Here is a 530,679-nt window from a genome sequence, read left to right as displayed (position 1 = left end):
TATTAAAGAAGAAACCCAAACTGAACCCTGATTTCATAGCTCAGAGATAACTTCTATTCATGTTTTGAAGTGATTTCTTTAGTCCTTTCCTATGCATCTATTTGCACATCTATAATTAACATAATTGAGATCAGTGATATATATAGTTTTGTCTACCTTTCCCATTGTTCTATTATGAGCATTTTTCAGTGTCACTGAAATATCTTCAAAACATTCTTTCTAATGACTACAAAATTGTCCTTTGGATGAATGCACTACAATTTATGTATTTGTTTTAATAACTTTTTTATTTTCTAATCACAAAATAATTGCATGTCCATTTATAAACTTAGAAAATGTAATGTATAAATCACCCATAATCTTATCTCTTAGCTATAATCACTGTTAATATTTTGATAAATTTCCTTCTAGTAGTTTTCAGTGACTAGCTATTATTACATACTTAACTAATTGAGGTCATATATCACAAGTATTTTCCCATGTCATTAAAAATGCTCTTAAAATTTTAGTGCCTAAAAATAATAAATGATACATGCCTGATCTCAATCTCTTTCTGGTAGGGAGGGAAGAAATTTCCAGCCAACAAGACAGAAAGTGTCCATAAACAGAGGAAAAAGGATTGTCTGAGGTCATGCCCTCTAAGTCAAGAGTTTCTCTAGAAAAAGTCCAGACTTGCTTGGCATGCAAGAAAGCCAAATAGTTACTTCCAAAAGCCAGGTTGCAAAGTCCAAGGTAGGCTAACTGTTTGAGTCAGAATTCCTTTGGTTACAAATGACAGAGCCCTTTCTCAAACAAGCTAAAGAAAAAATCAACAACAGGAGCAAGTGAATAATAGAGAAAAGAGAAAGAGGAAGGGAGGGAGAAAGAGAAGTTTATTAACTGACGAAAATGAAAAGAAGTTCTGTCATTGGGGAATTCAGAGGCTCAAACAATGTCTTTAGAACTTAATTGTCATATCTCATTTCGTATCACCTGCATTGGTATCATAGTCTCCAGTATGGACAATATATTTTCCTGAAGGAAAGCTGGTCATGTAAAGCCAGCTGGTCTCTGGCTTATATCATTACAGCTCTTGGTCCCAGAGGAGACGAGGTGGTTTTCCTGATGGCTTCTGAAGAAAATGATCAGTGGCGCTGGTGGGTGCCTCAGCTGAATGAATCACTGGGTTGAGGGATGGAGCATCCATTGGCAAAGCTGAGGTCTGGGAACCCCACTTAGTGGGATGCAGGATGGCCAGTTCTACTGAACTGCACAGGAGGAGATGTGGGTTTCTCTAAACAAGAAAGGAAGGCCAGCAGAGTCATGTCCAAGTTGATAAGAGGTCAACAGTCACATCATCACAGGTGTCAGGATCAGGAGAGGACAGAGAGGAGGAGGCTGGGGGTGACTCAGGTCTGACTGACCAGGTACCCTCCACACAATCAGGAGCAGGAGGTGTGGCCCTCAGGGAGATGAGACACATGCCGCCCTCCCATTTATTTACCCATTCCCATATTGTTAACCATTTATGTTGTTCCAGCTTTCTTTTTCTTGTTTAAAATTTCTATCTATTTCATTCATTTTTGGCTGTGCTGGGTCTTCACTGATGTGTGTGGGATTTTTCTAGTTGCAGAGAGCAAGGGATACTTTCTAGTTTGGGGCTACCCTCTAGTTCTGGTGCTCAGGCTTCTCCTTGTGGTGGCTTCTCTTGTTGCAGAGTACAGGCTCTAGGCACGCAGGCTTCAGTAGCTGTGGCACATGGGTTTAGTTGCTCCATAGCATGTGGAATCTTCCCAGATCAGGGACTGAACCTGTGTTCCCTGCATTGGCAGGCAGATTCTTAACCACTGGACCACCAAGTAAGTTCTCAGCTTCCTTTCTCATCAGTTACTCTGCTAAGAATTATTTTCTTTTTTCATTTACTTTACAAGAATATTTATTTACTAATGACTGTAAAATAAACATGTTCATGATAAAATGCAGAAAGATAATACCTATATTTCTATTACCCAAGGGCAACCAAGCGAAAAGCAAAGGAGAAAAGGAAAAATATAAGCATCTGAATGCAGAGTTCCAAAGAATAGCAAGAAGAGATAAGAAAGCCTTCCTCAGTGATCAATGCAAAGAAATAGAGGAAAACAACAGAATGGAAAAAACTAGAGATCTCTTCAAGAAAATTAGAGATACCAAAGGAACATTTCCTGCAAAGATGGGCTCAATAAAGGACAGAAATGGTATGGACCTAACAGAAGCAGAAGATATTAAGAAGAGGTGGCAAGAATACACAGAAGAACTGTACAAAAAGATCTTCACGACCCAGATAATCACGATGGTGTGATCACTGAACTAGAGCCAGACATCCTGGAATGTGAAGTCAAGTGGGCCTTAGAAAGCATCACTACGAACAAAGCTAGTGGAGGTGATGGAATTCCAGTGGAGCTATTTCAAATCCTGAAAGATGATGCTGTGAAAGTGCTGCACTCAATATGCCAGCAAATTTGGAAAACTCAGCAGTGGCCACAGGACTGGAAAAGGTCAGTTTTCATTCCAATCCCAAAGAAAGGCAATGCCAAAGAATGCTCAAACTACCCCACAATTGTACTCATCTCACACACTAGTAAAGTAATGCTCAAAATTCTCTAAGCCAGGCTTCAGCAATATGTGAACCGTGAACTTCCTGATGTTCAAGCTGGTTTTAGAAAAGGCAGAGGAACCAGAGATCAAATTGCCAGCATCCGCTGGATCATGGAAAAAGCAAGAGAGTTCCAGAAAAACATCTATTTCTGCTTTATTGACTATGCCAAAGCCTTTGACTGTGTGGATCACAATAAACTGTGGAAAATTCTGAAAGAGATGGGAATACCAGACCACCTGATCTGCCTCTTGAGAAACCTATATGCAGGTCAGGAAGCAACAGTTAGAACTGGACATGGAACAACAGACTGGTTCCAAATAGGAAAAGGAGTACATCAAGGCTGTATATTGTCACCCTGCTTATTTAACTTCTATACAGAGTACATCATGAGAAACGCTGGGCTGGAAGAAGCACAAGCTGGAATCAAGATTGCCGGGAGAAATATCAATAACCTCAGATATGCAGATGACACCACCCTTATGGCAGAAAGTGAAGAGGAACTCAAAAGCTTCTTGATGAAAGTGAAAGTGGAGAGTGAAAAAGTTGGCTTAAAGCTCAACATTCAGAAAACTAAGATCATGGCATCTGGTCCCATCACTTCATGGGAAATAGATGGGGAAACAGTGGTAACAATATCAGCCTTTATTTTTCTGGGCTCCCAAATCACTGCAGATGGTGACTGCAGACATGAAATTAAAAGACGCTTACTCCTTGGAAGAAAAGTTATGACCAACCTAGATAGCATATTCAAAAGCAGAGACATTACTTTGCCAACAAAGGTTCATCTAGTCAAGGCTATGGTTTTTCCAGTGGTCATGTATGGATGTGAGAGTTGGACTGTGAAGAAAGCTGAGCACCGAAGAATTGATGCTTTTGAACTATGGTGTTGGAGAAGACTCTTGAGAGTCCCTTGGACTGCAAGGAGATCCAACCAGTCCATTCTGAAGGAGATCAGCCCTGGGATTTCTTTGGAGGGAATGCTGCTAAAGCTGAAACTCCAGTACTTTGGCCACCTCATGCGAAGAGCTGACTCATTGGAAAAGACTCTGATGCTGGGAGGGATTGAGGGCAAGAGGAGAAGGGGACGCCAGAGGATGAGATGGCTGGATGGCATCACTGACTCGATGGACGTGAATCTGAGTGAACTCCGGGAGTTGGTGATGGACAGGGAGGCCTGGTGTGCTGCGATTCATGGGGTTGCAAAGAGTCGGACACGACTGAGCGACTGAACTGAACTGAGGGACTACCAAATTGTGTTTGTGTTGTGTGTATACACACATGCACATACAAATATACATATACGAAATTGATGTCATACTTCAAATAGAATTTTCATTCGTGATTTTTAGTTAAAATTAAATTAGAAACACTTTGTTATTAAATAGTCTTTGATATCAGAATTCTGATAGATGTATATTTCATCATGCTGCTACTGCTGCTAAGTCACGTCAGTCGTGTCTGACTCTGTGTGACCCCATAGACGGTGGCCCACCAAGCTTCCCCGTCCCTGGGATTCTCCAGGCAAGAACACTGGAGTGGGTTGCCATTTCCTCCTCCAGTGCATAAAAGTGAAAAGTGAAAGTGAAGTTGCTCAGTCGTGTCTGACTCTTGGCTACCCCATGGACTGCAGCCCACCAGGCTCCTCCGTCCATGGGATTTCCCAGGCAAAAGTACTAGGGTGGGATGCCTTCTCCGATATTTATTATAAAAAAAAAAAAAAAAAGTAGCCATTTCTTGGTTTGGGGACATTTAGGTCATATCCATTTTTTCATTATTGTAAGTAAACCTGTATTTGGTATAAATATGTGTCTGCATCTCTGATTATTTCTTTGGCATAGAGTTCTACAAGTGGAGACACAGGGCTATAGTGTGTGAACACCCTAATGAGTACAGTTGTGCAGACTGGCCTAGGGTCACATATCAGTGTTGAAGGAGAAGTGAAATGAGGGCATCCTATGTGACCCAAGACAATCAGAATGCAGATGATGGGAAGACCAGTAGAACTCACTTGAACATGGGAGCTACAACTCTGGCCTCATGGGGAAAAAAATCAAGATTTGTTTAGGTTGCCATTCCACAAGATCAAATCTTAACCTAGACACATTTGGGAGTTTCACACTGTGACTTACACAACTGTCCCTCGTAGACTGACCCACAGGAAAACAAGCTACATTGGACCACTGATCTCATTTCACTCCTACTCTGAGTTGAGCCTATCTGCTCCCAGCCACTCAAGCCTTCCCAGACAGAATGATCTCCACCAGGAATGCAGGTAGAACGAACTGGAGAATCTCATTTGCCAGAAACATGCCACCAAGAGTTTTGTTCTTTTTTTTTTCCCCCGGACAAAACAGTCAGAGAGAGGGAACATCATTTCCCAGAGGATTCCGCAGACTGCTCTGTGGAAAGTGAGCAAGAACAGGGTAGGGGATGAGGAAAGATTTCTCCAGCATCCTACAGCAGCCTGGCAGAGCTGGCAGTTAGGGGCGGGAATCCTGAGGGCCACCTACAACTGGGAATGAAAGTCGCTCAGTCGTGTCCGACTGTTTGCAACCCCAGGGACTGTATAGTCCCTGGAATTCTCCAGGCCAGAATACTGGAGCAGGTAGCCTTTCTCTTCTCCAGGGGATCTTCCAAACCCAGGGATCGAACCCAGGTCTCCCACATTGCAGGCGGATTCTTTACCAGCTGAGCCACAACTGGGAGAGGAGCATGGAAGTGAAGAAGGACTACTTCACGGACCAGAGTGAGTAGCAGTAATTTTATTTTTAGGGGGGCCATGAATCCAGAGGGTTTCCCTGGTGGCTCAGACAGCAAAGAATCTGCCTGCAATGCAGCACACCCGGGTTCAATCCTGGGCGGGAAAGAGCCCCTGTAGAAGGGAATGGCTACCCTCTCCAGTATTCTTGCCTGGACAATCCCACAGACAGAGGAGCCTGGTGAGCTACATTCCTTGGGGTCACAAAGAGTCGGATACTACCGAGCGAGTGAACAACAACAATGACCCCAGAGCTTTGGGGAAAAACTGTAGCTGGGGAGGATTTCTGGGATGCTTTCTGTAAGGTATCTGGTCTGGTTCTTTAAAAATACCCACAACAAATATATGAGTTCATCTTTCAGGCTGCCAGAGACTGATTCACATTTCTTTTGACTGTGACTCTTCATTGATGCTGGGCTACAAGAAACCAGGAAAAAAACTTTGCAAACCAACCAAAATCTGAACCACCATATCCTCCTTAGAGGCTCTCTCTGTGTTTTATCCAGGGTCGATAAGAATTTATTCACTATCCTTTTTTCCTCTCTGATGCTCCACCCAAATGTTTGACACTTTCCTAGTTTATAACGGGGTTGCCTCACCATGTGGTTGTGGAAAAGGTATTCTAAAGTAAAATGGTCTCCTCTGTTCTGCACTTTTCTTTCCTCACCTTACTGCACACTCGTAATTGATCACAACTGACTATCACTGCAAGGACTTTGCTTTACTTGGCCTCATGTACTCCAGAGCCTGGTTCCAGAACTTTACACCCTGTGTTACAAAACGCATACTTGCTAAATTACAGTAAAGGCAAGGAGAAACTTTTCCAGGATTAAATAAATCTGCTTTGTCTTCATTTATTCATCAGATCAACAAACACGGATGAAGGATTTAATAGAGAAAAACCTCTTTTCTTCATTCTGTGATACAAACTGTTTTCCCGTTCTCCCTCAAGAATATGACTTTCATCTGTGGGTTATTTTAAAATTGGCTCTAAGCAAAGCACATCCCGGAATGAAGAAAGCAGGTTCTTCCTGATAAAGACCTGGTTTCTATTGTGAAAGGGCCGCGGGGGTCAGTCAGTGCCCTCCCTGTCTAAAGAGCAAAGCACTCGTTTTGTATTGAGATGTTTAAAATTCTTTTATCAAGAAGTGCTTTGGCCTGATAATTAAGGTATGTGTTTGGCTTGGTTTATCTTATCTGAGGATGAAAGGAGAAAAGAACTGTGGTTTGGAAAGGGAAGGAGGCCTTCTTAGGACGATAACTTCAAGATAGAAAAAGGCATCTCTGAGTCAAGGTAGGGCAGAACAACCTCATCAGAGGACGTGGTGGCAAAGGAGGGCAGGGGTTTTAGGAGTTACCGTGTGTGGATGCTCCCCGGCACTGCAGTGAAAGTCGGATGGAGCAAAAGGGAGGGCAGAGTGTCCCTTTCACCACACCATCTTCCGGCCGGGAATCTGGCTTGCAGACTTTTTCTCTGCTGGTCTCTCAGGCCACGTGTGAGCAAGCACGTGTCACCAACAAGCGAGTTGAGGGCTGGTTGTGGGGGAAAGTGTCAAGTGATCAACCCTCTAGTTTGCCTGGACGCTCTAGGTTCTGCACTGACAGCCTTGCATCCCTGAAAACCCCTCAGTCCCTGGCAAAACTGGACACTTGGTTATCCTACTCACCAACCGGAGCAGTATCATGGAAAATTAAGGTATTCGTGGATTCACTACGACTTACTTTTTTTCACAACTTCAAAATGTTCAGATTGCAGCTCCACAAATACCAAGTTACTCAGTTGTAAAACCAGAAAGCACTGGATTAGACTGAATGTGGGAAATGGTGAGATTTGTGGACAGTTGTAAACAATTCACTGCAAATATAGGGGAGGGAGATGCTAGTGTTTGTAAGAAGCAAACAATGGTAAAAATGTAGAGGGTTTACTTTTTAGTTACTTAAAATATGTAGAATGCTGTTGCTTTTCTCTTATTATTATATAAGATTTATTTATTTATCCCTTCTGGGTCCTCGCTGCTGTGCGGGTTTCTCTCTACTTGCAGCAAGCGGGAACTGCTTACCTGCTGTGGTGCACCAGCTGCTCTTTGAGGTGGCTTCTCTGGTTGCGGAGCATGGGCGTAGTAGTTGTGGCTCAAGGGCTTAGTTGCTCAAGGCGTGTGGGATCTTCTCAGATCAGAGATCAAACCCGAGTCTCCTGCATTGGCAGGCGGATTGTTTACCAGTGAGCCACCAGGGAAGCCCCGATTTTCTCTTTATTATTACCATGTTTTTATAGCAATAGAAGATTTTTGTTTGTTAGTCCATCTGTTTTGGATTCAGAAAATGTAACTATTTACAAGGGATTTCGTTGGTTAACTTGCAATCACCCCCAGCCCAGTGCTTCCTATGGTCTTAGCTGTTTAACTTTGAATCCTCCCGACAACAGGGTATGAAGAATGTAAACCTCATGCTTAGGGAAGTACTGTTTGCACATTTCTTAATGTTCTGCTGAAAACCATCCGCTTCACGTACTGCTGACACTACAAGTTCAGCGTCGCTAACGTAAACCAGGCACCCAACCTTGCCTAGTCCTCTCTGCTGCTACTGCTGCTAAGTCGCCTCAGTCGTGTCCAACTCTGTGCGACCCCATAGATGGAAGCCCACCAGGCTCCCCTGTCCCTGGGATTCTCCAGGCAAGAACACTAGAGTGGGTTGCCATTTCCTTCTCCAATGCATGAAAGTGAAAAGTGAAAGTGAAGTCGCTCAGTCGTGTCTGACTCTTAGCGACCCCATGGACTGCAGCCTACCACGCTCCTCCATCCATGGGATTTTCCAGGCAAGAGTACTGCAGTGGGGTGCCATTGCCTTCTCCAAGTCCTCTCTATTTTCCTCCAAATTCTAATCCACTTTGCCCCAACCCTCCTGCCTTCTTTTCTTAACTGATTCAGAGAGCACAGCCTTCATCAGAGGCTGCCATCCTGCCAGCAGAACCTCTACCCTGACTCTATCCACATTTTTTCGTCTCTCTCTCTTCCTGCCATCATAAAGGAATTGCTTCCTTTCCTTTTTAAAAAAAAATCTTTTCCTAGCTAAGCTTTAATTATTTAATTTTTAAAAAACTTTATTTTATATCCGAGTATAGCCTATTAAATGGAGAAGGCAATGGCACCCCACTCCAGTACTTTTGCCTAGAAAATCCCATGGATGGAGGAGCCTGGTAGGCTGCAGTCCATGGAGTCACTAGAGTTGGACACGACTGAGCGACGTAATCAAATCCCTTATGATTATACAGTGGAAGTAAATAGATTTAAGGGCCTAGATCTGATAGATAGAGTGCCTGATGAACTATGGAATGAGGTTCGTGACATTGCACAGGAGACAGGGATCAAGACCATTCCCATGGAAAAGAAATGCAAAAAAGCAAAATGGCTGTCTGGGGAGACCTTACAAATAGCTGTGAAAAGAAGAGAAGAGAAAAGCAAAGGAGAAAAGGAAAGATACAAATATCTGAATGCAGAGTTCCAAAGAATAGCAAGAAGAGATAAGAAAGCCGCCTTCAGCGATCAATGCAAAGAAATAGAGGAAAACAACAGAATGGGAAAGACTAGGGATCTCTTCAAGAAAATCAGAGATACCAAAGGAACATTTCCTGCAAAGATGGGCTCGATAAAGGACAGAAATGGTATGGACCTAACAGAAGCAGAAGATATTAAGAAGAGATGGCAAGAATACCCAGAAGAACTGTACAAAAAAGATCTTCACGACCCAGATAATCGCGATGGTGTGATCACTGACCTAGAGCCAGACATCCTGGAATGTGAAGTCAAGTGGGCCTTAGAAAGCATCACTACGAACAAAGCTAGTGGAGGTGATGGAATTCCAGTGGAGCTATTCCAAATTCTGAAAGATGATGCTGTGAAAGTGCTGCACTCAATATGCCAGCAAATTTGGAAAACTCAGCAGTGGCCACAGGACTGGAAAAGGTCAGTTTTCATTCCAATCCCAAAGAAAGGCAATGCCAAAGAATGCTCAAACTACCCCACAATTGCACTCATCTCACACACTAGTAAAGTAATGCTCAAAATTCTCCAAGCCAGGCTTCAGCAATATGTGAACCGTGAACTTCCTGATGTTCAAGCTGGTTTTAGAAAAGGCAGAGGAACCAGAGATCAAATTGCCAACATCCGCTGGATCATGGAAAAAGCAAAGAGTTCCAGAAAAGCATCTATTTCTGCTTTATTGACTATGCCAAAGCCTTTGACTGTGTGGATCACAATAAACTGTGGAAAATTCTGAAAGAGATGGGAATACCAGACCACCTGATCTGCCTCTTGAGAAACCTGTATGCAGGTCAGGAAGCAACAGTTAGAACTGGACATGGAACAACAGACTGGTTCCAAATAGGAAAAGGAGTTCATCAAGGCTGTACGTTGTCACCCTGCTTATTTAACTTCTATGCAGAGTACATCATGAGAAACGCTGGGCTGGAAGAAACACAAGCTGGAATCAAGATTGCCGGGAGAAATATCAATAACCTCAGATATGCAGATGACACCACCCTTATGGCAGAAAGTGAAGAGGAACTCAAAAGCCTCTTGATGAAAGTGAAAGTGGAGAGTGAAAAAGTTGGCTTAAAGCTCAACATTCAGAAAACGAAGATCATGGCATCCGGTCCCATCACTTCATGGGAAAAGATGGGGAAACAGTGGAAACAGTGTCAGATTTTAGTTTTCTGGGCTCCAAAATCACTGCAGATGGTGACTGCAGACATGAAATTAAAAGACGCTTACTTCTTGCAAGGAAAGTTATGACCAACCTAGATAGCATATTCAAAAGCAGAGACATTACTTTGCCAACAAAGGTCTGTCTAGTCAAGGCTATGGTTTTTCCTGTGGTCATGTGTGGATGTGAGAGTTGGACTGTGAAGAAAGCTGAGCACCAAAGAATTGATGCTTTTGAACTGTGGTGTTGAAGAAGACTCTTGAGAGTCCCTTGGACTGCAAGGAGATCCAACCAGTCCATTCTGAAGGAGATCAGCCCTGGGATTTCTTTGGAGGGAATGATGCTGAAGCTTAAACTCCAGTACTTTGGCCACGTCATGCAAAGAGTTGACTCATTGGAAAAGACTTTGATGCTGGGAGGGATTGGGGGCAGGAGGAGAAGGGGACGCCAGAGGATGAGATGGCTGGATGGCATCACTGACTCGATGGACGTGAGTCTGAGTGAACTCTGGGAGTTGGTGATGGACAGGGAGGCCTGGCGTGCTGCGATTCATGGGGTGGCAAAGACTGGGACACGACTGAGCGACTGATCTGATCTGATCTGAGTGACTTCTCTTTCACTTTTCACTTTCATGCATTGGAGAAGGAAATGGCAACCCACTCCAGTGTTCTTGCCTGGAGAATCCCAGGGACGGGGTGGGCTGCCATCTATGGGGTCGCACAGAGTCGGACACGACTGAAGCGACTTAGCAGCAGCAGCAGCATAGCCTATTAACAATGTTGTAATAGTTTCAGATGAATAGCAAAGGGCCTCAGCCATACACATATATGTATCCTTTCTCCCTGGGTGGCTCAGTGGTAAAGAATCTGCCTGCCAATGCAGGAGATACGGGTTCAATCCCTTGGTCGAGAAGATCCCCTGGAGTACAAAATGGCAGCCCATTCCAATATTCTTGCTTGGAAAATTCCATGGACAGAAGAGCCTGGTGGGCTACAGTCCATGGGGTTGCAAAGCATCAGATACGACTGAGCGACTAAACACGCACACATGCATTTCACCCCCAAACTCCCCTCCCTTCTCTAAGTCTGTGAGTCTGTTTCTGTTTTGTCAATAAGTTCATTTGTATAATTTCTTTTTTGATTCCAAGTATCAGATCAGATCAGATCAGTCCCTCATTCATGTCTGACTCTTTGCGACCCCATGAATCGCAACATGCCAGGCCTCCCTGTCCATCACCAACTCCCGGAGTTCACTCAGACTCACGTCCATCGAGTCAGTGATGCCATCCAGCCATCTCATCCTCTGGCGTCCCCTTCTCCTCCTGCCCCCAATCCCTCCCAGCATCAAAGTCTTTTCCAATGAGTCAACTCTTCGCATGACATGGCCAAAGTACTGGAGTTTCAGCTTCAGCATCATTCCCTCCAAAGAAATCCCAGGGTTGATCTCCTTCAGAATGGACTGGTTGGATCTCCTTGCAGTCCAAGGGACTCTCAAGAGTCTTCTCCAACACCACAGTTCAAAAGCATCAATTCTTTGGCACTCAGCCTTCTTCACAGTCCAACTCTCACATCCATACATGACCACGGGAAAAACCATAGCTTTGACTAGACGAATCTTTGTTGGCAAAGTAATGTCTCTGCTTTTGAATATGCTATCTAGGTTGGTCATAACTTTCCTTCCAAGGAGTAAGCGTCTTTTAATTTCATGTCTGCAGTCACCATCTGCAGTGATTTTGGAGCCCAGAAAAATAAAATCTGACACTGTTTCCACTGTTTCCCCATCTTTTCCCATGAAGTGATGGGACCAGATGCCATGATCTTAGTTTTCTGAATGTTGAGCTTTAAGCCAACTTTTTCACTCTCCACTTTCACTTTCATCAAGAGGCTTTTGAGTTCCTCTTCACTTTCTGCCATAAGGGTGGTGTCATCTGCATATCTGAGGTTATTGATATTTCTCCCCGCAATCTTGATTCCAGCTTGTGCTTCTTCCAGCCCAGCGTTTCTCATGATGTACTCTGCATAGAAGTTAAATAAGCAGGGTGACAATATACAGCCTTGACGTACTCCTTTTCCTATTTGGAACCAGTCTGTTGTTCCATGTCCAGTTCTAACTGTTGCTTCCTGACCTGCATACAAATTTCTCAAGAGGCAGATCAGGTGGTCTGGTATTCCCATCTCTTTCAGAATTTTCCACAGTTTATTGTGATCCACACAGTCAAAGGCTTTGGCATAGTCAATAAAGCAGAAATAGATGTTTTTCTGGAACTGTCTTGCTTTTTCCATGATCCAGCGGATGTTGGCTAAGAAAGTAGATCTTAAAATTTCTTATCACAAGAAAACAAATAGTTACTATGTGGGGTGATGGATATTAACTAAATTTACTGTGGTCATCATTTTCCAATATGTACATAAATCACCTACAATTAATACAGTGTTATATATCAATTATATTTCAATTTAAAAAGGAAAGGGAAGAAAAAAAAGATGCTAGGTAATTCTGAAGCCCTTAGACCTAAGTATGATCTGAAAATCTGAGCATTTTAATTCTATAAACTAGTCCGAAATAAACAATACGAAGCCTTGTTATACCTGTTGCAAAGTCTATTGTGTATTTTTAAATATGATGGGCACATTAAATATTTGAAAATGTATTTGAAGTTACTGTATAGTACTTAGCCCGAATTCCACCCACTTTCCCTTCCTAAAAGAACCATGCAGCTGTTAGTTTGTTTAAGGAAACTTATTGTCTGGTTCTCTTGCACCATATCTGCAAAGGATGTGTCATTTATGTGTGTCAGTAGCTATGGAAAAAAATTGGCTTCAGTGACCTTTCCCCTGACTGAAATTTTGTGAATTTTTAGGTGTTTGTGTTCAAAGACAGCAATGCAAAAAAAGAAAAAAGAGTTCCAAGATCTGTTTTTCTTACACTTCCTTTTAAACTACAGTTTCTGAAATCTTAAGTTCCAATTACTGATTCTAAGAGAGGGTGTTTTTCCACAAGGCTCCTACGTGGCTTTTAGGAATTCCCAGGGTTAATAATTTGTCTTTGTGCCAAACCCCTGGCTTTATTTTCCTTTGCCCATCTGCACATTTTGCATGGATACGGGCTATTGGTGTGCATATGTATCCAAGCTTTTGCATACGGAATGAGTATGCTTTCCAAAAGCAGGGCCATAGAAGTTCTAAAGGAGGCAGGGAGTTCTTGGAGACAGTCCAGCCACACGCTGCAGATGGCGCTGCTGTGATGGGGTAGGGGGCCTCCACAGCTCGGATCAGGCCTCTGCTCCCCACAAACCTCTGTGCTTTCCAACGCAAGGCAAGGGCTCTGTGCACTTAATTGTTAATAAGGGCCTCTCACAGGGCATTAAGTATGAAATTCACAGAGGAAAATGCAAGGCTCTTTGTAATGAATGCAGAATAATGTCTGCTCTGTTTTGTTTGCAATTTGGAAGGGGGAAAAGAGGTCTAAAGGCTAAAACCAGTGTCAGTATTTGATAAAAATGAAGAATAATAACAGTGATCATCAAGCTGTGTAAATTGCTATAAAAGAGGAAGCAACAATAGGCTGGTTATGATCTTGGTGGTGTCTCAATCCTTTTCACTTAGTTTCACAGAAAGCCAATTGTCCAGTAAAAGTAATGGTTTATAGAGATATTTAAGTCATCAAGCCTGAGGAGGCTGCTAGATGGAAAAGGAGAGTGGACAGAGTATTTGATCTAAGAAAGAAGGGTATTTAAAATTTGAAGTCAGATCCTTTACATGTGGAATCTAAAAAGACCTGATATAAATGGACTTACATACAAAACAGAGAGAGACTCACAGACTTTAAGAATGAGCTTGTCAGGGGCAAGGATGGGAAGAAGGGATAGTTAGGGAGTTTGGGATCTACTTGTGTACACTGCCATATTTAAAATGGATAATCAACAAGGACCTACTGTATAGCGCATGGAACTCTGCAATGTTACATGGCAGCCTGGATTGGAGGGGAGTTTACGGGAGAGTGGGTCCATGTGTATGTATGACTGAGTCCCTCTATTGTTCACCTGAAACTATCACAACATTGTTGATTGGCTATACCGCAATAGGTGGCTCAGATGGTAAAGAATCTGTCCAAGGTGTGGGAGACCCAGGTTTGATCACTGGGTCAGGAAGATCCCCTAGAGAAGGGAAAGGCAACCTGTGCCAGTATTCTTGCTTAGAGAATTCCACGGAGGAGCCTGGCTGAGTCCATAGCAAAGAATCGGACATGACTGAGGGACTAACACACAATACAAAAAGAGGACAGAATGCTGGTGGTGGTTTAGTCGCTAAGTCGTGTCCGACTCTTGTGACCCCACGGACTAGAGCCTGCCAGGCTCCTCTGTCCATGGGATTCTGTAGGCAAGAATACTGGAGTGGGTTGCCATTTCCTTCTCCAGAGGACAGAACAGCTGGGGAGAATTTGGAATATCTAATTCTGAATTTGTTTTTTTTTTACACCTAAGTTTGCACTGTCGAAGTTTGCAATGACGATTGCTATAGAGAAGAAAATAAGCAGCACTAGCCCCCAGCTGGTTTTGACCCTGAGCTCCAGCCACAAAGCCATTGTATCTGAGGACAGTGGCTGACAGCTACTTCAGGCCTGCAAACTACACGAAGGGGTTGGAATTGATTTACTTTAGAAGATTCTTGTTCCATTTGTCTTCGCTCTACAGTACCTGCCATAGCTCTTCATACATAGTTGACACCCAAAATATTTGTTGAGCTGAAATGATTTGGTACCAACTGAACAAGCACAACAAAGGCAGGGTGTGCAGGACAGGACAACACTGAGCTGAGCTTATGCAGCTGTGAGAGAATCACCTTAAAGAGTCTGGGGTAGGGGTGGCAATGTAGAATTCTCTGGCAGTCTAGTAGTTAAGACTCTGCACTTCCACTGCAAAGGAGTTAGGTCCCACATGCTTTGTGGTGCGGGCAAATGGAAAAAAAAAAAAAGAGTTCAAGGGAACTTCTGAGGGAGGGAACAAGGAAGGGGAAGTGGCTGATGTACCTTATCATCAATCTTTTGATGGGATGAAAGCGCAAATGCATCAATTCTCAGACAATGCAAAGCAATGAGACTCAGACTCCATGTAAACCATTTGCAAGGAAAGGTGGAATTTGCTTAGGAAGGACGATTTGGGGGTTATCATATTTTCCATTTATACACAAATTCATTCCAGGAATAGCCATTTACTTAGCAGGTGTCCCTCTGGTCCCTCACTAGGCGTGGCCAGCAGGTGTGCCATGGCATGGCTGTACCCTAAGTGCCTTCTTCAACAGAAGGCATTATCAAGTGCATTTTTTAAAGTACTGTGTTGACTTGACAATGGCTATCATTATGGTGAAATAACTTCAGAGGAAGCACATTGAAAGCAATGTGCTAGTCACCCTCACTCTGAAACATCAGTGATGAGACAATCCATGAATTACTGGGTGGAAACAGTAATTCAAATATAACGTATTCTTTTATACACTGTTCTTTAATAACTGTTTCTGAGAGTAATCTGTTATTCAAAAACAAAGGTTAATGAAAATGTTTATGTGAAACCTATTTCTAAGTTATTAATATGAGCTTTAGGGGCTATTGGAAGGCAACTACTATTCAGAGGGCAGCAGGAGCTGGTAGAGTAGATGAGATTGTCCAGGCAAGGTATAGAGAGAGGAGCGGAGTGCCTGGGACAGGCAAGGTGAGCGTGTAGATTTTGGAGAAGTACAAAGTGAAGAGCCTTAGAGGAGAGAGAAGAGCCAGCCAGAGACGATGGGAGGAAAACTATGAAGGGTCGTTGGGTGATATAGACACAAGAGAGTATTTCCAGAAAGGAGTGACTGTTAATAAATTATAGTAACAAGCTTTGTCAATTTTGATAGTATTTTTGCTTCCTACTCAAGCTTCAGAGGGTCCTGTACCTCTCTAGATATTTCTGGGATTAGTGATTTAGAAACATAGGTAATCTACCTAGGTACTTTGTATGTATATAAGTTTTGAATAAGTCTCCTATGGCCATGCTTTCTGAACTAGATTTTGAATAACATGAGCTGCAGTGGGGCAAAATATTTGACATCAAGTTCTAAAAAACTGTGAGTAAGGACAGCTGTGGGCGTCCCCTCCCAGCCTCTCCCCTGAGCACTGAGAAATCACAATTACAGTGTCTTCATGTGAATCCTTTCCACCCCTCAATAATTTTTACTATCTAAATAAAAACATTTGCAACCGTTTTCTTAGAAAAAAGACTGCTTTATTCATTGTTTGGCTGCAGGGGGTCTTTGTTGCTGCACCTGGGCTCTCTCTAGTTGCGGTGCCTGGGCTTCTCACTGCGGGGGCTTCCCTTGTGTTAGAGCACAGGCTCTAGGATACTCGGGCGCCCGTGGTTGGGGCACGTAGGCTCAGTGGGTATGGGGCCCGGGCTCGGTTGCTCTGCAGCATGTGATATCTTCCCAGACCGGGGATCGAACCAGTGTCCCTTTCATTGCAAGGCAGATTCTTAAACAGTGGGCCATCAGAGAAGCCCCCTTTACACCTTTTTGAAAATAAAGATTATTAGGATTATTTCTGCTCTAAAAGTAGTACTCCTTGGAGAACATTCTCATTACAGAAAATACAAGAAGTCAGAGAAAAATCCATTATACAGGGATCTAGTTTCTGTTAACATTTTTAAGTGTGTTTCTTCTCCATCTTTTTTCTACTCCTTTAAAATTTTCTTTCTGACAATTCTGAATAATTTTTATAAATACTCTTATGTGTTGTTTTTTTTCCACTTGATATAATACAATCAGTTTCCACTTTTAAATCCTCATAAAGATTATTTTTAATGGTTATATTACATAATTAACAAGTCCCCTATGGTTAAACATTTGTATTAATTTCTAGTTTTTATTATGATTAAAAACTCTATCACATTTATTCTTAATGCTTTTACAATTTTTCACAATATTTGTGTGTGTGTGTGTTTGTCAAAACACAATATTTAATTTAACAGATTAAGAAATACAGATGTTCTTGAGGCTATTGATTTAATTTGTTAAATTGCTTTCAGAGTTCCCAGTAGTCTTTATTGTAAGCACAGGCTTTAGAGTCAGTTACAGGTCGAATCTTGACGTCATTGGCTGGAGCGAGACCATTAGAGGGCCTTGCCAATGGTGAATGTGCCAGCAGCCCAAGCCCCCAAAACGTAACTCAAAATAAATGCAATATTCAGCCGGAAATATACTGGGAGGAAGGCTAAGGAATAGATGTTTCCCTGTGATGACTGCTTTAACGGTTTTCTTTTTTTGACTGTCAGACTTCAAACGCTTCATTTTCCCCTTGTTTTTGGTGTCCCGATTTCGCTAGTCCCCTTGGCACATGTTTGTTCACTTTGTAAAGTGATGGGGCTGCAAAGAACAACCTTTTGTGCTGTGAGAACTCAGCAGGGTCAGGAGGTCTCTCTAAACCTTATCTTTATTTTATTTTATTTTATTTTTGGTTGTGCTCAGTCTTCCCTACTTTGTGGGTTTTCGCTAGTTACGATGAGCAGGGGCTACTCTAGTTGCGATGTTCAGGCTTCTCTTGTTGCAGAGCAGAGGCTCTAGGCACCCAGGCTTCAGTAGTTGCAGCACGCTGGCTCAGCAGTTGTGGCTCCCAGGCTCTAGAGCACAGGCTCAGTAATTGCGGTGAACTGGCCTAGTTGTTCTGCGTCATGTGAAATCTTTCCGGACCAGGGATTGAACCCATGTACCCTGCGTTGGCAGGCAGATTCTCAACCACTGTACCACCAGGAAAGTCCTAAGCCTTATTTTTAAACTGAAAATAACAATATCTATTTTATTAGTTTGTTTTAAGGGTTAATTTTCTTGCTTTGTATAGTATCTGTTATGTAGTAAGTACTCAATAAATGATAGCTGCTGCTGCTATTTTTGAGATGTGATAAATTTACATTCTTAAATGCCAGCAAAGTATGACAATACTTATCATTAAATCTTTTTTGAATCATGTAATAATTTTTGAAAATGGAGTCTCATTCTTGTTTAGTCTACTTTGTTTCCTTATGAGGTTAAACCTTTTTTTTCTCTGTGTTTATAGGCTATATTCTCATTTAGAATTGTATGTGTGGTTTCAAATCTCAGTGCTTCCACTCTCTGAGTGTGCCACCAGCCCAAGCCCCCAACAGATACCTCAAAATAAATGTAATATGCAGCTGAAAATATTTTGGGAGGAAGGCTAAGGAATAGATGTCTCCCTGTAATGACACTTTGATGCTTTTCTTATGCACTGATGTAATATCTTGCCAAATGTTACATGGCGTTTGATAAGCAATGGAAGACCCAAGCTCAATGGTACTAAAGAAGGAAATGTACTATCTGCCCTATGATAGAGTCCCAAATAAAGCCTCTGGTTGGGGTGGTAGGGGGAGTATGATTAGGATTGACCTTTTCCTCTGGAAAGACTTGGCTTTGCCCCACCTTTAGTGATTATGAGATGTCTATAGCATCTCTAGTTACCACATCCATACACAACCCTAGAAATGTAGCTGAATTTTCTTCTGATTTCTCACTGGGGAAGAATTTTGTAATTTTAAAGAAAAAAGGGAAATTAGTAAGTAAAAAGATCAATACATTTAAATTCATAAAAATTGTTCTTTAGGATATGTATTGCATTAGTTATTGTTTGTTTGCTTTTGCAGTATTCAGAGAAATACAATTTAAAATCACAACAAAATACCACTACACATCTATTCAGTTCAGTTCAATTCAGTCGCTCAGTCATGTCCAAATCTTTGCGACCCCATGAATCACAGCACGCTAGGCCTCCCTGTCCATCACCAACATCTATTAGATTTGCTAAAATACAAGAAACAAAAAACAAACAATAAACTGGCAATACCAAGGCCCAGTGAAGGTATGGAACAACAGATTAAATTTCAGATAATCCTGGTAGGAATACAAAATGGTAGTGTGAAAAAGACAAAGGCAGTATCTATCATGAGTGAGAAATTATTTCCCAAACACTTCTTAGAAGATTTCTCCCTCTCAGCTTAATCGCGGGAATCTGGCACTTGTTCATTCCTAAACCTGATCACTTGGCAAGAGGAATGGGACCACACCTTCAGTACCTGAGACTATTCATCTCCTGGGCCTGGACCAGGGCCTTGAAATAAATCAAGGTGTGAATGTGAGCCTGACTGGGTGGAGCTCGGATGGATCAGAAGACTGACAGGTCAAAAACAGCTTATGGCTCCTGAGGTGAGTGACATAGGCAAGAACCTTCACACCTCTGACCCTCAGGTTCTTCCTGGACCAAGTGGGGATGTCCACCTTAAATGAATGTTTGCAAACTCTCCAGCATAGACTTGACCAGGGCTAGGTGCTCAGAAATTATATTTCTACTGATTTTGCTTTATTTGCATGAGCATTTTGTATAATATAGTTGGCCCTTGAACAACATGTGTGGGGGGGAGGGGTCAATTGTAATATGTTGTCTTTCATATGGATGCAAGATTTTTCCTAAGTTAAGGATATATTAGTTGGGGGAGTCAGACAGTATGAAAGTTTGTAATCACTGTGATCAAGTGCATTTATTCTCTTCTTTTAAAACATTTCTTCTAACACTTTTAAGCTTAGAAAGTACTCCCAAACTCCTTTGCACTTCACTGATAACTTAATACAAAGTCGTGTTTTTCCTTTAGTCTTTTTGATGTGATTTGCACTTTCTGCTCTCTTTAATCCATATTGGATTTGGTATGGTCTTAGATGTAAAATAAGGATCAACATTGACATCTTTCCTTAGTATGTAACCAACTGTTCTACTATCACTTATTAAATAATGCTCTTCCATGATGTGTGCAGTTCCATGGTGTAATGGTTAGCACTCTGGACTCTGAATCCAGCAATCTGAGTTCAAGTCTCAGTGGAACCTGCCTGTGTTTTGCCGTCCTCATTAGTGTAGTGGTGAGTATCCCCACCAGTCACGGGGGAGACCAGCGTTCAATTCCTGACAGGGAGGCAACATGTCCTTTGGGTTTCCCTGGTGGCTCAGTGACAAAGAATCTGCCTCCAATGTGAGAGACCCGGGTTCGATCCCTGGGTCAGGAAGATCCCCTGGAGAAAGGAATAGCTACCCACTCCAGTATTCTTGCCTTGAGAATCCCACGGACAGAAGAGCCTGGCGGGCTACAGTCCAAGGGGTCACAAAGAGTTGGACACAACTGAGCAACCAACACACAGCAACTTCCATGGTACCTTTATCACAACAAATTATAGTTTTATACAGTTTGGAACTAGAGACCGGGAAAATGTCTGCTCACAGTAAACCAAGGAGTAGGGAAGAAGCCCTCTAACAGCCACCCCCTCCACACACTGCAACCAAAACTGTAAGTTAAGAAGTAATAGCTGTGGGACTTTCCTGGTGGCCCAGTGGCTAAGACTCTGCATTCCCAATGCAGGGGGCCTGGGTTCAATCCCTGGCCAAGGAACTAGATCCTGCATGCTGCAACTAAAGACCTGGTGCAACCACTTAAGTATATATTTTTTTAATTGACAGTTGCATAAAATTCAGTCTTTCTATCTAGTCAGCTGCTCTTTCTTTCAAATCTTCATTTAGCACATTTGCTTGACTTTCTGTAGTTTCCCTAATATCAAGTCCTCATAAAACTGATTAAGATCATTATAGCTGTAGTTATTCTTCCTGAGTGTTTGACATGTTGGAAATAACCTATATTTTATTGTATAAAAATATATAATTTTTCATTGAATTTACATAATAACCAAAATGAACAAAAATGAAGAGGAAAAACAAGAGGAAGAGGGGGAAAAATGTTTACTAAAATATATATAAATGAATCTTATAAGCAACTCGATTGTAAGTTGGTATATTTGTCAGTGTTTGATTGGATGACAGAAGGGGTATAGGAACTAGGGCAGCTGTGAAGAGGCCAGAGCCTGAATCCTAAGATTTGTCCTGTTTTTTTCTTTTAATTTTTTTTATTTTTGGGGCTGCACTGGGTCTTCGTTGCTGTGTGAGGGCTTCTCACAGATCACAGATCACAGGCTCCAGGACACGCATGGGCCTAGTTGCCCTGTGGCATGTAGAAGCTTCCCAGGCCAGGGTTCAAACTCATGTACCCAGCATTGGCAGGCGGACTCCTAAGATTTGTCTTTGCCAGAACTCTCTGTCTGTCTGTCTGTCTTGTCTCTGTCCCTTCCTGTCTTACTCCATCAACCCCCAGGCCTCTCTTTCTCTTTCTCCCCTCTCATTTTTCATTGTTACTTTTTCCTATTTAACTAAATTCTCTTCTACCACACATAGGCTTTCTCCCAGGGGACAACGGGGTGGAGGGGGCGGATAGCAGTAAGATAATGATTACCAGAATCTACAACTCTGTGAGCTAGTTTGAACTTTGCTGCAGTCTTCACATGGGCATCCAGGGTCATTTGTGACTTTCCCCTGACCTGGCCACCCTGTTCTTTTCTCTCTTTTTCCCTCACTCCATACTCCTTATCCTGAGTTAAGAACCTTGAACTAACTAGAGCGCTGCATCTCCTGGGCTCCACTTTGCACTTGCTGTTCCTTCTCCATCTGAGCTCTCCTACTGCTCTTGTCTCCACTCACACTGGTGAATTCCAGCTCACACTTCAACTCACTACAGCTGTCACCTGCTCTAGGAAATCCACCAGAATGCCACACTTCCCCCAGCAAAGTTAGAATCCCATAAGTGCTGGTAATGCTCGGGCTTATACCCAGCACAGTATGCATGCGTCATAGACTACAGCCCACCAGGCTCCTTTGTCCATGGAATTTTCCAGGCAAGAATACTGGAGTGGGTTGCCCCTTGCTTCCCCAGGGGATCTTCCTGACCCAGGGATGGAACCTGTGTCTCCTGCATCTCATGCACTGGCAGGCTGATTCTTTACCACTACACCACCTGTGAAGCCTCTAGCATAGCATGCGTGCTCAGTTGTGACTGACTCCTGACTGTACTCTGCCAGGCTTCTCTGTCCATGAGATTTTCTGGGCAGGAATACTGGAATGGGCTGTCATTTTTTCCTCCAGGGGATCTTCCCAACCCTGGGACAGAACTCACATCTCCTTCACTGCAGACAGATTCTTTATCACTGAGCCACCAGGGAAGCCACCCTAGGATGGTATATGGATGACATCCAGCCAGTTTAAGCAGAAAGGTATTTATTACAGGATACAAGGTAGCTTGAGGAGGCGATGGCACCCCACTCCAGTACTCTTGCCTGGAGAATCCCATGCACGGAGGAGCCTGGTAGGCTGTAGTCCATGGGGTCGCTAAGAGTCGGACACGACTGAGCGACTTCACTTTCACTTTTCACTTTCATGCATTGGAGAAGGAAATGGCAACCCACTCCAGTGTTCTTGTCTGGAGAATCCCAGGGACAGGGGAGCCTGGTGGGCTGCCGTCTATGGGGTCGCACAGAATCAGACATGACTGAAGTGACTTAGCAGCAGCAGCAGCAGCAGCACGAGGTAGCTTACAGAATTTCAGCCAGGCTGGGGAGCCAAGCTTGGGTGTTACCCAGCCTGTGAGTAGCATGGCCAGGAAAAATATCCAACATCCTATAGAAACGCCACAGCCAGTCGCTGCCTGACACTTGGCCCCGCCAATGGTAAAGCCAGGATTTTCGAACCGTTCCAACAAGGCTGAAGAACCAAATCCCTCCAACACCCTCCTGCCTGAAGGACACTGTGACCACTAAGTATTTTCTTTCGCCTTCCAAATTTCTGGTTGGCAGAAGCCTGGTCACAGAGAGAAGGGAAGCTGGGAAATGTGTTCTTTAGCACAATAAGCAGAGGGTTGAAGTAGTATTGAATGAGCCAGTTTTCACTATCTTCCATAAAAACTGTGTTGTTAAGGACATAAAGATTTATGGTTTTTATACTACCTTGGTGAATAGTTTCATAATCTGTATGAGATCTTTGTTCCCAGAAATACTTTAAATTTAACATCCACTTTATCTGATATTAGTATTGCTAAGCCAGTCTTCTTTGGGGTACTGATTTCCGGATGTATCTTTTTCCCATTCCTTTACTTGAAATCTTTCTGTATAATTCTTTTTTGAGGTATATAACTTGTAAGTCATATGGATAACTGGATTTTTTTTAAAAAGCCAGTCTAAGAGTCCCATCTTTTTATAGGTGAGTTAAAATATTTTTCATTGTGATTAGTAATCAACTTATCTTTGACATTTTATAGTTTCTATTTTATAAAGACTTTCTTTTTTAAAAATTCATTTATTTACTTTTTGCTGTGCTGGGTCTTCGTTGCAGTGTGTGGGCTTCTCATTGCAGTGGGTTTTCTCATTGTGCAGCACAGGCTCTAGGCATGCAAGCTTCAGTAGTTGCAGATTTCGGGCTCAGTAGTTGTGGTGCCTGGGCTTAGTTTCCCCGCAGCATGTGGAATCTTCCGAGACCAGCGATCGAACCCATATCCCCTGCACTGGCAGGCGAATTCTTAACCACTGGACCACCAGGGAAGTCATTAAAGACTGTTCTTTTTTCCTTTCTGTTCTTTTGGATTGTCAAGTTTTCCTAATTTCTTTCCTTTTTATTCAACAAGCTTGGAAGTTACACATCCTATTTCTAATTGCTTAGTGGGTTTTTTTGTTTGTTTGTTTGTTTTTGCTTAGTGGTTTTAACAAACTTAAATTTATATTTCCCTAACAAAGTCAATAGCTAATCCATATCTCCAACCTCCTCCTGGACAAGACATTTAGAACAATGTAATTTTCCTCCTGACTTAACCACTTTCCCCAAAGCCCCATTTTTTTTAAATCATTGTCTGTATTTCTCAAAATGTTTTTATCTGTGCTTGGAAGAAGAAAGAAGTTTCTCTGTGTGATCATTCTGCCATCTTGATCTAGATGTTACAAAAGCCATTGAACGGATCTCCCCCTGCCTCCTGGCTCACAGCCTTTCACCTCCATTGTTGACTTTCCATTTCAGCTATATTGTATGAAGACCCATAGCTCCCTCCCTGCCTACTTTACCATGGCACCATCCTGCAGCCTTCACCCTGGGAGAGGCAGGGCAGGTGCTGATACACTGAAGATCATGTGCCCTGGGCAAGGAAGAATGTAAAGCCACTGCAGTGTCTTAAGCTTCCTCCTACCCTTCTCTATTTCAGCACATGACGTTGCTTCCAACTTCAGAGGAAATAGAAGGCATTAAGTAAGAACTCTCAAAATTTTCTACTTCCTTACCAATAAATTCATCTATATCCCCACCCACACCACTTCAGTCTCACATGAAGCAGTGACATTCTTCCAACTTTAAGACATAATCCCTCAATTCCAGCTCCTGTCTTCTGTATTTTTTACTCTCCCTCTCTTGTCCCTCATTGTATCACCACATGATACTAGCTAAGTCAACTTTGCTTGTAATGAGCATTTCATTAATATTTATAGAGGAAAGGAATGAATACATTAGTCATATAGGATACTTGCAAAATGGCCACAGTAGCTATCTTCCATCTGAAATATTAAGAATATCAAGATACTGTGAATACTCAAAAATGTAACTTTCTACAGATATTTGAAGACCATGTCATGATGCATACCACAAATACCTGAGTCTGATAATCACCCTATTGTAAGTACTGGGGCTAAAGCTTTAGTAAAGCAGACAATGACCCCACCATCATGTAGCTGATCTGCTAGGAGAGGAAGGCAGGGTATAAGTAGTCAAATAAAATAATTTCAAATGCTATAGAGACTTTGAAGAAAATAAAATGGAGTAGCGGGTATAAAGCAGCATGTTTGAGGGGAAACGAGAAAGCAGGTGTGGAGAAGCATGAAGAATAAGGGGCCTGAAGGATGAGGTGAGGAGAGAGGGCAGGAGCTAGCCTGTGACATTGCATGTAGCTTCCACTGTAAGTGCATTGGGTGCTATTGACTCTTTCAAATTGAAGTAAAATATATGTCGTAAGGTGCACAGAATGTACAACTTGATGACAACACATACAACTCATGAAACAACCACCCAGCTAAAGATATAGAACATTGCCAGACCTCAGATGCTAGCTTCACACCACTTCTCCATCTATCCGTCCCTCCAGCCCAGTCCCCAGCAAAGGTAAAGACCGAGTGACCACCAACTGGCCTTCTATCACAGCAGCTTAGCTTTCTACTTTTTTTTTTTTTAATCTATTTATTTGTCTGTGTTGGGTCTTAATTATGGCATATGGGATCTTCAGTTGTGTCAAGTGGGATCTAGTTCCCTGACCAGGGATCGATCGAATTTAGGCCCCCTGCATTGGTAGCTCTGAATCTTAGCCACAGGATCTCCAGGGAAGTCCTAGTTTCTCCTATTTTTGAACTTCTTATCAATCAAATTATACAGTACAAACTTTTTTTTTTGGTCATACTCCATGGCATGCACGATCCTTTGGAACCTGTGCCCCTTAAGGTGGAAGTGCAGAGACCTAACCACTGGACCACCAGAGAAGTCCCAAACCTTTGTCAGTCTCCATTTATGGAGACTCTCCTTTTATGGATGACTCTTTCTGAGAGAGTCATCTGAGAGAGTTGCATGAGCCAGGAGTCTACACTTTAATATTACTTGTGGCACGTTGTTATATAAATACATCATGTTTTATCTATTGTACTGTTGATGGACATTTAGATTGTTGCTGAGTTTTATTAGAGATGATGTCTATTAGAGATGAAGCTGCTAGAATTTTTTTTTCTTTTTCTTTTTGCTACATCATGTGGGCTTGTGGGATCTTAGTTTCCCAACCAGGGATCAAACCCTCGGTACAGTGAAAGCACCAAACCCTAACCACTGAACCACCAGAGAATTCCCTGTTGAATTCTTGAACATCCTTTAGTGGCCATCAGATCAGATCAGTTGCTCAGTCGTGTCCGACTCTTTGCGACCCCATGAATTGCAGCACGCCAGGCCTCCCTGTCCATCACCAACTCCCAGAGTTCACTCAGACTCACGTCCATCGAGTCAGTGATGCCATCCAGCCATCTCATCCTCTGGTGTCCCCTTCTCCTCTTGTCCCCAATCCCTCCCAGCATCAGAGTCTTTTCCAATGAGTCAACTCTTCACATGAGGTGGCCAAAGTACTGGAGTTTCAGCTTCAGCATCATTCCTTCCAAAGAAATCCCAGGGCTGATCTCCTTCAGAATGGACTGCTTGGATCTCCTTGCAGTTCAAGGGACTCTCAAGAGTCTTCTCCAACACCACAGTTCAAAAGCATCAATTCTTCGGCGCTCAGCCCTCTTCACAGTCCAACTCTCACATCCATACATGACCACAGGAAAAACCATAGCTTTGACTAGACGAACATTTGTTGGCAAAGTAATGTCTCTGCTTTTGAATATGCTATCTAGGTTGGTCATAACTTTCCTTCCAAGGAGTAAGCATCTTTTAATTTCATGGCTGCAGTCACCATCTGCAGTGATTTTGGAGCCCAAGAAAATAAAGTCTGACACTGTTTCCACTGTTTCCCCATCTATTTCCCATGAAGTGATGGGACCGGATGCCATGATCTTCGTTTTCTGAATGTTGAGCTTTAAGCCAACTGTTTCACTCTCCACTTTCACTTTCATCAAGAGGCTTTTGAGTTCCTCTTCACTTTCTGCCATAGGGTGGTGTCACCTGCATATCTGAGGTTACTGATATTTCTCCCGGCAATCTTGATTCCAGCTTGCGTTTCTTCCAGTCCAGCGTTTCTCATGATGTACTCTGCATAGAAGTTAAATAAACAGGGTAACAATATACAGCCTTGATGTACTCCTTTTCCTATTTGGAACCAGTCTGTTGTTCCACGTCCAGTTCTAACTGTTGCTTCCTGACCTGCATACAAATTTCTCAAGAGGCAGATCAGGTGGTCTTGCATTCCCATCTCTTTCAGAATTTCCACAGTTTATTGTGATCCATACAGTCAAAGGCTTTGGCATAGTCAATAAAGCAGAAATAGATGTTTTTCTGGAACTCTCTTGCTTTTTCCATGATCCAGCGGATGTTGGCAATTTGATCTCTGGTTCCTCTGCCTTTTCTAAAACCAGCTGGAACATCAGGAAGTTCATGGTTCACATATTGCTGAAGGCTGGCTTGGAGAATTTTGAGCATTACTTTACTAGCATATGAGATGAGTGCAATTGTGGCCATATGTACTTATTAATCCTTGATGTGTGTGTATATATATATATATATATATATATATACACACACACATACACATATACCAATACATACACACCTAGGGGGGGAATTGCCAGGTCAATAGGTAAGCATGGAGAAGGCAATGGCACCCTACTCCAGTACTCTTGCCTGGAAAATCCATGGGTAGAGGAGCCTGGTAGGCTGCAGTCCATGGGGTTGGGAAGAGTCGGACACGACTGAGCGACTTCACTTTCACTTTTCACTTTTATGCATTGGAGAAGGAAATGGCAACCCACTCCAGTGTTCTTGCCTGGAGAATCCCAGGAACGGGGGAGTCTGGTGGGCTGCCATCTATGGGGTCGCACAGAGTCGGACACGACTGAAGTGACTTAGCAGTAGGTAAGCATATATTTAGCTTCCTTAGAGATCACCAAACAATTTTTCCTTCCACTAGCAGTGTCTAGAGTCCTAGTTCCTCCACATCCTCTACATCCTCAACAATATTTGGTATTGTCAGTCTTTTTAATTTTTAAAATTCTAGTCATTCTGGCAGGTGTGTATTAGTCTTTCACTGTAGGTTTAATTTTACTTCCCCTGATGATTAACGATATTGAATATGTTTTCATATTCCAACTGTCAATTTGGATTCTGAGTTTTGATAGATTTAAAGCAGGACATTGACCCAATGTCCTGCTTTAAAATATCTCTCTTAGGACTTCCAGTGTAGGACTTGATGTTTTCATTGCCAAGGGCACAGTTTCAATCTCTGATGGGGGAACTAAGATCCCACCAGCCACCCCATGAGGCCCCAAAAATAAATATAATAAAATAAAATACCTCTCTGGTTTTTCTGTGGAGGAGTGATTCTAGGGAGCGCAGTGGAGGCAGAACATTTAGAAGATAATTACCTAGCCCCAGTAGGAGGTGTCGGTAGCTTAGATTAGTAGTGGCAAAGGAGTTAGAAGTGAAAAGATTCATGATGTATTTTGGAGGAGGCCTGCCAAATGGACCCATAGAGCAGACATGGAAGAGTAAAGAGGAGTCAAAGATGACCTGCACAGCTGGTCCATTTTCCCCAGGGTGGAAATCTGCGGGGGGAGCTGGTCCGTTGAGTGTTAGAAGGAAAGTTATAGGCGATAAAAGAGGAGACTGAATCACACCACAGCAAACTGTGCCACCTCCTGAATAAAAAAAAAATTCTGGTCACAAACTGTGCTCAAAGAAACATCCTGGGCACTGAGAGAACCACGGTGGACTTTGATTTGCTTCCTGGCTTTGCAAATGAGCTCTGTAGTGCTGGGCAGTGTATATTTGCCAGCAACACTTATATAACTTCATTTGTTGCTAATGTTGTTGGGGTTTTTATTTTTCCTTCCAAGAATAAGTACGTCTCCACAAGATGAAATGAAAAATCCAGAAATTTAAAATTAGATTATTTTGGAAATTACTGGCGTTTTTCTTCTCCTGTAAGGTCACTCTGCCCTTGCAGGTCAGTGCTGGGGAAGTGACACATTTCTTTCCTTCCCACACTTCTGCTTATTTTCATGCAATAAAAAGCAAATCCTTAACAGTTCAAATGCTTCATGCATGTGGCAAGTATTTTTATTGTCATTTAAACCTTTAATTTTAAGTTACATATGTAAAAGTTAGAATGCCAGACCTCTAGTTCACCAGGCCATTTCTATGTGGAAAATTCTATACTTGCACAAATAATAAGCCGACTCTCCAAGTCTCCACAGTGTTAGGCTGCCTGCTGCTTCAATTTGTGGGCTGCATTTCGGTCTTAAACCAGTGACAATACTGCAAAAAAGAAGGACCTTGCAGTTAATAATGGCTTGCTACAGATAGTCCTTATACTAAATACCAGCCCTGTGAGGTATGCAATATTATCATCTCCATTTAACATATGCAAAAACTAACTTCAGTCACTTGTCCAGGATCGCTTGGCTGGTAAGCAACAGGGCCAAGATCAGAACTCAGAGGTTTAAGTCTAAAATGAAATCTTTTGATGATTCCCAAGCTGGGACAGTGTAGAGTGGAAGTTAAGTGCATATCTGCCAGAGCCAGTCATCCTGGGTTCATATTGCAGCTCTTCCACTTACTGGCTGTGGGACAGTCACCTCTGGGGACCATCATGGTCCCTAACTCACTGGGTAAGGTAACAAATAGTTAACATAAACAGTATACAACACTTAGAACCCTGCCTAGATTATGCTATGAGAGTGTTAGTAATTAAAATGATAGCTTAAGATCATTCACATACTACAATTTAAAGTGTACAGTTCAGGGTCTTCCCTGGTGGTCCAGTGGTTAAGACTCCATGCTTCTACTTCAGTGGCCATGTGTTCAATCCCTGATTGGAGAACTTAAGATCCTGCATGCTGTATGGTGTAGCCAAAAGAGAAAAGGAAAAAAAAAAAAAAAAAAGGTGTACAACTCAGTGGTTTCTGGTATGTTCAGAGAGTTGTATGACTATCACCACAATCGATCTTAACACTTCTACACCCCAAAAAGAAACACAGTACCCATTAGCAGACACTTACCACACTCATCCTACTTCCAGCTATAGGCAACTACCAGTCAGTCTACTCTGTCTTTCTAGATTTATAAGAATCTATTGAATACACCTATGGCACCCCACTCCAGTACTTTTGCCTAGAAAATCCCATGGACAGAGGAGCCTGGTAGGCTGCAGTCCACGGGGTCGCTAGAGTCGGACATGACTGAGCAACTTCACTTTGACTTTTCACTTTCATGCATTGGAGAAGGAAATGGCAACCCACTCCAGTGTTCTTGCCTGGAGAATCCCAGGGACGGGGAAGCCTGGTGGGCTGCCGTCTACGGGGTGGCACAGAGTCGGACACGACTGAAGCGACTTTGCAGCAGCAGCAGCATTGCCCAGCATTGCCTCTCCTGGACATTTCATGTAAATGGAGTTATATATTATGTGACCTTTTATTTCTGGCTTCTTTCACTCAGCATGATGTTTTCAGGTTCATACATTCTGTATCAGGTATCAATACTTCATTTCTTTTTATTGCCAAAAAGTGTTGCATTGTATAGATATATCATATTTTATTTACCCATTCATTAGTTGATGGGCATTAGGGTTGTTTCCACTTTTCAGCTAATATGAATAATGATGCTATAAATACTTGTGGGCAAATCTTTATGTAGACACATATTTTCACTTCTCTTGGGTGTATAACTGTTGTGGAATGATAGCTATTATTTGGTACTGCCTCCTTCTCTGTACACAGATCCCTGAAAGTGCTGACACATAATTCTCACAGATGAACACTTACGTTAGTGCTTTCGTTCTAAGTGGTCTAATGAGGTAACTATCTTTTTTCCTGTTTCACATCACAAATGAAGAAACTGAGACTCTGGGAGGTTTACTTTGTTGTTTCTTGGTCTGCAGCTCTGCCCATGGAGTGTCCCCTTTTAAGCCTGTCCTCCCTTCTACACCTTGGCAAGCCTTTTGTGTTTGTGCTAAGACTCTACTTCTTGCCAGGAAACTGCTTAGACCCCATGGGTGGGTCAGGTGCTCTGCTTGTGCCTCCATGATGTCCTGAGCATTACTCTACCAAAACATTTGTCACTTTCTACCACACTCATCACAACCTACCAGACGGCAGGGCCCTCGAGAAGGAACTCTGCTTTCCTGAATTGTGTCTTTCATGCCAAGCACTAGGCCTGGCATGTAGTGGCTACTGAATAGATATTGATGGAAGTTAAGAAACAAGAGAGAAAGGAATGTGACCCAGATACATACTACAAAGTGGTCTATCAAACTGGTAAAATCTTTTCTGTCATTTTATGCAGCCTCAGTTTGAACTGATAAAATAGAAAAACCAGGGAGTTTTTCTATTCAGATCTATGGGGGAAAAAAAAAGCTTTCACTTTATTAAATCACTGAGCACAGCTTTCTTATAAACAGTGACACCCTCTGCCCAGGGGAAATGTTGCTTGAAAGACGGTGTGCATACCCTGGACACACTCAGGCTTTTACTGGTACGTGAGGACTTTTTTTTTAACTTAATAGCTAATTATTTATCTCAAAGTATATTAGAAATAAATATAACTAGGCTTTGAATCTTTTATATTATTATTCAGGAACAAGCTAAAATCTTTTTTAAAAAATTAGGACTATTCAAATTATGTATTAAGTATAATAAATAATGGTGCAGACGGAACATGGATATAGCAAACACTGTGTAGGTGGTACGAAAGAATTCAAATTTCAGGACATTATTTAAGGATATTTAAAATATAAAAAGTGCAAAGAATCTTCCTCCCAATGTAGAAGATTTGGGTTTAATACCTGGGTTGGGAAGATCCCCTGGAGATGGAAATGGCAACCCACTCCAATACTCTTGGGTTGGGAAGTCCCATGGGCAGAGGAACCTGGTGGGCTACAGCCCATGGGGTTGCAAAAGAGTCGGACTTGACTTAGCAACCAAACTACAACAATACTTCATAAAGCTAAGCTTTCTCCAGCTTGACTGGAACATGGCTCACCTGCAGTCTTGCTAAAATTCAGCTTTTGATTCAAATAGGTGTTATGGACTGAATGTCTGCATCTCCCAGAGTTCATATGTTGAAAACTTATCCCCAGGGTGATGGTATTTGGAGGTGAAGCCTTGTAAGAGGTTATTAGCTGATGAGGGTGGGGCCCTCGTGAGATTAGTGCTTTGATAAGAAGAGCCCAGAAAGCCAGCTCATTCTCTTCCCACCATGTGAGGTCCCAGCAAGGAGACCACTCTCTGTAAACAGGGAAGTGGGCATGCATCTGGAACCTGACCAAGCTGGCACCCTGCTCTCTGACTTGCTGCCTCCAGAACTGTGAGAAATAAGTATCTGGTGTTTAACCCATCCTGTCTGGGGTAATTTGATACAGCAGCCCAAACAGACTAAGCCAGGAGGTTTGCAGGAGGAACCGAGATCCCGTGTTTCTAACAAGCACCCAGATGATGTGGACCCTGGGGATCCCAGGCCACACGCAGAGCAGCAAGGTCACAAAGCATACAAAAAACTAGCAATAATCGGAGAAAGCAATGGCACCCCACTCCAGTACCTGGAAAATCCCATGGACGGAGGAGCCTGGTGGGCTTCAGTCCATGGGGTTGCGAGGAGTGGGACACGACTGAGCGGCTTCCCTTTCACTTTTCACTTTCATGCATTGGAGAAGGAAATGGCAACCCACTCCAGTATTCTTGCCTGGAGAATCCCAGGGACGTGGAAGCCTGGTGGGCTGCCAACCATGGGGTCACACAGAGTCAGACACGACTGAAGCGACTTAGCAAGCAAGCAAGCAATAGCAATACCATCCACCATCTTTTCATTTCTACTATACACCAGGTACTCTTCTAGGTGTTTTATAGATGTTAAACTTATCGACAAAAATCCTACAAGGTAGTGATTAATATCTCCACTTTACAAATGAAACTTTAAAAATAAAAAGTGGCTTTTAGTCACAACTTTTTTTTTCTGCACAAAGTGAGACACACAGCCAGAATGGACGTGATGGTAGTGTTTTAGTTTCATCACTACCATAAAATCTAGCTAGAGGAGCCCACTCCACTGCTGAGGCTTGGGACAGTGCAGATTCTCAGCATCTGTTCTATTCACATGTCCTCTCTCTGGCCTCATTGTGAGTCAGAAAGTAATCGGTCCAGGGATCAAAGTCTGAAAAGTTTGCCTATTTCCTTCCCCACATTCAAAACAAAACCGATCTGGGCAAGGGATGCATTTCCATCCCAAGGTTATTTGGTAAAGGAGGAAAACGACTAAAACCAGATTTGGGAATAAAAAAAGAAAAAAGCATTCTTAAAATAAGTATTCAGCGTTAATCACCTATTGTAAACACACACACACACACACACACACACACGCGCGTACAGATACAGACATTCATGTGCACCACAGTTTCAGCTGCTGGCAGAGGAGTTGTGTTCTTGTCTCTGGCTGATACTACTAATTCATTCCCACATGGGTGCTTTGTGAGTTAACTACTTCTCATTTGTATGGTTCTTTTTTGTAAAGGTTCCAAAGTGCCTCATTAAGAAAAAAATCCAAGAAAAAAATAAAACTTAGGTTTCTTTTCAGAGGGTCCTAGCAGGGCCCTTTGTAGCTGAGGATGGGGAGGAGAGGAGATTTTTTTATTGCTCTGCACAGGCCACCAAGGTGCAGGAAAGCCTTCACCCAGGAAGTTACCTGCTACCTGCCTAAACATCAGACTTCAAAAACCTGAGAGTTTAGGACTCAATATGGCCTGCTCAGTTGGGTCTGTTTTTGTTGCTGTTGTTTAATTTGGAACTGTCTGTATAAGTCAGATACCTGGTTTCACTTAAAAAAATCAGAAGATCCAGCAACACTGGACCCAAATTCCTACATTAGCTTCGGGTACTTTCCCTGGTGGCTCAGAGGGAAAGAATCTGTCAGTGCAGAAGATGTGGGTTCAATTTCTGGGTCAGGAACATCCCCTGGAGAAGGAAATGGTAACCCACTCCAGTATTCTTGCCTGGAGAATCCCATGGACAGAGGAGCCTGGTGGATTACAGTCCGCAGGGGTGCAAAAGAGTCGGACACGACTTAGCAGCTTAAGAATGGCAACTTGTAATGAGGGAGAGTGGCTGTCCCTTTTGATGGTACAAGCAACGTTCATTCATGTCCACTACCTGCCTGGCTCTGTAGGCTTTCTGAGTTTGGACTTCCTGATTTATAAGCAAGGTTTATAAACAACCAGCATTTGCTCATCATTATCCTGTGGAAAATCCGGCCAAGTACATTGGAACACTGAAAACCAGTTTCCTTTTAACAAAATGAAAGCAGCTGGTTGACACAAGAATTATTCATTGAGTTTGTGGAAGCCGGGTGTGTCCTGATTTCAATGCTATATTGCCCAGATAAGCAAGTGACAAATGCCCCGTGTTCCTCCCCGTAGCACAGCTGGTCATCAGTTGGTATACTCTCGGCTCATTTCTTGTTAGGCTCATTTTAAGAGCTGGAAGGGATTCTAGAGGTGGTCCAGTTTGCTGGTGTCTGGTTTGCTGGTTAGTAGGAGGTGAACTTCCTGAGGATCATAAGGGCCCATAGAAGAAATGGAGATTTTCCTGTATGGTGAGGGAGAGAAGACACCCAGAGACCTGAACTACTTTTTTTTTTTTTTTTAAGAAAAAAAAAGCAAATACCTTCCTATGCTCAATTTAGAGAGTGGAGAACATTACAGTCATCTGAACTTTTATTCATTCAATAAACATTTATTAGGCACAATTTGTGACACGTATTTTGCTAAACTGGGGACTCAACGAAGGAAACTGTCCTGAGAAATTCAATCTGAAGGTTGTTATTCAAATCTTTATACCCTGATAGTGACCTGAGAAGGGACTGGTACCATCTTTCAGGTAGAGCAAAGACCTATCCATTAAGGTCCCCCAAGAGATCCCACAATACTCCCATCTGTTTGCTTTCAAACAGATGTATTTTGCCTGAAAAAGATTTTCCAAAGGTCCTACTGTTCTTCACCCCTCAGATACCTCTACCGGCATAAATACCCTTGGTAAGGGTGAAACCTCAAAAGCCTGCAGAGCCTGGCAGCTAAAAGAGGAGTGCAAGATGCCACACAGCTATTGCCAGCTGTTGGTAGGCAAGAACACTGGCCCAGTGTTGCCAGAACCTCAGAATTTGTGAGAGAATCCAGAACTTGCAATTTTATTTAAAAAAAAAAAAGAATGTGACGTCTTCTTTTGTGACAGCTGGATTTCAAAAATATTTTTAAAATCAGTGTAGATCATCAAAAATGGTTTGCAGACAGATTTCAGTTAAGGGTCACCAGATTGTGATCTCCAGTTCCAGGAAACTCAATTCCCCATCCACTCGTATTTAACACAAATCTTACCATGAATTGAGGGGCTTCCCAGCTGGTACTAGGGGTGAAGAATCCACCTGCCAATGCAGGAGATGTAAGAGACTCGGGTTCAATTCCTGGGTTGGGAAGATCCCCTGGAGAAGGGCATGGCAACCCACTCCAGTATTCTTGCCTGACCAATCCCATAGACAGAGGAACCCAGGCTACAGTTCATAGGGTCGAAAACAGTGGGACATGACTGAAGCAACTTAGCACACATGTACCAAGAATAAGCAACCTGGAATTTGCCTTTTCCAGAAAGTCCCACTGGGACTTTCATGTTTTTGGAAATTCTGTACATGGAGATATTGACTTCCTGCATCTCTCTCTCACTCAATATTTCTTTCTTTGTTACTCTTGCTGCCTACTCAGAAATAATTTTCATTAAAAGTGTGGAACTTAAACACTTGTATTTAACTTGTATTCATCAATACAAGTTATTATTTAGGAGTAACCTTTGGACGGACGATGTGTGTACATGATTGCAACGAAATTGGGTTCTTTTGACATATTCATATCATTCTGGCTTGGAATCGGATCCTTTCCCATGCGCTTATCTTTTACTTTGGGACTGGTCTTGAACTAAAAGTCCCTGAGTGGCTTCCCTTTCATTGCCTGCAAAGACTTTGTTCTCTACCATTCACAGGAGTTCTATTTGCCCTACCTGGAATTGTATAAGCTAATTACATGAAAGATTTTGTTTTGATTTTCCATCTCCCTGTTCTCAGAGCTGTTTTTGTTTTATTTTGTTTTTAATCCAAATGCAGGCTGCAGAGAAGCAAGATAGAATTGAGAATATAAAGCCTCCCTGGTTTTGTTTTTATTCAAAGGAGGTATTTTCATTCTTTCATTATTTTTACTGCAGTTTCTCACCTCATTAGGACCTAATTTATGCACAATAAGCAGAATTAATTTTAATTAGTAGCCCTGGATTGTGAACTTTGCTTAGCAACATCCCAGAAAAGGCCTCAGCTTAATAATGCTTCAGATTCCCTGCCTTTCTAGAACAGTATTCAAAAAAGCAAAAATAACAGATACACAAACCAGTTTCTCTAACACAATATATTTATTTGAAACATTGTAGTCACCTGGGGATATTTGTTTACGAAATTTTTATCTCTTCAGATGCTTTGACTAATGTTGGGTCTTTCCCTCTCATCTCCTTTTTGTTGTTTAGTTGCTCAGTAGTGTCCGACTCTTTGCAATCCCATGGACTGTAGCTTGCCAGGTTCCTCTGTCCATGGGATTTTCCAGGTGAGAATACTGGAGTGGGTTGCTGTTCCCTTCTCCAGGGGATTTTCCCAACCCAGGGATCAAACTCAAATCTCCTGCATTGGCAGGCGGATTTTCACCACTGAACCACCAGGGAAGCCCAATCTCCTTCCAGCTGCCATCAAAAGAATCTGTTGAGTATTGCCAGTACTGAGTCTTCTCCACAAATACCTCTCCCTTAGGAATTTAAAAATGATGATTCGGTTATCATGACTTCAAGCTGAGGCCTTAGTAGTTAGTAATGCCTAAATGTGATCTAATTTTCTGAGAATGAGGAAAGTGACAATTTATGGAAACCAAGACAATCATCATAGCTGTCATTTTTAACATTTTTAAATTGCTTGCTACATTCCATCCAGCATTGTTCACATCACTCTGCCTCTGTCTGTCAGCTCACTGAACTCCTGTTATCATCCCATCCTTCCAGTGACACGACTGAGAAGCAGTGTGACTTGCCCAAGGTCATGGAAGTGGGAACAGAGCAGAAATTTGAACCCACCACCTCTGGCCAGAGACTGAAGCTTAAACCGCTTGCAGCCCCTCCTCCTGAGATTAAGGAAAAACAAAGCAGAGAGGTATGGTTAAAGCTGATGCATTTGTCCCTTGTTATTTTCCCCTCAGTTTGCCCTGGGTAGCCTTAGTTATTCCATCTGTCCCAGATTCTTCATTTGTAAATTCCAACAGTCTATTTCCCAGGATGTTGTGGCAGCTCATTATTTAAATATATTCATAGTTTCTTGGAAGAAAGGCTACATAAATATTACAGAACCATTTAAAAAATATATGAAGTGTCTTTACCTGACTATATGACGGTTATATTTCTCACTCTGAATAAATGAATGGGTGCTGACTTTCTGAGTCCTTAGGACATGGGTGCTCTGGGTCCCTCTGTCTCAGCTCACAGTGTGGCTCAAGTCAGACTCTTCACCAGGACTGAATCCCCCTGAGGCTTCAGGAAACCACCTCCGAGGCAGTGCCTAGGTTTCTGTGAAGCTTTTCCTTAAAACCTTCCACTATGCTAAGTGCCAACAGAGAAATACGAAGAAGCAATAAAAGAAGGAAGAAAAATTATTATCTATAAATACCATGGAGTACTAGGGGGAAAATGAACTAAATATATGTACAACATGGTTGAATTTCCCAAGCAGTTCTGCTGAAAGAAGACAAGCAAAAACTAATACACATTGTATCATTTTATTCATAGTAAGTTTAAAAACAGGCAAAACCTGAGGTGCTGGATAGGGTGTATATAGGCAGATAAGGGGACGAGAGAAACTTCAAGTGGGGAGAAAATTGTATGTCTTGATCTGGGTGTGGTTACCTATGGATACAGACAGGTGTAAATATCCTAAGGCTGTACACTTGTAATGAGTAAACTTTATGCAAGTTATTTTGTTGTTGTCCAGTTGCTAAGTCAAGACAGATTCTTTGTGACCCCTTGAACTGTAGCCCACCAGGCTCCTCTGTACACGGGGTTTTCCCAGGCAAGAATACTGAAGTGGGTTGCCATTTCCTCCTCCAGAGGATCTTCCCAGACCAGGGATCCAACCTGTGTATCCTACACTGGCAGGTGGATTCTCTACCACTGAGCCACCTGGGAAGCCCATACACAAATTGTACTTCAATAAAAAAAATAAAAGGAAATGTGGAACTTCCCTTGTAGTCCAGGGGCTAAGACTCTGAGCTTCCAATGCAGGGAACCAGGGTTCAATCCCTAGTCAGGGAACTAGATCCAGCCTCCCACAGCTAAGACCTGGAGCGGCCAAATAAATAAATCTTTTTTAAAAATTAAATAGAAGGAAATGAAAAGTACATTTGCAGAAGATTGGGCAGCTGCAAATGCATGAAGAGTTCTGCAGACAGAGCCAAAGGCAGGGACTAGCTCACAACAGGGCTCGAATGTCAAGCTAAGGGGTTCGCCATGCAGTCAGTTCATGGTCTCCGGCAGGAGCCACATGATTAGATGGGAGGATTGAAATCTCACCGTTCTGCAGAGAAGACGCCTGGAGAAGGGGCCAAGCAGAAAGCCAGGAGATGAGATAACATAAATAGTCCTCATCTAAGCAAACTCGAGTTAATATCTCTACCCTCTTAGACTGAGTGCATACCTTGGGTGCTACAAGCACCCACCCATGCAGTTAGGGGAGGAGACTGCAGCCACGTGGATGCCCTCCTCCCCCACCTCCCCCAGACCCTGGGACAGTGTTAAAACAGTTTGTCTGTGGCTGCATGCACCACCACAGGCTCCAAAAGCCTTTGGGCTCCCCCAGACAGGCCTTCCTGGCTCCCAGTCTTGCCCAGCTTCCCCCCCTTCCCCACCCCCAGCTCCTGTCTAGTTGCAGTTTTCTTCTTCTCTTTGCAGCATTTGCATAGAGGAGGAAGAAGCTGGCCCTGCTGGCCACACTGACCTAAATAAAATGCAGGGGTCACCAGGTCATCTCCATGGGGATTGTAGATCATTTGCACATTCTCAGGCATGCTGTCAAAATTTAAAACATTTTCCATATTAAAATGAAATACTACCGACTTAAAGATAAACATTTTGAATAACTGAATTGAACATAGATGAGTTTTTAATGTATCTGAATCATAGCTGCAGGTCCTTTGTTTAGAGCTCTTTCTACTTATTTAAATAAATATTTTTAACAAAAACTGTTTGACGTTTATCTGTTTATGTGTTTTAAATACATATACATTGGGGGTAATGCTATGTCAGTAATCTGGGCTCTCTTCTGATGGAAGCTTTTCCAGGTATAGTCTGTATTTTTCATCAGATACACTAAAGTAACCACTTATAGGCCATTAAGTAAATAAAATATTTGGATTTAAAACAAATGCATTTCACAAAAATTAAAAAAAAAATGAATTTGTGTATGTGTGTGTGTGCACATATGCTTTACAAACGAACCTTCCGGCACTCTCAAAATGAAGTCATGTGCATTTCTTTGTGTGATTACTCTTTCCTCTTTTGTGTAGCTATCTTAGATTTCAGATAAGCAAATACATTTAAAAAATGTATTATTTGACTGTGCCAGGTCTTAGAGATCTTTAGGTGTGGTGTGTGGGATCTGGTTCCCTGACCAGGGATCAAACCTGGGCCCCCTGCATTGGGAGTTTGAAGTTTTAGCCACTGGACCAGGAAAGTCCCCGGATAATACAGTTTTAGAGTGTGAGAGTAGACAGAAACCATAGTACTTCCTGCATCTAGAGGAGTGGCTCAGAAGCTCACTAGGTCAGTCACGGACAGAAATGCAGCACTAATAGACCCAGGGCCTCAGCGTTTTAGCAATTACCACATGACTCCAGAGTCTAGTATCCTTTAATCTCACATTTCTATCTCCCCAAGATTCACGTGAAAGCCCCTCTGATCGATTTGAAGCATGTATTGTGGTTCAAAAACAACTCAGGCTTCCAAAGAAAACCACAGTTTAAAGATGAAATCAGCATTTTTTCAAGATTAAAGTGGGCATTTATCTCAGTCTTCTGATTCTTATACACTCGTTTCCCAAATAATCTCATCTGAAAGAACACAACTGAAATGTTACACCTCCTGCAAGAATGTGCAGTACAATGATTCCCTGTTCCAGGACATTATATGCTTTAGTGAGTCTTTAACAGACTTTGGATATTTTGTTTTCCTGCTAAGGTGTCAACTGAACTCATAATCGTGTTTAAGGTCACTGTGGCTTCCTTCTGACTGATCTAGTACCTACTTAAAGATTTCCTGATGTCCAGATCTGAGAACATCATCACCCATAGGGTCACTGTGAAAGTAGTTACAGTTGTCTTAAAAATCTGCAAACAGTTCTCAGAATGGCTAATGTGATGTTTGCACAAATTCCTCCCCACCTTCCCACCCCTCAAAACAAACCATTAATTTGGTTGCGCTGGAACTCCTTGGGCTCATCTCTGCAGTCATTTATGCTGGGACAAGTTCATTTCTTGCCATGAGCTTTTGAGCTATTTTATATTATAGCTTTTAGACTTCACTGCTGCCAATTGGGATAATTGTATCCAGGAAAGGTTTTTCTCTTCTTTCTCTCATGTTTTAACTTTTCTGTTGTTGTCATTGTTGATCTTAAAGATGTTGCAAGGTTTCTTTCTCTTTCTATCTTCCCAGCTAAGATATTTGGCGTACCACAGATAAATAATTACATAGCACATATTTATTCAGGAAGAGGAAGTTAAGATCCTTTGAATTTCTTGGGGCCAAAGAACACCCCTCTCTCTTTCTCTCAGGGGATGTTTAGGATATAAAATTAGAGCAAACCCGAGGACATGTTAGTATGCATCTATGTGCTTGGTTGCCAAGTACATGAGAAGAAATGAGTCTCTGATAAGTATCTTAGAGGGTACACACTCGTACTGGCCAGATTTTTTCATTGTCTGCACTTCTGTCTGTGTGACTTTTTCCCCCCTAGACGTGTATTTGAAATGACTGCCCTGTCCTGGGAAGAACACAGTGCTCCGTTCAGTAATTTAGAGGCTTCTGTCTCAGTGCAGTCTGTACAGACTGGGTAGCTCAGTTGGCTGGAGCATTAAGTACCCACTGCTCCACAAGAGAGAACAGGCCCAGAGTTCTCCGGGGACCCTGAGGTGGGAATGCCCAGCACGACCCAAGAGGAGGGAGTGCAGAGATGGGTCCTAAAGAGCCAGCTGGGCCTCGGCAGGCTGTGGTCACCGGGAGTGGTCTCGCTGGCAGGGCCTTCTGAGTTCAAGGGACACCATGCCTGCTTCCATGTTTTTCAGAGTACTGGTACATCACAAAATAAATGCTGAAAAGGGTACTGAAGTTGTGGCATATTTTGAGACTTCCCTGGCTACCCAGTGGTTAAGACTCCACCCTTCCAATGTAAGTGGCGCAAGTTTGATCCTTGGTCAGGGAACTTAAATCCCGCATGCTGCTCAGCATGGCCCCTCCAAAAAAAGAAAGAGAACATCTGGCATATTTTAAGTATTTGCAACAGTTGCCTATTGAACACTTTTTTTTTTTTTCCCCATTATGGAATTTCTGGGGTTGTTTTACCTCTTTGGAGCGTGTATCCAAAGTCTACATTCAAGACCCTCAGGGAGTGGCAGACTCTTGACTTCCTGGGCTCCAGTACCCCATGGCTCACACCCAACTCAGACCAGACAGCCCAATAGGCAAGGCCCACATTGTCATTAGAACTTCTTTTTTACTCTATCCTCTGGGCTGTCTGTCCCCCAAGCAGTCCCTCAGTAAGTGTATGTCACATGTGTGACTCAAATGTTCTCCCAACATAAGCCAGAATGTTCTTTCTCATTCCTCTGAAATGCCCCCCCTCTAACCATGCATTTTACCAATCTTTGAAGTTCTAGACAAATTCCATGCTTTTTAAAAAATATTTTTATTTATTTATTTGGCTGTGCCAGGTCTTAGTTGCAGCATGTGGGATCTAGTTCCCTGACTAAGGATCAAACCCAGGCCCTCTGCACTGGGAGTCAGGAATCTTAACCACTGAACCACCAGGAAAGTTCCCAAGCTCCATGTTTTCAACAAAGTCTACCCGCCCCAGTTACTGTACCATATTTCCTAGATTTACTCAGAAGTCCTCCTGTGCTTACAGTCAGAACCATTTACAACAGTTTGACACTCACACACCCACATTCCCCACTCCTGCTCCAGCCTGGAGAATTCAAGTTCTTTGCAGTCAGGAACCATGTCTTATTCTTCTTTTGTATCTATGGCGTAAAATCTAAAATTTCAAATGCTGCCTTGACATCTCTGAGCCCCCTGGGGCCCTAGAGGCCAAACCATAAGTTCCCCTGCTTTTGACAGATACAACCCCCCTCCCCCAACCAGGTAGGAAAGGCACCCGACTTGGCTAGTTCTCTATTTGTCTGACCAGCTTTGTCCTTCCTGGTCCTCAACCTAATGGATATTATTTCCCTGTCAGCCATGAAGCTATTCAAACAAGCCAATCACATCCTCCCACAGGAACCAGGGGTCACTCTACCCTCTGGTTAATATGAAGCCTGCCTCCCACTGCCCCTGCTGGCTTACTCAGCTTCTAAATGAACCTACATGGTGTGTGATGTCCTTCCACAGACTATATGCGACTAATAACCTGCTGTCCATCTCATCTGTCCAGTGTCAGGTATGTTATGTTTGGCCATCTTGTACTATGACCATCCTAGACAGTGTATTAAAAAGCAGAGACATCACTTTGCCAACAAAGGTCTGTATAGTCAAAGCTATGGTTTTTCCAGTAGTCATGTATGGATGTGAGAGTTGGACCATAAAGAAGGCTAAGCGCCAAAGAATTGATGCTTTTGAATTGTGTTGTGTGAGAAGATTCTTGAGAGCCCCTTGGACAGCAAGGAGGTCAAACCATTGAATCCTAAAGGAAATCAATCCTGAATATTCACTGGAAGGACTGATGGTGAAGCTGAAGCGCCAATACTTTGGCCACCTGATGTGAAGAGCCAACTCATTGGAAAAGACCCTGATGCTGAGAGAGATTGAAGGCAAAGGAGAAGGGGATAGCAGAGGATGAGATGGTTAGATAGCATCACTGATTCAATGGACTTGAGTCTGAGCAAACTCCAGGAGATAGTGAAGGACATGGGAGCCTGGCATGCTGCGGTCCATGGGGTGGCAAAGAGTTGGACACAACTTAGCGACTGAACAACAACATCCCTTTGGGTGAGTAGGAGGTGCTCAGAGAGTATCCTGAACAGAACTGTCATTCAACAAATTTGTGTTAATTACATGATCTTCTTTCTGTGAAGTTCCTCACCCTAGTTAGGAGACTGGAAATTTAAAAAGTGTTCGCTGTAGATGATGACAGAGTTATTTTCCTATAAAGATTCTATATCCATTAGAATCATATAGCAATGGCTTCCATTCATTTGATTATATTTCAAGCAATCTTTTCTCAACTAAAAAAAATTAAATTTGCCTTAGGGCAAATCTGTGTTTATTTTCTATACTACTGATCTGGCATCTATATTATAATTCCTAGTTGCTAATAGAAATAAAGTATAACATTGTCCACTTATGAAAACAAGATGCTACGTATTAGTTGATATAATCAAGAGACTAAATAACTAAAAGCATATGAGAACTCAGACTTTTCCCACACAAGAATTTACTTAATCTGTGCCACTGCCTCCATTTATCTCACTTCTCTGTAAGCAAAAATGGCAACACTGAAAATCAAACAGCATCTTCCTCCAGGAATACTAATGCAATTAACATTAAGCTTATTAGTGCTTCAGAGAAAGTTTTTATTGCTTACTCTATTTTATCATGGGGTTTCCCAAGGTCCAAGAAAAAAAAATAGCTACATGTTTGTACTTTTGAGGGCTCCTGCTTATCCTAAAGCAATGGGTAAAAAATGCATAACAGCCAGCAGCTTTCCTGTCTAGTTTCCAAGTTACACTCATTCTTAGGTGGGTCATCGCCTCCTGGCACCTCGCCACCTCTCCCCTGGTTGGTGCTGGTGACTCAAGGACAAAGACTCAGAGAGGGATCAGGAGGGCTGATTAAACCTCAGATCCATGCAGGTACCACTCTTCACCACACTGGGGATGTAATGATTCACTTTCTAGCCCCAGCTTGCCAAGAGGAAAACACCAGGAGGCAAAAGTTAGCGGAAAATGGTCTTGAAACAATTCTAAGCCGAGTACGGGGCCCTTCTCTGAATACCTGTCCCTGTCAGGTGCTTAAAATTCAGCTGCCCTCTGCCCCTTCACTGCTCCTTCTCCGGAAAGGATGGCATGGGTGAAATGCTCAGTATACTGTGATGCTCATGTGCTAATCATGTGATAACTATCAGGCTATTGCCAGAGGCAAAGGTACATGCTCAGGGTGGGGAGCAGACAAGAAGAAGAGAGATTTCCCAACAACCCAAATGACTGGCTGCTGGGGTCTAACGTTTCACTGGCATATGGAAGAGGAAGCCAACCAGGCTGGTGTGTGCGCGCTGAGTAGTTCTGCAGGCTCCATGCGTGGTTGTCTTAGCTCGGCACCATGCATGAGTCAGTTCTAGGGCTGGGCTCTCCTTGCTCTTACAACTGCCTCCAAAATGGATGACAGGAGGGTGGGCTCTGCTCCCCACGGCAACTGGAAAAGGTGGAAGTGGAAAATTAAAGACCTTTCCCTCCTTTATAGAGAGGGAAGGCAGGGTGCCAAATCCCTAAGAAAAAGCAGAAATAATTTCTCTTGAAATAAGACTTCTGTGTCAAATGGAGACAGAGCTCTTAGAGCAGCTGCTGGTTTGCAGTTTTTTGTGCCAAAGTTTATCTGCTTTGCGGCTCACTGCTGCCAGCTTAATCAGCCAAAAAAAAGGTCCCCACATTTGACTGGTAGATACAGAGACCTTTCATAGTTGTTAATATACAGATTTATTTAAAGGTTTTTCAGTAAAAAAATATCAAAGAGAAAACTGTTTTCCATAATCCAAGTATCCAATACTACACTAATGTGAATAGTGCCAGGAATTACACATATACATATATGTATATTTTAAGACCAGAACAGATCATATAGTTATGTGATCTTTATAAGGCTGTTGTTGTTGTTTTTTTTTTTTTTTTGGCTGTCTGTACCTCATGGCATACAGGCTCTTAGTTCTCCAACCAGTGATCAAACCCATACCCTCTGCAGTGGAAGCTTGGAATCTTAACCACTGGACCTCCAGGGGGAGTCCTGATCTTCATAAATTTTAAGAAATCGAATCATGCTTCTCTTTTCATGTTTAGAAATATGTATTGTAAGGTATAGTTTGGGCCGAGGCAGAAAAAAAGGAGAGACAACCTCAACCGAGGTAGGTTACCTTTATTCAGGCGAGGAGGGGCAACAGTCGGCCTAACGACCAGGCTGAGCACAAGAGGGATCAGGGAGGCTTCATATTTAACGGGAGGTTTGTGGAAACGATATGGGAAACGTTAGTCAGGCAGGACGTTTTGGGTAATCTTTAGTTGAGATGGCATTTGTAGTTGAACAGGGGGTGGGAGGTTTTGGGCAGGAGTGATAAGTCACAGGTAGATGCAACTGGCCCAGAGCATCAGGGCGGGACTTAAAGTTCGGTTTTGTTTTCCCTGAAGTTAGATGATTCAGCAAGGGCCTTTGAGACTGTTGTTTTCTTTTCTAGGCCCAAGGACTCCATGTATACCTACTTCATAATTTTTAAGGCTGCATAGTATTCCAAGTGGATGAATATGCCAAACAATCCTCTATTATTGGATGGTATGAAAATGTTCCATTTTTTTGGATCATAAAAACAAAACGCCCCCCTCTGTATAACTGGGTTCTAGAACTGACAGATCAGACTGTATTTTTGGAGCCTCCACATTCGTTGCAGGTTTTTTGCTGCTGAACTGCACCTCCATGCCTTTCTAAATGCTACTTTGATTCCTTCTAAAATGTTTCATACACAGAAACTGGATATTCCTTTCACTGTGATCAGAAAGCACATCTGGGAGTTAGGGAGCATGGGTCCCAGTCTGACCTCTGGCATCGAGGAAAGACAGTACAGTGTAACCATTAGGGACTGAATTATTTGCCCTCACACACCTATTCACCCCTAGTACCTCAGAATGTGACTGTATTTGGATATAGGAACATTAAAGAGGACATTAAGTGAAGCTCTTTGGTGAGCCCCTCTCTGTGGACACACAGAGAGACCCTAGTGGGATGTGAGCAGAGGAAAGGCCGTGTGAAGACACAGCGACAAGCTGGCTGTCTGCAAGACAGGGAAACAGGCTGGCTTCAAAACAGCCCAAACTGCCTGCACCTGCAGTGAACTTCCAGCCTCTAGAACTGTGATAAGCTTCTGCTATGTATGCCACCCAGTCTGTGGTGGTTTATTATGGCAGCCCTAGCAAACGAATACAGCAACATACGAGAAACCTATACAGAAACCTATGAGAAAGTGACTTGAATCCATGAGCCTCAATGTCCTTCAGATTAGAAACTAGATGATGATATTCTGAGATCTGCATGGTTCCTAAACCTTAAATATGTCATTTATTTTTAAGGAGATTGGCATTACAGAGAACATTGAGCTTTACAAGCAAACACCCCTGGAAGTCCAGAAGAAGGCTAGAGACTTCAGAGCTATTGATTTAGCGGAGTCACCATGTTTTTAAGGGCCTAGCTCATTTCTTCTTTCTTTCTTCCACCCACCACAAGAGTGAGCTTTGTCCTAGGCCTAGGTCTCTTTATGGTGGCCAGATAGATAGCTGCCCGCAGCAACAGGGGCAAAACCCTTACTTATTCACACCTGGAAGAAGCAGGGAGAGAAGGCCAGTACTGTTCTACTCACATTTCATTGGCCTGAATGGCTTAGAGCTCTCCATTCCCAACTCAATCACTCACTCAGAATTACAAGTCCTGCAAAAGGCTTGGAGTGATTATCTGGCTGGAAAGGATGTGAGGAGACTACTGTAATGTCCTCTAAAGCTCAGAGTAAATTGTTTAATTTCTAGTTGGCTATGATTTCTGTGTAATCAGTATGCATACTCAGGAAAGTGAGCCCATAATCTACAAATATATTTCAAACATAATAACATTTTTGTGAATACTAAATTTAACAATTAATGTATGAGTATAACTATATATTTCAGAGGCACTTAACTAAATATTTAATGAGTTTTGATATCACCGTTTCTTTGTGAATTTAGAAGTCAACACATTTTTTTCAGGTTTAAAATATTCAGGGCCCTGAAAAGCTCTGAGGCTCTAGGCATCGTGCACAATGAATAAAAAGTTCCCAGAGGCAAGACTGGAATGCGAAGGTAATTAAGAAAATCAAAAATGTGATAAACGATTGCATTCTTTGCCTGAAGGAAAATTGTTTATGGGAGAAACAAAATCCCTCAGGAAGGGGGAAGCAAAAATAGACAAAAATTTCAGTGTGTATCCAGCACCATCCAGGGAAATAAATTTTGACCACTAAAATCAAGGATGTGGGCAGGCATTATTAGAATTGCCTTTTTTCTACTGATATGTCCTTGTAGCAATCTGTACAGCAAAAAAAGAAAGAAAGAAAAAATCAAAACTAAAGCCAACAGCAAGAGCGGTGATGACAGCAAAAATCAAAAGAACTAAAATTCTCTGCTCTCTTGCAAACTGGGTTTTTGTTTGACACAATACAAGGCCGATGAGAAACAAGTCAAAGTCTACTGAAGATTTTTTGAAAAGTCTACTTTCCTATTATAGATGCCTCCCTCCTCCTCGTTACTTTTCCTTCTTACATTTCTTCCTACCTAGAATGCAGATTTATGGCTGGAGGTGGAGCAGCCATCTTGTGACTATAAAGTGATCATGAATAGAAAAGCCCTATGCCAAGGTTATGGTAGAATGAAAAGCAGAAAGCTCCTATAGGTTGGTGGTGTCATGGAGCTACTCCACCAATCAATCCTGGATGGCCAACCTCTGGATACAGAAGAAAGAAAAACACCTAGCTGACAGAGGTATCTAGCTGGTTTCCATTGTTTGCCGCTGAATAGGATCCCAATTTAATGCAGAAAGCCTCATTGGTATGGCAGCATTTAAGTTGTGCCTAAGGATGAACAGGATTTAGATGTGAATTAAAATGGAGAAAGTCACTGAAGCCTGAGTAAACAGCAGGAAAAAGTGCCCAATAAAATAGCAGTTTACCTTATAGGAAAGAAAGAGGGGTCTACATTGTTTATTCCTGTGCAAACATGGGGGAGGAAATGAGGTTCAAAGGCTAGACTGAGAACAAATTTTATAACTGCTCTTCCCAATAGAAATGTAATTCAAGCTATATACTTAACATTTTCTGGTAACCACATTGAAAAAGTAAAAAGAAACAGGTGAAATTAATTTTAATAGTATGTTTCATTTAACCTATATATACAATGTGGCATTTCAATGTGTATCAATGTAAAAAATTATTAACAATATATTTCATATTCTTCTTTTCATCTGAAGTCTTCAAAATGTGGTATGTATTTTACACTTTCAGAACCTCCCAGTTAATTCTGGCCACAGTTCAAGTGCCACGTGTGAACTAGCGGCTACCATATTGGACAGTGAAAGCTTAGAGAGTCTTGAGTCTCACATTCAAAATTTTGAACTCTGGGAATTCCCCTGCAGTCCAATGGTTAGGACACCAAGCTCTCACTGCCCAGTGCCTGAGTTCAATCCCTAGTCAGGGAACAAAGATCCCACAAGCATCAAGATGCAACCAAAAATAAAATAATAATTTAAACTCCAACTGCAGAAGTGTAAATGGGCCATAATTTAATTTCTAAGAAAACTTCTAATATATCCCAAATATTATTGTATTTTATTTCAGAATGTTATGGTTTATGGTTTTTAGAAGCAAAACCTACAAATATAGTAAATTTTCAAGCTTCTGTGAAACAGTGACACCAGTCATCTGGAATCCAAGTTTGGGATGTCTGCTGAGGCCACTTAACTTAGAATGTTTCTCCACAAAAACATTTTTTGGGTATTTTAAACAAAAATCAGAAGCCAGTAAGGTGGAAAATGAAATCAGCTACTCCAGATAACTAAGATCAACATGATAGCAAATTAACTTCTTGAGCTCTGTTATGTATGGATCAGTTCAGTTCAGTCGCTCAGTCGTGTCCGACTCTTTGCGACCTCATGAATCACAGCATGCCAGGCCTCTCTGTCCATCACCAACCCCCGGAGTTCACTCAGACTCACGTCCATCGAGTCAGTGATGCCATCCAGCCATCTCATCCTCTGTCGTCCCCTTCTCCTCCTGCCCCCAATCCCTCCCAACATCAGGGTCTTTTCCAATGAGTCAACTCTTTGCATGAGGTAGCCAAAGTATTGGAGTTTCAGCTTCAGCATCAGTCCTTCCAATGAACACCCAGGACTGATCTCCTTTAGAATGGACTGGTTGGATCTCCTTGCAGTCCAGGGGGCTCTCAAGAGTCTTCACCAACACCACAGTTTAAAAGCATCAATTCTTTGGCGCTCAGCCTTCTTTACAGTCCAACTTTCACATCCATACATGACCACTGGAAAAACCATAGCCTTGACTAGACGGACCTTTGTTGGTGAAGTAATGTCTCTGCTTTTTAAAATGTTATACTTTTATTACACAATTGAGATTATACTTTTTATGCTATTCTACATCCTTTTTTTTTTTTTAATTCTTTAGGCCTTAAAAAAATAGTTTTGTTTATTTATTTATTTTTGGCTGGGCTGGGTCTTTTTTGCTGCATGGGCTTTTCTCCAGTTGTAGCAAGAAGGGGCTACTCTTTCTTGAGGTACATAGGCTTCTCTTTGAAGTGACTTCTCTTGTGGAGCACAGGCTCTAGGGGGTGTGGATTTCAGTAGTTGCAGCTCCCGGGCTCGAGAGAACAGGCTCAGTAGTTGGGGTGTGCAGGCTTAGTTGCTCCACAGCATGTAGGATCTTCCTGGACTGGCAGGCAGATTCCCATTCACTGTGCCACTAGGGAAGCCCTATTCTACATTCTTTACATTATTTCAAAAGTACTTTTTCTGTTATTAATTCTTCTTAAACATCATTTTAAATGGCTACCTTATTCTATTTCTTCATATGAATAATCATTTTTATACAATTTTTTGAGCATTATCTTAATGTAGACACTTAAATGGTTCCAAACTTTTTGCTACTATAAATAATTTGTCCCAATCATCTTTATACATAAAAATATTCTCACACCTTGATTTATTTCCTTAGGGCAGATTCTCAGGAGTAAAATTACTGTAATGAAAATTGTGAACACTTCTTAATCTCTTGATATTGATCTGCCAGACTACTTCCCAAGAAAATTTGAATCAATTTACACTCTCACCAGAATTGTGTGAGCATATGTATCCCTCCACTGTTGCCCATATTCTGTATTAACCTTTAAAAAAAGGCAATGGAGGAAGAGAATAAATGTGGGAAATGGTATTTCAATCTGCTTTAATTTCAATTAGTAGATTACTAGTTAGAATGGACATTTTTTTCCTTTGTTATTTAGCGACTAGTGTTTCTCATCAATTTTATTAACAACATACTTACTTTTTCACACTTTTAAAAAAATTTTATTCATTTATTTTTATTTTGCTGGGACTTTGCCTTGCGGGCTTTCTGTAGCTGCAGTGCATGGGCTTCTCATTGCAGTGGTTTCTCTTGTTGTAAAGCATGAGCTCTGGGGTGCACGAACTTCAGGAGTTGCAGCACGTGGGCTCGGTAGCTGTGACTCCAGGCTCTAGAGTGCAGGCTCAGTACTCTGGCGAACGGGCTTAGCTACTCCTTGGCATGTGGGGTCTTCCCAGACCAGGGATTGAACCTGGGTCTCTTGCATTAGCGGACGGATTCTCTACCACTGAGCCACCAGGGAAGCTCTTGTCACACTTTTTAAAAAGCATTTTCCAGTTTGCTTATGTTCTATATGTTTCCTTTTTTTAAAAAAAAATCAGATTTATTATGGTATATTTTACATATTGTAAAATTCCCCCTTTTTAGTATAAACTTTTTGAATTTTTACAAACACATGAAGTTGGGTAACCAGAAGCACACTCAGTTTATAGATTATTTCCATCATCTCCAGAAAATGTCCCCACATCCTTTTTAAAAATTTTTAAAAAAATTTTAATTGGAGGAAAATTGCTTTACAATGTTGTGTTGGACTCTGTGATACAAAAATGTGAATCAGTCATAATTATCTGTATATCCTTTCCTCTTGAGCCTCCCCTCCCTCTCCTTCCCATCACTCTGGGTTCTCACAGACGGCCAGGCTGGGCTCCATGTGTTGCCTAGCAGCTTCTCACCGCTAGCTGTTTTACACATGATAGTGAATATATGTCAATGCTACTTTCTCAGTTCTTCCCACCCTCTCCTTCCCCTGCTGTGTCCACAAGTCCATTGTCTACATCTGCTTCTCCATTCCTTCCCTGCAATCTCCATGTCCTTTTGTAGTGAACCCATCTCCACACTTCTCCAGCCTCTAACCCATGGCAACCACTCATCTGTTTTCTGTCTCTATAGTTTTGCCTTTTCCAGAATGTTGTATAAAGAAATCATACAGAATATAACAGTTAGAACCGGACATGAAACAACAGACTGGCTCCAAATTGGGAAAGGAATACATCAAGGCTGTATACTGTCACCCTGCTTATTTAACTTATATGCAGAGTATATCATGCAAAATGCCTGGCTGGAGGAAGCACAAGCTGGAATCAAGATTGCCAGGACAAATATCAACAACCTCAGATGCGCATATGACACCACCCTTATGGCAGAAAGTGAAGAGGAAGTGAAGAGCCTCTTGATGAAAGTGAAAGAGGAGAGTGAAAGGCTGGCTTAAAACTCAACATTCAAAACACTAATACCATGGCATCTGGTCCCATCACTTCATGGCAAACAGATGGGGAAACAATGGAAGCAGTGACAGACTTTATTTTCTTGGGCTCCAAAATCACTGCAGATAGTGACTGAAGCCATGAAATTAAAAGATGCTTGTTCTTTGGGAGAAAAGCTGTGACAAGCCTAGACAGCATATTAAAAAGCAGAGACATTACTTGGCCAACAAAGGTCTGTCTAGTCAACGCTATGGTTTTTCCAGTGGTCACGTATGGATGTGAGAGTTGGACCGTAAAGAAAGTTCAGTGCCGAAGAATTGATGCTTTTAAACTGTGGTGTTGGAGAAGACTCTTGAGAGTCCCTTGAATTGCAAGGAGATGAAACCAGTCAATCCTAAAGGAAATCGGTCCTGAATATTCATTGGAGGGACTGATGCTGAAACTGAAGCTCCAATACTTTGGCCACCTCATGCGAAGAACTGACTCATTGGAAAAGACCCTGATGCTGGGAAAGATTGAAGGCAGAAGGAGAAGGGGACGACAGAGGATGAGATGGCTGGATGGTATCTCCAACTCAATGGACATGAGTTTGAGCAAGCTTCAGGGGGTGGTGATGGACAGGGAAGCCTAGTGTGCTGCAGTCCATGGGGTCTCAAAGTGTTGGACACGACTGAGTAACTGAACTAAACTGAACAGCCTTTTAGTCTGGCTTCTTTCAGTTAATATAAGGCATTTGAGATATTCATTCATGTTATTGTGTATGTCAGTAGTTTGTTCCTTTTTTATTGCTGAGCAACATGTATGGAATTCCATATTTTGTTTCTCCAAATACTAGTTGAAGGACATTTTCATTATTTCCAGATTTTGTCAATAACAAGTAGAGCCACTATAAACACTCACATGTAAGTGTTTGAACACAAATTTTCATTTTTCTCAGGCAAATACTTCAAAGTGGGATCACCAGGCTATAGGGTGAGTGAATGTTTAACTTTATAAGAAAACCACCGAACTGTTTTCCAGAATGGCTGTACTATTTTGTATTCCTATCAAGACTGCAGGAAAATTTCCTTTGCTCCATATCTTCACTTGTCCTCAGTATTGCCAGTTTTGTTGTAGTTTTTGTTTTTTTGCTGTGCCACGTGGCTTACAGAATCTTAGTTCCCTGACCAGAGATTGAACTCAGGCCCTTGGCAGTCAGCGCATAATGTCCTAGCCACTGGATCACCAGGGAATTCCGTTTCGGGGATTTTGTTTTGTTTTGGAGTATTGCTTTTTAGTCATTGTAATAGATATATAGTTGTATTTCATTGTGATTTTAATTTGATTTCTCTGAGAAATGTAAAAACAAATAAATAATGCTGGAGAAGGCAATGGCATCCCACTCCAGTACTCTTGCCTGGAAAATCCCATGGATGGAGGAGCCTGGTGGTCCGCAGTCCATGGGGTCACTAAGAGTTGGGCAAGACTCAGCGACTTCACTTTCATTTTTCACTTTCATGCATTGGAGAAGGCAATGGCAACCCACTCCAGTGTTCTTGCCTGGAGAATCCCAGGGACGGGGGAGCCTGGTGGGCTGCTGTCTATGGGGTCGCACAAAGTCGGACACCACTGAAGCGACTAAGCAGCAGCAGCAATGCAATAAATGTCCTAAAGAAATTAAGTTTTGAATTCACATAAAGTGACCTTTTCATTTATTATTGTTCTACTGTTTTTTAGATTTCTTTCCCAGTGAAAAATCAGAAGAAAATTCAACTATATTCTTAGGGATTTAAAAAAATTGTTTCCTCTAAATGATCCATATTTTAAATCCATATTTAGTTGTATGATAGTGACAAGTATCTATATTCACTTAAAAAAAAGACTGGTCAGATTTCTCTATAACCTCTATTGACTAATCCATTCATCCATTTATTTGTAAATCCTCCTTTGTAGGGTCTGCTCCTCAGATACCAAACTTCCATTTTTCTACCCGTCCATCCATTCAACAATTGCCTATTAAGCCCTTGTTCTGTTTTGGGCCCCATTGTAGGTTCTGGGAATTCAATAGTGGACTAAACAGTTAAGACCCCTGATTTCTTGGTGTTTACATTCTAGTCAGTGGAGATGGGTGATAAATAAATGAACAATTATATAATATTTTTGGTGATAATAAATGCTACGAAGGAAAATAAAGCAGGGTAAAAGTCATATAATGACAGGCAAGTGCCATTTGGAGATCCCCATTTCTGAGAAAGAACTGTTTGTGACCAGAATGTATCAACGTTGTGAAACCAGGAGATGTCTAGAGGAGTATTCCAGGCAGAGCCACCTTGAAGTGTGAAGACCGTGTGTCAGAAATGAGCTTGACGTGTTGGGGAAGAAGCAAGGAGGCCACTGTGGATGAAGCTAAGTGTTGGGATGGAGCATGAAGATGAGACAAGAGGGCACTGGGAGGCACAAGACGTACAGATCCTTGTAGACAACGAATGCTGTAAAGCAATCAGAGCTATTGGAAGATTTTGAGCAGAGAGGTGATGTGACCTGACATTTAAAAAATAACACTTTGGCTACTTTGTGGACAATAGCTTAATACGCTTAATTTAAATATAAACAAAAATTAATTTATTGTAAGACAAATAAGTAAATAATAGCAGAGTCATACTTGAATATAAGCCAAAATGATCAAGGTAGTACACTGTCCAGAGTCTGGAAAACACTGGCTTTATTGGTTATTGCTAGTATCCAGGCAACAATTCTTACAAGATTCTCTCATGACAGCCATTTTCTTGAACTTTCTTAATCACTGAAAGAATTTTCCCACTAATTCTTCAACAGGGATTTCTCTGCTCCCTAGTCTTCAAGCCTAGTTACAGGGCTTCATGATTTCCAAGGTTATTGTACATCTGTGGTTACAACAGAACACTGAGGAACTCGCCTCGGAAAGCTCTGGAATCCTGAAGCCAACCAGAGGTATCTGAGCCTCCATTACTGACTCAATTGTGTGCTGAGAGCTGGGTTCCAGAGAGACAAGGGCAAATAACCACAGATAAACTATCTTGAAGGTGCAGTCTTCTCCATCACAGCACCTGTTTTTCTGCCAGCGAGCAGTTTAGAGAACTGTGATTCCACATGTGCTAAGAGAATCTCCATCAACAGTCTTGTGATCCAAAAGCAGAATTTAAAAACTCCTTTCCTACCTAACTGAATGATCTGGGAAAAACTATCTGTTTTTGAAAAAGTAATATACTCACTTGATAAAAAATACTCAAATAATAGGAGAGTATACAGTGAAGAGTTTAAAGTGGGAAGTATGCACACATGGTTGTGAATGAGTTTGTATGGAATTTTTATGGAAAGACACACAAGAAATTATTCACAGTGGTTTCCTCTGCAGAGGGGAACAACAGGGGTCTGAAGTAAGGAAAATTAAGAAGACTTACTTTTCACAAACTCTTGTACTTTCTCCATTTTTATTGGATTTTTTATTATGTGTATACATGAGTTTTCAATGTGAAAGCACTACAAAGATGACACTTGCTTCTATCACTCACATGAAGATCCTGGAAACTCACACTGCAAAGGCATTCAGTTGGGTACCTCAGTTCTAGCCAGAGAGAGAGAGAGTCCACCTGACCTTCAGCTTCCTAGCTGCTACGGAGCCAGAAGTCCCCGCACTCCCTCCTAGATATAGAACCCCAGCCTTGCCTGAAATAGGATGGGAACGTTCAGTTTGAATCCCAACTTCCAGACTCACTGTGGGACAAACAGCAAATTGCTTAATTACTCTGAGCCTCACTTTCTTCATCTGTGAAATAGAGGAAATTATACCTGCTGGTGGTTGTTTTTTTCAGATTGAAGTATAGGCTTCCCTGGTAGCTCAGCTGGTAAAGAATCTGCCTGCAGTGCAAGACACCTTGGTTCAATTCCTGGGTTGGGAAGATCTGCTGAAGAAAGGATAGGCTACCCACTCCAGCATTCTTGGGCTTGCCTGGTGGCTCAACAGGTAAAGAATTCACCTGTAGTGCAGGAGACCTGGGTTCAATCCCTGAGTTGGGAAGATCCCTTGGAGAAGGGAATCGATACCCACTCCAGTATTCTGGGTTGCAAAGAGTTGGACAGGACTGAGTGACTTTCACTTTCACTATCATAGTTGATTTACAATGTTGTGTTTCATATGTACAGCACAGTGATTCAGTTATATATACTCTTATTCAAACTTTTTCCCCTTATAGATTATTCCAAAATATTGAGTTCCCTGTGCTAGACAGTAGGTCCTTGTTTATTTTATATATCATAGTATATATATGTTAATCCAAAACTCCTAAATTATCCCTCCTTTGTAACCATAAATTTGTTTTCTATGTCTATGGGTCTATTTCTGTTTTGTAGATAAGTTCATGGAGAAGGCAATGGCACTCCACTTCAGTACTCTTGCCTGGAAAATCCCATGGACAGAGGAGCCTGGAAGGCTGCAGTCCATGGTTTCGCTGAGGGTCAGACATGACTGAATGACTTCACTTTCACTTTTCACTTTCATGCATTGGAGAAGGCAATGGCAACCCACTCCAGTGTTCTTTTCTGGAGAATCCCAGGGACAGGGGAGCCTGGTGGGCTGCCGTCTATGGGGTCGCACAGAGTCGGATACGACTGAAATGACTTAGCAGCAGCAGATAAGTTCATTTGTATCTTTTTTAAAAATTAGATTCCATGTGTAAGTGATATATAATATTTGTCTTTGCCTGACTTACTTCACTCAGAATTACAATCTCTAGGTCATCCACATTGCTGCAAGATGGCATTATTTTGTTCTTTTTTATGGCTAAGTAATGCTCCATTGTGTACACCACATCTTTTCATCAATTCATCTGTTGATGAACATTTACTGCTGGTGACTTTTTAATAATAGAGAGGGCTTTTCTATGTGCAAAGGAACACTCCTAATTACTTGGAATTTAATTAATATTCATTACGTTGAAAGTTCTCATTTTTAAACCATTAAGCACCATTCACAGAGAATACTTTTACATTGTATTTTATGCTACTGTATATTAGACTGTATCTTTTTATAAATCAAATGGAACTAGAGGGCAGGCTGCCTGACTTATCTGCCAGGAAGACCGCCTTACCCCAGGACAGTGCTACCCTGTGTTCATCTGGGCTGCCTGGGAGAGTGCCTCAGTGTTTACAATAAAAAGTTCTGACATAAACAGGAAATAAATAAATAAATAAATAAAATGGAACTAATTCTTTGATTAATGTTTAGTTCATTCATAAATTTAATAAATGAAAATTTCTTAAATGGCCAATACCTCCTACATGATTAGCCAGATTCCTTTAGACATTTGAAATATGATTTGCTACATTTTATTCTCTCCAACATCTCAAATATTTCACAGTACAGATTTATAAATCTCACAAACAAAATCTTTTTGAGAGTTAAAGCAGTTTGTTAATAGATCAAATTTAAAATTGAATCATCACCTTTTCCTAAGCATACGAAATATCTTTAAAAAAAATCATATATATAAAACAGCCCAAGGATTTAAAAAAAAAAAAAAAACTTGCTACTAAACAATTCACACAAAAATATACTAGCTGAAGATTTTGAAAATTTTAAATACTTTTCTGGGGTTTTACTCACTACCACTGTAGGTTAGCTGAGATTACTCAATTAAAAAAGAATCAGAATTCAAACCCATATCTTGTATTGTTATTGTGCCCTACTTTGTTTCTTAATTTTAAGTGTCTGTTGACTCCCATCCTGTGGCATTTTTATTAACTATATGAGGGTTAAATGTGATAATTTATGTAGCCATCCTTACCTAATATTCAAACACCAGAAGTATCCAGTTATTCATCACAACTTAGAGTTAGGAAGTGAAAGAAGACTGCAGATAGCCTCTCAATATTGTTCTCCTCTTCCTTATGCTGCTGCTGCTAAGTCACTTCAGTCATGTCCGACTCTGTGTGACCCCAGAGACGGCAGCCCACCAGGCTTCCCCATCCCTGGGATTCTCCAGGCAAGAACACTGGAGTGGGTTGCCATTTCCTTCTCCAATGCATGAAAGTGAAAAGTTAAAGTGAAGTCGCTCAGTCGTGTCTGACTCTAGCCACCCCATGGACTACAGCCTACTAGGCTCCTCTGTCCATGGGATTTTCTAGGCAAAAGTACTGGAGTGGGGTGCCATTGCCTTCTCTGCCTCTTCCTTATAACAAATCCTAATTTTTCTCTGGTCACCATGCATGCATGAGTGCACTCAGTCATGTCTGACTCTTTTGCAACCCCGTGAACTGTATGTAGCCTACCAGGTTCCTCTGTCCAGGGAATTTTCCAGGCAAGAATACTGGAGTAGGTTGCCAGTTCCTACTCCAGGGGATCTTTCTGACTCAGGGATCCAAGTGTCTCTTGCGTCTCCTGCATTGGCAGGCAGAGTGTTTACCACGGGGTCGCCTTATATCCAGCTAATAGATTGCATTTGTCAGCCTCCCTTGCAGCTGGGTGTGACCATGTGACTAAGTTCTGGCCAATCAGATGGGAGCAGAAAAAAGGTGCAACTGTAGAAAGTATCAGTAGACACTTCAGTTTTCCTTTCTATTGCTTCAAATAAGGAGCTCCAGCAGCCATCAAGTAACACAGCCCAAGAATGACAGACATACTAAGTTGGAAGGAGTTCTGGTCCCTGGTGACCACAGAACAACATGCAACTCCTAGACTGACTTTCTATAGATTTCTTTAATTTCTTTGAAAAAATTTTATTTATTTACTTACTTTTAGCTGTGTGGTGTCTTCATTGCTTGTGCAAGCTTTCTCTAGTTGCAGCAAGTGGGCTTCGTGGGCTTCTCATTGTGACACGTGGGATCTTCCTGGACTAGAACATGTGTTCCTGCACTGGTAAGCAGATTCTTAAAGACTGGATCACCAGGGAAGTCCTAGATTTATTTTAAATGAAAAGAAAATAAGTTTCTATCTTGTTTAAGCTCTTATTTTTTAGGACGTGATTACTCACAGCCAGACTCTATCCTATTGCCCCACCTTCCTCAATATCAGAACCCTGCCTTACAAGTTAGAAAATCAAGAATGTCACATATATTAAATACATGGACCCATTCTTTATAAAATACATATTTTTCAGTTGTTGCCACATTAGGGTTGTAGGTTTTTTGTCTTTTATAATATTTTACAGATGCAAACTTATCTTTCATAAGATCAAATTGTTAATTTAAGGAATATTTAAAACATCTATAGAAGAAAATAAGTAATGTAAATCAGTGCTGCCCTATGCCAGTCTGTGTAAGATGTGGGCCCCTCCGGGGTGCATGATGCAAGCCTGGGGCTCTCAGCTGAGTTAATTAGTTGGAGTCTCGGGGATACTAGTCAGTTCCTTCTCACCTAGGGGCCCTCCTAGCCTTTGGCTCAGCCTCCCCAACACCTCACACTGCCAGATTGGCTCTCCTCACCCATTATTCCCAAAGCAGCTTGGCAGAAATATAACAAGAGTTTGGAGCTTTTCTTTCATTTAGCACTTCAAATATTTGAAATTGTACGGGATGACTCAATTCCAGGAAACTTCAGACATCCTGTGACACTTGTTCACTGAAGTGTTAAAAAAAGACCTACTCCAGGGTCTTACGGAAAGATGTGAACAAGCCAGCTTGTAGGAGGCAAGCACAAAATGTAACTTCAGAAAAGAGGCTCTTTCATTGCCTTGTGGTTTGCAACTCTGGGCTTCCCTGCCCCACTCCTGCAGCACTCTCTCAGCCCAGCCCTGTGTGCTGGGCTCCGGAAAGGCCCTGCCACTGACATCCCCATGGCAACTGGCTCGCATGCTCCTCCAAAGGCTGTTATGAATGTCTATTTAATTATAAACTCTTTCAAATCCTTTGAGGGGAATATTTACTAATGCTGATTAAAGCCTCAATACAAGCCTTTACTTCTCTTAACTATCCTTCAAAGTAGGCTTTGTGAGACCCATTTTACAGAGAAGAAAACTGAAACTCAGAGGTTAAGAAGACTTAACCAGGGTCTCAAAGCAAGTACTCACTGGAGTTGTGCATTAATCTCAAACTTAGGCAGTTTTTTGTATTGTCTCGTTCAGCCATGCCAGAAAGGAACTGAATTATTAATGTCACTTGTTACCAGCAAAAGGGAAAATTCACAGGCTTAACCTGTGTTTAATTCCAGTTGGTTATTTCTGAGTTGTGTGACCCTGGGCAATGTATTTAAACTTGGTTCTCCCATCTGTAAAATGGAATAATAATAGTCAGGCTATTAGGAGAATGTAAAAAAAAGGTTGGCACATGCTAGGTACTGGAGGAGAAGGCAATGGCACCCCACTCCAGTACTCTTGTCTGGAAAATCCATGAACAGAGGAGCCTGGTAGGCTGCAGTCCATGGGTTCGCTAAGAGTCGGGCACAACCGAGCGACTTCACTTTCACTTTTCACTTCCATGCATTGGAGAAGGAAATGGCAACCCACTCCAGTGTTCTTGCCTGGAGAATCCCAGCGACGGGGGAGCCTGGTGGGCTGCTGTCTATGGGGTCGCACAGAGTCGGACATGACTGAAGTGACTTAGCAGCAGCAGCAGCAGCAGCAGCAGGTACTGGATGAATAGAAGCAGTGATACTATTTTGTTGTTATTGTTGCTTTTTAAAAAAATTAGGGTTGACTTAAAATGTGTTAATTTCTACTGTATAGCAAAATTATTTAGTTATTACATGCATATATATATATACACACATTATTTTTAAATATTTTTTCCATTATGGCTTATCACAGGATATTGAATCTAGTTCCTTGTGCTATGTAGTAGGACCTTGTTGTTTATCCAATGATAGCTTTTTTTTTTTTAATAACAGCTTTTTAAAATTATTCTTCAAGATGATGGCTAACTGAGTACCTAGAATATGCCAGGTCTAGGAGTTTCAGTAGCTTTTAAAATAGCATTAGAGAAACAGAAATTTATTTTTTTCTACACTTACTCTATGCCAAGATTGTTCTAGGGGCTGGGGGTCCTGAAGCTTACATTCTATTGAGGTCGGGGGCAGCAATAAGTATAATAAATAAGTTGATTATATAGTATATTGAACAATAGTAAATGCTGTGGGGAAAACGTTGACAGTGGAGGAACACGTCGCAGTGAGGTCGTGGTCAGCCTCAGTGAGAAAGTAAGATTAGAACAAAACTTTGAAGGAGAGGAGTGAGTCAGTCAAGCAGACATCTGAGAAAAAAATGGATTTACTGTGAAGCTGAAATTTCAGATCCCTAACTTGCAGGGCTGTCCCTTCAAGAACTTGGATCTAATTTTTATTTGTAATTTTTAAACAAAGGTCACAAAGTTGTATGTATTTCAGTATTTATCTTGCAGAAAAGTCTTTCCAGCAGAAGAAACAGACCAAAGTCTGTGAGGTGAGTCCACCTGCCTTCTCAAGGAATAGCAAGGAGACCCCTGCGGCGAGAGCGGAATGAGCCAAAGAGGTGGGAGGAAGCGGATAGATCACGCAGGGCTTTGGTGGCCACTGTAAGGACTTTTGGAGAAGGCAAAGGCAACCCACTCCAGTACTCTTGCCTGGAAAATCCCATGGATGGAGGAGCCTGGTGGGCTGCAGTCCATGGGGTCGCTAAGAGTTGGACATGACTGAGCAACTTCACTTTCACTTTTCACTTTCATGCATTGGAGGAGGAAATGGCAACCCACTCCAGTGTTCTTGCCTGGAGAATCCCAGGGACGGGGGAGCCTGGTGGGCTGCCGTCTATGGGGTCACACAGAGTTGGACACGACTGAAGTGACTTAGCAGCAGCAGCAGTGGTAAGGACTTTGGCTTTTGTGAGAAGCCATTGGGGACATAAAGGAAAGTTGTGACATGACCTGATTTACACTGTGAAGCATTGTTTTGCCTAGTACGTGGAGCAAAGACAAGTGAATGGTTGAGAGTCCATGGCAGAAATCCAGGGGAGAAAGATGATGGTGGCTTGGACCAATATGGCAACAATGATGTCAAAGAAGCTAACTTTGAAGTCAGTATACTTCAACATAGTCTGACAGTCAAGTCAACAGGATTTCCTGGTGGAGTTGTGATAGGCTGTGAAGATGAGAGAAGAATATTTAAAGTAGTGAAGCAGCATAACATCACCAACAAAGTGAGCCTAGAGAGGGAATAGAACCAAATTTTGAGGCAACACTCATGCTAACTTTTCAACAAAAAAGTTTGGAAGCTCTGGCCTCAAATTTGATTGAGGTAATTCAGATAAAAGTTGAGATTTAATTCCTTCAGCAGTCCCTTGTAATTTTATTGTCCTTATTGTTTAATTAAATAAAACTAAGGTGTGTGTCAGGCTCAATTTTCCTCTCCCACTCTGTGAAGTTCAAATAGAAAGATGTATTACATTAAGTTCAGTTTAGTTGCTCAGTCGTGTCCAACTCTTCGCGACCCCATGAACTGCAGCACGCCAGGCCTCCCTGTCCATCACCAACTCCCGGAGTTCACTCAGACTCACATCCATCGAGTCAGTGATGCCATCCAGCCATCTCATCCTCTGGCGTCCCCTTCTCCTCCTGCCCCCAATCCCTCCCAGCATCAGAGTCTTTTCCAATGAGTCAACTCCTCGCATGACGTGGCCAAATTACTGGAGTTTCAGCTTCAGCATCATTCCCTCCAAAGAAATCCCAGGGCTGGTCTCCTTCAGAATGGACTGGTTGGATCTCCTTGCAGTCCAAGGGACCCTCAAGAGTCTTTTCAAACACCACAGTTCAAAAGCATCAATTCTTCAGCGCTCAGCCTTCTTCACAGTCCAACTCTCACATCCATACATGACCACTGGAAAAACCATAGCCTAGACTAGACGAACCTTTGTTGGCAAAGTAATGTCTCTGCTTTTGAATATGCTATCTAGGTTGGTCATAACTTTCCTTCCAAGGAGTAAGTGTCTTTTAATTTCATTGCTGCAGTCACCATCTGTAGTGATTTTGGAGCCCAGAAAAATAAAGTCTGACACTGTTTCCACTGTTTCCCCATCCATTTCCCATGAAGTGATGGGACCGGATGCCATGATCTTCATTTTCTGAATGTTGAGCTTTAAGCCAACTTTTTCACTCTCCTCTTTCACTTTCATCAAGAAGCTTTTGAGTTCCTCTTCACTTTCTGCCATAAAGGTGGTGTCATCTGCATATCTGAGGCTATAGATATTTCTCCCAGCAATCTGGATTCCAGCTTGTGCTTCTTCCAGTCCAGCGTTTCTCATGATGTACTCTGCGTAGAAGTTAAATAAGCAGGGTGACAATATACAGCCTTGACGAACTCCTTTTCCTATTTGGAACCAGTCTGTTGTTCCATGTCCAGTTCTAACTGTTGCTTCCTGACCTGCATACAGGTTTCTCAAGAGGCAGATCAGGTGGTCTGGTATTCCCATCTCTTTCAGAATTTTCCACAGTTTATTGTGATCCACACAGTCAAAGGCTTTGGCATAGTCAATAAAGCAGAAATAGATGTTTTTCTGGAACTCTCTTGCTTTTTCCATGATCCAGCGGATGTTGGCAATTTGATCTCTGATTCCTCTGCCTTTTCTAAAACCAGCTTGAACATCAGGAAGTTCATGGTTCACGTATTGCTGAAGCCTGGCTTGGAGAATTTTGAGCATTACTTTACTAGTGTGTGAGATGAGTGCAATTGCGCAGTAGTTTGAGCATTCTTTGGCATTGCCTTTCTTTGGGATTGGAATGAAAACTGACCTTTTCCAGTCCTGTGGCCACTGCTGAGTTTTCCAAATTTGCTGGCATATTGAGTGCAGCACTTTCACAGCATCATCTTTCAGAATTTGAAATAGCTCAACTGGAATTCCATCACCTCCACTAGCTTTGTTCGTAGTGGTGCTTTCTAAGGCCCACTTGACTTCACATTCCAAGATGTCTGGCTCTAGATGAGTGATCACACCATCGTGATTATCTGGGTCATGAAGATCTTTTTTTGTACAGTTCTTCTGTGTATTCTTGCCACCTCTTCTTAATATCTTCTGCTTCTGTTAGGTCCATATCATTTCTGTCCTTTATTGAGCCCATCTTTGCCTGAAATGTCCCCTTGGTATCTCTAATTTTCTTGAAGAGATCTCTAGTCTTTCTTATTCTGTTGTTTTCCTCTATTTCTTTGCATTGATTGCTGAAGAAGGCTTTCTTATCTCTTCTTGCTATTCTTTGGAACTCTGCATTCAGATGCTTATATCTTTCCTTTTCTCCTTTGGTTTTTGCTTCTCTTCTTTTCACAGCTATTTGTAAGGCCTCCCCAGACAGCCATTTTGCTTTTTTTGCATTTCTTTTCCATGGGGATGGTCTTGATCCCTGTCTCCTGTACAATCTCACGAACTTCAGTCCATAGTTCATCAGGCACTCTATCTATCAGATCTAGGTCCTTAAGTCTATTTCTCATTTCCACTGTATAATCATAAGGGATTTGATTTAGGTCATACCTGAATGATCTAGTGGTTTTCCCTACTTTCTTCAATTTAAGTCTGAATTTGGTAATAAGGAGTTCATGATCTGAGCCACAGTCAGCTCCTGGTCTTGTTTTTGCTGACTGTATAGAGTTTCTCCATCTTTGCCTGATGAGTATAATCAGTCTGATTTCGGTGTTGACCATCTGGTGATGTCCATGTGTAGAGTCTTCTCCTGTTTTGTTGGAAGAGGGTGTTTGCTATGACCAGTGCATTTTCTTGGCAAAACTCTATTAGTCTTTGCCCTGCTTCATTCCGTATTCCAAGGCCAAATTTGCCTGCTACTCTAGGTGTTTCTTGACTTCCTACTTTTGCATTCCAGTCCCCTATAATGAAAAGGACATCTTTTTTGGGTGTTAGTTCTAAAAGGTCTTGTAGGTCTTCATAGAACCATTCAACTTCAGCTTCTTCAGTGTTACTTATTGGGACATAGACTTGGATTACTGTGATATTGAATGGTTTGCCTTGGAAACGAACAGAGATCATTCTGTCATTTTTGAGATTGCATCCAAGTACAAAACTGAGAACCCGATCCTCTCTCTCTTTGTGGGATTCCTTCTGTGAAGGAATTGCAGGGAACACACTAAGCAATTCCTGCTAAGGAAGGGATGTTTCACTGGCCTGCCAACCTGTGACTCCCCTGCACGTATTTCATCAGATTTTTCCCTTAAAGAGAATTCAGGGCTGCAGCCAGTAGCAGCAGCTCACCTGTGTGTTGGATCAGGAAGCCCCTTGAGAATCTGATGCAACAGCTGGTCTATCAGGTCAACAGGAAAGATATCACTGCCAGCAAATATTTGAGATGGAACCCTCATCCTGTAATAAATGAAGATAGAAGTTAAGATACTTGCCCTAAGCCTTGCTGTTGCTAAATGGTGACTGCAGACCTAAAATCTATCTTGACACTTGGCCAATGTTCTTTCCATTATACAGTGTGTGCCTTGACGAATTTTAAATTTCACCTATTTTCCTACAAAGATAGTTTTTAAAAATATTTTGGGGGGCATGCCATGTTTAGTTCTTAGTTCAATTCAGTTTGGTTCAGTTGCTTAGTTGTATCTGACTCTTCACAACCCCATGGACTGCAGCATGCCAGGCCTCGCTGTCCATCACCAACTCTTGGAGTTTACTCAAACTCATGTCCATTGAGTCGATGATGCCATCAGACCATATCATCCTTTGTTGTCCCCTTATCCTTCTGCCTTCAATCTTTCCCAGCATCAGGGTCTTTTCCAATGAGTTGGCTCTTTGCACCAGGTCGCCTAACTATTGGAGCTTCAGCTTTAGCATCAGCCCTTCCAATTAATATTCAGGATTGATTTCCCTTAGGATGGACTGGTTGGACCTCCTTGCAGTCCAAGGGACTCTCAAGAGTCTTCTCCAACACCACAGTTCAAAAGCATCAATTCTTTGGCGCTCAGCTTTCTTCACAGTCCAACTCTCACATCCATACATGACTACTGATAAAACCATAGCTTTGACTAGACGGACCTTTGTTGGCAAAGTAATGTCTCTGTTTTTTTAATATGCTGTCTAGGTTGGTCACAGCTTTTCTTCCAAGGAACAAGTGTTTTTAATTTCATGGCTGCGGTCACCATCTGCAGTGATTTGGGAGCCCCAAAACATAAAGTCTGTCACTGTTTCCACTGTTTCCCCATCTATTTGCCATGAAGTGATGGGACCAGATGCCATGATCTTAGTTTTCTGAATGTTGATCTATAAGCCAACTTTTTCACTCTCCTCTTTCACTTTCATCAAGAGGCTCTTTAGTTCTTCTTCACATTCTGCCATAAAGGTGGTGTCATCTCCATATCTCAAGTTATTGATATTTCTCCCAGCAGTCTTGGTTCCAGATTATGCTTCATCCAGCCCAGCATTTCTCATGATGTACTCTGCATATAAGTTAAGCAGGGTGACAATATACAGTCTTGATAGACTCCTTTCCTGATTCCATGTCCAGTTCTAACTTTTGCTTCCTGACTGGCATACAGATTTCTCAGGAAGCAGGTCAGGTGGTCTGGTATTCCCATCTCTCTCAGAATTTTCCACAGTTTGTTGTGATCCACACAGTCAAAGGTTTTCGCATAGTCAATAAAGCAGATGTTTTTCTGGAACTCTCTGGCTTTTTCCATGATACAGCGGATGTTGGCAATTTGATCTCTGATTCCTCTGACTTTTCTAAATCCAGCTTGAACATCTGGAAGTTCACAGTTCACATACTGTTGAAGTCTGGCTTGGAGAGTTTTGAGCATTACTTTACTAGTGGGTGAGTTGAGTGCAATTGTGCAGTAGTTTTAGCATTCTTTGGCATTGCCTTTCTTTGGGATTGAATAAAAATGGACATTTTCCAGTCCTGTGGCCACTGCTGAGTTTTCCAAATTTGCTGGGATATTGAGTGCAGCACTTTCACAGCATCATCTTTTAGGATTTGAAATAGCTCAACTGGAAGTCCATCACCTCCACTAGCTTTGTTCGTAGTGATGCTTCCTAAGGCCAACTTGACTTCACGTTCCTGTATGTCTGGCTCTAGCTGAGTGATCACACCATTGGGATTATCTGGGTTGTGAAGATCTTTTTTGTATAGTCCTTCCGTGTATTCTGAAACTCCAGTACTTTGGCCACCTCATGCAAAGAGTTGACTCATTGGAAAAGACTCTGATGCTGGGAGGGATTGGGGGCAAGAGAAGAAGGGGACGACAGAGGATGAGATGGCTGGATGGCATCACCGACTCGATGGACGTGGGTCTCAGTGAACTCCGGGAGTTGGTGATGGACTGGGAGGCCTGCTGTGCTGCGATTCATGGGGTCGCAAAGAACCGGACACGACCAAGCAACTGATCTGATCTGATCTGTGTATTCTTGCCACCTCTTCTTAATATCTTCTGCTTCTTTTAGGTCCATATCATTTCTGTCCTTTATTGTGCCCATCTTTGCCTGGAACATGAAATGTTCCCTTGGTATCTCTAATTTTCTTGAAGAGATCTCTAGTCTTTCCTATTCTATTGTTTTCCTCTGTTTCTTTTGCATTGATCACTGAGGAAGGCTTTCTTATCTCTCCTTGCTATTCTTCGGAACTCTGCATTCAAATGGGTGTATCTTTCCTTTTCTCCTTTGCTTTTCACTTCTCTTCTTTTCACAGCTATTTGTAAGGCCTCCTCAGACAGCCATTTTGCTTTTTTGCATTTCTTTTCCATGGGGATGGTCTTGATCCCTGTCTCCTGTACAATCTCATGAACCTCCGTCCATAGTTCTTCAGGGACTCTGTCTATCAGACCTAATCCCTTGAATCTATTTCTCACTTCCAGTGTATACTCATAAGGGATTTGATTTAGGTCATACCTGAATGGTCTAGTGGTTTTCCCCACTTTCTTCAATTTAAGTCTGAATTTGGCAGTAAGGAGTTCATGATCTGAGCCATAGTCATCTCCCGGTCTTGTTTTTGCTAACTGTATAGAGTTTCTCATCTTTGGCTGCACAGAATATAATCAATTTGATTTCGGTATTGACCATCTGATGATGTCCATGTGTAGAGTCGTCTCTTGTGTTCTTTGTTCTTAACAGCATTATTATTCACATACCATCATAGGTTACAATCCAGTGGTCTTTAGTACAGTCATAGACTTGTGCAACCATCACCACTGCCTAATTTGAGAATATTTTGTTACCCCAAAGGAAACCCCATACCTATTATAGTCATTCTTTATTACCCCCACCCCCAGCCCTCAGCACCCACTAACCTACTTTCTATCTTCATGAATTTGTCTATTCTGGGCATTTCATGTAAATGGAATTATATAGTATTTGAGGTTTTGTGACTGCTGCTTTCACTTAGAATAATGTTTTCAGGTCCATCTGTACTTTAGCATGCACCAGTACTTTCTTCCTTTTTAGTGCCAAATAATATTCCATTGCAGGTAATATTTCATTTGCCCATTCATCAGTGGATGGACATCTGGGTTTTTTCCACTTTTTGACTTTTGTGAATAATGGTACTGTGAATACTTCTGTACTAGTTTGTATGGACATTTTTTTTTCTTCTTCTTGGATTATACCTAGAATTGCTGGGTCATGGGATAAGTCTGTATTTAACATTTTGAGGAAGTGCCAAACTGTTTTCCCAAATGGTTACATCATTTTATATTCCTATTAGCAATGTATACAGATTTCAATTTTTCCACATTCAAGGCAACAGCATTATTGTCCTTTTTAACCGTAGCCATCCTCTAATAAATGTGGTGACAAATGTTGTTAGTGGCTACCATGTTGGACAGAGTGGAACCAAATAGTCAGGGATTAAAGTGTAACTCAAAGTCAGATCATGAATTCAACTCTCATTTTCTTCCCCAGCCAACACTTAATAAACCTTTCAGATCAGATCAGATCAGTCGCTCAGTCGTGTCCGACTCTTTGCGACCCCATGAATCTCAGCACGCCAGGCCTCCCTGTCCATCAACAACTCCCGGAGTTCACTCAGACTCACATCCATCGAGTCAGTGATGCCATCCAGCCATCTCATCCTTTGGCGTCCCCTTCTCCTCCTGCCCCCAATCCCTCCCAACATCAGAGTCTTTTCCAATGAGTCAACTCTTCACATGAGGTGGCCAAAGTACCAGAGTTTCAGCTTTAGCATCATTCCTTCCAAAGAAATCCCAGGGCTGATCTCCTTCAGAATGGACTGGTTGGTTTACTAAGTGACATTTACTATACTAAGCACCATCTTAGATTATTTCATTTAATTCTCTCAATACCACCAGCAATAGCTACCATTTCTGGCCCATTGGCTTAGAAAAGTTAACTTGGCTTGACTTTGTGGCCAATGAGTGGCAAGTCCAGGATTTAAGTCTAGGTATATTTACTCCCTGAAATGAGATATTTAATCATCACACTATCCTGCTAAATATTTAATTCAGCAGGTTTGCTTCTCCAAAATGAATGTAACCACTCATTACTTTTCAAATTTTTACCTTCACTATATCTCCTCTCTAAGGCTTCCCTGGTGGGTCAGCAGTAAAGAATCTGCCTGCAATGAAGGAGCCTCAGGTGACAGGTTCGATCCCTGAGTTGGCAAGATCCTCTGGAGGAGGAAATGGCAACCCACTCCAAGATTCTTGCCTGGAGAATCTCATGGACAGAGGAGACTGGCAGGCTACAGTCCTTGGGGTTGCAAAGAGTCCAGACATGACTGAGAAAGCACGCGCATACCTCCTGTCTGTACCTCCCAGTGATACCTGAATAGTTGTTCTCAAACTTAGGTAATAGAATCATCACCTTCAATATGCTTCATTAGCCTTACAAGTGTTTCTGATATAACCCCAAATTTGGGAATCACTGACTCTGTTAGAATTGAGTGTAGCTGCAATGAATAGAAACAGTGCCATGAACAAGTGAGAAGTTTATTTTTCGTATCCATTAAGAAGTCCAGAGGTAGCTGGTCAGTCTAGGGTGGGCATCAAGCTCTGCCATATTGGGAACCAGGCTTCATTTACCTTGTTTCTTTGCTATGCATGGCTTCCATTTCCCCAAAGTCATCTCATTGTCCAATTGTCTGTTGGAGCTCCATCTACTATGTTTACATTCCAGCTGGCAAGCAGGTAGAAGAGGAGAGGAATACATGCATTTCTTTTAAGGATTGTCCAGGAATGTTAAGTGGAAGTTAATTATATTAATATAATTGGCCAGAATTTAGATGTAAAGCCACACTCTGCTACAAGGGGAGCTTTATTTTGAACAGTCGTGTAGTCAGAGAACTGTTAGAACTCTTTTATTATAGAGGAAGTAGGAAGAGTAAATATTTGGGATAATTAATCTCTGTCATACCCAGCAAGGAGAACATTTTTCCTAATTCCACCTCTACTCTTGACCTGAGACCTAAGAGAAATTCTTTCTATGAGAGATTTAGACCCCATAATGAAACTCCAGTACTTTGGCCACCTCATATGAAGAGTTGACTCATGGGAAAAGACTCTGATGCTGGGAGGGATTGGGGGCAGGAGGAGAAGGGGACAACAGAGGATGAGATGGCTGGATGGCATCACTGACTCGATGGACGTGAGTCTGAGTGAACTCCGGGAGTTGGTGATGGACAGGGAGGCCTAGCGTGCTACGATTCATGGGGTTGCAAAGAGTCGGACACGACTGAGGGACTGAACTGAACTGAACTGAAGGCAGTATTTGTCAAACTTTGCTGTACATGGGAATCACCTGGAAATCTCAAAGACTACTGATGCTTGGCTTCTACATCCATAGCTCTCTGTGGTGATTCTAACATGCAGCAAAATTTGGGAACAAGACTCTAAATCTTTGACCTTTAACCTAAGATCCACTGCATATTCAATTGTTTCATTCTATTTCTCCCTCTGAATTGAGGCCCCAGCAGTTGGACTGATACATATTACTGGTACCACGGTTAGGTATTATCAGGGCTTCCCTGGTGGCTCAGATGGTAAAGAATCTGCCTGCAATGTAGGAGACCCGGGTTCGATCCCTGGGTCGGGAAGATCTCCTGGAGAAGGGAATGGCAACCCACTCCAGTATTCTTGCCTGGAGAATTCCATGGACAGAGGATCTTGGCAGGCTACAGCCCAGGGAGTGGAAGAGTTGGACACAACTGAGTGACTAATGTGCTTTTCACGATCAAGGTGAATCCATTACCAGTCCCGCAAGGGCATGTCCTCCTGACAATAGCCTGTGACATTTTAATATACAGAGGAAAACATATTTTAATTGTAGCTATATTTGAACACATATATTATTTCTGTGTGACATGAAAATAGCAATTCTGGTCGTGTGTGTGCGTGTGTGTGTGTATGTATGGCAAGGCTCAGACATGATGGAGTATCATCCTTGAGCATTTATATTTCAAACACAAGAACTCATTCAAATGAAATTCAGATGACCCTCTCTATTTGGCAGTATGTTTGTCATCTAGAAACTCAAAATAGCATTTTAGAGAGCCAAACAGTCTGAGCCAGTGGCATCTCAGCCTATTACTAGCTGTCAGATATTTTATCCACTCAAGTCGATAGGTGGGCAAAGGTTATGTTTCTTTGAATTGTTAATGTGGAGGCCTGTCTTCTAAGTTGAGATGTGGAAGGAGGAGAAGAAGAATAAAATGGAAAATTTTCAAAGAAGAAATCTAGACAGGTCATTTCATCCACCTCTTCACCTTCAGAAAAAAATGACACTGAAACATTCCAAGAGGATGAGAATCTATACTATTTTTACAGCTCTTAAGTGACAAGATTGCACAACCCCATTCTCCCTGCACCACATTTCATTGTAATAATTTGCAGCTAGGAAATTTTTCTTTGCATCAAAGCCAAGGCCTCTGGTGAGGTTAATCCTATTTCCTCCTTGCTGGTCTTCAGTTCAGGATGGGTAACAGCATCCTTTGTGAAATTTTCTCACACACTTGGAAGCTATAATTATGTAAATCTTCAGGTTTCTCTTTTCCAACCTGAATAACCTTTCTTCATACCTATCTGTTACATTGTTTTCAAATGTAATCATCTTCATGGTAATCTTCTCTCAAACATGAGGTTCTCAAACTTGTCTGCCCGTTGGAATCACCTGGAGAGTTTCAAAAACTACTGATGCCTGTGTCCCACCTCCAGAGATTGTGATTTAAGTGTCTGGGGTATGTCCTCAACTCTGGAATTTTGAAAAGATTTCCAAATGATTTGAAGTTGTGGACAAGTTTTTGAACCCCTGTCTGAACCTGCTACTGGCCTGTTCTCCTCTCCTTCCTCCTTGTTAATAGGAACCTCGAATAGCAGTACCAGATTAGGAGTCATAATCAGGGAACAGTAATTTCCATCCCTAAGTACCATTAAAATCATCTGTAGAGCTTTGACATTAGGAATGCCTGGACCCCACCAACAAATTAGAACAGTTAGAGGTGGGACTGGGGAACCTTTACCTTTAAAAATGCTCTCCAGATGTTTCTAATGCATTACCAAGGTTGGGAGCCGTTGGTGACAAGTCAGTGGTTCTCAAAGCATTTCCCTAAGATTAGCAGTACCAGTATCACTTGGGAACTTTAAATAATAAAATCCTCAGGTCCTAACCCAGGCTGACTGAATCAGAATCTCGGAGGGGTAGGGGATGGGGCAGGGGTGGTGATGAGTGGTGTTTTAAGCCCTCCAGGTGACTCCTGTGCTTGCTGAAGTTTGACAAACACTAGTCTAAGCCAGTTTACCATGAACTTGGTCCCTAATTTCCCAGACTCACAACACCTGGTCATGTGACCCAGCTCCAGCCAATGAGATCTAGTAGAGGTCTGGGAAGAAGTGGCTTCTGGGAAGGCTCTTACTTTCTTGATGCTGGAGGACTGACAAGGCTGGCAGTATGTGTCTGCTTCATCCTTCCTCGCCATCTTGAAGGTAGGAGACTCCTGGCACTATAACTGCCATTTGGGGGGCTGCAAGGCAAGCAAACCCAAGGAAAGCCCAAGAGAATCTCATAGATCTTGCTCCTGGTTATAGTACATTGCTAACCAATACCAGCAGTAACCCACTTCCATACTTGCTGCTAAGTCACTTCAGTCGTGTCCGACTCTTTGTGACCCCATGGACTGCAGCCTACCAGGCTTCTCCGTCCAAGGGATTCTCCAGGCAAGAACACTGAAGTGGGTTGCCATTTCCTTCTCCAATGCATGAAAGTGGAAAGTGAAAGTGAAGTCGTTCAGTCGTGTCAGACTCCTAGAGACCCCATGGACTGCAGCCTACCAGGCTCCTCCATAGGGATTTTCCAGGCAACAGTACTGGAGTGGGGTGCCATGTAGTTATGGGAAATATAAATTACTACTTATTTAAGCCATAGGAGGATTTTACAATGGTTGCAGCAGAACACTACCCTAACTGATAGAGAATCAGATCTCCCAGTACTATCTACATGGAGAAAACTCAGAATTGGATCCAATATTGATACTTGGAGGTAATGTTAAATTTAAAGGACTGTCACCTAAGTTTAAAGGATTGTTGCCTTCTATTTAATTCTAAGTATTTCTAGCTACATATCAGTATTACACAAAAGAGCTTATTTTAAATGATTCCTGAAGCTCACCCTGATGTTCTGAATTGGAATTGCCCAGATTTGTACTGGGAAACTCTGCAATTGAACAAGTTAACTTCTGCTCCCTGCTGGCCCCAGTCCCCACGTGGTGGCTGAGACTAGGGTGAGGCAAAGAAAGAGTCCAAGGGTGAATTTTAAAGAGGCACTCACTCCCAGGGTGGTGCAACTGTGGATCCTACACTTGCAAACCCCTGAGAGTGAGTGCCTCCTTAAATTTTGTGCCCTGGGCACCTCATTTGGTCTCACCCTATTCTCTACTCTGATTCAGATTAGAAACTTTAACAGGTGCTGCCTGTCTTTAAGAGACAACCCCAAATAATCCTTTATACAAAACCATCAGCTAAATCAACTGAATTATCTACTTTTGCAGCAGTGGTGGTTCCAGCATCATAAAGACAGACACGTTTATTTATAAGTTATGCCACATACAGTTTAATTTCAGTTTGGGGTCTGCATCTCCAAGGTGACACCCGTTCCCTTCTGAGTTGAAAAATAACTAGAGAGCTGATTGTCTCCGCCCCTGTTCACCCACATGAAAACAGAAATGTGATCTTGTGAGAGAAGAATTTAATTAAGTGAGTCAATGGGTGTTGGACAGGTGTGGTGGAGGTAGAGTCCAGGACTGAGGTCCTCCTCTAGCTACAAAGCATTCAAGTATCGGTGACTAGAATTAAAAGTGGAAACTAGTAGGTGTTTGTAAAAATATGTGTCAAGCTTGGCTATTCCTGGTTTCCCAAAAGCGTTTTAGGACACATATATGCTGCGGTCTCCCAGAAATAGAAGTGTGGGTAACTCAACCCAAAGTTGTGGTTCCTGTGCGCCGCCTGTGTGGATGGTGCGTCAGCAGAATGCACGATGAGGCATTTGAGTGGCCTGACACTCTGCAGCTTCCTAAGGATGTCTCCTGAGGGTGAGCAGGGAGGGAGGGATGCCGACTGGGCACAGGAAGGGAAGTCACACGTGACTTTGGTTGAGGCAGAGCCTCCGGACTGAAGCTAAGATGGATGTGTTGCAGTCCACGTTTCATGACTCTCGCTTCTGATTTCATAGGTGTTGTACTGATGGCAACAGCTGGTGGCTTGTAGCCGGAGAGCCCTAACCAAATGAACTATAAAAGGGCCCTCTGTCACATCCGCCTGCCTGCTGCAGAGGTGGCCTTAGATTACCTGTCATCTTGGTGTGGCTGGTAGGCACCCCAGTACCGATCTGGCAAATATTTAACAAGTAGTTGCTAAAAATAATTACTGTACTTCCCTGCCTGATGTACGCTAGAGACTCCGACTGAGTTCTCCCGGTGTGATTGTGGGAGATTTATGGCAGCAGGATTAGATGTCCTCTCTTTCACTGAGGAAAGGGATTAGTTACAATTCTACCTGTGAACGGGAATTGAGTAACGGCTGTCTTGAGGCTACTTCCCAGTTTCCTGTTCTGACAGTCTTGAAGCGGGCAAGGTAGCACTCAGCAGCCACTGGCAAACTGAGACTGGATTAAGTCAACACTCGAATGTGTCAGAGGGTTTGGAGCGAGCCCAGAATGTGTTTGCTCTCTGGGATGATTGAGAACCCACATGTGGTGCCAGACTCAGCCCGCCCTGCCAGCACCCGGGTGTATCTGCGGTATTTGCTGAAGCCCGTGTTCCTGATACAGGGGGCCCAGCCGGCTCTGTCTGCAAAGTCACACTCCCAACGCAAAGCCTGGATGTTCTGATGAGATGCAGCCAGGCATACAAAGGGAAGAAATGACATGAGGTCTGGGATATGTTTTTAAAATATTTAAGAACTTCAGCAGAGAATGAAGAAAGAGAAATAATAAAAGGGGCTTGAAAGAGCAACTAAGGCAGAATCATGATTGTTGAATCTGGATTTGGGGTAGAAGGCAGTGGCACCCCACTCCAGTACTCTTGCCTGGAAAATCTCATGGGTGGAGGAGCCTGGTGGGCTGCAGTCCATGGGGTCACTGAGGGTTGGACACGACTGAGTGACTTCACTTTCACTTTTCACTTTCATGCATTGGAGAAGGAAATGGCAACCTATTCCAGTGTTCTTGCCTGGAGAATCCCAGGGACAGGGGAGCCTGGTGGGCTGCCGTCTACGGGGTCACACAGAGTCAGACATGACTGAAGTGACTTACCAGCAGCAGGAATATATTATTCTATTCTTTCTGAGTTTGTGTATTGCAACAGTTTCAAGGTGAAAAATGTGTTTAAAAGGTTAAATTGTCATGATAAAGATTGTGAACATAGTGGTAAGTTAGTGCATTTTTTATACACTATTCATTTCTTTCAGGTGACCTCAAGCAACAAGGGGCCAGAACTATGTGGACTTTGATTTGGAATGTCCTTCCTACCCAGCCCTATCCCCCTTCTGCTTGGGCTCAGGGTCCTGTTTTTCAGTGAAAAATGGCAGGACTGGGGCTCAAGAAAGCCGAGTGCAGATTCAATCTGTTCATTGACAGTGAGAACTTAGATAAGTCACTCGCCTGTCCCAGAGCGGCTTGCCTTCCTCTGAGAACTGGGGCTGAGCCTGTGAGAACAGCCCCCCAGGTTCTTGGAAGATCAAGTAAAGTAAGGTACCCTATGAGGTGTTGAGGAGGTGCTGTTAGTGACAAGAAGAGGTCAGGTCAGCATTCCCAAGGCTGTGTGAGAACTGCCCCAGAGGTGTGTTAAAATTCTCATTCTGGGCCTCCACTGCAATCTACTGAATCAGGATTTCCAGAGGTGGGGCCCAGGAAATGTGTGCAACCGATTTTGCATTGCAGCCTAGTTGGGGGTGGGGGAGATACTGAATTCAGTAATATAGTAGAGGGTGTTTCCCACTCTAAAAGCAGAAATAGCTGTTTGGGGGATTGGTCTTCTTTTGTACCATTTTGATGGTTAGGTGCAAGGCCCAGATTTGGGATAATTTCAAGGTGAAAAACAGAAAACCAGAATAAACAAGGAGGGGGGAATCTGCACAGGTCTGGAAGACTGAGGCCTTTTTTAGCCAGAGGTGGAATGGTGCCCTGGTGGCTCAGTCGGTAAAGAATCTGGCTGCAAAGCAGGAGACCCAAGTTCCATCCCTGGGTCGGGAAGTTCCCCTGGAGAAGGGAATGGCAACCCACCCCAGTATTCTTGCCTGGAGAATTCCATGGACAGAGGAGCCTGGTAGACTACAGTCCATGGCGTCGCAAAGAGTCGGACAGGACTGAGCACCTAAGCAACCCTCCTGAGAGGGTCCCAGCCCACTGCAGGAGCCTAGAGTGGGAGAGCCAACCTTCTCCAGTGAGAGTGCCCGGAGTCTCTCCTGTCTAGGGACCCCTGGGTGGCTAGTCCAGACAGCAGGGCCGCATGTGGGAGGGTGCCCTTGTGATCCTGACCCCAGGCCTGTGCCTCCTTCACTGCAGGCACCTGGGACTAGATGTCCCCCACGCCTGCATCCACCACATTGGCCACCCCTCCTCATTCCCCTGCAGCACATTCCAGCACTGGTGAGTGTTTGCTTACAAGCCTCTTTCCTCCCACTCTTAGTTCTCTGAGAATTGTTGTTTGTCTCATCTGAAAAGCAACCAAGTCAGTATTTATTAACTGTTTTCAAGGCCTTGTGCTACCGACCTCAGAGGAGACAAACATGAAGAAGAGGGATCTTTTGTCCTTAAGCCACCAGGCTTATATGGGGAAAGAGGAGAGGCTGAGACGAGCACACAGATAACCCCAACCCAAAGGATCTGGCAAGCACCATAAGAATTGTGTGAATTGTGAAAGGATCTTAAGGAGGGTGGTCACCTTCAAAAGACTTGACAGAGAAAGTGTGGTATTAGAGGTGGGTCTGGAATGGTAAGTAGGTCTTCTACAGGCAGTAAAGCATGGGGAAAGTATCAATATTGGGGGAAGAACAGGAGCAAAAGCATGGTGGTAAGAAAAGGTGGTGTGTGGGTGTGGGTGTGTGTGTGTGAGTGAGTGAATGTGTGTTGTTTAGTTGCTCAGTTGTGTCCAGTTCTTTTGCAACCCCATGGACTATAACTTGCCAAGCTCCTCTGTCCATGGGATTGTCCAGGCAAGAATACTGGAGTGGGTTGCCATTTCCAACTCCAGGGGATCTTCTCAACCCAGAGATAGAGCTCTAGTCTATTTCACTGGCAGGCAGATTTTTTTTATCACTGAGCCACCCAGGAAGCCCATGTGTGTGTGTGTCTGTGTGTGTGTGTGCACACACACCTGGAGAAAAACAAGCAATGACATTTTGGCTGGATCCTGGTCTAAATAGGAGACCAGTGGGGCACAGATGGGAGAGGGCAATGGCACCCCACTCCAGTGCTCTTGCCTGGAGAATCCCATGGATGGAGGAGCCTGGTAGGCTGCAGTCCATGGGGTCGATGAGAGTCAGACACGACTGAGCGACTTCACTTTCACTTTTCACTTTCATGCATTGGAGAAGGAAATGGCAACCCACTCCAGTGTTCGTGTCTGGAGAATCCCAAGGATGGGGGAGCCTGTTGGGCTGCCATCTATGGGGTCGCACAGAGTTGGACACGACTGACACGAGCAGCAGGGGCACAGATATAGGCTGGGGCCATTCAGAAGAGGCATTTATTTCAACTTGCTAAATTGAAGGTTTTTGAGAAAAAACCTGATGTGATCCAAGCAGTTGTTTGAGAGCATTGAATTAGCGACCAGCCTGCAGACTGGAGAGTCAGAAAGACCAAGCTGCCTGTGTGGAGAGGATTGGAGAATGGTGGCCCTCAAGATGGGGCACAGGGCCACCCCACAGGGGTACCCAGAGTCCAGGAAATGCTGGAGTTGGGCTGCAGAGGAGATTTCATGAGGTGTTATTTTAAAAACTCTAGTTAGTCTGAGGTGAGCCACTCTCCGTTCTAGACCTACGGTTGAGGTGTGGAGAGGTTGGCATTTTCCTATCTGACATAAGAAACACAAGATCAAGTTCCTCCCCAAAGGAACTGACTTTCCACAACGCCGAATTCGCCTTTCCCTGACACCTATAGACATTCCACAGAAATCTGCAAAACAAACCAAAAACACCCAACCAGATGCAGGCCAGAGTATCCTGTCTTCCTTGTGTCTGCAGAAATTCTGAACAGCCCCGCTTGTAGATGATTTCATGAGCATGCAACAGTCTCCCTCCTCCCTCTGCGCCCTTCGCCTCCCACAGCTCCTGCCAGGTCTCCCTCTCACATGGCTCCACCCTCCAGCTCCAAACCACTGTCTCTCACTTCCACCACTGCTGGGACCTTCTGACCACCTCTGTGCCCTCTTGTACTCTCCCTGAACCTACCCTTTGAGCCACAGACAGACTTCCAGAGTAGTTCTTTTCAGAGTGAAGCAACACTATGTCACTGTATTCTTTCAAACCTCCGAGGATACTGCTCTGGCCTCCTTGCCACTTGCACAAACACCAAACAAGTGCCATACTCCAGCCTGGCCCTTTGCTGTCCCCTCAGCCTGGGATGCTCTTCCTTGCTTTATGGTTTTGTCAGAATGCCACCTCCTCAGAGCAGCCTCCTGGAGATGCCCTGTCACTCTCTTATCTATTGACCCGCTTCATGGATCTTTGTACTGGTGATGACGTGTCTGTGCTGTCCATCTGCACCAGCAGGATGTGAACCCCCTGAGAGTGGCTTTCTGTTTTGCCCATCTTAGTTGGTTCAGGGCCTGGATAAGGGCCAGGTTCTCAAATATTTGTCAAATGAATGAATGTGGAGATCTCTCTAGAAAATACTTTCCTTTGGATTTGCTGCTGCTTCTTGGCTCTCATTTCCTTTGGTCCTTGAAGGTTTTGACTTAACTGAGCACCCTGGCCATGCCCTGGACCGGCATGGAGCTAAAGGTTTCTCCTCTTCCATCTCAGACCACTCTTGATAATTTCCGAGACTCCCTAAGTAAATACATCCCCAGATTCACCCTTACCCTCCTCCCTTTCCCTCTGCCTTTCCTCCATCTTCATCTCTTATCTCTTTGCAGATGATGCCTTACTGTTTACTTCCAGCCTAGATCTCTATATATTCCAGTCCTTCCAGTGCCTACTAGACATGATGGTGCCTCATATTTCATTTAAATTTTTTCTTCCTCCTCCTCCTCACTTTTTTATGCAATGTGTGTTACTAGCATTACTATTTCCTTGGCTCCCAATTTAGTTAGTCTTAGAGTCCTTTTTCACATTCCTCCTTCAGACCTTCTTTCCTCTGAGTCATCAGTTCTATTGAATCTTCCTTTGAGATGCCTCTTATGTCTCTTCAGCTATTTCCATTCATGTAGCACCCACCCTCGTGTGGTCTCCTGACTAAAACCAGTTTGACCTCTTTGGTGGTTCCTTTCTGGCTCATAGGCCCCTATTTAAGACCCCTTCCTTTTGTATCTGTGCTTCAAGGAGTCACTCCAGGCTCTGAGCCATCAGCCTCACCTCACTGCATTTCCAGTCCAGCTGTAGCTTCCTGCACTGCCCAAGGCTCCTAACTCTGCTCTTAAATGAAAGCCTAGAAGCCACGTAGGCCAGGCCCACTTCTTTCACTGCCTAGACCCAGGTCCTAGCACATCAGTCCAGTCAGAGGCCTCAGCTCACATCTCCCCAGGCAAAAAGGTTTGAAGTCACCTCTTCACCAGCACCCCTACCCCCGCTCCCCAGTCTCCTCCCCTCGTTCCCAGCTTCAAATAAAAGAATAATTTTTGAAAGAGTTGCTTTAAGCCTTGGCTGCCCTGCTAAGAAATTAATAGCTCTCATATCTGACTTATCGACCCCATGGTCTGTAGCCTGCCAGGCTCCTCTGTCCATGGAATTCTCCAAGCAAGAATACTGGAGTGGGTTGCCATTTCCTTCTCCAGGGGATCTTCCTGACCCAAGGATCAAACGCGAGTTTCTTGCTTTTACTGCATTGGCAAGTGGATTCTTTACCACTGTGCCTCCTGGGAATCTCATTTCCTATATAATGAAGACCAAATACCTCATCTTGGAACTCAAATTCGACTATAACCTACCTTTTCAGCCATAAAATTCCTAAAATAGGCCCCAAATGCTTAGAGGAGCTAGGAAAGTAATGGAGATGAGTAACACATACACTAGTAGGGAGTGGTGGAGACTGGGCAAACTGGAGAGTACGTGTGCTGTTTAAAGGGGAGTGGGAACCAGCTGCTGCCATGAGGAAATCTGGGGCCTGCTGGTGCCCAGTGTTCTGATGATTCAACAGAAGCTAGAAATCTGAATTTTGAGGCAAAGTTTCCTGAGTTTTTAAATTTTGGCTTAAAAAATTTTTTTTTTTTTTTTGTACAGTGCAAAGCTAGTGGAGGTGATGGAATTCCAGTTGAGCTCTTTCAAATCCTGAAAGATGATGCTCTGAAAGTGCTGCACTCAATATGCCAGCAAATTTGGAAAACTCAGCAGTGGCCACAGGACTGGAAAAGGTCGGTTTTCATTCCAATTCCAAAGAAAGACGATGCCAAAGAATGCTCAAACTACCACACAATTGCACTCATCTCACACGCTAGTAAAGTAATGCTCAAAGTTCTCCAAGCCAGCCTTCAGCAATACATGAACCGTGAACTTCCAGATGTTCAAGCTGGTTTTAGAAAAGGCAGAGGAACCAGAGATCAAATTGCCAACATCCGCTGGATCATGGAAAAAGCAAGAGAGTTCCAGAAAAACATCTATTTCTGCTTTATTGACTATGCCAAAGCCTTTGACTGTGTGGATCACAATAAACTGTGGAAAATTCTGAAAGAGATGGGAATACCAGACCACCTGATCTGCCTCTTGAGAAATTTGTATGCACGTCAGGAAGCAACAGTTAGAACTGGACATGGAACAACAGACTGGTTCCAAATAGGAAAAGGAGTACGTCAAGGCTGTATATTGTCACCCTGTTTATTTAACTTCTATGCAGAGTACATCATGAGAAACGCTGGACTGGAAGAAACACAAGCTGGAATCAAGATTGCCGGGAGAAATATCAATAACCTCAGATATGCAGATGACACCACCCATATGGCAGAAAGTGAAGAGGAACTCAAAAGCCTCTTGATGAAAGTGAAAGTGGCGAGTAAAAAAGTTGGCTTAAAGCTCAACATTCAGAAAACAAAAATCACGGCATCCAGTCCCATCACTTCATGGGAAATAGATGGGGAAACAGTGGAAACAGTGTCAGATTTTATTTTGGGGGGCTCTAAATCACTGCAGATGGTGACTGCAGACATGAAATTAAAAGACGCTTACTCCTTGGAAGAAAAGTTATGACCAACCTAGATAGCATATTCAAAAGCAGAGACATTACTTTGCCAACAAAGGTTCGTCTAGTCAAGGCTATGGTTTTTCCAGTGGCCATGTATGGATGTGAGAGTTGGACTGTGAAGAAGGCTGAGCGCCGAAGAATTGATGCTTTTGAACTGTGGTGTTGGAGAAGACTCTTGAGAGTCCCTTGGACTGCAAGGAGATCCAACCAGTCCATTCTGAAGGAGATCAGCCCTGGGATTTCTTTGGAAGGAATGATGCTAAAGCTGAAACTCCAGTACTTTGGCCACCTGATGCGAAGAGTTGACTCATTGGAAGAGACTCTGATGCTGGGAGGGATTGGAGGCAGGAGGAGAAGGGGAGGACAGAGGATGAGATGGCTGGATGGCATCACTGACTCGATGGACGTGAGTCTGAGTGAACTCTGGGAGTTGGTGATGGACAGGGAGGCCTGGCGTGCTGCGATTCATGGGGTCACAAAGAGTTGGACACAACTGAGCGACTGAACTAAACTGAACTGAAAGCATACCTGCTGGCTCAATCCAGCTGCAGAGACACCATTAGAATTCTGCTGTCTGTACCAACAAACCAGCCAAAAACTCTGAGCCTACACTTGTGAAAATAGTAATACTAGCGATAAACAAGTGTTGGAACAGTGTTAAAGATCTTGTAGTTCCCAACTGAGACCTCCTCCTTGGTGTAATCAGAATGAAAGAGAATTCAAGTGGTAATAACTTTCTCACTGTGCAAATCGATGGCATTTGCTGCCACGCCCATGTACAACCTAAAGCCATCCCACCAGTAGCAACAACCCAGTTTGTAAAAGCACAGACACACTATGTCCCAGTCTGGCGTAATGTACACATTCAATGCTTGTTGTAGTAAATAAGTGCCATTTTCAGAGGCTTGAAACAACACTTTTTTTTTTAAACATTTATTTGTTTGGCTGCATCTGATCTTAGCTGTGGCACGTGGAATCTTTAGTTGCAGCAAATGAGATCTAGTTCCCAGACCAGAGATGGAACCCTCGTCCCGTACTTTAGGAGCATGGAGTCTTAGCCACTAGACCCAGGGAAGTCCTGAGACAACATTCTTTAAAGAGTCTGTGTTCCAAACGTTTGTTTATCATGGTCTTTTTTTTCCACCCAAGACGGAGCACACTTTCCCCGGAAACGGAGATATAAATAGGACCACAGAAGCAACACTGCAGATGGGTTATTTTACATTTGCAATGAAAAAAGAGTGGCCAAGAAGGCTGTTGCAAATGTATGGTGTGACGTACCAGCCCCACAAACTTCCTTTGCCCCTAGTGGCTCCTGGTCTGAAATAAACCTCTGGGAGTCAGACCTTGGCAAGGAGCCAGAACAGACAAAAGGGTGGCGTGTGGTGGTGGAGGAGAGTGTTTGAGAGGACACAGAGTTTGTGAAGACCCTGAAGGGAAGGTGTTGGCCTTCTAGCCATACTCCCTGGACTTGTCCCAGAAATGGCCCTTCTTTGAAGCTGGGGGCCTTGGAGTTTGGCCGGAAGTAAGGAAGGGGAAAGCATGAGTTTGGGGAGCATCCGTCCAGCTGTCCTGCCAGAGAACATCATGGGAAAGTACCGTTTTCCTTCCTGAACTCGTGCAGTAAGTTTGGGAGGGTGAGCAGGGAACCGCATGTGGAAACCTCTTCAGTCAGAGGTCCCTCTCAGCTCCCCACTCCTTTCTCCCTGCCCTGCCTTTCCCTGGGAGCTGGCTGGAGACATTTCCTTTACCTCGTATTTCACTCTTTCTCCACAAGTTCAGTAAATGGAGCTGACAGTACCCCTGGGGACTCCTAGCATCTCCTTAGTCTCCAGGGAGATGCCTCTTGAATGAAAGGATCTAAAAAGACACACACGCTTATTTATACACATGCCTTCCTGTTCTGTCAAGCCCCAGAATAGTTCCTGCTCTGGGCTCCCACACTCAACAGCCTCATTATCTTCTCAGAAATTTTTTTCTCCTTCTTCATACCATTGCCTCTGCTTCTACCCCCGACTCCAAACACACACACACACACACACACACAAATACATACACTTCCCAATGTCATCTGTGAGGGCTAGGAAAGCTACTGAGGAGAGAGAAGTGGTTAGAGCTTCACCCACCTTGCAACTTTATCTCTGCCTCACTGTGGGACACTGAGAAAGCTGTTCCCAGAAGTATGGAGGGCACATTGTTCTTTTCCCTTCCCCTGTTCACTCCATTCAATTTCATTCCCATTGATAAGTGAGCCCATAACTCATTTCATGTTTTCTTTTCTTTCTTTTTTGGACCGTGTTGGCACATGGGATCCCAGTTCTCTGACCAGGGATCGAACCCACACCCCCTGCATTGGAAGCGCAATGTCCTAACCACTGGACTGCCAGGGAAGTCCCCTCAAGTCTTCTTTTCAAACCTAACTTTCTCAGTCAAGACTGCCACAGACACTTAACACCTCTGTCTCCTCCTCTCCCCTCCCACCTCCCCCACAGTCATCATCCCCCGGCCCTCCTCCCTCCATGCTCCCATCCCTCAAGTTTGGGAGATTGAGTCTTGCTTTTCTATTTCTGCCATTGATGAGACGCAGTTCTAAGAATCAGACACCACAAGGTGCTCGAAATGTCAGCTAAATCGGTCTGTAAACAGTATTTTAGTTACATTTCCAAGTAATACGCTGAATATTTTTCTTCAACCTCCGAACCCTTTTTCAGGTGAAGCATTTTAAAATGTAATGTAGTAGTCTCGATGGTTAATCTGAAAAGTGCAATGAAACACTACAGGCATATCCAGAAGTCTGGAAACGCAGATAAAATTCTATCTTTTCTCATGTTAACAATTAAATATACTATTTTAAAATAGAGCGATTCTTCACCTGAAATGTAGTTGAAAACAAAAACATATTGAACATTATGTAAAATGTAAACACTCTGCTTTCAAAGGTAAGTTTCTCCCATGCTTTCTGATTTTACAAACACTCCATATCACACCCTGTAATTTAAAAACCTTAACAAGTGGACACTATAATGGATGTGTGTTCCCTTACAGTCTTCTGAGCTAATTGGATTAATAGAGCTATTTATCAACAAACAAACCTTCTCGTGAGGATGACCAATTCAATGCAGAGTAAGCTTATAATGTATTTATCAGAACCAGCCAGAAATGAGGATGATTTTGAGTTTTGCATTTTAATGAAATCCGGGAGCCTCCAATGAGAAGCAGAGTAGAAAAGGTTCATAGTGTCCTGTTTCTCCTTTTCTCTAAAAATAGATTTATTACATAAATATTGTCTCTGTATGACACAATAAATCTACATAAGTTTGAGAGAACTTTTGCTCAGAATCCAGTCACCTCAGCACAGCTGACTTTCCATTTGAACCTGCTCCCATGCAGCCCTTGTAAAAAACTGCCATGAGTTCATTCTCCCATTTTCAGTTCATACCATCTCAGAGGCATGTTCCATGTTCTGTGTAGTCTTTCAAAAGTTTAATTACTATATGCTTTAAATTATTCCCTTGCTGTTGAACATCTATTTTGCAATCCTTTTTATAATAATGTAGCAGCTAATCATTGTTCATTTGGGTTTTTTTCCTTATGGGTTGTTTCTTCAGAATACATTCCAAGAAATAGGATAAAAGGTCAAATGACTGGATGTGAATAGGTTTTGATTTTACCCTCTGACCAAGGGCCTCTGAGAGCCCCTGCTCATGGACTCCCACCTTTTCCATCAAAGATGAATAGTTCTCCATCAGAGGTTTATCAGGTGGTTGCTGTCCCGCTACTAGAATGCTGGGACAAGGTCACGGTCCATTTGAGGAAAATGTAGGCTTAAATATTATGAACTTTAACCCATATGAACTTGTTATATGTTGTTATTACATGATTCTCAACAAGGAGCATCACCAGCACTGAAGGGAAAAAGAAAACAAAAAATCCCATGACCAAGTAGTGACATTTAAAGAGTTGTCTGCCCCTTTAATAAGTATAAAATGGTTCTCACTGTTGTTTTAATCTGCATTTCTTTTACATTAGTGAGATTGAATTTGTTTCATTATATTTATCAGTTATTAATATTTCCTTTTGAATGTAGTATTTATTTCTTTCCCCAACTCATTTACTATAATAAGGACCTGATATTTTTGTATGAACATCCTCTAGAAAATAGGTTTTAAGCCTTTTTAATATATGCCAACAATATTTTCCAGTTTATTTTTTCTCTTTAATGTAATTCTAAAGGTGTGCTATTGAACTATGTCCAACTCCAAATCTCATACAAGTGCTAAAGAAAGCATTGGAGATTTTTTTTTGGCTCAAAGGGAAGGTGCAAATCATTAACATACATGCTTTGAGAGACAATGATATAAAAGTGTCAAATGTTGGGATTTTTACAATATGCCAGGTATAAATAATGGAAATATCTTTGGTGAATTCTGAATTCACGTAGTAACTCATTTTGGGGGAGGAGTGTACCACATAAACACAATAATCAATTAAAATAGATTGAGATTTCGAGAAATCTCAGTGCAGGTAATAGGATCAGGGCCTTTGGAATGTGGAGAGGCAGGAGCTGGGCTTTCCAGGGTTGGTGAGATAGGGGTATGTAGAATGGTATGGACGTCCAATGAAAGGTGGACTGAAAAGAACTGAGGTGAGAGGAGTTTTCTCCTTCTCTGGCCTTCCCCATTCTCTTCCCCTTACCCCTTTTTGATCCCTGAATTGGAGTTCCATAGGAAGTTGTTTGCAATTATTTTTGGTGTCTCCCTTCATCCTCTCTTTGCTACATTCTTTCCCATACTCCTCCTACTCCTTCCCCTCCTTTTCTCTTATGGACACTGCTAAGTAGCTTCAGTCATGTCCGACTCTGTGCGACCCCAGAGACGGCCACCTACTAGGCTCCTCTGTCCCTGGGATTCTCCAGGCAAGAACGCTGGAGTGGGCTGCCATTTCCTTCTCCAACGCGTGAAAGTAAAGTCACTCAGTCATGCCTGACTCTTCGAGACCCCATGGACTGCAGCCTAAGCTCCTCTGTCCATGGGAGTTTCCAGGCAAGAGTACTGGAGTGGGTTGCCACAGGATATCACTATTACATTGGGATCAAACAAGCTGGGTCCAGGCCCTGCCCCTTGATTCTTGTTTGACTCTTGTCAGTTTACTCTCTGAGGCTTAGTTTCCTCATCTGTAAAATGGAGATAATAATAGTACCTATTTCTGGAAGGCTGTTGTGAAAATTAAAGGAGAATGTGTTTGAATGCATAATATAGTTATGGTGGGCTATTTTATTGTTCATAAACATTCGGTGCTCCTTCCTGGAGATAGATAAGATTTCTCAATTCTAGTGATATTAGCCTTGGCCATGAGGGTCAATTTAGCCAATAAAATATGAATGAAGGTGAGTTATGACATTTTAGACAGAAAATTAAGAGCCACAGTTTGCTCTGTTCCCTTTTCCCTCTGCCATAACAACCAACAATGTTCTAGACAGCAACTATTCCAAAACTTTGTCTCAAAGTAAAGAAAATGTAGAACAGTTACAACCCAGCATTCAGTGGACATGTAGCATGAGTAAGAAAGAAAACCATGTTGTAAGCTATAAGCCACAGAGCTTTGGGGGTTGCCTGTTATTAGAACATAACCTAGCCTATATTCACTGATGGACACACAGTATCCAGCTTATTTTAAGAGCTCATATAATGACTGGGAAGCTGTAAGCCAATTCCAGTGCTCACATAGTCCTGGAAGACATTTGAGTTCTGTATAGCTAAAGTGTCCTTGATGTCACCTAGTAACAAAACTTCAAAATACATGAAGTGAAAATTAACAGAAATGCAAGGAAAGGAAGACAAATCCACAGTTATGGTCAGATTTCAATACTGCTATCTCAATAATCTATTGAAGAAGTAGACAGAAAAGGATATAGACTATTTGAACAACAACCAACTTGATCTAATTGACATTTATAGACTATTCCACCCAACAGTAGCAGAATACACATCCTTTCCAAGTGCACACAGAATAATCATCAAGAAAGACCATATTCAAGACCATTTAACAAGTCTCAGTTCAAATCATTCAGAAGATATTCTCTGACTACAAAATAAATTAATTAGAAATAAGTAACATATCTGGAAAATCCCTAAATATTTGGAAATTATGCTATACATGTCTAAACCTATGCATCAAAGAAGAAACAAGAAAATTAGAAAACGTCTTGAACAGAATGAAAATGAAATCACAACATATCAAAATTTGTGAGACATAGCAAAAGCAGTACTTAGGGGGAGATCTCTACCTTTAAAGACTTCTATTAGAAAAGTAGAAAGGTATAAAATCAATAAAACTTTCAACTTAAGCTACAAAAAAGAAAACTTTAACCAAAGTAAGCAGAAGGAAAGACAATAAGAATAAGACCAGAAATTAATAGAATAATTAAACCCAATTTTTTTGTAAAGATTAATAAAACCAATAGAGAAGAAATAAGAATGTTAGAAAACAAAGAGGGGACATTATTATAGATTATATAAAAATCAAAAGCTTAATAAAGTAATATGAACACCTTTCTTAATAAATTTGGCAACTTATACGAAATGAAAAAAATCCCTTAAAAGACTCAGTCAACATTGATCCAAGAAGAAATGGGAAACTTGCTTAGCTTCATTAAAGATATTGAATTCCTACTATGTATTTAAAATATTAAAATTAGGCCTGGGAATTCCCTGGTGTTCCAGTGATAAGGACTCTGCTTTTACTGCTTTCACTGCCCAGGTTCAATCCCTGGTGGGGTAACTAAAATCCCACAAGCTGCCTCACTCGACAAATAAATAAAAGTTAGGCCCAAATCTGGGCCTAGCAATAGATGCAAATAACTTTACTGATAAATTTCACCAAACATTTAAAGAAAAATAGTATCAGTTCTACCTAAACTGCCTCACAAAACAGAGGAGGAGGGCAAATTTCCCAACTCATTTTAAGAAGCCAGCATTACTGACAGCTCATTAAAAATATTATCAGAGCACTGACCAGTATCCCTCATGAATGTATACGTAAGGATCCTTAGCAAAATATTAGCAAATTGAATCCAGCAAGATTAAAAGGAGACCCTGTCATGATCCAGTATGATTTATCTCAGGAAAATAAGATTGATTTGAAATTCAAAAATTGATCAATATTTATTATTAATATGGTGATTGTTAAATTGGGTTTCCTTGGTAGTTCAGATGGTAAAGAATCTGCCTGCAATGCAGGAGAACCCAGGTTTGATCGCTAAGGAAGATCCCCTGGAAAAGGGAATGACAACCCACTCCAGTATTCTTGCTTGGAGAATTCCATGGACAGAGGAGCCTGGTGGGCTACAGTCCATGGGTCACAAAAAGTTGGACATGACTGAGCAGCTAACACTTTCACTTTTCCATATTAACAAAATAAAGGATAATATAATCATCTTAATAGATACAGAAAATCATTTGATAAATGATTCATTTATGACAATCTCTCAGCAAATCAGGAGTAGAAAGGAACTTCTTACACCTGAGCTAAAAAAAAAATCTGCAGAAGTCTGCAATTAACACCATACTTAATCGTAAAAGATTAGATGAGAAAACATGGGGAGAAAGTCTTCTGAAGCTTTCTTCAGAAGATAGGCAAGGATTTCTTAAAACAAAGATAAGGGGGGAAAAAATTGAACCCATCAAAATGAAAAACCTCTGCTCTTAAACAAAAGCAGAAAAGCCACAAACGGGAAAAAAATATTTGCAAAATACACATTAGATCAAAGACTAGTACCCAGAATATATGAAGTACTTGTATAGTTCAGTAGTATGAAGATTTAGTTCATTTCAGTCACTCAGTCGTGTCTGACTCTTTGCGACCCCATGAACCACAACACGCCAGGCCTCCCTGTCCATCACCATCTCCCGGAGTCTACCCAAACCCATGTCCATTGAGTCGGTGATGCCATCCAACCATCTCATCCTCTGTCGTCCCCTTCTCCTCCTGCCCTCAATCTTTCACTCTCCTCTTTCACTTTCATCAAGAGGCTCTTTAGTTCTTCTTTCTGCCATAAGGGTGGTGTCATCTGCATATCTGAGGTTATTGATATTTCTCCCAGCAATCTTGATTCCAGCTTGTGCTTCTCTCCAGTCCAGCGTTTCTCATGATGTATTCTGCATATAAATTAAATAAGCAGGGTGACAATATATAGCTTTGATGTACTCCTTTTCCTATTTGGAACCAGTCTGTTGGTCCATGACCAGTACAAAGATAAAACAATTCAATAAAACAAGGGGAAAATTATTTGAACTTTACAGAAGAAGATATATGAATGGCCAGTAAACCCATGAAAAGATGGTTCATATCCTTAGTCTTCAGGGAAGTGCAAAGTAAAACCACAATGAGTCACCACAACTTATTCATTTTAAAGGCTAAAATTAAAAAGACCAAAAATACCAACTGTTGGCAAGGATATTGAGCACCTAGAGCTGTTGTATATTGCTGGTAGATGGAAGCAGAAAATGCTACAACAGCTCTGAAAATAATTGGGCAGATTCTTTAAAAAGTTAAGTAGATACCATACAATCCACCTATGTCATTCATAAGTATTTACCCAAGACAAACGGAAGGGTATATATATCTATATATGAATGTTTTTAGCAGATTTATTCATAGTGTCACAGCTGCAAATAAACCAAATGTGTATCAATGGATGAAATGATAAATTATAAAATATCTATACAGTGGAATATTACTCAGTTATTGAAAGGAATTAGTAATGCATGCAACAGTATCAGTGATCTCAAATAGTATGCTGAGCAAAAGAAATGACATAAAAGAGTAAGTACAAGCTGTATGATCCTATTTATATGAAAGTAGAGGAAGGAGAAATCTAATCTAGTTACAGAAAGCACACTAGTAGCTGCCTAAAACTAGGGGTTGTGGATCTAGGAAAAATGGACTGCAAAAGAGTACAAGGGAACATTTTAGGGTGATGAAAATGTGCTGTTTCTTGACTATGATTGTGGCATGATTGCACACACTTGTTTAAACTTATTAAACTATAACTTAAATTAGGCGTGTTTTATTTTAAGGAAATTATATCTCAATACTTAGTTTTCAAAAAGTTGTAACTATCTAACTTTTCTCTAAGGGCACACACGGTGAACTTGTCAGCCTAAGCTGGAAACCTAGTTCCAACTCTTTATTAGTGATGTAAACTTGGTTAAGTTATTTAATCTCCCTTAGCCTCCATGTTGGAGAAGGCAATGGCACCCCACTCCAGTAATCTTGCCTGGAAAATCCCATGGATGGAGGAGCCTGGTAGGCTGCAGTCCATGGGGTCGCTGAGAGTCGTACACGACTGAGTGACTTCACTTTTACTTCTCACTTTCGTGCATTGGAGAAGGAAATGGCAACCCACTCCAGTGTTCTTGCCTGGAGAATCCCAGGGACGGGGGAGCCTGGTGGGCTGCCGTCTATGGGGTAACACAGAGTCGGACACGACTGAAGTGACTTAGCATAGCATAGCCTCCATGTCATCATCTGTAGCATCAAGATGATATTAATAGTACCTACCTCACAGGATTGTTATAGGAATTAAATGAATGAATATACAGAATGTGCTTAAATCAGACAGCAAGTATTAATATTGCTTTCTTGGTCACATGACTATCCATAGAAAGCCACAAATATTTCAAAAATGAAGTACTTTTACTCACTCTGTTGGTTTTTCATTTTTCTTCATTGCTCCTTATTCATCTCCAGTATCAACCATGGGATGATAAGCATAGTGGGTACTTAATAAATGTTTCTTTGTGGATGAATTATTTATTTAATGAATAAGCACTTAAACAACATATTACATAAACTATACCTAGTGATACAGAACTTCTATTTAGAGTAATGAAAAAGTTTTGGAAATAAATACTGGTGGTGGTTGTACAATATTGTGAGTGTAGTTAATGTGCCTTGAATTTCATAGTTAAAATGGCATGTTTTGTTATGGACCTTACCAAAATAAAAGAAGAACTCTTAAATACCTAGTGAAAAAAACCCCACAGCTTTGGATTTTAGCTTTGCAAAGGCTACAAATAACCTCAGAAGAGTCACTACAGCTGTTCGTCTGTGGTTAAAATGTGGAGGAAAATGTTTATTGTAAAGGCCTTTAAGGTCTGAAGATGGGGATGTTTGTGAACATTTTGAAGAAAAAGAGGTGGAGATTGGGTCCATCACAGGGTACATTAAGAACCAAAAATCTTGATCTATCAAGCATTTGTCTAGTAACAAAATTTCCACCAACTAAACTACAGCTTGCTTCACACACAAAAGCTATAAAAATATAAAAGAATCAGCAAAAACCTGTTAGCAAAATTATGGGTTGAAATATCTTGAGTTCTGGTGTTAAGTTGTTCAATGATTTATGATTAGCATTCTTCGTCTTTAGAACTTTTGCAACATGATTTGCTTGCATACCTTGAACACCTCTATAGAAACACTGATTTTGTTGACGTGGTCAGTTTTTAGGAAATGTCAAAATGACAGCTTGAAAATATCATTTAGTTTATTTAGACACTTCTAAAGCACATGGATGGAGAAATGTTTACTTTATGGATACTTACATGTTCTTCCTCATCTTGATGGAAATTACTGAAGAAGTCATATCCTGGTGTCTAAAATAATAAAAATTACAAATACAGAAGAAAAACAGTTTTAATGGTCAAATTAGTTTCAACTAGCATATAGCATTACTTCCTAGCCTAAAGACAAAATTAAAAGATACCCAATAATTCCATTAAAAAGGAAAGTCTGATTCATTTATTTTTTCTTCATTCCACTCTCTACTGTTTCATGGCAAAGAGTGAAGAAAAGAGGAGGCGTATTCAATTTTGTGGTGGTGTCTGCCATGATGTAGAGCAATGCTCTGCTGTCTGCTGTATTTGGGGGCTGAATATGCCAGCAAATTTGGAAAACTCAGCAGTGGCCACAGGACTGGAAAAGGTCAGTTTTCATTCCAATCCCAAAGAAAGGCAATGCCAAAGAATGCTCAAACTACCGCACAATTGTACTCATCTCACACGCTACTAAAGAAATGCTCAAAATTATCCAAGCCAGGCTTCAGCAATACGTGAACCGTAAACTTCCTGATGTTCAAGCTGGTTTTAGAAAAGGCAGAGGAACCAGAGATCAAATTGCCAACATCCGCTGGATCATGGAAAAAGCAAAAGAGTTCCAGAAAAACATCTATTTCTGCTTTATTGACTATGCCAAAGCCTTTGACTGTGTGGATCACAATAAACTGTGGAAAATTCTGAAAGAGATGGGAATACCAGACCACCTGATCTGCCTCTTGAGAAATTTGTATGCACGTCAGGAAGCAACAGTTAGAACTGGACATGGAACAACAGACTGGTTCCAAATAGGAAAAGGACTACGTCAAGGCTGTATATTGTCACCCTGTTTATTTAACTTCTATGCAGAGTACCTCATGAGAAATGCTGGACTGGAAGAAACACAAGCTGGAATCAAGATTGCCGGGAGAAATATCAATAACCTCAGATATGCAGATGACACCACCCTTATGGCAGAAGGTGAAGAGGAACTCAAAAGCCTCTTGATGAAAGTGAAAGTGAGAGTGAAAAAGTTGGCTTAAAGCTCAACATTCAGAAAACGAAGATCATGGCATCCAGTCCCATCACTTCATGGGAAATAGATGGGGAAACAGTGGAAACAGTGTCAGACTTTATTTTTCTGGGCTCCCAAATCACTGCAGATGGTGACTGCAGCCATGAAATTAAAAGACGCTTACTCCTTGGAAGGAAAGTTATGACCAACCTAGACAGCATATTCAAAAGCAGAGATATTACTTTGCCAACAAAGGTTTGTCTAGTCAAGGCTATGGTTTTTCCAGTGGTCATGTATGGATGCGAGAGTTGGACTGTGAAGAAGGCTGAGTGCCGAAGAATTGATGCTTTTGAACTGTGGTGTTGGAGAAGACTCTTGAGGGTCCCTTGGACTGCAAGGAGATCCAACCAGTCCATTCTGAAGGAGATCAGCCCTGGGATTTCTTTGGAGGGAATGATGCTGAAGCTGAAACTCCAGTAATTTGGCCACGTCATGCGAGGAGTTGACTCATTGGAAAAGACTCTGATGCTGGGAGGGATTGGGGGCAGGAGGAGAAGGGGACAACAGAGGATGAGATGGCTGGATGGCATCACTGACTCAATGGACGTGAGTCTGAGTGAACTCTGGGAGTTGGTGATGGACAGGGAGGCCTGGCGTGCTGCGATTCATGGGGTCGCAAAGAATTGGACATGACTGAGCGACTGATCTGATCTGATATGAGGCTATCTAAACCTTGATTACCTTATTATCAAAATACCACAATGATAAGTTTCTCTCCCTCAAAGAATCTGATTCACTTTACAGTTACTAATCAGCAAAGAGCACAGGGAAACTTTTATGAGAAAAACACTAGTATAGTGAGTATTATTTTCTTTTTTTTAAATTTATTTTAACTATATAAATATTGTGGCGGGTTTTGCCATATATTAATGGCAAAAACCATATATTAATATGAATTGGCCATGGGTGTACATGTGTCCCCTCCATCCTGATTCGCCATCCCTCCCCACTCTATCCCTCCAGGTTGTCACAGAGCACTGGCTTTGGGTGTCCTGCATGGCCATACATCAAACTCACACTGGTTATCTATTTCACATATGGTAATGTACATATTCCAATACTATTCTCTCAAATCATTCCACCCTCACCTTCTCCCACTGAGTCCAAAAGTCTGTTCTTTATGTCTGTGTCTCTTTTGCTGTCCTGCACATAGGCTCTCTGTATATCATATATCTAGATTCCATATATATGCATTAATATACAGTATTTGTCTCTTTCTGACTTACTTCACTCTCTATGTAAACTCCAGGTTCATCCACCTCATTAGTACTGAGTCAGATATGTTCCTTTTTATAGCTTAGTAATATTCCATTGTGTATATATACCACAACTTTTCAATCCAATGTGTATTATTTTCTTAACAAAATACATAGGCTAAAGTTTTGAATGGAATACCTAAAAGGAGTTTTGCAAGCTATTTTAAATATTTCAAAAAGTTTAGTGAAAATTTATTCAGTAATAAAAGCTACCTGGCTCTATTTTTGGCTTGCATTTTTTATAGCTTGCTGATTAAGTGCTCTAATTAGGGATTGTGTGTGTGCCAAGTCGCTTTAGTCATGTCCGACTCTTTGTGACCCTATGGACCATAGGCTGCCAGGCTCCTCTGTCTATGGGATTCTCCAAGCCAGAATGCTGGAATGGGTTGCCATGCCCTCCTCTAGGGGATCTTCCCAACTCAGGGATCGAACCTGCATTTCTTATGTCTCCTGCATTGGCCAGTGGGTTCTTTACCACTATCACCACCTGGGAAGCCCCATTTAGGGATTAAGTGAGTGAAGTCGCTCAGTCTTGTCTGACTCTTTGAGACCCCGTGGACTGTAGCCTACCAGGCTCCTCTGTCTATGGGATTTTCCATTTAGGGATTCCATATGTCTAACTAAGGAATTCAGTGAGTGAAAGTGGAAAAGCATATTATTGCATATGTAAGTGTAATGTGCTTATTAGACACTTTTCTTTTTTAAATAACAAAGGAAAATCATAATGAAGCACAGATGTGGTGATGAAAATGTTGGGAACCACAAATCTATGCTAATCATTTGGCAATTAGTTATCTTTCTACACTGCTGCTGCTTTAGTATTATTTATTTGTGATTTACACCCTACCTTTTTCTGAAAGAATTTAAAGTGTCTCATGCTAGCTAAACATTAGTCTTTCAATACTTTGATTACTTCTTTATGTGTCCAGTGAGATTTTAGAATCCTTAAGGAAAAGAAGCACCAGTCTTCGATATCCTTATGAACTTCATTCTATTTTCCTAACAGATATTTTATGGCATAGAGTAAGTGCCTTCCCCTTATCCTACTTACTGGCCAATGGATTGTTGGTAGACTTTTCTAGTCAGATCTATTTGTTGTCCTCAATCAGGAAATACTTACTAAAAGTCTACTATTAATATGTGTCAATTATTTTTACCTAATGTCAAGTGTAATTAGGCAAAGGTAATGCACATAAAAGGAGTAGGCTGAAAGTGTTCAAGGAAAAGGGAACAGTTTATGCAAAAGCCCTGAGGCGGGAAAGAGCTGGGCTGGTTCCAGGAACTGAAAGGACAAGAAGTTTAAGCTCTGTGGGCGAAGGAGAGAACGGAATAAGATGAGCCTGGAGAGGCTAGCGAAAGCCACATCATCCATGGCCTTGCAGGTTGTAGTAAGAAGTTCTTAAAATTTCACTTTCTAACTGGGTGAAGAGATGCAGGTTGGGGTGAAGGTGGTAAGAGATGTGTCAGAGAAGTCAGTCTCGAGGCTAGGTGTTAGCTTAGACCAAAGTGGTAGAAGAGGAATATAGAGAAATTCATTTAAGATTTTTTGTGAAGGTAGAAACCATAGAGCTTAGAAACCATGGATTACATGTAGGGGACAAGGGAAAGGGAGAGGCTTCTGGCTGCCACAATTACATGAAATTGAATATACCATTGACTGAGTTGGGAAGACTGGAGGAGGACAGGTTGAACTGGGAGATATTGAAAGAGAATCAGGAGTTTGACTGGGGCTATGTTGGGCAAGGAGATCCAACCAGTCCATCCTAAAGGAGATCGGTCCTGGGTGTTCATTGGAAGGACTGATGTTGAAGCTGAAACTCCAATATTTTGGCCACCTGATGCAAAGAGCTGACTCACTTGAAAAAACCCTGACTCTGGGAAAGATTGAAGGGGAGAGGAGAAGGGGACGACAGAGGATGAGATGGTTGGATGGCATCACCGACTCCATGGACATGAGTTTGGGTAAACTCTGGAAATTGGTGATGGACAGGGAGGCCTGGCGTGCTGCGGTTCATGGGGTCGCAAAGAGTTGGACACGACTGAGCAACTGAACTGAACTGATGTTGTGTTTGAGATGCCTGAGAGAGATTGAGAGAGAAATGGCAAGTAAGTAATTATTTGTACCATCTACAGCCTACTGGATATATGGTTGATCAGTGTATATTAACAGTATTTAATGATATGTTAGTGGGACTCTGTATTTTAGAGATTGAAGAGGAGAGGTTAAGAAGATAGAGAAGGAATGGAGAAAGGAAACAGAAAGGAAACCAGGAGGTACAATGTACCAGAGGTCAAGAGAAGAAAATGGTCAGCTGAGAAGTGCACAGCTCAAAAGCCACTGAGAAGTGTAAGGAGAATAAAGTGACTATTAGATTGGCCAACATCAAGGTACTGGAGGCCTTAACTAGGTCATTTGGAGAGCATGACAGAGCTGAGCAATTTGAGACAGTACAAGCAGATAACTCTTGGGGGAGATTCAGAGAGCACATAAAAAGGAAATTCAAGAGGAAGAGATTGATTTGGGGAAGGGATATGGGATGGAGATGAACTAAGTTTTTAGGTGTGGAGAGCTTCGGATAACTGTGGAACATCTAAGTGAAAATATCATGCTGCTGCTGCTAAGTCACTTCAGTCGTGTCTGACTCTGTGTGACCCCATAGACAGCAGCCCACGAGGCTCCCCCGTCCCTGGGATTCTCCAGGCAAGAACACTGGAGTAGGTTGCCATTTCCTTCTCCAATGCAGGAAAGTGAAAAGTGAGAGTGAAGTCGCTCAGTCGTGTCCGACTCTTAGTGACCCCATGGACTGCAGCCTACCAGGCTCCTCCATCCATGGGATTTTCCAGGCAAGAGCACTGGAGTGGGTTGCCATTGCCTTCTCCGAAAATATCATACATAAGGCTAAATTATGACTTGAGAGGGAACTTTGGAACCATGTACGTGCAGCCAAAGCGGGGGAGCAGGCATCTCTGGCCCAGATGCCCTTTTAACATACCCTGTCCCCTTATATAAGCCTTTGACTGTGTGGATCACAGTAAACTACGGAAAATTCTGAAAGAGATGGGAATACCAGACCATCTGACCTGCCTCTTGAGAAATCTGTATGCAGGTCAGGCAGCAACAGTTAGAACTGGACATGGAACAACAGACTGGTTCCAAATAGGAAAAGGAGTTCGTCAAGGCTGTATATTGTCACCCTGTTTATTTAACTTCTATGCAGAGTACATCATGAGAAACACTGGACTGGAAGAAACACAAGCTGGAATCAAGATTGCCGGGAGAAATATCAATAACCTCAGATATGCAGATGACACCACCCTTATGGCAGAAAGTGAAGAGGAACTCAAAAGCCTCTTGATGAAAGTGAAAGTGGAGAGTGAAAAAGTTGGCTTAAAGCTCAACATTCAGAAAACGAAGATCATGGCATCCGGTCCCATCACTTCATGGGAAATAGATGGGGAAACAGTGGAAACAGAGTCAGACTTTATTTTTCTGGGCTCCAAAATCACTACAGATAGTGACTGCAGCCATGAAATTAAAAGACGCTTACTCCTTGGAAGGAAAGTTATGACCAACCTAGATAGCATATTCAAAAGCAGAGACATTACTTTGCCAACAAAGGTTCATCTAGTCAAGGCTATGGTTTTTCCAGTGGTCATGTATGGATGTGAGAGTTGGACTGTGAAGAGGGCTGAGCGCCGAAGAATTGATGCTTTTGAACTGTGGTGTTGGAGAAGACTCTTGAGGGTCCCTTGGACTGCAAGGAGATCCAACCAGTCCATTCTGAAGGAGATCAGCCCTGGGATTTCTTTGGAGGGAATGATGCTGAAGCTGAAACTCCAGTATTTTGGCCACCTCATGTGAAGAGTTGACTCATTGGAAAAGACTCTGATGCTAGGAGGGATTGGGGGCAGGAGGAGAAGGGGATGCCAGAGGATGAGATGGCTGGATGGCATCACTGACTCAATGGACGTGAGTCTGAGTGAACTCTGGGAGTTGGTGATGGACAGGGAGGCCTGGCGTGCTGTGATTCATGGGGTTGCAAAGAGTCGGACACGACTGAACAACTGAACTGAACTGTCCCCTTATACAGTCCATGTTCAAGGTTCTGATGTTATATGGGAGACTTAGCATCTTATTTCTCTTCTAGACATAAGTCTTGGGAGACTACCGCTGAACTCAGCTAATAACCACTGGCTCCTTCCTCTCTCCATATGCCACCCTAGTCCTTTCTGTGACCCTTCATTTTTTTTTTTTCCCTGTAAGTGAAATTTCTAGAAGTAGCATTTCTGGGCCACAAGATACATATTTATCTGACATGTCAGAGGCATGATCGTGGGAGGTTGGAGATAGCTGAATGAGATTAGCTGTCTCTCTCTGTTCCTGCTCTCAGTGGTACCCTTACTTCTGCTTAGTTTCTGTAGTCTTTGCTAAATAAATCATGCTGTTCCTCTTTTTTTAGTCAGTAAGTGTGGCCTCTCGAGCCAGTCAGTGGCCCAAGACTTTCTTTCAGTGTTGCGAAGGAGAGAATAGCTATGAAAATTAGAGAAAGTGGGAGGATATTTGGAAGTGGAGCCCATTATGTATGATTGCTGAGAACTTTTCTCAACGCTTTGGTTTAGACTACGTTTTAAGATTCCTCATGGGAACTCTTTCTTGTGAGAATTGCATGCAGGTATATTTTACAGGCTTCTTTTCCTTTTTCCAAAATAACTTTAACACCCACCTACTCACATAAGCTACCCGTCTTACATGAAATGACTCATTTGTCAATACTAAGTGCAGAAGCCAGTGTGGAGGCTGACTGTTTCATCAAGAACACAAAGGGTATTGTATTTCAGCTTAAGCGTGTCAAGTAGTGAACTTTTTCTTGTTCTTAGGACATCCTTTGACTTACACATGAGTTCTCAGTGTCCTGAGAGAGACTGTGGTGGTGGTGGTGGTGTCACTCAGTCATGTCTGACTCTTGCAATACAGTGGACTATAGCCAGTCAGGCTCCTCTATCCATGGGTTTTCCCAGGCAAGAATACTGAAGTGGGTTGCCATTTCCTTCTCCAGGGGATCTCCCAACACAGGAATTGAACCTGGGTTTCTTGAATCACAGGCAGATTCTTTACTCACAGAGCTACAAGGGAAGTTCAATGAAAAGGAGACAGGGACTCAAAATGGGCAGAATGTAATAGAGATAGATGATTTATGGTGCATCAAGACAGGACTATCTCATTGTATTCATTATTGTAGTAGTGTCCTAGGGCAATCATAACAAAGTACCACAAATGGGTGGCTTAAAACAACAGAGATGTATTGTCTCCCAGTTTTGAAGGCTAGGAGCCCCAAATCAAGATGTCAGCAGGACCCTGCTCTCTTCTGAAACCTGCAGAGGAAGTCTTCTTTGCTTCTTTCTAGCTTCCAGTGGTTGGCTAGTGACCTTTGGCATTTATTGGATTATAGCTGCGTAACTAGTCTCTGCTTTCATCACTAAGTGCGTTCTGGGTTTGCCTGTGGCTGTGTCTTTCAAGGACACTATTATATTGAATTAGGGCCCACCCTTCTCCAGTATGATCTCATTTTAATGAATTATATCTATTTTCAAATTTTTGTGGCCCTATTTCCAATTAAGTTCACAGCCTAACTTACTAGGGATAAAGACTTCAACCCATCTTTTTTTTTTTTTTGAGGAGACATAAATCATCCCAAAATGCTCATATTCACAGGAAGGAAGGCAGGGAGAGGGAAGGGAGGAGGAAAGAAAAGTGATAGTTATGGGTAATGCATTGGAAGGCTAATGTTGGAAGTGGAAGTGGAAGTAGACCACTACTTTCCTACCCTTTTTTAACAAAAAATTGCTTCTAAGGGCCTCTGTTATTTGGGTAAATTGCCTTCTCTTCCTTTCTTCTGGTAGAAACTGTTATGTACTGAACAATCTTCTGTTCTTTGCACTAAATTTTGGGCAGTGGTTGTCAGACTCTGCTGGATATTCCAGATCACCTGGGAACTTGGTAAAAATAAACAGATATCCAGTCTCTATCTTACTTCAATAAGCCCACCTCTGTATCTTCTAAATGGTGCCCTCAAGTCTGAGAACCTCTGGCCTTGGGCATATATGGCTTGCAGTCTTTCTACCCCAATCTTTGCCAACATTGTGGATGCGTCATTGTCCACAAAGAAGACTTAGCTAACACCAGACCTTTCCTGTCTTAACCTCTTCACCCTCAGTGACCTTCTAGTCCAGGCCTTTCAAGCCAGCCCCTCCCACAGGCACACTGTGGACCTCCTCGGCACTATCACACTAAAGTGTGAAAGCAATGTCTCTTGCCTCCTACTGGCTTCCTACAATTCCCTCCTCACCCCCAGGCCATCTGGTGGCCACTCCCTCTAGCCCATCCTGAAATCTGAGATAGCTCCAGACTGCGTCTTCCCACAGGCCCACGTCTGGTCCAGGAGCAATACTCCCCCACCTCTGGCCCACTGCTGGGAGATGGGCTCCCCATACAGCCCAACGGCCCCCACCACCTCCCATTTGGCCAGAGCTTCTCTTACCAGTCCTTACACTCTTCAAACTGAAGGAGGCATGTTGTAAGGTCTTTAGGTGCTTTCTTAAATTATCTCTCTTACTTGGTTTGAGAAGAGAGGAGAACCATTCCCTTCGCCTAGGAGAGGGGAGAAGAAAGAGCCAAGGTATTCCAATTCTTAAAAGAAAATGTCTCCCAATTTTTCAACCCCTGTGCTTATACATCCTCCAGTTGAGTGGATTTAAGGTCACAAGACCAGTCTGACCCCCTTTACAAGTCCTGCATTGGTGATACAGCCCCTCATTATAGCACCTATTGTTTTCTTCTCGATCTTTAGGGCTTCAGCCAAAAGGAAAACAGAAAGAGCCCCTACTGAACATCCTGTTTACATACAGCACTGCTCCCTAATTTAGGAAATGGCTAGTTTGTTTGTTAAACAATTTTCACTGGGCCCATTCCTTGATCTTAAGGGGACCTTTCCTTGATCCATGGTTCCCTTCACTTTCACCACAGGACTTGTCCTGCCTCCCTCCATCCCAGGTTAGATTTCATGGTTTGTACTTTCAGTAATCCTCTTGCCAATACCTGAAATTCCCTTGTCTGCTTAACTCTGGGAGTTGGTATGGACAGGGAGACCTGGTGTGTTGTGGTCCATGGGGTTGCGAAAAGTCGGACACGACTGAGCAACTGAACTGAACTGAGCTCTGGGCCCTCACTGCTAACAACACTGTTATATTTCTTTGGCCAATTGGCTCTCTTATTCTCTGCAAGGGCCATTTCAGATCTTCTCCACTCTCTTCAATCTCTAAACTCCTGCCTTGCTGCTCACTCTCAGAAAATATCTTTTATTTCTTAGAGAAAACAGAAGTCATTATACTGTAACACCTTCTCCCTGGCATATTTACCACCCAACTTACATGGGCACCCGTGGTATTGTCTGTCCCTCCTGTTAAAATAGAGGTATTCATACTTTGGCCCAAGACCAATGCCTCTGTTTCTTCTTCAGATCTCATTCCCTCTCACCTTCTTAGGAAGCATATCCATTATCCCTTCTTCAATCTGGATTCCTATGGTATCTGGATATATTAAAGTCTCCCCTAGATGAACAAACCTGCAATAGCTTATACTTATAAAGTAATTACTGTGTATCACTATTGTGCTAAGTACTTTATATATGTAACCTATTTATTTATTTTTAAAAATTTATGTATTTCTTTATTTTTGGCTGCACTGGGTCTTTATGACTATGCTTGGGCTTTCTCTGAAAATGGCACCCCACTCCAGTACTCTTGCCTGGAAAATTCCATGGACAGAGGAACCGGTAGGCTACAGTCCATGGAGTCACAAAGAGTTGGACACGACTGAGCGGCTTCACTTTCACTTCACTTTGGGCTTTCTCTACTTGCTGTGTGCTGGCTTCTGAATGTGGTGGCATCTCCTGTTGCCATGCCAATGCTCTAGGGTGCGCAGGTGCAGTAGTTGTGGTACACAGGCTCAGTTGATCCAAGGCATGTGGATTCTTCCCAGACCATGGGTCAAACCTGTGTCCCCTGCATTGGCAGGCAGATTCTTAACCACTGGACCAACTGGGAAGTCCATATACAACTTATTTAGTCATCATATTACCATGTGAAGTAGGTAGCATTTTTAACTCCGTTTTTTTAAGAGGAAATCAATTCAAAGAATACATAACTTGTCCCAGATCATACAGCTGATGGGTAAAGTGGAATTCAAACTGAAGCAGTCTAATTCCACAGCCTTTTCTATTCTCTGGATTCCCTGGTGGTCTGTTTTTGTTGCCTATTATTTCTCTACATTTTTTTATTTCGTTGTTTCCTCCACGACCTGCTTCTTTCCCCCTGTCTTGCTCCAATTTTTATTATGACAAATTCGAAATTACAGAAAGCTGCCAGAATAGTGCAATGGGTATCTATATATCTTTTATTGAGACTCACACACATAAATAGGTGTACACACACAGAGAGAGGCAGTTACACAATGACATGATTCAAATTTCGATTACCATGGTATGCTGCTGCTGCTAAATCGCTTCAGTCGTGTCCGACTCTGTGCGGCCTCATAGATGGAAGCCCACGAGGCTCCCCCGTCCTTGGGATTCTCCAGGCAAGAACACTGGAGTGGGTTGCCATTTCCTTCTCCAATGCATGAAAGTGAAAAGTGAAAGGGAAGTCGCTCATTCGTGTCCGACTCTTAGCGACCCCATGAACTACAGCCTACCAGGCTCCTCCACCATGTATACTAACTATAATTGTGTAAAGTACAAACTTCACTGCCAGAGCTTCAGTCTTCAAATAGCTACATAATTAACAGATGCTTGTAATGACCAGTGACAGTGACCAATCATGACACTCTTTCAAATCTGTTAGAATGGTCACTACACATCTGTTACTCAGTTCATGCAGAGATAGCACAGCATACAATTGTATTGCCTCCTTGCCTCTCAGTGATAAATTCACATGACATTTTATAAAAAGGATATTGACCAAAAAAGATGAAAATGCAGGAAAGAAATTAAAAGTAATAATGATGAAAGTGAAATTCAAATCAAACATATATAGAGTTATGCAAGACTTAACTGGGAATATTGACACTGCTACCATTAGATATGCTCTGGAAATGCAGCCAGAGGAACTTAGTGGAGGCAAATCTATCAAGATTAATGAGGAAAGTGGTTGTGATAAAAAGGATTAAGATGTTCCAGGGAAGTGACATTATCAAAAACTTCACATTATAGGAGCGTTTGGAGATATTTCACAACATTGTAAGTGAAAGGGATGAAGGGCGGCAAACTGACTCAGGAGTATGACAACTTGAAAGGCACAGAGAAGATTCCATATAGTTACATGATCAGAAGAACAGTTCAAAGTACTCTTCAGTTTTTTATGAAGAAATAAAATACTTTAATCCTCGATATTTCTAGTGTTTTAAATTACAGTACCACTTCATGGCAGATAGAAGGGGAAAAAGTGGAAGCAGTGATAGATTTTATTTTCTTGGGCTCTCGAATCACTGTGGATGGTGACTGCAGCCATGAAATTAAGAGATACTTGCCCCTTGAAAGGAAAGCTGTGACAAACATAGACGGCATATTAAAAAGTAGAGACATCACTTTGCCAACAAAGGTCTGTACAGTCAAAGCTATGGTTTTTCCAGTAGTCATGTATGGATAATAGAGTTGGTCCGTAAAGAAGACTAAGTGCCAAAGATTTGATGCTTTTGAACTGTGGTGTTGGAGAAGACTCTTGAGAATCTCTTGAACTGCAAGGAGATCAAACAGTCAATCCTAAAGGAAATCAACCCTAAATATTAATTGGAAGGACTGATGCTGAAACTGAAGCTCCAATAACTTTGGCCACCTGATGCAAAGAGCCATCTTATTGGAAAAGACCCTGATGCTGGAAAAGATTGAAGGCGAAAGGAGAAGGGGGCAGCAGAGGATAAGATGGTTAGATATTATCACCAGCTCAGTGGATATGAATTTGAGAAAACTCCAGGAGATAGTAGTGGACAGAGGAGCCTGGTGTGTGCAGTTCATGGGGTTGCAGAGTTAGACACGACTTAGCAACTGAATGATATCATACTAAACAAAAATTGAAAGTGAAAGTGAAGTCGCTCAGTCATGTCGACTCTTTGTGACCCCATGGACTGTAGCATACCAGGCTCCTTTGTCCATGGGATTTTCCAGGCAAGACTACTGGAGTGGGTTGCCATTTCCTTCTCCAAAACAAAAATTAGTTTTACTAATTTTTCCTTTTCCTACATTTATAACTGAACATAAGAGTTTATAGTGTTTTGATATAACTGTTTAAAGGTCATAGAACAGTGGTAATTTCCCCCACTGATCATTAAAAATAATTGTGCACAGTTTCACTTTACACAGTCACTTACTTTTTTATTGTTTTTATTTTTGGTTGCATTGTGTAGGCTTTCTCTAGTTGCAGTGAGCAAGGGCTACTCTTCATTGCAGTGTGAGGGCTTCTCATTGCAGTGGCTTCTTTTGTGGCAGAGCACAGGTTCTAGGGTGTGTGGCCTTCAGTAGTCACGGCACATGGGCTTAGTTGCTCTATGGCATGTGGAATAATCCTAGACCAGGGATCACACCCATGTCCCCTTGCATTGGCCGGTGGATTTTTATCCACTATGCCACCAGTCTTTTTTTTTTTAACGTGGTCATTTTTGAGTTTTACACTACCAGGCAAAATGAGGACTGCATATATGTATACATTTTTTTTTTTTTTTGCCTGAGCCATTTGATGTCGTGATGCTTCATCCCATAAATATTTCAACATGTATTTCTGTCTCTTAAGAACAAGAACATTCTTCTACATAATCACAATACCTCTCTTACCACTCTCAAGAAGTTTGATTAATAACATATCTAATATTCATTATGTATTCAACTGTCTGAATAATATTCTTTGCAGCATTTTTTAATATCCAATGTCTATATAAAGCTCAGACATGGCCTTTAGTTTGCTTTAACCTAGAATAGTTCTGCTGTTTTTGTTTTCTTTTCCTCTCATAACACTGCTATTCTTTAATGAGTTCTGCAGAGTGTCTCACTATTTGTGTGATTATTGTCTCATGCTTAGATTAAGACATTTATGTTCTAGAAATTGTTTCCTCCACCTGCCCTACTCCCACTTCCCATCCAGGCCCCTGGTAGCTGTGGGAAGGTATGCTGACATTTCTGTAATGACCTTCTCTTCTTTATATTCCTTTCTTTCTCCTTAACCAAGTAACTAACCAATCCTCCTCTCTAAAAAACAAAACCAAACTATTCTACAACTAGCTCCCTCAACCCTCCCACACATTCTTAGGAAGGACTGAAATTCCATCATGCACTTCCTTCATTCTATTGTTTCTAGGGCAGTTCCTCTTTTAACTCCTTGAGTGCTCAAATGCCTGCACATTCCATCAAAATGCACTCTCCAGAAAAGACTGAAAAGTCTTTCACTAAACTTGAAATGACTACCAGCAGTTTAAAAAAGACACATCTCCCAGAGGAGAGTTTGCCTTTTGAGAAATATGTTCAGCACCCAGCCAGTTGCCAAGGCATAATAGAATCTCTAATTTTTTGTTCAGTTAAATTGCCATATAGCTCAGTAGGTGAACTAGAGATTTCCATATCAAACTCTGTCTTCATTAAAGCACTGCTTTCAGAGTGTTAACACTTTCTATTGGTAAGTTTATATAGGAGAGAGCTAGAGTCTTGGATGATTAGCTGGGCATTTGCAGAGGATCTTTGTGATATTGCTGTTTTACCCTTGGCAAAGAAAGTAATTCTTATAATTTTCATGGATGGCTTATCTCATGAACTATTTATAAACTTGAATTCAGAGAAGACAAAGTTTTATCTTAAGGTCTCATTCATCTAAAGCTCCAAACACATGCCTTACACAGTAATCAAAGTTCAATATATTTGACAAGAATACTACATAGACGATGGTTTGTCTTCTTTTGTTCCTCATATCAGAAGGTTTATAATGTCTGTTAGCAGTCATTTAAGTTTGACCATTGGGTTAAGCTGGTGTGTGATTTCTTTAATGGTCAGATTACTTCTTTACTTATTTTAAAAAAATATTTATTTGGCTGCATCAGGTCTTAGTTACATCATCTGGGATCTTTTGTTGCCTTGTGTGGACTCTATAGTTGTGGAGTGTGCTGCTCCGAAGCATGAGGAGTCTTAGATCCCCAACAAGGGAACCCAAGTTTAGAACCCAAGTCTTCTGCACTGCAAGGCAGATTCTTAACCACAGGACCATCAGGGAAATCCCATCTTTCCTTTAGTTATTAATGAGTAATGTTTGGGCTTCCCTGGTGGCTCAGACAGTAAAGAATCTGCCTGCAATGCAGCAGACCGAAGTTTGATCCCTAGGTCAGGAAGGTCCCCTAGAGAAGGGAATGGCAATCCACTCCAGTATTCCTGTCTGGAGAATTCCACGGACAGAGGAGCCTAGTGGGCTACAGTCCATGTAGTCAAAAAGAGTTGGACACAGCTGAGCGACTAACACTTTGACTTTTTCTTTCTATCAATGTATAAGGAGATACTTGAGACTATGTGAAAGTTTTATCTTCCAACCTTTCACGCAGTAGTGTTAACATCCATTGATGATCTTTCCTTGTCAATTATTATATTAGTTGTTATGAAATGATGATTTTCTAATCCTGTCAATCCATCTACATTTATTACCTGGAACCCTTCTGTAAAGAAGAGCTTTCCCTCCTCCTCTGTGCCCTGCCTTCACTCCCTGCCTTTTTTTTCTTTTTTTGAGTGTTTTGATTGACTCATGGATTCTTTTTCATTCAATATATTATAATGAATTGCCATGATTATTTTTAGAATTCAAATTGCCCTGTTTTGGCCAGTAGGAGAACCTTTAAATCTGGCTTCTGTGTCCTTTGACATATCCCATTAGTTTGGAATGCTTATCTGGTTGCTTTTAATTGAGTGCCAGATATTGCATTTAGATAATTGTAAAAATAGTTTGAGGCCTACAATAATATTATCTTTCTCCAAGGAGGATTTATGTTTGCTTCTGGCAAGAGGTTAAGGCCACTAGCAATCCTAGATCATTTTAATCCAACTGCAGAACCTGAGAGGATTTGAAGCTAGGAGGGCTGGTCTATGTCTGGTTTACCCTCACTCCCCATGCAGTCCTTTGGGTCCCAACCCCAAACCTGGCGTCTTTCCTCTTGACCTTCCCTGAACTTCAGTTTTTATACCTCGATCCCTGCTAGGCTGTCAAAAGTTCTCTTCAGCTTCTCAACCACCTCTTTGGGAAAAGTGGCTTGAAATGTTCTGCTCACCTCTGAGTCTTCTTCTCTCAGGTCTAATTACCATAATTCTTTATGTTAGCTCTTGGAATAATTAAAACAAAATTTTTTTCCCAACTTTGTGGGTTGTCTGGGTAAGAGGGCTAACCTGAATTACCTAATCTATTACTGGAAGTGGAAGTTCTCCTGACCCCAGAGCTGACTTTTAAAAATAAACTATGGTCACATCATTTTTATAATTTAAACACTGAAGTGACTGCCTATTTTTCTGCCGAATTCTTAATCAAGCCTGAAGGTCTATATCCCCACAACATCTCTAGCTACTCTCCTCACTTTCTACTTTCTAGACATACTTTCTGTTTTTGCATGCCACACCTTCACAATTTTGGCTTTGCACTTGGCAGTTCCTATCTCCTGACCTCTGTTCATTTCTCCCACTCAACTCGCTCTGAGCTAGTTAATGCTTCCTCAATCTTCAGAGCTCAGTCAAATGTTTCTTCATCAGTGAAGCCTTCCCTGGCTCCCCCAGCCTAGGTAGGTCTCAGTGATGACACCCTGCTGTTCTTCAAAGCATTTAGTAAAGTTTGTAATTTTAGATTGATTTGAGTGATTATTCAAGTAATATCTGTCATCTTCCATATCCTATATGAAGGCAGGAATCATGTCTGTTTTGCTCACCATTACACACCCAGCAACTATTTGTGGCAGGCATTCAACAAAATAGAAGAATGAATAAAATTAATTGTCAATCAACACTCCTTTTCTAGGTCACTTACATATGCAATTAGCCCACTTATTTTTTTTACCAGTGGGTCCACATACAGGATTTTGTTGATGCTGTTACAGTTTCCTGGCTTTTAACTTTGAAGCCTGATAAACAGTTTCAGTTTCCTTTTCTCTTACGGTCACATTGATTTCACGTCTGTAGAAGATCCTTTTTAACCAAAGAAACATTTTGATGTTTTTTGATGACTTTACATAACTCTGAAACCAAGAGGTTTCCTTCGTTTCAATGTAAACACACTGATGGAGAAATAACCAATTCAGAGCCTTGATTTCCAATTAAGTGAAGTCTTCAGAAAGTGAAAAATAAAAGTCAGAGTGTCAGGTAGGTGATAGAGTCAAAAGAATTCAGTTAATAATGTTGCAAATATTTTCTTTTGTTTAATATAGATTTCCTGGTAAATTTCCATCTGCTTTGTATTTGAAAATAAAAGACAGCTGCTTTTTAAAAGTTTGTAGGCAAGAAGTCAATAAATAATGGGAACGATAATTGATACTATAGGTTTTTGTTTTAAAACCAGACTTTGGCTTACATTGCTAGAAACTTGTACGCACCTGTGCCAATTTTTTTTTTTTAATATTTATTTATTTGGCTGCTGCACTGAGTCTTAGTTGCGGCATACAGGATCTTTAGTGGTGGCATTTGAACCCTTAGTTGTGGCATGTGGTATCTAGTTCCCTGACCAGGAATCAAACCCCAGGACCCCTGCATTGGGAATGTGGGGTCTTAGCCACTGGACCACTAGGGAAGTCCCTCAATTTTTTTTTTAATAAATTTGTTTGTTTTTCATATTGTAATATGCTTGACTTGACTTGGCTATTTTTCTTCCTCTAAACCCATAGAACCCATACAAATGTCAGTTGTTTCTTTAGACTCAAATTAATTTCTTAGCTTCCCCAAATGGGGTCTTCATTAACAAAGTTAGATAATAAGAACTGTAAATTAGCTTAGATTTATAGATGTTTTTTTCCCTAACATGTCAAGCTTGCCTCTATCTCAGATGCTATTCCACCTACCTGAAATGCTCTTCCCCTAATATCCTCATGGCTAGTGACTGTATCTTCCTCAGGCTTCTGCTTAGATGTTTCTCTTGAAGGAAATGCCTTTCTGAATGGCACATCATTTTTTAAAAGGCCCTCATTATTTATTCAAACTATGTTTTTTAACATCTTGCCCAGAGTGACTATATATCTTTATCCAGGACAGTCCTGGTTTCATTTGCATTCTCTTAACATAATTATAAATAATTACTCTCAATGTGTCCTTGTTTGATGCATTATGTGGTTTGTCTACCCTTGAAAAAAAAACGTGAAAGTGTTAGTCACTAGTCACGTCTGACTCTTTTTGGCCCCGTGAACTAACTATAGCCCCCCAGGTTCCTCTATCCGTGGAATTCTCCAGGCAATAACACTGGAAGTGGGTAGCCATTCCCTTTTCCAGGGGAGCTTCCAAACTGTTACCATGTCTTATTTTTATAGCACTCATCACTACCTGATACCATCTGTCTGTCTCCTCCTATTAGAATATTGATAGGAATTGAGCATTTTTTCTATTCTCTAGTATCCCTAGCACTTAGAAATGCTTAGAGCACAAATATTCAGTAAATGTGTTGAATGAATGAGGGAATAGGTCATTGAGTACATGCTAATGTTAAATGTTGAATCCGTTGGATCATAGAAAAAGCAAGAGAGTTCCAGAAAAACATCTGCTTTACTGGCTATGCCAAAGCCTTTGACTGTGTAGATCACAACAAATTGTGGAAAATTCTTAGAGATGGGAATACCAGATCACCTTATCTGCCTCATGAGAAATCTGTATGGAGGTCAAGAAGTAACAGTTGGAACCAGACATGGAACAATAGACTGGTTCCAAATTGGGAAAGGAGTATGACAAGGCTATATATTGTCACCCTGCTTATTTAACTTATATTCAGAGTACATCATGTGAAATGCCAGGCTGGATGAAGCACAACCTGAAATCAAGTTTGTCAGGAGAAACATCAGTAACCTCAGATATGGAGATGACACCACCCTTATGGCAGAAAGCCATAAGAACAAAGAACAAGAAAGCCTCTTGATGAAACTGAAAGAAGAAAGTGAAAAAGTTTGCTTAAAACTCAACATTCAAAAAACTAAGATCATGACATCTGGTCCCATTACTTCATGGCAAATAGATGGGGAAACAGTGGAAAATAGTGAGAGACTTTATCTTTTTTGGCTCCAAAATCACTGTAGATGGTGACTGCAGCCATGAAATTAAAAGACACTTGCTCCTTGGAAGAAAAGTCATGACCAACCTAGACAGCATGTTAAAAAGCAGAGACATTACTTAATTAACAAAGGTTCACCTAGTCAAAGCTATGGCTTTTTCATTAGTCATGTATGGATGTGAGAGTTGGATTATAAAAAAAGCTGAGTACTGAAGAATTGACCCTTTTGAACTGTGGTGTTGGAGAAGATTCTTGAGAGTCCCTTGGACTGCAAGGAGATCAAACCAGTCAATCTTACAGAAAATCAATCCTGAATATTCGTTGGAAGGACTGATGCTGAAGCTGAAACCCCAATACTTTGGCCACCTGATGCGAAGAACTGACTCATTTGAAAAGACCCTGATGCTGGGAAAGACTGAAGGCAGAAAGAGAAGGGAATGACCGAGGATGAGATGGTTGGATGGTATCACCGACTCGATGGATATGAGTTTGAGCAAGCTCTGGGAGTTGGTGATGGACAGGGAAGCCTGGAGTGCTACAGTCCATGGGGTCTCAAAGAGTCGGACACAACTGAGTGATTGGACTGAACTGAATGTTAAATGCTCTCCTGTGAATTAGAGAGGAAAAGCTAAGACGGTCTATGTTCAATGCACAAGTCCCAGCTGAAAGATTCTGGTTTGACTGGTCTTATGTAAAGAATATATATATATATATTCTTTATATATATAAACAGATATGTATATACATAGGTATATGTGTACACACACACATATATATAATAAGTAGCTGAAGTGATTCTCAGGCCAAGTTGAAAACCTATGGTCTAGGTGTTACATGCCTAGAGGAGTCAGAGATGAAAGGCAGGTGGACTTTAGAGCCATCTCTTTTCAGTGAATAGCTAGCATATCCAGTCTATCAAAATCAACACACTGAACTTGGACATTAGCATGAAAATTTATGCTCTGTACATGATCCTGCCCAGTGTGGCCAGGGCTAATGATGAATTAAATTCCTAAATTCTGTTTTTGTCACTGGAAAACGTTTAATATAGACAGAGTACGGGCTTTGCAGGGCCTGAAAAGAAATGGAAACTATTTATAGTCCAGAATGCCTTATAACAATATATAAGTGGGAACAGGGAGGTTGTCCATGGAGAACTAATTCTGAAACTTGGTGAAAATGGACACTTGGTCACAATTTATTCACTACAGGCAATAACTTTGTTATCAAACCTGTGCATACACCCTAATTATATCACTAGGATAAATTCACACAGAGAAATGCTTTTAATTCAGATGCTGCTGCTGCTGCTGGAGAAATGCTTTTAAGTCAGATGATACCTGTATACAATTTTCAAGATTACTTGGGAATCTTTAATTACTTGGGAATTCACTTTTTTAAAAATATAAACCTTTTCCCTATTAAATTTAGGTGTACTTCAAGTATAAACAACTGAGTTGCTTAACATGCTAAGAAATAATATCAATAATACTAGATACAATAATTCTAGAAATCTTAGTAATTCTCTGACAATATGTGGTTCAGCTTAATTCTTCCTCACTATATATTCTTAGCACTTTGCATGTATAACTCTATTAAAGCACCCACCACACTATAATGTATATATTTGTTTTCCTTTTTGGTCATACCCGCCAAGTCTCTCTTCCCTCCTAGCATATGTACCTCCCCAAATCCACCCCCCTCCACCCCTTCCTCCAACCCCAGAGTGTTTTAAACTCTGAACTCTTAAAGCCGCAGTGTCTGGAACATCTTGAAAGTGCAGAATCCTCTGCCTTCTGACATTTCGATTTCAAGAGGTCTAGGGTGGGGCTGGGCAATCTGTAGCTGACTTTTCCAGGTGATCTGGGTGGTCAGTTCACAACCAACCAACAGAAAGTAGGACTTATCTTAGTCATCATTGCATAACTAGTACTTGGTATGTACACACCCAATAGAAGTGAATTGAATAAACTGAAAGAATGGCCTGGTAAAAACGTGGGACTTCTCTGAAGGAATCATTTAATACAGATGAAAACCAGTTAGATCAGACAGCACTTTGATTGTGTGCTGTATGAATTAACCAACAGGTCTAAAATGAAGGGGATTAAAGATTACACCTGGCTGTCATGGATTCTGTGAAGATAAGAACAGTCCAATAAGCAACTAAGCCTGTGCACCACAACCATTGAACCTGTGCTCTAGAGCCTGGGAATCACAACTACTGAGCCCACGTGCTGCAACTGCTGAAGCCTGCGTGCCCCAGAGCCTGTGCTCTGCAACAGGAGAAGTCACTGCAATGAGAAGCCCACACGCCTCAAATGGAGTAGCCCCTGCTTGCCACAACTAGAGAAAAGCCTGAGAGCAGCAACAAAGACCCAGCATAGTCATAAATAAATAAAATTATTTTTTAAAAAAAGAACAAGCCAATAGATTATTAGGCACTTTACAAATAAAATTTGGATAAACACAATAGATTGTGATCTGGCATAAGCATTTTAGAATTCATTCTATTTTCTCTGTATCATTTTCCGGTAAGCCTTCACTTTTCCCAGACAGAAGTATCTTGTTGCCTCATCAGAGGTGGAGAAAAGATGTGAGTTTCAAGAAAGGAGATTATAAATGAGAAATATTTTTAAAACTTGGAAATGGTCTGCAAAGTGAACATTCTATCACTTTTTGAAAATACGAATCTTAAATTTACATTTATCAAAACATGTTCATGTCAAGCTCTAAGCCATCCTACCTCTGAGCTTTATTCACCCTTCATTCCTGCTGATGAAATTCTCTACTTTTAGTTGCTGTGACATATTGTCTAGTAGCATTTTCCAATCTTCTCCCACCAACACTATATTTAAGATCCACTTGAGGTAAATAAATTTCAGCCAGAATCTTTTCTTACTCTAGGATCCAAGAGTAGAGAAGTGCCTCTCAGGAAAATAGGAAATCTTCCTTCAGATAAATTCCAAGAGTGGCCCATTAGTAACAACATCAAGATAGGGTTTTCACCAATAGGTTTCATGTTTTAAAACATCAGTAATTCAGTTGCATAAAAATAGTATGACTTTTCTTTCACTTTGAATATATCACATACATGCACTTTGAGTTAGACAATAAGCTGTCCTTATATACACAGCCAGAAAAAATTACAGCTTGGACTTAGCACTCAAAGATAAGGAATTGTCAACCTGCCATTTATGCAAATTGGCTGTTCTCAGAACAAAGTCGCTGAGAGCCCAGCCCTCCGTTTTCAAATCTCAGGTCTTCATTGTGCTTTCTGAGTCATGCTAGTCACTGTTTCCTTCTTGGACTGGTAACCAGAAATGATTGTCTTTCCACCAGAAGGTTGTTGGGGAATTAACTGTTACTAATAATTGTGAAAACAGAAAGCAAGAAAGAGATATTAATACTTTACAGCACGCATTCTGTTAATAAAAATGAAAACAGGAGATCTTCAGTCACTTGAAGTTTCGAGTAATCTCAGCTTTTACATGAATAAATTGTTCATCGGAAGTACTATACTGAACTGATCAGTCATGCTAAAGTAAATCCAGCAGAAAAGAATCATGGGAATTAGCAATAAAAGGAGTACATGTGTGCTTGCTTAGTCGTGTCTGACTCTTTGTGACCCCACAGGCTGTAGCCTGCCAGGCTCCTCTGTTCATGGAATTCTCCAGGGAAGAATACTAGAATGGGTTGCCATTTCCTCCTCCAGGGAAAAAGGAGTACATTGAAAAGAAATTGGAATATTTCAATCCTATAAGCATATTTAAAAACAAATGACTTAGGGCCACATATAGAAAGTATGCACATGCATCTGCCATATATGTTGCATGTATGTTTGTGTCTTGTAGTTTTGAAGAGCATTCAAATAGGCACTTCTTCATGTACATGTACTTCTAATATTTAATCTAGTGACTTGAATGTAGTACTCAGTGAATAAATGATTTTTTTTTAAGTGAAAAGTTAAAAAGTTTTTTAAGTTGAGTGACAACAAACCAGTTAAGTAAAACTTAGTTACTCAGAATGTTAAACAGCTATTTGTTTCCACATGGAAAACTGCTTATAATATAATGTTAGGTAAAATATGAATATACTGTAACATTATAATAAAAAACCTTTGAATAAAATAAGACAGAATAACTATAGCAGGGCTATACCAGGGCTTCCCTGGTAGCTCAGTGGTAAAGTATTCGCCTGCCAATGCAGGAGATGAGGGTTTGATCCCTGAGTTGGGACTATCCCCTGGAGAAGGAAATGGCAACCAGTTCCAATACTCTTGCCTGGGAAATCCCATGGACAGAGGAGCCTGGCGGGCTGCACTCCATGGTGTTGCAAAGAGTCAGATATGATTTAATGACTAAACAACAACAGCTATAGCAAAGTGTTAAAATGGGACTTGGGAAGTTTCACCTATGGGTAGTCTTATGTCTCCTCTCTGCTTTCTATCTTTTTCTTTAATAAACATGTATCATAAAATGTTATATAATATATGTACTATATAACATGTGTATAATTTGGCATATCTGGAATTGGCAGGAAATGCTATAGGAGTAGAAATAGTGCTTTGTGACAGTTCTTATGTTTCTGACATTCTAGGTCATGCTGCTGTCTAATTGGTAGAGCCTGCAAGCAGGAAGACTTAGTTAGAAGATAACTTGTGGCAGTTTCTGCTTTAGCCAAGAATATGTTTAGCTACATGTAACAGAAAACAGTTTAGCCAAATTGGGGGTTTATTTTTCAGATATAACAATGAGTCCAGTGGTAGCCATTCTAGGACTACTGTAGCAGCTTTAAGAGGCCATGAATGACCCAGCTCCTCATATAATTCTGCTCCAGGGTCCTTAGCTTGTAGATACCATCTTCTTATTTTCCACATCATGTTTGCCTTCATTTTTGTCATGAGGTTCCAGTTCTATCTTCATGTTAGTATTCTATCAGGAAGAAAAAAAAGGAAGTAAAGAATTGGGGTATCTTTATTTAGGAAAAAAAAAATCTTTCTTTTAGAAATCATCACTCTACGTCTAGAACCATATCTCATGGCCACCTACACGTGTACAGGATGTAGGGAAATGCATTTTGAGGCTAGGCATATTGCTAGCCCTTCTAAAAAAAAAAGTATCAGAATCTTTCTATTAAAAAAGGGGTAACAAGCAATGTCATTCCTTTCTTCTCATATAAGGAATACTCAACCCCTCCCTAAGAGAAAAAAGAAATCCCAAGGTTTCTGCAATGAGCTTAGAGTCCAAGATTCAGAAATCCCAACGATGTGGGATACTCTGCAGTAGCAATGTGTATCTTCACGTACCAGCATCAGTTTTTTTAAAAAGTTATCTGCAATGTAACGATAAAGTAATTAAGTAATGGTGAGAGTGGAAAAATTTGCTTAAAGCTCAACATTCAGAAAACTAAGATCATGGCATCTGGTCCCATCACTTTATGGCAAATAGATGGGGAAACAGTGAAAACAGTGGCTTACTTTATTTTGGGGGCTCCAAAATCACTGCAGATGGTGACTGCAGCCATGAAATTAAAAGACGCTTACTGCTTGGAAGCAAAGTTATGACCAACCTAGACAGCATATTAAAAAGCAGAGACATTACTTTGTCAACAAAGGTCTGTCTAGTCAAGGCTGTGGTTTTTCCAGTGGTCATGTATGGATGTGAGAGTTGGACTATAAAGAAAGCTGAGCACCGAAGAATTGATGCTTTTGAACTGTGGTGTTAGAGAAGACTCTTGAGAGTCCCTTGGATTGCAAGGAGATCCAACCAGTCCATCCTAAAGGAAATCAGTCCTGGGTGTTCATTGAAAGGACTGATGTTGAAGCTGAAACTCCAGTAGTTTGGCCACCTGTTACAAAGAGCTGACTCATTTGAAAAGACCCTGATGCTGGGAAAGATTGAAGGCAGGAGGAAAAGGGGATGACAGAGGATGAGATGGTTAGATGGCATCACCGACTCAATGGACATGAGTTTGGGTAAACCCCAGGAGTTGGTGATGGACAGAGAGGCCTGGTGTGCTGCAGTTCATGGGGTCACAAAGAGTCGGACACGACTGAGCGACTGAACTGAACTGATAAGGAACATGTTGTTGTTAAAACGCCTATTCAGAAAAGGGAAGACAGAAACACAGTGGTCACTGGTCCATGCTGTTGCTGCTGCTGCTAAGTCGCTTCAGTCGTGTCCGACTTTGTGCGACCCCATAGACGGCAGCCCACCAGGCTCCACCGTCCCTGGGATTCTCCAGGCAAGAACACTGGAGTGGGTTGCCATTTCCTTCTCCAATGCAGGAAAGTGAAAAATGAAAGGGAAGTCGCCCATAGAGCATCTCAAATCCTGCTGGCTAGAGCAAAGAATCCATGCCAGTTAGTTAATCTGTCAGCTCCTGGTTCTGTTCTTCAGGAAGATCTTATTACTGCATTATATTCCAGGGATCACATCTGAGGCAGACATTGTGGAGGAGATTCATTTTCGGAGCAGTAAAATTTTAGCAGTACAAGAAGCCTAGATCCAAGAGTGGTGAGTCCAGATTTTGGTGCAATTTTTCCCTTTGAGCCAACTGACACTGAAAACAGTAGTGGAGAGGGTGAGAACTAGTTAGAGTTCTCTGTTGCCTCAAGGGGAGTAAGTGGGGAGTGGTGGGTAAAAAACAAGCTGGAATTCCAAAGGGCTACACCCTGGGAATAACTTTTGATTATTAATCCTTGATTGGATTAAGGTGATCTGCTTTTATTCTACGGAGAAGGCGATGGCACCCACTCCAGTACTCTTGCCTGGAAAGTCCCTTGGATGGAGGAGCCTGGTGGGCTGCAGTCCATGGGGTCGCAAAGAGTCGGACACGACTGAGCGACTTCCCTTTCACTCTTCACTTTCATGCATTGGAGAAGGAAATGGCAACCCACTCCAGTGTTCTTGCCTGGAGAATCCCAGGGGTGGGGGAGCCTGGTGGGCTGCCGTCTATGGGGTCACACAGAGTTGGACACGACTGAAGTGACGTAGCTTTTATTCTAAGTATCTCCCAATATTCCCAGCCTCCAGCTGTCCCCTCCCATGTAGACTCTGAGCTTGGCTGTGTGATTTGCTTTGGCTGATAGTACATTACTAAGCATGATTCAACCAAAGGCTTGTGCATTGAGACTTGTCCCCTTGAAATGTTCCCTCTTGGAAACCCGAGAAGTTTCCATGTTGTGGGGAAGCCCAAGTTAGTCACATGAAGAATTCTTGTAGGAAAAAAAACAGGGAAGTCAGCCAAGAGCCAGAACATACACATGACCCTCCCTGAACCAGGCCCCAGCCATCTGAGCCACCCTAACTGAGACTCCAGATATGGCGGAGCAGAGATGAGCCATCTGCACTATGCCCTGAATGAATTCTTTAGCCAGAGACTCCAGAATCATAAGTAAATAAGAGTTGTTGTTTTAAGTCATAAGTTTTGGGGTCATTTGTTCACAGCAATAAATAACTGAAACACTACTAAAAGAATAAAGTATGTATAACAAGTAACCTAATTGTTGAGACAGAATAGAATTTACAAAACTTTAAAAGGCATGAAAGGAAAAAACACAGAACAGATGAGACAAACAGAAAGCAAACAGTAAACTGGCAGATTTAAACTCAGATACTTGATTCTAGGAAACTCCACATATGAGTAGGCACAGATCAAGATTTGTCTCAATACAATTAAAAAAGTTTTATTCATTTTTGGCTGCACTGAATCTTTGTTGCTGCACACAGGCTTTGTTGAGTTGCAATGAAACGGGGCTACTCTTCATTGTGGTGTGCAGGCTTCTCACTGCGGTGACATTTCTTGTGGAGCACAGGAGCTCTAGCTGTTCAGGCTTCAGTATCTGTGGCTTGCAGTCTCCTAGTTGCAGCTCAGGGGCTCGAGAGCCCAGGTTCAGTAGATGTGGCACACAGGCTTAGTTGCCCCCTTGCATGTGGGATCTTTCCACACCAGGGATCTAATCTATGTCCCCTGTATTGCTGCTGCTGCTAAGTCGCTTCAGTTGTGCCCAACTCTGTGCGACCCCATAGATGGCAGTCCACCAGGCTCCTCTGTCCCTGGGATTCTCCAGGCAAGAATACTGGAGTGGGTTGCCATTTCCTTCTCCGTCCCCTGCATTGGCAGGCAGATTTTAAACCCCTGGACTAACTGGGAAGTCCTTCAGTACAATCTTTAAAGCTTGGAAATTCTTGTCTTTTACTTAGTAGTTTCTGAATTCTGTCCATAACATTCTCACCTTAAAGACCCTGGGGGAGCATATTGTTGTCACTGTGTCGTGTCTGACTCTTTATGACCCCATGGACTATAGCCTGCCAGGCTCCTCTGTCCATGGGACTTCCCAGGCAAGAATACTGGAGTGGGTTGCCATTTCCTTCTCCAGGAGATCTTCCTTACCCAGGGATTGAACTCGTGTCTCCTATATTGGCAGGCAGATTCTTTGCCACTGAGCCACCTAGTAAACCCAGGGTGCTAGGGGAGATACTACCCTTAATCTCTTCTTTGCTGGTGTGTCACTCAGTTTGGTTTATAACAATTTAAGTAAGGCTTGGAATTGTAGTATTTATTATTATCCCTTCTTATTTTTTAACAAACTTGATAAGGTTATATTAATACTGACTTTTTCAGCCCATAATGGCTCCAAGCTATGGAATTAAGTCACTTTAGATTTCAGGTCACAGGAGAGCAACTCTTTGGGAACTGTGTTCTTTTTCTACCACCTGATGGGGATACAGTCATGATTAATTTCCCTTGATTTTGACCAGGGCCTACTTTCTCCATAGTGAAGTGAAAGTCGCTCAGTCGTGTCCAACTCTTTGCGACCCCATGGACTATATAGTCCATGGAATTCTCCAGGCCAGAATACTGGAGTGGGTAGCCTTTCCCTTCTCCAGGGGATCTTCCCAACCCAGGGATCGAACCCAGGTCTCCCGCATTGTAGGCGGATTCTTTACCAGCTGAGCCACAAGGGAAGCCCAACTTTTTCCATATATAGTGATTATATAAATAGTGCTTCTTCCTCCACCGCTAAAGAAATATTCAATAGGTTGATTCACCATCCAGGATGTTTTACAATCCAGAAAATATGGCAAATTCGGGATATATGGCAAATATTTGAGAGGCGAGCACATGGTGCTACGAAAGCTCCATGAGGACAGAGAAGGTGTCTGGGCTGATCAGGACAGTAGTCTAAACCTCCACTTCGCCCTCAGCATGCAATCCGCACTCGAAAAAATATTTGTTGAATGAAAAGACAAGTCATCATGGTGTTTGTATCCTTTAAAACACACACCTCAACACCCCAAAAGTAAGTTTCCCTTCTGCAATGCTGCGAATGTTTCCCGTGAAACAGGAATGCCTGCAACCAGGTCGGGCAAGCGCTGGCCCCGGTGCGGTGCGGTGCGCGCCCGCCCGTCCGGAACGGGGCGGGCGACCCCGTCTGGCCGCAGAAGCCATAGCAGCCGATCACCTCATCTCGGGGTCGGCGGCTTCAGCGGCAGGAGGCCTCTGGTGAGGAGGCAAATAAACAAAGCCAACCGCACAAAAACGGGTTGTTCTGTTTCACATCCTCCCTCGGGTTTCCTCCGAACAAAGTGACCCTCCATCTGTCCGCAGGCAGGTGGAGCTCGCCCCACCCCCGCGGCGCGCACCTCCCCTCCTCACAGCTGCTCGACCCTAGATGCATGTAGACGCGGACCCTCCAGGACAGAGCAGGCGGCGAAAGGACACGCCTCCTCCAGGGAGCACGCGGCCCCGCACGCACACCTCTCGCGCGCCTCCTCGCGAGTGAGCGCGCACGCGCACGTGGGGCGGGCCGCCTTCCCGGCACCCACTGAGCTCCCAGTCCCCTCACCCCACCCCACCCCACCCCGCTGCTGCTCAGGCTCCGCCTCCGCGCCGGGGCTGCTGAGAGGAGGCGACCGGAAGCCACTTTAAAGCAGAGCTCGAGGTGACAGGCGAGCGAGCTGCTTCGGGAGTGCAGTCGCGGCTTTCTGCGCTCCCCGCGGCAGAATGGCCCGAGTGCCGCTCGCCGCTTCTCCAGCCTATGACCCCTAGACGCCGGAGCCCACCCTCCGCGCCCACCCCCTGGCGCGGACCCTGCCTGCGAACCGGCGTCGCCCGGCTCAGCTCCTGTGGTTAGTTCTCTCAGACAACCCGTTTCAGGTAAAGGACTCGGTTCTGAGGGGCCGACGAGGGACCCTCGCTGGGATGGTGGTCACGGAAGGGGGTGCCGGCCTTGCTGCCTGCTTTCACAGATCTGGGGTGATTGGTGTTTAGACTACCTTTTTGTACCGAATTCACTTGGATCCAGTCAATATCAGGATGGCATTGATTTACACTTTTAGTCACTTCGGGTCTCTAGCAGGTGTATAAATTGGAGTAAGACACTGGGTTTAGTCGAGGGCGCCGGCGGCTCCCCATTTCCCACTGTGTAAGGGAGGCTCGGGGGCGCGTCTATGCGGTCGTTCCTGCCGGGCAGACCCCTGGCGTTCTGAGGCGCACATCGCGGGGGAGAGCACGGCTGCTGAGGGGAGCCTTCCGGCAGACCCGCGTTACGGCTGCAGCCCAGAAGTTTGCAAGCTGTTTTCAGATTAACTTTAAAGTCCTCGCTTTCCTCCCCGCCAGCCCGAGAAACGCCCTTTGCGTTTCCTCCGCTCTGCTCAGGTCGGTCCTCCGAGCCTCGCAGGACAATCTTCTCGGGAAGGTCGGTCAAGGAAAGAAAGAAATTGAGGCGCCGCGAGTGGCTTCTGGAAAGGGGAGGGCAGCCGGGGCGGGGGGTCGCTGGGGGGTGGGAGGAGGCTGGCCCGGGGGTATAGGAGCAGGAGTGGGTGGGATCCTCGGGAACACCAGAGATCTGGCCGCGAATCGGCGTCGCCGGGCACAGTTCGTGCGGTCCCGGGCGCCGAGCTGCGCAAACCGCCGCGGCCGGCAGGAGGCGTCCCTCGGACCCCCGGCCGAGATCCGAGCCCAGACGGAGTCATGAGTCGGGAGCGGGGCGGTTTCCCCGACGGTGGTGGGGTGCAGAATGCCTGAGAACTGGGCCATCACCCGGGGGTATCGTGAGGTGAATGGTGAAGCTGTAGGTCGCTGGCAGAGGGACTGGAGGAAGTGTCCTTCCAATCTTTTTTTTTTTTTCTGTTATGCAAACTAATTGAGGAACTAGGTTCTAGTGACTTCCTCACTCCAGCCACTCCTCCAGTTCTCTGCCTCTTTCTCGGTTTTATTTCTGAGTTTGACAGAGGGCAAAAATAGGAAAAGTTGTGGCGTGTGTGTGCCCTCGTATAAATAAACTGGGTTTCGTGTCTGTTTTGCCTTGACTGGGTGTGATAGGAGTGGTTATTGTGTGTGTGTGTGTGTGTGTGTGTGTGTGTGTGTGTGTGTGCGCGTGGGGGGAAGGCACAGGCCAGTTTGGTGTGGAGAGGGAATACCACAATCTGTGCCAATTGTGCCTTAAGGCAAGAGCACCAAATGATGAATAATAACGCCTGGCTTGGCTGCTTTCCAGTTGATTTATGTCTTATGTCAAGTCCCTCCTTCTTCGTGAAGCTTTCCCTAACAATGCCAGCTCACACTGAACTCTCCTTTTTCTACCTTTTCTTTTGTACTTGCCCTGTACATTAACGCCTTGTTATATACTGTTTTTAATTTTTCTGAGTTTGATTTATTATGCACTTTTTACACATGTAGACTTATAAATCACTCCAATTAGATCTTTTATTCTTTTTTCTGGGGACTCAATTTTTTTCATTTTGTTGCTTTTCTTGACTCATAAAGGCTCACGGAACTTGCCATTTAATTGGTGCTTTTTCTTCAATAATTCAGCTAGAAAATATTATGGAGCACCCACTGTGTGCATGTGCTAGGCACTGTACCCTGGATGCATACTTGGTGAAGTCATGAGCCCTTGCATCAAAGATTTCTTTCAGTCTATTGGATAAGGGAGAAGAGGATTAATTGCTCATCACCACCCCTTTTCCACCTGGCATAATGCTCAGTAAATATTTTCAGAATTAGTTAATGAATGCTAGATTGTGGAGGAGACACCATTCATCATTTTACAAAGTTTTCTTTGCTTTTTAAGTTCTAGTTTTTTTCAATGGGTCTGATTCTTCAAAGAAAGCACTATTTAAGTCCCTGAGTAGTTCATTCGGAATCTGAAATTTGGTGTGTTTTGTTTTCTTGTGTTATTTTTCTGTGCCTTCTTTTTTTTTAATTCACATATGTAGCTTTTCCAAAGACAGGGAGGCCCCTTTCTGTATTAGGAAGTTGTTTTTGGTTTCTAAAAGTGTGCAGTGGTTGTTGCTGATATAGCTTCTGTTGCTAAATCAACCCTGGTATTCTTCCGCTAGTAGTGGTAATGTTTTGGGGATTGCAAAAGTAAACCCTTAACATCCTTGGGGAATGTATTGGAACTTTCTGCATCTAGACGTGCTTCAACAGGTTCCTGGTTTTCTCCCATATAATATTTCGGTTGAGAGCCTGCTTCCTGCATATAGCCTCATACTGCAAATTCACTCACAGTTAATTTGCAGTTTTTCCTGCATTTGACAAATTTTTTTTTTTTTTTTTACAGTTTTTGTCACCTCATGAAACAGGAGATACATAAACAGCTGTGAAGAGAACCACAAAGCAATAGAGATGTGGTTTCCTCACTGTCATAGATGCACATATTTCTACCCCTCTCTCCACTCCATCCTAGACTTAAACTGTAAAAATTCATATCCCAGCAGAATTACAAATCATTATATATTAAGTCCACAGATAAATGTCAGGAGCCTCGTAGAAGATGCTCTCTCTCTTTCATCTTTACCTGTCTGTGGGCTTTTGAATAACCTTGGCTCCTTTGGAGCCTTGATTCTCAACAAAATTAAAAAGTGACCTGTAAAGATGAAATATAGTATAGGAGGAAGCATTTCAGGAACTTAGAGAATAAAACAAAATGTATTGATGAATGAAAAGGATTCTGTTGTTGTCAGCTGGTAATTGATCTTCTTTCCTTTCCTGGTAGGATTTTTAGACTGAGGAGCAATTGGAGCTAATCTACATCATGGAAGTGGAAACCACCGAACCTGAGCCAGACTGTGTAGTGCAGCCTCCTTCTCCTGATGAATTTTCATGTCCAGTGAGACTCTCTGAGAAGATCACTCCATTGAAGACTTGTTTTAAGAAAAAAGATCAGAAGAGGTTGGGAACCGGAACCTTGAGGTCTTTGAGGCCAATATTAAACACTTTGTTAGAATCTGGCTCACTTGATGGGGTTTTTAGATCTAGAAACCAGAGTGCAGAAGAGAGCAGCTTACATGAACCTATGGTGAAGAAACCCTTGGAAATCAATACATCGTGTCCACCTACTGAAAACAGTATGCCTGTCCTGATTCCCAGTGGGACAAATGTTGGGGCCCAGATGCCAGAAGCCCATCCTCCCACTGATGCTCCGGAGCAGGTGGTTCCAATCCAGGATCATAGCTTTCCACCAGAAACCATCAGTGGGACAGTGGCAGATTCTACAGCAGGGCACTTCCAGACTGACCTTTTGCACCCAGTTTCAAGTGATGTTCCTGCTAGTCCTGACTGCATAGACAAAGTCATGGATTATGTTCCAGGGGTTTTCCAAGATAACAGTTTTACAATCCAGTACATTTTGGACACCAGTGACAAGTTGAGTACCGAGCTCTTTCAGGATAAAAGTGAGGAGGCCTCCCTTGACCTTGTGTTTGAGCTAGTGAACCAGCTACAATACCACACTCACCAAGAGAACGGAATTGAAATTTGCATGGACTTTTTGCAAGGCACTTGTATTTATGGCAGGGATTGTTTGAAGCACCACACGATCTTGCCATATCACTGGCAGATCAAGAGGACAACTACGCAAAAGTGGCAGAGTGTATCCAATGACTCCCAGGAGCACTTGGAAAGATTTTACTGTAACCCAGAAAATGATAGAATGAGAATGAAGTATGGGTATGTATTCATAACTACTCTAAAGCTATTGTTAAATCCTAGAGAGAAGGTAAAAAGGCTAAAGGCTTAGTAGGGTGGTTTCTTTCAGTAGTAACCTAACAGGTTTTATCCTCTTTCTACTTTTGTTCTTTTGGCTGTGTGCTATCCTGATTTTTCATGGCAGTTGAATGCAGGCTATTTATCTAACCAGACAATGAAGGTTTTATGATTTGAACAATTCAGATGTCACTCTGCGCAATATGTGTGTGACTGAGAAGTTGCATATACATTGAATATTGTGAATCAAATACTGTTTTAATCACACAGGAGAGCTTGCTTTTGAAAGAAAATCTATGGTGAATCTTTTAAATTATGAATGCTTAATTTATCTGATTTTAAAGTTTTGCATACTGAGAAGTTGCTATATTTTTAAAAGAACGTAGTGGTAGTTGGAGATTTTCATGACCCTCTTTTCATTTTGAATAGTTCAGAAAATTTTTCTGTGCATGACTCTGAGACCTTCCCAAACTTCTGAATTATGCCCAAACATGTTAAGTTTCTTTTTTAGTTTCCTTAAAGCTTTTTATCATTAATTTTATTATTCTATTTATCTCACAGATAAATTATTCCACAACCCAGTATTTTTTTAAACCTGAAAGAGTCTTTTAACAGTGAGTGAAGGGAAAATCTATGCTAATGGACATATTTATTTGTCATTTACATAAAAGCAGTTATCCTCATGTTTTTGTAGGCAAGACCTATATTGGGTTGACCAGGAAGTTCATTTGGAAAAAAGATTATATAGAAAAACCCAAATGACCTTTCTGGCCAACTCAATAAATACATTGGTTCTTTTAGTACGGATATCCAAGCATTATTCACTGATAGGGGAACTGAAATTTCCACATCTGCGTTCTTTAATGAACTTGGAAATAGAGAAATAATAGTTGCTACATATAATGTTGCTAGTGCAAAAATGGTTATATAATAAGCACTGATCTTTTGTTTCTCCTGTAGTATAAAGGGACTTACAACAGGCGGACTAGCCTAACTCAAAAGTTCAGAAGAACTTTGTGGAGAGTCAGTTTTGTTCACTGATAAGTTATACGACCCAAGTGTCTGGAGAGTCTGAAGGCAAATGGTGGTAGTGAACCATTTCCATGTTGTCCAGTGCTATTAGTTTTGATGTTAACCTTCCGTGTTCTAACAGTGCCAGAGCATTGTTGGCATCACAGTAACCTGGCCTTTGTTTAACTTCTCTTGCTTCCATTTAGTCTTAGGTAAGTGGTTTTCTTTGAATATTTCAGTACACAGACCCATCTGTCTTTTTAGCAATTTAATTATCATCAGACTGGAATTTTGCATCTTGTGTTTCAAAAGCTACCTGTGGAGCAAGATGTGAAGCAATATAAAGCCCAAGTTTAGAGGCATTATTATGTAGAAGACCTTGGGATAAAAGTAAAGTTTATGTCCAGAATACAGTTTTCCTGATCATAAATGTATTCTCTTGATAATATAATGCACTCAAGATCCCGTCCTGCTTGGGTAGCAGAATTCTTAGATCCTGTAATAAAGCTAACTACTTTTGACTTATTTTTTTAAGCCAGCATTGAAAGACAGAAAAATCTTTTCCATTTTGTCTTAAAAATATTTTTAATGTATTGTCCAAAATCTCTGTTGCCTATGAGCTAGCAATTCTAATTGGTATGTCAAGGGTAATTAATTTTATATACTCTCAAAGCCACTCTAATCCTTCCATCTGCAGATTGCAAAACTGTGCGTAACAGTGGCCTCCCACTTCACTCTTATGAAGCAGATTTCCAGTCTGCTGAGTACTTGAGCATCTTGGTACATTAAGTTTGTCTGTTTGAATTGGTTGGGAAGAAACTAGCAGAATTATTGTCCAACACATTATGTTATCTTACCATGAGCAAGACAAGACAGGTATTTTGATCCCAGAAAATCCAGGAACTCTTAGGACAGCAGCGTATTGAGTATTTTATCCTTTGGTAAACTTTCTTTACTGAAAAATAGACGTAGAGGAAAGCCCATATGCATTCATTGTTGGATCAGTTATAAAGTGATTACAGTGAGTGCTTGATTTCCAACCCAGTTTAAAGGAAGTAAATATTTATTTGACACTTCAGAGGAAAAGTTTGAGAGAATTGTCATTATAGTTACTATTGCTGGCACTGTATTGTTACTGGTGGTAAGTGGTCCTGCCCTGATAAAAATAGCCAAAAGTATTGTTAATTACTAGTAAAGTGAAGTTCTCCGTGGACTACAGTAAGAAATGTTGTAAGATTGTAGATAGCTAAGTGTCAAAAATGGGTTTTTGGGAAGTTGACCTGTGGTCACTGCAACCTGGTTTTCCTTGTATTCCAAAGCGATGTTGTGTTTCCTGGCAACAAGATGCAGATAACGGCATGTTGAGCCTTGCTGAGAGATTCACAAACAAGCTGGAGCAGCCCAGGTTCACATGGTTACCACATTATTTGGCTAAAGCTATTAATCTCTGTGGTCAGGCCTGTAAAGCTGGTCTATCTGTGCAGATTGCACATAACCAGGAAGTGTGTGTTCAGCTGTGTATATGCCCAGGTCGAACCTGGCAGTCTCTGGATTCAGGAATAATGAATGGCAGTTGTTTATCCCGGTTGTTTTCAGCAGTTTATATGACTTGGTAAATCATTATTATATACTATACCCATAGTAGTTCATTGTGTGGAACTTGGGGAAAGTTCACAGTTCTGCGTCTCTAGCAAAGATAAGAGTTCATAGTTTCAAACTGTGTAGATGAAATTCTTTGGTTTTTGCAAATGGATTTAACATCTGATTTAACTCAAATGAGATGTGCAGTGTTCATTTTATTCTTAAGAGTGAATGGAAGGAAAGTTGAGCTAGGTAAGTTCACAGGTACCTTCCAACTATTAGTCAGGATGCTTAGCTACTAAAAACACTTACGAAAACGGGATTTCAATAATAAAAGTGTTTATATGGTTCATTATAATGAAATTATTTTAACTATTCTTTTCCAATTTTGCCTTCACTCCAAATTGTATTATTCCACTTTGCTTTCGTACTGCTTTTGTAACATCAACTGAAAACTAGTTGTATGTATGAACTCCCCATATTTAGTTGCTGAGGCTTCTTTTGCACACAGGATGAGCTTTGGAGAATTTCCAAATCCAAATACACAGTTAAGAAAACAACATTGAATGTTGTGTTTTCCATTAAGAAAACATAGTCTCTGACAGTTTAGGCACTCATCCTTAGTAGAAAATGGTAACTAAATGGCAGGACTAAGCGGTTTTAAAAGGGTCTCACTAACTGTGCAGAATACTGTTGTGGAGGATGTGCAAATCTCCCTTTAGCAACTGAGATCGCCATTAGTTTTCACATTACATTCATTTTAAAGTGTGCCAGAATAGTCTCCTAGTTATTATCACCCATAAGGAAGAGGCACTGTGCTGACCTTATTTTGGAGGTAACCTATAGTTGAAAAATATGACCAGTGATTATTTCTAATTCTGAATTTCCTGGAAAAGGGAAGGATGAAGAAGAAAGTTGCAAACACTGAGTCCATGGTTAATTTTTGTCAGAAGATAGTGTTTTCTCCTCTTTAGAATTAAAACATTGATAAAAGAAGTTTGGGGCTTAAGCCTAGAATGTTGTCATAGCTGTAGTTCATTAGTTTTGAGTGATTTTGATTGCTCATTGCTCTTAGAAGTTTGTTTCTGTTTTTTAAAAAACTGTCCAAGGGACAGTACCATTAGAAGACTTCACAGGAACTGTGTGAAAGAAGAATTGCTTATTAGTGATAATGAAGAGCACTTGCTGTTCTTTTCTATATGACTTGCAGAGTGGATTATCTAAAGTAGACCAAGCTCCTGACTGAACTCTGCTGGAATAGTTAAATTAGCCAAGTTAGCGCTGGCCTGCACAGCTGTGATGATGTATGAACTAACTCATTATGTGTTATTGATAACACAGAGAGAGGAGAACAGCTGAAACTTACTATGCCTTGTGACTTTTTGGTATTTCTTGAATATACACAGCTGGATGAGTTTGAATTTATTTAAAAAATTCCTGCCGAAGAGAAAGAGAGCTCCATAAGCAAGAACTGTGTTTGAAGTGACTTTCAAAATGTGTGCCTTGTGCTTCAGGAGAAAGCAATCCAGTGAATTATTTTCTGTACCTCTTTATGATGCTATTTACATATGAAATAAAGCTAATTGGCTTCTGTCTATACTAATCCAGGGAAGTTACTGGGTCTGTGTAGCGCCTTCATGGGAATCAATAGCAATCATTCATTTATTCCCTTTCTGGTTTTGTCAGTAAGCAGATTAGACTTTTTGAAGCAGCTGTCACCTGGCTTCAGGTTGGGGTCAGTCTGTTCCTGATATATTCATGGTCATGAAAATGAATCTTGTAGAGAGCAAAGATGTATAACTTTTAAATCAGACAGTTGGAGGAAATAACTTACAAGGTTATCTGATAGTTCCTAAAAATAATTGCATGATACATTATACATTTTCTTGTTGAGTTGACTCTAAAGCTTTTACTTTTTATTATAAATAGAAAAAATAATAATTCAACATTTAAAACTTCATTCTGCATATATGAACGTGCAGAAAATGCAACTTTTGAGTGATTACTCTGTTCCTGTAAAACTACTCCCTAGTGTTAGACTAGAATTTCTAGATTATAACTTTGCATTCTACCATAAAGCAAAGGTAAATTCATAAATTTCTTCTGGGTGCATCTTTGATCTTAGTGATTCTTAGTTTCATATTGGGTTTGGGGACTATTTCTAAAGGGTGTGAAGCAGTAGGTAACCCTTACAAACCTTGCCTACTTAGGGAATTTGAATAAAATGCAGCCATTTAAGACTGTGACTGCCTGTGGCCTCTTGTATCTTATCCCCTGATATGAGCCCACCAGATTCTGCATCCTTTGTCAAAAAATAATTTTTTTCACATTTAAAATTAGGACCTGAGATCCTCTTAACCTAGGTCAGTACCCTTTGATACTTACCAGTATCCTGTTAGTTGCAGTTGGCTTCTTGTGAAAGGAAAGCTTATTTTTGAGTTACAAGATGATTCTTGGTTATTCTAAAAAAATTTTTTGTAAGGCTGGTTCAGATCGGACATGGTAAGTTTTACAAGAAACTCTCTTTGTGAAAGCAGTAGAGTTTCTCTTTTAAATAAATCTGAGAATATTAAGCTAAAAGGAAGTGAATATGAATGATGTTTGTACCTTTGGAAGATAGCAGAGTGCTGAGGGTTGAGACATTTTGTGTTTCACTCTGGGCTTGAAATCTGTAGGTAACAGCTTAAGATCTTGAGGTGAACTGCACTTTGCAACACCATCAGCAGAAACTGTACAGAAGAATAAAATATTTATAATTAAAGTTCACCATTTCTAGGAGCAAACAAGTTATGTTTTTAGATATGAAGGGACTCCCGTAGCAAAACAAAATGTTATTTTTATATTTATAGATTATTTATGGCAGTGCTTTCTAGGGACCAGGGATCATACTGCACAGACTCGCCTCTCTTTAAAATCCCTGTAAGTGTTAAACATAATCCAGTCCAATCCCCAACACATTAGCTGAAAGCCTCAAATTTCTAATGTAGATTAATTCCTAGTTAATAGGATTTGAAATTATAAGGGATAGTTTCTGAGATACATTTTGAGATCTTCAAAAATGAAGGATTTTATATAAAAATAAATTCCACTTACTGAGCTTGGTATTTTGATTTATATTTGATTTGTGCAAAAAATAGTATTGTAGTAGTGTTGTGCTAAATAAATATGAGTAATTCTGTGAGGAGCTCATTTTAGAAAGTTGATTATATTAATAAACTTCTGATTATGAAAATTCCAGGTTTCCTTGCTGACCTAGCCTATTGCTGTTGCTAAGACAAGCATAGAAGGGAGTTAACTAAGCACTTCTGTTTGCTGTGACCACACAAGAAAATATGTCTGTCTCCTCTATCTTTCTCTGCTTGGTGCTGTTTACTTACTGGTAACACCCACTTGACCAGTAAAGAACCTTTACATGGTCATCACAATGAAAGGATAAGCATGTTATGAGAGTGAGAATGCTAGAGCAACTGTTCTGTTTCATGTTCTACAGAAACCAGTGATTTGTGAATGTGTGTACCACAAAATGTGTAAGGAGTGCATTAAAATCCCTCATGACTAAGTTGTCTGAGAAAGAGTTTGGGAAATTTGTATTCTGTATGCAAATAGATATCATTTGTTTTGGTGCTGTTGCCTCTGAGCATAAGGAAGGATTTGTCAATAGTCTTATGTTGAAACCTAGCACTTCTCATAATGATTGGAAAATAGTTTAGGCCACATTTACAGGAATTTCTCTTCATTAATTTTTTCCTCTTTTTGGATTAAGAGCTTTTAAACTGTTACCTTCTCATTTGACGTATAGCCATAAAGTTTGTGTGATTTTCTTTGCTCTAAGTTTTTACCAGCACTGAATAGTCAGTGAAGAATGGCAGGGGTAGGTCCAAGAGTGAACTTTGCTTGCAGTGAACTTTCAGAATCTTGCCTGCACCCTGTGATCTTCACAGTTCTGCAGCTGATCTGGGCCTAGGGAGGGCAAATGGCACAAACTACTCTAAATAATTTCCTGCTGCGGTTGGTCTTTGGTTTCTGACTGTCACCTGGCTTTGCTCTTTCATTTCCAGGCATTGCAAGAATAAAAATAAGCACAGGAGAAATACTAGGTTTGCCTTCCAAGGTAATATAAGAAAGACATCTTTGAATGGAGGGCAGAGAATGTAAAACAGAAGGAACTTTGCTTTCTGATGTTAGGATCGTCCAAATGCTGCCACTCATCAGTAATTAATGCCACTTATGTAAAGTGTTCCACAATTAATTTGTTACTAAAAAATAATTTTTAATTTGGTCATTTATCAGTTAGTTTGTCTGTACTGAGGAAAAAGGCAAAATTTTATTTTTTTTTATTGGAGTTTAAATGTTTTACAGTATTGTGTTAATTTCTGCTACACAACAAAGTGTATCAGCTACATGCAAAATTTTAAATAACCTTTCTTTAAAGGAGTTATTTATAAAAGTCAATTCAGAAATTAACAGATTGTACCTAGTCTAGGGGCTACTAGGAGATAAATTTTGTAATTATTTATAATTAGTATTTCATTTATGAGTAAACAAATTCTAAATTGATATTATTTGAAAATTATTTTTAAGCAGTTTGCATAGTTGATTTTATAATTATGTAGAAAAGTTTTATAAGTAAATAAAATTCAGCCTACTTTAAGTATTGTCAGATTTCATATCCACAGAACTTAATCAGTTGAGTACATGGCAGACATTTTTTATTTTCTACTTTGAGATTAGAAACCTCTCGTTTTAAAAATACTTCACTTGACAAGGGGATATTTATTAATCTTCATAAAAAGTGATAACTACTAATTTAAGGTAGTATAAGACATGATACATTTCTTTTTAATCTGCTATATGTTTCTTATCCCAGCTGTTCTTATAGAAATTGTTTCACTTCCTCTTCAGGCCATGATTGAGATGTCTCACTTAAGTTGCCTTCTGAGAGTCTCAGGACATGTGACTGAACAGGGATAAAAGTTAAGGCTATATGACATTTTTGATGTCTTCAGGGTGTGAAATTTAGGCCCCTGCCTCCATAAATAGATAGCTGCGAGATCTTCTGATCTCAGAATATAATTTTTATTTATGAAAGATTTTAGGCTTATCCACATATTATTAAAAAGTTCTCTTGCATTATTTGCTTTGAACTGATAGTTTTGTAATTTAAGGAAAAGCCCAATATAACAGTGTTTTAGTAGGTTCTCTTCCTCAGGTAGCTATTGTAATTTGCTTTCAGGGGTTGCCTGAGGTAGAGAGGGCTTATGATTTGTTAGGGGTTTAGGAAACACTTAGGTGTACTCAGATCTGGGCCATGTCCTAGTACAGAGTTCTTTGAGAATAAACTGTTACGTGTCTGTTTAGTTCCCCACATGCTTTTGGATAATATAGAATTATAAAAACTTAAAAAAACAAGGTATCCTTTCATATAGACAGCCTACCTGCCTGCCTTTTTTCTCCTATTTCTTATCCTCTCATTTTTATTTCACTGTGTTCACTTCTAGAATCACTTTAACACCACAGATTAGATGTCTGACAGTTTGTAAATCAAGCATGCGGTTTAGCACACAGATTATCCACTGTGTGGATAAATCCACTCATTAACTTACTGCCTTCTCATTCGCCTGTTTCCAAGATGTCCTAGGAGGGACCAAGAGAGCAGCACACACAGCCAGAAGTTTGCTCTAAGACAGCTGATCCCCGGACACTCGAAGCCCCATTGAATCTTAAAGTGGGAAATATTTTTACCTACCCCCCAAATCTTTTGCGGTAAATATATCATCCAGGTTTAATGTTAATTGTTTTACACAGTGCTCTAAGTCTAAGCAATCCTGCTTTGAATAAGTCAGGGTCTCCTTAGAGGTGGGCAGATTTAATTGCGAGTCAACATTTGATTCTTAGCTTGCTTATAACTACTGAGGGTCATACGCAAAGTAACGTTAAAGTAAAAACAAAACAAAACTCTTGAGTTCTGATTTGTAGGTATGTCTGTATTTACAACTACTTCTGGATACCAAGTGGGAAAACCCAGTTGTTACCAGGACCCAAAGTCATACTGTAGAAGTTAAGTAGAGAAATTTAACCTCTGGAAAACAGTGAAAGGTGTTGCTTTGTATGTAGGCAACATACAAAGATAGATAATTTTTATTGCCTCCCCAAATAACTTCCTGCTATGTATTCAAGTCAGTGTTAGCAAAAATCTTAATTAGTGACAGAATAAATGACAGTTATTATGCTTCTAAAGCAGAAAGAGTACATAGTCCTCTGAAGTTTAATAACTACACTGCTTTCACAGTGTATTTTGGTATTATATATGCCATGGCTTTGATTCTCATCACCTTGTAACATATTTGAAGGAATCTATAAGCTGCCAGATATTCCAGCACTGCTAAATGAGTTCCTGGAAACATCAAAGCTAGGTATCAAAAGCCAGCTATATTTCGTGCGCCTGTGGAATTTCTTTAGCAGCAGCAAACATACCCCATCTGTCATGCCTGTCTCAAGTCTGTAGCAGAAGAGCCTAAATAACTCTCGATACTGCATTTGATCTTTATCCTTCTCTCATCGTGACCTTCAGCTAGGGGTGACATTTTCCCTTTATATCATAGTAATAAATAATTGTGTCTGATTAATCCAGCTGATTAGGGTGGGTGTTGATTAGTTTGAGGTCACAGGTTTATCCTTACAGAAACCAGTTAACTTTTATAGGCAGGAAGCCAGGGTTCCGAAGTCTAACTCATCTAGTTAAAACTGTACAGAGTAAGGTCCAGAAAACTCAACTTAACTGACGTTTGCTAAAGTCTGAGTTCTGTATCTTATTTGCATCATCTTCCCACTTAAATGTGTTCCATCTTCTGTGATTCTAGTCTCATGTAATGGCACCATTAATCCAGTCACCAGAATATAAACGTGGGACACATCCTGGACTCCTTCTGCTCCATTCAGCCCCTCCATGCAGTTAGTCTAACTCTTAAATACTCTCACATCATCCCCATTGTTGCCTCTTCAGTTCTTTGCCATAATTTGTCTCATTTGCAGTTTTAGTAGCTATAGATGGCTAAGCATAGAATGATAAATATTTATAATAAACATGCTAATAAATATTTAGCAAATAAGTGCCTATCTCCACCCTTCCCCCACCTCCCTCTACCAAAATAAGCAAATCAGCCCTCCCTACCACTGCTGTTGGAGTGACCTTTTTAAAAGGCAAATCTGACCCTTGTTGAAATCCACCGGTGATTCCTGTAGCCCACAGAATCAAGTCCTAACCTCTTAACCCAGCCCACAAAGCTCTTCATTATCTGGCCCCAGCCAACCTGTTCAGTTCAGGCTTATCTGTTATCATCCCACTCACACACACAGACACCCTGACCTCCCACATGAACTGCATGTGCTGCTTGCTCTGGATTGCTTGAGCCGCGCTTGGTTGGCTTCTGCACATGTCAGTCACTCTGCATGTGGTGTCCTGCCTCTCGGGGTCTGCCTCGCGGCTGGCCAGACCTGGCTCTCATTTCACCTACTCTGGGACACCTCCCTTGACCACCTTCCGTGACCCTGTTCCCAGCAGTTAGGCCTTCTGCCTCTGGATTGTTCCCAGACCACCTTTGTGCCACACTTTACACTGTGCCACAGAGTTTGCTTGTCTTTTTCCCCACTGACTTTTGGGCATTTTACCTTTTTCATCTTATCCTGGCCATAGCCCAGCACTTAATCATTGTGTCTACTTATGATTACTTTTGTTTGTTGTCACATTTCTTTCTTGGTTTTGAACAATTTGTAAATAGAGAACTTGTCTAAAATGGTTACATTCTCCTGAGTTCCCAAACACATAATCCCAAGAACTATTTATCCAGCGAAGGGATTCTGTCCTAATTTCTGGTTTATTCAGCAACTGTTTCTTTAATAGTTTTGGTTTCCATTCCATTCCATTCTGTCATTTATATGGCAGGCCCTTTTTACTTTTTAGGATCTGACATACACATTCGAGAACATATGATGGTGTAGGTGTTGGTACACTGTGCGTTGATACTATATGTTGGAAATGTTGGTATGTCAAGATATTTGTTGAGTGGGAAGAGAGTCATTGTTCGTAAGCATCTAAATTATGAGAATGGGTGTTCTCTTCAGAATTTTTAATTAATTTTGCAAAATTAATTCTTACATTGGTATGTGTGCTGGTGTGTTTGGTGAAGCATGTTGACACAGAATTGTTAATATTTCTGCAGTCCAGTCTCCTTCCCATTAAAGCGAAAATCACCCATTGGTTCACAATTCTTTTTTCTAATTTATTGTGATAAAGTTTTATTTTGAGTGAGTCCAGATGGATTGATTCAGCCACATGATATATTTAACTAAATCTAAAGCATACTGCGCAGTGGCTGTCTCCCATTCTTGCTCTTCTCTGGCCATCCCTCAGTCAGGCTGTCTGTAAGTCAGACAGGGTTCCCATCTGCCAGGATGACTGCACCCTGCTTTTAGGAAGCCCTGTCTCCTCTCTCCAACCCCATCTCTGGCACTGTCTCTGCTGCTCAGTTAATACATATCCTGTATTGACCACTTTGACCTTTTACCTCCATCCTGTTGAAGTGAAGTGTTAGGTTACTTAGTCATGTCTGACTGTGATCCTGTGGACTGTAGCCCACCGGGCTCCTCTGTCCTTGGGATTCTTCAGGCAGGAATACTGGAGTGGATTGCCATTCCTGTCTCCAGGGGATCTTCCCAACTCAGGGATCGAACCCAGGTTTCCTGCATTGTAGGCAGATTCTTTACTGTCTGAACTACCGAGAAATCCCTATTTCCTATTAAACTGTTCCTGAAATTCTTTCCCTTACAGAAATTCAGCTTTCTCTTACAGAAAGCTATCTTGGATTGATTATGTATTCCTGGAGCAGTAGCCACCTCCGCTCCCATAATGCTGCACGCATTTTCTTTGTCCTCTCATTCCCAGAATGTACTTGTGTTAGATAGGCAGATGTACTGCTTCTTTGGTTTTAGATTTTGTTAGTTTTTTCTCTCTTGAAGCCAGGGACTACATCTGTTTGATTCTTTGTGTATTGCCTAAAACAGCCCACCCTCGCCATTTCCATACACACGACTCATAACTGGTTTCTGATAATACAAAACAATGGTTTGATAAGAGTGGTGAATGTTGAACATTTGGCTTTCATGTTGGATGAATTTTATACTGATGCAGATTGAAGAGAATAAAAACTCTTGGCTTTGGATTTTTTAAGCATTCTCTGTTTAAGGGAGAGCAGGTGGTAAAATTAATCTTATAAAAAGATAATTTAATGTTTTTCAAATTTGTTATTTTGTCTCTGTCAAGTCTAGAAAATCATATTGAAAATCAAATAGAGCTAAAACAGTACTTTGATACATCAATCCACAGAACAGTTGATTGTAGTAAATTAGGATTTGTCATAGAAATTTCATAATGCCCAAAAGACTGAAGTGCTCAGAGAATATAGCAAAGGCTGCAGTTTTAGATGCCTTTCTCATGCAAATCATTATCTATGAAGTCTTAATAACATAGGCGTAAACAGAAATTGCTAGAGAGATGTCTAGAATAAAATCTGATACTTTAACAGCAAAAAGCATTGGCTGTTTATAGTATAATGTATGTTAACATATTAACTGCACTACTAAGAACTCCATAAAGAAAATACTGAGGATTTGTTGACTCATAATTGGGAACATTTACTGGGAAGTAAACTTAAAGCAGGAAAATCTGTTTAGAAACTGGAAGTGAACTTAAGATGAAGAAAGAGGTTAATATCTCTCCACTCGATAACATAAGATTCTCCTAAAATTAAGGGAAAATTGTTTAAAGCAACTTGATGTGAAGTTTCAGTATAGGAGTTCCAGGTTTCAATATTTTTCTTTTTTGTAGAATTTCCCAGAAACGTTTTTTTTTAAATTCTGGATTATGTATTCCTATTTACCATAAATAATTTTAAACAAAGTAGTGTTCAAATGTGATATAAACTGCATTTTATTGTCTTCCTATTTCACACTTTAAATTATATGTTCTTTTTAAGACTACATCCTGCTAGTTAGGATGAAATTAGGCATTCTAATCCTCACTTGGAATTAAGTAAGAAATTAGGGTTTGGGGAAGTTCTTTAGGACTTTTTAAAGGAACATAACTGCTTTTTACAAGTTATGTGCTCCATGGCCGCATCAGTTCGTATATGACTTTTAGTTTTTTGGTTTTTGTTTTTTTCCCAAAGAGAAGCTAATTCACAAATTATGAACATTGGGGTGGAGGGTAGGAAATATTTTCTTTCCCTCACATTTGCCAGGAGTGTTTAGTGAGAGATGTTAATAGGTATTCATAGTAAAAGGGAGAGTATTGTCATAGGTTTGGAAGAGTACTTTCTAGCCCTCATCATGGTATTGATACTTCAGTATCTACCTTCACATATTTACGGGACAGAGGAGTAGATGCAATAAGTAAATTGTTTAACTCTGTGTAGACAACTTTTTCAGACTTGACCACAGAATGTCTTTTTGTGCGTAGTACCTATTTAACAGTCCTTGGAACAAGTATTCCAAGGGCACAGTCTGGAGTTTCACAGTAACCAACAAAACCCATAGGTCAAAATTCATACCCTTTTCAAAATCCTAATTTATGACAAGAAAACATGTCAGTTATTGGGAATATCTGTCCAAACACCTCGATTTCATATGAGCCAGTTTCGAGTGCCACTGGATCTGGAGTATCTGGATGTGTGTTAAAGACAGTCATTTAGAAATCTGTGGTAGAAAGAATGAAACAATGCATTTAAAAACTTAGTCACTCTGTTTATAGCTGTGATGTTATGTTTTCTTGAAATATACACAAGAAAAATGAACATTTTGCCATTAATGGTTCAGATGAGTCAAACACTAGATGAAGTCCCATTAAAAAAGAAACAAAAATTTTTTGTACCACGCTTTATAAATTTAAGTGATTCTGATTTATATAGTGGGACCTCCCCCTCCCCAATAAAGTATGGATGCAGCAGCAGCGGACCATATAACAAAATGACAAAACTATTCTCATAGCTGAACGTTATGATAATCCAGACTATTTTTTCGCATCATATTTTGTCAACCTTTTTTTTTCCCCACCCACAGGATAAAAGATGATGTTAGGTAGATTAGCAGTACTTGCCTTATCTGAGGTCATTTTATTTTTCCTATCTTTCATCAGGCAGTATTGTGTATTCCTATGTTGGCTTAGGTGAACTGATGCCTCTGAAAAAAAAGACAGGCTTCAAGAGAAGTTTCTTTTATGTCTCTCTCTGCTTTCCATGTCAGCTTCATCCAGAGCTGACTCCCTGATTGGTTGAGACCAGGTTTGGCTCATCCTACTGTGGTGGGAAGAGCAGGACTGTGTTGATTGGTTCAGGCCAATGATGCTGTAGGATAGACTCAGTCCCTGCTCCATGGCTTGGACATTTTGGTCTTGTTAAGAAAAGACATAAAGGAAACGGGGAAACCACTTACAATGATATCTTTTTACTCCAAACAAAACAAGCTTTGAAAATTCTACAATATACTATACTAGGTATTTGTAATGTTATATGAGATGTTTAGGTATTTCTGTTTTGCAAATGTACTGCTATTAACAGTTCATTTTTTCTTGGGTCTTTTTAGAGGACAAGAATTTTGGGCAGATTTGAATGCCATGAATGTGTATGAAACAGCTGAATTTGACCAACTACGAAGGCTGTCCACACCACCCTCTAGCAATGTCAACTCTATTTACCACACAGTCTGGAAATTCTTCTGTAGGGACCACTTTGGATGGAGGGAGTATCCTGAGGTATTTACAGAATCTTTTTCCAAAAAGTACATTTAAATTTTTTTGTCTTTCACTGTTCCTTTATGACGATGACTAGACAGAACCACAAACCAGAGAGCTTATGGATATAAAATTGAATCTTGTTGACAGTGAGTAATACTTTTCTCTCTTGATTTTTCTGGAAATGTATTTTTTTCCCGTTAATTTCTTGGAGCCCATAAATGGAATACCATTGTTATCAGAGAGAAAATGCTTTCCCCAGTATCTTATTACAATAGGGACCAAGTATTTACTGTGATAAGTACTCAGACTCAGTGCCAACTTTGGAGTAATTTTAATGAGATGAACACTAGTGTAACTTTTGGCTATATCTGGCTCCTGGTGATTGGATCATGTGTTACACTATTAGCATTTTAGAAGACTGGGGAAATCAATTGCCCTTAAGCCCCTGGAAGAAGTACTTGAAAATGTTTATTGAACCATGTGGTCAAGCAAATCAGTCATTTAAAATTCTGTCACAAGTGCACACGTATCCTTAGTTTGAGATGGTAAGAATAGTCCATCCGTTACACAGTGAGGTTTTAAAATAATAGTTTATTTTGCCTCTGAATGAGAATTCTGAGTCACAATTAATTGCCCTGAAATGGATTTAAAGATTAATTTCACATTCCAAAGATCTGACTTCTTTAATTGGTTAAATTCATTTCCAGCATTACAAAAAGGGAGAACTGACTTACCTACCTTAGATTTTCTTTTAAGGAAACAGCAAAAGAAAACAACCTAGTATGTTAATTAGTGTAAAACACAATATTGAGTTAAAATTTCTTCTTAAGTCGTCACTAGTATCTAGTATCTTCTGAAGAGAATAGAGGCTGTTTAAAGTATATTTGGATAGTCCAGTGTAGTTGGAGTGTCTTTGTGTTTTTACTCTTGAGAGGTTTCTTGGGTTTGGAACTTAATTGATTTATGTAAGCAGTATATACTACCATCTTTAATCTTCTTCTGAAACCCTCTTAAGGAATAGAAACAATAAAATCTCCAGGAAATTTGTAAGGCCTTTAATTAGGATAGACTTAACCCTTCACATGTTTCATAAGGTGGGAAAACCATGAAAGCATCTTTCTGTTCTGCATCTTAGAAAAAAATAAAATTCCTGCATATAACAGGAAGTAATTTGATTCACTGTACTTTTTGGCACTCTTCTGATGTTAACAGCAAAGTTAACTATTTTTACCTTTGGTTACATTAACATTTTTCCTGTCTTATAGTGACTGTTTATTGCTTAACTTGCTGTGTTTTTTCTTTACCTTCTGTTTTCTCCTCCATAGTCTGTTATTCGATTGATTGAAGAAGCCAACTCTCGAGGTTTGAAAGAAGTCCGATTTATGATGTGGAACAACCACTACATTCTCCACAACTCATTCTTCAGAAGAGAAATAAAAAGGAGACCCCTTTTCCGTTCCTGTTTTATACTGCTTCCATATTTACAGTAAGTGTCCAGCAGAAATTCTCACCCTCCATTTTATGTAAATGTACAACTTTTAATGCCAAAAAGACTTTAAAAGACTAACTTTATTATCTCTAAAATGTAAAATTGAGTTATTCTTTAGGTTTAATTCTTCCAAAAATAGAGTTCAGATGAGCTATAATTAACCCAGCACTAAAAGAGTGAGCATCCTCTTGCATTTTTTTGGACTAGAAAGCAAACATTTTTCCACAACTAAAAGTAGTTCTGTCTAGATTAAGTCAGAGTTTGCATTTGCCTCTTTCATGGAAGATTAAGACACCCTTCCATGTTATGGAACTGTTTTCTAGGCCAGGTAAATGGCCTTGGCAAGTAGAGATTGTCCCTCAAGGTAGGGTTCTCCATTCGGCTCCCTTTAGTGAATTTGCGTGGAGCCGTGGAGAGAATTCACCTTTTCAAGCAATTTGCATTCTCATTTGCTCAGTAAGGCCCATTTTCCTGTAACACTCTGAAAGTACCTGTCATACTTCTGGGTTTGAGACTGAAGTCATCCTTCTGAATTAAAGGTGAGCTCTCCTTCCAGTTTCCCCAGTGCCATTTTTCTTTTCTTTAGAGAGCCTACTGGCACATCTCCATATTTGGCAAAAGCTGGGGCACATTGCCATTAGCAAGGCCATCTGAAAGGTAGTGTCTCTAGGGAAATCATTATCTACTCTAGTCAGGTAGATCATATTTAAAGCTTGATTTTTAAAATACAACTTGGTTTACTTGGCTTTATGAACTGGGGAGATCTAGGGTAATAGTGGTTGGCATCTTATATTCTTATTAGTAGTTTATTTCAAGTCCAAAATGTGTTTTTCGCATATCATTATGGTAGTCTTAATGATCCTAATTCTGAGATTGCAAAAGGAACATTAAAAACAAAATATAAACAAAAATCCTTGAAATGCTCAGTACCTAAAAGCAGTTTGTCAGTAAGGCAGATTTTAGAAATATATGTTTCTAAACTTGAGGTAAATATGTGCTTTCTTCTTAGTTTAGGTGTGAAAATTTTACCCTGTGTTTTTTTTTAATTAGAAACTAATAAAAATGCCGTTCTGTAATTGCACTAGCACAGCTGGAGACAGTGTCAGCGTCCAGTAGCTAGGAACATGCTGTCCTCCTAGTGAGACGGTAGAGCTCATCAGTGAGACCCGCAGCTTGGCATGCTGGGCCAGTCAGGCATGATGCAGCTTCTGAGTGAGAGGAAGAACGCTCGTTCAATGCTGCATTGTTGGGAGAGTTTTACGGAAGAGTGAAAATTGATTTGTTTTGATCCTAAGACTGGCAATTACGGAATACCCTTCCCTTCACCTTTTTTTACTCTTAGGCTTGTTTTGTAGAAGTATGAACTGTAAAAATAGTATGAGCAGTAATAGAGTTAATGCCACAAATATGGCCTTCCTATTTATAACGTTGGCTTACAAGAGAACAAAGAAAGTCACTCTTTTCCTTTTCAAAATTTCCTATTTTAGTCTTCTTATCTGGACCAGTAATCATCAGGTAAAAAGTAAGAGCTTAGCAAATCAAAAAGATTATGCAGACATTTCAGTGCAAAAAGAGGAGAGCAGCAGCAAGTTCACCAGGGTGTGATGGTACATGCAGCCATGGCGTTCCTGTCTGCCCTAGAGTCCAGGGCTGGCCTAGAGGGGAGGAAGAGGACAAGGACCAATTCCAAAAACAGATTTCAGAAATGGATTTCTAGAGAGACCATGATCTTAGTCAGGAAGAAAGTTTTGTTTTGAAGTCTTAGTAAGTGCAAAGAGTCCAAGAAAATCATAGGTGTCAAAAAGGCTTTAACTATCGGGATCAGAGATACCTAAGAATTGGGAATGCTAGAGTAGGGAGGTAGGGGTGGTGGTGCAAGCTTAACTCATGAGTTTCCTGCAAAGTTGGCTCTTTTTAAAGGGTTTCCCTGCTTTTTCCCCACGTCCAGTTTTATTAACATAATTGACATAAAACACTGTATAAGTTGAAAGTGCACAGCATAATGACTTTATATATATTATAGAATTATTACCACAATCAAGTTTAGCTAGTGTTTCTCATAGTTAATTTTTTTTCCATGTGCTTGCTGGTTTTTAATAGGGCTAGTAAAAACAGAAATATTACTTTGCCAACAAAGGTCCGTCTAGTCAAGGCTATGGTTTTTCCAGTGGTCATGTATGGATGTGAGAATTGGACTATGAAGAAAGCTGAGCACCGAAGAATTGATGCTTTTGAATTGTGGTGTTGGAGAGGACTCTTGAGAGTCCCTTGGACTGCAAGGAGATCCAACCAGTCCATCCTAAAGGAGATCAGTCCTTGGTGTTCATTGGAAGGACTAATGCTGAAGCTGAAACTCCAATACTTTGGCCACCTCATGTGAAGAGTTGACTCATTGGAAAAGACCCTGATGCTGGGAGGGATTGGGGGCAGGAGGAGAAGGGGACGACAGGATGAGATGGTTGGATGGCATCACCAACTCCATGGACATGAGTTTGAGTGAACTCCGGGAGTTGGTGATGGACAGGGAGGCCTGGCGTGCTGCAATTCATGGGGTCGCAAAGAGTCGGACATGACTGAGAGACTGAACTGAGTAAAAATCTTATTCTTGAATATTCTTAGAATGCTTGAGCTAAACACACAAATACCAGCTTTCGAAGTTTGGAAGTCCATTTCAGTTGACAGGACATCTGTCCTGTGCAGTCACCTCATGGTCTTGAATAAGGCCTGAGACCCAGAAAGCAGTGATCCTCAGCCTTTCTGGCACCAGCGACGGGTTCCATGGAAGACAGTTTTTCCACAGACTAGAGGGGTCAGAGGAGGAGAAGGCAATGGCACCCCACTCCAGTACTCTTGCCTGGAAAATCCCATGGACGGAGGAGCCTGGTAGGCTGCAGTCCATGGGGTCACTAAGAGTGGGATACAACCGAGCAACTTCACTTTCACTTTTCACTTTCATGCACTGGAGAAGGAAATGGCAACCCACTCCAGTGTTCTTGCCTGGAGAATCCCAGGGACGGGGGAGCCTGGTGGGCTGCCGTCTATGGGGTCGCACAGAGTCGGACACGACTGAAGTGACTTAGCAGCAGCAGCAGGGGTCAGAGGAAGGTTTCTGGGTGATTCAAGCATGTTACATTTATTGTGCATCTTACTTTTATGATTATTATAGCAGCTCCACCTCAGATCATCAGGCATTAGCTCCGGGAGGTTGGGGACCACTCCCCAAAAGGATAAAATTAATTTTTACTTCATCACTGAAGTTAGGAAATGTCATTCAGAATGGCCAGGGGAGGGAAGGAGAGTGATAAACGGTGACCTTAGATTAGGAGAATTCATTCTTCAGAGGTCCTTGAGTACATGCTCCATAGCCTTTGACTGACTCTGGCTCTCTAGAGAAGGCTAGGTATGTGGGAAGCTTGCAGTGTGTCACTGGAATACCTATGAGCTGAATGTGAAGCTTCCGTTTGGTGAACTGATTTCCAGGCAGGAATGGCAGAAGAAAGAGGAGCCGTCTCTCCTGGTGTCAGTGCCAGGTTTTCAGTACAGCTGTGACCGCCTATAACCTATTTTGGGCAGAGTGGTTGGGAGAAGCTTACCTTCCTCCTTAAACCCAGAAACCTCTGTTGGTAACATCAACCCCTAACAATACTGGGAAACCTGGTGGGTTAGGATTTAGACTCTTCACAGAGCAGGAATAGAGGGAACAGCTAAAAATAAGGAGATTACAGTCTGTGTTTCCTGCCATTCCTCTAGAATAGTGACGGCTTTTTAAAGAGTTATGTACCTGTCAGAATTTGATTAAAGCAGTGGGGCCTCTCTTTAGAAAAATATACCAGACAGGAAAGGCTCTGGAGGAATCTGTCAGGTCTTTGTGAAAATGCTCCAGAAGAGAACTGGCAGGCCTTCTTTGCCCTGAATCTGACCATCAGGGTTAGGATTCCCTTTATCTCTGCTTGTTTCCTTTTGCTGTATTTTGAAAATGGCCCAGAAATAGGATTTAAATTATTTAATCAGGTAGGAATAAGTAAGTGCTTGTCTGAACTCATCCTTTAGAGTAATAGACCTGAATTTAAGGTTCAAGGATAGTCTAGTGTCTAGGGCTTAAGATAATTAGCTCTATCTTAAGCACATCTAAAGCTATAACATTTGAATTGTATTGATGGTTTTTTGTTATATGTGATATTTAAAACTGAAGCAAATGCCAAATGTTAGCTTTCTTTTGATGCCTACTCCATGATCTATTTGTTTTTATACAAAAACTAAAAGTATAAGCTTTTTTTTTTTTTTTAATATTTTCTGTCGTCTCCCTGTAAGCTCCCTCTTACCCACCTGCCTCACTGTCTCCATTCACTATGCTTCCCCATCTAAGTAGCCTTTAGTAGTGATACGTTTTCTGCTTAGTACAACAAAGTTTGAGGAACACATACAAACTGTTGTTACCTTGAAATGGAGTGTAACTATATAGGCAAAAGAGGAATCCAGGACTCAGGAAAGATATTTATAAATTGGCACTTGCTTACTTGCCTTGCAGGAGTACATTCCAGAGTTTTCTCCATAAGGAAGCCGGGGGGAGCTAATAATAGGTTATCTGTACAGTGTTCACTCTAAGGTTTTTTTCTTTCCTTTAATTGATAGCATTTTCTATAATTTTTTAAACTATTTTATATTGGAGTATCAGCCAGTTTTTTAAATATGCATTTTAGCTATTCAGATGGTAATGTTAGAGCACTGTAATGTGAGTTGGACTTACGCTGAGGTTTTCCTCCCTCTCCCTTCCAGGACACTTGGTGGTGTTCCCACACAGGCTCCTCCACCTCTTGAAGCAACCTCCTCATCGCAGATCATCTGTCCAGATGGGGTCACCTCAGCAAACTTTTACCCTGAAACTTGGGTTTATATGCATCCTTCTCAGGACTTCATCCAAGTGCCTGTTTCTGCAGAGGACAAAAGTTACCGAATCATCTATAATCTTTTTCATAAGACTGTGCCTGAGTTTAAATATAGAATTTTGCAAATATTGAGAGTCCAAAATCAGTTTCTTTGGGAGAAATATAAAAGGTGAGTCAGCAGTATGAAAAGTTCAAAAGAGGTTTTCTTGATGTAGATAATGATAAATGCAGAACATAATAGGAAGGTCTTGCATAGAACTTAATGTCATATTTTTTCTTACATTAACTCATAATTCTCATAACAGACCTTCCAAGTAGGATTATTACAGTCTGCATTTTACAGAAAGAAACTGAGTCACAGAAAAGTTAGATAACTTGCCACAGGTCATACAGCTAATAAGATATGGTGCTGGAATTTGAACCCAGGCAGGCTAGCACCAGAGGCCTTGTTATTGATCATTTTATGGTGCTGTATTTCAAGTCAGCCACAAATTAATGTAATTCGGTAGAGGGGAGCTTGCATGTAGATTTGAGGAACCTCAGAATTGAGAGACTTTCAGGTTGGTGGAATTAGGTAAGGAAGTCACCCTGAGAAGGTAAGCTGTGAGAGCTAGATTTGAAATGAAAGAGCAAGTGAACAAATGGTTGGTGGAGCAAAGAGGGAAAGTGCTTTTGTCTGCTGTGCAAAAGAGGGGTTTAAACTTGCAGTATGATCTTTGATGATATTTTTGCCCTTGAAGGCTATGTTAACATTTCCTCCCCATTGAAACCATAAAGAGAATATCATGCCTATTAAACTGATTATACCTTCCTTCTTCTGAATTTCCTGTCCACTTTTTGCATTAGGAAAAAGGAATATATGAACCGGAAAATGTTTGGCCGTGACAGAATAATAAATGAGAGACATTTATTTCATGGAACATCCCAGGATGTGGTAGATGGGATCTGCAAGCACAACTTTGATCCGCGAGTCTGTGGAAAGCATGCTACAATGTTTGGACAGGGCAGTTACTTTGCAAAGAAGGCAAGCTACTCTCACAACTTTTCTAAGAAGTCCTCCAAAGGAGTCCATTTCATGTTTCTGGCTAAAGTGCTAACTGGCAGATACACAATGGGCAGTCACGGCATGAGAAGGCCCCCTCCCGTCAACCCTGGCAGCGTCACCAGTGACCTGTATGACTCTTGTGTTGATAATTTCTTTGAGCCTCAGATTTTTGTCATTTTTAATGACGACCAGAGTTACCCTTATTTTGTTATCCAATATGAAGAAGTCAGTAACACTGTTTCCATTTGAAAAATCTTGGTACTGCTAAATTATTTGTATAAACTCAATCCAGCATTTGTAGCAGGTTTTGGATGGGTGGGCAGAGTAGGGAACAGCACTGGAAATAGGGCAGTTTTAAGACCATTTTTTTAAGTGCTAGAAAGTAAAAAAAAAATTTTTTTAAGAAAAACACAAGTTTTAAAATGACCACTTATTCTTTAATTATTTACTAATTGTTGTTACTGTACTCAGTGTGGAAAAGACTACGGATTGCATACTCTTTTCATTCACACCTGTACATTATAGGCAGCAATGTTATTAGAAGCATTTTTAATAAAGAAACAGAACAGCCTAACTAAATGTGACTTAAGCCTGGTAGAAGTTTGGCCAAATGGAGGCTGTGAGCAAATGTGAGGATCCAGTTTATTTACAAAGATTAAAACTGACTGGAACTAGTACTACCATATTTACTCTGTCCAAAGCACTGCTGCTGTGGTGTAGGATGAGTTTATGGCATTCTAGTGGGTGGAAAGAAATTTCTGTTTCTATCAGTAGGACTGAAATATGTCACCCTACCACAGAGTTAAATCAGTGACTTTAACTGTTCTGCAGAGTTTGCCTGAGAACTCAGTTCTGTTTAGAGAAAGTAAGAGAAAAAAAGAACCATTTGAAAAATTTGTCACCAGCAAAATTTTTCATTAACTAGTTATATAAAATGTGGTTCTTCTGTTAAACTTCAGCCTTAGAAAACTCAGTCTCTCATTATCTATCGTCCACCCCAGTTTGAAGGAGTTGGGCACCTGATTTGGTTAAAGCCAGTCTTAAGAATTAAAAGTATTACTTTTAGGGTTCCAGACATAGGCCCTGACTGAAGGTTTTAGAGAAAGAAATAATACATCTGTAACTGAATTGGTTAGAGTTTATTAGTATACTTTGCACAAAGTAGATCTCAAAAAAGTATTTGTTGACATGGCAATATTGTTAAAGGTGGACCCCCACCCCTCTGCCTGCTTTGCCAGGTGTAGCTGGGTTCCCTGGTCAACTCTGTATCTTACACTACTTCACAGAAACACAGTCTTGGAAATTGTGCCACTGGCCCAGCAGGAGCAGTGTTAGGAGACCGGGCCTCTGCCTGAGCTGAGAGGTAACTGCTCGGTGTACTTTGCCTTAAGCAAAGCAAACAGACCTGGATTTACAAAAGTGGAAGTGGTTGTTCACAAAAGAATTCACTATGGAACTCTTTCAGATTCCAAGCTCTCCTAGTATGTTTGCAGTTATTTCATTTATACACAACTCTTCAGGAACTTCTGTGTTGTTCAAAGCAAGATCTATCCTGATGTCTCAGTGACTTGGCCTGTTTAAGCACTTACCAGGGCTTCCACACAGTTATTTATTTTGCCCTTGTTGATCTTTTTGTTTGCTGCCATTGGCATGAAATAGCCAGCTGAGGCTGGGTTAGTTGTCCTTTCATTCAGTTGTAACTTGTAAACCAGTAATTCCCAATCTTTTTCAAGTTAAGACATCTTACTGTTGCTTATTTGGTTTTATGAAACTTGTTCCTTTTTTTCTCCCTAAAGGAAAAAAAAAGCTTTATGACATATTTATTTTTTTAATAAAACTAAAGCAAAAATAAAAGTTCTGGTAATTCTTTAAAAACTTTGTTGTTTTGGTTCTCTTTAAGACAGCTGCATTATGATCTGTAAATGCTGGTCAGTTGCGTGAATGAATGTGTGATTGAGTGACTGAGTGAACAGACCTAACCAGAAACTGCTGCCTAAACACTTGTGCTCTGAGAAATCAGCAAAAAGTGCATTATCTGGCAATTGACTTAAATCACAAGAGAATAGTAAATATTTTGCAGGTAAGCGCTTGAGGGAAAGGGATAAGTTTTATATTAGCAAACAGCAATAGTAAAAAATATATATATATATATATATATATTACCAGATTGTCCCCTTCAGAAGGTGTTGAAGGAAATATAAAAAGGAAGTGTAAAAATTTCATCCGCTCTCAAGCACCTTGCTGCTGCTGTTTGGCCACTCAGTTGTGTCCCACTCTTTTGCAACCTCATTAACTGTAGCCCACCTGGTTCCTCTGTCCATGGAATTCTCCAGACAAGAATACTGGAGCAGGTTGCCATTTTCTTCTCCAGGGGAATCTTCCGTACTCAAGGATCAAACACCTGAGTGGGTCTCCTGCATTGGCAGGCGGAGTCTTTACCACTGAGCCACCAGGGAAGCCCCTCAAGTGCCTTAGCTGCTTTCAGCTAACCTAAAGTGACCTGACTGGTAAAGAAGCCTCTTCAATGTACTTTCTCTCCAGTGTGATTTTTAAATTCATGTATCAGATCAGATCAGATCGGGTCAGTCGCTCAGTCGTGTCCGACTCTTTGCGACCCCATGAATCGCAGCACGCCAGGCCTCCCTGTCCATCACCAACTCCTGGAGTTCACTCAGACTCAGATCCATCAAGTCAGTGATGCCATCCAGCCATCTCATCCTCTGTCGTCCCCTTCTCCTCCTGCCCCCAATCCCTCCCAGCATCAGTCTTTTCCAGTGAGTCAACTCTTCGCATGAGGTGGCCAAAGTACTGGAGTTTCAGCTTTAGCATCATTCCTTCCAAAGAAATCCAAGGGCTGATCTTCAGAATGGACTGGTTGGATCTCCCTGCAGTCCAAGGGACTCTCAAGAGTCTTCTCCAAAACCACAGTTCAAAAGCATCAATTCTTTGGTACTCAGCCTTCTTCACAGTCCAACTCTCACATCCATACATGACCACAGGAAAAACCATAGCCTTGACTAGACGGACCTTTGTTGGCAAAGTAATGTCTCTGCTTTTGAATATGCTATCTAGGTTGGTCATAACTTTTCTTCCAAGGAGTAAGCGTCTTTTAATTTCATGGCTGCAGTCACCATCTGTAGTGATTTTGAAGCCCAGAAAAATAAAGTCTGACACTGTTTCCACTGTTTCCCCATCTATTTGTCATGAAGTGATGGGACCCGTTGCCATGATCTTCATTTTCTGAATGTTGAGCTTTAAGCCAACTTTTTCACTCTCCACTTTCACTTTCATCAAGAGGCTTTTGAGTTCCTCTTCACTTTGTGCCATAAGGGTGGTGTCATCTGCATATCTGAGGTTATTGATATTTCTCCCGGCAATCTTATTTCAGCTTGTGTTTCTTCCAGTCCAGCGTTTCTCATGATGTACTCTGCCTATAAGTTAAATAAACAGGGTGACAATATACAGCCTTGACGAACTCCTTTTCCTATTTGGAACCAGTCTGTTGTTCCATGTCCAGTTCTAACTGTTGCTTCCTGACCTGCATACAGATTTCTCAAGAGGCAGGTCAGGTGGTCTGGTATTCCCATCTCTTTCAGAATTTTCCACAGTTTATTGTGATCCATACAGTCAAAGGCTTTGGCATAGTCAATAAAGCAGAAATAGATGTTTTTCTGGAACTCTCTTGCTTTTTCCATGATCCAGTGGATGTTGGCAATTTGATCTCTGGTTCCTCTGCCCTTTCTAAAACCAGCTTGAACATCAGGAAGTTCACAGTTCACATATTGCTGAAGGCTGGCTTGGAGAATTTTGAGCATTACTTTACTAGCGTGTGAGATGAGTGCAATTGTGCAGTAGTTTGAGCATTCTTTGGCATTGCCTTTCTTTGGAATTGGAAAGAAAACTGACCTTTTCCAGTCCTGTGGCCACTGCTGAGTTTTCCAAATTTGCTGGCATATTGAGTGCAGCACTTTCACAGCATCATCTTTCAGGATTTGGAATAGCTCAACTGGAATTCCATCACCTCCACTAGCTTTGTTCATGTATAGTATTGTATATTTTAACTAAGCAAAGACCTGTGGAGTCAGACCAAATTTTATAATGGTTCCATGGATTTAAAACAGGGATTCAGCAAATTTGTCTCCTTCCTGGCACCACTGTAATTTATACCATTTTAGAAAGCTGGAACTGTGGTTAAGATTTTTAAGGGGAGTCTGCAAACCAAGATATTCCAGTATCATACAATTCTGTGGATGAGAAAGTTTACATGTGCAAGGTTAATAATTACTGGGCCCTTTGTATTTATAAATTCTAAAGCCCAATCCACCTTTTTGCTATAAACCTCCTTCAGTAAATGGTTTAGATACAAAAATAATCATTAGGGCCTGAAATATTGATCTTTGAGGAAAAATTTTTATGATACTAGGTCTGAAAATGACTTTTAAAAATGATGCCAAACAGTCCCATATGGTCATTTAAATCAGAGGGGTTTCCGTTAATTAAGGAAGGTAAGTGGTTTTGTGTAGTCAGTTTTCTCATCTTTGTAGGTTTTTTTCCTGACTACAAATGATAAGAATGTTCTTTGAGACTTTACAATCCAGTTTTTATAAAATGCCATACAAACCAATAATATTTATATACAAATTAAAAGCCAGAAGCAGTACGGAGGTTCCTCAGAAAACTAAAAATAGAATTAGCATATGATCCAGCAATCCCACTCCTGGGCACATATCCAGACAAAACCATTTCAAAGAAACATGGCGCCCCTATGTTCATAGCAGCACTATTCACAATAGCCAAGACATGGAAACAACCTAAATGTCCACCGACAGATGAATGGATAAAGGTGACGTGGGGTGTGTGTATACACACACAATGGAATACTACTCAGCCATAAAAGAGAATGAAACACCCATTTGCAGCAACATCAATGCACCAGCATTTATCATATTAAGTCAGTCAAAAGAAAAATACCATATGATATCATTTAATGTGGAATCTAAAATATGGTACAAATGAAAACTCATTGGTGCCATATGACTCACAGACACAGAAAATAGATACGTGGTTGCCAAGGAGGAGGGGAGAAGGAAGAGGGATGGACTGAGAGTTTGGGGTTAGTAGATGCAAACTAGTATATATAGGATGTATATATACCAACAAGGTCCTACTGTGTGGTACAGGAAACTCCAATCTCCTGGGATAAACCGTAATGGAAAAGAATATTTTAAAGAGAATGTATAAATGTGTATAAGTCACTTCACTGTACAGCAGAAAACACAACATTGTAAATCAACTATACTTCAGTATTGAAAAAGCCAGAAGCATTTTCCTTAGCAATGATAGTGTCAGGTTTTAAAAACAGACTCATTAGTTTATTGACTTAGGTACTCTGATTGCAGGCAAAATAAATAGGACTACTTTTCCTTAGCTTGCTTACCTTATAAGCTATTATCATCCTAGGCAGAAAGAAGATGCTATTGAAGAGTTTCATCACCATTATTAGCTGGTCTTCTTTTATTGCTTTACTCACTCTTTAGCATATTTTTTGGGTGACTAATGCCTGACTAGAACTCTCAGATGGCAGCTCTTTTAAGGCTTTAATCTTACATAAATGTGGGAGATTTGTATGTTAGAATACTGCTAAATTCTTCCAAACCAGAGCAGATAGCCACCCACTTTGATGATGTTAGAATTTTAAGGGCTTAATTGTACTTAAAGTGAAGTCGCTCAGTTGTGTCCAACTCTTTGCGACCCCATGGATTGTAGCCTACCAGGTTCCTCCATCCATGGGATTTTCCAAGCAAGAGTACTGGAGTGGGGCGCCATTTCTTTCTCCAGGAGATCTTCCCAACCCAGGTATTGTAGGCAGATGCTTTACTGTCTGAGCCACTAGGGAAGTCCTAATTGTGCTGAAGTACCTAATTAATGGACTTCCCTGGTGGCTCAGATGGTTCGATCCCTGGGTTGGGAAGATCTCTTGGAGAAGGAAATGGCAACCCACTCCAGAATTCCTGCCTGGAGAATCCCAGGGACGGAGGAGCCTGGTAGACTACAGTCCATGGGGTCGCAAAGAGTTAGACACGACTGAGCGACGCGACTTCACTTCACCTAAATAATAAGATGAAAATGACCAAAAGCTCCTATGAATTCAGTGATCTTTTAAAGCAAATTCATATTAACATGACAACCATATCTACATTTTATGTGTAGGATATACTTAGTTTCTCAACAACATTTAGGGCTCACGTGTATTAATGGACTCCTTACAATAATTCCTACACGCTGCTAAAGTTTACAGCTAATAGGCTGGAAACAACTGGGCTGGACTATTTCTAAATTCAAGTTTTATAACTATTTATCTCCTTAATTATCTCCAACCCTAAAATTTAGCCTTAATCAAATCAGCTCAGAGGCTCAACACAGTGTTCAGAAGCCTCTAACTCTTATAAAATAAGTTTTAGGTGCCAAATTGTCATTGGTTGGGCCTTCTGTCTACATACATCAGCTGCACTTCGGTGTTTCACAGCACATTAAGTACAGTATTTAACAGGTCTGAGTGGCAAGAGTACACTGCTGCTGCTGCTGCCAAGTCACTTCAGTCATGTCCGACTCTGTGCGACCCCATAGACGGCAGCCCACCAGGCTCCCCCATCCCTGGGATTCTCCAGGCAAAAACACTGGAGTGGGTTGCCATTTCCTTCTCCAATGCATGAAAGTGAAAAAAAGTGAAGTCACTCAGTCATCTCCGACCCTCAGCAACCCCATGGACTGCAGCCTTCCAGGCTCCTCCATCCATGGGACTTTCCAGGCAAGAGTACTGGAGTGGGGTGCCATTGCCTTCTCCGGCAAGAGTACACTAAAGAGATGCTATCCAACTATATGAGACTGTGGGACTCTTCCAAGCTAATACGAATTCCTTTTGCAGCCACCAGTTTATAAATTTTTTTTTGAGCAGCAGTGATGGATTTGGGGCATTAACCCACACTTTTCTGACAAAGGTCCTACTTGAAGGTTTGCATTTCAAAGTATCTTGGTTATGGGTTTAAATCATAATTTCTAAGCTGAGTGAAATAAACTATGCTACTTCAGAGTAGCAACCATAAATCGAATGAGAATTACTCTCAGTGATCTAAGCCAACTGAACATAGTAACTACAGCTTTAGTTCCAACCACTCATAAATGCAGCTGAATTTCTTCTAAATGTAAATTTCTACCCATATGAATACATTTTCTAAAAAAAAAAAAGTTTGTAGTCTCATTTATAATTAACTTGTAGGCATATATAAGTCAGTGCTAGATAGGAGTGGGAATGCAGATTTTGTGAATCATTGTTACTCAATTTTGCAATGAATTACTGTCACAGAGAGCAGTGGCTTAGTCACAAGCCTGTCTAAGAAAGTTACACAATCTTAGTGTTCGCTTGTGGACTGAGATACAGAATGTGAAGCAGCACAGTACCTGGCTCACGGTATACGATCACATTTTAGCTAGTGGGAGTAAAACAGAAGTAGTATTATGGTACGCTGGATAATGGCCCCCAAAACACACAAGTCCTAATTCCAGGAACTTGTTCATATGGTATATGGCAAACAAGGCGTTGCAGACATGATTTAAGGCCTTGGGATGGGGAGATGATTCTGGATTACTCTAGAAGCCCAATGTAATCAAGGGTTCTTCCAAGAGTGAGGCAGGGGACTTCCCTGGAGGTCCAGTGGCTAGTGGTCCACTGAAAGGTGAACACCCCAGGTCAGTAGGTGTCCAATACACTACTGGAGAAGCACAGAGAAATAGCTCCAGAAGGAATGAAGAGGCTGAGTACAAAAGAAATGATGCCCAGTTGTGGATGTGTCTGGTGATGAAAGTAAACTCCAATGCTGTAAACAACAATACTGCATAGGAACCTGGAATGTTAGGTCCATGAACCAAGGTAAATTGGAAGTGGTCAAACAGGAGATGGCAAGAGTGAACATCGGCATTTTAAGAATCAGTGACCTAAAATGGATGAGAATGGGTAAATTTAAATCAGATGACTGTTGTATCTACTACTATCTACTGCGGGCAAGAATCCCTTAGAAGAAATGGAATAGCCCTCATAGTCAACAAAAGAGTCTGAAATGCAGTACTTGGATGCAATCTTAAAAATGATAGAATGATCTCAGTTCATTTCCAAGGCAAACCATTCAATATCATAGTAAACCAAGTTTATGCCCCAACCACTAATGCTGAAGAAGCTGAATGGTTCTATGAAGACCTACAAGACCTTCTAGAACTAGCACCAGAAAAAGATGTCCTTTTCACCATAGGGGATTGGAATGCAAAAGTAGGAAGTCAAGAGATACCTGGAGTAACAGGCAAGTTTGGCCTTGGAGTACAAAATGAAGCAGGGCAAAGGCTAACAGAGTTTTGCCAAAAGAGTGCACTGGTCATGGCAAACACCCTCTTCCAACAACACAAGAGAAGACTCTACACATGGACATCACCAGATGGTCAATACTGAAATCACATTGACTATATCCTTCATAGCCAAAGATGAAGAAGTTCTATACAGTCACCCTAAACAAGAACCGGAGCCGACTGTGGTTCAGATTGTGAACTCCTTATTGAAAAATTCAGACTTAAATTGAATAAAGAAGAGAAAACCACTAGACCATTCAGGTATGACCTAAATCAAATCCTTTATAATTATACAATGGAAGTGACAAATAGATTCAAGGGATTAGATCTGATAGAGTGCCTGAAGAACTAGGGATGGAGGTTTGCAACATTGTGTAGGAGGTGGTGAGCAAAACCATCCCCAAGAAAAAGAAATGCGAAAAGGCAAAATAATTGTCTGAGGAAGCTTTACAAATAGCTGAGAAAAGAAGAGAAGCAAAAGGCAAAGGAGAATAGGAAAATATACCCATTTGAATGCAGAGTTCCAAAGAATAGCAAGGAGAGATAAGAAAGACTAGAGATCTCTTCAAGAAAATCAGAGATACCAAGGGAACATTTCATGCAAAGATGGGCTCAATAAAGGACAGAAATGGTATGGACCTAACAGAAGCAGAAGATATTAAGAAGAGGTGGCAAGAATACACAGAAGAACTGTACAAAAAAGAGCTTCACGACCCAGATAATCACAATGGTGTGATCACTCACCTAGAGCCAGACATCCTAGAATGTGAAGTCAAGTGGGCCTTAGGAAACATTACTACAAACAAAGCTAGTGGATGTGATGGAATTCCAGTTGAGCTATTTCAAACCCTAAAAAATGATGCTGTGAAAGTGCTGCACTCAATATGCCAGCAAATCTGGAAAACTCAGCAGTCACCACAGGACTGGAAATCCCAAAGAAAGGCAATGCCAAAGAATGCTAAAACTACCACACAATTGCACTCATCTCACACGCTAGCAAAGTAATGCTCAAAACTCTCCATACCAAGCTTCAACAATACATGAACCCTGAAATTCCAAATGTTCAAGCTGGATTTAGAAAAGGCAGAGGAACCAGAGATCAAATTGCCAATATCTATTGGATCATCAAAAAAGCAAGAGTTCCAGAAAAACATCTACTTCTGCTTTATTGACTATACCAAAGCCTTTGACTGTGTGGGTCACAATAAACTGTAGGAAATTCTTAGAGATGGGAATACCAGACCACCTGACCTGCCTTCTGAGAAATCTGTATGTAGGTCAAGAAGCAACAGTTAGAACTGAACATGGAACAACAGACTGGTTCCAAACCAGGAAAGGAGTACATCAAGGCTGTATATTGTCACCCTGTTTATTTAACTTATAGGCAGAGTACATCATGCGAAATGCTGGGCTGGATGAAACACAAGCTGAAGTCAAGATTGCCAGGAGAAATATCAATAACCTCAGATATGCCGATGACACCACCCTTATGGCAGAAAGCAAAGAACTAAAGAGCTCCTGGTGAAAGTGAAAGAGGAGAGTGAAAAAGTTGGCTTAAAACTCAACATGCAAAACACTAAGATTATGGCAGCCAGTCCCATCACTTCATGGAAAATAGATGGGGAAAAAATGGAAACAGTGACAGACTATTTTGGGGGGCTCCAAAATCACTGCAGATGGTGACTGCAGCCATCAAATTAAAAGACACTTGCTCCTTGGAAGAAAAGCTATGACAAACCTAGATAGCGTATTTAAAAGCAGAGACATTCCTTGATTGACAAAGGTCTGTCTAGTCAAAGCTATGTTTTTTTCTAGTAGTCATGTATGGATATGAGAGTTGGAGTATAAGGAAAGCTGAGCACCAAAGAATTGATGCTTTTGAACTGTGGTATTGGAGAAGACTCAAGAGTCCCCTGGATTGCAGGGAGATCCAACCAGTCCATCCTAAAGGAAATCAGTCCTGAATATTCATTTAAAGGACTGATGTTAAAGCCGAAACTCCAATACTTTGGCCACCTGATGCAAAGAACTGACTCATTTGAAAAGACCCTGATGCTAGGAAAGATTGAAGGTGGGAGTAGAAGGGGACAAGAGAGGATGAGATGGTTGGATGGCATCACTGACTCGATGGACATGAGTTTGAGTAAGCTCTGGGAGCTGGTAATGGACAGGGAAGCGTGGCATGCTGCAGTCCATGGGGTTGCAAAGAGTTGGACACAACTGAGCGACTGAACTGAACTGAACCTCAGGATGTGCTAAGACACCATAGGCCTTGAATTTGTGGCAGTGAGATAAAACTACTTGGAGATGACAAACTTAAATTGTCTTATTACCAGCTAACTCAGTTAGCTTTCTCCATTCATGCACACAAACATATCATGTATGTATGCTAAGTCATTTCAGTCATGTCCAACTCTTTGTGACCCTGTGTGGACTTTAGCCTGCCAGATTCTTCTGTCCATAGGATTCTCCAGGCAAGAATACTGGACTAGGTTGCCATACCCTCCTCCAGGGGATCTTCCCAACCCAGTTAAGGTACTAACAGGTAGCATCTGACTGAGAAACTCAGGAATACCCCATCATGAGTGTGACCTGTTCTGCTTTGGATCTACCACTTCACCTTCCTACAAGGTCTCTGAGAAGGTATTTGCCCAAAGGAAGCAAAGCAAAGAGATTATTATCAGCCAAGGTCTTGACTTTAATCTCCAATACAGTAAACTGGACGAAAGGTTGAAAGGCAGAAGGCTACTGTGTCTATCAATGCTGCTGCTGCTAATTCGCTTCAGTCGTGTCCGACTCTGTGCGACCCCATAGACGGCAACCCACCAGGCTCCGCCATCCCTGGGATTCTCCAGGCAAGAACACTGGAGTGGGTTGCCATTTCCTTCTCCAATGCATGAAACTGAAAAGTGAAAGTGAAGTTGCTCAGTCGTGTCCGACTCTTAGTGACCCCATGGACTGCAGCCCACCAGACTCCTCCATCCATGGGGTTTTCCAGGAAAGAGTACTGGAGTGGGGTGCCATTGCTTTAAGACCAAACACCCTGGATCTAGCAGGATATATAGAAGCCCTGCTTCAACTACTCTCTACATCTAATGCCTTAAGTAAAGTTAAGCCTTCACTTCTATGACACAAAGAAAAACCATTTCTAAGAAGAAAAAATATTCATTATTTAGAGCAAGGGTTGCCAAACTTTTTTGTATAAAGAGCCTGATAATAAATATTTTAGACTTGGTGGATCACACATTCACCCATCCCACAGCTATTGAACCCTGCCATTGTAGCACAAAAACAGCACAGATGATGTGTAAGTGAATGAGAATAGCTATGATCCAATAAAACCTTATCCTAGCCTCAGGTCACCTATGCTGCATAGCACTTTTCACTCAGTGTAATTGAACCAAAGTTAGTTTATTTTATTTCTTACTTGAGATGTCCAGGTGCTGTATCAAATTTTTGTTTCTAACTCCTACTGTAGCTGTGCTCCTAATTACAGGGAATGCATTATTATTACTTATTAATATTTTTTTCCCCTCTCTATCCTATATTAGACCATGTTCAACTCAAAAAGACAACTGAAAACCTTTAAGAAGGCTATGTTCTCGTGGCCAACATTACTTACAAAGGCCTGTTTTCCACTTTGGAGGCAGCGGATCGTGAGGGCACTACTGGAAGGTGTCCATCATTGCACTGATAGACACCCCAGTTGAAAGGAAATCCAGTTGTTGATGTTCTATGAGAAACCTCCCATTAGACCATGAATAGATGAGAAACTAACTAGATCCACTAATGGCAAGTGGTCAGTCCCTTACTATGGTACCAAGTGGATGGAAAACTTTTCTGACTTGGGATTTTTGGTCATAGGATGGCCAAGCACCTAAAGAAGTCCCTAAAGGCAAGAGGTCACTTATAATAACTCATCCCCCTTTTTCAAAAAATTAGAGTTGTCTGGATGGTGGTGGGGTTCCCTGGAGCCAAGAAATAGCCCAGGGAAGTCCTCTGGAGACAATGGGAGACAACAAGATGGAAAGGGTAGAAACTATATTATAGAACTATGACCATATGTTTGATAAGGCTCAGGATCAGCCCCAAGTCTGAAGAGGCCTCAATGTCTGATCTATAAGACATCAGGACTGGGACATCAGTTTTATTCTGGTCTTCTCTCCAGCGATGGAAGAAAAGGGTATCTGATGAGCAAAAAAGAAACAAACAAAACAAAATAAATGCTGGAAACTCACAGACATACCTATAGATAAAATAAAGACCTCTAGAGACCTTTGATGGCTTTTCATAGAATTGCCACAGGTCTCAGAAAAGTCAAGTTGGTAGTGACGGCTATGGTGCTAGTGACGATGATCACTGGGGAGATGATGGCAGTCCTTCATGTTGATGCTGACCATGTTGGTGATGGAGAAAGTGACAGTGATGGTGGTAGTGGAGAGAGTGATGCTCGTGGCCAAGGTGGTCATGTAGGTCGTGATGGTGATGATAGTTCTGTTGCTGTTTGTAGTGGTGGTGGTTGAAAGAGGGGGGAGAAATAGACATCTAGTACTTGATTTAGAAAGAAAGTAGGGGTAATAAATTATATAGTGTCCAGCTCCATTATAAAGACTCACAAGGAAAATACAAAAAATTCTGACCTTGAGCCCTGCCTCAGAATTCAACCTGATAACTTTGAAGTCAGAAAAGAAAAACAGTAGGTTCAAACACTGGTTTTAATTGGTTAGTAAAAAAGAGAGACCTATGGTAATTTTTATTTATTTTTTTAATTTTAGGAAGATATGTTAAAAGAGTCTTGATTTTGAAAGTGAAGCTTTTTCACCACCTCCACTCATGATGAAAAGGGTCGGGGCTGCCTTACTGTTTAACTCCAGAAAGTGTTACTCACACATCTGTGTGAATAGCACCCTGGAGGAGTTTAAAGCTCAGAGTGCAGCTATGCTTAAGGCACTGGCATGACACAGTAGCCTGTAGTAGTCTGAGAAACTGGGGCAGAGATTCAAGGAAGAGCTAAGAAGGCAGAAAGTTCTCAAAAGTTCTTAGTGCTAACAACAGGGAGACAGACCAGGCCCAAAGCCACACAGAATCAATAAGAGATTCCCAACAGTGGACAGCAGTCCATGAACTTCAGAAGGACATTGTGTGATATCGAAATTTTAAGTTGATTCCCTTATTAACACAAGGTAAATACAGGGTAAACTGTATTTTTTTGAATTGCGGTGCTGGACAAGACTCTTGAAAGAACTTTGGACTGCAAGGAGATCCAACCAGTCAATCCTAAAGGAAATCAACCCTGAATATTTATTAGAAGGACGGATGCTGAACCTGAAGCTCCAATACTTTCGCAACCTGATGCGAAGAGCCAACTCACTGAAAAAGACTCTGATGCTGGGAAGAATTGAAGGCAAATAGAGAAGAGAGTGGCAGAGGATGAGACAGTTAGATAGCATCCTTGAATCAATGGACAATGAGTCTGAGCAAACTTGGAGATAGTGATGGACAGGGAAGCCTGGCATGCTGCAGTCCATGGAGTCACAAAGAGTCAGACACAACTCAGCAACTGAACAACAACAATAGCAAACTGTATTTACCTTTTGTTATCCACAAATCTTAAGGAAAATCTTACAATAGCCTTGAGTGTCAAGGAACGCTGGAAAGGAGATTATGCCCACTCTTGAAAGTCATGTAGAGAAGGAATAGGACGAAAGACTACGGGTGGTGGACAACTGAGCCAGGATAAAGACATCAGGCAGCCACAGGAGAAGTGTAACCACCAAAAGAATTTAAGCACCTCCTACCGAAATTCAGGGGCATATGCTGGCCTTCTCATAAATAAGGTGGGAGGAACTGAGTTATTTATCGTGATATTAAACAAAAGGGTGATCCTGGAAGACTGGAGAACTTGGAAATACTTAGGCACAATGATAATGTCTACTGATTTTTACTGAACATTCATGATATTTATTGAACATTTACTACATGGTACACTCTATTAAATGCTTTGTGGGCCTTATCCCAATTCACAGTGAGAAAATAAGACCTATAATAGATTATTTAGATCAAGGGAATGCAGCCAGTGAGTGGCAGAGCCCTATTTAAACCTGTCTGCTAAATTCCAAACTCATACTCGAAAATCATTGGTCTCCAATTATTGTGATGATACATTCCCATAATTAAAAACTTCAGGGCATGTACTATAATCTATGTATATTTATTCATAAATTATATACATATATGTGTATACCTTCTTCTCCACTAATAAATTATATGCATTATAAAATAAATATGAAAATAGAGAAAGATGAAGCAAATAATTTTTATGTTTTAAAAATAAGAAATGTAGTGTTTTTATATTTATTAAATGTACATACATATTGTTGCTCTTGCTAAAAAATAATAGTATTAATAGCTGGTAAAAGTATATCATGACTGTATCTAAATGGAATATTCCCATCACTGACAAAGCTTACTAAATCATTATAGTAATTTTTTCATTCTTAACCATAGTTTTGGAATGTTTACTATCCACAGTAATCATCAAAGAAAAAGATATAAAAGGAATCCAAATTGGAAAAGAAGAAGTAAAACTGTAACTGTTTGCTGATAACCATGATACTATACATAGAAAATCCTTGCAGGATACAACATTAATACACAGAAATCTTTTGCATTTCTATACACTATCAATGAAAGATCAGAAAGAGAAATTAAGGAAATAATCCCATTTGCCGCTGCATCAAAAACAATAAAATATCTAGGAATAAATCTACCTATGGAAGAAAAAGACCTATACCCTGAAAATAAGATGTTGATGAAAGAAATAGAAGATAACACAAACGATGGATACACCATGTTCTTAGATTGGAAGAATCAATATTGTGAAAACAACTATACTACCCAAGACAATCTACTGATTCAATGCAATTCCTATCAAATTACCAACAGCATTTTTCACAGAACTAGAAAAAAATTTTTTTTTTTAATTTGCCTGGAAACACAAAAGATCCCAAAGAGCCAAAGCAATCCTAAGAAAGGCAAAAACAGAGCTGGAGGAATCTGGTTCCCTGGCTTCAGACTATCCTACAAAGCCACAGTAATCAAAGCAGTTTGGTACTGGTACAAAAACGGAAACATAGATCAATGGAACAGAATAGAAAGTCTAGAAATAAATGCATGCACCTATGGTCAATTAATCTATGACAAAGGAGGCAAGAATATACAATTGGAGAAAAGACAGTCTCTTCAATAAGTATGCTGGAAAACTGAACAGCTACATGTAAAGTAAAGAAATTAGAACATTCTCTAGCTTCTCAGGTGGTGCTAGTGGAAAGAACCCGCCTGCCAATGCAGGAGACAAAAGAGACGCAGGTTCAATCCCTGGATTGAGAAGATTCCTGGAGGAGGAAATGGCAATCCACTCCAGTATTCTTGTCTGGAGAATTCCACAGACAGAGGAGCCTGGTGGGCTACAGTCCATGGCATTGAAAAGAGTCCATGACTGAAGCGACCTAGCACACACCCAACATCTAACATACACAAAAATAAACTCAAAATGGATTAATGTCTTAAATGTAAGGCTGGATACTATAAAGGTCTTAGAGGAAAACAGGAAGAACACTCTATAAATTGCAGCGATATTTTTTTGATCCACCTCCTAGACTAATGAAAACTAAAAAATAAACAAGTGGGACTTAATTAACTTAAAAGCTTTTACACAGCCTTGGAAACCATAAACAAAACAAAAAGACAGTCCCCAGAATGGGAGAAAATATTTGCAAATGAAGCAGCTGACAAAGGATTAATCTCCAAAATATATAAGCAGCTCATGCAGCTCAATATCAGAAAAACAACCCAATCAAAAAAATTGGTAGAAGACCTAAATAGACATTGCTCCAAAGAAGACATACAGATGGTCAAAAAGCACATGAAAAGATACTCAATATCACTCAGTATTAGAGAAATGCAAATCAAAACTACAATGAGATATCACCTCACACTGGTCAGAATGGTCGTCATAAAAAAATCTACAAATGATAAATGCCGGAGAGAATGTGGAGAAAAAGGAACCCTCTTGCACTGTTGGTGGGAATGTAAGTTGACACAGCCACTATGGAAGACAGTAGAGAGATTCCCTAAAAAACTAGGAACAAAATTACCATATGACCCAGCAATCCCAGTACTGGGCATATACCTTGAGAAAACCATAGTTCAAAATGACACATGTACCCCAGTGTTCATTTTTTCACCCCAGTGTTCATTGCAGCTCTATTAACAATCATCAGGACATGGAGTCGACCAAGATGTCCATTGACAGATGAATGGATAAAGAAGATGTGGTATATATGTACAATGGAATATTACTCAGCCATTAAAAGGAATGAATACCTCACCTGTGGTGAGGTAGATGATCCTAGAGCCTGTTACACAGAGTGGCATAAGTTGGCAAGAGAAAAACAAATATCACATACTAACACATATCTGTGGAATCTGGAAAAATGCTGCTGTTGCTAAGTTGCTTCAGTAGTGTCCGACTCTGTGCAACCCCACAGACGGCAGCCTACCAGGCTCCTCCGTCCCTGGGATTCTCCAGGCAAGAATACTGGAGCGGGTTGCCATTTCCTTCTCCAATGCATGAAAGTGAAAAGTGAAAGTGAACTCGCTCAGTTGCGCCCAACTCTTAGCGACCCCATGGACTGCAGCCTACCAGGCTTCTCCATCCATGGGATGTTCCAGGCAAGAGTACTGGAGTGGGTTGCCATTGCCTTCTCCGAAAAAAATGCTACTGATGAACATATTTGCAGGGCAGCAGTGGAGAAGCTGACATGGGGAACAGACTTGTGGACACAGCAGGGGAAAGAGAAAGTGGGACGACTTGAGAGAGTAGCACTGACATACATACATTACCACGAGTAAAACAGATAGCTAATGAAAAGCTGCTGCATAATTCAGGGAGCCCACTCGGTGCTCTGTGAGGATGTAAAGGGGTGGAATATGGGGGTGAGGCAGGGAGGCTCATGAGGAAAGGGATATATGTATACTTATAGCTTATGCATGTTGCTATAGAGTAGAAACCAACACAACATTGTAAAGCTATTATCCTCCAATTAAAAATAAATTTAAATTAAAAAAAAATTTTGTATGGAAACACAAAAGTAATCCTGAGAAAGAAAAACAAAGCTGGAGGAATCTGGTGCCCTAGCTTAAGACTATATTACAAAGTCACAGCAATCAAAACAATTTGGTACTGGTACAAAAAACAGAAATAGAGATCAATGGAACAGGACAGAAAGCCCAGAAAAGCTAGTGGAGGTGACAGAATTCCAGTTGAGCTCTTTCAAATCCTGAAAGATGATGCTGTGAAAGTGCTGCACTCAATATGCCAGCAAATTTGGAAAACTCAGCAGTGGCCACAGGACTGGAAAAGGTCAGTTTTCATTCCAATCGCAAAGAAAGGCAATGCCAAAGAATGCTCAAACTACCCCACAATTGCACTCATCTCACACGCTGCTGCTGCTGCTGCTGCTAAGTGGCTTCAGTTGTGTCCGACTCTGTGCGACCCCATAGACGGCAGCCCACCAGGCCCCGCCATCCCTGGGATACTCCAGGCAAGAACACTGGAGTGGATTGCCATTTCCTCCTCCAATGCATGAAAGTGAAAAGGGAAAGTGAAGTCGCTCAGTCGTGTCTGACTCTTAGCCACCCCATTGACTGCAGCCTACCAGGCTCACATGCTAGTAAAGTAATGCTCAAAATTCTCCAAGCCAGGCTTCAGCAATATGTGAACCATGAATTTCCTGATGTTCAAGCTGGTTTTAGAAAAGGCAGAGGAACCAGAGATCAAATTGCCAACATCTGCTGGATCATGGAAAAAGCAAGAGAGTTCCAGAAAAACATCTATTTCTGTTTTATTGACTATGCCAAAGCCCTTGACTGTGTGGATCACAATAAACTGTGGAAAATTCTGAAAGAGATGGGAATACCAGACCACCTGATCTGCCTGTTGAGAAATTTGTATGCAGGTCAGGAAGCAAAAATTAGAACTGGACATGGAACAACAGACTGGTTCCAAATAGGAAAAGGAGTACATCAAGGCTGTATAATGTCACCCTGTTTATTAAACTTCTATTCAGAGTACATCATGAGAAACGCTGGACTGGAAGAAGCACAAGCAGGAATCAAGATTGCCAGGAGAAATATCCATAACCTCAGATATGCAGATGACACCACCCTTATGACAGAAAGTGAAGAGGAACTAAAAAGCCTCTTGATGAAGGTGAAAGTGGACAGTGAAAAAGTTGGCTTAAAGCTCAACATTCAGAAAACGAAGATCATGGCATCTGGTCCCATCACTTCATGGGAAAAGGATGGGGAAACAGTGGAAACAGTGTCAGACTTTATTTTTCTGGGCTCCAAAATCACTGCAGATGGTGACTGCAGCCATGAAATTAAAAGACGCTTACTCCTTGGAAGGAAAGTTATGACCAACCTAGATAGCATATTCAAAAGCAGAGACATTACTTTGCCAACAAAGGTTCGTCTAGTCAAGGCTATGGTTTCTCCAGTGGTTGTGTATGGATGTGAGAGTTGGACTGTGAAGAAAGCTGAGCACTGAAGAATTGATGCTTTTGAACTGTGGTGTTGGAGAAGACTCTTGAGAGTCCCTTGGACTGCAAGGAGATCCAACCAGTCCATTCTGAAGGAGATCAGCCCTGGGATTTCTTTGGAGGGAATGATGCTAAAGCTGAAACTCCAGTACTTTGGCCACCTCATGCGAAGAGTTGACTCATTGGAAAAGACTCTGATGCTGGGAGGGATTGGGGGCAAGAGAAGAAGGGGACGCCAGAGGATGAGATGGCTGGATGGCATCATTGACTCGATGGACGTGAGTCTGAGTGAACTCCGGGAGTTGTTGATGGACAGGGAGGCCTGGCGTGCTGCAATTCATGGGGTCCCAAAGAGTCGGACATGACTGAGCGACTGATCTGATCTGTTCTGATGGTCAATGAATCTGCAACAAAGAAGACAAGAATATATAATGGTGAAAAGAGTCCCTTCAATAAGTGGTAATGGGAAAACTGGACAGCTACATGTAAAAGAATGAAACTAACACATTCTCTAACACCACACAGAAAAATAAATGCAAAATGGATTAAAGACCTAAATGTAAGGCTGGATACTATAAAATTCTTAGAGGAACACATATGTAGAACATTCTTTGATATAAATTGCTGCAAAATCTTTTGTGAGCCTAGAATAATGAGCCACCTCCTAGAGCAATGAAAATTTAAAAAAACAAGGCAGATCTAATTAACTTTACAGCTCTTGTACAGCAAAGGAAACCATAAGCAAAAAGGCAACCAACAAAAAGGGATAAAATATTTGCAAACGAAGTGACCAACAAGGGATTAATCTCCAAAATATATAAACAGCTCATGAAGCTCAAGATAAAAAAACCAAACAACCCAATCAAATAATGGGCAGATCTATATAGATATTTCTTTAAAGAAGACATATAGTCAAAAAATACATGAAAAGTTACTCATTATTCAGTTCAGTTCAGTTCAGTTCAGTTCAGTTGCTCAGTCGTGTCCGACTTTTTGCGACCCCATGAATCGCAGCACGCCAGGCCTCCCTGTCCATCACCAACTCCAGGAGTTCACTCAGACTCACGTCCATCGAGTCAGTGATGCCATCCAGCCATCTCATCCTCTGTCCTCCCCTTCTCCTCTTGCCCCGGATCCCTCCCAGCATCAGAGTCTTTTCCAATGAGTCAACTCCTCCCATGAGGTGGCCAAAGTACTGGAGTTTCAGCTTTAGCATCATTCCTTCCAAAGAACTCCAAGGGCTGATCTCCTTCAGAATGGACTGGTTGGATCTCCTTGCAGTCCAAGGGACTCTCAAGAGTCTTCTCCAACACCACAGTTCAAAAGCATCGATTCTCTGGTGCTCAGCTTTCTTCACAGTCCAACTCTCACATCCATACATGACCACAGGAAAAACCATAGCCTTGACTAGACGGACCTTTGTTGGCAAAGTAATGTCTCTGCTTTTGAATATGCTATCTAGGTTGGTCATAACTTTTCTTCCAAGGAGTAAGCGTCTTTTAATTTCATGGCTGCAGTCACCACCTGCAGTGATTTTGGAGCCCAGAAAAATAAAGTCTGACACTGTTTCCACTGTTTCCCCATCTATTTCCCATGAAGTGATGGGACCAGATGCCATGATCTTTGTTTTCTGAATGTTGAGCTTTAAGCCAACTTTTTCACTCTCCTCTTTCACCTTCATCAAGAGGCTTTTTAGAAAAAAAAAAAAAAAGAGGCTTTTTAGTTCCTCTTCACTTTCTGCCATAAGGGTGGTGTCATCTGCATATCTGAGGTTATTGATATTTCTCCCGGCAAACTTGATTCCAGCTTGTGCTTTCTCCAGCCCAGCGTTTCTCATGAGGTACTCTGCATAGAAGTCAAATAAGCAGGGTGACAATATACAGCCTTGACGTACTCCTTTTCCTATTTGGAACCAGTCTGTTGCTCCATGTCCAGTTCTAACTGTTGCTTCCTGACCTGCATACAGATTTCTCAAGAGGCAGATCAGGTGGTCTGGTATTCCCATCTCTTTCAGAATTTTCCACAGTTGATTGTGATCCACACAGTCAAAGGCTTTGTCATAGTCAATAAAGCAGAAATAGATGTTTTTCTGGAACTTTCTTGCTTTTTCGATGATCCAGCGGATGTTGGCAATTTGATCTCTGGTTCCTCTGCTTTTTCTAAAACCAGCTTGAACAACTGGAAGTTCATGGTTCACGTATTGCTGAAGCCTGGCTTGGAGAATTTTGAGCATTACTTTACTAGCATGTGAGATGAGTGCAATTGTGGAACACAATTCAAAACTACAATGAGATACCACCTCACACCAGTCAGAATGGCCATCATCAAAAAATGTTAATAATAAATGCTAGAGAGCGTGTGGAGAAAAGGGAACCTTCTTACACTGTTGGTGGGAATGTAAGTTGGCACAACCATTATGAAGAATATGGAGATTTCTTAAAAAAAAAAAAAAGTAAATAAATAGACCTACCATATGATCCAGCTTGCACAAGCTTCTATCCCCATTCATCAGAGGGGAGACAGAAGAAGCAAGAACTGCATTCCCACAGCCTCCAGAATGAACACTACAATCACAGAAAGCTAACCAAAATGACCACATGGATCACAGCCTTGTATAACTCAGTGATGCTGGGAGACATACGTGTGGGGCCACCTGAGATGGACAGGTCATGGTGAAGAGTTCTGACAAAATGTGGTCCACCGGAGAAGGCAATGACTCCAGTAGTCTTGCCTTGAGAACCGCATAAACAGTATGAAAATGCAAAAAGATACAACACGGACGATGAGCCTGTCAGTTCAGTAGGTGTCAGAGAAATAGCTCCAGAAAGAATATAGAGGCTGGGCCAAAGTGGAAATGATACCCAGTTGTGAATGTGTCTGGTGGTAAAAGTAAAATCTGATGCTGTAAAGAACAATATTGCATAGGAACCTTGAATGTTAGGTCCATTATGTGTGCTAAGTCGCTTCATTTGTGTCTGACTCTTTGCGGCACCATGGACTGTAGCCTCCCAGTCTCCTATGTCCTTGAGATTCTCCAGGCAAGAATACTGGAGTGGGTTGCCATGCACTTCTCCAGGGTATCTTCCAAACCCAGGGGTCAAAGCTGCATCTCTTACATCTCCTGCATTGAGAGGAGGGTTCTTTACCACTAGCGCCACCTGGGTAAATTGGACGTAGTCAAGCAGGAGATGGCAAGAGTGGACATCAACCTTTTAGGAATCAGTGAACTAAAACGGATGGGAATGGGTAAATTTAATTCAGACGACCATTATATCTACTACTGTGGGTAAGAATCCCTTAGAAGAAATGGAATAGTCCTCATAGTCAACAAGAGTCTGAAATGCAGTACTTGGGTGCAATCTCAAAAATGAAAGAATGATCTTGGTTTATTTCCAAGGCAAAGCATTCAATATCATAGTAATTCAAGTCTACGCCCCAGTCACCAATGCTGAAGAAGATGAAGTTGAACAGTTCTATGAAGACCTCTGAAACCTTCTAGAACTACACCAGAAAAGATGTCCTTTTCATCATAGGGGATTGGAATGCAAAAGTAGGAAGTCAAGAGATACCCGGAATAACAGGCAAGTTTGGCCTTGGAGTACAAAATGAAGCAGGGCAAAGGCTAACAGAGTTTTGCCAAGAGAATGCACTGGTCATAGCAAACATGCTCTTCCAACAATACAAGAGACAACTGTAGAGTTGTTGGACATCACCAGATAGTCAATACTGAATCAGATTGATTATATTCCTTGCCGTCAAAGATGGAGAAGTTCTATACAGTCAGCCAAAACAGGACCTGGAGCTGACTGTGGCTCAGATCATGAACTCCTTATTGCAAAATTCAGTCTTAAATTGAAGAAAGTAGGGAAAACCACTAGACCATTCAAGTATGACCTAAAACAAATCCCTTATTATTATACAGTGGAGGTGACAAATAGATTCAAGGGATTAGATCTGGTAGAGTGCTGAAGAACTATGGACAGAGGTTCATAACACTGTACAGGAAGCAATGACCAAAACCAAAAGAAAAAAATTCAAGAAGGCCAAACGGTTGTCTGAGGAAGACTTACAAATAGCTGTGAAAAGAAGACAAGTGAAAAGCAAAAGAGAAAGGGAAAGATATACCCAACTGAATGCAGAGTTCCAGAGAATAGAAAGGAGAGATAAGCCTTTTTAAGTGAACAATGTGAAGAAATATAGGAAAATGATAAAATGGGAAAGACTAAAAAATTGGAGATATCAAGGGAACATTTCATACAAGGATGGGCACAATAAAGGATAGAAACGGCAAGAACCTAACAGAAGCAGAAGAGATTAAGAAGAGATGGCAAGAATACACAGAAGAACTGTATAAAAAAGGCCTTAATGACCCAGATAACTATGATGGTGTGGTCACTCACCTAGAGCCAGACATCCTGGAGTGTGAAGTCAAGCGGGCCTTAGGAAGCATCACTACAAACAAAGCTAGGGGAGGCAGGGGAATTTCCTCTGAGCTATTTCAAATCCTAAAAGATGATGCTGTTAAAGTGCTGAACTCAATATGCTAGCAGATTTGGAAAACTCAGCAGGGGTCACAGGACTGGAGAGGGTCAGTTTTCATTCCAGTCCCAAAGAAAGGTAATGCCAAAGAATGTTCCCCATCTATTTCCCATGAAGTGGTGGGACCGGATGCCATGATCTTCGTTTTCTGAATGTTGAGCTTTAAGCCAACTTTTTCACTCTCCACTTTCACTTTCATCAACAGGCTTTTGAGTTCCTCTTCACTTTCTGTCATAAGGGTGGTGTCATCTGCATAACTGAGGTTTTTGAGATTTCTCCTGGCAATCTTGATTCCAGCTTGTGCATCTTCCAGCCCAGCGTTTCTCATGATGTACTCTGCATAGAAGTTAAATAAGCAGGGTGACAATATACAGCCTTGACGTACTCCTTTTCCCATTTGGAACCAGTCTGTTTTTCCATGTCCAGTTCTAACTGTTGCTTCCTGACCTGCATACAGATTTCTCAAGAGGCAGATCAGGTGGTCTGGTATTCCCATCTCTTTCAGAATTTTCCACAGTTTATTGTGATCCACACAGTCAAAGGCTTTAGCATAGTCAATAAAGCAGAAATAGATGTTTTTCTGGAACTCTCTTGCTTTTTCGATGATCCAGCAGATGTTGGCAATTTGATCTCTGGTTCCTCTGCCTTTGCTAAAACCAGCTTGAACATCAGGAAGTTTATGGTTCACATATTGCTGAAGCCTGGCTTGGAGAATTTTGAGCATTACTTTACTAGCGTGTGAGATGAGTGCAATTGTGTGGTAGTTTGAGCTTTCTTTGGCATTGCTTTTCTTTGGGATTGGAATGAAAACTGACCTTTTCCAGTCCTGTGGCCACTGCTGAGTTTTCCAAATTTGCTGGCATATTGAGTGCAGCACTTTCACAGCATCATCTTTCAGGATTTGAAAGAGCTCAACTGGAATTCCATCACCTCCATTAGCTTTGTTTGGAGTGATGCTTTCTAAGGCCCACTTGACTTCACATTCCAGGATGTCTGGCTCTAGGTCAGTGATCACACCATCGTGATTATCTGGGTCGTGAAGATCTTTTTGTACAGTTCTTCTGTGTATTCTTGCCATCTCTTCTTAATATCTTCTGCTTCTGTTAGGTCCATACCATTTCTGTCCTTTATCGAGCCCATCTTTGCACGAAATGTTTCCTTGGTATCTCTAATTTTCTTGAAGAGATCTCTAGTCTTTCCCATTCTGTTGTTTTCCTCTATTTCTTTGCATTGATCACTGAAGAAGGCTTTATCTCTTCTTGCTATTCTTTGGAACTCTGCATTCAGATGCTTATATCTTTCCTTTGCTCCTTTGTTTTTCACTTCTCTTCTTTTCACAGCTATTTGTAAGGCCTCCCCAGACAGCCATTTTGCTCTTTTGCATTTCTTTTCCATGGGGATGGTCTTGATCCCTGACTCCTGTACAGTGTCACAAACCTCATTCCATAGTTCATCAGGCACTCTATCTATCAGATCTAGGCCCTTAAATCTATTTCTCACTTCTACTGTATAATCATAAGGGATTTGATTTAGGTCATACCTGAATGGTCTAGTGGTTTTCTCTACTTTCTTCAGTTTAAGTCTGAATTTGGTAATAAGGAGTTCATGATCTGAGCCACAGTCAGCTCCTGGTCTTGTTTTTGCTGACTGTATAGAGCTTCTCCATCTTTGGCTGCAAAGAATATAATCAATCTGATTTCGGTGTTGACCATCTGGTGATGTCCATGTGTAGAGTCTTCTCTTGTGTTGTTGGAAGAGGGTGTTTTCTATGATCAGTGCATTTTCTTGGCAAAACTCTAGTCTTTGCCCTGCTTCATTCTGTATTCCAAGGCCAAATTTGTCTGCTACTCCAGGAGTTTCTTGACTTCCTACTTTTGCATTCCAGTCCCCTATAATGAAAAGGACATCTTTTTTTGGGTGTTAGTTGTAGAAGGTCTTGTAGGTCTTCATAGTACCCTTCAACTTCAGCTTCTTCAGAGTTACTGGTTGGGGCATAGACTTGGATTACTGTGATATTGAATGGTTTGCCTTGGAAATGAACAGATATCATTCTGTTGTTTTTGAGATTGCATCCAAGTACTGCATTTCGGACTCTTTTGTTGACCATGATGGCTACTCCATTTCTTCTGAGGGATTCCTGCCCACAGTAGTAGATATAATAGTCATCTGAGTTAAATTCACCCATTCCAGTCCATTTGAGTTCGCTGATTCCTAGAATGTCGACATTCACTCTTGCCATCTCTTGTTTGACCACTTGCAATTTGCCTTGATTCATGGACCTGACATTCCAGGTTCCTATGTAATATTGCTCTTTACAGAATCAGACCTTGCTTCTGTCACCAGTCACATCCACAGCTGGGTATTGTTTTTGCTTTGACTCCACCCCTTCATTCTTTCTGGAGTTATTTCTCCACTGATCTCCAGTAGCATATTGGGCACCTACTGACCTGGGGAGTTCCTCTTTCAGTATCCTATCATTTTTCCTTTTCATACTGTTCATGGTGTTCTCAAGGCAAGAATACTGAAGTGGTTTGCCATTCCCTTCTCCAGTAGACCACATTCTGTCAGATCTCTCCACCGTGACTCGCCCATCTTGGGTTGCCCCACAGGCATGGCTTAGTTTCATTGAGTTAGACAAGGCTGTGGTCCAGTGTGATTAGATTGACTAGTTTTCTCTGAGTATGGTTTCAGTGTGTCTGCCCTCTGATGCCCTCTTGCAACACCTACCATCTTACTTGGGTTTCTCTCACCTTGGGTGTTGAGTATCTCTTCACGGCTACTCCAGCAAAGCGCAGCCACTGCTCCTTACCTTGGATGAGGGGTATCTCCTCACCGCCTCCCTTCCTGACCTTCAACGTGGGATAGCTCCTCTAGGCCCTCCTGCGCCCGCGCAGCCACGGTCCTAGGATGCGGGGTTGGTCCTCCCGGCAGCCGCCCCTGACGTCGGATGCAGGGTACTAAATCTTAATACCTTTTTTTTCATTTTTAAACTCCTTAGACAAAATTTTCTGTTGAAATTCAGCTAATAAATATTCATACTTCTAGATGTCAGTCATTCTTGCAAACTAATAAAAAGGTGTTGTATTTTATATTTTTAGTGTATAGCTTTAAATTCCATCAAAACTCTTCATTTAGATGACTTTTAAACGGAAATCTTCAATTTAAAATGTTTCTAAGAATGTACATGAGGACATTTTTATGTGATATACTTTTTTTTTAGAAACAGAATTACATGAAATGGAAACACATCAAAATATTCTTTTTCAAAATGTTCTCTCCAAAGTAGATGTCTTGTGAAATATATAAGTATTTTTGTGCAATGTTTAAAAGTGAAAAGACAATTTCACTTGAAAAGACAAAATTTCTTGCTTTGTGTTTTTTCAAAAATATCTTTTAGGTCACTAGTGTCAGCTATTTGTCATCCGAAGGAAAGTCAGCAACTTTGAAACATTAGTGTTTTCATAAAATAAAAATGTATAACTCATTTTTAATGCTACCGTTCTTTTAAGCATTTTTGTCAGAAGATAACCAGTGAACCTACATATGAGACTAAGATTTTCATGGTCACAATCCTCCACACCCAACTTGTAAAATTTTACAAAAATAAAATTATTTAGACAGGGTTTGGCAAATGTTTTCTATAAGAGCTTTGGTAGCAAATATATTAGGTTTTCCAGATCATATAGTCTCTTGCAACTACTTAGTTCAGCTGTTGATAATACTAAGAAGATGATAGTAAACCAAGGAGCATGGCTGTGGAAATAAAACTTTATTTACAAAAACAGGTATCAGCTGGGATTTGGTTGTGGCTATAGTTTGCCAACACAAGACTTAGGGTGATGTAATCCTTAAATCCACTCAACCAAGCACAGATAACCTGCCATATGTTACTCCAATAGGGAAAAGAGTGCTAGCGTCTCCATCTGCTCTGGGAACCTCTCACTTTTTCCTGAGGGTACCACGCCTACAGTGCATGATGTGTGCCCATCCAACAGACAGGCCTGGGTTCAGTTCAGTCGCTCAGTCGTGTCCGACTCTTCGCGACCCCATGAACCACAGCACGCCAGGCCTCCCTGTCCATTAGCCTATGTCAAAATTCAAGGCTGGGGAAACAAGATTTTTCTTAAACAGTTTTAGCTTAAAATGAATGTAAATAGATGTTCCAAATTTTTGTCTTTCATCTCTATTGATCATTTTTTACACCCCACTTTTGAGATCTTCATTCAGAACTATAGCACATCTGCCTGTGAAAGCAGGTCACTGAAATAAAAGGGGAGATGAAGTGAAGGAGCGGGTGTTTACTGCCTCTAACACCGGCCATCTTTCAGATGGTGGGTGGCACGGGGGAAGCAATGTAGTGGCTCCCTTCAAGGACGAAGGTCGAGGACCACAGATGAACCAGTGGAAGAAGAAACAAAATAGGGCCTGAGCTTTGGACAGACTTTCTCATCACTATCCAGACTCTTTTGTTGTAATTTAATTAAAGGTATGTCTCTACCACTAGACTGGGAGCTCCGTGATGGTATCTTTGTATCTTCAGTAACTGTTTTTTTTTTTTAAGAAACCAAGTGTCATGAACCGTCAATAAATAATATTTGTTGAGTGAGTGAATACAGAGGTAACAGAAGAAGAGCCACAAAATTTGCAACTCTTTCTTAGGGAATAAGGTTAATGTAAGATTAGCTAAAACAAGACTTCTCTGGTGGTTCAGATGATAAAGAACCCGCCTGCCAATGTAGGAGACCTGGGTTTGATCCCCGGGTTGGGAAGATCCCTTGGAGAAGGAAATAGCTACCCACTCCAGTATTCTTGCCTGGAGAATTCCATGAACAGAGGAGCCTGGCGGGCTATAGTCCGTGGGGTCACAAAGAGTTGAACACAACTGAGCGACTAACACTTTCCTTTTCAAAATAAGACACATAAAAATATAAGGCAGTTTATGTCTCCAAAGTGTCCCTGTGCATCTCAGCACCACTTCACTGAGGGAGGGAGGGAAGAAATCACAGTGACTCAGGAGAAAGGGATATTTCACCATCATCAGGAGATGTGCTACAAGAGGAGATGCAAGGTAAGCGTAAGCCAGGTTTTTTCACAGATAGTTAAAGTGGCAATGATTTAGTTGATTTGATCAACACGGATTGCAGAACTGGAAAATTCTGGTAAAACACAACCTACTTCATGCCAAATTATGTGGTTTGTTTAGATTTACTGAACTGGAAAATGCCAAATCCCTTTTCACTTGGCACCACGTGAATATTACCTACAATGATTAAGGGCAGAGTCCCAGACCGTGTCAAAACGCCAGCCAGCTGATGACGTGTGGTCCTCAACCAAGGTGTGGCTTCCCCTGAAAATAAAGGCTAATGCTGTCTTCTGTATTTCATGTGTTTGAGCTGGTGTCATTTTATATATCTCAAGCGTTGTTAAGCCTGGACATTATTTGTCAATTAAGACTCTTCCAGTCATGCTAATCTTAGTGAGCCTTATCTATAGGTTTTGTGTGCTCTCTCAGCTCAGCTCTCTAAAAACTCCTGCTGAATCAACATATTCATTCTCTTTGGGATAGGGAAATGGACCAGTTTGAAATGGAGTGAACAGAAGTGTGGGTAGAATGTGAAAGTAGGAAATTAATGTTACTTTACAAGTAGCAAAGCATTCAGCTTGGAGAAGAAAAGCTAAACTCTAGTCCCAGCTTTTCTGATAGCTTCATCCAAGTTACCCAGCCATTATAGTCTTCGGTTTCCTTACCTATCAGATGACTGAGTCAGGTCTCTACTCAACCTTCTATGATTCTAAGACAAATGAAGACATAAGTCTGTCATTAATACTGAAGACCTTGACCTTAGTGACATAATATGCTTCATGAAGTCATGTGACTCAGGGTTGTGAATCTAAAGAGGAATCTCAAAAATAGAAGGTGGAAAATACAAGTCGAAACCCAGATTATTCACTCTCCCTGATCTCCACAGGACTTGCAAACATTTACTGCCTGTATGAGCAGCCCTTCTTGGGGTCAACCAATCTTAGTCTTGATTTCTAGAGTTTTGTCTGAATTATTCTCTTTCTTAGGTTTCTCTCTCTCCACATCCACTAGCCAGTGCCCGCACCACAACTCTTTCCTTTCCTCCTCCAAGAATACAAGAAAATGTGTGTTTGCAAGGGCCACTAAAGCCTGCCCTGAAACCTGATCATGAGGACAGGGTACCCTGATCTGGAGTGGGCCCAGTCCTCGCCAGTGACCCACTTTTTAATAGATAACAGACTGCCACCTGGAAAGGCCTTTAGGGATATTTACTCTGGCCTCCTCCTCTGGGGCTCAGGCGGCAGTGCAAGCCTGGGAGCCCAAGGTTCCAACACACCTTTCATCAGTGCTGTGCTAGCTTCCAGGAGCGGGGAACCTCTGCCAAGAATGGACGGCATTCTCTTCTTGAATGGAGCATTCAAAGCTGCTGCCACGTGTTGAAGGTGAACCCTTTCTGTCCCTTGTGCCCCTCCTTGGTCAGGCTGTGCTCTGACTCAGCTTCACATGCAGCTGTTCCCTGGAGTGTTACCATAGTTTTTATTTTTTTCCCTAATGAGCCATTTCTCCTTTCTGCAGCCCCACTGGGACTCAAACCTCAGGCCATTCTGCTAATTCCCCAGGCTCTGCCTTGGCTTGGCTTCTCACAGCCACCTTGCAGCTGATGGAAATTCCACCTACAAGCAAATTAATTCCTCATGCTTCTACTAGATACATATTTAATGCATTTTTAAAATAGATACTGAATGTCATTTCCATGGCTATTGCAGATTATCGATGGCAAATTTTTTCAATAAAACTTTTATATGCATATATTATTTATTTAACATGGGGCAGATTTTATTACCATGAAGAATAGAGGTTATAAGTATTATTTGCTGTCCTCCCTGGCACAGTGATGTAGGGAACCATACAGACTATGTTCTGAACACAGCATCTGAAGACATTTGATTTCCATCATATTTCTTAAAAATTTTCTAGTAGCTTAAGACTCTTATCAGGCCATAATTATAAATGGACCAGAACATGAAATAGCTGTGAGAGCTCAGAAAAATATTCCTGCTGGAACAAGTTCATTCTTAGAAAGCCAGGCCTCTTATAACTTAGAAGATTATAGTATTGTATATGCATTAGAAGGTATTTTTCAAGAAAAATCTTTTCCAGTTCTTCTTCTGAACACTGGTCAGCTCAGTTGTTCAAATCTTCAAATGGATTAGAAATGAGTGCACTGTATTCCAAAAAAGGAGGCCCATTCTAAGAGAAAATGCCTTTCCTACAACATGTCCTAAACTCACTCTCACTGAAGCCATGTCCAAGCCTGATTGAGAAATGCCCACACATAGCCAAGGAGACGATTACACACTGATGTTAAGAGGTTTTCCACTTTCAACATTTAAAATTCTTTCCAGCCAGAACTGTGATGTGTGAGTACACATGAAAAGATCTTTGTGTGAAGATTATATATAATTATACTGCAATGCTCTATTTTCAACACATTTATCAAATAGCTAAGACACACACAAGGTGAAAAATGCTGAAGTTACAAAAGAATATATAGTATTTCTCTAATTCTCCCCTAACCCCTGCTGAGGCAAAATTTTATGAGTTTCTTATATACCCTTCCAAATATAATGTCTCTATTTTTTTTAAAGATTATAGCATAGTAAACATAATTCTTGAATGTTTTTCCCTGCCTTAAATTTATCTTGAATCTCAACCTTATTCTTAATGACAACAAAGTGTTCTCTCATATGAATGTTTCATAATTTATTTAGCCAATCCCCTAGTGATGAACTTTCGGGCTGTTCACAGTCTTTTGCTATTACAAACTATACTGTGATAAACATCCATATGTACACACACACACACACACACACACACCTTCCTGCATATATGCCATTGTTTCTACAGAATAAATTTCTACAAGTAGGGTTGTTGGGTCTAAAGGATAATTCTTTTTTTTTTTAAGCCTCATATTACAGCTTGCAGGATCTTAGCTCCCCCTGAAGGGATTGAACCCAGGCCCTGGCAGTGAAAGTGCCAAGTACTAACCACTGGGCCATCAGGGAATTTCTAATAATGCATTTTTAATTTTAGTAGATATTGCAATTTTGACCTTAGAGACTGAACCAATTTACCAGTATTCCTTGCCTACCTCCCTCAACTCAAAAAAGAAAAAGTATGAAAGAGCAATGCTTTCCTAATCTCTGCTCTATTTGATTTTGTATTTGTGGAATTCCTTTAAATACAGAGAATATCAGAACACGATACAACTGACATAATATTGTCATTCACGTCTTCACTCAAATGTTATTCCCTCCAAAACTTCCCTGACCGCCCAACACACACATCCTCAGGCACACTCTAGCCCATTCCCTTGGTCCCCAACCTTTTTGACACCAGGGACTGGTTTCATGGAAGATAATTTTTCCAAAGACCGGGGTTGGGGGGAATAGTTTCAGGATGATTCAAGTGCATTTCATTTACTGTGCACTTTTATTTCTACTATTGTTGTATCAGCTCCACCTCAGATCATCAGGCATTTGATCCCCGAGGCTGGGAATCCCTGCATTATCCTTTGTGTATCACCATCATTTGTAACTATCAGAGAATTACCTTGCTTCTTTTTTATCTCCCTCTACCCTGCCACCATCTACTAGAAGGTAAGCCTTGGGAGGGCAGGAAGCACAATGACCCAGTACTTTGAACAGAATCTGGCATAAAACTGGCACTCAGTGTGCATGTGTTGAATGAAGCCCTGGCTTCAAAGATACCTCTGGTACAAAGGATGCACATATGCGCTGGGATAACTTTCCGGAGCCCTCAAACAAGAGAGGGGTGGTTGGTGCTGCTTAGAGGAGTTTTTAACCCATTTTGAGAATATTTTACAGGCCTCAGAGAGAAAACAAAGCCCCTACAATTTTGAGGAAAACAAATTGGGCTGGTAGAGACCATCCAATTCTTTGATTTGGAACAAATTAAAATTTGAGCAAAAATAAAATTTGAAATTGAACAAAAATAAATCGCATTATCCTTCATTTTAAGCAAACTATGTGTCAAAGTGTCAATCACTTTTCAAACATTTGTAAAGTGGCTTGAAGAACATCAAGCACCATTGCTCTATTAAGAGCCTAGAGAGATCTTCTTCATGAAAAATAAAGCAGCAGTTTTGGACTTTCAGTTCATAAAGTACCCTGTTTTGAGGAAGTTCTGTCTGGCGGTATCTGTTGTGGAGGTGATTCACTGAATACAGGTGGTAATAAATGAGTGTTTGTCGAAGGGGTGTTTCTAAATCCTCTAAGGGTTATGCGCTGGGTCCCGGGTGTGGCTGGCAGCCTCAGCTAGGCCTAATTAATTAGACTCAGCCGTGTGGGAAACTTTAGTAATGACTGTTGGTATGAACATTTCTTGCCGCCCATTAACTGGCTTGGCACCAGGAACGCATGAAAATGTCATTTGAGCTTTCTGGACGTTATATATTCTGGGATATACAGGGCAATGCCATGTGAATTTTCCCATTGGAAAAGATTTCTCAGTCTTAATGCAGGAAGTAGGTTCATCTTCATTGCTAAAGAAAGTACATTTTTCAGAATTCTTAGAGAAGCCTGCTAACTCAGTTCCTTATATAGCAATTGCATGTAGGCTTTCAGGAGCCAGTGCCAAGTCAAGGGGGAGGCTTCTGGGGTTTAGACCCTTTAATCCTCGTTAGTCACCTTTGCCAGTTCTTTAAACAGACAGTGTGTTTTCTCAAGCTTAAAGTGTTACGAAAGCACAGCTTCTAGAATAAGTCTCCCAGCTGACCCCCACCTCCAGCTGCAAGTCCCCCATGCACCTCCAAAGAGTAGTCCTGAAGTCACCCCCCAGGCCTAGTTCTCCATATCTGAAGACCCTGGAGAAAGCAGCCATTACAGGGCCATCTGTCCAAAGACAGCCTCAGTTGTCAGCTCTCTACTTCCTCCCCACCAGACATACCACCTCCAGGGAATTCATTCCTGGCAGCCTTTCACAGGGGTTTCCCTGGTGACTCAGTGGTAAAGAATTCACCGGCCAATGCGGGGGACATGGGTTTAATCCCAGATCTGCGAAGATCCTACATGCCGTGGAGCAACTAAGCCCCTGCACCACAACTATTAAATTCCGCATGCTCTAGAGCCCGTGCTCTGCAATAAGAGAAGCCGCCTGTGCACCGCAACTAAGGGTAGCCCCTGCCCACTGCAACTAGAGAAAGCCAACAGAGACCCAAAAGTCAAAATTAAATTTTTTAAAAAGATGTAGGGACCGAAGTTGATCTGAAGGATTCTAGATAACTCCGTTCCATATATTTTTCAGACCTTTTGTAAAATACCCTTCAAAGAAAAATGAAGGGTATATTTATGTAAGAAATATACACGCTTTTGGAAAAAGGTAACGCTAAAATCCTGTCCCAGTTAAGATTCTCCAATATATTTCCATACCGGTTGTCAAACATCTGTCTGCCTGCCTTAGATTTTCTGTCCAGGAAGTAAGAATTTTCCCAAGTGACTTAAATTGCCTAAGGGGAAAAGGTGGAGAGAGAGACATACTTCCTGGCATGTGGAATGAGGAGTGAGGTTATGATTCCCACTCATATGATCCACTGAATCTTTCTGAAACCAAATGCCCTCTAATTAAGAAAGCTGCCCCTTTAGAAAGGCTCATCTCGCCAAGCCCAGCCTAGGTCCTCCCCTTTGAATGAATACCAAATAAGAACCGGTATCTCCACTCAGCTGTGCCGAGGTGACGGCACAAGATTAAGGATGAGGCTTTCTCTGTAGTTTTAAATCCTCTACAGAACTGTTCTGTCAAGGACCTGTGGATGGGTTTCCAGGGCAGCTGTGACTATAGTCTAACCCTGCATCAAGTTTGTATGAGAAAAGCCCATATGGGTTTATTACCTTGGTCAGCTGGGGTCACCAATACAGGATACTCAGTGGCCTAAACCAACGGTCTGCCACATTTTGGGCACCAGGGACCTGTTTCACAGAAGACAATTTTTCTGTGGACTGGCGATGGGGGATGATTCAAGAGTATTACATTCATTGTGCACTTTGTTTCTATAATTATTACATCAGCTCTACCTCAGATCATCAGGTATTAGATTTTGGAGGTTGGGGATCCCTGACTTAAAAAACAAACTTATTTTCTCACCGTTCTGGGGGCTGGAAGTCAAGATCAGAGTGCCAGTTTGGCCTGACTCTGGTGAAGACTCTCCCTGATTTGTGAATGGTCATGTTCTTACTGTGCCAGAAAGAGAAGAAAGAAACAAAAATATGAGGGCCCCACCCGAAAGGCCATACTCCTACTACCACCACTCTAGGAGGTACAGGACTCATAAAGGCACAAGCCAGCCAAGGCCCAACTGTCAGCATTGAGGCTAACAGAACACAGCCCAGATTCCTCATCCTTCATCTAGTATTTACTGAGCCCCTACCATGAGTCAGGAGCAGGTCTCGGCACTGGCCATACAACAGCCAAGAAAACATCAACATTCCCTGCCTTTGTAAAGCTTCCAGTTTATATATTCCACCAAAAGCCTGGCCCTCAATAATTCCAACACAGAGCTGGAGGCTTTGACAAGCTGAGGTTCTGAGCACTCAATCAGTGCTGCATTTTTAAAATGTGCATTGCCTCATGTTTCTTCCCTTTGTCAAATTTTGAGCCACCCTGGGAGTACATGCTGTTCAGAGGTGGAGCTGCCCAAGGTGGGAGCAGAGGCCCAGGAGCCTCACCCCATGAGTGCTGCTCGGTCTGTGGCTGACAGTGCTTGCTGTGCAGCTGTTGGGCTGCACACTGCACGGCTGCAAGCCTTGTAGTCATCCAGCCCAGAGACTGAAGAACGAGCCCAGAACAGAGACAGAGATGCCAGTGGCTTATCAGACAGCGGGAGCCTTACTCAGAGTCCCAGAGAGGCACCCCGCCTAGTGTGGCAGACGACAGTGGGCAGGATGTGGCTGCCATCGTCATTACTCTGGCGAGATCTTCTGGGGGAATTAATATCAGGTGGGCTCAGTTACCAGGAACTACTTATGCCCTCTAATTAAGAGAACTGGGTAGTCATGTGAGAGAAGCAGGACCTGGTCGAGCTGGGGATACAGAGGACAAGAGGATAGCCATCTTGAACGTCCTGACCATACAAGGACCCTGAATCAGAAAGTTCCACCATGTCCCCATTTCTTCACTGACACAGAGGGGATGATGCTGTTTACCTGCATCCTAGGGATGTGTGTGAATTTTCCCACCAGTCAGAGACTGGAAAGATGGAAGGACAAGTAAATGAGATTTACAACTTGCCTTCATGCAGCTCACTTGCTGCCTGCCTTTTAGAAGATTCACGTGTAAACACAGGACCGTGTAATTAACCTATGTCAACACCAGATGAACAAAAGCACAGGGCTGAGGAGGGCCAGGTGGCCCAGGAGAGAGACATTCGGGCGGGCTTTGTGAAAGAAAGAGCCCTTTCCCCTGGCTCCTTATTCAAATCCCTTCAAGGGAGGAATGACCTACTAAATGTGGACAAATAGTTCCCAGAACTGCTGAGTTTCTTACACACAGGAAAAACAAAATGTTACCCCTGGCAGGCATTTATTTTCCAAGAAGCCATGAGTAGCCACTGGCTATGGGCATTTGTCCAGATACTTCAGGTGGAAGTTGCAATTACCTGAATTACCCCCAACAAATTCTGTGATATGGTGATGTCTGATGATGTCTGCTATGTTAAGTGGGGCGTGGGAGACACATTGTGTTTGGCCCTGTGATTGCTGACGGAGATGGGGGATGGGTGGCCATTAATGGTTAAATTGCTATCTCCCACTTTGTCCAATGTTTTTCTTCACTTGGGGAAATAACAAATATTGTGATAAGATGAATAAAGCAACTTTAAAACAGTGTGAGAGAAAGCCACGTTGCTGTAATAGTAATGAAAAATGCAAAGGTAAACTTCACGTGAAATTAAGACATAAAAACCACAATGTGCTATCACCTTACTCCTATCAGAATGGCCATCAACAAAAGAACACAAATAACAAATGTTGGTGAGGATGCAGAGAAAAGGGAACCCTTGTACACTACTGATGGGAAAGTAGACTGGTACAGTCACTTTGGGAAAGAGTATAGAGGTTTCTCAAAAAAAAAAAAAAAAAAAGGCTAAAAACAGAACTACCATATGACCCAAGTATTCTACTCATGGGTATGTATCCAAACAAAAATACCAATTTGAAAAGATACATGAACCTCAACGTTCATAGCAGCATTACTTACATCTGCCAAGATATGGGAGCAACCTAAGTGTCTATCAACAGGTAAATGGATAAAGATGTGACCTACATATACAACAGAATACTATTCAACCATAAAAAGAATGAAAATTTGCCACTTAAAACAACATGGATGGACTTGGAGGATATTATACTAAGTGAAATCAGTTAGAGAAGGACAAATACTGTATGAAATTAACTTATATGTGGAACATAAAAATAAAAAACTAGTGAATATAACAAAAAAGAAACAGACTCAGATATAGAGAACAAACTGGTAGTTATCAGTTTGGGGAGAAGGAAGAGGGGAGGGACAAGATAGGGATAGGGGATTAACATATACAAACTATTGTGTATAAAATAAATAAGCTATGGGGATATATTACAACACAGGGAATATAGTCAATATTTTATAACTATAAAATATCCCCTCTCAAAAAAAGAAAATGGTCCATTTTATTTCTACATTGTTTTGAACTGGTGTCCTAACTGAATAAAACATAATTTGAAGCAGCATAAAAAAATAAATTACAAGGATTTATTGTACAGCACAGGAAATATAGCCAATACTTTATGATAACAATAAATGAAGTATACCCTTTAAAAATTGTGAATCGATATGTTATACACCTGTAACATATAATATTATACACTAACTATATCTCAATTTAAAAAAAAAGGACATAACGAGCTTGAAGATTGTCAGAGCAAGATGTGGCATCACTAAGGGACCATCTCCCCAGGACTCTCCCACAATTTAAAAGGAACTTCCTGTCCTCCCTCCTCCTCTCCTTCCTGTCCTCCCTTCTTTCCCCTCTTTGTTCTTAACCATGATTAACAGGTTTTAGTGCTTTAGGTAAAAAGTGACACCTTTTGACCTCTCTGCCCTCTGAGGTGTTCCAAGTGGGTCTCCTACCCAGTGCAACCAAACAGTAACGAGATATACTTCCAAGTCTGGCTCCTGAGATAAGTCTCACCACTTTGTAGTCAAAGGGCATTGTTTATGGGAGGGAGTCGGCAGGCAGGCTAGTGACCCCTCGGGAACGTGAGCTCTGGTAAGCTTCACAGTAAGCCAGCTTCCGCCATGGGAAAGCCCTTCCTTCTAGAAGACCAGGCGGACGTGCAGTAGGATCAGATGCTTTGCAGCCTTCTTAGGGCCAGGTGTCTGACCTCATGTGTTCCTGAGGTGAGCAGGGCCAGAACAAAACAACCAAACCAAACGCACGGCTGCCTTTACCTTGAATCTTTGCACCCTTTCTTCATGAGTTCCAGATTCTGGTGACTTCAGACCACGGCTGACACCCCCGGAGTTGTCTTCTGCCCTGGACTTACTGAAAGAACTGGATGATGCCTAATTCTGATTTCTACACTAAACAGTCAACAGAGCTGAGCTCTGAACAGCGCTGTTTGTTTTTCTATTTGTATTTTGTTTGTTTGGGGTAGAGTCTTTATAGGCTGGTCTGTTTTCCATTCAATGGTTAACTTTTGAATAAATAAACATTAGGAGCTATGAGTTCTCATGGGCCGGAATTAGTACATCAGACTGTCGATTCAAGAATGCTGAGCCATAGAAACTACTGACAGGTGCCAAACCTTGAGCACCTTGCTAAACAAAGTACGCACATCCCTGGGTCTGTCATGAATGGCTTCACCCTGGAAGAGCAGACCTTCCTCCCAGCATACCAGGTCCGGGGTTTCTTCAGGCGCAGAGCTCTTTCTTTCTTTACCCCGAGGAGGAGCTACCCAAACATAGTTTTCTGCACAAAACACGCAGTCTAACCAGAGGGATGGGTGGGCATGATCCCACTTTATGTTTTTTTTTTTTTTTTCAGTTATCACACTCTTGCTATGCTCAGGCCAGCAAATCCCTCTGTGCGTTTTGGAAACACATCTGTCTCAGTGGAGCTAACGCTACCGACGGTGTGGACTATGGTGTAGGCAGTCAGCTCGTCTGTGGACATATCTCGTAGACTCGGGGCAGTTGAGATGATGAATTCTATAGAGTCAAAAAGAGAGTCACTGTGCTTATCTGTCATTAGGGGGCTGACTTCACACTAGGTTTTTCTATGTTGCTTTTTTTGTCTTCCCTAGAAGATAGCATCAGCTGTCAGAATGTTTTAAAAATACCAAGCATAGGTTACCACAGGAAGTGTAAAAGTTCTTATCATTGAAAAAACGGAACAGAATTACAGAAAGACAAGGCAATATGTTGATCCCTATAGAAGCCAGGTAATACTCACAGGGAGAGTTATTACACTATTTTCTATCCTTTTACACATGTTTGAAAGAAGTTAAATAAATTTTTTAAATAGACTCTGAACACCCATTTGAAATGATAACAAAGACACTGACGTACAAAATCTTATTAAAGAACTGTTAAGCATGGTCATTAACGAACACTCAGCCTTGGATCTAAGGATCTTCTATGTGCCAAGGCTTTGCATATGTGATTTCCAAGCCTCACAACAACCTTGAAAAAACAGGATAACTAATCCAATTTATAGGTGAGACTCACAGAGGCTAAATGATTACCTCAAGTCACTTGTCAAGTAACAGAGTCAACAATGAAACACAGACCTATCTTTCCTAAAGAAGCAGAATTTTCCACAACTCCACACACCTTCAGCTTTGTCTGGGTGCAGAGGGCATGATTCCCTACACTGGTGATTCCCACGGTCAGGAGTAATGCAGGGGGAAGCTATGTAGGTTTCAGTTCAGTTCCGTCACTCAGTCATGTCTGATTCTTTGCGACCCCATGAATCGCAGCACGCCAGGCCTCCCTGTCCAGGAGTTCACTCAGACTCACGTCCATTGAGTCAGTGATGCCATCCAGCCATCTCATCCTCTGGCATCCCCTTCTCCTCCTGCCTCCAATCCCTCCCAGCATCAGAGTCTTTTCCAATGAGTCAACTCTTCACATGAGGTGGCCAAAGTACTGGAGTTTCAGCTTTAGCATCATTCCTTCCAAAGAAATCCAAGGGCTGATCTCCTTCAGAATGGACTGGTTGGATCTCCTTGCAGTCCAAGGGACTCTCAAGAGTCTTCTCCAACACCACAGTTCAGAAGTGTCAATTCTTCAGCGCTCAGCTTTCTTCACAGTCCAACTCTCACATCCATACATGACCACAGGAAAAACCATAGCCTTGACTAGACGGACCTTTGTTGGCAAAGTAATGTCTCTGCTTTTGAATATGCTATCTAGGTTGGTCATAACTTTCCTTTCAAGGAGTAAGCGTCTTTAATTTAATGGCTGCAGTCACCATCTGCAGTGATTTTGGAGCTCAAAAAATAAAGTCTGACACTGTTTCCACTGTTTCCCCATCTATTTCCCATAAAGTGATGGGACTACACGCCATGATCTTTGTTTTCTGAATGTTGAGTTTTAAGCCAACTTTTTCACTCTCCTCTTTCACTTTCATCAAGAGGCTTTTGAGTTCCTCTTCACTTTCTGCCATAAGGGTGGTGTCATCTGCATATTTGAGGTTATTGACATTTCTCCTGGCAATCTTGATTCCAGCTTGTGCTTCTTCCAGCCCAGCATTTCTCATGATGTACTCTGCATATAAATTAAATAAACAGGGTGACAATATACAGCCTCAGGCAATTCTCCTAATTGCTGTTCAGTCACTAAATCATGTCCAACTCTTTGTGACCCCATGGACTGAAGCATGCCAAGCTTCCCTGTCCTTCACTATCTCCTCTTGGAGCTTGCTCAGACTCATGTCCATCGAGTCAGTGATGCCATCCAAACATCTTGTCCTCTGTCGTCCCCTTCTCCTCCTGCCTTCAATCTTTCCCAGCATCAGAGTCTTTTCCAATGAGTCAGTTCTTCATATCAGGTGGCCACAGTAGTAGAGTTTCAGTATCAGTCCTTCCAATGAATATTCAGGACTGATTTCCTTTAGGATTTACTAGTTTGATCTCCTTGCAGTCCAAGGGACCCTCAAGAGTCTTCTCCAGCACCACAATTTGAAAGCATCAATTCTTCGGCCTTCTTTATGGTTCAACTCTCCCATTGGGACATGACTACTGGGAAAACCATAGCTTTGACTAGATGGACTTTTGCCGGCAAAGTGATGTCTCTGCTTTTTAATATGCTGTCTCGATTTGTCACAGCTTTTCTTCCAAGGAACAAGCATGTTTTACTTCCATGGACGCGGTCACCATCTGCAGTGATTTGGGAGCCCAGGAAAATTAAATCTGTCACTGCTTCCATTTTTTCCCCATCTATTTGCCATGAAGTGATGTGACTAAATGCCATGACCTTAGTTTTTTGAATGCTGAATTTTAAGCCAGCTTTTTCACTCTCCTCTTTTACACTTTTGGAGAGGCTCTTTAGTTCCTCTTCACTTTCTGCCGTTCAAGTGGTATCATCTGCATATCTGAGGCTGTTGATATTTCTCCCAGCAACCTTGATTCCAGCTTGTAACTCATCCAGGCTGGCATTTCACATGATGTACTTTGCATGTAAGTTAAATAAGCAGAGTGATAATAAACAGCCTTGACTTCTCCCTTCCCAATTTTGAATCAGGTCGTTGTTCCATGTTCAGTTCTAACTGTTGCTCTTTGACCTGCATACAGTTTTCTCAGAAGGCAGGTAATATAGTCTGGTATTCCCATCTCTTTAAGAATTTTCCACAGCTTGTTGTGATTCACCCAGTTGAAGGCTTTAACGTAGTCAATGAAGTGATTCTCCTGGAAGGAGAATTTAGGAAATTCTCCCATTCTCCTTGATTTGAGGCTCTTGGACTCCCCTTTGCCAAAAACAAAACAGACATAAAAATGTGAAACTTGTTTCTCCAAAGTGTCTCCTCTTCGCTGTTGCTGTTGTTTAGTCTCTAAATTGTGTCTGACTCTTGCGACCTCATGGACTGTAGCCTGCCAGGCTCCTCTGTTCGTGGAATTCTCCAGGCAAGAATACTAGAGTGGGTTGCCATTCCCTTCTCCAGGAGATCTTTCTGACCCAAGGACCGAACCCAGGTCTCCTGCATTGCAGGCAGATTCTTTACCACTGAGCCACCTGGGAAGCCCTATCTCCTCTTTAGAGGTTGTCTTTTAAAGATGTATTGCTTTTGGGTGCCATAAAACGTTATAACACATTCCTAATTTGTTTCCCTTTGAGTTAATTTATTATGCAGCTTCATTTTTTCCCGCATTGGGAGAGAATGTCCTAAAAGCAGGGACATCTGGGGAGGGGAGTCACTAAGAGGTGATAAAAGGTTACAAAAAAGGAAAATGGGGAAATCCCGTGTCCTCTCCTTTGTGTTTTCCCCTAAGCAGCAGTCAGCACCACACCCTTATGGGTGTATATTTGATCTTTATACCTTGTAAAGTCTAAAAATAAAAGAACCATCTTTGAAAGGGAACATTGTGCCCTCAGTTTTTGTGGAGAATTTGAATCCAGTAATTAATTCTATTTTTTAAAGGCCAAACTTTGATATCTGGATTTTCTTCCTTGATGCCTCTTCCCTGCCCAGCGCAACGAGTGTTTGCTGAATGCATGTAAGGGTCAGTTCCGGGCCAAAAAGAACAATGGGTGCATTAGAACTGCCAAGGGTCAGAAGCTGAAGCATTTCACTTCACAAGTCTGAGTAGCAGGAAACCATGACATTCCTGAGCTCTTTGGAGATACTGGTATTCAGAGGCATGGATGATTCCAGCTTCATTTCAGGTCTCAGGGGATGGCACTAGGTTGTGAAGACACACACACAGATACACACATACACACACATATCCACATACCCTATCTATGAAAACCACATCATCTCAGTGACTCCTGACAGTCTTGACAAACATTTCTCCCTCCCACTACCACATCCATCCCCACTGTGAGGGATCCAGAGGGCCTCATAATTTGCTACTGTGAGAGAAGAAAACCAACATTGGATTTCCCCCCATGTGCTTACTGGCCAAAGCTAAGAAAACATTCAAGCTGATGGCTTCTTTGCTCAACAAGCTGAACCAAGGGCAGGCGAGCAAATGAGAGTGGGAGCCTCATCCTGCATCCAACCTCAACTCCAAAGATGACCTTCTTTAAAGAAAGAATTCTTTGAATGTGTCCATGTTATCTTGAGACATGGGGGATGCAGGTGGCTGAAGCTACACACAGCCAAAGTAGCAGTGTTCATCCAGCCAGGATGCCGGGTTGACTAGAAAAATGTACCTGTAGGAATCAGACAAACCACAGAGATATGGGTCCATTTCAAATAATCTCTCTGAGGAGAGACTGCATGGTCAACCACTGTCCCAGCTTCCCCTCAGGGGCCCGGATGAGGGACTTAAAGGCATCCAGTAGGGACATTGGCAATTCCATTAAACAACCTCCTCAGACCCACTTGTAAAGTTCTATGAACTTAGAAGCCCACATTCCAAGAAGAGAGATTCTCAGACTCAGAGGGCATCCCAAGGTCATTTTATCAAGCCTGGTCAGAAAATACCATAGATCTTGTAAGTGAATCTTCTACCCTTTCATAATAACTTGACATCACCCTTAAACTTCAATTTTCCCACCTATAAAGTGGAGAAAACAATAGCCCTGACTTAACAGGGATATTGTCATGACTGAATGAGACATGAGCTATAAAAGTGCCTTGTACAGCACCTTACTCATTGCCAGTGTTAAATAAATAGCAGCAAGAATGAGGATACCACCACAGTCCTAGCAACCACAAACAGATATCTCCTGGACTGTCACACTGAGATGTTCTACAGCACTCTGTCACACCTGTTAAGTGTTGTGGGCTGCAAAACTAGAAAAATCAAACATGTCCAGAATTATATGTTTACATGCTCAATTAGAGTCAATAAATATCCAAATGAGTGGTTAAATGTACAGTTGTGTGAGTGCTTTATATGGTCTATAAAAGCTTTATTCCACACAGGAATATAGTCTGTGATTTGAAGGGTTGAAAATATAATAAATCAGTTCTCCAGGGTCTAGATGAATGAGCTGTTCCTGTATTTATTACTCCCTACATATACAAGCATATATTTCTTTTGAATAAAGTAGTCTTAATCATACATTTTTAAGGTCTTTCTGGGAAGTTTCTCTCTTTCCATCTCCTAGCAAAGAGACACACCAGAGCACACAAAAGTGATGTATTGTGATCAACAGAAACCAAAGCCATGGCTCATCCAAGGACTACCTAGATTTAGAGATATAGTCAAAGCTATGGTTTTTCCAGTAGTCATGTATGGATGTGAGAGTTGGACTATAAAAACAGCTGAGCACTGAAGAATTGATGCTTTTGAACTGTAGTGTTGGAGAAGACTCTTGAGAGTCCCTTGGACTCTTGCAAGGAGATCAAATGAGTCAATCCTTAAGAAAATCAGTCCTGAACATTAATTGGAAAGACTGATGCTGAAGCTGAAACTCTAGTACTTTGGCCACCTGATACGAAGAACTGACTCATTGGAAAAGACCCTGATGCTGGGCAAGATTGAAGGCAGGAGAAGAAGGGGACTACAGAGGATGAGATTGTTGGATGGCATCACCGACTCGATGGACATGGGTTTGAGCAAGCTCCAGGAGTTGGTGATGGACAGGGAAGCCTAGGGTGCTGCAGTCCACAGGGTTACAAAGAGTCGGACATGACTGAGCAACTGACCTGACTGACTGACTGACTAATGCTTGTTAACCCAGGAGAAGTCTCTACTCTTGACTGTGCAAAACAAATCTCACAGAAGAATGTCTACCTCTGGCTCTATAAGAGGGGGTAATGAAAAACAATGATGTGTTTCTGGGTTGGCAGCTTGGCATTGCCAGTCTTCATCATAAGGGGATGAGTGTAATGTGATGTAATCATCTGTTATAAAGCCAGACACATACAGATGTAGTGAACTGTGATGGATTTTGTCAGCTCAGCATCATAACTTTCCTTTAATAACAGCACTCCAGGCCAGGGATGGGTATGTAACTTGGGTCTGGCCAACCAGAGCACCATATCTGAAAGGGATGCCGTGATTGGTTCCAAGATAAATATTTTAGCCAATAGAAGGCCTGCTAGGATTTTTGTTGGTGCTAACAGAAAAGAGGAAGTTTCTCTCTTTTAAACTGGAGATGGAAGCCTGGAGCAAGGTGGTCATCTTACTACCACAAGAGGAAAGCTGATCTGAGAATGAGACAGAACTTGTAGACATCATTTTAGTACCTTTATCCAGCCATAGCAAGACTTTACAGTTACGTGTGCTAGTAGACACATTCTCTCTTAGCATTTTTTCCCCTCCTTGGAACAATTTGAGTTAGATTTTTGTCACTTGCAACTGAGGGATTTTTGATTATACATCCTGATAATGTGCAGTTCTTGGTTCTGTATGACCTCATGGTAGCCAGCCTCCAAGATGACCCTCAGTGAACTTTATTTCCTAAAAATCATATCCTGTGTAGTCTGTCCCTACACTGAATTAGGGCTGGTCTGTGTGACTAGAGAAAGCAGCAGAAGCAATGGTGCATGATTTTCAAGCCTAGGTCCAAAAACTGCCTTGCAGCTTCTGCCTTGGCTATTTGAGGCTCTCATTCTGGGGGAAGCCAGTCACAGTATTGGGGGACCACTCAGAAAGCTCATGTGAAGAGGTCCACATGAAGAGCACTCATTCGTCCTGCAAAGAACTGGCACCAATTAGCCAGACGTGTGCATGTGCCACCTTGGAAGTGGACTTTCCAGCCCCACTTAAGCCTTCAGATAACCCCAGCCCAGCTGACATCTTGATTGCAATCTTGTAAGGGATCCTGAGCTAGAACTACCCTACCAGCTTGATCCCAAATTCCTGATCCACTGTGGGAAACTGCGAGAGACAAGAAATAATTATTGTTGTGTGTAGTTGCTAAATTTTAGAGTAATGTGGAGTAACACAGCATTAGGCAACTATCAGACCTCATCTTCTACTTCTCACGTCCTGCCCTGATGAGAAAAACAGGATACTTTAAGGCAGGTGTCCCAGGCTCTTATCCCTCAAAGTCTCACTTAGTTTCTGAGAGTTGCCAGAAGGGAAATGATTATCATAGTGGAGTCTCTCCCACCATGTGTCCTCTCCTTCCTCAAGTACCACCTCTGCTGGGCATCACCTCCCCAGGTGTCAGCGCCTCTTTAGTGATTGGCCCTGAGGCCTCATCCATGGTAACCCTTGAGTTTCCACAGGAGAACTTAGGCCTCCTGGACTTGTGTGAGCTCAGGGCTCACCATGTCCCTTGCAATAATCAGGCTACTTCTTGTCCTCTCTCTGTGTCACTTTAACCTTTGACTTGTCCATGAAGTTTGGAATGTGTAATTTTGTATATATCATATGATATCTCAGAGGTCTGGCTTGGCCATTTTCTCTTCCATCGTTGAATAAATAACTTTATTTAAAGCAGAGCAGCCTAATAGAATTTTTTTGTCAAGATAAAAATGTTCTATATCTTCGCCATCCAATACAGAATACACTGGGCACACGAGATCACTGATCACTTGAAATATGACTAGTGTGATATGAGTAGAATTTTTAATTATATTTAAACAGTCTGATGAGTTATACTAGCTAAATCTAATGTTAAATTATATTTAAACATTATATGATGAGTGGCTTCTGTATTAGACAGTGCAGCTTTAGATGCAGTGGTTGTCAATCAAAACACTTTTCATCTTGAGCAGAAAGTTTGCACTAAGATCAATATGACTTTAGGGAAATGTTTTAAAACCAGTGTCATCCCAATTTTAATGGAAGTCATTCCTTTGAGTTTTACTTTCAGAATCTCCTCCCACCTTCCCCTCAGGACTCAACAGGAGCCCAAGACTGACTAATCCCACTGTCCTCCAGATGTGCCCCCACACAACTGAATCCCAATGATGGGTGTGGCCCACTTTCAAATGGATACCTACTTTTGGCATCTCAGAGTGGGAACGCATCTAGAAGTTTATCTAGGCCACACTTTCGTGGGCCCCTCAGTGCTTATGACGGCATAATCACTCCCTGAGCAGTCCCAATCCAGTGGGGTCTAAACATGAAGTGGTTTTAATTTTTCCAATCACTACCTCTAAATTTGATTTACTCTGAAACAAACAAAACAAACTTACAAATAAAAAACAAAAAGCTTTTCCCTTAGCACATCTTGGGTAGATTCCATTACTCTCTGGTCACTTTCAGTCCATTAAAAGACAAAGACAACCACCTTCTCATAATCTAGTTCTATGCCAGCCTACTGCTGGAGGAGAAGGGGACAACAGAGGATGAGATGGTTGGATGGCATCACCAACGAAATGGACATGAGTTTGAGCAAGCTCCAGGAGTTGGTGGGAGGAGGCAATGGCACCCCACTCCAATACTCTTGACTGGAAAATCCCATGGATGGAGGAACCTGGTGGGCTGCAGTCCTACCAGGGCTCACTAAGAGTCAGACACGACTGAGCGACTTCACTTTGACTTTTCACTTTCATGCATTGGAGAAGGAAATGACAACCCACTCCAGTATTCTTGCCTAGAGAATCCCAGAGACGGGGGAGCCCGGTGGGCTACCGGCTATGGGGTCGCACAGAGTCGGACACGACTGAAGTGACTTAGCAGCAGCAGCAGCAGCAGCAGGAGTTGGTGATGGACAGGGAAGCCTGGCATGCTGTAATCCATGGGGTCGCAAAGAGTCAGAAGCGACAGAGTGAATGAACTGAACTGAACTTCTGTTAGTTTTAAGGTCCTCCAGCCTGTTGGGACGAGAAGGGGTAGGGAAGAAGGGACCACACGGTTCCCTGATCTGAGAGATCCAGCTCGGTGAGGCTGCCTCTGCCACCTCTCAGCTCTGCCTGGTGGCCGACCACACAACTGGGTTGTGTGCTGCTGGGTTCCTTTACTAGAGGGCAGCCCTCTGGAATGGATCCTGGTGAGGCAGCTTGAGACCAGTGATTTCTCTGGGTACAGACTCCCTGCCACCATCTCCAGTTCAGGCAGGCAAAGGGAGAGATCTATAGCCCAAGCAGATGTCCACCTGGGAAAGGAGATGCTCTCTCCCTTCTTTCAGCATACCCCCTCCTCATTTCTCTTGCCTAAGCAGGGGTGGACAGTGGAGCACAGAAGGGAATCACTTCCTACTTTGAACTCACCTCCAACCCCCAACCCTCCTCCTCTCACCCCTGCCACACCCCACCCCCCACCACTCTTTACCATGTAAAAGAAGCAGGAAGGTGATCTGATGGGTGTTGATTAGTTGATTATGAAAGCCTAATCTGTTGCCCCTTAGAAAGCCTAGGGAGGTAAGGGGTAGGGGTTGGTGGGGTGGGGGTGGGGAGAGTATGGCTTCTGGTTTCTACTAATTCCCTTTTGAATGTGAGGCATTTAGCACCTCTTTTCTCAGCTGGCACTCCAAATGCCAGTTCCGGAGCAACAGGAACACTCTTACCTGGCCCTCCCCATTCCTGATTTGGTTTGGTTTAGGTGGTCTTGAGCAGAAAGTGTGGATGTGTATGGATCTTGGTGAGTTGCTGGACGGTCTCAGGTGAGCTGCTGGCAGAAGGGTTCCAGACAGAGGCTGGTCTGGACATTCAGAAGGTGGACAGAGACCCCAGCACCAGGCAGCAACTAGCTGTCCTGGTGTCCTCATGGTGGGCAGGGGCTGCCCTGCCGCCTGCAAGGCCAGGCAGAAGGACTCTCATTGCACTGGCCAAGGTCAGAAGGTTAAGCTCTTTGCTAGTCTCTACTGACTCACATGTGTATAGTGAGAGAAGTTCTAGCCTAGGTAAGAGAAACCTTTGGGATCAATGTGCCATTTGCAGGGCACAGGGTGACCCGGAAACTAGTGGCTGCTGATCTCCCTGGCTAAGCAAACCCTAAAGGAGAGGTCTGGGGGCAGAGTTGGAGTCTGGGCAAGATGGAGCTGGTCAGTTTACAGGACTTCTTGGGGTGGACATGGCTCTAGCATCACTTGGTCTGTGGCAGGGCTTCTCGCACTTCTTATCAGGCAGACTACCAGCTATGGACATTCTCAGTGACCTGCACATTGAGCTCATGTACACAGACACCTGAAGGTCAGGACGCTGGGAATGATGGCTCAGGATGGGCGCCAGCATCAACCTGCCTCCCCTTGACCAAACCACTGTCATGTCCCAAACACATGAACCCTGTCCCCACCCTATCCAGGAGGAAACCCGCCTCTGCTTTTCTTTCTGTGCATAAAGGGACAACTCACTCCATTCTGTGCATAAAGGGACAACTCATCCACCATTCTTGGGGAGGTTTGCTTCATAGATTTCAAGGTGGTTTTCTAAACTAGCCTATTTCTAAGTATCTGGCTCTTCTCACACTCGGGAACAGAAAAGGAAGAAAGGGAAATCAAATTAAGTCTCCAGGACTTGGCTCCAACAGAGTACCTGCTCCCCATGCACACTTGTGTAAAAGAAAGGAAAAAACACCATTGCTCTTAAAGCATTCCTCTCCAGCCGGATTTTGGCAGTCTTTTCTCTGCCTGAATATGTCCCAGTTCCCAATACCATCTGTTCTCACACACCTGCGGCATTTAAATAGGCCAAATATTCCTGTGACAGGTAATAGGAATGGTTTCTATAAGCAACATAACCTGTAAAGGAAATGTAGTTTCTTTAAACTCACTGGGTTCTGAAACTTAATTAGAATATATAGGGAAGTCATTCCAAATGAATTCTCAGTAAAAGATATAAAGCATGATTGCTTGTCTCTTTTTAAAAAGAGGATATACAGCCGAAAGCTGGGTCAGCCATTTTTTTCTCTTTCAAATCTTTTTTCTTTGTGGTTTGGCTAACTTTCAGAAGACTTTATTTTATTTCTAAAAACAATATTCCATTGGTTCTTAAAAGATGAGAGTGTTTAACTCACTGCACAAGGTTACATTTTCATTAGAATTATGGTGGCATTTTACATCATTCATTTTCTCACAACAGAGACAACATAGTATTATTTTATTTTATTTTTGAGAGTACTGAGGCAAGGAAATTTAGGAAAATTTCTCTAAGGTTATATAACTATTGACTGACCTAAGATTTTAAATAATTATGCAGTCCCAAATATTTAAGCAGTTATGCCGCTGTTGACTTTCTGAATGGCCAAGATATTTTCTTTTAGTTCTTAATATCAAGCCCTTTGTTAGGGAAAGCACACTGATTGAAACCGCCCACCCTGGCCAGGCACCATAGTAACCATTTGCATGAGTTGTTTTATGACTTGAGGTCCTGGTAAGGAACAGGGAACTAATAAGCCTCCACCAACCAGAAGAGTTCAGAAAAGGTCAAAAGGAGACACCACCTGTTCGACCACCTCCCAGAATCCTTCTCTCTGGTATCCATCTTGGCTGAACAAGGCATGCACCACCAGGAAGGACTCTGAGTCAAAATGATTAGCTAAGGACAACGGGGAAACTAATCCCATCACCGTAAAACCCGAGACTGCGAGCTACGTGGCAGAGCCATTCTCCTGGGTTCCCTTACCCTCCTGCTCTCTGCCTGGGCGCCCTTTCCCAGTAAAATCTCTTGCTTTGTCAGCACATGTGTCTCCTCGGATAATTCATTTCCAAGTGTTAGACAAGAGCCCAATTTCAGGCCCTGGAAGGGGTCCCCCTTCCTGCAGCACCTTGACCAATGTTATCAATTTATTTTACATTCTCTTGTAGTAGGTTCAGATTGATAAGTATATTAACTGAAAGTGTCCTGATTGTTTTTTTATAACTGCCTAAGGAAATGTGTAAGTAAATATGGTCAGATTTTTGTTCCAATTTTTAATATATTGTTTTAGCATTGATCTTGCTGGCAAATCATACTTCCAGTGCTTCTGTTTTAAATGAGAGGCCTTACTAGTCTCCTGGAGTAAACATGAAAGGGAAGAATCATGTCAAGTTACTCCCCTTCTCAATGCTTACCTTCTATATGAATAGATCATCTTTTATGTTGTTTTTTTCATGTGTATCATTAACAGTGCATCTCTGTATGCCTGCGTTCTTTTCCTGTTTGGTTGTCTTTGTTTCCCCTAAAGCCACCCAGATTTTCCCTCTTTTTCTACAGATGCATAGCCAACTGGCTTTCTCCCTTTCTCTCTCCCTTCTTGTTTGTTTTTGTTTATTTATTTATTTTACTTCTTTTCTTTAATCTGTAGTGTGTGCCCTATAACAGGATCAGGGGATTTAGGAGACTGCATTTTGACCCTGGCCACACAGGCACCAATACAACACCTCCAGGGATTAAGTGTTTGTGCACCCCAGGTTCTCAGATATTCAGGCCACAATGTGGGTGCGAGCTGGTCATTCTAGGTCACAGCAGTGGGAAGCTAAGTCCTAGGTGCCTTGCAGGGGATGGGGGGAGGGGGTAGAGCTGGGTAAGCAGCTCCAGGCAGCTCTCCTAGGCTGTCTGCTCCCCTGGAAACCGGTAGGAATCTTTTCTTTCCAGAAACCTTTTTGTGTGGCTGCTAGGTCCTGGGACCTGTGGAATGTGGGGTTTTGCCTCACTTATTTGCCTAGTTACTGTCCTTTGACCCAACCTGGGAATATGCTTTGACCCAATCTTGACTTCCAGGAGTCTCCCTTTCACTCTTTTAAATTAAAAAGATACTACAAAAATCACCAAATTGCTCATCTCTTAATTTAGGCTATGGAAGATCAAGACTATAGCCTGGAGAAATAGGGAACTAAAACGATGGGAGGGCTTCCCTGATGGCTCAGTGGTAAAGAATTTGCTTGGAATGCAGAAGACACAGGAGATGCAGGTTCGATTCCTGGGTAGGGAAGATCCCCTGGAGGAGGAATGGCAACCCACTCCAATATTCTTCCTGGAAAACCCCACAGACAGGGGAACCTGGCAGGCTACAGTCCATAGGGTCGCAAAGAGTCTGGGGCAACTGAGCACAAGCACATGAAGCCATATGGACCACTTGGAAGGCAAAGGCACTTTGGCAATTTAAGCACAAGTTAGTGCAGGGTGAGGGGGAATATTCAGCACTTGGAAAGAGACAGAAAAAAAAATGTTAGGGTTGAAAAGAATCTAGAGCCCATCAAGTCCAGTGGTCCCCAAAGCTTGTCTTAGCACAGGGGAGATTCTGCTGTCTTAAAATTGTTGTAGGAAGGGGGACCCCTTCCAGGACCCGAAACTGGGCTCTTGTCTAACACTCGGAAATGAATTATCCGAGGAGACACATGTGCTGACAAAGCAAGAGATTTTATTGGGAAAGGGCACCAGGGTGGAGAGCAGTAGGTAAGGGAACCCAGGAGAACTGCTCTGCCGCGTGGAAGTCTCGGGTTTTATGGTGATGGGATTAGTTTCCGGGTGGTCTTTGGCCAATCATTCTAATTCAGAGTCTTTCCTGTTGGTGCATGCATTGCTCAGCCAAGATAGATACTAGCAAGAGGGATTCTGGGAAGTGAACGGACACGCGGTGTCTCCTTTAGACCTTTCCCAAACTCTTCCGGTTGGTGGTGGCTTATTAGTTCTGTATTCCTTATCAGGATCTCCTGTCATAAAACAACTCATGCAAATGGTTACTATGGTGCCTGGCTAGGGTGGGTCATTTCAATCAGTGTGCTTCCCCTAACAAAATGACCAATAGAACGAGGTGCTGGAAAAGGAGGCTTTGCAAAAAAATGTGTTTCTGGTCCCCAGATTTACGAACCACTAGAAATTCTGTCTTCTCCAAATCCCCAGTTTATAGATGATGCCCAAGACAGGGATGTGAGTTTTGCAAAATCTATGATCATTTAGGACAGAACTAGAATACAGAGTGCCCCAGCTTATTGTTTCATTTGTCCTTTTTAGTACAACACAGAAGTGATATATCAAGACTGTGCTTGGAGGGTTGGGCGTGAGGAAAGGAAGAACTGCCAACAAAATAATGAGTTAAAATACTAAGCAAAAGCTCGCTGTATACACACTAAATATAAAATGCATTCTCTCGCTAAATCATGTCTGACTCCTTGTGACCCCAAGGACTGTAGTCTGCCAGGCTTCTCTGTACCTGGGATTTCCTAGGCAACAATACTGGAGTGGGTTGTCATTTCCTTCTCCAGGGGGTCTTCCGACCCAGGGATTGAACCCACATCTCCTGTATTGGCAGGCAGATTCTTTACCATTGAGCCACCTAAAAAGCCCCTAAACATAAAATGTTCATGCTTTTAAAGAAAGCTGAGTACTGAAGAACTGATGCTTTTGAACTGTGGTGTTGGAGAAGACTCTTGAGAGTACCTTGGACTGAAAGGAGTTCCAACCAGTCCATCCTAAAGAAAATCAGTCCTGAATATTCATTGGAAGGACTGATGCTGAAGCTGAAACTCCAATACTCTGGCCATCTGATGTGAAGAACTGACTCATTTGAAAAGACCCAGATGCTGGGAAAGATTGAAGGCGGGAGGAGAAGGGGACAGCAGAGGATGAGATGGTTGGATGGCATCACTGACTCAATGGACATGAGTTTGAGCAAGCTCCAGGAGTTGGTGATAGACAGAGAAGCCTGGCATGCTGCAGTCCATGGGGTTGCAAAGAGTCATACATGACTGAGTGACTGAACTGAACTGAAACATAAAATAGATAAAGTAGACAGGAACCATCAAGGGCCTACTGTTTCACACAGGGAACCATTCAGTACCTTGTAATAACCTGTAAGGGAAAAGAATCTGAAAAAGAATATATACTAAACTGAATCACTTTGCTGTATACCTGAAACTAATACAACATTGTATACCACTACACTTCAACTTTTAAAGAAAGAAGAAAAATAAATAGATATATTTTTTTTAAAAGCTCACTGTGAAAAGGGCAGTAGGGTATAAAGAGGTAAAAGGCAGATCTCCCAGAATAATGTTTGTTCTCAAACTCAAAAGCATTCAGAGGCCAGGCATGTCATACAGATAAAACTAACTTGATCCAGATCTGGGAAATTATTGTCCCAAGTACGTTTTATAACTCCTGCTTTCTCCTCCCTCCCTTCCAAGGTATGGTTGGACCTGATGCATGGAGGTTAGGTGGATTCCCTGGGAAGATTTAGAGATATAGAGTCCAGGAAATCACTACAGCTCTTGCGTTTCCAGCACAGAAGTGACAGTAGGAACGCATAATGCAGCTGTCTTTTCCAAGGGGAACAAAAGGCCAGGTGACCCTGAAGGAAAGAATATTTTAGCTCAAATATTTTTTAAAAAAGCTTGCTAAAGTTCAGAGCCATTCCTCTAAGCTTCCTTCCCTGCCATATTCAGATCACATTTATTATTATTATTATTATTATTATTCTTTTACAGCAGTGCAACAGCAAAGCAGAAACTATCATTCTGCCGAACAAATTCAGGTCAATTTTTTTGGTTGTCTGTCTTGTTGCTACACTTTAAGAAATCTGTTCAGTAAATATAGCAGGCCAGTAGCATGACTGGCCTTTTCCCCAGTTTGCGTCAGCCCTAGGCATAGCTGCTTGTAAGGAATAGGATCTTTCTTTAACCCTTCAGATGGTGCCAGGGCAAATTCCTCAGTGTATTCACAAGTCAAGGGACAGTATCCCTGGTGTGGAAATGTCTGGCAGGCTGGAATTTCTGGGTGGCTTTTCCCACTGTAGGGATTCAAGTAAACCATTGTCATTCTTCCCTCTCTAGCAAGAGAAAGGAAAATCCCAGCCATTAGAGAATTAGTTCTGGCTCAATAACATGGGTTTTCTTTCCTGGAAATAGGGTCTGGCTCAGTGAGATGCCCTCAGACTTGATGTTTTGTGTTGCCAAGATGCCTGCTTCTGGCAAGCTACAGGGGAAAGAGGCTGCTTGAGAGAGAGAGTCTTGATGCCCCTCAGAATGACACAAAACCTCCATTATTTAATAGTTATTCAGTACAAAAGAAATTTTATCCCAAGAGTAAGGAAGGCTTAGACAATCTGACAAATAGGAGTATTTTAAGAATTATAAACAGAAATCAGATCAAGTTAAATAGTTCGTGTCTAACCATAATACAAGTTAAATCGCCTTACGGGCTGAATGGGGACACAAAGAAGTTAGTTGTGGATTTGCAGTGTTGTGAGTGTATCTGTAACTAGCAGCACAGGGACTGGGTAAGCCAATTTCATGTGCCCTCTGGCACAAACACCTCACCACCTGGACACTCCTAAGACTCCTCTGTTAATGACCCTGTGTGATGGAAGCTACTGGGTCAATAGTGAAGTTGACCCAGATGCAGGGCCAGACTGTGATGTGACATAGAACTCAGTCTCTTCTAGACCCTTGCAATAATCACTTTGTATCCAGAAATTTTCCTAAGAGTTTTTGCTCACGAAATTATTACCCACTGTAGGTGTTCTCCTGGAGAAGGCAATGGCAACCCACTCCAGTACTCTCGCCTGGAAAATCCCATGGATGGAGGAGCCTGGTAGGCTGCAGTCTATGGGGTCACATAGAGGCAGACACGACTGAAGTGACTTAGCAGCAGCAGCAGCAGGTGTTCTCCAAGTGTGGTCTGTGGCCACTTGGGGAGTCCAAAACCGTCTCACGTGGCCCATGAGGTCAAAACTAGTTTCAGGATAATACTAAGATGCCATTTACCTTTTTCACTGTGTTGACATTTGCATGAATGATACACAAGTCAAGGTGGAGAAAACCTCTAGTGCCTTAGCTCAAGTCCAGGCAATGGTACCAAATAATACTATTAGTTATTGCATTCACTGTCACACACTCAAAGTACCAAAAAAGCTCCATCTCTTTCATTGAAGAATGTCTTTGACAGGACTTCCCGAGTCGTCCAGTGGTTAAGAATCCACCTGCCAATGCCAGGGACATGGTTTTTTGACCTTTGGTCCAGGAAGTTCCAAATGCCACAGAGCAACTAAGCCTGCGTGCTGCAACTACTGAGCCCACATGCTGTAGAGCCTGTGCTCCACAAAAGAAGCCATTGCAGAGAGAAGCCTGAGCACTGAACTAGAGAGGAGGCCCCACTCAACATAACAAGAGAAAGCTCATGCATAGCAATGAAGACCCAGCACAGACAAAAACAGAATAAATAAATAAAATTTAAAAAAAGAATGTCTTTGACAAAGCCATTAACATTATTTGTTGTATTAAATCTAGACCTTTAGGTATATATTTTTAAATATTTTATGTGAAGAAATGGAAAATAAGCATAAAGAACATCTGCTACAAACTGAAGTACAATGTTTGTCTCAAGGAAAAGCACTTGTGTAATTGAGTTACAAGCTAAACTAGCTGCCTTTGTCAAGAATCATTAATTTTACTTGAAAAACAGAAACAAATTACAGTTATTCAAATTTGGGCATTTAGCATATTTTTTTTCAAAAATAAACAAGTAAGCCTGTCACTTTCAAGAAAATAACTGACAGTATTTTGTTGCCAGTGCTAAAACTGAGCCTTCAAAAAAAAAATTAGAATTTTTGAAAACCTGTATCAGCCAGTGAATATCTTACATTTTGAAGATCTGCATAACTCAGTGAATACACATTTTCCAAGTGACCAATGCCTGGTGTTACAAAATTAGGCATGGGTAAAAGATCACTACAAACTACAAAGTGGATCACTGGATTTTAATGCAACGGAGATGGAAAAATCACTCTTTTGCTTTTAAGTTCCATGTTGCAACTAACCTTTAAGAAACTACCACTTGTACAGTTCTGGTGTAGTATCAAAGAGTATACAATTGTCTGAAAGAGCTCATAAAATACTCCTCTCTTTTCCAATGACATATCTGTGCAAAGTCAGATTTTCTCTGTACTTTAACTAAAACAATACAGACTAAATGTGGAAGTAGATAGAATCCAGCTGTCTGCTCTTAAGCCAGGTTTAAAGAGATTTGCAAAAGTGTAAAACAATGTCACTCTTCTCACTACTTGATTTTGTTTTGGAAAATATATTATTTTCCAAGAAAAGTGTATTACTGAAGTGAGTATTGGATGAGTTAATCAATACTATTCTTGAATGAATTAAATAAATACCTTGAAATTTTCCATTTTAATTTTCAGTGTGTTAAGTATCAGTAGTTAAAAACTAAGTAAGTGAAAAATCTTCATGATTCTCAATCATTTTTAAGAACGTAAAAGGGTCTTGAGAACGATTTATCTTCTGAAACCTCATACAATAAAGCTACTCAAACTAGGAAGCATAGGAGAGTGGACAAAACATGTGCTCTGGACTTAGACAGACCTGGGTTCAGATTCTGTCTTTACCATTTGATAGCTATTTGATCTAATGAATCATTTTACTGCTTTAAGTTTCAGTTTCCTCATCTATAAGATGGGAGTAATAATACCCAACTTACAGATTGCTTGAGGGTTGGGGATAACACTTATAAGGTACTTAACATAATGCTTCACAATAAATCAAATATTTATTGATTGAATGAATTTAGTAAGATATTCAGTATATCAATGACTGCTTTGGGTTGCAAGGATCAGAAATGGTTTAAATGGTTAAAAATACAAGCAAACAAACAAAAAACACCAACAAAAAAATTTACCTTCCGTAAAAGAAGTCCAGAGACAGCAAAGCACAACAATGCCATAGACTCATGTTCTTCCTATCTCTTTGCTCCGATTCCTCAGCATTGACCTTCCTCCTTAGGCAGGTGGCAAGGTGGTAGCAGCAGTTCAAGGGATCACATGCAGGAAGAAGAAGAATGTCCTAAAGAAGAGAGATTTTTTCCCCCCATATGTGCCTTTCTCTTAAGAAAGAGAAAACTTTCTGTATTGCCCTTAGCTTACTCACCCTCATATTCATTCCTGAATCTGGTCTCAAGTCTATTCCTGAACCGATCCCTGGCCAGACGGATAGGCCATGCCTTTGACCAATCAGGTCCACTTACTGGGCTGGAGGTGGGATCAAGCTTCCTGAGGCACTGGCTTGACAGGTGAAGGGCTGATAACTGAACAAAATCAGGGCTTTGCAAGGAAGGGAAAGGGAGAACAGACACAACTAGTAGGCAATCAGGGCTTCCCAGGTGACTCAGGGTTAAAGAATCCACCTGCCAGTGCAGAAGGGACAGGGTTGAATTGTTGGGTCAGGAAGATTCCCTGGAGAAGGAAATGGCAACCCACTCCAGTATTCTTACCTGGGAAATCCCATGCACAGAGGAGCCTGGCAGGCTATAGATCATGGGCTCAAGAAAGAGTCAGACATGACTTAGCGACTAAACAACAACAACAGCAGTAGGCAATTACACAGGGTTCACTACATCCAGTAAATAAAATTCTAAGATGGTGGGTCCCAGTACTGGTTGGCAGACTGGCTACATAGAAGCCACCTGGGAACTTGTTAAAAAATATAGCTCAAACTGTGCTGTACATATGAATTACCCTGAGATCTCATTAAAATGCAAATTTTACATTTATAACAAGTGCTCAGATAATATAGCCAAGCTCTAGTGTATGAACCCTACTTTGATTACCAAAGATATAGGCTGCCACCTCCAAATTACTAACTTGGTCTCCCAAGTGACCATGGTCAGAGAATTGGGATCAAAGTGATGGAACATCAACAATATCAAGATTGGCATTCATTCACTCATTCATTCATTCAATAAACATTCATAGAAACCTCTACCTTGTCATGTCTGATGCTCATTGCTGAAAGCAGAGTCCACATTCCGGCTGGGGAGAGAAAACAGGCAGATCGATAAGCAGATGTTGTTAATATAATGTGAGAAAAGCTATGAACTGTGATTGAGGGGCAAGAAGTGACTCACTGGTGAAGATGAGGTGACAGGTAGGGAAGGCTGCACAGAGGAGGACTTTTAACTGGTCTTTCTTTGATGACCAGAGTGAGACAATGTGGATGCATAAAAGCATGAAAATATGAATGAACAAAGTACATTCAGGCATAGTGATAAGGTCTCTTTGTGTCTCATGTACAGGCTGAGATGGGGGTGGAGAAAGATAAGGTCAAAAAGCTTGGCTGGGGCTAGATGATGGAGCGACCTTAAATGCTGTCTTAAATCACTCTATAGCTATTCTCAAGTTTGCTTCCTAGAGTCACTTGGAGAGCTTTAAAAAATCATGACGCCCCTGGCCACATTTGAGGTCAGTTACAATAAATCATACTTTTGGGGAGGGGGTAGGACGGTGATAGGGAGGCAGCATCAGTACATTTTAGAGCAGGTGAGGCAATGTGCAGCCAAATTGAGAACCACAGCTCAGCACACAGTGCCTGCTCAACCTGTTTGCATAGAACATGCATTTCAGTGTGGTTACAGCCCATCCTTCCTAAATGCACTTTTCATTTCAATTTGATATTCAAAATCAGAATTATTAAAAGGCTTTTATGCCACAGAGGCCATGTGATGGGCATTGGAATGGTGCTCCCCCTGCACATGGGCCTGTGGGGTACGGGCAGATGAAGCCTGCTCTTTGTTCTCCTGCCTGCATCTGTGAAAGCTGATCCCTGCCTAGCCACAGCCAGGCAGAGGGCACCCCTTTCTCTCACTAGCCTAGACCACAGGGATCTTTGGAGTCCGCAGAGTGTTTGCCGAATGAGAACACCTCCCCTGTTCCCTTGTATGAACTGAATACCTACTCGGGAATTGGGGCATATTTTCACTTGATGAGATGAAAAGATGAACTCTCCACACTGTGAAAGCTGACAGAAGAATCTTTTTGTAGGCGCTTCACAATATGAATTTGGAACGCCTACTCTTGGTTTTGATTTCTGTATTCAGCTACTAAAATGTTTTTCTTAATAAAAGTTGTCCCTTCTTGTTTCTCAGCATTCAAGTCCCTGAAGTAATCTTGAAAGTGTCCAAATGTTGCCCTGGAACTTTTGCAGTGGTTGTCGCCTTAAGTTGCAGAATTTCTGGAGTGTTTTGAATTTAACAAAAAAATACTTAAAACTGTTCCATGTATAAAACATAAACACAACTCAAAAACAGCACTCCAAACTTGTTTACCATCCAGCCTAGGCCCCTAGTTTTTAGCCAATAAAATATTCAGGCGTTCTTAATGGAATGGAACAAGTTCTTCCTGTGGGAGACAATGGAGCCTGGAGACTGATGTATGCAAATACCACGGCCCAGCAGGTTCCTGGGAATGCAGGCCTGGCTTTGGGCTGACTCTGGTTTGGCCTTAATGACTATTTTGACTGTGTCCTCTTTTACAATTCCCCACCCAGCACACGCGAGGTGAAGTGCTGCTCTATTTTCCGAATTAAACTGGTGTCCAACAAGCCTTCTGGGGTCCCTTCTGCTATTCCTCGGAGAGGCCCCCGAATGAGGGAGAGACGCCATCCCACCTCCCCGACGATTCACAGGCCTTTGCTGCATACTTTTTAAATAATTCACTCAGCTTCTTCTCTCTGTGATAGCCCAGGCTTCCCCACAACCAAAGGATGTGTAATCACCTTGAAAAGAAAAATAAAACAAACATTCATCTGCAGCTCTGACTCAAAAGAACTGGATTCTATGGAAATTACAGGCTTTCACTCTGGCTGTGCAGATGTGACCAGGAATCCACGCTGTAGCTAATGCGGGAAGGGAACTGGACTCCATGTGCACGGAGTGCCAGTGTGTGGGTGGCCCGGGCCAGCGGGCGCAGCCAGCCCCTCCTAGAGAGGATTGGGCTGGGTTGAGTCCCTGAGCTGGAAGCCCCGCTGATGCCTGACCACTTTCAGGGAGAATATGTAATTAGTAAACAAAGCCTCAACAGCCCCCACCCCGAGCCTGCATTTCCACAGCCTCAGTCTTGCTTGGCCTCCCATTCCTGCGGCTACGGCTGCTCCGACCCAGCGCCTGGCTCTCCCAAGGCCCCGCTCGCTCTCCCAAGGCCCCGCTCGGATACAAACAAGCTGGCCTTTGATGACAGGAAGGGAGTGGAGTTTTAATCTTGGTTCAGGGAGACGTTACCTCCCTCTTTGTGGATCAGCGATTGCTTTCAAAATACCGGGAATCATTATTTTACCTTACAGGAAGGGTTATTCTGTGCCATGATTAATTTAGTTGAGGCTCTTAGAAAACAGTAAAAGCTGAGTAGCCTTATTAGTCCTCATTTTAAAAAGCACTTTAACATCCCCGGGCATCAGGTCTGATGAGATGTGCTACTTATCGTGACCCTCTGTACATTCCTTCTTCTGAGCTGATTCTCACAGGGCTTTTTAGTTGCTCTGATGAAAATGCACTGGTTCCAAATGAATCAAACAGGAATTAAGCAGAAATGTAATTTTTATCTTTAAAGAAGATCAATTCCAGTTTCTAATGAAGGAAAGAGAAGAAATCATTTCATGCTAACCAGAAGGGAGACACATCCTGCGTTTTTGAGAGAGGTGGAACAAGGGTTTGGGTTTAAAGTTTAATTAGAAAATGTTTGCCTAAAAGAACTGCTCAACTGAAACTTGCTCACACTCTGGGGTCCCAGAGCTGCTCTCATCTCTTCTCCCCGTCCCTTCCCCATCCCTTCTTCATTCTCTCTCACGCAGTGAAGAATAGCACGGAGGAAAGGATGTCTTCATAAGACACACGAGGACATCTTCAGTGGCACAGAAAAGGCAGGGATTACAAATGCAGGGGATGAATTGGAGAGAGAGGGACCTCGCCCCAGCTCTGGGGAACTCCACATATCTTCCCCAAAGGGAGCAGCCCCTTTGCCTACAAACCCATACCCCCAGCAGCCAGGGCGTCAGCAAGAGCCCTGGGAGATGAGGGGTTTCCTGGAAACCAGTCCCAAGCTGTACCTCTGTCACCAAGGATGTACTAGGATGTGCCAAACTCTCATCCCATTTGACAGTTTTTTAACTTGTCCTTTACATGTGCTTTTAATTTTTATTTAATAAAGGAACAGATGCTTTATAATTAAAGACCACTTGGTGATTAAAATCAGTTTTACTGATGGCTAACAAACACAAGGAACAGCTGATATAAGTCTTTATGAGGCCCACGGCTGCTTTTTGACAATCCCTCCTCTCCCAACCTTGTTTTCTCTGAAACGGCATGTCTCTCACTTTCTTCCAACTTTGTTTTGGCCTAGTAATTCTATCCTGTCACACAACTGCTCATCCTGTATCCTCCTGGTTTTGATTACCAACTGTTGTTTATTTTAAATGTAGTTACTGGGTAATTAAATAGAAATTAACTACATTTAGAGACAGGGTTCTCAACTATTGGGTTATTGCTTCTTCCTTTGGCAAATATTCCTCCTTTAGGCAGTTCTGACAGCAGAAATTCTGGAGGCAAAGTCTTTGTATAGGCCCCTTAGGGCAACTACCTGCTACACCCCGAGTTTCATGAAGTCAAGTGGCATGCTATCTTCATCCATCAGGACCTAGAGCAAGTTGGGCTGTAACTGGAGATGCTTCCTGTTGTGATTTAGTTAAACCATTTCTGATTCAAGACAGACTCTCCTATCAGAAGGTCAGGTTTATTTCACTGAAGAAGGGGGGGCGGAAACCATCTTCTGCTTTTCTTCATTTTGGGGACAGCTGGAATGCATCTTCCTTTCCACCCAGACACTGAACTCTACTTGGTTGGGTGAAGGAGAGGCTGGCTCTCTTCCTAGGTTGGGTGGAACACATGGATTAAATCAGTCAAACGCAGAGAACAGCTGAGCTGGAGGCTTCCTATTCTCAGGTCAAGCCCCTTGTACTAACCACCTAGATAATCTGATATGGGTATCATTTATTCTAAAATGAGAACAAGAAACACATCAATGACAGAATTCAATAGCCCAAGCCTTCTTCAGTCTCAATCTGTGCTTCTGTAGATTGTACAGATGTGTATAAGTTATACATAGTTGTGTCTCCACATCATCATTGCCTTCTCATCAGGATATGTCTTCTCCTGTCTTTGCCTATTGTTAAGCTACCTATCTTTCAAGATTCAGCTCAGGCCCATCTCCTCTTTTATGAAGATATTCCCTGAGATACTGAGTCAAGTCCCAGCTCCATTACTTAACAGCCTTATTTTCCTAATAAGGAAAATGGGGCATTATTGTTAAGATCAAATGGTTAATAAGTGTGAAGGATATTAAGTTCTTCACAGATGTGAGGCACCATTATCATTTCACTATGACTCCTTATTATTATTGAATTCTAGAATGCTATTTTGGACATTCATTTTATGGTACCTTACATCATTACTTAATTGTTCCTGATATGCCTGCTTGTTCTCTCTTTAGGTTGTAAATGAATAGAAAGTAAATAATCAAAGATAGATTTATCTACAAGGGTGACACAACCTTATTTATAATAGCAAAAAAATGGAAAATTCCTAAAAGTACAATATAAAGGACTGGGATTGGTTTTAAAAAGTGGATTATATATTCATTTAATGGAATATAGTTTGGCTATTAAAATGGAAGGAAAGAATGAAAAGAGCTAAAAGGAGCACCACTCTTAAAATGAAAGTATTAACTTCAAAAATCATAACTTTTCTACCTTAACTTATAAAAGAGTTGAAGTTGCAAAGCAATCAATGGGTCTAAAACCTAAGGAAGGGACAAGGTCTGCAGAGAGAAAGGGAATACAAAGTATTCACTTGGGGTAGATGTCATCAGATACCAATGTATGTGTTAAGTCACTCAGACATGTCTGACTGTCTGCGATCCCATGGACTGTAACCTGGCAGGCTCCTCTGTCCATGGAATTCTCCAGGCAAGAATACTGGAGGGGGTTGCCATTCCCTTCTCCAGGGGATCTTCCTGATCCAGAGATCGATCGTGGGCCTCCTGCGTTGCAGATAGATTCTTTACCATCTGTACCACAAGGGAAGTCAATGATGAGTATTTCTCAATAAATTTATGACTGAAATGCATGATTACAAGGTGTAATTTAAAACCAACTTGGTGACAGCACTTGAAATTCCTAAAGAATTCTGCAAACACGAGGCTATCTGCAGAACTCAACTCTTCTTAGAGCCTATCATTGTGAGTCAGTCACCATATACAGTAAGAAGAGCAGGGTCTCCCTATCACTAGGGCTTTCCTAGTGGCTCACTCAGATACCAGTGAAAGTGAAAGCCACTCATTCATGTCCAACTCTTTGTGACCCCATGGACTATACAGTCCACGGAATTCTCCAGGCCAGAATACTGGAATGGGTAGCCTTTCCCTTCTCCAGGGGATCTTCCCAACCGAGGGATCAAACCCAGGTCTCCTGCAATGCAGGTGGATTCTTTCCCAACTAAGCTATCTGGGAAGCCCTCAATACCAATAAATGAGTTTAAATGAAATAGCTGATAAGTTGGGTGAAGACAGAATACAGGCTGACAGTTCAGTTCAGTTCAGTTCAGTCGCTCAGTCGTGTCTGACTCTTTGTGACTCCATGAACTGCAGCACGCCAGGCCTCCCTGTCCATCACCAACTCCCGGAGTCTACCCAAAACCTTGTCATTGAGTCGGTGATGCCATCCAACCATCTCATCCTCTCTTGTCCCCTTCTCCTCCTGCCTTCAATCTTTCCCAGCATCAGGGTCTTTTCAAATGAGTCAGCTCTTCGCATCAGGTGGCCAAAGTATTGGAGTTTCAGCTTCAACATCAGTCCTTCCAATGAACACCCAGGACTGATATCCTTTAGGATGGACTGGTTGGATCTCCTTGCAGTCCAAGGGACTCTCAAGAGTCTTCTCCAACACCATAGTTCAAAAGCATCAATACTTCTGTGCTCAGCTTTCTTTATAGTCCAACTCACATCCATACATGACAATTGGAAAAACCATAGCCTTGACTAGATGGACCTTTGTTGGCAGGCTGACAGGCAAGTGTGAAACCCGAGGGCCACAGAATTTGGGGAATTCTAAACTTCCTTCAGGCTTTTTCTCTACAACCCCTACAATTGCTCACAGAAAAGACTGGAAAGAGCCCTAAGTTGGGTCTATCATGTTGTAGAGCTAGGAGAGTGGTAGAGTCATTTTGTGGGAGGGGCAAGAAATACTGGTTGGATATATCTCTCTTACCTCCTATAGGGAAAAAAAAAAAACAACCCTTAATCTTTAGAAGGAAAGTGCATCAAGCACTGCAACCCTTAAGGCATTGGAAAACTCACTGCAAATGGGTGAAAGGAGCAGAAGCAAAAAATAAGGGAGGGAAAAGAAAGGCAATGCCAAAGAATGCTCAGACTACCGCACAATTGTACTCATCTCATACGCTAGTAAAGTAATGCTCAAAATTCTCCAAGCCAGGCTTCAGCAATATGTGAATGTGAACTTCCTGATGTTCAAGCTGGTTTTAGAAAAGGCAGAGGCAGAGGAACCAGAGATCAAATTGCCAACATCCGCTGGATCATGGAAAAAGCAAGAGAGTTCCAGAAAAACATCTATTTCTGTTTTATTGACTATGCCAAGGACTTTGACTGTGTGGATCACAATAAACTGTGGAAAATTCTGAAAGAGATGGGAATACCAGACCACCTGATCTGCCTCTTGAGAAATTTGTATGCAGGTCAGGAAGCAACAGTTAGAACTGGACATGGAACAACAGACTGGTTCCAAATAGAAAAAAGAGTACATCAAGGCTGTATATTGTCACCCTGCTTATTTAACCTCTATGCAGAGTACATCATGAGAAACGCTGGACTGGAAGAAACACAAGCTGGAATCAAGATTGCCGGGAGAAATATCAATAACCTCAGATATGCAGATGACACCACCCTTATGGCAGAAAGTGAAGAGGAACTAAAAAGCCTCTTGATGAAGGTGAAAGTAGAGAGTGAAAAAGTTGGCTTAAAGCTCAACATTCAGAAAATGAAGATCATAGCATCTGGTTCCATCACTTCATGGGAAATAGATAGGGAAACAGTGGAAACAGTGTCAGACTTTATTTTCTTGGGCTCCAAAATCACTGCAGATGGTGACTGCAGCCATGAAATTAAAAGACGCTTACTCCTTGGAAGGAAAGTTATGACCAACCTAGATAGCATATTCAAAAGCAGAGACATTACTTTGCCAACAAAGGTTCGTCTAGTCAAGGCTATGGTTTTTCCAGTGGTCATGTATGGATGCGAGAGTTGGACTGTGAGGAAGGCTGAGTGCCGAAGAATTGATGCTTTTGAACTGTGGTGTTGGAGAAGACTCTTGAGAGTCCCTTGGACTGCAAGGAGATCCAACCAGTCCATTCTGAAGGAGATCAGCCCTGGGATTTCTTTGGAAGGAATGATGTTAAAGCTGAAACTCCAGTACTTTGGCCACCTCATGCTAAGAGTTGACTCCTTTAAAAGACTCTGATGCTGGGAGGGATTGGGGCAGGAGGAGAAGGGGACAGAGGATGAGATGGCTGGATGGCATCACTGACTCGATGGACATGAGTCTGGGTGAACTCCTGGAGTTGGTGATGGACAGGGAGGCCTGGCGTGCTGTGATTCATGGTGTCACAAAGAGTCAGACACGACTGAGCGACTGATCTGATCTGATCTGATGGCTCAGACGATAAAGAATCTGCCTGCAATGTGGGAGACCAAGGTTCAATCTCTGGGTTGGGAAGATCCCCTGGAGGAGGGCATGGCAACCCATTCCAGTATTCTTGCCTGGAGAATTTCATGGACAGAGGAACCTGGCGGGCTACAGTCCATGGGGTTGCAAAGAGTTGTAAATGACTGAGTGACTAACACATACACATAATAGAGCTTCCCTGGTAGCTGAACTGGTAAAGAATCTGCATGCAATGCAGGAGACACCAGTTTGATTCCTGGGTCGGGAAGATACCCGTGGAGAAGGGATAGGCTACCAACTCCAGTATTGGGCTTCCCTGGTGGCTCAGACAGTAAAGAATCTGCCTGCAATGCAGGAAGCCTGGATTTGATCCCTAGGTTAGGAAGATCCCCTGGAGGATGGGCATGGCAACCCACTCCAGTATTCTTGTTTGGAGGATCCCATGGATAGAGGAGCCTGGTGGACTACAGTCCATGGGGTTTCAAAGAGTTGGACATGACTGAGCGACGAAGCACAGCACAGTACAGGATTACACATGGAGCCTACAAACACAGCCAGGATAGGGTAAGAGAAATGAAATGTCATATCTCATATGATGCATGCCTAAGACTGAGGCTTATTTAGGACACAGAGGATAGATTCCTGCACCATACCTCCCCCACCACAAGCTAGCAACAAGTTACTTGAATAACAACAGTAGAATACTACTGAGAGAGAAATGGAATAAAAATAAAAGTAGACCCAGAAACTCTTGCTGAGAAACAATGCAAAGAGAACAGCTAAAATTTAGAATTAAATAGACATTGTTCTGGTAAATTCACTTCCAACCTAAGCACAAGGTAGGTCTATGAAAAATTTGAAGGCTGTGATACACTGAAGAAAAGCACAGCAATCCAAACCTAGAATGCTCCAAGTCACCACATCAAAGGTCTAACAGAAGGAAAGGCACTTTCATATTAAGGCTTATAAACTACTTTTTCCAGTCTCTACTAAGCTATACAAGATGATCAGCTGCAACAGAAAATTAAAAGGCACATGAAAAAGCAAGAAAAAATAGACTCCAAAGAAATAAAGCAAGCACTGGAACAAGATACAGTTATGACACAGATGTTAGAACTATCTGACAGGGAATTTTAAATATGTTAAAGGCCCTAATGAAAAAGGTGGACAACATGCAAGATCAGATGGTTAATATAAGCAGTGAGAAAGAAAGTATGAGAAAGAATCAAATTACATCAAAATGCTGGAAATGAAAAACACAATAATAGAGATAAAGAATGCCTTAGACAGTTTCACTAATAGACACAGACAGATGGGGCATGAATCAGTAAACTTGAAGATAGGTCAATATAAATTACCAAGAATGAAACACAAATAGAAAAAAGAGTGGGATATAAGATAAGCATAATACCCAAGAGTTACAGGACAATATTAAATATTCTAATATAAGCATAATTAGAATCCTAGGAATAGAAGAGAGGGGGACACAAGATACATTTGAAGAAATAATGACCAAGATTTATTTAAATTTAATGTTAAACACTAAACCACAGATCTAAGAAGCTCAGAGGGCATAAAAGTAGGATGATACAACACACATACATACCTAGGTATATCATGAGAGTCAAACTGCTGAAAATCATTGACAAAGAAAAAAACATTAAAGGAAGCCACAGAAAAAGAAACATACAGAGGAACAAAGAAGAGTTGCAATAGTATTCTTCTCAGAAATAATGCAAGCCAGAAGACAGTGAAGTGACATCTTTAAAGTACTAAAAGAAAAAAAAAAAAGAAAAAAAAAAACCCTGTCAACCCAGAATCCTCTATCCAGCAAAAATATCTTTCAAAAAAGAAAAATACTTTTTCTGGCTTACAAAACTGAAGAAATTTATTACTAGGAAACTCATTTTATAAGAAATATTAAGGGAAGCTTTTCATGCAAAAAGAGTATTAGACTGAAGCTTGGATCCACACAGAGAAATGAAGAATCATGGAAATGGGATAAATAAATAAAGTAAAATAAAATTTATTTCTTTTCTTATCTTTGATTGCTCTAAAAGATAACTATTCAGTGTTGGAAGCAATGATAGTAGCAATGTGTTCTGTGTTCACAGTGCATGTAAAAGTGAAAGGTATGAAGACAATAACACAAAGGATAGAAGGGAGGAATTGAGACTGTATTGCTGCTAGGTCCATAAAAGAGTATAATATTTGGAGGCAGACCAGATTAATTAAAGATGTATAGTGAAACCACTTGAGAGACCACTAAAAACAATTTTTTTAAAGAAGAAAGAGAAATAAACAGGGGAGATGAAACAGAATAATTAAACATTCTCAATTAACATAAGAGAAAGCAGGAAAAGAAAAAAGTACAGAGGGAACAAGTGAACTCACATTAAATTTAAAGAAAGATTGGTTAAAAATAAAAGGTTAAATGAAGGAAAATATGTCATGCAAGCACAAATCCAAAAAAAAAAAAAAAAGCTGGAGCAGCTGTTATCAAAGAAAACCAAAACAAGATATTATCAGGGAAAAAGAGGTATATACTACATAATGATAAAAGATTTAGTTTTCCAAGAAAATGTAACCAATCAACTTGTGAGTGTACCTAATAGCACAACTTCAGTAGACATGAAGCAAAAAGAGATGGACCTGAAAGGAGAAATGTACAATTACCTCTTAGTAATCAATAGAAGATTACTTGGCTCGAACTGGAGTCTCCTGCATTGCTGGTGGATTCTTTACCAGCTGAGCTACCAGGGATGCTCTCAATCAATAGAAGATTGCTAGACTGCTTCCCAGGTGGTGCTACTGGTAAGGAATTGACCTGCCAATGCAGGAGACATAAGAGACACAAGTTCGATCTCTGGGTTCAGGAAGATCCCCTGGAAATGGCAACCCACTCCAGTATTCTTGTCTGGAAAATCCCACGGACGGAGAAGCCTTGTAGGCTACAGTCCATACAATCACAAAGAGTCGAATACGACTCAAGCAACTTAGCACAGCACAGCACAATCAATAGAGGCAAATAGTTACTTAACATGGAAATAGAAGCCACAAAGAAGACTATAAACAACCAGACCAAATTGGCATGTATAGAACACTCTGCCCAACAACAGCAGAATATACTTTCTTTTCAACTACACATGGAACATTCACCAATATGTACCATATTCTGTGAAATAAAACAACCTTTAAAATATAGACACCATTCAAAGTATGTTCTCAGACTATAATGGAATTAAACTACAAATCAATATCATAAAGTACTCAAATACTGGAACTCAGTCCTCTTCTAATAATCTATGGAAGAAAGAGAAAACCTCAAGAGAAGTTAAAAAAAATTTTGACTGAAAGAAAATAAAAATACAACATATCAAAATATGTGCAATGCAGCTGAAGTAGTGTTAGAAATTTAGGCATTAAGTGCTTTTAGAAGAGAAAAAGGGTCTCACATCAACAATCTAAGCTCCTGCCTTTATAACCTAGAAAAACAAGAGCAAAATACACTTAAGTTACACATAAACTAGGGAAAGAAAATAATAAAAATTAAAACAAATCAATGAAGTTAAAAACAGAAAACAATAAAGAAATATTGACGAACCCCAAAGCCGATTCTTCTGATAAACCTCTGGCCAGACTGACCAAGAAAAAAGAGAAAAATATATAAATTACCAATATCAGGTACAAAATAAGGGATATCATTACAGACCCTACAAACATTAACAAGATTATAAGGGTATATTATGAACAACTCTATGCCCAGAAATTTGACAACTTAAATGAAATGGAATCCAGGAAAGACACAAGTTACTAAAGCTCACTCAAGAAGAAACTAGATAAACCAGCAGTCCTAGATCTATTAAAAAATTAATTTGTACTTTAAAAACCTTTAAAAAAGAAATCTCCAGGCCCAAATGGTTTCATTGTTGAATTCTACCAAACATTTAAGAAAGAAATAATATAAATTCAACAAGACCTTTTTCAGAAAATAGAAATGACACCAGCATTGCCCTAATATCAAGACAAACAAAAACATCACAAAAGAAGAAAACTACAGAATGATATCCCTCATGAACATGGATGGAAAAAAATTCTTACCAAAATGTTAGCAAATTTAATGCAGAGAATATAAAAAAGATAATACATCATGACCAGGTAACATTGCTCACAAGAATGTAAACTGGCTTAACATATGAAAATCAATGTAAGGCACTGTATTAACAGACTAAAGAAGAAAATAGATGCAAAAACAGCATTTGACAAAATTCTACCTCCATTCATGATTAAAGCTCTCAGCAAACTAGTAAGAGAACTTCTAAAACCTAATAAAAGACATCTACAAAAAGCCTTTTGCTAACATCATACTAAATGGTATAAGACTCAATATTTTACCTCTAAGATAGAGAAAAAGGCAAAGATACCCACTTTCACTACATCTATTGAACATCATACTGGAAATCCTAGCCATTACAATAAGACAAGACATGGAATTAAAAGGCATATCATCTCTTTTCATAGCCTCCCACAACAAAGAATTATCCAATTCAAAATATCCATGTAGAAATTTCTAAAGAATCTACACAAAGGCGATTAGAATAAATGAGTTCCCTGGTGGCTCAGACAGTAAAGAATCTGCCTGCAATGTGAGAGACCTGGGTTTGATCCATGGATTGGGACAATCCCCTGGAGAAGGGCATTGCAACGCACACCAATGTACTTGTCTGGAGAATCCCCGTGGACAGAGGAGTCTAGGGGCTACAGTCCATGGGATCGCAGAGTCAGACATGACTAAGTGACTAAGCATAGCAGACAGTCTCATGATACAAAGTCAGTGCACACAAAACCATGGTATTTCTATATACTAGCACTAAATGATTGAAATTCAAAATTAAAATAAAAATATCATTTACAATTGCACCAAGAAGCTCCAACTCAGGTAAAATATAAAAAAACAAAAAAATTATGTGGGATCTGTATGATGCAAAGAACAAAATACTTGAGAAAAGTATATAAGAAGATCCAAACAAATGGAGAAATAGATCATGTTCTTGGACTAGAAGATTTGGTATTATTAAGATGTTAAATCTCCCAAATTCCTCATATAGATTCAATGTAATTCCAATAAAAAATCCAGCAGGCTTGTATATAGGTATTAACATGGTGGTTTTAAAGTTTATATGGAAAGGCAAAGGAACTAGAATTGCCAACAAAGTTGGTGGTTTCACACTATGTAATTTAGTGTTACTGTGATGCTATAGTAATCAACACGGTGTGGTAATGGAGAAAGAATAGATATATAAATCAATGGGACAGAAGAGAGAGACCAGAAATAAAAATCACATAAATATAGTCAACTATGTTTTGAGAGTGATGCAACTACAATTCATTAGAGAAGGTGGTCTCTTCATATGGTACTAGAACAACTAAATGTCCCCATAAGAAAAGAGAAAAAAACCCTCAGCCTGTATCTCACACCTCACAAAAAATTAACTTAAAATGGATCATAGACCTAAAATATAAAACACAAAACCAGAAGTCTTCTCAAAGAAAACACAGAAGAAAAAAACACATGAGGTACATGGCCTTGGATTAGGCCAATGATTCTGAACAAAGTCATCTTTATACCCAGGGGACAGTTTGCAATGTCTAAAACATTTATGATCATCATGAGTAGGTGGCAGGGGTGAGAGAGGGGGGTTCTATAGGTATCTAATGGATATATGCCAGGGGTACTGTTAAACATTCTACAATGCACAGGACAGCCCACCACAACAAAGAATTATCCAGTCTAAAATGTTAATAGTGCCACCACCGAGCAAACCTGAGTTAGGCAAAGAGTTTTTAGATATAGTAACAAAGTCATGATCTAGGAAAGAAAAAAATTAATAAACTGCACTGTATTAAAATAAAAAAAATGTATCTAGAAAAACTTTTGCTTTTTCATTAAGACAATGAAAAGGTAAGTCACAAACTGGGAGGAAATATTTTAACAGCACATCTAACAAAGGACTTATGTCTAGAATATATAAAGAATTCATAAATTGTGAAATCAGAAAACAACCCATTTTTTTTTTGAATGACAATTCTGTTTATTAATTTAACACTTTTTTGAATTGATAACTAATCCCAGTTAGCCCTACAAAAGATCAATGGACAAAGTCCACAATCATATTGATAGATCAAAAGGATATTTGAAGAAAAAGTAAGCGTTTACTTCTGATAATAACTCTTGGAAAATAATTTTTCTCAAACTAATTCATAATCATAGTTATCAGTGAAACACTGAAGCATCCATAGATCACTTCACTTATTTAAACTCCTTTTAAAAAATTTTAGCCTAGGCAGTAAAAGAAAAAACATGAATATTGAAAAGCAGTACCAGACATCATTATTTGCAGATGATGTGAATAAAACTATATTATTGCAATATTAAGAAATAAGGATACAAAAATTAACAATTTTTTTTTTCTTTTTCTGCTCTGATTGCTGTGGCCAAAACTTCCAAAACTATGTTGAATAGTAATGGTGAAAGTCGGCACCCTTGTCTTGTTCCTGACTTGAGGAAATGCTTTCAATTTTTCACCATTGAGGATAATGTTTGCTGTGGGTTTGTCATATATAGCTTTTATTATGTTGAGGTATGTTCCTTCTATTCCTGCTTTCTGGAGAGTTTTTATCATAAACGGGTGTTGAATTTTGTCAAAACAGATGAAAGAAAGATCTGAACATATACTTTACCAATGAACATATTCAGATGAAAAATGAGCATAAGACAAATGATCAATATCATTAATCATTATGGAAATATAAATTAAAGCCACAATAAGATACTACAATATATCTATTTGAATATTTTAAATGTAAAAAACCTGGCAATATCAAGTGCTGATAAGGATGAAAAATGATGAAAATGCAAAATGGTACATCCACTTGTGAAACAGTTCAGCTATTTCTTAAAAAGATAAACATATACCTACCATGTGACCCAGCAATCCCACTCTGAGGTGTACATCCAAAAGTAAAGAAAATACGTTCGTACAAAAACCTGTAAGTAAATATTCATAGCTGCTTTAAAACTGGAAACAACCTTGATGTTCCATAAAATATAATACATCCATATAATAGAATTCTTTCAGCAATAAAATAGAACAGACTACGGATTTATAAAATAGCATGTATGAATCTTAGCTGCATTTTACAAAGTGAAAGAAGCCAGACCCAGAGTTGTTTGATTCTATTCACACAGTACTCTGGAAAGGGCAAAATCATAAGGAGGAAAACCAATGAGTAATTGATGGATCATGGGTTGGGGGAAGGTTCTCTCTACAGGAATAGTAGGAGAAACTTTTGGATGATAGAATTGTGTATAAAATGATGGTTCATAATACTACTCTGTGCATTTGCCCAAACTGATGGAACTGTACACCACAAAAGTGAATTTTATTACATAAATATATTTTTTTTAAAACCTATCAGGATGGGGGAACCAAGATAGGATACAGATTGTGAAAAATGCATTTAACTTATTATAAATGAATCACACAAGCACGTTGAAGGGAATAGTCCATGGAATTCTCCAGGCCAGAATACTGAAGTAGGTAGCCTTTCCCTTCTCCAGGGGATCTTGTCAACCCAGGGATTGAACCCAGGTCTCCCACATTGCAGGCTTCTTTACCAGCTGAGCCACCAAGGAAGCCTATATTAAAAAAAAATAACAAAAACCTATCAGAATGTGGGAGGCAAAATAGGGTACAGATTGTGACAAACGCATTTAACTTATTATAAATGAATCATACAAGTACACTGAAGGAGTCAACCTAAGTAACTTTAGATAAACTGTTTTGATTTTATGTAAGGCTATTAAGAAGAGATGGCAAGAATACACAGAAGAACTATACAAAAAAGATCTTCACAACCCAGATAATCACGATGGTGTGATCATTGACCTAGAGCCAGACATCCTGGAATGTGAAGTCAAGTGGGCCTTAGAAAGCATCACTACGAACAAAGCTAGTGGAGGTGATGGAATTCCAGTGGAGCTATTCCAAATCCTGAAAGATGATGCTGTGAAAGTGCTGCACTCAATATGCCAGCAAATTTGGAAAACTCAGCAGTGGCCACAGGACTGGAAAAGGTCAGTTTTCATTCCAATCCCAAAGAAAGACAATGCCAAAGAATGCTCAAACTACCACACAATTGCACTCATCTCACATGCTAGTAAAGTAATGCTCAAAATTCTCCAAGCCAGACTTCAGCAATATGTGAACCGTGAACTTCCTGATGTTCAAGCTGGTTTTAGAAAAGGCAGAGGAACCAGAGATCAAATTGCCAACATCCGCTGGATCATCGAAAAAGCAAGAGAGTTCCAGAAAAACATCTATTTCTGCTTTATTGACTATGCCAAAGCCTTTGACTGTGTGGATCACAAGAAACTGTGGAAAATTCTGAAAGAGATGGCAATACCAGAACACTTGATCTGCCTCTTGAGAAATTTGTATGCAGGTCAGGAAGCAACAGTTAGAACTGGACATGGAACAAGACTGGTTCCAAATAGGAAAAGGAGTTCATCAAGGCTGTATATTGTCACCCTGTTTATTTAACCTCTATGCAGAGTACATCATGAGAAATGCTGGACTGGAAGAAACACAAGCTGGAATCAAGATTTCCAGGAGAAATATCCATAACCTCAGATATGCAGATGACACCACCCTCATGGCAGAAAGTGAAGAGGAACTCAAAAGCCTCTTGATGAAGGTGAAAGTAGAGAGTGAAAAAGTTGGCTTAAAGCTCAACATTCAGAAAACGAAGATCATGACATCTGGTCCCATCACTTCATGGGAAATAGATGGGGAAACAGTGGAAACAGTGTCAGACTTTATTTTTCTGGGCTCCAAAATCACTACAGATGGTAACTGCAGCCATGAAATTAAAAGACGCTTACTCCTTGGAAGGAAAGTTATGACCAACCTAGATAGCATATTCAAAAGCAGAGACATTACTTTGCCAACAAAGGTTCGTCTAGTCAAGGCTATGGTTTTTCCTGTGGTCATGTATGGATGTGAGAGTTGGACTGTGAAGAAGGCTGAGCGCCGAAGAATTGATGCTTTTGAACTGTGGTGTTGGAGAAGACTCTTGGGAGTCCCTTGGACTGCAAGGAGATCCAACGAGTCCATTCTGAAGGAGATCAGTACTGGGATTTCTTTGGAAGGAATGATGCTAAAGCTGAAACTCCAGTACTTTGGCCACGTCATGCGAAGAGTTGACTCATTGGAAAAGACTCTGATGCTGGGAGGGATTGGGGGCAGGAGGAGAAGGGGACGACAGAGGATGAGATGGCTGGATGGCATCACTGACTTGATGGACGTGAGTCTGAGTGAACTCCGGGAGTTGGTGATGGACAGGGAGGCCTGGCATGCTGCGATTCATGGGGTCACAAAGAGTTGGACATGACTGAGCGACTGATCTGATCTGATCTGATCTGAATGTATACAAACACTGTGCTTCAATTGTTTCTCACAGGGGGATGGACTAAGAATTCTGACACTACTTATTTAGGATAGTTGTATTAAACAAACAACTAAATATATTGTAGATAATCAGAGTCAGTTTTTTCACTATTGGAGAAAGAAGGAAGTTAACATATAAGAAAACAGGGAAGGCTATAGTGACTCCTGTGATGCTCAACTGGATTTAAAGGTATCAATATGCAGTCATGTTTTAAATTTGAGAAAGTATAAATATATATTATAAATTGGTACCAAAATATAGATATGTGCTTATGCATGCGTTAGTGTGTACTTAAACACACAGACGTATTCCTGGTTCTATCTCCTGACAGGGGTTAGAAACAGTGACACCTCGGGAGCAAGGCAAACACCTAGCTCCTGGTGGTGCTGGTTTTGGTGGTGCTGGTTTCTAAATATCACCCTCCAATATAAGAGATCAGGGATCTCTTTTGATTCCAGGGACTGGAGTTGTTGATGATCCTGGAACACCTGCCATGTTTCAAAGTAAGTGGCACAAAAATGCACAGGGGCCAATATGAAAGAGCTCCCAATAATAAAGCTGAAACAATTTAAACAACAAAATTAAAAACAATAGTACAATATTAGATTATAACAAAAAGAACAAAATAAATGTTCATGAGTCCACAGGGATATAAATTAAATAAATACATGGGAGAGAAGGAACAGCTCTTCCTCAGAGAATAATACCAATAAATAAATACAGAAGGGTGCATGAAGGAAATAGAAAATCACCATTAAAATACCACAGTAATCATTGCTGCAGGCAATATCCACCAAAGCATGATAAAAGGAGTGGGTAATTATTTAAGTAGAAACAGGATATTTGCATAGTCTTCAAGTAGCTCTACATGATTTTTACCATTCTTCTTTAAGTCCAAAACTATTTTGAAATTTCTCAAAAATTTAATAATAACAAAGAGAGAAGAATATTTAGTAACATAGAAAGAAGTTTATGATGTTTTAAGTTTTTAAAGGCAGTATGATTCTAATTTTGCATACACCTATATACACACATGGAGAAGGCCATGGCACCCCACTCCAGTACTCTTGCCTGGAAAATCCCATGGATGGAGGAGCCTGGTGGGCTGCAGTCCATGGGGTTATGTAGTCGGACACTTACTGAGTGACTTGACTTTCACTTTTCACTTTCATACATTGGAGAAGGAAATGGCAACCCACTCCAGTGTTCTTGCCTGGACAATCCCAGGGATGGCGGAGCCTGGTGGGCTGCCGTCTATGGGGTCGCACAGAGTTGGACACAGAGTGACTTAGCAGCAGCAGCAGCAGCAGCAGCATATACACACATACACCACACACACAAAGACCAAAATAATTTAAACTGAAGTGTGAGACATAGCTGTCTCTTGGTGGTGACAATGTAGGTGGTTTCAATTATATTCTATTATTATAATTAAAAAACACATGATGTGTGTTTTTATTACACAGATATATATATATATAGTTATAATAATTATCATTGCTTATCAGTGTTTTCTAAAATTTTCTGCAATGACCATGCGCGAATATTAGAATTATAAAAATATATTTAAAATACTCCTTGAAGGATGTATTACATGTCTTCTGTACTTCAAGCTGTGTTGAAAACAATAGTGGGTACTGTCAAAGTGAATTCTTAAATTGAAGCACTGCCTTGTTACTTCCTTTTGCAATATAGCTTCCTTTTGCAATGTAGATAACTATCCCCTAATTTATACTTGTATACAGTACTTGGGGCTTCCCTGGTGGCTCAGTGGTAAATAACCCACCTGTCAATGCAGGAGATGTGGGTTTGATCTCTGGGCTGGGAAGATTCTCTGGAGAAGGAGATGGCAAACCATTCCAGTATTCTTGCCTGGGAAATCCCATGGGCAAAGGAGCCTAGCAGGCTACATACAGCCCACGGGGTCGCCAAAGAGTCAGACACAGCTTAGCAACTAAACAATACCAACAGCACTTATCTTAGTGTTTTCAACAAAATACTCAGTAATAGTTGAAGTATAAATGTAAATTCTGCTGTATTTAAATTATAAAGTGAAGTACACCTGAAAAAATAAATAACCTATGTATATCATCCAATAAACAGAAATAACAGAAAACATTTAGAGTTAAGTAGGCAGTAGCATACTGTATGTTAGGCACTATTCTGAGCACTTTACATGTATTAACTTATGCAATTCTCACCACAACTCAAGCAAGGGTAGTACCACTAACCCCATTTTACAAATGAAGAAACCTAGGCATAGAGATTTAAGTAATTTGCACAAAGTCACACAGCTAGCAAGTAGGAGGCAGCAATAAAAAGTACTTCTATATTCATTATTGTTTTACTTCTCACAGCAACTCATTAAGTGTCATTACTCCAATTATCAGATTTATAACCTGGAGCTCAGAGAAACAGGTGGCTAGCTAGCTGAAAATGACAGGACTGGGACACTTGTCCTCAAAACCCACGATTTTTCAGCTATATCATGCTGCCTCATGCATTAACATGAAGTAGGCAAACCAAAACAGGAAACTACCAGAAAACTGTCAAAACACATCTCCAGTGGAGAATTCCAAACATGGATTAGTTCTTTCCCAAGTCTGCTTAAATTTCACACCATCCACCTGCATGTTTTTTTTCTTCTCTACCAGCTGAGTAGGGTGACATTTCCTGTTTTCTGGTTTAAATCAGAGAAATTTGCAATACTATAATCACCAATGAAGCTACATATTAGCTTACAGAGATTTTTTTTCTCCTTTAAATTAAAGGGGCCGTGAAAGGTATAGTCTTGCTTCTGTTTCCAGATCTCTGAGAAAGTCATTCTCAGGCAAAAAGAAAATAACTTCATTTTAAGAGAATAACACCCTGTTGACAAGTTGTTAGGGCTGCCTTGCTTGGAAAAGAATGTGCAGAAAACCTGAAAGATAATTAATGTGTGGTGATCATACAGTATGTATCAGGACCATAGTATGCCTGGCAGAGGCAAGTACGACCACACAGTTCATTAGCACTGTATAATTTGTTTTATTTCAGTTGGGGCAACTAGAGAAGGGTCTAGAACTCGGATAGAACCCCCAAATAGACTCTCTGATCTCAGTTACAGTGATTCTAAGCCACAACCTTGAGCCCTCTGCTAAGTCGCTTCAGTCGTGTCCGACTCTGTGCAACCCCATAGATGGCAGCCCACCAGGCTCCCCCGTCCCTGGGATTCTCCAGGCAAGAACACTGGAGTGGGTTGCCATTTCCTTCTCCAATGCATGAAAGTGAAAAGTGAAAGTGAAATCACTCAGTCATGTCCGACTTTTAGTGACCCCATGGCCTGCAGCCTATCAGGCTCCTCTGTCCGTGGGATTTTCCAGGCAAGAGTACTGGAGTGGGGTGCCATTGCCTTCTCTGGATTCTGGTATTACGCTCACCTTTTATCTTACAGTTCTTACTGAACTGAACTTTATCTTACATTTTGTGTCAAAGTCACAGGTGCTTCCAATTTTACAGGAGTGAATAAATTTTAGTAAAATTGTCTATGAAGTGATTTTCTATTAATGTAATTCTGTTCTGCTAATGATTTAAGAAGACTAAAGATATGTTTCACTGGAGGAAAAAAATTTGCTAGGTAGTGTTGATTTTATGTATTTTGAAATGCTTTATAACATTCTGAGAATGTTCATTACTCTCCTGATCTGAGATTTCTCCTATTTAAAGGAAAAATTATTCTCCTATTTAAAATCTCCTACTTAAACACCTTTTATTTTTCCCTTTCCATTTCTCAGACCATGAAAATCCTCACTTGGGTTCAAAGATTCTCTGTCTCCACACTTGCAACTCTTGAAATCAAGTCTGGGAGATCTCTTTCTGCCTCTGTGTATTTAGTGTCCAACAGAGCTAGAATGCACCGTCACATACAGCTAATAGGTGCTGCCCTAAAATATGATGGACCCCGACCTGATATATTCACTTATGAATTCTCCCATGCAAATAGGTGCTGCATTCAATAAGTTCACTGACCTTGAAAGTCTATCAGAGAAATCTGTTTATAATGCTGCTCTTGCAGTGTGGATTTTCTGAGCCTGGAAACTGATGGTGAGGGAAGCAATCCAGCATTATGCTGAGTGAACAGGGAAAGCCAAACTGCCACTAAATATTTTCTGTAAGTCATCCTCTGTCAGGTTAATTAGCCAACAGATAAACAAGTGTCTTTGAGTCATTTTTAAAAATTAAATAAGAACATGATTTTTTTCTAGCCTGTCAGAGGAACATGAACTAGGCAAATGCCTGTACTCCCCTACTCCTACCCCACCCACCTTGAGCAGAATAAAGGGAACACGTGCAGCTTTTGTTTATAGCTGTGGGTCAGTGTGGGGTGTCACTGATCTGATCAATGCCACTGTGTGCCCTGGGCAGGACTCCAGCCTTTCAGCAAAGGATTGCTGCATCTTGCCAAGACTTCTCTTGAGCTGTTATTAATACGTTCTCTTTCTCTCTTTCTACCTGCCTTTTTCTGACTGCCAGGAAGAAGTAGGCTGTCTTTGGCAATTCCTTTACACTCCCACATCCATTTTCCTAGGGAGTAAGGCAAAAAGCATTGTGAGACTTCTGTCCTACTCCTTCCGAGAAGAGGGAACTAGAGTCGCCAACATAAAACTTGCTGCTGGTACGGTGTCCAACATGGCTTCTTGTTCCTAGTGACCCTGAGTGGTTCAGTGAGTCTGAGACATTACCCAACACCAGCTCCATTCAGCAAATGGTGTGGGCTTCCTGGCTTTATTTCCTCAGCTCTGGAACTCGTCATGCCATAAACCACAGGGACTTTGTAGGCATGTTATTGTATTAGCACCATATGGAGAATACTCATGGAACTCACATGCAGAATGTGTGATGTCAGACCAGTTTACATGACTCCAAATTTTGTGCAGCTGTTACACTCAGATGTTTCATTTCATTTTTTATGTCAGCACCAGCCCAATAAACCCACTGATTCTGAGACTGAAAAGTAAAGAGAGTTCTGTGTGCTCACACATGTTTCAGAGCTGGGAAACTCTGCACCACATCTGTGCGGACCTGCTCTCACGACCAGAGGTCACATCAGAGCCTTGACTCCTGTACTCCTCACAGAAGGGCAAGCGTGATTTCTATGGAAATCAACAGACAAGCAAATACAAAAAGACAGCGACTCTTACACAAATGAGAAACAATTACCTAGGACTGGATGTGCTCTTAGAAAGAGACTCTTGCAAAGAAAAAAGTCAGGAAAGACATTTCAGTTTCTTTGGAAGGTATTTGATAAAACCCACACATAAAAAATAATTAGCCTCTGACAAGGAAAAGTGTTTGCTAACAAGTGGCCCTGTCTCTACCTCTTAAAGAATCAGCAAGCTTGTCTTGGGTTTGCCTTAGTGAGAGCAAGATGAATCACTGTCTTTTACCAGTAAAGGAAAACCCTCAAAGGTTGCCACCAAACTACTGCTGATCTCCAAAAATAAATAGCTCTTAACATTTCCTGGGAATTAAGGATAGATGGCTACACATTTTTTAATACCTCAATTTTTAGATTTATATAAGCTATTTATGACTCCATAATATGACTACATGTGTTATTTAAAAATAAATGCTGAGAACTGTGGATTTTCTGTGATTCATTTGGGAAAGGTTGTGGTTCTTTGTGGTTTGGTTAAAAAGAAAAAGGAACAGAAATTTAAAGATTAAAATAAAAAAAGATGGTATTCTCTGTTGTTCTGGACTGGTGCAGGCACAGTTTCTGGGCCTAAGATTTGATATAAGATTATTTCCTCTCTGTCCCATCCCCATCACTCCACCTCAGAGATTTTCACAGACTCATCTCCATGCCTTGTGATACAGCAGAGTAAAGCTTTGCAAACACAACAGACTGTTAGAAAGTGGATCCTGTATAAGAAACATTATGGAATTGCTTGCTTGTCTCTCCTCCTTGTATAGTTTTTTGAAATTCAGAGAAAACAAATCAAAATTTCTGAGGGAGAGAGTTTATCTTCTGAAGAAGAGAGAAAACATTCAGTTGCAACACGCTGTGAACATTTCAGGGCCTGCTTCTGATTCCAGCTGCATGGCGTGCCTGGCTACTTAAGACAGAAAATCCCCTGCCGTGTTCCCTAAGCAGGCACATTCAGCAGCTTTCATGAACTCCTGGGCACAGTTTAGACTTTGGCTCTTAATGCTCAGTCATTAAAATTGCTATAGGAGATGGAACTCTGTGGGGAGTTATTTGGGAAGATTCCCCCCACTCCCCAAATGGAATCTCCCCAAATATGGTGGGGAGAAGGAATGGAGCTCAATTCAGCAACAAGGAAAGTGTGTGCTTGGTATGAGGCTTAATCAGCTTGCTTTGGAAGATGCTGCCCTTTGAACAGAAAGCTTTGCTCCATTGCACCATCAACTTCAAAGATTCCTGAAACTCTCTGAACCTGGGGAAAAATGCTAACAGGCTTATGGTCCTTTTTGAGTATGGGGCTGAGACTGGGTAAGTCATGCAGCAGCACATGACTGACAAGCAACTGCTAGCAATTCTCATTTAGGAAAATCAGAAGATTTGCATGAGGACCTGGTGGCAATTGTAGCAATTATACAAATTGCTCAAGTGTGAAAGTTAAATCTCGTGAAAGATTCAGTTCTTGGTGAATGAAACCCTTCTGGATGCTTTTTAAATCATTTTTTTTTCATGACTCATTCTTCTCAAGACTAAGCTTTCATCATTCTCTCTAAAGTCATATTGTTTTCCCTGTGACAAACATATATCCATTTAATGAGGACACGTAGGAATTTGCAGCATAAAATAAGTCTTATAGTAAAAAAAATTTGTACTGTATGCCTGATTTCTGGAGGTGGTTTTCTTCTTATATTATTGCTGATTTTTGGATGTCTTACTCTCAACCCCTCATGTGCTTAACAGATTACTCATCTTTGAGTTGAAATAATCCATTAACTCTTTCACTGCAGAAAATCTTCCAGGTTGTTCCTTCCAAGGGAATGCGAGACTTAATGGTCAGATATTCAAACACATGTGATGAGGACACATCAAATTTACAGATGGACTCACCAACCTCCTTTCAAGAGCTACCAGTGACTAAATGTGCAGCTTGTATGTCTGGTAATCTAACTTATCAGGACAATACTCATTTCAAATATTTGATATATTTTTAAAAATTACACTCACTTCGTATTTTGTTTATATTGGTTAAAAATGCCGTGTGGAACCAAGAGGGAACACTTAAGATAGAAAAATAGCTGACTGATTTTGCCATTCTAGATACATAAGAAGCTATGGCTGGGTTTGCTGTAAAGGGAACAAAACAAAACTCTTCCCCAAGGGTAGAATATGTGAGACCCAGTGGGTCCTCCTGAATGACAATGTCCAAAGGTGAATTGCAAGTCCTGCAGTCAGACTGACTTTTATGAGTTCTGGAAGAAGTACACTGAAATAAATCGTAGATGAAGAGGTGGCCCAGGTTTAGGTGGTTCACTGGCAAGTTCTAGAAAGCCTTCAGGATATGGTAATTTCTATATTATTTGATCTATTTGAGAGTATACAAAAAGATGGAAAGTCTTTCAAGACATTTGACTAAATACCCTACCTAAAATCTCATTGAAATGACACAAGAAATATGAAAAGTCAGAATAACCAACAGCAGAACTAAGAAACCAGAAAGGGTACCATTAGCAGACTCAGAACAGGGAGAACAGTGAGAAAGTCTTGAAAATTATACAAGATAAAATTGGTATAAGTATATATATAAGTATACCAGTTTCCCAGAGTCTATTTCCTCAAGGAATAGACAATTCCTTAGTTATTTGAATTGTTATAGAGCAAAGACAAAGGAAGAAAACATCCCATCTAATGAATAAGGACAACATAACGATATTGATATTTCAGAGAAGGCAGTGACACCCTAGTCCAGTACTCTTGCCTGGAAAATCCCACAGACAGAGGAGCCTGGAAGGCTGCAGTCCTTGGGGTTGTGAAGAGTCGGACACGACTGAGTGATTTCACTTTCACTTTTCACTTTCATGCATTGGAGAAGGAAATGGCAACCCACTCCAGTGTTCTTGCCTGGAAAATCCCAGGGACGGGGGAGCCTGGTGGGCTGCCATCTATGGGGTCGCACAAGGTCGGACACGACTGAAGTGCCTTAGCAGCAGCAGCAGCAATGCTGATATTTAAGCTTAGCACAAAACACATACCAGTTAAAAAAAAAAAAAAAAAGATACAATGAGGTATCACCTCACATCAGCCAGAATTCCAATCATCAAAAAGTCTACAAATAACAAATGCTGAAGAGGGTGTGGAGAAAAAGGAACCCTCCTGAACTCTTGGTGGGACTGTAAATTGGCACAGTCACTATGCAGAACAGTATGGCAGTTCCTTAAAAAGCTAAAAGTAGACCTACAAGTAAAACTCAAAGTATGATCCTACAATTTCACTACTAGACACTTATCCGGAGAAAACCAGAATTCAAAAAACATACACGCACCCCAATGTTCACTGTAGCACTATTTACAATAGCCAAGACATGCAAGCTATTGTAAATAGCCAAATGTACATTGACAGAGGAATAGACAAAGAAGATGTGGTAATATATACAAAGGAATATTATTCCCATAATAATGAAAGAATGAAATAGGAAAAAAAGAATGAAATAATGTCATTTTCAGCAACATAGATGGACCTAGATTATACTAAGTGAAGTAAGCCAGACAAAGATAAATATCACAATATTGCTTATACGCGGAATCTAAAAAAAAAATTATACATATGAACTTATATATGAAACAGAAATAGATCCACAGACATAGAAAACAGATTTATGATTACTAAAGAAGGTGGAGGAGGGATAAATTAGGAATTTGGGATTAATGTAAACTCACTACTATAATATAAAATAGATAACCAGTGAAGACCTACTGTATAGCACAGAGAACTATACTCAATATTTTGTAATAACCTATAAGAGAAAAGAATCTGAAATAGAATATATTAAATATATAGAATATATAATATATAGGGAATATATATATATGTAACTGAATCACTTTGCTGTACACTTGAAACTAACACAACATTATAAGTCAACTACACTTCAATTTAAAAAAATAATTAAAGAAAGAAGAAAAAGAAATGACTACATCAATACAACTCATGTATCAAATATAAAAAATCTTAATAGCAAATCAAAATGCATTGCAGAAATAAAATACTGTAACCAACTAGTGTTAACATAAGAATGCAAAAATAAATTTAATAAATGTTAGGAAATCTGTTAAAGTAACCCATTACATATATAGGTTAAAAGAAAAAATCCACATAATCATCTTAATAGATGCTTCAACATATATCAAAAATGAATGTACCTTTTGAAAATTATTAGCAAGACAAAACTAGAAGGAAAACTTTTTATTTGATATCAGAAACAATAAATATTATCCATAAAAGTGAAATATTAGAAGCAATCCCATTAATTTTTTGAAAGGGTGCATATAATTATTACTAGTTAATAATGTGTTGGGTAATTGTAATAAGGTAATGAGAGGGATTGGGGGCAGGAGGAGAAGGGGACGACAGAGGATGAGATGGCTGGATGGCATCACTGACTTGATGGACATGAGTTTGAGTGAACTTTGGGAGTTGGTGATGGACAGGGAGGCCTGGCGTGCTGCGATTCATGGGGTTGCAAAGAGTCAGACACGACTGAGTGACTGAACTGAAATGAACTAAAGAAAAAAGATATTATTAATAGAAGTGGTAGAAATAAAAAGAAAAGTTGTCATTTGTAGTTATTATAAAAAGCTACTTAGGAAATCCAAGATAATTAATTGGAAAAAAATTAGAACTAACAAGAGTTAAAATTTACTAATGTGACCAGATATTATATTAATATACAAAAAACAAAAAGCTTTACTATAATTAGAATTCCAATTACAACAGCAACAAAACAGTACAAGAAGTATACAAGACCCATACAAAGAAAACTATAAAACTTAACCCAAGAGTATATAAAGGAAGAGCTGAATAATGGCAGAAATGCCCATGTTATTGGATGGAGAGACTCAAGATTATAAAGCTATTGATTTTTTCCTAAATTAATATCTAAATTTAATCAACTCCAATCAAAATTCCACTAGCATTATTTAAAATGAAATGGAGCTTCCCTGATGGTCCAGTGGCTAAGACTCTATGCTCTGAATGCAGGGACTCCTTGACTTGATTCCTAGTCAAAGAACTAGGTCTCACATGCTGCAACTAAGAGTTCACATGCCACAACTAAAGATCCTGCCTGCCCCAACAAAGACTGAAGATCTCACGTGCTGCAACTAAGACCCAACACAGCCAAATAAATAACTTTTTTATTTAAAAAAATTAAATGACATGCTCATTCTAAATGGCAAATGGGTAAAAATAGCAAAGAGAGCTGAAAAAGCAGAACAAGGAAAAATAACTGACATGTCTCAACCAAATACAGCATTTAAGTACATTATAAAGGTATAGTAATTATAAAAAGTGATTTTTAGCATGAAATAAATCAGTAGTTCACTAAAATGGAATTGAAGGTCCAAACAGTTTGTCATAAATAGGTAGATGAAGGATAGAACTTTCAATATATATCTTTTAATAATAAAGGTGGCATTTTAATGGAGGGAAAAATAGACTATTTGGTAATTGATATTAGAAAATTGCTATTCAATTAGAAAATAGTAAAGTATATCTTTACCTCATAACATACACAATAATGAATTCCATATACATTACAGAGCTATGCACTAAATATAAAAAAGTATTCAAAGAAAAAAAGAAGTGTTTTTTTATAATTTGGGGACGTTAAAGAGCATCTCTAAGCATATAAAAACTAGAAATTAAGAAAAAAAGGTTGACAAAATTGATCAAACATTTTCAATACTAGAGTATGGTTAAAGACTTCACAGACAAAGTTATGGGAGAAATACCTGCCATGTACATAACAAAGGATTACTACACATAATATATAAAATATTCCTGTAAATCTATAATAGTCAGACAATATGAGCAGTTAATTAACAGAAAAAAGACAAGTTGTCAGGATTCCAAGCTTCACTTGTAATAAAAGAGATGGGAAACAAAATGCCTAGGTTTTGAATTTTTCTTTTATCTTGTTTGGTATCTGTGGAGGGTTGCTGTCTATAACTGATTTTGGAAAATTCTCAGACATTATTATCTCAAATCTGTTTTATGCTCTGTTCCCTTCTCCTTCCAGTATTCCAATAACACACATGTTGGCCTTTTTGATATTGTCCCACCATTTTTTTTCTTTCTTTTTTCATTGGGGGATAATTGCTTTACAATATTGTGTTCGCCTCTGCCATGTATCAACATGAATGAACCACAGTTATACATATATCCCCTCCCTCCCGCTCCCATCTCCCACCCCATCCCACCACTCTAGGTTGTCACAGAGCACTGGTTTGAGTCCCCTGTGTGTGTGTGTCTGTGTGTGTAAGTCACTTCAGTCATGTCCAACTCTTTGCAACTCCATGACTGTAGCCCACCAGGTTCCTCTGTCCATGGGATTCCCTAGGCAAGAATACTGGAATCAGTTACCATGCCCTCCTCTAGGGGAACTTCCTGAGCCAGGAATCAAACCCACATTTCTTGTCTCCTGCTCTGGCAGGTGGGGTTCTTTACCACTAGCACCACCTGGGAAGCCCATGTTACACAACAAATTCCCACTTGCCATCTATTTTACATATGGTAATGTATACGTAGTCATGTATGGATGTGAGAGTTGGACTATAAAGAAAGCTGAGTGCCAAAGAATTGATGCTTCTGAACTGTGGTGTTGGAGAAGGCTCTTGATAGTCCCTTGGACTGCAAGGAGATCCAACCAGTCCATCCTAAAGGAAATCAGTCCTGAATGTTCATTGGAAGGACTGATGCTAAAGCTGAAACTCCAATACTTTGGCCACCTGATGTGAAGAACTGACTCACTGGAAAAGACCCTGATGCTGGGAAAGATTGAAGGCAGGAGGAGAAGGCAACAGCAGAGGATGAGATGGTTGGATGGCATCACTGACTCAAAGGGCATGAGTTTGAGTAAGCTCTGGGAATTGGTGATGGACACGGAGGCCTGGCATGCTGCAGTCCATGGGGTCGCAAAAAGTCGGACACAACTGAGCGACTGAACTGACTGAATGTATATGTTTCCGTGCTATTCTCTCAATTTGTCCCACCTTCTTCCCCTAGTGTCCACAAATCTGTTCTCTACATCTGAGTCTCAAGTGAAAGTGAAAGTTGCTCAGTTGTGGCCAACTCTTTGTGACCCTGGAATTCTCCAGGCCAGAATACTGGAGTGGGTAGCCTTTCCCTTCTCCAGGGGAATCTTCCCAACCCAGGGATAGAACCCAGATCTCCTGCATTGCAGGTGGATTCTTTACCAGCTGAGTTACAAGGGAAGCCCGAGAATACTGGAGTGGGTAGCTTATCCCTTCTCCAGTGGATCTTCTCGACCCAGGAATTGAACTAGGGTCTCCTGCATTGCAGATGGATTCTTTACCAACTGAGCTATGAAGGAAGCTCATTGCTACCCTGCAAATAGTTTTATCAGTACCATCTTTCTAGATTCCATACGCATGCATTAATATACAACATCTGTCTTTCTCTTTCTGACTTACTTCACTCTGTATTTTTGAATGTTATTATTTTTTTTAATTCTTTTTTCTCTTTGAGTTTCTGTTTTTGAAGTTTCTATTGGGCTACCTCAAATTCACTCTTTTTCCTTACTGCATCCAGCAGATGAGCTTACTGAAGAAAGTCTTCATTTCCATTACAGTTTTTAATTTCTAGTACTTCCTTCTGATTCTTACAGTTTCCATCTTTCTGCTGATGTTACTGAATTGGCTTTATATTTGGTTTTATTAGTGCTTTTAACATATTAATCATAGTTATTTTAATTCCTTGTCTGATAATTCCAACATCTGTATTATATCTGAATCTGGTTCTGGGGCTTTCTTTGTGTCCTCAGACTTTTTTTCTTGTCTTTTAGTATGCCTTGTAATTTTTTTGGTTGAAAACCTGATATGTTGTAGTAGGTAGTGAGGTAATTAGGCCTTTAGAGTAAGGATTTATGTTAATCTGGCTTGCAGCTGGACTATGTTTCATGTTTGTAGTAAAAGTTCCACAGGCTTCAAATTCCTCTGGTGCTCTTATTTTTCTATGCTCTCTTGGCTTCAGGCTTCCCTACTCCCACTCAGAAAGCCATGGGGCTTTGCAGATCTTTCAGCTGTAATCCATTGTAAGCTTATTGGAATGGCAGTAAGGTATAGGGGAAGGGAAGTTTTTATAAACTGATTAGGTTCATCTTTGGTGGGCCTGTGTCTTAAAAGTGTTTCTCTCCCTCTTCACTAAGTATAGGACTTTCTCCCATACTCCATTCCCAGTGTCCTATTAACTATATTTTGGGAGGTTGTTTTAGTTGAGACAGGAAGGCTAGGGGCTGGCTATGGTGGAAATGCCCGCCTCCAAGTGGGATACAGTTTCAGTATTGTCCCTGGAGAGTGAGACTTTACTATGGAGAAGGATCCAGGAGGGCTATATCTTTGCTATTCTTCCCATCTCCTCCCTCTGCCTCCCTATCCCATGGGGGAGGAGGAGGTTTTTCTCAGATCCTCACCGTAAGAATGTGGTGGGGTTCCTGGAGGAAGAAACACTTCAAAGCTGGGGGGCCCTCTGACCATTGGGGCCCCAGGTGTTTCTCAGTCACACTAGTCCATACTCTGCCTCCAGCAATTCGTCACAATTACTAGTTAAATTAAGTGGTCACACCCTTATTGGTCCACTGACTTCTGCTGTCTCTCTCTGGATGCACCTGTCTCTCCAGATTTCAAGGGTGTGGTTTACCTTGAAACTTAAATTCTGTGATGAAAAGTCATTGATTTTCAGCTTGTCCAGATTTTCCTTGTAAGAAAATGGTGTTTTCCAAGCTTTTTACATGTCAGAGTAGAAACCAGAAGTTTGCAAACTAGAATGAAATTCCATTTTGCCCATCAGACTGGCAAACTTCAGAATGATAATATTCAGAGAGGGAGGAAGTGAGTATTTTCATATGGTGTTGACAGGAAACTAAATTGGGTGTCATCTTTCTTGAAGGCAATTTTACATTTTCAAAGTTTAAAAGGCACAACTCCTTTGACCTAGCAATTTCACTTAAAGGATTCTAGTCCAGATAAGCCATACAAATGAGAAAATATATATGTACAAGAACATTTACTAAGTAATTGTCTGTAATATCAATACAAGTTCTAGTGATAGAAGAAGGTTAAAAAACAAGTACGATTAATTCTATAACTATTGTGTAGCACACTAAAAATGCAGTTAGATTAATATGCTGAAATATGTCCATGACATACTGCTAAGTAAAAAAAGTCCAGTTACAGAACAGTATGATATTTGTTAAAAAAACAAAGCAGACAAAACATTGGGTATCTATGGGACATGGGAGTGGGTATGAACAGATATGCATTTGTTTCTTCTTAGAAAAAAGACTGAGAAGTGTAGATACCAAATTCTAATTGCTTCTCTTCTGGCAAGGAGAAGAAGCTTCCCACTTTAGGGGAAATTAACACATTTTAAAGCAAGCCATGTGTTATTTTTGTAATTAAAAATATACACACAAAGAAGTAGATCCTATTCCTCGATGAAAGAGAAAGTTCTCTGGGAAAAGATGGCAATAACCTTTAGTTCCTATTTCCAAACAATTCCAGGAATCTTAAACAAGTTGCCTTTGCAAGTAAGTGAATGACCTCTTGTGAATGGAGCAGGGGAGGGACATCACAGTGGAACGGGCTGTTTAACCTTGGCCTGTGCAAGAGTGAGTGCAGGGACTGTGTCCACCTTGCTCATCATGGTCACTCCCATGTCTACCTTGTGTTGGGCACCTAGTTGGGCCTTTGTATATACTAGTTGAATTAACAAATGAGAAAAAAAAGGCAATGGTTCTGTGGCAGATTTATTGAACCGTGTACTATAGAGAAATTTGGCAATCAGTTGCTCGGAAGTTTTTCTGTTATTACTGGGTTCAGATACTAAATTCAAATTCTATAATTTAAATAGGAAGTTTCAGCACTGTCCCAGTGCTGAGGAAATTAACCAGGCTGAGAAACAGTGCTGCTCCCTGAGTGAGAATTTTTCTCATACTGTAACAGCAGAAGTTGCCTAGACAATTTTCTCTCTGCCAGCTCACAAAAAGGATCACTGATTCAGGAAGTGACCTATGAGTATAACATTTTAATTTTAACATTCAAAAAGTAATGTAGTGAATGGGGCCAGAACCAGAATTACCTGGGGTTTTAGTGGGTTAGAGTCTGTTACTGGAATGAAGAGAGATGAGACCAAGATTTTTTGAGGATCTCCTAGCAACTCATCGAGGCACGGGGTTAGTCACTCAGCACATGGTATCTCATTAAAGCTCACAGCAAGCTTGTGAAGTATCGTCATCATTAATAGAGGAGGAAACTGAGACTTGGAGAACTTGGGTAACTTGTCTTAGGACACATAGCCAGAAAATGGCAGAGCTGGGATTTGAAGACAGATGGCCTAGTTCCAAAGCCCCTGGTCACTGCCTGGGCCACTGGACTCTGTGTTGATTAGTGTTGGCATGCCTCACGTTTCATATTAACATGAGACCTGTCCCTGTAGAAGACTTGAAGGGTTTGGTTTCTAAGAACTGACTGGACTGGACCATCACTCCTGCAGAACTAATCCAGAGATTTTACACATATAAGTACAATTCCCACCCTATCTAATTTCTCAAAGCATTGGGGAAATGACTCAGTATTACCAAACAGGACTCTCCAAATCATGAATAAACACAGGTGTGCTATAGTTTTCCCCAAACTCATCCCAGGACACAGAGCAGCCCTATCTGAGACAAATCACGGCACCTGAAGAACTGTTTACAAGGGTGGCAGTGATGCAGAGACAGTCACGTGTTATAAATACCCTCATGGAATAAAGACCATGTATTTTTCCATGATATTTGCTAACTCAGATGAAATGAATTTCATCTTTATTTTCACCACAGCAGGAAGTTAACATGCCCAAGTGCTGCAGTTTTCAGCATGTTTATGACACCTTTGATTCTTCCTCTAATGCATTTTATATCCAGCATTTGGCCTCCATTTATAGTATATTAAGTACTACGCTTATTTCCTTGTTACTCTGTCCTGAACTTCTAATGTTGGAGTGCCTCATGGCCCAGTCCTGGGCTTCCTACTTTTCTCTCCTCCCATAGTTTTACATCATCTTTTACAAACCAATTGTACCTACTTTATTTCTCCAGTCTTCATATCTCCAGTCAGATGTCCAAAAGAAAAGAAAACTCCCATGTAACAAGCTGCAAAGAATTCTCCATTCCTACCTTCACATCAAATCTTTTCCTCTGTGAATTCACTTCTCCATCTTATGACACTGTCATTCTCTGTTGTTCAAACCTTAACATTTTTCCTGGTTTCCTACCTTTCCCTCACCTCCATATCTAATTATTCAGCAAGTTTAGAGGTTCTGCTTCTAAAACATCTCAAATCCATCCACTGTACTTCCTGTCCCTGCCAATATTAAGCTACTAATTGCTTATCACAATTACTTTAAGCTGGCCTTCTTGCTTCCACCTGTTTTCCATAAATTGGCCAGAATGATAAATCTAAAGCACAAATAATATTGATACCCCGCAGTCTTTCAATGTTATCCAGTTGTACTTTACTATAGTCTATCCAGCCCCTTCCCACCTGTATGACCTCACCTCGTAGATCTCTTTTAACTCAAAGCTCTGCAGGCAACTTGTCCTTCTTATTCCTTGACTACACCAAGGTTACCCCCTTGGGGATTTCCCTGAATGCTCCCCAGGTTCTTCCTTCAAATTTTCCATGGCTGGGGCCTTCCTCATAATTCAGGTCTAAGATCACATGTTGTTGCTGTTTAGTTGCTAAGTTGTGTCTGACTCTTTTGTGACCCCATGGACCGTAGCCTGCCAGGTTCCTCTGTCCATGGGACTTCCCAGGCAAGAATACTGGAGTGGGTTGCCATTTCCTTCTCCAGGGGATCTTCCTGACCCAGGGATTGAACCTGCATCTCCTGCACACATCCCCTGCACTGTAAGCAGATTCTTTTACCACTGAGCCACCAGGGAAGCCCAAGATCATACGAGACCTCCTGAGTGAGTCTTCCACAATCACTTTAGAGGAGTTATCCCTTACTTTGCCAGACTCTATCAAAAGCTCCTGTTTTTAGTGTTTTTTTTTTAATTACCGAAAATTTACAATTATTTATAATTATTTTTCAATTATTTACTTACCCATCTGCTTCTCTCTGGAGAAAGAAAGATACCTCCACATGGGGAGGGAACTTTTTTTCTTTTTAGGACTGTATTTCCAGATCTCAGTAGTAGAAGACGTTCCCTGGGCAATTTTCTCTCTGCCAGCCTACAGAAAAATAGGAAAAGAGCTTAAAGTATAACATATTAGTTTTAATTTTTGCATTAAAAATAATGTGAATGGGACAAGAATCAAGGTTCTGAATCAGAATCAGACTAGCACACAGTAGGTGTTCAATGAGAGTTTGTTGACTGCTAAATATGCAATTTTATTGCTTGCTTATGAAGACAAAGAACTGAAATACTGCCTTTTACTAAACTGAGGCTATAATTGTGGTAAAAGAACAGTTCTAATTTTAAGCAACATTCAAACTAAATGACAAATTCTGGCTTGTATTTAAAATATATATTGCACTGTGTCATGACTTACTGGATCATTTATCACATTAGTTGGACTTTGCAATGTTCACTGCTTGAATTCAAACAAAGAGGAATAGTACAGGGGAAATCTGCTTTCCTAACAGTGACCAGTTGCCCTTATTGAACATTCCTGTTTGATTTTCATCACTTTCCATGTCTAGCATCACTTCAGAATGCTGAGATAGCCAAATAAGGGCTGCCCTGTTTAATGACCTCCATTCCCCTTGAAAACAGTCCTTCCCAGCTAGTTAAACTGGAGCATGGCAGTCCTGGCCCCAACCTGATGAGCTGGCAGTAGAGATGTCTGGTTGCCTTTGAATGCCACCTTTCCTAAGCAGAGGTCCATGGTGAGGATACTGATCCCTCTTGGTAGGGGTGGCAGCAATGAATTTTCTCCTAAAAAAACAGTAATATATTATTTATTCTCAGCCTCATTCACAAAACATTATCTGAAAGAAGCCTAAGATTTCCTTTTGCCTCCTAAAGAGGACTTCTAAATAGAGGCATTTTATAAACAGCTGCATGTGCTTTTGGAGAGGAAATTGGAGGAACTGAAAAAAAAAAATGAAACATGGGGCTCTATGAATGCCTTTTCTTCTGACAAATTGTGGGTAAACCTGAAGGGGCAGAGAAGACAGCAGTCCTTTCATTATCTGCAAACTAAGCCCAGGGCATGTGGTACAGCCCAGGGCATGTGGTACGGCCCAGGGTGATTTCTCCAAATCAAAGTGAATACTTTAACTCTGGGCTAAAAACAACAACAATAGCAATATAAAATTAAAAACAGTCTTGATAAATTGCAAGGAAAAGCCATTCAATTCCATTAGATTTCTCCGGATTAGGTTCAGCTAAATTGGGCAACAATGTCTTTTGCAGATTGTAAGAGATTTATTTCAGGACTCTCTGTCAACAAAGAATGCAAAATGAGTTCAAGTCAGATTCCATAAAGATCTGGAGGAAGGAGAACATACAAATCATAATGAATAAAGTAGACACACATTTCCTGAGGTGTCACAACAGTTAATTCTTTGGGCTTTTTTTGCTTGTTTGTTTTTTTTAATCTGGACAGGGGGATGCAAGATGCCTTATACCTGCAAGGGAATTGGGTTGCGCTCTTTGTTCTTGAAACTCAGGGAAGACAAAAGCTAATTTGAGCTTCTCTGAGGTCTCTGCACATATCAGGACTAAAACATCTCAGGTCTTGGAAAGCCAGAGTTAGAAAGGTCTTTGGGGACCTTCTACTCAATTTATGGATGAGGCCACAGGTCCATGAAGCTTTCTGTCCCAAAGCTAGAAGTCAAGTCAGTTTTAGGCTTGCATCACTTTTCTCTGTCTATCTCTCTCTTCTTTAACTTGGCAATTCTAAGCCTGTTTGAAACTATAGTGGTCAGAAAACAGCTTAGGAAAGAATGCGGGCTAGACTTCATGTCATGTTGGAAACACATCTCCAATTACAAAATGAAAACTATTTAGGAAAAGAGAGTTCAACAGAGGGAACTCCTATTTAGACAAATTTTCATGAGTGTTTCTGTTTTATATATTAAGATTCCTTTATATTTTGGAGGTTTCCAAATAGAGTGAAATCAAACTTTGGTATGATTCAAGGAGGGTGGTTTCAGATGATTTTCATTTCTATTGACTAACTAATTATATATTATCCTGTTCCTCAAACTCCAACCACCCCGTTTCTAAGGTTAAATGCCACCTAATTTCTTTCTGCTTCTGTGTGCTCAAAGAGAAGCTGGAGACAATGAGGATTCAGGCATGTAGATATACTTGGTCTAGAATACTTGGACGTTAGTATCTTGATTTGGAAGTTATTAGGAAACTACTTTAACTTGTGAATCAAATTATTTCATTGGCCTTCTAAACACATGAGGACCCCTCTCAAACATCCTCTAAGTGTGTTAGTTGCTCAGTTGTGTTTGATTCTTTGCAACCCCATGGACTCTAGCCCACCAGGCTCCTCTGTCCATGGAATTCTCCAGGCAAGAATACTAGAGTAGGTAACCATTCCCTTCTCCCAGGGATCTTCCTGACCCAGGGAACAAACTAGGTCTCCTGCATTGCAGGCAGATTCTTTACCGTATGAGCCACCAGGGAAGCCCAATCATCCTCTAAACTACCATCAATGGCCTACCATCATTGACACCAACTGGGAAAAATGAAACTCCTCTTTTTTCCCCACTAACTCATATTCTACCCTTCTTGTAAGAAAAAGAAAAAAAACAAAAACTCTGTTTATGAGAAAACAACCTTTTTGCACAAAAAATACTCTACTGCATTGATTATAATAGTGAACTGGGAGAAATCTTCATATCCAATAAGGCAGTGACTAAGTAAATTGTGGCATATAACCCACATAAAGTATTGTGCAAAGACCAAAAATTATAATGGAAACTACAGTAGTATGGAAATGCTTATTTAATAATTATACATTGAGTGGCTACTGTATCCCAGGACTCTCCTAGACAGTGGAAATAAAGAAACACCACAAATAGCTTGCAGGGTAGTAAGGAAGTCAGACATAAACAAAGGATTTTAGGAAGAAAGTGAGACAGAAAGGAAGGGAGCAGGGCACGACCATTAAAAGAATGACACAACCGTTAAGAAGAACAGGATACAACAAAAACCAGTTAGAACATACAAGGCCCAGGATGGTGAAAGGTTCAACTCCCAGCAGACCTTGAGCCTCATTATACACTCATTGTAATACATTAGCATATTCTAAATGTCATGCCCACAGATGCCATGACAGTTCCAAGGTTGACCTTGAAAGGCCAAAAAGGGGGTGGTGCCCCAACCCTGGGAATCCCCACCCCTTCTCCAAAGTAGTTAGAATACTCCTCCCACTCTTTACTTTATCCTATGAAGTTATCCAGTCTGTAAAAACTAACCAACCCCTCACCTCAGGGTCCTCTCATCTTTTGAGATGGGCTGCAATCTGTCTATGGAATATGTACCTCCCAGGGCCACTCTCACCTCCTGAGATGGGCCACATTCTGTTCCTAGAGTGTGTATCTCTCTAAATAAACCAGCTTTCACTTTACTATGGCTTGCTTTTGAATTCTTTCCTGTGCAAAGCCAAGGATCTTCACTTGGCGGCCAGTGATAGGGATTCACTGGAGACCTGGAACATGACTATCCTCTCACACCCCATTTTTCCGACAACAAAAGGACAGTGAGGACGGAGGCCTGGAGGGGTGTTCTGAGAGCTGAGAGCCATACAATGTGGCTGAAATAAAAGGGGTGGGAGGGAGATAAAACTGAAGAGGAAAGCGCCAGATTGAGGGATGCTTTGGGATTTATTGTATAGATGAAGAGATGTCATTGTAGTTTTAGCAGGATAAAATACATGACTATTATAGTATTCATGCAATCATTTGATTGTTCATTTGTTAATTCAGGGACCAGTTATTGAGTGTATATTTACTGTGACAGGCTCAGGTACCATAAAGATGAATAAGACAAAAATCTCTACTTCTGACAGTCTAACCCAGGAATGGGACACTCATATAAGAAAGTCATTATAACATATTGTGATAAGCACTTCAAAGGAGTCATATGAAAGGTAGTGGGGAAGCACAGAAACAAACACTTTGATGCGGAGGGAGTGCATGAATGGTCCAGGTAGTCCTATGTAGGGAAGGAAAATCTTTTCCTTCTACCCATCCAAGATTTATTGGCTGAGACTCTGCAAACTAGACTGACAAAAGAACAGATTCACAAAAGAAAAACAAGCAAAAATCTATCAGTGCATGCATTGCATACATACATGGGAGCAGTCAGTGATGAATAACTCAAAGGAGTGGTTAGAACTTGTGCTTCATAGCATCTTGCCAAAAAAATAATAGATTTTTTTTAGAAAAATGACTAAACAAAGGGAAAAGACTTTGAGTTTCTAGGGCAGTAAATTGCAGAAGGTAAATGTATGGAGGAATTAATGGAACATAAGGGCTAGTCAGTAAGGTCTGTGAAGTAGATATCTCTGGGGTAATTAACTTCTTCCTGGTAGAGAAGGGAGTGGGGAACACCTTTACAAATTTATGTATTTTAGGCAAATAGGGAGAGGGCACAGGGCTTTTCTTGTATTTATTTCTTCTCAGTTTCCTTCGGCTCTAAATAATACTTATGTCAAAACGGCATATTTTGAGGTGGCATATTCTGCTACCTTTCACTTAACAGAGAACAAGTATCAGTCAGGGAAACAAAAGCACATTAAGAATTCCAACAGAGAAAATTTAATATTAGAAATTAGTCAGGTCTTGGAGAACTGAAAATGCAAAAAGGGAACACTGAGGTTTCATAGAGACAACAACTTCAGGAAGCAACCACCACCTCCTAGGTCTAAGCAAACCAAGGGAAGAGATCAGAGATATTAGAATATAGAAGCTGAATGAAACACTATGCACAGGTAGGACCCAGACCTTGGAGGAGGAGATATGGCTGGCTGGTGCTGGTGTTTCTGAGGAAGGTAGGATGAAGCTGGTTCTTCTAGGGATGGAAACAACTGCTATTGTCAAAATAAGGGTCACTGCTGGGTGACTTTACAGAAACAGCAAGCAAATAGGAAGGAACTAGTCCCTTCAACTTCCTCATGCCTTCCCATCTCCCGGTCTTCCTTTAGTGCCCCCTATTGACAGAAACCAACAGGAATTCTGATGGCTAAAAAGGAAGCTGGTTTGCACAGCTCCAACCTGAGAAAGGTGGGTTTGGCACTGACAGAAAATAGCTTAATCTCCAGTTTAGGAGTGTATCTTATAAAATGAGGAGGCAGGCTTAAAAGGAAGGTATTTCAGGCAAAAGGAAACCACATGTGCAAAGGCATGATGCCATCAAAGTGCTCTGTGCTCTTGGGAATTACAAGTATGAAATCAGTTGTAGCTTGAGTGCAAAATGCATTGATAAAGTATCAGGCAGAGCAACTGGAATGATAGAAAGGGATCTTGTTCTGAAGGGCAGGGAATCCTATGCTAAGAAGCAAAGGAAAATATTATTTTTAATATCTCTTGAATTTTTCAGTAGTTTATGTTTTTTTCACCCTCATTGCCATTAAAAGTATACCTTGAATCTAAGGCTTATTGTCCTAGGAAAGGAGGAGTATTTGATACAGCAGAGAACAAAGAGGTCACTGCCTAGATTTCTGAATTTCAAAATAGTTTTTTAATTACCTAGGGAGACAAAGGTCCGTCTAGTCAAAGCTGTGGTTTTTCCAGTAGTAATGTACAGATGTGAGAGTTGGACCATAAAGAAAGCTGAGTGCAGAACTGATGCTTTTGAACTGGTGTTGGAGAAGATTCTTGAGAGTCCCTTGGATTACAAGGAGATGAAACCAATCCTAAAGGAAGTTAAGTCCTGAATATTCATTGGAAGGACTGATGCTGAAGCTGAAATTCCAATATTTTGGCCACCTGATGTGAAGAACTGACTCATTGGAAGACTGTGATGCTGGGCTAGATTGAAGGCAGGGGGAGAAGGGGATGACAGAAAATGAGATGGTTGGATGGCATCACTGATTCAATGGACATGAGTTTGAGCAAGCTCCGGGAGTTGGTGATGGACAGGGAAGCCTGATGTGCTGTAGTCCATGGGGTTGCAAAGAGTTGGACATGACTGAGTGACTGAACTGACTGACTAACTGAGGGAGATAAAATAGCCCGAGGGTGAGATCTTTTGATCTGCAAAAATTTGGCTTTTTGAAATAGAAAATATCGACACTTTGTGACTCCATGGACTGTAGCCCACCAGGCTCCTCTGTCGGCAGAATTCTCCAGGCAAGTATGCTGAAGTAGGTTGCCATTTTCTTCTCCAAGGGATCCTCCTGACCCAGAGATTGAACCCAGGTCTTCTGCATTGCAGGCAAATTCTTTACCATTTGAGCCACTGGGGAAGCACACAAAAGGCTATGAAGAGCCAATAAACCATAGTTTATTCTAAGAAACCATAGAGCAGGAATACATTGGATAGGATATAAAGCAAGTTCCTATTCCACAGGACGAAAAAGTCTTCTGCAGCTGAGGGAGGAACCACCCACAAATTCAGATTCAGATTCCAGTGTTCTGTGTTCCTTCCTTGCCTCTCACCTCTGGGTCAGTCCTGGGCGGGGCAGGGCAGGCCATGTGTGTATGTGTGAACTTCTTGAAGACCTTCTGTGACAAATCACAGAACAAAAAGTTTATTCCTCAGTTCTTCAGTTGCACCTATTCAAACTGTCTACTCCTCAGAGAAGCCCTGTGTTGACATGGGTCTGCAATGATAACTTAAGTTGGGTTTTGGATACTGTTATCACCAAACACTGACTCAAAGGACATGAATTTGAGCAAACTCTGGGAGATAGTGGAGGATGGAGGAGCCTGGCATGCTACAGCCCGTGGGGTTGCAGAGAGTCAGATGTCTTAGTGGCTGAACGACAAGAACAAATCACCAAAAAATATGATGCATTATTATTATTTTTGGTTTTGAGTGTTATAAAAAATAGTATCATTCTCTATGTATGGACCTTGATTCTTCCATATTGTTTGATGAAGCTGCAGTTCATTCTAATTGTAAAACATTTACACTTAAACATAATGCATTATGAGAATGTTCTATATTAATCCATTTTCTGATCAGTAGATGTTTGTGTTGTTTCTCATTTGTACTGTTATGAAGAGTGAGGCAATGAACAAGCCATTAATTTCATTAGGATATTATCAGGGATGGAATTGTTCGGCTATGTGATTATTCTATTTTATAAAATAATGTTAATAGTTTTTCAAGTTGGTTTTACCAATTTGAAATCTCAGAAAATTTTTAAGAGTTTCTGGTTACTGCATCCTTTTCAATACCTGGTATTGCTTGACTTCCTAATTTTGTCAATTCAGCAGATGTAAAGTATTATCTCATTATCATCTTAATGTACATTTTTAAATTTATTAAAAAGGCTGGACATCTTTCCTGTCTAAAATACAGGAGACCTGGGTTCGATCCCTGGGTCGGGAATATCCCCGGGAGAAGGGAATGGCAACCCACTTCAGTATTTCTGCCTGGAGAATTCCATGGGCAGAGGAACCTGGTGGGCTACAGTCCATAGGGTGGCAAAGAGTTGGACACGTCTGACGGACCTAAACTTGTCTTTCCATATGTCAATTTGTCATTAAGGATTTCTCTACTATGAAATTTTTTTTATATGTTCTTTGCTTTTTCTGCCAAGTCACTTGTCCCGTGATATTGATTGGTAGGAGATCTTGAGATATCCTGGATTCTAATCCATTGTGGTTGTAGTTGTTGCAAACATTCCCAATTCTACTTTGTGATTTGAGTTTTCACTTTCTAAATGGTCTCTCTTGAGAAACAAATTGTTCTTAATTTTAATGCAAATTTATGATTCATTACTTTAATGGTTAGAACTTTATCTTAAGAAATTCTTCTCTACCATGAGGTTATAAAATTTCAAAAAATTTTCTCCTAAAGGACAAAATAATGTTGGCTTTCACTTTACATCCCTGATCCACCTGTGACTGATACACCAAATGATGTGAGGTAGGGATTCAATTTTACTCTTTCCATATAGATAACCAGTCATTCCATTGACCAAATAATCTGTCATGCAATGCCATGCATCAGTTCAGTTCAGTCGCTCAGTAGTGTCTGACTCTTTGCGACGCCATGGGCTACAGCATGCCAGGCCTCCCTGTCCATCACCAACTCCCAGAGCTTACTCAAACTCATGTCCATCGAATCAGTGATGCCATCCAACCATCTCATCCTCTGTCGTCCCCTTCTGCTCCCACCTTCAATCATTCCCAGCATCAGGGTCTTTTCAAATGAGTCAGTTCTTCACATCAGGTGGCCAAAATATTGGAGTTTCAGCTTCAGCATCAGTCCTTCCAACGAATATTCAGGACTGATTTCCTTTAGGATGGACTGGTTGGATCTCCTTGCAGTCCAAGGGACTCTCAAGAGTCTTCTCCAATACCACAGTTCAAAAGCGTCATTTTTGGTGCTCAGCTTTCTGTATAGTCCAACTCTCACATCCATACATGACTACTAGAAAAATCATAGCTTTGACTAGATGGACCTTTGTTGGCAAAATAATGTCTCTGCTTTTAAATATGCTGTCTAGGTTGGTCACAGCTTTTCTTCCAAGGAGCAAGCGTCTTTTAATTTCATGGCTGCAATCACCATCTGCAGTGATTTTGGAGCCCAGAAAAAGAAAGTCAGCCACCGTTTCCACTGTCTCCCCATCTATCTGCCATGAAGTGATGGAACCAGATGCCATGATCTTAGTTTTCTGAATGTTCAGTTTTTTTTTTTAAATTTTTTATTTTATTTAACTTTACAATATTGTATTGGTTTTGCCATATATCAAAATGAATCTGCCACAGGTATACATGTGTTTCCCATCCTGAACCCTCCTCCCTCCCCATACCATCCCTCTGGGTTGTCCCAGTGCACTAGCCCCAAGCATCCAGTATCGTGCATCGAACCTGGACTGGCGACTCGTTTCATATATGATATTATACATATTTTAATGCCATTCTCCCAAATCATCCCACCCTCTCCCTCTCCCACAGAGTCCAAAAGACTGTTCTATACATCAGTGTCTCTTTTGCTGTCTCGTATACAGGGCTATTGTTCAGTTTTAAGCCAACTTTTTCACTCTCCTCTTTCACTTTCATCAAGAGACTCTTTAGTTCTTTCTTGCTTTCTGCCATAAGGGTGGTGTCATCTGCATATCTGAGGTTATTGATATTTCACCTGGCAATCTTGATTCCAGCTTGTGCTTCATCCAGCCGAGTTTCTCATGATGTACTCTGCATGTAAGTTAAATAAGCAGAGTGACAATATACAGCCTTGACGTACTCCTTTCCCTATTTGGAACCAGTCTGTTGTTCCATGTCCAGTTCTAACTGTTGCTTCCTGACCTGCATACAGATTTCTCAAGAGGCAGATCAGGTGGTCTGGTATTCCCATCTCTTTCAGAATTTTCCACAGTTTGTTGTGATACACACAATTAAAGGCCTTGGCATAGTCAATAAAACAGAAGTAGATGTTTTTCTACAACTCTCTTGCTTTTTCGATGATGCAACGGATGTTGGCAATTTGATCTGTGGTTCCTCTGCCTTTTCTAAATCCAGCTTGAACATCTGGAAGTTCACAGTTCACATACTATTGAAGCCTGGCTTGGAGAATTTTGAGCATTACTTGGCTAGAGTGTGAGATGAGTGCAATTGTTTGGTAGTTTGGACATTCTTTGGCATTGCCTTTCTTTGGGACTGGGATGAAAATTGACCATGCATGTCCATATATGAATGTTCCATAACTATTTTAGATTTTTAACAAGTCTTGATGAAAGTGAAAGTGTTAGTCACCCAGTAATATCTGACTCTTTGCAACCCTATGGACTATAGACCGCCAGGCTCCTCTGTCCATGGAATACTCCAGGCAGGAATACTGGAGTGGGTAGCAATTCCCTTCTCCAGGGGATCTTCCCAACCTAGGAACTGAACCCAGGTCTCCTGCATTGCAGGTAGATTCTTTATACTGTTTGAGCCACCAGGGAAACTATGCAATGCCATGCATGTCCATATATCAATGTTCCATAACTATTTTAGATTTTTAACAAGTCTTGGTATCTTATATGAAAAAATCCCCCACTGATCTTTAAGAGTAATTTGGCTATTCTTGGCCCTTTTCTATTCTATGTACATTTTAGAATCAATTTGTCAATTTTTAAGAAATATTCTATTTAGATTTTCACTGCAATTGCATTACATTTATTCAATCGCTACCACTCCATTCTAGCTTTAATCTCTAGGACTCCAGTAAAATTGATATTGTCAAAATCTCCAGAAGTCTCCACATTGCCAAATCAAATGGATTTGTCTTCACTCTCACTTTATGTGACCTATTAACTGCATTCATAAGAACTGTCTCCTTTTTGACTCAATTTGTGTTCTGGACTTCAGAAACATCACATTGTCCTGGTTTTCTTCCTAAACCATTGAACTAGTCTCAGTTTTTATAGCTGGCTCTTTCTCCTCTGCCTGAAATCTGAAAGTTGGACTGTTGCAGGGTCTAATTTTCAATTATTTCTTCTTCATTTTCTTCTGGTTCCATGGCTTTAAATGTTACTATCTGTTGATGTCTCCCAGCTATGTAATTGACCTAAGCTTCAGACTTGTGTATCCAATTGCTGACATTTCCAGTTGAATTCCAAATAGGCCTTACAAACTAAATATGTTTCCTTCTCAGTCTAAGTATATACTCCCATCATATACCCAATTACTTAACCCAAAAAACTGAGATCTCAATCATTCTAGATTCTCCCTTTCCCTCATTCTCTGCATCTAATCCATTGGGAAGTTTGTATGTGCTACTTCTAAAATATACCTTGAATCCATCTACTCTAGTCCATTTCCACTGCCATCACTTGAGTCTAAGTCACCGTCCTCTCTTGGTTTGACTACTGTGATTGGATAGACTACTAATGGGTCTATCTCGTGCTCTTGCCTCACCATAGTTCACTCTCCACTAAAAAACCAGAGTAGCCTAAGAGTAACGACAGGATATGTACTACCTCTGGTTAAAATCTTCCAAAAGCTTCTTGTTGCACTTAGAATAAAATCTTAAGCTCCTCACCATGGCCTACAGGCCCTACTAAGCTGACTCCTGCCTATCTCCTGGGCCTCTGCTGACAAATCCCATTCCCGTTGGCCACCTTTTGCTTCCTTGAATATGTTAAGCTGGCTCCCACGCTAGGGCTTTTGCATGTGTTCCTCCCTATGCCTTCAGCTTGTTTGGATGGCTTGTATTAGTACCTCCTTTAACATTCTTCTATCAGTTCAAATGTCCTCAGAGGGGACTTCCCTGAACCCAAAAGGTCTGGGATTATTTTGTTTATTTATTGATTTACTTATTTATTCCCAACTAGAATTAAGTTCTTTGAGGACTGGGGCATTAGGCTGTCTTGTTCATAACCATGAAATGTTCAACAAATATTTACTGGATGGATAAAAACTTCTCCTAGTGGATAAGGAAAGAGGACAGGTGACTGAGGCTTATTAAGCATCTTACTTTTTTTTCCCAACCACTTGGTATAGAAAGAAACAAAGCAAAATAAACACAACTGTTGTGTTAGGGAATAAGTGTTAATGGTATTTCCTTCCTTCTAATATTGTTGTTATGCTATTTGGGTAATAAATTCAAATTAGTAGAGCAAATTAACTTCTCTGAATTTACATATTCTCATAATGAAATGGATAATAGTCAACTTAGGAAAACAATTTATATTTATGACTTTGGAAGAAGAAGTGAAACCTGTAAGAAGATGTTCAGCTTTACTGACAATCCAATTTATGTCCAAAATACTGAACCTAATATTTGTTTCAAAATCTTAAATAGTACCTTATTGCTAAGAATGTAACTCATATTTTTCATGTCTAGTCTATTTTAGAGAAGGAGAGGTTTTAAACAACTCTCAATATATTATTTTTCTCTCAGCTTTAATTATTGTCTCAGTAAAATTTGAGTCAGATGTATAACTGGAAGTGTACTATGACTAATATAGTATTTTGTTTAATAGACTATGCTGGAATAGTCAGTAAATGATAACAAACAGGTACTTGTAATTTTTACTTATTTAACAAATCCATACATAAAGCTTAGTATGCGCCTGGCACTGTTTTAAGGATTTTGAAATATGTACATGTTTAATTCAATTCTTATAAAAACTCTACAATCAGGCACTATTAACATCCTTACATTATATGTGGAAACTGATATAGAAAGGTTACGCAGCATTCCCAAGGCTCACAAAACTAGTAGGAAATGCAAAAGCTGGGATTAAAATCCAGGCTATTCTTGGCACTGTGTATTTACTACAACTTAATGTAATAGTGATTGACAGCTGGTTAAGTAAATAAAAATATGTTTTCTTTGTCTAGCTGAAATAATTTTGTGTTGAATATCTGCTTGTTCTGAATACAAGAAGAGCTAGTAAGACAGGCAGACTGCTTAAGTTTCATTGACCACAATGGCGTTCTGAAAGAAATCACTATTGTTTCTATGGTCAGGGTCACTACGGAGTACACTGTGACTCGTGCAATGTACAGCTCCAGAGGGCACTACCCACATAGGTTCTATGTGAGTGGCACCCCTTAGAGCTGTTCAAGGTACAACCATCCATGGTGGAACTGCCAGTGGTCTAAAGACTTATTGGCAATCTCAGAGTATAACTTTCAAGCAGGAGACCCTTCTCTCTACATAATCCAGTTTTAGTTTTACATTCATCAAAATTTATTACTGATACAGTATATTAAAATGCCACTCTGTGTACTGGATAATTGTCATGTCTCTTCCATTTTCAACTTACCAGAAATAAAGACATGCTTAAGTGTCTCCATATATGGTACACTATAGAAACCCTTTTCTTTTTTTTCTCTATGAAATGTTAGGATTTTAAATGCCTTTCCTGGTAATTTTGGAAATAGTAACAAATCTAAGCCAAGATTTCTTGAAAGGCCAAATCCATTTCATAGTCCATTTGCCTTTAGATACTTCTGATAACATCTTATTAAATTCTTAGTTTAGTCAACTGGCAATCATCTGGTTGGGTACTCTTGGCCCACTGTACTTAATGCCAAAAAGTGTGAATTGTCATTGCCAGAATGGGCAGAGCTGGAGGAGTCATGGGTACATGGGGTCTGAATGGTTGTCTGGCCTAATTTTTCCCTAGATGAAGAATCTGAGGCCTGGAAAGTTGACAGTAGTCCAAGTGTACACAGCTGGTTGGTGGCAGGAAAATAAGACTTGAATCTGAGATTCTAAACTCTTACTTTTTGGCCTTTTTCTGTTATATCTCACTATATCCTATACCCTGTAGAAAACACAGACGTTATTTTGTATAAATACTTCAAACCACTATGTTCCAACTTTGCTATTAGCCCTTGTCCACATTCACTGGTACAATCGGTACAGTTCTTTGAGCATTAAATGTGATCCATTCCATTATTAAGAAAGGAAAATCCATTACTAGTTCAGAAATATGGACTGGTGGTTTACTGGCCAGGTGTCAGGGCTCCACCATCAATTGTGTGAATTAATGAAGTGGTCAGTTAACTTCTATGGGCTTCTTCCAACTATGAAGAGAGGGCTGGAAAAGCGGCCTGCCATGTACTTTCTAGCTCTTATACTTTGTGTTCCTTTGAACTACCATTGTGATTCCCAACTATCCTGTTCTTAAGGTGCATTTGGAATATATAACACTCTCTTTAGGTCTTAACTAAATGAGATCATGTTTTTTAGTAGCCTTTTATTTTTCACATGTCGCTTAGCACCTTACACTTAAGTGAAGTCGCTCAGTCATGTCCGACTCTTTGCGACCCCATGGACTATAGACTACCAGGCTCCTCTGTCCATGGGATTTTCCAGGCAATAGTACTGGAGTGGATTGCCATTTCCTTCTCCAGCGGATCTTCCCAACCCAGGGATCGAACCCAGATCTCCCGCATTGTAGATAGACGCTTTACTGTCTGAGCCACCAGGGAAGTCAACCATGTATACAGTGACCTGTCCTTCTGTTGTGCCTAGTCTGGTCTTTGTTTTTGTTTTGGTTGGGAAAGAATTGTTGCTAAAAGGAGATGAGAAGGAAATCTCCCAGGTGGAGTCTTTAGCATGCCAGGGACCTGCCAAGGGTTGCCAGGGTGCTCAGGAGCACAAGACTAGTTAAACCAGGGGTTGTTGCCTGGTCCACAGGGAACTCATGAGGGAGCCCAGTAGATGCTGGGAAGTAGATGCTCAGAACTAGACAATAACCAATGGACCCAAACATATCCTCTCTTGGAGTCTTTGAATGGAGACAAAAAGTAGGTTACGGGCAGGAGAGAACAACAGAGATCCAGAGGGATGTGATTCAAAGTCTCAAAACAAGCGTTGAGGTAGTAGAAACCATGAAGTGGGGAAAACTGAGTCAGAAAGAAAGAGAAATAAATGAAGATAGACAGTAGCTGAGTCACAATAGTGGACTCACTAGAGCAAGGATAAATAAGCCTGAGGCAATGATCAGATGACCAGAGTTCTTGTATCATGAGGGTGTCAGAAGCTCTTGCTGTGCACTGTACTACATTCTGATTCTCTGTGAGACCTGGCCAGCTAAAAGTTGCTTTTTTATAGCTCTATAGTGCCCCATCTATTGTTCTAGTAATTTCCATCTCCTGAAGTATCCCAAATAGGCCCTCTGCATCTTGTCACTTGAAAAAACCTAAATATCACAGTATCTTTGTCAAATCCACGTCCCAGGCTCTTGGAGGGCCTGCAGGCTGCTTTGTGCCGTCACGCAGGCAGTTCTCCAGAGAGTCTGCTGAGTCAAGCTTTGAGATGTATGGAACTAGTTTGGGAGTGATCAAGTCCAAGTTAGCTGGTGAAAGAATAGTTCTGTATAAGGATCAAGGTGTGTTCAAAGTTATCTGATAAGTCGTGGGCTGGACCAGAGTGGAGCCTTGTGAGTAGATGAAGGAAGACTGGTTTATGTAGCAAGATTGCCAGGAAGCGCCCCTACCCCAAATAGTCTGCCTCCAATTTGCCACACTGCCTGAAATTTCACACTGAGAGATTAACCCCTTCTGATGGAAGTCAAAATCTCTCCAAAAACCTACTTATAAAGTACTTTATAAAGTTCAGAGATAGGATTAACAGTTAAAGTTATTACCAGCCTTTCACATCTCAGTGAGCATTCATTCAGCAAGCCCATTCCTTGCAGTTTATTCTCTTAAGGGGCTGAAGAAATTGGAGTTCTGATGGTGTCAGGTCATGGGGGGTAGAGAGGGGACACTTTCAGAGCATGATACACTACTGAAGGAAATTATACCAGACAAAATAAACTCTGGCTAATGTTGGTAAAGGGAAAAGTGGAGGAAACAGCAGGAATGAAGCCAGTTGTCAATACCTCCAAGCCTCACTCTAGAGGACCCAAAATACTAAATATAATGCAAAAAGGACAGCCTTCAAGGTTGATATATGCTTAAGAAGATCTGAGCTCTATGCCCATTCTCTACTGCTTGCTTAGTATACATATAGCTTAGAGTCTCTGGACCTCAGTTTCCCAATCCATAAAATGGGACATATCAAAAATCTATAATTCTTCAGATAGAGGTGGTCAGGAGCAACTAAGAGGATGGAGGTCAAATGACTTTGAAATTGTAAACAGCAGTATGTTGCTAAGTAGTTCAATCCAAGGGCTGATGGGGAGGGTCTTACCCTCAGGGTAGATCCTTCCTGCTACTAAACCCCACCCCTGCCTGGGCCCAGGAAGATACATAGATTGACTTGTCTCCCACCCACATTACTATGGTGGTTACTCATCACTGTGAAACATGTTTTTGCCTCATCCTGTTCTCAATAGCAATCACTCTTCTTTTCCTTACTCACCTTGGCCTTTTATATTTAGTTATAAAATGAACCTCCAAAGTAACCCATTAGATTTTCTCTTTATCCTCTTCCCTTTGTTTTATAAATGTTTTCTAACAGATAGGTATGGGACTTATGAAACAATCACAGAAAACTTGAATCAAGCTAATACAAACAACATGGGAGGTTAATGGTTTATATTGTTAAATGGTGTAGAGACAGAACTTTAAGCCAAGCTTGATCCAGCAGTAAAATGGTGACATCTGGGGCCTAGTTTAATTCAGTTTCTCTATTCTGCCCTCCACAGTATTTGCTTTATTTCAAGGCTGATCCCCGTTATGACCCTAATATGACTGCCAATTACTTCAGTGTTCTTGTCTACCAGGAAAAACAGAATGACTTTTTTCCCCAGAAAATGCCTCAAGATTCACTTTGATTGGATGAGCTTAGATCACATGCCCTCTTTGAATAAATCTCTGTGGCTGGGGGAGAGAATGCATTGAATAGTTTAACCTGACTCACATTCTCTATTCCTGGGACTGGAAGATTAAGTTTTTCCAGAGCCTAATGAATCTCCAGATATTTTCTGGGCTGCTAAGGAAGTAAATAGGGAGAAATGGACCTGAGGAGGACACTAACCAAAGACCACTGTAACAGGTTGGAAAGAGATACCATCCCTATGTGAAAAGCTGCAGTGACCAGCTGCTTAAAGCTTTTCCATTTGAAAATTAGAACACATGCTGTTTAAACCAAATTTGATGTGTCTAATGTGATACAAATTGACTTTCATCAGTAGGCATGAAGAACAATCATTAACCTTTGAATTTTGTGATTTTTATAAAGCACTGAATTCTATACTTCAGTGCTCTCATGAGAGAAGCTTTTTTGTTTATGCATTTTAGCCATTTCCAACATTCTTAAAATTGAAACAGAGAATTTTTTTTTCCTTCTAGTGTAAAACTGAATAAGCAACAGCACACTGTGGGAAGTCAGTCTAGACACAGCAAATCTGTACTTGTTTTTGTGAGAGAGGATGGGAAGAATGAATATTTGCCCTGTGGCATCAATTTCCTGTTTAATGTTCTCCAAGAGGCATTTGGAAAATGCCCAGCAACACAGATGTACGTAAATACCATACATAACTTGTTTTCATGAGTGGAAGGAGAAGTCTGTAAAATTATGACAAGGCTGATTTACCCTCACTGCCTGGTAGTTGGTGAGTCACTCTACCTTTTACTTAATAATTTGAAAGATGGATCATTCCAGAGTGTGGCAAGTATAGGAATAGCTTTGGCTTCTTAGCCCAAGTTCTTATTCATTCAGGGCCACTTAACATTCTGAAATTTGCATCTGCTTGTTCCTGCTGGAGGTTGCCTTCAGACTGCCTATAAGAAAAAAAAAAATTTATATATATATGTGTGTGTGTGTGTGTGTGTATATATATATATATCTCATGACAGTTTTCTAAAAAACAAACAAAATAACCTGTCCCAAACAGGAACCCATCTGTAAGGTCTGCAGACACGAATCTGTTTTCAAACCACAGAAAAACATATGCACATACCACATAGTATCTCTCAAGGTGTGGGCAGATGTGTTCTCAGTTCTGTAGTGACAAATTACCCCAGACCGCTTACACACCATTTCTGAACAACTTATTTAAAAGGTCATGGCTTGGTTGTAAAAGTCTTATTTTTGTTTAAACAACTAACCTCTAGGGCTGCTACATAATTTAAGAACTTGACATAGAAAGGAAGATTCAGACATGAAGAATCCATCTTCTAACTTATCCTTTTGACTCATTTTCTCACACAAGGCAAGGTGAGAAATAATAGTTATGATCTATTTAGCATCTACATAGTTGGGTGCTTAGGAAGACTATGAGAGGAATGCCTTTATATATCTCAGTGTTAACTTTTCTTATTTCCTACTGTTTGTTCACATCTCCACATCTTAGACATGAGGAAACTAGCACTTACAGAAAATAAAGTATAGCCCAGGGTCTCCTGAGTGGAGTCAGTAGTCAAGCCCAGAAGCCCATACTCTATTCTCAAATTTAGAAATTATTAATTTAGGATTCATGGATGGGCTCCAGAAGATTCACAAGAATCTAAAATTAAATTTATAAATAAATATATATACATTTTTTTCCTCTGCGGAAAGCATCTAAAACTTTCCTCAGATTTATCAGCTGTATTTTCAGAGCCTGTCATAGTCTGGAATACAGTACACACGTAATTTAAATATTTGTTCAATGAACAATATGGGTACATGACACAAAAAAGCATTAGTACCACTGCTTGACCAATTATTTGATCTACAGTTTAACAGATTTGAATTTCCAGTACTACTGGCTGTTTGGATACCTAAATTTAGTTGATAATCCATTTGAAACTATTTGATATTTCTATAAAGAGATTAAACATTTTTAGAAGCTATTGTCTAAGGAGATGTTTTTTCTTAAATAGACCTGGCTAATGCAAAGGACTGGAAACTATTTAGACCACTCTAGAATAGAAATACAATCTGAGCCAAAAAGGCAAGCCACATTTGTGATTTTTAACTTTCTTAGCCACAGTCAAAAATATTAAAAAAAAAAAAGAAAAAGGTAAAGTTAATTTTAATCATGCTTTAAGTCAATACATCCAAATTACTTTTATTTCAACCTGAAAGCAATGTGAAAAATTATTAATAAGATATTTTCCTTTTTTTCATACTAAGTCTTGGAGAGCCAGTGTGTACACTTACTTCAGACTGGCTTCATTTTTCATGCTCAGTGGCCACACTGGCTCCTGGCTGCTGTATTTAAGTGGTGCACATGAAGATCCAGGTAGTTGAAAGAAGCAGGCATTGTTGATGAAGCACGGAGGAAGGTAGGAAGAGAATGTGGCAGGTTTGGACATGTGGAAAGACACTTCCATAATCCAAGATACAGCAACGTTATGTTAGGTTGCCAGCTCATGTTGCCAAAATTGTAGTTTTGCAGGTGATTACTAAGACAGGTTCTAGAAAACAAAACAGTGCAAAATCCATCATTTCAACAGAAGTCTTTTCCTAGTCCAGCAGTCACCTTTTTTCTTGGTAACAACATGTAGATCCAGGGTACACATTTAGGGAAGATGTGATGCAGAGTGACTCAAGTTATGCCTAGTAATTATAATAATAATTTTGTTCTTTTGACCACACCTAGAGCAAAGGGTCTGTGAGTTTCACAGTACAGAGCTTAGGTTGTGTCCACTAACCAGGAGGAGCATTCCTCCATTTGACAGACCCAGGGAGGAGTCTGCGGAGCCCTGAGGTCACAGACTGCAAGAACAGACAGAGCCATAAAAGAGCCCAGGAAATTTTGTTCTGCACCCTACCCAAGCTTCATTCGTGTTCTTTTATGCGCTGTTTTGAGGTTGTCCTAAGGCTTTTCCACAGGGTGTGGTCTTAGTCTACTCTTCTATCTGCCTCTCCTAAGGCTGAGATTGAGCTCATTGAAATACCTTTTGCTCCTAGGTGGGCAGCTTGTGATCTCTAAACACATCCAGAAATTCTTTGTTGATATAAAGTATCTTTTAGAGCTACATTTCTTCTTCTAAATTGTTTAGTTACTCAACATGACAAGCATAATATTGTCTTTTTCCATAAATTACGTAGAATCCATTTAGGAGCTTACGGTCTTGTTAGCATAGGTACCATACCTAGAATTCCCAAGAACTGAGACATTACCTGAATCCATGTTATCCCTGGTGTTATGGTTTTTTGTGGCGTTTTGTTTGTTTTGGGGATTTTTGACAGCTGGGCTAGTAGGATTTTAGTTCCCCAACCAAGATCAAACCTGGGCCTATGACAGTGAAAGCACCAATACTGGACCACCAGGGAATTCCCTCCCTGGCCTTCTGTTAAAAGCATTTGTTTCACGCAAGTGGTGGAAGATCTTTTAAATTTTAAAGGAAAAAAATACAACCAAACATATGAAGACATATGCCACTTGAGGAATAGAGATACTGTTTGCTTGGGAACTTTCAATTTTAATATCATATGCTTCTGATAAACTATGAAACATTGGTAAGTTCAACTTATCAGAACGGAATGAAATCCCATGTCCATACAAATATTTGCTGGGTGAAATGCAGATGTAGTTGAACAAACTCTTTCCACCACCACTTGTCACCACTTGTCACCAATACCATCACTACCACCAGCACCACCACTACAGTTACCACCACCACCACCATACCTCTCCTTCCACTAACCTGCTTCAAGTGATTGGGGTAAAAGAGCCTAGGGAAAGAATGCTTCATGGGGAGTCACCTCTGTACTCAGGGCCATGTGCTCCCTCAAGTTACTGGGTCAGGGAGTGGTATGAATTGGAAAGAACAACATTTCTAAACCAATCCAAACACCAACTTCTTCCTCTATAACAACAGAAAGATATGTGGTGAAATAGACATTGACTAGAGTAATAGAAGAGTCTAAGAAAGCAAATAACTAGGAGGGTAAAAATACATGTCAGAGATGACTGTGGCTGAAAACCCTGGGGGAGTAAAGAGACAGGAAGTTCTCAGGACTCAATTCATAACGGAGAGTGTCCAGGGGTGGAGGAGGGGATGGATAGGGGATGATGCATATTCCCTGCAATGGGTACAGCCTCAAAATACTGAGGCTGCTTCTACAAAGGGTTTATGAAAACCAGTCTCAGAACTGCAGTCACTACTCACCAGTGACCATTGATGCTGTGCTGGTTAATTTCTAAGTTTGTTTTTGTAGCAAAATAGTGCCTTGTTAACCTAGTTTACAAGCAGAAGCCAAAAGGAAGAAGCTCTTCAACACGTATGATCTGTTTCTTAATTCTCTGAGCCTTAGTGGCTTTACCTGCAAAATGGGAATGCATGCATGTGTGCTAAGTCTCTTCAGTCATGTTCGATTCTTTGAGACCTTAGGGACTGTAGCCCTCCAGGCTCCTCTGTCCATGGGGTTCTCCAGGCAAGAATACTTGAGTGTTCCTCCTCCAGGGAATCTTCCTGACTCAGGGATCGAATATGCATCTCCTGTGTCTCCTGCATTGGCAGGAGAGTTCTTTACCACTAGCACCACCTGAGAAGCCCAAAATGGGAATAATGCAGGATAAATTAGAAAATGCATGATTTATTACATAGGATCTTCAACACATATTAGGAATGATCGTGATAACAGGGACCTTATTTACTAAGAGAACGCTTGCTTTATCTCTACTATCTTTATCTCGAAACATCCCTAGGAAATAGATACTATCACCCCCATTTTATAAACAAGACTCAGCAAGGTTAAAATCACACAGATTGCAAAAGATTTCTTCTACTCTACTTTTCACTGTTGGGTGCAACTAGATTTCTTTAATATGTAAACTGTGTGATTTGCAATGGTTTAGACATCAGTGAAAGATGAAAATTATCCAAACCCAAATACAAATACATACAGAAAAACTCACTAATTTGGACCAACTAGGCCATTTTGAAGGAAATGTAGCTTTATTACTTTCAAGTACATACAGTAACCAGAAAAATGACTAACAAGTACTGGCAGTTAAGACCTAGATTTAGTAAATAGATAAAAATAATTAGCATATCCAAGAAGGTCTGGTCTTGCCTATACTTTGAATAGAATGCTTTATAAATAAAAGAAATCTCAAGTGCTGGAAGACAAATTACTTTCTTTGGTAAGTAAATGCTTCCTTTCAAATATTATTTATATTATTCATTTACTTATTAAGCCATGTTTTCATAGATAGTATAAAAGTACACACCAACTCAGTCCCTGTACACATGATAGAGGTTAAAATGGTCCAAATTAACTGCTGATATTTTCAATTAGCTTAACTTTTTTGTCTTTTAATTCTTTAGAATATAATGTTCCAAATAAATGTAAATTTCTAAAATATTTTTCAAATATTACAATTATTCAAACTTCATAAAAAAGACTTATTCTGGTATTAATATGAATGGCACAGTATCAACTATGTCTTTTGTTACTGTAGACATTTTGAGTAATGCAGTCTTTTCTCAAATGAAATATTTATGTCATTTATGAGTACTCTTTATATTAACAGTAGGAAATGGAAAAAATTAAGAAAGTGTTCAGAATATAGTCTTTGACAACCCTGGCAACAAATCTGCCCTCAGTAATATATTCAACACTTCTATTTACTTCAGTGTACCATATATGGCCCAATCTGGGTGTGGACTCTAATATCTATTGCTGTTAATCCATGGAAAATATTTTAGTGTGATGTCTTCCCCTTAAAAGTTAATGGATTGTTGCAGAAAGAATAAAGGGATTTATTAAATATGGTGGTCTTGAACTATGCCAAATATTTTGTGGTTTTGTGGGAATACAGCAAAGGTAATAATTGGTATTATAACAAATGAGGGTCTCAGCAAGTCCCAGCTGTTGAACACATGACTGTTACTTGGGAGGGCAAATAGCAATATTTTTTTCACCTCTTGAGTACAATCTGCTCTTGATACACCCGCAGAACTACAATGAACTGTTAGTGGGAGCTACATACAGACAAAGAAGACTGAGAGACATTTCGTTCCTCCTGCCTACGTGAAACTTCATCTGGTTGATATCTGTCCAGAGTTAAATTCTCCATATCATATAAACTCTGTGTTAGTATTTTAATTACATTTGATATGATGTCTTTCTTTGTAAAAGCCAAACAAACATTTGTAATAAAGTTTTTATTAGGTAGTATTTGGTTTTTACTGCATATTTGTATATATAACTAAATTTAACATTCAACAAACAACTTTTAAGCATCTGCTTTATCTGAGCACTATAATCTGCATAAGCAAAGAAAAATAACCAGGCACTATCCTTCAAGGCACTATAACTTCAAGTCTTGGTAGAGAGATAAGATACATTTATCTAGAATCCTCATATGCTAGTAAAGTAATGCTCAAAATTCTCCAAGCCAGGCTTCAGCAATACATGAACCATGAACTTCCAGATGTTCAAGCTGGTTTTAGAAAAGGCAGAGGAACCAGAGATCAAATTGCCAACAGTCACACAGAGTTGGACACAACTAAAGTGACTTAGCAGCAGCAGCAGCAGCTGGATCATTGAAAAGGCAAGAGCGTTCCAGAAAAACATCTATTCCTGCTTTATTGACTATGCCAAAGCCTTTGACTGTGTGGATCACAATAAACTGTGGAAAATTCTGAAAGACATGGGAATACCAGACCACCTGACCTGCCTCTTGAGAAACCTGTATGCAGGTCAGGAAGCAACGGTTAGAACTGGACATGGAACAACAGACTGGTTCCAAATAGGAAAAGGAGTACATCAAGGCTGTATATTGTCACCCTGCTTATTTAACTTCTATGCAGAGTACATCATGAGAAACGCTGGGCTGGAAGAAGTACAAGATGGAATCAAGATTTCTGGGAGAAATATCAATAACCTCAGATATGCAGATCACACCACCCTTATGGCAGAAAGTGAAGAGTAACTCAAAAGCCTCTTGATGAAAGTGAAAGAGGAGAGTGAAAAGGTTGGCTTAAAGCTCAACATTCAGAAAACGAAGATCATGGCATCTGGTCCCATCACTTCATGGGAAATAGATGGGGAAACAGTGGAAACAGTGTCAGACTTTATTATTTTGGGCTCCAAAATCACTACAGATGGTGACTGCAGCCATGAAATTAAAAGACGCTTACTCCTTGGAAGGAAAGTTATGACCAACCTAGATAGCATATTCAAAAGCAGAGACATTACTTTGCCAACAAAGGTCTGTCTAGTCAAGGCTATGGATTTTCCAGTGGTCATGTATGGATGTGAGAGTTGAACTGTGAAGAAGGCTGAGCACCGAAGAATTGATGCTTTTGAACTGTGGTGTTGGAGAAGACTCTTGAGAGTCCCTTGGACTGCAAGGAGATCCAACCAGTCCATCCTAAAGGAGATCAGTCCTGGGATTTCTTTGGAAGGAATGATGCTAAAGCTGAAACTCCAATACTTTGGCCACCTCATGTGAAGAGCTGACTCACTGGGAAAGACCCTGATGCTGGGAGGGATTGGGGGCAGGAGGAGAAGGGGACGACAGAGGATGAGATGGCTGGATGGCATCACCGACTCAATGGACGTGAGTTTGAGTGAACTCCAGGAGTTGGTGATGGACAGGGAGGCCTGGTGTGCTGCAGTTCATGGGGTCCTAAAGAGTCAGACACGACTGAGCGACTGAACTAAACTGAACTGATAGATATATAGAGTTAGAAGGGACCTCAGAATTGATACAATCTTGGGGTTATATATTCAAACTCTTAACAGAGAGTTAGCATAAACAAATGAAGTGAAGTACCAGGCAACTAGGGCACCATGTCACATCAGAGAGTTCCTACCCTGTGTTAAGGGACAGTCACTTTTCCTTCTCAGTGGATTTGTTCCCATGTAGAAATGTAGGCTTCTTATTGCCCCATCTGTTGATTTCTTTTTCTTCTTTTTTGTCCAGAGAGGGTAGAATTCCAAGTTCTGCAAAAATTTCCCAGTTTTTTAACATTGCCAACTAATTTGAATTTTCCTCAGGCCAGATGAAACACATGTGTGTGTCTCATTCAACCTGTAGGCTGCCATTTTGTTCTAGACTAGACTAACACTTCTGTTCTAGACTAACTGTTCCATTTTATAGATGTGGGAAGTAGCCTGTTCAAAGTGGCCTGAAATTGTTCTCTAGGACTTCCAGTCTAAAGCTTCCATCACTTAACTACACCTTCTTTCAACAGGAAAACAATTTTAGATGACTTCAGAAAGCACACACACACACACACACACACACAAATTGCAGTTACAAAGCAACACACTGATCTATTTTTTTAAAGCACAAGATGATACAAAAACCATGGGGTGAATTTATGGGAGAGGAGCAATAGAATGCTCACATTAGGAAGAATTTAAGAAGGGTTTTTGCAAGCGGCGGCACTTGTGCTAGATCTTGAAAGTTAATGAAAATTGAAAAGTTAAATTGCTCAGTCGTGTCCAACTCTTTGTGACCCCATGGACTGTAGCCTACCAGGCTTCTCCGTTTACGAGATTCTCCGTCCATGGGATTCTCAAGGCAAGAATACTAGAGAGTGGGTTACCGTTTCCTTCTCCAGGGGATCTTCCCGACCCAGGGATCAAACCCGGGTCTCCCACATTGGAGGCAGATGCTTTAACCTCTGAGCCACCAGGGAAGCCCACTAGATTTTGAAGGAAGTGATTAATACAAATTCATAAGAAGGAACAATAGGGGAATTCAGTAGAAGGAAACATAATAAAGAAAATTCTTGATTATGAGTTTGTAAATGGACAGGCAAGACAGCACAGAGAATGGCTTGATTTAATTAGGGGGTAAAAATCATGTCACTATCATTCACTCAAGAAATATTTCCTGAGCTGCAACTGTGTGCTAGGCACTGTTCTAAGCCCTGCAGTAAACAAGAGAGCCAAGGTCCTGGTTTTTTGTGGACTGGTTTTTCCAATGGCACAGACAGGTAATAAACAAGTGAAAAATGATATAAAGTACTATGAATAAAATAAAACTAAACAAGGTGACAGTAGCAGCAGAGAATGCACATTCGATGGGATGATCAGGGAAGACTTCTCCGAGGAATCAGCAGTTGCTGACTGAGTCCCAAATGATGAGAAAAAGCCAGTCATACAGTGATCTGAGAACTTTCACATCAGAGGGAAAAGCTAGTGTAAAGCGCTTTGGGCAAGAAGGAACAGAAAGAAACAAGCGACCTGTGGCAAGCACAGTAGGAACAAGGTCAGAAAGATAGGCAGACACTTTATTAGGCCTTGGTAAGCAGTCTGGAGTGAAATGAGGTTTCCCATAGAGAAGCAGCATAATTTGATTATAAATGCTCAATTTTCAACAAGAAAGTAGCATAATTTGATAAGAAAAGGAGGTAGATAATGGAACTCTTAAATGGAAGCTGATAAAATGCAGTTAATTTTAGGGAATTGCTGAAGATTCCAGTGGGCAGAACAAGGATGAAAATGGTAGCTGAAGAGTCTGTTCTGCCTCCTGACTGCAGACTGGGTTGGGGTCAGGGGCTCTGGGTAGAGACTGTTGGACAATCCAGGCATAAGGAGGATTAGGATTCATTCAGGAGTGGTAGAAATGAAGGGGAGGAAGCAGTTATCACGAACTCTAAACAGAACAAATTGAGACAAATCAGAACAACCAGATGAGAAAAACTGTTGTGAGGGACTCTCAAGTGTCAGAGTTGAAGTGGCCTTGGTGATTAAGAAGGGAGAGAATTCTATCAAGATACTAACTCTTAGGGGATCATGAGACATCTATTATAAACAACAAAAAATATAAAATTAAAGAGGCTTTGGAGGTGACAGAGCAGGGCAGGAGAGAGGTTTGGAACTACTCTTTGTCTCAATAGAAATTGAGGCTAATAGACAAGCAGAACTCCCAGGAGGTAGTATAAAGAAGAGAAACAGATTTAAAAAACCTCAATCCTGATTTTATCCATAGTAAGGTTGAGAATACAGTGTAACTAGGTGTTTGTTCTTCTTTTTTAATTGATCTGCTCAACCAAGGACAAAAGCACAAAGCCCATCTGTCAACCAGGGTATGGGGAAAAAATAGTGTGCTAGAAACACGTAGCTATTCTAATCAATGTATTAATAATAAACACTAATATGTTTGACTATAAAAAGTGTTATTTGGAGCAAAATTTAAAGGAATGTAAAACAGACTCATATGGCTTCTCTCTCATTTTCACTTACTATTGATGATTGGGCTTCCTTCATAGCTCAGTCGGTAAATAATCTGCCGGCAATACAGGAAACCTGGGTTAAAGTTCTAAGTCAGGAAGATCCCCTGGAGAAGGAAATGGCAACCCACTCCAGTATTCTTGCCTGGAGAATTCCATGGACAGAGGAGCATGTCAGGCTACAGTCCATGGGGTTGCAAGAGTTGGACACAACTTAGCGACTAAATCACCACCACATTGATGATTTCTTAATATTTGAATGTAAACCTGAGTGTTTTCCTAGAATCTTCAGCCTCTCTATACAGTCTGGGAAGGTTGATAGTCCTGAACTGGAAAGCTCTGAGTTTGAAAACAAAACAAAACAAAATTTTAGGCAGACTTTTAAACCAGCTCTTTACTCTTAATATAGCAAAGCACTGATTCTATATTTTAAGAAAAAAATTTTAAAACATTTATACCCACAAATATTTATCAGTACCTATGTACAAGAATGAAGAAGATATGGTCCCTGTTCTCGTGGAGTTTACAATTTTATCAACAACAAAGAAGTTTGGTAAGATCTTTACAGTTAGAGGAATAACTTTTAGCAGAGCAGAGAGAGTTAAAAGAATAAGCAGTTGATTGTTTTCTAGGAAGAACCATGGCTATTGTCAGTTCCCTTTAAGAAGAATCAAGTTCATAATATGAGTACAGAGGAAAAGATCAAGTACCTATTTTCCCATTAAAAATGCCAAATTGTGCCTGCCTCAGAAAAATTCTCATAAATTTTGCTTGGCCAGTGAGGAAAATTCTAGAAGATTTCCTTCAATTATTTTTAACAATGCATTCAAATTTCATTGTTTTGATTTTGAGGAAAATCGCTACTGCTTTTGTAGCCATTAACATGTTCATCAATGCTTGTCATGAAGAATTCAAACACTGAACATAGTACAAATACGAACACGAAAAAAATCATTCCACTTTCCACTACTTCATAATGACTTCATCATGATTATGAGTAGAAAAACATTATCTGGGTGCAGATAGAAAGATCAATTAGAAGGGTAAAAAGGAGGAGGGAGATAGAGAGCTATAACACTTTTATATAAATTAGGTTCTGTGTTGCTATTTTCAATAAAATATATTACATTTAATTGTATCTGAATTTCAACTGGGAGAAAAGGAAAACAAAAAGGTAAAAGTAGAAGAGAAAAAAAGGTGGAATAAAGTGTGAGAAAACACCACCAACCACTGAACTCTGGCCTCTGGTGCCATGGCACTCTATACTAGGTGTACTAATCTGTGACAGTAGAGATTTATTAGCTTTACTTACGTTAAGGTACACGTTTAACACTTTGCTTTCATGTATTACCCTTAACGTTTCGTGTTTAATCCAATTTGGTTGTAACATATGAGATAGCTTTCTATCATGAGAACATATTTTTCTACTGATATACTCTGAAATCTAACAAAGATACGTAGAATAGAAGGTCTTCTACATGGTTTCGATATGTGTGGATTTCAGCTATTACACATTAATTAATAATACTAGGCCCTCAATAACACAGTTCAAATCTTACTCGGCATGCTCTATGGTATATTAACTGTAAGTGCATAAAGTACAAACTTTGTTCCTAACACTTCAGTGCACCAATCACTATGTAAATAACAGATGTACATCACGATCCATGACTAATCACATCACTTCCTCCAAAGCCTGTATGGTCACCTTGCATCTGTTATTCAGTTCACCCAGATTTTTTTCTTATCACAGAGATAGTAAAGTGTGCAGTTGCCCTGCTTCCTTGTCTCCGAGAGATAAACCTCTGTGACATTTTACAGAAATGGTTAATCAAAAGAGGGAATTGATCAACAATGAGGAAAGTGCAGCCAAGTACAGAAAGAGATAATGCTGGAAGTAAAATCTGAATCCAGTGTGAATGGAATTATAGAAGAAATAACAGACTGTGGTGATGTTGGCATTGCTGCAGTGTGAGCCCTTCTCCATGTGCAGCCAGAGGCACCTAGTGAACAAACTAATGACATTAAAGAGGAAAGTGGTTGTGATGAAAAGGGTGACGAAGTCCCAGAGGAAGTGAATCCAGGAAAAGACGTCATATTAAAAAAGCTCTTGGATACATTTCACAACAGTGAACATGCAAGGGATAAAATGTTGGAAGCTGATCCAAACTTAGAAAGAAATGATAATTTTGCCAATGCATGGAAAAGATTTATAGCAAGTTATATGATAAGACTATAAGTACAGTTGAAACTACTCTTGATGTGGCTTTCACAAAGAAATAAAATACTTTAATCCTCAATATTTCTAATGCTTTATAGTTTACAGACTGTGAGTATTTACTACTTTTTTCTTTTTCCTATACATTTAAGAGGAGACTTGAGGATTTTTAATGTTTTCAGAGAAAATTTTAAATGTCTTGGAATAATCATAATGTTTCCCATTGATTAAGAAGATCACTTGGCACGGCTTCAGCTTGCATAGTCATTTTTACGTTCTACACTCGAAGCAAGGTGAGATCTGTCTGTATTTAATTATCCTGTGCAAATTAGTACTTAAATATAATCTGTCCCCATTTTTTGTATCTCGACTTCTCAACTGAATTTGAAACTGCTTAATTTCAGATATGGAGAAGGCAATGGCACCCCACTCCAGTACTCTTCCCTGGAAAATCCCATGGACGGAGGAGCCAGGTAGGCTGCAGTCCATTGGGTCGCTGAGAGTTGGACACGACTGAGCAACTTCACTTTCACTTTTCACTTTCATGCATTGGAGAAGGAAATGGCAACTCACTCCAGTGTTCTTGCCTGGAGAATCCCAGGGACGGGGGAGCCTGGTCGGCTGCCGTCTATGGGGTCGCACAGAGTCGGACATGACTGAAGCGACTTAGCAGCAGCAGCAATTTCAGATATAAGGCAAGCCCTCTTACTCCTACATTGCCTATTCCACCTAGCATAGCACTGAATATTTGGTAACTGCTGAAACAGCACTATGTTTATGCCCAAGTCTATGCCCCAACCAGTAATGCTGAAGAAGCTGAAGTTGAATGGTTCTATGAAGACCTACAAGACCTTTTAGAACTAACACCCAAAAAAGATGTCCTTTTCATTATAGGGGACTGGAATGCAAAAGTAGGAAGTCAAGAAACACCTGGAGTAACAGGCAAATTTGGCCTTGGTATACGGAATGAAGCAGGGCAAAGACTAATAGGGTTTTGCCAAGAAAATGCGCTGGTCATAACAAACACCCTCTTCCAACAACACAAGAGAAGACTCTATACATGGAAATCACCAGATGGTCAACACCGAAATCAGATTGATTATATTTTTGCAGCCAAAGATGGAGAAGCTCTATACAGTCAGCAAAAACAAGACTGGGAGCTGATTGTGACTCAGATCATGAACTCCTTATTGCCAAATTCAGACTTAAATTGAAGAAAGTAGGGAAAACCACTAGACCATTCACGTATGATATAAATCAAATCCCTTATGATTATACAGTGGAAGTGAGAAATAGATTTAAGGGCCTAGATCTGATAGAGTGCCTGATGAACTATGGAATGAGGTTCGTGACATTGTACAGGAGACAGGGATCAAGACCATCCCCATGGAAAAGAAATGCAAAAAAACAAAATGGCTGTCTGGGGAGGCGTTACAAATAGCTGTGAAAAGAAGAGAAGCGAAAAGCAAAGGAGAAAAGGAAAGATACAAACATCTGAATGCAGAGTTCCAAAGAATAGCAAGAAGAGATAAGAAAGCCTTCCTCAGCGATCAGTTCAAAGAAATAGAGGAAAACAACAGAATGGGAAAGACTAGAGATCTCTTCAAGAAAATTAGAGATACCAAGGGGACATTTCATGCAAAGGTGGGCTCAATAAAGGACAGAAATGGTATGGACCTAACAGAAGCAGAAGATATTAAGAAGAGATGGCAAGAATACACAGAAGAACTGTACAAAAAAAGATCTTCACGATCCAGATAATCACGATGGTGTGATCACTCACCTAGAGCCAGACATCCTGGAATGTGAAGTCAAGTGGGCCTTAGAAAACACCTCTATGAACAAAGCTAGTGGAGGTGATGGAATTCCAGTTGAGCTATTCCAAATCCTGAAAGATGATGCTGTGAAAGTGCTGTACTCAATATGCCAGCAAATTTGGAAAACTCAGCAGTGGCCACAGGACTGGAAAAGGTCAGTTCTCATTCCAATCCCAAAGAAAGGCAATGCCAAAGAGTGCTCAAACTACCACACAATTGCACTCATCTCAATTCACACTAGTAAAGTAATGCTCAAAATTCTCCAAGCCAGGCTTCAGCAATATGTGAACCATGAACTTCCTGATGTTCAAGCTGGTTTTAGAAAAGGCAGAGGAACCAGAGATCAAATTGCCAACATCTGCTGGATCATGGAAAAAGCAAGAGAGTTCCAGAAAAACATCTATTTCTGCTTTATTGACTATGCCAAAGCCTTTGACTGTGTGGATCACAAGAAATTGTGGAAAATTCTGAAAGAGATGGGAATACCAGACCACCTGACCTGCCTCTTGAGAAATTTGTATGCAGGTCAGGAAGCAACAGTTAGAACTGGACATGGAACAACAGACTGGTTCCAAATAGGAAAAGGAGTACATCAAGGCTGTATATTGTCACCCTGCTTATTTAACTTCTATGCAGAGTACATCATGAGAAACGCTGGGCTGAAAGAAGCACAAGCTGGAATCAAGATTTCTGGGAGAAATATCAATAACCTCAGATATGCAGATCACACCACCCTCATGGCAAAAAGTCAAGAGGAACTAAAAAGCCTCTTGATGAAAGTGAAAGTGGAGAGTGAAAAAGTTGGCTTAAAGCTCAACATTCAGAAAACAAAGATCATGGCATCTGATCCCATCACTTCATGGGAAATGATGGGGAACCAGTGAAAACAGTGTCAGATTTTATTTTTTTGGGCTCCAAAATCACTGCAGATGGTGACTGCAGCCATGAAATTAAAAGACGCTTACTCCTTGGAAGGAAAGTTATGACCAACCTAGATAGCATATTCAAAAGCAGAGACATTACTTTGCCAACAAAGGTTCGTCTAGTCAAGGCTATGGTTTTTCCTGTGGTCATGTATGGATGTGAGAGTTGGACTGTGAAGAAGGCTGAGCTCCAGAGAATTGATGCTTTTGAACTGTGGTGTTGGAGAAGACTCTTGAGAGTCCCTTGGACTGCAAGGAGATCCAACCAGTCCATTCTGAAGGAGATCAGCCTTGGGTGTTCTTTGGAAAGAATGATGCTGAGGCTGAAACTCCAGTCCTTTGGCCACCTCATGCGAAGAGTTGACTCATTGGAAAAGACTCTGATGCTGGGAGGGATTGGGGGCAAGAGGAGAAGGGGATGCCAGAGGATGAGATGGCTGGATGGCATCACCAACTCGATGGACGTGAGTCTGGGTGAACTCCAGGAGTTGGTGATGGACAGGGAGGCCTGGCGTGCTGCGATTCATGGGGTCGCAAAGAGTCGGACACGACTAAGTGACTGAACTGAACTGAAACAGCACTTATTGGTTTACTAAATAGCTACTCTTAGGGTGAACGAATGAGAGGGATTTTATAAAATGTAAAGCCATAATAATAAATATTATTCCTTTCATGAGAGTGTAAGATTTACCCATTTTCCACTGTTAGAATAACAAAGTATGGCTCCCAAGATTGTATGCTCCTAGCTCACAGGTACAGTATTCTTTTGAATGATGGTCTTTGGATTTGCTTTGTATATGATCTGTGTAAAATCCCACAGGTAGCCCTGATATCTATCCCTAGCACCTAGAACAATGCCTACCTTACCAAAGGCACATGATAAACATTTGTCATATGAATGTAATTAGTAATAATCACTAGGGCTGTGCATAGCACACTACTTTGTGCCAGATGTTTTATACATATTATCTTACATCATCCTTACCAATCCTATGGTCACCATTTTATAGATGGAAAAAACTTGGCTCAGAGAGATTATGTGACTCACCCAGCAAGGGTCTACTAGAGTTGGAATGCAAATATAGGGCTGTTTGATACTAATTCCACTACACTAATAATATAGTGACATTAGTGACATCAAATGATATGAAAATGGATTAGAAAGAAAGAGATGATGCAATTTAAAATCTCTTCAAATTCATTTCCTTTTATCCCAGGCCTATTTTGACAAGGGGAGAACTTATCATCAAATTTATTTTTGCACAATTTTCCATTTATAATTTCCTTTGTGACATTCCTTTTCTAAAAACCAATTTTTAAAAAGAAACACAAAAATTTCCTATAATATTAGCTTAAAGCAGAAATGATTATTTAGAACAGTCTCTATGTAAGTTCATGAAGCTCTCTCCATATATGTGTGTGTGTCTATGTCTGTATCACCTTATACATTTTCAAACATGAACAAAAGTTCATGTTTTAAAAAATCATTTCAGACTTCCCTGGTGGCCCAGTGGCTAAGATTCTGAGGTTCAAATGCAGGTGGCCTGAGTTCAATCCCTGGAATCCCTGCCTAGGGAACTAGATCCCACATGCTAAATTCTGCATCCTGCAACTAAAAAAAAAAGATGCTGCAATGAAGACTGAAGACCCTGTGTGCTGTAACTAAGACTGGTACAGCCAAATAAATTAAAAAAAAAAATTTTTTTTAATCACTTTGTTTTCTGCTTTGATACTTCCCTACACAAACATTTTATAGGTACTTCATGGCTAATAAACTAGCAATTGCCAGAGAAGATGCATCACTGTAGTAGCACACACTACATAAATTTCTATTAATTTGCCATTCTAGTAGCGGCACCTCAGATCAACCACAGCAGGCTCTTCATGGGAAGGGTCAGGAGGCACATGAAACCTGAAAAGGCCATCATGGGCCATCAGAAACTGTGATAAACCTGGGCAAACCCACTATTATTGGTGGAGGGTTGTTATCACTGTCAACCCAGCAAATGTCCCTGCTTCAAACTTGAGTTAGTCTGAATTCACTGTTGAACAGAATATGGCTTACTATCTAATTTCTCTCCATCCCCTCTCTGTGTTTGTCTTTCTCTTTTTTCCTGCTTTCTCTCCCTGATGGTATCCCCCTGCTGCTCCATCCCTTTTCTCTCCCTAGGATTCTTTGCTAAAACTGCTTTTTAAAATTAAGCTTTTGTTCTTTGGTATTTTTTCTACTTTTAGACTTCTTACTGTGTGCCTTACAATGCTCTTTCCTGGCCATTTACTTTGTCCTCCTTCAAATCTTCATAGTTGTCTTCTTCTCTCTTTAAACTAGATCTGTTGCCTGAGCATTTAGTAAATGCTCTATTAGGGTAGTAGCTTGTGCTCAGGACCAGAAACAAACAGTTCTATCAGTGGTGGCCAGTTAGTGGGACTTTCCCTTCAATATTCTCTCTCAAATATCTCACTCTCCTTGGGACTTAAACTATATCCCCTCTGTAGAGATTCATTTATGGAGCATGACTATGTGCCAAGCCTATAGATATGATAGTAAACAGAACAAACAATTTCCTACCTTCACTGAGCTTTCATTTTAGTGGGGATGACATTGAACAAAACATCAGCTCAGTTCAGTTCAATCGCTCAGTGGTATCCGACTCTTTGCAACCCCATAGACTGCAGCATGCCCAGGCCTCCCTGTCCATCACCAACTCCAGGATAAACAATATAGATTTTGGTAGGTAAGTGCAATGATAGAGGAGGAAAAACTCTTCCTCTACTGTCTTACGATCTGTAGCTTGGACCTGTCTGACAAATGACAGATTAAGCGCAGAAAAACATACACATTTTATCTGATGTTCATATTTTTATATGGTATGGGGGCTTTAAAGAGGAAAGAGGTAAAACCGTAAAGAAGCAGTGAGACATGGGGGCTTATACACCATTTTAACAAAGAGTGATAAATTGTGGAAAAGTAACTAGAAAAGGAAAGGGTTTAGGTTTCTAGAGGTAGTAAATTGTGAAAATGTGACTAGGAAAAATATGAGAGGACCTAATGGAAGGGAAAGGTTATTATAATAAGATTTATTTGTGCAGATTCATCTTGGTATCAATTCATCTCCAGATAAGAATGTTTTATTTTTCTTGATACCAGGGTGAGATCTTTTTCACTGGAAATTTATGCCATGCTTTTAGGTAGAAAGGGTGAAGAGCAGAGAACCCTTGCTGCATCTGCTGTTTCTCAATTGTCTTCAGCTCAAAATAATAAATACGCCAAAGCAGTGTGTTTGGAGGTGCATGTTCTGAATCTCTGTGAAGGCAATAACTGGGTACTGTGATGGGGTAGAGATGCATTGCTTCAGATAGGGTGGTTACAGAAGGTTTTTCTTAGGAATTGACATTTGCTCTGAGAATTGAAAGCTGGTATCTTGGATAGTCAAGTGAAGATCCCAAGAAAGAAGTTTGCAGATAGAGGGAACAGCATCACTGCCCTGTGGCAGCAATGAGCCACAGAGACAGCCCTGCTAAAGAACAGAAAGGTAGCCAGAGGGGCAGAGGAAGGTGAGCAAGGGTGAGCATGGAGGAGATGAGGTCAGGGAATCATCAGGGGCTGGATCCTGTGAGGCCTTTCAGAGCCATGGGAAGGAATTTGGATTCCATTTTGAATGCCATGGGGGACCTCTGGAAGATTTACACTTGAGAGTGACAAAAGCCAGTGTACTTAAAGCTTACACAGAATATGTGTGGAAAGCAGATTTTAGGAGGTAGGATGGTGAAAACAGGAAGTCTGGGAGATGAATGCAGTAATCCAGGCAAGAGATGGTGATGGCTTGGACAAGATGGTAGCAGTAGCAACGGAAAAGTATATAGATTTAGAATACATTTTGAAGTAGAACTTCCCAGAACATGCTGATGAGGTAGACATATATGGGAAAGGGTGGAATGAAAAATGACACTTGAGCTTGAGTGGAATGAAAAATGACCACTACTATGGTGTATTTACTGAGATAGGAAGGATCAGGGAAGGAAGTGTTTGTGGAAGAGGAATGAAGAGTTCTGTTTGTACATGTTCAGTGTGAGTGGCCTATTAGATATCCCAGGGGAGCTGTGTAAAGCTTGAAGTTCAGTAGAAGTCAACATCTCTTGCCCTTAAGTTTGGCAGAAATTTTACTGAGCAAATAGTTTAAGAGAAATAACAATACATCTATACTGAAGTTAGAATTATCAATATATCTTCATTTATTAATGTTTGAGTCAATTGCCTTATTTTGGAAAGCAAATGACTGGTGACAACAGGTTAATGCAAGAGTAGGGCACTTTTGACATTTGCTGTTAAATCAGTGTACATAGTATTTTTCAGAGCAGGATTCTTAAAGTATGCACCTGGGAATGTTCCAAACAATTTACCAGTGGATTCTGATGTTTGACTAGATTTAAAACCCAACTCCATCATTTACTAACCTTATGGTTGTGGCAAGTTATTAAAGTTTCCACAGACCTGTTTTCTTGTGTGGAAATGGAGATAATATTGACCTCAGAGTGTAGATTTCATCAGTGGCCTCTTTAGTCTAATGTGGACATTATGCAAAAGGAGACAAGAAATCAATGAAAGTTATATTTGTCTATGTCTCCCAAAGCCGACCTAGATCCAAGCTGGACAGGCCCAAGAGATGCTAGCTAAGGTGCTCAGTACAACACTATAAGAAGGCCTGAGCCCTACCCATCACCTCCTCCACTTTGAGATGCATGAAGATAGTGAGGCCTGCTGGCAACCTGGAATGGATGATCATTTAATAAAATCAGAGGAGGGTGTGGCATTGATCCGAGTGTTAGCCTGGGACCATTAAGATGTGCCTTGAGAAAAAGACTACATGCTTGTTATTCAGACTGATTCCACTAAGGCAGTGGTTCTCAAATTTACTGCTACTGCTACTGCTAAGTCGCTTCAGTCGTGTCCGACTCAGTGTGACCCCATAGACGGCAGCCCACGAGGCTCCCCCGTCCCTGAGATTCTCCAGGCAAGAACACTGGAGTGAGTTGCCATTTCCCTCTCCAATGCATGAAAGTGAAAAGTGAAAGTGAAGTCGCTGAGTCTTGTCTGACTCTTAGCGACCCCATGGACTGCAGCCCACCAGGCTCCTCTGTCCATGGGATTTTCCAGGCAAGAGTGCTGGAGTGGGGTGCCATTGCCTTCTCCTCTCAAATTTAAGTGTGCATCAAATCCCTGGAGGGCTTATTAAAGTACAGATCACTGAGCCCCACTTCCAGAATCTTAAATTCAGTAGCTGTTGGATGAGGCCCAAGAATTAGCATTTCAACAAGTTTCCAGGGGATGCTGATGCTCTGAGAACCATACTGCCCTCCTGCATCCCAGAGAGCTAGGCTGTATGTATGACTGTGACCTCATACTCTGTACATGGTACAGGCAGGAGTTATCTATCTCAGCAACAATGTTGACAACACTCATAAAACAATTGTTATTGATTCCAAGTTTGGTCTGGTTGCTGCAAGACAGACCAATTAACCTAAGGGCTAGGCGTTGAGGCATCCTAAAAGATGATGCTATAAAAGTGCTGCACTCAATATGCTAGCAAATTTGGAAAACTCAGCAGTGGCCACGGGACTGGAAAAGGTCAGTTTTCATTCCAATCCCAAAGAAAGGCAATGTCAAAGAATGTCCAAACTACCGTACAATTGCACTCATCTCACATGCTAGCAAAGTAATGTTCAAAATTCTCCAAGTTAGGTTTCAATAGTACGTGAACTGAGAACTTCCAGATGTTCAAGCTGGATTTAGAAAAGGCAGAGGAACCAGAGATCAAACTGCCAACATTTGTTGGATCATAGAAAAAGCAAGAGAATTCCAGAAAGATATCTACTTCTGCTTCATTGACTATGCTAAAGCCTTTGACTGTGTGGATCACAACAAACTGTGGAAAAATTTTCAAGAGATGAGAATACCAGACCACCTTACCTACCTCCTGAGAAATCTGTATGCAGGTCAAGAAGCAACAGTTAGAATTGGACATGGAACAATGGACTGGTTCCAAATTGGTAAAGGAGTATGTCAAGACTGCATATTGTCACCTTGCTTATTTAACTTATAAGCAGAGTATATCATGAGAAATGCTGGGCTGGAGGAAGCACAAGCTGGAATCAAGATTATGAGGAGAAATATCAAAACTTCAGATAGGCACATGACACCACCCTTATGTCAGAAAGCAAAGAGGAACTAAAGAGCCTCTTGATGAAAGTGAAAGAGAAGAGTGAAAGAGCTGGGTTAAAACTCAACATTCAAAACACTAAGAGCATGGCATCTGGTCCCATCACTTTATGGCAAATAGATGGGGAAACAATGGAAACAGTGACAGATTTTATTTTTGGGGGCTCCAAAATCACTACAGATGGTGACTGCAGCCATGAAATTAAAAGACTCTTAGTCCTTGGAAGAAAAACTATGACAAACCTAGACAACATATTAAAAAGCAGAGACATTCTTTTGCCAACAAAGGTTCATCTAGTCAAAGCTATGGTTTTTCCAGTAGTCATGTACAGATGTGAAAGTTGGATTATAAAGAAAGCTGAGCACTGAAGAATTGATGCTTTTGAACTGTGGTGTTGGAGAAGACTCTGAGAGTTCCTTCAACTGCAAGGAGATCCAACCAGTCCATACTAAAGGAAATCAGTCCTGAATATTCATTGGAAGGACTGATTATGAAGCAGAAGCTCCAATACTTTGGCCACCTGATGTGAAGAACTAACTCATTTGAAAAGACCCTGATGCTGGGAAAGACTGAAGGCAGGAGGAGAAGGGGATGACAGGATGAGATGGTTGGATGGTCTCACTGACTCAATGAACAAGAGTCTGAGCAAGCTCTGGGGAGTTAGTGATGGACAGGGAAGCTTGGTGTGCTGTGGTCCATGGGGTCTCAAAGAGCTGGACATGACTGAGTGACTGAACTGACTGAAGTGTTGAACCAAGGAATACAATTTTATTTGGAGAGGTGGCTGACCAAGAAGATGGCAGATTAATGTCTCAAAACAACCATCTTGTGAGATCTAGATGCCAGGTTCTTTTATAGGACAGAGAAGGGGCAGTTTAAAGACTGTTGTCTTGCAAATGTTTCCTGGAATGGCCAACTTCAGAGAGGGGATGTGTTAATCTCTGCAGGAAGTGGGGCATGATTCCATGAGGCAGGTCATTATGTATGATTACAATAACAAAAGCAATGAAAAACAAAGGTTAAAGTCAAAGAAACCATCTATCATGGAGTTAGAATTGGCTCTTTCCTGCAACACAATGATGATTGCATACAATAATCCTCAATGTGTGGGAAAAACCTATCTCTAAATACAACTTCTCTCAGCTCCTGAGAGAAATTAGAATCCTGGCTTTCAAGATCAATTGGATCTGAAACCCATATGAAATGAAGAATATAGGAAAGTAAAAAACTGCCCTAAAATGCACCTCCCCATGAGCTGTACACCAATCCAGGGCCTGGGACCTGCAACCTCCATAGTTTGTATCTAACCACAGGAACTGGGCCCAGGCAGTAGGCTGAACCTGACCTACTGCAGCTCCCATTTTCTCTCTGAAATGGCCCTTCTTCATAGAGATTTTTGTGGGATACATTAAGAATTTCATCTGGGGCTTTCAATCATACCACAGGCAGTCAAACTTGGCCCAGAGGAAAGAAAAGGCTTGGAGTTTCACTTAGTCCTATCCCTCAAATCTATTTCATTTCTACCCTGTAGACAAGTAAGCATACGTTATTTTTGTTATTCAGTATATTCTAAATTTTATGTCCTTTTTCTCTCCTCCTATCTCCTGAAAGAAAGTCATTGTACAGGTTTGCTCCATTTGGTTCCTCTGATTCTGGATTGATCACTTACTCCTTGGAAGAAAAGTTATGACCAACCTAGACAACATATTAAAAAGCAGAGACATTACTTTGCCAACGAAGATCCATCTAGTCAAGGCTATGGTTTTTCCAGTAATCATGTATGGATGTGAGATTTGGACTACAAAGCTGAGCGCCGAAGAATTGATGCGTTTGAACTGTGGTGTTGGAGAAGACTCTTGAGAGTCCCTTGGACTGCAAGGAGATCCAACCAGTCCATCCTAAAGGAAATCAGTCCTGAATATTCACTGGAAGGACTGATGCTGAAGCTGAAACTCCAATACTTTGGCCACCTGATGTGAAGAACTGACTCATTTGAAAAGACCCTAATGCTGGGAAAGATTGAAGGTAGGAGGAGAAGGGGATGACAGAGGATGAGATGGTTGGATGGTATCACCAACTCAATGGACATGAGTTTGAGTAAACTCTGGGAGTTGGTGGTGGACAGGGAAGCTTGGCATGCTGCGGTCCATGGGGTAACAAAGAGTTGGACACAACTGAGCGACTGAACTGAACTGAACTGATCCTGGATCTTCCTGTCAGAGCCTATATTGTTCTCATTGGAGGTTTACCTGATGTCTGACTGGCACCTTAATCTCCTGTCTCGTTGTGCCACAATCTCCTTGACTTGTATTACCCCTCCCACACATCCCGACTTCTGTTCTCTCTGCCTTCTGGAATGAATGTCTCTTCAATTAGGTCAAGGTATTATGCTGCAATAACATGAAATCCCGATAGTCTAGTGGTTTACAACAACAAAAGTTGTTTTTTGATTTAATTTCTCATTCATGTTCTATTCCATGTCACTTTTATTTTGGGACTTGGACTGAAGGAGTAATCACTACCTGTGACACACTGGTCATTTTAGAGCAGAGAAAAAAGCAATGGCTGCTGCTGCTAAGTCGCTTCAGTCGTGTCCAACTCTGTGTGACCCCCATAGACGGCAGCCCACCAGGCTCCCCCATCCCTGGGATTCTCCAGGCAAGAACACTGGAGTGGGTTGCCATTGCCTTCTCCAATGCATGAAAGTGAAAAATGAAAGTGAAGTCACTTAGTCGTGTCCGACTCTTAGCGACCCCATGGACTGTAGCATACTAGGCTCCTCTGCCCATGGGATTTTCCAGGCAAGAGTACCGGAGTGGGTTGCCACTGCCTTCTCCGAAAGCAATGGCAGAACTATGCAATCTCTTTTAAAAGTCACGTGTCCCTTCTACTCATATTTCCTTAGTCAAAGCAAGTCAGAAAGCCAAGCCTAATACTGGTGTGTGGAAAATATAATCTTCTCTTAGTATAATTCCTTCTATAATATAATCTTTCCCTGTTGGGAGGGGCTGGCAGGGTGGAGCTGGACCTGTGTTTGTTTTTGCAAACTGATACAAATTAAATTCTAACTTTATGGACATGTAGGAGATCCAAGTTAGCAGTGATCTACTCCACCCTTCTTCCCTTTTTATTTTTGCAGCCTCCCTGTTTTCACTGGCCATTTTACTCATTTTCTTTCCATCCTTCAAGCCATAATCAGCTTCTTTGGACTCCACAAAAGATCGTAAGCTATCTTTGGTTGAGAGGTTGAGAAAAGGAAGAAAGAAGTGAAACAAGGAGAAAGAGGAAAGGAAACTACTTTATTTAAGAAGCTTAAACCAATGTACTTTCATAGATTTAAACAAAACTATGCTCCATAGCAAAATTTCATCTGTCCAGCATGGTACAGACTAATGATATTATCAGTTTTCAGTGGCCATTTTTTAGTCACTGCCATGTTTGCTGTGATCGTGCATAGATGTGGGGGTACTTTATGAAACCTCTTGACTCTGTTTTGTCCAGAGAGTACAAAGACCATGGGACTGTTGGAATAGCTGGTAAGAAGATGCATATGGCTGTGATGGAAACCAAAGTAGAGAGAATAAACATTTTAAATGAGGAGAAAATGATGAGAGTTGCATGTGTGTAAGGGATGAGTTGTTTCCCAGAAGGAATAGTTCTGAAGGACAAAGAGAATCAGGCAGCAATTGAAGAACTGGGCTTTTGCAATCAAGGGTAATCAGCAAGAGATGAGGCACGGTGATTAACAAAATGGAAAGCCTTGCCCACAGAGATAGATGATCAGAATCAACACAGATGTCCTTTAGCCTGTGTTAATTCAGGAGAAGGCCAAGAGTTTGTTTGAGAACTTAAAGGCTAAATATGTTTGTGGTAGACCAAGGCCGGGCCTGCCTACAAAATAAGTGGAAAACTCCTACACCCTGCCGCCCAGGTGTAGATAAGGAGCAACTGCCCCAGGCTGGGCACAGCAAGCATTTCAAGGTCTGGAATCTGGACATTAGCCTGCATGAAATGGCTTACTGAGTAACTACATTTTTGCCTTATATGGTAGCATAAATTATTTCTGGTTGCTAACGTGTCTGGAGGTATGAAAGATATTGAGCCCACACTTCTGGGCTCCCCTGACCTCCCAGACATCTCAGTCTCTTCAGGCTGCCAAGACGAACAAATTTGTGATGACTCTGTGAAAAACAAAGGAGGCACTGGACAGCTGCATCTGCCTTACCTCATGTCTATCCTTTGCACTGCTTACATGCTGCTTTGGAAGTAAATCAAAGTGTAGCATCTTTGAACTGAACTCAGAGTGTCACTTGTGCCCGTTCTCTCACCTAGACCAGACTCCGTGTTCTGACTCCGCGTGGGGTGAAAGTACTGCTAAGGAAGCTCCTGTTAAAAGCCACGAGTGGCCCATTAGTTTAAGGCCGGGCCCCATCTGCACTGTCAAATCACTAGGTAAGTGCAGATATTATATCTGCAGAGGTCAAGGGATTACTGCCTTGAAAGGTTTTCAAGGGTCTATTCTGGTGGAGAAAATGCCCAGTGGCACACATGTGTCAGGAGAGACAGGACAAATGATTTAAGTTTTGAGAACCGTCTAACTCCTATTAGATAAAAATATGCTTATTTATTACAAGTTTAAATTCCCAGTCACATTAAACAGTGGCAATGGGGCCCTAGTCCCACCTGCTTGGTATCTCCCTTTCCCTCTTACACTCTCTCCCCAGGCACCTTTACAAACCCCAGGCTCCTTTCAACATAATATGAACAGCACTGCCCAACTTTATTCAATATTAGTAAGTTATAGTACAAACTGGGGCATTTTTAACCATGGAAGAGAAAACTGTTGGTAATGATGCCAAACCATAGACCTAACTTGGGACCCTCATGGGAAAACTGGAATTACAGTCACCCTGTAGATGTCCTAATTCCAGTATCTGCCTGCTGAGGTTCCTTCTGAAGAGAGCCTGTTCTGTCCACAACCCCTGCTGGAGAGGCAGCCCCAGGCTCATCAGGCTGACCCTAAGCCACAAGACTGAATTCTAGTTGAGCATGTGACCCAAGGCTGGTAAACAACCCTAGGCTAGTGACTCTGGGAGACCTTGAGGCTTGGCTGGACATGATAAGCCTGGTCAAATGGATTCTCTCCTTCATAAATCAGAAATACTGACCAAAAGAAGCTGAGGGGGTGTGATGCTTCTATTTTTTCTGCCTCTATACTGTTAACATGGAGAACAAGCATTGCCATTGTCAGTAAGTAACTTCTGTCATTACACTGCAACAATTTTCAACTTCTTAGGGAGTGGAGTAGGGAAGTGGCAATGTAAAAGTCTCCAGCAATATCTGCTAAAATCACAAATGTATATCCTTGACCGAGTAATTTCAAGTAAGTCTAGAAATTTATCGGATATCCTTGCACATTTGCAAAGTGATATGCTGCTGCTGCTAAGTCACTTCAGTCGTGTTCGACTCTGTGCGACCCCATAGATGGCAGCCCACCAGGCTCCCCCATCCCTGGGATTCTCCATGCAAGAACACTGGAGTGGGTTGCCATTTCCTTCTCCAATGCATGAAAGTGAAAAGTGAAAGTGAAGTCGCTCAGTTGTGTCCAACCCTCAGCGACCCCATGGACTGCAGCCTTCCAGGCTTCTCCGTCCATGGGATTTTCCAGGCAAGAGTACTGGCGTGGGGTGCCATTGCCTTCTCCAGCAAAGTGATATAGGTAGATGTTATTCACTGTGTGCGTGTATGTATGTGCATGCTAAGTTGTGTCCAATTCTTTGCGACCCCATAGACTGTAGACTGCCAGGCTCCTCTATCCATGGGATTTCCCAGGCAAGAATACTGGTGTGGGTTGCCATTTCCTTCTCTAGGGGAGCTTCCCAACCCAGGGATTGAACCCATGTCTCCTGCATTGTAGGCAAATTCTTTTACCATTAAGCTACTGGGGAAGCCCTGGCATTTTATAATAGACAAATATAATGTCAAAGACATTAACTGTTTATTGAAATATATGAAAGACACAGGAATACCTTTGATTCCACCAGATTTTCATAAAGATTAATACTGATTCAGTGAATCCCCTCCCCAAACCATTTTGTTTTTAATGCCTGAGGTCATATAGCTGGACTTTTTATACTATTCCTTTTGCTTAAACCTGCTTTTGCAGTGAGGGTTTCCCAGGTGGCTCAGTGGTAAAGAATCCGCTTGTCAAGCAGGAAACACAGGTTTGATCCCTGGGTCAGGAAGATTCCCTGGAGAGGGAAATTGCAACCCACTCCAATATTCCTGCCTGGGAAATCTTATGGACAAAGGAGTTTGACGGGCTACAGTCCATAGGGTCACAATGAGTCAGATACGACTTAGCACTTAAAACACCACCACTACCACTTACGCAGTGAACAGAATTATCACCACACAGAAAAACATGGAGAGTCTGTCCTCCACAGTTAAGAAGAAAATGCGTTGTTTTGAGGATTTAACAACTATTGTACATATTTTATTTGTTCTCTTGGTGACTTAAAGCAATGTCAAGAAGACTATGCTTTTAGGCTGGTGTGTACTCATTAATATTGCAAGTAGTGTTTGTAATGCTCAACAGTTTTTGAAATGGACTGCGAACATATCAGAATATAATTATAACTGGAACAACTTCTTGGGAAGTTCCTTTGCTTATACAAGAAATGGTTCAAATATGATAGTGTACAGTTGCTTAATTACTCTTTGTTTTCATTTTTTATGAAATGCTTCTCTCTGGTTTATGATGTTGTGATGTAACTTTACCATTAGCCTCTACACACACACACATATATCCCAACTACTTACCACATTTCTAAGATAATTTTTCCCCTGAGTAAGATAAGACTTAAATGTTGAAAGAGGAGGGAATTCATGGGCTCTCTGCTAAAATTACAGAATATTTGTTGTGGAAATGGTTTTAGAGAATATTTGTCTAAAACTTTCATTTTGTAGATTATGAAAAATGAGATCCCAGGAGGCAAAATTACATACCCAATGTCACACAGATGGTCTGAGAGGCAGGACTGGAATCCATTTCTTCTGACTTTCAGGTTGAGATTTGGTAGACTGATCAGAAGGAGCAAACCTTTAAACAATTTGTGTTAAAGGTGCTACTTGGAACCCATGTTCCCTTGTTCCTGGTGACTTTCTGCCCCCTCCTGTTTCCTTATCAGTACTTTTAGTTGAAATGTACAGCCCAGACCCTTCTCTGTCTTTCACCTCCTTGCAGCCTTTCTTTTATCCTTCCCCAACTCCACTCCAGTTCTTATGTGTACCACTGCTCCTTCCTACTGTGCAAGGATTTTACAAATCTGCTCAAAATTCAAAGGAAGTCACTGAGAGAAGCATTATGTAATACAGAAGACTAATGGTTTAAAATAGACAGCAATGCAAGAGAGGTTTTTATTTGTTGATTACATTAATTAAGTGAATAATCTTGGTTGGAAGATGGGAGAGCTTAGTAGCATGGTTTTCAGCCTTTGAATAATAACCATCTAGTGCACTATGAATCACCAAACCTTACAACCACCTTTGTATAAAGTAAAGCTTAAAATCCATAGGAAAAATAAGAACTATGATTTAAAAGATTGCCCTTTAAGCCTATAAAACAACTAACGTTTTTAGAGTTCTTTACAGTTTATAAAGCACTTACACATTCCTTTTCCTCTTTGGGCTTCAAACAATCAGGTGAGCTCAGTAAGACAATCTGTGTTGTTATCTAGAGGAAAAACAGAGATTCAAAGTTAGAGTTACCCAGGTGAGAGTCAAATCTTAGTCTTCTAATTCTATAAATCCCATGTTTCTATCATCTTACCGTTCTGTCTCCCAAAAGTCCAACCACAAACCCTCACAATTTAGAAACTGAGGAAATTGGACCAAATCTGTTTAGAAGATATGATGGTTAATTTAATGTACTGTCTGTAACAGGTCCAGGCTGCTGTGCAAGGTGTTCTGCTGTTTGGGCCAAATGATCCTGGAAGGTTATATGGATAATATTTTAAGGTACTATTTCCTGGATGCTGTGGCAGATGAGATCAGAGCACAAGGCGTAGATATGCATGCTGGAGAGAACCTGGTTGGTTTGAGATGGTATAAATATGAGAGTATGCACTTGCTTACTTACTCATTTTTATGAAATGCTTCTCTCTTGAGTACATACTGACAGATTTTACTGATGAGAAGGCTGATATCTGACAGAGAGCTACCTCATTTAAAACCCCGGTATGAGACTTCTCTTTCTGCTCACAAGACCGAAAAAGGCCTCCTTCTGCCCTATTGGTCTTTGGGCCCAAAGGAGCAAAGAACATTCCCTTCAGGACAGCTCAGTCCTAAAGAAGGGGAGGTGCTGGGCTACTCATGAGCTGTTACTCTTTCCTAACTCAGATGTCGAGAGAGGAGCCAGGATTATTACATTTATTGAGCTCCCACCACACAGAAGGAGACATCAGGAGTGGAAAGACATGTTCCTCCTTACTAAAGTTAGGGAAGATTTCAAGACTTAATGTAGGTGAAATACTTAGGGCCTGGTCCAGAGCTAGTACTTGACCAATGCAAGTTGTGTTAATTAGAAATACACAGACTCATTTCTGATTCTAGCTCCTCCATTAACTGTGTGTTTTAAGGCAAGAAGCCACATCTGTCTGGTTCACTGTTGAATGCCCCAAACCAAGATTGGTGCCTTGTACAGCACCTGTAATAATAATAACAATAATTAAAAAAATAAATTATCCTCTTGGAATTTATTTCCTCATCCATAAAATGAGGAATTTGATGTCTTGATGATACTTAAGTTTCTTCTTTGCTCTAATTCTATAAGAGGGAGTTGCAGCAAGTCTAATACACCTATTTTGTTTTAAAAAAATATATAAAAGGATTTGCTGCCAGCATCTAGTCTGTGTATATTGAATCCCAATATTTTAAAAGAGCAAATTCAATTAGAATAGCAATATATGTACAATTCTTTAATAATGTTGGGGTTAATTAATTTTACTCTACCCTCCAAATATCCCAATTTTAGTAATAGTGCAAGTATTTTCTTTTATTCTTTATAATTTTTCAAAAAACTTTCATTTGGGGTACTAAAAATCTTAACCCTATCAGTAAATGTCCACAGCTATGCTACTATAAAATCTTCTCACTTTAAAAGTTTAGGATTTTATGGGACAAATCCAATGTTGCCAAGCATTCAGATAATTGTTTTAGAAAATAATCTCTTCCTTGCTCACCAAGCCAAAAACAAAACCATCCTCCTCAATCGTTATCATGTGAGAGATGAGAAAATAGGCTCAGGTAGTAATCTTGACCTTCTGAGCCACCAGGGAAGCCCTAGTAATGTGACCAGGGCACAAAGTCAGTAAGTGGCTGAATCTAGTTCTGAGCTTTTTAAGGTGGCTTTGTATCTTATTAATATCTTATCAAGCAATTGGTACTTATAATCATGTGCCCCACTGTCCACTACACTGCTAGAAATTTAACATGGTCTGGAAGAGAACACGCACTGAACATAGTAGAATTTAGATTTTTTCCATTAGAAAATACAAAGTTCCTTATTTACATCTGAATAGATTTGCCAACAAGGACAAATATCATAAATCTAAAGTGAACAGCCTTAAACCTGAAATAATCACATTGTTAATTGGCTATACCCTGATACAAAATAAAATGATGGCACTAAAAAAATTTTTTTTAATTAAAAATAAAGTGAACTGCCTCAAAAGGCAGTGAAAAATATCACAGAAGGTGACTGAATTCTGCAACTTCAAAAACAAAGTTTCTTCAAGACTCAGATCTCCTTTCTGCCCTGCTGTTTCAGTTTGGAGTCTAAAAGACTATCTATCTACTTTGTGTCTGACTTATTTTCCTGTCAGACAGGAACTGGAATTTGAACTTTGCTCTCCAAAAGCCAAAGGCCAACTAATTTAGAAGGAGACTCTCAAAATCAATGATAGTTTCTTCTAGTTTCATTAGTTTTGTCTAAAGTGATTAAAGGATTTGATTTCCAGATAGCCATGAAACTTACTGCTATTTTTACAAATCACATTAATTTCTATACTTAATTCTGATCACTTGTGGCATTCCTGAGGCAAGTCTGGATTCATGCAGCATTCCAACCCCAGTGCCTTTTCAAGTTTCCAACAAAATCCTGTGCCAGTGAGCGATGATACCTTTATTGTAGTAGCCCCAAGGTGTGGAAGTTGTTTCCTGTGGCCTAGACTCAGCCCAACCCCTCCACTTGTTGAAACATCTGCAAATACTTTGTTCATTTCAGAGGCATCTGACCACAGCTAGCCTTCCATCTGGATTGCTTCCTCTTTCCTGATTGCTCACGTAAAGCATCAATAATCTGGGAAGACACTCAGCAAGAGAGAAACTGGGAGGGCCTAGGGATTAGATTGAAGTGCTTGAAGTTGGTTCTTAGGAGTTTTCTCTCATACTCATTCATTAATTGATTCATTCAATCATCACCATTTATTGGGTGATACTAGTGATGCAAATATCAACAAGAAGCAGTCTCTGTCCTGAAACAGGAAACAATATTACATGCTACATTTATTGTCTCAAGTAAGGAATTATATTAATCAGTTTAAAATAATAAACTGTATTTACTAGGTGTCTTCTATCTGTAAAGTTCTACAATTGCTTTTATTCTTATCTTCAGTAGGTATAAGGTTTATAGAATCTTTTATCTGTTTGCCCACTTTGAAACTTATATAGTTTCAAACTGAAAGCAATACTCTCTAAAGGGTTTTGTAAATAATTGTTAAATAATTTAAGAAATATCCTAGGAATTTTTACTTGATATGTGAAATGATAAATTGTATTCCTCTGAGTAATCACATTCCTTAATATGTTGCATTTGCTTTAACATTTCTATATGTTAAAACTATTAATACAAAACTATCTGCTTAACTATTATTAGAAAAAGACTATATTTTAAAAGATTTTAATGCAGTTGGATTATTTTTATGCTCTTACGTGTTTTAAAAACATAAAATTCCATGTTTTAAAAATATATCTACATTGTGCACACATTTGCACATTTTAGTAAGTTTTTTATAATCAAACCATACAAAGATCTAATTAACTCATCCCAGGAGTTGCTGAGCAATAATTATACCTTCAAAGTACCAGAAGATTTAAGGCGTATACAGGGCGGGACCCATCCACCCAAGATTTCAAAACCACAAGGTTCTTCAGGTCCTGTTGGGGCTTATCTATTTGCACGTCTTCCCCTGCAGGAGTCTGGACTAATCAGGTCACTACATCTTGACTGTGGTCTCTACCATTCATTGTTTGCAACAGTGAAGTACTGTCAACAGACAGGGAAGTTAGCAACGGATAATGAAAAGGCTAATAGCAAGGCTGTGCCCAGGGTTCAGCAGGACATATGGCCTATGTCAAATCATCTGATATCAAATCCAACAAATGAGCTCAGCCAAAAGGTTGAGCCATGTTGCCTGATGGCATTGTGCCCTTGGGTTGCAATGCAGTACTAAGCAAACTGTTGCACGTTGACTGTTCTTTCAGTTTGCTAAAATGGAAAAGTCAGGTTGTTTCTCCAGCACTGTTTCTGTTTTGCTGCAAAACATTTCCTACAGCGTTCCTGCCTCAGCTAATCGTCATTGATCCAGATATTAATTGGTCATCTTGGAAGCAGACAGGGCTTCCTAGGTGGCTCTAGTGGTAGAGAATCTGCCTGCCAATGCGGGAGACAGGGGTTCAATCCCTGGATTGAGAGGATTCCCTGGAGGAGGGCATGGCAACCCACTACAGTATTTTTTCCTGGAGAATCCTATGGACAGGGGAGCCTGGTGGGCTCCAGTCCATAGGTTGCAAAGAATCGGTCACGATTGAAGCGAGCTAGCATGCAGCACACACGGAAGCTGACAGGAGTTGGTTCATTTCTCCTTCAGCCATGGCTTCTTCCCATCCCCCAGTGCTCCCTGTCTGGAGACTCATAACAGAGTAGTGCTATTAAATATAGTAAGAAAATACATGTCGAAGGGCAGATGAGAGCTAGGTGCCTAAGAACTCGGAAGAACAGAGAGCCCCTGAGCCTTATGGTACTTTGTTCAAATTTTTAAAAAAAAACACTACTTCCTGAGGTGGGTGACATGTATCTTAGCAGGTAAAGTTAGAGGATGGAGTTCAAAGCCTACCCACCTCCTCTGCCAGGCACCATTATGCAGTCAACAAACTGCACATGTATATGGTGGCCTGGCAGAAAGGGTATCAGAGCCTTCCAATCATAGATGAGAGCACTGAGAAAGATGAAGTCAAATTTGATATGAAGAATAATGGAAAACAGGCAGTCCTGGGTGGTTCTGTCTTATGAATCTCTAAATAGGAGAGGTTGTTTAAGTATGGTATCTGCCTTCTGATTCAACTTAAAACTATTTACCATTTTATGGTGACTCCTTTCCTCTCAGGAGATTTCTTCTAAAAGTTGAGATGAGGAGCAGGTTTTACATGTACACAAAGATGTACATATTATATTCCTATTCCTAAGGTGGTCTGCATTTAAACAGAGGCAAAAACATTTAAAAATTGGTTACTGCTCTGTCCCCAACACCTAGAGCCATACCTGAAACACAGTAGGTCCCTTAATATGTTGATTAAATATATCTCAAATCCTAAACATTCAGTCACTGAGCATTAGGAAGCAAGAGTTATCTTGCTTTCAAGATTCCACAGATCAAATTAGAAAGTCATCAAAATTAGTTTTCTCTTAGGCACGTCATAGGCCAGAGGTCTCAACTCGCTTATAAAATAACATCACCACAAATACTACTCAAATACCAATTATTTAAAACATCTCTTGAACATTACCAACAATAAAATGTCTACAAGCCAAACATTTTATATAAGGATGCAGCCTATATATAGTTCAGTGCTTGATAAGACTGTGAAATGTGTGAAAGTGTTAGTCGCCCAGTCATGTCTGACTCTTTGTGAATCCATGGACTGAAGCCCACCAGGTTCCTCTGTTCATGGAATTCTCCTGGCAAGAATACTGGAGTGGGTTGCCATTCCCTTCTCCAGGGGATCTTCTGGACCCCGCGATCGAACCCAGTTCTCCAGCAATGCAAGCAGATTCTTCTTGACTGTCAGAACAGGGAAGCCCGCTTGATAGACTAAGTACAAACAAAAAGTTGGTGGCAAAGATGCTTATAAACATTACTTTTTACTTTGTAATTTTATATATGGGGTTGCATAATCACAGTGTATTATTTATAATTGAATGTATCACCTTCCACCAAAGATTTCAAAGCACCTTTGGTGAGTAAGGTATAGTCCTCCCCACACATCTGGTGAAACAGGTATGCTATAAGCATTATTTTCATCAAACCAGGATCACACATGAGTCAATGGCAGGGCTGTATTACTCACTCAAGATACTTTAGTGTAGGGCTCTAACCCTCAGAGGATTGAGTACACATTCATTCATTCACTCATTCCTTTCTTCATTCAAAACATTCACTTGATGCCCTTTGGGAAGCACTTAGGCTCGAGTCCCTACTTCCTCACTGAACTTGCAGCATATGAACATTACAATATGTTAAAAAAAATTGTCATGACAAACATTTAAAATTTTTCTGCACATGGTGATTAATCCTAATTGTTTCATAGAGACATACCTACCAGCGAGTCACATGTATACTGAGGAAATGACCGAAATACAAAAAAATTTAAAGATCACTTCTCTCTTAAGTATGGATGTTAATCATGTGTCTATAACATAAGGCCTTTTTTGTTGTTTTTTTTTTAATGTTTGCCTGGTGCAACTAAATACTTGGCGATTTCTGTGTCTAATTATAAGTTTCCGCTGTGTGTTGTAGCTGAGTTGGTACAAGATGTTCAAAACCATGAAATGATGAATGTAATGGCTTCCTCGTGTCATGGTCGCAATTTTTTTTCAGTTCATTTGTCCTTTTAGGTAATCATACTGTTTGTACTCTGACTCTCGTACTGAATCCACAATTATCGCTCTTGCCAGACCATGCCTCCAGACTTGACTGTATAAATTAAATGTGTATTCCAATGCATGCATATGCAAGCCGTGTGCACTGCCTGTTGAACAAAGTAATGTAAGCAACTTAAAGGCACATTTTACTGACCTTTGAGTTCCCGTGTTACAGTGGTTTTTAGACAGTTACCTACTGGGCAAAGTATAGAACAAGTGATTCACAGAGGTCATTATCAGTGTGTGCCTCGCAAACCGGTTTGATCGAGGAATCCAGCCCCCTAAGTGTGCAAGCTGCATTCTCCACGATGTTCTTCTCTGGCTCCCCGTCCCCTAGAAGGGGCTGATTCACCCTCAGCTCCCTCTGCCGGAGCTGGCGTGAGGGGCGGTGCGGCCAGGCCGCCGAGGCAGGGCGGGCGCGCAGCCGAGGCCGGGCTGCGTGACAGGCTGCACTTCCCAGCCCGACGCTGTGGTAACTGCCTGAGCTCATCGCCGCTCGTCACGACACGCGCTGCTTCGCCTGCACGCGGCGTAGCGTGAGAGGCGCCGGGGCTGCGCCCACCCCGGAGCCTGCGTGCGGACGCGCCCCACCGCCGCTCGGAGGCCCAGCCTGCCCGTCACCACGCCGCCGGCGTTCTCCGGCTGCAGGAAGACGGCCCCCGGACGTCAACAAATAACTTGACCTCCCAGGCGGTAGCCTTCGCTCTTTTCAGCCTCGGAGGGCCCTTCTCTCACCACCCCCTAACACACAGCTGCCAACCCCCTTAGTGTGGGGAAGGCGCCGGTCAACCGGGTCAGTCGCCTGGCAGCGCCACTTGACTCCCGTGCGCCCTGAGTTCCCGGCAGAAAGGGCTGCGGTGGGGTACTAGGGGTGGAGGGCGCGGGACCCTCTTCCCGGGGCACAACACCGGGAGGGTGCAAGGCCTCCAGGCCGCTGTGGTTGCAAGGCAGGCGGCGAGCAAGCGTCGGGGCCGCTCAGGAAGCCGAGAACGGTCCGCGGAGCCGACTCGTGACTCCTTGACCGCGTTCCCCTTCGCCCTCGTCCCGCCGCCCGAGCTCTTTGCCTTACAGCAGCGGAGCTGGGTACTTTTCGGGGTTAAAATGAGGGCATTAGCCGCTCGGGCTTAAGTTGGCGGCGGGGGCCGGGCGGAATCAGGGATTCCTCACGGGATTAGGCGGCCGGGCCGGCACGCGAGGCGGACGCAGGGCCCGCCAGGAAGCCCGGGTTAGCGCGGAAGCGGCGAGCGCAGGCAGCGGGGGCGGGGCCGCGGGGTTGCGTGACCCGCCGCCCGGCGGCCGCACGCACTTCGTGCCCCGGGCAGCCCTCCCAGCCAGGCTCGTCGCCGCTGCCGCGGGGCGGGAGCGCAGGTGCAGGAGGGCGGTGCCGGGTTTCCACTTTTACAACCGCAGCGGGGAGGAGAGTCACGCTATATTTCTGGGACAGGGAGTGAGTTCACCCGGGAGGACACGGCGTCTCCTTGTTATCGGAACCTGGGTAACATTCAGTAATAAAACCCGCTCAGACAGGATGTATTAAACGAACTGGGAACCAGAGCTGCTCTATCAATAAGCAGTCGTTCCGGGGAAGCTTTCCAAGGAAAGCTTTACATTTTGAGGCTCGGGCACACAGGTGCGTTCGTGTGACATGCTTATACAGGAAGGAACCAGAGCGAGGACGGCGGCTTTGGGACGCAAGTTTTGTGCACTCTGCACAAAGATTAATAACAGAGTCGTGATGCTGGGCAACTATCATTCCTCCTAGAAGCGTTCTTGCCAGTGCTTTATTTTGCAAGGAGAGAGAGATGCCTGGTTTTAATGGCGTACAAACGGGAGAGACCTCTTGCATGGTGACTCAAGAGTCCAAGGATATTTGAAAAAGAAAAAAAAAACAACTGACTTTACAGGACACCACAATTCAACTTCCTTCTAAAGACCATGTGGGGGGAATTTTTTTTTTTCATTCAGATATGTTTATATAATTCAAATGTTTGTCAAAAATATTGACACCAAGATAGCTGAACACATAAAACCACTTGGGTCGGCTGAAAAAATTACATATTAGCTTATTTGTTTAAAATTTCATTTGGTGGATCTACACTTTTGTTTATTTCCCTATTATTACCTTTGGGCCAGTGGTGCCTAGTTTCATCCTCGCTTTCGTTACACAAGCAGCACACCCTCATGTAAGAGGGGCTTCTCCGGGGTTAGGGTACCTACATAAACTCCCAGAAGGCTCTTTCAGAATACATATGTTCACCTTTCAACTTACTACATGTGGAAGGATAGCAAGATTCACTTTAATTTTAAAATATTCTCCCAGTTAACTCAGATTCTCCCTTCTGTAGGTAAGAACATTTATTTGATTTGCCTTGCACTCCTGGCACTCTTCCTTTCTTCTAGGACAGAACTGCCCCTTCTCAGATTCTTCTCTCTCTTCTCTTCTAGACGTGTAATTAGAAAGGGAGGTACCATCCTGTATAGCCTGGCCTCCCTGGGAACCACAATTGGTTAGGAGACTGGTACCTGACTCCTCCTGGTTTCAGTGATTTGATCAAGGGATTGGGGTATAACTCAAGGTGTGCTAAACAGTCATTTCCTGGAATTTTTCTAACTGGAGGTTGGGAATAAAAGTCTCATTTCCTCTTGGTTTCAAAATGGTTATCAGCCACCACTGCCCTGCCACCGACAGAGACTGTAAAAGAGAAAGGAACCAACTTTGAGTTAAGTGGTAGATTCAAAGGGTTGAGACTTTCTATGGCTTTTTAGAGTTCCTAAAGTTCTCAAAGCAGTCCTGTTTCCTGTTTTCTTGAAGCTTGGTTATTTAGCTCTTCTGCTGATTCTGTGAGGTACCTTTAATATCCTAATAGAATATACATTGATAGTAATAAGGTGTGTATACACACACACACACACACACACACACACACACACACACTTAGAATGCTATTTGGAATACATTTTAAAAATTTATAATACTATTTGTAACTTGCCTTTTTTCATAAAAAAAGGAATAGAATCCATTGGGACATTCACCACCAATAAACTACATCATCATTTTAACAGCCGCACAATCTTCTTCTTTGATAATTTATTTTATTTTGATACTTCAGATTTTTAAACATTAGAAGCAAGACTGTGATGAACCTTAAGTATTTGTGCTAATAAGGAAGAATTTTTCAGAAGCTTATAGCCGACTTCCCTTGGAGTCTGGTCAGAAGTGGGTCATAGGCCCATTCCTAATTTAAATCACTGGTAAAGGGAAAGTGGTCAGCAGAATTGACCTAATCATTCCTGAAGTTGGGCTGATTCATGTGTGCCTATGGGTAGAGGGTGCAGAGGGGAGGATGATGAAGTCTGGATTCCTGAACAAAAGGAAGAAGGGAGAATCAGGTGCCCACTATAATAGTTTTGAACATTTCAAGGTGTTTAAAACATAATGTATTAATTTTTCAATCTTAAAGCAGTGTTTAAGAGTGCTAATTGTGGGACTTCCCTGATGGTCCAGTGGTTAAGAATCTGCCTTCCAATGCAGGAGGTGTGGGTTTAACCCCTGGTTGGGGAACTAAGATCACACATGCTGGGTTATTTGTAGAGTGCATTCTGTAACTAGAGAAAGCCTGCATGCTACAACGAAGACAACACAGCCAAAAATACAAATTAAAAAAGAGTGCTAGTTTCTCTATACCCTTGCAAACCAGGGCTACTATGATTCATCTTTTTCACATGTTTGATAGTAATGTTTGATTTTTTTTATCAGTAGTTCATAGGAAAATACTTTTCAGATGATTCACAACTCCTGATTTAATGGCATTAAAATATCCTATTACTAGAGATGTAAAAAAAAAAAAAAATGACAGGAAAATTACTCTAACTTGAGTCTTATAAATTCCATAGTTACCTAAAATTATAGGTACAGAAACATGAACTTCATCTCTATAAAGATAGAATGAAATCACTGCTGCCAATCACTTATCAAAACAAATGTTAGACGCTTCATTAGAATCTATGGAAATCTCAGAAATAAGTAATAATTTCATTAAAAAAGCAAGTTCTTTAAAAAGTTTTTAAAGTGTATAAGGCAATTATCAATTTTCAGTCTGATTTCATTGATATTTGTTATAGGCTAGATGTTGGATGCTAAGGTTAAAGAACTGTCAGTACAATAATTTTGAGCATCAAATTCATTAAAAGTATTAAATGAGTACTGTTAAAGCTTTATTCTTTTTGTGTTTTAAAATATATTCATGAAAATAAGTCCTGTGGATGTAGTGTTTCAGCACTGTGACTATAGTGAATAATACTGTACTGTTTATTTTGAAAGAAACTAAGAGAGCATATCTTAAAAGCACTCATCATAAGAAAAAAAAATTGTATTTATGTGTGGTGATGGATGTTAACTAGACTTATTGCCTTTATTTTACAATATAAACAAATATTGAATCATTTTGTTGGATACCTGGAACTAATGTATTTCAGTTATATCTCAATTAAAAATCAATATATTCATATGATAAATATTAACATATTTGGCACACAGTACATTTTTGGGTGAAGCTCTTATCAGTAATGAACAGGCCACAAGAGTACACGTTTACAATCATCAAAGGGTTCATTGTAGAGCTTGACTTTGAATATTTGAAAGTAGATGTTTATTTCTTCAAGGCCTAACTTGTCTCATTGGAAATTTTGTTCAATCATATTCTCATGGCTAAAAAGAATTTAGTATACAATTTATTGCTGAACAGATGACAAAACATTTGAACTCCTAGTTCACTTCAGTCGCTCAGTCATGTCCGACTCTTTGCCACCCCATGAACCGCAGCACAGTTGGATGGCATCACCAACTCAATCGACATGACCTTGAGTAAACTCTGGGAGTTGGTGATGGACAGGGAGGCCTGGCGTGCTGCAGTCCAATAGAGTTGGACACGAGTTAGCGACTGAACTGAAATGTTAACATGACAACACAAAGTTGTGTGAACCACGTGGAAAGCCCTAGGTTATCACTTTATATAGACTCCAAAAACTAGTAAGAATTTGTTTTTTCTTCTCTATATCAGGGGTCAATGACCCCTGAGAAAAATTAACAGAAGAAAAATTGTAATAAAGGGTCACAGTCAGTTCAGCCGTTCAGTCATGTCCGACTCTTTGCGACTCCACTGAGGGGTGAGAGGTAGACCGACTTTGTCCTCCACCTCTGCCACCGTCATTCCAACCCGCCTCTGGGCTAGAAATGTCTCCCTCCATCCCTGCAGCCGCCCCCACGACTCCAGCCGGCCCTCCTCTGCCTCGCCCTTAGCATCCCTTGCCTCCCACTCACAGTACCCAGCGTATTGCTAAGCCCGTTCTTTGACCCCAGCCAGGAGACTTCAAGCTTCCGCCCAGGACTTGGCCCGGGGCGGCGCAGGGGTGTCCTGTTTCCGCGTTGGCGAGCGGCGTGTGTCGTGACGTCACCGCGCCTTGACGTCAGGCTGACGTGCAGCACGGTCTCCTGGGAGACCAGGAAAGCCTTTTGCCCCCGGCGGAATCGAAGTATAGGTGAGAGAGACAAGGAAAGGCTTTCTTGAGCCCCGGAATGACCTGGTCCCGGCGCGCACTTCCGAAGAAGAGGCGTGCTGGCACCCCGGGGGCAGAGCCGGAAAGCCGAGCCGTGGTGCCGCGCCCGGAGAATGGGCCCCGCGCCTTGCCCCTGACCCCGGCTGCTGCCTCTGTCGAGTCTTCGCGAGCCCGTCCGGCTGGGCGCCCTCTTCTTTGAGAGCGTGGCCAGGATAGGCCTCATTCCCGCACCTTTTCTTCTTCCCGCCTCCGCGGGTCCCGAGGGAACGGGGTTATAAAGGGACAGATTTCAAAACCCTTGCAAGCCGATTTTGGCTGTACTTGCAGTTAGTTTCTATTTGGAAAATCCTGCCCCTTCATAATGTCTCAAGACGTGAACTCCCTCTTCACCTGACCTTGACCTCATCTGTGGTGATTCACACTAAAGAAATAGTTCTTTAGGGAAGGGCCTGAAAGCTGAACGTGAGTTAATGGCCCAGCGTGACACTGGTGTCATGCAGGGAATCGGAAGTGAACGACTAGGGACGGGTCTGTATTTTTGACATCTTCCTTGTAATCCTGTCAGAGCAGGTTCACAAATACCTACGCGGCTACCGCTGGTTATCACCGCACCTCATGTCGAAGAAGAGTCGAGAAAGTGTGTAATGTGAGAGAATAAAAGGGCCTCTTTGATTTAAAAAGAAAAAAGCAAAATAATGAAAGTAAATTAAAAGTTAAAAAAAAAACCTTTTTTCCCCCTTTTGTTAAAGGGAAAGAGACCTCTCCCATCCCTTTCTTGGGAAACTTCTTATGGCTGTGTGCTTCCTCTGTTCCTTCAACATGTATGTATGCAAATCTTTTGAAGACCCAGAATATTTTTCTGGAGGACTGGGGAGCCATTTCTTTAAAATGTAAACATCAAGGGAAACAGGGCCCATATCTCCATATTACTTTGGGAGTTTAGTGCTTCTAGTAACCAAGTGCTTTGTCTAGAGATATGTATTCATTTGAACAAACGCTGTTAGCTAGCACTTCAATTACCAGGTGAATTTAAAACAAACTATGAAATAGAGTATGGCAAGCTCTGTTGAGGACAAATTATCTTTTATCTTTTTTTTTTTTTAATCTTTTATCTTGAGAACATGTATGTAGTGGAGTGTATCTGCTTGGCTATATTAAAAAGTGGGATTTCTTTCTGTGTTTGTAATCTTATTAGATTAGCTGTGCCTCACAGTTTAGTTAAATGCTTATGTGATAATAAAACTGCTTTCTGCATTGTGGGGAAATTTTCTGGATGGCAGGATTTAAAATTTTTTCCTCCGTAATCACACCTACCAATTTTTCCCACTCAGTATAGTAAGGCCACAAAATTGGAATAGATTTACAGTAACGATACTGTGCCACTAGATTCATGCTCTCAAATACATTTAGGTGTGAAATTTTAAAAAGGAAATTTAGTTGGTAATTTTAGGAAAAATTCTGCTCACAATAGAGTTTCATTAAGATGAAGCCATATTATTTTACTGATGGTGAGCTCACTGTAAAATGACAGGAATGAGAATAATGAGCTTTCTGTGAATAATGAGCTCTTGCCACATCACTGTGACAGTCTGCCAAACATCAGATTATTATGTACTTGGCCATGTGGGCCAATGTTCACTACATCAGTTAACTTTACTCTCTCTGTCCATACACATTGTATTACCTTTATCTTTAGGTTGGAAGACAGCCCATTAGTTATTTATTTTAAACAGCAGCTCATTAAACATGGAACTTTGCTAACAAGGGGGATTGGAAATCCATCCTTCCACCAATACTTAGACAATTAAAAAAAACAGGAACTTTTGTCAATTACAGTTTTCTTGACATCTTGCTGTGTGGCTGGGGTTACTTTTTCTGATAGAGTACTATGCCTGTTTAGTCTCTGTTTGTCAAAATCTTGTCCAGATCAAATGTAAACCTCCTCACTCACCTCCTCAGGAAGCCTTTGCTAATTCCCCATTCCCATGAGGAAGATAAGACATTTTTTTCCTGGAACGTCTAGATTGTTCCTTGTCTACAGCTCCTGACCCTCACGTCTTTCCTGCTGTGGAATTGTGCCTATATTATCTTACTCTGCTGTCCCCCTTCACTTCCCATTTATATGTGTGTATATATATATGTATCTGTATATACCCATACATATGAATGAACATCTCTCACTCCTGAAACTGGACAGTTTATTCTTTCTCCTTATTTGGGAAACATTAAAAAAAAGAACTCTAAGTGCACCTTCATTAATCTTGTGTGGTTTTATGAAAGTAGTGATAGAGTTTTATATTGAATTGTTTTATTATAAAATGAAAATTATTAAAAGTAAAACATCTGCGTAAAAATTATATAAATGTCCACTTTTGGTAAAATTGGCACTTGGCTTCTTATGCTTTAGTGACTTTTCTGTTCAGTGCTTGCCTATCATATTTAACTTGATAACTCTAAATATTTTTTCCTGTACTTGATTTAAACCAGCATTAATGTCACAGTTGCTTTCTTTTATCTGCTAAACTATTCTATAGATATTTTTTCCAGCAGCTTTTCAGGCGAAAAACTTTTCTTTTAAATGAAATAAATGGATCTGTTTAAAATTTTGTGATCCTTAATCTGTATTTGCAAAACAAATAACTAGTTGTAAGCCACTACAGAAGTTACAATTATAAAGTTCCAAAGAAAGAAAATGTTATTTTTAATTCAGTAGTCTCTCTAGGTCCTTCCTGTTCTGTTGGCCTAATAACCACATGAGAAAACCTCATTTGTAGCTTTTAACATTGAGTTGATGAAACAAACATCTGTGAAAATAGTTATACCCATTGATTCCCAAAACTTGTAGGAATTGATCTTATTAAAATTTTCTTCATATTGTTTTAATACTAATTATCACCATCAATGTTTTTAGATTATTTTACTTCAAAGCTCCTTCAGTATATTTTGGGAAATTATGGATCGTCATGTTCCCATGCATGCATTACCTGAAGAAATCCAAAAGGTATGTTACTATGTTATTATAGCACAACATTAGAATTTTAACAGTTAATTCTAAAACATGGGAGAATGCATTCAGAGGTTTTATATTTGTTTTAGTCAGGGGATCTGCAGTGAATTGGTGGAGTGGGGAAGGGAATAATTATAATAGTCAAAACTGTAGAATTCACTTCAGTGCCAAAAATGTTCAGCCTGTGAAAGAAGCTGGATATATAATTCTGGCATGGTATTTGACCAGGTGTTTTTGGAGCCCTTGTAAGGGCTTCAACAATGGCCAAATACTATACTTAGATATTTATCTAGCAGCTTTTCAGAAAATAAAAGACATAAATGGGTCCGTTTCAAATGTTAAGTAATCCTTATTATGTATTTGCAAAACAAATAATTAATAGTAAACCACTACAGAAATTTTCAGTTCAGTTCAGTTGCTCAGTCACGTCGGACTCTTTGTGACCCCATGGACTGAAGCACGCCAGGCCTCCCTGTCTATCGCCAACTCCTGGAACTTACTCAAACTCCTGTCCATTGAGTCGGTGATACCATCCAACCATCTCATACTCTGTCATCCCCTTCTCCTCCCTCCTTCAATCTTTCCCAGCATCAGGGTCTTTTCAAATGAGTTAGTTCTTCACATCAGGTGGCCAAAGTATTGGAACTTCAGCTTCAACATCAGTCCTTCCAATGAATATTCAGGACTGATCTCCTTTAGGATGGACTGGTTGGGTCTCCTTTCAGTCCAAGGGACTCTCAAGAGTCTTGTCCAACACCACAGTTCAAAACCATCAATTCTTCGGCACTCAGCTTTCTTTATAGTCCAACTCTCGCATCCATACATGACTACTGGAAAAACCAAAGCTTTGACTAGACAGACCTTTGTTGACAAAGTAATGTCTCTGCTTTTTAATATGCTGTCTAGGTTGGTCATAACTTTTCTTCCAAGGACAAAAAATTTTAGTTTGTAACTTTTAAAAAAATAATTTTTATTTATTCATGTCTGTGCTGCGTCTTCATTGGTGTTCAAGGGCTTTCTCTAGTTGCAGGGAGTGGGGGCTACTCTTTGTTGCAGGCCCTAGAGCACACAGATTTCAGTAGTTGTGGCACACGGGCTTAGTTGCTCCGCAACATGTGGAATCTTCCTGGATCAGGAAGACCCATGTCCTCTGCATTGGCAGGTGGATTCTTATCCATTGTGGCACCTGGAAGTCCTAGTTTGTAACTTTTTATGATGTAGAAATTTTAAGAGTGTCTCTCTAAAAGGGTCTATTTCAGTTTCACCTTAATTCTTATCTTTTACCATGTTTTAAGGCCTTTTATAGATATCAACTCATTTAATCTGGTTAACAATCAATTCTTTTCACCATTGCTATGCTATTTTCCTACCTGTTAATTTATATCTGTCCTCAGACAAAATCATTTCTCCCATATTTACTGTGGCAATGCATACATTGCTAACAGCATAATTAAAAATATCTCTTTGAAATTGATTAACAAATTACGAATTAAAACCTCAAACCTTAACTTTCATTTATCATTCAGTTTTTAAGGTAAATCTATAGTCAGTTTAAGATTAATCACAGTCCATTAGTTTTTAATTAAAAACTGCAGTCAGCTCTCAGGTATATTTTTATCTTTTATGCGTGTAATGCCTGTTAGCATTAATCATGCCATTGATTTAACTTGATGGTTACTTCTACTGCATGTCCTTTAGATTTATATAAACTGCAGTCTAGCAGGTCCTAGAAGGGAAGTCCAGTTACCATAAAAAACCTTTTATACCATTGCATTTAATTCACTTCACCTTTAAAGTTAGATGTAAGAGAAAGTTCAGAGAGCTCAGCTATGCTATGCTTACCTGAGAAATGGTACCTAGATGTGTTTGAATACATGGAGTGTCCTCACACTCTCTCAGATGATTTCTTTCCATGTACTACTAGCTGGTGTGGTAGACATAAAAAGAAACAAAACAATCTGCAAGAAACAATACCCATACTCAGATACCAGTCATCTATTAGGAAGCAGATATATAATGACATGAAAAAAAAAAAAGACCCTAAAGACAATGTTTGATTTAAATGTCATGTAAGATACTATCTTTTCTGAAAATAGAGAAAGTGGGAAGAGGAATCCTTGAGTATCATGATGGTCAAGGGAGGATCTTTATGCAGGAAATAGAACTGGAATTGGCCCTTGAAAGCGAAGTACTCCTAGAGACAGACAGGGAAAAGGTTATTCTGGGCTAAGTGAACAAAAGCTCACTGGTAAGAAAAAATACTGGCCAGGGTAGAGAATGTTTAACAACTTCAGTGTTTTAAATGCATGAAAGAGTATGTCTTTAACAGAGTTTTTAATAAGTTGAAGAATGTGGTTTTTTTCTTGTTTAAGGTACTTATATAAGTAAATTTTTTAAAAATGCTAAAACCAATCATTTTTAAATACACATATATTCTCAAATCTTAAATGACAGGGAGCTGTCTGTTTAATGCAGAGAGGTGGGGAGGCCAGGAGTAGCTTAGCTGCCTAAGGCCCTGGACAAATGAGTTGATTGTAGCCCTTGGTCTGCTGAATGCTTAGCCTGTAAAGTGCATCTTTGCACTTTTTCAGACTGAAGTTAGATACACTTGTACGACAAGTATTTATCAAGTGCCTGTAGTGTGCCAGACACTGTTTTGGGTACTTGATTATAAAGCAACCAAAAGTATGCACATGCATCCCACAGCCTGTTAGAGGTTGTTTTGGGAATGTCAGTTACTCGTTTTCTTACCTAATATTTGATTCCTCTAGATTGTCCATAATGTAACTGGTTAAAGCATATTTATTTAGTCAGCTTGCATACATTATTCTATATGCAAGCACATTAAACAGATATATAAGCTTATAATAGTAATAAGAGTACTTCAGATCAGAACCATTTCATTATTAAAGTTTAGTCGCTCAGTCATGTCTGATTCTTTGCAACCCCGTGGACTGTAGCTTACTAGGCTCTTTTGTCCATGGGATTTTCCAGGCAAGAGTACTGGAGTGGGTTGCCATTTCCTTCTCCAGAGGATCTTCCTGACACAGGGCTAGAATCCAGGTCTCCCACATTGTAGGCAGATGCTTTAGCATCTGAGCCACCAGGGATTTCATTATTAAGATAAAACAAATCTTAGGCTTTCATAATGACTTGGAAATTGTGCTATATTTCTTTATGGGATAAGAATGAGGATGGGTGGATCAGTGTACAGTGACACAGAAGACTTTTAGAGGCTTTTTTTCTTGTTCTTTTGTTAACTTTTTACGTTAGTTTTTATGCTGGCTCTTCTTTCTAGGGGATTCCCTGGTGACTCAGATGGTAAAGAATCTTCCTGCAATGCGGGACATCTGGGTTCGATCCCTGGGTCAGGAAGATCCCCTGGAAAAGGAAATGGCAACCCACTCCAGTATTCTTGCCTGGAAAATCCCATAGACAGAGAAGCCTGGCAGGCTACAGTCCATGGGGTTGCGAAAAGTCAGACAGGACTGAGTGACTAACACTAATGGCTTCTTTCTAGAGAAGCCCCTGCTGTATTTCCTTTTTTTTGCTGTGTGTAGGCAAGAAAGGTTAGTGTAGAAATCAGGAAAGAGAAGTGAGGGAAGTATTTTTCTTTCTGTACTTTTGCTGTATAATATGGAAATAGGATGGTTGATCAATTACTCGAAAGATATATGATAAAGGAAATGGAAATGACTGTACTACACTGTACACACACTAGTAAAATAGGTAGCAGTAGATAAGAGTTGCAAGAGAATATAAATGTGGTGGGGGAGATGGCCAACAAAGGAAAAGTATGGAGAATACCGATAATACTAAGCTCTAGTTAGTCCATTACCTTATTAGAAAGAGAAGATTGTTAAATCCTCTTGCCACTAGTCTTATCTTCTTAGGAAATCTTAAGGAAGAAAGAAAAAGATAATCTTTTGACAACCACTCCCAGATCTTTTTGTTTTTTTATCACAATTTCTGACTGAGCATAAACACATTTCAGATTCCCATCTCCACAAGTAGCAGAAAATGTCAAACAGACTAATGGGCTGGAAGGCAAGACTATACTCATCCCCTTTGTCTGCTGCTGGACTCTACAGCTTACTTCTTTATGTACTTAGACTATATCTCTAAATATACTCTCTAGACAAAGTTGACTCCTGCCTGTTTCTGACTTCCAATAAGTAGCAGCTTTGCTGGAATTTTCATCTAGCAGACTGAAAGCAGAATGCACTTGTAATGATAGTACACTTTGTGTTTAGTATTTTATTGCCACAATTAAAATTAAAACACTTACAGATTAGCAAAATAATAATTATATATTTCTTCCCTTCCTGAATGTGCACCTATTTCAGAAACATATGGAGTCTTTTTAGAAAGAAGAACAATGAGTAATATTCCTTTTTGCTGTTTTTGCTAGAAGATATACACAGAAGTCAGAACCTCAACAAATCAGTGGAAAACTCAGTTATTTTGCAAAAGTAGAACTGATCTCTTGTTATTTTTTAATGGTGACAAAATGAGCACTTTTAATGGGATTTTAGCCTCAGGAGATATTTATTATCACAGGACACAAAGTAAAATAAAGAGACCAGAGTTGTTTATTTTATAATACAGAAGTGGCAGTGCAAGGGCTGGAGAGCAGGCTGTTCTTTCTGGGATAACAATCCCTTTCCCTACCAGCAACAGCTCATTTTGTCCTGTTTCAGTAATTTTAGTACTTTGGAACTTTGAAATTTATTCAGAATAACAGTTTTATATTTCCAAGCACAGGTTGTCATTGCCAGAGAAAATAAACTTAATTTTCTAGGTCATTTTGGGCCACTGTGGCTAGGATCAGATTTTGTGTTGAATTAAAGTAGAGGAAAAGGAGAGAATATCATTGAAACATTAGCGCTATTATCCTGAAAAAGTAGTGATATGTCTATATGTGTGGGGGTATATGTGTCTTTTTAAGCAATTGTAGTTTTGAAACTTACAAAAGACATAAGAAGCTATATAATTTTTGAAGAGACTGTTCACTTAATATTGTGACCCAAGAGAGTTCATTAGGGAAAACTTAAAAAAAAAAATAACTATGAATATTGAAAAGTCTGTATTTGTTAATTTGTAGTCCAAAATACCGGAGAAGGCAATGGCACCCCACTCCAGTACTCTTGCCTGGAAAATCCCATGGATGGAGGAGCCTGGTGGGCTGCAGTCCATGGGGTCGCTAGGAGTTGGACATGACTGAGCGACTTCCCTTTCACTTTTCACTTTCATGCATTGGAGAAGGAAATGGCAACCCACTCCAGTGTTCTTGCCTGGAGAATCCCAGGGATGGGGGAGCCTGGTGGGCTTCCATCTATGGGGTCACACGGAGTCGGACACGACTGAAGCGACTTAGCAGCAGCAGCAGCAGCAGCAGTCCAAAATACTTTTGCTGCCTGGCCATAGAGAGTCCCAGAATTTACTAAGGTGAAGTTTTCTAGAAAAATAGGTGTTAGGGTAAATATACTTTGGAGGTATATTTAAATCTAAACATAGTCATGTCATGTATAATTTGTATATGAAGACAACACTTCTTAAAATTGCTTATTGAAATTTCTCTGTGGATTAATCTCTAGCATTTTATTACCAGCTTTATTTATATTTTATTATTTTGAAACCAAACCTTTTATTTCAAGATCATTGTAAACTCACAAGCAGTTGTGAGAAATACCAAGACATCTCATGTACCCTTCCCCCAACTTGCTCCAATGGTAACATCTGGCAAAACTCCACTAGATATCACAACCAGACATTGACACTGACACAGTTAAGGATTCTGTGACAACAAAGATTCCTCATGTTGCCCTTTTATAGCTACATTCACCTCAACCTCTGCTTTCACGTGCCTCCACTATCCTACCCCCAATTCATGACCTCTAGCAACCAGTGATCTGGTCTCCCAATAATTTTGTCACCTCAAGAATGTTTTAAAAATGGGATTATGCAATATGTAGTCTTTGGGATTAGTTTTTTTTTTTTTTTTTGAATCAGTGTAATTATCTGGAGTTTTACACATATTGTTGCTTATATTTGTAGTTAATTCCTTTGTGTTGCTGAGTAGCATTCCATGATATAAATGTACTGCAATTTATTTAACCTGTTGAAGAACATCTGAGTTTTTCCTGTTTGGGGCTATTATGTATAAAGCTGCAGTAAATATTAGTGTACAGGTTTTTATGTGAACTTGTGTTTTTATTTTCATAGGACAAATGCTCAAGTACAATTGCTAGATTGTTTGGTAGTTGCATGTTCAGTTTTCTAAACACTGCCAGAGGGCTGTAACATTTTACATCCTCACCAGCAGTGTATGAGTGATCCAGTTTCTCTGCATGTTTAGTATTTGATGTCATTGGTTGAAAAAAGTTTTATTGGGATATAGTTAATGTACAAAATTATATGTTTCAGGTGTACAGCATAGTAATTCACAATTTTAAAGGTTATATTCCATTGATAGTTATTATAAAATATTGGCTATATTCCCTATGATCTATAATATATCCTTGTGGCTTATTTATTTTATATATAATAGTTTATACCTCTTAATCCCCCATCCCTAACTTGCCCCTTTTCCTTTCCCCCTCCCCAGTGGTAACCACTAGCATGTTCTCTTTATCTGTGATTCTGTTTCCTTTTTGGCATATTCAGTAGTTGTATTTTTTAGATTCTACATATATGTGATATCATATAATATTTGTCTTTGTCTGACTTATGCCACTCAGCATAGTACCCTTCGAGTCCATGCTTGTTGTTGCAGATGGCAAAATTTCATTCTTTTAATGGCTGAGTAATATTCCATTCACATCTTCTTTATCTGTTCATCTGTTGATGGACACTTAAGTTGTTTCCATATCTTGGGCATTGTAAATAATGCTGCTGTGAACATTGTGGTGCATGTCTCTTTTTGAATTAGTATTTTCATTTTTTTCTGGATATACACCCAGGACTGGAATTGCTGTATCATATGATAGTTCTACTTTAGGGGTTTTTTTTTTTTTTTTGAGAAACCTCTATTCTGTTTGCAAAAGTGGTTGCATCAATTTACATTCCCACAAACAGTGTCTGAGGATTTGTTCTTCCTTGCATCTTCGCCCACTTTTGTTAATTTTTTTTTTATGTTGGCCATTCTTAATAGGTGTGAGATGATATCTTTGTGATTTTTAATTTTCATTTCTCTGATGATTAACAATGTTGAGCATCTTTTCAAGTGCCTATTTGCCATCTGTATGTATTCTATGGAAAAAGATTTATTCAGGTTTTCTATTTTTAAATTGGGTTTTCTTTTTATATCAAGTTCTATGAGCTGTTTGTATTTTGATTATTAATCCCTTATCAGTCATATCATTTGCAAATTTTTTTCCCATTCCATAGGTTGTCTTTTTGTTGTTGTTGAAGGTTTCCTTTGGTATGCAAAAGCTTTTCAGCTTGATTAGATCTCATTTGCTTATGTTTGCTTTTGTTTCCTTTGCTTTGGAAGAAAGATCAAACAATACTGTTATGATTTATGTCAAAGAGAGTTTTTGTCTGTTTTCTTCTAGGAGTTTAATGATTTCTGGTCTTACCTGTAGGTCTTTAATCCAGTTTGAGTTTATTCTTGTATATGGTGTTAGAAAATGTTCAAGTTTCATTTTTTTTACATATAACTGTCCTATTTTCCCAACAGCACTTAATGAAGACTGCCTTTTATCCAATTTTCTACTATATATTCTTGTTGCCTTTGTAGTAGATTAATTGACCATAAGTGTGTTGGTTTGTTTCAGGACTCTCTCTTCTGCTGCAGTGATCCATGTGTCTGTTTACTGTTTTTATACCAGAACCATACTGTTCTATTGCTGTAGCTTTGCATTATAGTTTCAAGTCAGGGAACATGATACCTCTAGTTCTGTTCTTTCTCAATATTATTCTAGCTATTGAGGGTCTTTTGTATTTCTATCAGTTCAGTTAAGTTCAGTTGCTCAGTCATCTCCGACTCTTTGCGACCCCATGAATTGCAGCATGCCAGGCCTCCCTGTTATCACCAACGCCTGGAGTTCACTCAGACTTACGTCCATCGAGTCAGTGATGCCATCCAACCATCTCATCCTCTGTCGTCCCCTTCTCCTCCTGCCCCCAATCCCTCCCAGCATCAGAGTCTTTTCCAATGAGTCAACTCTTCGCATGAGGTGGCCAAAGTACTGGAGTTTCAGCTTTAGCATCATTCCTTCCAAAGAAATCCCAGGGCTGATCTCCTTCAGAATGGACTGGTTGGATCTCCTTGCAGTCCAAGGGACTCTCAAGAGTCTTCTCCAACACCACAGTTCAAAAGCATCAATTCTTCAGCACTCAGCTTTCTTCACAGTCCAACTCTCACATCCATACATGACCACAGGAAAAACCATAGCCTTGACTAGACGGACCTTTGTTGACAAAGTAATGTCTCTGCTTTTGAATATGCTATCTAGGTTGGTCATAACTTTCCTTCCAAGGAGTAAGCGTCTTTTAATTTCATGGCTGCAGTCACCATCTGCAGTGATTTTGGAGCCCAAGAAAATAAAGTCTGACACTGTTTCCACTGTTTCCCCATCTATTTCCCATGAAGTGGTGGGACCGGATGCCATGATCTTCGTTTTCTGAATGTTGAGCTTTAAGCTAACTTTTTCACTCTCCACTTTCACTTTCATCAGAAGGCTTTTGAGTTCCTCTTCACTTTGTGCCATAAGGATGGTGTCATCTGCATATGTGAGGTTATTGATATTTCTCCCAGCAATCTTGATTCCAGCTTGTGTTTCTTCCAGTCCAGCATTTCTCATGATGTACTCTGCATAGAAGTTAAATAAGCAGGGTGACAATATACAGCCTTGATGTACTCCTTTTCCTATTTGGAACCAGTCTGTTGTTCCATGTCCAGTTCTAACTGTTGCTTCCTGACCTGCATATAGGTTTCTTAAGAGGCAGGTCAGGTGGTCTGGTATTCCCATCTCTTTCAGAATTTTCCACAGTTTATTGTGATTCACACAGTCAAAGGCTTTGGCATAGTCAATAAAGCAGAAATAGATGTTTTTCTGGAACTCTCTTGCTTTTTCCATGATCCAGCGGATGTTGGCAATTTGATCTGTGGTTCCTCTGCCTTTTCTAAAACCAGCTTGGACATCAGGAAGTTCACGGTTCACGTACTGCTGAAGCCTGGCTTGGAGAATTTTGAGCATTATTTTACTAGCATGTGAGATGAGTGCAATTGTGTGGTAGTTTGAGCATTCTTTGGCATTGCTTTTCTTTGGGATTGGAATGAAAACTGACCTTTTCCAGTCCTGTGGCCACTGCTGAGTTTTCCAAATTTGCTGGCATATTGAGTGTAACACTTTTACAGCATCATCTTTCAGGATTTGAAATAGCTCCACTGGAATTCCAGGACCTCCACTAGCTTTGTTTGTAGTGATGCTTTCTAAGGCCCACTTGACTTCACATTCCAGGATGTCTGGCTCTAGGTCAGTGATCACACCATCGTGATTATCTGGATCGTGAAGATCTTTTTTGTACAGTTCTCCTGTGTATTCTTGCCATCTCTTCTTAATATCTTCTGCTTCTGTTAGGTCCATACCATTTCTGTCCTTTATTGAGCCCATCTTTGCATGAAGTGTTCCCTTGGTATCTCTAATTTTCTTGAAGAGATCTCTAGTCTTTCCCATTCTGTTGTTTTCCTCTATTTCTTTGAACTGATCGCTGAGGAAGGCTTTCTTATCTCTTCTAGCTATTCTTTAGAACTCTGCATTCAGATGTTTATATCTTTCCTTTTCTCCTTTGTTTTTTGCTTCTCTTCTTTTCACAGCTCATTGTAAGGTCTCCCTAGACAGCTATTTTGCTTTTTTGCATTTCTTTTCCATGGGGATGGTCTTGATCCCTGTCTCCTGTACAATGTCATGAACCTCATTCCATAGTTCATCAGGCACTCTATCAGATCTAGTCCCTTAAATCTATGTCTCACTTCCACTGTATAAGGGATTTGATTTATATCATACCTGAATGGTCTAGTGGTTTTCCCTACTTTCTTCAATTTAAGTCTGAATTTGGTAATAAGGAGTTCATGATCTGAGCCACAGTCAGCTCCCAGTCTTGTTTTTGTTGACTGTATAGAGCTTCTCCATCTTTGGCTGCAAAGAATATAATCAATCTGATTTCAGTGTTGACCATCTGGTGATGTCCATGTGTAGAGTCTTCTCTTGTGGTGTTGGAAGAGGGTGTTTGCTATGACCAGTGCATTTTCTTGGCAAAACCCTATTAGTCTTTGCCCTGCTTCATTCTGTATTCCAAGGCCAAATTTGCCTGTTACTCCAGGTGTTTCTTGACTTCCTACTTTTGCATTCCAGTCCCCTATAATGAAAAGGACATCTTTTTTGGGTGTTAGTTCTAAAAGGTCTTGTAGGTCTTCATAGAACCCTTCAACCTCAGCTTCTTCAGAGTTACTGGTTGGGGCATAGACTTGGATTACTGTGATATTGAATGGTTTGCCTTGGAAACGAACAGAGATCATTCTGTCGTTTTTGAGATTGCATCCAAGTACTGCATTTCGGACTCTTTTGTTGACCATGATGGCTACTCCATTTCTTCTGAGGGAATCCTGCCCACACTAGTAGATATAATGGTCATCTGAGTTAAATTCACCCATTCCAGTCCATTTTAGTTCGCTGATTCCTAGAATGTCGATGTTCACTCTTGCCATCTCGTTTGACCACTTCCAGTTTGCCTTGATTCATGGACCTGACATTCCAGGTTACTATGTAATATTGCTCTTTACAGTATCGGACCTTGCTTCTATCACCAGTCACATCCACAGCTGGGTATTGTTTTTGCTTTGGCTTCATCCCTTCATTCTTTCTGGAGTTATTTCTCCACTGATCTCCAGTAGCATACTGGGCACCTACTGACCTGGGGAGTTCCTCTTTCAGTATCCTATCACTTTTCCTTTCCATAGTGTTCATGGGGTTCTCAAGGCAAGAATACTGAAGTGGTTTGCCATTCCCTTCTCCAGTGTATCACATTTAGAAATACATAAATGTATTCCTATGCAATTTATAAAACTGTTGTAGTTATATGAAAAATGCCATTGATATTTTGATAGGAATTGCATTGAATGTGAAGATTGCCTTTAGTAGTATGGTCATTTAAACAGTATTCTTACAGTTCATAAACATGGTATATATCTTTTCATCTGTTTGTTTCATCATCAGTTTCTTTCATCTGTGTCTCATAGTTTTCCCTACCTCCTCAGGTAGGTTTATTCCTGGGTTAATTTTATTCTTTTTGATATGACTGTTTCTTTAATTTCTCTTTCTGTCTTTTAAAAAAATTATTTATTTATTTTTAATATAAATATATTTATTATAATTGGAGGCTAATTACAATATTGTATTGGTTTTTACATACATCAACATGAATCTGCCACAGGTGTACACGTGTTCCCCATCTTGAACCCCCTCCCACCTCCCTCCCCATACCATCCCTCTGGGTCATCCCAGTGCACCAGCCCCGCGCATCCTGTATCATGCATCGAACCTGGACTGGTAATTCTTTTCACATATGATATTATACATGTTTCAGTGCCATTCTCCCAAATCATCCCACCCTCACCCTCTCCCACAGAGTCCAAAAGACTAATCTCTCTTTCTGATAGTTTATTGTTAGTATATAGAAATGCAACAGATTTCTGTACATTCATTTTCTATCCTGCAACTTTACTGAATTCATTGATGAGCTCTAGTAGTTTTTTGTTGGTATCCTTAGGATTTTCTATGGACAATATTGTGTCATTTGCAAACTATGACAGTTTTACTTCTTCCTTTGCAATTAGAATTCTTTTATTTATTTTTCTTACCTAATTGCCATGGCTAAGACTTCCAATACTATGTTGAATAAAAGTGGCAAGAATGGGCATTGTCTTATTCCTAATATCAGAGGAAATACTTTCATTATTGAGTATGATGTTAGCTTTGGGCTTGTCATACATGGCCTTTATTATGTTGAGGTATGTTATATCTATACTCACTTTGTGAGAGTTTTTATCATAAATGGGTGTTGAATTTTGTCAAGATTTTTCTGGACTCCAAAATCACTGCAGATGGTGATTGCAGCCATGAAATTAAAAGATGCTTACTCCTTGGAAGGAAAGTTATGACCAACCTAGATGGCATATTAAAAAGCAGAGACATTACTTTGCCAACAAAGGTCCATCTCGTCAAGGCTATGGTTTTTCCAGTGGTCATGTATGGATGTGAGAGTTGGACTATAAAGAAAGCTGAGTGCTGAAGAATTGATGCTTTTGAACTGTGGTGTTGGAGAAGACTCTTGAGAGTCCCTTGGGCTGCAAGGATATCCAACCAGTCCATCCTAAAGGATATCAGTCCTGGGTGTTCATTGGAAGGACTGATGTTAAAGCTGAAACTCCAGTACTTTGGCCACCTGATACAAAGAGCTGACTCATTTGAAAAGATCCTGATGCTGGGAAAGATTGAGGGCAGGAGGAGAAGGGGACGACAGAGGATGAGATGGTTGGATGGCATCACCAACTCAATGGACATGGGTTTGCGTGGACTCCGGGAGTTGATGATGGACAGGAAGGCCTGGTGTGCTGCAGTTCATGGGGTTGCAAAGAGTAGGACACGACTGAGCGACTGAAGTGAACTGAAGGTGATCATATGGTCCTTATTCTTCAATTTATTAATGTGGTGTATTACATTGATATACAGATATTGAAAAATCTTTGCAACCCTGGGATAAATCCCACTTGAGCATGGTTTATGATCCTTGTAATGTATTGTTAGATTCAATTTAATAATATTTTGTTGAGGATTTTTGCATCTGTGTTCCTCAGTGATATTGGCCTGTAGTTTCTTTTGTCTGGGTTTAGTATAAGGGTGATGCTGGCCTCATAGAGTGTGTGGAAGCATTCCTTCCTCTGCAGTTTTTTGGAATAGTTTGAGGAAGATAGGTGTTAACTCTTCTCTAAATGTTTGGTAAAATTCACTTGTGAAGCTGTCTGCTCTTGGACTTTTTTTTTTCCCTGAGTTTTAAAATAATTGATTCAATTTCATTACCAGTAGTTTGTCTGTTATAGTTTCTGTTTCTTCCTGTTTCAGCCATGGGAGTCCTGTTTCCTAGAAATTGTAAATTTCTGGGAATTTGTCCATTTCTTCTAGGTCATCCATTTTATTGGCATATATTTGTTCTTAGTAGTCACTTACAATCTTTTGTATTTTTATGATGTTGGTTGTAACTTATTTTTCATTTCTGATTTTATTAATTTTTGTCTTTTCTCTTTTTTCTTGGTGAGTCTGGCTAAAGGTTTATCAATTTTGTTTACCTTTTCAAAGAACCAGCACTTAGTTGTACTGATCTTTTCTATAATTTTTAGAGTCTCCATTTAACTTGTTTCTTCTCTCATCTTTATGGTTTTTCATTCCACTAACTTTGGGTTTTGTTTGGTTTTCTTTTTCTAGTTCCTTTAGGTGTAAGGTTAGGTTGTTTATTTGAGATATTTCTTGTTTCCTGAGTTAAACTTTTATTGCTACAAACTGTCCTCTTTTTCTGTGTCCTTTTGTTTTGTTTTCATTTTCATTTAATTTTTGTAATTTTTAATTACAAAGTAATTTTAAATTTCTTTTTTTTAAATTAAAAGAAATTTAAAATTTCTTTTTTCCAAGTAATTTTTTAATTTCTTTTTTTATTTCTCCAGTGAACCATTGGTTGTTTAGTAGTATATTGTTTAGCCTCCACATTTTTTTTTTTTTTAAGTTTTTTTCCATTGTAATTGATTTGTAGTCTCATAGTATTGTGGTTGGAAAAGATACTTGATATGATTTCAGTTTTCTTAAATTTTCCAAGTTTTGTTTTGTGGCCTAGTATGTGAACTGTCCTGGAGAATGTTTCCAGGCACTTGAAAAGAAGCATATTCTTCTGCTTTGTAATGGTGTATGTTCTATGTATATCTATTAAGTTCATCTGGTTTAGTTTGTAATTTAAGGCCAGTGTTTCCTGATTAATTTTCTGCTTGGATGATCTCTCCATTGATGTAAGTGTGATGTTAAATCCCCTACTATTATTGTATTACTGTCAATTCCTTCCTTTATATCTGTTAGTATTTGCTTTATGTATTTAGATGCTGCTTTATTAGGGCTTATATATATTTGTGATTATTATATGTTCTTGGATTTAGCACTTGATCATTTAATGTCTTTGTCTCTTGTAACATTCTTTATTTTAAAGCCGATTTTATCTTATGTAGGTATTGCCAACCCGGCTTTCCTTTGATTTCCATTTGCAATGAATACCTTTTTCTATCCCTTCATTTTCTTTTTTTTTTTTTTTTTTTTCTCCAATTTTATTTTATTTTTAAACTTTACATAATTGTATTAGTTTTGCCAAATATCAAAGTGAATCCGCCACAGGTATACATGTGTTCCCCATCCCAAACCCTCCTCCCTCCTCCCTCCCCATACCATCCCCCTGGGCCTTCCCAGTGCACCAGTCCCAAGCATCCAGCATCATGCATCGAACCTGGACTGGCAACTCGTTTCCCACATGATACTTTACATGTTTCATTGCCATTCTCCCAAATCTTCCCACCCTCTCCCTCTCCCACAGAGTCCATAAGACCGTTCTATACATCAGTGTCTCTTTTGCTGTCTCGTACACCGGGTTATTGTTACCTATCCCTTCATTTTCAATCTGTTTGTGTCTTTAAGTCTGAAATGAGACTGTTGTAGGCAGCATATATACTGATCTGGTTTTTGTTTCCATTGAGCCACTCAAGGTGTTTTGATTGGAGCATTTAATCCAGTTATATTTAAAGTAATTACTGATACCTATGTTCTTATTGGCATTTTGTTAATTTTTTCAGATCTTTGTTGTTCCTTTCTTCTTTTTTTGTTCTTTTCTCTTGTGGTTTGATGACTATCTTTAGTGCTGTGTTTGGATTCCTTTTTGTGTGTGTATGTTTGTATCTATTATCAGTTTTTGGTTTGTGGTTTACCATGAGGCTTATATATAGCTATATATATATATGTATATATGTATATATATATGGAAATGGCAACCCATTCCAGTATTCTTGCCTAGAGAATCCCTTAGACAGAGGAGCCTGGTGGACTGCTGTCCATAGGGTTGCACGGAGTCAGACACGACTGAAGTGACTTAGCATGCATGCATGCGTTGGAAAAGGAAATGGCAACCCAATCCAGTGTTCTGGCCTGGAGAATCCCAGGAATGGAGGAGCCTGGTGGGCTGCCGTCTATGGAGTTGCACACAGTTGGACACAACTGAAGTGACTTAGCAGCAGCAGCAGATAAATATATATACACACACATACATATATATAGTGGCTGACTATTTTTCTGGGCTCCAAAATCACTGCAGATGGTGATTACAGCCATGAAATTAAAAGATGCTTACTCCTTGGAAGGAAAGTTATGACCAACCTAGATGGCATATTAAAAAGCAGAGACATTACTTTGCCAACAAAGGTCCATCTCGTCAAGGCTATGATTTTTCCAGTGGTCATGTATGGATGTGAGAGTTGGACTGTGAAGAAAGCTGAACACCGAAGAAGTGATGCTTTTGAACTGTGGTGTTGGAGAAGAGTCTTGAGAGTCCCTTGGACTGCAAGGAGATACAACCAATCTGTCCTAAAGGAGATCAGTCCTAGGTTTTCATTGGAAGGACTGATGTTGAAGCTGAAACTCCAATACTTTGGCAATCTGATGTGAAGAGCTGACCCATTTGAAAAGACCTTGATGCTGGGAAAGATTGAGGGCAGGAGAAGAAGGGAACGACAGAGGATGAGATGGTTGGATGGCATCACCGACTCAATGGACATGGGTTTGGGTGGACTCCGGGAATTGGTGATGGACAGGGAGGCCTGGCGTGCTGTGGTTCATGGGGTTGCAAAGAGTTGGACACGACTGAGCAACTAAACTGAACTGATATGGTCTTAAATTGTAGACCTTTTAATTTCAAATGTATTTTAACACCCTTGCATTTGTACTCTCCTCCCCTCATTATTACTCTCTTTAACACAATATTTCACATCTGATTGTTTTGTGTATCTCTTAACTGCCTATTTTGGGTATAGATGATTTTCTTACTTTTGTTTTTTAACTTTTCTACAAGCTTTATTTCTGGTTCATTTCCTTTCTTTACTATATATTTGCCTGTACCAATGGGCTTTTTCTCTTTGTAATATTCATATTTCTAGTTGTGGCCTTTTTTTCTTTTTTACTTATAGAAATCACATTAACATTTCTTGTAAAGTTGGCTTGGTGGTGTTTTAAGGTCTTTTAGCTTTTGCTTATCTATAAAACGTTTGATCTCTCCATCAAATCTGAATGAAAGCCTTCCTGGATAGAGTATTCTTGGTTGCAGTTTTTTCCCTTTTATCACTTTAAATATATTGTGCCACTGTCATTAATTTTTATTATAATCTTTCTTATAGGTGTGCAGTGATAGCTTATTGTTGTCTTAATTTGCATTTTCTTAATGACTAATGATACTGACTATTTTTTCATGTGCTTATTTGGCATCCATGTGTCCTTTTAGGTGATCTATCTCTTAACCATTTTCTAATTTGATTTTTTTTTAACTGTTGAGTTTTGAGTGTTCTTTATATGACCTAGGTACTTGTCCATTGTCAAATATGTGGTTGCATATCTTTTTTTCCAAGTCTGTAGCTTGTCATTTCATCCTCTTTACAGAGTGTTTTACAGAGCAGAAGTTTTAAATTTTGCAATTCAGATTATCAGTTTTTCCTTCTATAGATCATGCTTTTGGTATCAAGTGTAAAAACTGTGCCTAGTTTAGATCCTGAGGATTTCTTCCTAGGCTTTTTTCTTCTAAAATCATATTTTTATGTTGTTCAGTTTAGTCCATGACCCACTGTAAGTTAATTAAGTTAATGGAGTGTGAGGTTTAGTTTGAAATCCTTTTATTTTTTATTTTTATTATTATTTTTAATCTATGGGTATCCAATCGTTCCAAGACCATTTGCTGAAAAGGTGGTTTTTCCTTTACTGAATTGCTTTTGGTACCTCTGCCAAAAATCAGTTTGGCATATTTATTTTCATCTATTTCTGGGTTTTCTATTCTATTCCATTTGATCTTTGCTTCTATCCTTTCACCAATACCATGTTGTATTGATTACTGTAGCAATACAGTATTTACCCTGTATTAATCTGTAGCAATACAGATTTACCTTGAAATCAGGTAAAATACTTTTCCCACTTTATTCTTGTTTTTCAGTACTCTTTTAGCTTTTCTAGTTCCTTTGCCTTTTCGTATAAATTTGAGAACAGTACTGTTTATATATTAGAAAAGCACATATTGCTGGAAATAGGGGTTTTGGGTAGATGGTCTTTACCAAAGTGGTTTTTAAGTTGGTAGTACTGCCAGTTGACTTGTTGAAAGGAAGGGTTTTGATGGCCTTATGAACTGGTCAGGCGGTCTGTGTTACTAATGACTCAAAAAGTCTTCTGTTCTGTCTGAAAATGTTTCTCCCAATCTGAATGAAATTCACTAGCTAGACTAAATTCAGTACCTTTGAGTAAAGGTATCTTTTTTAATGTAAAACTTATTAGAAAGGTTAACATTTTGTATGTGCTGTCATTTTTTCAGCAGTGAAATTTTTCCTATTTCTTTCCTCCTTATGCAAGCATAGAAAGCATGGAATGGGTGGGGAAAGGAAGGGAGAACAATTTTTTGAGCAGAGAATGCTTCACTTGGGCACTAGGAGGTTACTGAGTGTTTTTTCCACTTGAAGCATAGTTAGGAGCTTTGAAAAGGATCTGAAGCCTAATTTAACCTTTTAAAAAATTTGCATCATTTTTATATTAAATAACTATAATTTGAAAAGTACAAATATTGCATTTGAAAAGTATAGTTTACAATTTATTTTTAAATGGCTCCGCATTTGTTTAATATACTGCATTTGTTGATGCCTTCTCCAAAGTGCATCTTGTAAAAAGCAAAAACATCCTGCTAATGATAGCTCTTTTCTCAGGAATGACAACATGTCATTATTTTACTTACAAAACGACATGATACAACACCAAGTTATAAGAATGAAGCGCAAATTATATTTCACAAGAAACAGCTAAGGTTTACTTACTTCATTTGGGAACATAATTATAGTATTTCATATCTTCTCAAGTTTCACAGAAATGTCCTAAGTAATTAGCCTATACAGATACAAAGAGTTTGAAAGTGTTATTATATTTTACTGTTGTAGTTTTACTTACTGAAAACTATTTACAGTTTAATAGCACTGAAACCTTTGTTCAGTATACTTGTTTCATGTAGATCATCAGTGACTTAGGTTGTACTAAATGAAACCTAGAGACTACTCTTATGGATTTATTATTTATTTTGTAATTGTTTTGTTTCCTAGATTATAGTAAATATCATATTTTGGCTTCCTATGCTGAACATCTAGAAGCCTGTTTTATAGCATGTATATTTCACTTATTTCAGCTTTTCCCACCACGCTTGCTATGGTGGAATAACATTCTAATAATTTTCAAAATTTTGAAGTTTATACAATTTGTGTTTTGTACGTCAGGCTACAAATAAGCTCTATCCAGCAAGAGTTTTCTTTAAAATAAGGACATGACATTTTCCCAGGAGCAGGGAAAGAACTGTGATTAATAGGCTAAGGATGAAAGTTCTTTAGAGTAAGAATTTTTAAATTGATGAGAAGGAACCAAAACTCATGATGGGCAAAGGGACTGTAAGAAAATATGCGTATGTTCTGCATTAGTTCAGGTCTCTTGACCTGAATGATTTATATTCCTGGGGACTGATAGTATATTTCAATAGGATTGCCGAGCCACTCTTGATGATCTTTGAAAACATGTAGAGAGTAAGAGGATAACATACAAATACCATTCCATGTATAGAATGACCATAAATTACTACCAGTGAACTCCCAGACAAGATTCTAGACTGTATTAAAGGGCAATTTGTGAGCATGTGTTAGAAAAGACAATAACCCTTGAGCCAGTTTTATGTTCTTGAACAGAACTAGCATGTAGGCTTTGCCATTCCATTTTGTGCAGAGTCACAAGATTTAGGGACTGTAGTTGACATAGAATATATGTAATTTATGAAGGCATTTGACAAAGTTTGTCTTAATATTCCTAAAGGCCATATGAATAAATATAGACAGGTTACACAAGTCATTGGGTTGTTTAGCAACCAGTTGAAACACTGTATCTGTAATGTGCTGAGTAATGGATTTAGTATTAACCAAGCAGATATGGAGAAGGCAATGGCACCCCACTCCAGTACTCTTGCCTGGAAAATCCCATGGACGGAGGAGCCTGGTAGGCTCCAGCCCCTGGGGTTGCTAAGAGTAGGGCACTACTCAGCAACTTCACTTTCACTTTTCACTTCTATGCATTGGAGAAGGAAATGGCAACCCACTCCAGTATTCTTGCCTGGAGAATCCCAGGGACAGAGGAGCCTAGTGGGCTGCCGTCTATGGGGTCGCACAGAGTCGGACACGACTGAAGCGACTTAGCAGTAGCAGCAAGCAGATATGAGAAGGAAATGGCAACCCATTCCAGTATTCTTGCCTGGAGAATCTTATGGACAGAGGAGCCTGGTGGGCTACAGTCCATGGTGTTACAAGAGTCAGACATGACTTAGCAACTAAACCACCCCCAGACCAAACCAAGCAGATATGACAAGCTATAGAGTTCTACCCTCAACCTTATACTGAGGGTAGAACTCATGTTCAACATTCTTTATCAATAATTAGATGGATAAAACAACTTGCCAGAATCAGTTTGCAGAATATACAAAGCTTAGAATTTTCTGGATACAAAGTCACTTAACTAAAGTTTGAGTCTAAAACATACATACATATGTGTATGTATATACATTAAATTTTATTTATTTATTTATATTTACAATTATATTTGTTTTTCTGCACTTGTATCTGAAAAGCTAAATGCTCACATAGGAGAATGAGGGTTATTGGTTGTAAGGAATAGGTAGCTTTAGGGGGAAAAGTGAGAATAGTGGGAGAACATGGGGTATGGATTCCAAAAGGCAAGTAGGGCAATTAGGTCTTAGCAGGGACTGGAGTGAGGAAGTGGAAGGTCATTGGGTGTGAGACAGTATCTGGTTCCAATTTCTTTCTCTCTTACACTGGATCTGCAATGTCTTTTTCTCATCTTCTCTCTGTGTGTTTGCTTATTCTCTCTCATCCCAGTAATGTGGCTTACTCTGTACCTTGCATGTGATCCTTATATATTCTGGCTGTGCTAAAGATGTCCTAATTGCCTGGTCTTCAACACTTATAGTCTCAGCTGGCTCATCCCAGCTCAGGACTTGGTTTTTCTAGGTTAAATGTCCAACCTTCATTCATCACTCAGCCATGCTAGGGTGGATTGTTGGAGGGGGTTTTAGTCATATTACCAGAGTAGCCAGGACTATGGAAGGTGGATTCTCTACAAAAGGGGACATAGTGGGAAGGAATGACTTGGTATATTCAGTATAATGGGACATGGTTTTACACTGCAATGTGTTTTTGGGTAGGGGTTTTATTTAACATAAAAGCCAGCTTTAGTATATAATAGCAACATATAATTGATAAAAATACAGAAGACCATTGTGATCTGATTGCATTAAATTGTGTTACTAATGGTATTATTGAGATCTTATAATGAGGGAAATACGGGTCCACTCTTATTCTGCTTTAATGAGACCAACAGTAGTATTCAATTCTGGACTCCGTACTTTGAAATAGATATAGAACACTGGAACATGTTTAGATAAAATTATCTAGACTGAGAAAGAAATTCAAAACCGTCATTATGTGAAATAGCTGAAGGAATTGGAAGTGTTGACCTAAAGAATTAAAAGATATGTAGTGTTCCTAATAGCCGTCTTTAAATATTAGAGAAAGATCTGGTTATTCCTTATGGTTACTAGGTGGTCTAGGACTGGTGGATGCTCCAGGAAGCAGATTTGGGACCAGCATGAGAAAGAATTCCCTCATAGACAAAACCATCAGAAGATGAAACAGGCTGTTTTACAAAGTAGTTTCCCATCATTTTTGAGTGCTGAGATAGACTCTGGATAACAACTTATCTAGGTTGGAATAGTCTCAATGAACAGATCCACGCTTGAGCCAGGTTATCTTTATGATTTCTTTCAAACTTGTTTCATAAATCTATAAATTTGGTGTCAGTCGCAGTTAGATGACTGATGTACTCATTCATCTGTATCTTGTAGTATTATATCATAGTTTTTAATTTGAAATTTTTATTAAGTTTAAATGAAAATAACTATAAAAGTTATTATTAGTTTGTATCAAGTAACTCTTTTATAATGGCATGGATAGGCACATATGGTAGATGACATTGATAGGCATATATGGTGGCATTGCTCTTAGTTATAGGAGCAGTTTCTATAGTCTTAACAAAGTTGCATTAAGAGTAGGCATTCTTTGTATAGTCCAAGAGTTGCTTTAGTTTTAGTGCCCTGACGCAAATGTTTAATGAATCTGTCTTATCTTTATGAAAAGCAAGACAGGTAGAGGCTGCTTGAGGAATATTTGTATACTTGATACAGAAAAAAGAATTACGTCTCTCTTGACTTCACTAAAATTCTATTTTTCACTCCCTGTATCTGGCCAAAGATATATAAGCATTTTATCTGAAGGAAGTAAGAGAATTTAGCAGACATTCACATGGTAGATAAATATGATACAAATGATTACAGGCATAAGTGCTGGTTTTAAAATAGACTTGGGTTTAATGTCAGCTTCTCCACTTATCAGCTGGTTATTTAACTTCAGTAGTCCCTATGTTCTTATCTGTAAAATAGGTATAACTATACCTACCTGAGGGGGAAAAGAACTGATTAGGGAGAAGAGATTAAGTTCAAAGTGTTTCTTCTATTTGTGGTTTTATGACAGAATGTTAAATTCTGTGCAAATCATAAAATGTTAAAACTGAACAGGAACTGAGAACTCATTTGGCCCAATGCCATAATTGTATAAATGAGGAAAATGAAGTCTGAATAAGCTAAGAGCCATCTCCAGGATCACAGTGCAGTTGGCAGTGAAAGGCCAATGATTTCTTCACATATCAGGGAAAATTCATCTTAAAACAAGAATTGTAAAGATATTTTCATCAAAAAGTTTTATCTTATGGCAGATATTTCAAGGGTAAATCTTTCTTAGAGATACTGTGGAGAAATTATTACTCTGAAAGACCCTATTCTAATTTCAAGATTTTGTTAGAGTCAATATCATGCCATTTTTTTAAATTTTATGAAGTGTTGTAATTATTGCTCCATGGCAGAGCACAATATACATTTATTTTATTTGGCCAAGATGGTTGAACTTTAGTTTTTAGAAATAAAAAAATATCATTTCAGTAAATGTATGTTCTATTTTATAGATGTCTCCTGAAGAAAAAGTTTGTAAGTACTGTGGAGTCAGCTATCTAATTCTACATGAGTTTAAGGCTATGGAAGAAAAAGTAAAAGCAATGGAAAAAGAGATGAAATTTTATCAAGGAAGTATAGAACGTGAAAAGAGACTTCAAGAAAAACTACAGTCTCTTAGCCAAGATTTTGAACAGTACAAAATTGACAATGAATCCCAAACAGAAAGGTTAGAGTATGTTATTCTTTTCTATCATTTATTTAGTTTGGAAGAAAAGTACAGAAAATAGATTTGACTTTTGTTTTTCTAGAATTTCTCTATATCAAGTATAATTTATACCTTGGTACATTTGAATTTGTTCATTAATTATTACTGATTACTAAGTATAATTCCTAGACATAATCTGAATATTCCTTTGAGGCTGTGTTTCTATCTGAATCATTGGTGGTGGTGGTTTAGTCGCTAAGTCATAACTAACTCTTGTGACCCATGGACCACAGCCTCCTCTATCCATCTGAATAACTAGAAACCAATTAATTCAGTAACTATAGGTTGAGATGGGTTGACTTTTACTTTTCTCCAGATTTATATCTTAATTTTTATCATTAGAAAGTTTTGTCTATAAAAAATCAGGTGAATTTTGATAATTTTTATATCTAATATTTTTTTTAGATGTCCTTGACCATTTAGATTTATAGAATAAAGTTTTCATGTTATGCAAAGGTTGCCAAAACATTAAAACTGGCACATGATTCTAAATCAATAAAGCTGGAATAAAATCAACTTTATTGATTTAGAATCATGTGCCAGTTTTAATGTTTTGGCAACCTTTGCATAACATGGAAACCTTATTTATAAATCTAAATGGTAAAATCAGAGTAAAATCAGAGATTGAGTTCCTAATGCTGGTCAGGTCCAATCAGCAATTTATTCTGCCTAAAGACACCTCATGGAGCTTATATAATACAAAGGATTTTTGCTGTTATTTCATGACTTTTCCTTTGAATGAATATTTTTCCACTTTAAAATATTGACAGTTGATGTAATAAACAATGAACTAATGAATATATTGAACATTGTATCCTTGTAGAAGTTTTCTTAAATCTCTTAGGATTAAGTACTTGTCTTAAATTTTATTACAAATTTAAATAATTATATTAAATATCAGTTCTTAGTCTTTGGCTAGGAAACTTTTGTTTTCTTGAATTTCAGGTCTGAAAAAGTATTTAATCATATTTGAGTGGAGAAATAAAAAAAATTAAAGTATTTAGTTTAAAAATTTAAATACGGAGGGTTTTTGCTTGTCAGATTCTTTTGTTTAGTGTTATAGTTTACTTTCTTTAGTAATTATATGAATACTATGTAAACATACAAAATAAAAGAAATATATAGAAGAAAATTCAAGAAAGTCCTTTTTTATTCTTCTGATTACTTTCACTGGAAATAAAAAGTAATACTTTTAATGGTTTGGTGTATGTTTCTAGATCCTTCATTGTTCTTTAAGCTTTATTAAAGATATATTTTAAAAATATTTGTAATATATTATATTTAAGCTATGTAGTTTTAAAACTATTTTTCAATAGACTAGTTTTTAATATAAGTAATATATTAAAAGTATGTGTGATTTTTACCACTTAATTTTATATTCTGGAAATTGTTCCATGTTATACATATAGATCTATCTTATTCTTAACTGCTACAATGTCTTCCTTACTAAGAATATGCCGTAATTTACTGAACCATTTCTCTTTTCAACATTTAGATTATTTCCAGTATTTATGACTACACATAGTATTTATATTTATATTCTTGTGTACATATGTTTTTCTATAGGATAAATTCCTGGAAGTGAATTTGCTGAAAAGAAAGTAAATGCCAGTTTAAGACTTTGATGGACATTATTCCAAATTGTCCTTTGAGAAGACAGGGTTAATTTATATTTGGCCAATAGTTTATAAAGTGGCCATTTTCTTAGATCTTGTTAGTATTGCAATTTTCTTTTCTCAAATTCTCACTTTTTTTCTTGGTAAAAAAAAAAGTTACTTCATGATTATTTAGTGTTTCTTTATTGCTGCTGCTGCTGCTATGTCACTTCAGTTGTGTCTGACTCTGTGTGACCCCATAGACGGCAGCTCACCAGGCTCCCCCGTCCCTGGGATTCTCCAGGCAAGAACACTGGAGTGGGTTGCCATTTCCTTCTCCAGTGCATGAAAGTGAAAAGTGGAAGTGAAGTTGCTCAGTCGTATCCGACTCTTAGCGACCCCATGGACCGCAGCCTACCAGGCTCCTCCATCCATGGGATTTTCCAGGCAAGAGTACTGGAGTGGGGTTCTTTATTGCTAGTGAGGTTGAATTTTTTTTCATATGTTTATTAGATATGTATATTTCTTCTTTTATGAATTACTTGTTCATATATATTGTCCAAATTTCTATGGTGCTATTTCTATGTTTTTGTTTATGTTAAGGAGTTTTTAATATAATATGGACTTATACTTTATTTACACATTGCTAATATTTTCTCATGGTTTATCTTATTGTTTATTGTATGTTTTTTGGTATAAATTTAAAAAAAATATGCCGAGTTCTGGAAAGGGTTCTGTGTCAAGTCCTTTTGGTTGCAAACAACAGAAATTTGTTCTGGCTTTTGCTAACCTAGATTCAAGCAAGTTGAAAAATAACATATATTTAAAACTTTTATGGTATTGTTTTGGTAAGTCTTTTAATCTGTTTATTAGTTGGATTTATGATTTCATGTTTTTTATTGTTCTTTTATAAATATTTATTTATTTTTTGTTCCTATACACCTATAAGGGCTTCCCTGGTGGCTCAGCAGTAAAGGATCCGCCTGTAATGCAGGAGATGCAGGTTTAATCCCTGGGTTGGAAAGGTCTCCTAGAAAAGGAAATGGCTACACACTCCAGTATTCTTCCATGGAGAATTCCATGGACAGAGGAACCTGGTGGACTACAGTCCATAGGGTCACAAAAGAGTTGGAAATGACTTAGCAACTAAGCAACAACACATCTATAACTTCTCTCATTATATACACCCCATATCACAGAGAAATATTTGTTATAGTTAATGAGCTTGTTTTGGTACATCATTATCACCGCAAATACATGGTTTTACATTAAGGTTAGCTTTTTTTTTTTTGCCACTTTATTCATTTTTTTAATTGGAGGATAATTGCTTTACAGAATTTTGTGGTTTTCTGTCATACATCAACAAGAATCAGTCATAGGTACACCCATGTCCCTTCCCTTCTGGACCTCCCTCCCATCTCCCTCCCCATCCCACCCTTCTAGATTGTCACAGAGCCCCTTTGATGTTGTAAATTCCATGGGTTTTGACAAATATTAAATACCATATATCTGCCATTGTAGTATCATACAGAATAGATAATGCTGCCCTAGAGATCCTGTGTTCTGCCTGTTTGTCCCTCCCTCCCCTCTAAGGATGGGCAATCACTGTTCCATTGTTGTCTCCATAGTTTTGCCTTTTTCAATATGTCATATTGTTGAAAATGTCCATTGACAGAAGAATGCATAAAGAAGATATGGTACACGCATGCAATAGAATATTACTCAACCTTTAAAAAGAATGAGATAATGCCATTTACAACAACATGGATGGACCTGGAGAGTGTAATACTGAGTGAAATAAGTCAAAGAAGGAGAAATACTATATGACGTCTCTTATATGGAATCTAAAAAGAAATGATGCCAATGAATTTACTTACAAAATAGAAACAGACTCACAGAGAATGAACTTTTTGCTGGTGGAAGGAGGTGGGGAAGGAATAGTTAGGAAGTTTGGGATGATTGACATGGACACACTGCTACTTTTAAAATGGATAACCAAAAAATACCTACTATATAGCATATGAAACTCTGCTTAATGTTATGTGGCAGCCTGTATGGGAGGGGTGTTTGAGGGAGAATGGATACATGTGTATGTGCGGCTGAGTCCCTTTGCTGTTCACCTGAAACTATTACATTGTTAATTGGCTGTACCCCAAAACAAAATGGGCTTCCCAGGTGACACTAGTAAAGAACCCACCTGCCAATGCAGGAGATACAAGTTTGATCCCTGGGTTGGAAAGATCCTCTGGAGGAGAGCATGGCAGCCCACTCCAGCAGTGTTGCCTGGAGAATCTCATGGGGTTGCAAAGAGTCAGACATGACTGAAGAAGAAAGAGAATGTCATATGGTTAGAGTACTATAGTGTGTAACTTTCTAAAAATTGGCATCTTTCAGTTAGTAATATACATTTAAATTTACTCCATGTCTTTTCATGGCTTTATAGCTTGTTTCTTTTTTTTAGGACTGAATAATATTCCATTCTCTGGATGAACCACAGTTTATCCATTCACCAAACTGAAGGACACCTAGGTTGCTTCCAAATTTTGGCAGTTATGAATAAAGCTGCTGGAAATATCTATGTGTAGGTTTTTGTGTGGACATGTATTTTCAGCTCATTTGGGTAAATACCAAAGAGTATGATTACTAAATCATATAGTAGAAGTATGTATAATTTTGTGAGGAGCTACCAAATTGTCTTCCAGAGTGGCTCTCTCATTCTGCATTCCCAGCAGCAATGAATGAGAGTTCCTGTTACCAGATTCTCAGCAACCTTTGGTGTCGTTGGGGTTTTGGATTTTCACCATTCTAATAGGTATGTGATAGTATCTTGTGTTTTAATTTACATTTCCTTGAAGACATATGAGGTTGAATATATTTTATTATGTCTGCTATCTGTATGTCTCCTTTTCTGAGGTGTTCGTTCAGGTCTTTTGCCTATTTTAAATCATATTGCTTGTTTTCTTATTGTTGAGTGTTAATAGTTCTTTGTATATTTTAGACAATAGTTCTTTATCAGGTGTCTTTTGCAAATATTTTCTCCCAGTATGTGGCTCATCTTCCACTTCTGTTGATATTCTCTTTTGTAGACCAGAAGTTTTAAAATTTAATGAAGTCCTGCTTCTTGTTTATTTCATGAATCTTGCCTTTGGTGTTATATTTAAAAAGTCACTGCTGTACTCAAGGTCATCTAGGTTTTCTTCTATGTTACCTTATAGGAGTTTTGCAGTTTGTATGTTATATTATATCAACTCAAATATATGTATATTTGAGTTGATATTTGTGAAGTGTGTATGACCTGTGTCTAGAATCCTTTTTTTGAGGATGGAGGAGGGGGCATGAGGATGTTGTCTAGTTGTTTCCAGTTTAAAAAGACCATCCTTGCTCCATTACATTGCTGTTGCTCCTTTGTCAAAGATCAGTTGACCATATATTTATTTGGTTCCATTTATGGATTCTGTCCTGTTCCGTTAATCTATTTGTCTATTCTTCCACCAAAACAACACTATCTTTAATATTGTGTAGCTTTATACTAAGTCTTAAAGGCAGATTTTGTCAGTCTTTCAACTTTGCTCTTTTCCTTCAATATTGAGTTGTCTATTTGGGATCTTTTTCCTCTCTATGTAAATTTCAGAATTTGTCCATATCCACAAAATAACTTATTTGGGATTTTGCTTGGAATTGAATTAAATCTGTAGATCAAGTTGAGAAGAATTGATGTCCTGACAATGTTGAATCTTAATAATCCACAGACATTAAATATGTCTTTTATTTAGTTCTTCTTTGTTTTTGTTCATATGAGTTTTATAGTTTTCCTCATATAGTTCTTATATATATTTCATCAGTTTGCACCTCATACCTACATTTTTGGAAGGCACTAATGTAAATGGTAATGATTTTAAACTTCATGTGTTCATGGTATGTAAGAAAGTTACTGACTTTTGTGTAATTAACTTTCTATCTTGGAGCCTTTCTAAAAGTACTTGTTAGTTCCAGGAGTTTGTTGATTTTTTCAGTTTGTTTGTATAGGTGATCATGTCGTCTGTGAACAAAGTTTAATTTCTTCTTTCCTAATCTGTATACCTATATTTTCTTGTCTTCCTGAACAAGTTGGGACTTCTTATACAATGTTAAATAGCAGTAGTTAGAGCAGACATCTTGTTCTTGCTCTCAGCAGGAAGCCTTCAAGTTTTCCGGTATTAAATATGACATGAACTGTAGATTTTTTGTAATTTTTTTTTGTCTGTGCTGCGCAGCATTTGGGATCTTAGTTCCCTCACGAGGGATCAACCCTGTGCCCCCAACAGTGGAAGCACAGAGTCCTAACCACTGAAACTTCAGGGAATTCCCTAAATTTTTTTTTTTATAAAAGTGAGGAATTTTTTCTTTATCCTAGTTTGCTGAGAGTTTTATCTTGAATGGATGTTGGATTTTGTCAAATGTTTTTTCTGTACCTGTTGAAATGCTTGTGTGATTTTTCTTTAGCCTGTTAATGTGATAGACTAATTGGTTTTTGACTGTTGAACCAGCTTTGATACCTAGAATAAATCCCATTTGGTTGTGGTATATAATTGATTTTTACATATTTTAATATTTTATTGAGGACTTTACTTCCATGTTCATGAGAGATATTGATCTGTAGTTTTCTTGTAATTCCTTTGTATGGTTTAGTATTAGGGTAATGCTGGCCTCATTAAATGAGTTGGGAAATATTCTCAATCTTTTGGAAGAGAGAATGGACATAATTTTTTCCTTAAATATTTGGTAGAATTTACCAGTGACTCCATCTGGGCCTAGTGCTGTTTTGGAAGTTTATTAATTATTGATGAAACTTTTTTGAAATTTTTTTTATGGTTAAGCTATGTTTAGATTGTCTGTTCTTGTGTGAGTTTTAGCATTTCTTCAAGGAATTGATTTATTTTATCTTGGTGATCAAATTTGTGGGCATAGAGTTATTCATGGTATTTCTTTGTAAAATTTTTTGTACTTTTTTCCTTTTCTGTTGAGATATAGTTGATGTATAATATTATATGTTACAGTTGTATAGCATAGTGATTTATACTTTTTAGAGGTTACAACTCCACTTATAGTTATTATAAAATATTGGCTGTATTCCATGTCGTACAGTATATCCTTTTAGTTTATTTTATACATATTAGTTTATATCTCTGTATCCCCCACCTTTGTATTGTCTCCTTTTCTCTCCCTGCTGGTAACCACTAGTTTGTTCTCTGTGATTCTGTTTTCATTTTGTTATATTCATTAGTTTTTTGGGTTTTAGTTTCCGCACATAAGTGATATGTTATTCGTATTTTCTCTGTCTGACTTATTTCATTTAGCATAATGCCCTCCAAGTCTATCCATATTGTTACAAATGGAAAATTTTCATTTTTTTTTATGGCTGAGTAGTATTCTATTGTATAACTATAACACCTCTTCTTTATTCATACATCTCTTGATGGACACTTAGGTAGGTTTCATATTTTGTCTATTGTAAATAATGCTGCTTTGAATACTGGAGTGTATGTATCTTTTTGAATTAATGATTTTGTTTCCTTTGGTTCTATACCCAGGAGTGGAATTGCTGGATCATGTATTTTTAGTTTTTTGAGGGATCTCTATTGATGATTTCTCTTTAACTTCTGATATCAGCAATTTGTAATCTTCTCCCTTTTCCTTTGTTCACCTTATCTGAAGATTATAAATGTTACTGAGCGTTTGGTTTTATTGATTTTTTTCTCTGTTGATTTCCTACTTCAATTTTATTGACTTCTGGTGAAATTTTTATTGTAGTTATATAAATTATTATTATTTCTTTTCTTCTGCTTACTTTGGATTTAATTTGCTCTTCCTTTTCTAGTTTCCTAAAGTGGAAGTTTAAATTGCTGATTTTAGATCTTTCTTTTCAAATAAATGTTTTCAGTGCCATAAATTTCCCTGTAACCATTGCTTTTGCTACATCCCACAAATTTCAGTAAGCTGTATTTTCACTTTCATTTAATTCAAAGTATTTTTAAATTTCATTGTGATTTCTTCTTTGATATATCTGTTAATCAGAAGGGTGTTGGTTAATCTCTTAAGTATTTTGGGATTTCCTAGCTCTTTCAGTTTAATTTCTAACTTCATCTCATTGTTAGATGTTTGAGTGCAGACATTGTATGATTTTTCATTCCTTTAAATTTGTTAAGATGTATTTTATGGTCCAGAATGTGTCTATCTGGGAGAATGCTTCATGTGAGCTTGAAAAGAATGCATTGTACTGCTGTTTTTGGGTGAAGTCATCCATGCATGTCAGTTTATATCAGTTGAGCGATGATACTATTGAGTTCAACTTACAGATTTTCTGCCTCCTGGATCTGTCCATTTTTGGTAAAAAGGTGTTAAAGTCTCCAACTGTAATAGTAATTAATCTGTTCTTCCTTGTAGCTCTGTAGCTTTTGCCTTACATATTGGGTTGGCCAAAAAGTTTGTTTGGGTTTCTCCATAACATCTTATGGAAAAATCTGAAGGAACTTTTTGTGTCAACCCTATATTTTCACACTCTGTTGTTAAGCTCTCTTGTTAAGGATTGTTATCTCTTCTTAGAACACTGACCCCTTTATCATTATATAATACCCCTCTTTATTTCTGATAATGTTCCTTGTTTTGAAATCTCTGTCTGAAATTTCTTTTGTTTAGTGTTAGCATGATGTATCTTTTTACACCCCTTTATTTTTAGTCTGTGTGTGTCTTTATATTTAAAATGTGTTTCTTGAAGACAATGTGATAGTTGACCTACTCTGACAGTCTGTCTTTAAATCGGTGTATTTAAATCATTGATAATCAAAGTAATGACTGATATAGTTGGATTAATACCTATCATTTTTTGGTTATTGTTTTCTATTTGCTGCCCTTTTTCTTTGTTGTTATTTTTGTCTTCCACACTTTTTCTGTCTTTTGTGGATTTAGTCAAGCATTTAATATAGTTCCATTTTATCTTTTTCAGAATATCAGTTCTATTTCTTTTGCTCACTTTTTAAGGTGTTGCTTTAGAGGCTCCTCTGGTGGCTCAGATGGTGAAGAGTCTGCCTGCAATGAGGGAGACCCAGATTCAATCCCTGGGTCAGGAAGATCCCCTGGAGAAGGAAATGGCAACCCAGTCTAGTATTCTTGACTAGAAAATTTCATGAATGGAGGAGCCTGGCAGGCTGCAGTCCATGGGGTCCCAAAGAGTCGGACACAACTAGTAACTAACACACAGAGTTTGTGATATATTTTTATAACTAAGCCAAGTCAACTTTTAAGTAACACTTCACTGCTTTATCGGTAGTGCAAGTGCCTTATAATAGCTAAATATTCCTAATTTCCCCCTCCCATCCCTTGTATCATTGCTGCAGTTTATTTTACTTATAAATAAGCATACATAAATATGTATATATGTATAAATATATATGTGCATGTGTGCTCAGTCACTCCAGTCATGTCCAACCCCTTGCGACCCTATGGACTATATCCTGCCATGCTCCTCTGTCCATGGGATTCTCCAGGCAAGAATACTGGACTGGGTTGCCATGCCCTCCTCCAGGGAACCTTCCTGACCCAGGACTCAAGCCTGCATCTTCTGTGATTCCTTGCATTGCAGGTGGATTCTTTACCACTGAGGCACCAGGAAAGCCCATGCTAAGCCTTAGTTGGCATTTATCCTGCTTGGTATTCTCTGAAGTTCCTGGATCTGTGGTTGGTGTCTGACATTATTATAATTTAGAGGAAATTATCAATCATTATTTCAAATATTTCTTCTTTTCCTTTCTCTATATCTTCTACTTCTGGTATTCCTATTAGGCAAATGTTATGTCTTTTATAGTTGTCCCAGAGTTCTTGGATATTCTATTATGTTTTTAATTTTTTCTTTGCTTTTCAGTTTTAGAAGCTTTTTAATTCTATTGTCATATCCTCAGGCACAGAGATTCTTTCCTCAGTAATGTCTATTCTAATGAGCCAGTTAAAGGCATTCTTCATTTCTGTTAAACAGTATTTTTTTTTAATCTCTAATTTCTTTTTGATTCTTTCTTCAAAGTTCAATGTCTCTGCTTATATTATCCATCTGTTCTTTATATGTTGTCTCCTTTTTGTATTACATCCCCTTTCACATTAATCATAATTTAAAAAAATTTCTGATCTGATCATTCTAACACTCCTGCTATATCTCACTCTAGTTTTGATGCTTGTTCAGTCTCTTCAAACTCCTTTTTTGCTTTTTAGTATACACTATAAGTTTTTGTTGATAGGTGGACAAGACATAAAGGTGTAAAAGGAATTGCAATATATACCTTTAGTAATGTGGTGGTAATGTCAAGGGAGGAGAAGTATTCTGCAGTCCTGTGTTTATGTCTCAGTCTTGTAGTGAGCCTTTGCCTGTGGACTGTGAACTTTACAGATATTTCTCAGTTGCCAGATCTTGCATCCCCCCACCCTGCCCTTAGGTGACACAGTATTTCTAGAATGAGCTAGAGCTGGGTTTTTCCCTTTGTCAGGTCAGTTAGGCTCAGATATTATCCCAGTAGGTTAAGGTCTGCTAAAATAGTTTCTCCTGAGGGAAGGCCGTGTTAAACATAATAGAAAGCTCTGGCATATTTAAAATATTTGCTATTCCCCTCCCTCTGACAGGAGCTCAATCAGGTTTTTCTTTAAATGTTAGGAAGTGTCACTTACAGATTTACTCTCTTCACTGCTTCAGTTGTGCTGCACACACTCTGATATGTTGTATTTTCATTTTCATTCAGTTCTATGTGTTTTTGTATAATTCTTTAGTTATCCTTTGAGAGTTTTTCTTTGACATATGGATTATTTAGAAGTATGCTATTTAGTTTCCAAGAGTTTATAGACTTTCCTGTCAGATTTCTATTAATGTTTTCTAGTTTGATTCCACTATGGTCAGAGAACATACTCTGTATGATTTCAACTTTTAAAATTTTGTTAAAATTGTTTTATTGCCAAAGATATGCATCTGCCTTGATGACTGTTCCATGGGTACTTGGGAAAAAATGTGTATAATGCTGTTGTTGGGTGGAGTTTTCTAAAAGTGGCAATTAAAACCTGGTGATTGATGTTTTTGAGTTCTTTCATTTCCTTGCTGATTTTCTGTCTAATGAGTCTATCAGTTGCTAAGAATGGAATATTGGAAATTCCCAAATCTGATTGTGGATTTGTCTATTTCTCTTTGAGTTTTATAATTTTTGCTTCATGTATTTTGTAGCTCTTTTGTTTGGTATGAACATATCTAAAATTTTTGTTTTCCTGGATTGATTGTTGTATCATTATGTAGTATTCTTTGTCTCTAGTAATTTTCTTTGCTCTGAAGTCTACTTTATCTGATATTAATATGGCAACTACTGCTTTTAAAAACTGTTTATTACATGGTATACTTTTTCCATTATTTTACTCTCAACCTACTTATGTCATTGAATTTGAAGTCAGTCTTATAGACAACATATTTTTGAAGAATATTTCTTTTTTACTCCACTCTGCCTATCTCTTTTAATTGGTGTATTTAGATTTACATTTATATTTAGGTAATTCTTTATATGTTAGGGTTTATGTATGCCATTTTATTTGTGTCCAGTTTATTTCCTCTGGTTCTCTTACTTCTGTTTCTCTTTTTACTTTCAGATTGGTTTGCTGAACATTTTTTAGGATTATATCTTGACTTATAGTGTTTTAAATATATTGCTTTGTATAGGTTTCTTAGAGGTTACTCTAGTTATTGCAGTATATATACATAATTGATCATAGTCTGTGGTTTAATTATGATGGTCTTAACATGGATTTCTTTGGGTTTATTCTATTTGTATAGAAAAGAATCTTTCCTACAGCTTGTTGCATCTGTAGGTTTATATCTTTTGCCATTAGAAGTTTTCAGCCATTATTGAATATTATTTAATCATACTTCCTCTTTCTTCTCTCTTTCTTTGACTTAAATCTTATGAATTTTAGCTTTTTGTTGTTGTTTTGTCACACAGGTCCCTGAGACTCTGTTAATTATTTATTCTATTTTCATTCTTGTCCACATTGGGTGAGTTCTGTTGATTTGTCCTAACATTCTCTGATTTTGTTTTCTGTCATTATACTCTGCTGTTGAGCCTGTCCTATGAGGTTTGTTTCTTTTTTTCTTTTGCTTATTTTATCTTTCAGTTCTATCATTTCTACTTAGTTTTTTTTAACTTATATTTCTTTGCTGAGATTTTCTATTTTTTTCTTTTGTTTCTAGAGAATTTTTAATTGCTTTTAAAAGAATTTTTATGATGGCTGCTTTATAATCCTTATCAAATAATTCCAACATCTGATTCATCTCAATGCTGGGTTTGTTGATTATCTTTACTAATTAATGTTATGATTTTCTTGGTTCTGGCATGATGAGTGATTTTCTATTGAGTCCTAATTGTTTTGGAAGTTACACTATGAGACTGGATCCTATTCTCTCTCTTTCTCTCTCTCTCTCTCTCTATATATATATATATATATTTAAAACACACACTCCCCTTGTTGTGGTAAAGCATGAAAGCCAAATGGGTGTGTTTGTTCAGCTTCCTGCTGTGTCCACAGATACTACTTTTCAAAAGTAAGGTTCCGGGTGTAGGGGTGGGGGGTGCTAAAAAAAACAAAAACAAAAGTAAGGTTCCCCCTGCCTTGTATCAGACTGGTGAAGTTGAAGTTAACCTATCACCCTTAGCCCCACTCACACCTTTCTGGCAAAAGTGAGTCACCGACTTGCAGGTTCTTGTGTCTCTGCATGGGAATATAAGATCAGTTCCCCACTGAACTCACTGACACCAGAAGGGGAGAACCAAAGAGCTGTCTTACACTTTTTTGTAGCAGAGTAGGGGCAGAAGTTTGACTTCTTTCTGTGTCCCATTGATACCAAAGGATGGGAGAAGTTAGGTGCCAGCCGGCTCTGATTCTGCCTTACTGATGCCATCTGGGAGTAAAGGCTCAGCTCCCTCCACATCCCACTGGCACCAGAGGATGGGAAGCAAACTGACTACTCTTGTCTCACACCACCTTCTTCTATCTCACTGATGCTGGTTGGGGTTAGAGGCTTCTAACCGAAACCCTGTGACAGGATATGTGTAGGGAGTCAGAATAAGAGTGCCACTAGTCTTGTTTTTCACTGCTTCCTTTGGTCTCTTTGCTGCCAATTGGGTTTGATTCCCCACTGGGCCTCACTGACACCAAGAATATAAGAAAAGTGGACTGTGTGCTCAGTCACTCAATCATGTCAACTCTGTATGACCCCATAAACTGTAGCCTGCCAGGCTCCTCTGTCCATGGAATTTTCCAGGCAAGAATACTGGAGCGGGTTGCCATTGCCTACTCCAGGGGATATTCCTGACCCGGGGTTAAACCCGCATCTCCTGCATCTCTTACGTTGGCAGGCAGATTCTTTATCACTGCGCTACCTGGGAAGCTCAAAATGGACTATTTACTACTAACAACTTGTACTACTTTGTTCGGATTCATTGGTGCAGGGTGGGGGTGGAGGCTCAGCTCCCCATTGACCCCACTGACACTACCCTGGTGGGGGGTGTTGGAGCATGTCTTGCTTCTACAGAGGGGAATGAAAGATCAGCTCCTAGCTTACCCCACGGATACTACACCAGCCAGGAGACTTGGAGTGCACCACCTGCATCAATAGGGCAGGGCTGTGGTGGTATGGAATATCAACTCTGCTCAGTTGTGTCTGTCTTGAAACTATGAGCTGGGGAGGTACAGTTTACAGTTGATATTTGGCTTGAGAAGGTGAATATTACCAAGATTGTTTTCAATTATTTAGTCACACTTTACCTGATCAGCTAAGTTGATCAGACTTTTTTGAAGCTTTTTTTTTTTTTTTGGTCTCTGGCTGTTGGTGTTTCTGGGTTGGAACTTTCTATAACACTCATCTGGGATATATGGGAGATAATAATAAAACTCAGGAATCTCATTGCTTTGGTGTTTCTCAAATCTTGAAGTCAGTAGGCCACCTGCCATCTTCTTTTTGCCTTTCATGGTTTTGCTGTGCTTGTCTTATATGATATCAGGGTTTTTTAGTTAAGAGATGGACTTGGGAGTCGAAGAGCTACTCCATCTTGGTTGTGACCTTGGGTTGATTTTTTAGTAAAATTAAATATTGTTCTGAGTAACTAAGAACATTTTTTTTTAAGTAATGACTTAAAATTTAACAATGTTAATAGCTAGCTCACAAAAGTCAGTAGTTAGATATATGCATCACTACATGCCTGCTAAATAATTCCTTTTCAATTTCTCTTGCTTACACCAAATTGAGATGATCCATGGAAATTTGAGCAAAAAAAGGATAGGCCTGTCTATAAGGAATTAGACTTAGGAGTTCTGTTGATAGTTGGCCATTCTCACAAATCAGGTAAGCTGTAGAAGTCAAGTCTAGACTAGTCAGCTCAAGGAAAGGGCATAGGTAGGTACCAAGGGTTCAGAGCCCACAGTTTGGAATCAAATTAATAGAGTGTAGAGACACTGAGTTTATAAATGAAGACAGTTGGAGGAATAGATTTACCTGGCTGGAGTAGAGGATAATAGGGTAAACGTGGCAGATTTTGTGAGTCATCATCTTCCTCTGCCAAAACTGCCTCCCTCATAGACCAGTTATGTCAGATAGTAACACTTTCTGCAGCAAATGGCTTACATGAACAAGGATTTGTTTGTTTCTTGAGTTAAGAAGGGGTGTAGGCAACTCAGAATGTCACCAGGGATCTAGCCGTTTCCATCGCTCATTACATCTTTCTCACTGAGTAGGCCTTCAGTCTCATACTGATCCCTTCATGATCTCAAGATGGCTTTTGCACTGCCAAATGTATACTTCTAGGCAGAAATATGAAGAGAGAAGCTGTCAGGGGAAGTGCCTGTGATAGGAGGTCAGAAGCTTTCCCACAACTGCCGGGTAGTTTGGGGAACTTACTTCAGGGAGTTGGCTTGTTGCTTTCTGAAATAATAGGTTCTGTTGTAAGGAAGGGGCTTCCCAGGTGGCTCAGTGGTAAAGAATCCACCTGCCAAGCAGGAGACGCAGGAGACCCAGGTTTGATCCCTGGGTCAGAAAGATCCCCTGGTGAAGGACATGGCAACCTACTCCAGTACTCTTGCCTGGGAAATCCCATGGACAGAGAGAGTCTGGTGGTCTACAGTCCACAGGTTCGCAGAGTCGGCCACGACTTGGTGACTGAACAGCCGTGGAAGTTGTAAGAAAGAAGACACTAGCAGGGCCTCCCTCTCTGTGCATTACATTTCCCTCCAGAAAATCACATATTCATGCTTGCTTTAATTCCCGAAGAAGGAAAAAATTAGTGTCTCAAGAAACTTATCCAGAGCTCCATTTTTTTTTTTTTTAAGGTCTTTAAGATATCTAGGCTCAGCTTTTTCTACTTGTACCGTATTCTCTGTTGTTTATGGAAACAATATAAGAGGCATACATGTTAAAAATGTTTGGGACAATGGATTTGGGTAATCAAGATTTTATAGAACAAAGAACTGATGGAAAACTATAGCTCTCATTGTTTGCGCATACTTCTTAGACAAAGAGTTGGACATGACTGAGCGACTAATCACAGCACGTAGACAATTATTTCAAATACCTAGGGGCCTTCTCAAACATTCATTTCTCTCCAAGGATTCTTATTTACCTTTTGGGGCCAAGTGGGAATCTCTGCAGTGAAACAGAAGCTGTTACTGATGAGACTGTATTTGGGAATGTGAGCATGGGGAGCACTGGAAAGAAAAGGTTGAGTACCATTTGGAAGAGCATTGGTTCTTTTCAGGCCACTGAAAATTGACTCCAATAGACACAGAGTGTTATTAGCAAGTAATTTAAACCTGGACATCTATTTCATGTTTCTCTTAGTCTAGATGTATAGATATGAATTTATTATACTGATATTTATATTATGGATTTCTTAAACATTGAGAAACCTGAACAATTTTTATTTATACCATGTAGTCCTAAGACCAGGTAATCTTTTCATTATATTTCCATTTTTTCTCCTCTACCAGCACTAGATTGTGTTCCAGACTAAAGTACTTAGGCATGGAGAATACTCTTTTCCATTCTTCTTTTTTCTCTGTGGACACATACACATAGTAAATGCTAGAATTTGACAGCTCTTTTTTACTATTGGTATAAATAATGTTTACATGGGTTTCTCATTACCAGATCTGGCAAGGTTATAGAGACTGATATTTATTCAACAACATTAATAGACCTTTGTATTCATGTATATCTTTTATTACCAGTGTAACTTTGAAAGCTCTTCTGTGTATCATCATGTTGTTACTATAGCAACATGGTTACCAAAATAAGGTACACTTCTTCCTGCTTTGTGTTTTTAAAGGAGAGCTTTTTTCCCCTCAAGCTTTTAATTTACTCTGTAGAGTTTCTGTCCCAGACATTCAGTATCCCTTCTATTTATCTTTTCCCCTTTAATTTCCCTTACTTAAAATTAGTTATCGTTATAATACAAAATACAGTTTTTATTGGACTAAATCCTAGTGGGACAAGAATAAAGGAAGGGAAGCAGTGTATGATATTGTACAGACAGTAGAGGCTCAGCTATCGTTTAACCCCCGGCCTTGCCTGCCTCATAATCTTTTTGTACTTTTAGCATATAGCTTTTTTTTGTGTGGCTTGTGGGATCTTTGTTCGCCAGCTAGGTGTTGAACCTGGGCTCTCAGAAGTAAAAGTGCCAAGTCCTAATCACTGGAGTGCCAGAGGATTCCTTCTTTTTGTGCTTTTGATTCTTCATTTATAAAATGGTCAGAGAAATAGCTACTTCACAGGCATGATACACACATTACTCTGTGCCTGGCAGCAATTTGGTTCTGTTTCACTTCTCTCACCTTTTTTTCCCTTTCTGTGTCTGTTAACCAAGGTTGATAGTGTACAGTCATTCATCCTGCTCCTTGCCACCATAGATATCATCACATTCCCATCTACTTGGTTTTTTTTTACTTATTTTTAATTGGAGGATAATTGTTTTACAATGTTGTGTTGGTTTCTACCATACAACAATGTGAATCAGCCATAAGTATACATATATCCCCTCCCTCTTGAGCCTCCCTCTCACCCCACCCTCATCCCTCTAGGTTGTCACAGAGCCCCAGGCTGAGCTCCCTGTGTTATACAGCAGCTTCCCATTAGCCATCTATTTTACACATGGTAGTGTATATATGTCATATGTAAATGCTACTCACTCAGTTTGCCCCTCCTCTTCTTCCCCTGCTTTGTTCATAAGTCCATTCTCTTCATCTGCATCTTTGTTCTTGCCCTGAAAATAGGTTCATCACTACCATTTTTCTAGATTCCATATATGTGCATTAGTGATATTGGTTTTTCTCTTTCTGACTTAACTTCACTCTTTATGACAAGGCTCTAATTTATCCACATCACAAGGGACTCAATTTCATTCCTTTTTATGGCTAAGTAATATTCTATTGCATATATGTACCACATCTTTATTCATTCATCTGCTGATGGACATCTGGGTTGCTTCCATGACCTGACTTGTGTAAATAGTGCTGTGATGACCATTGGGGTACATGTATCTCTTTGAGTTAATGTTTTCTCAGGATATATGCTCAGCAGTAGGGCTTCCCTGGTGGCTCAGATGCTAAAGTCTGCCTGCTGTGTATGAGATCCAGGTTCAATCTGTGGGTCGGGAAGATCCTCAGGAGAAGGAAATGTCAATCCTCTCCAGTATTCTTGCGTGGAGAATTCCATGGACAGAGGAGCTTAGTGGATTATAATCCATGGGGTTGCAAAGTCAGACACGACTAAGTGGCTAATACTTTCACATGCCCAGTAGTGGAATTGCTGGGTCATATGGTAGTTCTTTGTTTAGTTTTTTAAGGAATCTCCATACTGTTCTATACAATGGCTGTATCAATTTACATTCCCACCAACAGTGTAGGAGGGTTCCTTTTTCTCCACACCCTCTCCAGCATTTATTGTTTGTAGACTTTTTGATGATGGTCTTCCTGACTGGTATAAGAAGATACTTCATTGTAGTATTGATTTACATTTCTCTAATAATGAGTGATGATGAGCATCTTTTCATGTGCCTCTTGGCCATCTGTATGTCTTCTTTGGAGAGATGTCTATTTAACTCTTCTGCCCATTTTTTTGATCGGGTTGTTTTTTTGATATTGAGCCCATGTGCTGTTTATATATTTTGGAGATTAATCCTTTGTCTGTTACTTCATTTGCAAATATTTTCTCTTATTCTGAAGATTGTCATTTGTCTTATTTATGGTTTCCTTTGTTGTGCAGAAGTCTATAATATAGTACTTATATTTTCAAACAAATCATTTAACAGTAGAGTAGGTACTGTCTTATTTTATGTTTTTGTTGATGGTTGTCCTTAAGTCTTGCCTTTTAATATGTCAAAGTCCTTGAGGGCAGTAACTGTCTTTATCTCCCTCTGAATAACCCATAGGACCTAGTACCTAGTGGTGGATACATGGGCCTGCGTGCTTAGTCACTCATGTCTGACTGTGACAGAGGAGCCTGACAGGCTGCAGTCCATGGGATTGTTCATGCAAGAATACTGGATGGGTTGCCATTTTCTACCCCAGGGTATCTTTTCGACCCAGGGATTGAACCCACATCTCGTGTCTCCTGCATTGGCAGGTGGATTCTTTACCACTGTGCCACCTGAGTGTATGGGAGGTATTTGCTAATTTGCTGAGTGATTGAGATGTATGATATTAATCATGAAGCCATGGTTTTTGTAATGTATTTCATTTTTATTTTACCACTGTACATAACATAGAAGTGTTTTCTGGAAGGTACTCAGGCATATGTGATGTTCTGTATTATAAATGATATTCATGTCAAGAATGGAGAAATGGAACAGTATATCTCTTGCTGCCACTTCTGTTTTCTGTTAACAGTAAATGCATGTAGGCTTCTAAATGGCTGTCTGCCACGAATTGCATCATTTACAATGGCTCTTAATATGCCTCCTGGCATTTCAGTTTCTGTCTCAGCAGGCAACCTCACTCATGCTGAATGCTTTAATATTTGTACCCAGATAAATGCTTAGATTGCTGTGAAAGATACTCTCACTTTGCTTCTACATGTTTCAGATGAATGTCAATGACACATTGGAAAGCACATCATTCAAACATAATTTAAAATATTGAATCATAACAATTTCCTAGAATTTATATTCCATTTTTCTGTTAATGGACATGAGTTTTTATATTGAGTTTTGTCACCTGTATATGATTACTCCTGGGTTTTATCATTCTCTGCTCTCAGAAGAGGAGAAATGTATTTTACCTGCTGCCAGCTGGCGCCTTGTGGAATACCTGTGCTTGAGTTCAGAGTAGGGAGCAGAGAAACAGAGAGAGGAAAAATGGAAAATGATTTATGATATTTTCCTTGCCCAAATTCCAGATGGAGTATGGCAAGGAGCCTGGGAAGAAGGAAAATACATATTTAAATGTGGTATTAGCTTTTAATTTATTAAAGCTAAAGAGAACAAGAAGAAATTTTATTTTGTAATTATACATTTTTAATGTATCAGTTATGCAGAAGAACTTAACATACATCTTTTTAAAGCTTTTTTTTTTCTTCAGGATCCTTTGTGTTTAGACTCATATTGTATGTGAGATAAAGGTAAAAGAAAATCACATTTATTTTCATGGAAAACATTCTTTTTCAAATTATCTATTAGTAAAATAGTAGATTGGTTTTCTTTTCAGGGAGCAAGACTTCATATTTAAAATCAGTATTCATAAATATTACACATTATTTTTTAGATGTTTTGTGTGGTCATCAGAATCGTACCTATGAATTCTGAATTCTCTATTGAAAACTACTTGAAAAAAAGGAGAAACCTGAATGATTATATATTCTGCTTTATTGGTATATTAACAGAAATACCCTGGTTATTACTCAAGGGAGATTACTCAAATAACAACTCATATAATTATATGTACTTTAATCCTAATGTTGGTCTAATTTGGAATCATTTTTCTCTACTAGAAAATTTTAAAAAAGTTTAAATGGAATATAATTATTGTGGTAAGGTGCTGGGATCAGGGTAATCCTTCTGCCTCTCCCCCTGCCATTTGAATAAAAATCTATGGATAAAGATTTAGGTTAACTCATTCACTCATTTATTCATGAATGACTCATCACTTTCTAATTTTTTCCTAGTGGTATATCTTAAGAAAAGTATTTGAATATTCATTTATATTTATTTTGTATCATTCTGTAATTATTTTGACAAACTTGAGTTGTTCAGTCCATGTTCTGTCATTAACAGGCAAATAAGAGTTGTGATAACAGTGAACATAATGATACAAGGAGGGAATGGAAAGAATGTCTTCATTTTCAGTATGTTACTATATCTAGTAACATTCTGGATGATGAGAATGAGATGGTTGGATGGCATCACCAACTCAATGGACATGAGTTTGAATAAGCTCCGGAGTTGGTGATGGACAGGGAAGCCTGGTGTGCTGCTGTCCATGGGGTTGCGAAGAGTCAGACACGACCAAGTAACTGAACTGAACTGAACTGAACTGATTCTGTCTAATATGCGATCTAAATTTATGTAGCTTTTCTCTCCATCTAATGCAACTATCCAACTGAATCCTATTGATTTAGAGATGGTCAAAGGAGGTAGGAGAGTTTGGAGTAGGAGAGAAGGGACAAAAGAGTTGGTCAACACTTAGTTAAAAAGCAAGTGTACCATTAGGAGGCAAGACCAATCTTAACAGCAGAATATATCCCAGACTTAGGCTGAGACTGAAAATACAACATGGCTCAGGAAAACTAGTGCCAAATTCACAACACTTTCACTAAGCCATGTATAGATCTGTGATTTATGTTTTGTTTATCCTTTTGTTAATAACCTTGGTTTTGTAAAATAAGTAAATTTGTGAAATGAAATTAATGGCTTTCTTTTGATAGTAAGTCAGAAGATTTTGGAGAGGCACAGAGAGAGTAGCAAAAATAAAATGATTAAAAATACCTATTTATTGATAGAATATCCAGCCATCTTGGGGGCTGCTAATCTGAGGAAAGATAACTAGCTCAACGTGCTGTGTTCTTTGCTCCTTTCCTTTTGCTTAGATTTATTTGTTTTCTCTCTCTAATCTTTTGCTTTTAACCTGTCATTTTTTTCTCTTAAGCTGTGTCTGTTAAAGGCAGACTTTTCTTGGAATATTTATCATTATTGTTCTTCTGTGTCAGACTTTATCCAGTGTTTTCAGGTCTTTCTTACCAGTGTCATATTCCAAACACAAGCCTGTCTCTTTTTCTTTTTTTAACTTCATGAAAAACTAGAATATGAGCTGAAAAACATATTATGTTCATGCCTCTGTAAAAAGAAACATTATTGTAACCTGTTTTAGAACTCTTATTTTCTGAAATAGAAAGTTTATTTTCTTGTAAATGTTAAATCCTAGATTTCTTTATTAATATTGTTTTCTTTGGCTAGATATTTTATTCACTCATATCTTTACATCTAGACGAATAGGTTATAATTTTCTCTGTTTCCTATCACTTTTAGAGGAAAAAAGTTAGCTATGGAAGTAAAACTTAAAATTGTCAACAAGTTAGAAGCCAATCATTTAGTACCTCATTTATACTATAATATTAGCCTACGGTTTTACACTGTTGTGAGAGGGAAGTCATAGCTCAGCTCGAGAGCTTTCTAGCTTTGATAGCAAGAATTATACTAAAGAAAAATATGTTTCATATAATTATGAGCATGTTTTGTTTGTCACAGTAGAAAAAGAGAGAAACACCAATAACCCCCTGTGCTTCTTTCCTCCAGTACCTTTCTTTTGCCCAAATCTGAAGCCAGTTTGGAAGGAGTTAGAAGGAGATGAAAGAGATTTGCTGTGGAAGCTAGAATATTAAGTGCTTTGGCAAGCATTTGTATTTTCTCTCAGGAGGAAAGGAGCGGAGCAGTATGCCAAATTCTTACGGTGCTGAAAGACAGAGACTAACTGGGGTTGATTGTGCAAACATTTTATGCCCATGAAAATAAAGTTTCTTGAGAATTACCACTGAACTCTTTCCCTCTGTGAAGTCCTGGGTTTTGTGAGGGGATTAAAAAAAAAAAAAGTATGTTTGGGAATATGTGTAAAGTTAATCTTCTGCTTAACTTTCCTTCATGTGCATAACATTTTTAGCTGCAGCTCACTTCCCTTTCTTGATAAGGCCATTTCCCACTCCTCAATTCCTGTCAATCTCCAGTAAGTATCAATTTAATCAAGACAGAAGTCAAAGTACAATATGCAAATAAAAATCCATCTTCCAAAGTGATATGCAAATAAATAATCACACGCACAAAATCAGAGTAAAGTATGGTCAACTCCATGTCAGTAGCAGGATAGGTTCAAATCCTGGCTTGATCTTTGCTGGTTGTATGACCTAATTCAGCTTGCTTACCTCTCTGCCTCTTCATTCCCTTGTCTGTCAAATGGGGCTGGTAATGAATTAACCTCATAGGAGTATTGTGATGTTTCATGTAAATATTTAAGCACAGTGTCTGGCACTTGGTAAATGCTCAGTGGAGTTCCTTATTACTTTTGTTGTTATTGTTGTCATTGTTATAAAAGTTTTCTGAACTGTAGGAAAAGATGATTTTGAAAAATAAACATTTTAATATCAATACAAGGGCAACTGTATTGTATATAAGTTGTATATATAGTGTATAAATTGTATATTGTATATAAAGCAATATAAAGTAGCATACTGAACTAACTCATTTATTTAAATGCCAAAATTAAGAGAAGTGAAATCTCACCGTTTGTAATTGACCTCAAAATTCAGCATTATTTGCCAAAAGCAATCTAATTTTAATACATATTCAGTTTTAATTCATTGAGTATATATAAATAATAAAACCAGGATGACAAAGCATTATGTGCTTAATACTTCACCACTTCGATTTAATAACCCTTAACCTAATGTTAAGGGTTATTTAATTAACCCTTAAGGGTTATTAGGTTAACCCTTAACCTAATGTTAAGGGGGAGCCTGGTAGACTGCCGTCTATGGGGTTGCACAGAGTCGGACATGACTGAAGCAACTTAGCAGGAGCAGCAGCAGCAACCTAATGTTGGGTTTTCTAGGTAGAGCATTGGTAAAGAATCAACCTGCTAGTTCAGGAGACACAAGAGACGTGGGTTCTATCCCTGGGTCGGGAAGATCCCCTGGAATAGGAAATGGAAACCCACTCTAGTATTCTTGCCTGGAAAATTCCATGTACAGAGAAGTCCATGGGGTCACAAAGAGTCAGACATGACTGAGCACACACACACAGCACAAACCTAATGTTATACTTTTTACTTACTTCTAAATGTAAATAGTTCGTACTTATTCTGAAGTTGTAAGTCATTATTAAATTAATGTTTCCATCATAAATAATGCAGGTAAACTAAAGTGCATTCTTTTGTTCCAACTGTCAGAAATTCCTCGTTAGTATATTTGGAGTCAGTTAAGTTGTAATATTACATTATATTTATCAGGCAACTCTGAGGTGTCTCTATGCTGTTAATTGAGATCAGCATTATCAGTTCACCCCTGATATCAAAGAGCATTTCTTTGACAGAAGGTATGTAAGAAAAAAGGCAGCAACCTTGAATATGGGCATTTATTTTCTAAAAGCATGTTTCTATTTTACCAAAGCACAGTGCAGTATTTATGGGAAACTAGATAGACATCTTTATATTTGTTTATACTGTGACACTCCAGAAGAACCTTTTTTAAGTTATATAAGTTTCAGGTAAACAGAATTATGATTTGACATGTCTGTACACTACAAAGTGATCATCACTACAAATCTAGTAACCATCCATCACCATACAGTTGACCCCCTTTACTTGTTTTGCTCACCCCTCAACATCTTTCCCCTCTGATAACCACTAATCTGTTCACTGTATCTATGAGTTTTTGTTTTGTTTGTTTGTTTTATATTCCACATATGAGTGGAATCATAATCGTAAGCATTTCACTTAGGGCTTCCCTTGTGGCTCAGCTGGTAAAGAATCTGCTTGCAATATGGGAGACCTGAGTTCGATCCCTGGGTTGAGAAGATCCCCTGGAGAAGGGAAAGGCTACCCACTTCAGTATTCTGGCCTGGAGAGTTCCATGGACTGTGTAGTCAATGGGGTCGCGAAGAGTCGGACACGACTGACCTACTTCCACTTTTATTTCACTTGGCATAATGCCCTCAAGGTCCATCCATGTTGTCACAAAATGGTAGGATTTCATCCTTTTAGTTGTTGAGTAGTAGTCCATTGAGTGTACATACCACAGCTTCTTTATCTGTTTATCCTTCAGTGGACACTTAGGTGGTTTCTATATCTTGGTTATTGTAAATAATACTGTAGTAAACACAGGGCTGCATTTATCTTTTTGAATTAGTGTTTTTGTGTTCTTTGGATAAATACCCAGAAGTGGAATAGCTGGGTCATGTGGTAGTTGTATTCTTAATTTTTTGAGGAATCTCCTTTCTGTTTTCCATAGTGGCTGCACCAGCTTATAGTCCCACCAAAAGAATATGAAAGTTCCCCTTTCTCCACATCCTCTCCAATATTTGTTATTCCTTGTCTTTTTGATAATAGCCATTCTAACAGGTATAAAGAGTCACCTACAAATTGGTGCTTGCCATCTACCTCAACAAGAATCAAATTATGAGCCACTGCAGCTGTTGACCTTCAATACCCCCGAAAGGAGTTCAGTATGGAGATCAGGAATGATGCACTCTGTGCTCTGAGAAAAACTGGTGGAACAGGAGATAGATACTTTCAGGAGACAATTTTATGAACCCAATTCTTGCATCTCCAAATATCTAGAAAAGCAGTCAAATCCTTCATGGTGACATCTGCTCCTCGTAATATTCACAAGACTAGCAGAAATCTTTTGCAAAATAATATGAGGATGATTGCATGTACCAAAATCACGTATATACTGACCTTCCCCGCTACCTCTTTGGAGCCGTTTCTCAAAGCTGAAATGCTGTCTCCTGGGCTATAGTCCTCAAATAAAACTTAACTCACAACTCTCATGTTGTGCATTTTTTTTCAGTCAACAGAGGTGATACCTTATTGTAGTTTTGATTTGCATTTCCCCGATGATTAGTGATACTGAGCACCTTTTCGTATACCTATTGACTTATTTGTATGTCTTCTTTGGAAAAGTGTCTGTTCAAGTCTCTTGTCCATTTATAAATCAGGTTATTTGTTTTTTGAGATTGAGTTGTATGGATTTCTTATATAGTTTGGAAATTAACCCCTTATTGGATATATGATGTGCAAGTATTTTTCTCTTCATCCATAGGTTTTTTTTTTTTTTTTGTCAATTTGATGATAGTTTCCTTCACTGTGCAGAAGCTTTTTAATTTAACATAGTCCCCATTGGTTTATGTTTGTTTTTGTTTCCCTTGCTTTTGGAGACAGGTGCACAAAAACATGGCTAAGACTAATGCAATGAGGTTACCACTATGTTTTCTTCTAGGAGTTTTATGTTTTCACATTTTACATTCAAGTCTTTAATTCTATTGAACTCAGGCCTGGAGTCAGAATCGGTGTTAGGAAACAAGCAGGAGAGAGAGGAGGGAGGGGAAAGGCTTGAGGGCAGGAGTCGAGTCTCTAAGTGGGGGAATCACATGGCAATAGTTGTGAAGTAGAGTAAGCACTGACTGATGCTCTCAATCAGTGAAAACATCTATAAGTTGAACTGTATAGGCGAAACAAGATTCTAAAGGAGAGGACTGATAGGAGGCGAGGGTTCTCCTCACATGTTCCTGAATTTCAGTCTCTGTGCAAGTTTCTTAGTGACTTCTGACAGAACAGTCTTTCTAAAAGGCAAATCTGATTCCTGCCTCAAATCCTCCAGTGCCCTCTAGCACTGAGGGAAAAGTGTACATTCCATAACATGGCTCACATGATCTTCAGTTTGCTCTTAATTGTTTTCACTCCACAGGAACCACCAAGAATTAACCAGAATATGCTCTTCTCTCAAGCTTCTCTGGTTTGGCTAATACCCTTCTGCAATTCCTCGCTTGTTAGGCCCTCCTCTGCCCTACACTAACCCTAATTCATCTTTTACCAATATAACTTCCTTGACTGAATTCTTCTCTGTGCTTACATAAAATTCTATGCATGCCTGCTGTTATAGTACTTAACCTTTAGTGCCAGTTAACCAACCAGCAAGTCTTCTGAATTAACTGAAGTTTTTTGATAAATGAATAAATGAATAGATGAGACTGAGTGGAGAGAATTATTGCTAATATTTAGCCTGGTTTGATGGTCAGGTTGTTTGAAGTGCCTCAGGTCCGCTAATGATAGCTTCCTGTTTGCAGTAAAGTAGCTATTCAAAAACTTTCAAGAGGTCTTCCTTAGTCGGCTTCTGTTTTTCAGTAGAGCCCTTTGTGGGATACTGGAGCCTTGTAAGATCAAGATATATAGGAGAATCTCCGTTACTGAGGGGCTCTGGAATTCTAACTATGCCTTTGCTGTCAGGGGAGGTTTCAGGTTCTAAATTTTGGAGAGTAGAGAAGTCTAAAATAATGTAGTTTTGTATTCAAGATCATGGTGAAGAACTAGCATTGGACAAACCTTCTTTGGCTCTTAATTTTTATTCATAAATCTTGAAGTTCATGGCATGGGCCTCTTGGGAAATAATCTGAAAATCAGATAGATCAGACTTTGTGAATTTAACTATGGGATAACTTGTGGGTATGAGAATATACTGTTCACTAGGTCCCTTCACGTGTCTTTTGGATTGGCCTTCAGTTCAGTTCAGTCGCTCAGTCGTGTCCAACTCTTCGCGACCCCATGAATCACAGCATGTCAAGGCTGTATATTATCACCCTGCTTATTTAACTTATATGCAGAGTACATCATGAGAAACGCTGGACTGGAAGAAGCACAAGCTGGAATCAAGATTGCTGGGAGAAATATCAATAACCTCAGATATGCAGATGACACCACCCTTATGGCAGAAAGTGAAGAGGAACTCAAAAGCCTCTTGATGAAGGTGAAAGTGGAGAGTGAAAAAGTTGGCTTAAAGCTCAACATTCAGAAAACAAAGATCATGGCATCCGGTCCCATCACTTCATGGGAAATAGATGGGTAAACAGTGGATTGGCCTTACTGATCATTAATAATCAAAATATTAACATTCAACTTCACCAAGATTATAGGAACAGCATCCTTAAGTGCAGTACTATCACTCTTCTTTGAAAATCAAATAAATTGTCTAGGTTTGGGGTAGAAAATTGGTTTTTGGGTAGTGAATGTGCCCCAGTTGTGTCCTGCAGGTTAGGAACAGGATTTGGCTCATTGGCCTGCCCAAGGAGTCTAAGTTGAAAGCAGTGGATCAAGGGTGAACTTAGAGATGAAAAAAAGGGTCTGGAGTTGGAAACCACTTTGTTATCAAGAAAGCTTGTAGAGCCGAGCCTGAGACAATCCCTGAAATATTGTGTAGGAGAAGGAAGTCTTTAATGGAGCAGAATACCTCCTGGGCAGGAGTCCCTCTGAAGGGGACAGCTTATGTGGCCAGATGTGAGTCCTTTTCAGGGCTCAGTAAGGAAAGAAGAATCTCTGTTCTTGTTGGGAGTACCCGCTGATCTGGTCGACTTTCTGCCTTTCGTGGATGTGTTCTGACACTCTATTGAAATGAACATTACTTTAAATAAAAAGTTATCACATAGAATGGTTATTAATACTGAAAATAGAACACCCTCAAAGTATGTTCAAAGGGATTCCTGAGAAATATTACTAAAGAAGTATTCTGTGGTCAGATTTTAAGTTTGAAACATACTCTACATCTGTCTTCTTTTGGTGATTTTTTTTTACATATTAGCATACTAAAAGCTGTGAGAAGTCTTACGATAAAGAAATCTGTTTTTTGCAATCATAGTTTCCTATGAAACCATTAATTGTGGTGGAGGCGTACTGTAGAACACACCTTGATAACACTAAAATAAGGGTTAATGAAACATTTGGTATGGTGAGGAAACTGCTAAATATCAGGCAAAAATCCCTTAATTGGTACTAAAAGGAGATTGAGAAGCTGGAGCTAAACCGTAAAAGCTTAAATTAGAACATCTGTAAAGCATGTTGCATTGGGCCATTTGCATAGTTGGTGCTTGGTCATTTCTTTCTGCAGTTTTACTGTGTTTGTTGTTTCATGGGAAAGGAGATGAAAATGCCTATTCTTGCCAGCTATATGACAGCCAAATTGCTGTCAGCAGGGTAGATATCAACTAATCTTTCAATTAAGGAACCACTGCAATTTTGAAGCAGTCATGGTTTCTCCTTGCCTTCAAGTTTTAATATCTTGGTAACTGTCAGTATAAATTTAGGTTTTTCCTCTATGGTTGTTAATGTTCTTTCTAGTTAGATAGACAGATAGACAGATAGATATATAGATAGAGATAGGTATATACATTTTTATTTTTCAAAGTAAAAATAGAATTAATTTATTCTACAGGATTCCTCAAGTGAGTGACAGACAACCATCTTTTGTAATTTTGAAAGAAGAAAATATTTGAAGTAGCCAAAGGCTCATTCAGCTGGCCTCATTTTAGAAGTAGGCAGAAAGGCAAATCAAATTCCTGTGGAGTAAAACAGGTACCCAGAATAAGTGAATTAAACAGGCTGGGTGGGAACTACAGTGCTCAGAAAAGCACATGTTCATTGCATGAGGCAGCTGCTCCAGGAGACAGAATTGTGGGCTGTTGTTTCTGAATTGCTTGATTTTTACAGAAAAGCAGAGAATATGCATCTTTATGTAAAAATCCCTCAAATTTTAAAGTAGTTCTCATTAAAAAAAACAGACACTCTGCAAGTCAAATAAAACATATTCAGGAACTGATTTGCAGCTTCTAAATTAGGCAAACATAAGATTGTTCATAATGAAGCAGGCCAAAGGCTAACAGTTTTGCCAAGAGAATGCACTGGTCATAGCAAACACCCTCTTCCAACAACACAAGAGAAGACTCTACACATGGACATCACCAGATGGTCAATACCTAAATCACATTGATTATATTATTTGCAATCAAAGATGGAGAAGTACTATACAGTCAGCAAAAACAACACCGGAAGCTGACTGTGGCTCAGATCATGAACTCCTTATTGCCAAATTTAGACTTAAATTGAAGAAAGTAGGGAAAACCACTAGACCTTTCAAGTGTTACCTAAATCAAATTCCTTATGATTATACAGTAGAAGTAACAAATAGATTCAAGGGATTAGAGCTGAAAGACAGAGTGCCTGAAGACTATGGACAGAGGTTCGTGACGTACAGGACGCAGTGATCAAGACCATCCCCAAGAAAAACAAATGCAAAAAGGCAAAATGGTTGTCTGACAAGACATTACAAATAGCTGAGAAAGAAGAGAGAAGCTAAAGGCAAAGGAGAAAAGGAAAGATATATCCACCTGAATGCAGAGTTCCAAAGAATAGCAAGGAAAGATAAGAAAGCCTTCCTCAGCCATCAATGCAAAGAAATAGAGGAAAACAATAGAAAGGGAAAAACTAGAGATCTCTTCAAGAAAATTAGAGATACCAAGGGAACATTTCATGCAAAGATGAGCACGGTAAAGGACAGAAATGGTATGGACCTAACAGAAGCAGACGATATTAAGAAGAGGTGGCAAGAATACACTGAAGAACTATACAAAAAAGATCTTCTTGACCCAGATAACCACGATGGTGTCATCACTCACCTAGAGCCAGACATCCTGGAATGCGAAGTCAAGTGGGCTTTAGAAAGCATCACTGCAAACAAAGCTAGTGGAGGAATGGAATTCCAGTTGAGCTGTTAAAAATCCTAAAGATGATGCTGTAAAAGTCCTGCATTCAATATGCCAGCAAATGTGGAAAACTCAGCAGTGGCCACAGGCCTGGAAAAGGTCAGTTTTCATTCAATCCCAAACAAAGGCAATGCCAAAGAATATTCAAACTACTACATAATTGCACTCATCTCACATGCTAGCAAAGTAATGCTCAAAATTCTCCAAGCTAGGCTTCAACAGTACGTGAACTGAGAACCTCCAGATGTTCAAGATGGGTTTAGAAAAGGCAGAGGAACCAGAGATCAAATTGCCAACATTTGCTAGATCATCGAAAAAGCAAGAGAGTTCCAAAAAAACATCTACTTTTGCTTTATTGACTATGCCAAAGCCTTTGACTGTGTGGATCACGACAAACTGTGGACAGTTCTTAAAGAAATGAGAGTGCCATACCACCTGACCTGCCTCCTGAGAAATCTGTATGCAGGTCAAGAAGCAACAGTTAGGACTGGACATGGAACAATACACTGGTTCCACATTAGGAAAGGAGTATGTCAAGGCTGTATATTGTCACCTTGCTTATTTAACTTATATGCAGACTACATCATGCAAAATGCTGGGCTGGATAAAGCACAAGCTGGAATCAAGATTGCTGGGAGAAATATCAATAATCTCAGATATGCAGATGACACCACCCTTATGGCAGAAAGCGAAGAAGAACTACAGAGCCTCTTAATGAAAGTGAAAGAGGAGAGTGAAAAAAACTGGCTTAAAACTCAGTGTTCAAAAAACTAAGATCATGGCATCTGGTCCCATCACTTCATGACAAATAGATGGGGAAACAGTGGAAACAGTGACAGAATTCATTTTCTTGGGCTACAAAATCACTGCAGATGGTGACTCCAACTGTGTAATTAAAAGACACTTGCTCCTTGGAAGAAAAGCTGTGACCAACCTAGACAGCATATTAAAAAGCAGAGACGTTACTTTGCCAACAAAGGTCCATGTAGTCAAAGCTCTGGTTTTTCCAGCAGTCATGTATGGATGTGAGACTTGGACTATAAAGAAAGCTGAGTGCCGAAGAATTTTTGCTTTGAAATGTGATGTCAGAGAAGACTCTTGAGAGTCCCTTGGACAGCAAGGAGATCCAACCAGTCCGTCCTAAAGGAAATCAGTCCTGAATATTCATTGGAAGGACTGATGCTGAAGCTGCAACTCCAATACTTTGGCCACCTGATGAGAAGAACTGACTCATTGGAAAACTCCTTGATGCTGGGAAAGATCGAAGGCAGGAGGAGAAGGGGACGACAGAGCTTGAGATGGTTGGATGGCATCACCAGCTGATGGACATGAGTTTGAGTAGGCTCCAGGAGTTGGTGATGGACAGGGAAGCCTGCTGTGCTGCAGTCCATGGGCTCGCAAAGAGTCGGACACGACTGAGTGACTGAATTGAACCAGGGTAATGATTCTTCAGGATAAAAGTAAAACTGCTTTGGCAGAAGAATATATTTTGATAACCAAGTTAGAACTTTAGCAGTAAGATATAAATATCACACTAATTTTTTAAAATAAAAGGAATAGAATGCCACGCAAGAGGAAATTGTGTTCACAAATAATTTTGTCTTAAATATTGCTACTCTTCTATACAGTAGAACTTATATGTTAGTGACATTTCCGATCCTCTGTAATCTCTTGTTCACATTGTTAAAGTTGCCAAAGGTCCTGATAATAGGTAAAGGAGCTTGGGTTCTGCCTCTGGGGTTTTACAGAGTGCTTATGACTTTTCTCTGCAAAATAAGAATTCTTTCTAGTTTAATTGAATCCTACGTGATTTACCTACCTACATACGTGGGCTTCCCACTCTCATTGTCTGTTTTCTGGAAAGGTAATGTAATTTTCTGGATGCATTTAGATAGTGATTGATTCCAATAGAGTGGTTACAGCAGCCACTTCTGGTAGTCATATGTCAATGTCTAAAATCCATTTCCCAAGAACTCTTGAAGTACTATCTTGTTTTGATTGATTTCTCTGTTGCGATTCTAATTTTCCCCTTGATAGTTAGATGCCTTTGCCTGTCAGGTCTTGGTAGGACACAATCCTGAAAATCCTCCACTCTAATTTTTTCATACCTTGAACTTCCATCTGTCATCTCAAATTGCTGCAAAACCAGTTTGATGGAAAGACTAAAAATAAGTGAATTCTTCAAGCCAAGAGCTTGACAAAAAGAAGTTTAGGCTTCAAGTGGTAAAATACCTGATGATGTGATTGGCTTTCTTGTTGTCTTTTCTAGAGCATTTGACTACAGAATGGAGGGAAGTTAAAAGGACATTTAAAAGTATTTTCCTTTAGAATATTCTCATTATGAATAATGCCGATAATGATCCAAATGAAAGTATGTAAGAAGAGACAATAATACCTTTCCCAAATTTGTTTTAGAACTCTGGGATTCTTACCACAATCCATTTTAATCAAGTTGGCTAAGGGAAAAACTGGAAAATAGATAAGGGTAATGACTGTGGTGTTCTCATGGTTGCATTGGCAAGAGGGTTATAATACAAGTCATCTAACTCCCAGTACAGGACTCTGTCCACTACAACATGCTGTTGGTCTTAGCTGTTTTCAGGAACACCCTCTGACTAGACAAAGCATGTCCTCACATCAGTCAACATAGTGTTCAAATTCCATGCAGTATTATGACTCTTAGAGAAAACCATGTGCTTGCATAGTACATATTGGATTACAATATTTTATGAATTATTTATTTCATAAACTTAATATATACAATAAAAGTGAACATTAATACCTTTCATGAATGTCATTTTTAGCCACATCAGTTTGATTGAAAGAAGTAAAGTAGCATTAGCAAAGACAAAACAGAGTGAACTAATGTGACCTAACTTATCAGGGAGTGTTGTCAGAGGGCTTGAGATGTGATTTACAAGTAATATTCATTTGGGGAATATGATGTTATAAAGTTTTAATGTGTATTTTTTTCCTAATTACAAATAGGAAAATGTTTGTAAAATCTTCAAGTTCTTTTAAAAAATATGTATTGTTTTTGGCTGTGCTGGGTGTTTGTTGCTGTCCTTTTTGTGTGTGTCGGCTTTCTCTAGTTGCGGTGAGTGGGGTGGGGGCTACTCTTCACTGTGGTGTGCGTGCTTCTTGTTATGGTGGCTTCTCTCGTTGTGGAGTACAGTCTCTAGGCACACAGTCTTCAGTAGTTGCAGGACACAGGCTCAGTAGTTGTGGCTCGTGGGCTCTACACCTCAGGCTCAGTAGTTGTGGTTCACAGGCTGAGTTGCTCTGTGGCATGTGGAATCTTCCTGGACCAGTGATCCAACCTGTGTCTCCTGCATTGGCAGGTGGACTCCCATCCACTGAACCACCAGGGAAGTCCTAGAATTATTTTCTGGGTAAATCTTAATAGCTGCAATGGGCTTTTTAAAAGAATTTAAATTTTTATATAATTTTAAAGGTTATACTCCATTTACAGTTATTATAACATATATAAGAGAAAAATGCACAAATAATACATGTACAGCTAAAACTAAATTTCACAAAGTGAATTTCTCATGTAATCAGCACCCAGATCATGAAACTGAACATTGACATCCCCCTAGAAGCCCTCTTGTACTTATCTCAGTCATCTACTTAAAGGAAACTAGCCTTGACTTATAACACCATGGATTAATTTTGCCTATTTTTGAACTTTATGTAAATGGAATAATAGGGTGTGTATTCTTTTGCCTAATTTTCTTTACTTAGCATTATGTTTGCGAGATGCATCCCATCTTGTTATGGGTAACTGCTGTTCGTTCATTCTTATTGCTATTCAGTTTTCCATGGTATGAATATACCATGATGGATTTATCTATTCTGCTATGAATAAGCATTTGGCTGTTCACACTTTGGGGCTGTTAAAATCAGTGCTGCCATGAACATTTGTATGCATGTATTTGGTAAACATTTAAGCACATTTTTCTATTGGATATGTACCAGGTGTGGAAATTCTGGGTCATGGCATTATGCATATGGCCAGGTTTCATAGGTCCTACTATTTAGTCAAAGTAGTTGTGCAATTTACATTCACACAAGGAGTGTTTGGAAACTCTTGTTGACCTGTAAGTTACAACTTGCTTTTTGTTTTCTTTCTTGTTAAGTCTTGGCATTCTTTCCATGCCAGGACATAAAGATCTACTTCATTCTTTTTTTAAAATATAGTATTCCATAGGAACATAGGTTACTTAATGTTTCTCTAATATTGACCATGAAGGTGTTTCATTTTTGTTATATAAAAATTGCATAACTTCTAAAATTTAATGTATATCCACCTTTTTACAACATAGTTTGTAACACAGATACATTCACATGTACAAATTATTCATTACATATATACAAGTCATTTTATAACTTTTTATTTTGAAATAATTTTAGACTTATAGAAAGTTGCAAAAATAGTACAGCACTATACCAAGCCCCTCCAATGTTAACACGTTCCGTCAATGTGGTACAATTATAAAAATTAAGAAATTAGCATTGGTATAATACTATTAACTAACCTACAGATTTTATTTGATTTTATCAATTTTTCCACTGACATCTTTTTTCCAGTCACAATTCAATTTGGGGTCAAATTGAATTTAGACTGATTGCATTTAGACCTCGTATCTTTTAATCTTCTTTGATCTGTGACAGTTCCTCAGTCTTTCTTTGTCTTTTGTGACTGGAGGTTTTTGAAGAGAACTGGTCAATTGTTTGTAGAATCCCCTCAATTTGGGTTTGTCTGATGTTTACCCATAGTTTTATAGACAGTATTAATTTTTTAGCAAGAATACTACAGAAATGATGTGCCCTTTCCAGTGTATCAAGTCAAAGTGTATATAACCTCAATATGTTTTTTTGCAGATGTTGTTAAACCTTGATCACTTGGCTAAGGTGGTGTTTCCAGCTTCCTCCATTGAAAAATTATCATTTTTCCCTTTATAATTAATAAATGTTAGTTAATTATAATTAATAATATTCTCAGAAATAACTTTGAGAATATTCAAATATTCTATTTCTCCTTAAACTTTCACCTACTTTTTACCATAGATTTTGCTTACAACAGTTATTATTGTTCTTGTCTAATGCTTTTTCTTTTTCTCATTCCTTCTATATTTTTTAATTGGAGTTTTTCTGTAAGGAACAACTGTTTCTTCTCTCCTATTTAACTATTAAATTATTTGTTAATGTCAATATGTTACCATCTTTCTAAATTCCATATGGGAGAGGGAGAGGGTGGGAAGATTTGGGAGAATGGCATTGAAACATGTAAAATATCATGTATGAAATGAGATGCCAGTCCAGGTTCGATGCACGATACTGGATGCTTGGGGCTAGTGCACTGGGACGACCCAGAGGGACGGTATGGGGAGGGAGGAGGGAGGAGGGTTCAGGATGGGTAACACATGTATACCTGTGGCGGATTCATTCTGATATTTGGCAAAACTAATACAATTATGTAAAGTTTAAAAATAAAATAAAATCACAACCTAAAAAAAAAAATGTCAATATGGATTCATTTACTTTTATTTTGTGGGTTATAATGCAACATTACAGTTATATATTTTGTTGCTCAGTCGTTCCAGTTCATCCATTAGGAGCTCTTTCACATGGCACCTGTGCCCTTTCAAAATGCCTCTGTCTTCCCTTGAACTCTTCCTTACTTTCAGGCATCATAAAATGTACTAGACTCATCTTAAATTTTTCCTGCTCCACCCCTGCCAATGCAGGAGATGTAAGGGACATTGGTTATATATAACCTTGTCCTGTATTTTCCAAGTCTCCTGTAAATATGTTGTCATACTTTCATAATTTAAAAAAAGTTAAAAAATACTGGATTATATAAAAATAAACATACGGTAAAGAAAAAAATGTGATCATGGCATAACATGTAACGCACTAGTGAAGAATAACATCAACACTAGATAGAAAGATTATTTTAACTGTATTGGGAGGATGAGGGAAAGAAGGCTCTGTCTGTGTGCATGTGGTGTACGTGTGTGCGTGTAGTGTGTGTGCATATGTATATATCTCTGTAGGCGTGTAGGTATGTACAGGAGAGTTAATTCTTTTTAGGATTGTGTTAGAGACTGCAAGCTACCCATCCCAACATACATTCTCCTTCCTTCCTTTGTAATAGAATTATGGATATATCTGATGGTTAATCTTTCCAGTTAAAACATTACATTTTTCAGATTCACTTTCAGCTAGGTACAGTCAGATATTTAGGTTCAGGAGAGGTATACAGAGGTACTTCCAGGAAATCTCCTTGAAAGGGACTGAGGAGCCTTCTGCTGCTGGTGGTCTGGAATAGGAAAGTAATGGTCAGTGTTTTTGCCATTATCATAGACTATGAGAATAATGAACACACACCAATCATAGTAGACAAGAGAGTTGAAAGGATCCTGGGGCTGTGATGATACATTCAAGCTATCATATATCAGCATTGGACTGGCTACCAATACGTTCATCTTATGTAAGATAATATACTTCTGTATATTTAAGTCATCATATTCAGGTCTCAGTTAAGTAGCAGAACCAGAGCTTAACTGATTTGTAATTCACTAGGTAATATCTAAAATGAAATTTAAGAAATAACAGTGTAAGTATGTTATTTAATAATGTAGAGGTAAATACAAGAAGAAAAAAGTTGAAAGTAATTATTTTTGGCAGTAAAAATTGGGGTAAAAGCAAATGATTAATATTTTTTCTAACTCAGTAATATTTGACATTTAACATATATTACTTTGATAAAAGTTAAACTATTTGTTTAGGTACATTTTAATTAGTATTTCAAGTAAAAATACATCTTCATTGCAAAAATTCAAACAATACAAAAGATAAAGAGTACAAGTTATGCTTCCCTTCAATATTTGTTGCATTTCTCCTGCCTGTGAGTTCTACTCTGTCCCCAGGGATAATGGCTATTTGGCATGTATCTCTGGAGAAAGCAATGGCAACCCACTCCAGTAAGCTTGCCTGGAAAATCCCATGGACAGAGGAGCCTGGGAGGCTGAAATCCATGGGGTTGCGAAGAGTTGGACATGACTGAGCGACTTCACTTTCACTTTTCACTTTCATGCATTGAAGAAGGAAATGGCAACCCACTCCAGTGTTCTTGCCTGGAGAATCCCAGGGATGGCAGAGCGTGGTGGGCTGCTGTCTCTGGGGTCGCACAGAGTCAGACACGACTGAAGCAACTTAGCAGCAGCAGCAGCAGCATGTTTCTCTGTATACTTTATCTATATATTCACTTTGCCTATAAAAGAGGCATAGTTTTCTCCTTTTATTTTTATTAAAAGTGGATTTAATTTTTAAAAATTTTTATTGGAGTATAGTTGATTTATGATCTTGTGTTAGTTTCATGTGTACAGCAAAATGAATCAGTTGTACATATACATAAATCCACAAAGGTCCATCTGGTCAAGGCTGTGGTTTTTCCAGTGGTCATGTATGGATTTGAGAGTTGGACTGTGAAGAAAGCTGAGCACCGAAGAATTGATGCTTTTGAAATGTGGTGTTGGAGAAGACTCTTGAGAGTCCCTTGGACTGCAAGGAGATCCAACCAGTCCATTCTGAAGGAGATCAGCCCTGGGATTTCTTTGGAAGGAATGATGCTAAAGCTGAAACTCCAGTACTTTGGCCACCTCATGTGAAGAGTGGACTCATTGGAAAAGACCCTGATGCTGGGAGGGATTGGGGGCAGGAGGAGAAGGGGACAACAGAGGGTGAGATGGCTGGATGGCATCACCGACTCGATGGACATGAGTTTGAGTGAACTCCTGGAGTTGGTGATGGACAGGGAGGCCTGGTGTGCTGTGATTCATGGGGTCGCAAAGAGTCGGACACGACTGCGCAACTAAACTGAACTGAACTCATTTTTAAGTATTATTTTCCAGTATAACATTAAGAGTATTGAGTAGAAGTCCCTGTGCTGTACACAGATTCTTATTAGGTTCTTATTAGTTATTTACTGAGATGGCCAAAAAGTTCATTCAGGTTTTTCCTTAAGATGATACGGAAAAACCTAAACGAATGTTTTGGCCAACCCAATATTCTTTATATAGTACTGTGTATATGTCAATCCCAATCTCCCAATTTATTTCTCCCCCTCCTCATTCCCTGGTAACTGTTTATCTTCTATATCTATGACTCTGCTTCTGTTCTGTAACTAAGTTCATTTATACCCTTTTTTTACATTCCACATATAAGTGATATCATATGATATTTGTCTTTCTGTGTCTGACTTCACTCAGTATGGAAATTTCTAGGTCCATCCATGTTGATGCAAATGGCATTATTTTGTTCTTTTTTATGACTGAGTAATATTCCATGTCCTGGCTATTTTAAGTAGTGCTGCAATGAAAAAAAAGGTTCTAAAGTTTTATAAAGTACTGATGAGGACATATTTAGATTTATAATAGTTATTTATTTATATTTTTAGGATTCAAGATGCAAGCATGAAGTTAAAAAGTTACCAAGATGAATTTCAGAGGGTACAGAAAGAATTGAGTCAGTTGCAACATGAGTTAAAAATTAAACAAAAACAGTCACAAATCTTCAGGTAAGATTACCTTAAAAATGGAAAGTTATAGTATTGAAAAGGTACACTCATTTAATACTAAGTTTAGAAACATTCAAACACATTTTAATAATATAGTTTCTGTTTTTATATAGCTTAATATTACAGTGTTGTTAAAACATGTAAACACTTTTTTTTAAGCTATTATGTCAACTGAATATTTTCACCAGTTATATTTTTTGGGGGGCTGAACTAAAAAGCCTCTTGATGAAAGTGAAAGAGGAGAGTGAAAAAGTTGGCTTAAAGCTCAACATTCAGAAAACTAAGATCATGGCATCTGGTCCCATCACTTCACGGGAAATAGATGGGGAAACAGTGGAAACTGTGTCAGACTCTATTTTTGGGGGCTCCAAAATCACTGCAGATGGTGATTGCAGCCATGAAATTAAAAGACGCTTACTCCTTGGAAGGAAAGTTATGACCAACCTAGATAGCGTATTGAAAAGCAGAGCCATTACTTTGCCAACAAAGGTTCGTCTAGTCAAGGCTATGGTCTTTCCAGTGGTCATGTATGGATGTGAGAGTTGGACTGTGAAGAAAGCTGAGAGCCAAAGAATTGATGCTTTTGAACTGTGGTGTTGGAGAAGACTCTTAAGAGGCCCTTGGACTGCAAGGAGATCCAACCAGTCCATTCTGAAAATCAGCTTTGGGATTTCTTTGGAAGGAATTATGCTAAAGCTGAAACTCCAGTCCTTTGGCCACCTCATGTGAAGAGTTGACTCATTGGAAAAGACTCTGATGCTGGGAGGGATTGGGGGCAGGAGGAGAAGGGGACGACAGAGGATGAGATGGCTGGATGGCATCACCAACTCGAGTGAGTCGGTGGACGCGAGTTTGAGTGAACTCCGGGAGTTGGTGATGGACAGGGAGGCCTGGCGTGCTGCAATTCATGGGGTCGCAAAGAGTTGGACACAACTGAGCGACTAAACTGAACTGCACTGAACTGAGGGGCACGTGCTGAGTCCTTGTTGCAGCGTGGGTGATTCTCATTGTAGTGGCTTCTCTCTTTGTGGAGCAAGGGCTCTAGAGCATGTGTGGGCTTCAGTAGCTGTGGGTTGTGAGCTCAGTAGTGTGTGGCGCATAGGCTTAGTTTCTCAGAAGAATGTGGGATCTTCTCAGATCAGAAATTGAAGAACCCATGCCCTCTGCCTTGGTAGGTGGATTCTTAACCACTGGACCACCAGGGAAATCCTGCCAGTAACATTTAAATCAGGCAAACACCTTGTTCTTATTTTGCAGGGACATTTAGAATGAAAGCACAGTGATGAATTCATTCTCCTCTTGACCGGTATTTCTTGGTGTACGTGATCTCCTGATAGTTCAGTGACATGAAAAGAATAGAATGGAGAAATTTTCTAACTGGATAGTAACAGACTTCTAAATTTCAAAGTTTCCAACATAAAAGGTGTTAAATCTGTTTTTATATAATCTTTGGAGGGTTTACAATAACTAAAGGTAAAACCCAACATTCTAAAGAAAATGGAAAGTATTTTTAAAAATTAAGTATATTGCACATATCAGAAAGAATGATTAATTTTCAAATTGAGTAACTTTTAGCTCTTAGAAAAGTGGAATAAGTTAAATGAATATTACAAAAAGACACAGGTTCAGGTTGACTAAAATAATATGCCAGGTGAACATTTTTAATGTTCTTATTTTTTCCAAACTACTAGTTATTATTAAGAATGTTTTTCTGTTAAAATAATGATCTGACTAATAATTTATATGGAGTGTCTGGTGAAAACCTGTTAACCATCTATGTTTCATTAAATCCTTACACAAAACTGATGCTTGAATGAATGAATGAGTCTACTCACAAAACAGATGGCAACTTTTGTCATCAGAAATCTCTGCCTTTTCCTAGAAATCTATATTGAACCAGCAGGATACCACCCAGGTGACCTCAACTCTCCATTTTAGTCAGCACCATCAGTATTCAATCTTGGCTCCAACAATAGCTTTGGCCCAAGTCTGCTAGGGAAATCCATTTTTTTAATGCACAAATGCCATTATGGATGGCAGGATTGACTACATTTCAAAGGTTAGACTAGGACTAAATTAGATAATTAATGCTGCTTCAGAATACTATGGACATTATGGATTGATACAGCTAGTCTTTATTATTTACATTTTACATGTAATTTGTAGTATTTTAAATTCTTGAAAAAACTTATACATCTTTAAATGCTATTTTTATTGTGTTCTAATTTTGTCATCATTTTACTGCTTATTTTTTCAAATGTTTTCAAAATATCTATGATTTTTATATGAAAGTGAAAGTCACTTAGTTGTGTCCGATTTTTTGTAACCCCATGGACTGTAGCCCATCAGGCTCGTCCACGGAATTCTCCAGGCAAGAATACTGGAGTGGGTTGCCATTTCCTTATGAAAGCTAAAAGATCACAAATTGGGAGTATTGGATCTGATTTATTTTAAAAAGTAGCACACTAGAAATTTTGAAAGTAACCATATAACTAGACACGATGTAAATAAAAGTTTGTGACTGATGAATAAATGTAATTACTGGTTTTATTAATGCTCTTAGTAGTAGGTACATTGCATGGGAAAAAGCAGTCAGATGGAAATAAAATCAAACCCAAACTTGTAGAGTTCAGTGATTTTGTTGCCTTACTAAAGGCTCATTTTAAACTAGTTTTCTGATTATTTAAAAAGTATCTACTAGAACATAAAACTTTGAGTTTGCTGTGGATAAAGAAAAGGAGCTTATAATCTCTAAGGTGGTAAGGAAAAGAAGCTTGAGCTTTAGCTACTCAGATGTAATCGTCTTTACCTATGGAGCCCAAAAAGAACTTTCAAGAGATTAGTGAACTATGTCTTTGAGTCACTTTGCTCATCTTAAATTATCCTCTCATTTGGTTAATTGCGATCAGGTTTAATCACCTAGCCTGCAACAAAGTGTTCTTCATGCTTTGTATTTTCCCTGACATCATTTCCAACCTGTCTCTTGCAAAGGGGTGATGAGGAGTAGCTGTGGTTTGCCTCAGTTAGCTCAGCACATCTGCTATTCAGAGTAAAGTGTCTTTTGAGAATGGAAATTAACTTTTGAAAATCTGTAAAATAGATATTAAAAAACAGTGTGAAATATAGGTATACTTCACTTTATGTAAAGAGGGAATGGCAGCCCACTCCAGTATTCTTGCTTGGAGAACCCCATGGATAGAGGAGCCTAGCAGGCTGATGTCCATAGGGTTGCAAAGAGTTGGATATGACTGAAGCAACTCAGCATGCATGCATGTGTATAACTCCAATATTCCAAATCAATCTATATTTGAAATATTTTAGACTAATGCTTACTTTCAAAGGATTCCTATTGTGAATCTTCTGTAAATTGTTTGAAATACACTTATCCTTTAATTTTTCTTCTTTGTAAATAAATCCAGAGTCTGTCATTTCTGAAATTTTCAAGCCAACTCCCCAAATCTCTCACTTTCACAACTCTTCAGCCACATTAAAACTTCTAGTATTTACTTTTTTGTGTGATTCTCCCAACCATTACTGACTTTGCTTTGTTTTGTACCCTTGATACTGTAGTTAATAACCTTATATATTTAAATAGCTTTTGAGATATAAATTACAAACTACAAAATCCACAACCTTTTACGTGGATAATGTAATGATTTTTAGTAAACCTACTGAGTTGTGCAACCATTACCACTTCCAGTATTAGAATATTTGAGTATCCCAAGGAGACCCTCATGCCATTTGCAGTCAGTCTCTATCTTTACCACCAATCCTAGGCAATTACTTATCTTCTTCCTGTTTTTATAGATTTGTATTTTTCTGAACAATTCAGTTACATGGAATCCTATAATATGTGTTCTTTTATATCTGATATCTTTCACTGATATTTTTGATGTTCATCTATGCTGTATTTTTTTCCTTTTCATTGCTAAATGGTATTCCATTGTATGAATTTACCCCATTTTATTTTTATTAGTTGAGAGACATTTGTTAGCATTTATTAGTTGAGAGACATTTGGATTCTTTCTGCTTGTTGGTAGAATACTGTTACTATAAACATTCACATACTTTGTGTGGAGGTATGTTTCATTTCTTTTGAGTAAATACCTAAGTATCAATAATTCGGAACTACTGAGTTGTAGAGAACACACTGGTCATAGCAAACACCCTCTTCCAACAACATGAGAAGACTCTAAACATAGACATCACCAGATGGTCAACACTGAAATCAGATTGATTATATTCTTTGCAGCCAAAGATGAAGAAACTCTATACAGTCAGCAAAAACAAGACCGGGAGCTGACTGTGGCTCAGATCATGAACTCGTTATTGCCAGATTCAAACTTAAATTGAAGAAAGTAGGGAAAACCACTAGACCATTCAGGTATGACCTAAATCAAATCCCTAATCATTACACAGTGGAAGTAAGAAATAGATTTAAGGGCCTAGATCTGATAGACAGATTCCCTGATGAACTATGGACAGAGGTTCATGACATGGTACAGGAGACAGGGATCAAGACCATCCCCAAGAAAAAGAAATGCAAAAAAGCAAAATGGCTGTCTGAAGAGACCTGACAAATAGCTATGAAAAGAAGTGAAAAGCAAAGGAGAAAAGGAAAGATATATGCATTTGAATGCAGAGTTCCAAAGAATAGCAAGGAGAGATAAGAAAGCCTTCCTCTGCGATCAATGCAAAGAAATAGAGGAAAACAATAGAATAGGAAAGACTAGAGATGTCTTCAAGAAAATTAGAGCTACCAAGGGAACATTTCATGCAAAGATGGGCTCAATAAAGGACAGAAATGGTATGGACCTAACAGAAGCAGAAGATATTAAGAAAAGGTGGCAAGAATACACAGAAGAACTATACAAAAAAGATCTTCATGAGCCAGATAATCATAATGGTGTGATCACTCACCTACAGCCAGACGTCCTGGAATGTGAAGTCAAGTGGGCCTTAGGAAGTATTACTACGAACAAAGCTAGTGGAGGTGATGAATTCTGGTTGAGCTATTTCAAATCCTGAAAGATGAAGCTGTGAAAGTGCTGCACTCAATATGCCAGCAAATTTGGAAAACTCAGCAGTGGCCACAGGACTGGAAAAGGTCAGTTTTCATTCCAATCCCAAAGAAAGGCAATGCCAAAGAATGCTCAAACTACCGCACAATTGCACTCATCTCACACACTAGTGAAGTAATGCTCAAAATTCTCCAGGCCAGGCTTCAGCAATACATGAACCGTGAACTTCCAGATGTTCAAGCTGGTTTTAGAAAAGGCAGAGGAACCAGAGATCAAATTGCCAACATCCACTGGATCATTGAAAAAGCAAGAGAGTTCCAGAAAAACATCTATTTCTGCTTTATTGACTATGCCAAAGCCTTTGACTGTATATAGATCACAATAAACTGTGGGAAATTCTTCAAGAGATGGGAATACCAGACCACCTGACCTGCCTCTTGAGAAATCTGTATGCAGGTCAGGAAGCAACAGTTAGAATTGGACATGGAACAGCAGACTGGTTCCAAATAGGAAAAGGAGTACGTCAAGGCTGTATATTGTCACCCTGCTTATTTAACTTATATGCAGAGTACATCATGAGAAACGCTGGACTGGAAGAAACACAAGCTGGCATCAAGATTGCCGGGAGAAATCTCAAGAACCTCAGGTATGCAGATGACACCACCCTTATGGCAGAAAGTGAAGAAGAACTGAAGAGCCTCTTGATGAAAATGAAAGAAGAAAGTGAAAAAGTTGGCTTGAAGCTCAACATTCAGAAAACTAAGATCATGGCATCCAGTCCCATCACTTCATGGGAAAGAGATGGGGAAACAATGGAAACAGTGTCAGACTTTATTTTCTTGGGCTCCAAAATCACTGCAGATGGTGACTGCAGCCATGAAATTAAGAGACGCTTACTCCTTGGAAGGAAAGTTATGACCAACCTAGACAGCATATTAAAAAGCAGAGACATTAGTTTGTCAACAAAGGTTCGTCTAGTCAAGGCTATGGTTTTTCCAGTAGTCATGTATGGATGTGAGAGTTGGAGTATAAAGAAAGCTGAGTGCCAAAGAATTGATGCTTTGGACTGTGGTTTTGGAGAAGACTCTTGAGAGCTCCCTTGAACTGCAAGGAGATCCAACCAGTCCATCCTAAAGGAGCCCAGTCCTGGGTGTTCACTAGACACACTGATTTTGAAGCTGAAACTCTGATATTTTGGCCACCTGATGCGAAGAGCTGACTCATTTGAAAAGACCCTGATGTTGGGAAAGATTGAAGGCAGGCGGAAAAGGGGAGGACAGCGGATGAGATGGTTAGATGGCATCACCGACTCAATGGACATGAGTTTGGGTAAACACTGGGAGTTGGTGATGGACAGGGAGGCCGGCGTGCTTCGGTTCATGGGGTCGCAAAGAGTCAGACATGACTGAGCGACTGAACTGAACTGAACTGATAGTAAATTGATATTTAACTTTTAAGAATCCTCCAAACTATTTTGCAAAGTGGCTGTACCTATATTCCTACCAGAAATGAAGATTCTACTTTTTCTTTGTTCTTGCTAATAGTCATTCTCAGTTCAGTTCAGTTCAGTTCAGTTGCTCAGTCATGTCCGACTCCTTGTGACCCCATGAATCACAGCACACCAGGCCTCCCTGTCCATCACCAACTCCCGGAGTTCACCCAGACTCACGTCCATTGAGTCAGTGATGCCATCCAGCCATCTCATCCTCTGTCGTTCCCTTCTCCTCCTGCCCCCCAATCCCTCCCAGCATCAGAGTCTTTTCCAATGAATCAACTCTTCACATGAGGTGGCCAAAGTACTGGAGTTTCAGCTTCAGCATCATTCCTTCCAAAGAAATAGCCATTCTAGAAGCTGTGAAATGGTACTTCATTGTGTTTTGATATGTGTTTCCAAAATGACTGATGGTGTTGGGCATCTTTTCATGTGTTTATTAACCATTTGTATGGTTATTTGCTGAAATATATTAGAATATTTTGTCTTTTTTTTCACTGGTTGGTTTTATTGTTATCAGATTGTAAGAGTTCTTTGTATGTTCTGGGTACAAGTCTGTTATTTGAAATATGATTTGCAAATTTTTCTCCCAGACTGTGGCATATCTTTTCATTTTCATAATTGTGTGTTTTTGAAGAACAAAAGTTGTTATTTTCAGTGGAATACAATTTAATCAATGTTCTCTTTTATGGATTGTGCTTTTGGTAATTTATCTAAGAACTCTGCTTAACCAAAGGTCACAAGATTTTTTCCAGGAGTTTGTTCTAAAGGTTTTAGAGTTTTAGGTCTTAAATTTAAGTCAGTGATCCATTTTAACTTTTGTGAATGATGTAAAGTAAGGATCTAAATTCATCTTGTTTTCATGTTCAATTGTTCTTTATAAAGGACTTTACCAATACTCCAGCTACTTTTACCGCTGCTTATTTACCCTTAAAATCCTCATCTTTATACCTACATATAGATTGTTAAACACCAGGTCCTCAATTTCCCCCATACTATTCTAAATCTTCAATATTCTGCTTAAAATTCTTTGTGCTACTTACCTCTCAGCAGCTATGTGTCTTGCCTTATATATTTCATGAAGAGAATTGAAAGTTATCAATACAGGCATATTTCCTGTGACTCAAATGATACTTACGTTTCAAAGCCCCCCCCGCCACCAAGTTTCTGGTAGTGCCCCTGGCAAAAGTAGGTTGGTTTTAAATTGTAGGATAAATTTAAATTATAAAAACTCTGTCTCTGCGTTATGATTTCCCTTATCTTACTTTGGGATAGTCACTGGCATTTGGAGGATCTGAAAGGGAAAGTCAAGTTGGGAATATACATTGTAACTGCCATTTAGAAAGACATTTTAGACTGCTTTAATTACACAAGCAAGACATTGAAGATTAAAAATCAGGGTGTGTATGAAATTTTTTAAATTAATGAAATAAAAGCAATGAAGATGAACAATTTAAACAATAGAAATTATTCTGTCATGAAGAAACAAATTTTAACTTCTTTTTAGATTATGTCATAAAAGATACATTTTCAGTAAAATTTCTTGGATTATTTTGTAATCCATTCAATGAAGAGGAGTTCAAAATTTGAATACATTGGGGAGAAAGATTTAAGTTTCTTGCTGATTTGACAAAAGCTGCTAACATTGCTGAATATAGCATAGAATCATGGTATACTATTTCAGGACATCTGAGATAAACTGGTTTATGAGTTTCATCATTTCAAATATAATTTAAGATGTCATTTTCTGATAAAACTTGAAATTCCAAAAATTTATCATATATGAAAGGTTTTCGTAAGGATTTTTCCAAATTTGACAATGCTTAATATTTAAATGATATTTCCAATAATGGACTATAAAGCTAAAAGAATCTTTCTAAATTACCACTGAAAATAAAACTAATGGCCATGCTAGATGAAAAGCTGTATAATTTTTATATTCTCTCTGCATAAAGTATTATTATACAGTGGTTCTCATATGAAAAGGTGCTTGTAAAGCATGTAGCCAAAAATTGTAGGTGATAAGTATTATAGAGCTGTTACTTAAAAGTTATATCCTGTTTCGGTATTTTGTGATATTGATGGGATTTATTAACTTTTACAATTGTTTTTGTAATGATTTTTCTCAATCTACAAATAAGTACACACTTTTTAACCTAATTTTTGTAGTCATCTTTTAGACCAAAGCCATCCTTCTATCCACACTGATCATGTAAGATCTAGGCTCTACAAAATGTGATGGAAATGCTCTTATTTAAGAAGGTTGAATTTTCTGTTTCCTGCCCTTTTCCCTGCAGAAGCACATGCATCCACATCCAGTCTTTCTTCTATTAAATATCTCTCTAGGCCTTGACTCCCAGGTACATTGCTTGCTCCCAGCACCTTACATTGGGCCCATTAGTCCCTTAATCTTTACTTAGTTCATAGTTCTTGTCTCTTTTTCTTACCACTTACTGGCTTTATGTTCAAAACCCCATTCTCACTATTGGGCCCCTTGATTTAGTGATCTATATGGACTCTTTCTTTGATTTTTTGTTTTTTAAATGAGGTTTGAGTGATTTACAGTGTTGTGTTAATTTCTGTTATAAAGGAAAGTGACTCAATTACCTATATATATATGTATACATTCTTTTTTTGTATTCTTTTCCATTATGGTTTATCTCAGGATATTGAATATAGTTCCCTGTGCTATTTTTATCTGTTCTAAAGTAATAGCTTGCATCTGCTACCCAACCTCCCAATCCATTCCTCCCTCACCCCACCCTTTCCTTTGATTTCTTTTTTTTTGAAATCAACGTCTCTCTTAGCTCTGAGGTCTGCATGCTGATTGAGGATCCCCTGTGGCTTTTGGTCACTCACATGGACCTTAGTAATTGACCACACAAAATGACACCACCCTTCTTCCTAACAAAGGCTAATCTTTCAGCCTTTGTTTTACATCTGTCCTTTCTAGCTCTTTGCACAAGAGGTGATCACATCTCTTGCATGTGTTTTAGTCTCTGTGACTGCACTCCTACTCAGCTATGTACACACTCCGATGTCTCCCATCCTAACAAACTATTCTACTGTGGATTTTCTTCTTTCTCTCCTTTTGCCTCAGTCAAGGTTCTTGATTGCTGGTACCACATAACTATTTCCTCATTTCTGCTTTACTGCTCAGTCTTTTTCTACCTGATATCGCTGAAATCACCAAAGGCCTCCTCAATACCAGACATAATGGACTTTTTAGCCTTTATCTGAGGACTTAAATACTGACCACTACTCTTTCTTTAAATTCTCTTACCCCTGGCCTTTCAGACATTATCCTTTTGGTTTGTTTTTGTTTTTGTTTTTTGACACACTGATTGCTCCTATCTCATCTCCTTTGAGAGATTGTACTCTGTTTTATTCCCATAAATACTGGTGTTGCCCAGTATTTTGTCCTCAGTACTTCTTTACTTCTTACTTCTTTATCCCTCAACTGAGTGATTTTTTTTCAATCATTCATTCATTCATCAGTATGTGTTGAGTATATACTATGTGGTAGGTACTGTGCTAAGTGCTAGGGAGACTGTGATGAACAAGACAGATACACTCTCTGCGTAATAGGTCTTAGTCTACTTAGAGAGATAAATATTAACAAAATAATTAACTGCCATGGCTTCAGTCCTCTTCTTTTTCTGATAACACTCAGATCTGTCTGCATCTTGCTTGATTTGTTAGGTAAACGTTAGCCAGGACATCTGAAGTAATAAAAATCATTGGGATGGCAAAACACATGTGGTTACTTTGAGTTGTGGCATTTGATGAAGCAGAAGCACTGGATCAGTCACTTAAAAGGTTTCACTTATTATTACCCCATGTTTTACACTGCCTATAGGGCCATAGCACAGGAGAATGTTGTCTACAAATTTGAGATTCTCTTTTAGGCTCAGTGACTGAGTCACTTTTGACTTAATTTTCTTCAAATGTTTGCTGTTAATTATAAGAGGATAGTTAGCTATCTTTATTTATAGTTGAAAATAATAACACAGTGGAAATGAACTGGGATGATCATATTACCTCAGTCTTTCTGGAATATCCCATTTATATGTTATCTCAGCATAATGTAGATAGCACCTCCTTTCACTTTCAAAATTGTCTCCATTTGAACTGTAGATTATATGGTTACTGTAAAACCATTTTTCAAAGAAATTTTTTTAAAAAATATTTGTTATTATGCCTGCTATTTTTTTAAATCCTAATTTTTTCTTTACTACTTTACAGTCAGAGATTGATGGAATACAAATATTTCTGGACTAAGACTCTTGCATTACTTGCTTTTACTAAAAGGGAGCTAAACAGCATTAAAAATGAAATATATGATCATTTTAAAAACTGGACTTCACTGAAGAGAGAAGTTTTTCTACAAATTAAATCAATAAGTAAAACAGCCTTGACAGGTTTGTTAAATATATTTAAAATATAACCATCCTTCTTTTGTAAATTGCACATCATAAGTAATGGAATAATGATATTTCATTTTATGTGATGGGAATTATGATTAATTTTAAACCTATTATTTCTTTAGATGACCATTAAAATCTATTCCAGTCCCAAAATTCAATAATTATAGGCCTGATCTAAGATAAGCTCTGATATGTCAGTCTTGAACAGTGACTAGAAGTCTGGTTATCCCTGTTAAGTGTACAAATTTGTATTTTAAAACTTTTTCTTCTGTTAATGACTGATCAGATTAGATCTAATTAGATCAGATTTCCCACAGATAACAACTATAAATTCTGGACAAAATTGCTACTTGAGAACACTGGAGAGTGACCAAGTCTAAACACATGGAAGAAACATTAAAAAAAATTGAAAGAAGGTCTGTTACTGTGGAGAAGGCAATGGCACCCTACTCCAGTTCTCTTGCCTGGAAAATCCCATGGAGGGAGGAGCCTGGTGGGCTGCAGTCCACGGGGTCGCTAGGAGTCCGACAGGACTGAGCGACTTCACTTTCACTTTTCACTTTCAATTGAAATTGAAAGAAGAAAAATTGAAAGAAGGTCTGTTACTGTGGAGAAGGAAATGGCAACCCACTCCAGTGTTCTTGCCAGAATCCCAGGGATGGGGGAGCCTGGTGGGCTTCCGTCTGTGGAGTCGCACAGAGTCGGACATGACTGAAGTGATTTAGCAGCAGCAGCAGCAGCAGCAGCAGCAGCAGCTAATTACTGTTTGAAAAAAGCCAATCTAAAAAGGCCATACACTGGATGATTCCAACTATATGATGTTCTGGAAAAGGTAAGACTGTGGAGATAGTAAAGAAATCAGTGGTTGCCAGGATAAGAGGGAAGGATAATAGGTAGAGCATGGAGGGTTTTAGAGCAGTGAAACTATTTTGTGTGCTACTATAATGGTGAATATGTGTCTTTATACATTTTGTCAAAACCCATAGAACTACATCACTGAGAGTGTACCCTTAATGTAAATTATAGATTTATGATAATGATGTGCCAGTGCAGGTTCATTAATTGTAAAAAAATGTACCACTCTGGGGCAGGATGTTGATGGTGGAGAAGCCATGCATATGTCGGGGGCAGAGAGTACATGGGAATTCTCTGTACTTTCTGCTTAATTTTGCTATCAATTTAAAACTGATCTAAAAAAATATATTATTTTTTTAATTAAAGGAAGAGAATAGCACTGGTTGAATTCCCTGTTTGTTGTTGTTGTTTGTTTTGGTGTTTATTAAATGACTGTTAGATTGAGGGCAGTGTACAATCTAATCCATGCAGGGAAGCTCAAACTTTGATAAAATCTGTTGTCTTTTTGGTTTGAAAACTTGTGGACAGCTATCAGGGCAGCCCTAGCTTTGAGAAGTGCGAGGATACCCTCAAAAAGAGATAGAAAGAGAGCTCAACTTTCGCTTATAAATTCTTCCCAGATCTCTGGCTTATCCCTGAAATAGACTTTAAACAGCTCATCTAAGGTTAAACTGACATTACTGCTACTTACCCTAAGGGGAAACAGTCTTAAGTATTTGAGTTCAGCCAAGTTAACTACTTGTTAAGGCAAGACTACTAGAGTGGGTTGTCATGCTTTCCTCCAGGGGATCTTCCCGACCCAGGGATAGAAACCATGTCTCTTGCGTTGCAGGCAGATTCTTTACCTACTGAGCCATTGGGGAAGCCCACTAAAACAAAGCAATACCAAAAAAAAAAAAATCAATACTCTAGAGGAGCATAATAGAATCCAGCATCTCCATAACATAACATCCACAGCATTTAGGATAAGAAATGAGAAGATGCCTTATACTCAAGAGTAGACAGTCAATACAGACCAGCCTTGAACTGGACTAGATGACATAATTAACTGACTAGGATTTCAAATCAGCCATTAACTATATTCAGTGACATAGAGGAAAATAAGCTAATAATGAATGAAAAGATAGAAAATCTCAGCAAAAAACTACTAAACATTGGAAAGTCAAGAATTTAAAAATATAATATCTAAATGGGAGAATGGCATTGAAACATGTAAAATATCATGCATGAAACGAGAGGCCAGTCCAGGTTCGATGCACGATACTGGATGCTTGGGGCTAGTGCACTGGGACGACCCAGAAGTCTGGGAAGTTTACCCCAGAGGGATGGTATGGGGAGGGAGGAGGGAGGAGGGTTCAGGATGGGGAACACATGTATACCTGTGGCGGATTCATTTTGATATTTGGCAAAACTAATACAATTATGTAAAGTTTAAAAATAAAATAAAATAAAAAAAAAAAATCTACTGGATAGACTTGTATATCATATTGTGATTACCAAAGAAAGAATCAGTGAATTTTAAGATAGATCAATTGAAATTATTCAATTTGAAGAAGAGAGATATACATTGAAAAAAATGAACAGGAAAGGATTAAAATATACTATAAGTAATAAATATCAGTAAATATGAAATTCCTTTTTCCTTTAAATTGAAAAATGTCTACGCTCATTTAAAGTAAGAATTATAACACTATACTCTGGGGCTCATAAAGTATTTTCATTTAAGTTTTAACATGACAACTGGAGCATAAAGAACAGAAGGTTGGGGTAATAGATCCATATAGTTGCACGCTTTTGTATTTTATGTGACATGGTGCAGTATTCAATATATGTAGACTAAGAAGTTAAGGATGTATAATCTCTACATCAACCACTAAAACACCAAAAGCTATTAAAAAGCTAATAATAATGGATAATTAACATCACCCAACTTAAGATTTATTATAAAATCACAGTAAACAAGTCACTGTAATACTGGCATATGAATCAACAATAGATCAGTGAAACAAAATAGCCTTGTAAATGACACCTGTTGATATGACCATTTCACTTTTGACAAGGCACCAAAACAATTCAATGGGAAAAGAAAGTCTTTCAACAAATTGTGCTGGAACAACTAAATACTGATGTGGGAAAATATACTTTGACTCCTACATCACATTGTACATAAAAATTAATTCAGGATATATCAGAGTTAAATATAAAAGCTAAAACAAGGAACACCAAAATATCTTCATGAATTGATAGTAAATAAAGTTTTCTCAGAGGACAGAAGTAAGAACTACCAAAAAAATTGATTAATTAGACTTCATCAAAATTAAAAACTTCCACTCATCAATAGATACATTAGGAAAATGAATAGGTAAATCTCAGATAGAAAATATTCAAAAAATCTGTGACAAAGGACTGCTGTCCAGATTACATAAAGAACACCTACAAGTCAATAGTAAAAGGACAAACAATCCAATCAAAAATGCCTAAAAGATTTGAGTAGAACACTTTACAAGAAAAGATATACCAATGACCAATAAGGACATGAAATGGTACTTAGCATTGTGAGTCATTAGGGAAATGCAAATTGAAACCAGTGAGATACCTGTACATACCCACTAGGTTAAAGTGAAAAAGACTTGACAGCAGCAAATTTTGGTGAACAGGGCAACGGAAACTTTCATACAAAAAAAAAAAACAAAAAACTTTCATACAAATTGATCAAAGTATAAAATGCTATAGTCACTTTGAAAAAAGATCTGATAATTTTTTAATAAAACTAAAGATACGTCTGTCTGATAACACTGAAATTCTTCTCTTTGGAATTTATCATGTCCCGCAAATGAAAGCATATGTTCATAAAAATATTCAGTAACTTTATTCAAGCTTTATTCAAAATAGCCTTATGGTAAAAGCCTAGAAGTACATCACTAGAATGGATTATGTAAAAATAAACAACAACTGAACAAACAGTGGAATATAAAATGGACTATAGTAATGCAGTAACCTGGATAAGCATCAGAAATATTATGCTGCCTGAAAGTAACCTTATACAAATAATTGCATATTGTAAGATTCCATTTATATGATGTTCTAGAATAGGCAAAACTGATCTACAGTTGGGAAAAAAGACAGAAGCAACACTAGTTATCTCAGAGGGGAAGATTGACTCAAAGGGACATGAAGGCACTTTTTGTGGTGACAGTAATGCTTTCTATTTTGACAGAGGTTTGGGTTACACGATGGATGCATTCTTCAAAACTAATCTAATGATACATTTGAGGTTTGTGCGTTTCTTTATAGGTAAAATTCCATTAAAAAATTAGAAATCTATATTTAATGCTAGTTAATAATGTGTTTAGGGAATCAAATATATTGACTTATCTTGAAATGCATGAAAATGTAAGTTGAATAGATGAGTAGCTATGTGATAAAGCAAATATAGTAAAATGTTAATTGAAGAATCTAGGTGTTGTGTATATTTGGTTCAATACTTCCAACTTTTCTGTGTATTTTAATTTTTTTTTCATTAAATGTTAGAGAAAAGAAAGCATCCTAACTGTATAACAACTTCAGCTAATTTTATTATATGATGTGTGCCTTTAGAGGTGAATTGTGTATGATAATAAAGTACTCCTAAATTTTTTACTTAATTTTGAGGATTAAATTTAGACAAATACAGATAACTATTATAACAACCATGTTTTCAGCTGCAAAACTAACAATTTTTAACATTTTACTTTAAAAAATATATAATTGTTTATACTTTAATATGTATGAAAAAAGAAAAGTGAAAGTCACTCAGTTGTGTCCGACTCTTTGCGGCACCGTGGAATATACAGTCCATGGATTCTCCAGGCCAGAATACTGGAGTGAGTAGTCTTTCCCTTCTCCAGGGGATCTTCCCAACCCAGGGATCCTGCATTGCAGGTGTATTGTTTACCAGCTGAGCCACAAGGGAAGCCCAAGAATACTGGAGTGGGTAGCCTATCCCTTCTCCAGGAGATCTTCCTGACCCAAGAATCAAACTGGGGTCTCCTGCAATGTAGGCAGATTCTTTACCAACTGAACTATCAGGGAATCCCAAATATTTAAAGGTAAATGGAGAATCCCATGGGCAGAGAAGCCTACTGGGCTACAGTCCATGGGGTTGCAAAGAGTCAGACATAACTGAAGCAACTTAGCACGCACGCAGAAATCCTACTGGCAGGGCTCTTGAGTCAGAGAGCCAAAGTTCACATACTGACTCTACCACTTACAAAATCTCTGGACCTCATTGTCATCATCTGTAAAATGCACATGCACACACACACCACAATATGCCTATGACAGTAAAAATCAAGATATGTCAGCTTCTATTATTTTATTCTTTTTATTCTAAAGTCTATGTTCCTTCTGTTGTATTAGATTTTCACTTATCCTACAGAAATGTTCATTTGGTTGTCTTGTAGATTTTCTCCTAAATAATGGAACAAAATTAATGCTCTTCACCTATAGTTTAAATATATGTATATATATGTGGTGTACTGGTTTATTCCTGCAGTCATGTCCAATTCTTTGTGACCTCATGGGCTGTAGCCCACCAGGCTCCTCTGTCTATGGAGATTCTCCAGGCAAGAATACTGGAATGGGTTGCCATGCCCTCCTCTAGGGGATCTTCCCAACCCAGGTCTCCCGCATTGCAAGTGGATGCTTTACCATCTGAGCCACCAGGGAAGCCTCTCTCTCTCTCTCTCTCTTTCTCTCTCTCTCTCTCTCTATATATATATATATATCTCCAAAGAAAATGAAAACACTAACTCCGAAATATATCTGTACTCCCTTGTTCATAGTGGCATTATTTACAATACATGCAAACATGTCCAAGACATGGAAATAACCTACATTTCTGTTAATAGGTAAATGGATAAAGAAATTGTGAGATATATATAACACAATATTATATATCATATAATATTATATATTATGATATTATAAATTATATATATACATATGAAGAAGAAGTGAAGTCGCTCAGTCGTGTCCGACTCTTTGAGACCCCATGGACTGTAGCCCGCCAGGCTCCCCTGTCCATGGAATTCTCCAGGCAAGAATACTGGAGTGGGTTACCATTTCCTTCTCCAGGGGATCTTCCTGACCCAGGGATCGAACCTGGGTCTCCTGCATTGGAGGCAGACGCTTTAACCTCTGAGCCACCAGGGAAGCCCATATATATTTATATAATTGGATATTATTCAACCATAAAAACTGAAATCCTGCCATTTGGAACAACATGAATTGACCTTAAAGAGGTTATGATAAGTGAAATAAGCCAGAGAAAGATAAAAACTGTATGATCTTCTTATATGTAGAACCTAAAAAAACAAAAAATAAACAAGAAAAGCTACTAACCAGATGCATAGGAAAGAGATTAGATTTGTGGTTATCAGATGTGGGATCGAGGGGAGGGAGAAGGGGAGTTGAAGTAAGACTGTTAAAGTTTAACACTGCTCTATGATATGTAGGAAATTTGTTAAGAGAGTAAATCTTGAGAGTTCTTATCACAAGGAGAAAATTGTTATTCTTTTTATTGTATCTATATGAAACTATGGATATTATTAAACCTATTGTAATCATTTCACAATAAGTATAGATTAGACCATCATAGTGTATACCTGAGACTTATACAGTGATGTATGTCAGTTATTTCATAATTAAAATTTGAAACTAAATATATATGTGTATGTATTTATTTAGATCCATACAAATATGTTTAACAAGGTATTTTTTTTGAGATATAGTTGATGTACAATATTATATATAGTTTCAGGTATATAACATAGTGATTCACAATATTTAAAGTTTATATTCCATTTACAGTTATTATAAAAAGTTCACTATATTCCCTGTGTTTTGCAGCATATCCCTGTAATTTATTTGTTTTGTACAGCCCAAGTGGTTCTTGATAAGAGTGATAAGGTTTTTGACAAGGATGCACAGCAGAGGAAAGATAGTCTAGCCTTTTCAACAAAGGCTGGATGGTTCTGGGTATCAAAGACTTTGATCTGAACCTCATACCTTATATAAAAATTAACTCAAAATGAAACATAATTTTAACTGTAAAAGATAAAGTTATTAAACTTTTAGGGAAAAAGGAGAATCTTTGTAACCTCACATTCTTAGACTGAAAAGCATATACATAAAAGGAAAAACTGATAGAGTGGACCCCAGCAAAATTAAGAACTTTTCCTCTGTGAAAGACCCTGTTAAAAGGATGGAAAGGCAAGTTACAGACTGGAGAAAATATATATCTGGCAAAGGGCTTTTATCTAGAATTTTTTTTTTTTTAAACTTTCAAAGCTCTACATCAGAAAAATAGTTCAGTTAGAAAATGGGCAAAATACATGAGCAGAAATTTCATTGAAGAAGATATGCAGGTGGCAAATAAGCACAGAAAAAATGTTTAGCATCATTAGTCATTCAGTTCAGTTCAGTCGCTCAGTCGTGTCCGACTCTTTGCGACCCTCAATAACCTCAGATATGCAGATGACATCACCCTTATGGCAGAAAGTGAAGAGGAACTAAAAAGCCTCTTGAAAGTGAAAGACGAGAGTGAAAAAGTTGGTTTAAAGCTCAACATTCAGAAAACGAAGATCATGGCATCTGGTCCCATCACTTCATGGGAAATAGATGGGGAAACAGTGGAAACAGTGTCAGACTTTATTTTTTTGGGCTCCAAAATCACTGCAGATGGTGATTGCAGCCATGAAATTAAAAGACGCTTACTCCTTGGAAGGAAAGTTATGACCAACCTAGATAGCATATTGAAAAGCAGAGCCATTACTTTGCCAACAAAGGTCTGTCTAGTCAAGGCTCTGGTTTTTCCAGTGGTCATGTATGGATGTGAGAGTTGGACTGTGAAGAAGGCTGAGGGAAATGCAAATTAAAACCATGATGAGATACTATGAAATATCTCTTACAATGTCTAAAATTTTAATTGAGTATAGAAGTGTTGGCAAGGAGAAAAGAAACCAAATCACTCAGTATTGCTGGTGAGAATGTGACATGGAATAGCCATTCTAGAAAATAACTTTACAGTTTCCTCTAAAGCTAATAATGCACTTAACACATGACCCAGCAGTTGCGCTTTTAGGCATTTATCCAAAAGAAATAAAAATCTAAGTTCATGAAAATACCTGTACATGCGTTTTCATAGCAGCTTTATTCATAATAGCTCAAACTGGAAATAACCCAAATGTCCTTCAATGAATGAACAAACTGTCCTTTGTCCATAACATGGAATACTACTCAATAATAAAAAATAAATAGATTATTAATACATGCTCAAGGGAATAGGCTGAGTGAAAAAAAATCTAGCCTCAAAAAGGTTACATATTATAAGTCTATTTATATAGCATTCTTGAAATAAAATTCTAGAGAAGGAGAACAAACTAGTTGTTGCCAGCGATTACAACTGGTGGGGATAGGAGTAGGTGTGGCTATAAAGGGATAGCAGGGTAACTTTATGGTGATAGAATAATCCTGTATTTTGATCGTATTGGTATGAATAATTATATAAACCTACATATGTGATAAAATTGCAGAGAGCTACGCATATGTGCATGTGTGTGCGCACACACACACAAATAAAGGTGTGTATAGATGGTCAAATCTGAATTAATTCTGTGGATTATACCAGGATCAGTTTCTTAGTTTTGATAGAGTACTGTAGTTATACACAATGTGAGTATGGGAAGAGGAGGAATAAAAGCAGCACAGGACCTTCCCATACAGTTCTTTATAACTTCCTGTAAATCTCTATTTCAAAATAGAGGTGTTTTTTTTTTTAATCTATATAGTGTTTTATGATCCCTTCGTTAAATAAATAGTCACTATTTTAATTCACTATTCCATGTCACATTAAAATAGAGGTGTTTTTTTTTTAGTCTATATAGTGTTTTATGATCCCTTCATTAAATAAATAGTCACTATTTTAATTCACTATTTCATGTCACATTAAATAGTAAATCTAGCATTTCAGAGTTTTTAAATATTATTTAATATCAGTATGCCTTGGTGATAAGGTTATATATAGAGGTTTCCTAAAAGCTTATTTACTTAACATATTTTTATGATACTTTGACTAAGCTAACAGGACTAAGAACAACAAAAAAGTCTTATCAAGGCAAATAAATTGTATGAGATTAATTTTGATACTAATAATTATACTTGCATCAGGTAGCAAATTATATCACACCTACTTTAAAGCTTTAAAGTAACTTTAAAACTAAAAACATCCATTGGCTATAAACTTGGACAATATTACATTTTATTTTATTTTATTTTTTAATTATTTATTTTTGGCTGTGCTGGGTTGCTACACACGGGCTTTCTCCAGTTGTTGGTGAGCTGGGTGCTTGAGCTTCTAATTGCAGTGGCTTTTCTTGCTGCATAGCACAAGCTCTAGGTGCATGGGCTTCAGTTGTCGATGCTCACAGGCTCTAGACTGCTGGCTGAGTAGTTGTGGTGCATGGGCCTAATTGTCCCACGGTGTGTGGAATCTTCCTGGACCAGGGATCAAACTCATGTCCCCTCTATTGGCAGGCGGATTCTTTACAACTGAGCCACGAGGGAAGCCCCACAAACATTTTAAATAATATACTTCTTTTTTCAATAGTAACTTTTGTGATCCACACTTTTCGTAAGATTGATGAAATTAGAGATAGAATAGGCCTAATGTGCTTATCCTATTTAAAATGTTTCCTTCTTTTAGATGTGTGTATTTACTGCCTTACCAAGTCTGACATTAAATAATTTAGGGCTCAAAATGCTTGCCTCTGAAGTGAAGGGAGAGGTAAAATAAAGACATATGTGGTATATTAGAAACTATTAGAAGCTTTGCTCAATAATGCCTTTACTCATTTAGTAGATATTTATTGAGCTTCTGTTAATTCTACGATATTGTAGTAGAAATTATAGGAGGAATAAAAAATGAATAAGATACTGTTGTTCAGTTGCCAAGACGTGTCCGACTCTTTGTGACCTCATGGATTGTAACACACCAGGCTCCTCTGTCCTCCACTAACTCTGGGAGTTTGCTCAGATTCATGTTGATTGAGTCTATTACCCCCGGCCTAAAATAACTTGCAGTCTAATAGGAGACCACATGTTTACATATGATCAATGCCATAGAAATGGTGTAATTGGTGTAACATATCTGGTCAGGAAACATTTCAAGGCAGAGGTAGCACATGGGATAGTGAAAAGATAGGGAAAGCATAAAGTGGATACAATGACCAGAATAAGTAAATCATAATTTCTGAATCCCAAATTGGGACACATAACTGACAATTATGAAGTTGTATTAATGACAAAGGTAGGATTGAGTATTTGACACCAGGATTGCCATAGGTATAGGGAATGTATAGTTTGCCAAGGGTGAGTTAATTGACCCCATTGTGTTTACTCTTCTAATTCCATGTTAGAAACATTGTGCCTCCTATTAGTTTTTAAATCTTGCTGTACTTTTCCATGTGTCAAAATATATTTCACAAATGAATTTTATTGCAGATTCTTATTCTTTTAATATCAAATAGAAAGTCACACTGACACGAGTAGTTATTTTAGAGACAGATAGTAGTGTACACTGAGAGAGTCAGCTGCAAACCTAACCAGTATCATTCTGGCAGACGATAAATAGGTCACAGCATGTGTGTGCTCCTCTGCAGTGTCATTCTGACTTCATCTTAGATAGATATGCTTAGGGTACGGTACAATTTATTCAGCCATAAGAAGCCACCTTTATGGCTACAAAAATACCCAGGAAGATTTTTTTTAGGCCTGAAGAAAAATTGCAACCTCCTTGTTTTCTTCAACTGTATTCTTTTAAAGACTCTATGTACTGTTAGTAGTTTTCCTCACACAAATGGCAACATACCCATAAAGTTTCAGAAGCATAGAGCTAGTCTTAGGGGAAAAAATTCCCATGTAAAGGAACCCCCTGGAATATAATAGACCCCCACTTATTTGGTCTCTGCCAAATTCTTTATCTAGGTTTTCCATTTTGACTAGGAACAAAAGTGAAGAAGGTGCCAGACCCCTTGTGTTCATGCCCTTGGTCTACCTTAAGTGCCACTTTTTCTTCCAGATGTACTATCTTCCCACAGAAAAACATTTTGCTTTTCTCTCCTTAGACCATTCCTGATCCTACACATCCCCATCCCTTGGGGCATGCTCTCTTCTCTCTGCTCCATTCAGCATACTGCTTTATTTCTCTTGTAACCTTTTACTGGCCATGTTGCCTCTGCAGCCATGTGTATCCCATAGAAGTCTACTTCTCGTCTTCACTGGCCCATGTGGCTACTATTTCTGCTCCAAGACCAGTAAACCAAGCTGCCTTTCTTTGACACCCTATCACACCCTAAACCAATCACATAGTCCAGGATGAGCTAAACAAGGAAGAGAATGCCACGTGAACTCTCTAGAAAAGCAGACTGTCCAGATTTTTATGTAGATCACATCTTCTTCAATTCAGTTAATTGTGGTTGTACAAATTTTATAGTATTTTTTATTATTATTACATGTGTGTTTATATGTTTTAATGGTGATTTAAGGCAGCAGTGCTGAAAAGACTGATGGAGAGCTTGATAATTATCATTCTGACAGATAAAATGTTCTATGAATTTCTCACAAAATTATATAAAATTAGCACATTAAAATCTACATAATGCTGTGAAGGCATATTTTTATTAAACTTAATCTAAGTAGATAGAGTAATAAGAAGTGATTGCTATGATGAAATTCTAGTCTCATTTTGAGGGGAGAGTGTTATTAGAATCATTAAGATATACTAACTAATACTTTCTGCCCATAAATTTATTAGTTTTAAACACTGGTTCCTTTTATTTCTCTCCAACCCACCACCTTTCTTCATAATTTGTGTAGAATATAGCCTAGTTATCTCCCAGAAATTCCTCACAACCAGCTCATGCTAGCACATTTAAATTTACTTTTCTGAATCATGTTGCCAAGAAAACAATTTAATTTCAATAAAACCCAGAACATTACAGAGATATTATGCTATTTATTCATATGAGTATTTAAAAAGCAGGCAGGATTGTCATTTAACACAATTTAAAGGCTTTAAAAAAACTACTAAAAGGTTTCATGTATCATTTTGCAATACAGTCTTTTTTCTCCTTTCTTTTTCAGAATGACTACTAAATTAAAACTCAACTTTTTGGTTATACTCTCCATACTCTCAGAGAAGTCATCTTGGCTTTCAACTATCAATTTTCTAAAATAAAATAATCATTAAAAAAAAAATGTTTTATGATCCAGTGTTGTCTATTTGTAAACTTTGAATTTTCTTTACAGAGATAAAGATGCTAAATAAAAGTTTGACAGTGTCCCAGAGAAACAATGTATGCCTTGAAGAGGAAATGAAAAATCTGAAGTTGTTGTCAGATGCAGCCATATTGAGATCTCAGCAGATTCAGACATCCAAACAACAGGAAGTAAACTTGCAAACCAGATGCCATGACTTGCAAAAGGAAGTACTAGGTAAAAGAGAATTATGTTTTGCTGTCGTTAGCAACTAGCTGTAATAAGGAAATGTATAAATTTTTATTTCTCTTATAATCACAACAAAAATCTTGTTTTAACTAGTTTGTGTTATGCTGCTGCTGCTAAGTCGCCTCAGTCGTGTCTGACTCTGTGCGACCCCACAGACGGCAGCCCACCAGGCTCCCCCGTCCCTGGGATTCTCCAGGCAAGAACACTGGAGTGGGTTGCCATTTCCTTCTCCAATGCATGAAAGTGAAAAGTGAAACACGCTCAGTCGTGTCCGACTCCCAGTGACCCCATGGCCTGCAGCCTACCAGGCTCCTCTGTCCATGGGATTTTCCAGGCAAGAGTACTGGAGTGGGTTGCCATTGCCTTCTCCGAGTTTGTGTTATAAATATACCTAATTATTACTATGCCAATAACTGATTCTGTTATAAATGTTTGCTATCACCCATTCCTAATCTGCCATTTAGAGTGGCAAGTATTAGTGAATACAATAAAGACTTTTCAATTACAGTGAGATTTCAGGAAAACAAAGTAGGAGTTGCTTTTGTATATCATCCCCAGTGGGTGGTGGTTTAGAATACTGGAAGACTATACAGTATATGCTGTTATATAAGGTAAGTCCAAATTTTTAGATGTTCCTTCATTTTTCCAAATGAAAAGATTAAAAATTATGTTTTGAGAGCTTTGGACAAGGTTTTAAAGTGTTTACCTTAGAACATTGAGTATATCAGCAGTAAGGCTATGGGGATTTGTACTTTTTCCTGAAGGCAGTAAGAAATCATTGACAACTGGTTATCAGGAGAATGATACAACACAAGAAGTGTTTTAGCAAAATTAAACCGTTAGCACTGTATGGAGGTGTTCCGAACATCAAAGAATTGGAGTCAGATAGCCATTTAGAAAACATGTTTGCTGGTAACCTAGTCCCTAGACCAACCATAAGACACTGAAATAGGGTAGAACATAGAACACTAACATTTTTTAGGTGGTAGCATGTACTAGGGGCTTTCCAGGTGGCTCAGTGGTAAAGAATCCACCTGCAATGCTGGTGATGCCAGTTTGATCCCTGGGTTGGGAAGATCTCCTGGGGAAGGGATAGGCTACCTGCTAGTATTCTTGCCTGCGAAATCCCATAGACAGAGGAGCCTGGCAGGCTCTATGTTGTTGTTTTTGTTTAGTCACTAAGTCCCGTCCGACTCTTTTGCGACCCTATGGACTGTAGCCTGCCAGGCTCCTCTGTCCATAGGATTTCCCAGGCAAGAATAGTGGAGTTTCCTTCTCCAGGGGGTCTTCTCAACCCAGGGATTGAACCCGCATGTTCTGCACTATAGGTGAATTCTTTACCGCTGAGCCACCAGGGAAGCCTATGTTAGCACTGTATATAAATTACTTCTGTTAATCTTCGCAATGACTATGAGTAGCAAATATAATTATCCCATCTTAAAGAGGAGAGAATGAAGGCCCAGAGAGGTAACATACCTGTCCCCACATAACTGGTAAATGGCAGGAAATGAAAGCAAACCTAGTTGGACTCCAAGACTTATGCTTGTTACACTATGTCTCCTTGGCCCTCTCCATGGCCACACTGGGAAGGCTCAAATAAAATCAGAGTTGAGAGGACTACCCAGGTCTAGAGAGGTAAGCACCTGGCTGAATAGACAAGGGAATGAAGGAGATCACAGAGGGCTCTCAACCTCCTTGCTGGGGAGTATTTGATGATGGAGTTCTCTAGAGAGCGGAGAAGGCAATGGCACCCCACTCCAGTACACTTGCCTGGAAAATCCCATGGACGGAGGAGCCTGGTAGGCTGCAGTCCATGGGGTCGCAAAGAGTCGGACACGACTGAGCGACTTCACTTTCACTTTTCACTTTCATGCATTCGAGAAGGCAGTGGCAACCCACTCCAGTGTTCTTGCCTGGAGAATCCCAGGGACGGGGGAGCCTGGTGGGCTGCCGTCTGTGGGGTTGCACAGAGTTGGATACGACTGACGTGACTTAGCAGCAGCAGCAGAGAGAGAACCTATAAGTTGTCACATGAATGTGGAAGCAATATGAAACAATACAAATTTTAAAATCAGGTATTTTAATGTCTCTTGTCAATTACTTTGTCAATAAGATTTTCCCAATTTTCTATTGAATTATTAGAACTTTCCAACAATTTTAAGGGCAGTTTATATAGTAAAATCGGAGAAGGCAATGGCACCCCACTCCAGTACTCTTGCCTGGAAAATCCCATGGATGGAGGAGCCTGGTGGGCTCCAGTCCATGGGGTCGCTGAGGGTCGGACACGACTGAGCGACTTCACTTTTACTTTTCACTTTCATGCATTGGAGAAGGAAATGGCAACCCACTCCAGTGTTCTTGCCTGGAGAATCCCAGGGACGGAGAAGCCTGGTGGGCTGCCGTCTATGGGGGTCACACAGAGTCAGACACGACTGAAGTGACTTAGCAATAGCAATATAGTAAAATAATTATTTATCTTCTATATTCAATTTTTTCTAATGTATAATTTGTTTAGTGATTTTTTCACAGAAAATTGCACCATATCAACATTTTTCTTCTTGGTATTATAAAACTATTATCTTTTATTGTTTCTAGTTAGTCTTAGTTCAAAAAGTCCATTTCATTTCTAGATTATACATATAGTCTTTTGGATTTTCTTTCATTTAAATCATTAATACGTATGCAGTTTACCTTTTATATGGTATGAGATTTGAGGTCCAGTTTTATTCTTTCCATATGCATAGCCATTTGTGTCAACATTGTGTATTACAATAAGTAATCTATCCTTTACCTACTAAATAAAACTACTATCTGCCATATGGCAAAATTTCAAAATGCTGACATCTATTACTGTATTCTCTTTTCTGTTCCACTAATTATTGGATGTACCATTAATACCATATTCATTAGACTTAATAGCATATTCTCATAACTGGTAAGTCTTTCTTCTTTGTTCTTACTTTTTAAATACTTTTTAAAAATATATTTTAAAAAATATTTCGAAGTTTTCTTCAATTTGAGCTTTAAGATCATTTATTCACCTCTAATCCAAAGACTCTGATAGAGATCTAGTAAGGTTTTTCTCTTCCAGTCTGTATACTTTTCTTACATATTCACAGGTAGATATTCTTCCACATAAAATTTAAAGTAATTTTATTCAACTCTAATCCCAACAAGAATTCTAATTGGGATTGCATTATATTTATACTGATTTTTAGAGAGTTAAGATTTTTAGTGATATGAATCTTATTAATATTAATATAATAAAAGTTTTCTCATTCAAGAATATATGTCCATTAACTTCTTTAAATGTTTTTAATGTAGTGAGCATCCTTGTATCTTTTACAATTTTACAAAAAAACACTGCTGAAAAACTTTGAGGTTTAAGCAGAAATTAAAGTGAATATAGAATATCTGGACTTGTGTGGTATTAAAAAACACTACATATCAAGAATTTGTGGGATGCAGCCAAAGTGATGCTTTGAGGGAGATGTATAGCTTTAAATATTTACATAAGAAGGAGGGAATAAACTCAACATAAAAGAAAAAATACAGTAAAAATAAGAGCAGCAGTCAGTGAGATAGAAAACAAAAATATGATAAAGAAGATAAACAAAAAAGCATTGATTTAAAAATAATAATAATAAAATAGACAAACCTCTAGCAATTTAATTACAAGAAGAGAAAAGAAACAAATGAAAAATATAAGGAATGAAACAGGAACAGTAACTGCAGATAAAGAGTAAAAAGAAAAGTGAATGCTACCAACAACTTTGAAATCTTACATGAGATGGACATATTATTAGAAAAATATATCTTACCATAACTTACTCAAAAAGATTAAATGTTCCTATAACTATTAAAGAAATCAAAGCAATATTTTCTCACCAGAAAAAAGCTAGATTATATTTTACAAGCAATTTCTGCCAACTTTCAAGGAAGAGAGGATCCTAATTTTATACAATATTTTCTAAAAAACTGAAAAATTGGAAATATTTCCCAACTCATCCTATAAAGCCAGGGTAAACCTGTTACCAAAATCAAGACAAAAATATTAAAGTAATATTATAGATACATTTATGTTATAAACATCAGTGTAACAATTTCAACTGTATATTTGATACTTTCAAAATATTTTGAACCACTTGAATATATTCCTCATTGATAAAATTAAATAAAATTATGTAAAATAAAACTCTTAATATGCCATTCTGTTATTTCAGACTTCATAGAGGAGGACAAATTTAGGATGGATTTGCTAAAACATACATTTCATAGTTATAAATAACTCTTAAAAAATGCAGTCCCCCCCAAATCAAAGGTTATTATTCTTATCTCTCTTTTATTTCATCATTTAATCTGATTTCTGCTGCTGCTAAGTCGCTTCAGTCGTGTCCGACTCTGTGCGACCCCATAGATGGCAGCCCACCAGGCTGCCCCGTCCCAGGGATTCTCCAGGCAAGAACTCTGGAGTGGGTTGCCATTTCCTTCTCCAATGCATGAAACTGTAAAGTGAAAGTGAAGCTGCTCAGTCCTGTCCGACTCTTATCGACCCCATGGACTGCAGCCTACCAGGCTCCTCCGTCCGTGGGATTTTCCAGGCAAGAGTACTGGAGTAGGGTGCCATTGCCTTCTCCAAATCTGATTTCTAAGATAAGCCATTTCCTTAAATGTTTTTGTTTCTTGAAAGAACAGTAAAACATTAGAGAATGTGTCTTATATTGCATGTAAGAGGCAGTTAAGAGTTAAGTAACTACCTTTCTATATTTGAAGAAAAGAAGTAATTTACTGACATAAGACAAGAGAAGAAAAGGAGAACATTTTCACTAACTAGGAACCCTCTCTGCCAGTCATTTGACTAGCACATGACTTAATCGACTTAGCAGCAGCAGCAGCAGCAGCAGCAGCAAGCATCTTTCATCTAATCCTCATAGTATTCTAATGTGTACACGAAGTCCTATCCAATTCTTTGTGACCCTATGGACTGTAGCCCTCCAGGCTCCTCTTGTCCATGGGATTCTCCAGGCAAAAATACTGGAGTGGGTTGCCATTTCCTTCTCCAGGGGATCTTTCTGTCCCAGGGATCGAACCCGGGTATCTTATGTCTCCTGCATTGGCAGGCAGATCTTTACCATTATTGCCACCTGGGAAGCCCCATTCTAATGTGTAAGCTTTTATTATTCTTATCAGACATAGAGAAGTAGGCCATGGTCACACTGCTAAGATTCAAACTCAGGTCTCTGTTGGGCCAAAGCTTGTTAGCTCTTTAATCATTTCACTCAGTTCCAAAAAGGCATATGAAAACACTGAACTCCTTTTCTGTGTTAAAAAAAAAAAGGGGGGGGGGGATGAATTTCCACCCTCCACTTTCCTCTTACAAAAATGGACCATTAGCTTAACAAGTTTTCTCAGAATTAAAGCTAAGGAAGTGTTTTCCAAAATTGCCTGACCATAAGAATATCCAGAACTGTGGAAATTTGTGTGGCAAGATAATAAAGGGACCTATTGAAAGTGTATATTCTTGCACATCAGTTCAAACACATTAAGTATCTCCAAGATTCTAAGATGCTGTACTCTTAATAAATGCTCAAGGTGATTTCTGTGATGAGGCAAATTTTGTACTAGTTTGAAAATAAGGAAAATAGGAAAAAGCATGTTCACATTTCAGCGTAGTAAAAAAAATAGAAAGGCTCATTTTAAAAGGAGTGTTTGTCACTGGTTCCGCCATCATTTGGCTTTTTAAGATTCTCATGTCTGGTCTCTTCACTCTTTACTCAGATTTTAGCCTTACAACGGGAGAGTCTCTGCTCTTAACACTTTGATGAAGGCTGGTAACTGTGAAGCTGATGTGCTGAAGAAATTATTAGGAATGAAAATTGTATAGCAGTAGTAAAAAAGATGAAGAACCAGGATGCTTAAATTTAACTTCAGGAGCCAGAGTAGGCCCGTCCCCTCAACCATCAAGGATACTGGGGTGCCAGGTCCTGGGGCTTTCCACCCTCTGCCATTTGAGAATTTGTACTTTTTAAAACAGAAAAATGTATATTATTTTTATTTACTTTTTTTGTAAGTGATTTGCCATCTTCTTTTGAGGTTTAGGGTTATTCTTTGTCTGCACTGTTTACAATAATTGTTTCACTCTGATTCATCACTTGTTGAGGATCCATCAGTTCATGGGAGGCATTGCCATAACAATGTTAATAAAATGTCTTTTTGTTTGTAAAAAACATATATATAAAATAAACAATAGATTAAAATAAGCATTAGTGAGATTTCTTAGTTGCAAGTACTAGAAATTAATTATCAAAGGATTTTATTGAAAAGATACTATGTAGATATTCAGAATCTTTGAGAACGTGGTTAGAAGATGGTTCGAAAACTGTGAAGCTAGAACTGCCAGAAACACAGCCGTAATCATGCCCCGCCAAAACCATCTGGAGAGGGGGCAGTTGCTATGTCCTCGAAACACTGGACACCCAACATGATCCCCTACCTCCTCTGGTCCTGAATACTGGTTGATCTTGGAATAAATTCTCTACTGCTTCTGCTACTTTGTGTTGGTTGCTCTCATTTCAGATCTTGGGAAAATATATTTTTAAATAGTCTGGAAAGCAAGGACGGTGTTTAGCTCCCTAGGTCTAGCATATTTGGAATAGGTTGTTATAGGAGTGTTTAGCAGCTGTAAAAATAACCATGTATGTTTTTAGAACAGAATAGAAAATCCAGAAGTAGAATCAATTTTAATATAAGTGTTATTAGCAAATGGGAAAAACAAAATTATGTAATAAGTGGGATAGGGATAACTGAAGCAAAATAACCCAAAGACACCAAAATAAACCTCAAATTAAATAGGAAAAAAATAACAGGAAAAACTAGCACCAAAAAAAGATATAGAACTTACCCTAATTATAGAGGATAAAGCAGCACTTTAGAAATTACAAAGAGTAAAATTGATAGGTTTTGCCTATAAAAATGTAGAATATCTGAATTAAAAAACCTGCCAAACAACGTAAAAATAGATGGAAAAAAATTTATATCATATATGATATGCAAAGGGTTACTATCCAATCAATGTAAATAATTTATTCAAGTATGTGAGAAGACTCCAAGCAGGCAACTGCTAAAAAACAGAAACAAAATTAACACCAGAAATATGGTAAACAAGCAAGAAATATTTAATTACTACTGCTACTGCTAAGTCACTTCAGTCGTGTCCGACTCTGTGCGACCCCATAGATGGCAACCCACCAGACTCCCCCGTCCCTGGGATTCTCCAGGCAAGAACACTGGAGTGGGTTGCCATTTCCTTCTCCAATGCATGAAAGTGAAAAGTGAAAGTGAAGTTGCTCAGTCGTGTCTGACTCTTAGCGACCCCATGGACTGCAGCCTACTAGGCTCCTCCATCCATGGGATTTTCCAGGCAAGAGTACTGGAGTGGGGTGCCATTGCCTTCTCCATTTAATTACTAATAACAAAATTAAAAACATTCACCACTTCCTTTTATATTAATACAAAGACTTTAGTGGTAAAGCTTCTCCTTTTCTTTGGTGATAGAAAAATATTATATTTTTATAACCCATAAAACATTATACAAAATGACAGGCTGGATAAATCACAAGCTGGAATCAAGATTTCATGGAAAAAAGCAATAACCTCAGATATGCAGATAATACCACTCTAATAGCAGAAAGTCAGATGGAACTAAAGAGCCTCTTGATGACGGTAAAAGCTGGCTTAAAACTCAACATTTAGAAAACTAAGATCATGGCATCTGGTCCCATCACTTCATGGCAAATAGGGAAAAAGTGGAAGCAGTAACAGATTATATTTTCTTGGGCTCCAAAATCACTGTGCATGGTGACTGCAGCCGTGAAATTAAAAAACACTTGCTCTTTGAAAGGAAAGCTATGACAAACCTAGCCAGTGTATTAAAAAGCAAAGACATCACTTTGCCGACAAAGGTCCTTATAGTCAAAGCTATGGTTTTTCTAGTAGTCATGTATGGATGTGAGAGCTGGACAATAAAAAAGCCTGAGTGCTAAAGAATCAATGCTTTTGAATTGTGTTGCTGGAGAAGACTCTTGAGAGTCCTTTGGACTGCAAGGAGATCAAAGCAGTCAATCCTGAAGGAAATAAACTCTGAATGTTCACTGGAAGGTCTGCTGCTGAAGCTGAAGCTTCAATATTTTGGCCACCTGATGCGAAGAGCTGACTCGTTGGAAAAGACCCTGATGCTGGGAAAGAATGAAGACAAAAGGAGAAGAGGGTGGCAGAGGATGAGATGGTTAGATAGCATCACTAACTCAATAGACATGAATTTGAGCAAACTTCAGGAGATAGTGAAGAAAAGGAAAGCCTCTCATGCTGCAGTCCATGGAGTCGCAAAGAGTTGGATATGACTCAGTGACTGATCAACAAACCCATAAAGATGTTTGTGATCAAATAATCTCCTTCTTTGAATTTATGTCTAGGAAACTGCAGAAGTTTATTTACTTGCAAAGATCATATTTTTAATGGTGAGTGGCTAGGAATAATTTATCCCTAACTCTAATGAAATGGGTAATAAATTATCATATGCCATTACTTGGAACATTATTTAGACTTTTAAAATAACAGTATGAACACTGGGCATCAGCATGGGAAATGCTGTAATTATAACATTACATACTAAAAAAAAAAACTGTGTATACCTTAGAATTATGTCAAAATAGGTATGTTTATGAATAGAAACTAGAAGAGAACAATAAAGATGAGAATAAATTTTAATGTGATGGAAATATGGGTGATTTTTCCCTTATTTAATTTTTTCTGATTATAAAGAATAAACTTTCTTAACAAAAAGAAGAAAAGTCTACAAATATTTTAAGACTCAGCTCACATTCCACCTCCTACAATTTAAAAAAAACAAAACAAACTCACCAAAATAATTCAATGCTGGTTAGACATAGTTGTTATATTCATTAACTCTTCACTTTCATTAAATGAAGTCCATATAAAAATCAAAGGTGCAGCTGATCTGTTCAGTTCTTCATGTAGAAGTTGTGTAGTTATAGATGTAATACAGGTTCGTCTGAAGGACAGTGTAATTGCAGAGCAAAATAGCAAAAAATTTCAAGACTAAATTAGGTTTCTGCTGCTCATATAGAATAGATTCACTCCATGGGTAACAGCATTCAAACTGTGTTAAGAAAGAAAGAAACCGTCTTAAAAGGCTATCTGTTACCACTCTCTTGGTTGAAACCATTGGAAATCAATAGGTCATAGTGGACAGGATCATTAATGCTTTTCTTTTTTTTTTAATTTTATTTTATTTTTAAACTTTACATAATTGTATTAGTTTTGCCAAATATCAAAATGAATCCGCCACAGGTATACATGTGTTCCCCATCCTGAACCCTCCTCCCTCCTCCCTCCCCATACCATCCCTCTGGGTCGTCCCAGTGCACTAATGCTTTTCTTAACTCAAGATGACAAGTACTGCTTCCTATGAACCTACCCATGAAGGGAATTAGGTTTGTTGTTGTTGTTTTGCTTTTGGATTTTTTTTTTAACCCCACAACAATCTTATTTCCATATCAAGTTCTCCATTGAAATTGTTAGAACATTTGGAATGTTTTTTAATGTCCCTCTTACTTTATCCGCAAGTACCCTTGGGTGAACTGATTGCACCAACATATTGTTTATCTTCAATTCATTTTACAAAAGTGGATACAGTGGCTTCAGTTCAGTTCAGTCACTCAGTCGTGTCCGACTCTTTGCGACCCCATGAATTGCAGCATGCCAGGCCTCCCTGTCCATCACCAACTCCCGGAGTTCACCCAGACTCACGTCCATAGAGTCGGTGATGCCATCCAGCCAGCTCATCCTCTGTCGCTCCCTTCTCCTCCTGCCCCCAATCCCTCCCAGCATCAGAGACTTTTCCAATGAGTCAACTCTTCACATGAGGTGGCCAAAGTACTGGAGTTTCAGCTTCAGCATCATTCCTTCCAAAGAAATCCCAGGGCTGATCTCTTTCAGAATGGACTGGTTGGATCTCCTTGCAGTCCAAGGGACTTTGAAGAGTCTTCTCCAACACCACAGTTCAAAAGCATCAATTCTTTGGTGCTCAGCTTTCTTTATAGTCCAACTCTCACATCCATACATGACCACTGGAAAAACCATAGCCTTGACTAGACGGACCTTTGTTGGCAAAGTAATGTCTCTGCTTTTCAATATGCTGTCTAGGTTAGGAAAGCTATAGAACTACAAGTGCAGGAAAGACAGCAAAATTTCCATCTCAGGTCTTGGCAGTATTGTATTCCCATACTTGGTACACTTTTTTTTCTTCCATCTAGGGTCCATGGGGGAATTTTACAGGTGTTCCCGTTTCCAGTGGTCCAAGACAGCCCCTCTGCTACCCTCTTCTCAGTACCTGTTTTCTATTTGCTATAATCTGCTTTTGTCTGTGCTCACTATCCATTGACCTATATGCCAGGCTCTTACTGCAACTCATCTTTTTCCATCAGTTGGTGCTGGGCTGACCATATCCTGGGAATAACTTCATTTTTTCAGTAACTATTTATTTGGCATTAACCACATAGCAGCCAACTGGCCTCATCTTCACTTTGACTTCTGGTGTGCAGATGCTCTCCACCTCTTTACAGGTCTTCATGGGATGTCTGATTCCTAGTCCCACACTGGTTATATGTGCCAGCACTCTTAATTTTAGCCATTCTTAACGGCCTTTTTTTGTCTTTATATTAAGAACATGCTATAAATTTCTCTAGCTCCAATTTTGTAGCCAAATTACTTTTACTTTCTCTACTATTTTACATTTACTTTCATAATTTTCATAAACTTCAACAATCTTACTTCTTAGTCTGCTTTCTTTTAAATACATGCCTAATTTTTCAATTACTAATGAATTAATGTGCTTAAGATTTTCCAATATCTCAATACTCATCATTGATAGCTTTTCCAGCTTATTAATATCTTTTCAGAAATCATGTCGATTATTTGAGAAGAGGAAAAACCATGCATCATAGTCAATATCTTCTCCCCAGACGAATCACTGGATTAGCATAATGAACATGGCATTTTACAGTTTGTTTGGGCAGATGAAAATAAGGGCAGACTGATACTGTTCATCTCTTGACTCTCCCTGCGTCTTGTTTTAAAGAAGCATAATTATTTGCTCAAAGAATACAATAAGAAGTATTTAAATACATTTTTTTGATATGAGCTTTGTAAATGACTTTTTATAATTAGTAATCTTAAATCCAGTTTTTAAGTATTTGCATTGTTTATATTCCTTCTTACAAGTCCTTTTCCTGGCTTCTCCACAGTTGCAGAACCAGCTTTTAAGTGAGTGATAAGCATCACAGTAAGGCTTCCTTTCTAGTACTAGTTAAACTTCTCCCCTTCTGTTTTCTAGCCTAATTTATCTGCCCTACCTTCTGTCCCCCGTTTTTTCCATCAGAGCATTCAAAGGTTTTACTATTAATTTCCCCTGTATCTTGCAATCTCTAATTTCGTATCACTTGCACTTTTATACTGTGGCTTCTTATTTATGCTTTTAGTTGTTCCTAAATCTCTCTTAGCTTCTCTCTCTTAATAAGTGAATTAGCATGTTATACTTTTAACTAGCATGAATTTTTTATATTCTGAATTTTTAAAACCTGTGCTGTATACTGTGTCATTACTCTGTGTACTTATAAATAGAATTTAAAAGTTCTAATGTTTCATATAAATATTTTTATTTTTACACTGATACTTTTTCTTTTAAATCACCATTGAACAATTTCAACTTTAATTCAAGTATATAGTCTTTATGATCTTTACTTTTCTACATAAAAATTTTTCTTTGTTTGGCCCACATTTTCCCTTTGTCTTTTGAAACATAAATGCTTGAAAATGTAAGTTCATACGATAATTCTAGTCCATATATTTGATAGTGGTGTAAGAGTAAATCATAGGCATTAATTAGCAGCTTAATCTTAATGCCAAACTTTCATCTTTTTCATAGGAAAGCTTATAATATGAAATTTTAGAAGCTAAATTCTCAGTTCCCTTTTAAAGATTTATTTACATACTTTTGTAATTTTATGTTTAGCTCACACTAATATAGCTTCCAAATGCATAATTTATCTCAATTGATAATACTCCTGTTAGAGGTCATTGTGACCCACAAACCCATCCATTTAAATGATTTTCCTTCCACCTAGTAGAATAGTGTCCTTTACTTTTGTCAGCAGTCACAAATATTAGAAGACAGAATTAAGATAAATCACTTTAGCATTAATGTTCTTCCTAAAATTTATTTGACCAACTTTAAAATTTATTCCTAGTGAAAACACTTTTGGGTATTCTCTCAGGAAACTTTTTGATGTAATAAATAATACATAAATATTTTACTTAAATTGTTTTGCACATATGTTTTAACATCCTAGTTGAACTTTTAAAGAATAGCCTTATTGAGAAATATCTTAAATATAATAAAATTTATGCATTTTAAGTGTGCAAATTCAGTGGTTTTTAGGATATTTACAGAATTTATGACCATCACCATGATCTAATTTTAAAACATTTCTATAACCAAAAGAAACCTCCTGGTCATTTATTTCCCTTGCCCTCCTGCCCCTCCCCCACAAGTCATTCATTTGCTTTCTTTCTGTATAGATTTCCCTATTCTAGACATTTCATATAAATAGAATCATATAACATGATCATTTAACGTGATCTTTGTTGTCTGGCTTATTTGACTTAGCATAATGTTTTTGAATTTCATGCATGTTGTGTACTGTATAAGTACTACATTCCTTAATTAGTAGCTCCTGTGTTAAATTGGAAAAAAAAAAGAGTGACGTGGTTCAGTTTTAAAAAAGTACTGATTCAGGAGTCAAACACTTCTGCTTTCTGGCAAGTTTATGCCTTTTACAGGACTTCTGAATAAGTTATCAATTTATTTGACTCAGTTACTTCATCTATAAAATGGGAATATGATCAATTCAGTTCAGTCGCTCAGTCGTGTCCAACTCTTTGCAGCACACCAGGCTTCTCTGTCCATCACCAACTCCTGGAGCTTGCCCAAACTCATGTTCATCAAGTCTGTGATGCCATCCAACCATCTTGTCCTCTGTCATCCCCTTTTCCTCCTGCCTTCAATCTTTCCCAGCATCAGTGGTCTTTTCTAATGAGTTGGCTCTTTGCAACAGGTGGCCAAAGTATTGGAGCTTCAGCTTCAGCATCAGTCCTTCCACTGACTATTCAGGATTGATTCCCTTTAGGATGGACTGGTTGGATCTCCTTGCAGTCCAAGGGACTCTCAAGAGTCTTCTCCAACACCACAGTCCAAAAGCATCAATTCTTTGGCACTCAGCTTTCTTTATGGTCCAACTCTCACATCCATACGTGACTACTGGATAAACCATAGCTTTGACTATATGGACCTTTGTCAGCAAAGTAGTGTCTCTGCTTTTTAATATAGTGTCTGGGTTTGGCTCAGCTGGTAAAGAGTCCACCTGAAATGCGGGTGACCTGGGTTCAATCCCTGGGTTGGGAAAATTCCCTGGAAAAGGGAAGGGCTACCCACTCCAGTATTCTGGACTGAAGAATTCCATGGACTGTGTAGTCCATTGGATCGCAGAGTCGGACACAACTGAGAGACTTCAGTTTCTCTTTCACTAGGTTTGTCATAGCTTTTCTTCCAAGGAGCAAGCGTCTTTTAATTTCATGGCTTCAGTCACCATCTGCAGTGATTTTGGAGCCCAGAAAATAAAGTCTCTCACTGTTTCCATTGTTTCCTTATCTATTTGCCATGAAGAGATGGAACTGGATGCCATGATATTAGTTTTTTGAATGTTGCGTTTTAAACCAGCTTTTTCACTCTCCTCTTTCACTTTCATCAGAGGCTCTTTAGTTCCTTTCACTTTCCTGCCATGGTGGGGGTGTCATCTGCATGTTTGAGGTTATTGATACGTCTCCCGGTAATCTTGATTACAGCTTGTAGCTTTCCTTAACTACCGTGTAGTGTTCAGAGTCAACAAGAAAAAATGTAGGAACACAAAAGAACTGCACAAACAGAGAATATTAAACCACCATTTAAAGTGGTTTTTCCTGCTGTGAGAGCAAACCAAATGGTTATATTTAGGATAAAAGTATTAGAATTTCCTTAAATACTCCTTTAATAACCAATGAAAACTATGAATTTTAATTTACTCAAAAATCTGCCTCCACTAATTTATTTTCAGTCAACAATGGCTAGTTGTAACAGCAGTTTGTCTGCTCGTAGAACACATTGCTGAAGAAGGGAGTGTCTGTGATTAATTCAGGAGTCATCTCATGCATGGCAGATGGAAGACTCTCTGAACAGAGTTCCACTGTGACCTTACCTGCAAGGCATGATTTTCAAAGGGAGTCCACTGTAGTGAATTGACCAGCCCTATGATTGCTTTTGAAGCCTTGAACTCCAGAAGGAATAACATAACCTTGTCTTCCAAAACAGGAGAAGTGCTGATTTTACAAACAGAAAACTAGGGAGGTTTAAAGTAATGGAGGTTTAAAGTAATCCTTAGTTTTGCTAAATCCAACAGCTGTTTTTTCTTTAATGGAAAAAAATTTTTTTTGTTTCAAAACAGATTTTCTCAAAAAGATGGAAGTAGGAGTAGAGGTAGGGAAGGAGGTAACACTTTAAATTCTTTTTTTTTTTTAATTCTTTTCCATTTTGGCTTATCATAGGATATTCCAACAGATCTTAAAAGAGGCTAACTTGACATTGGGATACTGTTTGGGATGCTTCTATACCCAAAAGCAGGGATTTCACACACCCACACCCCCACCCCCACAAAAAAATACATGGATAACCTACAGACTCTAGACAAGTTGCAAACCAGATGATATCAACTAGAACCCAGAGAGTTCTTACATAAAAACAGATCACAATTGGAATATGGAGACTAATAAAAGGGCCTATTGTAGAAGCCACTTCATCTTTGATCACTGGAGTCTTAGAAGAAGTCTTTGTTTCCTTTGTCGTCTGCTCCTGACTTTGAGCTTTCCTATAAATATTATTTCTATTTTACATATTTTCTTCATTTTACAAATGTTCAAATCTTAGAATTTTCTTCACTTCTCTTAGGCATCCACTCCTTAGGATGGTTATCTCTTCTCTGAGATTCCTTTCTCGCCTTTGGGATAGCTGTTATTCTGGTTCACTCTCTAGTCATGTTTCACCTGTGCCAAGGCAACCTTCTTCCTCTCCCTCCTTCCCCTCCAGTGTGATTTTTCTCTTTTAAGGCTAGATCTTAGCCTTGCCACTTTCTCTGACTTTTCTTTGACTGCACTATCGCCCTCAGGTCCTTGGGTTAAATTTAGACATCTTTTTTTTTTTAAATCCTGTGGACTCTGCACTTTGCTTTAATTCCTAAGTCTGCCTCTCTCGGAATAATTAGCACCATTCATTCTTTTTTCATTATTGAAATATAATTGATGTATATAACATTGTGTTAGTTTCAGGTGTATGAAATAATGACTTGACAATTGCATACATTATGAAATGATCACCACACTGTCTAGGAACCATCTGTCCCCATGTAAAGTTAATACAATATTTTGTACCATCTTCCTTATGATGTATATTATACCCCATGACTTATTTATTATATAGCTGGAGATCTGTACCTCTTAATCCACTTCACCTATTTTCCTCTGGCAACCACCCATTTATTGTCTATGAATCTGTTTTCATTTTATTTTTAACATTCTGCATGTCTGTGAAATCATGTGTATTTGTCTTTGTCTCATTTATTTTACTTAGCATGTTTGGTTCAGTTGTGTCTGACTCTTTGCGATCCCATGGACTGTAGCCTGCCAGGATCCTCTGTCCATGGAATTCTCCATGCAAGAATCCTGGAGTGGGTTGCCATTCCCTTCTCCAGGGGATCTTCCTGACCCAGGGATTGAACTGGGGTCTCCTGCATTGCAGGCAGATTCTTTACCATCTGAGCCACCAGGGAAGCCCCCCTAAAACCATCTTTGTTGTTGCAGATGGCAAAATTTCATATTTTTATGACTGAGGAATGTATATATGTGTGTGTATGTATATTTATATACCATACCTTTTTTATCCATTTATCTGTTGATTTAATGTGGTGTAGAATATTGATTGATTTGCAGATATTGAACCATCCTTGTACCTCTGGAATAAATCTGAATTGATTATAATGTATTATCCTCTTAATATATTGTTGAATTTGGTTTGCTATATTTGTTGAGGATTTTTTTCTATGTTTATCTGTAATATTGGCCTTAATTTTCATCTTTTTTATTTTTATTTTATTGTATTGATGGTGTCTTTCTCTGGTTTTGGTATCAGGGTGATGCTGAGCTCCTAGAAAGAGTTTTGAAGCATTTCTTCTTCTGTAATTTTTGGCATCATTTGAGAAGGATAGGTGTTATCTTTTTTTTTTTCTAATGGTGTGTACAATTTGCCTGTGAAGTCATCAAGTCCTGGAATTTTGTTTACTGGCAGTATTTTTAATCACTCATTCAGTTTGATTACTGGTAATCAGTCTGTTCATATTTTCTGTTTCTTCCTGATTCAGTCTTGGGACATTGTATGTTTCTAGGAACTTACTTATTTCTTCTCCATTGTCCATTTTATTGGTATGTAGTTGTTTGTAGTAATCCCTTATGATACTTTGTATATTTTTGTGGTGTCAGTTGTAACTTTCATTTCTGATTTCACTTTTTTGGGCCCTCTCTCTTTTCTCTAATGAATCTGGCTTATCAATTTTGTTTATCTTTTCAAAGAACCAGCTTTCTGTTTCATTGATCTTTTTGTTTTCTGATTTATATTTCTCCTATATCTCTCTGATTGTTATTATTTTTTTCCTTCTGGTAACTTTGGTTTTTGTATTTTCTTCTTTTTCTAGTTCTTTTAGGTGTAAGGTTAGTTTATTCATTTAAGATTTTTTTTTGTTTCCTGAGGTAGGCTTGTGCTACTATGAACTTCCTTCTTAGAATTGCTTTGCTGCATCCTATAGACATTTCTATTTTTACTTGTTCCCAGGTATTTTTTGTCTGATTTCTTTGGTAATCCATTGATTGTTTAGTACCGTATTATTTAGCTTCCACATGTTCTGTGTTTTTGCAGTGTTTTTTTTCCTTATATTTGATTTCTAGTCTCATGATGTTGTGGTCAAAAAAAGATGCTTGATGTGATTTCAATTTTCTTAAATGTGTTGAGACTTTTTGTGTGGCCTAGCATATGATCTGATCTGGAGAACATTTCATGTCCACTTGAATTTGTATTCTGTGGCCAAGCGTGTGATCTGATCTGGAGAACATTTCATTACACTTAAATTTGTATTCTGTTGATTTCAAATGAAATATCTCTATATCCATCAATTCATTTAGTTTAATATGCTGTTAAAGCCAGCGTTTTCTTATTTATTTTTCTGTGTGGATGATCTATCCATTGTGTAAGTGGGGGTTTTAAGTTACTTACTATCATTGTACTACTGTCTGTTTCTCCTTTTATGTCTACTAATATTGGCTTTATATATTTAGGTGCTCCTGTACTGTATGTGCACAAACATATACACATACATATATAAACATATATATGTATATTTTAATGAGTATTTCAAGTTAATTATCTCTTAAGTTCAGTTCAGTTCATTCAGTCGCTCAGTCATGTCTGACTCTTTGTGACCCCATGGAGTGCAGCACTCCAGGCTTCCCTGTCCATCACCAATTCCCAGAGCTTACTCAAACTCATGTCCATTGAGTTGGTGATGCCATCCAACCATCTCATCCTCTGTCATCCCCTTTTTCTACTGACTTCAATCTTTCCCAGCATCAGGGTCTTTTCAAATGAGTCAGCTCTTCACATCAGGTGGCCAAAGTATTGAAGTTTTACCTTCAGCATCAGTCCTTCCAATGAATATTCAGGACTGATTTCCTTTATGATGGACTGGTTGGATCTCCTAGCTGTCCAAGGGACTCTCAAAGTCTTCTCCAACATCATAGTTCAAAAGCATCAATTCTTTGGCACTCAGCTTTCTTTATAGTCCAACACTCACATCCATACATGACTACTGGAAAAACCATAGCTTTGACTAGATGGACCTTTGTTGACTAAGTAATGTCCCTGCTTTTTAATATGCTGTCTAGATTGGTCATAACTTTTCTTCCAAGGAGTAAGCATCTTTTAATTTCATGGCTGCAGTCACCATATGCAGTGATTTTGGAGCCCCTAAAAATAAAGTCTCTCATTGTTTCCACTGTTTCCCTATCTATTTGCCATGTAGTGATGGGGCCATATACCATGATCTTAGTTTTCTGAATGTCGAGTTTTAAGCCAGCTTTTTCACTCTCCTGTTTCACTCTTATCAAGAGGCTCTCTAGTTCTTCTTTGTTTTCTGCCATAAGTATGGTGTCATCTGCATGTCTGAGGTTATTGATATTTCTCCCGGCAATCTTGATTCCAGCTTATGCTTCATCCAGCCCAGCATTTTGCATGATGTACTCTGCATCTAAGTTAAATAAACAGGGTGACAATATACAGCCTTGATGTACTCCTTTCCCTATTTGGAACCAGTCTGTTGTTCCATGTCCAGTTCTATTGCTTCTTGACCTACATACAGACTTCTCAGGAGGCAAGTCAGGTGGTTTGGTATTCCCATCTCTTTAAGAACTGTCCACAGTTTGTTGTGATCCACCCAGTCAAAGGCTTTGGCATAGTCAATAAAGCAGAAATAGATGTTTTTCTGGAACTCTCTTTTTTGATGATCCACAGATGTTGGCAATTTGATCTCTTGTTCCTCTGCCTTTTCTAAATCCATCTTGAACATCTGGAAGTTCATTGTTCATGCACTGTTGAAGCCTGGCTTGGAGAATTTGGAGCATTGCTTTGCCAGCTTGTGGCGACAGAATGATCTCTGTTCTTTTCCAAGGCAAGCCATTCGTTATCACAGTAATCCAAGTTTATGCCCTGACCAGTAATGCTGAAGAAGGTGAAGTTGAATGGTTCTATGAAGACCTACAAGACCTTCTAGAACTAACACCCAAAAAAGATGTCCTGTTCATTACAGGGGACTGGAATGCAAAAGTAGAAATTCAAGAAATACTTGTTACTCCGGGTTTTGCCAAGGCAATTTTGGCCTTGGTGTACAGAATGAAGTAGGGTGAAGGCTAATAGAGTTTTGCCAAGAGAACGCATTGCTCATAGCAAACACCCACTTCCAACAACACAAGAGAAAACTCTACACTTGGACATCAACAGAGGGGCAATACCAAAATCAGATTGATTATATTCTTTGCAGCCAAAAATGGAGAAATTCTATACAGTCAGCAAAAACAAGACCGGGAGCTGACTGTGGCTCAGATCATGAACTCCTTATTGCCAAATTCAGACTTAAATTGAAGAAAGTAGGGAAAACCACTAGACCATTCAGGTATGACTTGAATCAAATCCCTTATGATTATACAGTGGAAGTGACTAATAGATACAAGGGATTAGATCTGATAAACAGAGTGCCTGAAGAACTATGGGCAGAGGTTCGTGACATCATACAGGAGACAGTGATCAAGACCATCCCCAAGAAAAGGAAATGCAAAAAGGCTAAATGGTTGTCTGAGGAGGCCTTACAAATAGCTGTGAAAAGAACAGAAATGAAAGGCAAAGGAGAAAAGGAAAGATACACTCATTTGAATGCAGAATTCCAAAGGATAGCAAGAAGAGATAAGAAAGCCTTCCTCAGTGATCAGTGCAAAGAAATAGAGGAAAACAACAGAATGGGAAAGACTAGAGATCTCTTCAAGAAAATAAGAGATACCAAGGGAACATTTCATGCAAAGACGGGCTCGATAAAGGACAGAAATGGTATGGACCTAACAGAAGCAGAAGATATAAAGAAGAGGTGGCAAGAATACACAGAAGAACTGTACAAAAAAGATCTTCATGACCCAGATAATCACAATGGTGTGATCACTCACCTACAGCCAGGCATCCTGGAATGCAAAGTCAAGTGGGCCTTAGGAAGCATTACTATGAACAAAACTAGTGGAGGTGATGGATTTCCAGTTGAGCTATTTCAAGTCATAAAAGATGATGCTGTCAAAGTGTTGCACTCAGTATGCCAGCAAATTTGAAAAACTCAGCAGTGGCCACAGGCCTGGACAAGGTCAGTTTTCATTCTAATCCCAAAGAAAGGCAATGCCAAAGAATGCTCAAACTACTGCACAATTGCACTCATCTCTTAAGTTCAGATGCATTCTAATAAATGTACATTTTCACCCCCCTACCATGTTTAATGCTTCTGATGTTGAATTTTTACATCTTTTGGATATGTGTATCCTTAATTATTTTTATTGTGGATATAGATGATTTTGCTACTTTTTTCTTTTAATCTGTTAGTTTTATAAATGTTGGACCTATTGCCTTTATTATATGCTTGCCTTTACCAATGAGATTTTAAAATTTCTTTTACAATTTTATTATTTCTAGTTGCAGTCTTTTATTTTCCATCAGAAAAGTCCCTTTACTATTTCTTGAAGAGCTGGTTTAGTTCTGCTGAGCCCATTCAGCTTTTGCTTATCTGTAAAATTATATCACCTTTAAATCAGAATTATACCCTTGTTGGGTAAAGTATTATTTCTGAGTTTTTTTTTTCTTTCAGCAATTTGAATATATTATACCACTCCTTTCTGGCCTACTTTATGCTAAAAAGTTAGCTGATGGTCTTATGGGGGCATTCCCTTGTATGTAACTAGTAGTTTTTCTCCTGCTGCTTTTAATGTCTTTCTTTATCTTTAATTTTTGCCATCTTAATTATAATGTGCTTTGGTATGGACTTTTTTGGGTTGATCTTATTTGGCCTTCTCTTTACTTCCTGGATCTAGATGTCTTTTTCATTTCCCAGGTTATGAAAAATTCTAGCTATTATTTCTTCAAATAATTTTCTGCCCCCTTTTCTCTCTCTCTTCTCCTTTTGGGATCCCTATAATGCAAACGTTCATATACTTGCTATTGTCACAGAGGTCTCTTAAACTACCCTCATTAAAACAGATAGATTTTTGTTTTGGTTTCTGTTTAGCTTGGATGATATCTATTTCTTTGACTTTCAGATTAATAACCTGTTCCTCTGTATCATCTAATATGTTGTTGCTTACATCTAATATATTTTTGTCAGTTATATTATTCTTTGGCTCTGTTTGGGTCTTCTTTTATATTTTCTAACTCTTTGGTAAACTTGTCTCATGTTCATCCATCCTTCTCCCAAGTTCCTTAAGCATCTGTAATTGTTTCCTTGAACTGTTAGTGGGTAGATTTCTTATCTCCATTTTGTTTAGTTCTTTTTCCTCAGTTTTTTTCTTGTTCCTCTGTTTGGAGAATATTCCCCTGTCTCCTAATTTGACTTAATTCTCTATGTTTTTTTTTATGTATTAGGTAGGCTGATTATATCTTCTGATCTAGGAGAAGTGGCCTTATGTAGAAGATGTCCTATGGGGCCCAACAAACACACTCTCCTCTGATCATGAAAGCTATACTCTGTATGGATATTCTTATGTAGACTGTGTGGGCCTTCTGTTGTGGCAGTGCTGACTACTGTGGGTGTGCTGGTAGTTGGGGCTGGCAACTGGCACTGTGGTAGACAGGACTGGGTCCCAGGGCAGCTGACTGCCAGGCATGAGGAGCCCATGACACCAGGGCTGGTGTCAGTTTGCTGATATGTAGTTTAGCCCCTAGAAGTAACAGTCTAGAGGGAGGACTCCAAAATGGTACTTGCCAGTGTCCTTCTGGTAGGATAAACTCCCCAAAATGACTGCTTCTGATGTCTCTCTCTCCATGGGAAGCCCCATTTGCCTCCTGTATCTCCAGGAGGCTCTTTAAGATAAGCAAATAGGTCTGACACAGGCTCCTTTCAAACTCCTGGCTCTATACTGGGACTTATGGCATGTGTGATTTTGTATGCCCCATTTAAGAGAGGAGTCTCAGTTTCCTACAGCCATCCAGCATTTTCATATGCAAGCCCCACCAGCCTCTATTGTCAGATGTTCTGGGGACTTGTCTTCCTGGTGTAGCACTCCCAGGCTGGGGAGACTGATTTGGGTCTTAGACCTCTTGTTCCTTGGGGGAAAATTCTGCAATTGTTTTTATCCCCTCATTTATGGATCACCTACCTGAAGGTGTGGGTCTTGACTATTTTGTGTCTCTGCCCCTCCTATTTGTATTATAATAGTTCCCTTATGTCTTTAGTTGTGGAAAATCTTGTGTTAGTCTTCAGGTCATTTTTATAGATAGTTTCTCTGCAAACAGTGGTAATCTTGATGTGCCCATGGATAGGAGGTGAGCTCAGGGTCCAACTTTACTATCTTAGCCACTCCTTACCCCCATTATTCTTTCTTCTTACTTGTGGCATAAGGTGATGCAATCCTCTTTCCTCTCCCCCCTAACCTAAGTAATCTTCTGCCCATCCAGTCACCAATCATCTATTAATTTGGTCATTCAGCATTATTAAATAGCACCTGTGTCATTAAGTCTAGGCTTGATTAGGAACACATCTTCTGTGTTATACATGGCTTCTATGCTAAGCATGATGCATTTTCAAGGAAGCTTCATCTGAGCAGTGAGAGGAGGGAACTAGCCTCCGCCCTGTCCCTAATACCCACATGGACATACTCATGACAACACTTACAGCAGTCACTCTTTCACACATAGTACTCTTTTACCCAGGTACACAGCATACCTGCTACTCATAGACATTTACAAATCATCCACATTATGGGCCAGTAGCATGAGTATTACTGACACTATCTGAGTGAAAAATAAATGATCCACCCCCCTTCCCCAACTGATATTCAATGTCTCATGTCTTATGAGCATCTCTTTCCTACTAACTAAGCATTAACTACATGTCAAACACAGTGAAGCCACTGTGTACCCTCTTATTATCATTCTCCTGGGTTAAGCAGTTTTTTATTATCTCCAGTGTACAAATGAGATTACTAGGGTGTAAAGGAGCTAAGTCATTCACCCAAGGCAACACAGCCACTAATCAGCAGAATTGGAACCCAAGTCCAGAACTATGCTGCCAAAATTTGGGCTCTTAACCTTTGAATCGGAGAAGGCAATGGCACCCCACTCCAGTACTCTTGCCTGGAGAGTCCCAGGGATGGGGGAGCCTGGTAGGCTGCAGTCCATGGGGTCGCTAAGAGTCGTACATGACTGAGCGACTTCACTTTCACTTTTCACTTTCATGCATTGGAGAAGGAAATGGCAACCCACTCCAGTGTTCTTGCCTGGAGAATCCCAGGGACGGGGGAGCCTGGTGGGCTGCCGTCTCTGGGGTCGCACAGAGTCGGACATGACTGAAGCAACTTAGCAGCAGCAGCAGCAACCTTTGAATTCCACCACACATTGTTATCATTAATTTATACTTCAGAGAAAGCTACTTTATCAGGCTACTTCCAGTACTCTTAGTAAAAACAAGTTTCTGTAAGGGGAAGGCAGAAGAGGTTCCAAGAATAGTAGACACCTGGTGGTGGAGTACACAAATGATCAGTAGGTTATGAAATAGGCTATACGATGGGTATAGGTATTATTATATGATTCAGTGCTATGCTACTTTAATATGATTCTTTTATTCTCTTTTACCAAAATAATCCATATTTACTATTGATCAGGAAATTCCAATATTTGCATAGTATCATAAGCATTCCAATATATGTCCTCCTAGATTTTATGTTTTAAATGTATAAGTTTTTATGAGTGGAATAATAGAGATTTATAATCTTCAATTGCTCTCAATTTCTTCTATTATGAAATCTTTCCATGTCAAAAATATCCTGATATGGGATGAAGCATAATTTTTAATCATATCTTGTTTTTGTACAGTTGTTTCACTTTTTTCTGTTAAAATGATATTGTGATAAATAACACCATACCTAACTCTTTTCACATGTACGTTAGTGTTGCCTTCCCTTGCTTCATTCTTAAAATTATAAAATGTTTTGGTTTTGTGCTTTTTACCTTTAAGTTCCATAATTGTGGGATAGAATTTTTAAATGCAATTAGTACCAATTAGTTTTGTAGCATGAAAGACTCTTTTGAAGAAATTCTTGCCCTGTGCCTATTTTACTGCCATCCCAGCACAAGAAAAAATGGCGCAGCAAAGAGAATCAGTACCCTGTGAGCCTGAAGATGTGTTCCATCTCCTTCCCAGTTTGCATAGAATCTGCTGCACACAGGAATCTCTCCAAGCATTCTGACTAGAAAACACACCAGTTGATGAAAGAAAGTTGATGTTTATATAATTATGTGACTTTATTTGAAAATTTCTTAAATATTTTTAGATTTAAACTTCTCTAGATTCCATTTACTTTATTAATAATCCTGTCTTCTTCTTTTTTATCCTGTAAATGTTTTCAGCTAATATTCTGTTCAATATAGGTCCCTATCCTTCTGCTTGCTTCACACTAGTCTATCCATATCTATTACTAATATATTTGTCTTGAAAAATCTCATTATTTCATATACAAAATAATATATAAATACATATATAAAATGTATAATACATAAAATAATAAGATATAATTTTGTGAATTTATTTATACAAATTTATCAGAAAACATAATAGTGTTCTGTTGTATTCAGAAGTTCCTAAATCATGAGGATTGCCAGTTGATAAAGAGTGGTTAAATGATTTAACCAGGGTAAAAAATAGAATTTAAGGCTCCATCCATGATTTGTTATATTTTATAAGCCCCTACCAATGACAGTTATCTTTATATTTGACTAGTCTTCAGAATAAAAATACAGTGGAGGTTTATAAGCACTTTTTTGCATTCTGAAGCAAATTCTTGATTCTTAGTATTAGACTAAAATTATTTCCAAATTTTAAATATTTGATTATCTCCCAAGCTTGATTTCATCTACTCTCTCTTCCCCACACACACCCAGATAAATAGTTTTCTGATTTTAATATAACTACTTCTGGACCAAATTATAACTTTTTAGCTGAAAAGCCACACCTGTTCTATCATCTGATTTATAAAAATCTCCAAATGTTATTTCAGTCCCTTCTGGTATTATGCAGAAAATGTTAATGTACTTCAAGTATACTGTTTCAAAATAGATGTGAATCAAACCTCTGAAATACAGCCTCTAAAATGAACTTTCCAAGTGGCTGTATTCACCATCTGAGCTTTATAAAATATTTGCTTAAATTAAAAGATGTTAATGTGCAATTGATATAGTTGAATACTCATTAAAGAACTTTCTTTTATTATTGGTATACATTCTTACATCTGTAAAGGTTTTCTCTGTTAATGCTCATTAAAAAAATTAAGTGAAATACTACTTTTGTGAAGCTCTGTGCTCAAATTGTGGTACAATAATATATATATATGACATCTAAATGCAGCATACTGATTGTATTCATTCACATGTTACATCTGATCAGAAATCCCACAATTTCAGCCACATAATTAACTGAAAATCTAACTCAATAAAGTCATTTAAAATGGTAGGAAAATAAAACAGGTTGAAGTTTAAAGGAGTTACTGATTTGTCATTTAAAACATAATTTATCATTCATGAAGGAAAATGAGGCATTTGATTATGATTTCTCTAAGGACAAGGAAATATATCTTATTGATAGGTAGTCAATAAGAGTCTATTGAAATAAAATAACATATTTATAAGAAAGTTACACTTTAATGCCAAGATATATATAGGTATTACCAATGAAAACTGCACAACTCTTTCAGTTCCATCCACTTTAATCTTTGATACATAATTTTAAAGGCTTATTTGCTGGAATTCTTATTTCTAGTATCTCCAAAATTGCATTCTTTCAACAGTAGTTTTTTGAGCACCTCCTTTGTTTCAGACACTATGAGTATAAAAGATAAGGTTCCTGCGCTCATGGAACTTACATTCTAGTTAGTTTACATTGGGAAGATTAAATGAGGTTCTTGCCTGGAGAATCCCAGGGACAGGGGAGCCTGGTGGGCTGCCATCTATGGGGTCGCACAGAGTTGGACACGACTGAAGCGACTTAGCAGCAGCAACGCACTTAGAATGTACTCTTGCTTGGAAAATCCCATGGACAGAGGAGCCTGGTAAGCTGCAGTCCATGGGGTCGCTAAGAGTCGGACACGACTGAGCAGCTTCACTTTCACTTTTCACTTTCATGCATTGGAGAAGGAAATGGCAACCCACTCCAGTGTTCTTGCCTGGAGAATCCCAGGGACAGAGGAACCTGGTGGGCTGCCGTCTATGGGGTCGCACAGTCGGAGACGACTGAAGCAACTTAGTAGCAATACACTTAGAATGTAGTGTCTGGCACATGGATTCATCTTGTTTGGGTTCTCTGTGCTCTTTGTGCTTGGATATCTATTTCCTTCTTCAGGTTAGAGAAGTTTTCAACTGTAATTTCGTTAAATACATTGTCCCCCTTTCTCTCTCTCTTCTCCTTCTGTGACCCCCTATAATGCAAATGTTAGTACACTTGATATTGTCCAAGGTCTCTTAAACTATTCTCATTTTTTAAAATGTGTTTTTCTTTCTGCTGTTCTGAATGGGTGATTTCCACTGTTCTATCTTTCAGACTGCTTATGCAGTCTATATCCCATAATTTTGCTGTTATTTCCTTCTAGTATATTTTTCATTTTAGTTATTATATTCTTCAGCTCTGACAGGTTGTCAGTTTTCTAGTTCTTTGTTGAAGTTCTCACCATGTTTGTCTATTTTTTTCTGAAGTTCAGTTAGCATTCTTATTACTATTGCTTTGAACCTTTATCAGGTTCTGTTTTATTACGGTTTTTGAGGGGTCTTTATCTTGTTCTTTCATTTGAAGGATATTCCTCTCTCTTCTCGTTCTGTTTAAATTTCTCTGTTTTCCTTTATGAAATTAGGTGAACCACTTACCTATCCTGATCTTGAAAGCATATTGTCATGTGCAAGTGTCCCTATGCAGTTTGCATGTGCCCAGTGGCTTTGCTTGGAGGGCCAGGTCTGAAATGAGCACAGGCCAGATCTTGCCCCAAGGTGTATTGGCAGCTTCCACCATGGTGGAAGGTCATGCTGGATTTGGAGGGGATAGGACTGGAACCAGGTGTGAGCCAGGGCTCTTCCTAGGCCCCATGGAAGTCAGCATCCTATGGGGGCAGGGCCAGGGCCTAATGGACTAGAGCACAAGCCCCAAGGGTATTCAGCTTCTCCCTCCTGGGATGGCAGTCTCCAATTTAGTTGGGGGCATGGCTGAGGGATTCAGCTGCACTTCTGAGCTGGTTCAACCTTTCCCCTAGTATGCACACCTTGGTTAGAGGCTTGGTTGGGCATAGCAGGGTCAAGTCACACTACTGAACTAGTCCTACTCCTTCCCAAGTGTGTGTTCTCAAGGGCATGCTGTGATTGTAGTTGCCATTGTGCAACTGGTTCTGCTCCTGCTTAAGTGTCAGGGTCCTTGTGCTCTGCCATCTTGTTCCCACCTCCAGTAAGAAGCTTTTGTTGCAGGATTATTTGTTGTGACATACTGGGCTTCCCTTGTGGCTCAGCTGGTAAAGAGTCCGCCTGCACTGTGGGAGACCTGGGTTCGATCCCTGGGTTGGGAAGATCCCTTGGGGAAGGGAAAGGCTACCCACTCCAGGATTCTGGCCCAGAGAATTCCACAGTCCATGGGGTCGCAGAGAGTCAGACATGACTGCGCAACTTTCACTACTGGGCAAGCAACTTAGATTTCATCACTATTGGACTAGATCAGTAAAATTTGGTACATGCACACAATTAAATATTATATATCAGTCAAAAAGGAAAATAAATTTTATCTGTGTATAGCTACCTGGATAGGTCTCAAAACATAGCAAAACCAATAAGAATTAAGATGAAATTTATAGCCTTACATCATTAGTATAGTTTTTTAAAACACCTGCAAAAAGTACTATTTTCACATGTTAAGTACAGATTAGAAGGCAAACATTAAATTCATAAGTGTGGGTACCCTCTAATTAAATGCAAATAAATGTCCCAATATCTTAAAACAAAAGCAAAATAAGAAAATCTTTTCTTGTTACCATATCCCCTTCAACTGCAATTCAATTTCTCTCTTCCCTATTCACCAAACCAGTGAACCAAACCTTGCTATTCACAAAACCGGTTGCTTTTGGTTTCAACCTCATCCTACACCCCCATCAAGTTCTGGCCATCTTGTATTCTTTTGTACCTTGGACACACAGAACTGAGTTGATTAGACTTCTTAGTACAGAACATGCTATCCTTGACCTGTACAAGCAAGACCCCTCCCTAAACAATAAATCTATAGAATATGTCAAACACCAAAAAATACAGTGAATAATACAACAAATGTGAATACAGGTGAATTCATCACCTGTATTTTACAAGTTTTAACACTTTGTCATAGTTAACTCTGTAGATTATTTTTTAAGTATATAGTTAAAACCTTCATATTTACCCTTCCCTGTACAAAGATAACCGCTGATGACACCAGGTCCAACTATAGGAACAAGGTTCACAGATTAAGAAGTGATGAGATTCAGAGCAGAAGTAGGGGGCAAGGGGTGGCCTTACTACCACTCCCCATGATGATAACCAGTAGTTATGTAGTGCCCACTATGTGTCTGGCACTCATCTCCTCTTTACCTATATGAAGTGTCATAATTCCCAGAACAATCATATGCTGTAATAACCATTTTATAGATCAGGAAACTAAAATACCCGAAGTCGCTTAGTTTACAAGGAGCAGAGCCAGGATTTGAAGTTAGGCAGGTGGCTTTAGCATTCATGCACTCCACCTCTCTGTTATCCTGTCTTAGGAATGTGTTCAAAGAGTGGTGAGTTTTTGTATTTCCTTTTCTTCAATTGTCTCTACCATTTAAACAAACAAACTATATACATATATATATATATAGCTTTCACATTTTCATTAAAAAAAAAATTCTCCTAGATCTGGATCTCTGGGTGCCAGCTCTCCTGGCTGTTTGTTCTTCTGTTCTGTTGCTTGAACCTGGAATCATTTTCCTTCATATTGTACTTTCAATCAGATTTTAAATTCCTTTGGTGTGCATTCTCTTTATCCAGAAAGTTTTAAGCTTGAAATATCTCTCTACTATAAAGGTTTTGTTTATTGTTTTCTCAAACATTATGCTTACTTAATATACTCTCCAAATGACTATAAAGTTTTATATCCTGCTATAAAATAGCTAACTATGGATACGTTTTATATCTGTAGATTCTAGAAACCTTTTGGAATAATAGGATTCTCTTAAATGACTAATTACCCGAGGTCTGATGCCTGTGTAATGCTATCTAGCAAGCAGCTGTCTTCGTATGAAGAGAGGCTAAGAGCTCCTTTTTGTCTTGTTCATTTGAAATCATTTGGTTTTTATTTAATATTTGCAAAGAATGCAGTTACCTTATAGTAGAATTTGCTGTTGTAAATTTTGGATTGTTTCCATGGGTTCTGCCTTACATCTGCATGGTGTTTAAAGCCAATGCTTCCTTTCTTTTTGTAGGCATTCAGGGCCTTTTGCCTCATAATCCAACGACATGCTGAATGACCGAAAATTGAAGTTGAGTTTATTTGACTATAGAGAAGGACTACACAGAACAATATGCCTATTTAAGAACTCCTTATCTCAAGGACTGAAGGAGCTGTCTTATGCAGGTGGCTCTCTGCTGCTAAGACTAACTGTGTGCCTTTATTTATTAAGGACAGGAACTGGGCACTCTGCTTCCAGAAACAAAAAGACCCCACTGATCTATCAAAACCAACAATAAACCAGTTGGATGCATACACCTCATTCAGAACAGTAAAGATATGTTCTTTATATTTTTAAAATAATTCTTATTATTTGTTTATTATAGAAAATTTAACCAAGTTCTTTAAAAAGCTATGAAAATATATTAGCCAACTCCTAAGTATATACTGGTGGGCTGCTTACATTATAGATTATTCATAACGAATCTTTTTTTCTTGATTCTATGTGGTATCTTCTCTCCTTAAGTAAAATGATTTATTCGTTGACATTACTTATATTTCTACCTGACAGCCTCTAGTGGTTTCTGTGTTTTAAAGTAATAAAACATTTATTTACTTTCTCTGTTTTTTACTCAGAGGTGCTGTAAATACCTAGTGAATAATCTGAAGGAACTGGCTTCCCTGCTCATTGGGTACTGTGATTTAAAGACTGAGATAATCTATGTTTATCTTGAAACAGGGAGAAAGGGAGATTTAGGTGGGTATGTAGAGAAAAGACTATTGGAAAGCATAATAGCTTTTCCTTTCTTGATTTGAGTCATGATTGTGTCACTTATTTTCCTTTAAATCTATTAAGTTCTAGAACTTTGATGCAGAAGTATATCTAAATGTGATCCTAAGAAGAATCTTAAATGCTATAAAAATGGGTTTTGAATTAGCTATCATTTTTACTGTCTGCTAAATTATCTACCAATTATCAAGTAATTGAAAATTAACTGCATAAAATTCATATATCAGGTACCAATTCTTTGGATTTATTTTTAAGATAAGTTCTTCCTCTTAACAATAGCTGCATTTAGAAGCAATAATATAGAATTTATCATGTGGGCTCAGATCCATGCTTCATCTCATTTAGGATTATATCCTGACAAAAGCATCAAGGGACGTTTAATGGACTTCCCTGGTGTCTCAGATGGTAAAGAATTTGCCTGCAATGCAGGAGACCTACGTTTGGTCCTTGGGTCAGGAAGATCTCCTGGAGAAGGGAATGGCAACCCACTACAGTATTCTTGCCTGGAGAATTCCATGGACAGAGGAGCCTGGCAAGCTATAGTCCATGGGGTCACGAAGAGTTAGACACATCAGTACTGTAGGCAGTCACAATGATACTGTATTTGTCTTAATGACTTTCATCAATTATATTAACTTTTAAACTTTCAAAAATTAAAATCCATATCACCTCTTGGAATTGGACGTTACACTAATTTAGTACCTATTTTATGTATTAATAAATAATATTTTTCATTTACCTTAAAGATTCTAGGATATGCTAAACAAATATATGGCCATACTGACCACATTTTCATGGACAAATGTCATATCACCTTGAAGCTTATATTTTTGACGGTCCATGTAGGAGAGAAAGATCAAGACTTTGGGATGAAGCCAACCTCAGTTGAATCACAGGATCACTTCTAAATAGCTCTGTGTCTTTTTATAAGTTAGTTAATTACTCTGATTCTTAGAACTTTCTGGTAAAAATAAAATGTATATCTGTTTTTCATGATATTTGTGACTATGAATTAAATGATGTAGGAGAGAGCATCCTGCACAGCACCTGGAACAGTATATCATCAACAAATGTCAGCTTCCCTCCCTATTCTTCAGAGGATGGGCAGAAATGTTTTAGCTGTGCCTGTGTGACTAGAACCCTCTGTAAGCCCACATGTTTTTAATAATAAAGTAACACATTATGCATATTCTTTAGAGATTGCCTTGTTTCAAAAGATTATACTCAAAACTAAACTATGTGTATGTTATTTTATCTTTTCTCTCATATAATGATATCACTTGGTAAGTGGAAAAGATATACCACACAAATACTATCTATCAATTCCATGTTGAATTATTTATTTAAATAAGGAGCTGTACTCAAATAGATCCCCTTACCCAAGTTTAAAATCCTGTCAGTTTGACTGCTGGCTAAAACATTTACTCACTATAAGATACTAAGCAAGATAATCAGAGATCTCATTTTTCATTATCTGAAAAATGGGGCTATTTGCATTTATGTGGCAGTTTGAGGGATAATATTAATATATGTGAACATGCTGGACAAACATAAAAATTTATACCAATATGTAGTGAATTCTAATTAAAACATTTGTTTAGAGTGAATTTATTTTCTGATTTAAGGAACTGGCTTATCTTCATAAAACAAAGTTAAGAAGGCAGATTAAAGATACATATAGAAATGTTATATATTTGTATAGAAGCATAAGCTAGATTCAAGATAGGCAAGAGAAACATCAACAACCTCAACATCAACAACCTCAGATATGTGGATGATACCACTCTAATGGGAAACCGAAGAGGAACTAAAGAGCCTTTTGATGAGGGTGAAGGAGGAGAGTGAAAGAGCCAGCTTAAAACTAAATATTAAAGCAACTAAGATCGTGGTATCTGGTCCCATTACTTCACGGCAAGGATAAGGGAAAGAGAGGAAGTAGTGACAAATTTCTTCTTGGGCTCTAAAATCAGTGCAGATAGTGACTGCAGCCATAAAATCAGGCAGGAAAGCAATGACAAACCTAGACAGTGTGCTGAAAAGCAGAGACATTACCCTGCTGACAAAGGTCTTTATAGTCAAGGTTATAGTCTTCCCAGTGGTCACATATGGATGTGAGAGCTGAACTGTAAAAAAGGCAGAGTGCCAAAGAATTGATGCCTTTGAACTGGAGAAGACTCCTGAGAGTCCCTTGGACAGCAAGGAGGTCAAACCAGTCAATCTGAAGGGAAAAAAAAACCCTAAATACTCATGGATTAATGCTGAAGCTGAAGCTCCAGTATTTTGGTCACCTGATACGAACAGCTGATTCACTGGAAAAGTCCCTGATGCTGGGAAAGACTGAAAGCAGAAGGAAAAGAGGGTGTCAGAAGATAAGATGGCTGGATGGCATCACCGATGCAATGGACATGAACTTGGGTAAACTTCAGAAGATGGTGAAGGACAGGGAGGTCTGGTGTGCTGCAGTTCATGGGGTCTCAAAGAGTTGGACGTGACGGGGTGACTGAACAACAACATGGGTGTATAAAGATTTTAAAGTTTACTATTAAAATACGTGATTAAAACACCTGAATAGGTGTAACAGAAATTTTATAAATTCCAGTGTTTTAAATTATTTTCTTCATAGAAATCATTTAGTCCACCCATGTAAATTGTTTTCCACCTCATATCCAAAAAGAATACCAAGAGCTGTTATTGAGTGTAGGGTTCAGGCCTTAGTCCACACACACAGGCTATTGGTGGGACTCAGATCATTCAAGCCCTATGTTCTTTCTGCTCTAGTTTCAGTTCTGTATCCACACATGTAAGATGTGGCTACCTGAATAATCTTCCTCAAACATTACTTGAATTCCCCAATTCAAGACTCTATGGAAGCCAATTTCCTGCTTGTATTTTCTTGGCTTTGAAAGTCATTAAAATGCCTATTAGATGCTACCCAGAGTTAAAAGATTCTTTACCAGAAGCCTTGCACATGGTTTATCTATTTTGGTTCTTACTGAGAGTCCTCAGCAATACTTCTCAGTTTCAGATCGCAAGAGTGAGCTCAGGCAGTCAAGTGTTTCAGAAGTGAGTCACATGATCAAAAATTCATATGTGTGCTGCAACATAAATTGCCTTTGAAAACATTAGTAAAATTTAGCCAATTAGCTGTTAGAAAATTAGCATGATGTTAGGGGCAGAAAGAGGCTAATAAATGGAGTCTATCAAAACCCAGTAATTCTGTTGGGTTTCAGAGTACAGATGAGTATGGTAATCCAAGTGAAAATAGAATAAACAACTGCATTATTCTTCAGGAGCTGAGTGGCAACTCTAGAAGAATGTGTTTTTTTTTTCTATAAAAATATCTGGACATTTAAAATATACTAATCAGAAGAATACATATGTCATTCCAGATTTACAGTGTCAAGTAGAAGCACTTGGGCTAAAACTTCAGAAGGCAGTGACTGAGATGGACAACTACAAAGAAAAGCTCATGTAAGATGGTGAATATTGAACAACCTACAAGAATTTAGAAAGACCCTCATGTATTCACTGTGACCCAGGACAGTAATTTGGTTGTGTGGGTATGGTCTACTGCTATTTTTCTCACTTTTCTGGCTTATATTGAAGGCCCTATACATATTTTTAAATACATGAAATATTTCTTTACATATCCAGGGAAAAGTATTAAAGGTTTCCCTGTTTATTCAAATGTAGCAACTTAATATTCTCTGAATTTTTCTCTTTTCATCTATTTATTATCTGTCCAGAAGAAACAATATTGAAGTTGTTTCTTAAAACTATCAATTTTAGATTCAAAAAGACAGTTGGTGCTGCTGCTAAGTCGCTTCAGTTGTGTCCGACTCTGTGCAACTCCATAGATGGCAGTCCACCAGGCTCCCCCGTCCCTGGGATTCTCCAGGCAAGACCACTGGAGTGGGTTGCCATTTCCTTCTCCAGTGCATGAAAGTGAAAAGTGAAGGTGAAGTCGCTCAGTCGTGTCCAACTCTTAGCAACCCCATGAACTGAAGCCTACTAGGCTCCTCTGTCCATGGGATTTTCTAGGCAAGAGTACTGGAGTGGGGTGCCATTGAGTATCTTTGAAATTCTGGAGTGCTCGTGCATTACATAAGTGAGAAAGAAAATATTGGAAAACAAATGATAAGACAATGCCTTTGTAAAATATCCAGAACAATATTTCTTTTTAAAATGGTTTTATTTCAGAAATTTCAAATATTATAGTGTAAATATTTGTGCTTGATTGCTCAGTCATGTCCAACTCTTTCCGACACTTTGGACTGTAGCCTGCCAGGCTCCTTTGTCCATGGGATTTTCAGGCAAAACTGGAGTGAGTTGCAATTTCCTCCTCCAGGGAATCTTCCCAACCTAGGGATTGAACCCACATCTCCTACTTCTCCTGCATTGCAGGCAGATTCTTTACAGCTGAGCCATCAGGGAAGCCCATAGTATAAATATAGTACATCTATAATTATAAAAAGAATTTATATAATCTTTGAAACATAAGTAAATTTTTTACTTTGTGGTATATGATCTGGTAGCTTTGGTTTTCAGTTCCTATATTTTAGAAGGATGAGCCTCATAAGAAATATAAATATTTAGAATGCTTAGCAACTGAATATTGTATTGACCTTGAACTACTCCTAAGAAAAATGTGTTCAACAAAATTCTTAACAAGGAAGAACAAATTTAAAAAATACTCTATCAAATTAATGTATACTTTGACTATTTGCCACAAAATAATTTATTTTCAAAAGTCAAAACCAAATATTCATGATTGACAACACTGTGGTCAATACTGCAGTAAACAATAGTTCAGTTCTCTGTGTACGATGGCTGGGGTTGAAGGAATGAGAGGACAAGTGGTACTAGCATGACTCACTGGGCCCAGCGAGGAGCTTTCTGATGAGAAGAAACACGAAAAAGAGAAGCAAGATGGGAATTGCCAGTAAAGAATCATTAGTTTCTACTCTCTAGTAACATCAGGGAAGAGGGTTCTGACCACATGAATGTCTGATCTGGAGGGCTGCCAAGTCTGGCCACAACCCATTTAATATTAATACATGCCTTGTGATATTTTTTGTTAGTTAATTTTTAATATAATTTATAATATGAGTGCTGAGAAATGATAAGAGTCAAAGGAGACTGAAGTTGGTGGGAAAGAATACTACGTCACTAAAGTCCATCAAATGAATTACCTGAAGGAAGTCACTATACAATTGCAAAAATGATGATGCTGTTGTTTCAGTTTATAATAAACCTGGTTATTCCTATATGAGAACTTCTTTTTTTTTCCTCTACTGTTATTTATTTTTATTTTATTTTTTAATATAAATTTATTTATTTTAATTGGAGGCTAATTACTTTACAGTATTTTATTGGTTTTGCCATACATCAACATGAATCTGCCACGGGTGTACACGTGTTCCCCATCCTGAACTCCCCTCCTACCCACTCCCCATACCATCCCTCTGGGTCATCCCAGCGCAGCAGCCCCAAGCATCCTGTATCATGCATTGAGCCTGGACTGGCGATTTGTTTCACATACGATATTATACATGTTTCAATGCCATTCTCCCAAATTATCCCACCCTCACCCTCTCCCACAGAGTCCGAAAGACCGTTCTATACATCTGTGTCTCTTTTGCTATCTCTCAATCAGGGTTATCATTACCATATTTCTAAATTCCATATATATGCATTAGTAAAATGAGTACATCAAGGCTGTATATTGTCACCCTGCTTATTTAACTTATATGCAGAGTACATCATGAGAAACGCTGGACTGGAAGAAACACAAGCTGGAATCAAGATTGCCAGGAGAAATATCAATAACCTTAGATATGCAGATGACACCACCCTTATGGCAGAAAGTGAAGAGGAACTCAAAAGCCTCTTCATGAAAGTGAAAGTGGAGAGTGAAAAAGTTGGCTTAAAGCTCAACATTCAGAAAACGAAGATCATGGCATCTGGTCCCATCACTTCATGGGAAATAGATGGGGAAACAGTGGAAACAGTGTCAGACTTTATTTTTCTGGGCTCCAAAATCACTGCAGATGGTGATTGCAGCCATGAAATTAAAAGACGCTTACTCCTTGGAAGGAAAGTTATGACCAACCTAGATAGCATATTCAAAAGCAGAGCCATTACTTTGCCAAGAAAGGTCCATCTAGTCAAGGCTATGGTTTTTCCTGTGGTCATGTATGGATGTGAGAGTTGGACTGTGAAGAAGGCTGAGTGCTGAAGAATTGGTGCTTTTGAACTGTGGTGTTGGAGAAGACTCTTGAGAGTCCCTTGGACTGCAAGGAGATCCAACCAGTCCATTCTAAAGGAGATCAGCCCTGGGATTTCCTTGGAAGGAATGATGCTAAAGCTGAAACTCCAGTCCTTTGGCCACCTCATGTAAAGAGTTGACTCATTGGAAAAGACTCTGATGCTGGGAGGGATTGAGGACAGGAGGAGAAGGGGACGACAGAGGATGAGATGGCTGGATGGCATCACCGACTCGATGGATGTGAGTCTGGGTGAACTCCGGGAGTTTGTGATGGACAGGGAGGCCTGGCATGCTGTGATTCATGGGGTCGCAAAGAGTCGGACACAACTGAATGACTGAACTGAACTGAACTGATACTGTATTGGTGTTTTTCTTTCTGGCTTACTTCACTCTGTATAATAGGCTCCAGTTTCATCCACCTCATTAGAACTGATTCAAATGTATTCTTCTTAATGGCTGAGTAATACTCCATTGTGTATATGTACCACAGCTTTCTTATCCATTCGTCTGCTGATGGACATCTAGGTTGCTTCCATGTCCTGCCTATTATAAACAGTGCTGTGATGAACATTGGTGTACATGTGTCTCTTTCAATTCTGGTTTCCTCAGTGTGTATGCCCAGCAGTGGGATTGCTGGGTCGTATGGCAGTTCTATTTCCAGTTTTTTAAGGAATCTCCACACTGTTGTGGCTGTACTAGTTTGCATTCCCACCAACAGTGTAAGAGGGTTCCCTTTTCTCCACACCCTCTCCAGCATTTATTGCTTGTAGACTTTTGGATCGCAGCCATTCTGACTGGTGTGAAATGGTACCTCATTGTAGTCTTGATTTGCATTTCTCTGATAATGAGTGATGTTGAGCATCTTTTCATGTGTTTGTTAGCCATCTGTATGTCTTCTTTGGAGAAATGTCTGTTTAGGTCTTTGGCCCATTTTTTGATTGGGTCATTTATTTTTCTGGAATTGAGCTTCAGGAGTTGCTTGTATATTTTTGAGATTAATTCTTTGTCAGTTGTTTCATTTGCTATTATTTTCTCCCATTCTGATGGCTGTCTTTTCACCTTGCTAATAGTTTCCTTTGTTGTGCAGAAGCTTTTAATTTTAATTAGATCCCATTTGTTTATTTTTGCTTTTATTTCCAATATTCTGGGAGGCAGATCATAGAGGATCCCGCTGTGATTTATGTCAGAGAGTGTTTTGCCTATGTTCTCCTCTAGGAGTTTTATAGTTTCTGGTCTTACATTGAGATCTTTAATCCATTTTGAGTTTATTTTTGTGTATGGTGTTAGAAAGTGTTCTAGTTTCATTCTTTTACAAGTGGTTGACCAGTTTTCCTAGCACCACTTGTTAAAGAGATTGTTTTTTCTCCATTGTATATTCTTGCCTCCTTTGTCAAAGATAAGGTGTCCATTGGTGTGTGGATTTATCTCTGGGCTTTCTATTTTGTTCCATTGATCTATATTTCTGTCTATGTGCAAGTACCATACTGTCTTGATGACTGTGGCTTTGTAGTAGAGCCTGAAGTCAGGCAGGTTGATTCCTCCAGTTCCATTCTTTCTCAAGATTGCTTTGGCTATTTGAGTTTTTTGTATTTCCATACAAATTGTGAAATTATTTGTTCTAGCTCTGTGAAAAATACCATTGGTAGCTTGATAGGGATTGCATTGAATCTATAAATTGCTTTGGGTAGTATACTCATTTTCACTATATTGATTCTTCCAATCCATGAACACGGTATGTTTCTCCATCTATTAGTGTCCTCTTTGATTTCTTTCACCAGTGTTTTATAGTTTTCTATATATAGGTCTTTTGTTTCTTTAGGTAGATATATTCCTAAATATTTTATTCTTTTCATTGCAGTGGTGAATGGAATTGTTTCCTTAATTTCTCTTTCTATTTTCTCATTATTAGTGTATAGAAATGCGAGGGATTTCTGTGTGTTGATTTTATATCCTGCAACAAGAACTTCTTAAAACTAGAAAATGAGCAAAGTAACCACTTTTAGAAAACCTGAGTTACAAAAGATAGAGCCACTTAAATGGTCCCAACCTGCTAGAGACCTTTCTCTGTGCTGCCCATAACTACCTCTTCCGTCTCTACTCCGTCTATGCTCCTTCATTACTAGGATGAAGTTGAGTAGGTTGGGTGTTTGTGATCAGAGTCCAAGACAGCTTAAGGTACTCAGAGCTCAGTAAGTCTCCAGTAGTATTTAAATACTATTTTATTAATAGGTTAAAACCAAATTTGCAACTTGGCCATTGTTTCATGATAAATTCAGTTTAAAGTCAAAATAATCCACTCAAAAATCCAGACATACGATTTCTTAATAAATTTGAGGTTTTCTCTACATTCTCAAACCTGTTTGAACTTCCAGAAATTGGAAGGTGCTATGAAATTTGATTTTTAAAAAAATTAAATTCCTACTCTTTATGTGTGTGTATGAGTGGTGGGGTGGGTGGGTGCAGGAATGAGTTTCACCTATCCAACTTAATATAATTGTTTTGTTTAAAGATTTTTAAATGTTTGGATATAAATTTTGTGGATTTTTATTTATGGGAAAAGGCAGTTTTTAAATGGATGAGTTGAGGTTTTTTTTTTTTTCCTAAGATGTATAAGGAAATATTTTCCAAGGTTTAGAAAAACTTGTTACATATTTGAAAATAGAGATTTTATCACTTAGGATGCTTTGAGCTATAAGTAATAGAGAGAGGGGTTTCAAGTTTAGTCAATCCACCCACTCAACAACATCACTAAGGATCTTGATGTTCTTTCTGTCTCCATTCTGCTGCCCTCAGCACTGGCTTCACCCCAAGGCTAAGTCTCCTAACATCATGAAATGGCTGCAGGCCCAGGTATCACATCCAAATATAACCACCCCAGGGGCCGGAAGGGCCTGTTTTTCTGGAGTCTTCTTAGAAGTGAGATAAAAATTTTCCAGAAGCCACCAAACAGCCCTCTCATTACATCTCTTGGCTAGAACTCTTTACAACCCTCCCCTAAATGAATCACTGGCAAGGACAACAGGACTACCAGAGTTAGGTCAAGCAGAATTTGTCCTGAGAACAGATGATAATGGGGCTCTGATGGCCATGGAGAAAGCTACAGTACGTGTCCAGAAGGTAACCAGTAATGTTTACTGAAGAAGTAGAGTGTTAGTGATGCTCTGAAAAGTAATGACATTTTCTACAAATTTCGTGTCACATCTAGATTAATTTAGGGAAGACCTCCCTAAAGTAATAAAAAGTAAAGATGCTGTCAAATACAACTGTATTAGTTTTAACTATATGTGTATATATAGAGAACTAGGAAATACAGTTTTGTTTTATATATATAAAAAGGAGAGTTAAAAAGTTGACTTAAGGCTCAACATTCAGAAAACTAAGATCATGGCATCTGGTCCCATCACTTCATGGGAAATAGATGGGGAAACAGTGGAAACAGTGTCAGACTTTATTTCTGGGGACTCCAAAATCACTGCAGATGGTGATTTCAGCCGTGAAATTAAAAGATGCTTACTCTCCCTCCCTCCCTCCCCACAGCGCGACTGAACAAGTAAGCCTAAAAAAAAAAAAAAAAAAGTGTCCTCCACCATGCCCTTTGAGTCAGGGCGGAAACCAGATACTGAAAAGACTAGCAAACAGAAGAAGATATAACAGAGGGAAACGCCTTGGAAGCTACAGGCAATAGATCAAAACCCTGTGGTTACTACGGACTACATAGGAAGGGGCCTATAGATCTTGAGAAATATAAATCTGACCAAGGAACTAGCCAAAAATGAACTGAACCCACAACACCCACAAAAAAAAAAAAAAAAAAAAAAAAGTCCTAGATATATTTTTATTATTTTTACGATCATTCTTTCTTTTTTCTTTTTTTAATTAAAAAAAAAAAAATTTAAGTCCTCTATTGTTCCTTTAATTTTCACTTTTATAACCTATTACTTTGCAAAAAAAAAAAAAAAAAAAGACCTTATTTTTTTCTTCTTCAGCAAACTTCATATATATATATTTTATAATTTTTTGACCTTGTTTTTTTGTTTGTTTGTTTTTGTTTTTTTCTTCTTTTCTTTAACATTGTATTTTTGAAATTCCAAACTCTACTCTAGATTTTTAATTTTCGCTTTTTGGTATGTTATCAATTTTGTACCTATAGTTTTTTTTTTTATATAATTTCTGTGACTTTTTTTTTCTTTTTTTCTTCTTCTCTGTTTCTTTCTCTTCTTCTTTTATATAACATTGTATATCTGAAATTCCAAACTTTACTCTAGATTTTTAATTTATGCTTTTTGGTATTTGATATCAATTTTGTACCTGTATTTTCTTTATAATTTTTGTGACATTGTTCGTATTTGTTTGTTTGTTTTCTCTCTTTATTTTTCTTCTTCTTTTTTTTTTTTTTTTAACATTGTATTTTTGAAATTCCAAACTCTACTCTAGATTTTTAATTTTTGCTTTCTGGTATTAGTTATCAATTTTGTACCTGTACTTTCTTTATAATTTTCGCGACCTTGTTTGTTTTCGTTTGTTCGTTCTTTCTCTCTTTCTTTTCCTTCTTCTTTTCTTTAACATCGTATTTTTGAAATTCCAAACTCTACTCTAGATTTTTAATTTTTGCTTTTATGTATTTGTTACCAATTTTGTACCTTTAAGGACCCAATCTTCAGGACCCATTTTTCACTAGGGAGTGAGATTACTGGCTTGACTGCTCTCTCTCCCTTTGGACCCTCCTTTTTCTCCACCAGGTCGCCTGTGTCTCCTCCCTAACCCCTCTCTACTCTACCCAACTCTGTGAATTTCTGTGTGTTCCAGACGGTGGAGAACACTTAGGGAACTGATTACTGGCTGGATCTGTCTCCCTCCTTTTCATTCCCCCCTTTTATCCTTCTGGCCACCTCTGTTACCTTCCTCCTTCTTCTCTTCTCTGTATAACCCCGTGAACATCTCTGAGTGGTCCAGTTGTGGAGTGCACATAAGGAAGTGACTACTGGCTAGCCCACTCTCTCCACTATTGATTCACCTCATCTCATTTGGGTCACCTCTAACTCCCTCCTCCCTCTTCTCTTCTCCATGTAACCCTGTGAACCTCTCTGAGTGACCCTCACTGTAGAGAAACTTATCATCTTTAATGTAGATGTTTTATCAATGGTGCTGTATAGAAGGAGAAGTTTTGAAACTACTGTAAAAATAAGACCGATAATCGGAAGCAGGAGACTTAAGTCCAAACCCTGACTCCAGGGAACTCCTGACTCCAAGGAACATTCATTCACAGGAGCTCATCAAATGCCTCCATACTGACACTGAAACCAAGCACCACACAAGGGCCAATAAGTTCCAGGGCAAGACATACCAAGCAAATTCTCCAGCAACAAAGGAACACAGCCCTGAGCTTCAAGATACAGGCTGGCCAAAGTCACCCCAAAACTATAGACATCTCATAACTCATTACTGGACATTTCATTGCACTCCAGAGAGAAGAAATACAGCTCCACCCACCAGAACACCAACACAAGCTTCCCTAACCAGGAAACCTTGACAAGCCACCTGTACAAACCCACACACAGCGAGGAAACACCACAATAAAGAGAACTCCACAAACTGCCAGAATACAGAAAGGACACCCCAAACTCAGCAATTTAAACAAGATGAAGAGACAGAGGAATACTCAGCAGATAAAGGAACAGGATAAATGCCCACCAAACCAAACAAAAGAGGAAGAGATAGGGAATCTACCTGATAAAGAATTCCGAATAATGATAGTGAAATTGATCCAAAATCTTGAAACTAAAATGGAATCACAGATAAATAGCCTGGAGACAAGGATTGAGAAGATGCAAGAAAGGTTTAACAAGGACCTAGAAGAAATAAAAAAGAGTCAATATATAATGAATAATGCACTAAGTGAAATTAAAAACACTCTGGAGGCAACAAATAGTAGAATAACAGAGGCAGAAGACAGGATTAGTGAATTAGAAGATAGAATGGTAGAAATAAATGAATCAGAGAGGATAAAAGAAAAACGAATTAAAAGAAATGAGGACAATCTCAGAGACCTCCAGGACAATATTAAACGCTACAACATTCGAATAATAGGGGTTCCAGAAGAAGAAGACAAAAAGAAAGACCATGAGAAAATACTTGAGGAGATAATAGTGGAAAACTTCCCTAAAATGGGGAAGGAAATAATCACCCAAGTCCAAGAAACCCAGAGAGTCCCAAACAGGATAAACCCAAGGAGAAACACCCCAAGACACATATTAATCAAATTAACAAAGATCAAACACAAAGAACAAATATTAAAAGCAGCAAGGGAAAAACAACAAATAACACACAAGGGAATTCCCATAAGGATAACAGTTGATCTTTCAATAGAAACTCTTCAAGCCAGGAGGGAATGGCAAGACATACTTAAAATGATGAAAGAAAATAACCTACAGCCCAGATTATTGTACCCAGCAAGGATCTCATTCAAGTATGAAGGAGAAATCAAAAGCTTTTCAGACAAGCAAAAGCTGAGAGAATTCTGCACCCCCAAACCAGCTCTCCAACAAATACTAAAGGATATTCTCTAGACAGGAAACACAAAAACGGTGTATAAACTCGAACCCAAAACAATAAAGTAAATGGCAACGGGAACATACTTATCAGTAATTACCTTAAACGTAAATGGGTTGAATGCCCCAACCAAAAGACAAAGACTGGCTGAATGGATACAAAAACAAGACCCCTACATATGTTGTCTACAAGAGACCCACCTCAAAACAGGGGACACATACAGACTGAAAGTGAAGGGCTGGAAAAAGATTTTCCATGCAAATAGGGACCAAAAGAAAGCAGGAGTAGCAATACTCATATCAGATAAAATAGACTTTAAAACAAAGGCTGTGAAAAGAGACAAAGAAGGTCACTACATAATGATCAAAGGATCAATCCAAGAAGAAGATATAACAATTATAAATATATATGCACCCAACACGGGAGCACCACAGTACGTAAGACAAATGCTAACAAGTATGAAAGGAGAAATTAACAATAACACAATAATAGTGGGAGACTTTAATACCCCACTTACACCTATGGATAGATCAACTAAACAGAAAATTAACAAGGAAACACAAACTTTAAACGATACAATAGACCAGTTAGACCTAATTGATATCTATAGGTCATTTCATCCCAAAACAATGAATTTCACCTTTTTCTCAAGCGCACATGGAACCTTCTCCAGGATAGATCACATCCTGGGCCATAAAGCTAGCCTTGGTAAATTCAAAAAGATAGAAATCATTCCAAGCATTTTTTCTGACCACAATGCAGTAAGATTAGATCTCAATTACAGGAGAAAAACTATTAAAAATTCCAACATATGGAGGCTGAACAACACGCTGCTGAATAACCAACAAATCACAGAAGAAATCAAAAAAGAAATCAAAATTTGCATAGAAACGAATGAAAATGAAAACACAACAACCCAAAACCTGTGGGACACGGTAAAAGCAGTCCTAAGGGGAAAGTTCATAGCAATACAGGCACACCTCAAGAAACAAGAAAAAAGTCAAATGAATAACCTAACTCTACACCTAAAGCAACTAGAAAAGGAAGAAATGAAGAACCCCAGGGTTAGTAGAAGGAAAGAAATCTTAAAAATTAGAGCAGAAATAAATGCAAAAGAAACAAAAGAGACCATAGCAAAAATCAACAAAACCAAAAGCTGGTTCTTTGAAAGGATAAATAAAATTGACATACCATTAGCCAGACTCATCAAGAAACAAAGGGAGAAAAATCAAATCAACAAAATTAGAAACGAAAATGGAGAGATCACAACAGACAACACAGAAATACAAAGGATCATAAGAGAGTACTATCAACAATTATATGCCAATAAAATGGACAACGTGGAAGAAATGGACAAATTCTTAGAAAAGTACAACTTTCCAAAACTGGACCAGGAAGAAATAGAAAATCTTAACAGACCCATCACAAGCATGGAAATTGAAACTGTAATCAAAAATCTTCCAGCAAACAAAAGCCCCGGTCCAGACGGCTTCACAGCTGAATTCTACCAAAAATTTAGAGAAGAGCTAACACCTATCCTGCTCAAACTCTTCCAGAAAATTGCAGAGGAAGGTAAACTTCCAAACTCATTCTATGAGGCCACCATCACCCTAATACCAAAACCTGACAAAGATCCCACAAAAAAAGAAAACTACAGGCCAATATCACTGATGAACATAGATGCAAAAATCCTTAACAAAATTCTAGCAATCAGAATCCAACAACACATTAAAAAGATCATACACCATGATCAAGTGGGCTTTATCCCAGGGATGCAAGGATTCTTCAATATCCGCAAATCAATCAATGTAATACACCACATTAACAAATTGAAAAATAAAAACCATATGATTATCTCAATAGATGCAGAGAAAGTCTTTGACAAAATTCAACATCCATTTATGATACAAAACTCTCCAGAAAGCAGGAATAGAAGGAACATACCTCAACATAATAAAAGCTATATATGACAAACCCACTGCAAACATTATCCTCAATGGTGAAAAATTGAAAGCATTTCCTCTAAAGTCAGGAACAAGACAAGGGTGCCCACTTTCACCATTACTATTCAACATAGTTTTGGAAGTTTTGGCCACAGCAATCAGAGCAGAAAAAGAAATAAAAGGAATCCAAATTGGAAAAGAAGTAAAACTCTCACTATTTGCAGATGACATGATCCTCTACATAGAAAACCCTAAAGAGTCCACCAGAAAATTACTAGAAATAATCAATGACTACAGTAAAGTTGCAGGATATAAAATCAACACACAGAAATCCCTTGCATTCCTATACACTAATAATGAGAAAACAGAAATAGAAATTAAGGAAACAATTCCATTCACCATTGCAACAGAAAGAATAAAATACTTAGGAATATATCTACCTAAAGAAACTAAAGACCTATATATAGAAAACTATAAAACACTGGTGAAAGAAATCAAAGAGGACACTAATAGATGGAGAAATATACCATGTTCATGGATTGGAAGAATCAATATAGTGAAAATGAGTATACTACCCAAAGCAATTTATAGATTCAACGCAATCCCTATCAAGCTACCAACAGTATTCTTCACAGAGCTAGAACAAATAATTTCACAATTTGTATGGAAATACAAAAAACCTCGAATAGCCAAAGCGATCTTGAGAAAGAAGAATGGAACTGGAGGAATCAACCTGCCTGACTTCAGGCTCTACTACAAAGCCACAGTTATCAAGACAGTATGGTACTGGCACAAAGACAGAAATATTGATCAATGGAATAAAATAGAAAGCCCAGAGATAAATCCACGCACATATGGACACCTTATCTTCGACAAAGGAGGCAAGAATATACAATGGATTAAAGACAATCTCTTTAACAAGTGGTGCTGGGAAATCTGGTCAACCACTTGTAAAAGAATGAAACTAGAACACTTTCTAACACCATACACAAAAATAAACTCAAAATGGATTAAAGATCTAAACGTAAGACCAGAAACTATAAAACTCCTAGAGGAGAACATAGGCAAAACACTCTCCGACATACATCACAGCAGGATCCTCTATGACCCACCTCCCAGAATATTGGAAATAAAAATAAACAAATGGGACCTAATTAACCTTAAAAGCTTCTGCACATCAAAGGAAACTATTAGCAAGGTGAAAAGACAGCCTTCAGAATGGGAGAAAATAATAGCAAATGAAGCAACCGACAAACAACTAATCTCAAAAATATACAAGCAACTCCTACAGCTCAACTCCAGAAAAATAAACGACCCAATCAAAAAATGGGCCAAAGAACTAAATAGACATTTCTCCAAAAAAGACATACAGATGGCTAACAAACACATGAAAAGATGCTCAACATCACTCATTATCAGAGAAATGCAAATCAAAACCACTATGAGGTACCATTTCACGCCAGTCAGAATGGCTGCGATCCAAAAGTCTACAAATAATAAATGCTGGAGAGAGTGTGGAGAAAAGGGAACCCTCTTACACTGTTGGTGGGAATGCAAACTAGTACAGCCACTATGGAGAACAGTGTGGAGATTCCTTAAAAAACTGGAAATAGAACTGCCTTATGATCCAGCAACCCCACTGCTGGGCATACACACTGAGGAAACCAGAAGGGAAAGAGACACGTGTACCCCAATGTTCATCGCAGCACTGTTTATAATAGCCAAGACATGGAAGCAACCTAGATGTCCATCAGCAGATGAATGGATAAGAAAGCTGTGGTACATATACACAATGGAGTATTACTCAGCCATTAAGAAGAATACATTTGAATCAGTTCTAATGAGGTGGATGAAACTGGAGCCTATTATACAGAGTGAAGTAAGCCAGAAGGAAAAACATAAATACAGTATTCTAACGCATATATATGGAATTTAGAAAGAGGGTAACAATAACCCTGTGTACGAGACAGCAAAAGAGACACTGATGTATAGAATAGTCTTATGGACTCTGTGGGAGAGGGAGAGGGTGGGAAGATTTGGGAGAATGACATTGTAACATGTAAAATATCATGTATGAAACGAGTTGCCAGTCCAGGTTCGATGCACGATACTGGATGCTTGGGGCTAGTGCACTGGGACAACCCAGAGGGATGGTATGGGGAGGGAGGAGGGAGGAGGGTTCAGGATGGGGAACACATGTATACCTGTGGTGGATTCATTTTGATATTTGGCAAAACTAATACAATTATGTAAAGTTTAAAAATAAAATAAAATTTAAAAAAAAAACAAAAAAAAACAAAGAGATGTTGGCAAATTCAAAAAAATAAATAAATAAATAAAAGATGCTTACTCCTTGGAAGGAAAGTTATGACCAACCTAGACAGCATATTAAAAACCAGAGCCATTGCTTTGCCAACAAAGGTCTGTCTAGTCAAGGCTATGGTTTTTCCGGTGGTCATGTATGGATGTGAGAGTTGGACTGTGAAGAAAGCTGAGCACCAAAGAATTGATGCTTTTGAACTGTGGTGTTGGAGAAGAGTCTTGAGAGTCCCTTGGACTGCAAGGAGATCCAACCAGTCCATTCTAAAGGAGATCAGTCCTGGGTGTTCATTGGAAGGAATGTTGCTAAAGCTAAAACTCCAATACTTTGGCCACCTTATGTGAAGAGTTGACTCATTGGGAAAGACCCTGATGCTGGGAGGGAGTGGGGGCAGGAGGAGAAGGGGATGACAGAGGATGAGATGGCTGGATGGCATCACCAACTCGATGGACGTGAGTTTGAGTGAACTCCGGGAGTTGGTGATGGACAGGAAGGCCTGGCATGCTGTGATTAATGGGGTTGCAAAGAGTCAGACACAACTGAGCAACTGAACTGAACTGATATAGGATAAGATGGAGAAGGCAATGGCAACCCACTCCAATACTTTTGCCTGGTAAATCCCATGGGAGGAGCCTGGTATGCTGCAGTCCATGGGGTCACTTAGAGTCGGACACGACTGAGTGGCTTCACTTTCACTTTCATGCATTGGAGAAGGAAATGGCAACCCACTCCAGTGTTCTTGCCTGGAGAATCCCAGAGACAGGGGAGCCTGGTGAGCTGCCATCTATGGGGTCGCACAGAGTCAGACACGACTGAGGCGACTTAGCAGCAGCAGCAGCAGCATATAGGATAAGAAAGGTAAATAAGACTAACAAGAAAGACTGCTATAAAAGGTGAGAAATTTTTAGAAATTTCTAAAAGGAAAGACATAGGAAGGACAATAAAAAGGGTCAACAGAGGAATAAACTAGAGGAAAAGCAGTTGTGTGGTGGGCATGTGACAGGCAGGACTCACTTGGAATCAGTTAACACAAACAGAAGAGAGTGGGATCTCGCAAATCATCATAAGAGTGGTTCTCCAACTCCAGTCTACAGAAGAATCCTGGCGAGTTTATTGAAACTGTGTGTTACAGTATGACCTTCCCCACAGACCCAATCCGAGGATCAGTGTCTGGGCTCCATTCCCACAGATATTCTGGTTTTACTTTGGGGTTTGGGGTGTCTCTGAGCAATCTGCATTTAAAGCACCCCTCCCCACCCCACCCCCCCACCCCCACACACACGATTCTGATTCAGGTGATCCAATGAAACCTACTCTGAGGAATCATATTTGGAACATTTAAGCCATTGGCCACTCAGCGAGACACCTTTCCCCCAATCAACAGTTCCTGTGTGAAGCAGCTTTAGCAAGGCATCTGCACCCAGAATAAAGCAATGAGTGTGAGGACTGGAGCTGGGGAGCCTGGCAGCTACTAAATCCCAGAAGGGCCCAGGTTTCCCACATCCTACGACAAACCTCCAGTACCCCCAGCATACTCTGCGCCTTCATCACCAACCTTTAAAAACAGTCTGCTGCTGCTGCTGCTGCTAAGTCGCTTCAGTCGTGTCCGACTCTGTGCGACCCTGTAGATGGTAGCCCACCAGGCTTCCCCATCCCTGGGATTTTCCAGGCAAGAACACTGAAGTGGGTTGCCATTTCCTTCTCCAATACATGAAAGTGAAAAGTGAAAGTGAAGCCGCTCAGTCGTGTCCAACTCTTAGCGACCCCATGGACTGCAGCCTACCAGGTTCCTCCACCAGTGGGATTTTCCAGGCAAGAGTACTGGAGTGGGTTGCCATTGCCTTCTTCGAAAAACAGTCTAGGCAACAGTAAACAGCAAAGCAGATGAGAAAACAGAGAAACTTAGGCTTAGGGTAAACACCCAACCAAAGATTACCCGGTATGTGAGAAAAACCTCCCCCTAGCCTTGTTCCAGATGGCTCTGAACTCACACAAGAAAATTTTAACACAAACAGAAATTGTTAAATAGCAAACGGAAGATATTAAGACAAGTGTTTAAAGTTAGTATATCCTTCAAAGTACATCCAGGATTGTAACCATGAAAGAATAACAGCCTGTTACAAAAAAAGCTATTAGGAATTTTAGAAATCAAAAATATGATTAGAAAAATGATTATGCTCCTGTTAAAAAATGTATATGAAGGTACATAAAAATATATATGGATTCAAATTCATTGAATAAATGATTGGTAGAATTGCAATAGTTTCTTCTGGAAGTGAGACTCAGGGGTAGGCAGAGACTCTTATTTTACTCTATATATATGTTTTACTCTATGTACTTATATATTGCTTAAATAGCTTAGTGTGAATGTATTCATTTTTACATATGTAATGAAAAGAACAAAATTCACTTAAAATGATTTTATCAGTTACTGGTGAATATGTCAAAAACGGTTATATAAAATATGCTTTCTAATTTGAGGACCTTTGTAACGTACTTATACTTTAATTTTATTAGCAGCCACCTCCTCCTCATTTAACTAATGATTGTAAGCAATGATCAGCCATGACCAGCATGAATTTCTAATTTATAAAGCTCTTACTTGACCAAATAAGAGTAACATTTCACAGAGTTGAGGTTAACTAGGAACATTATCATTGCCTTCTGAGATATAATGTTCTCCTGATTTTCCTAAATGGAACTAAAATGGACTCGAATGGGTGAATTTAATTCAGATGACCATTATATCTACTACTGTGGGCAAGAATCCCTTAGAAAAAATGGAGAAGCCATCATAGGCAACAAAAGGGTCCGAAATGCAGTACTTGGATACAACCTCAAAAATGACAGAATGATCTCTGTTCATTTCCAAGGCAAACCGTTCAATATCACAGTAATCCAAGTCTATGCCCCAACCAGTAATACCGAAGAAGTTGAAGTTGAATGGTTCTATGAAGACCTACAAGACCTTTTAGAACTAACACGCCCAAAAGATGTCCTTTTCACTATTGGGGACTGGAATGCAAAAGTAGGAAGTCAAGAAACATCTGGAGTAACAGGCAAATTTGGCCTTGGAGTACAGAATGAAGCAGGGCAAAAGCTAATAGAGTTTTGCCAAGAGAACGCACTGGTCATAGCAGACACCCTCTTCCAAAAACACAACAGAATACTCTACACATGGACATCAGCAGATGGCCAACACCAAAATCAGATTCATTATATTCTTTGCAGCCAAAGATGGAGAAGCTCTATACAGTCAGCAAAAAAGAGACAGGGAGCTGATATGGCTCAATCATGAACTCCTTTTTGCCAAATTCAGCCTTAAATTGAATAATGTTAGGGAAAACCACTAGACCATTCAGGTATGACCTAAATCAAATCCTTAATGATTGTACGGTGGGAGTGAGAAATAGATTTAAGGGCCTAGATCTGATAGACAGAGTGCCTGATGAACTATGGACGAAGGTTCGTGACATTGTACAGGAGACAGGGATCAAGACCATCCCCAAGAAAAAGAAATGCAAAAAAGCAAAATGGCTGTCTGAGGAGGCCTTATAAATAGCTGTGAAAAGAAGAGAAGTGAAAAGCAAAGGAGAAAAGGAAAGATATACGCATTTGAATGCAGAGTTCCAAAGAATAGCAAGGAGAGAGAAGAAAGCCTTCCTCAGTGATCAGTGCAAAGAAATAGAGGAAAACAATAGAATGGGAAAAACTAGAGATCTCTTCATAAAATTAGAGATACCAAGGGAACATTTCATGCAAAGATGGGCTCAATAAAGGACAGAAATGGTATGGACCTAAAGAAGCAGAAGATATTAAGAAGAGGTGGCAAGAATACACAGAAGAACTGTACAAAAAAGAGCTTCACGACCAAGATAATCACGATGGTGTGATCACTGACCTAGAGCCAGACATCCTGGAATGTGAAGTCAAGTGGGCCTTAGAAAGCATCACTACAAACAAAACTAGTGGAGGTGATGGAATTCCAGTCGAGCTATTTCAAATCCTAAAAGATGATGCTGTGAAAGTGCTGCACTCAATATGCCAACAAACTTGGAAAACTCAGCAGTGGCCACAGGACTGGAAAAGGTCAGTTTTCATTCCAGTCTCAAAGAAAGGCAATGCCAAAGAATGCTCAAACTACCACACAATTGCACTCATCTCACATGCTAGTAAAGTAATACTCAAAATTCTCCAAGCCAGTCTTTAGCAATACATGAACCGTGAACTTCCAGATGTTCAAGCTGGTTTTAGTAAAGGCAGAGGAACCAGAGATCAAATTGCCAACATCAGCTGAATCATCAAAAAAGCAAGAGAGTTCTAGAAAAACATCTATTTCTGCTTTATTGACTATGCCAAAGCCTTTGACTGTGTGGATCACAATAAACTGTGAGAAGTTCTTCAAGAGATGGGAATACCAGACCACCTGACCTGCCTCTTGAGAAATCTGTATGCAGGTCAAGAAGCAACGGTTAGGACTGGACATGGAACAACAGACTGGTTCCAAATAGGAAAAGGAATATGTCAAGGCTGTATATTGTCACCTTGCTTATTTAACTTCTATGCAGAGTACATCATGAGAAATGCTGGGCTGGAGGAAGCACAAGCTGGAATCAAGATTACTGGGAGAAATATCAATAACTTCAGATATGCAGATGACACCACCCTTATGGCAGAAAGTGAAGAAGAACTAAAGCCTCTTGATGAAAGTGAAAGAGGAGAATGAAAAAGTTGGCTTAAAGCTCAACATTCAGAAAACTAAGATCATGGCACCCGGTCCCATCACTTCATGGGAAATAGATGGGGAAACAGTGGAAACAGTGTCAGACTTTATTCTTCTGGGCTCCAAAATCACTGCAGATGGTGATTGCAGCCATGAAATTAAAAGTCGCTTACTCCTTGGGAGGAAAGTTATGTCCAACGTAGATAGCATATTCAAAAGCAGAGACATTACTTTGCCAACAAAGTCTAGTCAAGGCTATGGTTTTTCCAGTGGTCATGTATGGATGTGAGAGTTGGACTGTGAAGAAAGCTGAGCATCAAAGAATTGATGCTTTTGAACTGTGGTGTTGGAGAAGACTCTTGAGAGTCCCTTGGACTGCAAGGAGATCCAACCAGTCCTTCCTAAAGGAGACCAGTCCTGGGATTTCTTTGGAAGGACTGATGCTGAGGCTGAAACTCCAATACTTTGGCCCCCTGATGTGAAGAGCTGACTCATTTGAAAAGACCTTGATGCTGGGAAAGATTGAGAGCAGGAGGAGAAGGGGACGACAGAGGATGAGATGGTTGAATGGCATCATCAATGCAATGAACATGGGTTTGGGTGAACTCCGGGAGTTGGTGATGGACAGGGAGGCCTGGTGTGCTGCAATTCATGGGGTCGCAAAGAGTCAGACACGACTGAGTGACTGAATGGAACTGAAACCCCTACATTTATGGTAATTTGTTACAGCAGCAATAAGAAATGAATATACCAGTGTGTCCAAAGTCTAGTGAGGATTTTGGATTTTTGCAGAGGGAAACTATTGAGGGGGAGGGTTGGCAAGAGAGTGAATTGATCTGATTTGTTTTAAAAGGTTGGCATGGCTATTACATAGAAAATGGACTGACATGGATATGCAAGAATGATCAGGGAGATGAGGTGGGAGGCTGTGGATTCATGCAAGTAAGCAGTGGCTGGGTTAGTGTTGGCCTAACATGGAGTTGGAAAGAAATAGAGGCCAGGGATCAATCTAACAGGATTTACTGATGCAGTGAATATGGTTGGGGAGCAAGAGGACTGGAAAAGAAAGGAAATAATAAAGAATGAGGTTTGGGGCTTTTCAGCATCTGAGTAGACAGTTTAGAGGCGATAGAGTAGAGTGACTAACAGCCTAGAAGCCAGATGGAAACTGCTGGGGTTCAAATCCTAGCAGTACTACTTAGTGGTTATGTCACCTTGGGCATATTACTTACCTCTGTTCTCAGTTTCCTCTACTGTAACAAGGGCTGAATAAGGGCTGGTTTGAAGGTAGTGTGAGATATGTAAGGTGTTACTATTAGTATCATTATGTGTTGGTGCCATTTATTGAAGTGGGGGAATCTGTAGAAGAAATAGATATGGCAGTGAGGGAATTAGAAAACACTGCTTTTGATCTGTTAGATTTGAGATGCCTTTTGGACAGCAAAGTGGAAATACCAAGAAAGCAGTTTAAGAATAGCTGTTTCACATAAACGAGTGGAACGTAAGACCCTTGCCTTTCAAATTAGAGGAAAATATCCAATTATTCTATCTTATTTCCCTTGCTTTGATTGGCAGGAGCAGCAGGGGCCTTTCCTTAGGTTTATTCAAAGTAGTTGAAGAGAAAGGATTAACACTGTTGAGAGTAAAAGAAGGAATGTGTGTTAAAAGAGATGTAGGCATTCTTTCTATTCCTTCCAATTCCTCCTCTTCTAATGAAGGTGAAGATAACAATTGGGCAGTGAAGGGCTGACCATTAAAAGAATGGTATGGGGGTGGGAGATGAACATGAAGAGAGTTCTTGGGATGGTAGACTCCCCAGGGAGCTTTTTTCCAAATTGCAGCCAAAATTAATTGTCCACATAGTAACATAAACACTTAAAATAGTTCTGCTGTCCCTGCCTGTAGTTTCAGAAAAGTGTATGAGTCTGAACGTAGAATGAAAGTTGTGGTTAGGGCTGCTGAGTCTCAAAGCATTTCTAAAAGGAACATTTTTATTTGATTTCAAAGTAAATGCATAAAACTTTGGAAATACAGAAATACTCACAAAAAAAACCATCGTCTTTATATTTTGATATATTCTTGTAGTCCATTTTTCAAAGTAATGCATATTTTAAACATATTTTCACTTAGAAATATATCCTGGATATTTTCCCATGTCATTGCATAATACACTTAGTTTTCAAATGGCTATATCTTTTTATGACATGGACATTTTTGAAGAATGCAGAATCCTTCATACTTTTTTTAAATAAAAATTTTTCCATTTTGTATTTTTCTCTTGATTGGATTAAGGATATGTACTCTCAGCCAGCAAACCACATAGGTGAGCGAGCACAAGCACTTCTCAGAGCATCACAGCTGAAGGCACATGAGCATCTGCTTCTCACTGGTGATGTTAATTTTGATCACCTGGTCAAAGTAGAGCTTAGTTCTTTCACTGAGGGTTATTGCTGAGGGTTTTTGTTCTGTTTCAACCAGTAAACAGTCTATAAGAGATGCTTTAAATACATACACATGCTCTGATTTTCATCAACATTTATCCATAAATGCAGCATCCATTGATGATTTTTGCCTCATCCAGTCCTTATCCAGTTGTTGTTAGATGATTTTTCCAACTTCAGATCTCCCTCCTCATTTATTAATGAGCCCTCTGCATTCTACTTTAAATAAGAGCCTCCCTTCTTCCCATGATTTATCACTTATTGGTATGGATTCCTGAACTTTATTTTGTTCAATGGTTCACCAATCATTACTGTACTTAATTACTTTGGCACACAAGTTAGCTAGTGGAGGCCCCTTCAAGCTGATTCTTACAATGCTGGAACACAATCCCATCATCTTTTATAAGTACTTCTTTACTTTCATTATAACAAACTGTTTCAGGAATACCTACTGTGCCCCAGCCTTGGAATCAGCTGTTTCTCTGAGCAGTCCTGGTTCCTTTGAGTGGGAATGGTATTAGAAACCAGTATCTAGGCTCTAAGTATGCTCAAGTACTACTTGATTTTAGAGATAGTTTTTATACATATGTCAAATCTTTCAAATTGTGTGAGTTTATTGTATGTTAGGGGCTTCCCTGGTAGCTCAGCCCTGGGTCAGGAAGATACCCTGGAGAAGGGATAGGCTACCCACTCCAGTATTCTTGGGCTTCCCTGGTGGTTCAGCTGGTAAAGAATCCACCCGCAATGCAGTTGACTTGAGTTTGATCCTTGGGTTGGGAAGATTCCCTGGAGGAGGGCATGGCAACCAGCTCCGGTATTTTTGCCTGAAGAATCCCATGGACAGAGGAGCCTGGCAGGCTACAGTCCATGGGGTCATAAAGAGTTGGACATGATTGAGCAACTAAGCACAGCACAGCACAGCATCATATGTTATGTTATTGAGTGTTCTGTGATCACTCAACTACAGTCAGACATCTTAGAGTGCAAAGTCAAGCTGACCTTAGGAAGCATCACTATGAACAAAGCTAGTGGAGGTGATGGAATTCTAGCTGAGCTATTTCAAATCCTAAAAGATGATGCTGTGAAAGTGCTGCACTTAATATGCCAGCAAATTTGGAAAACTCAGCAGTGGCCACAGGACAGGAAAAAGTCAGTTTTCATTCCAATCCCAAAGAAGGGCAGTGCCAAAGAATGTTCAAACTACTGCACAATTGTGCTTATTTCACATGCTAGCAAAGTAATGCTCAAAATTCTCCAAGCTAGGCTTCAACAATATGTGAACCAAGAGCTTCCAGATGATCAAGTGGGATTTAGAAAAGGCAGAGGAACCAGGAATCAAATTGCCAACATCTGTTGGATCATAGAAAAGGCAAGAGAATTCCAGGAAAACATCTGCTTCATGGACTACACTAAAGCCTTTGGCTGTGTGGATCACAACAAACTGGGGAAAATTCTTAAAGAGATAGGAATATCAGACCACCTGACCTGTCTCCTGAGAAATATGTATGCAGGTAAGGAAGCAACAGTTAGAACTGGACATGGAACAATGGACTGGTTCCAAATTACGAAAGGAGTACATCAAGGCTGTATTAAGAACCTTTTGATGAAAGTGAAAGAGGAGAGTGAAAAAGCTGGCTTAAAACTCAACATTCAAAAAACTAAGATCATGACATCTGGTCCCATCACTCCATGACAAATAGATGGGGAAACAATGGAAACAGTGAGAGACTTTATATTTAGGGGCTCCAAAATCACTGCAGATGGTGACTGTAGCCATGAAATCAAAAGACGTTTGCTCCTTGGAAGAAAAGCTATGACAAACCTAGACAGTGTATTAAAAAGCAGAGACATTACTTTGCCAACAAAAGTCTGTCTAGTCAAAGCTATAATTTCTACAGTAGTCATGTATGGATGTGAGAGTTGGGTCATAAAGAAGGCTGAGTGCCAAAGAATTGATGCTTTTGAACTGTGGTGTTTGAGAAGACTCTTGAGAGTCCCTTGGATTGCAAGGAGATCAAACCAGTCAATTCTAAAGGAAATCAATCCTGAATATTCATTGGAAGGACTGAATCTGATGCTGAAGCTCCAATACTTTGACCGCATGATCCTAAGAGCCAACTCATTGGAAGAGACCCTGATTCTGGGAAAGACTGAAGGCAGGAGGAGAAGAGGATGACAGAGGATGAGATGAATAGATGGCATCACCAACTCAATGGACGTGAGTTTGAGCAAGCTCTGGGAGATGGTGAAGGACAGAAAAGACTTGGCGTGCTGTAGTTCATTGGGTCAAAATGAGTCCAACATGGCTGAGTGCCTGAACAACAATTACAATTGTATGTTAGTATAATACTTAAATGGAGAAGGCAATGGCACCCCACTCCAGTACTCTTGCCTGGAAAATCCCATGGACAGAGGAGCCTGGTAGGCTGCAGTCCATGGGGTTGCGAAGAGTCGGATGTGACTGAGCAACTTCACTTTGACTTTTCACTTTCATGCATTGGAGAAGGAAATGGCAACCCACTCCAGTGTTCTTGCCTGGAGAATCCCAGGGACGGAGGAGCCTGGTGGGCTGCCGTCTATGGGGTCGCACAGAGTTGGACACGACTGAAGCAACTTAGCAGCAGCAGCAGCAGCAGCAGCATAATACTTAAATAAGCTATTTTACAAGTATTAGTGGAGAATGTTAGTGGAGACTCAGCCCTGAATTTTCACTGAAAGGACTGTTGCTAAAGATGAAGCTCCAATACTTTGGCCACCTGATGTGAAGAGCTGACTTTTTGGAAAAAGACCCTGATACTGGCAAAGATTGAAGGCAAAAGGAGAAAGGGGTGGCAGAGGATGAGATGGTTAGATAGCATCACCCACTCAATGGATATGAATTTGAGCAAACTCTGGGAGACAGCAGAGGACAGAAGAGCCTGCAGAAGGCTCTGCTGCAATCCATGGCATCTCAAAGAGTCGGACACAACCTAATGACTGAATAACAACAATCAGTGGAGAATAATGACTTTGACAGGGCAATTTTGTATACTTTTTTATGTCTACCATTTTAGAACGAATGTGTATTCTTTTCTCTCAATGGCATCTAGAGAATATTTATTATTGAAGCACACACTGAGGCTGTTCTTAACAATAGGATGTCATCATGCCTATAAATGAGTCATCAATCTGCATGGAATTCTTGAAGAGTTTACTATTATTTTTAAGGCACATATTTGATTTGGGAGCAGATGTCCATCATTCTGAAATTTTCAAGGCCTCTGACAAGTACAAAAAGGAACCTGGTTACCAGATGTTTAATATATCTGAGAGAGAAAGATTAATTCAATGATATAGTGGTCTTTTCTGAAAAATAGCATTAAAAATTTTAGTTATCATAGTCTTGAATAATAACTTCCAGTGTTTTTTCATAATGAACCTATTTCACTGACCTGAATTTATGGCTTGTTTATTATTTTTATATTGTAGTGCTAGTGAAGTTGTGGAGAAAATTATATACCTAGACATGTATATTTATACATATACAACCTTTTTCGATCTTTGGCCTTCATATTCCTAAATTTCATTTATTGAAATTTTAAAACATCAATAAATCAGTTCTCACAAATATTAACTCAAAATAATAATGTGTACTTAGTAGCAAAGTTAAGTTTTATGAACTTGTAATTTTTAATGTTTCTTTATTTTCCTGATGCTATCCTAGAACTAAGTGATAATTTAAACTTTAACAAATAGTATGAAGTTATTCAAATAAATGTTTGAAGTTGAAATAGTTTAAAAAAAGTAGATAATAAAAGAAACGTGTTCTAAAAATTTTTTATAAAAAGAAAAAAAATTAAAGTATAGTGTTTAGGGATAAAACTTGGGCAATACAACTCCAAAGAAAATCAAAGTGATTACCATAAAATTCATGAGAATGATTAGTTTAGGGGAGAGGGAGTTGACTATGATCGAGTCGAGGGTATGAAGCTTCTAGACTAGCTGATGAGGTTTTATTTTTTTATCTGGATGGTAGTAATTAGAGTTTCCTCAAAATAATTCATTATATAAATTGTTTGCATAATTTTCTGCAGCTTACAATTTTATCATATTTTACAGTAGAAAAGAAAATGAATAAAAATAAATGAATGCTGTTCATGTTCATTGTATATTAGGAATTAAAGTTACTCTGCAAGTAGGGCAAACCCATCAATAATCTAACATATTTCTTTGTACATTCATAAACTTATTAAAATAACTTATAAAGCTATTTTAAAGTATATTCATATAATAAATTATTAATGAGAAACCTATACAAACTAGAATATTAATCTTTCTTAATATATTAACTTTTGAATATTGTTACAAACCCAATCATATAAGATCAAGATAAATATTTATTTTGTTTTAGAATTTCCATTTCATTCTTTTTATTTTTAATTTTTTTTCATTTAACTTTTTATTGTTATGATAGTTTAAAGTCCACAACAGAGCAACTCAGCCAAACATATACATGTATCTATTTTCCCCTCTCATCCAGGCTGCCATATAATATTGAACAGAGTTCCCTGTGCTATTCAGTAGGCTCTTGTTGGTTATCCATTTATATATAGCAGTGTGTACATGTCCATCTCAGACTCCCTAACTCATTTTGTTGTTTTTAATGGTTTTTATTTCTCTGCTGAGATTTTTTTATCTTTTCAAGAACTAGAGTAGATTTTCCTTTATGTCTTCAAGCAGAATTATAACAGTGCTAATTTCAATATCTGGGTCATCTCAGAGTCAGTCCCTTTTAACAGTCTTTTCTCTTTAGAATAGGTCCTGCTTTTCTGTTTCTTCCTATGTTGAGTAATTTTTAAAAATATATTGTAAACTCCGTGAATGTTATGTTACAGAAATTTTAGATTCTGTTATATTTCTGCAAATACTATTGATGTGGTGGTGGGGAAGAGATTGTGTGGCTTTATATAGGCAATTAATTTGGTTGGCCTAAAACTACAACTCTGTTTCTATGGCAACAGCTAAACTCTCAGTTCAGTTCTTTCATCTTTAATTAGGCTGCTTGGAATCTTCCCCAGGTCACCTGTAGTTTAGGGCTCAACCAGACATATAGACAGAGTTTATAAGCAGTATTTGGGATTCCCTCTCTCTGGGTCACTCCCATTAAGGGTTCACTCTTTACCTCCCAGCAGCTGTGGTTGTCCTCAAACACTGTCCTGTAGTTCTTCAAGCCAGAATGACTGTGAGTTTTCTATTAGAATTTTGGTTCTCCTGTATGGTGCAGTCTGGGGCCTTACTCAGGCTTAACATCATTTAAAAACAAAAAACAAAAACCTGACCCCATGGCTGTCACCTCATTGGAAGTATCAGCTTTCCTCCAGAATCGTCCTGCTTTTGGTCACTTGCACATAGGGGTTTTTCTTTTCTTTCCTCTTTTAATGTTGTCTAAATTTTAGACATTTTATTTAAATGCAGATCTGCCTGATAGGAGATTACTTGGCCAGTACAGAAATGGACTGAATATTTATTTCTTTAAAGAAATGGTAATATAAAGATGCTAAGAAATTTTTAATGGATAAATAAAATAATGATATAGAAAAACACATATAGTTGGACTAATAGATTAAGGTATTTTTGGCAAACAGAAACCTTTTGAGTATGTATTCTAATTTTAAGGAAATCTGTGTATGTAACAACAAGTAGAATATAAAGATAAGAAAAGTAATAAAGGAAAAGTATATCTTAACAAAAGGGAAAACATTTTCACTTTATTTTGAAATAAAATATTTGAACCTATTTTGTATTATTTTAGGAATAAATCTAATGAAGCTGATGAGTGTCAAAGAGAACTTAGAAAACTGAAGTTTGAATCCATTATTTCTGACTCACGGTACACATTGAAAATTTTTTATTTAATATTTTTAATAATTGAATTTGAAACCATATTTTAGATAATATTTAAAATGTACTTAACTTTTTTTTATAGTATTGCTTGTGTAAATAATACCTAACCCTAATTTATAATGTATTGAAGCTGTTCAATGATTTTTGCCTCTGCCTAGATAGGAAAATTTTTAAATCACAGAACTATCTATTTATGTAGCATTCTTATTTTAAAAATTAAAGTTATACTCTTATTTTTAAATGAGATGTTTATATATTTTTGATAAACATAAAAATATAGTATCAAATGCATATTGGTTGAGGTTTTTTTCCTTATTCCATTTTAGGCACACCAGATTGCTTAAAGAAAAAGAAGACTCTTTAATGACTTGTCAACAAATATATAAAACTTTACAGGAAGAACTGACTGCAAAAGAAAGGCAAGAAGATGACTTAAAAAGAAGAATTAATCTTGCAGAAAATGAACTGGAAATAACCAAAACTCTTCTGAATCAGACAAAGGAAGAAGTTGTAACACTGAAAAGTGAAAGGTACAGTCAAGAATAATTTCTTCCAAATATATTTTATGTTTAAGTCAGTAATCCATATATATTTAAAACATCAGGGTCCTATATATTTTGATAACAGTGAAATCTAAGATTAAAGATACATTTCACGTGAAAGGTCATCCTATCCTACCACCCCATTTTACAGGTGATTAAACTGAACCCCAAACTGGTTAAAGGACTTGCTTAACTTCACTGAGTTAGTACAAGTAGGATGGAACCCACATGGCATTTGGTGTTAGATTTTTTGTTGAATTGAAAAGATCATGTGTGGTACTTACGCTACTAAATTTCACTTATGCCAGTAATTTTTGAATTCTATCATCTTCCAACAGAAAAACATCTCTTTATCACTTTTTCCTTTGTAAGCTCCTACTTTTCTTCTTTCTTTGTTATTTGTCAACACCTCATATTGAAGACTCCCCAAAAGCACAGATACTTCTGGTATTGAGTTAATATCAAAGATACTAAGAAGCATATTCCTCCAACCATCCTAGATATTTTTGCTCAGTTACTTTGTCTTTACTTATCTGTACTTAATATCTCAACCGTGCTTTCTTTCAGTTTTCATTTGCCTGATAATATCTTTTATTATTTGAATCCTTTTGTTTTAAATCCATATTGGTATATAGCATAATATTAGGGGTTTTCCTTTTGTTTTGAATTCATATTGGTATATAGCATAATGCTAGGGGTTTTGTTGGCTTTTATTAAATCTAGGAGTCTTTAATGGGAGGTATTATGCCAATTACATATTCCATAAGAATACAAGTTTCATGAGGATAAGAATTTTTGTCTTGTATTATTCTCTGTGTATAGAAGGCATAATTAGATATTTGTTTTTCATTTTTTCTGTCATTTTTCATTTTATTCATTTTATTTTATGAGTATTTGATTGCTTTCTATTTAGAAGATTTATAATCTTGTTTTTGTTCTTTCTGAAGGCAGCTGTTTGCTCCCAGAGGTGGAGTTTGGGAGTGAGGCCTTGGAAGTGGATAGCAGGCACCTTAGAGTTAGGTTGTCTCCGAACTTTCTCACCAACACTATGCCCTGGATTGTATCTGTGTCTACTCCAAGCTAGTCAGAGGTCTGTCTAGTTCACAGAGGAACAAGGTTTATCTCTTGTCTCCCCTGAGATAATATTAATTTACTTCTCTTTGGTTGAGTTAGATGAACAATTGCAGAGCTTATTGCCACCCACCACTTATTCCTCCACCCTGCTACACCAGTAACATGCCTCTTGCTAAGGTGTTGCATCTTGTAGTTCTGTGAGTCTTCATCCCACCCCCACTTCTGCCATTTCACAATTTTGTCATTGTTAATCCCAGTACATATTAGAAGCAGCAATTTTATAAGCAGGAAATTTGCAAGAGCCAGATTTACTAATAGTAACAAGAAGTGATGGCAGCTGAAAGACCAACCATGCATAAGAAGAAAGAAAAACTAAGTGCAAACAAATATCTTTAAAATCATTGCAGTTAGGCCTAATATGCAACAGAGACAAGCACCCCTACACATACCGGTAATCTTGAGTGCCCCTTTGTTTATAGATCGTGTGTGCTGTGCGTGCCCAGTCACTTCAGTCATGTCCAACTCTTTGCGACCCTATAGACTGTGGCCCACCAGTCTCCTCTGTCCATGGGATTCTCCAGGCAAGAATACTGGAGTTGGTTGCCAGGCCCTCCTCCGGGGGATTTTCCCACCCCAGGGACTGAACACATGTCTCCTCCATTGCAGGCGGATTCTTTTCTGCTGAGCCACTGCAGAAGCCCGTGTTTATAGTATGGGTTAATAATTAATGGCCATAATGATGACTGCATCAGAAAGATTAAAATCAGCTATATACTCTATGTATATGAAAGGTACAGAATACCCCACTTCCAGTGATGTCAGATTAATTAGATCTAGCTGTTTATCCAGATGAATTCTGTCTCCTTCATAGTGGTCATTGAGAAGATTCTGTCTTTGTTCAAACATTTCTGGAACTCTTTTCTGAGGACTGGCTTAAGTGTGCATGTTTTAGAATATCCTCAGTATGATGAATCTTTGACCTTTAGGAGTGAATTTGATTTTTAAAACAATCTCAATAGTTCCAGTGAAAGCAAGTTCAAGGAGAATGATGGGAAATCAATCTGGGAAATATCATTGGGGATTAAAAATAAAGTAAAATGTTTTCTCTTTTTTTGTATGCTTAACAAACTATCTCTGACAGCAATTTGAAGATGGCTGTTTCATGAATGTTTTCAGGATTAACAACATTATTAGAATAAATATAGAGCTTTCTTAGGGGATTGTTTGCTTTGAAATAGCATACCAAATTTGCTGTTTTCTTTCTTTTTTTTAAATTTAGTATGACTCTAACCTTATCTTCTATTATAAGTGTTAAAGATAATTTAAGTTTTCTGAGAATAGAGACATCACTGGACTATTTTCTCCTCTTCTTTTCCTCTCTTCCCCGCCCCTCTTTTTTCCCTCTTACTGTTTTTCTTTCTTTATTCTCTATACTTTAGTCTATTAAAAAGCAGGCAAGATATTCCTTAGTTGTTTAGTGGCACCAAATGTACTGACATAATGTCTGTCACATAATAAAAATTAATATGTGCTTGTAGCCCAGTAAGTTATTGTATTATCATAGGATTACTCCTAGATAGAAGCACTGTCTTTTTTTTCCTTGTCCAGGGTTTCCTTCACATTTTGTCTGCCTTGTCTTTTATTATATCCTCAGAATCTGGTACATGTATCCACTCAGTAAGTATCTGTGGGGTGGATGAATAACTTGCTTTGGGTAATTCAGTTAACTAACAATTATTTGTTGAGCATTTACTATATGCCAGGTACTCTGTACCCTGGGGATACAGTGGTGAATCTGAAACATTCCTTTCCTCTAAAGCTTACATTCTAATGAGAGAGACAAACAGTAACAAATAAATAAAGTAGAGAACTAACCAGAATAATTATACATTGTGATAACAGATATAAAGTAAAGGGGTGTTGTAGTAGAGACAGCAAGAAGGGATATCTGCTTTGGAAAGGGTGATTGTAAAAGTAACTTCCAAAATGATGCATAAAGGAAGACAAGTAGAGGTTCCCATGCCAAGGGCCAGGGAAAAGTTTTACAAGTGATAAATGAGCTTGGTGAGTTCTCAGAAGTGGCAGTGTGACTTGAAGCCTAGCAGATATGAGGGACACGGGGGAGGGCCAGGTCGTGCAGGGCCTCACAAGCCTGTTGTAGTACAGGTATTAGTTCCAGTGCGATGAAAAGAAACGACTGGAGGGATTTAAGCAGAGGAATAACACTGTGGAAGGATCACTCTGACTGCTGAGTGGAGAAGGGATTGGCAATGGGCAGTAGGAGCAAGTCAGGTCATTTACTGTTTTGATACTAATCAAAGGGTTTTGTACCAAGCAGATGAGAGCAAATAGCCAGGGGCTTACTCCATGTTGAGCCAGAGGAAGATGGGAGAGCCAGGGTAAAAAGACATCCTTAAGAACAAGTGACCTTTCAGAGGCTTTGACATTACTGTCTAAACCTGCCTCAAAATTTTGACTTCATAGGCAAGCTGTTATCCTGCCCCTTTCCTGTCTCTGTTTTGGTTCTTTGTCTTCCCCTCCTATGATCATGTGACAGCAGATATTCCTTAAAGTTTATAGATGAACTTGGCTTTCCTCTCTCCACTTTCTTTCCCCAGTTAACTGTCTCTCAACTGAGCAAATTTGCTCTTGGAGCTCTGGTTTGAAGTACCAGTGGAATTTCTAAATAGAGGTATCCTTAAGCAATTGGAGATGTGAAAGTCCTTCCAGAAAAAGAAGCTGGGCTCAGGAAAAAAAAAAAAAAAACTTAAAATAGGGATATTTGATGAGACCCATAGAGATTCTAATTGAGTAGGACTAGGCGGTGCCTGGGAATCTGCCACACAGCAAGGTCCCAAACCTCTGCCTTGGAAAGACAGCAACCAACAGGCTACAAGATGTGCTCTCCAGAGGCCAGAGCCCAGCTCGCTCAGGGTACCAGGGTGGGCTTAGCAAATTCAGGCACTCTTCCCACACTGCCCCTCCTTCTTCTCCCCTCCCCACAGAGCTGTTTGCCATGGTTGCACTGGGACCATTATGGAAAGTGTGAGACTTACAAGCTATGTAGCTTCAGAAGAGGAGAAAAAAAGATATGAAAAGCCAGAACTGGCTCTAGAAAAAAATTGGCAGAATTTCTGAATTTGGAGCAGGAAAGGAGTTAGTGACTAGGAAATAATTCATCCTTAATACAAATCTAATTAATTATGTATTGCTTTGTCCTCCACACTCAGCTGAGGAGGCTCCCTTAGGAGAAGAGGATCCACTGGAAGGAAGAGAAGTAGGTCCTCAAGATCCTAGATGCTCGGGGTAGAGAAGGTCTGGCCAGCTTGGTCACAGGCACACTGGGGCTAGAGAGAGGGGTCTCCTCGGGGCATGGCACAGGAACAGTGTCAGAGAAAAGTGTGGCTGTTTTTAAAATTCTGTGTAAAGAGAGGCCTCAACTGTCCTGCTTCCAGGCTATAAGGTCTCTTAGGGCAAGGCCAGAACTCGACCTGGAAACATGAATTTGTGACACCACTTCAAAAGTATTACAGATTAAATAGGGTTTTATGGGCTGGCCTGCAAACCTAATTCCTTTTTGGAAAATTACTGCTATAGTAAAATGTGTTGGGAATTTCCTGTAACCAACTTACAAATACATTTTAGAAGAACATATGTGTTTAAACTTGAAGGCTGCCCATGTATAACACTGAGAAATTCATTTATGAGTAATGTGTGACCTACAGTGGTACCACTGAGACACGCAGCTGTTTGTAACAGCTCACGCCATATACCTTCATCCCCAGGAGCTGTGTAGGCCCTATCTTGGTAAATTCCAAGAAAAAAATATAGAATTATTGTGATTTATTTGCCAATAACATGACAGGATTAGTGAAGAATGTTGGAGGAAAAGCTTCATTGTGACCAAAGTTAGGTGCAATTTTGTGAAATAAATAATATCTATCTGTATCTCAAGCTATCTAGCTCTTTACCTACCTTAACTGAAATTTACCTAATTGCTCCCTGTCCCCCCAAAGCATATGTTTGAGGCTGTAGGGAAGGATTTTATTCCCCTTCTCACACACACATTAACTTCTTTCGCAATTTATTCATCCTCTTCTCTTTCTCTTTTATAATTGAGAGCTATAGACCCTCACCTCAGAAAAGTAGACATAAAGCCTGGCAAATTATTTCAGGAGATTCATGGAGTTTCCTGTTCTCCTGTATTTGACATGACCCCTTGATTAAACATATCTGCTTCTCCAGGCTCTCTCTTCCCCATTCCTTCTTTTCTTTGTTCTCGCCTCCCCTGTTTCTCCCTCTCAAGCTCTCTCACCAGCCCCAGGTTTCACAGTCGTGGGGAGCCCTCTGAATGCTTCTGTGGACATGATTTTGTTTTCACACAGCCCCAAGCAAATGCATCATTGTGTGGTACTCATTAGAAGGAATCAGGAATCTGAAAACCAGCCTGAACTCTGCTCTCCTTACCACTTGCCACAGAGGAAAGAGCTTATTTTTCCTGTATAATTGTGCCATTCCCTCTTCACCAAGCCCTGTGTCCCTATGTCTGGTCTAACTCAGGAGGAGCTTTTCTTCTAATTCACCAACCCAGAGGGAAAGCCACTTTCAAATTTGCACAAAGACTATGGCCAGCAGAGTTGTGGCCCTCTCTTTTGAAGCAGGTATTATTTTCCACATTTTTCTCTTGAGGAAACTGAGGCTAAGCAAGGCTAAGTGTCTCGCTCAGGTTAACATAGTTAGCAAAGACAGAATTCAAAATCTGTTGTATCTAGCTTTTAACCCGTGCTCCCCCCACTACAGTTTATACAGTTCTCTTAGCGTTTGTCCTGAAGGGATCCATTCTGTCAGCTTCTCTTTCTCAATCATGTTGTAACACTGAATCTTCAGGGAACTTCCAGCCCTGCAGAAAGCAGAAAATCCCAGAGTACCCCCTCTCCCCTTCCCCTTGCTTTCTTACCCCACCTCTCCACTCTTCCAGGATTCTTTCATTCATTTAATAAATATAACGTGGTGACTTTTGTCTTCCTTTCTGTAGTGCCTTGGCAAAATCAGAAGTAGAACTATATCTTCAAAACAGAAGTAGAATAAAAACATTTCACAACACATTCTATAAGAAGATAAACTTGGTGTTTAGTTACTTTTTTGAGGCTTATCATACTTTCATGAAGGCTAGAAGCAATAACAATATAAAAAAGGATGAGGAAGCAAGGTTTCAAGGGTTCTGTTACCTCGTAGTAGTGTGACTTCAGTTCAGTTCAGTTCAATCGCTCAGTCATGTCTGACTCTTTGCGACCCCATGAATCGCAGCACGTCAGGCCTCCCTGTCCATCACCAACTCCCGGAGTTCACTCAGACTCACATCCATCGAGTCAGTGATGCCATCCAGGCATCTCATCCTCTGTCATCCCCTTCTCCTCCTGCCCCCAATCCCTCCCAGCATCAGAGTCTTTTCCAATGAGTCAACTCATCGCATGAGGTAGCCAAAGTACTGGAGTTTCAGCTTCAGCATCATTCCTTCCAAAGAAATCCCAGGGCTGATCTCCTTCAGAATGGACTGGTTGGATCTCCTTGCAGTCCAAGGGACTCTCAGGAGTCTTCTCCAACACCACAGTTCAAAAGCATCAATTCTTCAGCGCTCAGCCTTCTTCACAGTACAACTCTCACATCCATACATGACCACTGGAAAAACCATAGCCTTGACTAGACGGACCTTTGTTGGCAAAGTAATGTCTCTGCTTTTCAATATGCTTTCTAGGTTGGTCATAACTTTCCTTCTAAGGAGTAAGCGTCTTTTAATTTCATGGCTGCAGTCACCATCTGCAGTGATTTTGGAGCCCAGAAAAATAAAGTCTGACACTGTTTCCACTGTTTCCCCATCTATTTCCCATGAAGTGATGGGACCAGATGCCATGATCTTCGTTTTCTGAATGTTGAGCTTTAAGCCAAGTTTTTCACTCTCCACTTTCACTTTCGTGAAGAGGCTTTTGAGTTCCTCTTCACTTTCTGCCATAACGGTGGTGTCATCTGCATGTCTGAGGTTATTGAGATTTCTCCTGGCAATCTTGATTCCAGCTTGTGTTTCTTCCAGTCCAGCGTTTCTCATGATGTACTCTGCATATAAGTTAAATAAGCAGGGTGACAATATACAGCCTTGACGTACTCCTTTTCCTATTTGGAACCAGTCTGTTGTTCCATGTCCAGTTCTAACTGTTGCTTCCTGACCTGCATACAGATTTCTCAAGAGGCAGGTCAGGTGGTCTGGTATTCCCATCTCTTGAAGAATTTTTCACAGTTTATTGTGATCCACACAGTCAAAGGCTTTGGCATAGTCAATAAAGCAGAAATAGATGTTTTTCTGGAACTCTCTTGCTTTTTCCACGGTCCAGCGGATGTTGGCAATTTGATCTCTGTTTCCTCTGCCTTTTCTAAATTGAATATTGAAAGAATGGACTTTTAAGTTAAGCAAACATAAATTTAAATCCCAACTTGACCAGTGTCAAGTTTGGACAACTAGCTTAACCATTTTAAGGGTCATTGTCATTTTCTGTAAAATGGGCATACTAATAACAGCTACCTGCTTGTAAAAATTAAAACATCTAGTATCATGCCTAGTAGGTTCCTTCTCGTTCATCTTCCCTTAGGTTGTTAACCTCTTAAAGCATCATATTTTATTAATTTTTATACCCTGCACTGGTGATTTAGATATTCAGTGAATATCTGTTGAGTTCAGTATTATCTGCTTTACTTTTAAAGTTGTAAAGATTAGTCCATGGAGTGGTTTATTTTGGATGCACTTCTGTTAGTTTAAAGCATTAAGAAATGAAGTGTTCTAGTAATATCATTCTAAAATAACAAATCTCATCTGATATTTTCCCCCAGACTTACCTCTTTCTCTGATTTCCTGTCTATCAATAGCTTTCAGAACAAGAGACTTGCCAAACTTCTTATGATATCACAGACACTACTTTTAACAGAGGCAGGGTTTGTGCAAAATCAAAATTATCTCTTTGATTGACAATGTGAAGACATTGCTAAAAGAACAACTTGTGAAACAGAATTTAAAGCTGTCATTTGGCATTATGGTTTGACATTTGTTTGCAGTTATGTTTTTAACTACAATTAAGGGAATCTAGCTTTTTGCATATATGTATGAAATTAGATTCACATTTTCTTTTTACTCTAAGAATTTAAAAGTTAAAAGTTTTTTTAAATAAATACTCAATTGTGAGTAGATCCAAGTTTTCCTATTAGGCGAACCCCAAATGTTGTTTTTGAAATGTATTGATAATACAGGGAAGAGAGCCCTAAGCTGGTATAAGCTTGAACCAGCTCTGCCTCTTGTGAATCATGTCACTTTAGATAGTCATTTACTACTCAGGATCTTCTAAAAATTAGGGAATTGCATTAATGTATCAGCAAATGGCAAGAAAGAATGACTATATCCCTAGAGCCTGAAACAGTGCCTGATACATAGTGGGTACTCAATAAATATTTGCTGGTTGGATGTATGGATGAATGGGAATGAATTTAATCCCAGCCAAACCACTGATCACAGAATTTAAAACTTGGAAGCTCTCATTGTCTGCTAGCAAGTCAGCTTCTGACTTGCCAAGTATCAATTCAGACTCCTGGATTCTAGAGATGACCTTCTTTATTAGATTCTTAGTAAAATCCAAATATAGGACCTGAATCTGTGTTGTTTCTTATTATTCTAAAGCATCAATATCTCTAGAACTGGTTCTACAGAGGAAATTGGATATGTGTATGATATTCAAAAATAGTTACACATTTTCAGCTTTTTAATATATGAATATACCTCTAACAATATTTTATTTCTTGAAATCCTCTAGGTTTCTCCCAGAAAGTCTCACTAGAGTAAAAGTCAAAACTTCATAGTTTCTTTCAAGACAAGAGTGGTTTTTGTTTTTCAGTGTCTTAAGATGGTTTTATATTCCTGAATAATGTGCAAGCTCTTTCTTGAGTGTACTATATAAGTGTGTTTTTATTTTTAGTATCAAGATTATCTTTTTCATACATATAATCATCTCTGTATACATTACTCAGTGCCCAGCCCATGGTAATCAAGGACAGCATGTTTGCAACATCATGTGTAATCATTCTTTCTGTCTTGTCTCATTAGAGAATTGCACTGAAGAGTCAAGAACAGAGACTCAGCAGGAATCAAAGAGATATGAAAGTCCTAATTTCTGTAGCTATAATATCAAGCAAAATTATCATCCCACACAAGTTCATAAATTTTCTAACAGTTCTCAAAACATCTTATATTTTGTGGAAATGTCATAAAAAAATCACAACTCTGTCAATTTCATGAATGACTATCACTTCATTAACATTGTTTGAACCTTGGCTTACCATATTTTAACTTCTATAATCTACTAGCCTTTCAGTTTTTATTCTAAACAGATAGATACACATATAACCCATTGTACTGGGTCCATTGGAGGAATGTATGTGAAATGGATTCTACTTTTGTTGATATCAAAATTATAACTGTCTCCAAGAGACTAAAATTCAAGCACCTCAAATATTCAATACCATCCATTTAATAGTAAAGGTAACTTCTAATGTACTCATAGGCACCCATCTGAAAATGTTCACTGGAATTTTCTAATCAATAAAACCTCTTTTCCAATAGGAAACCTGGCTTAAGTGAAAAATTGTTTTGCTCAATATTAATCTTCAGAACAGAGCTTCAGTATAATTTACATTTTAACATTTATCTTTTAATATTTAATAAAGAATCTGAATTAGAAAAAAAAGAAATAAAATGAATCAAATTGCCAGGATTCTGTTGCCTCTCCACTTCTAACAAGCACATAGCCAGTCATATCCATCCTATAGTACTGGTATTTTGAAAGCCAAGTAAAATATTACTTTATTTCCATTGACTGTTGCTCCTTATTTTGTCAAGTTTACTATTATAAGATTCTAATCGTATACCTGAAAGTTGTATAATAACACTTGAAAATAAACCAGCATAGTTTTCTATTGCTACTGTAGCAATTACCACAAACTTCAAACAACACAAATGTATACAGTTCTGGGGGTCAGAAGTCCAAATGAATGTTAAGGGGCTAAAATCAAGATGTCAGCAGGGCTGGCTCTTTCTGGAGGCTCAAGGGGAGAACCCATTTCTTTTTTCTTCCAGCTTTTAGAAGCTGCTGGCATTCCTTGGATCCTGGTCTCATGAATCGAATCTGTGTTTCCAGTGTCATATCACCACCTTCCCTTACCCTCCACATTAACCTTCTTGCCTCTTTCTCATAAAGACCTTGATAATTATACTTAGGGTACACCCAAATAAACTAGGATAATTTCCTCATCTGAAGATCCTTAATATAATCACGTCTGCAAAGTACCTTATGCCATATTTACAGACTCTGTGGATTAGAATATGAATATCTTTGAAGGCAATTATTTAGCCCACCACAACTGTGACAAGTTAAAGATAGCTATTATCAACCCTAGAGCAACCATGAAATAAAGCTAAACAGAGAGTTATAACTAATATGGCAAGAAAGCAGATGCAAGTGAATCATAAGCCATATGTTGTTGTTGTTGTTGAGTCTCTAAAACTCTTTGCAACTCATGGACTGCAGTACACCAGGCTTCCTTGTCTTTCACTGTCTCCCAGAGTTTGCTCAGATTCATGTCCATTGAGTCAGTGATGCTATCCAAAGAAGGCAAAGAAGGCAAAGCAAACAACAGATGGGACAAATAGGCAAGATAATGGATTTAAGTCTACTCTGTGACAATTCAATTAAATGTAAATTGTCTAAGCTTTAAAAGACAGAGATTTTCAAATTGAAAATGAGTATACTACCCAAAGCAATTTATAGATTCAATGCAACCCCTATCAAGCTACCAACAGTATTCTTCACAGAACTAGAACAAATAATTTCACAATTTGTATGGAAATACAAAAAACCTCTAATAGCCAAAGCTATCTTGAGAAAGAAGAATGGAACTGGAGGAATCAACCTGCCTGACTTCAAGCTCTACTACAAAGCCACAGTCATCAAGACAGTATGGTACTGGCACAAAGACAGAAATATAGATCAATGGAACAAAATAGAAAGCCCAGAGATTAATCCACGCACATATGGACACCTTATCTTTGACAAAGGAGGCAAGAATATACAGTGGAGAAAAAACAATCTCTTTAACAAGTGGTGCTGGGAAAACTGGTCAACCACTTGTAAAAGAATGAAACTAGAACACTTTATAACACCATACACAAAAATAAACTCAAAATGGATTAAAGATCTCAACGTAAGACCAGAAACTATAAAACTCCTAGAGGAGAACATAGGCAAAACACTCTCCGACATACATCACAGCAGGATCCTCTATGACCCGCCTCCCAGAATATTGGAAATAAAAACAAAAATAAACAAATGGGACCTAATTAAACTTAAAAGCTTCTGCACAACAAAGGAAACTATAAGCAAGGTGAAAAGACAGCCTTCAGAATGGGAGAAAATAATAGCAAATGAAGCAACAGACAAACAACTAATCTCAAAAATATACAAGCAATACCTACAGCTCAATTCCAGAAAAATAAATGACCCAATCAAAAAATGGGCCAAAGACCTAAATAGACATTTCTCCAAAGAAGACATACAGATGGCTAACAAACACATGAAAAGATGCTCAACATCACTCATTATCAGAGAAATGCAAATCAAAACCACTATGAGGTACCATTTCACACCAGTCAGAATGGCTGCGATCCAAAAGTCTACAAGCAATAAATGCTGGAGAGGGTGTGGAGAAAAGGGAACCCTCTTACACTGTTGGTGGGAATGCAAACTAGTACAGCCACAACAGTGTGGAGATTCCTTAAAAAACTGGAAATAGAACTGCCATACGACCCAGCAATCCCACTGCTGGGCATACACACTGAGGAAACCAGAATGGAAAGAGACACGTGTACCCCAATGTTCATCACAGCACTGTTTATAATAGCCAGGACATGGAAGCAACCTAGATGTCCATCAGCAGATGAATGGATAAGAAAGCTGTGGTATATATACACAATGGAGTATTACTCAGCCATTAAAAAGAATACATTTGAATCAGTTCTAATGAGGTGGATGAAACTGGAGCCTATTATACAGAGTGAAGTAAGCCAGAAGGAAAAACACCAATACAGTATACTAACGCATATATATGGAATTTAGAAAGAGGGTAACAATAACCCTGTGTACGAGACAGCAAAAGAGACACTGATGTATAGAACAGTCTTATGGACTCTGTGGGAGAGGGAGAGGGTGGGAAGATTTGGGAGAATGGCATTGAAACATGTAAAATATCATGTATGAAACGAGATGCCAGTCCAGGTTCGATGCACGATACTGGATGCTTGGGGCTAGTGCACTGGGACAACCCAGAGGGATGGTATGGGGAGGGAGGAGGGAGGGGGGGTTCAGGATGGGGAACACAGGTATACCTGTGGTGGATTCATTTTGATATTTGGCAAAACTAATACAATTATGTAAAGTTTAAAAATAAAATAAAATTTAAAAAAAAAGAACCCAAGATAAACATAAGAAAGTAAATGATAAAGATCAGAGCAGAAGTCAGTGACATAGGAAACAAAAACAATACAGGATATCGATTTAAAAATCAGTTTCTTTAAGGAGGTCAATAACATTAATAAACCTCATGTCAGATTCACCAGGACAAAAGAGAGAAGACAAAAATTTACCAATATCAGAAATGAGAGCAGTGACATTATGTTCTTCAGATCTGAATACATTAATAGAGGAATATATTTTAAACAACCTTATGCCATTATTTTTTTCATTCAAAAATATTGCTAAAAAATTCTACCCATCACCTGAGCCTTCAGTGAGTCTTGGTAATAGCATCAAAAATCACTGATCATGGATCATCATAAATATAATAAACATGAAAAATTTGAAATATTGGCAAGAATTACCAAAATGTGACACAAAGTGAGCAAATGCTGTTGGAAAAATGGCACCACAAAGCCATTTGCTTGACTATGCCATTAACTTTGACTGCTCTGAAAAAATGGACACAGTTTTTTGAAATACAAACTTCCAAAACTCACTAAAATGAAATAGATAACCTGAATTTAGAGTTTAAATTTTTTCCACAAAACAAACTTTAGGCCCAGAAGTTTTTTCAAGCATTTAAAGAAGAAACAGTACTAATTCTACTTAAACTCTTCCACAAAATTAAAGAAGAAGGAATAGTTAACTTATTTTATGAGGCCACTATTACCTTGATACCAAAATATGACAAAAACATTATAAGCAAATTAACAGACCAACATCTGCCATGAGCATAGGTGCAAAAATTCTAAAGAAAAATTTGGCAAATTGAATCTAGCAACATGAAAAGTGAAAGAAATCATGAATGTGTGGGGTTTATCTCAAGGATGCAAGATCGGTTTAACATTCAAAAATCAATTATTGTTATTCAAAAATTTAAAAAGAAAAACTATGATTATGTCAGTAGAAACAAAACAAGTTGGCAAAATGCAATGTTTGTCCCTAAATTTTTTAAAAAAACCTCAGAAGAGTAGGAATAGAGGAGAACTTCTTCAGATTGATACAAGGCATCTACAAAAACCTACAGATAACATCATACTTAATAATGATAGACTGTATACTCTCCTCCTAAGATTAAGATCAAGAAAAAAACATCCACTGTCATCAGTTCTGTTCATTGTGCTGAAAGTTCTAGTCAGTACAGTCAGGCAAGAAAAAGTAATATCAGACTGGAAAGGAAGAAATAAAATTTTGTATTCACAGATGATATGCCCACTAACATGAAAACTATAGAATCTACAAAAAAAGTTACTAATAGATGAACTATTATCTATAGTTCTATATATAGAAGAACTAATAGATGAGTCTGACAAAAAGTTACAAGGAAAAAAGTCAACATCCAAAACCCAAATTAATTCCTATATATTTTCACAGAACAATTGAAATTAAAAAGCTGTATGTATAAAAAATATTTCAAAACACATGAAATAGTGATGAATCTGACAAATAATGTGCCAGACCTATATATTAAAAACTACAAAACATTGATGAGATAAATTAAGAGGATCTAAATAAATGCAGAGAACAGAAGTCTCAGTGTTGTTCACATTTATGGATTTATAACTCAGTGCAATCACAATCAAACTTGCAGCAAACTTCGTGTAGAAATTAACAAGCTAATTCTGAAATTCATATAGAAATGCAAAGGACCTAGAAAAACAAAAATAACACTGAAAAAACTTTGAGCCGAAAGATTAAAGTCACTACCTGACTTCAAGATTTATTATAAAGCTATAAATAATCAAGGCAATGTGGAATTAGTCTCAAGATAGACAAATATTAATAGGTCAATGGAGCAGAATTAAGAATACAGAAATAGGCACACATGTGCCTAACTGATTTTCTACATGAGTGCCAAAGCAGGCCATTATAGAACATACAGTTTTTGTGACCATTGGTGGAACAAATGTATACCCATATGCAAAAAAACAAAACAAAACAAAACAAAACTTTGATTCATAGTGTGAAATATATATAGAGAGATTAATTCAAAATAGATCATAGATCTAAATACAGAACATAAAATTAAAAAACTTCTAGGAGAAAACAGGAGACATGTCTTTGTGACCTTAAATTAAGCAAAGATTTCTTAATATTCAAACCCAAAAGCAAAAAAACAAACAAACAAACCAAAAGCACAATCCATAAAGAAAAAAAACTTGATAAGTTAGACTTCATCAAAGGTAAAACTTCTGTTCTTTAAAAGGCATTGTTTAGAAAATGTAGACAAGCCATCATCATAGATTTGTACAATACATTGATATATGTCATAAAGGACTTGTTTTCAGAATATGTAGACTTATTTTCAGAATATGTATGAACTTTAGAAACTCAGGTGACCATAAACAACCAATAAAAAAAGAGCAGAAGATTTGACCAGATACTTCACCAAAATATACAGATGGCCCATAAACACATAAAAAAAGATACTCTACATCATTAGGCATTAGGGAAATGCAGAATAAAACCATAATGAGATACAACCACACACTTCTGTTTTTAAATATTTTTTATTTTTCTTTTTTGCCCACACCTCTTGACATGTGGGATCTTAGCTCCCAGACCAGGGGTTGAACCCATGCCTCCTGCTGTGGAAACATGGTGGCTTAACCCTGGACCTATAGGGAAGTCCCATGACCACACACTTTTAGAACAGCTAAAATTAAAAAGCCTGAACATTATCAGTTGTTGGTAAAATGTGGAAAGACTATACCTCTCATATTCTGCTGGCTGGAATGTAAAACAGTACAACGCTTTGGAAAACAGTATGAAAGTTTCTTAAAAAGTTTAATATACACGTACTTACCTTGCTACTTAGCCATTTCACACCTAGGTATTTACCCAAGAGAAATAAAGGGAAATATCCATACAAATACTTGTACAAAGATATTAATAGCTATGTTTCTAAGAGCGAAACAACCTAAATGTCCATCAACAGATGAATGGATAAACAAATTGTGGTATATCCATTTGATGAAACATTACTCAGCAAAAAAAGATAATGAACTATTACTTCATGGTACAACATGGACAGATTGAAAAGGAATTATGCCAAGTAAAAGCTACCAAACAAAAAAGAATATACTGTATGATATATGGAGAATTTTTATAAAATTCTGAAAATACAAACCTATGTATAGACAGAAAGCCAGCTCTTGATTTCTGAGGGCAAGAAGGCAGGAGTGAAGGATTTTAAAAGGGCATGGTGAAACTTTGGGGGATAATAGAAATGTCATTATTTTGATTTTACACACATTATTTTGGTTTTGCACACATATGTTTATATATACCTTTAAAACTCATCCCTCTAGTATATGCTTTTAAAATGTATTTTATTGTTTTCAACTATATCGAAAAAAATCTGTTTTTTTTTTTAATTCTCTCAAAACCATTTCTCCTCCAAATCTATGGGTAGGAAATAAGTGGGAAAAAAGCTATCTCTCAATGGGGCAAAATCTCTAATGCCCCCTTCTGATGTGGTAAGACTGTATAATGAAAAAAAAAAAAGTACATCTCAGATAGGAAAGCCAGGAGCTGTGGTGAAAAATGGACTGAGAAATTACTCCCAAGTGAAAGAACCACAGTCTAAGCAAGTATTTTTCTTCACCTTCAGGGTAGAAATCCTCAGGTTGCTTCCAATAGGATTTCAGAGTTGTGATGGACTCCACAGGGTGCCAGTTGGTTTACTGTGCACCTCCTAATGAGAGGACTACTGTCCACACCTGATTCACATCAAACATGTCCATTTGATTTGTTCTTGCCATGGAAATGTGAGAGAAGTGACATGCACTGATTTCTGAGCAGAAGCTTTAACAGATCCTATGTTTGGGCAATTTTTCTTTTCTGTCTGCCACAAAAACAGCATTCCCAGGTAGGAGTTGCTCCTTGGGCTACATCCCAGAACAAAACATGAGGAGTAGAGCAGCAGATGACATATAAGCAAAAAAATAAACTTTGACATTGTAAGCCTCTGAGATTACAGACATGTTGAGTTTTGGATGATTCTGAAATTAAAAGAGCAATCAGGTGGAGAGTTGGAAACATGAGTCAGATACTAACAGAACAGATGTGCAGTGGAGATAAAATCTGGGAGTTGTCAGCAACTATATTGCATTTTAACCATAGGCGTGGGTAAGATCAGTTAGAGAAAGGGGAGAGAGAGAGAAAAAGAGGCCCCAGAATGAAGTGCTGAGGAACATGAACATGTAATTGACAGGCAGATAAAGATGAGTCTGCAAAGGAGACAGGAATGGCCAAATATTTGGAAGAAAGCCACAAACGAGGTTTTAGTGTAATCCTACTTTTGCTGTCCTCATTCTTTTGTTCCTTCTGCTTCACTTCCTTTTCTCTAGCCTAGAGACTGCTGAGCAAGCATCAGAACCTGCTAGATCTGCCTCACATTTTAAAAGATAAATCTTCCTTTTATATGGCTGGATTTTGAGCCCCATCTGGACAGGGACCCTGTCCTCATGCACCTCTTTCTCTCCAGGGCTTGATGACACTGTCCTGTCCATAGTGTGCCTAGTGGGCAGGAAAGTCCACCCTGCTGCTTGCCAATTTCTTCTCCTTGGTCTTTCACTTTAATATTCTTTTCTCCTAATACCCATACTATTCTTGCTCAGGCTTTGTCACTATTTGTATAAATATTGAGTAGATACGTAAAGATTTAGATGGGTTTAAAGTGTGATGCTGGATCATTGAAAAAGCAAGAGAGTTCCAGAAAATCATCTATTTCTGCTTTATTGACTATGCCAAAGCCTTTGACTGTGTGGATCACAATAAACTGTGGAAAATTCTGAAAGAGATGGGAATACCAGACCACCTGACCTGCCTCTTGAGAAACCTGTATGCAGGTCGGGAAGCAACGGTTAGAACTGGACATGAAACTACAGACTGGTTCCAAATAGGAAAAGGAGTACGTCAAGGCTGTATATTGTCACCCTGCTTATTTAACTTCTATGCAGAGTACATCATGAGAAACGCTGGACTGGAAGAAGCACAAGCTGGAATCAAGATTGCCGGGAGAAATATCAATAACCTCAGATATGCAGATGACACCACCCTTATGGCAGAAAGTGAAGAGGAACTCAAAAGCCTCTTGATGAAAGTGAAAGAGGAGAGTGAAAAAGTTGGCTTAAAGCTCAACATTCAGAAAACGAAGATCATGGCATCTGGTCCCATCACTTCATGGGAAATAGATGGGGAAACAGTGTCAGACTTTATTTTGGGGGGGGGGCTCCAAAATCACTGCAGATGGTGACTGCAGCCATGAAATTAAAAGACTCTTACTCCTTGGAAGGAAAGTTATGAACAACCTAGGTAGAATATTCAAAAGTAGAGATATTACTTTGCGAACAAAGGTCCATCTAGTCAAGGCTATGGTTTTTCCAGTGGTCATGTATGGATGTGAGAATTGGACTGTGAAGAAGGCTGAGCGCCAAAGAATTGATGCTTTTAAACTGAGGTGTTGGAGAAGACTCTTGAGAGTCCCTTGGACTGCAAGGAGATCCAATCAGTCCATCCTAAAGGAGATCAGTCCTGGGTGTTCATTGGAAGGACTGATGCTAAAGCTGAAACACCAGTACTTTGGCCACCTCATGTGAAGAGTTGACTCATTGGGAAAGACCCTGATGCTGGGAGGGATTGGGGGCAGGAGGAGAAGGGGACAACAGAGGATGAGATGGCTGGATGGCATCACCGACTCGATGCACATTAGTTTGGGTGAACTCCAGGAATTGGTGATGGACAGGAAGGCCTGGCGTGCTGCGATTCATGGGGTCGCAAAGAGCCAGACACGACTGAGCGACTAAACTAAACTGAACTGCAAGTGTGAAGAACTACAGTACAGTGACCACTCAGTTTAGGAAAAAGAAGCTTACCATTAGCATTGAAGTCCCTTGGTGCTTCACCCTAATTCCACCACATGGCATCCTTGAAGAGAAGGGTAATTCCTCACACTGATTAAAGGCATCCACAAAATACTACAGAAAACATCTGTTGTTCCTTTGCTTCACTCTATAATTTTACTGAAGCTTCCCCAGGTAGCAGTAGTGATAAAGAATCAGCCTGCGAGTTTGGGGATGCAGGAGACATGGGTTCAATCCCTGGGTCTTGGAAGATCCCCTGGAGAACAAAATGTCAACCCACTCCAGTATTCTTGCCTAGAAAACTCCATGAACAAGAGCCCTGGTGTGCTATAATCCATGGAGTTGCAAAGTCGGACACAACTGAGCATGCATGCATGTAATTTAACTGAGTATGTCTGTATTCCAAAGAAAAAGATTTTGCATATATTTTGTCTTCATGGAAATAAAATTATACTATATGCATTACTCAGTGATTTACTCTTTGTGCTCAAGATATGTCCCTGGGATTTTTGTCCATGATGTTACATGTAGCTGAAAATCTTCATTTCTTCATCTGCATTATGTTCTAAAGTATACCACAATTTACTTATCTTTTTTGCTTTAGCTATATTTCATAACTTTTGATGTGTAGAAATTTCACTATTATTCAATTCTAAGTATTTTAAATGTAAATTATGATTTTTCATTTGATCCAAGAGTTAATCAGAAACACATTTTTTTTTTAATTTCCAAATACATGGAGATATTTATCTTTTCTTACTGATATTTCTTGTATTCAGAGAATATAGATTATCACAGTGCTGTTCAGTAGAGGTATAATGTGAGCCACATATGTAATTTTTACAAATTTAATTGCCACATTAAAAGAGTAAAAATAAACAGGTAAAATTTATCTTAATATATTTTAGTTAACCCAGTATATCCAAACTATTATTTAAATATCTAATCATTTATTAAAATGATCAGACATTTCAGATTTTTTTGAGTTTTCAAATCTGCTGTGTATTTTACATTTATAGCACATTCTAATTTGGACAAGTATTACTTTAATTGCCTGGAAGCTACATATGACTAGTGGCTACCATTTTGGACTATACAGGTTTATAGTATTTAACAGTTATTTAAAATTTGTTGCAATTTATGTTCTGGCCTAGTGTGTGGTCAATTCCATGTAAACTGAAAAATATTTATATATTTTCCCACTAATTGGGAATATTAAATCAATATCCCTGAAATTATCTTATTTGCATTAGTTCAGTTCAGTTCATTTCAGTTGCTCAGTTGTGTCCGACTCTTTGTGACCCCATGAATCGCAGCATGCCAGGCCTCCCTGTCCATCACAAACTCCCGGAGTTCACTCAAACTCACGTCCATCGAGTTGGTGATGCCATCCAGCCATCTCATCCTCTGTTGTTCCCTTCTCCTCCTGCCCCCAATCCCTCCCAGCATCAGAGTCTTTTCCAATGAGTCAACTCTTCTCGTGAGGTGGCCAAAGTACTGGAGTTTCAGCTTCAGCATCAGTCCTTCCAAAGAACACTCAGGGCTGATCTCCTTTAGAATGGACTGGTTGAATCTCCTTGCAGTCCAAGGGACTCTCAGGAGTCTTCTCCAACACCACAGTTCAAAAGCATCAACTCTTCAGCGCTCAGTCTTCTTCACAGTCCAACTCTCACATCCATACATTACCACTAGAAAAACCAGAGCCTTGACTAGATGGACCTTTGTTGGCAAGGTAATGTCTCTTCTTTTCAATATGCTATCTAGGTTGGTCATAACTTTCCTTCCAAGGAGTAAGAGTCTTTTAATTTCATGGCTGCACTCACCATCTGCAGTGATTTTGGAGCCCCCCAAAATAAAGTCTGACACCGTTTCCACTGTTTCCCCATGTATTTCCCATGAAGTGATGGGACCAGATGCCATGATCTTCGTTTTCTGAATGTTGAGCTTTAAGCCAACTTTTTCACTCTCCTCTTTCACTTTCATCAGAAGGCTTTTTAGTTCCTCTTCACTTTGTGCCATAAGGATGGTGTCATCTGCATATTTGAGGTTATTGATATTTCTCCTAGCAATCTTGATTCCAGCTTGTGTGTCTTCCAGTCCAGCATTTCTCATGATGTACTCTGCATAGAAGTTAAATAAGCAGGGTGACAATATACAGCCTTGACGTACTCCTTTTCCTATTTGGAACCAGTCTGTTGTTCCATGTCCAGTTCTAACTGTTGCTTCGTGACCTGCATACAGATTTCTCAAGAGGCAGGTCAGGTGGTCTGGTATTCCCATCTCTTGAAGAATTTTTCACAGTTTATTGTGATCCACACAGTCAAAGGCTTTGGCATAGTCAATAAAGCAGAAATATATGTTTTTCTGGAACTCTCTTGCTTTTTCCATGATCCAGCTGATGTTGGCTATTTGATCTCTGGTTCCTTTGCCTTTTGTAAAACCAGCATGAACATCTGGAAGTTCATGGTTCACGTATTGCTGAAGCTTGGCTTGGAGAATTTTGAGCATTACTTTACTAGCGTGTGAGATGAATGAAATTGTGTGGTAGTTTGAGCATTCTTTGGCATTGCCTTTCTTTGGGATTGGAATGAAAACTGACCTTTTCCAGTCCTGTGGCCACTGCTGAGTTTTCCAAATTTGCTGTCATATTGAGTGCAACACTTTCACAGCATCATCTTCCAGGATCTGAAATAGCTCAACTGGAATTCCATCACTTCCACTAGCTTTGTTCATAGTGATGCTTTCTAAGGCCCACTTGACTTCGCGTTCCAAGATGTCTGGCTCTAGGTGAGTGATCACACCATAATCACAGAAAACTAGTCAATCTAATCACACTAGGACCACAGCCTTGTCTAACTCAATGAAACTAAGCCATGCCCGTGGGGCCACCCAAGACGGGCAGGCCATGGTAGAGAGGTCTGACAGAATGTGGTCCACTGGAGAAGGGAATGGTGAACTACTTCAGTATTCTTGCCGTGAGAATCCCATGAACAGTATGAAAAGGCAAAATGATAAGATACTGAAAGAGGAACTCCCCAGGTCAGTAGGTGCCCAATATGCTACTGGAGATCAGTGGAGAAATAACTCCAGAAAGAAGGGATGGAGCCAAAGCAAAAACAGTACCCAGTTGTGGATGTGACTGGTGATAGAAGCAAGGTCTGATGCTGTAAAGAGCAATATTGCATAGGAGCCTGGAGTGTCAGGTCCATGAATCAAGGCAAATTGGAAGTGGTCAAACGAGATGACAAGAGTGAACGTCGACATTCTAGGTATCAGCGAACTAAAATGGACTGGAATGGGTGAATTTAAGTCAGATGACCATTATATCTACTACTGCGGGCAGGAATGCCTTAGAAGAAATGAAGTAGCCATCGTGGTCAACAAGAGTCCGAAATGCAGTACTTGGATGCAACCTAAAAAATAACAGAATGATCTCTATTCGTTTCCAAGGCAAACCATTCAATATTTGCATTAAGTCCTCTATAATTTTTACTGAATTATTTGTCTGGTTGACCATAGGTTGCTACAGTAGATATTACAGGAGGACCATTCACATAACAGCCTAGAGTTGTGCAGTGTACACTTCCATGCCTTATACATTGGTCCCAGATTGACTTACTATAACTAAGGAAGCTATGTTTAATTCTGCAGCTATGGTGTGGGTTTGACAGTGTTTCCTTTAAGTTCCAAAAAGTTTTGCTTTATATATTTTGAGGGTATTTTAGTAGGTGCTATAAGTTTAGAATATTCATAGTGAATTATCCTGTTAGTATTATCAGCCCAGAGTAATGAACTTTTGTCTTAAAGTCTATTTTGTCTGATATTAATATAGTTGCATACTTCTTTTTCTTTAATATTTCCCTGTTAGAAATCTTTTCATGTCCTTATGTTTTAGGAATGTCTTTTACAAAGAGTCTATTGCTAGAGTTTGTATTTATCGAGCCTGTTTCTGTCTTTTAACTCATGAGTTTAGTTTATTTGCCATTATTATGATTGTTACTCTAAGCTTTCTATTTCTCCCTCTTTTTCTGCACTCTTTTCTCCTTTTGGGCCTTGGACAGGGGCAGTATTGTTAGAGTTTCTTTTATGTTCTTAGTGCATCTTCTTCTAGTGGCATATTCTATTCTTTTAGTGGTTATTTTTGAGATTTTTACCATGCATACTTAATGAAGTGCAAAATTAATGTATCCTGAATAATGCAAACTTCTCTTGAATATCTCAAACTTCTCTTGAATAACACTTGAGCTCTGATAGTTGCCATCCTGACATACATTCTACATTTTTGTTTAGTGTTCTACTTCTGATCTTTTGATAGCCCCACTAATTATATGCAGTCAAAACCAATTTTTTATACAGGTGATATTTATTTAGAAGGACCTACATACAGAGTCTCTACATAATTTTCAAGGTCCAGCACAATATGAAAATGTGGAGCCTCTTCAAAAAAAGACAAAGGAACTTTTCCTTTCCTTCACCATCTTCTCTCTCTCAACTGGTCATGGTCTTTTTTTGTTTATTTGTTATTGAATCTCATGCTCCCTTGGGCACAGAGAAATCCCAGCATGGATGCAGGCTCTCACAGGCACCAGGGACCTGCCCCAGACTCAGCAAACGGGACACAGTTAGCAGACCCAACCCTCCCCTGCCTGTGCCCAGGCCTGCATTCTCACTAGAAGCAGAGGATGGCAGGAGGTGGGACTATGTGTGAGCCAAGATTCCAAGCCCCTAGTACATGCCTGACTGTCCTATCAGACCTCACTTACAAAGCACAGATTCAAAGATAAAGTTAACTTCTCAATGGTGACCACAGAGCATTAAACCTGAAGTGCAGTCTCCTTCAGAGTATAGGCCCTATACAACTATCCTGATCACACACACAAGAAGCCCTCCCTGCCTGTATGTTTGCCAGTTCCTTTGCTCACCATTTTTTCTTGATCATCTGCCTTTCCTTCTGAAATCATATTCCTTCCTGCAAAGCATATTTTTTAGCAGTCCTTTAACCATCAGTAAACACAAGATTTTATTTTTCTGAGCATATTTTATTTCAGCCTCTTTCTGAAAGATAGTTTTACTGGGTACCCAACTTCAGGTTGATGGTTATTTTCTCATGGGATTTTTAATGTTGTTGTCTTTGTCCTTCCTTATTTTTACTGAAGAGTAAGCTTTCAATATGTTTGAGTTCCTTTGAAGATAATGTTTTGTTTCCTCTCCATCTTCTTTTGATGTCTCTTTAACTTCAGTATTCTTCATTTTCACTACCAGGTCCCATGTATGAGATTTATTTTTATTTATCTTGCTTGGAATCCTTTGGGCTCCCTAGTTTGTTGTAATGTCCTTCCTCTCCCTTTCTCTTTCTTTTGCTTCTGAAATTAAAAATAGATAAATATTAGATCTTTTCACTCTGTCCTCCACATATCAAGCTCTTTTTTATTTTACATATTTTTTACTTCCTGTACTCAGTTCAGTTCAATCACTCAGTCGTGTCTGACTCTTTGCGACCCCATGAATTGCAGCATGCCAGGCTTCCCTGTCCATCACCAGCTCGTGGACCTTGCTCAAACTTATGTCCATTGAGTCGGTGATGTCATCCAACCATCTCATCCTCTGTCAGCCCCTTCTCCTCCTGCCTTCAATCTTTCCCAGCATCAGGGTCTTTTCCAATGAGTCAGTTCTTACATCAGGTGGCCAAAGTATTGGAGTTTCAGCTTCAGCATCAGTCCTTCCAATGAATATTCAGGACTGATTTCCTGATGGACTGGTTGGATCTTCTTGGAGTCCAAGGGACTCTCAAGAGTCTTCTCAAACACCACAGTTCAAAAGCATCAATTCTTCAATGCTCAGCTTTTTTTATAGTCCAACTCTCACATCCATACATGACCACAGGAAAAACCATAGCCTTGACTAGACGAACCTTTGTTGGCAAAGTAATGTCTCTGCTTTTGAATATGCTATCTAGGTTGGTCATAACTTTCCTTCCAAGGAGTAAGCGTCTTTTAATTTCATGGCTGCAGTCACCATCTGTAGTGATTTTGGAGCCCAGAAAAATAAAGTCTCTCACTGTTTCCATTGTTGCCACATCTATTTGCCATGAAGTGATGGGACCAGATGCCATAATCTTAGTTTTCTGAATGTTGAGTTTTAAGTCAGCTTTTTCACTCTCCTCTTTTCACTTTCATCAAGACATTCCCCAGTTCCTCTTTGCTTTCTGCCACAAGGGTGGTGTCATCTGCATATCTGAGGTTATTGATATTTCTCCCAGCAATCTTGATTTCAGCTTGTGCTTCATCTAGCCCGGCATTTCACATGATGTACTTCCTGTACTGCACCGTGTATAATTTTTTGAATCTCTTTTTCAGCTTATTACTTCATTTATTAACTGTGAGTAATCTGTTATAGGATTATCTACTGTGTTTTTCATCTCAATTATTATGTTTTATTTCTACAAATTCAATTGGTTCTTTTCAGATTTCATTAGTCATTTAAGTTAATCTTTCATTTCTTCTAACATACTGAATATCCTTATTTTATATTCTATACCTGAAAATACTTTAGAATTTGTGACTCTGATTACGCTATCATTTGTGTCTGCTCATCCTTCCTCTTCAGTTCAGTTCAGTTGCTCAGTCGTGTCTGACTCTTTGCGACCCCATGAATTGCAGCACACCAGGGCTCCCTGTCCATCACCAACTCCCAGAGTTCACTCAGAGTCACGTCCATCGAGTCAGTGATGCCATCCAGCCATCTCATCCTCTGTCGTCCCCTTCTCCTTCTACCCCCAGTCCCTCCCAGCATCAGAGTCTTTTCCAATGAGTCAACTCTTCGCATGAGGTGGCCAAAGTACTGGAGTTTCAGCTTTAGCATCATTCCTTCTAAAGAACACCCAGGGCTGATCTCCTTTTACTGGCTTTTTAAAAAATAAATTTGTGAGTTTTAAAATTATGATCTCATGGGTCTTGAATTTTAGTCTGTAAGAATTCTTTGAGTTTCAGATTTAAGTTGGTTTCTCCCCAAAATGTTGGTGTTTTTCCTACCAGGCATCTGGAAGCAAGGTTATCTTAGCATCATTTTATGATATCTCCTCAATTTGAAGCTTTTTGGGACACTCAGGTAGTGTGAGTTCAGGATAAAAACCTGCATTGGTATTGGCTTGCATTTACAAATTCTTGCGAGAGATTTGTATTTTCCCCTCCATCTAGCACCAAAATTCAAGCTAGAAATTTGGGTTTTGTTCCTTGACAGGAGATGTTATTTGTATTTTGTACATACTGGGTGTGAATTTCATATTCTGACATACAGTATGACAGAAATGACATACTGCATATGTTGCTCTTTGAGATACAATTTTATGCAGATAAGTTTCCTCTCAAGCTCTTCCTTTCTCTCCTGACTCCAGTGCCCTTCATGGCTATGAAATTTAAGGCTCAAGTACATCATATTTGGAAAGTACTTTCAAAGTGAGAGTTGGCTTTAATTCTCAACTTATTGTTGGAGTTATTCCTTTCACTTCATTTTTTTTTTAATGAAATTTAGAGTAATTTTGTATTTACAGAAAAGTTAACAAAGACAGTAAAAGGATTTCTTTCCTGGTCCCATTTTTTATAACCATGGCACATCTGTAAAAACTAAGAAACTAATATGGGTATAATACAATTAACTAACCTACAGACTTTATTCAAATTTCACTAGTTTTCCACTGATAACCTTTTCCTGTTCTTTTCTTGATTTGTGTGTCCTTCATCTTCCTAACTTTTTGTCCAGGTCACTAATGAATTTTAAGACTTTTTTTTTAATAAGTGAAAAAACATTTACTTATTTTCAGTAGAAAAGTTGTCAAGGTACCTAGTCTGACACATTTCTAAAAAGAAGTCTAAGGAGTTTTATCCTTTTCAATCATCATCACTTGAATAATATTTGTAATCCTGGTTACCAAGTCCAGCTGCCTTTGTGACCTCAAAATTTTCTAGCCCAGAAATGTAGGCACTATTTTTATTAAAAAATGTTTAACAATATTCTAAGAGTGAGGCAAGAATAGAGATCAAGCAATAGATTGACAATCTATCACAATACTCTAGGTGGGAAATGAAGTCAATAACCTTAACTGTTGGTAGTCATAAAGGAAGGGAGGAAATAGTTTGAGGTACACCAAGGAGCAGAATACATAGAACTTGTTACTGAATGGAAGGGCTTCCCTGGTGGCTCAGATGGTAAAGAGTCTGCCTGCAGTGCAGGAGACTGGGATTCAATCCCTGGGTCAGGAAGATCCCTGGAGAAGGGAATGGCTACCCACTCCAGTATTCTTGCCTGGAGAATCCCATGGGCAGGGTAGCCTGGTGGGTTATAGTCCATGGCGTTGCAAAGAGTCAGATGTGACTGAGCAGCTAACACACACACACACATACACACTGAATGGATGCGGTAAAACAAGAAGAAGGAAGAGTCAGCGATGACTCAGGGATTTCTTGCTAAAGATTTTGATTGTTGAAGCTTTCAGAGTCCAAAAGAAAGGCAACATTGTGGAAGATGAAGTTGAATTTCTTTTTTGACATGTGGACTCTTTAGTGTTAATGGCTCATCAGAGTGGAGATGTTTAACAGGAAGTTATAAATGAAAGTCACAAATCTGAGAAAGAGGATGATGATGAAAAGCAAAGGGATTAGAAAGAGGAATAAGCAATGGAGAAGAATCACTTACACAGAAAATAAGAAAGGTTATGGTGATTATAGAAGGGGGTGTGGGTCTCCCTGACTGAAAGGCATGCTTTTGCCACAACTTGTGGTGTAGTATTAAATACTGGGAGTGAGTAGCCTTTCCTTTCTCCGGGGATCTTCCCAACCCAGGAATTGAACCCAGGTCTCCTGCACTGTGGGTAGATTCTTTACCAGCTGAGCCACAGTGGGGCTGGATCATCAAAAAAACAAGAGAGTTCCACAAAAACATCTACTTTGCTTTATTGACTATGCCAAAGACTGCGTGAATCACAACAAACTGTGGAAAATTCTTAAAGAGATGGGAATACCAGACCACCTGACCTGCCCCCTGAGAAATCTGTATGCAGGTCAAGAAGCAACAGTTAGAACTGGACATGGAACAACAGACTGGTTCCAGATCGGGAAAGGAGTATGTCAAGGTTGTATATTGTGACCCTGCGTATTTAACTTATATGCAGAGTACATCATGTGAAATGCTGGACTGCATGAAGCACAAGCTAGAATCAAAATTGCCAGGAGAAATATCAATAACCTCAGATATGCAGATAACACCACCCTTATGGCAGAAACCAAAGAAGAACAAAAGAGCCTCTTGATGAAAGCGAAAGAGGAGAGTGAAAAAACTGGCTTAAAACTCAATGTTCAAAAAACTAAGATCATGGCATCTGGTCCCAGCAGTTCAGTTCAGTTCAGTTCAGTTGCTCAGTTGTGTCCGACTCTGCGACCCCATGAATCGCAGCATGCCAGGCCTCCCTGTCCATCACCAACTTCCGGAGTTTACCCAAACTCATGTCCATCGAGTTGGTGATGCCATCCAGCCATCTCATCCTCTGTTGTCCCCTTCTCCTCCTGCCCCCAGTCCCTCCCAGCATCAGGGTCTTTTCAGATGAGTCAACTCTTCGCATGAGGTGACCAAAGTATTGGAGTTTCAGCTTTAGCATCAGTCCTTCCAATGAACACCCAGGACTGATCTCCTTTAGGATGGACTGATTGGATCTCCTTGCAGTCCAAGGGACTCTCAAGAGTCTTCTCCAACACCTCAGTTCAAAAGCATCAATTCTTTGGTGCTCAGCTTTCTTTATAGTCCAACTCTCACATCCATACATGACCACTGGAAAAACCATAGCCTTGACTAGACGGACCTTTGTTGGCAAAGTAATGTCTCTGCTTTTGAATATGCTGTCTAGGTTGGTCATAGCTTTCCTTCCAAGGAGTAAGTGTCTTTTAAAATCATGGGTGCAGTCACCATCTGCAGTGATCTTGGAGCCCAAAAAAATAAAGCCTGACACTGTTTCCACTGTTTCCCCATTACTTCATGGCAAATAGGTGTGTAAACAATGGAAACAGTGAGAGATTTTATTCTTTGGGGCTCCAAATCACTGCAGATGGTGACTGCAGCCATGAAATTAAAAGCACACTTTCTTCTTGGAAGCAAAGCTATGACCTACCTAGACAGCATATTAAAAAGCTGAGACATTACTTTGCCAACAAAGGTCCATCTAGTCAAAGCTATGGTTTACCCAGTAGTCATGTGTGGATGTGAGAGTTGGACTATAAAGAAAGCTGAGTGCCAAAGAATTGATGCTTTTTTTTTTAATTTTATTTTATTTTTAAACTTTACATAATTGTATTACTTTTGCCAAATATCAAAATGAATCCGCCACAGGTTTTGAGAAGACTCTTGAGAGTCCCTTGGACTGCAAGGAGATCCAACCAGTCCATCCTAAAGGAAATCAGTCCTGAATATTCATTGGAAGGACTGATGCTGAAGCTGAAACTCCAATACTTCAGCCACCTGATGTGAAGAACTGAGTCATTAGAAAGGACCCTGATTCTGGGAAAGATTTAAGACAGGAGGAGAAGGGGACGACAGGGGATGAGATGGCTAGATGGCATCACCAACACGATGGACATGAGTTTGGGCAAGCTCCAGGAGCTGGTGATGGACAGGGAAGCCTGGTGTGCTGCCGTCCATGGAGTCACAAAGAGTCGGACACGACTGAGCGACTGAACTGAAGTATAGTATTTAAAGGCTTAATTTCAGTACCTCTGTGACTGTTCTCATAAATCTCTCGCACTTGCTTCCACTCAGAGGGTCACAAACTTAGCTTTAAGAGCCAATTACCTGGATTAAAAGATTAAAATGTTCTTTGTGTTTTCTCTCCTGTTTTCTATTATGTTTTGTATTATGCTACATCTCAGACATTAATTACCCTTTACTTAATTTGGTTTGTTCCTATTAGCATTTGAGATAAATGAAAGAAAAATAAATCTAGCAGAAACCACAAATGTGCTGATTTTGTGGCACAGCCCAGCATATTTTCCTTTTTTAAAGAAACAAAATATTATCTATTGTCTAGTGTCAGAATTTAATCAGAAACTTTGGAACCACAATGTATAGTATTTTATTATATTTGTGACTCTACATATGTTGTTACTGTTTCATATAAAAAAAATAATAATACTTATTAAGCAAAAATTAAGCCTGACCTTGTTGCCAGTGTTTTAAAATTGCTATTAACAGTTAAAATGGTATGAAATATCATATGTTTTTTTCTAAGGGGAAGAATATACAGATTGAGTTGTGAAATAATTTCTAGAGCCAGGAATTGTAATTTAGGAAGAGTGTTATGGGTGTGTCTTGACTCATTTGTTGTGTTTACGGTTTTCAGGGAGTTGATGCTGATTTCACATCAGAAAAGCATCGAGCAGCTGCAAGAAACCCTTAGACAGAAGCTGCTGAACGATGATAACTGGAGGGAGAAGGTAACGAAAATGTGACTTTCAGCAGTATGTGTCTTATTTGCTTTTTAAAAATTCTGTCCGTTTGCCAGACTACTTCAAATAGGTTTCTTTGTTTCTATGCACGCCTTTGGTTCCTTCTGGAGCTTCCTAGATCAAACATGCTTATGACATATGTTTTTTCCAAAATATTAGACAAATAGGAAATTAAAAGGTAAAAATAGAATTTGAAACCTTAATAGTTTAAGATAGCTTTTCATTCTCATGTAAAAGCTTAATTTTTACTTTTGAATATTTACTGTTTTTCCCCATAAAATGACAGAATCTGCATTTGACCATATCCTTAAAAACAGGGGAACATTAATTCATTCTTACAGTTCCTGCCTTTAAGAAGATAATAAAAGAGAATGAAAAATGACTTAAAAATATTCAGTTATGAACTTTTGGCAGTGAAGTAAGTATTTAGCTCACTATTTACAGAGAAAATGTTTGCTTTTATAGTATGAAAAACTTTTTCATTGATTTTTGTCTTCAGAGTTTTCTATATTTTCAAATTTTCAGCAGTGAATATATATTTCTTTCATAACTTTAAAGAATACAAATTATACTTTTAAAATTCTTAGCCTCTGCTTTCTCAGGCCTTGCACAGCTCTAGTCATTAAGGCTAGACATCATCTCCCTGTTATAAACTACAGATATTTTTTGACTGATCCCTCGGGTTTATCATGCATACTGTGCTGAAACCTTTGCAACCAGCTGTGTCTCTTCCCCTACCAGTACCTAATCCTAGCTCTAGCCTTCTGTCTCGTTTTTCTGATTATGTCTCACATGTGCATCAGAACTAGAGCTGGCTACTGAAATTCAGATAACTTGACTGAAGTCCTGACAGACTGTTTGGTTATCATTAGATTCTTCTCCTCGGTGACTAGACCTCATAACTTGTAACCCTAAGCAACAAGCAGTGGCCACTTTCAAACTAACATCTCCACCTGGAATCCCCCACTCTGTCATCTACAAATGAAATCCTCTAGGTGTTGTTGCTGGCTCAGGTCAATTCTAAATTTGTCACTTTCGTCTCCAGCCTTCACACAGTTGGTCATATCCAGTCTGGCCCTGTATATGTCAATCTCCCTTCCCTTGTTGTTTGGGAATGTGTTGCAGCACACTCGGGCTATAACAAAGATGATCACTACAACAGCAGTTCCATATGGGCAACAGTAAAAATGTGAGAATATGGACTATGTATCTCATTCTTATTTTATTTTGTGGCATAGGCTTTTTCTTCTCTTCCTTCTCTAAAGACCACACCCCTTTAATTCTTTAAATATTATTTTTAGCCTCAGTGTACTCAGTTGGCTAATCTATTCCTATTCACTTCCCATATCCTTATCAATCCATGTTTATGTGTGAAAAGATGATCTGCCTACCTTTAATAAAAATCTAAAAAGTTCAAATTAAAGCAATGAGAGATAATTTTTTACGGCTTCTGTATTGTCTTGTGATGAAGGTCATTAGACAGTCTTTCATTCATACTCTTTAAGGGACTGAAAATTACAACACTTTGAAGGGTAGTTTGACTATATGTATGCGTGCATGCTCAGTCACTCAGTTATGTCTGACTCTTTGTGACCCCATGGACTGTAACCCACCAGACTCCTCTGTCCATGAGATTCTCCAGGCAATAATACTGGAGTGGGTTGTCATTTCCTCCGCCAGGGGATCTTCCCGAACCAGGGATCGAACCTGCATCTCCTGCATTGGCAGGCAGATTCTTTACCGTTGAGCTGCCTGGAAAGCCATGGCTATATGTATAAAGAGATATTATAAACATTTCATCCTTTTCTTTTTGGTCTCATCTTGTGAGTCAGAAATTTCACTGATAGACTTCCCTGGTAGTCCAATGACTAAGATTTCACACTCCCAATTCAGGGGCCCAGGTTTGATCCCTGGTTAGGGAACTAGATCCCACATGCTACAACTAAGAGTTTGCATGCCACAACTAAAAGATCCCTCATGCCACAAGTAACACTCCACACAGCTAAGTAAATAAATAGACATTAAAAAAGAAAGAAATTTCACTGATGGAAGTAATGTCTGTAGAGATTCATAGATCTTTCCCTCAAACTCCTTAGTTCCTCTTCGACTGAGAGAGTGAACTTTCCTGCCTTTGCTTATGTATAAGTTCCTCGTCTCCATTATCACACATCACCAACATCCTTCAGATATTAATCCATTGGAGAAGTCTCAACACTTATCATCCAGTCTAGTACTGTTGCTCAGTGTGCCCTGTGCCTAAAGTGCTAACCACAGCACGTAGACCAAGTTAGTGTTAGCATCTGACCATATAAGTGTACAGGGAGGCCTGGCGTGCTGCGATTCATGGGGTCGCAAAGAGTCGAACACAACTGAGCGACTGATCTGATCTGATATAAGTGTATGCTCTTGCTTTATGCTAAGTTAATTTGTTGATGAAAATAAATCTATATAAGATTCTCTAAGTTCTTATTAAGATCATGGATATCTTTCTAATAAATTAATTACATCATAGATGTATTTGGCTCATATAATTTTCTATAATATAAATGGATATTTCATTTTTTGAGAGGACATGACTTTTTGTTAATAAATTTTATCATTTAGTTTAGCAGTAAATCAAGATCCAGACCAGTAAAGCCAATGAATGATAATTATCCTTGGCTGAGTTAGTTATCGAGACTATGAATAAAAAGTTCCCTGAAAGTCCTCTCATGAGAAAGAAGAATCACTAATATGACATTGTCATCTCTTTCTTGGGTCACTGTGCCTTTGCGTAGGAATGAAATGTTCCCTTTACAAATATATAATACACATATTAGAATAAACTTCATAACTTAAATGCTTTTAACATTCAAAAAGAAGTAGATAGCAATTTATGTCTGTGCTTAATTATTTTAGAGTATGTAAAAAGCACATAATAGAATCAATAGTTGCTATGCAACAAGGATGGCACATTTTAAAATAACTGAGTATTTACTAATTGTCATGGATTTTTGTTTATTTCAAGTATTGCTTTTATGTGAAGAAAGCAAATTAATGTGCAGGCTGAACATTTTAAATTGGCTCCAAATGCAGTGTTGGTACTTTTCAGTTAAAATGTTGTAATTAAAAAATGTCCTACAGCCAGACTGCTTACAATAAGTGATGGTCATTTACTGCCTATCACTTTGTAGTGCCCTAAACAAATTCCAATCAAATATTTTTTTGGATTATTACTAAAACATCACATTATGGGGCATTTTAAATTATACTAATCATCTCATTTTAAGCAGTACATACAGCTTGTAGAAACCAATAATTAAAACAAAGAAAACCTTACTTCCTCACTAAATGAATGGGAGAACAAGTTTACTTCCAGAAATAATCAATTCCAACTTTAAAGGGGGAGGCAAAGAAAATCTCAAATTCTTCTTTAAAATAGAAGAGACAAATGACCTAGTAATTCCTAATGTATTTCAGTGTACTGTTAATCAAATTTATAAGAAACAAGTTATAAAATAAAATTTTATAGGAATAAAGTTGTCCTTTTAAAAATATCAATTTTCCTTTATGTATAATAAATGTATGGCTAAAATGAATATTGAGGGTACACTTTAATTTTTTAAATTGTGCGACATATTAATAATTTCCAAAATTGAATTAATAAAATCATAAGATTTTAGATCAGAATAGCCTGCAAAGATCATCTGATTTAAACCCTTAATCTAGATAATAAATATAGTCTCCATTATTAACATGTTTACTATATGTCAAGCCTTGTGCTGAATGCTTTTCATCAATGTAATCTTAATCACTCTAACATTATTATTCCCATTTGCACATAGAAAAAAATAAGACTCGGAGAAGTTAGATAATTTGCCAAGTTTATATAGCCAGGAATTGAGAAGTGATACAACCCCTCCACCTTCAAAAACTGAGAGCTAAACACAAAGTCCAACATGTCTGTATTTGACTTAGGTGGACTAGTAGGAACCAGATTTACCTTCCTTTCTGAAACAACTAAAACACTGGAGAAAAGATAGAAAACAATGGTTTCAAGACTCTGGACATCAGGCAGTGAAGGACAGTGATTCCTAGAGATAAGAGACAGACAAGGTAACCCTTATCATTACTCTAACTTAGTACCTTGAAATAGATTTAAGGCTATGGTAAAGGGAGTGGGAATCCAGGTGGAGTTTGGCAGATTCTGAGTTGAGGAGACTTTGCTAAGAGTCCAGGGAGATCTATGTGGCTAGAATTCACAGTTGAGTATTCTCAGAAGAGAGCTGCCCAGAGAAAGAATGTTGGATATCTGCAAAGAATCCCCATTAAGTATATGTGACCCGTGCATATATATGGGGAAACTACCTAGAGCCAGGGAGATGGATCTGAAAGGATTAGAGATAAGAGTACCAAATACTTACATGAGGTCAATAATAATGTCTGTTCTCACCAGCCAGACTGGAAAGGCAACAATTCACAGGGGACTGGGTAAAGTTCTCAGAAGGGTCTTGCATGAATTGTAGGGAATAATTAGCCCTGGACTAAATGCTGAGCTGGTCCTGCCTAACAAATTTTAAAAGGAAGACCTTAAAAAATATCAGGCTGATTCCAAGAAACTTAACTGCTCCCAGAAAAGAATTCAAGATTATTTATAAGAATACAAAAATATCCAGCAAAATTCACAATGCAGCCAATGAAAAAATTGCCATGCATGGGAATAGGAAAATAGAACTCATAGTGAAAAGAAAAATCAACAAATAAAAACTGACTCAGAAAGACACAGATGTTAGAATTATCAGACAAGGACATTAAAACAGGTATAACAACTGTATTCTTTATGTCCAAAAACTAGAGGAAAAATTGACCATGCTAAAAAGAGCTGTAGAAGATATAAAAAAGATCTAAACTGAATTTATAGAGATGAAAATTACAATATCTGAAATGAAAAATACACTGGATGGGATTAATGGAAAATTAAACATTCCAGAAGAAAAGTTTAATGCACCTGAAGACACAGCAATAGAAGCTATACAATGAGATAAAAGAGACTCAGAACAAACAAACAAAGAGCACCAGTGAGCTGTGAAACAAATTCAAGTGGCCTAATATATGTATAATTGGACTCCCCATAGGACAGGAAAGAGAGGACAGAAGAAATATTTGAAGCAATAGTGGCTAAAAACTTAAAGTTTAATGAGAACTATAAACCCACAGATTCAAGGAGCTCAATAAAGCTCAAGCACACCAAGAGACATTATAATCCAGTTGCTCAAAAATGTCAATTAAAAAATCTTAAAAGCAACTAGAAAATAAAAGACATATATAGAGGAACAAAGATAAGGATGAGAGCAGATTTTCTAAAAATCATAAACAATGTAAGCAAGAACATAGTGGGGCTGAAAGTACTGAAAGAAGGGTTGGGCAGGGGTGAGGGGGTGGCAGTGGGAGCTGCTAACTTAGAAATTCTATACAAAGTGAAAACATTTTTCAAAACATGAGGGTAAAAGAAAGGTCATTCAGAATGAAAAAGCTGAAAAAAATGTATCACCAATACACCCACACTATAAGAAATGTTAAAAGTCCTTTATTCAGAAGGAAAATTATACCAGATGGAAATAGGGATCTATACAAAAGAATGCAGAACACCAGAAATGGTAGCAATGTGAATAAGTATGATATTTTTATCATTTAAATTTCTTTATAATTGACTGTTTTTTAAAACTAATAATCTATTTTGACATCTATAGCATGTAGAAGCAAAATATATGACAATACCACAATAGCTTGGAAGGGAGAGATGAAGTATGCTGTTGTAAGATTCTTTAAGTGAGAATATAATTTATTGGCTGTCTTAACTGTTCAGTGGTGAGCTACCTTTAGGCACAGCTGGATTCAGGGCTCTCAAGCTGGTTTTCTGCCAGATTGGCTTCTTTTTCAGACTCAGGGTTGTCCCTCCTGATGGCAAAAAGGGAGCAGCAATGTTTCCCATCACTTTTCTACATTCTTAGCAAGAGACTGACTGTGGCTGTCAGATTCTAACTGAACCATGCGCTCAGTCTTGGACCAACCATGACAGCTGGCAAGACTGGGTATATTGGTTCACTCAGGCCTGGGTCACGTGCTCATCCTTGGCAAGACAGAATCCCACTCAGTCATATTGACTGATAGTAGGAGAAGAATGAATCACTACAAAAAAGGAAAATATAAACAAATATCCCCTGAAGTTCTCAGGTAAGAGATGGGCCAAGAGATAGGGCAACAGGTGAGCAAACTGACAATGAGCTGGGAAGTACAGTGGATCCTTCTGGGGTATCTTCCTGGCAGATTACCCTTCTCTCTGAGAATTTCTCCACGTGCTGCATGGGTTGAATCAGATTCCTTTCATTTTGCCCCCCTAGGCCCACTCTGCACCCTTGAAACCCTGCTTTCTATCCCCAAAGCCTGAATTGAATGGATGAGAGTAGTAGTTCCTGGACCCTCTAACTCTTGATTGGGATTGGTGAGTAGGAAACAATGGCAGAAGATCTAAGGAAAGGAGGAAGGGATCCTTTCATTCTAGTTATATCCGCTAACCAAACCACCACAGCTCCCCCTTTCCCCCAGCTTTATAGAGATATAACTGACATGTGACACTGTGTAAGTTCATGATGTACAACATGATGATCTCTCTCACACACACACATACATACATACATATATATAGCAAAATAATTACCACAATAAGATTAGTTAACACATTCTTCACACAATTATCTTTGTTGCTTTGGTAGCGAGAATATTTAGATTCTTATACAATATATAAAGTGATATATCACTAGAAGATAGACTGCATAAAGTTAAAAATATATTCTGTAAACTCTAAACCAATTACAAAAATAGAAGAACAAAGAGTTATAGCTAATAAACTAGCAAAGGATTGGAAATTGAATTTTAAAATAATGCAAAAGAAGACAGAAAAAGAGGGGAAAACAATGAGATGGGTCAAATAGAAAGCACATAGCAAGACAGATTTAAAGCTAGTCACATCAATAATCAAATTAAATATAAGTGCTCTAAACCAGAGATCAGCAAACTTTTTCTATTAAAGGTCCAATTAGTAAATATTTTTGGTTTCTGGACCATACAGTCTCTGTTGCAACCACTCCACTCTGCCCCTGTAGCTTAAAAGCAGCCAGAGATGATATGCAAATGAATGGGCATGGCTGAAGTTTAGTCTTGGGCCATAGTTTGCCAAGCCCTCATCTAAATATCCCCATTAAAAGACAGATTGTCATGTTGGATAAAAATGCAAGATTCTACTATATGTTGCCTATAAGAAATGTATTTTTATATAAAGAAATATTTTAACAAAAAGGCTAAAAGTAATGGATTGAAAAAGAAGCTAGAGTTGCTACATTATAATCAAAATAGAGTTCAGAGAAAGAAACCAGAGTATTTAGAATATTACCAAAGATAAAGAAAGTCATTTCATAATGATAAAGGGGTTGGTTCACCAAGAGGACATTTAACCCTAAACATTTTTTCACCTAGAAACAGAACTTTAAAAATTAAGCAAAAAGTGATAGAACTGCAAGGAGAAATAGACAAATCTTTAGGGTCAGAGATGTCAATAGCTCTCTCTCAATACCCAGAAAAACCATGAAGGATATATACTATGGAAAATAGTAAAATAGTTTATTCTTAAGAAATATTAACAAATATGACTTGATACATATAGAATTCTTCATTTAACAGCAGAATATGCATTCTCCTCATGTGTGCATGGGACATTTATTAAAGTAGATCATATACTGGGAATAAATGTCTTAACAAATGTTAAAGAATTCACTGGACATGACTTTGAATAAACTCCGAGAGACAATGAAGGACAGGGAAGCCTGGCATGCTGCAGTCCAGACATAACTGAACGACTGAACAACAACAACAACAAAGAATTCAAGCCATACGAAGTATTTTCTCTAACCACAATGGAATTAAATTAGAATTCATTAACAGAAAGTTATCTGGGAAAAATACCCCAATATTTTGAACTAAATAAATACCAACTCCATTCCCTTAACCACTGTGCCATGTAAATGTGTGGGGAAACAAGGTGCCTGGGAAAACTCAACACACTGAGCTACGGAGTCCACCAGAGACATCTGAGTGCACAGCCTGCCCCACCTCGTGGCAGCTCTAAGATCTTGGTGAAGATACTAAATTTCTCTGAGCCTATTTCTTACTCTATGCTGTGGGAACAATAATTACTATACATTCTTTCAGAATTGTTGTAGGAATTAAATGAGTTAGTAGAGGAAAAGAGCCCTATACCATACAACCTAGCTTGTATGAGGTACTCAGTGAACATTCTCTCCTCTGTCCTCAGTTTTCCTCGGTTCTTGGCAGGACTTCAATACTTAGTCTGATTCCTTAGCATTTGCATTTTTAATTACAAAGTCTAGTGTTTGAATAATCATCTACTTTTATAACATAGTTATTCAGTGGTTAATTTAGAAATAATCTGAAATACTAGTTTTCAATTACAATTTGTTTCTAACTTTTAGAAAATAGTACAATCATTTTTGGCTTCCCTGGTGGCTCAGATGGTAAAGAATCTGTCTGCAATGCCAGAAACCTGGGTTCAATCCCTGCGTCAGGAAGACGCCCTGGAGAAGGGAATGGCAACGCACTCCAGTATTCTTGCCTGGAAAATTCCATGGATGGAGGAGCCTGGCGGGCTACAGTCCATGAGGTTGCAAAGAGTCCAACATGACTGAGCAATTTTTACTCATTCATAATCATTTTCAGGATGTATATTAATATTTTGTTTAATGATAAATGTACATCAAATATAAACAAGTGGTCTGATTTCTAAATGACATCTGAAATTTCCTTGGTTTTAAAGGGATCATCAAGTAATAAGTGATTATGTTGTAACATGGTGTCTGCCTCCATGAACAGTGTCTCACTGTATCTTACTGTGCACAATGTTCATTGAACCCATGCTAGGCAAGGCACAAGCAGGGAAGCTGGAAGAAAACACAAGGAGTCGTAGGAATTGCAAACACATTTATTTTCCCCTGACTGGCACAGCAGCACTAGCAGCAGATACGCTGTATTCTCTCCTCTTGTGGTTGACCCAGCTGTCACAGCCATAACACAGCCTCACCGCCATAACGCAGCCAAAACGTAACTGCAAGGGCTTTTTCAGGTGGAGCTTATATATGCTTACAGAACAAAGGTAGCCAGTGGCCAAGTGAGTACCTTGTGATGTGCATGTGTGGTGCTATAAGTGAGCTCAACTGTTATATAATCATTATTTACAAAACATGGGGCAAGAGTGAAAGGACATGGTGAGAGAGTCTGACCACCACCATCTTGGCTAATTTGCTTTTTCCCTACAAACAGAAAATGATATCAGAATCAACCAGAAATATCTCACTTGGGAAACAGTGAAAAGATAGCATTTTGCACATTAGCATTAGAAACAAATATTATAAAACACTAATTATGCATTTCAACACAAACAAAAAAGGATTTAAAAAAACAATACACTAGGAATGCTTTGAAGTCTTCAGAAGGCCTTCAGAAATGAGACAGTTGAGCTAGAGGAAGATATGGATGAACTAAAATCTGGAATGTGTACACAGACAACAATTGATTTTACTTTCTCTAACTCCTGAGCTCATATTTTTATTCATGCTTTTTTTTTAATTAGAATTTCCTCAGATTATCAGAATTACTATTATATAAGGAGATCAGTCCTGGGTGTTCATTGGAAGGACTGATGCTAAAGCTGAAACTCCAATACTTTGGCCACCTCATGCGAAGAGTTGACTCACTGGAAAAGACCCTGATGCTGGGAGGGATTGGGGACAGGAGGAGAAGGGGACGACAGAGGATGTCATCCCCCCATCCAGGGCTGGATGGCATCACCGACTCAATGGACATGAGTTTGAGTGAACTCCGGGAGTTGGTGATGGACAGGGAGGCCTGGCGTGCTGCAATTCATGGGGTTGCAAAGAGTCGGACACGACTGAGAGACTGAACTGAACTGAACTGAACTGAAAGCAGTTCATATTTTATGTATGCACCATCACCTAATTTATTTAATTTTCATAAACATGAGTCCTGCCATCTAAGATTTTGTAAACAAACAGCTGTTATTAACATGTAGAAAACATAAACATGACAATTTCGCATGAATTCATCTTCTCAATAACAATATACCAGCTTAAGCAAGTCATTGTTGGTGGGCTCATCGTTTTGTTCAGACTCTTCAGTTCTTGAAGGAACCGGTAGTGTCATCTCTCTGTGCTACAGTCAACACATTCAGATGGCTTTTGATTTGCCATTGCAGTGTCCTTAAATATTTAGAAGTTCCACCTGAAGATCCCTTTGCTTCTCTTTCTCAGGTTGTACAAATTAAAAATGAAATCAGTATATCACTCTTCTCCTTTCTATCTGTAGTGCTTTTTCTTTCCCACCCTCTGTCAGTTCCTTCCTTTTTTCCTCTCTCCTTACCCATACCTGTTTATTCCAAGGAATAGTTCAGGGGCAAAGAGCCCTTTCTTCCTGGATCAGGTAGAACAGAACATTCTACTCACTCAACCAGTCAGCCACCCCCTTTCCTTCCCTGAATGCATCCTTTGTTTCATCTTCAAGGGACTCTGCTGATTTGCTAACTGACCTTTTCCTCATAATTTAAATAACTTCTGTTTTTAAAAGTTCTTCTCAAGTCCTTCTGTCACCTAATTTACAATTTGTCCTGTCCCACCTTGTTTGTGCACGTTCTTCTTCTCTTAATTTGAGTCCATATTTTGAAAGATGTCTTTCTATCCTAAAATAGCTATTTGGCTCTATGAATTAACTACACAAGCAAAATTTTTTGAACACTTGACATTTTAGTACCTCAGCACAAATTTTTCTTTAGCTTCTCAAAAAATGTTTATTTACTCTCTTTTTTAAAATAGTGTCAACGTATCTTGTGGACTGTAAACTCAAAGTTTTCTGAATGTTTTGTATTTGATTTCCTCCTTTCATGTGTTCTTAACATATCTATTCCAGCATGGCTAGAACACAGTAGTCAAATGGGAAATACAGGTTGAAAGTCAGGTTGGAGAAGTCAAGGGCTGCCATACGTGGTATCCTGCTTGTGCCATGAATAATACACAGGCCAGGGGAGAGAAGGGAGCTGAAACCAGGCCTGGGCTCTGCTCACCATGCCCTGCCCAAGGCTGTGTTTATCTAAGGAAGATGTGCTTTGTTGATTCTTGTAAAGGTGTCATAGGGGCTGGTGGTGTTCTAGTAGAAGATAATGTATGGGAGTTTGGATTTTATAATGCAGTGAAAAGCCAGCAAGAGGGAATAAAAGAATTCAATGTATAGTTTGTGAAGAACACTCTGCTGTGTATCAGGGGTTGGAGAGAGGCAGGAGTAGAAGTAAGGAGGCCAGTCAGGAGGTGGTGGTGACCACAAGTATGGTGGTGATCTTGGTGCAGAGAAATCAATAGATTCAATGTATCTTTTGGAGGCAAAATGAGCAGGGCTTGATGGTGGATTAGGTGTGGAGGGTAAAGGAGAGAGAAGTGTGAAAGGCAATTGCTCCAGTTACTGACTTGAATAACTCCATGGGCGGTGGTGCACATCCTGAGATAGGGAGCACTGAGGAAGGAACAGGTGGGGGGATTGTGTCAAGATCTATGGTACAGACAGTTTGAGACACCTATGATGTATCTATATGGCTACCAGAAGGCAAGAACAAAAGTAGCTGAAATTCTGAAGAACATCTGCTTTTTTCTCTGAGTGCCCTGAGGCTTTCCTTGCTTTTCACAATCTGATAGCAACCTATCTGAACAATTCTGTCCTGTGCCTAAATGATTATCGGTATTCTTTCCTCCAGACAATCTAGAAATTTATTTTGAAAGAGCCAAAACAACTCCGGTGCAGTAAGTATAAGCGTAAATGCTTTGCCTTGAGGCAAATGACCAGTGCAATAAGCCCCACTGACCCCATACTGAGGCTGGTCTTCTGTCTGCATTTTATGTAATTTAAAGAGCTTCCTGCAAAGTTCCTTAGCAAACTTTCTGTTTCCCAGTTTTAGTTTTCCCATGAGAAATTCAAGTTGACCTCGCTCCTTCTCTTACTGGCTTGAGAATCACAGTCACAGTAAGTCAGGTTTGACAGTTTTTCTCCCAAGTTATCTGCATTTACTTGGTCTTAGAATTTATAATCTAAATAATTTATAATGGCACAATGTAAATCTAGAGCCAACCTGTCACTGGGATCCCTTCTCTAATCCACTAGATAAACTCCCAGGCGTGAATGACTCCAGTACTCATGGATTTGTTCTCTCTTGCTCAAGTAGGCAGAGCCAAAACCAATGACTAAAAACCACAGGGAGAGAGATGTTGGCTCAACTAAAGGAAAAGCTTCCTAATGTTTAGCGCTGTCTGAAAATGGAAGTGCCTGCTGGGGAAGGAGTGAGTTATGGTTTCTGGTGGTGTCAAGGCATAGAGCAGATAATCATTTGGTGCAGTTTCCATGGTAGAGATTGAAGTCAGGGTATAGAAGTAATCTCCACTGACTATTGAATTCCTGCTCCTGCAAGAGCTTTACACAGATGTTTCGTCTCATTTAATCCTCATAACAACCCCCAAGGGAATCAGTTATAACCCCACCGGGAGAGGTTACAGTCACAATTTAAGATCACACAGCTAGAGTGGCAGAGCCAGGATTTAGAGCCAGGATTTAAACTCTGAGTCCAAAGCCTTTGTTTATCCTTCCACAATTCATGGAAGCTTGAGAAAATGAACTAGGGGATTTTTAAGGTCCCTTCCAGCATTGTGGTTCTGAGTAGAAATATGGATTCAAGCATCACTGACTATGTTTTCCTTCAATCACCCTTCTGGCCTCAATCTCATTAAAATGATAATCTATGACTCCAAAACTGTCTGTGGTCTCCATCAAGAAAGGCCCATTTAAAAAAAATCAGCATTTATATGTTGTTTCCACTCTTGAGTTTTCAACAGAACTTAGTGTGAGAGCCTCAAAATCTTTTTTTCTTTTTTTTTCCTTGGCAAAGGACAGAGTTTACATTATAAATGTACAGAAGACTAAGCTTTTAGTATTTCTGAAAACTTATATTGTCTTAACTTCTCTACTCATTTTACAGGTCTTAAAAGTCTTAGAAGATCTGAAGATATTTGACCCAAGGTCAACTTCTCTGGTCCAAGTTCTGAATCAGATTTTTTTTAACATTAGAATTTAAAAATTCATGTTAGAATTAGAATTTTTAAATGATTAGACCCTAAGAGTTCTCATCACAAGGAAAAGTTCTATTTCTTTAATTTTGTTATCTATATGAGATGATGGATGTTCTGTAAACTTTTGTGATAATAACTTCAGGATATATGTAAGTGAAATCTTTATAGTGTACACCTTAAACTTATATGGTACTATATGTCAATTATATCAACAAACCTGGGAGAAAAAAATGAGTCTGAAAATAGGCTTAATTTACTTATATGGTGTTAAATTTACTTATGATAATATGTGTGTTAAATGCTATTTTCTAGATTGAAGCTGAATTTGCCAAGGAAAGAGCCCAACATTTGGTTGAATTTCAGGAGCAAGCTCTTCTCTTTAAGGAAGAAGCTAAACTGGAACTTGATATTGAAAAGGAAAAACACCGAGAAATAATCCAAAAGTATAAGAAAGAACAAGAAGAACTACAAATGAAGGTCTGTCATTATGGTACTCATCATTATTTAATGGATTTGAAACTGTAGATGTTAGTTATTTCCTCCTAAGGACAACACTATATTTCTAACTCCTATAGATTTCCTCATGGTCATCACAGCTTATTTTTAGATAGAATGATTTGGCTATTCTCCATAATGAATGACTGAGATAAATTACATAAGAATATAATCCAGCTATGTATGGAATTTTTCCTACTAAATAAACATTTATTTATAAACATATTTTTAAAACAGCATAAATTATGTAACTAATAATTAACATGGTTAGATATTCTAATACCTCAAATGTCCAACAAAAGATAATGATGTATTTTACATAACTAAATTTTACCAACAACTAAAGTCTATCCCCTTTAGTTTCAAATATTTTCAATTTTAGTTTTGAATGAAGGGGAAATATTTTTTAAATATCAGACTTCCATAATTTCTTTAACAGCGTATACTAAACAAAATATAAGGTTTTGACAAGGTTCCCTTGTTTTCATAAGACTTGAAAGTAGAGTGTGTGTGTGTGTATCTTTTGTGTGCGTATATTAACCAAGGCCTACTGGTAAAGTTATATTTTGAATAAACTCATTAAGAGTTTATGTAAATTAGCATTAAATGAGACTTACGGCCTCCACTTTGTTGTACAGGGGATATGGTAGTTTTTTCAGTAGCTCACTGTGAATAGGCAGGGCCAGCCACATGAATGTGGTATCACAGGTCCCCATACAAACCTTGCAGGTTTAATGCTCTGCAAATGCTGTCTTGAAATTCTTAATAATAATTTAATCTCTGAATTTGTGTTTTATAAGTGCAGTCCTATTTGGGACAATGGGACAACGGAGCATGCGCTGGGAGTTGTAGCCTCGGCTCACCTAAGCCCTTTCCTCCTCTTCTGGACAGTTCTGTCCTAGACATGCCCTTACTTCCCGGCTCCTGCCCCCACTCCCCTTTTCCCCTCACCCTGTGACTGCTGTTAGTTACTCTCCCATGTGGCCCAGGACCATCAGCAGGGGAATGCTGAAAGGCAGGCCCCAACTTGCCGGGGCTACAGTCTTTCAAGAGCAATCCTAAGTCCAGATTTTGTGAGTGAATTCTCTTGATTTTTTTTTTTACTGTTGACTCCCTTATTAAAAAATCAAAGCATGTGAGCCTCCTCTTCCCAAGATAACCTGCTCTGTTTTAGTGGCAGCTCTCCTCTGGATGAAGGAAACTACTGCTCAGACCCAGGAGTGACCCTCTCCTTCCCTGGGTTAATTGAAGAAAATGGAATATTAATTTATAAAAACTGTGGTGAATAGATTTCTTGTAAAAGTTATTGTTAATGTAAATTTAACATTTGAAACAAATTTGGGGTACATAACTCTTAAGTAATGGTTCACAAAATCCTTGGAACTTTAGTCTGTAAATGCTTTCCAGATTCTTCATGGGCTGATTTCTTGCTGTACTAATATTTATAATATGACAATATCCGTAGCATAAATAATGATATGTTTTGTCAGAAGCAGCTTTGCTCTTCTTGGTATGTTTTGTGTTATTTGTTTTGCTTTTTTAAGGAGAAAAATAAGCAGTCTTTTCCCTTCTAAAGATGCTGTGACACTGAGAAGTTTCTCAAGTTGTTCTTTCCTCTCTTTGTCTGGAGGTACCACCTTCAGAAGCAGTATATTTTCAAAGTATTCTGGTATCCTCTAGAACTGCATTGTTTAATATAGTAACTTATGTGCCTACTTAAGTATCAATTAATTAAAATTAAATAAAATTGAAAATTGAGTTCCTCACTCATGTTTGCCACATTTTAAGGGTGCAATAGCCCATACTAGCAAGTGAGAGCCTACTGTTAACATTTCTTCTCAGTTTAGTGATCAGTGATTTCACCTTCATAGCTTGGAATTGGTCATGGTGAGAGTGTTTACATCATGGAAATTGAATACAAATCTGACTTCTGTGTGTGTGTGTGAGAGTCCATTGTTAAATATTTACCAATGCAGTCGTGTCTGACTCTTTGCAACCCCCATGGACTTTATAGTCCATGGAATTCTCCAGGGCAGGGATCAAACCCAGGTCTCCCACATTGCGGGTGGATTCTTTACCAGCTGAGCCACAAGGAAAGCCCAAGAGTACCACAATAGGTAGCCTATCCCTTCTCCAGCAGATCTTCCTGACCCAGAAATCAAACCAGGGTCTCCTGCATTGCAGGCTGATTCTTTACCAGTTGAGCTATCAGGGAAGTATTTACCAGTACACCACTATCAATAGTCACATGTGGGTAGTGGCTACCACATAAGACAGTGCAGAATATTTCTTCTTGTTGTTCAGTCACTAGGTTGTGTCTGACTCTTTGCAACCCCATGGACTGCAACACACCAGGCTCCCCAGTCCTTCACTGTTTCGTGGAGTCTATTCAAATTCATGTCCATTGAGTCGGTGACTCTATCTAATCATCTCATTCTCTGCCGCCCCCTTCTCCTTTCAGCTTCAGTCTTAACCAGCATCAGGGTCTTTTCCAATGAGTCAGCTTTTCTCATCAAGTAGCTAAAGTATTGGAGCTTCAGCTTCAACATCAGTCCCACCAGTGAATATTCAGGGTTGATTTCCTTTAGGATTGACTGGCTTCATCTCCTTGCTGTCCAAGAGACTCTCAAGAGTCTTTTCTAGCACCACAGTTCGAAAGCATAGGTTCTTCAGGGCTCAGCCTTCTTTATGGTACAGCTCTCACATCTCTACATGATTCCTGGAAAAACCATAGCTTTGATTATATGGACCTTTGTCAGCAAAGTGATGCCTCTGCTTTTAAATATGCTGTCCAGGTTTGTCATAGCTTTTCTTCCAAGGAGCAAGCATCTTGTAATTTCATGGCTGCAGTCACCATCTGCAGTGATTTTCGGAGCCCAAGAAAATAAAGTCTGTCACTGTTTCCATTTTTTCCCCAGCTATGTACTGTGAAGTGATGGGACCAGATGCCATGATCTTAGTTTTTTTAATATTGAGTTTCAAGCCAGCTTTTCCCTCTCCTCTTTCACCTTCATCAAGAAACACTTCAGTTTCTCTTCACTTTCTGCCACTGGAGTGGTATCATCTGCATATCTGGGGTTGTTGATATTTCTCCAGCAGTCTTGATTCCAGCTTGTGCTTCATCCAGGCCACCTTTCACATGATATACTCTGTATATAAGTTAAATAAGCAGGGTGACAATGTAGAGCCTTGAGGTACTCCTTTCCCTATTTTGAAACAGTCCATTGTTCCATATCTGGTCCTATATGTTGTTTATTGACCCACATACAGGTTTCTCAGGAGGCAGGTAAAGTGGTCTTGTATTCCTATCTTTTTTAAGAATTTTCCAGTTTGTTGTGATCCACATAGTCAAAGGCTTTAACATAGTCAATGAAGCAGAAGTAGATACTTTTCTGGGGTTTCTTTTCTTTCTCTATAATCCAACAAATGTTGGCAATTTGATCTCTACTTCCTCTGCCTTTTCTAAATCAGCTTGTACATCTGGAAGTTCTCAGTTCACATACTGTATGGTAGTTTGAACATTCTTTGGCATTGCCCTTCTTTGAAACTGGAATGAAAACTGACATTTTCCAGTCCTATGGCCACTGCTGACTTTTCCCAATTTGCTCATGTATTCTGTCACTGAAGAAAGTTCTATTGGGCAAGGCTACTATAGAAGGTGTGGTATCTAGAGTACCTTCAATCATCATATACAAGGATGAAAAAAAAAAATACATCAAAGGAAACCTTACTAGTATGATTTGAGTAGACTGTAGCACTGAAGAATTGATGCTTTTGAACTGTGATGTTGGAGAAAACTCTTGAGAGTCCCTTGGACTGCAAGAAGATCCAATCAGTCCATCCTAAAGGAAATCAGTCCTGAATATTCATCGGAAGGACTGATTCTGAAGCTGAAACTCCAATACTTTGGCCACCTGATGTGAAGAACTAACTCATTTGAAAAAACCCTGATGCTGGGAAAGATTGAAGGCAGGAGAAGAAGGGGATGACAGAGGATGAGATGGTTGGATGGCATCTCAATTACTCAAACTCAATGGACATGAGTTTGAGTAAACTCCAGGAGTTGGTGATGGACAGGGAGGCCCAGCATGCTGCAGTCCATGGGGTCACAAAGAGTTGGACAGGACTGAGTGACTGAACTGACTGACTGACTGTAGCTATGATGCTCTCCTACATGCATCCCCAAACATCAGGTCCCAAAGTCACCCTAAAATGAGTCCAGACAGGCACTTGATCAAGACTTGAATTGTCCTTGGTAGTTCAGTTCAGTTACAAAGATTTAGGTATTTCAAAGTATGTTCAAGTGATTAATGCAATTCCATTTTCGGTGATAAAAATAAAATCTTAGTCTTAACTTTTAAAATTGTGAAGGCCTATATGTGTCATAAGATTTGTTTTAATCAGATCAGAAGAGAACACCAATTATTTAGAATAAACCTCTTAAAACCAAGAGAATTCTGTGGATACCTAGAGACTATTACCTATAAACTAATGCAAGACTTATCTTACAGATATCCAACTTAATCGAAGCTGCTACTAAAGATCTAAGACTAAAACTCGCTGCTCTTGAAGAAAAACTCCGTGAATCCCATGTTCAATATACTGAGGAATCTGCGTTAAAGGAGAAAGAAATTGAAAACCTTAAAAATTTGGTTGTAGAATTTGAATCACGTCTGAAGAAGGAAATTGACAGTAATGGTTCCGTTTCAGAGGACCTGAGGAAGGAAATGAAAAAGAAGTCAGATGAACTGGAAAGAGTAATGCTGGCACAAGCACAACTGATAGAGCGATTCAACCAGTCCCAGAAAGAGGTAGGAAGCGGGTGATGGTACCAGTGCAGTTAGTGAAAGAGTGCTGGTCTTTCAACAAATAAACAAACAAAGACATGAAATGTAGCTTGGTGTCATGCAGAAAGTTCTGGACTATTAGTCAGAGACCTGGGGTCATATCCTGGCTCTGTCCTTAACTTCAGTTCAGTTCAGTTCAGTCCAGTTCAGTCGCTCAGTCGTGTCCGACTCTTTGCGACCCCATAAACTGCAGCAGGCCAGGCCTCCCTGTCCATCACCAACTCCCAGAGTTCACCCAAACCCATGTCCATTGCATTGATGATGCCATCCAACCATCTCATCCTCTGTTGTCCCCTTCTCCTCCTGCCCTCAATCTTTCCCAGCATCAGGGTCTTTTCAAATGAGTCAGCTCTTCACATCAGGTGGCCAAAATATTGGAGTTTCAGCTTAGGCAGGCATTTAACCTCTCTGGACCTGGCTTCCTTTTCTGTAAAATAAATAATACATTTATCTATGTAATCTCTAAGGTTTCCTTGGCAAGTTCTACTGTGTTGCAAATGACCATTTAAAACCTCTAAGATTAGAAATCTTTATATATTTATGTCTTATTTGTTGAAACATTACATTTTTGCCAAAGAAACTTTTAGAGTATTTGCTGTTTAATATTTTAGACAGTATATTTTAAATACAGTTATTCTTTAGGGTTTTATTTTTCTGTCATTCTAAAGTTGTAAGATAATCTACATGTATTGGTCTTCTTTCCTGTGTATGCATAATTATTTCAGCAGTGTTTTATTTAAACTGGAGTAGACAAGTTCATGTCCATGGCATCAGCAAACTTTGGGAGATGGTGAGGGACAGGAAGGCCTGGCATGCTGCAGTCCATGGAGTTGCAAAGAGTCAGACACGACTAGGCGACAGAACAACAACATACTTAATTTGGGGCTTCCTTGGTGGCTTAGTGGTAAAGAATCCACCTGCAATGCAGGAGACCCAGGTCTAATCCCTAGGCCAGGAAGATCCCCTGGAGAAGGAAATGGCAACCCACTTCAGTTCTTGCCTAGGAAATCTCATGGGCAGAGGAGCCTGGCAGGACACAGTCCATGGGGTTGTAAAGAGTTGGACACAACACAACAACAACAGACTTATTTTGATTTTAATTTTGTTTTCCTAACAAAATCTTATTTCTGAACTGCTGACCATTTTAGAAATGGTGGATGCTACTGACTGAATGTCTTCCCAAATTCATATGTTAAATATAATCACTAGTATGATGTGTGGAGATGGGTCTGTCAGAGGTGATTGTGTCTTGAGAGATGAGCTAATCTCCTGAATGGAATTAGTGCTCTTATGAGAGAAAGCTCCCTCTTCCCTTTCACCATGTGAGGACACAGTAAGAGGATGGCCATTTTGAATCAGGGTCCTTACCAGACACCAAATCTGTCGGCGCTTTGATCTTGAACTTCACAGTCTCCAAAACTTTGAGAAATAATATTTGTTGTTTGAACTATGCAGCCTCTGGTATTTTGTTGTAGTAACCCAAACTTATTAAAACAGTGGGGCAATTTTCCAATAGCCAAGAATTAGAATATTGTCATATTAGAATATTTGATCCTATTTATAACAGTATAACAAATAAAGGCAAATGGAGCAAGATTCTGAATGTTAGTGATAAATAATATTTATTGGTTTCATTGGTGTCTTAAAGATGAATAAAAGGAAAGTGCTAGTAGTAATATTGATTATTAATAAATATACCATGTTTTCTTGTTATTTGTAAATTGTCAACCAAAATTCAAAGTTTATACCATCATTATAATTATGACATAGTGAACCTATTCCAAAGAAATTTTAAGTTAAAATGTGGAATGAACAAAATATTGGATCAAAAATAATACCTAAAAACCCTATTAAAGTAGGAATTACTTCCATGTTACAGATGAGAAACTGACTCAAGATGTTTGAAAAATTTCTAAGATGACCCAGCATGGTGAAGCCAAGATTCAAATTTGAATTTCTTAGATTTGGATCTCTAAATTTCATCTCCATGAATTTCTATATTTCCTCTTTTAGGATACTTGAATTTTAGTGATTCTGCTTCTAAATTTCAAAGTGACCTAAGGCTTGGCACTCAAATCTTCAGGATACACACACACACACACACACTCTCTCTCTCTGTTACTTTTAGAATAATAATAAACACACTAATGCTTACTCTACCAGATGGTTAGGGTGTTGTGTGATTGAATGTCTCCTGTTGGAACACAGCACCACAACCTCCCTTGGAAAAGGGGGCTGCTCCTCCAGTCCAGGCAGGAGTGGGAAGAGCCAGCATACACATGGACTCAGCTCTGCTGGAGAAGGAGAGAGGTGATGCTTCAACTAAGACAGCAGTGTTGAAGTTCTAGAGGTGGGACAGCAGGTTAAAGGAGAGAAAAGCCAAATTAACTAGACCAGCAGGTTTTCTAACTCTTAAATCTCCCAAAGAAATGGCAATATGGAAAGTGATGAGTTATTTATAAACTGCTGCTAAGCTGCTGCTAAATCTCTTCAGTTGTGTCCGACTCTGTGCGACCCCATAGACGGCAGCCCACCAGGCTCCCCCGTCCCTGGGGTTCTCCAGGCAAGAACACTGGAGTGGGTTGCCATAGGACATTTATTTATTCTAGGAATTTATAAACTAGAACAAGACTATAAAGGGTCAAATCCAGGAAATATATAATAGGCCCGTGCCTATATTCAAGTGCCAGGCACTGTGCTAGTCATCAATATGCAATTATGAACATGACTGACAACTGCCATCCCATGCTTTCAAAGAGGAATTTAGAGAAAATATTATGTTGAGCAGTTAAAGTGACATCCAGAGGCAAGAATGACCTAAAAGAAACTTCCCATGTAAAAAACACAGACTAAAAGTTAACAATCTGGCCATAGGACTTGTATTAGTTATGTATTGTTATATAACAAATTGTTATATAACAAATTGTCATCAAAATCAGTGGCTTCAAACAGCGAACATTTATTTCTGAGTATCAGAGATCTGAATGTACGGCTTAGCTGGATGCCTCTTGCTCAGTACCTCTCATGAGGTTGGTGTTAGGGTGTCAGCTGCTGCAGTCTCATTAAAAAGGCTCAACTGGGGGCAGGTTGACTTCCAAGCTCACTTTTGTAGTTGTCAACAGGATTTACTTCCTCATGGTTGTTGGGCTGAGAGCCTCAGTTCAATGTTGGCTGAAGAAGGGGAAGAGAAGAACCCCTCACTTCCTTCCAACATGAACTTTTCCATAGAAGAGCCTGGCAACATGGCAGCTAGTCTCTTGCAAAACAAGCGAGTAAGAAAGAGAGAGTGCAAGAGAGGGTGCCCAAGATAGAAGCTGCAGTCTCTCTAACTTAATCTCAGAAGTGGTATCCCGCTGCTTTTGCTGCATTCTATTCATTAGAGATGGAACAACAACTCCAGGCCACACTCAACTCAAAGGGGTTGCAGAAGGCTGTGAATAGCAAGAGGGCAGGGATAACCGGGGGCCATTTTATAGTTTGCCAACTCAGGGCCTCTGAAGGTAACTTTGGCAAGAGAAGCTAGACTAAAAGTGAAGAACGAATATCTTTTTCACACAAAAGCAGCTACATTTGGAATTCTTCCTGCCTGTTGGTTGTAACAGGAAACCACTCAGAGGTGAAATTTTTTTACATGCAGATTTTGGAAAGATACGATACTGAGTTGGTATATAAATGATTGTAGATCATTACTGGGAAATAGAAAGGGATTGTAGCAAAAGTAAAGTTATCTTGGGACATGGCTGAGGGCAGACTTCCCACTAGAAGTTAGACAATTACAACTGAACTATAAGAGTAAATAATTAAGACTGCTTCTCTGTTTAAGAATGCTAAAGTCCAGAACATTCTTATTAAATTGGAAATGAATTAATACAAGTGATAGGAATTATGAGCCAGAGAGAACTGAGGTTGTTAGCATGTAAAGTAAAAAGTACTACTTTTTGTGACCATGCATTCCATACACTTGAAATTTCTCAGATTCTGGAGGAAAACAGCCTCATTTAAGTGGAGAACAAATTCCCATTTGAAAGAAGATAAATTAATGGTCTGATAAGAAAGCTAATTAAGGAGAGGAAAACCCCACTCTCATTCAGGAAGCCAGAAAATAGGTAGAACTTTGTTTTTAATTGTGTAAAGAAAGTTCTCAAGGATAGGAGGAAAGCCATAGCCTCAAAAGGGCAAAATGGATATTCCTCCATGGAGCAGGGATTAGTGGAGTGCTGCCACAGAAACGAGGGTCAAGAAGGTGAAGCAACAAAAGGTTCAGGTCAATAAGAAGAGAAAAAATAGGAAGTAAAACTAAATGGGAAATTTAAATGTAAAAAAGGGGCTCCTGAAATTCTTTACAGGAAAAAGACACAGACATCAAAAATTGGAACAGTTTAAAAAAATAAGAAGCCAGGAAAGAAACATAATATGTTAGAGAACAGGACAGTATCATTTAAAACCAGCTTAAAATAGATCCCATGCTTTTTGCTGCCAGTTTTCCTTCCTTACTAGCTCCATAAGCTAGTAAGAGCTCCACTAGCTCTTGAGCACTACCAAGACAGTGTGGCTCCACTGTCTGGGGCCTTGGATCCAAAAGGAGAATGTGAAAAACAGATCAAAGTAAAGCCAGTACAGAGAGTTCAATATTTTTGTTGACTTAAAACTATAGATAAGGAAAACATAAGGAGCAGAAGTTTTAAATTCTCCCACTTCCTATAGCTATCTAATGAAGATGAAAGATATTCAAAAATAGAAGGTAATGCTCTTGGTTAAACATGAATGATTAATTGCATATGTTTATCTCTGCATCCATCCCCAAATACCCTAAAATGACAGTAAATTAATTAAAATTGAATAAATACATAAGGAAAAAAGAACAAGAAAGGAGATGACATTTGATGAAAAAAATGTTGACCAAAATTTGGAAAACAGAAAGTAAGATATGGATGAGAGGTAATCAGCAGGCTATGGATACTGAAACCTAATATAATGTGGAGAGTGTGGGAGTGCATGGAATCCTAAAAAGGAGCAAACCCAATCACATTAGAAAGGCTCAACAGATATCTCTCAAAGTGGGAGAGAAGTGTAGATCTGAAAACAGGGCTGTTTGAATGGTTTTTAAAGGTGGAAACAGATGCTTAGATGCCCTCTGCAACCCCAGGCAGCCTCCACCTACCGTCCTGGCAGGATCCTAAAGGTTTACACTCTAGAAAACCTGAATGCAAGAGTCTTTGGACCTGAGGATACACAAAAGCGGGATATAAGGCAAGAGCTAGAGTGAAGGTCTGTATATTTCAGGGTGAGACCTCCCAGTCCCTGTCACCCACTCACTTCCCAGAACACAGACAACCAAGCTTATATATCAATACCCAGGAAATTGGAGGAGCCCTCTGTGGTAAAATGAGCTAGCTCAAAAGAAGATACCTCTGGCTTGGGAATAAACTTAACCAATGAATTGAAAGACTTATACACTAAAAACTATAAGACACTGATTAATTGATTAAAGAAAGTTTAAAAAAAGAAAATACCTCTCGGTATCAACAACTATTAGTACCTCTGGGCACTAAATAACTTTTAATTAAAAGTTATATGCATGTCCAATGAAACATATACCAGTAAACAAGCCCTTACCTAGTAGGCACACAGAGTTTCCAGTAACATTTTGAAGACTCATTTTTAAACACAAAAACCAAGAATAACCAAGCATTTGAGGAACACTTCTAATATGAAAGACAGAATCAGGATCAAACAAATAAGCAAAAAAAGAACAATGTGGGAAGACAAAGTGTCAAAAAAGAGCATAATTCATATCCTTAGAGACAAAAGAGAAGATATTATATCCATGAAATGTGAGGGAGGCTTTCTTATCTCTCCTTGCTATTCTTTGGAACTCTGCATTCTGATGCTTATCTTTCCTTTTCTCCTTTGCTTTTCACTTCTCTTCTTTTCACAGCTATTTGTAAGGCCTCCTCAGACAGCCATTTTGCTTTTTTGCATTTCTTTTCCATGGGGATGGTCTTGATCCCTGTCTCCTATACAATGTCACAAACCTCCATCCATAGTTCATCAGGCACTCTATCTATCAGATCTAGTCCCTTAAATCTATTTCTCACTTCCACTGTATAATCATAAGGGATTTGATTTAGGTCATACCTGAATGGTCTAGTAGTGTTCCCTACTTTTCTTCAATTTAAGTCTGAATTTGGCAATAAGGAGTTCATGATCTGAACCACAGTCAGCTCCCGGTCTTGTTTTTGCTGACTATATAGAGCTTCTCCATCTTTGGCTGCAAAGAATATAATCAATCTGATTTCGGTGTTGACCATCTGGTGATGTCCATGTGTAGAGTCTTCTCTTGTGGTGTTGGAAGAGGGTGTTTGCTATGACCAGTGCATTCTCTTGGTGAAACTCTATTAGTCTTTGCCCTGCTTCATTCCATATTCCAAGGTCAAATTTGCCTGTTACTCCAGGTGTTTCTTGACTTCCTACTTTTGCATTCCAGTCCCCTATAATGAAAAGGACATCTTTTTGGGTATTAGTTCTAAAAGGTCTTGTAGGTCTTCATAGAACCGTTCAACTTCAGCTTCTTCAGCATTACTGGTTGGGTCATAGGCTCGAATCACCATGATATTGAATGGTTTGCCTTGGAAACGAACAAGATCTTCTGTTGACCATGATGGCTACTCCATTTCTTCTAAGGGATTCCTGCCCACAGTAGTAGATATAATGGTCATCTGAGTTAAATTCACCCATTCCAGTCCATTTTGGTTCGCTGATTCCTAGAATGTCAACATTCACTCTTGCCATCTCCTGTTTGACCACTTCCAATTTGCCTTGATTCATGGACCTAACATTCCAGGTTCCTCTGCAATATTGCTCTTTACAGCATCGGACCTTGCTTCTATCACCAGTCACATCCACAACTGGGTATTGTTTTTTTCTTTGGCTCCATCCCTTCATTCTTTCTAGAGTTACTTCTCCACTGATCTCCAGTAGCATATTGGGCACCTACTGACCTGGAGAGTTCCTCTTTCAGTATCCTATCATTTTGCCTTTTCATACTGTTTATGGGGTTCTCAAGGCAAGAATACTGAAGTGGTTTGCCATTCCCTTCTCCAGTGGACCACATTCTGTCAGACCTCTCCACCATGACCCATCTGTCTTGGGTGGCCCCACATGGCATGGCTTAGTTTCATTGAGTTAGACAAGGCTGTGGTCTGTGTGATCAGATTGGCTAGTTTTCTGTGATTATGGTTTCAGTGTGTCTGCCCTCTGATGCCCTCCCGCAACACCTACCATCTTACTTGGGTTTCTCTTACCTTGGACCTGGCGTGTCTCTTCATGGCTGCTCCAGCAAAGCGCAGCTGCTGCTCCTTACCTTGGATGAGGTCGCCCCTCCTGGTACTTCCCTTGCAGCCTTTCTCAGGAAGCTCCACAATGAGGGAGTAAACTAAGAAAGGAGAAGACACAGGAATCAGGAAATGAGCATTTCCACACATGAGAGAGGTAGTGGGAATCCCCAGGTCCAGGATGATGGTGGGAAAAAATCCAAGGATGACAGCAGTGTAACAGACTTGGAGAAAACCAGACTGAGTTCAATAAAAGAATAGCAGATTTTTAGAAATATGTCTCTGAGGAAAAAAAAGAGAATGGATAGATTACATGGAGTGCTTAAATGTGTTGAGAGGATATTTACACTTCTGTAAGTAGGTTTGGTGAAAAATTGGTTATCAACACCTAGAAAACTAAGCAGATAAATAATGGGATAATAATAAACTCCAGAAGGGAACTGTGAAAGAAAGGAAGTGTAATCATAGTACACTGCATGGCTGAGGTGTACATATACTTATATACTATAATCATATAAGGTGGAATATAGATTTGACTAAAAATTGTGGTAGAAATTGGGAAGGTTTTTCAATAAAATTGTGATAGGAGCCTCTCCTAGGGGAGCAGAAACATCTTCTAATGGAAGGTGAAACAACTGTAAGGAAGCTAAATCCTCATCTTTGATTCTATGAAATCAGTAGATAATGACTTCAAAATTGAAAACCATGAGGTAGCTGTATAATAACATTATTTAGGACTATGGATATAAATATCATTAGAAACAGCTTAAAAACCTGAAAATGATTGTTCCTGGGAGGCAGAACCTGAAAGTGTGAAGAAGTGCTTTATTTCATTATAAAGTTATAGTATTATTTTAATCTTTAACTATGTGTAATAAACTAATTTTTAAAAATAATTTAAAATAATGGATAAGAGTAAATGATATAGAGGACCTGACAGAGAGGGAAGCAGAGGAAAGGATAAAGGACAAAGTTATAGAAGAAGAAACAGGAAAGTTGTAAGTACAGCAAATAAACAACAGAATATGAACCTTAATGAGATATTTTTTAAGATTAGAGAAATTTTTAAAATAAAAACAAAGCAGATTCTAGCTTAAATTTTAGTAACAGGTACCTGAAACATTTCTGTTTATTCTTCAAGTCCAAACAAAAGGAATACTCTTCAGTGAACCCACAGAATCTACATCCAGCCTAATACAGCTGGTTGTTTTTGTTTTTTAATCTTTTTCTACTGAAGTAGAATATATATATCGGAGAAGGCAATGGCACCCCACTCCAGTACTCTTGCCTGGAAAATCCCATGGACGGAGGAGCCTGGTAGGCTGCAGTCCATGGGGTCGCTAAGAGTTGGGCACGACTGAGCGACTTCACTTTCACTGTTGACTTTCATGCATTGGAGAAGGAAATGGCAACCCACTCCAGTGTTCTTGCCTGGTGAATCCCAGGGACAGACAGAGGAGCCTAGTGGGCTTCCATCTATGGGGTCGCACAGAGTCGGACACGACTGAAGTGACTTAGCAGCAGCAGCAGCAGCAGCAGAATATATATATACACACACACATACATATATATGAGGTGTTATATTCGAAGGGATGGTCAGAGGTCTCTCTGAGAAGATAATATTCAAGCAGACCTGAAGTAAGAAAAAGAGCATTCCAGATAGAGTGAATAGGAAGTGCAAAGGCCCTGTGGTAAGAAGCACCCTGGGAACCTTTGAGAAACCACAAGGAAGTCAGCAAGCATTGCTGGAGCATAGTGAGCAAGGAGGGCATGGTAGGGAGCAAAGTTGGAGGGGCCAATTCATGTGGAGTCTTTGAAGGCATTAAAGACTTTGCACACCTTCCAACTTTGGCTTCTCTTCTGAGAGTCCCTTGGACTGCAAGGAGATCAAACCGGTAAATCCTAAAGGAAATCAACTCTGAATATTCACTGGAGAGACTGATGTTGAAACCAAAGCTCCAATACTTTGGCCACCCGATGCGAAGAGCCGACTCATTGGAAAAGACACTGGGAAAGACTGAAGGCAAAAGGAGAAGGGGGTGACAGAGGATGAGATGGTTAGATAGCATCACCACCTCAATGGACATGAATTTGAGCAAACTCCAGGAGACAGTGGAAGACAGAGGAGCCTGATGTGCTGCAGTCCATGGAGTTGAAAAGAGTCGGACAAGATTTAGCAATTGAAAAACAACGAAGACATTGGATTGTTGGACTTCCCTGGTGGCAAAGTGGATAAGAACCCACCTGCCATTGCAGAGGACACAGGTTCAATCCATGATCCAGTAAGATTCCACATACTATGGAGCAACTAAGCCCAGGAGCCACAGCTACTGAGTCTGTGTGCACAGCTACTAAAACCCAGGCACCCTAGAGCCTGTGCTCCACAACAAGAGGAGCCACCACAATGAGAGGCCCTCGCTCCACAACTAGAGAGTAGCCCTTGCTCACTACAACTAGAGAGAGCCCATGCACATCAGTGAAGAACCAGTACAACCAAAAATAAATAATTATTTTAAAAGACTTTGGATTGTTTTCTAAGTGTGGTGAAAAGCTACCTGGCAATGTTGAACAAGGGAGTGACATGATATGACTTATTTTTAGAGAATCACTCTGACTACTGTGTGGAAAATAGGTTGAAGGGGGCAGGGCAAAATGAAAGCAGAAAGACCTATTACAAGGTCCTTGAAAAGGTCTAGAAAAGCATTCTCGGTCATCATCATAAAGGAGGTGACAATTGGCCAGATTTGGAATATATTTGGTATAAATTTCCTAGGTGGAGGTAACAGAAGTTGCTAATGGGTGGGATGATGAAGAATGGTAAGAGGGGTCAAAGATAACGCCAAAGTTTGGTGTCTCAACAACTGAGTGAATGAAAGTGCCATTACTAAGATGGAAAACACTAGTTAAGGAATACAATTTGGAGGAATATCAAGAGTTTGATTTGGGAGAAATATCAATAACCTCAGATATGCAGATGACGTCACCCTTATGGCAGAAAGTGAAGAAGAAATAAAAAGCCTCTTGATGAAAGTGAAAGAGGAGAGTGAAAAAGTTGGCTTAAAGCTCAACATTCAGAACACTAAGATCATGGCATCTGGTCACATCACTTCATGGCAAATAGATGGGGAAACATTGGGAACAGTGGCTGACATTATTTTTCTGGGCTCCAAAGTCGCTGCAGATGGTGCTTGCAGCCATGAAATTAAAAGATGCTTGCTCCTTGGAAGGAAAGCTGTGACCAACCTAGACAGCATATTCAAAAGCAGAGACATTACTCTGCCAACAAAGGTCCATCTAGTCAAGGCTACGGTTTTTTCAGTGGTCATGTATGGATATGAGAGTTGGACTATAAAGAAGGCTGAGCATCGAAGAATTGATGCTTTTGAACTGTGGTGTTGGAGAAGACTCTTGAGAGTCCCTTGGACTGCAAGGAGATCCAACCAGTCCATTCTAAAGGAGATTGGTCCTGGGTGTTCTCTGGAAGGAATGATGCTAAAGCTGAAACTCCAGTACTTTGGCCACCTCATGCAAAGAGTTGACTCATTGGAAAAGACTCTGATGCTGGGAGGGATTGGGGGCAGAAAGAGAAGGGGACGACAGAAGATAAGATGGCTGGTTGGCATCACCAACTCGATGGACTTGAGTTTGAGTCAACTCCGGGAGATGATGATGGACAGGGAGGCCTGGTGTGCTGCAATTCATGGGGTCGCAAAGAGTCAGACACAACTGAGCGACTGAACTGAACTGAACTGAACTGAATCTTAACATACTGTTCATACTGTTCATGGGGTTCTCAAGGCAAGAATACTGAAGTGGTTTGCCGTTCCCTTCTCCAGTGGACCACATTCTGTCAGACCTCTCCACCATGACCCGCCCATCTTCGGTAGCCCCACGGGCATGGCTTAGTTTCATTGAGTTAGACAAGGCTGTAGTCCTAGTGTGATTAGATTGACTAGTTTTCTGTGAGTATGGTTTCAGTGTGTCTGCCCTCTAATGCCGTCTTGCAACACCTACCGTCTTACTTGGGTTTCTCTTATCTTGGACATGGGATATCTCTTTATGGCTGCTCCAGCAAAGTGCAGCCCCTGCTTCTTACCTTGGATGAGGGGTATCTCCTCACCACCGCCCCTTCTGACTTTGAATGTGGAATGGCTCCTCTAGGCCCTCCTGCGCCCTCACAGCCACCGCTCCTTGGAGGTGGGGTTGCTCCTCCAGGCCACGGCCCCTGGCCTTGGACGTGGGGTAGCTCCTCTCGGAAATAGTGTCAGACTTTATTTTTTGGGGCTCCAAAATCACTGCAGATGGTGATTGCAGCCATGAAATTAAAAGACGCTTACTCCCTGGAAGAAAAGTTATGACCAACCTAGATAGCCTATTGAAAAGCAGAGACATTATTTTGCCAACAAAGGTCCATCTAGTCAAGGCTATGGTTTTTCCAGTGGTCATGTGTGGATGTGAGAATTGGACTGTGAAGAAAGCTGAGCACGGAAGAATTGATGCTTTTGAAATGTGGTGTTGAAGAAAACTCTTGAGAGTCCCTTAGACTGCAAGGAGATTCAACCAGTCCATTCTGAAGGAGATCAGCCCTGGGATTTCTTTGGACTGATGCTGAAGCTGAAACTCCAGTACTTTGGCCACCTCACGCGAAGAGTTGACTCATTGGAAGACTCTGATGCTGGGACACAAAGAGTTGGACATGACTGAGCGACTGAACTGAACTGAACTGAACCTTAACATTTCTGTTAGATATCCAAATGGAGGTGTTGAATGGACAATATGTTCAGGGAACACTGAGGAGAGATACTGATTTCAAAGACATCCACACATCCTAAGCCTTGGAACTAAACGAGGTCACCCAGGGCATGGGGCAATAGAGGAAGGTTGAGAATGTGCCAACTCTGAGAGGCTGGGAGGAGGAGGAGACTAGGGCAAAGGTGATGGAGAGGGAACATCTAGTGAGGTGGGAGGGAAACAGGAAGAGTCTGGCAAGGACTCTAAGGAATGGAAGTTAAAGAAGGGAGCCTGCAACTTAGACTCACAATCTCCTGTACAGGAATTTTGATTTCAGATAGGTTTTGAAATTCAGTTTTGAATTGTTGAAAGTTAATAAAATGCATATGCTCCTGGAGATCTAGGGTAGCCTCTTCCATTTGTTGTTGCTGTTGTTTAGTTGCTAAGTCATGTCTGACTCTTTTGAGACCCCATGGACTGTAGCCCACCGGGATCCTCTGTCCATGGGATTTCCCAGACAAGAATACTGGACTAGGTTGCCATTTCCTTCTCCAGGGAAATCTTCCTAACCCAGGGATCGAACCCAGGTCTCCTGCATTGGCAGGTGGGTTTTTTTTTTTTTTACCACAGAGCCACCAGGGAAGCCCCTGGATGAGTTTTAAAATTTTTGGTGTTATCAATATTTTCCAAATGTAAAGTGAAAGTGAGAGTGAAAGTCGCTCAGTCATGTCCTACTCTTTTGAGATCCCATGGACTGTAGCCTGCCAGGCTCCTCTGTGCATGAAATTCTCCAGGCAAGAATACTGGTATGGGTTACCATGCCCTCCTCCAGGGGATCTTCCCAACCCAGGGATCAAACCTAAGTCTCCTGCATTCAGGCAGATTCTTTACCATCTGAGCCACCAGGGATGCTCCAAATGTGAAGCCTATTTTTTAAAAAAGAAGGCCTATTTATTTAGGAAATGTTACTAACACATCTGGTAAGGATGGATTTATGTAAACTCTAAGATTAAAATTTAGGAATACATACATTTGAAAACATAAATAGCTTTTCTGCAAGAAGAATATGCCTAGTTTTAGGATATGCATTTGTTTGTATATTTATTTGATGTAGAGAAAAATGGCACACATTTCTCTGGTAACTCCATTTATGAGAAACTAAAGAGAGTCAATTAAAAAGTGAGTAGTTCTCATTTTTGAGAACTACTCAATTTGAACCTAATAAAGAGAACGCTGGAGTGTCTTCCAAAGAGTAAAGGGTTAGTAAATGGAGGCTCTCTGCCTTCCAGCTTCACAGGGAACAGGGGCAGATGGGGTGGTGGGTGGAGAGGGGCTATTCTGAGGGGTAGGGGGCTCAGACAAAGGGTCTCCAGTCATGGAGAGGGAGATCCAGGCAAAACTGTCTTTCACGTGTTGGAGAGTCAGCCCTGGTATGGAGTATGGATGCCAAAAATTTGACAGAATGAGAAAAATATGGAGAAACTGTTTTTGTTGTATCTAATTAATGTTAATTAAGTCTCAACTAAAATTAGCTTACTGACTTAGAAAGTAAATCCTGAACACTATGTCTTCATGGCCTCTTCCTCTCCATTCTAAAATCTGCTCTTGAAGGCTATCAGTTCAAGGGACTATTGCCCTCCATCTCTTCTTCTGTTTTAGTATGTCTGCCATGGTTATTTCACAGTGTCCATTATGTTTGCAAGCATAGAAAACAATTTTAAGAACAACCCGCCTAACATCCATTTTGCTTCTTTCCTGGGAATTTATTCAGATTCTCCTCCCTGCCTTACCAAAAGGCCATTTCCACTGTTTTCCTGCAGTGTTTTGGCTGATCAGATTAGCTGAACAGAAGTCTTAAATGGAAGGTTGGGCACATCCTTTGCTAACACCCACTCATCTTTCTGGTTTCCACACCTTTTCCACAGAGTCTCCTTTCACCTCAGCTCCCCACCCAGTTGGCCAGCCACCTACTCACCCTGGGAGAGATCTAGTTTGGGTTGGCGGAAATTGTAATCTGATCACTGCATGACTGGTTCAGACCTCACTGGGTATAAAGCATGGACAAAGATACCCATCTGTGCTGCTTCTTCACTGAGAACTTGCTTTCCTGGCATGTTCCCCCAAAATTATGCCAAATACAGCGGATTGCCATCACAAATGGAATTCTCACCTTCAGAATGATCAAGTAATCCAGCAAAGCCTTGTCTTGCTTCTTCCACTGTGTTTGGAATTGAAAGCAATCCAGCTGTCTCTAAGGATAAAAAAGAAAACAAACACAAAAATAAACCATTCTTATATTACAAAGAGTGGGGGAAATTGACCATTTTTTTTAATACTAGAAATTTCATACAGATGGTGAGCTAATTTATATTTTCATTTTGACATTTATTTTCCCAGTAGGAGTGCCATATTTTAAGTCTGTTCAAAGTGGCCATCATCTGAAAATGTTGTAGGCATATCTATAGATAATGTTCTCACCCAATTGGCATGGGTTAAGGACTCAGGAATGCTAGCTCCGCTTCTCCTAGACCACCCCAACCAAGGGGCACTTGGGATATGAACCTGCTGCATGAAAATTGACCTCCTATCCTTCCTTCTTCCCATCCCTCCCCACTCAGGGCTACTTTCTACAGAACTGGCAAAGGGATCTTCCTTTATTGTAAATTTGACCATGCCAGCCCCTGCTTAAATAAATCTTTCAGGACTGCATATGGCCCTCAGAATTGAGTTAAAACTCTGCTATTAGCAGGGTGTCAAAGTCATCCTTGATCTGATCCTGCTTGCTCTCCCTGCCTCAGCCCTGGTCTCTCCAGTTCTCTGCACTCTGCCCTGGGGTCATACTAAGCCATGTATCTTCCAAGATGTGACTCTCCCTCTCTCACTGCCGGGCATTTGCATCACTGCCCACTCTGCCTGGAAAACCCACTGCCTCTCTTCATCTGACTCATGCCTTCTTTTCCATTTTGACTTACAGTTTAGTTGCAATCCAGTGATAACACTATTTTGCCATATTAAAATATGGCCAAAGATGCTTTTACCTAAAACTTTTAGAATGCTGTAGCTTCACTGATTATTCTCGTATTTGCCCATGACTTTCAGTCTTACTGAACATGTTCCATCTTAGATATTTTCCCATGTTGTTCAATGAAAATACATATTAAAATTCTAAAACAACCTAACCTGACAAAAACATCAGCAATCCCATCTACCCACAAGTAATGATTCTTTTTCACATATGGAACTTTCCACTAAAGTGTCTCACTGACTCTGGCCACATCCACGTGTGCTCCTGTCATGCCCTGTCACATACACTCCAACTCTGAAACAGCAATCCCCAAAACTCGATGTGTTCTATTTCATTTATTTATTTCACAATTGAATAAATTCTAACACCTGAACTACAAAATTGAGTTATAATCCAAATGTTAAAGAAGGTGGTAATATTAAGTGTCAGAGGAGATACAGGTATGTGAGATTCATCTGAGATTTCTTAGTGTTTACAACAAAGACAAAATAGAAGACCTATCTTTGGATCCTATTCTCAGTTTAGAGGTTCTCCCAATTTGGGGAATAATGAAGAGAATTTGTCCTTTGTTCTGGAAGCAAATAGCCTTGAAGAAGGATGAGTTCCAGAGCAGTGGGCCCAGCACTTCCAAAATTCAGTCTGGAGTTGGCAGGTACTTTTCTCCCACTGTACTTGTTACCAGGACATCTTTGGGTTCACTCTACCTTTTCGTTTTCTCCTTCAATGGAGTGTCACTTGCCTGAAATGGCTTTTGAGTAACTTCCTTTTAAGATGTTTTCCACAGAGTACTACTCCTTTCCTTTGAGACTTGAATTTAATTTTGTAAATGGATTGAGTTTTCTTTTCCTTTTAATGAGAGCCCTTGTTGTCATATCGTCCATCACTTTATCCGTCCATATTTGTGCACCTTTTATTCACGTCACCCATTTATTGACCACATTGTTAACTTCTATAATTTCTTTTATATATATTTAAATAAAATTAACTCTTTCCCATAGCTTTCTTATTTGAGGAAATTTCTATGCTAATTTATTTAAGGCCTCATAAATCTAACCACTTCAATACATTTTGCCTGCTTACACTACTAGTAGACAAAGAACAAAATGCATAGATGCTTTTTCCTTTTAAAAGAAAGTTTAAATTTAGAAAAGTTGGACAAAACCAGATGCGATGTCTTACTGTTTTTTATTGCTTCATTGTTCTGGAACAAAATGGCCCCTGCCTGCTTGATATAATTAATTAGACACTTAATTTAGGCATAAGCAGCTTGGAGCTGGCTCTAGCGGCAAACAGGGGCCCCACCATTTCCAAGCTGGTTACTCTCAGCAAATTACAAAGCAAGTATGGGCTTCAGTGTCTTTCTTGGTCAAATATAATTGTTGGGAGCAGGAAATGAGAAGACACCTAACAAGGCACTTTATTAACCTCTTGTCTAGCCCTCCTTCTCCTGCCTTTTCAACAAGTATTTCAGGAAGAGTTAATGAGAACTAGATGATAAAGCCACAAACACCATCCTTGGTCTCCTGTCCCTAAAAAAAAAAAAAAAAAAAAAAAAAAATTTAACTGGAATTGAGTAATTAACCCCTATTATTTAAAAAAAAATATGTGAATATGTGGATCATGTATGTCTACTGCTAATATATGTAAATGATGAGAGTTTGTTTGACCCAGACATGCCACTGATTTGATAGAATATTAGTGTGCAACTGTTAATCTGGAATTGCTCCATATTCCTCAGTTTTGATTACCAAATTTGGAATCAAATGGAGTTCTGACTGTAATCACAAGGAGCTCAAATACAGGAAGATGCTACTTTCCCTGATGCTTTGTTTTTAGTTCTACTGACAGCAGATTAGTCAGTAAGCACTTGGGAGGACGCTTTCCACCGAGCGTCAGCCTTGGGAATGCCTTGGCTGTTTTTTACAAACAAGCTAACCAGGTAGAAAGTCATTTTCAGCTGAAGAATCCTGTAGCATGATCACTTTAACTGTAGTTACTTATTTGGATATCATTTTCTTTCTTTTTTAAAAATATTTATTTGTTTCTTATGGCACACTGACTCTAGTTTTGGCCTCTGGGCACCAGAGTGTGCAGGCGCGGTAGTTGCTGCCTGTAGGCTCAGTTGCTTTACAGCATGTGCGATCTTCATTCCCTGACCGGGGATGGAACCTGCATCCCCTACATTGCAAGGCAGATTCTTAACCACTGGACCAGCAGAGAAGTTCCTGGATACCATTTTTAGTTATTTACTTTTCAATCTCTTTTCTGACATCCTGCAGACATGAATGTCAAGACATTAGGGAGATCCAAGACCCAATTTTTACCACGGAGCTTGAAGTAATTTTGATGAATTCCATAGATGAAAGATGGCTATCATTCTTCAACTAGAAATGCAGAGTCTCACTGTTTGAAGAAGTTGTAATGATCTCTAGTCTAGTCACATATTTGAAGCTTAAATTTGCTCCAGTACTTCCCAGTCAAGTGAGATTCAACCCTTCAGAGTATCCTTAGACAGCTCTGGCTACGAAAAAATTCTTCTGTCTCTTTAACCCCCATTGCTTCTACCCTTGGCTCCAACCTCTGTTGGGGATGTAAGAAGCAGCTCTACTCAAACTTACAATGGTGCAAACTTCTTGAGAGCAGGAACTACATCCACTATAGCTTCTAGTAACTTGATATGTGATTGCTGAATGAAGTTCAAAGCAGATTTTGTTCTTCATTTTGATATATATCTCACAAAAGAGCAAATCATCAGTATATTTAAGTTCTGAGAAAGCATCACATAAAATCACTGATTTTATTATCTAAATGCTACAGCTGATATATTTTATTCTCTCAATTTTCTAATTCAAGCAATTTTTATCTGTCTTATGTACTGCAGTTTCCCTTCATTATAAAATAACATAATGACACTACAGATATTTATTAGACATCACATGTGCAGGACAGACTGTCTCAGGCACAAAGGAGTTGAAACCCTACTGAAGTAGGCATTCTGGGTTCCAGCACCACTAACATCTGAGTGACCCTGACTCTTGATTCCTCTTCTGCAAACTGCAAGGGTTAAACCAAATATTCTCTTAAAGTTCTTTCCATCTTCACAAACCATTTGCATTTTTGACTCATTTGTCCCTGTCAGAGAACACAGACCTCTGATTTCCAGTTCAGTTATCAATTTATATTGCCAGTAACTGTCCATATGTACACTATTAAAAGCTATGGCTGCTTTTTCTTTCCTTTTTCTCATTTCAGAACACTTTTCTTCAGGAAACAGTGCGTAGAGAGTGTGAAGAACGCTTTGAACTGACGGAAGCTTTGAGTCAAGCCAGAGAACAACTCCTGGAGCTCAGGAAGCTGAGCGGACAGTTGCCGCTGTCACCGTGCTCCCTCAGCCAGGGCAGCCTAACCTCCTCTGCTGCAGCTGGGAGTGGTCAGGGAGAGAGAAGGCTTGCAAGACTGCACTCTGAGAAAGTAATCAAAATCCCTGGCCTGCCTGGAGTGTCGAAGCCCACCACTTCTCCAGCCTTTTCTCAGCCCAACAGGGTCAGCAGCTCAGGTTTGCCCACAGTCCCCCAGCCACATCCTCCCCGGGGTCGATCATCTTCAGTCAGTGAGACCAGGCAGAGACTGGCTGCTATTCTGAGGAGGAGACTGAGTCAGCAGTGATGGAGCCGAAGTCAGGAGCAGCTCCACACAGAGTCTCTATCTTTGCCGGAGTTCACAGCCCCCACTGTAATTAAGAATGACAAACTTCAAATTATTTCTGCAGATTGAGAATGCATACTTAAGATATTTTTAACAATTGGACAAGCTAACAAATTGTGAAGCCACGTTTTCTAAGAGGCCCTTGAAACTGCAACAGATAATGAAGTTGTTGGTATTCCAGACACCCAATCTCTGTATTTATGTATTGTGTGTTTCGATGTGCTCTATGAATATGCCCTTTTAGAGATCATAGGTAAAATTTTTCACCCATAGCATCTTTTCTACTTTTTTGCACTATTATAAGCAGATCTATTTCTACACCAAAAAAAAAGGTTATATTGGTTTTGTTGGTGGTTGTTCATTTGTTTGTTGAATAGGTTAAATAGATGAAATTAGCATTCCAAATAGCAAATGAAAGGACTTTAGTCCTTAATTTGATCATTTTCAAACTGCTTATTAGTTCAAATATTCACAAACTTCATCATCACCAAATTTTCTCCATTTCACCTCACAATCTAATTGGTTAATCTAATTTCTTTTTAAGCAAGGTCAGTTGTAATGATAGGTAATCTTCAGGAAGACAAAGGGACAGCAACTCCTGTTCAAGAAAAAGATGGGTTATTTCTAAAACTATGGAGATTATTTTAAATAACAAGGAGCCTAGCCATGAAAGTCTTACTTGGTAGAGATTTTCTCCATTAAATGCTCTCTGGTACTCCAGGTCAAGTTTTGGGTTTAACTGGCATTCTGTAGCTATTGTAGAGAACTAATTCAAGACAGTTTAGTAGAGGCACATAGTGCTAATTTGTGATTCAAATTTTATTACCCCTGGAAATGGTCATCTTGTTAGCATGTTTTCTATTTTCAGAGTGAAAAATTAAAACCAGAAACCAGACCAACTATTTTACATAATCATAAAGCTTTAGACTCCTCCTGTTTGTAAAAGGCAACTCTTTACCTTATGCTAGTGTTTGTCTATCCTTTTCTCCATGTAATAAACATGTATTTTTCTTCTATAACTGATTTTATTCAAATCTTTCATCTGACTGCATCATGGATTCCCAAGCTTCTTACTCTCAGATTAGGATGATACTAACATGTGAAATATGGCACATAAAACTCTCTGTGGTTTGGCCACCATGTAGATGAGAGAATCTAAAGATACCTGGAATCCCTCCCATGTGCAAAAAAAAAAAATGTTACTAAGCCAAATCAAGTCTATCTCCAGTTTTTCAAAGGATTGTTCTAATCAATCCTTTCAAAGGATTGATCTAATCTAGGCTGTTTCCAGAGAAGGCAATGGCACCCCACTCCAGTACTCGTGCTTGGAAAATCCCATGGATGGAGGAGCCTGGTGGGCTGCAGTCCATGGGATCTCGAAGAGTCGGACACGACTGAGCGACTTCACTTTCAGTTTTCACTCTCATGCATTGGAGAAGGAAATGGCAACCACTCCAGTGGTCTTGCCTGGAGAATCCCAGGGACAGAAGAGCCTGGTAGGCTGCCGTCTATGGGGTCTCACAGAGTCAGACACGACTGAAGTGACTTAGAGAACATATCATCTAATGGTGGTGTGCCAGAAAGGATCTTAGAGGTCACCCCAATAATCTTTATTTTTGCCAGTTTATTCATGTTTTGTTGATGATTGTGTGCTCAGGCCTTGACTGTGTACTTCTGTGGTGGGTACGGCTGCTCCTTCCAGTGCTGCTTCTTGGTCTTCAGATTCTCTTCCTGCTTGTTGAAGCGGTGGTGCATGGCACAGATCCAGGGATTTATACTTCTTGCCCTTAGAGAATTTCCTGAGGTTCTCTTTCTGAGTCTAGTTAATAACAGTGAGAACATGGGCGATGGATTTGCTAGGAGACCTGGGTTCAATCCTGGGTTGGGAAGATCCCCTGGAGAAGGAAATGGCAACCCACTCCAGTATTCTTGCCTGGAGAATCCCATGGACAGAGGAGCCTGGCAGGCTACAGTCCACGGGGTCGCAAAGAGTCGGACACGACTGAGTGACTTCACTCACTCACTCACTCACTCACTCACTCAGGTCTTGGAGAGTTTGGAAGCCTCACCACCTATCGCTTTAGCGACGCGCAGCTGATACAGTGCCACCTTGAGGTCCTCCGTTGTTTCAGCAGTTTCTCCTTGCTGCCAAGGTCTCAGGACTTTAATCTTAGCCACGGTTGTACAGGGGGCCACAGATGACTTCTTGCAGGGAAAGAGCAACAGTCTCTTTACAAATAAGAAATAGATGCGCAAAAAAATCTGACTTGGGTATGGTGATTCAGCTAGTTAGTGACTGAGCTTCCCACCTCATTTTTCCACTTACCAGAGAATCCCAAATCTCCATCTGACTTTTGTCAGAAGCTAATGAACTCAATTTTTAAGCTTAAATTTGTATGAAAAGGAAGCTTGACCCAAGGACGAATAATTATAAAGTAATAAGCGGAATACACTTTAAGATAAGTGTATATCTAGTAAAATACAAAATGTTGTTTTTCCCTGTGGTCATGTATGGATGTGAGAATTGGACTGTGAAGAAGGCTGAGAGCCGAAGAATTGATGCTTTTGAACTGTGGTGTTGGAGAAGACTCTTGAGAGTCCCTTGGACTGCAAGGAGATCCAACCAGTCCATTCTGAAGGAGATCAGCCCTGGGATTTCTTTGGAAGGAATGATGCTGAAGCTGAAACTACAGTACTTTGGCCACCTCATGCGAAGAGTTGACTCATTGGAAAAGACTCTGATGCTGGGAGGGATTGGGCAAGAGGATAAGGGGACGACAGAGGATGAGATGGCTGGATGGCATCACTGACTCAATGGACGTGAGTCTGAGTGAACTCTGGGAGTTGGTGATGGACAGGGAGGCCTGGCGTGCTGCAATTCATGGGGTCGCAAAGAGTCGGACACAACTGAGCCACTGATCTGAATATTTTCTTGTATGATGTCAGCAGTACTCATGCCACACTCTGGAGAGCGCTCCACCAGACCTCAGTGTTTCTGATCTGGTGTTTGCATGTTCAGATTACAAATACTTATGACATAAAGTGGATGGCAAAAGCTGGTGGAACTTTTGGTAAAAGCACAAGAGAGGGAAGGGGGTTCAGGATGGGGAACACATGTATATCCATGGCGAATTCATGTTGATGTATGGCAAAACCAAGACAATATTGTAAAGTAAATTTTAAAAAAAGAAAGAAAAAAAAAGCACAAGAGAATATTTGGACATCAGTCTTTGTTATATTTTACATGCTTTTCCACAGTCTTGCAACTTCAGCTCTCTCTTCAGGAACCATGTGTGTGTGCATGCATGCTAAGTCACTTCAGTCATGTTCAGCTCTTTGTGACCCCATGAACTGCAGCCTGCCAGGCTCCTCTGTCCATGGGATTCTCCAGGCGAGAATAGTGGAGTGGGTTGCCATGCCCTCCTTCAGGGAATCTTCCCAGGGTTCAAACCCAAGTCTCTTATGTCTCCTGCATTGCCAGGTGGGTTCTTTATCACTAATGCCACTAGAAAGCCCATGGAGATACATTTGGGGAGGGGGGCTTGGGTCTTAGTTGCAGCAGGGGGAGATCTTTGAGTGCAGGCTCTGGAGCACTTGGGCTTGGTTGCTCCGCAGATTGTGGGATCTTAGTTCCCCAAACAGGGATCAAACCTGCACCCCCTGCATTGCAGGGTAGATTTTTGACCACTGGACCACTAGGGAAGTCCTCCCATAAGCTTTTCTAAAGTGATATAAAGACCATGCATGAAAACCTGGTTTCTTGGTTTGTTGTTAACACTGTTGTTTTCCAGTGAGTAACTGGGTAAATATCACTCTGAGAACAGACTCATGATCTTGCAGTCAGGCTGCATTATATTCCACAAGTGTGTCAGAGAGGTGATTCCATGCATAAATAGAGACAATATTTACATTTATTTCAACCTAGACCATTTAAAGCAGTCCAAGTTGTGTGCTTATATCTTTTGAAAAAGACACTTAGAGAGGAGAATAGCATTAGAGTATGTAACCTAAGGGTTAAGCACACATTCAAATCTTCCTTGATTTTCACGCTGATTAACTCCTGGCATGAAAAAAATATCAGGAATATCAAGAAAGTAGTGAATATTTTGATAAAATAGGGGTCTCAAATGCATATAATGGATATTAAGTCTAACAGTTTTAATTTCCCTATAAACATTTATTTTTCCATAACCTCAATGGAAGAATTTATAGGTATCTAGAGAAAAGAATATCATAGAAAATATTCCTTAGAAAATTATAATAGTTTGTTTTTTTTTTCTTAAACTAGGATTGTAGACAACTATGGGAGAATTCTTCTATAGTTAATAGATTTCTCAAGCAATTTTTTTAAAGTTTATTGATTTAAATGACTATATTTATAGTTAGAACTACTTAAAAGTTATATGTTCTGGTTGACTGGAGGAGATATTAATATTGAAAATTATGTTAGACTAAGATCTTTTAATTTTCTATTAATCTAAAGTTTTATAGTATTATATATTAGTTATAGCTCATTGCTTTTGATTAAGCAACAAATTTTCTCAAGTTTTATTTTTTAAAGTTATTACAATTATTATAATATTGTACTAGTAGACCAAACTAGTATCCTAAAAGGGTTAATTTTCTGAAGCTGAAAATTCCTAAACATCATGTTGACTTTTATTGAGCACAGAAAATCAATTTGGTATGTGCCCAAAGTTCACAAATCCTATAATAATTATGGATTTTTTTTCTTTCATGTTTCAAGAAAATAACAGTTTTAATGATCTCAAACCATGATAGACAATAATGGGAGCATTCCTAAGGCAGTGCTTGTGGTACCTTAAGGAAGAAATTCTACTTATTCTTTAGAAAATATTAACCCTTTGATTTCTGGTTCCTCTGCCTTTTCTAAATCCAGCTTGTACATCTGGAAGTTCTCAGTTCACATACTGTTGAAGCCTAGCTTGGAGGATTTTGAGCATTACCTCGTTAGCATGTGAAATGAGTGTAATTGTGCAGTAGTTTGAACATTCTTTGGCATTGCCCTTCTTTGGGATTGGAATGAGAACTGACCTTTTCCAGTCCTGTGGCCACTGTTGAGTTTAATAATAAACTGTGAAGCCAGTATAATTGTGTTACATCTGTAGAATATGAAATAAAAATTATTCACTTTTGTATATTCTGAATTAACAGACAGAAATTTTTAGCAAATTTTTGAACGTTAGTTCAGTCTGAAACACACTAATCGTATGACAATATTTCATGATCCAGAAAGTTGAAAGTTCTCTTTCTTCTCTAGCATATAGTATAGTGCTTTATATCCATCAAGTGAGCAAAAAATGTACTAAAAATCCTTTACCTTCATATATATGTATATGAATACTAGATCACAGAGATTATGTGATTTGTCCAAAATAAACACTACATAAGACTAATGCTGCAGTTTCTGAGTATCTTGACCCATAGATGAATACTTAGGCCATATTATATATTCACTCTTTTCTTCAACAGATATGGAGAATTTAAAAAGCATTATGAAAGTTACAAAGATAATTAAGATGTACTACAGAAGCCCAAGAATTGTATAATGGAGGGCAGTGAGGAGCCGTATGTAGAGGTTATAATATAAGGAGGCAGGTGTAAGGAAGAAGGTGCTGTATGAGTTCAACTTCTTGGTGGAAGAATCAGGGAACACTTTAGGCAAGAATTGGAATTTACAATAGGTCTTAAAGAATGGAGTAGGGTTTTATAAAAGAAAGTATACCAGGTAGAGGAGATATGTAAACAGAGCTGTGGATATGTAGAAAATACTTGGTTAAGGGAAGAAATGGGAAACTGGAAAAGGTAGATTGACTCCAAAGCATGGAGGTGTTGAATAAGAACTCATCACAGAATTTTGACTGGAAGTGGCATGCAGTTTGTTGAAATTTGGGAACGTTGCTCTGGTAGGGCTGAATTGCAATAATTATAGAGTGAAAAGGCTGGAAGTGGAACACCAGTTGGTAGATTAGTAAAGTAGCCTGGACAAGAGTTAATGTTAAATTCTGAATAAAGATGTTGATAGTAGGAATAAACAGGAAGCAGCTGACTCAAATTCTATTCAGAAAGGGAAAGAATTTGTTCACTGTTAAATGCACTTTGAAATCATATCAGCCATTGCTACTTAGCAGTGGTGCAGTGTCTGAAATTGGTTCTAATTAAAGGAACACCCTTTATTTACAAACATTACAGCTTCTCTGAAAAATGTGAAATAATAGGAACTACATTTTTATTTGGGCAACAGAAAACTAACCCACAGACAGATTCAGTAGTCATAAGAATTCTTAAAGCAAAATAGAAATCTTATTAGTGTTCTAGAGAATTATGAGAGAGGAATGTGGAAAGTGACATGAAAAATAGGTATCATCTTGGCTCAAAGAATGCACAGCACACTCAGTGATGACCTTTGGGAGTGATACAATGCAATAAAACGTTTTTCCAATTTTTGCTAACCATTTATGAGGGGAAATACAGAAAATAGCAGCCAAAATAAAAATAAGAATTATCTTAAATCCTTAAGTTTTATAGTTCTGAAGGGACCTGACCAGATCTGTAATTTTACAGGAGATAATAGGTCCCTTAGAGGTTGAATAATTTTCCATTATTTTAGCTGCTTGACAGCCAGCTTGATGAGACAGCCTGGGCCTCCAACTCTTGGCCACCTCTAGAATGAAAGAACAGTATCAGTGCTCTAAAGTTTTGCTACCTACAGTATTCCAGCAGGATCAGTGTCTCCTGGGAGCTTATTAGAAATGCAGAATATCAGGCCTCACACTCAAATTTGCTGAAAGAAATCTGATTTTCATGAGATCTGATGGCTCAAACAGTAAAGAATCTACCTGCAGGAGAACTGGGTTTGATCCCTGAGCCAGGAAGATCCCCTGGAGAAGAAAATGGCAACCCACTCCAGTATTCTTGCCTGGATAATCCCATGGACACAGGAGCCTGGCGGGCTACAGTCCGTGAGGTTGCAAAGAATTGGATACAACTGAGCAGCTAACACTTTCAGGTGATTCATATACATGTTAAAGCATGAGAATCACTGCTCACAGTGGTGCCATTACCCTGGCATATTTCACCTCTGCAAGCTACGTGTTAGTGTTGGACAGAAATTGCCTCATCATATGCAGCTCCCTTAGACCTAATCTAAGACCACCACCCCCCACACCATGTGATCCCATTCAGCACCTCAGCTTCCAATGCACTCAAATTCTACTTCTTTGCCTCTTGACTATGAATCTGTAACTGTCCAGGAAAACTAGTGAATTAAAGGAAATTAGTACTCAGCCAATGTTCATAAATATCTTATGTCATCACCCAAATTTCTGAGCCTGCAAAGAACTAAAAATTTGTTATTTTTAAAACTCCAATAGAAATATTTTGATCATTGGCAAGTCATTGAGTAACCTTACATTTTAATCTCATAATAATATATATTTAGATATATGATTACCAAAAGAAAATTTGACAATGCTGTTTGTCTTTTGAGGCTTCTGAAACATAGAATATTTAGATAACTTCTTAGAATTATGAAGGAACTTAATGTTAATTAATTAATATTGCTGCTACTGCTAAGTCACTTCAGTCTTGTCCAACTCTGTGCGACCCCATAGACGGCAGCCCAGCAGGCTCCCCCGTCCATGGGATTCTCCAGGCAAGAACACTGGAGTGGGTTGCCATTTCCTTCTCCAATGCATGAAAGTGAAAGGTGAAAGTGAATATTAATTAATATTAGAATATCATTATTCCCCCCAAAGTAGTTCCAATCACTTAAATATAAAACAGTAATTTGCAGTATTACATCTAGATCCATTTATTTTAAAGGTAGAACTAATAGCAACTGAATGAGAATTTGATTCAGATTCTCAAGGTATAAATCTGTATTTAATACAATAAGGCCCTATGTTCACTTGCTTGTGAGTGTTGTCAACTCATTATACAGCAGGGTGGCCACCTTCTTTAACCTTTTTGAATTCAGAAAATAATGAAAGGAATTGACTTCATTTGCCAGTAAAAAGTTTTGAATACTTTTTATTAACATACTTATTGCTGATATTTAACTTGTATGGTTATTTGTTATTAATATTAATCTATAATAATAGTTCAAACCCAAGAATTAGATATATATAATTTAGAACATTGAAGCATTTTTAAGGAGAGGTTTTCATATGACTTAACACTGGAAATATTTTTGTTTTCTGAAAAAATATGAACTGCATCATGGAAAAAAAAAATCTACCTTTCTCCCCCAAGTGAGCTTGATGTGGTCTAACACATTAAAGGGATACCTCTGCCTTCTTAAAGTGAATAAATTCTACAGTTGCAATTTTCTATCTGAAACCTTAAATTTCTAGGGAGTAAAGTTTACTGCCAAGATTTAATTATAATTTATTTATCTGTTTTTGTCTGCATTGGGTCTTTGTTGCTCCACTGGGGCTTTCTAACTGACGGCAAATGAGGGCTACTCCAGCTGTGGTGTGCAAGCTTCTCGTTGCAGAGGATGAGCTCTAGGCGCTTGGGCTTCAGTGGTTGCAGCACGTGAACTTAGCAGTGTGGTTCTCAGGCTTAGTTGCCTCGTGGCAGTGGGATCTTTCCAGACAAGGGAGTGAACCCATATTCCTTGGATTGGCAGGCAGATTCTTAACCACCAGACCACTAGGAAGCCCTACTTCTTTTATTTAAAATGGAATTTCTAAAACCCAGGGCAGCCAGCTTTCCATTCTCTTTTGTTGCTTAGTCACTCAGTTGTGTCTGATTCTTTTCGACCCCATGGACTGCATTCTCTATTACTAGGCTTTCGAATGGTTGAAGTTTAAGCTGGGATCTCATGGGATCTCGAAATTAGAATGCTTTTGTTCTTCCAAGGGGCGCATGGTACTCAGTATAGAACTGAGGTTAGTGAGAGGAGATGAAGTTAGGGGGAAAGAATCCACTACCTTATTTAATAGAAGTGATTAGGTAAGGACTTATTACACATTCTTTCCAGAATTGTTAGTCAATATTTTTGCCAGTGTACCCTGAAAAAGAATGTTTTTAACTGTTTTAGGTTGACATCTAAAACAATTCATTATAAATTTAAATAGTTGCAAAGGACATTGTAATGATAACCAGTAAATTATAAATATGGACATTTAAAAATAAAACTGTTACTTTATTTTTATAATTGTAAACCTTTTATTGCTCTCCTATCCTATTGTTGTTTTTGTTCAGTCACGGAGTCCTGTCCTATTAAATTACTACAAAAACACATACGTAACTTTCCAAAGTTCTTCTGGATTGAGTTGTTACTACAGTTATATTTTTTAATGTGGAAGATTTTTAAATTCTTTATTGAATTTGTTACAGTATTTTTTCTGCTTTATGTTTTGGTTTTTTGGCCTCACAGTATGTGGGATCTTAGCTCCCCAACCAGGGACCCCATGCACCTCATGCCCTGAAAGGTGAACTCTTACCTACTAGACCACCAGGGCGTTCCTACAGTTATTATTAATATGCTACTGTTACAAAACATAAATAAATACTAAATTTTTATAAATTATTATTAAGCATCAAAGTTAGGTTTTGTTGACAATGCATTTCTTGATAAGAAGAATCAATACCTAATGTTTCCCTTTACATGTAATGAAAAAGCAGGTAGATGCAGTCAAACATAATTAGTCTATACATAGGATCTTACTTGGGCCTTCCCCAGTGGCTCAGCAGTAAAGAATCCATGTGCGGTGCAGGAGACACAGGAGATGCAGGTTCAATCCCTGGGTCGGGAAGATCCCTTGGAGAGAAGGGAATGGCAACCCACTCCAGTATTCTTGCCTGAAAAATCCCATGGACAGAGACAGAAGGGTCTGGTGGGCTATAGTCCATAGTGTCACAAAGAGTTAGACACAACTAAAGTGACCAAGCACACACACACACACACACACACACACACACACACAGGATCTTATTTACTTTATATTAGTTCAGTTCTGTTCACTCAGTTGCCAGACAAGAACACTGGAGTGGGTTGCCATTTCCTTCTCCAATGCATAAAGTGAAAGGTGAAAGTGAATATTAATTAATATTAGAATATCATCCGACTCTTGGCAACCCCATGGACTGCAGCACGCCAGGCCTCCCTGCCCATCACCAACTCCCAGAGCTTGCTCAAGCTCATGTCCATAGAGTCGGTGATGCCATCCAACCATCTTATCCTCTGTAGTCCCCTTCTCCTCCCACCTTCAATCTTTCCCAGCATCAGGGTCTTTTCAAATGAGTCAGCTCTTCACATCAAGTGGCCAAAGTATTGGAGTTTCAGCTTCAACATCAGTCCTTCCAATGAATATTCAGGACTGATTTCCTTTAGGACTGACTGGTTGGATCTCCTTGCAGTCCAAGGGACTCTCAAAGAGTTTTCTCCAACACCACAATTCAAAATCAATTCTTTGGCGCTCAACTTTCTTTATAGTCCAACTCTCACATCCATACATGACTACTGGAAAAACTATAGCCTTGACTAGACAGACCTTTGTTGGCAAAGTAATGTCTCTGCTTTTTAATATGTTGTCTAGGTTGGTCATAACTTTCCTTCCTAGGAGTAAGCATCTTTTAATTTCATGACTGCGGTCACCATCTGCAGTGATCTTGGAGCCCCAAAAAATAAAGTCTGCCACTGTTTCGCCATCTATTTGCCATGAAGTGATGGGACCAGATGCCATGATCTTAGTTTTCTGAAGGTTGAGCTTTAAGCCAACTTTTTATTAGTAGGAGGAAGAAAATATTAAACATTTTATGGTGAAATAAGATGAGAATTTTACTGTATTATAATAAACATTTCAAACAGTATTAGTAAAAAATTGTTTTAACTACTTCATTAAATAATAATGGCCAACTGGAAAGATTTCATAGAAATTTTATCTAGCATATCTCAAAAACTTCCATAGTCTAAGAAAACATTCTAACGACATTTAAAATAATTAGTAATGCTCTGCTAACCTATACTGCATTGCTATTTAAAATCTCTTTTCTTTCCATCTAAGGATGTATCCTGGAAACAAATATCCAGAAGACCTGAAAAGGCTACTTACATTTAAATGCATTGCAGGAAGGGGCATTTTTAACACTCAGCTTTTCTTACTAATGTTAATTTTGCCTGACTTTCCTGGAACTATCCTCCAAGGGCATACTTTGATGAAACCAAGTCATAAAAAAAGAGACTCATTAGTCTAAAATTGTCTGACTCCCATTGCTGCAGTCTACCTTGTATGTGAACTCAAAAAACCCCAGCATGGACTAAAATATTGTTCCTAACATGACACATTATTTCAGAGGGAGTCAGGGAAACATAGGAATGTCTATGAACTTAAGATCATCAATTCCTTCAAGTATCCCTGGGGTACACATGCCTCATGTTACAGGCCACTGTTCTAACTTAGCAAGTCAAGTCAACCAGAATCTTGTTTGCATCAAAGCATTAGAACTTCTGGGCAGAACTGAGTAGAGTACCTCTGGTCAGAAGGTTGGACTCTCAGACCTCAGATACAAGACAAGAATCTGTGTTCCCCTCCCGCCATGAGTGCAGAATGTCAAGAAGAGGACCTGACAGCCACCTCCTGCCTCTTCTGGTCGTGAGCCGAGATCACAGAAGAGGAAATTTCTGAGTGCAGCATCACCGGGGCCTTATGGTTCTCTGTGACCATGTCCCTGTGGACTCTTAATATACTCTTTTTTTCTTATTTTTTTTTCTTAATATACTCTTAACCAGAGAGACCCCAGAACCAACCAGTATAAGGCAGACCTGCAAACACCAAGAAGAAAGTTCCTCAAAATCCAGCTGGCAGCAGGAGGAGAAGCAGTGAAGAGAAATGTGAGCCACAAAGACCTAGTTCGGGGTCAGGGAGGGCTTAAATTCTTTGTAACTACACGGGTGGAACGCTGAGCCAGTACATATTACTGTCACCAAATTCTTGATATCTACATTGTAATAACTTGGGGGAAAGAGATTATACTTGTTTTTTTACCATTTGTGCCCTAGGCATAGTATGTTGGTAGAGAAAGATGGAAAGAGATAGTTTTCCATGTTGTGATTTAAGTATTTATGACTCAAATTTAGTCATACAACCAATATGAGAGTTCGTTTTGTTTATGTACTAAGGGCCCTTGAAAATGTTTGTCAAACCATCTGTAATTTGATGCTTTAAGTTGGTAATGATGCATTTCAGCAGCATATGTAGATAGAATCTATATTGCTGTTTCTACTTTAGTTACTGATATCCCAAATGTTTCTAATACTAACTTCATAGGTGCACTCTTTAATTATCAGTGGCCCCCAGATCCCCAGAGTTTCTGCAACCATCCCCACCCCTCCAGGATCAGGACATCTGTTGGAAGGATTCCAGGAAGGGTGAGCATCTGGCTGGGTCTGAGGGTGTGATCTGACTGTATGATCCTGACTGTATTTCAACCTATAACATCTTTATGAACTGTCAATTTATTTTTGTTGTTTGTGCCTCTTCTGATCGTCTTAGTGTAAAAGCAGCTGAACTTTTAGTGAAGAAATTGTATATTCATACAATATTGAATATACATTTTTATATTCAATTTTGTATTCAAATTGTGTATTCATAGAAAGCTTCCCAGGTGGCTCAGTGGGTAAAGAATCTGCCTGCCAATGCATGAGATGCAGGTTCAATCCATGGGTTGGGAAGAGTCCCTGGAGAAGGAAATGGCAACCCACTCTAGTATTTGCCTGGAGAATCACATGGACAGAGGACCCTGGTGGGCTATAGTCTGAGGGGTCACAAAGAGTCGGACTAAAATTCAGTCATTAGAAGTTTAATGCAAACCTTAGTCTAAATGTATTACCATGAGTTTCAATATAGCTCTTCTCATAAAGGTTCTGAGCTTGTCTGGAAATATGACAAGAATATTGTCTCAGCAGTTTCCCTTGGTTGAGTGCCTTTGGACTAGTACTCCAGAGGGGATAATTTACCTCAGATCTTCTAACTTACTGAAATGTGTGTAAAAATGAGACTATTATTATACTCCTTTAGTCAACTCAGGTTTGACTGGGTTTTTGTTCATTACCAAAAGAGTGTGATTTTGAAAGGCATGGAGTCCTCCAGGTCTCCACTGGCATCAGGCCTATGCCCTCTCTTTGTGTCCCTGGTTTAAAAGCAGAAAGCCGACTTCCAGTGTAAAATGGCATGGCATCTGACTAACAGGCCATGGTGTAGCCCCTTCCAATAGCCCATTAAAAACCCTGTGATGGAAAAGGAAAGTCACATACGCACAGCACACAGTCAGCCTGGCCCCCCACTGCTGTGCCACATGGGTGCCACTGCTCAAGGTCCCTGAGCCACCTTGCTGGGAACACTCTGAGATGGTCATTCCTAAAAAAGGACTCTTGTGTGAGTGGCAGTAAGGAGGGAGAGATGGGTAGAGATGCACTGTAGCCTGGGAAGTGGGATTCTCTCAAATAGCAGTGGGTCAGCATAACAGACTGAGCAGCTGGGTAGTGAAATGTACCCAATGGTACTTGAAGGAGTAGTAGTAGCAGCAGTAACAGCAACAAATCAGTAGAAGCAGTAGTAGCAGCAGCAACAATAAAGAAAATGGTAATGGCTGATATTTGTTGTTTATGAGGAGCAATGGATAGTATTAAGAGCTTTAAAAGTATTTCATTTAATCCTCCCAGGAGCCCAATGAGGTTGACATATTTACTAGCTTCCTCTTACAGATGATAAAACTGAGGCATAGAGAGGTTAAGCAACTCACCCAAAGTCACACAGCTAGGAAGTGGCAAAGCCTGGACTGGTGAATAGGCCCTGTAAGCTGAATGCTGGACCAGGTACCAGGAGTATCACCTCACCCCTCTTCCCATTTGTGTCTCTAATAAGGGATATGACCCTCACTCCAGGGAAAATTTGAGAGATAGCCCTGTACCCTGTTCATTGAAATAAAGATCTAGCTTCATCTGAGAATGAGAAATCAAGAAGGGAGGAAAGAAGGAAGGAAGAAACAGTTTCAGTTCAGTTCAGTTCCGTCACTCAGTTGTGTCCGACACTTTGCGACCCCATGAATTGCAGCACGCCAGGCCTCCCTGTCCATCACCAACTCCCGGAGTTCACTCAGACTCACATCCATCGAGTTGATGATGCCATCCAGCCATCTCATCCTCTGTAGTCCCCTTCTCCTCCTGCCCCCAATCCCTCCCAGCATCAGAGACTTTTCCAATGAGTCAACTCTTCTCATGAGGTGGCCAGAGTACTGGAGTTTCAGCTTTAGCATCATTCCTTCCAAAGAACACCCAGGGCTGATCTCCTTTAGAGTGGACTGATTGGATCTCCTTGCAGTCCAAGGGACTCTCAGGAGTCTTCTCCAACACCACAGTTCAAAAGCATCAACTCTTTGGCACTCAGCTTTCTTCACAGTCCAACTCTCACATCCATACATGACCACTGGAAAAACCATAGCCTTGACTAGACGAACCTTTGTTGGCAAAGTAATGTCTCTGCTTTTCAATATGCTACCTAGGTTGGTCATAACTTTTCTTCCAAGAGTAAGCATCTTTTACTTTCATGGGTGCAGTCACCATCTGCAGTGATTTTGGAGCCCAAAAAAATAAAGGCTGACACTGTTTCCACTGTTTCCCATCTATTTCCCATGAAGTGATGGGACCAGATGCCATGATCTTAGTTTTCTGAATATTGAGCTTTAAGCCAACTTTTTCACTCTCCTCTTTCACTTTCATCAAGAGGCTTTTTACTTCCTCTTCACTTTCTGCCGTAAGGGTTAGGAAGCATCACTAAGAACAAAGCTAATGGAGGTGATGGAATTCCAGTTGAGCTATTTCAAATCCTAAAAGATGATGCTGTCAAAGTGCTACACTCAATATGCCAGCAAATTTGGAAAACTCAGCAGTGGCCACAGGACTGGAAAAGGTCAGTTTTCATTCCAATCCCAAAGAAAGGCAATGCCAAAGAATGCTCAAACTACTGCACAATTGCATTCGTCTCAAACGCTAGTAAAGTAATGCTCAAAATTCTCCAAGCCAAGCTTCAGCAATACGTGAACCGTGAACTTCCAGATGTTCAAGCTGGTTTTAGAAAAGGCAGAGGAACCAGAGATCAAATTGCCAACATCCGCTGGATCATGGAAAGAGCAAGAGAGTTCCAGGAAAACATCTATTTCTGCTTTATTGACTATGCCAAAGCCTTTGACTGTGTGGATCACAATAAACTGTGGAAAATTCTGAAAGAGATGGGAATACCAGACCACCTGACCTGCCTCTTGAGAAACCTATATGCAGGTCAGGAAGCAACAGTTAGAACTGGACATGGAACAACAGACTGGTTCCAAATAGGAAAAGGAGTACGTCAAGGCTGTATATTGTCACCCTGTTTATTTAACTTATATGCAGAGTACATCGTGAGAAACGCTGGGCTCGAAGAAGCACAAGCTGGAATCAAGATTGCTGGGAGAAATATCAATAACCTCACATATGCAGATGACACCACCCTTATGGCAGAAGAAACAGTTGAGAAGCTATGAAAAAAAGCATTACAGAAAAATGGAAAGAAAGTAGCATACAGGAAATAACCAAACAGACCTACAGAAAAGATCTACTACACAATCCAGTGAAGCCTCTCTAGGAAATGATCTCGCATCCTACGGAAGCAGAATATTATAGGCCTCACACTCTTTTTTTAAAACTGTGTCATTTTCTATATTAAGTCTTTAGGTCCTGTGCTTTTTGATTTATTTCCAGAATATGGAGCCCTAGCTGTAGCCTTAAAAAAGCAGTTTCTTCTTAAATACAGACAAAATAGAAAAAGTATATTAAGACTGGTACAAAAGGAGAGGGAAATAACAAATGATACAGCTGTTCATAAGATAAAGCTCTCCAGATAAAGTCAAAGGCCAAAATTTATAAGGGTAAAAACACATTCTAAATTTAGTAATCATAAAAGTGCTCCTAAAAATTGTCTACAGAAGTCCATTTTTGAGAGAGAGATCTTCAAAAGTTAAAGTTTCTTTTAACTGTAAATAATGTTAACATAAAACAGGAGGCCTTGGTGCAGCCCCTTCCAAGTGAAAGTCGCTCAGTCATGTCCGACTCTTTGTGACTCCGTGGACTGTATAGTCCATGGAATTCTCCAGGCCAGAGTACTGGAGTGGGTAGCCTTTCCCTACTCCAGGGGATCTTCCTAACCCAGGGATCAAACCCATGTCTCCGGCATTGCAGGTGGATTCTTTACCAACTGGACTATTAGGGAAACCCTCTCGGCCCCTTCCAGTACCCCATTAAAAGCCCTGAGATGGAAAACACTGGCCATAAGTTGAATGGTCTCTGATAAGCTGAACCACTATGTACTTGAAATAAAGTCTTTGTTCTCAAAAGTCATTTATGCTCTTTTTTCATTGTTAACAGTATTAAATCATGGAGAGTATGAACACTTTAGAGGGTGTATAATCTCCCATTGTTTTGTTTTGGGGCAAAGGATCTTCAGGCTTTGTCTTTGCTCTTCTTCCTTTGATGTATTTCTACTGACTCATTATGTGCTTTCCATTCTCTCTCTCTCTTTTTTTTTCCTATCTTCTGAATAGAATTTCTTTTTTCTTCTCTTCTTTTTCTTATTCCCACTGCCACTTCCTACTGCTCATTTGGAAATAATTCCCTCTGCAACTATTTTTAGGAATTACCCAAAGAACCCACCTGCAATGCAGGAGATCCAAGTTTGATCCCTGGGTTGCGAAGATCCCCTGGAGAAGGGAATGGCAGCCCACTTCAGTATTCTTGCCTAGAGAATACCATGGACAGAAGAGCCTGGTGGGCAACAGTCCCCGTGGTCCCAAAGAGTCAGACACAACTGAGCAACTAACACACCCACACGTTAACATGCTTACACAGTCTCTTGATGCTTCACCCAAACAATACAAGTACCTTAGAATATTATAACTACAATTTTCACCCCATTCCAATTTAAATTATATTTTGAACTTGAATTCCATCTTGTTTGTTTAACCTCAAAAATTAGATATTACTATTATTGTTATATGTGATCAATGTTTGTCAATTTCTTTGCTCACCATTTCTCCTTGCATCTCAGACCTTCCTCCATTTATCCTCATATCTTTTGCATAAAGCACTTTTTCATTTCTGAAAGTTTCATTCAGTTTTTTTTCAATCTGCTAGCTTTGTCTTAAAAATTCTCTTATTCCTTTTTCACAAACTTTTCGTTTCCTTAAACATACCAAACATGACTCTGATGCTGGGAGGGATTGGGGACAGGAGGAAAAGGGGACAACAGAGGATGAGATGGCTGGATGGCATCACCGACTCAATGGACGTGAGTTTGAGTGAACTCCAGGAGTTGGTGATGGACAGGGAGGCCTGGCGTGCTGCGGACACGATTGAGTGACTGAACTGACTGACTGACCAAACATGATTCTTTTATATTGTATCTGATCATCTTTATAGATCTGATTTTTCAGTCTGTTGTTTCTGCTGATTCTCACTCACGGTGCTTTATTTTTGGGTGCATGTGTGGTGGAGGGAAGGGCAGAACATGCCTAAGTATGTTTTTATGTGCTTAAGTTCCTTGGAACTTTATCTCTAGGGCTTCTTTGAGACCTGGGTTGACACTGTGTTCTTTCATAAAAGATTTGCTTTGCTCTTCCCAGTTGATTACACAAACATTCTTGGAGCACTTTCGTTGAAATTCTCTTCTTTCAATTTTTCAATTACAGGTGATATAAAATCAAACAAGAAATCACACGAGGGCCAGGTTGCAGGTACAGATTCTCAAGTGAGACTTCCTCCTACTTTCCTCCAGCATAAAGATCAAATCAGATGTGTGACTGTCTCCTGCATAGCTCCCCACCCCTTTTTTTCCCCACACCCTTCAAATTGAAGGTAAAACCCTTTGAGATTCCAGTTTTATCTCCTATAAGACTTCCAATTTTCTGTGGGCCTGAGGCTTTAACTCCCGACGTCTCCTATCAAACATTTTCCAAAATGTTCATGGTTTCCTTCCAGGTTTTGGCAGAAGCACTGAAAGAACTCACTTTGGTTCTCTTCTCCCAAAGTCACTACTTCTGTCTTGCTTTTTTATTTCTTCAGATTCCTTACTTCTGTGCCATCTTGTTGATGCCTTTAAAAAGTACTTCCTTTGTTATTTTGTCTAGCATTCTGGTTGTTTTCATTGGGTAAATCTTTTAGCATATCTAGTTTAGCAAACTAAAGGCAATAGATACTCTGTGGAGATGGGGAGACATCATCCATGATGCAGCGTATGTGCTGAACTGAAGGCTTCTATAAAGCACCGTGTCAGAAGAGTACAGAGGTCTGGGACCAAAGGACGGAAACAGAAGTGGCCTTACTTACACTATTCCAGTGACCACCATTCTCTTTTTTTGTAATATAAGAATTCAAAGCTAGAAATTTCCTCTAGTCACCTGCTTCTGGGAAAAGCAAATCCATACAGTGCTTAATGATGTAGAATATATCTTTCTGTATGGAAAAACCCCAGTATATATTTATTTTGATTTTTTGGTTATTTTCAGTCTGTAGGATATTAGAACAAACATTGCTCTTTAAAATTATTCTGGAAAGAAATGC

The 530,679-nt window shown here is 39.5% G+C and overlaps 2 protein-coding genes, 1 long non-coding RNA gene and 2 other non-coding genes across 6 annotated transcripts; 3 read left to right on the top strand and 2 right to left on the bottom strand.

Moving 5' to 3' along the window:
• The first annotated feature begins 19,913 nt into the window (after positions 1 to 19,913).
• Positions 19,914 to 19,985, top strand: TRNAQ-CUG. The gene has a single exon. It is a non-coding gene; the product is annotated as a tRNA-Gln (tRNA).
• Positions 19,986 to 120,567: 100,582 nt separating this feature from the next.
• On the top strand, positions 120,568 to 148,288 carry TIPARP (TCDD inducible poly(ADP-ribose) polymerase). The gene is made up of 6 exons (XM_027542854.1): positions 120,568 to 120,803; positions 123,649 to 124,601; positions 138,864 to 139,032; positions 140,340 to 140,500; positions 145,280 to 145,558; positions 146,236 to 148,288. Exons 2-6 carry the CDS (start codon positions 123,688 to 123,690, stop codon positions 146,681 to 146,683), a joined length of 1,971 nt encoding a protein of 656 aa, XP_027398655.1. The 5' UTR covers positions 120,568 to 120,803; positions 123,649 to 123,687; the 3' UTR covers positions 146,684 to 148,288.
• Positions 148,289 to 253,315: 105,027 nt separating this feature from the next.
• On the bottom strand, positions 253,316 to 295,949 carry LOC113893125. Of its 2 annotated transcripts, XR_003511230.1 has the most exons (5): positions 291,270 to 295,949; positions 289,553 to 289,665; positions 284,804 to 284,869; positions 257,974 to 258,230; positions 253,316 to 256,610 (listed from the first exon to the last, which is right to left on the bottom strand). It is a non-coding gene; the product is annotated as an uncharacterized LOC113893125 (long non-coding RNA). The 2 variants fall into 2 exon arrangements; XR_003511231.1 differs by lacking the exon at positions 289,553 to 289,665.
• A 3,659-nt stretch (positions 295,950 to 299,608) lies between these two features.
• On the top strand, positions 299,609 to 513,417 carry LEKR1 (leucine, glutamate and lysine rich 1). The gene is made up of 12 exons (XM_027542832.1): positions 299,609 to 299,672; positions 322,127 to 322,341; positions 360,267 to 360,386; positions 371,145 to 371,320; positions 383,528 to 383,713; positions 417,388 to 417,469; positions 444,034 to 444,111; positions 444,452 to 444,655; positions 474,592 to 474,685; positions 488,236 to 488,400; positions 492,930 to 493,229; positions 511,608 to 513,417. The coding sequence occupies exons 1-12, from the start codon at positions 299,625 to 299,627 to the stop codon at positions 512,019 to 512,021; spliced, it is 2,082 nt and encodes a 693-aa protein (XP_027398633.1). The 5' UTR covers positions 299,609 to 299,624; the 3' UTR covers positions 512,022 to 513,417.
• TRNAW-CCA lies at positions 377,302 to 377,374 on the bottom strand. The gene has a single exon. It is a non-coding gene; the product is annotated as a tRNA-Trp (tRNA).
• Positions 513,418 to 530,679: the final 17,262 nt, after the last annotated feature.

Source organism: Bos indicus x Bos taurus, chromosome 1 (assembly GCF_003369695.1).
Source record: "Bos indicus x Bos taurus breed Angus x Brahman F1 hybrid chromosome 1, Bos_hybrid_MaternalHap_v2.0, whole genome shotgun sequence".
Taxonomy (NCBI): domain Eukaryota; kingdom Metazoa; phylum Chordata; class Mammalia; order Artiodactyla; family Bovidae; genus Bos; species Bos indicus x Bos taurus.
Note: the sequence above shows the minus strand (reverse complement) of the source record. Positions and strands in the feature narration are given on the sequence as shown.

Bases quoted from the DNA above. Each gene is read 5' to 3' on its own strand.
- TIPARP (XM_027542854.1), top strand. From the start codon at position 123,688: ATGGAAGTGGAAACCACCGAACCTGAGCCAGACTGTGTAGTGCAGCCT. The intron at 139,033-140,339 runs GTATTTACAGAA...TCTCCTCCATAG, and splicing joins GATGGAGGGAGTATCCTGAG to TCTGTTATTCGATTGATTGA. The intron at 140,501-145,279 runs GTAAGTGTCCAG...TCTCCCTTCCAG, and splicing joins ATACTGCTTCCATATTTACA to GACACTTGGTGGTGTTCCCA.
- LEKR1 (XM_027542832.1), top strand. From the start codon at position 299,625: ATGGATCGTCATGTTCCCATGCATGCATTACCTGAAGAAATCCAAAAG. The intron at 383,714-417,387 runs GTAAAAGAGAAT...ATGTCATTCCAG, and splicing joins CTTGCAAAAGGAAGTACTAG to ATTTACAGTGTCAAGTAGAA. The intron at 488,401-492,929 runs GTCTGTCATTAT...CTTATCTTACAG, and splicing joins AAGAAGAACTACAAATGAAG to ATATCCAACTTAATCGAAGC.